Below are 576,716 nucleotides of genomic sequence, written 5' to 3'. Positions count from 1 at the left end.
CCAACACTTCATTTACTTTACAGCTTCTAGGTTAGTGGTTCATACAGCTTATAAGTTCATCATGGAGCAGATCATAGAGTTTTATTTTAAACTTGAACTCAAGTTCAAATACAGTCAGCTTTGCTTATAGTTTAAGGCATGGTTTTGGGACATTCTAAAATGCTTAATGTACTATAGCAGTGACACTGGAGGCCCAGTTTGGTATTAGGCCTAATAAATACTATTAATTCTAACAATTGTAATATTAATAACCTTATTAATAGCATTATCAGTAAAGCAGATAGCCATAATGCAACGCCCCCCCCCCATAGAAAACTATAAAGCTATAGAAAAAAAACACTTAAAGGGTTAGTTCACTCAAAAATGAAAATTAGCCCATAAATTACTCACCCTCAAGTCATCCTATGTGTATATGACTTTCTTCTTTCAGACGAATCCAGTCAGGCTTTTTAATGCCACTCAGTGGGTGTTGCAGTGCATCAGTCCAAAAGAAGTTAAATAAAAAGCACCCATTCTTAATAAAAAGTGTCTCACACAGCTGCGGGGGGTGAACAAAGGCCTCCTGTAGCGAATCGATGCATTTTTGAACCTTATAATCACTTTAATCTAGCTTGCACTCACTGTTGTACACGGAAGCGGTTCCGGGCGGATGACATATGAGGTTGGCTTTGCGCATGTGCTGCTCAGAAGTGACAAACGCGGAAGCGCAGGGGAGAGATTAACAAATGTTGGTTATCACTTGACTCACCAGCACATGTACAATGCTGACCTCCATACTGCTTCCATGTATAACTGTTGGCGCAAGCTACATTAAAGTGATTGTTACGATTTGAATATGGATATTTTTCTTACAAAAACGCAACTATTCACTATCGGAGTCCTTTGTTCACAGCCATATGTGAACACATGAATATGTGTGCATGAGGCGCCGGCGCAATCAAATCACTGAAACATAAATAGCCTACTCTGTCACTTACAGTAGGGCATAATTCGATTTTGATTTCAGCAGTTTGAAGATTTAATAATATAAAGATCATTATAAATTTTATAAAGCAAAAACTGTTATGTTCTTATTTCGTTCTGGAACCTACGAGAATGCAATTTTCCCTGAATATCCATAAGACTGGAAATGTGACATTGATTTTATGGAACAGTTCAACAAAAAAGGCAATATTAAGTGTATATTTTACATTTTAAATGAAGCCTACATTTTAAAACATAATATTGTCAATATTGTTTGTTATATTTTACAACAAAATAGTTCCAACGAAATCCGTAGCAGAACTGTTGTGCGTCTCCAAGCAACAGCGGTGTTCATTAGTGAATGAATCTGCAGCTTTGAATGATTCGGAGAATCAGTAAGCTACTGATTAATAACCATTTCATAACTACAACCATTTGCTTTGTTACTGAATGACAGAATGAATGATTGAAATGCTTCACCTTACTTATTAGACAGTGACTTGCCGCCACCTGCTGGCGATTTTAGTTTTGAATCTACAAGTATCACTTCGTTTTGCCATGATTTATTGTTTTATTAAATTAATAATACACTTAATGGAATGTCAAGAATATGACATAAAACATGACATACAATTAATAAGGCTAGAAAAACTTTGCGTCTATAATAGTAAAAATGCACCTGTAAATGAATTTAAGGGGGCAAATATAGTCCCTTAATGGAACAGGTGACTGCGGTCTAAGTGAGGGTGCTCAGAAAAATGTTAGACTAAATGCCCTAGAGAGGGTATGCCATTTAAAGGTTTGAGAACTACTTGTTTAATGGATTACTGCGTTGAAGTGCATTTTTAATAAAATATAAAATTTGGGCTTTTTATATCACTGTCGTCTTATATTAAGCCATGTTAAGCGAGGTTTTCTATGGGGAAGAAAACACTTATCATGCAATTCAGCTCATATGGGCTCATCTGCTTGCATGTACACAGAATATATTTTTAATAATTTCTATAGCATATTTGATCTGTTTTATCACCATCTTCATTAGCTAAGCCGTATTTCCTTTATGGAAGGAGAATTCTTCTGTGCTTACCTGCTTTCATGTATAATTTATTAATAAACTAATGTAATTTATTAATAAACTTTTTATACCACTGTCTTAGTCCATTAATTAAGCGTTTTCTTTCTATGAAGGATACGCTTAAATTGTAATTAACCGGGTTACGTTCATATTCTGGGCTATTCAGCTTGCTTTATTAATAAGGTGTGTAGCTAATGAATTTAGTCATCCAGTGTTTTACATTAAGCGTTTTAGAATGTCCCAAAACCGTTCCTTGATAAGCATGCACTGACTATTTTGTCCAAGTTCAAAACAAAACTTTATGAACCGCTCTATTGTGAACGTATGGATCTGTTTGAACCACTACAAGCTGTAAAGTAAACAGTTTTAAAATAAACTTTATGAACCGCTCTATTGTGAAAGTTTTGGTGTGTTTTACTCAGAATTAGTGCTCTGCATTTAACCCATCCGAAGTGCACACACACAGAGCAGTGAACACACACACACACTGTGAACACACACCGGAGCAGTGGGCAGCCATTTTATGCTGCGGCGACCGGGGAGCAGTTGGGGGTTCGATGCCTTGCTCAAGGGCACCTAAGTCGTGGTATTGAAGGTGGAGAAAGAACTGTACATGCACTCCCCCCACCCACAATTCTGCCGGCCCGAGACTCGAACTCACAACCCTTCGATTGGGAGTCCGACTCTCTAACCATTAGGCCCCACAACCACTACAAGCTGTGTTTGTCCGAACTCAACTGGCTTTGCAAGAAAACGCAAAAATTTTGCGAGCAACGCAAATATAATTATATATAATATATATTAAATATATTATAAGACAAAAGTTTATTTAAACATGAATGCCAAAATATTAAAACATTAAAATGGACAAGCATATAGACCTCTATCTTTGTATCTTGTAATGCTTTCCCGTACCTCACACAAGGGGGCGACATTTAGCTGATAATATTTTACATATGTTAGTAACACAAGGTAATAACTTTTTCGCACTTAAGATGGCATTGTTTCTCCTTTATACTATCTCTACTGAACAGTTCTGTCATCCAGCCAAGGCACAGTACTTAATGACTGATGCAAATTCATGAGTTTGTTATTACTATAAACGTAGAGCTGGAAAAGTGTATGCCAAATTGTCATGGATATTTAATTAATCTCATGAATTATTCAGTGCATTTCCTCCATTGTCTTGTACCCCAGTCAAAGTCATTACGTTGATGTATTAATTAGTAATGAATTTGTTTCTGTATTTTCTTTTCATGATGTTTTTCCATTATGCAACTAAAAGAATGTTTTGCAGTGCACTTATGCGTGCATGTATGTATTACTACATAGCACATATAAATTTGTATTTGCTTGTACTTTCATGTTGCGTTCATGTGTATTGCATTTGTGTGTGTGTATGTGTATTGCATTTGTGTGTGTGGTATAGCAATATTAACACGCGGCGCCTGGGATGTCCTTGCTAGATTTGTAATAAGCAGACTGCATGTATTATTCAGGGCTGTGTGGACGGTCCCACTCTGCTCCATGCTCTCTCGTCCTGGCCAGTCCCCCAGGGACTGGACGCCTAAATTACTATTTCTATTTGATATATTCCCATAGCCCAGCCCTTAAAATGCATAGGGAGAGAATGGTGTGTTGCGTGGGGGTCACTATGTAGCGGTCACTCTGTAGAAGTCAGAGGTGGACTAGTGGATACAGATTTATGCATTCATTCCTGTGATATCATTATTGTTTATTGTATTATTGTTAGTATTTTTTTTTTTTTTTTTTTACAGGAACACTGACTGACCAAAAAAAGCACCAGCAACAAGTTTTAATTCTAATTACTAAACGTCTATTATTAAATAATACTTGATTATCATATTATAATGCTTGACTGCTTGCCTGACTGATGTTAAGAGTGTACTTTCAGTTTTTCGAATATTATTAAGGAGTCAAGCAGTTTGGTAAAAATAATTATTTTAATGAATAATCAAAAATATTATTCCAACTACTGAAGGTTTTTTTCGTCTTTTAATTCATTTTTTCTTCGTTATGTAGATATCAGGCCTGTGTCTCAACATGTTTTAGAGTCTGGAGTAGTTTCATTGGTTTCTCTCCAGATGCTGTTTCATGGCCAGAGCTGTGAGCTGATTACACCTTTGTCGCTAATGTTCCTGCCAATAAACACTGTAACTGAGGTCAGTAGTTTAGCTGGGTTTTTTTTCTCCATTTATTTGGCCTGTTAATGATAGGATATCAGATCTCTTTTTCCTGTGGTGGCCCCTCTTTGCTCCCCTGCTCTCTACCATAGCCTGGAGGAGTGTGGGGCTGATTTGAGCATCTGGGCCAAGCCTGCTGAATAAGGCCATTTCTTGCCGAAGCCTGCGGTCCAGCAAACACACGGCAACATGCATGCTATCCTAGCGAGAACGTCTCCTATCATAACAGCACTTCGAGGCTCGCTTTTCACATCTCCTCCTTCTTTCCTCCCTAAACTCACACCCTTCCTTTTCTGTCATCTCCTCCTGCTCTGTTTTCACTTTTCACTCCTCTCGATCCCTCCCCCAGTTCAGCGGTTAAAAAACCTTCGTGTTGGGTTGTATGAATAAAGTGGTGAAGATCTCTGGCTCGGATCGGGCAGAAAGATTTATTGAAAACCGAAGAGCCATGGTGGTCCAGGAGTCTGCCGAGGAGGTCAGATAGATGAAAATGACTTGTAACAAGATCATAAAATGCAGACAAAGCTGTGCAAAAGAAAAAGCCTTGACTTGTTCGGTTGGGGGTGGGGGCCACGTTCCACATGCAATGAGCAGCTGAACTATTGTCTCAGGTTCGAATGATCTCACAAATAAACTCACGAAGCCCCGCCCCTCACTGAAGAGCTGGTGCATCCCAAGGTCACATCATAGGGATAGAAATTAAGTGAATTGAAGTAGAAAGACATTGTTAAGGACTGTTCACATCTAGAATGATAACTGTAAAGATAACTTTAATGCTAATTATATTAGCACTCATACTAATGCATGATAACATTGTCAAGCTCTTTAAAAGTGAAATATGGAGTGTCACCTAGTGGAATTACAAAAAGCATATTTTAAAACCTTTGCAAACAGACCCCATTGTTTGTCTCTGCATATTCTGGCAAGTCTTTGATATCTGGCTTGCAATTCTGTTACTGAATCTGAACATTATTTTTTGTCTGTGTTGGAAATTTTAAGTTGATTTTTATTAGATTTTATAATAGTGTTTGTAATTGTAACTTTATTAGCAATGTGGGCTGGTCTGGGCCGAAACTGCTTGCTGTCTGCTGTTCCCCAAACCCATGAATGACATTAAACTGGGTTAAGAGAATGTATTTTTACATTAAAAAAAAAAAAGAATCTTACAAGCTTTATCTTTAAAGCAGAATGGATTCTGGATGGATTCAGGATTGAAACAATAGGAAAACAAAAGTGATTTCAACAGTATCGTTCCTCTGTGCCATTATCGTTATAGTTGTGGTGTGGACTGCGCTATTCTTTTAAATTTAGATTTGATATCGTCCTTGGTGTGAACAGGTTTTTTTCTTCTTAAACAAAACTCACTTGTAATATCATCTAAGGTCCTTCTTGTTATCGATTCATGTCGTTCAGATCTTGTGCTTTCCACAGGGTCGGCTCTATACTTGGAACAGGCCACTTTTGTACATCACATTCATGTCAGTATTAGAAACCATCTTTTGAAATATATATGAAAATAAAATTAATTATGTTACTTCCTGTGTTCAGATTCAGGCTGCGAGAGAAGACACTGCACACCCTTCTGAGCTGAAATCCTGTTAACCCATGACCCATCACTTGACCCAGTGTTGGAGGGGACTAAAATCGAGAGTGAAACAATGAAACACTAAGAGTCACAGTCTTGTGCTTAAGTGGGTAAGAGAAAAGTGAATCTCTTTTGTTGCTGTTTTACATCGGACAGTTTAAGTTGTGTTGGAAATGTGATGTTATAGGTAAAGACTGATTGTCTCAGCCATTTCCACTATAGTATTAGAATCACAACGACAGTGAATCTGATGTCTTGTTCGGTGATGCTCGTAGGTGCAGGTCGGTGTGATCAAGGATGCTGAAGTACATCGCTGTCACCTTAACTGTCAGTTTTAATGGCTTCCTGATTGCTCCTGTACCTCTTACCTATTACACTGTAAGTACATTTAAACAATTTAAAACTAGACAAAACAAACTTTAAAATATGTTAAAACGGATTCTGTCTTGGTAAACATGGATAAATTAGATCATTTTAAAAGGGATTTTTTAGCCAGTGTCATGGAAATGTTTATAATGATAATACATTATATATCAGTGGTCTCACTACACAAAAACCTGCTGTAGCATGTAGATGTAATTGTGCAGTGTGCGTGTATGTGTACTGCAATCTACTAGAACCTGGATTTTAGTATTTAGTAGTATTTTATGTATTTCAGAGTTTCTTCTGTGCAGTAAATGATTATTTGAGAGGTGGTAACAATCTTTTATAGCTTCAGCTACAAGAAACTGCTATAGAGTTCATACAGCAACTAATTAAAATAGCCCATATTAGCTCTACAATCTGTGGTGGACAGTTCAGGAAAACCTGTTTTGGTTAATGTCATATGAGTGAGAGGAAAGGTGTGGCAATTGTGAACCACTGATAAAGCTTATCTAGGGAACAGAATAACGGCCTACATACAGTATACTATAACCCTCCTTCTAGCGTATTAGCACTGTAGCTCTGAAGTGCACATTGAAGTATATGGTTTAAATATAAACTTGTATTCAATGTTGTATTCAATATGAGTGAGGATACTCCTACAAACCTGTATGTTTTCATTTCTGAAGTTGAACAAAAAGTTCAGTTATAACCCATCTTGCTGGAAATACCTGTATAGGTTTGTTGACATTCTGGTACCTAAAAAAGATACCAGTTACCACCATCATCAACGTGGCCGCCTGCCACACATGTAGTGATTAAATTTTCAAGGCTGTAGATGGCAGATTAGATTTATTTCCCCTGTGTAGTTAATCCACTCATCTCAGCATCTCATGCATTGAAGAACACTCATAATTGCAGCATGCCGATAAAGGGGCAGAAGTACCCGGCTTACAGGCCCGTAAAGAAAAGGCCGATCTGCTGGAACAATGACAATCGGGCTAGAGAATTAAACGCGTCACTGACCCGAGCTTTTCTCCCTGTGCTCCTCGTCCCATTGTGCTGGGCTGATTGATTTTGACTGGGGTCACCTAAGCCCGTGCTGGGAGGCATAGCGTGCTGCGCACGGGGCTAAACGTTTACATGCATTCATTTAAACACTCATGCACGAGCACATACACACAGAGCATATGGGGACAGCAGCAGGCTATTAAGGTTTTACTGTACCAAATGTGGATGTGTTGGTTTGGATTTGTGGGTAATTTGTGAGTATGCATGCATACACTATCATTCAAATGTTTGGAGTCAGATTTTTATTTTAAAGAAATTAATACTTTTATTCTGCAAGGATGCATTAAATTGATTAAAAGTGACAATTCAGGCACTTTCAATGTTACAAAAGATTTATTTCAAATAAACACTCTTTCTTTAAACTTTCTAAGCAGCACAACTATTTTTAACATTGATGATATTATTAAATGTTTCTTGAGCATCAGCATATTTCTGAAGGATCATGCGACACTAAAGACTGGAGTAATGGCTGCCAAAATAAAAAAATTAAAAATTAGCTTTGCCACTGTAGAAATAAGTACATTTTAAAATATATATTTAAATAGAAATGGTTATTTTATATTGTAATAATATTTCATAATAAATAAATGCAGCTTTGCTGATCATAAGAGGCATTAAAATTACATGACAAATTTTGAACAGTTGTGTAGACAAACTTCATATTTTCATATTACAGAATTTTGATTTTAAAAATTCTTTACCATAACACACTTGTTATTTAGTATATTTTTCTCACTAAAAACAAGCCCTACAGTATGTTTATAAGAACATTACAAGAGTCAACAAATCGCCAGGGTCCTTAACAAATATTAGAGATGCATGTGGGCTGGCAGTGGCCCCCCACTCATTGATCTATTGATCTGAAATCTATAGAGGTGAAGTTTTCCAATAATCCATCATGAATTGTGCACTCTCGTCGCTTGTAGTCAAGTGAAAAAGAGAGACTATAAGTGATGGCCAGATATCTTGTTTTTATTATATCCTGATATCCTAGTCATAGTATTAATGTCCCTCCATTATAAGTCATGTAATAGAGATTTTCTGAGAAAGTCAGTGACTTGTCTTAAAGGGTGTGTGTGCATGTGTGACCTGTCTTTGTTCCGTCCATTAGTCTTTGTCTCTTTCAATGTCCGCAGCGGTGCGGAGAACAGCTCCAGTGCTGGAATAGAACACATGATACTCTGTATCATACTCCAAAGCAGCAGGAGCTTGAATGATGTAGTGGCAGTCAGACTATTAAATAATTCCATAAAGCTCAAGTAATTTGCATCACGAATCTAAAGTGTTTCTTTTTCAGGACATTATTCCACAAATATTTTGCTCACAATCTCTGCATATTAATACTTGATAGGAGAAAGAAATTACACACTTTTCAGTCATTACTGCAGTCTTCAGTGTCACATGATCCTTCAGAAATCATTCCAATATGCTGATTTGGCACTTGAGAAACATTCCTTATTACTATCAGTGTTAAAAACAGTCGTGATGCTTAATATTATGACCCCAAACTTTTGAGTTATAGTGTATTAAAAAGTCAAAAATCTGTAGGGAAAACAAACAAATACAAAAAAAAACCTTTTGTGCTGTGTGATGCAGTGTATAGTATTATCCTGAGAACACACGCAATTTATTTGGTTAAATATGGTCAGTTGAAATGGAGGGAAAGTGCCAGTTGTGAAAAAGTGCCAGAGTGTTCTTTAAAATGCGAGAATATGTGTTTATATATTTTCCCCTTCACTCATTAACTCCGCATCTCTATTGTGGCCTGCTGACTGACAGCTGACGGGATGCTTTTGGAGAGTTACCACATGGTGGGTGTCTTAACAGAGAATGTATTGCATCACCGCACTTCACAGAGCTTCCGTCCACATATCACTTTACACTCCTGCCGCTTGCTGTTTAAATATTACTGCTTATTCAGGTGACAGTTGTTGTAGTGAAGTGTGTAATAGCTTTTGGCAGTAAGTAGAGATCTTCATCTGAGCCTGTGATGAAGCCTTTTGATTTGCGTGTGTGCGTGTTAAGTTTGTGAAAGTGCACCTCTGCACGTTCCCGTGTGTGCTTGTGCATTTGAGTGACAGGGCCGTGGGAGCTGTATTGAGTAGTTTAGCTAACTTTGGCACTTCAGACTTTGGAGCCCCTAAATTCCCCCCAAACTCCTCCTTGCACTCACACATGGCTCCACGCGGACTCAAGGCTCCACGCTTTGACTCACACGCTCATGCATAGGCGCACACTCTCACGCACGCAGAATGCGTCTCTTGGAATTCCAGTAGGGCCAGAAGGCAGAGAGGAGGCTGATGGGGGACAATGGGCAGGACATCTGTCATGCGTGGCTGCACTCCGTCCACTCACAATGGAGAGAGGGGACCGGCAAGTGGTGCCTTTCTTTCCTCTCTCTCCTTTCCGGGGAGACTTCTGCATCTCACAATGGTCCTTTTGTCCCCTCACTGCTTTTTTCCCCAGTGTTTAACCCTTTAAATCTGCTCCTTTTCTGCCAGCCTTTCTTTCTGTCCTGAAAAAGAAAGCAAAATCAGAGAAGCTCCCTTCGGCTCCACTGCTCAGTGCATGCAGAGATATACATTAAAAGTCTCTGAACTTACATGTTTGAGAGTGTATGAGAGAGAGGATGTCATGTCAACATCATAGAATTACATAGCACTTTCAAAATCAAACATTTCAAAATAGTTTTACATTTTTTGTGATATGTTAACACTTAGAATGTTCAAAAAAATATGATTATAATTAAATGTAGTTTAATATATGTATTTAATATATTTAAATATTTGAAATATTCTAATTTAGTAAATATTTTAAACGTTCTGAAATACTTAAATATTTTAAATAACAAACTGCATTTCAAATTTTCAATTAGCATTGATTCTACATTTTGCATTTTTTACACATTGCTTTTCTTACATTGTTACTTTTTTACATTTAAAAGTTTGGTTTTGCTTTCCAATGACATTTTAAAATTTGAATTCTGCTTTTGTAATTTTTTTGAAGTACAGTTTAGAATGTTAATTTTGCTTTCGGATTTTGAAATAATTTTTTGAATTTGGAGCTTTTTGAATTATGTTTTCCTACTATTTTTTTGCATCCTTTATCCTTTTACATCCAAAATATCCTCTCTTTTTTGTCTCTTACACTCACTCACTGTCTTTCTGTCTTCTGACCTATTTCTCTCCATGGGAAGTCTCATTATAGACAAGCTTTCACACACTCAACTGTAGTCATTTCTCCTTGGTTGATACCTTTCAGTTTATTGACCACCGCATGTATATAAGCAACAGTCATGCAGATAGCCAGAACTGTCCCGAGCGCCATTGATTGGCCAATCCAGCAGCGTTTGTAGTGAGAGACCTCTAATTACCGCCAGCCCTTCTAAGCTATAGCTTTTAGCCTGTTTTCAACACACTGCCGCTCATGTAAATTGCAAATTGATTTCTCAGCCTGCCCCCCTTTCTTAAGGACTTAAGGGGTTCAAGACAGTCAACCATTGATTGAAGTAAGACTGCAATGCTTTATTGCTGTCAGCCATAAGGCTTTTCAAGGGGAAAACTTCAATAAAGCAATTCAAGGACTTTGGAAAAGTCCCAGAAACTTTGTTTCTTACATACAGTGTGATTTAAATGTTGTCTAAAGCTAAACATATTGCAAGGCAAGCCAAAAAGGTGGGTCAGCTAATGAATGCAAAAGTTTGGGGTAAACTGTGGTGGACTTATTTACTGCTTCAGCATGGAGGTTGAGGCTCCCATTCTTGGCCAGGCACTATAATACACTGACTGGCAACCCTTACTGCTGTGTACTGGCAGTTAATTGTTCCCAGCTGTTGTGGCTCAGGGAACAAAGACACTTTTGAAAAGGTGATCTGTTGATTGGGGCACCAGCCTGACTTCCATTAATTGGATGTGGATCACAGGAAAGGTGGCATCTGTGTACAGCGTTGCTGGTTCATGTGGCCCAGGGCTAACACACAAACTGTAACAACAGTGGCCCATCTGTGTGTGTTTGTTTAAATCAGAGCACAAGTTGTTCATGTTTCAGAGAGAAAACACCAAGCAAGTGAAGAAAAGAAATGAAGTGATTCTGACAAACTCTTGTACTTCTGGTGTGAAGGAGGGTGTGTTGGTGGTGTTTTATAGTGTTCAGACACGGAAGAGCTTTGTGAGTCATGTGATTAGGGTTGGAGCTCAGTGTTGCGACATGAAAATCTATCTATATACATACTGTGTGTGTGTATATATATACACACTAGATAGATAGATAAATAGATTTTTTTCTCAGTGTAGATAGAAACATTTTTTGTTATTGTGTTTCCTCAAATCTTTCTCTTTTATAAGTGAATTCAAGTATGAGGATAGAATTGTGATGAAAATAAATAAACATAGGACAGATGACCTGAGTGAACACATGCAGACCCACAAAAGCACATGTAGAAGACATTCTGCTCACTTCTCTTCTCACATCAGGATAAATATTTAACAGAGCCTGTCAGCAAGACTTCACTCTGTCTTATCTCTGTCTGGGATGGAGGGAAGGAGTGGAGAAATGTTGGCTTTGTAACAGAAAGGGATTGTTAGAGAGGAAGAAAGAGGGGGAGAGAGAAAAACAAAAACAACAAAATACAGAGAAAAAGAGAGTGACAGAATGATTTTACATTCTAGACTTATGTGACTGGTTCATGCTTCCCTTTAGGCCAGTGTTCACTTTCAGACAGCCTGTCTGCTGCATGTCCTAACACGGCTGGGGCCTCCATTAGCTGTGAAAGTGAAGCAAAGAACTGACTGAAATGTTGGGCAAAATGTTTTTACCAGACGTTCATGTTCTCGTAACTGAAGAAGTGCAAAAAAAAAAAAAAAAAAAAAAAAAAACAGAAAAATAACCATGTTTGTTTATAACTTATTAGTGCCATCAATACTATTGTTATTACTTAGGGTTAGATGATTTTCAAAAAAAAAAAAAAGAAAAAAAGTTTATTGTGTCCCATATGGCAAGTATATATATTTCAATACATTTTAAAATGTACAAAAATATATTGCAAATAATGATTTAAATATATATTTGCATAAAAATATTTTCTAAATATAATTATGTTGTCCAAAATAATATATTTAAAAATACTTAAAATCTTTTCTTTCTTTTTTAAAACTTTTTTTTTCAAGGAGAGGTGTGTTATTATTATTATTTTTTTTAATTATTGCACTTGCTATTTATACCTACTAGATGAGGGGCCTTATCCATATCATCCACATCATATATATTGTACTTGGGAAAGGATTTTTTTGATTTGGGCCAGCAAGTAACCTGCTTAGTAATCAACCTGAACACTTTAGCAATCACTCAGTCAGAACACCTACAGTAGCATCATGACAGTGAGTTTTGCATGGGCATGCAGTTTAGTTTTACATAACGGTGCACATCAGTATGATAATCTTTGCACAGCTTATTTGGATTAATTATGTATCAATTATAGTTTGTCCTCACATCAATTTTACATTCAGTGTTACAGCTGATGGATGTCAGATAAGAAACATCCACATTGACTGATTGACTACAGAACCGCACTAACATATCATTGTACCGCTTTACACTTAGACAAGCACATGACCTCATTCCAGGCAGAGTGGCCCAGTGCATTGTGTTGCTCCGGTTTAGACAGAGGAGGGCTTTGAATGAAGCTGACTGTAGCTGAAACTGAAACCGAAACCAGAGAAAGTAAGACAACACGAGCAGTCAGTCCAGGCTTGGGTGTCCATATCCAGTACAGCGTATGGGTTTTAATGGGAACTGGAGCACTGGAATGGGAGCCAATGAAACAGAAGATCAGCAGGTGACTTTCCTCAGTATTCAAACACAGCCTACGGATTTAGCATGTCCCTGTTTCTGTTTTTCTGCATGATATCACAGCGCTGCTTGACACAGTAAGCTTTTAATGTATAGAGCACTGTGTGTAAACAAATGCCGAGGAGGGCGCTATATAGTTGACCCAATGTGAGGATTGCAGTAAATGGATAACCTTGATAGTAGAGGCATTCAGATGTGGTTAACAGTTGAAGCTGCCCCAGCTGTGCTAGCAAAAGCAATTACACTTTACAACATCTGCACAGCCATAGCTTCTTAATAAAAATACACACAACACCTGTGATTACCCTCTAGCCCCTCCCCCTCCAGCTCGTTCCACAGGCCCAATTGTGTGGACACTATTCAGGGTCAGTCTATCCATGCTCTGTATCCAGAGTTATGTTAGCAAATCTCATAAATGCAGCAGTCCATTCAGACCACTGGTCATCAGGTAAAGGTCATGGGTGCTCTCTCAGTCTAGTTGCCCATGAAGATAATATGATTTTTATTTTATTGTTCCATGTGTTTTTATGTGTTCATTTATATTTATGATTCTCTCTCCATGATGGCTGTCTTTTAAAAGAAATGGAAATGAGCTGTAATGAGTTAATGTAAACCTTAGTTACCTTAGTTAAACATTTGACCCGGCTACTTTGTCGTCTAGTAAAATAATTAGTCGTTAGTTGCTGCCATAATAATGGACCTTTTCAGAAGTTTGTGTAATTTTTGTTCTCTTTTTCTTCTTAACTGTAATATTAGTAATACTATAAAATGTACTAATATTATTCTTGTAAATGGTTTCCAGCATTTCAGGAATAAAAGTCTATAACTTCAAGCAAACAGAGATGTGGATTCAGACACATTACCATATGACTTTGGTTTTTGTTAGAAAAACATTGTCATTTGGTAGTAGTAGAAAAACAACTATTTGGATTTGAACAGCAATAAATTAACAACTACCTCTGTTAATGTTGAAATTACTTTTTGTCCCCATGATAAACAATTACCAGCCGAATAGAGATTAGCAACAAAAAAAAAAGGATTCTTTTTATAGCATTTGCTTATCTAATTAGTATGTTAATTATTTGTTTGACATAATTGGTGGCTGTTAGATACATTTGACCTTGTGGAAGTTGATGTTGCAGTTTACGTGCTTAACAGCTTTATCCTGAGATGAAACATGCTTCAATTCATGTTTTTAGCCCCCCTTTTTCCTCTAAAAAGGTATAAAAGAACTAGAAAATACAAGGTTTGCAAAACAAACGGAAAAAAAAAATTCTAACGAAAAACAAATAAAACAAACAATAAACAAAACAAAACAAAAACAAAACTAAAGCTAAAAACATAAAAAAAGTGTAAAAACAAATTTGTCCAAATAAAGGCCTTGTGTTTTGACAGCAGGCATGGAGAGAACAAAAGTGACCAAATTTTCGATTGTGGTGTTTGCCTGGCTGAGGCTGTGTTGACTGTTTTCCTGTGTTCATTGTTAGCCCTGTTTGTGCATGTTTGAAATGAATGGATGGCAATAAAGCCCAGCTCTGTATAGTAATAAATACAAACTGAAATCAAAATGTTTTTCTTTCTTTCCATTTTTTCAGAAACCCCATTCTTATGTGGCCTTGTGTGAACAGCATCATCTCATAGGCTTTCACTGTGACAATTACACTCTCAGGCCTTTCTTCCTTCAAGCCTCCAAATTCTCTGTTGTATTAGCAATTTCATCTGACAGTTCTCCAAACAGACCAGATCCCTGTTAAATGGGAACAATAATATGGAAAATGACTTCTATGTTGACTCACTGCCTTGTCATTCTCTCCCTGCATGTTTTCTTCAATGCGGGGCCATTAAGCTATCATGGACGAGGCTTGGGGGAAATGAAACACTGTCCAGAGCCAAAGGATTCCTGCTTGTCGAAGGGAGGACAGGCAGAGGGAGGGGTGTGTGATAGGATGATGAGGGGCAGACGTGGGGAAAGCGTGCTATCAAAGCTGAAGGAATGCAGAAGTAGACTGATGCAGTCTGGAGTTCAGTCTGTACTTTAAACACCTTATTACAACCCACAGACCAGAGACGGAGAAACACTGTCCATGCTTTATTTTGATGAAGATATCCTAAAATTTGTTACGTTTTTTTTTTTTTTTTCAGTTGTTGTGCTGCACCAAAATAAAAATGCATAAGATACAGAGGCCAGTATAACCTCGTAATAAACGCATCTGAGCTGCTCTCCATATGAGGACAAAATGTCCTTGAGAGAAAATGGTAAATTTCAAGTATTTTGCTCTTTTCAGGTGTGGAGTGGGATGTGACTGAACAATTACTTTGAAGAGGTTAATTGAGATCGTTAGTCGTATGGACCACTTTATGATTATTTTATTGTACTTGTCATTCTATCCTCAGTTTCAAAGCTATTCACTTTAATTTCTTAGTTTTCCACAGACCAAAGAAACAACATGAGGATGAGTAAAAAAAGGAAAATGTTCATTTTCAGGTAAACTATTCCTTTGATGAGCTTGCCTTATCAATGTAGTCTTCCATTCTTTACTTTTTACATTACAAATGCCAGTTAAAAAATTTAAATGGCTTCTTTACTATGAAAGGAATATTCTATTCTTGTTCTTCTCATATCTATAGTACTTGCTTTTCTTATTATATTTACTTATGAGTAAGCACTCTTTTTTCCTTCATATCATCAGCCAAGTACTGCCCTATTTATTTTTTTTTTTTATATCTTCATAGTACATGATGCCTTTTTCTTTGACCCCAGCAGATGCACTCATGCATACTGTATATGTGTCTACAATAGTGTGATTGGAATGTGCATGCTGCCGTTTTTTAGAATCGTTATCTTGCCGAAATTTTGGGTTAGTTTCACCACCTTCATAGTGTGAGCGAGAGCAACATTCAATAATTATTGATCTGTAACATACAACTTTTACTGGAGCGCCCATTTAATCACAAAAGCTGATTTATTGTTGCCTCTCTGACAATCCCATTAAAATGCTGTCTAGCTAATCAAGTCCATTCACTCTCCTGGAGGACTAATCTTTTACAGGGCTGCCAGAACAATTCCCTGTGGTAACAGGATTGCCAGGGAGTGAGGAAGACTATTCATCTGCTTTGCCCTGTAAATGGAAAAATAAAGTTTACAAGAGTTTTGTGATTCCACACCTGATCCTGGTGAAATACACAATCATTGTTCTGTTATAATGATTGTTTTATCAATTATTGTCGTTATCTGTTGGTTCTGTTCATGGAGAATTAAAGAATACACATCACATTTACAGACTGCATAGCTAGCTTCTTTATTTAGTGTTTTTCATATTTTTCTATTAAAAAAAGTGCATTTAATATACTCTCCCTGCTGATATAGATGCCAAGCCCAGAGCGTCTATTTTCAAAAAACAACGATAGTCCTCCCTAATTTAATCTGATAACACTGAATAATTGTTTTTTTAAAAAGCACTTATGAAGGCTGTAAGCCTAAACATCTGTTGACTTATTTTATCCCCTGGGTAAGATTGAATGAACTTTCCTTAAATTGCATTTTTTTAAAGTGAAGCCCTTCGTTGTTTTTTTCAAAATATTTTTCTATTCAGTCATGTTATTGAATTATCTGTGTTCAGACCATTATGCAGCCATACTTGTGTGGCTCACCAAAATGATACATTGTTGACAGTAAGCCGTCTTTGAGGCCGTTCTTTGACCTTGAAGTGTTTGTTGCAAAGCCTTTGTGAGGGAATTGGTTTGAGGGCTTTCACGTTTGGACGCTGTGCAGTGCTCCTTGTGATGGGTTAGGTGTGGCAAACTTCACTGCACACGTATCTGGACCACATACATTCCAGAGTCATGCAGTTATCTGAACTATTTGGTTGGAGGCAGTGCAGGCTCAAATGTGCCGATGGTTGTGCTTGGGTGGTTTTGGCCACTATACAGGTTTATAATTGTGCATTTTAAGAGGCTTCGGTTTGAAGTAAAAACAAATTGATGCTCCTTTTTGAGATAAAAACAAATTGATTCTAGTGGAGGCACATAAGGTCCTAAAGCTTGCTATAATGAAATTGTACTTTTAAAGCCTGCAGGTTTCTCCTGTGTGGATATATTTGAGGAGCCGCTGTGTTTTATTAGTTTTTCATTGTGTGTGGGGCTTCATCCGCTAAATGAATTGAAAACCTAGTTCAGAGTGAAAATGAAACGTTGAAGATGCTTGGGCGAGCTTTACAGCTTTATGGCAGAATTTCACTTTAGATGTGTGTTTGAATCTTATTCTATATAAAGATCGAACCAGTAGCATCTTCAGACATTAAATCTGACAATCTGTCAACTTTACAAATCTATGAAAATTAAAAGGTTTTGAATCTCAAAATCCTAGCTTGAAAAATCTTACCTTGTGAATGGATGAACCAAATCAGGTGAGGTTATGAAATCACTGGAAGGAGATATAGGACTATAAATCCAACTGGATTATGAAGAGTGCATATTTCACACTGTCTTTTTCTTATGAAAAAATATATTTTATTCAGAGACTATATCATTGTGTGCAGTGTTGGTAATTGCACTTTTGTGTTTCAGCCTCTCTGACCCAATCTGATATGTCCATTGTTCTGATATGCAGGCTCTATTGAGAGAGTTATTAAAGTAATGTGTAATATCGGCATTTTCCTACTGCCTCTAGCTGTGTTTATATTGCATTATTTTATCTGAGAAAACCTTTTTCTGCCAATTGTACATGATAAAGGGACTTCATATGTGCTTAGTGATCAATGCTTATTATAGGAAGAGATATTGACTCTCTTCGCATTGTTACCTGATAGAAAGGTGATTGTTCCCCTTACATATGCATATTCTTCTGCTGAAATTAGAGTTAAATAATGAAAGATGATCATTAAAGGGAAGCATTTGTCCTCAGACTCAGACATGGTAAGGTATCGACCATCATCACGGACAGGCATGTCGTGTTTCTTGTCTTTCAGAGATGCATGCAAATGCTGTCTCACGGGCCACTGCGCTGACGTACTGCAACAGGCTTTTCATTAGAATGATATGCAGAAAAGCTGCCTGTCTATTGATTTCACTGGTATTATAGTTCCTCTCATTGCTGCTTGGATCTCATCTCCGGTGAAGCGTATCGTCAGTTGGCTGGTATTGTTACAGACAGGCAGTGGAACATGAGCCTACTGTCTGGACAGGAAACTGTCAGCGAGAAGCGTCCTCATTTTACCATTTTATAATTATTTCATTTGTTTCTTACAGATCATTGGATTGTTGATGATCTTAAATCGAAACATTCTTTTCAGTAGTTGCTTGCATAGAAGCTCAAGTCTTATGCAATTGAAGTAAATATACCTCTCGAATTTGCAGCATCAGTTGCAGGTGCTTGCTTTCACTGCTTTTTTACTTTCACTGCTTTGCTCTAAAAGATTGTCAATCTGGGAATGGCCACTGCCGTGGAGTTCCAGTAAAGTCTTGTCGATTTCATTAAAAATGGGGACAGATGTTTGTCATTACCCTTATTGATAAGTGCATGGTCAATAGTGTGATTTATTCAGGAGGCACAGGCTAAGCTTTAGTCACAAGTTTTACAGTGGCTTGATCAATAGTGCACAATGAACAAGTACAAGAGCAGCACACATGAACACAGGAGTGTAAAAAAAGGGTTTTGGTGCATTTACGATCAGTCAGGGCCGATAACTGAGCCGCCTGAACCACATTAGTAGTAGTGTGATAGTTACATAAGTTATAGTGCAGGAATAACTTACTATTTGCATATAATGAATTTGAAATGCTTGCATCTGTCTGAAATAACCATTAATTGACAGGGCAATAGGTTATTTTCAGTTCTTTGTATGTTAAATCAGGCTGCAGGCTCTGTAAGAATAACTAAGATGTCATCAGTTTGACTGGACAAGTATGGTACATTAGAAAGGCATTTTGCTTTGTTTGTCCTTAGTCCAAAAGTAGATCAGGACTGTGTGGTGAAAATCTCCCACAGACATCACTATGTTAAAGAAGATAGATCTATTACACAATTCGTGACAGTGAAAATTGCAAGCGCCCCTCACCACAGGCCCAAAGCTTGTCAGAACCTGTGCTGCCAGATCCAAAAATAGAGCCTCAAGGCACTTCAAATTGTGGGTCAGGCACAATGGATTTAATACATTATGAGTATGATATTCTCTAGATATTATGCAAGTGTTCAAGTCACTGAGAGTTCAAGGCCATCCTTCAAATCTGAGGATGACTTACTGTTTGAAAATATGTTAAGTAACATTATTAAAGTATTTATAAAGTATATCCATACACCACCATTAAAAACCTTGGGGTCAGTAAGAATTTGAAGAAAGAGAGAATTGAATTCCTTTATTCAGCAAGGATGCAATGCATTGTTCAAAATGGACACTGTAAAGACACTGTTACAAAAAAAAAAAAAAAAAGATTGCAAATAAATGTTGTTCTTTTGAACTCTATATTCCTCAAAAAATGTATCATAAATGTATCATCTGTTTCCATAATAATTCATGTTCCTTGAGCAGCAAATCAGCATATTAAAAGAACTGAAGAGTATATAATGGCTGATAAAAAAAAAATAATCTTTTCCATCACAGGGATAAACTGCATTTTAAAATATATTAAATAAGAAAAGAGTTATTTTAAATTCTAATAATATTTTATAATATTATGCTTTTACTGTATTTTTGATAAAGAAAACAGCCATTGTGTGCATATACATACAAAAAATATACATACAAATGTGATATGTACATATGGGCCTATAGATGTTTTTGAAATAGACTAATGACATCTTTGTCCCCATCAACAATGACTGTTTGCTCTAAAGCAAATGTCTAGTGCTCATTGTGCCGTGGGGGTGGCCACACAGCCATCTGTTTGTCTGATCAGCTCATTTCTGGTTCCACCGGACCAGTCTGATCAGAAAGAGGCACATTCCTCTGACTGATATAGAGCCTGAAGATGCTGAGGCTCTGGGTTCAAGCACAAATGCAATTACAGCAGCCTTACAATGTCAGGGCAGACACGACCCTGACAGCAGCTAAAGAATGAGCAGTTTAGAGATTGAATTATCCTGCTGCAGCACCGCTGCCTGTCTGGGGTGTGAGGGATGATATAGAGCTGAGCTACATCTAATTTTCTCTCTCTCTCACTCTTGCCTTTTTTATGTATATCTGTGTTGTGTTGGGAATATCTGACATCTTTCAAATAAAATAAAGGGACAGTTTGGTCTAAAATTAAAATGCTGTCATCATTTATAACCATCATGTTGTTCCAAATCTGTATCATACTTATTTTTTTCTGGAGAAGACAAAAGGAGACATTTTTGAGCAATTTTTATGCCGATCCTTCTATTTAACAAGAGTTCCTATTGGCTGTCAAAAACATAACAAGACTTTGTGTTTTAATTTTAGTTCCTCAGTGCTATAGTAGAGCTTCATTCCAATCATAAGAATTTTAGTTTTAGAAGACCAATTTTAAGGTGATTTTTTTTTCCGCACAGTACCATTCAAATGTTTGGGGATGATAAGATGCTGAAATGGTTTTAAAAGACTGCATTTATTTAATTAAAAATATTAATAAAGGTTATTACAATTTAAAATAGCTTTTTTTCTATTTTAATATATTTTAAAATGTAATTTATTTGTGTGATGGGAAAGCTGAATTTTCAGCAGCCATTATTCCAATGTTCAGTGTCACATGTTCTTTCATAATATGTTTATAATATGCTGTTTTGTGCTTAAGAAAGATTTCTTATTATTATCAATGTTGAAAACTGTTGTGCTGATTATTATGTTTATGGAAACTGATACTTTTTTGGAATAAAAAGTTCAGAGGAACAATATTAATAATAATAAAAACAAAACACTTGCTGACCCCAGTCTTTTGAACGTAACTGTATTTTTTGTGTGTTCCAGAGAAAAATAACCATTGACAATTATTTGGAATATCATGAGGGTAAGTAAATAAGGCAGAATTTTCATTTTGGTCAAACTTAAATCCAGTAACTTTTTTTAATGCATGGGTTAAGAAGGGTTAACGGAATCAGGAAATGTCAGAAAAACACGGTTTGTCTGTTTGAGCTTCAATACATGTAAACATAGTATTTTCCCTGTATCTCTTGAGTTCAGTAAACTTTCATTCAGTTAAAAAGCAATTACTGTGATATTATTTCAGACAAGGCCAATGGCAGGATTGGTAATGCTAATAAATTTGCACCTCAACACTGACACAGAAATCAATGAACATTTTCTCTTTACAGTCATACTGAGTATCGCTGAATGTATGCTTACGGAAAGAACCTTCTCCAATCCTCTGACTGTTCTGTAGTCTGTCCTTTACCTCATTTCATTCTCCATACCTTACCTAAAGTCACTTTCACAGCTTAATTAATGTTACTTTAATGGCTCTAATAATGTTTGCAATGTAGCACATATAAACCACTGAGTCGGTCATGTAATGGAGGCTTAAATTAACTATTAATTCATGTGGCTGAAGGATAAAGGGACGAAACAAACATCTATAGATAATAACAAGCCCCTTATGCTGAACAGTGCCACAGGTGGACTGCTGCAGGATTTAATCATGTTCATCATGCAAATGCATTGTAAATACATATTGCACATGTGAGTCCAGCTATCAATCTGTGTATGCACCCAATGGTAAGCACAGAATATTGATGGATGATATGAAGATGGGGGAGGAGGGTTTGCTGTGCATAACTGAAAATCATTCAGACAGATGTGCAGTTTAACATTAAAACAGCATTGTCATGTGCAAGAAAACAGCATTAATTGGTGCTTAGGTCACTGAAAAAAAGAGTGTGGGAGATGTATTTCAGTGTTGTGTGGTGAAAGACTGATCTTTTTATATGAGCTAATATGATATTGTGAGTAATGCATTTGCTTGAGAAATCGCAATATTGACCGTAGATCATTTGACAATGTATCAGCCTATCTTATAAGACATAAGACAGCCTGTCTTCTGTGTTAACCAGAAAGTGTTGCTTGTCTTTTATCATGCTGTAATCAAGAGCATTTTTCGCTATGACATTTCAGCCTAGTTTGGCAATCTTAGTGTACATTTGGAAGCTCAGATTACACGGTTAACACAGAGCCGTGAAAATTATGGGAGTTAAGCATGCAGCATCGCACACTTCAGGCTCTTTTCGATGAAAAGGGAAGACGCTTTAGAGTTCCTCAGTGTTGGTTTAACCGTTTTAAGAACTCCTTTGTCCCTTTGTCCATTAAAGTATTAAATGATATTAGCTAGAGGTTAATAATTATAAGTACATTTTGCTGTATGCATGTTGTAACTATGTGATTATGATGTTGTAACTATGTGATCTATAGATGTTTGTGTGTTCCACGATGGGTAGTGTGCAATTTAGTTGTTTTTACTGTAGTTTATTTACTAGGGTAGTAATGAGTTGCTGAATGTATTATATGTATGTCACTTGTATATAAACAGCAGATATCATATGTGTCCAATAAAAATTTCCTTCGGGACAATAAAGTTTATCTAAATCTAAAATAATACTGGACTCACAAGGCTTCACAGTAGATTCATTATCTGCTCACCAAAACTTTGCATTGATGTCCTACTGCTGAAGATGACCATGGCTTAATATTTGCTTATTTAATGTACAGAATCAATATAAATATAGAGTGGCATGAAAACTGAGACCACTTTATTTCATTTCATTTTATTTTAATTTTTAAATGTTGTGGTATTGGATTTTACTCTTAAATTGTGCTCTTATTTTATTTATTTTTGTTTATTTATTTTATTTCAGTTGAATTCAGAAATTTTTAACATTGGATTTTAAGTCAAGTCATCTTTATTTATATAGCGCTTTAAACAAAAAAGATTGCGTCAAAGCAACTGAACAACATTAATTAGGAAAACAGTGTGTCAATAATGCAAAATGACAGTTAAAGGCAGTTCATCATTGAATTCAGTGATGTCATCATGCAGCTCAGTTCAGTTTAAATGGTATCTGTGCAATCATTTACAATCAAGCCAACGATATCGCTGTAAATGAAGTGTCCCCAACTAAGCAAGCCAGAGGCGACAGCGGCAAGGAACCAAGACTCCATCGGTGACAGAATGGAGAAAAAAACCTTGGGAGAAACCAGGCTCAGTTGGGGGGCCAGTTCTCCTCTGACCAGACGAAACCAGCAGTTCAATTCCAGGCTGCAGCAAAGTCAGGATTTTACTACTAAATTATACTTTTACTCTTTATTTTATTGAAGATGATTTTTTTAATTTTGTGGTTTTTGATTTTACTCTTAAAGGGCACCTATTATGCCAAATCCCCTTTTACATGGTGTTTGGACATAAATGTGTGTAGGCAGTGTGTGAACACAACCACCCTACAATGATAAAAATCCCCCCACTCCTTATTTTTTAATCCCCATTAAACCAAGTCTCATTAGACATGCCGTTTTGATTTTCTGAGCAGTGTGGCGTCACAATGCTCAGGCCCCGTCCACGATTGTTGAACCGACACCGCCGTATTAGCATAGATCCTGCAAAAGTGAGCCACACACAATCTGCCATGTTTATCTTCACACTAGAGCATTTAAAAGCAGCATTCACGTTAGAAATGTTTTTTTATTAAAGCTATAGAAGTTATTCAGTCAAGAGCAGTGAGTGATTTACTGTTTCTATTTATTGTTTGGCTCATATTAACAGTGTAGACAGCAGTACACTGCTGTCCCTTAATAGACAGATCTAATATAAACGTGATTTCTTTCCCAGCTGTTTACCTTCACAGACATAACCGACTGTGTTTATGTAACGTGTTTTTAACATAACTTTGTGTGTATTTGAAAGTTTAAGTGCGTTAAGACATTCAAGAGAACTTAGTTTAGTACTTATACCGTATGACAGCCGCTTTCTGTGCACTCAGAAAAAACAACATCAGCAGTTTTAACTGATATGACTAAGCATGAACTATCCGAGGCAGGAGCTGTGAAAGCACAGCCCTATTCTAGAAAAGGGGCGGAGAGAAGCAGCAGCTCATTTGCATTTAAAGATACAAGCTCAAGAAGAGGATGTTTTGGATTCCACTCATAATAGGCATTTTCAAAATGGCATAATAAATGATCTGTGGGGTATTTTGAGCTGTAACTTCACAGACACATTCTTGGGACACCTGAGACTTGCATTGTATTACATTTTGTAAAAAGGTGCAAATTTTGTTCTTACTCTTATTTTATATTGTTATTTTATTGTATTTTGAAATTTCTGGATTGTATTTGATTTTACTCTTAAATATTTATTTTTACATTATATCACTTTCTGTTTATTGTCAGTTAACAACAAACTGTTAAACTCAGATTATCAATGTTGCTTCAGACTTCTGGATCCTATTTAAAACCCTAGACAATCATTATCAAACAAACTTATTAGTACTTCTAGGCATTTACTAAAAATTTTGAGCAATCAGTTTATTGCTTACTTCCATCGAACATGGCTATGGAACATTTTTCTAAATAGAGACCATGGTAGATAATGACTAAGATATTTTTCCCATTTGTCTGAGCTTAGGACAGGAGCTTTGAAGAACTGGACTGTAACCCAGTGATGGCACATAAGGGAGTTGATGAACAGTTCTGGGAGCACTAATAGATTCTGTGCTGTGCCAAAATGGATTCTGTCTCCTCCCAGGCTGCTGTGTTGTCACTGTATTTGTGGATCAAATAAATTATTGATGGATAGCTGATCAGGAACTCAATTACAGGCAGATTACTGAGGAAGGTGGACACCAGAAGACTGACGGCCTTATTAAATTAGCACCCTGGCACACAGAGAAAGTGTCCTCCAGACTCGGCCCTTCTCGTTCTCTGTATCTGTCTATTGATATGTTTACATGCATTTATGTTCACAGACCTTGACACATCTGTTGAATATGTCTGTGGCAGTTGCTTCCATCTGAGCTTCAGTATGAGCAACCAGACGGGGGCTGAAAATATATGTGCATAAATATTAACATTTATAGGAATCGCATTCATATGACATGATACGCTGAATTGAAAATCTTGCCTCCCAAGGAAAAAAGCTATTACAAAGTTAATGTGAACACCAGATAGAGAGCTAGAGGCTGAATTGGGTGCATTTATCTTTTTCCGCTGGTCAGCAATTGAAAGGAGAAAAAAGAGAAAGAAAAAAGCTCGCTGATACGAAGAAACACCTTTATTGAACAAATCCATTTGCTTCAGTCATCAGACACTTTTATTCTAAGGCGTTCTATATCTCTTTTTCTACACCCATGTTCAGATATCCATATGTATTTGAATAGTTAATGTGTAACATGAACCGTGCATTTTTAATTGAGACTTTAGGTTAAAACTGACACAGTAAGAATTTAACTTTACAATGAACAAAAAGTAACATGAAATAGCAAATCACAAAATAGCAAATGCTTTATAGCATTTATTATTCTTGGTTAATGTTAATTTCTACATATACTAAAGCATTTTGACATCTTCAAATTGAGCAAAAGTATATATTTTTAAATGAACCTAGATTAGTAAATAGAAAAAAAGTTAATGTAAACCTCATTGCATAGTGTCGCCAGAAAAACCTTGTAACCTTTTTAATCATTGTTAACCATCATTTAAAAAAAAAATAATAATAATTATTGAATCATTTTTGCTTTTAATGGTTTGTGGTCTTTTTAAAATGCATTTAAAAATACATTAAATATAAAATAACTATAATTTATTATTACCAAAATGCTGTTTACAGTTAGAGTTTGTCATACTGTACACAATGTCAACTTCCCTAAAGTGCTGAACACCTACAACCCATTTATCCTAATTTAAATTGTACTAGACTCGTTATATATATATATATATATATATATATATATATATATATATATATATATGTATGTATATATATATATACCTTTGTCGATTTGCCATTGTTTAAATTGCAAACAGAATCCTGAGTGAAGACACCTGTTTGCGGCTTTCATTGTCATTGGAGATGCTGCTCCATTGTGTCTGCGTTCTGGAATAATCTGTGACTTTCCTGAGTGTTTCTGTGCTTGGTCTTGGGCTAGATGGTGTACTCGATTGCAGTCTATGGCATACTGCTCTGATACATATACACATTTATTGATAGACTATAAAGAACATGCTGATGTCAGCTTTACAAACAGCCTTGGGCAAACAGGCACCAGCAATATGGCTCACCACCACATTTTTCCATGCAGTGTGGGTGGGTTGTATCACACTGTCTCCGTCTCTCTCTCCAGATGCCATTCTGGCTCCTACGTGCCCCCCCCCCCCACCTCCCCCGAGGGTTTCAGGCTGTTCAGTTTATTGCAGCTTCAGGCTCTCTGTTAGAGCACCAAACCTTTACCCAGCTTGAAATATTCTACTCACGTCAATCAAAATTTTCATATAGCCAAATGTTTTCAGCCACACATGCTCCAATTATTGATCACTGCTGCTTAACGCTGTGCGTCTGATAAACCACCTGACAGATTTATTCATTTATTTATTTTTGCAAACAGAATCATCTCTGATCAATACGTTGGCCAAGTCGCTGCTCTGAAACGATCAATCACTGAGAAGCAGAAAGGAAATCAACAGTGCTAGATAATGCTGCCTTTATGTCTTTAAAAGTCAATGTAAACAAAGTAAGCACCTCGAATGGTAAACAGTCACTTTGTGATTTGTCAAGTGCAATGACATTGATCGGATGAGTGGCAACTGTGAACTTCATGAATCATGCAAGTGAGAATCGGCTGGTGTGTATGTGAGCTGGAATGTGCCCATCTCTCTGTCCATGACTCATCTGTGCCAACTCAGAGCTGCAGCTATATTTAGATTTCCTGACATCAGGCTGTGTTGAGGGAAGTGCTGGTGGAAAAGTTATTGCAACACAATGGGCCAGTCGAGGTTTGAATAGACATGAGCTCAAGTGACAGACAGAGAGTTGCAGACCAAAAGTTTTTGTTCACATGTTGCCCAGGAAAAAACTGAACAAAAAAAAAATTGGAATATTTTACCTCATGTACTGTTGAGATTTGATGTTTATGACTTTGCAATAATACACACACACACCCACACAAACACACACTTTAATTTTTTATTTTAATTTCACACTTTTTAATTTTAATTTGAAAGCTGTAGTAATTTTGTTGTGTTTGTTTGTTTTAAAATACAACTGCATAGTTTTTATTAATTTTTCTTTCAGTTTTAGTTTTAATTACTTTAGTTCATCAAGGTAAACCAAATCAAAATAAGAAATGTTGAAATAAAATTTTAAAGTTTTTTTTATGTATTATTTTAATTTAGTTAACGTTTATTTCTGTGACATTTAAATCAGTAGGTGATTTAAAGGTGAGTTAAAAAAAAACCTCTGACATGTAATTATGTGAAGAAACACAAAATGAGTTATATTTAATACACACAATTGCGGTCTTGTTCAGTGACACATGAATGGCAACAATGCGAGTGGTTAGCCACAGCAACCAGACTTCACCCTGCAGCTAGTGGATTAGCCCACCTCTGTCTTTAATTAGAGCTCTAAAGCACTCTCATCTGACTCCTCTTTCAGCCGTAGAAGAGCATTGGCACTCCAATCAAAGAAATTTAAAAGCACATACTTCCCCTGAAGTCTTTGCAGGTATAAGTTTGCAATATTTCTCTTAGCTGGTTTCAACACAGCTCTAAAAACAATGTGGCTATTGTGTCATGCAACTCACTTATATTTAGTCTTTTTTCGCATTTCTCTCAGTAGCTTACAGGGAACCTTCTAGGCCTCACCAGTCTAAACTAGACTGAGCATGCATATATTGTGTTTGGAATGGCATTAAAATCTAAATTCATCATAGGTGACCTTTTGTATGCAAAACAGCCTGTTTGTGCTGCCCTAAACGCCATGCCTGCGCATGTTCACCTGCTCCCAGCCAGATTAGCAGCCTTGCATGGACATGACTGGGTGTCTATGGGAAAGGAAAGCGTAAAAATGGAGCCCAGTTGCTTCTGTTGCTTCAGACAGAAATTAGTTTCAACTCCTGCTATTGCAGAAACTTCAGTGATGTGGTCCTTGATGTTATTGGCATTGTTCTGTTATTGCTCATTGATTGGTTCTTCATATTTTAGATTTAGTCGATTTCTCTTACAGGCTTGTTTTAATGTTGATGGTACAGCTCAGATAATCGGTTGATGATTATGTTTGAGTTCATCCTGAAATCTTTCAATTTTGATTGCAGACTTTGGTGCCTTGTCTAATCTGAGTGGTTTGTAACATTTGTTGAGCTCACTTCTTCAACTTTGTGAGATTTCAAGGTTCCTTTTCTCAGGAGAAACATGCAAATCAGGGCTCTATTTAATCTCATTGCTGTCTTTGAGATACTGCATAGAAATTGTGATATTAAAGCGTTATCAGTTGTTTTTTATTGATAGATGAGCAACAATGAAAGGCAGGAGTAAACAAAAAATCCCATTCAGCAAGTGTCTTTCTGTCCGTCTTGCTTTCTATCTTCCTCCATTGACTCAGACCCCAACTGTGTGGAAGCACAGAGCATAAATAGCTGAGAAATGTCTTTTCTGTGGAGCCAAAGTGTTGGATTTAACCCCTTCGCACAGAACCCCCTGGTTGCTGCTTAATTCTCCAATTTTCAGCTGTTAGAGTTAGAATAGGAATAATAAACATCTGAAACACCCAGTAATAATCCATCTGACCCCTCTCCCCTCCTATGTATGGACACCGAGGCCAGGCTAGAGTTTCAGTCCGTCCTAATCTCTGCCGAAGACACTGCACTCGCCCGGCCGGCTAATGAAACCATATCACCAAACTTTAGCAGCCTGGTACTGATTATCACCACATTCATCTGCAGACCCCCAAAAATCTCTCTCTCACACATTTTGAACTGTGAAATTACATATGTAGAATGTGAAACGTTTTTGTATACAACAAAATGTTCTTCATCCTCATTCAATTCAAACTTGTCACATCTGAATCCTTTTTATTGATTTATTTCTCTCTATGTGGAATTCAAAGTAACACAGTGTGTCATATCCAGTGAGTTCTCCAAAAAGTCTAGACACACTTTGATGATCATGTCATGCTATTGATTAAACATATCAAGCCAAATATATTGTGTATGTTCCTGACATGTTTCCAATCTTACCTTATGTAAGGCGTTTACATTTTTTTTTAGATGATTGACATTTTATATTTGTTCAGCTATGGTAGAGAATGAACATATGTTTTCAGGAGTGCTATTCTCTCTGGCTCTAATTATAGGCTCATTTTATTTTAGGTGGTTGCTGGAAAAAAGCTTGACAATATTTTCTCTGTCAGCCATGTGTACCTCTCAGCAGTGTACAGCTGTCACCTAAAATGAGCTCATTAAACAGAACAGTGCAGTAATAGCAGATACACACAAACATTATATATATATATATATATATATATATATATATATATATATATATATATATATATATATATATATATATATATATATATATATATATATATATACATATATATATATATATACATATATACATATATACATATATATATATATATACATATATATATATATATACAGTATATATATATATATATATATATATATATATATATATATATATATATATATATATACATATATATATATATATATAACTTGATCAAAAACTATACTAAAACAGTAATATTGTGATATAACTGTTTTCTATCTTAACATATTTTAACAAGTAATTTATTTCTGTGAACTGAATTTTTAGCATTCATTACTCCAGTCTTCAGTGTCACATTTAGAAATCATTCTAATGTGCTGATCTGAATAACAAGATATGTCGTCTTATTACCAATGCTTAAAACAATTAAACCACAATTAGAAACCATGATACATTTTTTCATTATTATTTGACGAATAGAAAGTTCAAAAGAACAGCATTTATTTGAAATTCAACTCTTTTGATTTTTTATTTTATTTTTTTTGTATTTTGATCAATTTAAAGCATCCTTGCTGAATTAAAGTATTAATTTCTTTAAAAATAAATAAATAAAATAAATAATATATTTTATGTAAAAATATTTTTGCCAGCTAGAAATTGTTCTTTTTGAGTGTTACATTTTTACAAAATATTATTTTACATATTACAAATGATTGAGAAAGTTGTGGGAATGTATTGATTATAAGGTGTGGGAACCCTGTTACATAACCCTGTAACTGATTTGCAGCCTATTTTAGTTTAAAACTGAAAATCACTTGCATGTCATCTTCATTAAGGCCTGTGCTGGGGTAGTCCTGCTCTTTTGCTCGCTTAATGAGTACCAGCGGGGGACAACTGCAAGGCTTGCAGCTTCTCAGTCAACCAAATTACTTATTACCCTGATTCATCACCGGGCCATCATTTGTGCACCTGATCCCCCTGCACTGTACAGGCTGAAGACGGCAAAGCTGCTAAAAACTGGCATGACCTCTAACAATGAGGTCAGACTGAGATTTTCAGTGTTTTAGGTCATTAGCGCCGTTTCTCATCTTTTGTGTTTGTTTTGGAGTCCTGCATTAAGTAAGCTCAGCTGCTTGGTTCTTTAGTGCTTATAATCTAATATGCTCAAGATATCATGGGGTCAGTGGACATGTGGTGTTTGAGGCTGTACTGGGTGGTGAATTGTACACACTTGAGGTTGATTTTATGAGTGACACCTGTCAAAGTGACTCTTCCGCTGTCTGTCCCTCCCTTTCTCTGAAGTAAGACTGCTTTGTGGTCATTAGTGCTGCACTCAGCAGGCTTGCAGTAGCCAGACTGCTTGCCTCAGCATTAATGGTTAATTTTTTTTCTCTTCTTGTGGGCGATAGAGTTATGGGCTCGCATCCTCACAAGGCCCTGCCAATCTGTTCCCATACAGCCACTATCATCTCCCAATTATGGTCAGTCTGGGAAGAAAAAGTGCACTGTTAATAGAGACTGATGCACAGTTAAACGATATTTCCGCAGCACACTTGGCATTGTGAATGCTTGTCTTTTAAATGGTTGCTTGTGCACTTTTAAGCTACAAAGAGTTTAAATAAAAGTATGAAAATGGTCGACTACCGTTTCACCCCACACTTTGTGCTGAGCTACAGTGATTTCCACTGGAGCACCACTAAGAATAGTACCGGTTAAGGCTTTTTGTGAGGAAGTCTCTTTTGAACGGGGGTGGTGCTGAATGGCAGCATTGGGGATAAAAGACCTTTGTTGGACAAAGGATAGTTTTATAGATGCTGATGGAGCAAGTTGCTGTGTAGAGTTGACTTGGTTGCTGGTTGCATGGTGGGCTCTTTTCCTTATGGGGGTGTCGAACCCTTGCTTTTTTCGCTTTTGCTTGAAAACATTCCCATTGTTTTTAGACACTGAAGTCTGCATGCTTTCTTGTCTTAGGTGTATTTCAAATGAGACTTAGCATTATGATTGAGTTTTACACTACCAGTGCCATGTGACGTTGTAGATTTGGATGCGACGGATTTGGGTGCACATGGCTGAACACAGCACTCTAAAAACAGACCGTCAGCTGTGCAGAAATGCTCCATACACAACCTCACACACTCTTTACACTCCTCACAAAATGCTGATGAGCTCCAAAAATAAAGGCACAGGATTCTCCAGTCCACCTGTGAAAATGTGTGAGTCCGTATAGAATGTAGGTTCCATTTACTTCAGGCCCCTCCGAAGCTAACATGCTAAATGGTCAGTGTGGCAGCTGCAGTCATATCATGTGTTCACACATAAACATTTGAACTGACACACTGAGCTTTATGCTAAAACCATTGCTAATGTTAAAATGAAAATCATTATGGTATTGAGAGAATCATTCAGTCATTCAGCATTTTCTTATATGCTGAAATAGGTACAGAAGCAAAGCTGAATCGCTTGAGCATGTCAGACTGGACTTTGGTGTCAAGAAAGTGTTCCTACAGCGGTCATAACCTTTGCTGACGCTAGTTCAGTTAACATCTACAAAAATGAGAGTTAGTGATTGCCTAACGGTGGCAAAAATGATACATTTTGATAATATAACTTTTGTAATATAAAAGATAGAGTCCAGTTAAGAGCTACAGAAATGAGAGTATGTGATCCAGAATAGTCTAGAAATGTCTTTTTAGACTTACTTTAAGTTACAATTAATGTTTCAGTACTGATTTGAGGCATAAATTATGCATTTTCTTTATAAAATGTTTTTATATATCTATGCAAGTCCACTTAACTACAAATTTGACAGTCACTGGTAAAAAAAAAATGTCTAGAAAATTCCTATAATCTGAGGCGCAAGTTATACAGTACATGTTGATGATATAATGTTCATCAATTTAAAATGCTGAGTTTTTTTTTTTTTGTAAATGTTTTTGAAGAAGTCTCTCATGCTTACCCAGTCTGCATTTATATGATCAAAAATACAGTAAGAAATAATTGTGAGATATTTCTTTAATTTAAAATAACTTTTTTAAATATATTTTAAAATATAATTTATTCCTGTGATGGCAAAACTGAATTTAATCCAATCTTCAGTATAATATAATACTTCAGAAATCATTCTTGATTTGCTGCTCAAGAAACATTTCCTATTATAATGAATGCTGAAAACACCCAAGCTGCTTAATAATTTAAGGATTTTAAGGATTCTTTGATGAATAAGTAAAAAAAGTTAAAAGTTCCAAAGAACAGAATTTATTTGAAATACAAATCTTTTGTACCTTTTTTTTTTTTTTTTTAAATATCTTTACTGTCACTTTTCAGCAATTTTTAATAAAATATTTATATAAAAAGAGACTAATGTAAAAGTCTGTTTAACAACTATATGAATGAGAGTCTGTGATCAAGAATTGTCTAGAAATGTTGTGTCGGAATTCACTTTAAGTTAGAATTAAAGTTCCAGTACTGATTTGAGGCATAGGTGATGCAGTTTGATATGTTTACCATATATCAAGCTTTGGCCAGTATTTTAGAGTCAGCAGTAATTTGACCATTTTCGTCCAAAATAAACATCTTTAAGCTAATTCCCTCAGGGACAAGCCTAGCTCAGCCTCTGCCTTTCCCTCCACCAAAACTAGCCTTCTTTCTCTCTATTGCTCTCTCAGAAAAAAAATACAAGCCTGCACTCCAAGCATGATTGGTCAGCTGCCCCCACCCCATAGTCCTCCTCTCATTCTCTCTCTCTCTCTCTGCTTAAATAGTTTTAACAAAAAAATAGAGAGAGGGAGAGAGAGAAAGAGAGAGAGGGAGGGGGATGGGTAAACCTGGGGGAGGGTGATTGTGTGTGTGTGTGTGTGTGTGTGTGTGTGTGTGTGTGGGTGCTCTGTTGTTACTGGTTGGGAGGGAAAGAGAGAGAGAGACAGACAGACACAGAGAGAGTTGAGTCGTGTCCCATATGTGGAAAAAAGCATAGTACTGCACACACAAGCCTATCTGCTCCAGGGATTATCTAACTGGTTTTGAATCTGATGTGGAAAATGCAGGCATGAGTAGGTGAGTCTACTTTAATATTAAACTGGACACTTTGCTGCTGCTGCTGCTGCTGGTTGTTCTTGTCTGAAGCTGTAAATGATTGAAAGTCTTAAACTCTGCATTGCACTGTCCTCTACTTCTCCTGATAGCCTGTACTCTCCTTCTTCTTCACTCCGTTTCATTGCATTCTCCCTCCTTTTATGTGAAACAGCCTCTTCTGCATTCCCCACACTGCATGCAGGTGTCGGTTTTTAAGCGTCCGGCTCTTCATGACTGCATGTGTGTGCATGTGTTGAGTATATAGATGTGTTAGCCTTCATTCCCAGCAAGTTTAGAGGTTGTTGGTTAAAGATAGTCTTTTGCTCATTGAGCAGATGTAAAAGGGCCCATGTTTTAGTTTAAACTATTTCAAAAGCACCATTCTGGAATAAAGTTTTTGAGTTTTTCTGTCCAGACGATTTATGCCCTGATTCTGACAGTATTAGTTTTACAGGTCCCCATTTTTCATCATAAAGACAGTAGTTATATAAACTATTTCATCATTATGGAATTAGTTTTTTAAATGTAGTTATATAAACTACTATATTCAATTTAAAAATTTTGTCATAAAGCCATTACATGAACTGTAAAAGAACATCTACATAAAAAATATACATAAACTAAAGTTTAATTTTCTAATTGTTGTAAGAAAACATATACAGGTACATAAAAAATACTATATTACTAATATTGTTTTATCACTCATTTGAATATGTTAACCTGACCAGTGTAAGTTCAGTAATAAACTGACCATTAAACCACTGGTGTGATTTAAAAAATATTTAAACATTAACAAAATTTATTTTTTTAAATTTAACATGGTTTATATCATTATTTAACATCTAATTTTATAATGAATGGTGTGTCTGTTGCCAATTCATTTCCTGAAAGCAGAGCTGGAGACCACACTGTTTGAATAGCATTATGATGTAATATTTTTCATTCATGTGTGAGCTTTCCTACACGCTAACTTGAGAAGAAATGACACTGTTCTTTGGAACATGCCAAACAAATTGTTCATGCTGTGTTTTTTTTATGTACTTGTGTTTTTATTATTTAGTATTATTATTAAATTAAGTCTTGCGTTTTCATTTCTAAGAGCAGAAGGGGAATATTTTTTTTATAATGTGTGTATTTGTGTGTGTGTATATATTGTTATTTGTAAATAACAATATATATATATGTATGTATTTATTATTATTGTTCTTTGTTGGATTGGTTGGTTTTTGCCAGTAGGTCTTTTTTCCTTTTTGCATCTGTCATAGAAAAAAGAGAGATGATTGAACCAGGAGAGTGTGTGGCTAGGGATGAAATGAGTTTAATTTTGTGAAAGCACGCTCTCTGCTGCTGTTATGAGGCGAGGAGAACGGCTATGGTATGCATGGTGCTTTTTGTCAGGGAGATTTAGAAAGCCCTCTTTAGAAGCTGGACACAGCCATACAATCAGCTTAATGCCTGTGTGCAGGCTCTTAATGAATACCCTGTGTGTGTTCAGCCCACAGTGAGAGTGCCTGTGTCCGTGACTGTTTCACTCTTGTCTAAAATTGAGATGATGCATTTGAGGGTCTTGATTGTTGGTTGCATGTTCATGCATCATAATGCATCATGCAATGCAGTGTATGTGTATATGATGACCATTCACCCCTCCTGATCGCTGCTCCATCTCTTTTATTTTTTCTTTTCAGGAACACATTTTTTAGAGTCCCAATGTGATTGCAGGCCAGCGATGGACTACAGCCGTACAGATGCTAACCTGGGTTTGACCGCAGAACTGTTACCGTAATCGAGACCAGATCCGCAGAATGCTGAGTCCCATTGTTCCCTATAGTAAGTTTAACATTTTTGACATCAAACCACAGCAGATGCAATAAATAACTTATTGTGAACTATAGTCTAGTGAAAAATTCCCCTACGGCTACTAAAGTATTTAGTTTGTTGGTAAACCAGTTTGAACAATGGTGCATTTCAAAAAAGTAAATGTTCCCAGGCGTCTTCTTCACAATGTTTTAAGCCACATTATTGGCTCTGAAAATACCCAAAGTATATGTCATGGTTGGTAGGACAGGTGTGGGGGGTGAGCTGATGGCTGTACCAGGAGAAACCCTGTGGTTCTGCCACTGTCATCTCAACATGATTAACCACCAGTGTCCAGCTTACTAGCACAGTTACTTCCTCTATCTCTGTCCTTTTCTGAATCTCTTTCTTTCTCTTCTTCTCTGCCTCTCTTTCTCCAGTTCTCTTCCCCCTCCTCACTGTTCTCGACTGACCTAATAACTGACATGTCCAGTTTTAGCCCCCATTCCTAACCCCCCTGCCAGGCTTCATTTGAGCTCCGCTTTGGCCCTCTCCATAACAGCATTGTTTGTTGGCCAGCATGGGGTTTCTTTCCCCAGTTCTGCCTGAAGAGATGCTTTTTTCTCCACTCTTTAGCTCTTCTTCTTTGTGCTTTATAGGCATGACAGTTACATGAAAAGAGGGAGGGAAATCAAACTAAAGAATCAAGGCACCTCAATTTGAGATGTAATCATGTATTAATGAGTTGCTGGCTTTAAGATACCTTTCTGCTAGGTTGTTGCATCAACCGATTACCACTGATGTCTAATATGATGTTATAATTCCATTTAGTGAGGCATTCAGAGGACCTTTGCCAGTGGAATTACTTTTTGTTTGTTTTGATAAATTCCTTTTCTCATGCAAACTGAATTCTCTGCTTATGTTTTATAAAAAAATAGTTTTGATGAGGGGAAGAGGTTTTATAATTAATACTAATGATAATTCCACATTTCCGTTGAAGCTAATTTGTTGATCCTCAGAAGTTGCTCACAAATAAACATTTTGTATCCAAATTTAAATCACGTTTTATGTCTAGATGTACCATTTTATTTTTTCTGTTGCAAATTCTTAAAGATCGGTTGTTAAAAAGGCACATTCTTGCCTTGGCTGAAGTGATATGACCATAATGGCTATCAACAATTTAATTTTGATTTCCTATATGCCCCTCTAATTCAGATAAATGATGTTCAAAAACATTTAAAAATCTTACCAACCTCAAAAACTTTCAAAGTAAGTGTGTATATAAATGATGTATTGATTTATATTTATAATTTGTTATGAAAGTTATGCTTGTCCCTGTATAAAGAATCAGTAAGAGTTTCAAATCCAAAACAACAATTTTAGTTTTTTTAAATATTACTTTGTGTTTGCCGTCTCTCTTTGCACACTTTATTTTCAAAAATGTCACAAAGCCCTGTCAGAATATTTAAAATTCTTTGAGTATCTGGACAGATTTTAGATGGCTTATGTCACAGATCCTGATTTTCCAGTGCTGCAGCATGCATTTGGATTTAGAAACCGGTCTGCTTGTTTCTGAAGTTTGATGCTTGTGGACTGTACGTATGTGCGTGTGACCCCTGAATGTCAAGTGTGATATTAGGACAGCACAAATGTGTTAGATATCCCTCCTGTTTAAAACCCAGACAAATTCCTTTTCCTCCTGGTCATTCCCAGTGCTGATATGTCTTGTCTGTTCACTCTTCCTCATAAGTAGCCGGTGCCGGAGTCAGGTGAATGTAGGGAAGCTTATGTGGTATAGATGTGAATAATGTCACATCCATGCTGGAATTTTCTTTGTGGAGCAACCGAGCATTTCTGACATCGGTGTTTATGTTTGACTTGAGAGGACAGGCATTTTTGTTCTCCGTGTGCACATTTGAAGATTTTGTTTGATGTCTGTCACATGCAGTTACATGAACTCTCATTGCATAATAAGTGTTGCTCTGATGAGCACATAGGAACCGCAAGCTGAAGAGCGTTCAGAGTTTAAAGAAATCTGAGAGAGATTCCTGGGGCCATGGATACTCCTGGAGGGATTTGGTGCAAAGAATCTATAATCTGCACTTCAAACACACCCTTAAATCAGTCCCAGGCCAGCAACCCTATGAGTGCTCTAACTCTTGTTGCTCGGGGGCACTGCTGTCCAGCATATTCCTTTTTTAAAGAGAAACAATCATAGCCTCAGCTCTCTCGCTATATTATGACCTCATTTCTTCCCTTCTCCACACTAAAGGCCCAGGCCGAAGAAGCACTCTAATTGCATCTGTTAAGTCATTAAGGCTCTGAATTCGGTCTATGGGAAGGGGCGCGCTGGATGCCTCAGAAGAAGCAATTAACAACAAGCATCCAACACATCTATTCTAATGAGTGTGATGGGGTGAATGCGGCTCTGGAGGGGCATGTAGACCCTTGAGTAAACAGGCAAGGTGCTGAAGTGTTTGTGTGAATGAGTGCGGGGTCATTAGTGGCGGGTGTGAATGGACTTTAATTAGCCTGCAGTGTAGTCAGTGAGATGGAAGAGAAATGGCGGCTGTAGGAAAAGGGGCTTAGAGAAACACATTCTGCCTGGGACCCCCCGCCTCTGCTCATCATCTCACCGTTGTTGAAGACAACTCATTAGGCCCACTGCTGCCACAATTATGCTTCCAATTAAGTTCGGATTTCTGAGGGTTATTGGGCGTCAAGCTTCTCTGCTCCAAGATATTCCAATATATCACTCAAAGGGCTTGTCTGTGGTTCTCTAATTAAAGATATAGTTCAGTCAAAAGTGGAAATTGTGTCATTATCTACTTAGTCTTACTTATGTTGTTTCAAACCTGTATGTTTGTTTGTAATTTTTTTCTTTTCATTTTTGCACATACAAAATGGACAAAACCAGTTAAAACAATAAAATAATTGAAAGATATATAAAGCATAATTTCTTGCAGAAGGTATATAAAGCCTTCCTGTATGTTTAACAGTGAAGCATAGCGATGTCATGGGTTTGATTCCCAAGAAAAACAAGAACTGATAAAATGCAATGTAAGTTGCTTTGGATAAAAGCATTTGGTAAATGCATAGATGTAAATATAAGGCCATACAGGTTGAGTAAATGACAGAATTTTATTTGTATGTGTACCCTTTAAGCTGCAGTGTGTTTTTACAAATCCAGCATTTGTGTAACATCACAATATTGTCCGATCTGTAGTCTGAAAAGTTAAAACCACATACTATATATCCTGCTTCCAGTCCAGTGTTATTTAAATATTACTGATACAATATTTTAGTTTTTGTTAGTATTTTGAATTAGAATTTGTTTATAGTTTTTATTCAAATTGTTCTGTAATTTATGCTAGTTTTTTTTTAAATATCTCTGTAGTATGTCTATATAGTTTTTAGTTTATTCTATATAATTTTAGTTTCAGTTTGTTTAGTTTGAGTTATTTTAGTACTTCATCTTAAAGTAAACAAAAAAGAGAAATATTACCTTAGCAACTAGCTAAAATAAAGTAAGTTTAATTTATATATATATATATATATATATATATATATATATATATATATATATATATATATATATATATATATATATAGTATTTCGGTTAATATTTATTTCAAGTAATAATGAATTTTTGTGTGTGTGTGTTTTAGTTGTACTTAATAATAATATACCTAATCCAATCCAAGTTATATTTGTGAGGGTGCACACAGAAAATCCCAACATGGTTTTAGGGTCATTGAATAAAGTGGCCAGGGAATTCGAGAGAGGGCACCGCAACGCAATCTGGGAACTCCATGAGGGGGCAGGGTGGAAAGGAAGGAGGGAGAGGGGGGAAAGAGAGAGAGCTGGAAGAAGTGGATGGAGGAGAACAGGGGGAGATGGAGGAGAGATTGGGTAAGAGAGACAGATGGAAGAGGGTGATTGGTCATCACAGCGCCTTAGGACAGCTGTCCTTTGATATATTAGTGGACACAATGACCTAAACCTGGCCTGCGGACACAGAAAATAGGAACCCTGTTTTTCATAAAGGGGAGGGGTGCCAGGCTTTTGGCCATTTGTGGTCAAGAATTAGCTGGTCAGGGGGATGGGGGTGTTGTTTCTAAAATTATGAGCATTTAATCATTCATTCGAACCATAAAGGCTTTGATATTCTCTCATTTTTAGTCTAAAATGAGCTGATATGTGCACAATTGTCCACAAATGGTACAAATGGATAACAGATATTGCGCTTCACAACATGCACTTTAATTTTGTTGTAATGTGCCTGTTTAATAGTATTGATTTCAAATTAAAGCAAAAGATGCATACAATTTGAAATTTACAAATATTCAAATTTGTTCTAAATAATTTTCTGATAAGTAATATCTTATATTGCGTAATTCATTTGCCACATTGCTGATTTTTCATTATTCTCACACTGTTGAGAAATATGGTGTGAGACTCAATATTTACTGTAGTCATCATCAACATGAACCCTTGGTTTGCAACACTTACACTGTCCCAAAAGGCCAAGCAATAACAGCTTCAAAGCTGAGAGATTGTGGACTGCAGCTCAAATGGAGGACTTGTGTGTGTGTGTGTGTGTGTGTGTATGAGAGAGAGAGAGAAGAAAAAATCAGATCCTTCACTGCCACTCTAGCACATAGGCTCCTTCCTCTAGGGACCCCACGGGGCCTGGCTGAAAAGACCCATGGCGTCTGGCAGTGCGCTGAGGAGCAGGTGTGAAAACTCATAAGGCTCTCCGGGTCTTCTGCTATTACATCTTTTAGGCCCATGAAAAGCGAGCAGATGAACAGAAAGAAAGAGCAAGAGAAAGAGACAGAGAGATCATGTTAACCACACTGCTGTAACTAATGGATTTTTAAAAACTGTCATAGTTATGGCCTATTATGCATGCCTTGTAAATTATGAGGAGCTGTTGTCAGGATTTTTGAGGAAGGATCTCACACTTCTTTCTTTTTCTTTTTTATTTTCTACAGTCAAGATCTGATGACCCTTCATCCAGGACCAGATTTTCAGAAGATATAATTTGTTAATATATTTGATATATATATATATATATATATATATATATATATATATATATATATATATATTATATATATATATATATATATTTATATATATATATATATATATATATATATATATATATATATATATATATTATTTCACATTTTTTTATGTTTTTTACATGTTTATTTGTTGTGAAATAAGCCTTTTTAGCCACAGTGAAACAAATATTTTTGGAAACTGAATATTTAAAGCCATTTTGTGTTTTTTTTTTTTTTTTGTAATGATTTTTTCAGTATATTGAAATATTTACATTTTAATTTTTATTTACCTTAATGCTATTTATTTATTTATTTATTTAGAATTTTAATTCTAATTAAAAAGTACAAAAATATAACATGGATTTGATTTTGAATAACTACTGTAATGGCTCTGCATGACTTTAAAGTATCCGATAGGCCACATCAACATTTTGCAGTCCCTCTGCTTTAAGCATTGATTTAGAGACGTCTGTATACAGAATGCAAATCAGCTGATGATTAGAACACAGTGTGCCATCTTATCTGCACCAAGGTGATTAATTCATGTAAACACAATCCTCCCTCTGCACTCTTCAACCAGATCTACTCTTTCTATCTCTCATCTTTCTTCCTCTCTCTCTCCTCTTTATTTTTATACTCTCTTGAAAGAGCCCTTCTTTTGTGGCATCTGTGTTCTTCAAAGGGAGTTCCACACATTCCAGAACTGTGGGCTGAAGTTTCAGGACATGATTCCTAACAGGATGCTCACTGTTCAACCGTACAACTACTGCTTTTAAGTTGTTTTGATGTTTAACTGACAGAGATGGATAGTAATTAATCAAATTCTCAGGACTGAGAATTTGTGTGTGTGTGTGTGTGTGCTGTTATTTCCCCTCACTTCCTTTTAAAGTTGTCTCCTGTTTCAAAAGTGTTAGGGTAGCTGAATGCAAGTATACTCTTGTCTGTGTCCTCTTTAGTTGAAGATCCAAACGGTGTTTGTAGATTTGATATTTGAATATGCAATGAAGGGGGTCCCTTTAGTAGAGTAAATCTATGTGTGGGTTTAGGGAGTGGGTGCCCACAATAATGCCTGATTGGATTGATTCAGGCTGCTCCAGTTTACAACTGGCCCCTGTGCAATCTGCCTGGTTTAATGGCCCTGTCTCCCAGAAGGCTTGTTGCATCCATGTAGGTTTTGTTCCTCAGGGCAGGAAAACAAAAGTGACACGGCCTGAAAGAGCACACAGACCCCTGGGGAGCTGTGAAAAGCTGAGCATCCTATGGCAGCCGGGCCTGTTCAGCTCTCACATTGCAGAACCTTCTGCTCCAACAACCTGCTTGTAGTAATATAGTGGTCGAGTCAAATTCATAACTAATATTTTGGTTATCCTAACTTTTTTTTGAAAAATCTAGTAGAACTTTATTGTAACCTACTGATATTAAATAATTAGTTATTTTATTCAGTTCACATTTTTCAAATCAAGATGGTGCACACAAACAAACAAATGAGCACATCTCCAAAAGAACCCTCAATAAATCCCAGGACGGCACAAAGGCTGTCAGCACACTGCTGCTGAATAGATTAATAAGATTTCCATAATTAGGCAGGCCTCTGACAATAGGATCCCTCAGCTTTTGTCTCAGGACCAACAGGATTGTCAGGCCAGGAGGACGTCTGCTGGATGGGCTGTGCAACAATGGACACACAGACAGTAAGGCGAGCAGTGGAAACATCTGTCTCCCTGCCAGCCTCGGACATGCACGGAGCCACCACGGCAAAACACTCATCGCGGTTCACACAAAGCAATGGCCGGGAGCTCCCATGTGGACAGTGAATTTTTGTTTCATTCACTAGAAAGTTTTGATAATGAAAAAAATTAGGCGACTGCTATATTGGCCACCGCCACACTATAAAAACTAAGTGCAGTGCACCATTAAATTTGTTAATTTCTAATCTCTTTTTATAAAATGTAAAAACTACAAATAAAATAAGATTATTAGTTTTTTTAATACTAATATAAAATTATTAAAATAATATACTTTTTACTTTATTTTACACTGCATCATTTTTCAGTATACTTGTTATGCTGCAAATGCTTTGGCAAGACAAATGTACAGGTTTTGTGATGCCAATAGCCTTAAAACATTAACTGAGAGAAATTAAGAGATCTTTATTTTTAAATAGGATATTCCTTGTTTCTTAAAAACTCATCATCTCTTTATTGGCATCTTTTATTAATTATTCCTTGGCTTGATTTTGTCATTTATTAACAGAAATAAATAGCCTTCAGTGGTCATTTGCACTTCTACTAGTTTTGTAGTAATTGGACCATCTATTCTCAAATGCCCAGAATGAGTTAATCTCAGCAGCTGTGGTGATTTAAATAGAAACAGATTAAAACACATCTAGATTATTAGAGTCCCTGCTGAGGCGTAGCTCTAATTGCAAACCAGCTCATCTGTGGCTTATTTCATGCTAATGGATAGCATTTTTAGCTGGGTAGTAGGACACTAAGGTGAACTCTTCTTCTTGAAGCAGCCTGCTCCAAATGGCCCTTCCATGTCTGGTTTGGCAGCGCTTTCCTGTGTGTCTTGGTGCACTCACACTCATGTATACTGATGGAGTGGACAGCAGTTTGACCGCCTGAATGACTTCCTTAATGTCAAGTCCCATCCTCTCAGATAGACTCATGGGCGTGCATGCACACGCACACACAGTGGCCGGAGCGCCTGCTGTCCATTCCCCCTCCTCCTGCTCTACCCGTGGCAGGTTTTATGAGCTCCCCTGGGCTGCCATCTATCTCTGTCACACACTGGCCCCATTATTGTGCTCCATGCAGCACGTCACGAACCAGCCTGCAGAAGGGATTGTCCTGCTGGACATATACTGTTTCTGACCGAACAATGATCAAATGCTTTACCTGTGTTCGCCTTGTTTACAAATTCTGAGGGAATTTTTTGTTTTATATTTTATTTATATTAGAAAACACTATTGTTAAGGTGCTAGTTTAGACTTGGGGAACTTAAGGCTCTAAATATGAATATGAAGGACATGGTAATCCAAAGGCCATCTGGTCTGTTGGTGTGATCTTTTGGAATAAATAGCAGGCGTAATCTGAAGACACACATGGGAAGGTTTGGCAATGGGAGGGGCAAGAGTTCGAGAAACAGAAAGAGCACACAAAGGAGGTGGGCCAAGTTTTTGGGAGAAAAAGAGTAAGGGGGAACATACCACACAGGACTGAAACTTGATTTAAATGGCAATAAAGCAGCAGCTTGCACACTCTGACAGAAGTGTGAATAACGAATCATCACTTTCCCCTCAGATTGCAGCCTGTGGTGAAGATTTGCAGTTTATTCCTTTTACTTCCTCATTTCCCCCTGTAGCCCTCACCCCAGGCTGATTCTTGACAGTTCAATAATGCCAAGCTATGTGAGGAATTTAGCTTATGCCCCTGGAAGGAGCAGTTGCAACCCTCATGAAATGGCTGATTTTAAAACTGTTATCTGCTCCATGAATTATCAAGACCAAGAAAAAATGCTCTTCCTATTGAAGGATTGAGATCTTTTTACTATTATAACAGTCATAAATTATGCATACAGGTAAATAATTATATTTTTTATGTTTTTATGGTGCACTTTGATTCATTGTGATTATTAATTTTAGTTAATTTTCTTATAAAGTACCTTTGAACTGTGATGCTGTCAAGTGTATTGCACTTTTAAAAGTTCTGAAAGAAGGGAATTTGTTTTATGAGGGGGAAGGGACAGGGCGGAGACTGGATGTGGAAAAAAAACTCTCTCTCTCTCTCTCTCTCTCTCCCTCTCTCTCTCTCTCTCTCTCTCTCTCTCTCTTTATATATTTAATTCAGATTTATTTTTCCTCATGTGCATTAAGATCCCCTTCATATTAGGCCAGCATAATTAATCACAGGAAAGTGGTGCTGGAGATAGCCAGAGGAAAGGGCATTCCACACTGCCGGTGCTTCATGGGAAGTGGCTAATGAATAGCACAACTATTTCGTCCACCAGAAACCCCCCCCCACCCTTGTTTCCCCCCCAAATCATCCCCTCCCTCTCTCCCTATGTTCCTTCTTCCCTCTCTTTCCCTCCCTCTGTCAAGCTGACCACAGAGGCCTTTTGGAGAATTGCTTTGTGGATGGACTGTGGTGGTGGGAGGGGATGTATTGAGGGAAACATACACAGGTTGATAACAGTTTCTCCTTTGGGAGAACTGCAGATGACAACACAAGGCTGCTACATGGCTGAGGGCTTGAAAGGAACACATTCACAGTCCTTCTTTTTTATATATATACTCCAGGAAAAGAAAGACTCCCTCTGCTTGCATGCACATTTCCAAAAAAAAAAAAAAAAAAAACTCAGCAATCACCCATAATATGTCTTTAGTTATTTTGACTAGTCTTATAATTCTTTGATACAAATTGTAAAAAATCACTGGATCCAAGACTGATTTGTGAATGGTATGAACGTATGCTATTGATATATATCAAGTTCTTGAATAATCTGACAAATTGCTGTCTTCGACAGGCCTATTGAAGATGCACTGGAACCCGGAGCATGCACAGCCCCTGAGCCAGTGGCCTGAGCAGCATTTGGATGTGTCCTCCACCACCTCATCTCCTGCCCACAAGTCTGAGCTCTACCCCAGCCGCAGCCGTAGCTCCTACAGCTACGCCTGGGCAAATGATGACATCTCAGCCCTTACTGCCTCCAACCTGTTGAAGCGCTATGCGGAGAAATATTCTGGCATGCTAGACTCCCCATACGAACGCCCTGCTGTGGGCACATACCCTGAGCCTGGAGCCTTTGGGGCTCTTAACGGAGGCCAGAAAAGTGAACTGGAGCCTTGGCCTCTTACGCACAGCACTGACGGAGGTTATCCCTTGGTGCCTCCTTCCTCTCATGATGGTCTATCAGGACAAAAGGTGGTTCCCACATCAGCAGGCCCACCAGGCTCAGTCAATGTGTCAGCAGTTAACAGCAACCTTTCGGACTCAGGATACAGTGGGAGCAGCTCCTGCAGTGGGCCCCATTCCAGTGACTACCCGCCCAGTTACAATGGCACCTACCTCTCATCAGGGTACTGTCCCCAACCCAGTTCAGCACTTCCACCAGCCTCATTACATGCCCTTCAGCCTAGCCCCACACTTCTACCCAGTTACACACCTTCTACCCCTGTGTACAACTACCCCCCTAGCACATACTCACACCAGACTAGCCTTGCTCCTAGCTACATCCATCCAACAGCCCCTTTCATCCCCTCAGGCATAGCCGCCCCCTCTCCACTTCCATCAAGACCCACAGTGGTTGGTGGCAACTATGGCTATCAGAACAGCAGTCTAGGGGGATCAGAGACTGCGGGCTCTCTGAAGAGAAAAGCATTTGAGATGACCCTGGATGAGGAAGATGGAGACAGTTCACGCTATAGGAAATATAGCTATGACCCCATAAAAACTGGGGGAGATTCTCCATATGGGGTCAATGAAAAAACTGAGTGCCGTGGAAATGGCTTTGGAACAGGCAACACAGATCCTCAATCATTTAAGCCTAGTAAACCTTCATCTCAGTCAAGCCTGGAAGGAGACGAAGTGGGGAAGTACAGTGGGTTGAAGCCCTTGGTTTCACCAGCGTATGGAGCCGCAGGGGATTACAGTCCACCAGCAGCCATGACTGGGGAGAATGGAGGTGCAGAGCAAGGCTTCTCCCAGCATCGTTCTCAGAAGCGCTCTGATCCTGTAAAAAGCATGGATCCCCGAATGCTGGAGCTAGTAAGCCAGGAACTGCAAGATTGCAGTCCGGCTTTGCTTTGGAGTGAACTGGCTGGGAACTGTCACATTAAAGCAGCACTGGAGGAGGACGTGCTGTGGCCTGTCCTGCGACCCAACCCTGCCATCCACCCACCCAGAACTGTCCTGCTGTTTGGCCCTCAAGGAGGGGGCAAAACCACACTGGTACGATCCATGGCATCTCAACTGGGTGCTACCTTCTACAGGCTGAGTTGTGCAACTTTGGCCTCTAAACTGAAAAGAGAAGCAGAGCAACTTCTTGTCACTCTGTTCTCTGTAGCAACAGCCCGACAACCTGCAGTGGTTTTGCTCAGCGAGGTGGAGGCCGTTGAGGAGAATGGTCTCAGACAGCAACTGCAGGCCCAGCTAGAGAAGATTCAACATGGTCAGAGCAGCATGGTTCTGGTTGTGTGCACCACAAGACGGCCTGATATGATCAAAGATCCTCTCCTGCACTGCTTCTCCAAGCGTTACCACATAGGCCTGCCAGATGGAAACACACGCAGACATGTGCTTCTGCAGGCACTGGCGCCCCAAGGCTTCACTCTGGGTGAAAGGGTGATGTCAGCAGTACTGCAGCGTTCAGAAGGTTTCTCCGTCTGGGAGCTGCTGCAGCTCTGCCAGCAGGCTCTGGCATCAGCTTCTGCCTCTGCACCCGTGCCCTTACATGGCCTCTCTTCATCCCTTTCTTCCCCTACCCTCCAAGACTTTGAAAATGCTTTCTGTAAGGTACGCCCTCACAGCACCCCCAAAGAACTGGACACTTGTATGGAGTGGAGCAAGGTTTATAGCCACTGAGAACCTAGTCAGCCACTGGTTGGAGATTGCTGAATGCTTTTCTTTCGTTCGTTCTTTTAACTACTTGTTGCAGCCAAAATAGTGAGACTTGAAATTACAGTTTATGGTGGGGAGGCATTTTGGATTGAATTCATTTAATCTAGGGAATATGCCATGGTGTGTTGTTTTTCTATAAATATACATATACTTTATTTTTTCCCAAAGAAATTTAATTCTAGGCCTTTCCTGAAGGGGCATTTATTAGTTGCTTGGCTTATCTGATAGAAAGACTGAATTATATTTTGGAATTCCACTGGGATTCCAATTAGCCTTGATCCTGGATTAAACCTGGAGGCTTTTCCTGAAAAAAAAAAACCCATTAATAACATCTCTCAGGATCCTATTTATTGCCAGTCCACTCCAGTGGTGTTGTTTTATTTGCGTTGATTTGCTTTAAGATCATTTGGTGTTAAAGGGCTTAGGATATATCAAAACTACTTTGTTTGTACCAAAAATGCTCACCAACATTATAATGTCCAAGTCACAGCATTCACCAAAATGTATTTACTGTTATGCAACCCCTTAGGGAAGAAAGCAACAGTATTTTACAAAGTTGATTGTTAGGCCGCATTCATATCTTGTGCACTTTGTCAAAATGGTCATTTTACCAAAAGCGTTTGCATTGCTACCCAAAAAGTATTAAAATGCTAATCCATAGAAAGTCAGATAATACAAAGACTTCTTTCAGAACACTTTGTTAAAGGTAATAAAAATTTTCCCAGATACAACAATATGTAAACAGCCCATCACGTTCCTCACAATCTCGTGAGAGCATTTGCTCAGGACCCTCAAACACAAAAACAAGGGTCCATGAATGACTATTTTCTCTCTTCTGTTTATTTTATTAGAATATGTAGTCATGTTTGAAATACTCAGGAAGAATCTCTTTACCTCAGAAATGATAATTAAAGAATGTATGTAATCTTAGGGTCTTAGTAGTAGCATTGAGGTTGGAGGTGAGCAACAGACCTGACACAGACCTGTATACACACTGCATCTGTGCTGTTACCTCCTAGGTGAAACTTGAAAATGCTACAAAGACAAACAATGAATGTAATTCAGGTATTTCAGAGAATGTCTGATGCCATAAATCCATGTTTTTAACTCTTTATGAAAATTTTTCCCTTATCCTTACCCTTTATTTTTTATGTAGATTTTTGATGGAGTGATGATTGTCTTCATGAAGTGTTATTGTAGATGGCAAACAAGACGTTTGATTTTGTTGGACAAACTGTTTTCAGAAACCAAGGTATAAAGCATATGTCAGTGTCCTTTTAAAACAACCAATGTAAGTACTTGAGGAGCAAAAAAGAAACAACCCAAAGATCAGAATGAGAATGTTTTTTATATATATAATTGGCAGCTAATCATGTCTAATCATAAATTGTGTTATACCATCATGTGTAATATATGAAAAGGAACACGCTCAACATTTAGACAATCCAGATGGAGCAGACTGTACCAATGTTTAAAATTTTCAGATTTTTTGATTATAAGGTACATAAAAGTTGCATGGAGTAATCAGGTGTCTTCAAATCATCACTGCTGAAGAAACTGAGATTGAGTTTATTTATATTGTCTGTAGACTGGCTTTTGTGGATTGTTACATTTTGATCAACCGTGATGTTACAGCCACTGATCACTCCTTAGCCCCAGCACACCCCATGCTCTTAGCACAATGGTTTGTCCCCTTGGTTGCTGGCCCTGTATAGCCATGTGGTGAGCTGATTTCCCATCCCCCGTTCCTTACACACCGCCTTTTGGAGAAGCCATATTCTGACTAATGTCTAGTAACCCTATAGCACTGTTCGGCTCTTCAAGTACAGCTGGTGGTTTCACTCATGCCACACAGGTCAATCAGAATGACCCCAGGATCACATATTGATCAGTGCCGAAGAGGCAAAACCTGCAGAACCTGGCAGACTCAGGGACATCCAACGTATACAAGTGCATCATCTTGTGCTTGTGTAGAAAAATTTAGCACCAATTCCCATTCATTTAACCCATCCAAAGTGTTTAACCCATCCAAAGTGCGCACACACACACCGTGAACACACACCCAGAGCAGTGGGCAGCCATTTATGCTGCGGCACCCGGGAAGCAGTTGGGGGTTCGGTGCCTTGCTTAAGGGCACCTCAGTCGTGGTATTGCCGGCCCGAGACTCGAACCCACAACCTTAGGGTTAGGAGTTAAACTCTCTAACCACTAGGCCACGACTTCCATGATTTTTATTCTGATATCATAGGCAAATACAGAGACTTGGCTGATTTTAAAACAGGAACACAAAGATACAGTTTGTCCAACAAAATTGTCATTAATTAGCTGTTTTGATCTATTAGTACAGTAAATTTGTTCTTGGATCTTGTTCTTGTACATTTTCTGTAACCATTTCTACCTCATTTTTGCAGCATATTGTACATGAAAATATTCATTTCATGTCTTTTTTTGATGTCTGTTATAAAAATGATAATGTTCTTGAACTGTAATAGTCTACCTCAGAAAAGACTGTATTTAAAAAAAAAGTATTACACAATATTAAAGAGAATATGTCATAAATCTTTAATGGCTCATCTACCCGTACATGTCACGTGGTAGACTGTAAAGGTGAATTGCCTTATATAAAAATATATAATGAGTGAGATTATGAAATTATGTAATAAAACTAAGATTGAGGTCATGTGGCTATTCTACACTCTCAGAAAACAGGTACAAAAGCTGTCACTGGGATGGTACCTTTTCAAAGCTACACTTTTGTACCTTTAAGGTACCAATACAGTCCCTTTAAGTACAAAGATGTACCTTTTGAAAAGGTACCACCCCAGTGACAACTTTCATACCTTTTTTCTGAGTGTATGAATAAACCAAATAGCAAATAAAATAATTTTAATGTAAGTGAATATTTGATTGTACCATCTGCATATAAGATAGTTAGAGCTGGCTAGTTCAACAAATGGATGCTTTTTCATAATACTATGTTTATTCATTTCAATCAATATTTAACTTTTAAATACTGCCCAATGATGGGAAGTGCCTTCAGGATGGGTGTCAAATAAAGGTGCTCTGTGGTCAAGGGTTCAGTATAGTGCAAAATAATTCAACTTATGGCTGCATGAAATATAGTCCATATACAGATATGATGGGAATTGACTTAATTACTTTGATTGCAGCCGTTGTCTTAAACTATAGGATATACATCAAAACACTGTCCCCCAACATAACCCTCATTAGGTCCAATGTATTTTTATAGTATGGACTCAGAGATTAATTTCATATGTAATGTAAAGTGCTGATGGATGCTGATGATTAAGTTTCTGATTAAGATGAATAATGCAGGGTTATACACAGTCCTTGCCCTCCAGTCTTATATAAAAGATCATTTTTCTCCAGCTACCAGAAGAACAAAATAACATCCTTCAATTCATACACTCAATAACACACTCACCTTGTGGTGGCACTAAGGGTTAATAATATTTTATAATAAAATTTGAAGGCCAATAATTACCTTTCCACTAAAAATAAATCTTCTGTTTCTTCTGTGGATTAAGCTGCAGACTTGTTATGGTATAATTCTTTGAACTTCCCATTGAATATAAGAATATGTTGATTTTTATTTACTTTTACTTTTAAATAAATAGATGTTTTTATTGTTCACTGGCAAGGAAAATATTTCAGCTGTACGTGAAAAAGCTCAGTAGATAGACTGTGAAGTAAAAAATTACTGAGCAACCACTGAATGGAATTACACAAAATAGGTATTATTTTAAATGAATAAATATAATTATTTTGACCATTTTTTGCTACGGTCTGATCATCGAGTGCTACGGAGTGTACCGCTGATGAGAGGCCCTCTGAAAAAATTACTAATTTTATTTCAAACTACTGCCTTGATCAACAAAAAATGGATATTGTAAGTTAAACTAGTAAATGGGGAAAAAAATGTTTTTTTTTTTTTTTTCATAATTTAAAAATCATCATACAGCTCAGATAGTCATGTGTCATATGTCATATGAAAGGTCTCACAGAGTAAAATAAAACAAGCATAATTGTTTGGGGCTTTGACTTAACTTGAGCGAGGCATTACTTCTGTGTATGCCACTCAGAAAACAACAATTCTAAAACTGTCAAGGGTAAAGAAAAAGGCTGCCTTGGTTCCAAATGCTGTAACTTTTGATTACTTCATGATATCACCACAAGATTTAATTCAGATACAGCGCACGTGTTAGGGAACATCACTAAAAATATAATTTTTTTTTTTTCCTGAGACATTGAATGTCAAATAAGAAAGATATGAAAAATGTCCCTTGAGCACATACATTTTTCTTACACTTCTATCAGCTATTTCTCAACAGGAGAATGTTCAAATGTAAAGAAATTTTTATATAAAGATTTCTATCAAACAATAACTACCTTTTGTGTCATTTTCATGTATGTCAACACCTTACACAGAGTTAATATCAGTTTCATGAGCTATAATTACACAGCAATTTATTTACACAATGCTAATTAGCAACAAAATTTAATTCCCTGATGAGCTGAGTGTATTTTTTTTGTTACTTCAGCAAACAAAAATTCCCCATCAATCCCCATATCTCTTCCACCATAACCCTCACCATAGCAACCATCCGTGCTGGCGCACTCTGAGTGATGTGACCTGGTCAGCTTGAACTCGACCTCTCTGACTCCAGAGCTAGAGCAGAATCTAAATTACAGAATGATAAAGTGTACGGATTCAGTGTTAAGGAAAAGCTCAAAATTACTACTGTTAAGTTTAACATGTAACAAACTGTTAAGATAGCAAATAAACACATTCATATGTGCTAAAAGGTTATAAAACACAAAGGTGCATGTGTATTATAAACACTATACACTCAGATATAAAGGTACAACAATTGTCACTGGGGTGGTACCTTTTCAAAAGGTACACATTTGTACCTATTAGGTTCTAATATGTACACTGTAATTACCAATATTTAAGGTTCCAAAATGCACCCTTTAGGTACAAATATGTACCTTTTGAAAAGGTACCGCCCAAGTGACGGCTGTTATAGTTTTTTTCTGAGAGTGTATAAATACTTAATATGAATACCTTAGTGTATAATGTAAAATCTCTCAGTTGAACATACATAAGCCAGTCTGTCAATTTACACCTTCCATAAGACTCCCTCTGTGTTAAATAATTTCTCAAATGATATTCATGAATAGTAATATTATGTACATTAGTATTATGTGATATATAGAATGTATATAAACATATTACATCTGTCAGAGTGGTCTTGGCATATGAAAAAGAATGAGTGATTTTAAAAGTCAAATAAGTTTGCCTGTTGTCCTGAAACATGACAGGATTCTTTCTGAAAAATGTGAATGCACAAGCATTTTGCTTTTTTCATGTCTTCTGCAGTCAGTCTCTGTGATTTGAGCATTGATATATTCAGTTATAGCCTTTCAAGAGCACATTATATTTTAAGGTTCTCACAAAAATGATCTGTACTATTTTGTTCTACTTTTAAATGGAAATTGCCCTCAATATTTTCACACAAAGGTAGAAATGTTCATGATGCAAACCAGAGAGTTCACATGCAGTGCAGCAAGATTTCCCATAGCTCAGACCCTGCCTACACCTCTGTTCATAACTGCTCATGTCTTACTCTCCTTTGTCCTGTCTAGCCTTGATACTGACAAGGTTGACATCAGAGGAGATCCCTGACACAGGGTGAGTTAAGGCTGCCAGCTGGTAGCAATCAAATCTATTTAGGAGTCAGGGACACATGGACCCCCAGGGCAAAAACCGTAACTAGCCCCCCCCCCTCTAGTTACCCAGTTCGGCTGTATTGATTCCAGATGTGCTGCCATCTGTGTTACCCAGTGCTGGGTCTTTACCTAAGAGGACCCTGAAATAATGAAAAGCTGTAAATGAAGGGAGGAAAAAATGCAAAGTAAACAAACAAAAGGTCATTCCACCAACAATCTACTGACTCTTGCCTTGATTTAAAAATATTAATCTGTTTATTTATAATTTTGCTGTAAAAAAAAAAAGATTTTTCACACTTTATTTTGGGTTCCAATTTTCACTATTAACTAATAGCTATGACTTCTGGCTCAATAAACTCCTAACTTGCTGCTTATTAATAGTTAATAACGTAGTTGTTAAGTTTAGGTATGGTGCAGGATTAAGGGATCTAAAATATGGTCATGCAGAATATGGCATTATAATGTGCTTTGTAAGTACTGATAAACAGCCAATATGCCAGTTATATGCATGCTAATAAGCAACTAGTTCAAAATTCATGGATTCACATTTTTGAACAATTTCTGATAGCGTCTTATAACGTTTTTTCCTTTCCATATGTTTCTTTTCACAGTTGTTACTTTTCAAAACAGCTGCGAAAGGTTTGTTGTGATAGAAATTAAACACTTTGCACAACTCTTACGGAATTTTTATTGATAACATTTGTTACGTTTCGGGCCTGTCAAACTCTATCAGCGGGAGACTGACCAAGTCAGCTCTGACTTTGTTTAAGTTTAGGCTGAACATGTAAACAACCCCAGAAGCTCTCACAGCATTCTTCTGACCTCAGACAGGCCAAATGTATCATGACTGGTCAGGAAATGGGCTTTGATATGAGGAATGCCTGAAGCTTGACACAGCCTTGGCTTCACTGAACATGGACCGTATGGGATGAGTTTGATTTAATCAAATCTTTAAAATTTGTACATTTAGAATTATTTTACATTTATAATCTTTCATTTTTGAACCTAAACCTAACGTGACCAGCACGGATCAGTTCACTTTTCACATAGTGTCCCACTTCCCTCTGGTGGTAGCACACAATAATGTTTTTTTGGAGGGAGTAAAAATGTTATGTTTTATTTATATTAAATACTCCTTCACTATTCTATAGTCATATCGGCGAGCAAAAGAAATGTTATTCTGGGAGTGAATGTAAGATTGGAAATAGTTAAATATAGGCTAGTCGTAGGCTACTAATGACGATGCAGTTTGCTGACTTCAACATTTCCTGATGTGAAAAATGATGTGCTGCCAGATCCACCACAAATCCAGCAAACTAGACTGATAAAACAAGCCCAAAATAAGCGACTTTCTTCACAAAACAATAATCCTGAATACGCGGATTTATTTATTTCTATGATTCTTGAGAAGTGTGCACAAAAACTATGTAAGCAACTTGTACACACAAAGTAGCTTATAAACTATAGACAAGGCAACACTTCACCTCAATAGATCCAAATGTTCATGCATTATTCAGAATGAGGTATATTATTACACATTCGTGGCTGGATTTTCCTGTTTTAAAGTGGTAGACATTAAATTGGTTTATTTTATATTTTATTTTATTTTTTCAAAGAAAAATGTGACATTTTTCGTTGGATTCCTTATTCTTTGTAGTGAAACATTGCAGGACTGTCGGCTTTTTGTTTTAGTGCATTAAAGATACAACATAGCTTATCCTTCGCTGGATTTTAGAGAACCAGAAATAATGAAAACAAAAAAGAAATTGAGAAAACGGAAACCTCTTTCGAAACTCCTTACTGGAAATCATGCGTTCCGAGCAGAAATGGCGTTGTTTCCCCGCCTACAAGTGACGTTTTGTCATGACGAATTGAAAGTTAACTTGAACAAGCATGATGCATACATTGTTGTCTTGCTTGCTTTCTATGTTTTGGCACACAACCAGTGAGAATGTGTAGATGTATTTGTCTGCGTTGAGCTCACTGATGGTGTTACTTACCACATTTGAATTTGTCCTTCGTTGATCACTGGTTTTCAGCACAGTTTCAGCAGCGCTGCCTTTTAAATATAAGATGTACAACAGTTTGATTTAATCAAATTTATTTTATATTATTTATTAATATTTTTAGGTGAGTTAGAATTTATAGTGTGAATGTGAAATATATTTATAATTTTTAATTTACAATATATTCTTCGATAAGTAAATTATTTACTCATTTTCTTTTTGAAGTTTTTTATAAGCATTATTGTTTTGCAAAACAAATAGTACACATACAACACAGTGAAAGAGAGGAGGTTAAAATGCATATTATCTAAAATTTTAATAATAATAATAATAATAAGGTGCCACTAATGTTGATAAAATAATTGCAATAATTAAAATATATAATTAACTTTTAGCAAGAAATGAATGGCCATTAAGACCACGTTGTCCAGAGTCAGACAATGAATTAGGTTAAGGAGTAGGCTAGGCTATATGAATTTAATAAAAATATGAAGCTCACAAAAGTAAGATGTTAGGTAGGAAAATGCTAAAGTATGAAGACAATAATGTACCAAGGCATTAAAAACGAAAATACTCACAAAAGTATCAACATACTCCCTTTACGTATGAAGATAACATTTTTAACAAAATAAATAGGCACTTCTCAGGCACACATAAATCTGGATTTAAAAACGATGACATATCTAATGTCCTTTGTATATAAAACGGAATATATATATATATATACATCTAATATATATATATATATCTAATAATATCCAGCGGGATAAAGTTTCTCATTCACCTGGTAGAAAGAGTTGCATCAGGATGACCAATAGGCTGCAGCTTCAGTGTCAGTGTAAAGTGAAAGTAGGTGGATAGAAAGAAAAAAAACAACAAACGCACACGGAAGGCGCAAGACTGTATCTCTTAACTTGTGTTAAAGAGCTGGCGTCGAAATCAGGTAAGTTATTTTCTAACAGCATTGTATTTTTGCTATATAATCTACGGACGGTGAGTTTATCGCGACCTGAATTTGTTTATCGCTTAATGTTGCTGTAAGGAGGAAACATGAGTTTTGTAATAGCCCACTTTCCTCTACTGTACACGAAAATTCGCTCTCGAGCCGTAGCGAGCGACCAGAAAAACCATTTAATCTCAGTATGATTGTGCAGTCGGTTTAGCTAGGCTATTATATATGTTAGCTTACTTAAACGACACCAAAATGACATGACCATATTTGTGCCTGGATACTCCATGACAAAATACGCGAGGACATTGCCTTAATGAGAATTCACATATTCAACAAGTTTCCTGTATTTGACTCTACTGGAAATAGCAAGGGAGGAAGGTCTACTTGTGTGGCTAGAACGTAGCGGACTTCTATACTATTCTGCTAAATGTCACGTAATATATGTACGTTTTAGTTTGATAGTGGAAAATACTTGTGTTAAGCACAAGCGCCTACACTTGATATTGGAAAATACTTAAGTGTTAAGCACGAGCGCGCATTCGAATTCACGCCCTACTTTCTGTTCCCCATAGGCTGTATGTGGCATTGGTGTGTTAGGCCTTTTTTTGTGCACTAGAGATACGTCTGTTCTTTGTAAACCTTCCTCACTGTTGTTGTAACATCGCTTGTGTCAACTTCATACTTTGGGATGTAACACCCCCATGCTGTTATTTTTCATAAATATTATATGAATTTGCTGTGGCCTTTTAAAATGCACTAAAAAGGCTTAGTGAAGTGTTTATTTCTGTGCAAAGTGTATTAGATTAAATAAATCAATGTTCTGTCTGTCTGTCATTGTTAGAGTTTTTGAGTTTCATGCTATTTGTTGATGGGTAGTTTTTGTCAGGGATGTGGACATGATCAAGAGTGCAATGCAATGATTAATTGCAATGATTCAGTTAATAATAAAGGTTAATTTAAAGTTTAATTAGGAAACGGTGATTGTATGCACACTTCTCTGCCAAACGACAAGTAGTGTTTCCCAATTGTAGCCTGAAGAAATAATGAATACTTTCTCAGTTTTTAAGTTGTTTGCTCATGTCTTTTGTGTTATTAGTCACAGTATTTCAAGTAGTATCAACATTAATTAGATGAGTGAAAAAGGCTATGAGTTTGTTAATTTCTGTTCATTTGTTCATTTCTGCCATACGATATGCCTATTAACAATGCATTCATACATTCAGTCAGTGAAAAGAGATAAAATAAAATGGATGAGTGGTAAAGTGGATGAGAGCTCCAAGTGTCTGGTGACAACTACTGTCTAAGTTTCAGTGTGAGGCTGGCTTGTTGTGAGAATTAATTTGTTTTCTGAGAGAAATGCTGAGAGATTGCTTTGTTGTCCATTAATTATTATAAATGCATCATTCATTCACTCACTAATCAAACTTAAGAGATTTCAATGTGAATGCAAACCCTTCTCATCAGATTTCTCCAAAACCAAATTATCAGAGCTTTCTCTTCCATATTTATTTTAGATGCCTACTGTACAGTTGTCCCTTTTTTCAGTATATTTTAGGACATCTAATACCAGGATGATGCCTTAACAAAACAGGACTATGAAAGAGCAGACTTTGTGGTAATAAAGGCCAATTCACACTGCACCGACAGACACAGACCAATGCAGACCACCACTAAATTACAGTATGTCACACTTTAGACATTCCACAAACTGACAAACACTAATTCAGCATGTTCAATTTGTGTAAACAAGCTCAAACAGGGGTTACACACTGATCAGACAAAACCCAGCAAAGTGTCTCTTGCTGTCTGTCTGTGTTTGTTGTTGCTGTGTGAATTGACCTTTAAACATAAAATGTTTAAAATTAAATTTCTTCTCTGCAAATACATAAAATGGAGATCTATAAAGTCCTCCTGCAGTCACTAATTTTATCCCTTAAAACTCATCTTCGATAATCAAAATGACATATTTAAAAGTGTTTCCCATGAAAATAATTTCTTTAAAATGGCTTGAATATATCTTGGCACCCTTACCTCATCGGTAAACCGAAGTAGTAAACATTACACAATGGCAAGTGGCAATATTGGATTAATTCAGCCATATATGTATATGTATGTATATATATATATATATATATATGTATATAGTGTATATGTATATATATATATATATATATATATATAGATATATATATATATATATATATATGTATATATATATATGTATATATATGTATATATATATATATATATATATATATATATATATATATATATATATATATATGTTATATGTGTATGTGTGTGTGTGTGTGTGTGTGTGTGTGTGTGTGTTTGAGCCAAAAGAAGAAGAGGAAGCGTGAATTATGCAGGGTTGCCTAGAAGTTGATGTATCAGAATGATAACACATTTTATGTATTGCTCTCTACAATATTGAACACGCAGCAGTAATTATATCATTAGCCTTTGGCTTAACTATGATATCAAACAGCTAATGCACTGATAATGTTACACAAAACATGTTCCTGTTTTCTGTCTGAGACAGCTAATGATATGAAATGCCCTGCTATCACGTTGACGGGATTGGGTACATGTTTGTGACAATAGAAATTGGGCTGTTTCAAATTGCATTTTTGAGAGTGTAGCGATTTTTGAGACTCTCCGGTTTTAAGGAGAAAATGTTCAGCAGTGGTGTTGGCTGATGACTTTGCACATGATTTGTCTTTAAGCATATTAAAAACACCAGATAGACATTTAAACAACATTAAAACTTTTCAACACGTTCTACTTATTTTAAACTCATTTTCAACACAGGGGGTCTTTACATAAGATTCAGAGAATATGCCTTGCTTTGCACCCCTTATCACATAAAGATCAGCGCAGTGCTGAAAAAGAAAATATAAATATTTTATATAAGTCTTTTAATGTTAGAGAGAGAGAACCATTTAAAGTTATAGGAGATATATACCTCTGACCCTTTGCCTATGACCTGCTAAGTTGCAGCGGTAAAAGCGAACCTATAGGACTTATTTATATTGCTACACAACTATTTAGAACCCATAAAACTTCTATGAATATGCCATTTTATTTCATCTTATAAGACCCTCTTATATTCATTTATTTTAGTTGTTCTACACTGTGGAAAATGGGAACCTGATTTCTACCTGATTTAACCCATAAAAAACTCGTTTTGTTTGTATAAATCAATGCATTTTGGTTGATTTAGTGATGTTAAATAATATTTTACACTTGAATTAAGGCAGTTAATTTAGATGTTACTGTTTTTTTTTCTAACAGTGTGTGTTCTACAGAATTAAGCACTGTTATTTTACCAGACCTGTTTTTCCTGCACATCTTCTGGTGTTCATACAATAGCAATCTAGCACACCTGATCAACACAGTTGTCAAGTTTAATAGGCTGTTGTCATCTGATACAGTCCTGAATGCATACTTTTAAACATTATCTTGAATTTCCATGGTTCATCTGTTTGTCCTGTATAGTATTGTAACGTGACATATTTCCCTTGAATGATTTATCTTCAGATGTTATGCATGCTGCTCTGCACATAGGTGTGGTCTTTTTTCACCTACGCTGCACCAATCCCTTTTTTGAACATTATTATTATTAAATATTATTATTATTTGGAACAGAGGGATTCCCAATTACAGGATGAGTCATGAGCTTTAGTGAATGAAAAATGTGATGCCTTGTGTTACATTTGTGTTCACACTTCTATCTAGTAAAAGAGCTTTATTGGTTGAAACTAGTGAGTAATCTAGGGATTAATATGTTGCAATTTACTACAGAAACACTGCCTACTTATTTCTTGTACAGTGCACTGGCTAAACTAAATATTTTAACCAACCATATGACAGGTCTTAGAGAGTCTGATGAGTGTAGGTGTACTAGAATGACATGGGATTACACTTCAGTTTGCCTGGTTCAATGCAGTTCCTATTGAGAAACATCCTGTTTTACTGCTAAATTGATATTTGATTAGATAAAAAAAAGCTTTAACAAAGTACAAACTATCTATTTAGATACTAATACTACTAATCATATCTACTTAGTTGTATGTGTTTTCCTTATATGTATTTTCCTTATAGTTTAAAGGGAAGATTTACAACAGAAGAAATTTTAAAAATGTGTTTTTGTACATATAATGGGAGTTCAAAGTTGTCTGGACCCCAGTGTTCTTCGAAATATCTATATTTAATTTGAGAATGGTTATTTATGTGTGAATTGTCCCTTTAAGTTTTAAGGGTCTTCAAGTTAAAATATTTCACATTTTTAAATTTCTACTAAGAAAAAAAAAATTGGAGTGAGAAGTGACACAATAGTAGTTATGGAAGACATGATCCAATTCAGTTTCACTGCTTAAATCTAACACACCATGTGTGCTTGTAGGCAACTAGACCGAACTAGAATATCATCAGTGAATCTTAACAGTGTGATCTCATTTTTGTTGATGGTATTTGTATGTAAAGTGCATTTGATTTTATTATATTAATCATATTGTGTTTTTATTGCATTTATAATACATGAAATTAAATGTTTAACTGCATTACATTTATTTAGCACAGTTAACACATTAACTAACTTTACATTATATCTGGGTTTATGATTCTTAAGTATTTTCCATTCTTAAAATTAACATTTGATTTTTCACTGTATATCCAAACATACAGAAATAAATGTGTACAGCTTATGTACAAATAAAAATAATTAAGTTCCATTACGAACCTTTAAAAAAAAATTTAATAAATGGTCAGCAGCATTATCCTATTAAATATGTTCTTACTTTCTCACAATGCAGCATAATGATAAATTAAGTGTTAAAATGACAATCTATGTAAGTAAACTTTTTATATTAGTGATGGTTGGGTTGTCGGGCTGTTGTTTTGTCAAGCGTGTTGTGGTATACAGTGTCTTCTGTCCCCTTATGTTGGTGAGAGATAAGGCAGGCATACTGTCTTTTCTCCCTTGTCCAAACAAAAGTCACACAGAGCATTAGTAACAAACCCTGCTCTGTTAGCCTGAAACACAGCATGATATAAAAGGTTGGACTTTTCTTCATTTATTTTATCCAGCCATCAAATTCTATTTATGAAAGAGCTTTTTCAAAATGACATTCATTTTGCATAGAAGAATTCAGAGTATCAGTTGAATTTGTTCAGAATAGGGAATTTGTTAGTTGTTTTTTTTTTTTTTTTTTTTTTTTTTTTTTTTTTTTAATAAATAGATTGTATTGTGTTTTTTCCTAAATACATGCATGGATCATTTTCTAGCTTGTATGATAGGTAAACCTAGAAAACAGCAATAGTCAATGTCCTTCTTTTAAGGCGTTGAACCATGAGTAAAGGATTAGTGTGATTTTTTTTATGTATAAAGTGTCATATCTGTGTGTGTCATAACATTTCACCCTCACGAGTGATGAAACATGAAACATGTTTTTTGAAAAACCTTAATTTAATTATTTCCATGTAGTGAGAGTTTATAGAGACTACGTCTGTCAAGCGCCAGAAAGAACCACCATCAAAGTTGTTTAAATGACTTATTTTATTCCAAGCCTTCTGCAGCCAGAGACAAGTGAAATTATTTGTTTACAAAGTAAGCTAAACTGATTGATTGTGCACACGACAGGGAAAAGAAAGGAGCTTTTGTATGTCTTTGTTGTTTTTTTTTTGTTTTTTTGATGGTTGACTGATATGTTCACTATTCACTATGGACAACAGCTGTTGTTGAGTAATCTTTTTCATTGTACAATCCCTGAAAAATTCCAATTCCAAAGAACTGAAAATGCGGTTTTTCCAGTAATGTTGTGAAAAATTTTTTTTTTAATTTTTTATTTTTTTATTGTTGTAGTGCCTGCACACTATGGCGCTGTGGGCGCAAATGACCCCGCAGTTACAGTTCCTGCCAACTCAGATACTGAATGAACTCTACCCAGACACATTCCCTCTGGACGTCAGGCACTATCTGGCCAGCTGGATAGAGGAACAGAGATGGTATGACATCACTGTCACAAATTAAATGCATGCTTTTTATTTTTACGTGAATACAACATCCCAGATAGCAGTGTAGAAAAGCTTTATTTCACAGCTAGCCATGATTACTTTATTCCATAATGAAAGTGACTGAAAATTAGAGAAGTGAGTAGTATTAGGCATATTCATAAATATTTTCATACTTGCTGAAGGTAATAACTGAAAAGCAGTTTGCCCAGTAGTATGCAGGCATTGTACATAATCAAACAATCATGGCATTTGAGAAAGTGGGATCTACAGAGAACGGTCAATGATAATACAGGTTAATACATATAATGTATGAGCACTGTAGAGAGCACAGCAATAGAGGGAAAAAAGCCAAAATCAGGACATTTTAGGCACTTTATAATTCCTATCCAGGAATTGTCATGGTAAAAGAGGACATAGTAATCCCAATATGGCGCCCTCCATGAGGTGACCCCCTCTTTGTTACATAAAGATCTTTATTTACACTACTGATATGACTGGAGTCTTCATCTCATATGAGAGTACATGATTTTAAACATGTCAAAACTTAATTTCTTTAGGCATAAAGGTTTTTCTTTAAGCTCAAATGACTGAGTGTACCTTTAAAGGGGTCATATGATGCTTTTTTAAAGATCATTACTTTGTGTATTTGGTGTAACAGAATATGTTGACAAGCTTTAATGTTCAAAAAACACATTATTTTTCAAATACTGTACATTATTGTAGGTCCTCTATGTCCCGCCTCTCTCAAATGTGTCGTTTTCTACAAAGTCCCTCCTTCTGACAAGCGCAGTCTGCTCTGATTGGCCAACCTACCCAGTGCATTGTGATTGGCCGAACACCACAAGCACTCGTCAGAAATGTAACACCCCTTTCCATAATAGTGAGCTTAAACTTTCAAAATAAATGTAAAGACAGTTAATGTCCTTAGTTTTACCATCTGTTCAAGCCCGAAAGGGAAATGGAGTCGCATGACAGACACAGTGATGATGCTCGTATGTGTTTGTGGTACACAAGCCACGGACGGTTAAGACAGCTGACTTCACTGTGTGACTGTGCGCACACACACACACACACGAGCAAAACTCTACATTTGAACAGTCAATAGCAAATACTTTAATAACAAAACATACTTACAGTAGTTGATTCAGAAGCACTAGATTGTCGTAGCAAGTCTGAATTACTTCCTCTCCTAGGTTCATGAAACATTCGTCCATAAAATCTCTTTGGATTTGAGACTTCAGTCTTTGCAACTTTAAAGATCTTCTTCATGCACTAAGAGCTTGTAACACTCCAAAGAGAAAGGAAAAATTTTAATTGCATCATATGACCCCTTTAATATGTACTGGTGACTAAGTAAAACAAATTGCAGTGAGTGAGTATATACTCTGATGCATACTATTTAGTGTATTTACACTGCTTAGGAATTTCCTTCATGTGACAGGGAGCTGAATCATTTATTCATTTACTATTATTGTCAATTCTCATCATAATGAAGAACAGCGCAGGAAAAGCTAGACTTGAAAGGCATTGTTCCATGTCAGTTTGTGACAGTTGCTAAGGATGACTCTATGCAGCAGTGCTTTAAAAATGTCATGTCTGTGTAATGTTTGATTTAGGGAGAACTTTGATGTAGACAACATGGAGCAGGAGCCTCAGGCCCGAAGGCTGTTGGATCAGATGGTGCGTTTGCTGCAGGAGGTGGCCCAACACAATCCTAACGTGGTGGAGAGGGTCAAACTACAACATATCAGCCGGAACTTGGTGTGCACAACGAATATTCCTAATCCTCATGATTTTTGCTGGTTTAAAGCTACTGTAACATATAAAACCAATTAAAATAAATAATTTTAAAGTGGGGTGCAAGAGGTTTTATGGGGTCCATTATTGTGTAAATTTAAATTGAATTAATAATGTTTATCTTCCAGTTTATGTATCTAACATTTCTAACATTAAAAATGAGTGGGAAAAATATAAACCAGACAAAATTGATATGTTCTATATTTAATCATTTTTTTTTGGGGTTCAATACAGTAACAATATAAAAGATCGCTATTTAATTTACAAGCAACAAGAATTTTACTGTCTGTATGATCTGTGTCTGTATGATGTCTATATGATCTACATGTGGGATGTTACTGTATTTATTACTTGTGGCAGCCTGCCATGTTGACATATGTTGTGACAAAGTACATTGTTTGTATTTCTGACTATTTACTCTGTAACCTCATGTAACTGCTTCTCAGAGTGTGTTCCAGCAACAACCCATGCAACTTGTGAGGACAGTTCGAGATATTCTAAGGAAAGAAAGACATTTATTAACACAGGTGGTAGGCATAAAACCTTTTTTTTCTGCAGTATTTTGAATTTGTTAGGAAAATGCTACAGCAATCTTAACTTTGTAAGTTAATGTAAATTTCCAGTATGTCATTGCATTGGGTGTTTGTGTGCTTGTTTGTAGGGTATGCACTCCAACTTCCCACCCTTCCAGCAAATTCCTCAGGGTCCTCCAGCTACCAATGGCACCCCACAACCTGCAAGGGAGGATGGTAAGACTGATGTGGACAATCTGGTGCTCAAAGTTCTGGAAATTCAAAACTGCCGCCAAACACTTCATCAGCTTCAAGAGGACTTGAACTGGGAAAAACAGGAAATGGAGTCGATTCAAGGTAAGAGATCTAATTTATTTTTAATATCAGTAAGATTAGAGTTTCACATTGGACTGAATTAACTGGTGTTCATTATGAAGATGAAAATAGTCTGTATCACTGGGAAATAATCAGTCCATCTGGAGTTTCACAGGGCCAAGTTTGCCTTGCTGAAAGCACTTGGTGTGAAAGACATTTTCAAACCCACACTGTTGAAAGGGTGTTTGTTTAACTGAAAACAAAGGAGGAAGTGCTGCTTGGTGGTTATTAATTCCATATGTATAAAACACTTTTCAGTTTATAACATATTGATGAATGTTTTCCTGTTTCATTGGTTCCTTCTAATTATTAAGTTCAAGGTATCTGTGAACTGCTTATCATCATATAATACTTTTACAGTACTCATTGTTTTGTATTGCGCTTTTGACAATACATGTTATTCCAAAGCACCTTTAAAAAGAAAAGTGTCTTAATGCTTTCACTCAGCAAGTTTCTTATAGATGACACTAGGGCTGGGCAATATGGGCAAAAATTCATATTGCTGTATTCTTTGGCCGATTTGCGATATACGGTATATACAGTATCTCTGTATTTTCGTTTTTGTATTTGTATATATATTAAATATGAAGTCTATGAAGTTTAGCGGAGAATCCCAAAGCAGAAGGCTCATGCACTTCTGACAGAAAAATGGAAATATTTCAATATTTCAAATATAAATACAGTATGTCTCTGTCAGCAGCACATACAGCCTTTCTATTGGAGCATGTAAGCTAATATGCGAAACGATAAACTATGTCTTACCAGTATTTAAAGGCCTTAATTTGAAGATTATAGCATGTTTAGAACAAATTGGATGTCTCTGCAGCAGCTCAGTCTGTGTTCTCTGAATATCCGCTATATTTTCAGATGTACTCGTTTCAAACTACTGTATATCGATATAAACAGTATTGCCTCATATCTAATTGCTTATAAAAAATTATCGATATATCGCACAAACTCGATATACCTCCCAGCCCTAGATGACACTAGAAAAAGACTTTGGGGGAGAATGTAAACTATCTATGTGCAAAGTTTCCAACCAAAGGTCAGTTTATTCTGAATCTTGTGGAGCGTGTTTTCTCTGACAGTCTTAAGGAAGCCGCAACTATACAGTTCTAAACACCCCTACAACATGCACGTGAACATCTACATACAGGCCAGTCATGGGGAATGCTGTACTCGTCAAGTTTACATGAATGTCATACGAACATAGCTATTGCTCAGCCACAACATCTCCGAAAGTTTTTACAAATTTATCCACCGATCCTCAGTGACTTTTAGAATTCTTCCTTCTTTTTAATTTGTTTCTTTTTCATTTTTTTGATGACTTATGTCAATAAAACTGATTATGCTCTTGTGTAGCCATAGGAATGATATATAAAACTACTGCAGTATTGCAGACTAGTCACAAGGCCCTGTGTGGTTTCACACTTGGCACAGTCCATGCAACGGTTCTGTTTACATAGCTGCTTTGACACCGTTAACATAAAGCTATGCAACAATGGCAGAGGGAGAAATGCAATAAGACAAGCCCTAGAGCAGCAGATGTGTAAATAGTTGTTTCCGCCATGAGGGCTCCAACAAGTCTAGCCTTGATTTGAAGTTTGGACAAGTATTTAATGTCACAGTACATCAATGCAAAATATATTAAAAAGCATAGGCTCAAAAGTTAATTTATATGAATGATCAGTTTAACTGTTCTGTATTTGTGTGAAATGAATTGAAGACAGATTAAATGTGCATATATGTGAAAGTCTTTGCACCGGAAAAACTGCAGTTCTTTGGAATTGGAAGTGTGCGATAGTGTCACATAGGGATGTAACGATTCACTCAACTCACGATTCGATTCAAGATTAAAAATTTTTTTTAAACAAAATGATATTTAAGACAAATTATGAATTAAATGTGTCCTTTTATTATTGCTTAAAAAACTAAATTGAAATTTTAAAACAAGCCACAAATCAAATAAATAACACAAATCAAATAAATCTCTTCATATAAACAAAATAAGGCTTTGTCTGTGCTCTTTCCATTTAAAATTAGAGGCAACCACTGCATTTTAATCATGATCCAAACAAAGATGCTGCATGCATGCAACATGAGCAGTTTTTAATTTAATCTAGATTGTTTAATTTAGAAATTTTGAAGCAAAAACAGAATGGTTTGACTTTAGTTTTGTGAAACTGTACATAAAAATATCTGCATGAAACAGCATGAATGAGACACAGATTCACTCTCTGCCAGCAGGTGGTGCTTAAAGCATTTTCTTGGTTTCTTCTGTAAACAAACCAGCGCTGCACTTATGAACTTTAGTATGCATTATACAGAGGCAAGAAATCGGATGTGTATCATTATACTGGATCCGTGCAGTCAGATTTAAAGGGACAGCAAACTATAAATATGTGCTACTGAATATGTCACTTATGTTAATCAAACAATAAAACAGCTATAACAAAGATTAATCTAAATTTAATTCATACAGTGGACACTGTGCAGTGTTATTTTAAACTTAATTATTACATTTCTGTACCTGAATACTACTGGTTATTTTATCTATGCTTGTAAATTGTGTATTTCTTTTTTTTTTTTACTGACTGTTCACTTGCCTTTAATCATGTTTGAACTTTCTCAGACTATAGTTTTTGCTGTGGTATATGAAGTACTTAAAAGTGTATGGAAAGCAAAGTTACAATGATATAAAATTAGTGTCTTTATTTATTTTTTTATTTTTTTGTATGTTCACGCTGATGTTAAAGTGATTTTTTCTGATTTGTGACATTACTTTTTATGTAATGACAAGGTATCGCATATCGCATTTTTCTTCAATATCGCATAGCCCTAGTTTGGATTAATCTTCATCTTCTTGGATTATGATTAAACATTATATTGAACTATCGTCATCTTCATGAGTATCTCATCCACAAGTGTGTGAAAGAATAGCAAACCACAAGAAAATAAGTAAGCGACGTCTTCCCCTCGTGTTTTATTTTCTGTTCTGAAAGTTTTTCTTTTTTTTATGAACGATCCTGCTGTCCTCATCTTCCTGCTGGAGCAGGGGGATCGCTCTCTCGAGGACCACACCAAGGACTTTGTGTTTCTATCCAACTACATGCACTACCCGGACAACTGTCTCTGCTCATTCTATTATGCTGGACTGAATACCACCACACGAGAGCAGTTGTCCGGGGATGGTTCTTGGGAGAGCTTTGTCACCTTTGTGGATTGGGTGCTGGTGTCCTGTAAATCGCCGCTCACCATGGATATCATGGATGACGACACCAGCCCCACTCCTGACCCAGAGCCCAGCCCACCATCATCCCGCTGTGCGGAGCTAAAGCCTAAGCCCACCGCTGAAGGAGAGCCAGAGACCGCCGCGACCGATGAGCCATTGCCAGGGAGAGTGACAGTGCTGAGGATCGCCCTGGAGACAGAGCCGTTGACGATAGACCAGGTGCTACAGAGCTTGCCATGGGGGAGAGCCTCAAGGACAGCAAGAGTGCGGAGGGAAGCACCGCCCACTGCACCATGGCTGAGGGTGAGCTGAGCTCAATGGACTGTTATTGGGATATATATGCAGACATGCCCCCTCTTCTCCCACCTTCTTCTAAATGCTGTCCCTACCCTGAAACATCAGTCTGCCCTGAACCCTCTGTCGGTCCTGTTTCGGCTATTGAGCTACTGCCTGGCCTGAACTGTCTGCCAATGGGACAGTGACCACGGAGGTCATTCCACTGTCCACTCCCGGTGTTGGGAGTCGCTATCTGGTGTGTGTGTGTGTGTGGGAAGCACACTGCATAAATGTGGGGATTGGGAATTCCCGCCCTCCCTTTCCTGCCTCTTCCTGTTTCTTCCTGTCAGCCCAGCTGCTTCAGCTCCACCACCGCTGGTCCCTGTCAGCCCCTTTGCTCACCCTCAGGCCACCATGTGTGCTCTGGATTTGCTGCGGTTCTGTCAGTCTCCATCAGCGTCGGGGATGGAGGATTCCTTGTCTCCACCTCCAGCCTCTGAGTCCCGGACTCCACCATGGCCCTGGGACCCAGCGGCTCCACCATGGATCCTAGCTCACAACTCTCCACTGTGGCCGGCAGTCCACCAGCTCCGCCGGGCTACCTCATCCCTCTGGCTCCGTCTTGGTCTGTCGTTGACCATCCACCGCCTCAAGACTCCACTCCTACGGCTGCGCCTCATTCCTCCGTCCCTCCGACTCTGGCAGGCTACTCCTGCTCCACCTTGGTCTTTAGTCGCTATGGCTCCACCGTGGCCTTCCAGATCCCCACCTCTGCCTCTATCACCGGAGCCATCTGCTCCACCTTGGCCCTTTGGATCCTCTGTGTTGCCCTGGCTCATTGGCTCTCCGTCCCGCCTCAGGCTCCACCACCACCTGCTCTGTTGCCATCGGTCTGCCCCCTGGACTCGTCAGCCCTTCCTCAACCATTGGTCTTCCCTACGATGACTCCACCGTGGGCTGCTGTCATTGCTGTGTCCTGGGTCCCACCTGGCTCCTCCTCCTGCTCCAATTCCCTGTCGTCTCCCTGGCTCCTACCTCCATCTGGTCCACCCTTGCTCCTCCTGTCTTCTCCCTGCCTCCTCCCTCCGTCAGATCTGCCCTGGCTCCTCCTGTTTCCTCCATGGCTCCTCCCTCCATCATCTCCACCCTGGACTCTGTTCACCACCCTCCTCCCGGGAGTCCGTCCTCCACCCAAACCACCACCTGCGTGGTCAGCGTGCCTTCCTGCCCATCACCGCCCCCTGTCACCATCCCACTTCCACTCCTTTGTCCTCCTCCTAAGTCCTCCTCCGTCCCTCCCTTTGTTATCCCTGCAGTGGGAGGTAGTGCCTTCCTGGAAGGGGCGAACTGTCACACCCCTTTGGATGTTTTGTTGTGTTTTTCATCCCTCATGTGTTCATTGACACTGCTTCTATCTCTCATTCATTAGTTAGTTCTTTGTGCCCATATTTGGTTATGTTCCTGTTCCTGTTCTTGTTATGTCATTATTAGTTCATCCTCCTTACCTGTTTGTCCCTTGTTAGTCACCCTACTTAAGTTTCCCTCTCTGTACCAGTCCTTGTCGGCTATTCAATTGTTTCATGCAGCTTGTGTTTCTCTGTGTTTGGATTAATCTTCATCTTCTTTGATTGTGATTAAACGTTATATTGAACTATCGTCGTCTTCATGAGTGTCTCATCTACAAATGCATGACAAATAGCCTTTCAGTATTTGCAAATATTTACAATCCATTATATAGCTCTTGTTACTCTCAAAAATTTAATAATTTGCTCCTCTAGAATAATTTTTAGATTAACCTGAATCATTGCTTTATCATCTTAAATTTATTTAATAATTAATTAATTAATTAATTATTAATAATAATTCATAATTAGCCTGTTTGTATGTGCTTATTAAATTATCAAGATTGTGACATGCCAAAACTGAAAGTCTGCAATATACAAATACTATTATATATAATATTTAATAAATTGTTAAATGTATTGAATATAAATTGTTAATTTTGTGTGTGTGTTTTTTCTCATAATGAGCCTATAGATAATAAAAACATAACATTCATCACAGGAGTAACACTGTGCTTATTATGACATTTACAATGGAGATATTTGAGATATCACTGAAAAATCTGTACTGAGATATCACAACCCTAGTTCCTGCGAACAGCAAAATAAGTTACTTTTTGATTGGGCAGTCAGAAGGCTTTTTATATGCTTTCTGCCCGTCAGTAATTCTAAAAGGAAAAGGAAGTGAAAGGAAAGCTAAAAGCAAATCTGACCAAAAATGACGTGAGCATCTGTAAAGGATTCATCACTGGAGTGGCTCTTGCTAACATCACTTACAGATGTTCAGAATCACACTTAGAGTTAACCTAGTAGTGAATAATACTTCACTGAGAGATTCTTTTCGACATAATAAGGGGATAATTCACTCTCTTTCGAACACTGTAAATCTGTATCTATTCAGATGTGTTTACAATTAGATTATGACAGATTTATGAACATTATGAGTCAAACCTCATCCTGGTGACCTATACTGACAGACCCAAATGCAATCTGCTGACTCCTTTTCATATACCTTGTGAAAAAGACACTTGGAACAATTTTACAATATAGTAAGCAAACACCACTTGTTTTAAACTGTACTCTGTAGTAGTTGATACCCAGAGATTATTCATTTACATAAATTTGTGAACATAAAATGAACATCATGAAGAACCACAAAAGTGAACTGTTCTTAACCACTGGACTGAGTTATCATAATCAGGGCGTTATGTAAAGGACTCTAACTTTATGAAGGATACAGTTTCACATAATGATTTAATAGACATGCACACAGGCAAACATGCATATCAGTATATCTAATTAATTTTTTTTCTTGTCTCCCTACAGGTCAAAATGAGTTGGATCCACAGAATTCAGATCAAGTGACTAGGCAGAATCGCATACAGCAGCTTGAGTACAACTATTCAGTCTGTGCAAAGGTGAATGCTTAAATGCATCATAAAGAGGTGGTCACATGGAAGAGAAGTGAAGAAAACTCAGCTGCAGTGGAGCTGTTTTTCATGGTTTGTTTATGTCTGTGTGTTTATAGAAGCGCATGCAGCTCCTTCAAGAGGCCGTGTGTGCTCTGGAGCTTTGCCAGGCCAGTCTTATTCTCAGAATTAAGTCCTGGAGGTGGGAACAGCACCGAGCAACCATTGGCGTGCAATTTGATGACAACCTTGGCCCACTTCAGACATGGTGACATTTTTGTTTCAGTTATATTACTCCACGAATGTTATCAACTAAATCATTCCCCTTAACTTGATTTCCTTTCAGTTTTTTATTTACTTTTGCCTCTTCTGCCTTTTTGACAGTGGGCTCTGTGCCACACAGTTCCTTCATGGTCACAGTATTTTTATCGCCACTTCTTTCTCTTCTTGAATGTTATCTACCAGTTGAACTGCTTTCCACTTATTTTATTTATTATTAAAAAGTTTTTGAATAATTTAGTCAAGTCTTTTTGAAATGTGTAATATGGAGAGAATTGTATCTAATAGAAAACCTAGAGGTCAGTGTTTCTCAACTACTTTTGCTTAAGGATTCAAATTGGATGTCAGGTGGTGAACCAGCACAGTACCAAAACTGTTTATCATACAAAAGTAAACACAGATGTTCTTAAAACAAAATTATTTAATTACATTTCTCAATATCACCATGAGCTGCATAGGCCGAACATTATGCAATAGTTTTAACATTACATAAGCTGATTAGGAAAAATATTATACAGTAAATACATCATTTATGTTTTGTGTTGGGGCCAGTTTGACCCACACTAGATTTTTATATTTATTGTTACTTGTCAAACTCTAAAATGTAGAATACAAGAGACCTTAAATAGGACTTAAAACTTACTTGAAGTTGAGACTTGTTTTCTCAATCACCCAAGGAAAATTCTTCATCTATTTGAGATTAACAGTCCGAAAATCTGTCAAAGGTTGTTTTTGGTTGTGTAGTTTTTTTGGATCTCAATTACTAGACTGTTACAGAACTGAAAAGAAGTATGAGAAACCTCACAAGCATTTGAGAACAAGACAGAGGAAGTACAAATAATGTTAGATAACATTTATACTTACATGTACTTATTTGCACATCAGTGAGCAAATAGTCACTGCATGTAGTCATGACATGGCATATATATAATTTATGTCATGACTACTTGTGTGTGTGTGTGTGTGTGTGTGTGTGTGTGTGTGTGGTGTATGTGTGTGTGTGTTGTGTGTGTGTGTGTGTGTGTATGTGTGTGTGTGTGTTTATATATATATATATATATATATATATATATAATTTATTTTATTTTTTTCTATTTTGTGTCTGTACAATTTTTACCAAAAATATGTGGGTCAAATTCACCTCAATAGAAATAATACAATAAAATTATATAGGAATTATTACATTTTAATATTTCTAAGCCCCTGACAAGCTACAATAGAGGTTTCTACTAAAGATTGAGTTTTCACGTAAATCTGTAGTGTTTTTCATTTTTGACAAATTGCATGGAAACCAATATGAGCAATTGGACCCCTAGCACAAAAGTTGTTTTTGAACACAAGAGGAGTGTTAAAATATGTTGTTATCAGATCCTGTTGCTTTCTTTAAAAAAACTCAACAGGCTTGTCTTCATGGTTTGAGTGTTTGGTTTGTGCCTCTTGAATTTCAGCAGATTGACAGACAATGATTCACCACACAATACACATTGTGTACACTGCAGCACTAACTTTGTTTATCTTTGCGCTCATACTGTATTTAGTGTACTGTGGATCATATGTGACCCTGGACCACAAAACCAGTCTTATGTCGCTGGGGTATATTTGTACCAATAGCCAAAAATACATTGTATGGGTCAAAATTATTGATTTTTCTTTTAATCATTAGGATATTAAGTAAATATCATGTTCAATGAAGATATTTTGTACATTTCCTACTGTAAATATATCAAAACTTATTTTTTGCTATGGATGCTATGCATTGCTATGAACTTCATTTGGACAACTTTAAGGCGATTTTCTGAATATTTAGATTTTTTTGCACCCTCAAATTCCAGATTTTCAGCCTCAGCCAAATATTGTCCTATCCTAACAAACCATACATCAATGGAAACTTATTTATTCAGCTCAATCTCAGTTTTGAAAAATTGACCCATATGACATTGGTTTTGTGGTCCAGGGTCACATATTTTCTTCTGCTTTGACTGCTTTTATTCAAATTTTTTATGTCACGCATGGAATCTGTGCTATTTGGGCTAAATGTCTTCCATGTTTTCTGTTCTTTTTTTTTTTTTTTTTTTTTTTACTTTTTCTGTGGCAGGTGTGAGCAGTTGCTTGGAGTAAATAGTAACCTGAGGCAGGAGCTCATGTTGGTGAAGAGAGACCACGGAGTGGTTGAGCAGTTTCACACGTTGCAGGAAAGCCTGGCACATGTGCTCCAGACTCTCATAAAGAAGTATGTAGGCCTCTTTCAGATCTGAGAAAGATAAGATTGCAACGTACTTTGTCATCTTGCAATCACAACAGATGATAATGCAATCATGTAAAAAATGTCAGTGCTTTTTCTTCTGGCTTTTGATATTGTAATTTTTTTTGTCTTGACAACTCAGTTCATTGGTAGTAGATAAGCAGCCTCCCCAGGTCATCAAAACCCAATCCAAGTTTTCCACCACTGTACGCTATCTGCTGGGAGAGAAGATGGCCCCTGGGAAACCTGTCCTGTTGAAGGCTCAGATTATTACTGAGGCTCAAGCGAGACAAGGTGTCGTACCCAAGTAAGCATGCTGTCTTTTTTAAACACGCACATCCAAGTGTCTATTAAGGACCATGTTTACAGAAAAAAAATAATTTTATTTATTTATTTTGTTTAAATGTTATTTTTACATGATTTGTTTTATTTAGTTTCAAATAAATACATTGTTTTATTACAGTATTTTTACTGTTAATTTTTTTAATAATTTTGTTTTATAATTATACATTTTATAATTAATTAGAAAATAATTTTTATAATAATTTTTTAATTAAACAACACTTGACAATAAGGATCAAAATGGTGTTTTGCAATATGCATTAGGTATCTTGAATTATTGAGCAGTACTTTTACAGTATTTATTCATTTAAATAAATTATAATACATGTTCAATTTTACATACACTACCACATTCAGCATTCAGAATTAAATTGATCAAAAGTGAAAGTAAAGACATTTATAATGTTACAAAAGATCTAATTCAAATTAATGCTGTTCTTGTGTTCTTTCTATTCATTAAATGTGACCCTGGACCATAAAACCAGTCTTAAGTGTCAATTTTTCAAAATTGAGATTTATACATCATCTGGAAGCTGAATAAATAAGCTTTCCATTGGTTTATGGTTTGTTAGGATAGGGCAGTTTGGCTGAGATACAACTATTTGAATTTTTGGAATCTGAGGGTGCAAAAAATCTAAATATTGAGAAAATCGCCTTTAAAATAAAGTCCAAATAAAGTCCTTAGCAATGCATATTACTATTCAAAACTGAAGTTTTGATATATTTACTGTAGGACATTTACAAAACATAATCATGGAACATGATCTTTATTTAATATCCTAATGATTTTTGGCATAAAGGAAAATTGATAATTTTGACCCATACAATGTATTTTTGGCTTTTGCTACAAATACACCCGTGCAACTAAGGTCACAATAAAAAAAAAAGAGTATGTTAAAATTATAATATTTTACAATATTTCTGTAATTTTAATATATTTTTAAACTATTGAACGCTAGTGTATAATAATAAATTTTTAACATTTCAAGATATGATGCCAAACAACAAGTGTTTTTCACCTAATATGCACTTTCAAAGGTGATGAAAATTTGAAATTATTATCTTGTTGTAACTGATGTCATTTTACAATTACGTGCCAAAGAAACTGAAGGTGAACAGAAAATATGTTGCTGAACCATTTTGCATGTGTGCAATATCATCTTCGATCTACAACTTAAGTGGCATTATGTTGCAATGTCACTTTTGTGCCTTTGCTTTATGTTGAAATCTGCATGTACAAGCTGTTATACATATCATACATTTGACAGCCTTTGTTGCTGTTCTCAGACATAAAGAGGAAGTGGAGGCACAACAAGATAAGCAAACAGAATCAGGGTTTCAGTTGAGCTGTTAACCATATTACATATTACAGTGGCAATGCAATTTTAATTTTCAATTTTAGAGGTGTAATATACACTTATGCAAATGTTTTATAATTGTTCTCTCTCTGTTTTTGTCCACTTAGTGAAAATGTAGGAGAACTTATCAACAGCACGGCCATCTTAGAGCACAACACTGCAAGCAAGAACACATGTGCTACCTTTAGAAACATGGTGGGTCTTGTCACAAACAGTTCTTTGAGAGTGATGGTTTTTGATTCACTGTAATATCTGTTGATTCATTCATCTCACTGTAACATTGATATTGCCATATTAACTTAATGGTTTCAAGAATACTATCACTTTAATAAGATGTTTTCTTCCTCTTCAGTCCATAAGGAAGATCAAACGAGCTGACAGGAAGGGCTCTGAGTCAGTGACGGAGGAAAAGTTCGCTTTGTTGTTTACCACAGAATTAACCATCACTGGCTGTGAGAGCCCTTATAGCATTCAGGTGGTTGCCCATCTCCTTTTACTAATTTATGTTAATGCAATGGATTGTTTCAGTTTATTATTCATCGTCGACATGACACGCACTCTAATCAAATGGATTTATATTGAAAATATTAGTTCTATATATCAGTCCCACTGTGATTTCTTAACGATTTTTGCCATCCAAAGTGACTGAATTTGTTGCTGTCAAAGTTTGTGCCCATATGTACACCATTATTGTTTTGCAGTAAAAACCCACCTATAATCACGATGTACTTATGTATTTAGTAACAGTGAGAGTACAAATACCTGTAAATATTTTAGCAAATTTTGAAATTGTGATCTTGTTCCCCTATGGTGACACCAGCATAGAAATACTTATAATTCTGCTTTACTAAAAAATACAGAATTGTATTAGACACAATAGCTTATGAAATCAAGCATTAAGAGGAATAATATACAGTACATTATATTCATTACTGTAAATACTATTTTAATAGTAGTCCAGCATTAAACCTCTAGAAAGTTTCATTTTGTCCCACACAATTGAAACATTAAAATAAACAAGGAAGTGAACAGGTTGGAAAGACAATGAACAAGTGTAGGCCAGAAATCACTGGAAAATATGTCATATCACCCTCTCCGTGAAGGAATTTTTTTTTCTTTTCAAAAATTTCTATATAAACCTTGTGATGCCATGAATTAATGATTCAAAAAAATCACTTGAAAATATTAAATATTACCATCTCTGTTTCTCATATTGGATCTTTTATTAACACATGTGTATAAACCTGACAATGTTTAAATCCTTTATGGCCAAAATGTTTAAGGCCATTCCATCCCTGCTCACTTAGTACAAGGCAAGGTACAAAGTACAATACAAAGGCATTCACTGCAGTACAGTAACAGGACAGTTGACCATGTATTGATTTATTTGTTTGGGTACTGAATTATGGATTTTAATGAGCTAACTCCCTCTAAGATTTAAATAATGCTATTTGCGCTAAATTCTGCAATTGCAAAATCCTGGAGAGACAGCTGCATAAAAATTTTCTATGTTGGTGTGTATTATTGAGGTAACTAACTAGAGTAACTTACTGCCTTATTCATCTTTCAGGCAATCTCTCTTCCTGTGGTTGTAATTGTACATGGTAGTCAGGAAATCAATGCTATGGCGACCATCATATGGGACTGTGCCTTCTCTGAGCCTGTGGGTAACCTGAAACAACCCCATCAAATTTTTTTTTTCCTCTTGTCGGCCATTTTCAGGGTTTTGTAAACAAATCGACAATGTGTTCTCTGTGCTGTGTTGATTTCAGGACAGGGTTCCATTCATTGTTCCAGAGCGTGTGCCCTGGAAGCAGATGTGTGAAGCTCTTAGCAGTAAGTTCATGTCTGAAGTGCAGACACAGCGGTGCTTGGACAGATACAACTTTCACTTTCTTGCCCAGAAGATCTTCGACCAACCAGACATAACAGAAGATTTCAGTAATATGCCAGTGTCCTGGGCTCAGTTCAACAAGGTGCCACTAACATGCATTTGTTTATGTGCATTATTATACAATATTATGAGCATGTGTTGTCTGACAGATGACTAGTTGATTTGTTTTTTTAATCTTATTTATACTTTTATTAGCATACTGACAATGTTTACATACTGTTGTGTTTTAAAATGCATTGCATTTGTTCCCAATTTATCGAATTTTTCCATGTCTCTAGAGACCCTAGCATAATTTAGGTAACATTCACAGATGTTTTGGGTGGCGAATTGGTGTGAATGATTTTTTTCTTTCTTGGTGTGATGAAGTTTTGTTTTGTGTTTTATTAAAGTTATTTCTGTGTTTTGGAGGTTTGATGTTTTTTAAGTGGTTTTGAGTGAGAGACTACTGGAGTGAAGGGTACAGTTACATTTCCTCAGTTTGTTTTTCACTTTAAAGAGAACTAGATAAGACCAAGTGTGCCACACAAGCACTGAAAAGTGAAGCCAAGACGTTTCCATCACCCCCAGGTGGCTGGACACAGTATAGGTCATAAACCCCGCCCTCTCAATGTCATCTAATGTGACGTGAGACAAACTAAATAATTACACTTCAAATACATTTTTTTTTCCCAAAGATGTATTCCGTCATTTTAGTAGTTCTTAGCATGCTGATGCATGTTCAAGTGTTCATTTTTCTAATAAGTTTGATTTTAGTTACTTATTTGATTCTATAAAAACAGGGTGTGTGATGATTGTGATCTTTTGATTGGGTCTGTGGGAGTTTAGGCAGAACTTTGATACCACGGCTCCAGAGATGGATCCAGATCCAACTCCTCCCACCTTACATATACCTAAACCTCCCCGTCTCCACCCCCTGATCCCTAAACCCACCCATCTCCACCCCTAAACCTACCAACCACGCCCCCTGGATCTTGTGTTCTGCAGTGAGGGGCTTTTTATCCACCTCACGATCACTACTGCTCAGACCCGGGCTACAAATGATGTCATTTTTGCAAGATGTTATGGGTTCACTTTTCTAAATTGAAAGGAAGTGGAGACGTGTCGTCCATCTTTTTTACAGTCTATGGATAAGACTAACTAGATGTCTGCCCCTCATTGCCCCTGCAGATTGATCTTTGGGTTCATTGGAAAACAGCATCTCCATGTCATCCTGCAAAACAAACCCAACGGCACCTTTCTTTTGCGCTTTAGTGATTCAGAGATTGGTGGCATCACCATCGCCTATGTGGGTCCCAGTGATAGTAAGTCTCAAATATTCATACTTTATGACGCACTACGGTTTTAAAGTTTGCGATTGGTAAGTTTTATGTTTTTGCATAAAGCCTGTTATGCTCACCTAGGCTACATTTATTTGATTAAAAATAGAGTGGAATAGCAATAGTGTGAAATATTATTACAATTTACTATTGGCATTAAATGGTGATTCATCTATTTTCTCCAATTGTTTAGTCTGTTCAAATCCTGCCCCTGGAAGCAGGATTTGAACAGACTAAATTTTTTGAGTGCAACACCCACATCTCAAATTCCAATCAAAAACCAATGCATAGAACAAAGTTCCCACCCTACCTTTATTCTTTTTCAATAAGCTTTGAAGAAGAAAAAAAACGGTCAATATTTCAATTTCATTGCATCTTTAAAATATCTGTTTTCTTTTTTAATATATTTAAAAAATTCATTTATTCCTATTACAGCAAAGCTGATTTTTCAGCAGCCATTACTCTAGTCTTCAGTGTCACAAAATCCTTCAGAAATCATTGTAATATGCTGATTTGGTGCTCAAGGAACATTTCAGATTATTATCAATATTGAAAACAGTTGTGCTGCTTCATATTTTTGTGGAAACCATGACATTTTTTCAGGATTCTTTGATGAATAGAAAGCTCAAACGAACATTTATTTGACATGTAAAAACAATGTCAATACTGTCACTTTTGAATGGTTTATACAAATTTGTTTTTGTGTAACTTAAGCATTGAGGAACAAACAAAGTTCATTTGAAAGAATCTTTGGTGTAAAGAAAGGATCTATTTTACCTTAAGTTACAGATGAAAGTGTATTTTACCTGACAGATGCATATGTCCATGTAATATAGATCAGCAAGACTAATTCAAAAGTATTGATCTATCGAGGATTTGCAGTTAAATGTTTGCTCTGTGTCACTGTTTTGTTTTTCTGCTCAGACGGAGGCAGGAAAATCCAGAATATCCAACCCTTCACTAAGAAGGATCTGGATTCAGCTGGCCTTGGCGACCGCATACGGGACATTAACTGCATCACTCATGTGTATCCAGACTTACCAAAGAACGAAGTATTTAAGAAATTCTTTACAGGTGTGTAACCAGATCTTTAAAAAAACAATGTCTGTATACTGAGGTTTCACTAAGGGATTTAAAAAATCTGTATATTTTAATATTTATAAAACTATATATATTTTGTGCTAAATATAAGAGAAACATTTAAAAAATGATGTGTCTATGTCCTGAAACAGTGCCTTCTCCCCCTAATCCTGATGGTTACCTACCATTCAAACTAACAACAGTAGTCAACCCGTAAGTACAGTTATTTTGCTGTAAATTTATATCACTTTTCAAGACGTCAAAAATTTACCTCCAGGTATTAATAAAGAAACCTTGAATATAATATAAACTGAAGTATAATTTTATGAACACAGAGCCGTTTTCATATGTTAAACCAACTCTGGGTATATAAAAAGAACTGTTTCTACATATAGTATGACAGGGAAATTAATTCAAGTCGTTTAATTGGTACTGTAATAGGCATTGACAATGTCTGTCACATAATTGTATTTTTTCTTTCATGTTCAGAGGAGACCAACGTTCCACCGCCAGCATACCACCTGACACCCCTATGGACATATTCGGGCAACCTATGAGCAATGTCTATGGGCAGAACATGTGCGTATTGGATTAATCAAATCATTGTTAAAGCCACAGATATACACACTTGCCGTTTTTTGTTTTTTTTACAAGTCTTTATTGGGTGGTGTATAAAATACCTCTTTTCCCCCCACAGGAATCAGGGCATATTCTCCCCGTAAGTATAATTATACTTTCGCTTTAATAAAGTTCACTCACATTCACATCTGTCTACTCGAATGGAACAAGTAGGACAAGACACTATGCTGATTATATTTCTTGATCAGAAGGCTTTATTGTAAAACAAGCCATCGATGGCTTTGGCGACAGCATCCTAACCAAAATAGAGTCTCTTGAAACACGGTTAATTGTCACATCAAGTGTACAAGACAATCTTCTACAATCAACACCCATGGTTGATTCCAGCGGACATTAGAGTCGGACATTAGCACATGTTGCTAAGCTAACATTGCAATATTCTAAGCCCCAAAATGAATAGCAAAATGTGGATTTTTTTTTATGCTTTTGAAATAAAAAGTATCTTATGTTCACTAAGACTACATTTATTTGATAAAAAATTAATAAATACAGTTAAATCAGTAATATTGTGAAATGGTATAACAATTTAAAATACCTGTTTAATTGCAATGTTAAAAATGTGTTAAAATGTAATTTATTCCTGTGTTGGCTGAATTTTCAGCATCATTGCTCCAGTCTTCAATGTCAATATTATTGTAAAATTATCAATGTCTTTACTGTCACTTTTGGTCAATTTAATGCACGCTTGCTGAATAAAAGTATTAATTTCTTATTTAATGTATATTTTGGTAAATATTATTGACCTAAAAAATTTTAATGTCTTTTTATAATTAACAGTTTTCTTGGCTCTGTCTGCCATCTTGAATGCTAATTTTCACTGAGCTTGTGGAGAGCATCCTGGAAGTGGCTTTACCACTGAGTGCATATGTGATAACATAGTTTGAGTTAGCTATCTTGGTAGGCAGCTCACTAGAATTTAGTATAGAGCAATAGCATCCAAGTAAATGTTTGGCTGCAATGACTGTTTAATCACTGACTATTGTGATTCTGTTGCCCTATCCCAGACTTCCTCAGTCTACACCTCCATATATGCCAGAGCAAATACCAGGTCAAGGACCACTCTACCAATCACCCATGTGAGTCACGGCCACAGTAAGGTTTACTGAAAATCCCTAGTATATTTCATGTATCAGCATCACTTTCCGTTAACACATTCGCACATCTGTTCTTTATTAACATTCTCAACTTTGTTCATTCTATAACAGGCCACAAGCTTCCTCAAGTGAAGAAATAGACATGGAAGCACTGGAGGGAATTTTGTCATCAATTTGTCAAAATACTAACAAAGATCTTAATTAGAGGTACAGCCTCTGTTCTTGGTGGACAAAGGCTATCAGATGGCTTCGTGCTTTAAGGACATCCAGCACAACTCCCAAAAGGATACATTACCCATTTGTTCCCAAAACATGTGTATCAGTAGAAATGCACTTTTCTTACATTCATATGCATGAATCATTGGGCGGTTGGTGTCTATATCACATGGATCATATACAACTCAATATCGCACTCGCTTTCTCCTGCATAAACACACTAATCGTGCAATTTAAAGGAACAGTGTGTTCAACTCAGTAATTATAGTGAATGATTGCTAGCAACTTTTTAATGAAATTTTATGAAATTTCTATGAGAAGCAGGTGAACCTTTGGTGTCATTAGTCTTATTAGCGTGTAGTACCTAAACTCGCAAGTCATTCTCTGTTTCGGTCTTATGACTACTCTTGAAAGTATCATTATAACTGACAAGTGAAACAGGAATTTATTTGCTATCAGGTGGTTTTATGAAGAGAGACCAAATAGATTTAACATGTTACACATTTTTGTCTGCCAGAAGATTTTTATCCTTTAAATTTGATGCAGAAAAACATATTCCAGCGTGGATATTTGACCAGAGTAGATTAGCGATATTTTACTCTTAATGTCCTGAATGAAATGGATTGTCTGCAAGTGCAGACACAGATGTGAGCTGAAATGTATAGCAATGTAAAAGAACATAATTTTTTTTTAGACCTTTTTAGAAATTATAGGTTTTATTAAACTCTATGCAAATATTAGTTTTGTGCCATATTCCATATAGACAGTCCTTTTGGTCCTTTTCATTTGCATGACTTGTGTGTGATCGCATATTCAACATTCAGTATTCGTATGAGTCTACAGTCAGGTTTGGCCAGTAAACCTAAATTTGTTTTTAAAATGTTTAAAAGTTTTTAAAAAAGTTTTTTAAATTACATATCACTAGCGAGTTTTGCTTTACTCATTTGTTCCTCCAGTTGCACAATATGATCTATAGCTCAACCTCTCTTTACATAATCAATGGGTAAAAGTCATGTACAATACATATCATGTGCACAAAATAACAGTAAGGTTTTGTGTCAGATGTAGACATAATACTGTGTCCACGTACTCTACAGTGTTCTGTGTCACCTTTTCTGTATTTAGTCTTTAGTGCTACAAGTCATCAATGTTCTTAAAATTGAAATGTAATATACATAGTTTCTCAACCTTAAACTGTGATTTTTGCCATCCAACAATACTGCTCTTTATCTTGTAAAATATAAAGCTTTCATCTTAGTGCTTTGAATATGAAAATATATCAAATGGAATGTTTTTCAAAGGTGTCATCAGTAACTGTCTGTATGTATTTAGTCCAGTAGGGGAGTACCACACATTCTTCTGTCTGTTGTCTATTCAGATGTTGTTTCTGTAGCACTAATTGATAGATGTGCTAGATATGCACCTGCCTGATCGATACCCGAAAATCTCACCATATTCCTGTTACTGGCCACAGAGCAGTATAAAGCACTTACACATTTAGCTATGAAAAATGTTAAAGTTGCCATTTTTCTTTTTTAATACATGTGACCAAATCTGTAAAGCAGGTATATAAGCATTTTTTTAAAGAAATGTTCATATTCCCATGTTTTAAATCTGATAAATAAAGTCAAAATCCATTCAAGACAGAGTCTCTTGCCTGAGTATTAAATAGTTAAAGATTTGTTCAGAATAAATGATTCTGTAATATTTCATAAGATAAAAAAAGAAAAAGTAATTTGACTTAATGCATGTTAGTGTTAATTTAGAGATGATAAAAATTGACAATTGTTAATGAAATTTAAGCATACTCATCAAACTTCCAAAGAAGAGACGTTCACTAACTTTATCTTAGCTAGCTTTAAAATAAAAAAAAGCAAGTCTTTACAATTTACACAAGAATTTGAGCACAAAATGTCTAAATTTCATGTAAACATTGACCTTTATATGTAGAAAGTCCATTTAATTAAATGTCTTCCAAAAGAGTGTGCTTACAGAGGCCAATGGTGAGGTTTGAAGATCTTTCAGGCGACTCTGGTTTCCCTTCAGTCAGATCTTGGATAAGAAGACACTATTAGAAAGAGTGCAGAAAGGCAAAGGGTGGGTGTAGCGATTGCCTTTTCATTCCATAAGATCCAAATGCTACAAGAACATAAATGTGCATTTAAATCCAGACATCCCAGTCGCTCAGCAATCATCTAAATGAAGGGGAAGCATTGAATGAATTACTGTGAAAAACAGTAATGGTCATTGTATCATAATGCATTCATGACGTTTGGAACCAGTTATGCTCACATTTGTGAGGTTTAAAATTTCTTTTACACAAATACTCTCTTGCCTGAGACAAAATATCATTGCTTTTGTCTAATTCAGCTATTTACACACAAAATAATGCCAAACCCCCTAATATAAACAGGACATCTATGCATGCAGATTTATGGCAGAAAAAGTTCAATGAAAATGCCTGAAACAGTGAAAATGTACTCCATAATACTATTGGAAGTACTAAACACAAGTTTTGAAAATGACATGACGGGAAGAAAATGAAGTTCTTCAGTCCGGTAAAAGCTAAATGTTAGGGTATAACAACTGACTAGTTGTGTTTTGTGTGTTTATTATTTCATGTGACTCTGGTTCTTTTAAAGAAACGCCCGATGGGCAGTTATTCCACAATTGAACAATACAACAGTTTGAAGCAGGCTCAAAGAGAGATCCAAATTCCCAAAGGATTTATAAAGCTTTTAGTCGTGAATGAACATCCACCTAAACTAAGATTCAAAGGAATGTTTCCATCATTTAGGGAGATAAAAAAAAGAACATTGCATTAATACAAACAGATGGCGAATGGTGGAAATGAAAGAGCCAAACTGAAAACTCTTGGAAAACACACACACGCACAACTGAATAATGTCGACTGTAAATAGAATGTAAAGAAATCGGTTCCAAAATGCTAATAATAATATAGTACACATGTCACATCTCTGAAAAATCAAAGAAAAAAATCAACTGAAATGAATGTGAGATTTAAACCCTGTGAAACTGGAAAGCATGCAGAAGTCCACTTCTAGTGTAGTTCACTCTTAGTAGACTAGAAACAACAGAGGTGCCCCTGAGCGGCGTGAGCCACCTGATCTCACTCCCTATACCTGGTGGTACAGATCGCAGTCCTTCACAGGAAGTCCTCTTCTTACCCTCATTCATAGTCCTTGGGAAGGGGTTATAGTGTCTCGATTGCCTTTGGAAGTGTGTGTGATTCTCCCTACAGCAACCTTGGTTGGTATGTGAGGAGTGTATGAAAAAAGATTGTACGTATGTGTCGCGTCAGGGATCCAAAGTTTCCTGGCAGTGTTTATAAGGCTTGTGTTTTGAGCTCAATCGGCTCCCCTCGGGTCTCCTGTTGGGCTTCGGCCTCAGGAGGTCGGTTGCCCTTAAGCACAGCCAGTCGCTCGGACAGGTCACGCATCCGGGGAAAGAGCATGAAGTCATAGAGCAGAGCGCCCATAGCACCGCCGATCATAGGGCCCACCCAGTACACCTACCAGAAAGTGAGAGAGATCAGATAGAAAATTGTTACATGTATGAATTAGTTAGCAAAATATTCCTTCATCTGAATACAATGGAAATATGTCTTACCCAATGGTTAATAAAGTTCCTAAAAAGCACAGCAGGGGCAAAAGACCTGGCAGGGTTCATTCCAGCTCCAGTGTAATACATCTGCAATGAGATTCATGTCAAGTCAAATGTTGATAACATCTTAGTAACTTCATGCCTTTAAAGCACATTTAGCAGATTAGAGCTGGGTGATAATATATATTTTTTTAATTATACAAGCAATCAAAAATTTGAGATTTGCTATATAATATATTTCACAATACTCTATGTATACAGATAAAGTTGGAAATACTTATATATCCACATTTATATAAAGAGCCGGGCAATAATATAGTTACATTTTGCAACAAATAAATAATAATCAAGAAAAATGCTTTTTAATATAGTGTGCAATTCATAAGTACATAACAAGTAGTGTTAGGCAAATACATTTTTCCACTCAGTCTATTTCATATTTAGAAGTTTTGCATCAACGTTTATTTGCAGGAGTTTTTGTTGACATTTTAGTGCTGTTTTGCATTGTAAAATGTGGGCCAATAGGCAAAACCAATAGAGAACCACTGATTTTCAGTCTTTGTGAATGGTATCTTACCCCCAGCAGGTGGCCCACAAGCACTGAGAAGCCAATGGACAGGGCAGCAGACCCCAGTCGTCCATTTCGCCTCTCATCTGTCACAGCGAAGACCACAACCACGAGTTGCAGAGTCAGAAATATCTCTATGGTGGTGGCCATTCCCACACTGATGCCTGGCTGAAGCTGAAAACATATATATACACATACACTTTACAAAGAACTACCAACAATGACATTAAAAAACAGTTATCCAAATTCATTTATTGTAGACTGTTTTATTTATGTGAAATGGTCTTCCTTCCTGGTGATATTTTGACATCTCTATGGTTTCAAAGACTGATCAGTTATTTTGTAGCACTTATAAACAAGGCATCATTTCAACTAATGAGCTCACTGAATCAAACACACCCTCTTACCGTGTTCAGGCCAAGATTGCCTCTCATATTGTTTGGCGTGACCCCATACAGCACACCGGCTCCAGCTAGCGCTCCAAAGCACTGAGCACAGATGTAGAAGAAAGCACGAAACAGTGACATCTGGGAGCTAATCAGGTAGGCAAAAGTGACAGCCGGGTTGATGTGGCCACCGCTGATGTGGCCGATGGACTGGATAAGTGTGGCAGCTGCCAGACCGAAGCAGAAAGCCACTTGGAGCACGTTGTGTGGTCCAGTGGTCCAACGCAGAGCTGATCCCAGGCCAAAAAACACAAAGAACATGGTGCCATAGAACTCGGCAAACACAGCCCGCCAAAAAGACATGGACCGGAACTCCCACATTGCTGCAATAACTAAGAGGCGATGGCAAAAAATGGAGGGATATGAGTATGAGAGGGAAAAGAACCTCCAAAAGAACCAAAAATAGCTTCTGGATGTGAAACCCTTTTGATTTTTGTGGATGGACACAAAAACAAAAGTGTATAAACTATGGAAAACCAAGCATAAATGCTTCTATAACCTACAGAGTTTGCGTAAAGAGCCGCCCTTCTTCACAAGTCCGAAATCATCTGTCCCGCTGATTTCTAACCAGTGGTTTTTGTCATAAAACCTTAAGTGTGAAACTGACAGATGAGCTCTGCATCTATGTGAAAGTTCTAGATGATGTTTAATAAAAGAACACGGATAGACAAATGATGAGCATGTCCTGCAGACATTCAACCTCTCTGATGGGAAAGCGGGAGGCCACATGGGTATTTATAACAACTCTGACTCTCAGTGACACTATAATCCTTTGGCAGAATTGTGGGAGGGGGCTGCAGACAATATGACAAATCAAATAAATAAATAAAAAAGTAACCCTTTTCTGTCCTGCTTTTCCTTTCAGCTTATGGTCGTCACACTAAAGCTTAAAATAATGGCCGCAAATCTGCAATTGAGTGATGTTAAAGTGTTAAACATATCTGGGTGGGAAATCTAATTTACAGCTATCTAAACAGAAATATATCGTTTCAAACTGGAGGAGAAAGGGCATAAAAGAGGCGAAAGGGAAATAGTGTATTAATCAGACGTGGGAACATGATAAAATTTCCAAGAACAGCCCCCGAGGACAACTGTCCCATCCCAGTTCACGTTAAGGGAACAGTGTTTAGGAACTCCCTCTTCTCTAACCCTGGCAATAACACCAGGGCCCCTAAAAGGGTCACAGTGTGGATTAAGGGCTGACACAAAGAAACAATACCTCTCATACAACAGAAGGAGGCATCACACAGATGTTACATACCATAACTGACACTCCACATGAGTTTTTTAGTAACAACATAAAAAAATAATTACATTAAATATTATAAATATGTGTGCATGCACAATGCATCAATATAATATAAAATATAATTTATCCAAAGCATCTGACTAAATTTAAAACATTGATTGCAATGTAAAGTGCGTATTATAATTATGTAAATGTTACATATTTATATTTTATTGTTACTAAATATATAAATAATATTTAATTTATTATTATATATTATTAATATAGATACAGATATAGATTTATATATACACACACACACACACACACACACATGCGCAATGCATAAATGTTTGGCAGATGCTTTCATCCAATGCAGTAAACATTGCATTTAATATACAGAATTCAATGTAAATTGCATTGGATAAAAACATCTGCCAAATGCACAAATGTAAATATAACATAACTGGTGTTATATAATATTTACAATGTTGTCAATCAGTTGTATAGGCTTTGAGGTGTTAGATAGGTTAGTTACATTATTGTGCATGCATTGTGCAGCTATATCACTTTGCTTGTAGTCTGTAATATTTGTCTTATCATCAACACATCTAGCATCCCACACAAATCACATGCTAATAAAACCATTTTCACTGTAACTGCATGAAAGAGTGACTTTTCCAAAGCAGACAATGAGGGTTTTGCTGCAGCACCCCCTACCATGGTCAGGACAGAGCCAGTTGGTTCCATGCAGAACTGATTAGGCAGAGTTTTGCATTGTGTGTGCTGGCAGGACTGCTGGCCTGAGGCCCAATAAAGCTCTGGAAAATCCACGCTTGGAGGCAGGAGGTGATAGTGGGGTGGGGGCAACACTGAGCCTCTTCTCTGGGCAATCACGATGAGCTATAGACTATTGAAAGAATACTGCTTCGCTTGTGTTTTTGTTCTTTCATTTGGGATGAACCAAAATGCTGGCAGCAACAGTTTCTGTTGCCTTCTTTGATTAAAATTTTTATGGTGCAGTTGGGCCATTGTCTCAAATGATAGGAGCTTTTATATGCAAATAATAATACTACAGCATAAGAGGTCCTTTGCAAAACAGCAGCATGATAACTAGTCTAAAAGGTAAAGCATGGGAAACTCAATTTTATTTTTTAGTCAAGAATTTTAAGTGTGAATTATCGAATTATTTAAGTGTGTATTAACTGTTTCTATACTAATTCTAGCCATAAAACACTCTCAGATAATAACAATATCAAATTGCAAGTCCTTTCAGTAATAATCTTTTCAGTAATCATACTTCACTTTAAATGACATCATTTAAGGTGAAGCACCTCCTAAATAAACAAAGTATCAAATATCTGTCATCGACATTCTCCAGTTTCATTAACCGACCAGGCCAGATGCATTTGCTTTGGAAGCAGGTGTTTCTAGTTGAGTTACAAGTCACGGTAGCTCTGCAAGGCCGGCTCAGAGTAACCAACTTTGTGTACATCCATTGTGGGCAGGATTACTCCACGCCACGGCCTGCTTATGTGTCTGTAAGCTGCCTTTTGTCGCACAGGAGAGACAGCTTAAAACTGCTCACGTGAGGATTTTTCTATTACCTCTAGCACAGACTGCTGACACCAACATAACCCTCCCCGGCCTCCCATAACGCCACTGTCTTAAACAAAACGCTAGCTCAGGGAACTCAACCCCATAAATTATTCCAGGCCTTACAGATCAACTGTTGATCTAAACATACAGTCCTTCCAGATACTATTCATCCATCAGGACTACACCTGCTATAATAAGGAGCACCTGGTTTATAGAGATATATACACAAAACAACAACAAAAAAAGAAAAACAAAAGAAAAAACTTCCAGCCACAAAGAAAAAAAAATCATCCCTACACCGTTAAAGTCACCTTTTGGTGCTCCCAGATACCTTACCCTCTGGGGGGAAAAAAACAAACAAACTGTTTTTTAAAAAGGCTAGTTCTCTGAGGAACTTTCTGGACTCCATTTCATTTAATTTATTTATATAGCACAAATAAACAACAGAAGTTGACCACAGTGCTTTACAGAACATAAAACTAAGATACAAATAAGAAAGCAATAAGACATAGAAAGTAAATAAAACATAATTAAGAATTGCTGAAAGCTCGGGCCAGAAAATAAGATTTTAACTTTGATTTGAACTCATTGAAAGAGGACAGGGATCTCAGATAAAAAGGAATACTGTTCCAGAGCCTAGGTCCAATAACGGCAAATGCACGATCCCCTCTTGACTTCAGTCGTGTTCGAGGCTGAGCTAGAGAGTAGTTGTTTGTGGACCGCAGGCACCTGACTGATGTGTTTAAATGTAAAAGTTCAGATAGGTACGATGGTGCAAGACCATTAAGAGATTTAAAAACAAACATCAATATTTTAAAGTGAACTCTATGACGAACCGGCAACCAATTTAGAGACATTAAAATAGGGGTAGTAATATGTTGGCGTTTGCGGACTCCTGTTAGAAATCTGGCTGCAGCGTATTGCACCATTTAAAGCCTTGTAATAGAGGACTGGGAAATTCCAGCACATAAAGAATTACAATAATCCAATCGAGATAAAATGAAAGCATGTGTGAGTCTTTCAAGTTCTTTGGCAGACAGAAGCGGCTTTACTCTAGACAGAAGTTTCAGATGAAAAAAGCCTGACTTAACTACTGTTTTTATGTGCTGATCAAAGTTAAAGGAAGTGTCCAGAGTTATTCCCAGAATTTTCACAGTTGGTTTGATATAAGAGTGCAGATTTCCAACATCAACAATGTTTTTTTCTTTCCCCACAGAGGGCCCAAACACAATTGCTTCAGTTTTACTCGCATTAAAAAGAACTCCATCCCAAAATATTTTGGATGAAAACAGGGAGGCTTGATACTGTCCCACTGCCAAATAAACAACAGTGTCAAGGTCCAGGAAAGTATGAAAAGCATCATCAGAATAGTCCATCTGCCATCAGTGATTCAATCGTAACGTTATGAAGCGACGACAATACTTTTTGTACACGAAGAAAAAAAAATAACTTTATTCAACAATTCCTCTCCTCTGTGACTCTCCAAATCAGCGTAGAGCCATTTTGCATTTTGCAAGAGCGTTCGCCATCTGCGTACTGCTCAGAATTGCCAAAATGGCTCTATGCTGATTTGGAGAGACACGGAGGAGAGGAATTGTTGAATAAAGTTATTTTTTTTCTTTGTGTACAAAAAGTATTCTCGCCGCTTCATAACGTTACGATTGAATCATTGAAACAATTTTTCACACAGAGAGGACGATTCAGTGAGATAATTGTTTCCTACATGGTTAAAGACAGAATTTAAAATATTAAACAAGATCCTAGGATTATTTGAATTTTTAGCAATTATAATAGCAAGACTTAGCAGCCTTGACAGCTTTCTGATATGATATTAAAGACTCCCGTAACATTTTATAGGACACCTGTAGCTTATCCTTTTCATTCCAGAACCTCAGGGCTGAAAACTAAGTGCTCAAGTGGAACCTTACCTTTCTGTATTAGAATTGTCCAATCAGAGCCCAGAACACCATCAGGATGATCAGGAGGTTGGTGCTGGAACCCGTGGACTCTCCACAGCTAATGTGGCAGAACAAAACAGAACATTTGGTGAAGAAAACGTAATTTCTTTCGTGCTGGGATGAACATTGACAATTTGGTGAATGTTTAACAGTGTATGTTTTCAGTGTGTGAGCAAAACTTTAAATGACTCTAAGGAGTGGGGTTTTGTACAATACTCTTCATAGGCTTATTTATTTTCTTCTTATGCTGTTTTTGCTCCAGATAACCACAGTTCCAAACGTTCGTTCTTCTAGCAGTTTGAAAAGTGATATTTTCAATTGCACAAACCTTCAGTTTAGCATATAATGTGTTGTGCTAAAATTGGTACTCTAAACTCTAAAATTATACTGCAGCTACGAGCAAAGTGGCATTTAACTGACTTTCAGCTTTTAAACATGTTGTCCCGTCGAATGCGGTATCACTTCTCAAAAACGCAAGGCGCAAATTCATTCTAGTTGCCAGGCATGTTTAGCAGAAAAGGAACTATAGCGTCCTCTTTTGGCGGAAGGACTGTTTTTCTCTTTACATGAGCAAGGACAAAAAATTCTTTATTTTACATTTTTCTTTTTTTCCGGCACCTATTTTTTTTTAATGGGTGCAAGGACAAATGTTGTCGTGCCATCGATATGACAAATCTATATTTCATACTGTAATATCAGTTTTAGCAGTGTTCACGATCAATCTCGTATCTAGAATTAGGTTAATTGTACATGCTTTGTGAAATCAGGCGTCAAAACAATGTAAAATTGAGTAACAATTTCTAAATTTAATTTAATTTTACCCTAGAGTAGAAAGGGTTTACATACAAAAATAAAACATCTGCTTCCAATAATTTAATAAACATAAATATTGTCTGAGATACCACACACTACTGCAAATGATCCTTGATGTACAAACACAAGAAAAAGAATCAAAGTGTTGTTTAGAGACAGTTTATTAGAAATATGTAGACAAAAACCTCACTGCATTTAACAAACTGAAATTTATAAACTGAACTGACAGGTCACAACATTGTTTTCATCTTTTAGTCACACCTGCATTGATATTAAGAGTGCAAACACAAATTGGTCATCTATTGATAAGTTACTCTTTGTTCTGTACAGCGGTGAGGCATATGCTTCTTTTAATCACTTCTCTTTACATATATGGAAGAAACCAGTGTACAATTGCCTGCTACACATCCAAGTGTGATACAAAACAACAGATACTAACTGCCAACCTGAAATAATTGTATAAAGCAGCGTGTACAGACAGGACTATGTACTTTGAACATGTTGGGATTGACACATAAACCTATCTGAGGGGCAAAACTGCAGCTAAAACACATAAAATGGGGCTTTACCGATGAATCAGTGCAAGAGCTTTGAATATGCCATTCTGATTTCAAATGCAGCATTAGTGAAAGCCTAATGTCTTGGCTGGCATTTGCAATGAAGTAGCATGTGCCCAAAAACAACGATTCCTTCGCTCACACACAAGGAAATCAGCCTCATCACACACACACACACACACACAAAAAACAGAATTAAATAAAATGTACACTTTGAATGAGGGGTTGAATGAAGTGTATGTTTTTAATGTGATGAATGTGGTTTTTTATTTACTACAAATTACAATGTATACGTTACAGGATGCAATAACCCCACTGATACTGAAGAAAAAGCCCAAGACTGTAAAAGCCATTGAGTAAACTGACCATCAATGGTATCCACAATACATCATTGAGAGCTTGTAATTGTCCATGCAGAACAGAAAAGTAAAGAGTGCATTTGTCGAGGGACCGATGTTGCCATCAACACAACAGTAAAAATTCATCCCTTGTGACTTTCTGCAGAAAGACCTTGAAAATCAGTTTCAAAAACGATGCAGTTTTTAAATGGCTACCAACTCAAACTTAGTCTCTCTCTTCATTTAAGTGTTAAGTGAAAATTCTTGCTTTCTTCTGCATTTTTTGCTCCTCCTTTACTCAAGGTCTGGCATTTCTGGAAAAAATAAAATAAAATTAATAGTTACATTTTGTTTAAAATATTTTAATTCAATTCATGTTGTTTAACCAATAAACAGGTCAAGGATGTTTTTTTTTAAATACCGTTCATTAATAGTATGTAAAGTTACAACAGCTAACATATATATTGCTAAGTATTGATTTTCAAAATAATACAATGAACAAACAAGTCACAGAGGAGGACAGATAATTTAAGAAAACTTACTTTCATCATCACTATCTGCAGACTCTTCCTGGAATTTGTAAAATAAAAAAAATAAAAACGTCAAAAAGCATAGCATTTATTAGTTTAATTAACCAATTAATAGCAAATAAAAAATAAGTTAAATTCGATGCCTATTGAAATTACAATAACAGCAAAAATAACTATATTCTTCTGGCCAATTTAAAAACATTCTTCAGGCTTCAATAATTCTCTCACATCATCTGCACCATCCACATCTGGTAGGTCGTCTTCTCCACCCATATTGTTCATCATCTTTAAGTGGAAAAAACAACAACAAAAAATTAGTATGATTTATTTTCCCTTTATAAAATTGAAATAATAATATATATATAATATAATGATATATGATATTATATATATCCCCCTATATATATAAATATATATATATATATATATATATATATATATACACACACACACACACACACACGTCTTGGCTGGCATTTGTTTTATATATATATATATATATATAGAGAGAGAGAGAGAGAGATACAAACCTCTGAAAAACGGTCAAAACTGGACAAGTCTTCATCTGAGTCGTCCTCCCAATCCTTCCAGTTATTGAAATCAACACTGAGCCAATTAAGCTGCACAAAGGGCATTGAGAAACATTAATTAACCTATGTTATCTAATTATGAAATGAAGCTACATTTTAATAGTTTAACCAGAACATACTCTTACCTTTGTTTTTTCTTTTGTTAACCTTGGCCAAGACTTGCCAGGTTCTGCTTTTCTTAGACAGCAAAACACAGACCTGTCTGTGCGTTTGTGTTTAGACTCCTGCAAAAGAATAACAGAGTTCTATGTAACATGCAATAATACATGAGCCATGCAGATTGAGCTCTTAAAACCTGAATAAGAACAGAAACCATCAGGTGGTGTACTTACATTTGGGTCAATGGACTCAAATAAATCTACTTCATTATGGTGTTTGATGTTATCTGTTCCTCCAACACAACTAAAGCCAAAAAAAAAAAAAAAGAAATTTAATTGAGAGTGAACTACTAAAGTACTATATTGCATTTTAAGAGGCAATCATTAACATTTGCAGATGAAACATTTTGGCTGAGTATCATTATAGCATCAAACACTTCAATAATAAACAAACATATTAAACATTAGTTCATGGCAGTACACTTCATAATTATATTTTGTAATGACAATGTGATAATGACTGAATTTTGCAGCACAGTATAAACACACTTTTAACAATAACTGGAATAAAGATATACCTGAAATCAAGCTTTGTTTTGTCAAATTTAACTTGGACATCTTTGCTGTCTTCTATACAGAATTCAATGAAGACGGCCTCCCGTCTGTCATACCACTTGGCAGTTGCTGGCTGCCTGTAAAACGAATGAAATTAAAATGTTAGAAAACATCTGGAATTAAAATATATTTGAAAAAACATGCAGAACTTCATAAAAGGTCATACTACACTTTATGACATTTAAATAAAGACATTTAATTTTAATAGGGTACATGACAAACTCAGCAAACAGCTAAGTGCATTTGTTAAAAGGCAAACTCCAGAAGTCCATACTAAAAGTGCAGTTCTAAATTAAGAGCAGAAGGGCCTGGCGGGGGTGGAGCAACAGTGACATTACCGTGGCAACCAGTTTGTATCGATTGGCAGGTTCACACAAATAATTCAAAATCTGAAGTCCAAAAAATTGCACCCATCAATTATAAAAGAAGTCTAGTCAGCTCTGGTCTATTTGCTGAAAAGAGTACTGGTGGTCAGTTACTTCTTTTTTTTTTTTTTGTTAGGTTTTGCATTTGAATATATATTTAGACATTATCAAACACTCGCTTTTGTTAAGTTTAGATTTTTTCAAGTGTTAAATTTTAAAGATTAATTACTCACATACTATTGTTATTTTATGATATTCGCATACACAAATAGAATTTGGTTATGGTCATTATTAAAGTGTTGCTCACATTGTCTATCTATTATCTAATGATAAACATTAACTATAACACGCTTCATAAAATACTACTAGTTAGATTCCTGAGAGGTTAACAAACGTGTTAAAATGTCAAAACATGCAGTAATTTACTCAATTTACCAGTAAGTGTCCTTGAGAAGCACTGAAATGAATGGGCTTTAACGCATTAACTATTGGTTGTTTGGAACTATTGGCAGCTCTATGACAAATATTACTTCCGCATTCCTCAGGTCCTATGAAAGTCTATCAGAGTGTTCCAACTCTGGTTTTCTAGTATAATAAACAAAATGGCAGAACCAAGCCCTAGCATTAAGGAAGTGATTAAATAATAATAACAACTCATATTCAATCTTATACTGTATTATACTTATACTGAAAACAAGTTGTGCAGGATTCTTTGACAAACACAAAATTCAAATTATTTAAAAAAATAATCTTTTGTAATATTATGTCTTTACAGTGACTTTTAATCAATTTGAACCTTGCTGAATAAAGGGATTAATTAAAAAAATTATCCTTCTGACCCCAAACTTTTGAGTGATAATGGATATTTCATGCAATTAAGTGTAAATGACCATACTGAGTTAAATTGTGGTTAATTTAATCATACCAATTAATGTGTCAAGCTGTTGGAATGCACGTTTAGTTCAGATTTGCTGTATTTCTAGCCATGTTGAAATTCTAATCGTCATGATTAATTCCTGCTGCAACCTAAAACCAAGTTAGATCAGAAAATTTCAGTTGGATTAAGATGGTCTCTCTGCTCAGGTGGTTTATCTTGCAGACTGGGTGGTCACCCAACATGATGGACACTGTTCCAAACCTTTATAAAATCATCCAACATACCAGCCTGATTAGGCCTGGACACTACACAAAGAGTCTTCAGCTGGCCACCATCTAGGAAGACTAGCGTAGCCAGGTTTTAAAATCATCTTAAACCAGTAAACCAACTTAGGCTGGATTAAGCATGTGTTTTTTTTCCCAGCAGGGAACACCCTCCAAGCCTGGATCTGTGCAAGGCTTAATCGAGATCATATATATTTTTAGTACATTCTACAGTAATGCAGAATAAAGCTTAAATAATAAAATAAAATAAAAAATTAATGTAGAAATAAACAGAGCAGCAGCTCTGATGTTAGCTGTGCAGTAACTACAGGCCCAAACTATCTAGTTGCTAACCAGCTAGCTAAGGTCTGCTGTGGGAACAATGTGCACTATTTTCATCGCCGATTACGAATAGAGGTATTTCTGTGCGATTTAAAACCCGAGAATGACTAGTATTCTCTTAAATGACCCTATCTAATAACAGCCGTATGTGAGAAAATCTGATGTTTCCCTGCTAACGTTAGAGGTTATGAACACACTTGCTAACTAACGTTAGCTAATAAGTTAGTGCATCCTTATCACTGCCGGTCAAACTCACATGTCGATATCCTCTTTCAGTTTTCACCAAAATCTGCGTTGCCACTTGCGTACTCTCGCCTTTGGTATTGTTTTGAATTTAAGCTGTCAGTTCAAAGCGAATGCATAGAGACGAAAGCTAGCTGTTTACGCGCCGCTCTGACAACCTGCACAGGATCCGCGCAGTGACGCATCATCTCAACGTTTCTAGCGACTTCTGCTGCGCGCTCCGGGCCATGCGCGCACCCTGAGCAAATGCGTCTCCATAGTAACCCCAACCTCGCTCCGCCTCGAGTGTACAGGATGTCAGCTGATGCAGAAGTTCTCAGTGTGCAGGACCACAGAAATCACACGTATATAGGTAATGTGATATGTAGTGACATTTTTTTCTTGTATTATCTAGAGTCAGAATGAACCTTTATTGTCAAGGCTCTTAACAATTACAATAAATCTATCTAAACAAACAAACAAATCTATCTAAGTACTATTGGCATGATGACTTGCAAACAATATTGCCAAAGCATCAACAGACAGTGTCATCAAACTAAATAAACACAAATAATTAAATAATAATAATAATATTAAGTGACATTAATGTTAATAATTGCAACGACTGCAATTTAAAATATCTAGTAGTCCCGTTAATATATACATAAGGGGTTAATAAGAAAAAACACGAAGGTCAGACAATAACATTTCAAGACGATTGATGATGTGGTCTTAAAGAGCGCCACACAGTGGTCACATCCCGCAATCTCTAATCCGGCTCAGCCAACAGACTAGAATGACGAACTTCCTGCCTACGTTATCTTGTTTTCAGGGGATTTTTCACTTTAACTACTAAAAGGTAACGAAATATGACATAGAGACGCCGAGTTAGTGTCGCGAAGGAGCTACAGGCTAAACAGTTTTGTCGTGACAGTCAGCGATGTTCTTTGTGCGCTTGTTGTCTTCCTGTGGCCAAGGACGGGGAACTGGAAAACCACAAAGAGACTGAGCCCGTGTGTTGATAGAGCGAAGTGTCATGCGAACTCAAATAGAATATCCCAAGCATTAATTCGCCGGTATTGCCATAGTTTTTAAGGCACGTTCAATGCAGCGGTTGTCTCTTGACTTCGTCGAGTGGAAGCAGGCATTCTCCAGTTGCAGTAGGTTCCCTTTACATTCCTCTCTTCCGGCAAAGTCACTACAGAAGGTGAATTCATTTATTACATGAACACAATAGGCTTTATCCCAATGTGTGTACTGTTTACATTATTGTTTTTAATTTTAGCAAATGCTTAGGTTAAGGCAACTGCCATCCTTTTCTTCATCTGTCAGGTTGCTGGAGAATCCTTAAAATAAACAATGTCTTGATCTAACTTGTATGTTTATTTTCTCTAAAACAGGGAAATAGGCCTGTTACTGCAATTAACGAGAATTTATGGGATCACAAGGTAATTTAGTTTCAATAATGTAATCACTGCAAGTATCAAGTGACATTCATGAGCAGGAGCAGGTAGAGCAACACAGAACGATCCTTTGTTTATACAGTGAGTGAACACATTTCAGAGCAGCTGATGTGATTCTGCACCGATGCCTTTTGGTGTTGAACGAGGAATACTCAGCACAGCCTATTCATGCAAGAAACTTCATTGTCTAAAATATTCCGTCCTTCTTCTGCACAGCCACAAATCAATTTGATTGTAAAAGGGTAAATTATAATATGACTAAACCTAATAATATAGTCCTTTTGATAAGAGATTAAGCACAAGTAGCTTGTAAGATCTGGCTAAGAAGAATTTGCATGCTACCCTGCAGCTCTTGGCAGGTGTGAAGTATTGAGAATTTATGCATGGATGACTCATTACACGTATATTCATCATATGTCACTCCTGACAAGAACAAAGGCTGGCCATTACTGCAATTGGTTAGTTACTATTACATCAGTCTGTCTGTCACAGCAGTGTCCCGTAGTGACATGGTACATTTAATATAAAACTAGTTTAATCAGCATTTTACTTTATATATATAAAAAAATTGTTACTCTGATGTTAGACCTCATATTAATTGAGAAACTACATGCAATTATTTAAAAATGAACAAATATAAATAAAATATAGATAGATATGACAAATATTTGATTTTTTTTTATTAAAAAGTAGCTTAGATTTATTTTTAACTATAAATATATAATTATATATGATGATTATTATAAGAATTATATATTTAGCTCTGTATATATATATAATTCTTATAATGTTCTTTGTATAATTATTATGCTGTTCTTAAGACTGTTTAAAAATAAATTATTTTTGTTTTTTAAAAAGCTAAATGGTTATTTAAAATGGTAAAACTGATGAAATAGTCATTCACCATATTTTTATAAAAAAAATGGATTATATATTATCTATATCTATTTATTATTTTTTAAAGAAAAGTGTATATTTTAGGTCACCTAAAATATATACTTTTCTTTAAAAAATAATAGATAGATTTAGATTATATGCAATTTGTTTTTTAATAAAAAAATTACTTTTTAAACTCTGTGTGTGTGTGTGTTTTAACTGAAAATACTGAAAAAAAATGTTTTATGTCAAGTAATTAAAAAAATATTAATTAGGTTCAGTGTAGTATTAATTATAGCATATTTACCACAAGAAAATAAGCAAAATACTAAATAATTGCACTATTTTTCAATGTTCATGGTAGCCTCATGTTGACTCTTGCAAACTGATCTCTCATCGTCACAGTTTCATCTGATGAGATGAGCGTGCGAGCGGGGCAGGGCAGTGACGAGGTGCTGGTGTCACAGGCAGTGTGGGATTACCTTGCAGCCGCTGGACGACCCTGGTTGGTTGACTTCGAGGACAAGCAGGGACTGAGCGCAGACATCATCCGGCGCGGGGAGCGTGGTGGCTGCTGTGCTGTGCGGCTCTCCCCAGTGGAGGGCAGCAGCAGGGCAAGAACTGGGATGATGGAGGGGCCGGTTTCTCCTGTTACACGGAAAGCTTTCATAGACTTATGCCGCTGTGCCCGGAAGGAGATGACCAAACAAGAGGCGGCTCCTAAAAGGAAACGTTCCCTTTTACCATGCATGATGTCAATGGAACCCGACGGGGAAGGGACCTTGTTGCCTCCGCCTCCGCCTCCTCCTCATCCACGGCGCTCGCAGAGGCAACAGCAGAAATACAGGAAAAATGCAGACATGGACACCTGTGTGGTTTTACCCATGCAACATGAGCCCACAGCAAGGACCGGCACTGAATTAGCCATCGGTCATGAAGAAGAGAGCAACGTTTGCTCCATCTGCATGGGCGAAATGGTGGAAAAGACAACTCTGGACAAGTGCGGCCACTCGTTCTGTCGGTCCTGTTTAGAACAGGCGTTTCAAGTCAAAAAAGCATGTCCTGTATGTAGGCTGGTGTATGGGCAGCTTATTGGTAACCAACCGGCCAATGGGACCATGATGGTAGAAAGAGACCCGGACCTGGAGTTGCCTGGCCATGAAGGTTATGGGTGCATATGCATTATTTACAGTTTCCCTCCCGGTTTGCAAGCGGTAAGTACTGCTTACAGGCAGATTACAACAGCGGTGTGTTTTGCATTCAGATAACCACAGACCAGATTTCATTAATTAGTGCATAAAAATTCCACACAGAATCTATAATCACACACTATTATGTTTTAAAATTCTTTCAGCAAGAGCATCCAAACCCTGGGGTGAGGTATCCAGGCACAGACCGGGTGGCATACCTGCCAGACAGCCCTGAGGGAAACCGTGTCCTCCGCATGCTGCGGCGGGCCTTTGAGCAGCGCCTCATATTCACCATCGGCACTTCCATGACCACCGGCATGAATAATGTTATTACCTGGAATGATATCCACCACAAGACTTCCATATGGGGCGGACCACGATGGTATGCAGTTTAATAGTTGCTTGCTAAATTGTATCAGTGATACCATAGGCATAGCTTCCCTGGAATTGCTTTTTGACTTGAACATTTTTGTGAGTTCCTTGGTATATTGTATCTGTGATACCATAGGCATAGCTTCCCTGGAATTGCTTTTTGACTCTTACATTTATGCATTTAATAGATCAAAAAAAACAGTAAAAACAGCAATATTGTGAAATATAAATTACAATTTGAGATAACTGTTTTCTAATGTCTTTAAAATGTCATTTATTCCTGTTGCAAAGCTGAATTTAGCAGCCAGCCTTCAGTGTCACAGATGCTTCAGAAATCAAATATGCTGATTTGCTGCTGAAGAAATAGTTGCTTGCTAAATTGTATCAGTGATACCATAGGCATAGCTTCCCTGGAATTGCTTTTTGACTTGAACATTTCTCTTGATCAATTTAATGCATCTTTGCAGAATTAAAAAAAAAAAACTAAACATTTGAATCGTAATGTATACTCATACATTACAATATACTGTACATTTATTTAATATGAAAAGGCCAAAGAAACATTTAGCTGAACTTCATAACTTGCGCTTTAATTTAATTCAACTTAATATTGAATTTTAATTTTTTCAGCTTTGGTTATCCAGATCCTACATACCTTGTGCGGGTGACAGAGGAACTGCGGGAGAAAGGAATAACAGCTGATTGATTTGCACTTAAGAACAAACATGTGTGCTTGACCACAGTCTCTTTACAAACACACTGTGTCGAATCAGGCCACAGTCATCTGCTGCAGCATCGATTTGTTCAGGACGCTGTTTCACAATGTTTAATTTCAGACTTTATGTTTAGCTTTGTTCTTTAGTTTACCTGAGTGAAGGCAGCGTGTTTCACATTTTCTGTGGTACAAACCTGGGGTGCACTTTATTAAGACAGATTGTTCAATATACTCAGCTGAGTTTAAGATACCCACTGGACTGCTAAAATGTGAATGTTATGACAGTGTACATCATTCCTTATCTACAGTTCAAACCACCTCTTCCCTGTTTCAGGTTAGAATCACTAGGCTGTTGGCCTCCCTCTTCTAACTCAGTTTCTTTCATCCAAACTATCCTTAATAACAACTGATGGTAACATCTGGATGGAGACAAATGGCATAGCACAGGTAAATGGGTACAGCTGGGACAATCCCATACAACACTTTTTTTTTCTATTAATCAGCACTAAAAGGCACTTTGCAATGGAGGTAATCTTTTTATTATGAGAATTTAAAGTGGGTTCTGCCTGATCTTCCAGAGTGCAGGATCAGGAGAGGTTATTTGGGGGCCTTTCTAATTATAAGGTCCTAATAAAAGAAATATGTCGATTTCAGTTTGTCCTAGCTTTCATCACTTATAACGTCCATTTTTTGTCTTTCACTTTAATATGATGTGCATATTTTTGCTTTATGTTTGTTTGGTTCAGTTTTCCCTAGTTTGTATTTACAGATTTTTGAGTACATCCATTTTGGATGTCAAAACTTCTGTTATGTATCTAAAAAATGATGTCAAATTGAAAGGGCGTGTAAACCACTTAAACCAAACGAAAACGTAATAGCTCAAAACTTTGTTGTAACCATTGTGTTTATGTCTCAGACTTGAAGCAAAGCCTAGCACTCAGTTTATTTTAAAGAATCAGCAGATTTGTCCATAGAAAATTTGCTGAAGTAGAAAATATTTCAGTAACACAGCGAATGAGGCTCACAAAAATACATCCAGGTCACATTTAACCCTAAAATCAAAAGAAATAAATGAAAATAAATATTTTTTTTTCCATGAAACATTATTTTCTGATCATATTTTAATGATTCAAATAGGATAAATGTCCCTCCATATTTCAATAACTATTTCTTGTCATATCTATTATTCTCAATTATAATTTTTCATTACTATAACACATATTACTATATTACAGTAAAACAGTAATTCACTTATTTTTTTATTGTTGGCAAAAATTAAAGACTTATTTGAAAAAAAAATACATTTCATTTTAAAAAGCTAAAATATATATATTTTTAATTACATTTATAATAAATGACACCATGCAAAAAACACACACAGAGTAACTTTCTTTCAGCCAAATGTATTTTGTTTTTTCTTTTGATTTCGCTGTGAGATATGACCCAGGTTTTGTGAGATTCATCCTGATATCTTAAATGTATGCTAGGCTGCTGTCATTCATGCAGATTTATAAAATTTGTTTTGTATTTCTCTCATTGAAATGTTATTGTGCCTTCTGCTAAAGGTCACAGCCTGTTAAATTTAACGGTACTCATTACTCGTTGGTATTGGTTCAACTGTGTTCTGATCAAGATGAAGCATTAACCTTATAGTCTTTAGGCTTAAAGCAAAATGCATCATACTTTAGAAAGCAGTGATCAGGTCTCGAATTGTTTTTTGCAAAACATTTACTTTGTGTTAAGAAGTTTTTTGTGTTGTTAGAGGTTGCTTATGTTTTACAGTATCACTAAACAGAAAACAGTATCAGATTTGAGTTTTGTTTTGATACCATATTCTCTTACTCCAGCCTTTATGTTATGAAGGACCAATTCAATCAGGATTTGGAGGACTTAAGTGTTACTGTCATGCAAAATTCTATGCACTTCAAAATCAGATTTATAAAATAGACCTCTTCAGATGACTGATTGTTCAAATTAAATAATTTGCCTTTATAGTTGTGTTGATTTGTATTACATAATTGAATTGTATGCTACAATTAAAATGTGCTTTACATTTTCATACTTGAATAAAAGGATTCTGTTCTGTTACACTATGTTGGTTTTTATCAAGTTTAACTTCTCAAGGGAGTCTGCTTATCTCTGGAAATGGCAGCATGACAGTGTCCAGTAAATATGAACTAGCTACGACCTGCCAAGAACTGAAGCTGTCATGCTTGTCTGAAGTGCAGTTTTCGCAAAATGTACTACTACACTGTAAAATTACAATTTGAGCATGTTTTACAACAAAATACAATTTTAGTATTACTACTAAATTTCATGTTTAATTCAATGTGTTAAATGTATTTTTTGTACTTTATGAATGAATTTTTGCTTCTTCATTTAATTTGTCTGTAAAGCCCTAATGATAGGTTCCTAATAGACAACATTACCCACAATGTGTTGCATATTATTACAAAGTCAAAGTATGCAATGAACTATATTTTTCCCCCTGGGTAATAATGGTGGAATTGGTTCGATTTATTTAGTATGTTTAGTATGAACAGATTTTATAAATGTAAATGTATGAACAACAGAAATCTGGAGCAGGAACTGCACTGCACCTTAAAACAGTTCGGGTCGCTGCTCTGAGATGCTCAATAGAGGGCGCTACTTCACTTTTATAAAATCGCAAAGGATTGTTTTTTATAAACATAAGTATAAACGCATTGTGTATTTTATCATTAATTCTCATTATGACAATTATTAACTTAACATTATTATGATTATATGTTAACCTCAGCATTGGTAAAGGTATTCAATTATTCGAACAGCAATTCTGCCTTCCTACCAGCAAGAGTAGCCAGATTTCAAACAAAGGCCCATTTAGGCATCAGTAACCACAGGCATCTCTGCTTCCATTATCTGGAATGACACTGAGAACAGTAAATAGTATATAGTAAACATATCATACTTTAATAATTAATATTAATCTCTGCAGCCAATAATTGATTGTACTGAACACCCGGAGGGGCAAACTTTGGTGAACACATATTTAATGCTTTCTGGGTCATATTATCTTTCACCTTGCATTGTTTTGTTCATGGTTTCTGAGAAAGAGGGGTTGCCATGCAACCTGTCCATGTTGGAATCTCTCTAATTTGGCCAGCTTTTATGAAACGACTGAATTTATGCCAGTATACAGTAGAAATTAATTGGACACAGCCTTTGACGTCAAAAGACAACAAAAAATACATGATAAGTTTTTTCCATTCCATAATAAGCCATTTTTTAGTCTTAAGACTAACACATTAAATCATCTGGCACCCAATATTTTAAATACTTGAGGGGGATTTTGGCAGAAATGCCGTGACGGGTGGTGCAATGATAAAAGCACTGTGTTGTACAATGGAAAACCTGTGTTGAAATGTGACTCAGAGCATTTCCTGTGATTATGGCATTGAGCCCTTGAGCAATGCACTCAATCCCCATCTGCTTTAGGGTCTACAATAAGTGCCCTTTATAAAAACAATAACAAAAATAAAGTTTATGTATTTTTGTGGTCCACAGAGAATGAAACATACACTGTGAAATAAACAAGAAAATACTATTTCACATATGCACTATACAGTTTAATCATTTTCCATAACCATATATGACATATGGACAGATAAGCCATTTGATTCTAAAGGATAATTCCTGAGTGTTATAGGTCCCTTTTGCCTTAACCATCTTTTGCTTTTTTTAAAATGTCAGCAACCGCTTTAAAGAAATGGTGTCATAATTTTCTGGACCTGTAATAATCTTGGGTTAGTTCATAAGCTCTAACAGTAATACTCAAACTGAGTAAGAGCTTTGCATTCCCATTAATTCCATTAGTGGGAGAGATCTGGAGTGGCTCAGGTGTGTGATGCCCATGTGCAGGCTGGACCGTAAGACTTTACAGTGGTATGAGCTCCATGCCGAATCGTTTTTGGACATCTGCTGCTCTTCCATATCGAGGCCCGACCCATCTGGCTCAGCCAGGCTTTCCTCTCCACAAAAATAGTTGCTCCTCATGCCAGGAGTACTCTTTGTCTGCCTTATTCTCTCTACTCTCCCCTCCTTCAATATCAGCTCTATGTCAGGATTGACAGCACTGAATGTTTGTACTGCTTGTTTGCCTGACTAGCATGCGTATGGATAATGATTATTTGTTCATAATGTTTAAAGGTTTCTCATCAGCGTCAAGATACCAAGATAAGTTGCAGACATATCTAGCTCATGGTTTCTTTTTGCGTGAGCTGAAATTCTGAGATTTATTGCATGCATATTTACAGCCTGTTTTCCTAAAAAAAAAAAAAGTTTAAAAATATAAATAAATAAATATTAAAAAACTAACAAAGAAATAAACAGAAAATGTACTTCTAATTTTCTGCCAGAACATCATCCATTAATTGACATTTCTGTTAATTCTAAAGCACAATGCAGTGCAAAATTAAAAATACAGGTTAAACACCTATAAAAAAAAAAAAAAAACAGTATGGAGAATTACTTCATATTAATACAGTACATTGTGCCCTATTTTTACACACCTTTTTAAAGTGTATAATTAAAACAATTAGATTTATTCTTGATATTTTGAAATTGTGTGTGAAATGATGCATAAAACAAGCTGGATTGTATGTGGCTTGTCACATTCATTTCCCTGGGCAATCTCACTCATGTTATTATCCATCTGCCTGCATGAGAGGGTGGGGGTTGCAAAGGGCAGGGAATGTTGAAATAAAGCCAGAATGCAAATATGGTGAAATATGCAAGTAGCCTCTAAGCATCTCTACTGAATAATAATAATATTGTTAATTATGATATTAGATTATAAGCATCTCTACTGAATAATAATAATAATAATAATAATAATATACAACAGTGTTTCAAACTTTCAAAGTCTTAACAATCTGGTTTTTTAATTATGTTTTACTCGGGTTGTCCTCTCCATAGAGCTACGGTGTGCCCCTCCCCACTGTGCTCTTTAATTAGACAGTATAGGATAGCCCTGGCATGCTGCCTCTCTCTCTCCGATTGTCTCTTTTTTTAATCCCAGCACACATCTTTGCAGCACCTACATCAGCACGATACACTATATTTTATCTAACAATGGGCCTAGGGCTGGGAACTAAGAACCGGTTCACTTTTAAATTAAAAGGTGTGGTATTTAGATTAAATGCTTAACCTTAAAAAGTCTTAATTTGCGCTTCTACAAATTAAGACTTTTAAGACCCACAGAAACCCTATAGAGCAGTTGGGTCCTATAGTGTGTGTGTGTGTGTGTGTGTGTGTGTGTGACATGACATGTACAGTACAGACCAAAAGTTTGGAAACATTACTATTTTTAATGTTTTTGAAAGAAGTTTCTTCTGCTCATCAAGCCTGCATTTATTTGATCAAAAATACAGAAAAAAATGTAATATTGTGATATATTATTACAATTTAAAATAATTGTTTTTAAATTTATTATACTTTAAATTATCATTTATTTCTGTGATGCAAAGCTGAATTTTTAGGATCATTATCACATGATCCTTTAGAAATCATTCTAATATGATGATTCATTATCAAAGTTGGAAACAGTTCGGCTGCTTAATATTTTTTCAGAACAATGTGATACTTTTTTTAGGATACTTTGATGAAATAAAAGCTGGCTAAAAAAAAAAAAAGGAAAAAAAGAAGAAGCTATGTTTTTAAAATATAAATATTTTGTAATAACAATACACACTACTGGTCAGTAAATTTGGGGTCAGTAATTTTTTTCTTTCTTTTTTTTTTAAATAAAGTCAATACTTTTATTCAGCAAGGATGTGTTTAAATTGATAAAAAGTGATAGTAAAGAAAATATATTATTAGAATATATATTATTAGAATTTTTTTTTATTTTGGATAAATGCAGTTCTTTTTAACCTTTTATTCATCAAATATATTAGACAGCAGAACTGTTTCCAACACTCATAATAAATCAGAATATTAGAATGATTTCTAAATGATCATGTGTAGACTGGATGTTACACGTGACACTGAAGGCTGGAGTAATGATGCTGAAATTCAGCTTTGTATATTCAAATAGAAAACATTATTTTAAGTTGTAATAATATTTCACAATATTACTGTTTTTTTTCTGTATTTTTGATCAAATAAATGCAGGCTTGATGAGCAGAAGAAACTTCTTTCAAAAACATTAAAAATAGTAATGTTTCCAAACTTTTGGTCTGTACTGTAGCTAAGTATGGTGTCTCATACTCATATGGTGGAATTTGTGCTCTACATTTTACCCATCCAAGTGCACACACACAGTAGTGAGTAGTGAACACACACACAAACACACACCTGGAGCAGTGGGCAGCCATTTTTACTGTGGTGCCTGGGGAGGAGTTGGGGGTGTGGTGGTCTCACCTCGGTCATGGTATTGAAGGTGGAAGAGAGGGCTGTACATTCACTCCCCCCACCTATGCCTGTATTTTACTCAAACCCGACTCTCCGACTCTAACCATTAGGCCATGACTGCCCACATCAATAATATGTACGTCAATAATCATTCTGTTGAAAATCTTAATTTGTTTCCCTCTGCTCTCTATGACAGTGTGTGAGCCCACAACCAAGAGCCCTCATTTTACCTCCAGCAGTCTATAGAGAGTGTTTTTGTGCATTTGTTTTTTTTTTTGTGTTTTTGTGTTTGTGCTTGGATTGCGTTGGTTTTGGTTTGTTTTGTTTTTTTTGTTTCTATTTGTATTTGTGTGTCCTCATGACCCCACTGTTTAGGTGTCAAAGAATCTTTCTGAACTTTCTGATTCAGAGCAGTGTATGGCTATTCTTCTGCCCGATTTAGCAGAGAAGGCCCTTAGATTCCTGAGAGATTCTCAGATGGACTTCACCATAGGGCACGAGAGCAGCTCTGGCAAAGACTGTGCTTTGGCTGGATTTCCAGAAGACAGATTGGAAGCCTCTTGTTTAAAATGTTAATAATTAGCAAAAGCCTGTGTTACCACTTGTGAGAGTTAAAAAGAGATCATCATTCCTCTGTGAGCATGAGAAATTAAAATGGTGATCTGAAATTACCCCTCAAACCTGTTCTTATAGAGCTATTTAAAAGGCTTTATAATGTCCACAAAGCGGATATCAGGGAAAATTGGACACATAGGAAGCATTTGCTTGTAAGATGATGGAGCTGTGATGTTACTGAGAAAAGAAATATTACAGCATTTATGGATTTTTACCACTATATAAATTGTTGATTGCTTTCAGTAAAGCCAATTAGATATAGGGAAGACATTTTTGACACTGTCTTGAATATAATATACCCATATTTATGTGGTACAAATGCTGTGTTCCATTTATCTCGGAAGTCGGATGTCGGAATGATGTAACACCCAAGTGGTCTGTGTTTCAGTAAGTCAGAAAACCAAGATGGACGCATCCATTGTTGGCTATACCAGTCAATTAAAAACATATAAAAAGCAGTATTTTACACAGATAATGCCATAGTATCAAGTTGGATAGTACTATGTGCACCACTGAGTTTATTGAGACACAGACAAACCTAAATGCTAATAAACTGTATATTACTACTATTTTTCTTCTGTTGGTGCAATTAGCAGCCATATTGGATTCTGAAGTTGGAGTTGTCAGATCTCTCACTTGGGAGGGCATTCCAGTGAAACGTTCCAACTGGGAACTTATAATTTCAAACTTCTGAGGAAAAATGGAATGCACCAAAATTAAAGTATACTGTAGAGATCGTACATTTATCCCTAAACTGTTCCCCACCCTAATTAATAAAAAGCTTGTGTGGACATTATGTATCAAATTAAACAAAAGTATGTGCTGGTTTAGATGCTGTCATTTAACATCAAATTAAAAACCTGCCATAAAGTTACATTAAAATAAGTCCTATTATTCCTTTTTTGTACACAGTCTTACAACTTGCAGTATCACCATCAGAATGGTGGTTAAACACAAACTCCAAAGTGTTTCACATCAGTTTGTCCAAGCAGATCATTTTCAGTGCAGTCGTCAAGACAGCAAACATTGTTGTCCATAATTTATTTACTGCAGAGATGTAGGCATCACATCACTGCAAATGTCATATGTGTAGATCACTGCAAATATCATAAGAAGCATCTTTACTATTCCACCCACTCAAATACATATGTTTCCATTCATATCTTTTGTGTCAGAGCCACCGAGATGTTTATGATAAAAATTCAAATGATTGATTAAAGACAACGACTAGACTGTCAATTACACATTGTTCCACTTAGCAGCAAAAAAATTGTGTTCAAATTATAAAAAAAAAAAATTATATATTGACAGTAATGTTATATACACTCTAATTATTGAAGCTGTCTATCACTTCAGCATAAACACTCTTCTGTGTTCTCGCATAGGTGTGGTCACATTTACTGTTGTTCTGCAAATTTTCATGGGCGAATTTGGTGTTGACCAACAGAAAGCTGTTTTGTTTTAAAGTGACTTTTTTGTCAGCTGTATTTCATACATTTGCTACATTATTTACAATTGACAATGGACCCTTTTTTTGTTTGTGAAATATAGCGAAATTAGTGAAATGTTCACATTTGCACAGGTAAAAACATTGATTTTATGTTGTCAGTAGAGTTGTATGAAGCACAGCTCACACAGAAGTCACTTTCAAACCAGGCAGAGTTGTATGAAGCACAGCTCACACAGAAGTCACTTTCAAACCAGGCAGACTAACTGAACCCAGTGCAAAATCTACATTGGGAAATCTTTTGCCTTTGTGCAAAATTCCTGATCGCATTGATTCCTATTAAAAATAATGTATTACAGCTGTGATCATTCGCTGAACACAGGTAAATGTGACTACTCCTACCCTACACACTGAATCTCCTAAATATCATTTTTATACCTTGAGAGAGTGTAAGACAATGTTGCCTTGAACAAAACTAGTGTTTTGAGTGGATTTGCACCTCTGATTGAAACACTGTAAATAGAAACTTTTGACTCAATGGTACTAAAATGCTGTAATCAACACATCACTATTAGTTAACTACAGCATCTGTAATCGCAATTCTTTTTTGATTACTTGAGAATGGTGCAGTAGTTCATATTTTGGATTCACATGAGCAAAACAGGAAAGAAAAATACTCAATTTCTCCTCACTTCATGCTGTCTGTTTTTGGCATTGGTTAATAAGGCCTCTTTTATCTCCTGCAGTCATTCTTTTTATGGTTGTCTGGTGATTGTCTGGATGGGGCTGCCTTATTTATGACTCCAATTACATGGCCACCATTAGCAGGGCCTTTAGCCTAATGAGTCATGCAAACGATTGGAGAGATGGCCCGTGGAGCTGCATTGATGGAACTGTAAACAAGTTCAGTATATCACTAGAAGCAGTTACCATGATGTACTGTTGGTTTTAGGCAACACCAGTCACCTGAAAAAGCCTATTATCTCACATTTGCTCGTCACATAGGAAATACTCTTTGCTGTGTGTGTGTTCTGTCTGTTTTCCTCTATACCAGTGTGTTGCATTCTATAGTTTAAACAGAAATAGGTCAGGCTGAAAGACTTACAGCTACAGACAATGCAAATGCCATGACCTATGCAGCCTGGACATATAAATGTCATCGAGCCCTGTTTAGGTAAACTAGATGTTCTGGGTTGAACACATTGTTTAGCCACATGATCAGATTGAATCAAGTGTGTGGATAATGAATACAATGGAATAAGCAATTCCAGCAGGTGGCATTTCCCCTCTTTTCTTTGTCTGATCTCTTTGTGATTGCATATGAAAAATGTATGAGAAGAGCTCTTCACATCAGTGTTAATATTCACACCGTGCATGGATGCACAGTCTGAGTGACTGTCTGTATCTTGTTGGATAAAGACATTGGAACAACGTTCTCCCTATGTACGTCTCCATGTTCCCATGACAACAGGCTTACCGCTGTGAAAATGCATGAAGACAAGGATTATATCTGTTTGCAGGGAAAAACAAATCTACAAAGTAAGACAGCTCTTGGTTATTTGGTCTGTATCAATGCATCGTTGAGAAAGATGGAGTGTTCATAAAAATACAGTGGATGTTCGCACAAACACAGAGTCAAAACAGACCTTGCTGCAGGTTGAGATGATGAATATTTTATGTACCTACATGGAAACCACACTTACTGTGGTGGTACTTTGATATATAGTGGAGTCCACAAGTCTGCATGAAACTGCTTCTATTTTATGCCAACATTTTTTATTACAAATGATGTTATCAGCATAACCATTTGAGTTAATTTTTTTCATTTTAAATTATAAAAATTATCATGAATTTCATCTTTTTTCATTAGTCACCTAGAAAATATTTTTTATTATATATTTTTATATTGCATAATTTTTTTTTTACTTTGTTTTTGTTAAAATATTATTACTATAGTAAAACAAATAGTTAAAAACTCATATAGTAGTAAACATGACTTATTTTTGTATGCCGTGACCGTCATCAGCATGGAACATAAAGTCACTCTGTGTTTCTTACATAAGCTCCTTAAAGCTCACTTTGTGCTTCACTTTCTATATAGTATTTGTGAGTACATGGAGAAACATCCTCCGAGTGCTTGTTCAGAGAGTGTGATTCCTAATTGCAGCCCTGTCACTGGGTTTCAACATCAGTTCTCACTCAGTCCAATTCCTTGATCCTCAGCCTTTCCATAAGAGCTGTGCCTCTGAGAGCCAACCTCAGTCCGACAATAACAGGAGCTATTTTTGTGCTTAGAACTGGATGGGTCAGGCAATCAGCTGACAAGGTGGAAGTGAAGGTCTGACACAACATAATACTTTCCCACGGTGTGTAATGCTCTAAGAGTTGAACTCTTTTTTACTTAATGGCACAGAGGTAATTTAAGGACCTTGAGGTGATAAAATTTCATGGTTCTTCACACCACACATCCTGTTCTGAGCTGTAGCTGTAAAAAAAACAATTATTATGAAGTTCTGGAAATATCGTGGTTCTGACTGGTGAATCGTGATATTCAGTGGTCAAATTTTTTCTTTAATTTCACTGTTGTTGCTTATCTGGAAACTACAACTGGAGTTATTTTCACACCTCAGACTTGTTCTCTCAGTTCATGCAAATGCAATTTGCACCACCTTGCATTAATATTACTATAATATTGTGGCAGTGTTCGTCTTGTTGCTAAAACAATTGTATAGTACATTGTAAGGGGCCATTCACACAGAACACATTTTCATGTTTAAAATCGAGAGACGTCTGTGGTGGAGTAAAAAAGATGCCTTTTTTAAAAGGTGAACTTTAACTTAAGCAACACGTTTTTAGAGCACTATGTAATGCATTAGATGCTGCAGAAGACGCAAGACACAATCAAAAACAATCAAAGACGTCCATCTACCACATTTAAGTACCACATTTAAGTAATGATGGATGAAAAGGACAGTGAAATGCAAAAATGTATTCTGTTAGGGGCTGTTCATACAGAATGTGTTTTTGTACTCCACTGTGATGCTTCTTCATTGTTTTTCTATGTAAAAAATCAATGCTAGATGGATGTGTTTTAGATGCTGTTCACAGAACGCATTTCGGCATTTAAATATGTGAGATGCAGGGCAGTGGAATGGAAAAAATGCAAGGTCTTGAGGTTTAAATTCATTTCAACTCAATCAAATATTTTATATAAACATATTTATTTGGCAAGTAGCCATGTTAGGCAGCGTTCATACAGAATTTTGTATTCCACTGCACCGTTTTTACATAGTTTTTTTTAATGTAAACATATGTTAGATGGACATGGGGCAGGTCACACAAAACGGAAATGGAATGGGAAAAAACTCCATGTCTCAATGTTTTTTCAAATTTCAAAAAGATGCGAGTGTTGAACAAAGGCATCCATCTAGTGCAATTAGGTAGAAAAACAATAGAGAAGGAACACAGTGGAATGCATTCCATGTGAACGGCCTCTTTGACCATTGCACTTGCGTCTTTTGCAGTGTCTCGCGCATAACATGGTGTTTTAAAAACACAGCACTCAAGTTAAGTTTAAGTTGAACTTTAAAAAAATGCATTACGTCGATCTTCCTGGTGCAATCTTTTGGATCTCTATGCTTTTTTTTTCATTCCACTGCCATGCATCTCACATTTTTAAATGTAAAAACACATTTTGTGTGAATGACCCCTTATGTGGGATAATGTCAGGTGGTCATCATTGCAAAATAAACCCAGGCAGGGTGACCCTATCTCAGAACAGACATAACTTACATTTAATCCCATCATGGCACTTGAACTGAAAAAGCGTATTTGTGCAATTTTTGTGAGTTGTCTGGGTTTGACAGGGATGAATCATCCTGGCCGTGTTCAGTACACATTGGTTTACCCCCCTCCTTAGCAGATTTACTTGCAGGACACGGTTGGTCATCGCTCGAGTGCTCGGCTTGCCTATATTTTGTTCTTTTTCTTTCACATGGAGCTAATGAGAACATGTCAGTAACCTGACTTGTGGCTTGAATACACGGCTTTTCTCTGGCTGCCCCACTCAGTGCATTCACCACTGTCACACTCTGCACATCAGACCACGCTGCCACTGCCACAGCCACAGCCTTTGTGTGCACTGTTGCCTAGTGATGGCACGAGGAAAAGCACAATGCGAGTGTGTGCATATCTTTGCATGTTTGTGTGTCTTTTCTTTGGGTTACTCAATATCCTGTTTTAGTTTATACAGAGCAGGCATGCGGATATTGTTATAATTGGAACCAGTATTTTATTAGACAGTTAAATGAGCGGCGGTATGAATCACCAAAATAAATACACACAGATGAAAAGAATCATGGCTAAATTTGAGCGTACTCAACCAGACAGGAAACACAGAAACACTTGACTTGCTTCCCTCAATCATGGGACAGAACGTGTGTACTAGAAACACAAGGAAGATTTTAGTGATTCTGTTGCAAACAATGGAAGAAAGCGAGATTGGCAGAGGGACAGGAGCATTGAACAATTGATCATGTCTGCATTTGCCCTATAGAGAGCGAGTGGGTGGACAGGGTGCTCATGGGAGACTACGGGATCAGACTACTGTCAGCTGGCTGCAGGATGATTAAAGGAGCACACGCATGGAAAAGACATTTTGCTTGGGTAAACAAAATTGTTTATAATGTTTGTTAACATTCCATGAATAAATTTGAGACATTAAGAGAGGTTTAGGATAATTATGAAAAGAATATTTGGATAGAAAGGGAACAAACAGAGCATAAAACTTAGAATATTTATGCAACACTAATTTGTTAACATTCTAATACTGATATCAAGCATAGTAGTGGTAGTTCATGTTTAATTTTGAATTATAGTGGGGCCTAATATCTGGAATTCAAAATTTATTTTAAACCTGGAATTTAACAGAAAGTCTTAGGATTTTAAAAACAGAATGTGTTTTACATGAACTCGAGATATTTTAACCCCATCTTTTCACTTAAATTGTTATGCTGACATAACATTCTTTCATAATGAAAATTTTTCCATTAAATTAGAAAAATCATTATGTTAAAAATAATATCATTATATAATAATAATAAAAAAAAAAACAATAATGTCAACATCCCAATAAAAATATTGATTTCTGGCTATCTCACCTCAGAGGTCTAGACCTTCTTAACTGTATACAACAATTAAAATCATACAAAAATGTCATATTTTTGACATAATCCGTTGAAATGATATTCAACACAGTGTATTAAAAACTATTTTTAATTATTAATTAATTTAATTAATTAATTTTTAATTGTTTAATTATTTTTATTATTAATTAATTTGAATGACCAAGAAGTCATGTTACTGAATGATTTCCCCCATTACGAAAACATTCCTCAAATTTGTGTCATTCATTTTTTAACCATTTTACAGCAAGACAAGAAGACAAATCATTCATTATTTCAATTTTATATTATATTGAATTTATTAATTATTATTAACCATTTCATTTTCTTAGTTTTACCCAAGTTACTGTAAGAAACAAATCTTTTTGATTAATTTTTTATTATTTATAGGACATTAATCACTAAATATTATTATTAATATAACTTTTTATAATATCTTTTATTTTTCAGTATTCTAAAAGTCGATTAAATTTTGATGTTTATATGATTCTGCAATATTATAGGGTAATAGTTGCTCTTTGTGGGGTTTGAATCATTTTTGTTACTAGAGTAAATGCAGGGTACATGTTATCCTTGCAGCTCCGTCTGCTTCATTAGTCTGCCCAGAGCACACATACGCTTGAGGACCTTCACAAATGGAGTGTCAGATCAAATATGTCACATTATTATTGCATGAAAAAATATATTTACATACACCGCTGAAATGTTTTGGACCAGTATGAAAACATCAATCACCCTCAATACGACGCACTGTAGTAAGACAGAGACACTAGTGACGGCTGCTGATGATCTGGCTGGGCCCTGCACTGCGGCAGAGACTGTGTGTGAGACAGAGAGAGGGTGGAAGTGTCTGCGGGTCTGCTGCAGATGCAGACGGCTCATCAGTAATCACAGAGCGATGCTTGCTTTCCCTCCTCAAGAGGTGTGTGATACCCTGACCGAAACTGGTTCTTAGGATCTGGTTTTCAGGACTGCAGCTCACAGTTCTTTCAGAGACACCCACCTGTCAGAACAAGATCATGTCAATAGGTTATATCAATTAAAAATGTTGATTTTGGCCATATACCCAAGAGATCTAGACCTTGTTGAATGAATGAACTGACTGTATCCAACAATTAAAATCATACACCAATATGATATAGTCATATTTTTTTAATTACTTATAATTATCAGTTAATTTTAATGACCAAAAATCATGTTACTTCATTATTTTCTATATAATTGTACAGAATAAAATGACAAATTAAATGATGTGAATAAAACTGCATTTTTGGCAACAGTTTCCTTGCCTGTTTTTTTATGAATACTTGAGATGCACCAAAAGAAAAATGTAACATATTTATATAAATTTTAAAATATATTTTCATTTATAACTATTTTTAAACTATTAATTCATTTTAATGGCCAAAAAAATTCAGTTACCACCTGATTTTACGCAAAAACGACAAAATTTAAATACTTACATTTTTGTCATCCATGATCTGAACCATTTCTACAAGACAGGAAAACAATACAATTATAATAATAAATAATTCATAGTAAATAATTAATAATGAAATGTTCTCAGTTTTACCCAAGCTATTGTAGAAAAAATCTGATTAAACAAAACAAAAAATGATTTATTTAAAATGTGATTTATTATTTTGCTAGAACATTATGTTTGCTACTCACTTTCATATTTTGTAGACTCAGATGTCTGCATACTAATAATGGTTAACTATTATTAATAATAATAATAATAATCACTACATAACTGTAAATGTAGCAATGTCAGTGCAACAAGCAAACAATTTAAAATGAGCTAAAATTGAAACAAATCTTTTTTCCATTAATTTTGTCTGGATCTTAGACTATGCCATGATGCCTGTGGCCCTAAACCATATCTGTTCATATATATATATATAATTTTATATATATATATATATAGTATAATAAACCATATCTGTTCATATATATATATATAGCTGAGTTAACAGTTCCTTTCCCTGTGCCTGTCCAGATTTTGGCCTAATTTTCTATGACTATTAACGTATGCAGTTACAGCTCCCTCTCCATAAGTATGTATAATATGCTCCTGTTTTGTGCTAGTGGACACTAGAGGGGCTAAGGTGAGAATGGACCCTTAGGTCATTGTACTTTCACTGCATGTGCATTTAACAATAACCTAGATCCTTCTAGCATGCTTTACTGGCAAATTACCATTTAGAGTGTGAACAGGACCTTTTCAAAAATGCTGCTAAATCAGTTCTGACAGTTTTCCGGTATGAGGAGATGTAACATTAACAGTAAATTACAGATACCAGTATGATGGTATATGTGAACCAAAAATAACATTGTTCTGCTTTAAGTCGTCTGTTTTGGGTCAGTCATTAAGCTCTGTTGGAGAAGTTTACAGTAAGCACTGTAAGTGACTGTTGCATCTCGTCTCGCACTTGAGGCAAGTCAACTTGAGGCAAGTCGTTTCACTCGGTGGCCATCTTTGAAAAGCTTTGCAGGTAGCTTTCTCAGTCATGCAAGTACATCTTTTATCTCTTTGAATGAGGAAACATCAAATTCTTCAAATCTGTTCACCGAGCTTACAATTACATTTCATATTTGAAATCACCAATGAAATCTGACAACACCTGTCTCATACAGTTTTGTTTCTTATCCTCAGATAGCATTGAAAAAAAGCTTTTTTTTTATTTTAGTCTAGATCAGCCGATATGCATGTGCACTCCTAAGCACACATTTTAGGAAACTGAAGATGTGTCCGAAATCAAATACTTCCCTACTACATACATAGTATGATTACGTATCACCGTACGCCTGTGCAATAGCATCTTACTGGTAAAAACACAAAACACCATTGTTTGTGTGAACAGCACATTTGTGCATTTACCGGAAAGGTAAATCTGGCAATTTTATGGCAATTTAATGTGTGAAAGGGGCTAATAATGTGTTACTTGCAGTTTCTTTGTGAAATTTACTAGCAACTTCTGAATGAAAATTATTTCTACACAATATTTTAGTGTGCTGGAGTTTAAAATTTGAAGTCATGCTGGTCCTCAGTTGCACATTATATTAAAACATTGTAATGCACAAAAAGTAATTTCACAGATGGTCAAGGGACTTAACGTCTGCAAATAGCTCCTCTATAAACAAACAGCACACTCCTACTAGCACTTCTTTAATCTAATGTTCTGCTTTGTTGGATAAGCCTTGAGAGACATTGCTTTCATAATGGTAAGCTCATTTTACATGCACCCAATGAGTAACTTCATTATGGTTGTCTTTGTAGAGTCGTTTCCCAGTGAGATTGGAAGCTGGGCTGTGTGGAAGTCTCCACCTCAGCCACATGGCCTGGCAGGGTTCCTCTTTTGGACACTGGCAGCAGCTTGTGCCCCACACCCCTCCCAGATGTTGTGTCTTGAGACCGATGTGCACCCCAGCTCCATATCCAAGGATTCTAAGTATGTGGTTAAGGCGGGAGATGTCTTATCCTCTTTTGGACACTTGTTAATGCGAAAGCGAGAGTGGGATTGGAATCAGTAGATTAGGTAAGGTGAGATGAGGAGAGGTTGTGTTTGTTTATGTTGTTTGTTTTGTATGTAGTGTTGAAATAATATTTGCAGAACGTGAAATGAGTAATTAAATTAATGGATTCATTTACAGTAAGAAATAGTTTCTTGAGACTTCTGAAAGATCATGTGAAACTGAAGACTGGTGTAATGGCAAAGCTGAATATTCAGCAGACATCACTCTTATAAAATTACATTTTATATTCAATCCAAGTCACTAATCTGTAATAATTATTCAATATTGCTGTATCTTTGATCATATACATGCAACCTTGGGGAGCATAAAAGACTTAAAAAAAAAAATCATTTATAGTAAAATTAATCTACATAAAAAGATCAAAAAGACAAATTAAGTACATCGCTTAGTCAAAGAAACCATTTTTGGGCAACATTTTTCAGTTTTCCTTGGGTGGAAATTAAATTATGTATATATAGTAACAAGTAACATATTTGTTAATATAAATATAACATTATAGAGTTTAAAATAAAACCCAAAAATACTCAATATGCAAAGTCACGTGTGCCACACAAAGGCAAGCTTTATTACTGTAAAGACAAAGGTAGAAGTCATTTCAAAAATAACATTTTGAAATAAAACCCTTGAAACACAAAAAAAGAAAACAGTTACCTCAAATGATGAATTCAAATAAATAGGACTAAGCAGTTTTACATCAAGCACATCTTTGTCAATCTACAACATGAACAAATATTTAATCTCGTGACATTCTTTTAGATGTCTTACAAAGATTACAAAACGAGATATGTACAACTGAAGAACTAGAGGGCATGCTTTAAGTGTATTTGTACCCAACATTGTGCAATGGCAGCATAATGATTGAATGTCCATCTCCATCACCATCACCCAGAACTACAATGTCTGACCAGCCATGTGTCATGAATACACACTGTTCATACTCCCTAGAACCCAAAATTCATCTTTAGTTTCTTTATTTACGCAGTCACTAGACAATGCAAAAAGGAATTTGGTTTGTGATCACAGTGACATAACTTGTAAACAGCCGCAGCGGCTGCTCGCATCTTCCCTTCCACCGCTGACGATTGAGCAAAATGAGAAAAATATTGACTTCAAGTATAAACAAATAAAGCAAAAAAAAATTATCTAAACTACAGTTCCATTGCTGGAATGGTAAAATTTCTTTAATTAGGAAGGGCCTGTTCTGTTTTTAGTTTTATTCCAAAAGCCGGCTTCCATTTCCAGTTTGACCTCACAGATTCACAAACAAAGTCCTTATCAGGTCAGCTGATCCATATATTTAAAAGGTCCTGTCTGAATTTCCTTCCAGTCCATCTGCTTCTCATGCATTAACCTCCCTTTATGCTCATGAACAGAACACTAATATTCCTGTTCCTAAAAAAACATGTTGCACTCCATTGGTCATATTTTCATCTAATTTCTTTAACAAAGGCTGAACATAGTCACAATGTATAGGCTTGTTTTTACAGCTGTACTGATGAATATCCACATAAATATACGCAAGTCCACAAAGCAGTAGCATTAATTTTTATAATAGCCTTTTAATTATTTTGTTTTAATTATTGCCACTGTACACACTTTGCATTATAAGCACTTCAACCATAATTATTGCTTTGTGGTGGAAAGCAGACTTCAAGATTAGCACTTTGCACAAGAAAACATGTTTTTGTTTTGTTTTTTTCCCCATTGATAATCAAGTTTAGAAACACACTGGATGATATTATCCACAAATATTTCGGCTGCTAGTGCTGCAAATGAGCATGGAGGCAAAGAAACGGGAGACTCTGCTGCTCGATGACAGAATGCTACATAAGATGCTGATCTTAAACATCTCAAATCGGGTGACTTAAAAAAACCTTACATACATTTTGAATCTGTTGGTTTCAGAATACCTCTCCATAGATCATTTTCAGGAATTAAAGCTTATTCATCGTGCCAAATTCGATCCGATTGAGCCCTCTCAGATCTAGTGTACGGATCCCTTTGCAAATTCATGATTGCCTACACTAGAAAGCAGCAGGAGACATTAAGATACAGATAATCACTGTAATATGTTCCCCAGTCACACCCATCGTATCTCTCAGATAGCTATTGCCTCTAAAAATAGAAGCGTGTATATATAAGAAGGTGTTGCAATAGAGGAAAAAAGGGAAAATTGACTTTGGTAGTATTTGAAATTTTGTTTATACAGTTTCTTTTTTGGTCTTTATAGTTTTATTTTTTTCCTGTTTCATTTTATTCATATATGATTGGATTTTAATTTGTCAAGTTTCGCTTCCTACATTGCCGCCAATTCAACCAGTGTGACAATGCCAAATGGGCCGCCTTCTCCTCTGTGCACAGCTTCACAATTTTAGTGCATTCTGTAGGTATTTCTTTTGAATCTTACACTAGAGATCTTGTATTTATAGATCAAATAGCTTACATTGAACATTGGAACCTTTTTTAAACATCTGTTTCCTATTTACTTTTAGTTGAATCATTCCGAGGTTCAACTGACACAATGACAGCAAATCTCTTGATAACAAGGAGTGAATAGATGATGGCTGATGATCGAATCTCGTTTAATAGCAAGATACAGTACTGAAAATACATATGCACTGTTGAAGAGCTCAGGACAAGGAGGACAGCGAGGTGTCCACTTGTTCTGAAAGGTGTTTCTTTGGGGGGTGAGGAAGGATTCCACACGTCATTGATGTGGCAATCGGATCCCACCCCCCTTCCCCAGACCAAAGCGCAGGGAATGGTGTAGCTTTTGTTACGGGGGGGTGAAGTTCTCCACTCACATTACAGAGCAACTCTTGGCCTTCTCCTTCTTGAAGGTGGAGGAGAAGAGGTCGGACTTGCTGGGCAGGTGGAGCAGGCGTTTGGACAGCCGGCGGGTCGGGCTGGGTTTGGCGAGCGGCTGTAGCTTGTTGATGCAAGCCAGTGCAGCTGTGCGGAACACGCTGTGGATGCTCTTCTCAGAGGTGAAGGCCGAACACTCCAGATAAGCCTCAGCGCCCAACTGTTTGGCCATGGCAGAGCCCTGTGATGGGAGATGCACAAACTCAGTTTGCTATAGTTTCTCAGTCTTTGAAGCAACAGTGTTTCAAAAGACAGTTGATGAATTCAAAAGCTTTGTTCATGTCATCAGTTGTCTACATAGGTAGTTAAATATTAAAATCATCATCCTAAGTAAAATTATTGTCTGAACCCTTCCTGAAATATAAAGGACAGAAATGTAATTTATTCCGGTGATGGCAAAGTAAAATTTGCAGCATCCATTACTCCAGTCTTCAGTGAATTCAATATTATCAATATTGAAAACAGCCATGCTGCCTAATATTTTTGTGGAAACTGTATACATTTTTTCAGGATTCTCAGCTGAATATGAAAGGACATTTCAAAGCAACAGCATTTATTTAAAATGGAAATCTTTTGTAACTTTATAAATGTCTCTATATACTGTCTCTTTCGATAAATTTAATGCATCCTTGCTGAATAAAAGTATTAATTCCTTTATACTGACCCCAAATGTCTGTGGTGTACTGTACATCAGAAAGTAGTTTTACAGAGAATATTGCCTTAAAGCGAGGGTAAGCAAGATCTAGGGCTGTCCTTAACTAAGGATTTTTCTGGTCGACTAGTAGTCATTCATTTTAAGCATTAGTCGACTAATTGCATGTTTATTAATAAACCATTTAAATCATTATAATGAGCCTTTAATTGCCTACTTATCCTAATAAGCTCTCAAGCTTGCCACAGCGCACCGGCAGAAGTAATGATTATGAATGTGTCAGTGAAAAACCGTAAGGAGACCGCATTAACATTTTAATATTTTGATAAACTAGTGCTTTCTTTGTTCTCGGTTTAAGAGATGAAGTCGGTGACACTGACTCGTCATCCCCACAGTAGTGATGCGCCTGAATGCATGTTTCATACGGATTACATAATCTGAGAATATTTGTTTTCCATTTGAATTAAAAGTTAATTTGAATGTAGACATTTCATTCTCTATAGATATATTTTTTTATGTCTGTAAGGTAAATATATACACGGTGTTTCACGCTCAAGTTCACAGACCAAGACGGCAGAAAGCACACCCTGTTTGCTTTCATTATTTTACAAAAACGCGATTTATTTTATTGTGAGTGCACACAAATAAACGTACAGTCTTTACAGATTCGAAAGATGTATTACTCTTATCTGTATGACCAAAAATGACCAGTAGGCCTATTTTAAGAGCAAGTGAGCACACCGGCGCCTCCATCTGTCCTGCAGTGAGCTATTGTTCAGCTTCCGCACAGACACTTGAACAGCGCACATTTCTCTAGATTAACATCACATTGAGTGGACATGCAAAGTTCCTAATATTTACAAATTTCAGATTATAAGCCATATTTGAAGTCAATGAGCGTTTGGATGTCCTGCCCGATGTACTGTATTACCATAGCTGTTAACGATCTGTCCGTCACAAACTGTGTTTTTATTTAATTTTTTTCTGCGACTAAGCGACTAATAAAATTTTGGTCAACCAAGCCTCTTTTGGTCGACTAACGATTAGTCAACTATTAGGGGGTAGCCCTAGCAAGATCAATGCAACAGTGCTAAGAAACAACTTGCGCCTGTACCTGCTCATGAGTGATGGGTGTTTGTTTCTGATTGGACAGCTCCATCAGCGTGCATACGTCCGTCCGAAGGTCTGTCTTGCAACCAACAAGGAGAATACGAGTACTGGGGCAAAAGTCGATGATCTCAGCCCTCCACTGCAAACAAGACAGAAATATGCAATTGTAAGATGGACCAATTCTTGCAAAACAGAAAACACATATTGTTCTGTCTAACTAGGGTTTTGCATTACAGTGATTATCATAATCTTGGTTTTTGAGTGCCAAGCAATTCTGGCAAGTATAGCGTAATAAATATTGCAGCCCAAAAATTAAGTACAGTAAGAAAAGAAAAACAAACTAATCATTCATAAAAATCTAAATTAAACAGACTTCATTTAAAGGTACTTTGTTTGAATTCATGTTACCACAAAACATAGGTTACCTGACAAAACATTTTACAGTGAAGAAAGAACAATGTAGGGATTGAATATTAATAGGAATATCTAGCTACCTTCTTAAGTCCACTGTCAAAGATATCTGGGCGACTGATGTCAAAACAAAGGAGCACTGCATCAGAGTCACTGTAGCAGAGGGGTCTCACATTATCATAATATGGAGATCCTGAAACAAGAAAGATGTTACTGAATAGGACAGTACAAGTCAGTGATGAGAAGTATGCTTTCTTCCTTTGAAACATGCAACAGATACAGTTCTTTTTAATAATGATCAAATATTTTCAAGTGCAGTGTCCTCAATATATTGTTAAAATAATAAAATGTTCAAGACATATGAGAGAACAAGAACCTGGTTTTTAAAACACATTTAACTTTCATATGAAGCATTTCAGAGTGAAGCTGTTGATTGAGCCTGTCTTGCCTTGTTTAAGCAGAAAACAAAATTTTATTTTAGAGGTGAAGAATGTTTTAATGTTACACTTATGTAAAATTATGAAAGCAAGCCTTTTTTTTACAATAATAAGCATTAATAAAATCAATGTAAACAAACATTAACAAAAAAGTCCATTTTAGTTTCTCATCTTTAAGCATTTTCTGTACATTAGTACTCCGATAAATCAACTTTAAGACTAAGGTTTAAGACCATGTTGAAATGCTTTTAAAAATATCATGTAACATGACCCTGCATTCTGAATCACAAAAAAAGAAATAAAACAAATTAAATGAATAATAAAACAAAATTTTACACCATTTAAACTCTAGTGACACCATGTTACATTCTATCCATCCATCAATCTATCATTTTAACAAGAATCTGAGTAGTGTAAAATATTTAGTTTACTAAAATTTTGTTTATAAAAAGTCCAAATTAATATTAATGTATTCAAATTTTTAAGATCAGTCATTACTTTTACTGCCGACTACTTGTGTATTAGTCTTTAAGCTAGAATTCAAGAAAAGCAAATACATCTGATGACTGTGAATGTGCTGTATATATATCTGCAGAATCAGAATCAGACAAAGGCCGGAGGTACAGGTCCCCTGGTCATCACTTCATGTCCAGTCAGCTCAGCATACATCCTGTTAAAGCCCTCTTCCTCTCACTGCTTGCCATATTGGCATTTTAAAGGAGAAGAAAATGACAACTGAGCTCCAAATCTTCATTGATCAATTTGTCTCACTCTCTCCCTTGATTTCTTTTTTTCCAGTAGATTATGCAACTGGAGCGATGGGGCTGGGGTAGGCACTTCCTCTCGCTCTAGCTCAGAATCCTTAAGTGAGCCACCCACCCCCTGTGCCCCCACACACATGCAATACCTCCAGTCCCCCTGTTTCCACAGCAACAGCCTTGGAGTCAACCATCTGCAGAGCACCGTCTTCCTAGGGCGTCCCTTAACTGCCTATCAATCATTTGATACAGAGCAGTTCCCACCCGCTTGGTACTGAGGAGATGATGGGGCGGTGTAAACAACCTTACATACACCTCACTATTGCAGAGTCTCCTTTTCTGGATTAATTTTGTCTCAGTCTTCTCCTGAACCTCCTCACATGTTACAGTCATCAAGTCTTTGCATGAATCAGTGATACAACTGTTAGCCCATGCACTGTAGAAGCCTCATAGTTAACAATATTGATTAACTTGCCATTGCAAAATGGAGCTTACTTCTCAAACTGTTCAGTGTAATCCAAGTGATTCAAAACAAATTAAGCTTATGAATTGAATCAGTTTTTTTCTTTTTAGTAAATCTATCAAGCATGACCACTCTCAGACCAGTTGATTCCAAATGTTGAAATTAACACACTCTAACAAGGAACAATACTTACACAGCTTTCATTAATCTTAATGTTACAAATGGACTCTTATTTAAAAGTGTTACCATTTCATTTCAACAGTCATGTTTAAAGACGCACATCTTTAAATATATACACAAAGGGCATAGCATTAAAATTATTTATATATATATTGTATGTATACTCTCACACTTTAACTGCTTTATTCTTGAACACTTGATTATCTAATCAAAATAAAAGCACAGCGGTGAACTAGAAGTCACCGGTATCACACACACTCCGGACACATCACATTCAACTCGAGCAGCGTCTAAAACAATTTTTTTTTTTATAAAAAAACAAAACAAATTCACCAAACAGGCTTACTTCAAGAATGAACAATGAGGCATAGAAGAGTTTGAAGTTCAGTGTTTAAAAAAAATGGAGCAAACAGAAAGAGAAAGCCATATCTATATTATAGCTCTATAAATGAAGCATACAGACTTTATTAGAGCCACAGAAAGACAAACTTTCGCTGAAAATGCACAATACACAATTCATTATGTACATTAACAACCATTAACGTTTCATCATCAATGATTAACAACGACAAATATAATGTAATTTAAAGGAAAACTAGATGAATGGCGTGGCATGATTTTCTGTCGGCTGCTTTTAAATCTGCATCTGAAGTTTCCTGCTCTGGGGTGCATTTCCCAAAAGCGTTGTTAGCCAACTATGGTCGTAAGTTCCATTTTGAATCAGAGTTGTCATTTTGAATCAGTCTGATGAATCATTCACTGAATGTACTTATTTCATGTTGACTGCAATTAAAACTCATTCAGTGGACTCATCAGACTCACTCAAATTGACAACTCATGACTTTGTGAGTCTCTTTGAGTGATTTGTTGAAGAATTGCTCATAAGAGTCATGTTTACGAAGTTTTACAGCGATATCGTTGACTTGATTGCAAATTATTGCACAGATACTATTTAAACTGAACTGAGCTGCATGATGACATCACTGAATTCAATGATGAACTGCCTTTAACTGTCATTTTGCATTTTTTGACACACTGTTTTCCTAATGAATGTTGTTCAGTTGCTTTGACGCAATCTTTTTTGTTTAAAGCACTATATAAATAAAGATGACTTGACTTGACTTTTAATTAACCTTGACGTGAACTTAAATGTATGAAGCCAATTTGCCCTCATTTCATTATGGAGATCACTAGTTAAAGGACCACTGCAGACTAACTTCACTCTAAAGCACAGATCACTGCCTATTTTCTCTCTCCTACCAGGACATCACGGACACACAAACCTGAGCGTGAGGCTGCATTCAACTGTTGCTGATCTTAATGCAGAGATCGATGTCGATGTACACCAAGGGACTGAGGAGCAATTTCAATTAAACTTGACAAAATGATACATCCCAGCAGTCACAGACAAAGACCTCCACAAAGTGAGCTTACCAAAACTCACTCAAACCACTGTTTGAAATCTGAAAAGATTACACATTAATGCTGAATTCTGTACCACCCACAGTCTTGGATCACAAAACTGCTCTATTGAACAACCCTGCACACAGTGAACAAACCTTTGCTGTTCAGCTCTCAACCCAGGACCACATGTTCCCCCGGTTGAACAAGAAGAGGATGGTATGCTGTCTGCGTATTAACAGACGGCGGGGTTGTGAAGCATGCAAAAAAGGGTGAAAAAAAAGAGCAGAGTAGAGTTGCTACAATTGGAATAAATGCTTTTTGTTGTGGTGCCATGCCTGGAGCAAAACTAGCTTAGCTGAAAAGTAGGCCAGCGTGTGCATGTGATTGAAATGAGACGGCCTTTTCCTTGGGCACAGGAAGAGTCTTGTGAAGAGAACAGATGGAGGTGGAGTGGGCTGCTTTTGTGTGCCGCACAGAAGAGAGCCACAGCGCATTCCATCTGCTGAACTCTTTCACTCTCTGAAAAACTAATTAAGCTGTTTTACCAATGACTCTGAACTATGAATGTAACTGGCAAGTTGCATCAGACATATTCTGAAACTCTAAACTGCACTCGCTCTAGAAATTTTGGTGTCAATTCACAGTGTGATTGACGTCACAGTTTGGTTTGTGGACATGTTCCTTGGTCTTAAGTGGGTATGATTTATTTCAGTACTTATTAAAGGAGTGACATACACAATTCTAGTCTCTAATAGATTATACTTTTGTTTAATCACTCAAAAAGACTAGCAAGTTATCATTTTGATGAATTCACTTGAATTAACTATTCCTCAAATCATCATCATTTGACTCAAAATAAAGCATAAATTATCCCATGTACTTGAAATAGTAACTGACTGTGAACATGTGCAACAAATTTACTTTAAAATGTTAAATAAAAACCAAAAGGTATTTTAATGAAAAAAGATTCTTTATTGTTTTTTTTTTTTTTTTTTTTTTTTGGGTGGGTAGATTTACTGAAATCTGTATGAATTACTCTAAGATTGGATCATATTAGCAGTGTTGTTATTAAATTAACTTAAACTAATAAAATTGTATTTATTAACTGAAAAAGCCAAAAATTGTATTTTAGTATATTATCAAAATATTATGACAGTACATAAATATTTAATATTAATTGGCGTTTCAAATATGGATCAGAATGAAAAAGCTGACTGAGAGTAAACTTCAACGCAGTGGAATCTGTGGGAATTAATCAGCACTCTCAGACTCATGTAAATGTGAGCAGGGAGCTGAGAGAGGTCAACATTCACAAAGGAGCTAGAAGCAAATGAAAGGCCCTCTCCTTCTTCCCAGTAGAGATGATGAGAACAAAACCTAGAGCGTTCTCTATATCCCCCACCCCCCTTTCCTTAAGATCCCAGAGATTCCATCACAGAACATGATGGGGGGGCTCAACAAAGAATAATCCCTCTCTTTTATTGCTGTGGGGGTGTGGATGTGACCCCTCAGGGAATACCATCTCAGAGCAGTGGTGGTGTTTCCTCATTGGTGCCTGTCATCAACTGCCAATGGCCACTGGAGAGCCCATTAATCTACTTGCTTTTTTAATGTGCTAATGGAGCACTATTTTTGCATGCACGATCTTGTGAAGTCATCCCATACTGAAGCAGCAGAATTCATATTCGCAGAAATGTACATCCGTCAGCTTAATGGCAAATGCCACCTAATCCATTGCTAATACCTCAATGCAAATTAAATATAGACTCCATATAACAAATACAGAAGGTCATCTTGTAAGAGCCTACAGTAGGTCTTACACGTGATAAAGTGTGAGGATTGATTTTCACCTGTAAATCCTTTCTGGGCATCAAAGCAAGCAGCTTGAAACCCATGATGAGGTCAGTTCAATCAATGAGGAAAAGACTAAGAAGAAGCCTCGCTCCTATTGAGCAGTAACAGATGATATAAATAGCACACAGGGAAATTCTAGAATATAACCAAACAGGTACAGAGATCTATCTTACAGCCCATAAACAACATGCATATCAAAAATGCCAAGCTGTAAATTTCATCATGTCATAACATCTTTGTTTCCATTCATTTAACTGTCATTTTTACTTGAGTTCAAACTAAATTTACTTTAGTAATTGAATTCAAAGTGATTGAAAGTGCAATGCACTAATTATTGTAGGTTATGACTTTGGCACCACTTTGATTTTATGCACAAAACTAAAACAGCAATTACACTTTTTACTGTGCACTGAATGTAATGGGGCATCATTTAACAGTTCTGTATGAATATACACATACACCATTGCAAAAGTTTGGGGCCAGGGTTTTTTTTTTTTTTTGAACAAAATTACTTTTATTTTAGCAAGGTTACATCAAATTGATCATAAGCGACAGTAAAGACATAATGTTACAGAAGGTTTCTATATCAAATAAATGCTGTTCTTTTGAACTTTAAATTCAAAGAAACATTAAAAGATTCCACATAAGTAAGCACAAATGTTTTCAATATTGATAAAGTGTTTCTTGAGCACAAAACCAGCATATCAGAATGCGTTCTAGGATCATGTGACACTGAAGACTGGAGTAATGACCGATTACTGAATTACATTTTAAACTATTAAACTAGGAAACAGTTGTTTTAAATTTTCATACCAGGGCTCAACAATAAGGGCTGCCTGATGGCCTGGGGCCAGCGTGAAAGACATTTGGACAGTTTTTGACGAATTTGATGACTGCTGCGTCATCACAAAAGTTTATGATTTGCATGCGTTTAAGCCATGTTAATTTAAAAATTCAATCGATTTTAAAGCATTCAAGCAAGACGTGAAAGACAACTCCATTCAGTACTCGCTAGGGCTGTCCCATGATGAGTAGTAAATATGCATCACCTGCTTTAAGATTGAGTGGCATTCACTACACAGAGTCGTAGTTCACTGACAATTAGGCAATATCGCAGATAAATCGCATTTGATTTCAAATGCAATATCGCCTAGCTTGTCAGTAAACTACGGCTCTGTCTCAATCTGAAAGCAGGTGATGGTGATTTAATACTAATCATGGGACTTGCTTTACTGACGAGATGCGCATGACAAACACGTGCAATTAGGCATGGGCCGGTATGAGATTTTGACGGTATGATAACCTTAAGCAAAAATATCACGGTTTCAATGTATCACGGTATTGTTGTTACAGCTCTGAAATGTGTTATTTTTAAATGACTGTGTTAAAAAAAAAAAAAACAATCCGCTGGACAAAATATCTTTTGTTTTTGAGCAAAATACAGAATATTAAAAACAGTAGAATTAGTTTATTTTTTTTCTTTGATATACATATTTATATCATTTCATATCATTTAGTTATATAATAATAATCATACACATAATTTGATTTAATAATAACCCAATTTGAAGCAGAAAACAGGATGTTCTGACAAGCTTTGTGAAATTATACTACATGCCTGAACGAAACAAACAGCAGAAGCTCTGAATGAGATGCAGATTCACACTCTGACAGCAGGAGGCACCTCTGGAACACTAGATACAGCGTTTCCTTGGTTACCGCTGTAAACAAAGCTGTGCTGAAAAACTGTTTTAATATGAACTACACAGAGACGAGACGAAAAGAAAATACCACGTAAACTTTTCAGAAGACAGTCAGCTCCCCTCAGAAACGCATTCATATAAACCTCCAAATCAGTATTGAGGACTTTCTTCCAATAGTGCGTGCAATATGAACAGTGAGTGATCTGCCTGCTACAGTATTTTTCTCTGTGCGTCCGTCTTCAGCGTCTATGGTCTGTGTTAACTGGCATTCGTCCGTCTTCAGCGTCTATATAAATTACATTTTAGAAAATGATTGCATTGCAACGCAGTTTATGCAAGTCCAGAACAGAGAGTTGCAGTGAGGCAAAAAACGGCCGGTTGTCAATCGCGTAAAGGCCAAAGTATTCATCCCGTGGTACTGGTAATGTGTCGAGCTCATGCAGCTATGCGCGAGACGGAAAGGAACGCTGAATGTGAAGTGTACCCAGGTCATCCTACACACACACACACACGTGACTGACCACTCGCTCGCACCAACAGGAGGAGGAGGGGTCAGTGTTACTCTCTACACTGCACTCAGCCTGAGGGATTACTACTCTTTCAGTCTTTGAGTAGACATGGAAAACAGCGCGTACTGCAGGAACGGTACAATGGAAAATATTAGTGGTTTTGAAACCGTGAAATTTTCAAATCGTGGTATACCTTGAAACCGGTAATCGGCTCATGCCTACATGCAATTAACTGCACATCACTAGTACTCGCGCACTATGTTCTGTACAGCATGCACACATTTAGAGACACGTCTTTGACAACATGCAAGCCCCGAATTAAGTTTCTTTCCATGCCTTCATTCATTTGAATGGACAAATACATACAAAAGTATGTATATAATTTTAAATTGATACAGTACATTTAGAATTTTTTCCCAAATTATCAATTTATCACATCACTGAACCCATTTGTCACACTATGGATACAGCAAATTCAGTTTACATTTGAGAGTACTTTGATTTGGAATATCTGTTTGACTTGACTTGATGGAAATACAGTTCAAAATCTATAGCCTCAGCCATGATTAACAGCTAAAAACTGGATAAATCTCTGGTTTGCCCTCTCGTCCTGATACAAGCCAAGAGTCATCCCCTAAAACTGTACTCTGCTTCTAAGCTGGCTTGTCTCCAAGCAGACTAAATCAGATCAAAAAGCACAAGCACAATGACTGAGGCATATTAATGGCACATATTTCATTCAACAATCGGACCATGAAATCACAATCCTTGCTTTCTCTCTCCCTCACTCACTGTCTGCCAGTCTCTATCTCACGCATACGACAGACAAACACATCACAGAAACCTAGTCCTATCAGCCACACTTCACTGTAAGCGGACCACCAGACGTTTCTGAGTGCTAATTATGATGCTTCTGTTGGCGTGTGTTTAGCACACATCCAGAGACATGAGATTATCATGTCTGTCATTTACTAGGGATTCAGAAATGAGCAGTGTGGGGCAGACAAACACCACATAGTAATCAGCTCAATATGCTACAATGGGAAGCCGTGGGGAGATGTGAACTGCCTCAGTGACCACATACTCCCTCGTTAGTCTGCTGACTATGTATGGCTGCTGATAGAAAGACAGACGTCTAGACTCATGCCTGATGCATATTGCACACAAAACTAGAAAGCACTTTCTCAATTTGGCAAGCTATAATCTGATTGTTTGACTTTACACATCTTCTGGTATCAAGAGCAAACAGGGTTTACCATCAGTCTATCATAATTTGCTTCCACTTGAAAACCATGTTAACAAGGTACTGGGTTAATGTTAATACATGCACTTTTAAGGATGAAAATTACAGGATTTTCCAAAGTTTCACAAGATTCAAGTTAACTAGACAGCAGAGCAATATATTCACTTTTTGTCTGTACTCAAAAAAATTAAATCATCTGTGCTTATTATATTTTAAACTAGTGACACTGAAATTAAAAATCAAATGCATATAAAGTGTTTATAAAGTGAAATTTGTTTTTATGTGTTGTTCCACTGCAAAATTCTGTTGCAATTATTCACCATTTACATTTTCCCTCACTGGTTCAGCATTAGCATAAATAATTATATTTGCATTCATATTCAATATTCTAATCAGGTAGTTTAGTAATCAGCATGACTGGACTGGCCCAACACGGTTCAAAAATAGCCAGACTGTTGCCTTGAACAGAATATAAAATAACTAAAACTTGTAACAACCATAAAGAGAGTAGCTATGATGACAAATTGGCATATTTTTAAAGTCAAACAACACAGTGGTTTCCAATTTCTAGTGTTTTATCCAGACAATTCCAGTCTGAATACACTCAAAAGCAAAAATGCATGAAAAATGTATATTCACAATACATCAAAAATATAATTTAATGTAATGTTTTATATAATAATATAACTGATAGGCTATACTTTGTCTTCTAATTTCACATTCACACACTGCTTCATTACAATGCATGTACCATCCAAGTTGCATAACATAACATAAATACATATGTTACAGTCCATTAGGTCCATTTTAGTATCTAGTAACTGAATTATCCGTTTAGTCTTACCTGAAGTGTCCCATAAACTCAATTCAACGCGCTGGTCATCGAGCTCCAGACAGGCTGTGTAGTTCTCAAATACTGTGGGTACATACGTCTGTGGAGATGCAACATATCAACACAAGTCAATGCATGTGATGCTGCATGTTTGCGATACATAGCAATAAAAACACTTGAAATGCTAACGTATCGTTCTTTATCTCTACGAAAAACGATTTAATGTATGCATTATTGTTATACCAGTGAAACAAATGATATGGACTAACTTACTTGGTAAACAAAGCATGTTACAATGAAACAATCATTTAAATTATCAACATGTATGAGAAAACCAACAGTTTGTTATTCGACAAAACCATTAGGCTATAATTTTAGAATTAATTTAATGAATGGGCTTCTTTCGGAAATGTACTGACCTCTGGATAACAATCCTTTGCCAAAACCTGTAACATCGCAGTTTTCCCGCATTGAACATCCCCAACCAGCACCAGCTTACATCTGACCACCAATGGCTGTGCGTTTCTTCTCTCTTTCATGGTTTTGCGTTATACTATAACCTAACAAAATGATTTAAAGATTAAAAAAAAAACGAGGATGCGCGAGTGCACAGCCGTTTCTGTATATATCGCACTGTGAATCTCCTGCAGTCGAAGTGATTGAACGGTGGACTGTGGGTTTATATATGCCGCACAACAGCCAATCAGCTTGCAGGATGCTCATGACGTCTCACATTCTTCTTCTTTCTTGCGTCTGGAAACGTACTTCCCCAACGACTCAGCCTTTTGGGAAACTTTTATCTCATCCTTTTATCTCATTTTAGCTAATTTTATACATGAGGTTCAAACATGAATGTCCAAAATGTCCACACTTGGGTTGTTCTGTGATTACAAAGGACTATATATATAATATAAATAAATGTATAAATGTCTAAATATATATAAATAAATGGATTATCTATATTATAAATCACATAGCCTGTGAGAATAGCATTTGATGTAGTAGAAGGCCTACACTGAATGTCTGTCACATACAAACTAAATCACACTTGTCAGCTTTTCCTGAATATTCTGGCATCTTCATTGTCTCCAGAGTAATTAATTAGATTGTTTTCTTTCCAATAGCCACAGGCATGAGGTCAACTGGACTGTTCACACATTCTTGTCCCTCCGCCTACTGACTTTACTTTCACCTTTAATGATCTGGGAATTGCCTGCTTTCTTTAGGGGAAGACTAGTGTTTTGCTTTCATTTCCTAGGGTCTTTTTAATTCATATATGTTAACAAATGCCCCCCAGACAACACATCCCCCAAAATTTCAATAGCTAATTCTTCAACTATTACATTTTTCTGCCCGAATCCCGAAAACATGATCATAGTCTTGATTAATTTGTTTTGACACGCATGTTTGGTTTTTTAAAGTCATTTTACAGTAAAGTCTCGCATGACTCATAAAAATCCCCTTGACTAAAACCATGACAAGGTTTGTTTACAAGACTAACTGACGGGATTATTGGACAAATTACTCTTTTATCCCTGTCTCTGTTTGTTTTGGACACACTGTAGTTGATGGGTGGGAGGCCAAAAGTTTATTGGCCTGATGGGGCAGTTTAAAATCTCAGTCCTCAGTCAGTCTCAGAAGGCTGAAGTGGACAGCAGGCACACAGAAGCACTGACACTTTCAAGGTTATATCTGTATGTTAAACACCTCAGAGACAGCAGGCTGAGTGGAATAGACCTTACGTAAACACTTCCCTCTCCTCCCCTACTTGCAAATTCATTTATTCTCCAAATTGATATTAGATGGTCTAATTTCACACCATTGAATGGTTTCAGAGCAGTGCATCCAATGAGCAGTACATTAAGATTTAGCAAGTATTTTGTGTCCCAAACACACTTTTGTCCTTATGCTTGTCCCATATCACACTTCAAATACCATTTAGGATAAAATGTGTGCTGGAATTACAATATTTTGTCTTTAATTTGACGGGAAACCATTGTAATCTTGTCATATGTGCAATTCAACCTACAGAACCAGGTAGTGGTATCATGGATGAGGCTCGTAGCATCCTCAGCAGGAGTGGAAATCACATGAAGTATGTATGAGAGAAGAATTCCCCTGCTGTAACAGCAGGGCACAAAGCACAGGAAAGCAGGTGGAGCTGAATAATCAACAGCCCCGTGTGTCACAACACAATCTGTTGTAGAGGTGTCAGAAGGTGGTAGTCAGGTTCCTATTGCCGTTTAACCTTAGGTTCGTGGTCACTGGCATCTTAATAGATAATTATGTAAGACACAATAGCGTTGAATGTCAAAGTACTGTAATAATTGGTTCTTTTGATAAAGTCACAGTTAAAAACCTCTACTGTGCATATAGATACACGTATGTGTTATAAGATCTAAATGTGTATATTAGAGATGTCAATCATTTGTAATAATTAGTAACAATGACATAATTATAAATATATATTTTAAATTAAAATACAAAATTGATTCATTTATTAAATTAGATTATTTAATTATTATTTAAAATAATAATTTGAAATAAATAATTATAATTTTTGTATTTAAATTTAGACATGCATACTGTATGTCACATATATGCATACACTGAAAAAAAATGGTGTTGAAACATTTTAATTGAGAGATTTTTAGTAAATTTCACAATCAATTACAAAGTAACGTCAAGTAACACATTGAATTAAAAGTGAAATTTTGCGATAGAAAAATTGAAATAGTATTTCTTGTAAAAAATCTTAATATTCGAAAAATCGTTTTTTACATTTTATATATTTTAAGATTTAAATATGTGTCATCCTTGATATAAGTTGTACAGAAATATATTTCCACTGACAGCCCAGTCTTTGGGGAAACTTTTATCTCATCCTACATGAAAGATATATCATGACAATCCCATAAAATGTTTTAGAAGTGTGCTAACAAAAATATCTACATTTATGATTAAAAAAAAGGTACTATAAATATAGCTTCATGCAACAGAAAATATAATTACCGTGTCAGAATACCTTGTGCTTTATTATGCTCAAGGTCCTATTACTTCTCATTTATATGTGTAGACATGCGTTCTTAGGTCTATCACATGCAAATTAAATTAGACCCTTTGCCAGTTTTTTCAGATTTCCTGCATATTCTGACATTCTATTGTGTCCAAAGTAATCAATTAAACTGTTTTCTTTCAGCATCAATAGCCACAGACATGAGGACAATAGGAGTTCACACATTCTTGTCCTTCCACCTAACGACTCTAACCTTTAATGATCTGTGAATCCCCTAATTTCCTTCTGAAGAGACCTCAAATATTTTGATAGCCTTCATTTTGGTTTATTGGGTCTATAACTATATAAACAACTGTCCTTTATTGTCTTGTCCACAGTCTGAGTCTTGCAGTGAAAAATCTGTACTGCATATCTACCTGTTAAAGCAACAAAGACATTTGTTTCAGCTGTGCCATGAAAACAGTGCTGGGATGTTATACATCACAGGGAAGTTTAAACGTGTGCAATGTTGTATATATGTGCCGTTTCATGTAACTTATGTAGATGGACTTTTAGCATTTGTTGACAGTGCCAGAGATAAAGATAAACCCTCATGTGTGACAGATGGCTGTCATTTGCAGATAAAAATTGAAAGCATTTTTGGGGTCAGCTTCCCAGGAGAGAAATGGAGCATACAGAAATGAAAAGAAGTAGCATATGGAAATGGCAAATCGTATTTGTTCTGGAGCATGCTTGGATCTGATAAATAGTTCTTAGAGGTCAAGAGGATCAGTGAAATTGCTCTCTGTCGAATTTTACTTTCTGGTCAGCCGATCTGGACCACCTCCAAAAAAAAAAAACAAAAAAAAAACTCTGTATTTTTTTTTCTCCAGGTTTCTCATTAGCCCAATCTCTCTTTGGGCTTTGCTACCAGCCCCGTTATGCTCTGATGACAAGGAATGTGATATTGAGAGCATATCAGGCCACACTAGTTATCAGCTCTTGCTACTAGAACACCAGCTGACAGAGAAAGAGAAAGACTCCAACAACACCCCCTGACCCACAACCGCCCACTTGCTGCAGACAGAGGCCCAGCAGGCAGCTATTTAGCATGTGTTAATGAGTTCCTGTGCCAGGGTGACCCACTCAGTAGTGTTGGTAAAGTGTGGAGGTATGGTGTGTCTGCTTCACGGTGCTTGTAAACACAATTACAAACAAGCGTGACATACTTTAGAACTGCAAATCTAGCACATTCATACAGTAGGTAAGGGTTTTGAAATGTAATTCGCTGCAGCTAGTTTGCTGCACCCTTATGAAAAAAAAATATGGTAATATGCTGGAAAATATAATTCTATATATGAAATAATTTACATATAAATGGGAAGCTAGTGCTTATATTTCTCAGTATACTGCAATATATGCATGGTCCATACGTGGCTATATATTGATATATATATAGAAAACCAATACCAATGAAGAAAAAAAAGCACTATATTTTTATAGCTGAATTGAACTAGTTATTTTCTCTTTCTTTAATTAATGAAAGGGAAGCTAAATACTTAAGTGACATACAGCATTTAACCCATCCAAAGTGCACACACACAGCGGCGAACACACACACACCATGAACACACACCTGGAGCAGTGGGCAGCCATTTATGCTGCAGTGCCCGGGGAGCAGTTGGGGGTTCGGTGCCTTGCTCAAGGGCACCTCAGTCGTGGTGTTGCCGGCCCAAGACTTGAACCCACAACCTTAGGGTTAGGAGTCAAACTCTCCAACCATTAGGCCACGACTTCCCAAACTTTAAACTTTAATGTTTTCATAGTTTACACATTTCATATTATGAAGTAGATATTTTTAATTATATATATAAAAAAGTGTTCACTGAAAAATTAATATTAAAATGTAAGGATCTTTGGACAAATTAAAGTCTTGCTAAATTCATGTTAAATTCATGGCAGTATGGTGGAAAATGAGATTTGACATTTATAACATAATGGATTGAGTGCTATAAAGCATAAATATGTAAGTTGTCCCTTAGAGCCCCATATTTTGTGTGTTTTTGAGTCTAATATATAACAAAATGTGACCTCACTGCTTCATAAAAATGCATGCACTGTAAAAATGTTTTAGTAGGCAATCTAAAATGTGTTTAATCTTGAAATATTAACTTTTATTAAAGTCAAAAATATAATTTAATATCACTCAGTCAAACTGACTAAATTATATTACACTAGAAAGTCTCACTATTTTATATTTATAGTATACATATATATAACTAGAAAGTCTCATAAGTAACAATTATATATATATAGTAACAATTTATATACATGAAAGCTGTAGAAATAACAAAAAATATCGTTTTCTAAAGATTTAGAAAAGATCAGAAGCAGAGTTTGAATAATTTTGCCTTTGCAGAGCTTCTGCACTGACATCTAGTGGAAATTTTGGAATTTATTTTTGTGATTTCTCAATAATTCTACATGTGGGCGGTTAAAGTTGACATGTCACCATCACTATTTTGATTATTTTATAATTATTGAGCATGCAGCTTTTATAATTTCATATCAATTTACAGGCTATATTTGAAAATTAATTTGTTACACCACAAGACCATTTAAAATGAATTTGTGACTGTAAAAAAAAAAAATTTAATATTATTTTATCGGCCTAATATTAAAATTAATTAATAAAACTTTATCAAAAAATCTGTAAATTGATTTAAAAACACGTTGTGCATCAATAACACATGCAAAAGTGACAGAAACCATGAAGAGACCATTCTTTTTCTTTTTTCCTTTCTTTTAAATGATTTTTCCTTACCCAGAGCACAAAACTCAGCATCAGGTAGCACACGTTTCCTAATTGTTTTTTCTTTATTTTTTCGAACTTGGTGCTGGGTCAGTGTTGTCACATTAGTACAATATGATAAGTTAACTACTGGAAGAGGGTTTACACGCTTACATAGTGCATTTATTGCATTGTAAACCAAAGGAAAACCTCAAACACAAGACCAAAATAGTGCAATCATATTGATTTCCCTTTATTTAGTGATAGACCTTTATCAGTCCAAGACATTTTCTTCCTCCTTCCTCCAGTGTTGCATATAGTACAGTATATTGTGATATAGAACAACAATATAAATATCTAATAAAATAAACAATTAGCCTTGAAAATATACTTTGGAGACCCAAAGACATAGTACTTGACTATGTACAAATCACTTGGAAAGATATCAAGCATATTTTCAATTGGGAAGCGCTCATTGTGCTTTAAAGTCTGTGTCTCTTGCTTGTTGCTTTCAATATGCAGTGATTTAAAAATTGATAGAAGATTCAACATGGTCCCAAATAACTTGTTTTTTTTTCAATATATGCCATTAATATTATATATGTACACCTTAAATGAACAAAAGAATGGCAATGAATTTTAATGTGCAATCTGTATATACTAAAGCAGATCTTTGTGGTTTATATGTTTCTACGTCCAATGCATCTCCATATTCAGTTTACAGTGCTGTGTATTTCTACAAATGCCTGATTGTTTGTCATGCATAGTCATGATTAGCTTGAATGTACAATGGGACTGCATGTGCATGTATGCAAAAAGTAAAATTAGTGATCATTTAGTTAAGAGATTGTCTTGCAATAAGACATAAGTCATTCTGTTATATGTGATGATATTTGTAAATTATCTTGTTATTGCATGGAAGAACAGCAGCAAGCAAAACTCAACAATCACAGCAGCAGATATTTAAGCAAGATCATCATTTATCATGCAAACAAGTTTTGATGGTAAAAATAAAAAACTATCAGGAATTTTTATTAGTGTTTTGAGATTCTCAAAATGCAAGGAAAAAGGATGTTATAAAACAGTGGTTCTGAAGCAATACATCCTCATACCGTTACACATCTTACCGTTTTTGTTAAATTAATGGTATGATTATGTACAGTTATACTGTGTGAAAAAGTACTTCCAAACAAATCCACTAGATGTCACTGTAATCCAAACCATTAGTATAGAGTAGGGGTTCTCAACATGTTTTACTATGACACAACACAGCAACAAAATAATTTATTTGCACAAAAGCATTTAAAAATATTATTTAAATCAAACATTAAAATATAATTAAATAATAAACTAAAATAATTAAAATAATCAAAATTAATAGTTCACAAAATCATTGGGACACAAACCATGTTTTAATTCAGTACAAATAATTACAAAATATGTTTTAGGCAATATTGTTCATGATTTTGAGGATGAGAGCATGTCATCCAATGTATCCATGTTAGTATTTACCTAATGTGCCTAGTTATAGGTAAAATTTAATATAGTTTGATTAGATGTTTCATTTTCCTTTTAAAACTGATCAAGTCTTGTCATCCTAACTATGCATGATAATTATATAAGTTGCATTTTATTCTGTGCATTTAGCATAGTTTTATCACCTGCTGTCTGTGTCCAATCGGAACAGACCTGCGAGGTCTCAGTTGAGAACCACTGTTGGAAAAAATAAATAATATGTTAGGCTGTTTAGTGCAATACTGAAATCTAGGCAAAATATGTACAAACATTCATGTGGTCTGCTTTTCACTAATCTGAAAGAGTGATGCAAGTGTAACGTGGTTGGAAATACTGACGAGTTATTAGTTGATTTGCCCTGGTTTACATAAGCCTAACGTTTCCAGTGGATACAATGAAAAGTGGAACAGGACATAACAGAAAATAAAAACGTTTGCAGTTACAAAAAGTCCCAAGTGTGATTTCAGTATATGAATTAGTCATTTGCGGGTTGTGCTACATAAAGCTTTTTGGGTTATTAGTTATGAGTAAATTATATTTGACGATTAATTGAAATTAAGTGTATTGTGCAAAAGGTATGTTTATAATAAACCTTGAAAACAAACCAAAAGCGATGCAGGAGGTGGAGACTGAGTGAGCGGACTAGCAGTCGTATGAGTGGATGTTAGTGGCATGTGGTGCTCTTCTTTGTGAGGATATGGTATGGATGCTCTGATGCCAGTGCCAGCCTTAGAAATAAGAGTCAGGCTGGCAGAACCTTGTGGACAGACGGCACCACCAAGGGGTGAGGGGGGAAACCCCTGTTGATCTCAGCATGGGTCTCAGCAGGGATATTCAGACCAGTTGAATGTGTGTATACAGTGTGTGTGTGTGTGTGTGTTTGTGTGTGTGTGTGTGTGTGTGTGTGTGTGTGTGTGTGTGTGTGTGTGTGTGTGTGTGTGTGTGTGTGTTGACTGGAGGCCTGCAGCTGAGTGGTCCTGAGATGTAAAGGACACATGTGTTAGTGCAGGGGAGGGTGTGTGTTATCACTCTCAGTGAGGCTGCGATTGGTCCACTTCTCAACTGACCCTCATCTCATTCTCCATCCCTCCGTTCCTCCTCTTTCTCATCAGTGGGCAGCTGCTCCGAGCCCCATCTCACTCTGGGGCAGTGAGTGGCTGGCCTTTGAGGAATATTCTGGGGGTCTTTCTGGTATGTTCTGTGTCACTCTATAACAACCAGAGAGCAGTGGAGGAAGTGATCATTATGGTTAAACATCCGGGCAACAAGCTTTCTGTCAATCAATATTTAATAGTTAAGGGTGCACTCAATATTTTTTTTGTTGTTGTTGTGCGATATGGTGGACTGGATGTAGAGTCACGCAAAAGTTTTATTTTTCATTTACAGTGTTGTCATTAAATAAGACTAAAGCTATTATTATTATTTTGTTCATCAAAATAAAGCTGAAATTAAATAAAATAGAAATATTAGATGAAAAACTTAAAAAAATGAAAAAATAGAATGAATAAAAATAGAATAGAAATAGAAAGCTAAATAGAATAGAACTAATAAAACTGACAAAAGCATATCACAAAATGACTAAATCTAAAAAGAAAACAAAAAATAAATACTAATTCAAAAATTGATACTATAATAGTATAGTATTTTAATACTAGTAAAATAAGATAAGATAGGATGATAAGATAAAATAAAATAAGAAAAGATAAAATAAAGTAAAAAAGGAAAATCAGGATGATAAGATAAAATAAGATAAAATAAAGTAAAAAAAGGGAAAATCCGGCTTTCATTACATTTACATTTTAAACTTTTTTCAAAAGTACTTGTCATTTAAAATAAGCAAGTGCACATTTGAAAATGATTGTTATTATTATTATTTATTATTAGTATATGCAAAATAAGCCCTGACAGGGAAATACACATTCACAATAATATTCTTAACTGACACAGATGGACATCAATCCAGCACTCACCCTTATTTGTGCTAGTGCTTATTCAATGAGCTCCTGCGTCTCTGAGAACTGGAGGAAGAGGATGACAGAGCGTTTAAGATAACTTAAGCTTCATCACAGCAAGGGAAGGCCATGCAGTTAACATTTAAACACTCACCTGTTGGCTAGAGTTGGCTGAGGGTGGTGTAACTACATTTTGCTCCACTAGAGGGTTCAGGGGGGCGGAGCCTGGCAGGTGAGTGGCACGCCAGTATATATCTAAATATTCAGCCAGGTGTTCACAGGCATCCTCTAACTGATTCTCATCCAGTATAACATCAAACATTTCCTAATACAAGACAAATGCAGTGAAAATAATCACATATATATATCACATATGTTCACTTGTTGCTTTGGTTTAATGTATGAGCGGAATGTGTGCAGTAATGGGACTCACTGGTTGACACTGTGCTAGTTTATCTCCTGCCATCATTTGCACGTTGAGATGTTTGCTTTGAGATTTCCCTCTGGACTTAATGAGTCTTTGAAGAACCTGGGGTAGATTGAGTGACACTGAGAAAATGAGGGACAAAAGCGGGAGCAATGCTTCAGGGAAACACAAACCTTCCTATATTACTTAATCATTTAAATAAGTAAAACAACACTTTTAGCTCTGTGGACTTGCAGAAACAAACTTTTCAAAAACATATTTTATTAGTCTATTGTCAATGTTCAACAATAAATATACATGCAACACAGAAAAAACAGCAAATGTCATTTCCACCACTCAACTTTCTGTGATTTAAAACACTCATTGTTTATGCAAAAGCACTTTAATAATAGTTTTAGACTAATATTTAATATTTAAATAATATTTGGGGCAATATTTCTGGTTTCTGGAAAGATGGACAAAATAGGTCTAAAATGCTATGAAATAATAATAATTTGTTTATTTAAACTAATTAAACTATTTAAATTATTAAACGTCATTTGTATTTTTATTATTTTATATTAGAAGATTAGTCTTAGTCTGAGACAGGGTTAAACTAATAAAATACATAAAAGTACATTAAAAATAAAAAAAAATATTTGAAAAACGGCCTTTTCCCAGGCCGTTTTACAGTAATATGACCTTCATACATATAAATATTGTTGTACCTTTGGAGAGGACACTTTGACATAGACAATGATGGGGGCGAGGGAGGTCTTGAGAAGCTGTGCGGGGTGATTGATAGTATCTGCATCCAAGACCACCAACTGCAGGCTTTTAGCCAGTTCAAATATTCTCTCAATCTCACTCTGCACCTCCGCTGAGAGAGAGAGAGAGAGAGAGAGAGGCATGATGGAGCCACATTAATAATGGAACAACAAATGATCCCATATTAGGTCCTTCATTCAAAACTATACTTGACCACTCTTTATATTAATGTACTATTTAGCTTTACCCCTGTATGTTGTCCCTCACCCAGACTGGAGCGTGTGTTTGACCTCTCCATGATAGCTTTCTTGTTCAGCACAGACCTCTTGGCCAGAGACAGATCTGCAGTCACCCGTGTGATAGAAATCCTGCCATGAAACAACATACCAAATACAAAAATACACCTTCAAAAGACACAAGAAGTTTGGACCATTCTAATGATCCTTTACAAAAGAAAGAGTGTAGGTAAATGATTTTTTTCCATTTTTACAAATGCACATTTTGGTTTTAAACTATTCCTGTAAGAGTACTAGTGAAACAAATTGCACTCACCCAAACAGTTTCTGCACTCACCTCCCATCAAACCTGTGTTTCAGGAAGTCAAACAAGGCTTTCTGCATCATATCAGTCACCTGCATCAGAAGATTGTGAGAAAACATTTTATACTATGTTCAACCAGAAACGTTCCATATGTAATTAACCTATCAATCTGAGTTAATTTAGGTCCTGAGCTATTAAAAGTGTTAACATCCACCCAGTGATTTTGTTGTCTAAGGATCGTAGGGGGAAAATAAGGAGTCCTAAGCTGGGGATTTGGAAGAAGAGTCGTGTATAAGGATAATTTGGTTTGGATGAGGTGATGTGGTTTTATTTAGACACAGGGGTGAAAAATGAATGACTCCAGAAATAGAGGGTAGAGAGTCAGCAGTGGAAGCAGGTCCCTGGTGTCTCTGTTAAGCAGCTGACTGACAAACGTGTCCAGCCATAGCTGGACTTAAATATTTCACATTCATGAATCCTCTCACATACCAAAAACTGAAAAGAAGTATCTTACACTGCCTTTTTTCTTTTTGCCATGCCTGCCAATAGTATGTGAATTATGAAAATTTACAGACTATAATTACTAATTTTCATAGGTTATGAAACTGTATTTTGCATTATTTTATTAAATATAATTATGCAAAATATAATAATATAAATATTGTTTAGTAAATATAAATACAAATACAAATATTTTTCATAGGTCATGAAACTGTATTTTGCATTTTTATTAAATTATAAAAAAGTAAATGTATTTATAGAAATATTATTTATTACATCTAAATCTAAATAAAAACTGCATATATGTTTACAAGTCATTGTGTCACTTGTGTATTACACCATACATTAGATAAGCCAATCTCTGCATAAATCTTTTGCAAAATGTGATTTTGTTCAGTGTTGTTATTGTTAATTAAAACTAAACCTAATAAACATTTTTTGGTAATTGAAATAAACTATTAATAAAATAAAATACTAATATTACATGAATAACTTGAAAACATAATTCAAAATTAGAAATGTTGCCTTGGCAACTAGGTATAAAAAATACTAAAATTAACTGAAATAAAAAAAAATGAAAGTTACATAGAAATATTTTAAAAATATACAAAAGTACATAACAAAATGGCTTAAACTAAAATTAAAATGAAAACTAAAAATTGTAATAAACAATATAATATTATATAAATAATAATAGAATAACATGTTTGTTCTTTATAGTTTCATTTTGGAAGCTTAATATATATGTCATCACACATAGTTCTGGAGAAATAAACCTTCAGGCCTTTACTGATGGTAAATTTTCCACAGAGGTGCAAGTTAAAAGACACTAAAGCCATGTGAGTGAGTGATGTTGTCTTTAGTTAATGGTTTGAATGTCCTTGATTTGATTCAGTGAACAGTTCCTAATACAGTTACTGGTTAAGCTTTATTTACTCTTCAAACTCAACTTTTACTTGCTTGGTGGTTGTTAATTTTGGACCCTGCATACATAGAACAACTGACCAGTCTCTTAACTGCCATGATGATCGAATTTAATATTTAATAATACATAATAATAATACATTTACCTCATAGCCTTTCAGTGAGGGGCCAACCAGAACAACAGGCCTCATGGATGGAACTACATCATAGGGTGGAACGTGCTCTGTCTACAACACACACACACACTGTTATGTCTCACAAGCTCTGAATCTTAACTAACATTTCTCAACATCTAATGAGTAGCCTCAAGGGATGCAGTTTCAATAACACAGCATTAAAATCTCTCACAAAGGATCGTCTGAGAGGCCAGACACAAAGTTTGAATATTTAATACCACTTTTTGAGGGACTGTGTTGCACTATGTAAGCAATGAGGCAATTTTAACCACCTACCTGCTTCTGCTTCTGTTTGGCTTGTTTAAAACAAGAAAAATGTGTTAAAGAAAATCTAAACAGGTTGTTTGTGTTCATTATGGTAATTTTTTTTTATACTGAAACATTTTGTAAATCATGCTGAACATAACATATAAAAGCAGCATATACCCTGAAGGAAAACATAGAGGAATGATAGTGCCTCAACAGTACTAGCATTACAGTAAGACAGTAATGTGTGAGAGTATTTAAATACCTCTCACCTGCAGAAGGGGGAGTAGACCTCCAGCCACCAGATGAAGCATTTCCTCCCATTTTCCTGTTACCAACACAAACACTTTAGAAATTACAGGACGAGACACTCCAATAGCAAATGGCATACTATAAGCTAAGATCCCATTTTGAACTTACGTGCTAAGTTTTCTTATAAATAGCAAGTACAATGGTAAATCACAGCAGTTCAAGAAAGAATGTTCATTTTCTCACTTATACGTATAGTTCACCAAATGACAACTAACTAAACAGTATGTGAAAAGAGTAAAATACAAGTCCTCCATCCATAATATTTCTTTCTCCAGTGAAAAAGTCACCTTGTCTGAATCAGGAGAGAAATATGCACAGATCAAGCACCATTTACAAGCGAAAACAGAATAGTTCTTAACAAAAAAGCTGGTGGATTTAATGCAAGAGGACAATAGCTGATGGACTTTTTCACTGGAGGAAGCATTATTAGGGATTATGAACTGGTTTTTTATATGAAGCAAGAGTTTGAAGTCAAAAACGTCTTAATGTAAGCTTATCTGTACTCTATATTGAGGTGAAAATAGTTTTTATGTAAGATTTAAATAAAAAAAAGTCTTGGATTTGATTCTTACAAGCATGCAACTTTTCACTTCACACAATGTTGGACTGAAGTCATGTGGATTACTTGTTGTGATGTTTTTATCAGCTGTTCTGACAGCACCCATTCAATGCAGAGGATTCATTGGTGAGCAAGTAATGATACATTTTTCCAAATCTGTTGCAATGAATAAACAAACTCATCTTAAATGGCCTAAGGATGAGTAAATTTTCAACAAAGTTTCATTTTTGGGTAAACTATTCCTTTAAATGCTAATTTACAGTACTGAATGACATCTATAGATATAATGAGATGCAACTGCACTTCAGACCTCTGAGCTGCTTTCTGTTCCTGCTTGATCCGCATGGCCTCCAGTTTAACAGGGCTGGGGATGAAGGCAATATCTGCCCCTTCCTTCACCAGCCTCCCGATCCACCAGTCATTATTATACTTCTGTAGGATGAGAGATAATGTGCTCAAAAAACCCCCCAAAAACCCCAAAACAAAAACAGTGAAACATAAGCTAACTGTAAACTTCAATTCATCAGTTACTTCCCACCTCTTTTATATGTAGAAAATCTTTGGTTTCAAAGTTGATGGCAGCACCCTGAACAGGACAGTCTTCATCGAGAGCCCCGCAGTAGCTGACATTGGTTCTCACTGCAAATGCCACAGGTTTGGTCTACAAGAAAACAAAGAAAAGAGTTAACATTATTTTAAGTGGAGAGGTAATTGACAATGTATCTGTTTGAGAAGATGAACCTTGGCTCTCTCGAGCTGGAGCAGGACCTGGCGCTCGGCCTCACGCCGAGACGCCTCCTTGTCCTCCTCCAGGGACAGGTCGGAATCCGATGGTCTACTCGTGTAGGAATCAGCAGAACTCTGCAAAAAGGACAAGAATCCAATGTGAGACATGCTGTTCCACATTTTATTATTATAATTACTTTCATTTATTGTTATCTTTAATGCCCTTTATACTTTATTGTCAATTGAAGTGAGTTTAATTAACTAAGCAACAAAATCTGCACACAATCATTTTCATGAATATATCGTGATTCACCAAATTATACACAGATATATTGAAGACGGCACACTTAGCATTGCTCGAAGTTGCTTAGCTGGGAGCCACGATTGTAAGGAAACAACATTAAAAACATCTTAATGATGAATTTGTTTATTAGAAACACACAGTTTTTAATTTCACAGTACATTAATTGATGGACTGGAGTCATGTAGATCACTTGTGGATTATTGTGATGTTTTAAACAGCTGTTTAGAGTCTCATTCTGACGGCACCCATTCGCTGCATAGCATCCGTTGGGGAGCAAGTGATGTGATGCTAAATAGCTCTAAATCCATTCTGTTGAAGAAATAAACTAATTTACATATTGGATGGCTTGAGGGTGCATACAGTTTTCAGGAAATTTTCATTTCTGGGTGAACTATTTGGGGTGAAAAACAAATTCATGAACATACATGTATGCTGTGAGCCAGAACTTTTTTTGAGAGAAGTTCTCCTGTGCATATAAATACGTATTCATTAGTGAATGAGACCTAATGCTTTTCGTTTCTCTGTTGTTTTGCACTATTCTCATTTTGCAACTGCACACAGCAATTGCTGCAAATGCTTTGGCAATATGAATATAAAAATATTTTTCATGCCAATAAACCATTAAAACTGAAAACTAAATCAAAGACAGAGAAATCACCAAATGCACCAATAACAAAAGACCAAGTGACTGTAAATGAGCATTGCAAAAACCTTTCCTCTACCATCTCCTGCATCCCTCTGATCTCTCCTCCAGACCAGCCTTTCTCTCTGTCCCTTTTCCCTACAAAATCCAGAACACAGTGAGGATATGATTTAAATATCAGAGGGAGCCGCAGGGCGCAGGTGTCTGTGACACCTACCGTCAAAAGTGATAAAGCATAATTAAGCAGACGCCGGCTAAGATAAGATTCTTATGTTCGATTAAAATATATCTCCCGTCTAAATGAACATGTTAATTAAAAGCCAGCCCTGCTATGGGAGGCTTCTCCGTGACAGAGCTGTCCTGAACCAACTCTTGGATAATTTAAGCCAGTTTCATCTCTTTCTGTGTTTCAGAAATAAATGAAAAGAAAGATACAGTAGGGCTTTGAAGCATAACAACACACTACATCAAACATTTTTTTTTACCTCTTTTATCAATAGGTATTATCAAGAGGTAATAGTGATGCAGGGGTCGCTCACATAAACATCACTGCCTGCAAGACTGTGACACACATTTTGTGTTCCATACACACACAGCGTACATTAACTCAGAGTCGTTTTCAGATGATCTGACAGACTAAGCAATTTTTTGCTCAGCACTTGGATCGATAAAGTAATGTAATCCTTTAAAATACACAATGCATCGCAACCTCATCCACTAAGAGTGTTTCTACAACACCTCACCTCATATTCCACATACAACACACCATCAGACATTCCCAGAAAAGGCTGCATACAATGTTTACAACATGTAGCTGAATTATAGCTTTAATAGCTTTATTTAATAGATTTTTAGATTATCTTAGTATTCGGTATTTATTCCTTTTGCTTTTCGACAGCAGCATTCCAGCTGCATGAACCCCACAAGTTTGTGTAAAACTTGATATTTTTTCCAGAATTTTTTTACAGAATGTTTTTTCCAGAACTTTAAATGGAAGCAAGATTTTGACCATCTGAATTTGAATTTTTCTCATAACTCTGAGAAAAATGTCATGTGAGATATAAACTCAGAATTGCAAGATATAGTTGAGAGACTCAGAATTCTTGAGTCAGACTTACATTCTTGCCATATAAAACTCACAGTTTATATACATGTCTGTGTTGATATCTCACAATTCTAAAGTTTTATATATACGTCTGAGTTCATAAAAAAGCATGAATTGTTAGAGAAAAAGACAAAAATTTTATTTTTATGTTTTTAACCTGTGGCAGAAACAAGCTTCCATAACTCGGAGCTCACATGATCAATGTAACAAATTTTCTTATTTGATTGGTGACTTGCAAATATTGCAGAATATTGCAGAACATCATAATGTACACCAAAAAGGTCACCCAAAAGGGTAACATCTAAATGAACTGGTTTTATTCAAGTCAAAAACATTGATAAAACATCACTGAACCAAGGTATATACATTAAATTATGCCAACAAAACTAATTTTTATCAGTTAAATCAGGTAGCATTAGCTCTTTAAGTTAACAATTGCAGGTTACTACTTTTTACAGTGTAGCCTACAAATTTTCAAAATCTTTCAGCTGTGTTTATTTCTAGGTTCAATGTACATTTTGAATCTCATATTTGTAAAGGTAATGTATTAAGCAGAAGTCGCTGGAGAAGCCTAGACTAAAAGCAAGGCCGTCAAATCACAACTTGTTGTGCAATAGCAGCACTCAGTCAACAGGGGGCGAAAAATCAATGACCCTCCCCTTGTCCACAAGGCTTATAACAGTCATTCATTCTCCAATACTTTAAACAGTTTCATGACCAATTTTCATTTATATTGTCATAATCTGATTGCCAATCTCCTATATGGGGCAGCATGGATATGATGCTCACCAAGACAGAACTTGATTGTGATGAGGACAGGGATCAAAGAAGTCCATAACCTATAAGAATCAACTTCATACAGATATAAAATACAAAATAAACGTGCAATAGTGCAATTTTTTGCAACCTATAATTTCAGTAATCAGTATCAGAAAATATGTTTAACTATCTTTTCTGCAATGAAATAACTGTTTGTTTAGATCACAGATATTTGCCTCCTGGAATTGATTTTCAGAAGTATTTTTACATTTATAAGGGTTTTTAATATAATATAATATAATATAATATAATATAATATAATATAATATAATATAATATAATATAATATAATATAATATATGTTTTTACCTTTATGAGAGCTTTTTAAAATATAAAAACACACAGCATGCCATCTATTTATGTCAGCTGAATAGTGCCCAACACATTAAACCTTTAAAGACCTAGAATATAATATTACTGAAACAAAATTATGAAATAATAACAGCAAAAACAGATTAATCTGAATTTACATAAAATATAATATAGGTCTACATTTTCTTAGTTCATGCATTACACTCTTGAATATTACCCTACAAATTTATATAAATATCTGTGGCATTTTTGCCTGAATTCTGACCATGGTTTGCTGGTTATAAACATAAAAAAGAAAAAGAAAAAGAAAAGCACTGGAATGGACATTTCTGCCTTGCCCATTGTGACACAAGAAAACCATGTTTTCCCCCTAACAAAAACGACATATCAGCAACTTGCAATACTATTTGAAACCATACAGAAAGATATGAGAAAGTGAAATATTAACAATTATAGGTAGCCTAATATACGTTCTCAATTAAACAATTCAATGCAGCTGAATGTATTTGATGAGTCTGCTGGTCGAAAACTAAGACATGCATCTCGACTGAGATTAATTTATTCATACAAAAGGCTTACATGGGGATATTAATAGACTATGATCCAGGCAGAATGCATGCAAAATTCATTCACTCCACCAAAGCAGCACTGATTGATTATAGAATCACATGGAGCGAAAATGTAATAGAGAGGGAGCGCGCGATGAGCGAGCGAGCAACAAAGAGAGAGAGAGAGAGAGAAAGAGTGACAGAGATAAAGTGCTTGTGAGAGCGAGAGAAGGCAAACTATCCCTACCTTGCAGCTGAGCAGCGCTGCGCTAGAATCGGACGCGGACATGCCTATAGAGACAGCTCGTATCGCCCCCCATCACTCTGTGGGCAGCAGTAAAGAGGCAGCTAGAGAGAGGGACGCCTCAGCCCCGAGCGCACTGGCACTGCACTCAACGCCTATACAAAATTGATGCCCTGACTGCAGCAGCTGAGTTGTGGTGTTCACTGAGAGCAAACGCCCTCCCTCTGCCGCTGCTGCCTTTCTTCCGCCTGCTCTCACATTCAATCAGGCTCCATTTTCTCCCGCTCCACACACTGGAGATGCTGTTCTGCAGCCAGTGCAGCGAGAGAGGAGATGTTTACCTCTCACACGAGACAACTGAGACACTCAGATCATTCTCTTGCAGCAGCAAAAACAGCTTTGCAAGTGGGATGTGTGAAGTGAAACTCGTTACATCATGACACCCAGATCCGGAAAGCAAGACTGGATATATGTTAAAGTAAATGAAAAATATTCTATGTAAAATTAAATTGCATTTATTTTACATGCTCTGACATGACATATTTCTCTCTTAGTTCTTGTACACCTCTGCAAAAACTCAATTATCTTCATGTTCATTATGCTCATGTTCATGACAATTTGTTTTTTTTTTTAGCTTTCTGCCACATACTGTATTTGGTAAACTATTAAGTAACAGATAGTTTTTGTTGGTATTTTTGTCTCTTGGCTTGTATGATAAAATACTTGTGATGTTTGGATAAAAGCATCTGCTAAATCACTAAATGTGAATTGTTAAAGTGAATTGTTCATTTTTTTTTATCTGCCCATATATTTGGTATTCATTTGGATAGAATAATTAATATAAAAAATAAAACATTTTACTAACTATTCTGTATGCCAGGGATACTTAAATTATTTCATTTTTTAAATTATATTTTATTATTAATAATAAGTTTCCTAATACGCAGCAACCAACAATGACAGCTTGAATATATGTCTTAGAACATGCTTCACATTTATAGCTGTCAAACTTATTCATTCTGGTCAGTTAAAAAAAAAAAAAAACTTATTTACATACACATGCATTTATGCATGCTTCCAGTATGTAACCTATCTTCACATGTAAGTAATATATATGAAGTACATTACAGAAAAAAATGCTCTGTCATACTAACTGGATTCCATAGTTTAGGTATAGTCCATTTTTTTTTTTTATTTGTTGTCAGTATTTTGATGTTTGAGTGCACAAATTATTGCTGCTAAATAAGCAGTTTGAATATCTGTCAAAAAGTCTGTCTGTGCACCAATCACTGATTGTTTTTGAATCCACTGACACTTTGCCTTACCATTGTTCAATGACTTAATAAATTGCAAAACCTTTTGTGAATTAATCTGATTACTGCACTAATGTATCATATTGTAGTATTTCCCTGGATGCTCTAATCATTTCATTTCCTGCTTGTTTCAATGAGCAGAAGACTCTGACACCAGCAGAAGACTACAAAAGCTAATGCAAATGCTAAATCGGGACCAGACACTGAAAACTCACTTGTGCATGAATTAACAATGCAAACAAACACATCTGCCTGATGAGAAACAGCTGGGAAACCAATTGCACTAATGCATTTGGTGCCCTATAATGGGGAAAAGTGAATTAAAAGTGAATTAAGTGTGTCTAAATCCTGTGTAAACGAATGATAATACTCTAAAAAAGAACAATCAGTGTTTTGACCCCAGCATCATTAAATTATTGTAAAAACAGCAGAGACCACTGAAATACGTTGTCAAAATAGGCTACATATGGCAAACACATTGATTCATTTAGCAACTAGTGACTTTCTTTATGAATGAATCATTGAAACGATTTGTCACTGAACGCCACTATTGTGTGTTGTTTGGATATTCGCAACAGGCTATTCTACATTGAATTTGTTTGGAACTATTTTCGTTAGCAAAGCAAAAATACACAAAGTAACCATCAATATTATTCAAAATGTAAGTTACTAAGTGTTCACTTCTTGTTTATTGTACTGTTTGTTTCTCATGGCATGTTTCGGTTGGTTCTATTGGTTAACGTTACTAGTATGCTTTTGTTAAAGCACTAAAAGGATTTACCGGTCTGTTACGTTGACATTGTTTTGTATCTTTCACAGCACTGAAAGATTTTCACACAAACTCCCTGGGAGACTTGATCTCGAAAACCTCTCTCTGTCTGCTAATCTCTGCAGGCCTGATCCCACTGAGAGTAAATCTGTTCCACCCAATGAGGTCGGGGATGGATGCCTTCACAGCAGCATTACTATCCTGACAATAGCATGATGCTCAAACACTAGGTGAGTCAGCTTGCACACAGTCATAATGGGACGGTACCGCCGAAAATGAATCATGAATATGGACCCTTTTCTTCTTCAGATTGTATTAAATCAGCATGCTAACAGAAGGCCCGAGGCTGCACCAGGTTGTTCGGACTTCTTTCTGGACTCAATTATAAAATAGCGACTGGAAGCATGGGCTCTTTCTTAATTCAACTTTGTCCACTATGGATTTTAGAGCTACGTATCTTGAGGCTATGTAACTGCTGTGCTTTCTTTTATACATTTTATACACATGCTTGCAAGTGGGTGTGCTTGAAAACAAACACAAGGCCACGCACATACTTCAGCTCTTATAATGGGAATGTAATATTGGAATCCTAAAGTTTGAGACTATATTGAAAATATAGGATGTACAAATAATATAATTATTATCTAGAGCAATAAATAATTAGTATAATTACAGTTAGGAATTTTTTATGATTTTGAAAAATGCAAAATACAGGAGCATTATGATGTAACAAATGATAGATGTTATTATTGTTATTATGTTATTATGAACAGTTTGTTAACTAATACTAAACTTAGAAACAACATGTTTATTACATAATATAAAATATAAACTTATTTTATTTCTACTGTTGCTAGGGAAACATTTCTAATTTTCAGTTAGTTTAACTACTAAAACAACTAAAACTAAAAACTATAAATTAACAAAAACTATATATGTGTGTGTGTGTGTGTGTGTGTGTGTGTGTGTGTGTATATATATATATATATATATATAAACATTTTAAATAAAATAAAATTTTAAATTTAAATAAAAACTATTATAGTATATCAAGCCTACTAAAATTATTTTTTATTTTTGTTATATACTTAAGTTCCATCTAAGTAAAATCAGCTTATAGATTTCAGAAGTAAATAAGGTATTGCCTGAACAAGAGAACAGCTTGGAGGGAGAAAAATGTGAGAGGAAAAAAGCGATAGAGCTTGAGGTGAAGAAAATCATGAGGGTGAGTGGAGGGACAGAAAGTAAGGATGTCACTCCATCTCTGCCTAAGCAATGGAGAAAGACGGTACATGTTTTTTTGTGTGTGTGTTTTTGTTCTTATTTTAGTATTTTATTGAGATATACTTGCTTTTCTTTTGCTGGGTGCATACAGAAAGCTGCTGGGATGTAGACTCATGACCCATGAGGAACAGAAGGGTGGGCTGGGTAAGGTAGAATCTGCCCTAACAGGGGCTAAACTCTGCTACTGTATGCATGTCTTTACAAAATTCAAGTATTAAATATTATATATTTTAAGTATACTTAGTTCATTTACTCATCCTCAGCCTGTTCCAAACCTGCATTAGTCTTTTTGTTTATTTATTTATTTTTTATGTTGAGCACAAAAGAAGATATTTTGAAGAATGTTGGAGACTATACAACTGACGGTAGCCATTGACTTCCATAGTATGGAAAAAGTACTATGGAAGTCAGTGGGTACCATCAGCTGTTTGGTTACCAGCATTCTTCAAAATATCTTCTTTACAGGTTTAGAACAACTTGGGTGAACTATCCCTTTAAGTTCACTAGATGTTTAGTTCACTAGCAGCTGAAATGACTTCACATGTGGCTGATCATCCTTAATGTTTTGTTGCAGAATGGAAAACCAGTTCCAGCAAGGACTTAAATTCAGTAACCCCTCGCTTCAATTCCAGATTAGAACAGGACTGGATAAATCAATACCAGCAGCAAATAGACTGATACCTCATCCTGTTCCGTTAAGAACTTCCTGTCCTCTTGTTATCTCGCAAAGTTTCATCCTTCTTTCTTTTTTTAAATAAGAGCTCACTGCTTATCAAACTCAGTCTCTTAAACTCGGTCTCTCTTAATTACATAGTATATCCTGAATTCCCACATGTCTTGTTATTGTACCAAGGACACAATTCCTATCAAAGATGAGTTCCCGCTGACATATGCACATGGCGATAAAAATAGAAACAGCATCTTGCATTTCAGCCACAAGCAGTGAAAGTGGAATATGGACACCAGAATGACACAAGTCACCCAAATGAGATGAAAGCAACATATGAGTGTTATAGATGTACTTTGGCTACGATCAGCACTACTGATCAAATGTCATGACTGAGCAACTATATATCAAGATGTCTAGAAAGGTAATAAAAGGCAACTTGATCTACAATAACCATGCTTAAATTTACATTTATTCATTTAGAAGATGCTATAGTTTATATGGTCCAACCTTACCAAGTTTCAAGGGAGTGCCAGAAGAGTATGTGCTGAAGAGTGGAGAAAGGTTTGTAATTAAATGAGGTTAACTGAGTTCATTTACAAGTGCAAAAACAGTAAAGCATGGTGTTAGCAATGGCAAAGTTATTGTTTGTTTCACTGGGAATGCATGAACTGATAATGTATATATTAAAGGAAAAAAAAAATCTTCCAAATCCATAAATGTAAAGGTGAGTAGTGCATCTCCAGGAGTTTTTGAAAACTGCAATGGATCTTGCTGATTTGAAGAAGTTTGGACGGTGAGTGTTGGATCAAGAATTTCCTTAAGATTTTATTGTTTTTAAATAAATTATTTGTAAAACAAACATTTTTTAAAACATGAATGCAAAATAATAATAATGATGATGATGATGATTTGAAGTAAATTTAAAGTAAAAAAGATAAAGCGCTGGATTAAAAAGAAACTGGAGATTTCACCACAAAAACCAGAGATCACTTTAAGCATTTTTAACATATTATAGTTGATAATTTAATTTAAAAATGTATAATATGTTTAACAAAGTAATTGCTTTCAAATATTTTTATTTATTTACTATATTATTACTTTATACTATTATTTATTTATTTAAAGCCTTTCTAGGGACCCCAGTTAATTTTGTGCTATAATCTGTATGTACAACTCCTGTTGGTTAAAATTATGTTTTTGTACTGTCACTATACAGATGAACTCATAATAATAATCACAGAAATGTTTAGTACATGTATTATTTGTCTGATAATTAGAAACTTTTATACAATAATACTTAATACTGTAGCAGACAACACTGCTAGGTTATTCCATTCCAGAGAGCACTTCATTCTGACTTTTATTCCTGCTTCCTGTTAAATAGAAAACAAGCATCAGTTTCTATAAAACTGATTAAAGGAAATGTCTTCACCTCTGAAAACTTTGCTGGTTTATCAAATTTAATCAAGGCTTTGCACATTGATGCTCCACTGAACACACACACACACACACACACACACACACACACACACTAAGCACTCCTCTCCTCACTGGACAGGCTTTTAGTGCTCTAGTCTCATGCAGTATTTAATTGACCCCACACAGGAAGCCCAGCGGTTCCAAATGCACTTCTTCCCCCAACACAAAAGAAACACCATGAGTGCCTGCAAGTATGCCAACAGCTCCACAGACACTACAGTAAAACAAAAATCTATGTGTATTCCACATAAATCTGCAGGATTAGAGCATAACGAACATTTCGTTTTTGGATGGAGAGACTGAGAGAAAGAGTTACAATCTCAGCAGAGTCAAAATAACATTCTGGCCTCAAAAAAAATCATTCACACTTTGAAGAACATGTCAAGCTGCTGCTTTTCCGCTAAAACAAGGCATTATTTATCCACTTACGTTACATGAGATTCAGTTTTTCAGACCACACTGCTAAACTAAACGGAATATTCATACCGACGTCTGTGAGACATCCACTAAACACACACTTTAAGCATTTTTGGTTGTGCTAAAGGTTAGAGAAGTGCCTGTACTCACTCAGTTGGAGGTTTGGAGAGAGTGCACACTCTCACAGCTAGCTGGTCATGGTGCGCTCCCTCTCCAGGGCAGAAGTGAAGTGTACTGTAACGTCAAACTCCGGTTCCCTCTCTTATTCCTCCTCCCCCTGCACATTAGGCAGTTTCTATCTCATATTCTCTCTGTGTTATTCCTTTCTCAGCTCCCTCCCCTACTCTCTCTCTCTCTCTTTCTCTCTCTCTCTCTCTCTCTCTCTCTCTCTCTCTCTCTCTCTCTCTCTCTCTCTCTTTCACCCCACTTAGTCCTTTATGCCTCTGTGTTCTCTCATTTTTCTTGCATCACACTGACTCAGAGTTCATTCACTTTATGAAGGTTATATATCAGATCTATACCACTGTTTATATTTGGATTCTCCAAGATATTAAAGTTTATAATTAAAATTCATATATGAACCAGTTAAATATGTCCAAGACCACATTAATTTTGTAGCGCTATAGTGATTTCCTTCAACCTTTTTAAGGCCAAGGACCCCTTGGGGAATAGAGATAGATCATAAAAATACATTTACATTATAATGATTAAATTGCAAATCAATAATAATTTTTGATTTGTAAAGTCATATTCATGTACATTACATTTACATATAAATACTAAATTCTTATAAAAAAAATACAAAAATAAGTATAAGTGACCAACCCCTTGTTAAAGACCCCTGCTCTGTATTCATACTGTAGCTGACATTTGTGTTTTTTCTCCTTCTACATACTTATGTTGAAACATCTTAGATAAACTTTATTTAAAACTCATATTATGTCTCCTTAGCTTTGAAAGAGCAGTTTTCTTAATAATACTTTTTTTTTTTTACTTTAGAAGTAATTTTTTTGCAGTACACATCTTGAGTGAAGTCTATTTTTGTAACCCAGTTTTGTTCTTGTTTGAAACATCACCCTCACAATTTGTTATATTTATACATAAAACACAGTTGTTGTTTTTAAAGATGTACTGCTAATTTTGCATTAATATTATTGACATTTCCATTAACCCTAAAACAACCAAACACAGTAAAGTGCAAAATTCAAAATACAGGTAAAACACTTGTGAAAAATAAAATAAAAATCTAAATGGAAAATTCCTTCATATTAATACTGTGTGTGTGTGTGTGTGTGTGTGTGTGTGTGTGTGTGTGTGTGTGTGTGTGTGTGTGTGTGTGTGTGTGTGTGTGTGTGTGTGTGTGTGTGTGTGTGTGTGTGTGTGTTTTGCAGGAAAAATCAACGAGATAAAAAAAAAATATGTTTTCCAAAAGTATTATTATCATTAACAATTCTTTTTAAGGCAAATTTGTCTAGTTTTAAAATTGCTGAGAATTTTTTTTTTTTTTTTTTTTACTGAAAACAGGTATGATTCAGTGACAGTGCTGTGGTTTGGGTGAGAATGCTGGGTTATCAGGTGTATCTTTTTTCTGTGTTTATGTCAAATATGTGAACATGTCCCATGTGTGGTCTATTGCAGTGAGACGTGGCTGTCTTAAATGCTCTCTGTGCTGTTGAGCCTACAGATGCATGGCAGAAGAATTCTGATCAGACAGTGGCTCCAAAGCAGTACTCAGAAAGCAGAAGAATCACAAATACACAGCTCAGGAATACACTGTAACAAACACACACACACACACACACACACACACACACACACACACACACACACACACACACACACACACACACACACAGACATTCTTATCCAGCACAGTTTTGGAAAAGATTTAGACAAGCACTGCAGTTACATTCTTTATACAGTGGGTTGCAAAAAGTCACACTATTGTCCTGGACAATAAATACAAAAATGAATGAATGAATGAATGAATGAATAAATTAAATATAAAAGAACATACAGAAAAATGTAGTATTATATAAATCTAGTTAATAGGTCAAAAATTTTTACGTATGTATTAAAAATACTTTTTTTAAAAAAAATACTTTGTATATCAGTAATGATATTTTTAGTAGTAAACTATTTTTAAAGAAGTAGGGATAATGAAGCATATACTGTACTTAAATAAAACATATAAAACATATACCTATATAAAAATATGTATCAACTTATCTAATGACAATTGCAGTGGATAGCAGATGGTGGTTCTCATATAACTTTTAACTTCCACTGTCCAGTAGATCTAAGATCCATAATAGATGAGGACATGTTGCTCTGAACAGTCAGGCTTAGAGAGCAAAGGAAGGGGCACATCAGTTTGAGTTCCATATGAGTGGTGCATGTGAATAAAACATGAATAGAGGCTTGAAATCCACAATGTTATCAGAGCAGAGACGGAAAGAGAGAGAGAAGGCTAAATTTCTGGCAGGATGTTGGCAGCCCTAAGCTCACTCAGTCCTTGTGTCTGTCAGTCTGTCCCATGGACTTGCTCACTGGGTTGAACCCTCTGGCATGCATTATGTATGAAACCTCTTAAGAGCTTGGTTTGGAGTTTAAAACTTTTTTGAAATCGAGTGTTGTGGCAACTGTTTTTTTTTTAGTGATTGTAAAAGCAATACGACCATAAAGATTTCGGTAGTGAAACCTTTATATCTGTAAATCCATTTAAAAGCTGAACAGTTTCCTATATATATATATATATATATATATATATATATATATATATATATATATATATATATATATATATATATATATATATATATATATATATATATATATATATATATTAACCTCAAAATAATTCTTAGAATTAAATTTGGAGTCCGATTTCGGACGCACAGCGTTAATTACTTATTATACAGTTACTATTATTCTATTTTCTTTGCGCTGTGACATTACTGACTTAACTAGGGATGTTAATTTCGGTTATTTTTCCTAACCGACATCCGACGCTCGTTAGCCGATTATTAACCGTTAACCGACAAGATTATTTTAAATTAGAATTGAATTAAATTAGAAAGCCTTTTCTGTGCCTTAAGTGCATTTTTCAGACAATTGCTATTGAATGTTGATGTTACATAGCTTGACGTTAATCTCGAGTTGTTACGGTGATACGTCATTAATGTTATTCATGTTCAATAAAGGCTGGCTGGTTGCGTCGCTTCTTGGTCGGTCTGAGTGCGCATGCACGGTGAGTGTCGAATTCACACATGCACCAATGGCGAGAGAAAATAGGCCCTTTATGCGCTGCAGCATCAGGCCCAATTTGGTCTTAATCCGGCCCTGGGTAGAACGATCTTAATTGCAAAACAGAGAACAGAAAGCCGTTACAACTTAACACTGTTCACGTTACTTACTGCTTATGTATTAGGCACTAACAGGTGAATTTGTGTGAGTTACATCTTTGTAGTACACGTCAGTGTATCAAGAATAATTGTTGACAAAACTATAAGTGTGATTATGGAGATGCATGATAAAAAGATCGATAAACAGACATGGACTTTTAATAAGATTTTAGTAATGAAAATCACCAAACTCAACTACTTTAACTTGAAATTATCTAGAACATAATTTCATCATGTGTGTATTTTATATGTTGAGAAGCAAAAGAATAGTTATACAAATAACATAGACATTCAAGGTAAAAGTGTATTAATGAAAATTTGCTGAAAAATTTCTCACCTTCAGGCCATCCTACATGTATGAATTTGTTTCTTCATAGAAACAGTCCATAACTCATAATAACACTTCCTCCAGTGTAAAGTTTTTCCCCTTCAGTTCTTCCCCTGTTGTCCTCTCACATCAAAATCCACTGACGTATTGGTTAAGAACTATTTTGGACTGTTTTTGCTAGTAAACGATGCTTGATCTGCTATTTCTCTTCTAATTCAAATGAGACAACTTTTTTTTACTAACAGTTTGAAGCTAAAAATGTCTTAATGATGGATATGTTTCTTACAAACATGCAGCTTTTTGCTTCACAAGATGTTAATTGATGGACTGGAGTCGTGTGGATTACTTGTTATTGTAATACTTTTATCAGCTGTTTAAACTCTCATTCTGACGGCACCCATTCATTGCCGAGGATCTGTTGGTGAGCAAGTGATGTAATGGTAAATTTTTCCAAATATGTACCGATGAAGACATCTACTCATCTACATTTTGTATGGTATAAGGGTGAGTAAATTTTTAGCAAATTTTCATTTTTGGGTAAACTATCCAGTAAAGTGTAAAGTTAAATGTAAACTTTTGGTCACCATTTATTTGAACTTTTTCCTTTCTTTTTATAACCTTTCTCTTGTGTGTCTCAAATCAGTAATTTTTAGAACACCAAATATTTTATGTAATCTCTCAATTAATGTGATCATAAAAACTGCATGCAGAATAATCATACAAGAATCCTCCTGAGAACCAGAAAAAAAGTTTTGTGAATTTTGTTGTATTTTATGTCATTGGTTAGAGCATAAGAAACAAATGGAGAAAAAATATTATTGAAAAATATATTTTATTCATATTTTATTCTATGTCCTTTGTAGAGGACGCCAGGACTAAGCTATGCAAATAAATAAATAGACATTAAAAGGCATGTATAGGCTAAAACAGTGTTTTAACGTTTTAAGGTTTCAGGCTATTTTTAGCCAAACTTTGTACAAAGATGATTCTCAACTATGTTATGAAAGATATAACATAATCATTTGATATACTACTGTACTGCTTTAGAATATTCCATATATGTGTGTGTAAAATGTCCAATACACTGCATATATAATGTGTTCTTGGGGCAAACCATAATGAAAGGTGTAATAATAGGAGTAATAACTTGGCATAATTTTCATAAGAATAACTCATATTTCTTAGGAATATTGATCTGTATATTTTTTTCCCTATTGACTTGTGCCTTCCCCAAATGCCTGATTAACATGATGTTTGTCCTGATGTCCTCTAAGGAAAACATGTATGAAAATTACGTCCTGTTTCGTAACAAAAAGTCATATTCTGATTTGACATTTTTCTGAGACTATTATTTCTGACAAACAGTTTGAAAATTAGCCAGATTTAAATGATAATTTCCCTAAGAGTGCTAAATTTGATCATTCTGTCAATATCAGTTATTTTTTAAAGACCTAGGAGAGGGAGTGTTTCTGATCAAACCTCCAAACAGACAAACGTCTGTGCCTGGGTCCCAGGAGGATATGTTAGCTACAAAAGAACAAAGAGCAAAAATGTACAACATCTTCCAGTCTGTTTCCCATGATGCTTCAGTGACAGAGAGAGTCAGTATCTTTGGTTGTGCCGGCACAAGGATACTGGAGCTCCTCTCATTTTTCACTGATCTGGCACTTTGAATGGGAACAGGACTTGCAGTGCTGTCTATTTTAGATTGAACTATTCCGATGACTTTTAAAGGAGGTTATATCAATGTTGAAAAGACAAAAGACTTTTGTAAGTCTCCCTCTCACACATACACACTCTTTTCCTCTTACCAATTTTCAGATGGACTTGTAAGACAAAAAAACAAACAAACAAACAAACAAACAAAAAACACTTGCAGCCACATTTTTGTAATAAGGTAATATGCACAGAATGTCATGTTCCTAAAACATCATAGATGAGAATTATATGCATTTGGAACATTATTTTAAAATCAGGATTTGTCATGACCGCCATATACACCAGGCAAAATTTATTTAATGCTGCCCTCTGGCGAACATTTTGAAACACTGCAAATGTGCAATTAACATGACAAAAAAATATTTACATTAATTATTAGATTAAATGGAAAACCATGTAATTTATTTATTTATTTATTTGCATCAGTAATTACTGAAACCTCAAACGCTGTGCTCTTATTTACTTGTGTTCATGGCTTTCATGAAACGTGTGGGAGAACTAAAAACTAATTTGCAAACACTGAATCAAATCATGAGGCAAATAAATTAGTTAAATTAATCAAATCCTACCTATGTATAAAACACACTACAAGTTTAACTTGAAAGGAGCAAATTATAAATAATATAGTAAAGTTTGCAATATTTAGTAAATCTAAATGAGGAAGCTATTGCATTTTTATAAACCCTAGATGGCAGTACACTGCAATAAATAAATAAATAAATCTATGTATTATTCAATGTGTTACTCGCCATTTCTTTCTAATTTTTGTTTAGTTAATTAGTAATTTGTTTTTCAGTGTAGGCAACAAAATATTTTATCTGTTACAATAAATAAATAATAAATAAAAAAAGTTTTGTCTCCTGGTAAATTTAATGATCTCGTTTTTCTCCTTTACTCTTTGAAAAAAGCTTGGGAATATTTTCTCATCTGAACACCTTTTAAATTCGTAAATCATCTTTAAATATTATAGAAATGCTGATTTATCATCACAGTGTGGCATTAATTATTGGTAAAATGGAATCACCAGTAAAAGACAAGTATTATTTAATAGTGGCACAAATGGGTGAGAAAAAGGCATTTGATAAGATGTGTGGTTATTGTAGGAATCCATTAAATTATTATCTTGATTACTGATGAAACAGAGTGAAAATACACATAAAAACACTGAAATAAGACTGTTCTAAAGCTGACGAGGACAATGTTTTGTCATGGATAGAACCTGCAGAAAGACAAGTGTAGTTTTTCCTCTGACCTCCAATTTCATGCTGTGTTTGGGGCTGCTGAAGATTTAAGACAGGAAATTAAAACTTCAGACAGAACTGAGGACAGAACAGAGATGATGGAGCAGATGGTAAATGTGCTGGAAGGAGAAGTCGGAGGTAGATAAAGCACAGGGAAACTACTGTGGGAGTTGGTGTGGAAGGCCAAAGCCCAGCTTCCTAACTCAAAGTTCATATCCTAAAATATTTTCATTCTTGTTGTAAAAGTGGGATAATGGTTTATTTGAAAGTTAAAGTGTGAGTTTTTGTGGGGAGTTATTGATCTGGGGGGGTGCAGGCTCTTTACTGCTATGGGAGGAAGTGTTTATTTAAAGTGACATTATGTTTGGAGTATTTGGGCATTGAAACATGCAGAGGGAGATATTTTTGTCATATGTTTCAAATTGTACACATAATCTCTTATTATTATAATCTGTCTCATCATTTTGTGCTTTGTAATATCATAGGACATTGGAGAAAATGTATTTCAAGGTTCCCTCACCTTTTGACCAATGAATTTTCCCAGTAATTCGAGATTATTGAAATCCAAAATGAGATGTCATATAGATTGCACTCACAAAATGATATATATATTTATATACAGTATATTATCTGTATTTCCTGGATATTTCCATTTTTCTATGATTGTAGGAAGCCTGGTACATGTATATGTGATTGTGGGATGGTCAGACCTTCTCACAGAAGGTGGTAGTTTTCATTTAAATCATGGAAACTAGGGTAGTAAATATATTTTTCAACACCTGGTTGCTGTCAATGCAAAAGGTCATGACATCTCTGCACTTTTCAAGGGGAAAAAATTGAATGTGTTTAGATTTTCCTATAATCTTTTTATGAGCCTGATTCAAATAAATAAGTTTATGACTGTAAATTACTGCAAAAACTGGGATTTGCTGTGGGAAATCTGCCTCAGTAAAAACAGATACAAACCCAAAAGCACGACCACAGAGGACACTAGCCACAGCTGTGACAAGGAGACCAACCTGCACTCAAAGGTTATGTGTTCTGTAAGCAGAACAAATAAAGCTTTATTTGCATAGTGGGTCCACTAACACACACATACACACACACAAGCACATATTTTTGTTTTTATTAGCATAGAATCCTCATTTAAGCCTCACCATGGAGCTTCAAAAAGCAAAACAGAAAGAAAACACTGTCCAGAACAACCACTTTAAAAGGTAGTGAAGCCACAAGTCTGTTTGTAATGTACTGTTATGCAATTATTCTGATGAAAAACATACACTACCAGTCAAGAGTTGGGACACACCTATTCATTCTTTATTTTTACTTTTTTCCACATTTTAGAATAATAACAAAATGGAAGTATGGGACTTATGTTGTGAGCTGAACAATGTTAAACAAATCCAAACGACTTAGATTTTAGCTTCATAAACAAAGCCACCCTTTACCTAGATTGTAGTTCTGCTCACACCGGGCTTCCCCCAGTCAACTTTAAAACATTGTTGAATGAAAATCTATATATGTTGTGTTCTTTTTTTATTATTTAATATTTTATTTAAAATACATTTGTGAAGGAATTCATAAACAAACAAAATTATATCCTACATTTATTTATTTATTTATTTATTTATGAGAACCATGAAGTCAGTCAATTGTATTCAAACCTGTGGCTATGGTAGTGTGTGTGTACACAACATATAACAATTAAAGATCTTGAGGGTCAGCAGGATAAGTGTGTGAAACATTTTCATCTTCCTTAATGTATGATATTCCTTCACCTGTTTTAGCACAAACACATACTTTAACTTATAAGCTATATTAGTGATGACCTCATATAGATGCAGTGTTTATTTATTTATTTTAATGGTTTACTATGCCGAATAACTCTAAACCAGAAACCTGTTGACATATTAGATTTGAAGCAAAGCATATTTTGGCTGATTAATTAGCTTTTCAACTAAGAGCACCTCAGTTGGCCTCATATATATATATATATATATATATATATATATATATATATATATATAATATATATATATATATATATATATATATATAATATATATATAATGTTTGACTATATGTCTATGTGACTGGACAAAAAATATGAATTTAAGACATTTCCCTCAGATACAGTTAACCTCACAAGACTTTAAAAATTAAACACATTAATGACATTCTGGGAAATTAAGTCTTTCCCTGTTGGTTCATAAAACTAAAAACTAATTTATTGAACGTAATGAGTGCATAACTTATGTCTAACAATATCCCTACCCGCACATAACCACACTGTCAGAAATTTAGCTGGTTTTACTGTCTATGTGGAGACATTTCTAGGCAACACCACACACACACACACACACACACACACACACACACACACACACACACACACACAGATAGAGAGAGAGAGAGCCTGCACCTCTAGGGGGACTCCAGACTTCAGTGGATAGTAGCAGCGCGTGAAGAAGCATGAAGACAAACGTGACTGTATCAGCAGCGTGCGCGAGAATGTAACCATCGCCTGGTCACTCACTGTGCACACTCACGCCTTCGGACAAGCGACAGTTCCGCTCCGTGATATCGCTATTGAAGCACGTTGCGCTGCTGATTCATGGGGGATTACGGTGAGTACTGCTGCTGCTTGCCCTACGGATGTGCTTTCGCTTACTCTTGAAATGTGTGCTTGGTTGCAGTGTGTTGCGGGGCTTGTCAGAAGCGGCAGCGGCGTAAGAACCTCGGACAACATGTTATAGTTGCAGCATTTGTTGATAAAAGCGAATTAACAGTAGAATAAGGATATGTAACTGCGTTTGTCTCTAAAAATCAATCTCTTCACGGTCAGGGATGTTGAGCTTGCATTCAGCAGCTGTAACCTTGCTGCAAAGGGACTCTATAATGCGGTGTACTAGAAACCAGACACATTCTCCACATTTCAGAGTTTGTTTATGTGATTACTTGTTTAGCAACTGTGACAGCATTTAAATGTACTGTGTCTAAATCATACCATTGCACTGGATAGGTCACAAGATTGTCTAATCTTTGAGTGTTATGCCTGTAGACTCTCTCAAGGTATTGCTTTTAAGGTATACACATTAGAAGTAAGATATGCACTGACTTATTTTATCATATCTGTTTTCCTATGAATCTTTGTGTGTGAGGTTTTAAAGTAAAGGCTCTTTCTCCTGACAGACATTACTGTTTGTAGTTTTACTGCAGTAAGTTAAACGTTTTTATCATCCCTTACATGTTTTTTTTTTCTCATGTCAGTACTGAATGAATGGTTGAAGCTTTCTGGCAAGTTAAATTAGTGCTTGCAATCGAATGTGAAGCCACAATGTCTCTAGAGCCGGATCCATGACGGCAAAACCAGTCCAAGTTTCCCACAGACCAGTAACTTACTTTATTTAGATAGCTGTGTTTGATTTTAATCAGTAATACAGATTTTGCCTTTCAAGAGGAGTTGAAATGTAACATTTAGGCCTATTTTTGATGTGGATGTTTTTTATTCATCAAATTATTATTTTTTCCAGCAAGATTGTAGGTTAGAAATACACGTTTCAGAGAAAGTGTTTATATTGGAACTGGTGGAAATTTCTTTTGTTTTTCACAATTTTTTTTGCACATTTTTGACTGTCATTTTAATGAATTAGAAAGCCGATATATATAGTGTGTGTGTGTGTGTGTGTGTATATATTTTTATATATATATAGATTATGTGCTGTAACTTCTTGATGTCATTGTGGTTAAAATCTGTATTTCAAAGTTGAATTGGAGTTGGTTGCGTCTTATTTCATTTCCAGACAGTTGTTTAAAAAAATCGTTTGAAGTCACTAATGCCCCTGTCTTGAGGTAAAGTAGTGACTCATCTGAGCAAATTTGGGGAAGCATGGACAATTTAATCTGAATTACAGAGCGTTGACTTATGATGACACACAGGCTGTAAGTCCTTTGTTGTCAGACAGCAAGCTAGAAACTGGGCTGTGTTTATATTTTGGGAAAATGTTCCTGTCTTAAACGTTTATGGTTAGCTTTGAAAGTCAAATCCTAGGCAACTGGACAGTTGGATTAACTTAAGTCTTTTCAAACGTTTGTATTTGTGATGTTCTTCATAGGTTTACTGTGAGATTGATTGGACGCTTTTAGCATCTGTCAGTTCTAACTATAGAGTATTTCCTCTCTTATTTTATTTTTTAAATTTGCTTTCATGTGAGTTAACATTTCCTCGAAAGCAGAATCACCAGTAAATTACAGTTGGAAATCAATACTATTTACTAACCAACTGAGGCATAAACATGAATAAACACATTAATGTCAACAGCGAATTCAGCAACAGCTATTAGCGAAAGTTATTAACAGTAATCAGACACTGATAATCTCAGAGATGTTTGTCTTGTGCCTTTTTCATTATCACGCTTCACTCATGCTGCATGTGCTCTATTTGTCTTGTACCAGCAGACTCAGGTGGCTGAGAGATGCAGAGATCTTGGCGCTATTTGAGGATTTTCTGTTGACCCTGTGCTTAAGTGGGTGTCACGGAACTTGACAAGCCCTGTGCTGAGAAAAATGCTGGTAATATTATCTCTCTACACTAGAGTAAATGCAGTGCCTTGCTAAGGAGAGCAGTGCCGCAACACAAAGGGGAAGCCACACAGGTAAGTCGACCTCGCTAAACAACTTGGCAGCTTTCACTGTGTAAATACGCTACCAGTTAAAAGTTTAAAGGGGTCATATGATGTAGCTAAAAAGAACATTATGTTGTTTATTTTGCAATGTACTTATGTGGTTTAAGGTTAAAAAACAACATTATTTTCCACATAATGTACATAATTGTTTCTCCTCTATGCCCCGCCTTTCTGAAACGCGTTGATTTTTACAAAGCTCATTGTACTGAAAAGCGAGGTATGCTCTGATTGGCCAGCTATCCAGTGCATTGTGATTGGCAAAAAACGGAAATGTGTGACGGAAATGTTACGGCCCTTTACATACTGTGATGCTGTGTCTCCCGGCGTGACCAGGCAAAACCAGTAAAACCTATTACAAACTAGGCATTTGTTGCATCCAGGAGGGAACATAATTACTGATTATAATGACTTATACTGTGTTTTTATGCATTGTGCATAACAGCAAACAACAAGTGCTACTCTACACTGCTTAAAACTTGCGTTTGAATCGTCAGTGGCAAATTCTTTAAATATAAAAGATGTACTTACAGGCTGTGAGTCAGAAGCGCCAGACTGTCCTTGCAAAGTTGGAACTGCCTCACTTTATAGAACAGCTTTTAATCACAGACCCAATTTGTAGTCTAGTCTGCAGGTTCAGGAAACAGTCCTCCATAAAATGCGTCACACACTGCGGGCTTGAGTGAGCGGTGGTTAGCGGGTTAAAGAACGGTGTGGCCAGCGGATTCGACGAAGGAGTGGCCAGCGGGCAACCACATGTGACGACCCCAGGCTGGACACCACTTTGTCCATGGTGAGAGCCGATCCAGCAGTCCACAGCGTGAAGTTGATGTATTTCGGATATTGTCCTCTTTTGGAAGGCCAAACAAAGTAGTTTCGCTTTCACAACGAAACACAGCGTCTCCACAACATGGCGGCAACAACAATACTACAGCAAGAATAAAAGTTACGCCTAATTTCTTTGCGTGAACATTTGGGCGGTGACCTAATGCAAATCTTCCCACACAGCGATGTAGATATGTGGGGGCGTGTTTAAACAAGGTGTTATAGGAGGGCGTGGACAAGCCTTAACTTTTATAAAGAATATCTCTTTGAATTTGAGACTTTAGTTTTTGCAACTTTACAAATCTTATTTATGCACCAAGAGCTTGTAACACTCCAAGGAGAAAGGAAAAATTAAAATCGCATCATATCACCCCTTTAAACACAGTTGACCGACTTTGCTTCTCATGATTCTAAAAAACTTTTGAAATAAAACTTGATTAGATTGTTTAAAAAAACAGTATTGTTTAATAAGTGGGAAGGCCAACAATTATAGTGTCAGTTATATTTTTAGAAACTATGTTTTTAAGAATGAGCTTATTTAGTTTTTAAGAAAAGATTTTGCATAGTTGATTTGTTGTAAGTTTATTTGTTTAATGTGTATATTACATTTTATTAATAAAATAAAGAAAAAAAATATTTGCTTATATTTAAAGGTGTATATGACTTTCTTCTTTCAGACGAATGAAGTCTAGAGTTATATTAAAAATTGTCTTTGATCATTTAATCTGTGTAATGCCGTGGGTGTTGCATGCATCAGTCCAAAAGAAGTTAAATAAAAAGCCATCCCATCCATTAAAAAAAGTGTCTCACATGGCTCCGGGGGCTGAACAAAGGCCTTCTGTAGTGAATCTTTTGTAAGAAAAATATTCATAATCAAAGCGTAATAATCACTTTAATGTAGCTTGCGCTCACTGTTGTACACGGAAGCAGTTCCGGGTGGATGACGTATAGAGGTCGGCTTTGCACATGCGCCGCTCAGAAGTGACGCACACGGAAGTGCAGGGGAGAGATCAAAACAAAACAACGGTCACTAATTAGAAGTACAAAACGAGGATTTGTAAAGAAGAAAGTCGGAGGATTTCAATATAAGCCAAGAGGAGACTGGTTTTCCTTTGCTAAAGTAAGTTACTTGCTCCTGTTAACAAACGTTGGTTTTCACGAGACTCACCGGCGCATGCACAATGCTGACCTCAATACGTCATCAGCCCGGAATTGCTTCAGTGTACAACTGTTGGCGCAAACTGCATTAAAGTGATTATTAGGTTTTGAATATGGATATTTTTCTTACAAAAACGCATCGATTCACTACAAAAAGGTCTTTGTTCACACCCCAGAGCCATGTGAGACACTTTTTTTTATGGATGGGCGCTTTTTATTTAACAACTTTTGGACTGCTGCATGCAACACCTGCTGAGTACCATTAAACAGCTTGAAAGATCAAAGACAATTTTTAATATAACTCTGACTGGATTCGTCTTAAAGAAGAAAGTCATATACACCTAGGATGACTTGAGGGTGAGTAATTTATGGGCTAATTTTAATTTTTGGGTGAACTAACCCTTTAAGCAGGTATTCTGTTCTTATGAACCTTCTTTTTGTTTTCAGAATGTCTTGGGTCAATGGCTTTAAAGTTGCAAAAGTGGACAACCCGAAGACGGCATGGGGTGAGCGCAATGGCAGGAAATCAAGATGTAAAAGAGGCTCGTCCCTGTGCAGCCCAGGCTACATGAGCTGTCTACGGGACCCCGAGTCAATGGAGCCCCCTTCGCAGCACTACTCCCGTGCAGCAGGGGGTGCCACCAGCAGCAACTTCAGCACACGCTGCGTTTGGCAGGAGGACCATTATGGCAGGAAGGGTGATGTGGGTCTGAGAGCCGTGGACCTGGCATTTGAAGATTCTGAGACGAGGCAAACGAAAGATGCCGAGGACCCCGATGATGGTGGAGAGGAGAGGAAGGGTCCCGACAGGTGTTTTTTGACCTGCTTGTTCCGTCTGGCTCACGTTTTTCAGTCCAAGAAGTTCAAGTCGACCAAGCTCGAGCGACTGTATCAGCGGTACTTCTTCAGGCTCAACCAGAGCTCTCTTACGATGCTCATGGGGGTCCTGGTTGTGGTTTGCGGGGTTATGCTGGCATTCCACTGCGTCCAAGGTCCACCAGATGTGGCGTTCGCTTCGGTGCTCTCCGTAGCCATGGGCCTGTTCTTAGCCTTGATGGTGGTGTGTAACAGAAACGGCTTCCACCAGGACTATATGTGGATTGTGAGCTATTTGCTTATGGCGGTGTTAGTCGTGGTGCAGGTGTTTGGCTTGTTGATGGTGGATCCACCCAGTGTGTCTGAAGGGATATGGTGGACGGTGTTCTTCATCTACATCATCTACACACTGCTACCGGTGCGAATGAGAGCAGCTGTGATCACTGGAGCTGTGCTGTCCACCATACATATGATTATGGCATGGAGACTCAACCTTGAGGATTTCTTCCTTACCAGAAAGGTATGTGTACACTTCTGAAACATTTAAAATTGAAAGAGGAATATGTCAAACAAAGATGAATTTGTCATTATTTACTTAACCTCATGGTGTTCAAAACCTGTTGTATGCTGGGTTTTTTTGTTTGTTTAGTTGTTACAGGTTTGACACTATGTAAATAATTCTAAAATGACATTAGAATTGACATTGAGAAATGACATTACTCAACTGAGAATTAGAGGTGAGCGTCACTCGCATATATTTTATGATAGTTAATTCTTTTCTTTTTCTTTTTTTTTTGATGTTTCTGTCCTTTTTGAGCTTGTTATACAGAAAAAAAACTGCATATGAATTTGACACAGCATGAGGGTGAGTTAATAAAGACAGATTATTTATTTTGGGTGAATTGTTCCTTTAATATACAGGAAAATTGCCAGCATGAGAGATTTTAATTTTTTTGTTGCATATGTTTTAGCACTAGAACTCTTTGAAGAAAAGAATTGCACATTATTTACATCAAATGTTGCAACTCCGCAGTGATGGAGAATAAGCTCCATGTTACTGATCATATGAAGGCACAATCTTTCACATCTCCAAATTCTTTGGAGTCACAGAGTTCAGTGGATAATTGGTTATTGTTTGAAAGCTTTGATTAAAGGAATGCCTGGCATGACCGTTTCAGACTGCAGTGTGGATGGATACTAGTTACCAAAATTCTCTTCCCTTTTGAAACTTTGCTTTGTCCTTCACTGCTTTTAATATGATGCATTTACCATGCAATGTTTCCATGCAGGGGCTAAAATGCATCCATTGTGTCAGCTCCACGTTCGATGTGATCTAGTGCTGACATTGTTAATGCTAGTTCAGTGAGCTTGGGCTTTTGTGTGTTTGCTCCTTATACAGCTGGGCTGTGGGCTCTCTACTCAGCATGATAGAAATGGATTGGGATAATGGCTGCTGATTGACTCAGGACATGGCCCAGAGCATGTACTTGTAGATTCTCGTCATAGACATTTGGGATAGGTTCCAGCCCTGTGGGCAATCAATGCGGGACAAACGTCCATTGGTTGTTTAGCTGCTTAGTGCCTTATATAAATGCTCACAAATAGCAAGCAAGGTATGCCTCCATGTTTGCTCTGTGATCTTTTGTTTTTAAAGTACATTGATGAGAAAAGTCTTTGGTTGAGGATGGAAGGAGTTGTTCAATATTCTTGTAGTTTGCAAATGTAGAGTGACCAGTCAGTTTGATTACAAAAACTGTATAATATCCCATATAATGCACACTACCATTCAGAAGATTGGGAGTCACTAAGATTTTCTTTTTTAATGGATACCTTGATTAATCAAGGATGTATTAAAATAATTAAAACATACATAAGACATTTATAATACAAAAGATTTCTGTTTCAAATAAATGCTGTTTATTTTTTTAGCTTCAATTAATCTTTTAAAAAAGTATTGGTTTCCACAAAAATATTAAGTGACTGATTTCACCATTAATAATAACTTGAAATATTACTTGAGCACTGAATCAGCATATTTGAGTGATTTCTGAAGAAACAAAGTGCAAAGAATTCGCAATCAAAATTAAAATGAAAAGATTAACATTCTGGCTAACACAATAAGACATTATTTTAATGTTATGTCCGATATTGTATAAAATTATACTATTTTGTCTAAACACAAACACACACACACACACACACACTAGAAATTAAATGAATTGTTCTAAATAATGTTTAGAATGAATTAAATTATGAATGAATATGGAATAGAATGAATATTGCTAAAGATTACATTTATTACAATTATGTCAGATAAATTTTACAGATGTAAATTTGCAATGTAAAAACCCCCCAAAATTATTGGAGTACCTTTTACTAAAAATACTATTTCAGTTTTTCTGTGTGTTACTTGCCATGTTTTTTTAGTTGTTTGTAGGGCTGGGCGGTATATCGAGTTTGTATGATATGTCGATATTTTCTTTATAAGCGATTCGATATGAGGCAATACCGTTTATATCGATATACAGTAGTTTGATACGAGCGCAAATAGCGGAGGACACTGACTGAGCTGCTGTGGAGAAAGTGCATAATACAATTTGTTCTAAACGTGACAAGCTTCATATTAAGGCCTTTAAAAACTGGTAAGACATAGTTTATAGTTTCGTTTGGCATATTAGTTTAAGCGGCTCAGCCTGTCATATGCTCTGACAGAAAGGCTGCGTGTACCGCTGACAGATGCTACTCACGTTGTTAAATGTGTTTGAGATGTGCTGTCTTCCTGAATGCATAACTTACATTTCACAGGTATATTCTCCATCTGTAAATGTTAGAAAGCCATGGAAATATTTCCATTTTTCTGTCAGGAGTGCATGAGCCTTTTGGGATTCTCTGCTAAACTTCACTTCAGTGAATGAGCACCGCCACATGGATGCGCGAAACAGACAGAGCTCTATTAAATAGGAGTGCAATAATTCTGACTAAAATATACATTTCGCTGAAATATATGTAGTTGGACGATAAATGTGACATGTAGAATTTTAAACCTACAAGTAAGTCTATTTTTATGATAGCACTGACTGTAATGGGGTAATCAAAATACCCTAACACAACTCTTTTGTTCTCATTTATTTTAATTTTTAGTTTAGTGAACTTAACTTCTGCTCAAAAAGCTTTATTTTTGTTTTTAGATTGCAGTGTTACAATGTTAGAATGAAATGTGATTTTTTTAACCCGTTTTTTGCACATAATATAAAGGCTTACATGGTTAAATTCACTTTATTTGTTTTCATAGCCTTTAATAAGTAGCAGTAAGTGATATATATATATATATATATATATATATATATATATATATATATATATATATATAAATATATATATATATATATATATATAATATATAAAATACTGATTTTTTAAAATCCCAATACAAAAACGAAAATACAGAGATATATACCGTATATCGCAAATCAGCCAAAAAATACAGAGATATAAATTTTTGCCCATATCACCCAGCCCTAGTTGTTTGTGAAATTTTCTAGCAATTTCTGAGTGAAAATTGTTTCTACACCATTTTTCTCAGGGTATATTAGTCATCAAAAAAATTAAGACCTTCAGATTATGTATAATAATGAGAATTTAATTTACAGCAAGTGATTTAAAGTACACCAAATTTTCAAAATAAGTGGAGCATTAAAGGGTTTTGGTATTTTGAAAGTAATGCATGATATAACCCCCTCTGAGAAGATGTGTGTCTAAATTCTAGAAAAATTATCCACTAGTTAGTTGCTGGATGACTAGTATGGATAGGGACAAGCTTTTCTTCTTCATCCTTTGGCTAAATGGGCTAATCTGACAAATGCAGCTATACCTCAGAAAGCTCATTTCCTGTTCATTCCCTTTATCTCTCTCCCTTCTCCATTCTGTCTGTCCCCCACCATCCCTCTCACACCCCTACACTCCTTCTCGCTGTGCTGTTTGCTTGTCCCTCTGAGATGACCAGCAGTGCAGTGCAGATAGAGCAGGTCAGTGGTCGATCACCAGCGGGACAATATCTGTCACTGTGAAGATACACACTGATGGGGTGGTGTGGGGCAGAATGTGGTGACAGGAATGGCTGGGGATCGACAGTATGAAATAGCGCCGGACGGACATGCTGGGCTGAAAAAAAACAGCCAGCGCATGCCTTTCTTTCGCTTGTTCTCTCTCTTGTTCTCGCTCTCTTTCTCTTTCTCTCTTTTTCTCTCTCACTCACTTGTAGTCACGAATCCCCTTTTCACAACAGGGCTCATGAGATGGCCCTCAGTCGTGGAAGCCGCAGAGGCTTTATGTGCATGGCATGCCGCTGTGTGGGTGAAAAGCTCCATACTGCTGCTCTCTTAAAGTTCTGGGCTGATGGCAGGGAGGGAAGGTATTTAATTGATTTTGCTGTGTAGATCTGGGTAATTGACATGGAATACTTTTGGAAAGTTGCCGTGTCCTGCGGCGAGCCATACTGTAGCTCATCCAAAACTATTTTAAAAAGTATTTTGTAAATCCTAGTCTTGTGACATGTGAATAATTCAACGTTGTTACAAATGTACAAAACTGTCTTTGTGATTTTTTTTTTTTTTTTTTTTTTTTTTTTTTTTTTGAATTTTATAACTTAAATTTATAAACTTTTATAACTACCTTTCTTATGTGATGACCTTTCTTATGCGATGACATCACTTAGGCCATGCAGGCTATTGGATAATGTTATTCATTAGCTAAATAATGTTAATAGTGTTAAGTTTTGGCTTTGGTATGCAATGCCCAATTTCCACAATTCAATAAATTCCCAATAGATATGAAATTAAATTGATAAAAAGGAAAAATAAATTAATAAATAATGTTAATTAAAAAAAAAAAAAGTCACCTTATGGACGATTGCCCACTGTGTATGGATACAAATGTAAGGCAAAGCCTGTTGATTAAATGGAAAATATATTTGGTCACTTGGTCTGACTGCTTACTTGCGGGCATGGGACTGTTTATGTCCCAAATTTTTGCTCTGGTATGTAATGCATAGTTTTCACAATTCAGTCAATTTCCAATATGTTAATATAAAATCAATAAAAAAAAATTAATAAAAAAAGTCACATTATGGAGAACTGCCCACTTGCAGCTTTATATGGATGGCAATGTAAAGCAAAGCCCACCGTTTAAATGGAAAATATGTTTGGTCACCTGGTCTGGTGGCTTATTGGCAGGCGTGGGACAGTTTACATCCTGAGATGCAAGTTTTTTGGTTGTCATATGGAGAGGCGGCAGACACTGTGATTTCAATGGCACTCTGTTAATCCAGTCTATGAGAGCACCTGTTCTGTGGCTTTCGTTCCAACATTGTCCCATTGGGTTAAACTAAGCTCATGAAGAGACCAGCAAATTAGAGACATAAATGTAACACCTTTTTTAGAGACACCAAGCTGAATGTGTTATTTTTAGCCCAAGACCTGGTTACACGCTTGTGTATAGTAGCTAAATTAACTGATGCATAGCCGGATACACTAAATATATAGGCTTCATTGATTCCTGAAAATGCATTTAAGAGAAATTCCAGGCAAATTCATATTGATGAAAATAAACATTGACTTTATACTGTTCTAAAATAAATTTTTGTTTGCATTTGTCAACTTAATACCTCTTATAGTGTGAACAGAAAAGAGAAATTTTAGCCAGATGCCTGTAGCATGTATGGTAGCTAGGTCAGGGGGAAAAACCTGTTTGTATAAATGCCGTGAGTTGTTTGGAGATGCGTTAGAGATGCGCTGACGGTCATTCCACTGCAGCAGAGAAACAGATAACTGCACTTGGCTGTTTGAGTTAGGGCTAAGTGTTTTCCAAGGGTTATTTACTGGTTTTATATTAAGTATGCAACAATTATGTAATCATTCAAAGCGGCAATTAATCGTTCAAATTCCATTTATGTTATTCTGCATGCTAAAGGTTAAGGTTATCTTAAGGGTTTTTCCATTGTTTTAATTTTAGTTTTAGTATAACATTATAATACCATGCATATTTTTACTTTTTTATTTAAAGAAGTAACATTTGAGGCTTAATACTGCAGAAAAGCAATAAAAGTTTTTCAGTTAAAGTGTTTTCAGCTTGTTTATTTTTTTATAAAAATATGGCATGCAGTTGCTTCGAACAATTGGTAGGCCATGTTCACACTGCAGCAGAATACAGTTTTCAGTACTGTATTTGAGTCCTTAATATTATTATGTTCACACACAGTACAGTTATTTACGGGCGTGACAACCCCATTCTGTAACCGAAATCACACCCGTAAATTTTCTCGCTGCAAACCCTCGCTGTGTGATCGGAACAGGACTGGACAACTAGTTTATGAATATGAATTCGTTCATTAATTATGAATGTTAGAAAGGCTGCACTATATCTTGTTCATTTGAGTGTTACCTCTGTTGCTTTGCTTACATTTTGATTGTTACATTTTTACATTTATTTTCTAAAATAAGGTACATTTAATATAAAAGTTTATATGTGACGAAGATGTTTCTGCGACAGCTCCTGCTCTCTGATGCGCACTGTATACGTCAGCGTCTGAATTCACTCACTTCATTTCGTTCACTCCTTTCTGATATAGTGCACTCAACTGCCATACACTATATAGGGAATAGTGAATGAGTGAATGATTTCAGACACATCTTCAGTCTTGGATGAGCTACCCGGAGGCAATGCAAATATAGCCGCCAAGTGAACAGGCTTTCCTTGAAAGGGACTTTGGTGTATGAATGATGAAAAAAATGAGAAATATCAGAGTCCAGTCAAACTGAAGTATTTGAAGAGTATTGGAATGATTTTGGCTTACCGGTTGTTGGTGCTTCAAATAAGAAAAAAATTCTTGCCATAAATATTTTATATGGGCCATAAATTATATTTTGCATAATTTTTGTTTGGCCCTTTATGACAATAGATATATTTAATGTAAGCTGTTTTATATAATTTTTATAGCAGCAAATAATGAAGGTCACGTGCAGCAAATGGAAAAAAATTTGGTTTAAAATGAAAAAAATTTAATTCTGTCATTTACTCAAACCAAATGATTTTTTGATGTAATTTTTTTTTGTCCATCCATAAAATGAAAGTCTGTGAGGTCCAGTGTTATTTTGAACCCCACCGACTTTTATTGTAAGAATAAAAGCAGTTGCAACATTCTACATAATATCTTCTTTTGGGTTCCCCCGAAGAAAGAATGGTTTATAACAAGGTTATGTAAAGGATAACAGAAATGTAATTTTAAGGAATAGGATTAGTTAAGTGGAATCTGACTCCTAATCATTCAATTTATTATGATTCAGATCTCCAATCTTTTAAAATCAAATTAGATTTTAGAGAAGCCTAGCAACATTGCCATAAAGTGCCAAGCTAGCAAACACAAGTCTCAAAATTGTTGCGCCAACAGCTGTTTTGCATGCTGAGCGATCAGTCAAAATTTCTGGCTGACCTCAGGTCAACCTCAAGATTTGCGCTTGCTTTGCCCTCAGCGGTGTGACCACCGTGCCTGACTAATCAGTGCAGGAGGTGTCATAAATTAGGATTTAATGATAAGTGCGATGTTGTACTCGAGGTAATAATAATAGCATGGCTAATTATAACATATTAGTGGTGGATCACATCAAGGCCTGTTTAGCAGACGCTCTACGGTTTCCTAATGACCGGGGGTTTCTCACTCAAAGCAAATACTGGGTTTTAGCACTGTGACTGCCAAATGTCATGTATTAGGATTCCAATAATGGTGGTAAACGTTAATTAACGTTAGAACCACAGACCGTGGTTCTTTCCTCCCTTGCTTATTTAACTAGTGTTTCACTGTGTATGTTTTTTTTCTTCTGATTTTTAAGAGACAAAAACTGGAGAGAATAATATGATGAGTCATAACATTTCACCAAAGTATACCCAAAAAACATTTAATTGAAACTCTGGTGTGCTCTACAGCAAAGGCCATTGAGTTCTCTGTGTTTGCTCACTTTAGGACAGGAAAATGCATACAAAAAAAGCACATAAGTAATCAATAACGGCAAAATTTCATTTTTTTTCTCATTCAAAGCTATCACATGGATTCAAATATAAAGCACAAGTTGTATAAACTAGTTTTGGGATACTTTTATGTTGATTTTCTGTCATTCTTTTTTTTTTTTTGTTACTTCATGGAAAAGAGCAGCCTGCAAAGTTGTCAAAATCTCTTCTTAAGTGTTTCACAGAGGAACGTTAAGTCATACAGGTTTGGAACAACATGAGAGTGAGTAAATCCTTTTATATTTAAAGGATAGGGATTGGTACAATATTTTATCAGGTTTATTTTCACAGTCCTTTGACATCTAAATCTAATCATTTCAGATTATTCAAGTATTGATGTGCTTTTAAAGTGTTGTCTCATTCTTGTCTTTTGATTTCCACTCTTCTTCATCTCCTCTGCTTTCCACCTTTGTATCTTTAGGTCTGTCTCTTTCAGTGTATGTTTCATTGCACAGGGACCAGTTGATGTTTTGTGGGATTTCAGGCCATCTTTTTTTAGATCCAGGCCGTTGTGGCGACCTGTGTGCTTTTGCTGTGCACTGGAGAATTGAGGACTCTAAAAGGTTTAGGTGGATTTCAGAGCAGTATGGCATTGCATTTGGCTCATTTGCTTGCAGAAATTTGTCATCACAGCTGCCAAACTCAAATTCTATGACTGCAGAGAGCTCTATGTCTATAATCTTTAGATTAGGATGGCTTCACTTTGTTGCCATTTTTATTTTGGATTACTTGTGTATTTGTGTGAAGGAATGCTGTGTTTGCTGTTTGTCTTTGAATTTGTCGAGCTCTACCCAGTGTCATTCTGCCCTTTCCAAGTTCATCATAATGATAAAAAATTCCTGACAAGGTGCTTTGAGGTCTGTCAGGAACATGGCGGTTCCCTGTGAGAACTTTCTCTTAAACCAGTTTCTCTGTGTATTTATGTAAACTACACATAATGTCCATGCCGGGAAGGAGGAGGAGGTGGCTGTCATGTGCCTGTCACATGCGTCACTGTGCCTGTCTGACCTTGTGTGCTTGTGACAGACAGGCTCAGTGTAGTCCTGGAGCACATTAGTACAGTGCTTAGAATAGAACACATTTATGAAGAACACATTTATTTTCTGGACTTCAGTAACTGTGATGTAACGTCAACGAGCCACTTGTCTCTTTTTCACTTGTATTTTTGTCATGAACTTTGTTAACCAAAAATTTTATTAATTTAAATGGCTTACTCATCCTTATGTTGTTACAAACTCCTTCTGCTGTTTTTTTTTTTTGTTGTTGTTTTTTTTTCTGTCATAGCAAAGGAGATTTAAAAAAATATGAAGTTCTTGCTATACAGTGTCAGTTTATAATAACTACAGGATTCTAATGCCATGCAATACCTTGAACTGTATAATGATATAAATGATTTATATAATTGTAAAATTTCTTTTGGAATGATCTGGTATTAAAATTCTGGCTGATAAACACTACTGTTCAAAAGTTTGGGGTTGGTAAGATTTTTTTTAAAGTGCTCCTATTATATATTTTCGAATATTATCTTCCATGCAGTGTGTAATGTAGCTGTATGTGAATGTAAACAGTCTGCAAAGTTGTAAAGCCAAAAGTGCACGATAAATAAAGTTGTCTCTTAAAAAAAAAAAAAAAGAATCGACTCTGAACAGCTGAAACGAGTCGTCAGGAATTCTAGTCTCACTTGAGTGACACCTACAGGTCACGGGGTAACACATTTGCACAATGCCCTCCTGTGTTCTACATAACCTGTCCTTGAACACTATAGCATGCTCTTTACGCAGTAGACCAATCGCAAAGGACTGCCATCTGATCAATCAGATCAGTGTAGGCCCCTCGGAAAGGAGGGGTTTAGAGAGACTGATTCTTTGAACTGCTTTGAACGAATCGTTTATGAATCATTGAGAACTGAGGTGAAACTGAATGTATATTGTGAGAAAATGAAAGTTTTTTTTTCACCTTCCATGCATGTAAACCTGTTGTAGGAGGCTCCCAAACAAAATTAGGAACCTTAAAAATGGCTTAATAGGGACACTTTAATGTTTTGAATGAAGTCTCTTATGTTCACCAAGTCTGCATTTATGGCATCAAAAATACAGTAAAAACATGTGTATATATATATATATATATATATATATACATTTTATATATATTTTAAAAATGTTTGATTGCAAAGCTGTATATATAATATCCTATATATAATTGTCTGACCCCCAGAAAATGTATCATTTATTTTCATGTTATGGACAAGATATTAAGCTTCTATACTATTTTGTCTAAAGAATACCTGTTTTGTCTAAACTTTTAACTGCTACAACTACATTTAGGCATCATAACATATAATGTGCACTTTTAATTTAGTTTTATGATATGACTTTATTTGACTTTTTATGTTGCTTTTTGTGGAGTTTGTTTGTCGTTTTTAGTTTGATAGTCCACTATGAGCTGCTGTTATTGCAAAAGCTGCATAGCGATTATTCAAAAACGTTGTCTTTGTGTTCCACTGGAAAACAAAACAAAACAAATAAGCTAAGGGTGAGTAGATAATGACAGAATTTTCATTTTTGGGTGAACAATCCCTTTAACCATTAAAACAAATGGGTGAAATAAACCCATCTTCAGTTTTCAGTCTCATGCGCTGAAGCTTTTTGGGTGAGTGCTAATTTGTGAGTTTGTTTGGATCCTAGTTTGTTTTCCCTTGGCTTTCTTTTTGTGATCATTAGTATACAGCTGTCATATGTCCTGAGCCCAAAGGCATCAAGCCTATTGTACTAATGCTGAATATGTCTAAATCACAGCTGTTTGTTTTGATGAGATAATTATCGTGCTATAATAGGCGAATGCATCTTTTGCCATGCTGAGGGCACTTTTCATAGTCTAGAATCAGTTGACTGACTCTGGGGCCTATTTGTAAATTTTCTCTTTCTTCAGGGTGACATGGTAATTTATCAGGGGCCTGGGGTCTCAAACTGTTATAAATGATAAAGAAATAAACACTCCCATAGTGGAACATGGAGGAAGTGACTTTGATTCGTCATGACCCGCATAGTGGGCTTTCTTTTCCTGCCTGCATTTGTCTTAAGATACAGCAAACTTTGGCCTTAACCTCATTTCGCTTGCACAAATGCTTTTTCAAATGTTTATGAGTGGACTTTAAATCCTCATAAATTTATTTACTACAATTTTTTTTGCCTTAAATCATACTTTAAAATGATCGGTAGTAAAATCGCATTTCATATGCCTGCATTTGACTGCTGTTATTTATGTAGGGATGAGACCTCAGTAGATATGGCAAGTTCATTTGAGGTCAAAGATGTTTTTATAAGTTTGTCTTTCCAGGAATTTTCTTGGTAAGGCAGTTCACAGACCACCCTTAAACCTTAAAAGCTTTCTCATTCATACTGCAAAACACTCCAGCAGCATCTAACATTCCCTTCAAATAAACATGATGATTAAATTCTGGATATAGGCCTCAATGGACCTTTAACTAAATCTAAGGGTAAGGTCCTGCATGTATGTGTGTATATAATGTTTCGTTTCTGGGCCGAGTTCCAGTGCGAGTAGGGCTTTGGCTTTCTTATGTAACAGCCCTTTGAAACCAAAACATTCGCTCAACTGCGACTTCCCAGAAACGGACTGTTTTGCCTTCTTATCTATTCATTTAGATGTTGTGCCTCCTCTCTTTTTTCATTCTCACTCGTTCTCCACCACTCCTCCTGCTCTAATTTCCTTTGATCTTGTTTGTTTGCTCTGTACAATGGCTCCTGAGATCAGGACTGAAAGATAGAGAGTTGATCCTTATGCTATAACGGCTGTATGTACAGGGCTTTTGTGGATTTTGATTAATGGAATGATTTTTAATGGGATAGTTCACCTTCAGTTGCTGGTCCCCATTGTCATGCATAGTGTTTTTTTCATACTATGGAAGTCAATGGGGACCAGTTACTGCAGGGGAATCATCCCTTTAAGTACTTTATAAAAATTAAGAATCTGTCATAATTTTCTCACCCTCATGTCATTTAGAACTCAAATGGCTGTTTCTAAAAAATATGTTTAGCAGAGTGTTCAAACAGCTATTTTACATCCAATGAAAATGGTGACAAAAGCAGTCAGGAAATTGTTTCAGTAAATAACTTCTTAAATTTCAGTCTGGTTTTCAAACAAAGCATCAGAAGGCTTCAGGTGTGGAATGACAGGAGAGTTTTTACTGTAGGTTAGCACCCCTGTCATTTAATTCTCTGCACTTCGGAGGTGTATTCACTCTGATTCAGTTTGCAGAATTAGTCACACAGAATTAGTCGCAGTGTGAGTCAGGGCTTTGCTGAAATCTGCTCGGTTACTGCACCACTGTAGGCAATGAGTTTTCAAATTGGGGTTCTGGAACCCCCAGCGGACTGCAATGGAGTGCTGTGGGGGTCTGTGGAAAAGTGTAAAGAAATACAGTTTATAAAAAAAAATATATATATAAAAATCAGTAAAAAATAAAATTTTATTTAATAATAGATTTGATTTAAGCTAATAAATACATTTAAAATAAAAATGTAAAATAAAAAAATAATTAAAATAAATAATAAAAATGAAATGTCTATAAATAAAACCCAGCTTTGAAACCCCGACCCAGCTTTGAAAGAGGCAAGTTGCGAGGAAGATGACAACAAATAAACAAAGCATACAACTAAAAAAACTTCCATGCAACATTTAAGTGTTATGTCCATTTTAAACACTGCACACGTAAGCAAAGAGGAAGCAGTTCACATGTGTCGAGTGTAAAACTGGCAGAGATATTTCAGTTTCTGACATGGCATAGAAGCAGGTCAAGTGTTTGTAATCAGTGTTTCTGTCTCTGAGAGAGCGTGTTGAGGGGCCCTAGTAGCTCAAGGGCTTTCAGGACACTGTAGCTCACAGCAATGAATGTCAAGACATCACGTTCTTCCCTGAGGGAGCTCTGTGGTATTGTGCCAGGACTGAGATATTATATGGGTGGGGTTCCAGGGGGAAAAAAAACATTGAAATCTCCCATTGATTGTTTCCAAATTATCCTAAAAAGGAATATGGTTGATTAGCAACAAGCTTTGTTTTGAAAATCTCCCTTTGTCTCTGGGAGATATGCATTTATGTTTTAAAATCATGTTTCAGAAGTATTTCTTTATCTGTTTCATGGCCTTGGTCCAGATCTGCTGAGCCCATTGTGTTTGGTGTCATTTTTCTCGAAGATCATTCTCTGGCTTCACTGCTCAGCTGAGACCAATTTTAGTTTGGCTCAAACTATGACTTAGTTCAGTGCCAAAAAGGCCAAACTCCAAGTCCTAGTCTTTCTTTCTTTCTTTCTTTCTTTGTAAATCTACCCTAGCACAAGCCATGTTTGACAATGTTAATCATCTGGAAGTGACACCACTCCTCATAGAACTTGTTGTTTTTGTGCAACTTGTGGTTGCCAAGACAGCAACAACATCTGGATGAATTTCTGCTCTAGTCTTGAATCATGTGACCCCACAGCATTATTTCATAGTAATGAAACATGTAATGACTTCATAGTCAGTGATATATATCCACATCGTTCAGAGGACATGGCAGCAGCTTCTCTTGGTCACACACAGAGTGTAAATATTTCTTTTGTTAGTCTTGATTTCTTTCTGTTTCTTAGCCTTTCCTGTATCTCATTCATATTAGCTACCCTTGTGGCACAGCTAAGTTGTGGAAGGTTCACTTTCCCACCTTATAAGACAATGTTTAGACTTTTTGAGAGGAAGAATCCCTGTCAGCGAGGAAGGCACTAAGTGTTTCTGTGAATAAAATCCCATCATCCCTCACTCTTCCCACACTCTACACCACTTGTATGGAGTATACAATGTTATGGTGTTCTGAAGGATTTTTACAAAATTACGCCAAAGCGTGGTAAAAGAGTATGGTGCAAGTTATGGTGACAAATATGAGTGGTATGTTTTGGGAAAAATGCAGAAATTGTGTGTACTGTATACAAATTCTAACTCTTGCATGAGTGTAAGAAAAGGTTTCACATGTTCATGAAAACTTTTCAAAGGATTTGGAAAGGGTTAGTCTAGTTTAACTACTTTTTGTCCCTACTTTTTTTTTTTTAGAAAAATTCCAGTCCTTGTCGGTTCAGGTCAGCTTTAATATGAGGATTTAATAAAACAGCAGTTTCTTTATTCTCTGACATTTCTACACACACAGAGACTGACTTCTCCATGTGTGGCTCATTGTCATGCACACACACACATGCTCGGTGAGTGATCTGACAGTTTCATTTAATCAGTTTTGCTGTGAGTTAAAAGCATGTGACATTCATTCTGTCAGATCTGTCAGCTTAAATGTCAACCGCTTTATTAAAATTTCACTGGTATGATCTAGTGTGATAAAGATGAACTGAGGGGGCTGCTGTATATCGGATGCTACATGAATAAAACAGGGGAGCTTGTTGTTGTGTATCAGTACAATGACATTAGCACACTAATGCTAACTGCTGATGGAGATTCTGGTCAATGCAACCATGACATTTATGGGAAACTTACATTTAAGGGATTGGCATTTAAAAATCTTCATAACAATAAAACGAGTTATTAATTACTCAAAATTACTAAATTAAATAACGAGTATGATGTATGCTTTACTGTTTAAAAGTTTGGAGGTCAGTACCTTTTTTTTAAAAAAAATAATAATAAATTCATCAAATAATCCTGAAAAAACATATCAGTTTCCACAAACATATAAAAATAAAGGACCACAACTGTTTTCAACATTAATAATAGCAAGAAATGTTTCTTGAGCAGCAAATCAGCATATTCAAATTATTTCTGAAGGATCATGTGACACTAAAGACCGAAGTAATGGCTACTGAAAATTCAGATTATTAGTACAATTCAGTATAGTATAACTCAACTATTATATTACAGGAGAATAGAATATATTAAAACAGCTGTTTTTAAATTGTAATTCTGTTTCACAATTTTTATGTGCTTTACTCTTTTTTTTTTTTTCTTTTTTTTTTTGTAAATGAATGAACAATACGCATTTAATAATAATAATAATAATAAAAAACTAGATTAAATATTAAGTACTCACCAAGTCCTTACATAAAATTCCATTAGAAAATTAAACTGCCACCATTAGGATAATCTGCACATACAATCTCTGTGTCAATATAAAGACCATGTTTTTTTTTTTTTATAATTTCACTTGTTAACAACAGGCTCTGGTGTGGGGAAAATGCAATCTGCCAGCACAATAATATCAGTCTGATATTGAATACTTATATTGTCTGATATGAAATCTGAGTACTTTTAAATGTCTTTTGCAAACTGTTTTGAAGGAGTCTAGTTATCTTTGTGTGCTGCCATCTTGACCAGGTCTCCCTAGAAGAAGAGGTTGTGATGTCTCAGTGGGATTCTCCTGGCTAAATGAAGGATAAATAAATGAATTGAAATGTATTTTGTTGTAACAGCACTTTAGGTGAGGCATTCAAGGGCAGATTAATCAAAGAGGAATCAGTTTTTGATATTCAAGTAGTATTTTGCTAGTTAACTATTTAGTCGGGAGCAATTACTCGCGTAGTTGATTACTTTCTGCATATCCCGTTGCAGTCTTTTTCTGGCCACACAAGGAGAATTGGCAATCTGTCACGTCTGCGGCCGCATCCCCACATTTTCCATGTCTAATCAGCTTGGTGGATTGGACCGTTAGTGTTAGTGAGTCCCTTGAATAGAACTGCCTTTTTTAGTTTTGGAAAACTTTGGATAATGTCATCTGAGCAAATGGATGCCTGATGGGCCTGGCTTTTCTTCCTGAACTCTAAAATCTGAAGATGTTTGTACATTCACTCTAGGGGTACTTGAAAGAGGGAGTGAAGTTATTTTTCTGAAACTCTGCTGTGCCATTTCTTGTCAAGTGGATAAATAAAGATTGTTCCTCTTCAGCAAAGTAGAAAATGCTTGTTGCAGAGAAAAGGGCCTCAACAAATTCTCTCAGGCAAAATGTTTCTGACTGATGGAAAATTATTACTAGATGTGTTTGCTTGGGGTGTCAATAGTAGAACCATACTCTAACATGTGATAATCAAGTATTGACCTTGTATGTTCACAGTCATATTCAATATTTCAACTCATGTATGACCATGTAAACCGGATAACATATCTGTACCAGGATACCAGGAAGAGACAGGACGTAACTATCTGTGGAGCATTGTCTACATAAGGCAAAACTCATACAACAGGAATTGCACACCCCAGTAAAAACAATTTAATAATACATTTTTAAAAATGCGGGGAGAAATGTGCCTAATGGTCTTAAAATAGACTTGACTTTCTTTTTGCACAATAGAATTTCTTTTGATTTGTTGTGGCATGCGACCTCTATGTTTTTGTGAGATTAACTTATAAATGCTGTCCATATAACTGTTACAGAACTCTCAGAAACCATTTGCAGTAAAACCGCAAACCATCTTTAGTTCTCTTAAACACAGAGGTTTGACCGCATACCATGTAATGCCCAGATGCTTGTGCTGATGTAGAGATAAAAGACCTGAAACATAAATCCGGTTGCTGGATGCTTTTTATATTACTGCAGAAAGTAGGCCTAACTCCTTACAGTAATACATGAATTGGTCTTCAGCTGTTTGAGCCATTTCTGTGTGCTCTGTGTTGTGTGTTGTGAAGGTACAGCTTTAATTTAACCAAGCTGTTTAAGTGGTCTAAATAAATCATGTCTGTGCCTTTAAAACATCTTTTTAAACCTTTAAACCAACCACGTGTGGTGATCTTTATCATAGATTGCAAACAAAAATAGTCTAACTTTTTCCACATCCCAAATCTGAAATTCCTCATTTCATTCTTCTTCTCTCTTTCTCTGTGTAGTTATGTGCCAATGCGATGATTTTCCTATGCACCAACATCATTGGCATCTGCACACACTACCCAGCAGAGGTGTCTCAGAGACAGGCCTTCAAAGAGACCAGAGGGTACATCCAAGCCAGAATACACCTTCAGAGAGAGAACCAGCAGCAGGTTGGCAAGCTCTCGAGTACATAGACACACCTACCCACCCGACACTTGTTTACCTCGTGAATGTGCATGAAGCATGCTGATAACATGCTGTGCTTTAGCTCTTAGTAAAACCTTGTGAGACTGTAAAACCCTTTAAATGTATCCTTTAAAACACTGCTGCTTCAGCCATATACATAAGGCAGACATCTTTGGCCATTGTGTCATGTCATATCATTGTGTAATTTAAAAATTTTTTTTTTTTTTTTTTTTAGCTTTTTTATGAGCATGCTATGTGTTGCTTCAAGACATTGTACCAAGTTAATAATTGTCCAACTATAAAAAACAAAAAAGTTTTTTATAGTTGTATATATCATTTAAAAAAAGTTTATAAAAATAAATTACCAGTAGTTTCTAATTTGTTTGTATTTATACAGTATTATGTTATGTGTACATACTGCGTAAATACAATGTATAATGTACAGTACAGACCAAAGTTTGGAAACATTACTATTTTTAATGTTTTTGAAAGAAGTTTCTTCTGCTCATCAAGCCTGCATTTATTTGATCAAAAATACAGAAAAAACAGTAATATTGTGAAATATTATTACAACTTAAAATAATAGTTTTCTATTTGAATATACTTTAAAAAAAATAATTTTATTACTGTGATGCAAAGCTGAATTTTCAGCATCATTACTCCAGCCTTCAGTGTCACATGTAACATCCAGTCTATCACATGATCATTTAGAAATAATTCTAATATTCTGATTTATTATGAGTGTTGGAAACAGTTCTGCCTGTCTAATATATTTGATGAATTAAAGGTTAAAAAGAACTGCATTTTATTCAAAATAAAAATTCTAATAATATATATTCTAATAATATATTTTCTTTACTATCAATTTTTATCAATTTAACACATCCTTGCTGAATAAAAGTATTGATTTAATTTAAAAAAAAGAAAGGAAAAAAAATTATTGAGCCCAAATTACTGACCAGTAGTGTATATTGTTATTACAAAATATTTATATTTTAAAAACATAGCTTCTTTTTTTTTTTTTTTTTTTTTTTACTTTTTTCATTTTTTTTTTTTTTTTTTTTTTTTATTTTTTGTTCTGTTTTAAATGTTTAGATGAAGTATTTTTTCCAACTTTGATAATGAATCATCATATTAGAATGATTTCTAAAGGATCATGTGATAATGATCCTAAAAATTCAGCTTTGCATCACAGAAATAAATGATAATTTAAAGTATAATAAATTTAAAAACAATTATTTTAAATTGTAATAAATATATCACAATATTACATTTTTTTTCTGTATTTTTGATCAAATAAATGCAGGCTTGATGAGCAGAAGAAACTTCTTTCAAAAACATTAAAAATAGTAATGTTTCCAAACTTTTGGTCTGTACTGTATATATTTATAAATGCACACATATGCATATGTGTTTGTGAGTATTTTATCCACTAAAATCGTGACGTTCAGAAAAAGTTTAGTTCAGGTATGTCAGCTACCCACATATAAGTAGACTGTATATACACATGGTCACTGGTGTCATCTCAAACCTGATCCAGGAGCGCCTGCTGCTTTCTGTGTTGCCAAGGCACGTTGCCATGGAGATGAAGGCAGACATCAACGTCAAGAAAGAGGATATGATGTTCCACAAGATCTACATCCAGAAGCATGACAACGTCAGGTACACAAGCACATGGTGTCGTACAGTTATGTTTGCCAGTGTTTTCCTCACACCTCCAGAATGAGAACCAACAGTGTTATAACACTCAGTCCCCACGTGATTGAAGCAGGCGACAAGTCTGGATAAAACACAGACACATTAGACACTGATACCGCTTAATGTTATCTCTCCCAAGGCTGAAGCTATGTTGAATGCTTAAACACAGATAAGCGTACTCGCTAGTCCTTGAGACGTGACTTTTCTATCAATTATTTATTTTATTTTTTTCTGAGGGTCAATTTGGGTTATAGCTGTGTGTTATGATATGCCAGAAGTTACACAATCAATTAACAGAAAGCTGTGTGAAGTGACAGCAAGCCACTTTAGTAATGCAGTTATGTGTTTGGAGCGCGTGGAATTAAACGCTTCTGTACATGTTGTCCTGCATAATCCCAGCCAGCTTGAAGCATCTGTGCTAGGAAAACTTGGATGTGTGAAAATGCTAAATGTCACAGACTGTGTAGGGATCCTACTTTCCAAATGTTGTGAATTTCATCAGCCATTTAGGAAGGAAACAGCGCCATCTGTTGTCACACGATAATGCGTCTATGCCGTGTGTCCATTCTGTCATGTCTTAAATTATAGTTGATGACCACATATCCTCCTCATGGCTAGGAGGCCTTTAAGGACACCTGCTGAGTCCTGCTTTTTCTAATTGAAGGATAGACTGGAGTATTGAGAGTGGCTACCCTCTATTCAGAAAGTGAATTGAATTGATGTTTTTTCTTGGTTTGCCCATCAAACCAACTTCAGTGACTCAGACAAGGTGCTTGTTGATCTCATTTTCTCTGTCTGTCTGTCTTTGTCTTCTGTCTGTTCTCGCACCAGTATCCTGTTTGCAGACATCGAGGGCTTCACCAGTTTGGCGTCTCAGTGCACGGCTCAGGAGCTTGTGATGACCCTTAATGAGCTTTTTGCTCGCTTTGATAAATTGGCTTGGGTAAGTGGACAACATGAATATATTTTTAGTGTTACTATTTTTAAGAACTATTTTTATGTTCACAATGAGGTTATTAACAAATAGTGACAATAGATAAGTAGCTATATAAATAAATTGTTTGTATTTTGTGTGTGTGTATATATATATATATAATATATATATATATATTTATATATATATAATGTGTATACATATATATATATATATATATATATATATATATATATATATATATAATGTGTATATCTATATATAATGTGGATATTAAATATATATATGTATATATATATATATATATATATATATATATATATATATATATATATTATATATATATATATATGTATGTATATATAAATGTTTAACTATTGATAGATATATAACTTATTTATGCATGCATAAAAAAGTGACTTAAGCGACTTAAATTTAGCACTTTTTTCACTTAAGTTATATTTTTATTGAAGATGCATTATCTTGAAACAAGTCATTAAAACAAGTATCTCGTGCATTGTTGCTTCTCATATTAACTTATATTGTTTTAAAAATTGTGATATTATTACTGGGAAAAAAGTCAAGACTAAATTAAATTATTTGGAAAGTAATTTTATTTTATTTTTTTTACAGTGTGTACGAAGAATGTGCCAGTTTTTTTTTTTTGGCCAATATTGATGAGCTAATAATTATTTTTATCTGACGGCAGATAACTGTTAAAGTGGCCAGTAATAAAATGTATACTATTTGTGCCATTTTCCCAAAATGTATAAAATTGATATAATTTTGTTTTAAAAAATGTATAATAATAAGTTATGTGAATTTAGGCATCCCAGCATGTGAAGTATTGATATTTATTTTGACATTTGCTAAAGATTACATTTAACACAGTTATTAGTGTCATTTAAAATATTAGTGTTTTAAATGATCAACTTAACGTGAGCGCTTGATGACAGCAAATGTAATCTTAATGTAAAAAAGAGGCATGCACATGCACAATTAAAGCCGATATGCTAGTAAAAACCTAATAACAAGTATATAGCTAACCATGGCAGGCACCCACAAGTATGCTAAAATCATAACATCCTATTAGTGAGGATTTCCGCAATAATAGTTGCATAAATGTGCTGTGTTTGTCTGAATTCTTAGGAAAACCACTGTCTGCGGATCAAGATCCTGGGGGACTGTTATTACTGTGTGTCTGGACTTCCGGAGCCAAGGGCAGATCATGCACACTGCTGTGTGGAGATGGGAGTGGACATGATTGAGGCCATCTCGTATGTTTTTCTTCACATCATTTTCTATATTGATCTTTCTTCCTCATCAACACATTTTTCAATTAAAACACACGCGTGTTGCTACATGTGCAGATTGGTGCGAGAGGTCACAGGAGTGAACGTGAACATGCGCGTGGGAATACATAGCGGCCGTGTGCACTGCGGGGTGCTCGGCCTACGCAAATGGCAGTTTGATGTCTGGTCCAACGATGTCACACTGGCCAACCAGATGGAGGCGGGAGGTCAAGCAGGGTAAAAGTGAACACCATCAAAAATGTGATCAGTATTAATAAGTTTCATATTAAAGCTTGGCTGTAAAGGATGTAGAGATTTGTGTTAAAGAAATAGTGCACCCAAAAATGAAAATTTGCTGAAAAGGTGTTCACCCTCAGGCCATCCAAAATGATCTGAACAGATTTGGAGAAATGTAGCATTACATCGCTTGCTCACCAATGCATCCTCTGCAGTGAATGGGTGCCGTCAGAATGAGAGTCCAAACTGCTGACAAAAATCCCCAAGTAATCCATGACTCTTGAGAAGCCAATAGCTGGGAGTTTGTAATAAACAAATCCATCATTAAAATAAATTCAACTTCAAACAGGGGTAAAATAAGGGTTTAGCATCCTGTTAAAATAAGATTCCTCTGTATATAATATTACTTTTTGCAGGGAAAAAGTCATCTCACCTGAGCACAGGAGAGAAATATGCACAGATTAAGCAACATTTACAAGCGAAAATAGTCCAAAATAGTTCTAAACAAATATGTTGGTGCATTTTGATGTGAGACGACAACAGGAGATGGACTTTTTCACTTGAGGAAGAATTATTATGGATTATGGAACAGATTTTTAAAGTTAAAATGCCTTGATGGATATGTTTCTTACAAACATGCAGCTTTTCACTTCACAAGACATTAATAGTTGTACTGGAGTGTAAAGTGTGGATTACTTGTGGATTGTTGTGAAGCTTTTATCAGTTGTTTGAACTCTCATTCTGATGGCACCCATTCACTGCAGAGGATCTGTTGGTGAGCAAGTGATGTAATGCTAAATTTCAACAAATCTGTTCATATGAAAAAAAAAATGGCTTGAGGGTGAGTAAATTTGCAGCAAGTCTTCTTTCTTTTTATTTTTTTTATTTTGGTGAAATATTCCTTTAAATCGTAAAACTCAATTGTTGTGAATGTTTACAGGCGGATCCACATCACCAAAGCCACACTGCAGTATTTAAATGGTGACTATGAAGTGGAACCAGGTTTTGGAGGGGAGAGAAATGCTTACTTGAAAGACAACAACATTGAGACGTTTTTTGTGCTGGGCTGCAGTCAGAAAAGGGTCAGTCAAATGCAGGCATGTGGACATAGTTTATGTACAAACTCACCGCAAAGATCTTTGCACCCTGTTTCTGATTCCTGCAAATTCACAACCAGGGGATCTCAATTGACTGTATTTACCTTTGGGGATCAATAAAGTTTCAATTTGTTTGAGTTTGCTGGAGTACGGTTTAATTACCTGTGTGTGTCCTTGTGCCGAATTTCTCTTGCAGAAAGAGGAAAAAGCAATGATGGCTAAGATGCAGCGTGCTAGAGCCAGCTCTTCAGAGGGTCTGATGCCGCGGTGGGTTCCTGACAGATCTTTCTCCAGGACTAAAGATTCCAAAGTTTTCAGACAGATGGTGAGCTCTGCTCCATCCGCTCTCACTCTGCTTCTAACAGCTCAAGCCATCTGATCTCCCCTGCACTTCTTTATAAGTTTAGCCACAAGTCATAATTGAAGCAATTTTCTCCGGAGCTTGGCAGTGCCTATGTGTGAATTGCTTTTTCCACTTTCCAGTGATGACTTTTCTGATTTCTATCAGTGTCACACAAAAAAGCAGGGACAGAAATAGTGTGACAAATATGGACAAAAAAGTTTTTTTTCAAATAAATGTTTAAATTATTTGTTGAGAATTAATTGGTTTTCCAGTAGTTTTATACTGTATGTTAGAAATTCTTTTTGCTTTTTGATTTTTTTTAAAATCAGTATTTCATGTAAAATCATCTTTAAAATAAAATAAAATTAACTGAATGAATGAGATTTGTTTAAAAAATGTTTTGCCTTAAATTAAAACTTAACCTTAGTTTAAAACTTTAAATTTGTACATTTTTAAAATTTGTATCCTTTGAAATATGTATACAAAATATTAAATGTTTGTTCTTCATATTATGGTTTATGTTAAAACATTTTAGGTTTAAAAAACTTAATTATATTAAAACACTTTTCAATATAAATCCTTTAAAATAATATGTTAATTAAAGTTACATCATTAATTAAACAATATGTATATGTATATATAATATATATATAATATATTAAAATTATACTATAAACTAAAATATATGTATAAATATAAAATATATATTATCTTAGTTTTGCTTTACAAGTAAATGTATTTAGGTTTTTAATCAGTATTTTTGTGTAAAAAAATACATGAACATCCTTAAAATGATTAAGGCAAAATTATATTTTGAATTAACGAGGTTCATAAATAAAACAAAATTAAAACTTATTTCAATATATTGTTTAAAATTCTAGGTATACAAAATATACTGTTAATGAATTTTTTTTTATGTATTTCTTTATATATATTGTATTCAATATATATAGTGTATCAAATAAATATAATACATATCTATATATATATTTATATATACATCTAGTATATATATTATAGTATATATATATATATATTTTATACACATAAACAAATATATTAGTGCTGTCAAACGATTAATCGCAATTAATCACATTCAAATTAAAAGTTTTGTTTACATATATATGTGTGTACTGTGTGTATTTATTATGTATAATCGTTTGTCGGCACTATATATATATATATATATATATATATATATATATATATATATATACAGTATGTTAGTATATTATAAGTGAGTTTTGCTTTTCAAGTAAATTGATCTTGTTTTAAGAATGTTTAGATATTTTTCTGGAAAACATGATTATTTGCAGTGTAAGACCCATTCCTTGTCTCTGTCAAGTTCTCACTCTCTCGCTCTGAATGTAATTTGGAGTCCTTGAGTGTTAATTAAAGCGGCAGTGGCTCTGTGGGGTTGGCTTTGGAGCTGTCTGAGATGAAACCTAGAGTGTGTTTTTCTACTTCCACTGTGTTTTTACTGCCCACTGTAACTAATCTACCTGTCTGTTTTCAGGGCATAGATGAAGCCTCCAGCAAAGATAAGTGAGTTCTGCTTTTATTAGGACACAAATCCATTCTCTCTGGCTTTGCAGGGGCTTATGGGTTAGAGGTCACAGGCTGTTTTCACAATCTGTGAGTCTCTTTAGAATAGAATATTTATAAAATAAATATTCTAGGTAAGATTTCAATTCAAGAAAGCAAATTTGGGCATCACTAAGCCTTTTTTTTTAATGGTTCAAAATAGTTGCAAAATCGGGACTAAGATATTGTTTATATATTTTTAATATTAAAAGCTACATTTTATGCCATCACCTTTTTTTTATCCTGAATACTTTTTTTGCTCTTTCCAGCCGCTGTGCCCAAGAGGCTTTGAACCCAGAGGACGAGGTCGATGAGTTTTTAGGTCGTGCCATTGATGCTCGCAGCATTGACCAGCTGAGGAAGGACCACGTCAAAAAGTTCCTTCTCACATTCCAAACACCTTTTCTGGAGAAAAAGGTCTGTAGACAGCTTTGTAAAACTGTACTGCACTGACACAAAATTTATAAACTCAAGAGTACTGAAAAAAAGTCTTAACTGGTAACAGTTACACCATTTTTTTGTGCTTTTAGTATTCAAAAAAGGTGGATGATCGTTTTGGTGGTTACGTGGCTTGTACACTCGTCGTCTTCTGCTTTATTGTTTTTATACAAATAATCATATTTCCACAGTGAGTGATAAAATATTCTTTCTAATAATGAATTCGATTAAATGTCAAGATATATATTTGTTATGTTATATATTGAATGGTGTTGTTTATTTTGTCTTGCAGTACACCGTTAATGTTGGGCATATTCATCAGCGTCTTTATTATTCTCGTCCATGTCCTCTTTATATGTGCCATTTACTCCTGTGTTAAGGTCAGTCACTAGCTTCCTTTCCTTCATTTATGCATGTGAAATCTAGACTACATTTAAAAAAAAATTATGTGCAACTTTTCTAAATGATGCTTTATAGACGTTTTCTGATTTATTCACATTTTTTCCTCTTGTCTCTCTTTCAGCTTTTCCCAGTTACCTTGCAGACAGTGTCAAAGAGGATTGTTCAGTCCCGTGTCAACAGCACACTTGTCGGAGTCTTTACAATTCTGCTTCTTTTTATCTCTGCCTTCGTTAATATGGTAGGAATTCGATCTGAGACTGAAAATTCTTTGTCAGTTTTTTTTCCCCTGTATGTCAGCGTAATTCTACACTAGTATGAGCACTCATTTCCCCAGTTGAGCACTGAAAATTACTGAAAACTATATATACATTTTTTTTAATTTATTTTTTATTTTTCAGTTTACCTGTGACCAGGAGGATCTGCTAAAATGTGCGGCGGGACAATTGAATATTTCTGATTCAGTCACGCTGTGTCTGCTGTATAATCTGACTGGACTAGCAGAGGAACCCTTCTTCTTCTGTCCCGGGCAGCCTTCAACATGTCTTTTACCCGAGGTCAGTGTGTGTGTGACCGTCTGTGCATGTATGATGTGTGCACATCAACAGTTTCTTGGTTACTGAGACCCACTGAAAAAAATGTTTGTAGATTTTATGCAAACTTTTGATTTACTCAATGAGTTTTCCCCTGTTGTCAGGGTAACAGTATGAAGCATGTTGAATGATGGTGTTGACTGGTGTTCTTCCTGTGCTTCTAGTATTTCACATACAGTGTGCTGCTGACTCTGCTGTGCTGCTCAGTGTTCCTGCACATCAGCAGTATAGGCAAGCTGGTCCTCATGCTCTTCATCCAGGTCTGCTTCCTGCTGCTAGTGGAATGGCCTCTAGTCACGCTGCTAGACAACGCTGACCTGCTGGTTACCGCCAATGCAATGTGAGTGTTACTTTCAGCAAGCATATAGAATGGATATGTTAAAAGTCGTCTTGTAAGTCAGTGGCATTAGGTCAGTACTAAAATGACAAAAAAAACAAAAAAAACTACAGCATCATCAGTACAGAGTACTGTCTCAATTGGATTTCTACATATTAATAAAATGTCTATTAAAATGAAACAGTATTGACAGGAAAAGGTTACTACTTTATTAACTAATTTATTTCTTTATTCTTTTTATATTTACTTGGAAAAATTACTTGGAATAAAACAAGCTATGATCCCTTATCATATGAAATAAAGATGAGACAAAAACTCATACGGGGCATTTTTTGCCCCAATATCTGGCATATAACTGCATTATAGGCTACATCACACAGTGAGTTGTTGCCCTGCATCATGTCAGTCAACTGTATGAAATGTAAGATGATGTAAGATGACAGGTCTGGGGCGGGACGGGTGAATTAAGTTTTAAGTGAATTAATTTTAAATATTTTAATCGCGTTATTTTTCTGTAACTATTTAAATTAACATGCTAAAGCAACAGCCCAATTATAATTCAAGACATTTCTGTATCAAAACATATTTTGTGCCTTTTTGGTGGGGTTTAAGAACTGCTAAAATGGCCATTGATTAACCCATTATTCACAATCATTATTCACAATCAATATTTGTTCTTTCCTACCAAGAGTTGTTTATGACAAAGCCACTATAAGTATAATCATATAGAAAAAGATAAAGACTGCATTTTATCAGTTACCTCTGTTTAAATCTCATGGTCATTACACATTTTCTTAGAAATTTGAGGACCAAAAAATGATGGGAGTCCTAAGAGGCCATGGATTATGATTTTTTCTTTCTTTCTTGTTTTCTCGTGATCACGACTTAATATTTTCTCAAGAACTCAACATAACGAAAGTTGTTTTCTCGTTATCACAGCTTAATATTTTCTTGTGATCTTGACATAACAAAAGTAGTTTTTTGTTTTAAAATAATTGTTTGATTGTTTGATTTACTGTTGATGTAGTAAGAAATGCAACTTTGACGCACATCTGATGGACAGATAAACCGCGTGCTCTTATACTGAATGTTGTGGATATTTCAGCAATTTTGCTTCACTTAGTAATAACGTCTTCAATACATAACTTAAGGCTAATCAATCACTGTTGATTTTTTTTTTTCCAGAGACAGTACTCTAAACATTTTGTTTGTGTAATTAACGTTTAAATGCTCAAAGCAAAACTACAAAGGATGCAGAGAACTATTCTTAAATCTTTCAGCTGCTTGGATTCAACTCACTTTATTTTCCTTTTTTCTGAAATAAAATTTATATAATTTGTGATTTTTATCAGTCATGTAAGATATGCTGTGAGTGACTGATATCATGTGCGTTACAAGCTTGGGATGTGTGTGTATGGTTTCCACAACGAAATTTAGAAAATACAAAAGATTAAAAACATACTGCATAAATTATAGTTACCATGAAGAAGGTCCTTATTCTGTCACAAACGCATACTGTACAGTAAAGTGGATATAGTACAGTCGTGGCCAAAAGTTTTGAGAATTACATAAATATTGGAAATTGGAAAAGTTGCTGCTTAAGTTTTTATAATAGCAATTTGCATATACTCCAGAATGTTATGAAGAGTGATCAGATGAATTGCATAGTCCTTCTTTGCCATGAAAATTAACTTAATCCCAAAAAAACCTTTCCACTGCATTTCATTGCTGTCATTAAAGGACCTGCTGAGATCATTTTCAGTAATCATCTTGTTAACTCAGGTGAGAATGTTGATGAGCACAAGGCTGGAGATCATTATGTCAGGCTGATTGGGTTAGAATGGCAGACTTGACATTTTAAAAGGAGGGTGATGCTTGAAATCATTGTTCTTCCATTGTTAACCATGGTGACCTGCAAAGAAACGCGTGCAGCCATCATTGCATTGCATAAGAATGGCTTCACAGGCAAGGATATTGTGGCTACTAAGATTGCACCTAAATCAACAATTTATAGGTTCATCAAGAACTTCAAGGAAGGAGGTTCAATTCTTGTAAAGAAGGCTTCAGGGCGTCCAAGAAAGTCCAGCAAGCGCCAGGATCGTCTCCTAAAGAGGATTCAGCTGCGGGATCGGAGTGCCACCAGTGCAGAGCTTGCTCAGGAATGGCAGCAGCAGGTGTTGAGCGCATCTGCAGGTGTGGGAGACTTTTGGAAGATGGCCTGGTGTCAAGAAGGGCAGCAAAGAAGCCACTTCTCTCCAAAAAAAAAACATCAAGGACAGATTGATCTTCTGCAGAAAGTATAGTGAATGGACTGCTGAGGACGGGGGCAAAGTCATATTCTCCGATGAAGCCCCTTTCTGATTGTTTGGGGCATCTGGAAAAAGGCTTGTTCGGAGAAGAAAAGGTGAGCGCTACCATCAGTCCTGTGTCATGCCAACAGTAAAGCATCCTGACAGCCATTCATGTGTGGGGTTGCTTCTCATCCAAGGGATTGGGCTCACTCACAATTCTGCCCAAAAACACAGCCATGAATAAAGAATGGTACCAAAACACCCTCCAACAGCAACTTCTTCCAACAACCCAACAACAGTTTGGTGAAGAACAATGCATTTTCCAGCACGATGGAGCACCGTGCCATAAGGCAAAAGTGATAACTAAGTGGCTCGGGGACCAAAATGTTGAAATTTTGGGTCCATGGCCTGGAAACTCCCCAGATCTTAATCCCATTGAGAACTTGTGGTCAATCCTCAAGAGGCGGGTGGACAAACAAAAACCCACTAATTCTGACAAACTCCAAGAAGTTATTATGAAAGAATGGTTTGCTATCAGTCAGGATTTGGGCCCAGAAGTTGATTGAGAGCATGCCCAGTCGAATTGCAGAGGTCCTGAAAAAGAAGGGCCAACACTGCAAATACTGACTCTTTGCATATATGTCATGTAATTGTCGATAAAAGCCTTGAAACGTATGAAGTGCTTGTAATTATATTTCAGTACATCACAGAAACAACTGAAACAAAGATCTAAAAGCAGTTTAGCAGCAAACTTTTTGAAAACTAATATTAATGTAATTCTCAAAACTTTTGGCCACAACTGTATACAACACCAATTCAGTTATATTTAGTTCTATACTGCCACCTGTTGGTGCAGTTGTGTAACTTAGAAAACAACTTTTATGTCGAGTTCACGAGAAAATTAAGGAAAGGACGTGATGTGTGGTCAAGTACGGTGACCCATACTTTGAATTTGTGCATTTAACCCATCCAAGTGCACACACACAGCAGTGAGAAGTGAACAAACACACACACGGAGCAGTGGGCAGCCAATGCTGCGTCGCCCGGGGACCAGTTGGGGGTTTGGTGCCTTGCTCAAGGGTCTCACCTTAGTCGTGGTATTGAGGGTGGAAGAGAGCTCCGATCATTCACTCACCCCACCTACAATCCCTGCTGGACCTGAGGCTCAAACCCACGATCTTTGTGTTACAAGTCCGACTCTCTAACCAGTAGGCCATGTCTGCCCCAAAGACTACGGTTTGCGCTTTACCATCTATGCCACTGAAGCTAAATTAAATCGTGATCATGAGAAAACAAGAAAGAAAAATACTAATAATCCATGGCTTCTTAGGACTTCCATAAAAAATAGATATAATAGCATTTATTATAAGATTTTCTTTAAATTATTCTGTAAACAGATGGAAATCTATTAAATGTATCCTTTTATATGTAGTGATGCAAATGTGATACAAATAACCATTTAATGTAAATTACCAATATTTTACTGGGTGTTTATTTTTAGTGGGTCATGTTGGTCACTGATGGAAATATGTCTGTTTTTACACAGGTATTCTTTCAATGAAACAAATTATTGGTGAGTTCATGTCATGATTTATTGTTTTATGATTGTAAGAGAGATGGTTCAAAAGCAGAAGGAGCTTTAGAATATGATTCCGGTGTTTGCATGTAGTGTGTCTCTTCTTTTAAGTTCTTTTTTTTTTTTTTTTTTTTTAAACTACTAACTGTATGTGCAAATATATGAGCTTTAAGGTATAGTCTGCAAAAGAATGATCTACAACACAGAAGCATGTAATTAGATCTAACAAATACACTTGCGATGGTATTTGCGCAGTCTCTGACAAACTAATTATGTGTTGTACGTGTTGTTGTTTTCCCACATAGTCAGGAAATGGTGACTAAAGTGTCTCTGAGGGTGTCGATTCCAGTCATCCTTACTGTATTTGTGCTGGCTCTCTATCTGCACGCACAGCAGGTTGAGTCCACCGCACGCCTTGACTTCCTGTGGAAGCTACAGGTGTGTAGTCTGTCTCTGAATCGATCACTTAGCGAAAATACATTTCCGGTAGGATCCCAGCATAGTCAGTGACTTATTCACTGTCATTCTTCACCAGGCCACTGAAGAGAAAGAGGAGATGGAGGAGCTGCAGGCCTATAACCGTCGTCTCCTTCACAACATTCTGCCCAAAGATGTTGCTGCCCATTTCCTCGCACGAGAACGTCGAAATGATGAGCTCTACTATCAGTCATGTGAATGTGTGGCCGTTATGTTTGCCTCCATCGGCAACTTCTCAGAGTTTTACACTGAACTGGAGGCCAACAATGAGGGTGTGGAATGCCTGAGACTGCTCAACGAGATCATCGCCGACTTTGATGAGGTAAGAACGTCGTGTCACTTGCATCTGAAATGGAAGTATTATTTTTAGTGCTTTCAAACGATTAATCGCGATTAATTGCACCCAAAATAAAAGTTTTTGTTTACAAAATATGTGTTTGTACTGTGTATATTTATTAAGTATAAATAAATAAACATACATGTATATATTTAAATATTCTTTAAAATTTATATTATAGGCTATATAAATATTAATATTTTATATATAAACAAAATAGTTTTCTTAAATATTTACATGCATGTGTGTTTATGTATACATAATAAATATACACAGTACACACACACATATGTTAAGTAAACAAAAACATTTTATCGTTTGACAGCACTAATTTTAATGATGTCAGAATTTCAGAAAACTATTTGAGGGTGCGTTCACACTTGTACTTTGGTTCTCTTGGTTTGTTTGGTCCTGGTCCACTTAGCGTTCACACTGGCATTTTTGACAGCAAACCTAAAGATACCGAACCTAAAAGCACAGTGATACGTTCACAACCTGATTGGTTGGGTTGAATTACATATATTTCGTGACGGAACTCACTGAACCACCCAAACAAAAGGTGTGTTCGACTTATAGTGGCGCTGCAGACTGATCGGTGTATGACATCAAAGTACCCATTCACAGATCGGTCTGCTCAGCACTGCTTTAAGGTGAACACACCTAATGCCATCTGCTGGACTAAGTGTGCTCATTGTTGCATGTACTTATGATTTTATTTTCACCATCTGCGAAATCACAAAGTGCTCATAAAAGGCACTTGCTCTCATAAAAGGCACTACCTCCTGGTTGCTCCACGTTTGCCCTTTGCTCATTTTGTTTTGGATACACCGCTCGTTCCGTGTCGTCAAATCATGTCGCATCGCATAACATCTTATCATTACTTCCTGTTTTTTGGTTAGTTTAGAATTATTTTGTCCGTGTTGCGTTCATATTTCATTCGAACCGCACCACTTCATTTGGAAGCGGACCGAGACCCATTTAGTCTCAGTCCACTTGTTTGGTGCGCACCAGGGTTCGGATGGCAGCGTTCACACTTGCTCAAATGAACCGCACTAGCAGAACAATCGCATTTAATCGACCCAAACATGACAAGTGTGAACACAGCCTGATTTCACATCAGTCTCTGGCTTTATGCTGACACGTACTGGTGTGGAGACAAAAGTTCCACGTAAAAGAAAATGTTTTCAGTTACCAATACCGCTTTATAAATTACAGTATTCATCATGCGTGCTTAATTTACTCCATGACCAAATGTGTTTTACAATTAGGAGGTTACCAAGACAAAGCAAATACATTTCAGATGGTCATGTGATCTCAACATGGCTGCCACCAAGAGGTGTGACCACCTTTATGTAGAAAATGTCTTTTTATAAATCTTATTTTTTATGTTTTTTTCTGTTAATAGATCATTTCTGAAGAGAAATATAAGCAGCTGGAGAAGATCAAAACTATTGGTAGTACTTACATGGCAGCATCTGGATTGAACGACTCAACGTATGACAAAGAGGGCCGCACACACATTCTAGCTCTTGCTGACTATGCCATGAGGCTACGAGAACAGATGAAGTACATCAACGAACACTCGTTCAACAACTTTCAGTTGAAGATAGGTAAGTAGGTATTTACCGTAAACTTTGCCTGATATATATTTAACTTAGAAAGTTCAAAGACAATTTATGAATTGGCTTGCAGACTCAGAGGCTTAGGAGTTTGTTAGAACAGACAATGACAAATGTATTTTCACCACAGGTTTGAACATTGGGCCAGTGGTTGCTGGTGTGATTGGAGCCAGAAAGCCTCAGTATGACATATGGGGCAACACAGTGAATGTGGCCAGTCGCATGGACAGCACAGGTGTTCCTGATTGTATCCAGGTAACCACAACATAATAAACAAGACTATTTTTGGCAAAACACAGCTTAGAGTCCCCCATTAATTTCCATCTTCAAAAGTGTAACACTATATATCAGCTACTATGTGCATCGTTGTATTTATAAAGATAGTGCTGTCCTCTCTCTTCATGTTACTGCAATTGCAGTTCAGAATTGCAAGTTTTTTGTGACTTTTTAGTTTTTAGCTATCTAGTTATAACTTAATGGTGAAATGCGGTGAAACTTAAATTTCTAAATAGCTACTTTCTATTCCAGTTAAATGTGTAGAATTAACGTTAAAGGGTTACTCCACCCCAAAATGAAAATTTTGTCATTAATCACTTGCCCCCATGTTGTTTCAAACCCATAAAAGCTCAGTTCGTCTTCAGAACACAATTTAAGGTATTTTGGATGAAAACCTGGAGGCTTGAGACTATCCCATAGACTGCCAAGTAAATAACAGTGTCAAGGCATTTCTGTGTCATCCGCGCCTCAAAGATGTGCTGTTTTCTTTCAAATCAAAGCTGAATACACGTAGAAACATCGCATCCTTGTGGCGCGGCTGACACAGAAGAGCATACACATCTTCTGTGTATATGGAGCTACACAGAGGAGACCGTTGACAAAGGAATTATTGAATAAAGTCGTTTGTTCGTTAGTTGTTTTTGTTTTCTTCGCTTACAAAAAGTGTTCCCGTCGCTTCATATAACCCAGATTGCACGTCTGATGGCGTATTCTGATGACAACTTTCATACCTTTTTTTTTTTTGACACTGTTATTTACTTGGCAGTCTATGGGACAGTCTCATGCCTCCAGGTTTTCATCAAAAATATCTTAAATAGTGTCCCGAAGTTACTGGAGCTTTTACGGGTTTGGAACGACATGGGGGGTAAGCGATTAATGGCAAAATTTTCATTTTGGGGTGGAGTATCCCTTTAAGTAAGCAAGGCTTTGTTAGTTGATTTCCCTGAAAAATGTAAACATTGACTCTGTGGTTGTTTAAAAACATTTCTCTGTTTATTTGAGCACCCCGACCAGCCTGGCATCGCAAGATTGGTTTAACCAATGGCCTGAGTTTGGGGCGTGGCTATCTGTTTATCCAACCAATGGCAGTTGAATTAGCCATTTGAAAACTAACTTTATTTTTGCAATTCCCTTTGAAGCTGCAGAAAATGGCAGTTGAATTAGCCATTTGAAAACTAACTTTTTTTTTGCAATTCCCTTTGAAGCTGCCCACTGACTTATACCATGAACTAGAAAGAAAGGGCTACCAGCTGGAGTGCCGTGGACTGGTGAAAGTGAAGGGGAAAGGAGATATGACCACTTATTTCCTCAACAGTGGTCCTGTCTGTAGTTAACACTTACCAAATGCCTCTCAATGCACTGAAATGAAGGACGGACAACAAAAGGGTCTGAATGGGATTTGAGCAGATCCAAATATAACCACTCACAAGTTTTCTAGTTCACAAGCATTAGTGGGCATGTGTGGTATTTATTTATGCACCTATTGGGAATAATGAGGTATGCTCTACCTGAAAGATTTAATGAAGAACTGTTGCCTTAGATGGAGAAGACTTTGAAGAAAGTTTGGTTTTATTTTTTATTTTTTGGAAAGACTTCTTCCTTACCAAAATTTGAATTCTTTATTTATTTTGACAGGTTTTAAACCATGTAAAAAAAAATAGTTATATATGCAAGCAGCAAGAAGAAACTGACCAAAGAACAAATTATTTGATAAAGGAACACTGTACACTTCTGTAAACTGTTTGAAATGTCTGAACAAGTGTTAATCCGTTGTCAGGTTTTCATTTTTTGGCCTCCTGTCACTCTCTACCACACTGTATTCTATTATAAACACTAAAGCAAAAAAACATCTGTCTTCATTGAAGGCCTTAGAAACAGGAATCCTAATACAAGTGACTTGTATTTACAGTTCATATAATTTATGAGTGATCAACATGTTTTTTCCCTTTTAGTATCTGTGTACAAATGAAGTAAATGAAGGACGAGAATGGTACTGGACAAATTTTCTTTGGTCATTTGTTAATTTATGTGTGTGGACGGTGTGTAAATGTGTGTGTTATCTTTAAAAGGGCATAACGGCTCACTGTGAGGTTTATAAAATGAATTTAAATAGCTTTCTTGCCAGATTAAGTGCTAATTAGATTAAATTCTTTGCATTTTTGTGTTCAATTGTTAACTGATGTCGTTTCCCTCTCATTTAAGATAAATGTGTTACACAAATTTCAGCTCTTAATTCATTCCTGTATAAATCAATGAAAAAATTGAACCTAAATATGAGCAGGACCTCATATAATTCCAGCACAGTATGGTCAGCAATTGTATAGTCTTCTTAAGACTCTTGTAAATATGTGTAAATGTGCTGACAGAGGCCTGTTGGGCTTAGTGGTTGCTGACAAAAGTGGCTGGACTGCATAGTTGATTTTCTGACAATGTTCAGCAAAAGTCCATTTCAGCATTTCCTCATGAACACTCTTGGTCATGCTTGCACATTTGTCAACATTTTTTTTAAATTATGCAATTACCAGTCCAACGCATAGGTTAGCACTTCTGCAGAGTATTTTTGTCATATTTCTGAATTTACCATTCCTACTGTATAGATGCATCTTGATGATTGTGTTGCAAGAAACATCCTTCACCGTCCTTAACATGAATTTCCCAATATGAATGTACATGTATGTTTAATATTCTTACTTTGTCATAGACATCAAAGCACATATTGTTTTTAGGTCAGATATGTTTGTGGTACATGGACCTATCAGGACCTTTTTCATTAAAAGGTGGCAAATCAATAAATTGGGTGTTTTATGTAAGAATAATGTCTCCATACCATAACCACCCAACACTAGTTTGTGCAATTTTTGTCATTTATTTCTTATCATTTTAATTACATTTGGACAAACAGGTTAAAGAGGTTAAATATTAGACACTTTCCACAAATATGGTATAAAAACAAACCTAAAATACTTTTCTTAACAAGTGGTCAGTGAAAGTATAACTTTCAGAAGTAAAGTTGATTGTAAACCTCAGGAGGCCAAGCTTAATTTTTATCTAGTCTTTTTCACTATAAATTCATGGCAAAATGTGTCACTCAACTGAATATAACCTATATATGATATTTTTAGTAATTAAAATTAGTTACAATTATTTTACAACCAATTAAATATGATTTCAACATATTGTCAAAATAACCTTTTAATTAGTTTTTGTGCTAGTTTCATTTTATGTTAGCTATTTTATTAAACATACTAGGTGTAACACATCTGAAGTAATAGAATATAGTGTACACTATTTGGAGTGTGCCATTTGTTAAAAGATTTTCTTTTATATTACTTTACATCAAAAGAATTTAATTCCTCAAAACGAAGCTATCAGGTAGACAGACAGACCATTGTTGGGTGAGAGTGGCTCTAGTGATTGTTGTGTTAATGGCCTCTTCTCTTTGTTCATGCTCAGCTTGGTGTCTTTTCTTCAAGTAGCAGCAGTCTCATGTCAGACGATAGTTTGTAATCACGATTCTCTCCTACAGAAGTACCGACCCCATTTCCTCTTGGCCTGCCTTTCTCAAATGTCTGAATAAATCTGTATTCGGTTACACGTACGCGACACAAGAGGCATTGAATTTACTTGCATCCCAGTTAATAATTTATATCTGCTGAGGTATAGTTTGTTAACTTACCACATCCTTTCATGAGCCTTAATTAAATAATCAACGTTATCCAATTTTAGACAAGTGCAAAGCAACTCTGAAATTTCCGTACATGTTTAACAGCACTTTTAACGGTTAAAACTTATTTGTGTGAAAAGAAAACTATGACCCCACATTGAAATGATGTGGTGAGCGAATCGCTGTTTTTGAATGAATCTTTAAAGTGAATCATTCTCGTTCACTTCCATGGACTCAATCATTTTGGTTCACTGAATCTCCCCTTTTGAAGCGTGTCTGTTTTTTTTTTTTTTTTTTTTTTAGTTGGTAATGCACCAATAAGCTGGATGCCAACCGCCGTTAAACTTCAAAGAAGAAAAAGAAGGTAGTTTTTTTAGTCACTTGTGGGGAGATGCTTGTGATGCTTAAACTATTTTAACCGATTTTGACAAGCAAAACGATTCTTTGAATCTGTTGATGAATCCTATAGTGACAAAAAGATATGCAGTTACGTACCTACTCGCGTACGGATGCACAACAAACCGCAGAAAGCATCTGTAAAGGAATCTTTTTGGTGATCACGAACACATTTAATAGATTCGAATCACTGAGATGAATCAAAATCCCCATCATCACTCGAAGGAGAGCCCGGCTTTAGGACCCAGATGACTCGTCTCATTCATTAGAACGGATGGCACCTGTTGCGTTCAAAGGGAAGCCGGGAGGCCAGTGCTACTGGTCGCGTGGAACTGTCGCGCGCTTAGTGAACCCAATAGTTCTAAAACGCGATGTTACAGAGTAACAACAACTCTCGACTCTCGCAGCTGAAACAAACAGTGCCACGGTAGACGAGGAAACACGTATTTATCTGTAGTATTTGCCTCTGGGAGAAACACATGACTGACTAAAATTATTACAGGTAAGCTTTGAAAATGTAATTAAATGAGTGCTTTATTTGTTTCGACATGTTTCGCGTCATGTCTGCTGTCAACAAAATCTAACCGTTGTATCTTCCTCTCCTCCTTGTCATGAGCGGGTTTTATCTTTATTGTTAATAGCACACAAAAGCCCGTTCGTCTTACATTATCCTCATTTATTCGAAAATAAGTCTCCTAGAAGACTGTGAAAGTTTGAAGTCGGTGCCTACTGTAATTATTTTAACCATTATATATATATATTCGTGCCTCACTTCCTTATCTAATCAGATATGTTTCGCTTAGTTGTCATGTTGCGTGGCATATTATTAATTTTTGTTTAAACTTTAGGGAAGTCCTTGGGGTTTGCGAAATTTGCAAAACACGCAGACTATTCAGTAGCTAAGGAAAAATGCGGTTTAACCAATATGTTACTTCATAACTTTATGTTGTAATAATAATAATGTCCATTTATGCTCTGGCTCAGTATTAATGCAGGAGAACCAGTTTTAGTTTGAAAGATTGGGAAAGTGTGAACACCTACGCAGAAGAACAGCAGAAGTTGGCCTGACTGTGTCTGTTGGCCATTACCCGTCTTGGGATTTGTGATGTAGATGTTTTTAAATAGACTGGTTCCATGGGCACTGAGGTTACTGATTCATTTAACACCATACGTTCAATTGTCCTCACATTTCCTATTTTGAAAGTAATTACTTGTGGTTAAAATGCTTTAAATTTGCCAGTCCTCAAGATGACCATTAAACTCATTCCAAGCAGTTGGTGAGATCCAGATCCTGTTCAGTTAGTCAGATGACCGGCGACATGTCACAGTTGTGAAGTGTATTTATGCAAATCTTCCAACACCACCCATTAAGTGTAGTGGGAATGTGCAGTGAGCCACCTGCTGCCACGTGGATCCGGCAGGGTGAATGAAGGATCAGGTGCAGAAGGGTGTTTGTTGTCAGGTGAGGTTTGTTTGCTCTGTTGCTGTGCTCCATGTGAGAGTCGACAGTGCAGGCTTTCTCTGCTAATTAAGAGTGGGGCATGGCTTGCTTTGTTGTGGAGTTTGTGTAAATAATCAATACAAATTTTATGGATTTTTTTTTAAGTGATTTTTGGTCTGTTTTCACAGTTTGGTAACTGATATTGGCCAGCAGAATGCGTCTGAGGCGTCGTTTCTCCCCCCTGAAGCTTACTGTTCTGGGCGGCACTGTTTTCATGGTAATTCTGGTGGTGCTCCAGAGGGACGTTGGCAGTGGTTCACTTCAGGACCCCTGGCTGCAAGATCTCTCCAACAAAAAGGAAAGGGTATTTGAGATGGTCCGTGGGGCGGTTAACAACTTCGCCTTCCAGATCGGTGCCCCGCAGCCCCCATCGGTGGGAGTGCTGCCCACCCAGAACCGAAACTGCCCCTCAGGTTTCTACACTCAGGTGGATCTTAAACCGTGGATCGAGAGACCTCCTGAGGACACTCAAGCACCGGGAGCCAATGCCGCAGCCTTCCAGAAAGCCAGCATGACTGCGGAGGAGGAGAAGGAAAAGCAGGAGGGCATGACCAGGCACTGCTTTAACCAGTTTGCCAGTGACCGAATCTCCTTGCACCGAAGTCTTGGAGATGACACCCGTCCACCCGAGTAAGAATGGGCACTTTGTTTGGCACCATGAGAAAATGTGGAATACAAACAATTCATTCAATTCAGCAACCAGTCTGCCATTATAATGATTCCCTTCATATGTTAAAGTTAGGCAGCACCCATGACGTGTGTTATAATGTTTGCTGGCATTTTAGATGCCTTTTAATTTACGTTGACTCATTTGATCTGTTTACACAGAAACATGAAGGTGCAGATTTATCTGTTGATTTAAGGGCTGGGGCTAAGGCCCTGTAAATGCTATCCAAACACTCATTAAACATTAGAGTCTTTACTGTTCTGCTGCTTTTGCAGTTTCTAATCACACCTTCACTTGTTGCATCACTGAACAATAGATTGACATGTTATGTTTCCTTTTGAACCTTATTATATTTAAACACTGTGTTGAGTAAAGTGCCTTGAGCAATTTGCATACGTCCTCAAATTTACAATACTGATAATTACAGTGTTTAAATGTGTATTTTGGGAATTGTGCCTTAGAATATTACCTTCAGCTTTTTAAGGCGTGTATGTTTGTCAGGGTTATTATAGTTAACTAAACATAAACCACTAAAATGCTTTCATTACATATTTTATTTACACTAGAAGGCAAGATGACATTTCTCATTTACATTTAGTTTAACATGATATACTGAACTATAATGTATATAGATATAATTAAATTAAAACTACATTATAGAAATAAAGATTTTATATAGATATATGTATATGTGTGTGTGTGTGTGTGTGTGTGTGTGTATAGTACACTCATATCTATAGTTTTTTTTTTAATGCATCCTTTGCAGATGTGTTGAGCAAAAGTTTCGCCGTTGCCCTCCGCTTCCCACCACGAGTGTGATCATTGTGTTTCACAACGAGGCCTGGTCAACACTTTTGCGCACCGTGTACAGTGTGCTGCATACCTCCCCGGCGGCTTTCCTCAAAGAAATCATACTAGTGGATGATGCCAGCACAGCAGGTGGGCCTGACTTTATCAGTTCTTGCTGTAAAAATTACCTACCCGTAGAAATAGTGTTATTATATGTTCTTGGCTCAATGGCAAACAGTTTTATTTAGTGGAATGTTACTTGTACGAGTGCTTCTTCAGGTGGATGGAAAATGCCACAAACATACATTAACAAAAGAACCAGTTAAGACTGCAAAAAAAACAACAACCTTTGAGTAAAAATCCAGGAAGTAATATTGCATTGTTGAAACTGAAAACATGTATTAGCTAACTAGTCCCTAGCAAAAGTTACTGGCTATGAAATATTAATTTGTATTATTATAACTTACTTTTTCCTCTTCATTAGTTTAATTGTTCTCCTAATTAATCTTCTTGTTAGTTTTATGTACTTTGTTAGTGCTGTAAGCGATAAGGTAAAGGAAGTGTGTCAGTTCATCTGAAGTCTCATCACAGGAAATCTCAACGTGCTCTGAAACTATTTTTAGTCACTGAAAAATATCACGTTGAATAGTTGACAATTAAAGTTACAGCTGACTTTTAAAGTTTTGAACACAGTATTAAACTTGTCCACTGCAGTTGAAAATTCTGGGATTTGTAAGATTTAAAAGGTTTTTGAAAGAAATCACTTATCCTCTGCAGCTAAGGCTGCATTTGATCAAATACAGTAAAACTATAATATTGTGAAATATTACCATTTTAAATTTCTTTTTGAATATTTAAAATATTTTAAATAATATTTTAAAATCTAATTAATTTCTGTGGTGGCAAAGCTGAGCGTTCAGCAGCCATTACTAATATGCTGATTTGGTGGTCAAGAAAATGTGTAAAAAGTTCAAAAGAACAGCAGTTATTTGAAATACAAATCTTTTGTAACATTATAAATATATTTGCATTTATTTAATATTATAAAAAGTATTGAATAAGTAAGCCGAATAAGTATTATTAATTCCTTAATAAAAAAAAAAAAAAACGTAATTAACCCAAACAATTGAAAGGTATCATTGTTATAGTAATAGTTTTTGTTCATACAGTGCCTTTCAAAGGTACTTTACAATACAGAAGAAACAAAGAAAACAAGATTACACTAATGTCTTCCTTCTACATTTGATCTTGTGTGTTGTTGCAGAACACCTCCATGAGAAGCTGGAAGAGTATGTGAAGTCACTGAAGATCGTGAAGGTAGTGCGTCAGCTGGAGAGGAAGGGCCTCATTACCGCGAGGATTCTTGGAGCCAGCAAAGCACAGGGAGAAATCCTAACCTTCCTAGATGCTCACTGTACGTATGTCATCACTTGTCATGAATTGCCTTCCCAATTCTGTTGACTCACACAGCATACCAGTTTCTGTTAGCATGTCATTAACATCCATCAGTCTCATTATTTGTTACTGGGTGGAAAGTAGTTTTTCAAGAACCTGCTCTTCAGGTCCATAGGCCTGAGCTTAAAGTGGTTACTCCCATGATAATATTTTATTTTTTTCTGGCGCTCATGTCATTTGCAAAGTTATGCACCATGACAAAGGTCTAGTATTTGATGCTTATCTTGTTCGCTTTGAGCCATTGTAGGCGGGATTAAAGCCTAGCAACTTACACCTGCATAATGTTATCCTATATTTTACCTTGAATACGATGAAAGTTTTAAAAATTGTGATGTGCCATCTTAGCATATATGCTTGTGTAGCATATTTACAAACCCTCTTATCTCTTTTGTCATGTTTTTGCTGTTACAGGTGAGTGTTTCTATGGCTGGCTGGAGCCTCTCCTTGCTCGCATTGTTGAGGAGCCCACTGCTGTGGTGAGCCCTGAACTCTCAACCATTGATTTAAACACTTTCCAGTTCTACAAGCCCGTGGCGTCGGCCCGTGCCCAAAACAGAGGCAACTTTGACTGGAGTCTTACATTTGGCTGGGAGGCCATTCCAGATTACGAGAATGCTAAACGCAAAGATGAGACGTACCCAGTAAAGTAAGTCACACGTTTTATTTAAACCTTGCTCTTAATAAACTTGGAAGTGTTTCCGAGAATAAAAACAAATTTACGTATTCATTTTTGTTGTGATTTGTGCATCAGTATTTACCTTTAACAAGATGGGTGTATTTGCTTTTTCATCAATTAAAGAGATTGTTTACCCCAAAAAGAAATTGTCATTTACTCAACCCTCAAGTTGTTCCAAACCTGTAAGAATGTCTCATTTCTTTTGAAAAATATACGTTTTATTAACACTTTTTGTTCCATACAAATAGCACTTTTTGTTTGGATTTTTTGATGATTGTTTTTAATAATATAGTTAATTTTTCATTTTTATGTGGACTGTCCCAACTGACAGAAGTGTTTGCAAGGCCACATTTCAATACAGCCAAATCATTATTGCAAAATAAATCCTGACAAGGTGATCAAAAGGGGTTTTGTATCACATTGAAGGTTTTTTTTTTGGTGTGTGTGTGTGTGTGATTATGACCAGCCATTATCCTGTTTGTTTCCTTGGTACTTGCCAAAAAAAATAATAAATGGAAACACTGACTAGTCACAATCGAGTATTCCAGAGAACCACATAATGAAAAGTTATGAGACGTGTGATTTTAAACTTGATCTGTCTGATATAGGGAATGTGTTAATGAGATTTTGTGAGAGGTGTTATTTTAAATTTGTTCTGTCTTATATGGAGTTTAGTTATTATTTATTCCATGTTGTCTTAAGTGAACATTTGTGAAACTGTTGGGGAAAAACATCTGATTTGTAACATTATATTAGATCTGTATATCACAATAGGTCTTACAGTTTTTCTGAATTGCTAAAACACATTTCTTGTGTTTCTCATTATTCTCAAAACCTTAAACACAAATCCAAATACTCAAACTAAATTCACGAAACCTCTGACTTTTCCATTAAAATCAAACAATCACTGCAAAACCATTTCTCTTACACTTAAAATCAAACAGTGCTCTCAGTTCACACACACGAGTCAATAAAACACAGCATATATACTGCAGTCCAACTGCAAAGGCCAAAAAGGTCTAATAAAACTCTTAATGAATAGCATGTTACAGTACACTCAAATACAGTGCTCTCAGTTCACACACAATCGGGGCAATGAGAGATTCATTCTGTCTCAGCATCATGTTCTTTGTGCTGGAGTCCGGCCTGAGGACTTTGTCCACATCACAAGTAATGTTGTATTTTTTGCTAGACAAAGAGAAAACCCCTCTGGTCTGACAGATCCAGCCTTGATAACACTCTCTAAGCCTTACCCTTTCTCTCCTCATTCACTTCCTCCTCATCCTCCATTTGTTACATGTACTCTTCCTCCTCTCCTTCTCAGATTGTTTCCATCTATTGTTCGAATCTCCTCCTCATCCTCCATTTGTTACATGTACTCTTCCTCCTCTCATTTTTTGTACAGTTGGTTTGATCACATTGTTAGAAACAAGTGTGAACAATTTTGAATCGTTGTGTCAACTGTGCTTTAGTTGTTTAACTTTTGCCACTTGTGTTTTGCATTTTGCAGCACAAAATAAGTGATAAATGAAAGAGACTGTGTTTAGAGTTTTGCAAAAAGTGCATGAGATTTGCAAATGGAGCCTAACTGCCTGAACGTGTTTAAGGTTTAGCAGAAAGAGTGCTTTATTTGACAAATTGGTTTAAGCTAGTGAGAATTCGGTTCAGAGATGGGGGTTTAGTGTTTTAGCAATTCAGAAAAACTGTAATATTGGCAGCATTGATTAATGTTGATCTAACAATAAAAGAAGAGAGGGAATCACTTGCTGCTATTGATTGAGCTGCTTTTATAGTTTTAATAATTAATTAATTTGTTATTAACAGACTAAAGGGATTTTTATATTTGGTTATTTGTTATCTTACTTGAATGCTTTTTTTAGGTCTAAAATGAAAAAGGTAATTCATTATTTGTTTCTTATTTGTTCTAAAGGTTTTTTTTTTTGTATCAGTTCTTATTTATAATAACAAAGATCAAATAAAAAAATAGCTAGATTGTGATTATTAATATAGTAATTATTATTAAGAAAAGAAGTGTAGGAAAAGATGCAACTTTGCTCTGTGATTTTGCTTTGGTACCTTTTGAAAACTTTAACTCGATTTTTCTCAAAATTGAAAAAAAATAGCTACAGTTGTAGTTGAGTCGTTTTTGATCAGTTATTTTTCATCATACATCATTCCGAGGGCCTTTTAATTTGTTACTTTGCATTTACACACTGGGCTGTGTTATTAAAATGCTCTGAATTTTTGTTAATGAAATGCTTGGAACGTTTAGTTTATTCAAATCCTGGCTAGGTTCTTCCTGTCAGTCTGATTTTATGAATGAGATGACTTGGCTGGTTGTATGACGTTTCATTGAGTTTCATTTACTATGTTCCTGTCAGTCTGATTTTATGAATGAGATGACTTGGCTGGTTGTATGACGTTTCATTGAGTTTCATTTACTATGTCACATACTTCTTACTACAGTTATCTACAGCATTTTCCTTTTAGCAACTAGCTAATTCAGAATTGTATTTTTTTTACAGTGTTTGGTTTATATTAGAAGATTCCCCCCCGCTTCTGTAACACAAGTTTGTATTTAAATTATTATGCATCTTGCTACATATGTGTTTGAAATGTCCAAAATACTCTTTCTCCATAGTTAAAAAAAAAAATGCTAGATCAGGATTTCCCTCTTTTGTTCGTTTTATATAGAATAATATATTAAGATGAACAGAACAAACTGCGTTTTCCAGCTCAAGTATCACTTTGATGGGTAAATGCAATAAGTAGTTTGTCATGCAGATGGAAATGACTAAATTTCCTAAAATGGACAACTAAATGCTATAAAACTAATGCATTTATATATATTTTTTTATATATATATATATTTTCGTTTATATTATATTATATTTTTGGCATAATAATAATTTTTATACACTGCCCGTGCCAAAAAAAAAGTCACACACACTAATATTTGTTGGTTGGTGGCCAACCATCCCCTTTAGCTTTGATTATGGCATGCATTCACCGTGGCATCATTTCAATAAGCTCTGTAATGTCATCCTGGCATTGTCACATTTATTCCATGCCATCAGGGAGTTGCAATAATTTTTATTCATCTTAAATATTTGCTTAGTTAAATCCAGGTGGTGACTTTTTTTTTTGGACAGGCAGTATATATATATATTTTAACTGAGTTCAAAACTAATAGGATCTGACCCGGCTCTCTGGTTGCAAATCCTACTAATTGTATTTGTCCTTATCTTTCTTTCAGAACTCCAACATTTGCCGGTGGTTTGTTCTCTATATCTAAGGCCTATTTTGAGAAAATTGGGACCTACGATGACAAAATGGAGATATGGGGTGGGGAAAATGTCGAGATGTCTTTCAGGGTCAGTTCTTGCTCTTCAGAATTCACCTACAGCTATAATAATGAGATGTTAAAATTTGTGTATGTGTTTTGTGCTGTCAGGTGTGGCAGTGTGGTGGACAGTTGGAGATAATCCCCTGCTCAGTCGTGGGTCATGTGTTCCGCACCAAGAGTCCTCACACCTTTCCCAAAGGTACAGAGGTCATTACACGTAACCAGGTGCGCTTGGCTGAGGTGTGGATGGACGACTATAAGTTGATCTACTATCGACGCAGCCAAAGTGCAGATAAAATGGCCAAAGATGTAAGAACTTATTTCTTTTTCATAGGATTAAAATATTAACCTTGTGTTTGTGGTTATACAGTATATCTACTGTAAGTGTAAGCAAGAGCATATGACTAACTGCATGGCTTTTGTTTCCTGTATGGTTGTTTAGAAAAACTACGGTGACATATCTGACCGTTTGAAACTCAGAGAAACCTTACAGTGCAAGAACTTTTCTTGGTACCTAACCAATGTCTACCCAGAAGCCTTTGTCCCTGATCTTACCCCTGTCAAGTTTGGAGCTGTAAGTCATTTTTAAAATGCAACATTCATGACGATTAGCCATTTTAACCCAGTTTGGGACCAAATGTTTATTTATTATTTTATTGTGTGTGTGTGTGTGTGGCTCAAGAATATGGGAGCACAGCAATGTTTGGATGTTGGAGAAAGTAACAATGGGGGAAAGCCTGTGATTATGTATGTATGTCACAACATGGGCGGCAATCAGGTATAGTACCATTGCTGTGTCATTCACATTGATATTATGATTAGAGGTGCTCTTAAAACAAAAGTGACACTTTGTTATAAGAATAAAATGACATCTTGACCATGGTTTTCTTCTTGATCCAACAAGAACAGATGTTCATCATGATGTGTTTGTTTTCAGTACTTTGAATACACGTCAAATAATGAGCTGAGACATAACATAGGGAAACAGCTCTGCCTGCATGCGTCTCCTTACCCAGAGCCAGTAAAGATTGAGCTCTGTACGCTGAAGGGCAAAGGCAGTAGTTTGACTCCTGAACAAGAATGGGTGTTCACAGAAGTAAGTGTTGTTTCTGAACCGAAATGAATTACTCAACTTCTTTGTTTTTACTGTCTCTATTTGTTATCAGATCTTACTTCCTTTCCCTTTTACTTAATGCCTGTTGCAATCCTTTTTAGCACGTGAACAACTTGATCAAACACTACTGATATCACCCAAAATATAAGCTATACTTAAAAAATTCTAAATTAATGTTCTAAATGTTGTATATTGATGTACACTACTATTCAAAAGTGAAGGATCCGGATGATTTTATTTAAATTAGACTTTTTTTTTTCTTTTATCAGAGTAAGGACTTTTCTCAAAGTGCGTTAAACTGATCAAAAATACATTTTATATTGTAGCCAAATATTTCTGTTTTAAATAAATCCTGCTCTTTTGAACTTTTCTGTTAATTAAAGAATCATGAAAAATATGAAATATGGTTTCCACAATAATTAAGCTGTACAGCTGTACAGGATATGTTACTTGTGCACCAAATCTCCATATTAGAATGATTTCTGGAGGATTAAGTGACACTGAAGACTGAATAATGACTGCTGAAAATACATATATTTTTTAAATTGTTAGAATATTTCACAGTATTATTGTTTTTACTGTATTTTTGATCAAATGCATACAGCCTTGGTGAGATTCTTTCATAAACTTTTACAAATCTCACTGACCCCAAATGTTTAAACTGTAGTGTACTGTATATGTTTATATTATATTATAATATTAGAATGAATAATTAAATCCTGATATTCATGTTACATTTTCAGGTCAACTTTTTAACCTAATCTATAATAATTTAAATTGCTGTGATTTGATCGTTTGACCCCATTCACATGAAAAACTTGTTTACATATGTTCTTGATGTTATGCTAATTTAAGGAGCAACTACTGAAGAATCCGTCCTCTGGAAAGTGTCTCCATAAGAAAGGAGACAAGATATTAATGAGCCCCTGCAATCCGGAAGACCATCACCAGCAGTGGGCTTTAAGTTGACCTCACACTCCAATCGAGGAGCAAGGACATTCACTCCCATAAGACCCACGAGGGAGGGCCAGCTGCCAAAGCTCAGGCTGACAAACTCACTGTAGGCCTGAGCGGATGCACTGGGAGTGTGTTGGATAGTCCATATCCATAAGCTCCCAAAGACATTATGATCAGACTGGGGATGCTCAGGGAAGTCATGGGACTGGAGCATCACAGAGGGAACAGTCCAGCAGCAAGATTGTTTACTTGATGCATGTTATTGCCTTATTGATGATGTTTACTGCTGCTTTTAAATGGTGTAGGTTTTATTTATTTTTAAGAAATGGAAAATTAAATACTTTTGGAACACTGTTAGTGTTAAGGCCAAGGAATGGCCGGCCTTGCCAAGGATACGTGTGATGTTTGTATGATCCCAATCATTTGCACATGCTGCAGGGGATGAGGGTTTTCTTCAGCTCTAGTGAACTGTCACAAGGCAGCACTGGTTTCAGATCCTTCTCTTGTGTTTATGAAGCCATCAGTATGTATAAAACAGCATGTGACTTGAATTGCTTGATTGTTTCAGTGTGCTGAGGTCTTTTGGGGGAAATCATGTTTTAATAATGTAAACATGTAATTATCTGTTTCGTCCTCTTCACCTCTACATTATTATTCTTTATACATTTTGACAATGCAGATTTATTCTTCGGTAATAGATTTCAAATATTTGATTATTTGAAAATATTTGATGTATAAAAAAAATACACACTCCCAGATCATTTGCTGGTGTCGTTTTTTTCAAAACTTTTATATATATTTATATTTTATATATTTTTTTATGTATACATTATATATATATATATATATATATATATATATATATAGTCATGCAGTATTTAGCTCCCACACTGATCAAACGCACCTGCTTGTAATATTCAAGTAATCCTGAAGACTTGAGCTTGTTCAGGAGTGTTTTACTGGGGTTGGAGCTTAACTACAGGAGCAGAATTAAAGAATTAATAGCCTGCTGCTGTTATCATCACAATGAAATTGTGATAACTTGATATTGATCACTATTGTGATTAGCAAAAGATATAAAGCAACAAAAGACTTATGGAGTTCCTGTATTCTTTTTCTTCATGATTTTAAAATAGTAGTGTATCTAGTTGTTAAGGTATTTTAGTGAAATTATGGAAGTTGAGAGATTTTTTTGGACTGTTTTGCGTATATATTACTGGGGCCTTTTTGAATAAAATAATTTATAAGGTGGTGTCATGGTAGCTTTGTGGCCAACTGTTGTGAGGCCAAATCTGTCATTTCTCTCGTTCACCGATAGGTGGCAGCAGGCCTCATAGTTCTGTTTTAGAGGATTGTAAAAACGTGTAGTAAAAATAAACGGAGACACTGAAGGTTGTTCCTGGAAGTGCTGGAAATAGAGGTAACATGCTTTCACTGAGAACGTGGCGTGAGAGTTAGTGCTGTAAAACCAGCACGTTTAATTCCATCTTTAGAGCTGGTTATCTCATTAAAGTTAAAACTGTCGCGCTCTGTGTTTATAGATGCTTATCTCTTTTAAATATTTACCGTGGTGACCATAGTTTCCGCCAAAACTGATTAAAGTTGTAAAATCTAGTTCATCTTAAATGGCCAGTCAGTTATCAATATCAGTTTCACAAAGGTATTTTATGCCAGCAGGGTTTAAATGTGCATTTAGACCTCAGTTGTTGTTGTTTTTGTAAGTGATGTGCTTTAAACCATTGTATGTTGAATTGAGATTTTAACATGAGAATTCATGTAATTTGACAAAGTGTGTTTTAGTCATTATTTACTGTTTTAGTAAGATCTGATTGTTCTGTTGGTTGGATTGAGATGGTTTGCACCTGTGAATAATAGCCTATTTATACTTCTCACCATGTAAGAAATCATAGACAAAGGCTATTAGCTGAAACGTTGGTTAATCAATCCAAAAAGTAGGCTCCTGTATTTGTAAGTGAGTGTGTGTTTTTGTATCCTCTCTACATAGATTTGGTATCTTCTGCTCCTCGGATGGTGTGCGTGTGCTTGATTTAGGCCTGTTTTATTATGTTCTGACAACAGGTGCACAGACAGAACTGAATGCTGCGATCCAAGAGAAAGTGCTTTTTTCTGGCTTACTGTAAACGTGTAACGACTTCCTCTTCTTGGTGAAGTATAAGAGAATCTGTTTGCTGGTTAATACAAAGTCCCTTTAAGGTTTTTTAGGGTCTTCTATATCTCCATTGTCAGTAATGTGATAACGTGCATGCTTCAGCTGAACGCTGCAATTATTTTAAGCGGCAATTATACATTTGTGAAAAAATACTTTGTTCCAACTAAATAATTAAATAAAAAAATAAACTAATACTTTCATAAAATAAATATACAATTTAAAAAATATAAAATGTTCATTTAAAAAATATTTTCATAAAACCTTAGAAAAAGTGTGCTGTTTTGTATTTTGAGTAATCTCTGTGTGTGTCTAGGTGAAAGATGAGCATTGTCAGTGATGTTTAACAGATGCTCTTACATGAGTAGGTTTTTGGAAAATATGATATGGGAAATGCAAGCTGTAGTTTTGCTGCTGTGATCAATTGTAAAAAAAAAAAAAAAAAAAGGGATCCAGTTTGTGCAGATGTTTTGGTCTCCTGGCTCTATTGTTGTGTGAGAACAGTTTATGGAAGATGTGCAGATGTTTTGGTCTCCTGGCTCTGTTGTTGTGTGAGAGCAGTTTATGGAAGATTTGGAAAGAGAGGAGGGTGATGATTTTCTGCCTTTTTGATGTTTTTTCACAGAAATTATCCTCTAACTCCTCTTTTTTTCTTTCTTCCCTTCACAGTCTGAAGTGCGGCACAGCTGTGAATGCATGTGAAGCTGATGTTTCTGTGGAAATATTTAAGTCTTATAGATCTGGTCGTACCGGTGCCGCCAGAAAGAGCCACAAATGCTAAAAAGATGACCAAGAGGTGTGGAATGTACTTCATTCCAAGGATCTACCGCTTAAGATTTAACCAGTAATACTGAAGCACAGATACAGTTTTGACAGATCAGTGCTAGATTTTCATCCTACTTCTCCATCAGGTTGAGAAAGAGAAGACATCCTCTATCCCTTATATTTAAGATGGCTTATTATTTATTGACCAGGATTACTGGGTTTGAATCTCATCACAAGTGTATTCTGAATAACCTGTAGTGGTTGATCAATGTATAATCTGCTGTTGCAGTGTTACAGTCGAACTTCCCTCCCCATAAACCTCTTTCTTTGATTGGCCACCAGAATCAGGCGATTTGATGTGAAGAGTGGGATTGTGTAGTAACTTGCAAACTAGTTATCTATTAGATTGTTAAAATCTTAGATAAGATGAAATGTAATTCATTGATGGAAAAACAACCCACCTTATTTAAAAGGAACTACATTACAGAGCATCTTAAATGCCAGTTTTGTCTTAAATTTGTGGGTGCTTTCTAATTCACATTATACACTACTGTTATTTTTATTTTTTTTTAAAGAAAATAATACTTTTTGAGCACCAAATCAGCATGTTGGAATGATTTCAGAAGAATCATGTGACACCTAAAACTCAAGTAATGAAGCTGAAAATTAATCTTTTCTATCACAGGAATACATTTTAAATACAGTATTTCACACAATATTACTGTTTTCACTATATTTCTGATCAAATAAATGAAGTCTTGATCTTACCAATCTTACAGACCCTAAACTGTTTAACGTGGATATATATATATATATATATATATATATATATATATATATATATATATATCAGAAATAGTTTATAAAAGTGCATTATTTTTATTAATTATTAATCAATTTAAATCACAAATTGATCAAACTGATGTATTTAAATATTAAGTTTTAATGTAGTGTGTGTAGTGCATCTGATAAGTAAATACAACTTTTCAAGCATATCAAGGTAAGACCACTTTTGTATACATTCATGACACTTTATTTGGACAAACACAAATCTATTAATTCATGATTCTGAACATTAAACCTATTGACATCCTGTCTATGCACATTCCAGTTGACTGGAATGAGTCCACTCCCTTAAAACATGTCATTCACTCTGTTTGTGACCGCCACTCCCATGTACAAGCGTTAGACAGACAAACCAGTGCTCTCTCTAATGTGCAAAACCTCAATTTAATAAACATGACCCAACAGTTAACATTATCTGTCAGACTGCACTAAAATGTTGCATACTTTTTTACACTGCAAAAAAAAGCTATACAATCAGTGAAATGAACAATATTATGACAGATCTAAAACTGATCCATCACCCACATGTGATAATATCTCTCTTCTCGATATTTCCATGAAAATATAGGAACGGCTGAAATATCTTGCTAACAAATGTGAAATGAACTCAAATGACATCTCTGCACCATTGTACATCTTATAAACACACCTTTTAAGACTCACCCATCATACATTTTATTTACATAATAATTGATCTCCCTTACAATAATGTCCTCATGAAGAATGCAATAAATAAGTCATCTGTTAGGTTGATCATATCTGTTTTGTTAGCTAGGTTTCATGGCTTTGTTGAATCCTCGATGCCCCTGGCAAAGAGACGCACCAGCTGGCCATGAACTCTGTGGAAAGAGAGTCATATCAGGAAACATTCAAATGAGATGCAAAAAAGATGCAGATTTTTTGGTTTCAAACTCATAAACTTCGACTTGACATCAAATTTCATATGATTTGCTTACTTCATTGGAGCCAGATAATAAACAGGTAAACTGATGTTCAAACATCTGGCGTTGAAATGTAAATGTTTTATTGTTTTTAAAAGAACTCTCTCATAATAATAAAGGCTGCATTTATTTATTATAACAAAAACAGTAATATTATGAAATATTACTACAATTTACAGTTACCCTTTTCTATTTTAATATATTTTTTATGATATATATGATATGGTGGCAAAGCTATTACTCCAGTCTTCAGTGTCACATGATCCTTCAGGAATCATTAATCATTCTAATGTTCTGATTTGGCGCTTAACAAACATTTCCTGTTATCAATGTTGAAAACAGTTGTGTTCCTTAATATTTTTGTTATAACCATGATTTTTTTTCAGGATTCTTTAAAGAATATACATTTAAAAAGAATAGCTTTTATTGTCTTTACTGTCACATCGATCAATTTAATGCATCCTTGCCAAATAAAATTTATTTCATAAAAAAGAAAAGAAAAAAATTGCACTGATCACAAACTTTTAAATGGAAGTGTATGATGTAGTGTAATTTGCCAATATAAATTTTTAGCATTTAAATTTAAATGCTGACACACACACACACACACACACACACACACACACACACATATATATATATATATATATATATATATATATATATACACACATACACACACTTTTTTTTTGCGTGTTAGTTTTTGAATTAAATGGCTCTGACTTGCTCAGCAGACTGATCTCGGTACCTGCATGAGATCTCGGTGTGAGGTAGAATTTCTCCATCACAGTTCCACACTGATACCGAGCGAGGTTTAGTGCAGCAAGGCCCACACACGAAGCCTGGTCTCTTTACTCTACTCATTGCCACATTTCCTCTCTCCTTCCTCTCTGCGAGATGCTGCTGTGAGTGACCTGCAATGTTACTACAGCACAGTTTCTCTGGATCTTCCAGCACACTCTCAGTGGAGGCCTGAATTTCTCGATCAGCCCCCTCATACTCCTCCTCCTCCTCTTCTTCTTCTTCTTCTTCTTCTTCTCCTTCTCCAGGGGGTAGAGAAAACCGAACAGCCTTGACACGATAAACTTCAACAAAGGGCAGGTCAAACTGAAATGATAAAAGTTTTGTTTTTCTGACTGATTCAACTCTTAGTTTTTAGTTTATGTACTTGAATGTCATTTGGTTTTACCTGATCCTGTGTGTTTGTGTGCCTGTGAAGGTATGTGAGAAAACCCAGAGGGTTCGCTTCTCGCACCAGGATGAGGTCAGCCGTCCCATCGGCCAGGTGGGCGGATGGTGAAAGACCTTTTGGGCTCCGTGGACATGAGCTTGACATACAGGTGAGAGAGATACACTTGAACCTGCCTTCAATAGTCACCCACTCACCTGAGATAAAAACAATTGTAAAAGGTTCAATATCCTCATATCATTTAATCATCTTACCATTTTTTTTCTTAATAGTCTATATCACAAGTGCTTAATGTCTTTGTACTGTAGGTCCACCAAAACACACATTGGTGCTTACATGACAATGGTCAAATACAGATGTACAACATATGAACCCCATAGAGAGACACAACACAGTGTGATCCAGTAACAGGTCACAACAGATAACGCAGGCAGTCTTTATACAGACAGGCAGCAGATGGTCTTACCCTCTAACTCACTGCTGTACTGGCTCACATTAGCGCTGTAGAGGGAACTGGAGCTGTTAAAGTGGGGGAACAGCCTCTCTTTACTCTCTGAACACACTCGGCACCTACAAATGCACACGCAAACATGCTTTTAAAACATTTCTTGGAGCTGTACAAACCAAGACTAGCTGGTCAGAGTTATCCGTGAGGACTGCCATTCTCAAAAGCTGTTATTTTGCTGATGAAAAACCCTCCAAAGTATGCAATTTAAATATTGTTACCTTTGCTCATGGGCATGTAATTCCACATACAGGTTTAAAAACAAATAGAAACAAATAAAATATAAGTTAATTAGTATAAAATATTAATAAATAAATAAATAATATAAATAACAAACATAATATTTTTCATAATTTAATTTACATTTTCATAGATTTTTTTCAAATTATTTAATTACTATTTTTATTAGTAAAGTAATATTTCTTACTATTAATACTGCTACTACTATTTATTAAATAGACATAAAACTGAATTAATTTCATAATTATATATATCCAATTTTACTGACATTAAGTACTTGTGAGTGTTAAGAAAATATAAATAAAATCAGTATAAAAAAGTATTCAATACATCAAAAAAGTGTTTTTTTTTTTATAAATATAGATTTTTATAATGCTATATATATATATATATATATATATATATATATATATATATATATATATATATATATATAATTTTTTATCAAATTATGTATTTTTATTAAGAAGTATTAAAATCCCTTAATTTAAATTAAATTAAATTAATTAAATTAATCTTTATTCATTATTATTATTATATTATTATAATTATTATTATTATTCACTAAAGCCAGTTTAACTCACATAGGGGCTTTGTGAGTGCAGATTTTGAATGTTGTTTCAGTGGTAATTTAAAGAATAACATATAATGCATAACATTAGGTTGAATAAGTAAGGGATAATCAACGGCCAGCTATGCATTAAATGATTTGAATGCACAACATGGAGGCGAAGAACCACCTGACACACAGCAGAGGTATTAAAGGAGGCAGCTTCTTATTAAAGATGTTAACAATATTTGCACTGCAATATTTGACCGGAACGATAAAAATAACGTCTATTTTCGTCAGTTACAACTTGTTAGATTTTACTATGCTTAAGAAAAACACTGAGGAATTTCAGCCACTTGAGTTATGTTGATGTGGTAACTGCCAAGAACACTTCATTCCCAAAAGATGAGGCCACACTAATCAGAACACTAAACACCCAACCAAATCCATTTAACATATACATACATATGAATTGTCCCACTAGTCTACCCATAACAGTCGAGGGGGATTTGTTAATGTTCATACACAGTTCTGAGTTAGTCGTATCCTTCCAGTTCCTGGGATTTTGCACTGCTGCTGTTCCCAAGGTCAAAAACAGAACAAGAAATTCTGACCATAAAATCTACTTAAAATGCTTTTTATAGTCAGTGCACAAATACATCAAAAAGTATTTTGTTACAAATTACAAATACTTACTCATCAAATGTACTTAATTAAAATACAAAATACTGGTGTGAGAAATATATTTAATTAAAATACAAGTAATTTGTAATTTGAAAATACAAAAATACATACAATATTTACAAGCAATACAACACATTTAGTAATAGTGATATACACACATAAGAGAAAGAGAAGCGCTTTCCTCTCCTTGAACAACTAATAAATAACATATTCTTCAACCCTAACACTAGACACTAAAATATTATTGAGCAATAGCCAGGATGGAGTCTATTTACTTCAGCTTAATAATTTATTCTTCATATGGTAAAACTTTTAATTTAAGAAGACACACAAAACTGACCTTCTACAGACAGAAAACTAAGTAATGAAAAATGCTACCTTTTATCCTCAACAGGTGGGTAGTATGGCCTACAATTTAATTTTATATAACAATGTATATCACAAAACAGTTATTTTTAATTCATTTGATCGTTATTAGTAAAAATAAGCACAGAGATGCAAATAACAAACAACAGAACTAATACAATGTAGGAAGGATATATATAAAAGAAATAAAGATTATCATAAAGATCCTTTATGTTATTCATGTACAGTAGTCTAACTGTAGCATTTTAGTAAGAAATAACAGAAATAATCAAATATAATAAAACTGCATAGTCTTTATGAATTAAATGTAGATTGATCATTGTTAAAGCTACTTAAGTAATTCAGTCAAGAGCAGGGAGTTATTTAGTCTTATTGTCTGATTACAATTACGGATATAGACAGCAGCAGGTATGTTAGGCTGCTGTCACTTTAAGACGCATATATGGATCCAATATATCGAACCATATTTCTTAAGTTCACTTAAGACACAATGGACTGTGTTTATGTGAATACCATCAAGCATGAACATGCTTTTTTTCATTCATGTTTCATCACTCAAACGCAAACAAAAATTGAGCAGTCCTGTGAAACAATATATATTGTTATACTGCCTAGTCCTTGTCTAGGGACTAAGAGGATGTCTCAAGCGATTTCACTTTCAACAATGAAGCTTAACTCCTAAAAATGCTCATATTTTGCTGTTAAAGGGGCTATATGTAGAATTCAGAAAACCTTGTTATTAGTGACACCGTTGGCCATTAAGTGAAGTTTATTAAGTGAGTGACAACCAAAATGGGATTCACAGATGAGGTTCATTAAATTTATTATCGTTTCCTTTGGATTTTCCCGGCAAACACATAAAAAAACCTTCACATAAAAAAACCCTCACATAAAAATTGGTCAACAGGTTTCATCTAATTTTTTTTTAAGTTTCATTACATGCTGTTCACACATTGGCAGTAAAAAAAAAAAAAAAAAAAGATTAATACTTGAAAATGCTTTCATATAGCCCCTTTAAAAATGTAATTTTGTCCATAGAAACAAATAGCTAACTTTAGCTAGCAAGAAAATTCACAAGTACTAGAGCAGCACAGCTATTTACAAATTGCTCTTTTTTTCTGTCCTGTAATTCAGTGAGCAATATCTAATGCACTGAGCACCAAAATACAAATGACAAAACACATTTAATTTAAATACTGCCCATCTCTGTGTGTGTATGTGTATGTGTATGTGTATGTGTATATATATATATATATAAAAGAGAGAGAGAGCGAGAGAGAGAGAGAGAGAGAAGCCAATAAAATCTTTAATATAAACCTATACTGTATTTTTTTTTTAATTTTTTTTTTATTTTTTTAAATTTGTATACATAGATTATTGGAGTATGTTTTACAAGAAAATACTTTATCAGTCTTTCTACTTCAAAATTTCAAGTTTAAGTCAATATGTTAATTGCTGTTTCTCTGAGATTTACTAGCAATTTCTGAGTGAAAATTATTTCTAAACCAATTTTTTTGTCAGTGTATATATAATATATTTATATGCAAGTAAAATGTTTCTAATATGATTTCCAGGTAAAAGGACTAATGCAGATCTTTACCCTGAGAGGCAGCGAGTGTTGTCCCGTGGGCTGGATATATGGGAATCAGCAGGGAGGTACTGCACTTGCCCTGGATAGCTCCTGTTACACAAGTACACCATACAACCTACGAGCAGAGCAAACAGACATGGAAATATGAGCAGAGATAGGACTGAGGACTCTTTCTCCTCTCACAATTATGATTATAAGTATTAAGGTCAGAGGTGGAAAGTAACAAATTACATTTACTTGCGTTACTGTAATTGAGTAGCTTTTTTGTCTACTTCTACTTTTTCCAAGTAATTTTTAAAATCTGTAATTTTACTTTTACTTAAGTATATTTTTTTGAAGTATTGTACTTCGCTACATTTTAAACGCATTAATTACGGAGTAAAAAAAATCGCTCCCTGGAAACTACTGCAGTAAATAATAGGCAGGAGAACAAACTGGTGCTAAAATCACAAGAAAGATGAAGACGGACAGACAGGTGTTATGGTGCAGACCCAGCTGAAAACGAAACCCTATAGTATTCTGCTAAAGTTGAACTCGAAGGAAATGAACTGAACCCCATGCCCATATTTATGCTCTATTATGCAGTGTAGCCTAAGCTGTGTGTTTGCCTAGGGAGACCAAACTAGCAGTTTATAAAATCTTGACATCAACCCTTCACGAGCATGTAGAGATAAGGTTAATACTTGCATTGTTGCATTGGTGGTTTAAATGAAGCTTTGACAGTTTAGCAAAAGTTTTTGCACAAATTAGCCAAAAAGACAGTGTTGCAGGGTGTGCGATCTGCCAGGTAATTGTTGTTATAACGATGTGCAATTTGACATTATCAGTATTTTGCCAAAAGCCAAACAAAACACTCCTACAGAGTGCCGTGAAGTCTAGCAGATTCGCGCGCACATTTAGTGTGCTTCTTTCACTGCCTGATTCAGTCTGTTAAAATGCATTTAAAATGATCACAAAATTGAAGATATAGGGGCAAAAAAATTATATATTTATATAATTTCATATAGAAAATCAGTATCACATGAGGAGTGGATTTTCTCTTCCAAAAATCAGCATGATTACATAGTTGTTATTTTTTAGAACAGTTCAATAAATAAGAAGTTCATTAAGAGACTTGCGGTTTAGACATCATATTCCCGGTTTTTCCATAACAAAAATAATTCCAAACACAGTTTTGCGTCTCTGAGGAATGACGGTGTTTCGTTCCTGAATGAATCAACCGTTTAAATGATTCGGTTCAATCGCAAATAACAGTGCCTTGCTGACACCTACTGGCGATTTTAATTTCACATTTAATGTATTATTTTATTATTTTTTTATAATTTAAAATGAGTACTCAACATTTTATGTCTTATATATCAAAAAATTATTTCTGCATGTGTAACTCCAGGTTGAATGCATTCACATGTCCTGCATTAAACAGTGTGTAAAGACATTTAAATGCCACTTCAGATGCAGCTTCTCTGCATTGAAGAGATTAATTTTGTTGATACTGATTTAATTTGCCTGGTAACAGCCCAAATGCCTTATTATTATAAATAACTGATTCCTTCAACTGGTTTGAGATTTAAAGGCCTATCCCTGAGGAGTTTATATTAGTTATTGGGTGGTGTTTGTTATTTAGAGTTTAGTTCCAACCCTGCTCCAACACACCTACCTTGTAGTTTTCAAATAAACCTAAATGATTAGATTAGCTGGATCAGGTGTTTAATTAGGGTTATATCTAAACTGTGCAGGACACTGTGGCCCTCCAGGAACTGAGTTTGACACCCTTGGTCCCATTTTTGCCTCCCTCCCACTGTTAAAATGTAACTAAGTAATTTTTACTCTGAGTAAATTTTAAACGAGCTACTTTTTTACTTTTACTTGAGTAGATTTTTAGACTGGTACTTTTACTTGTACTTAAGTAAAATTTCATTCATGTAATGGTACTTTTACTTGAGTAGAATATTTTCATACTCTTTCCACCTCTGATTAAGGTAAGTAATAAGTGTTGACCTATCAGTATTCAGTCTAAACTATATTTTCAAGTGATTTAAAAACAGCTGATTCCTTCCATTGATACCTGAATAATCATATCTGAGAGGGCCCATCCAGCGGTGCCTTTCACTCTCTGCCAAAACATCTCCATAGAAACCGTAGCCCACCATAGAGACAAAATAACGCACCAGTGTTGACTGATAATGGACAGAACACACATCCAGAGGCTGAGAGTCTCCTGGTGAGTGAAAAAGGAAAAAGATCCAGTTATGTAGTGTATTCATTATTACTCATATTTCTGTTTTCTAATCTATTTTATATTGTGTTGAATCAGATAAGATTTTTAAAGAGAAAAAAATCAAAGAAATTAAAATAAATGAAAAATATGTGAAAAAATTTATCAATGTTCAGCAACCTTATGCAAATTGGTACAATTGGTAGCTTTACCATGTGAGTAATAAGACAGAGTGGAACATTATTTTTATATTCTTCCTTTTTAAATATTTAATAAAAATGAATAAAAGCTGCATATATATGTTCATAATTTTATTTAGGGCTGCTGTACTGTGGGTCATTCTGCACGGTTTAATTGCACTTACAGCAGCACTGCAAATGTTTGCACTTTGATCGACTTCTTATGGTTTATTGCTCTTAAAAAAATGAAAATGTTGCAGAGACCCACTGAAGATGATGTGCAGATTACCAATGATGATGTGCAGCGTCGATGTCACAGGGTCATTAATGCCCATGGTAGTGAAACACACACAATCTGTAGAGCCTGTGGAGAACAGTGAACATAGGGAGGTTAACTAACACTCCTCTCACTATCTAAACCATGCATCTGACTGACACATCAGTGTTATGAACACACTGCGATCGCCACCCTCTTTGGCACACGTCAGTCACGGAGCTATGCAAACATTCACCTGCTGGAATAATGCCAATGTGGAGGTCACACGGCTGCAGCATTACGGTCGGGTCATGTTCTGAAACTCCCACCTCCTGCTGGGTTCGTCCAATCACACCGTGCAGCAGCTCGCTGAACATGCCGTCTCCACCCACGCATATGACTCTAAAGGGAAAAAAAAATTGACTGAAAATATGTAAGAGCTTTGAATAACCTTCCTAATCCCTAAATATAGAGTATTATCAGCAGACTTGATCGAAATATATTTCTATGATTACCCTTTTGGTATTTAGGCAACACTTGTGTTTAAACAACAAAATATGAAGGATGGGCTCATGTGACAAGAATTATTACAATGACACCATTGTTACCACACTTCCTTGAATCTTTATTCAGAGGAATGACCACAGAAGGATAACTTACCCATCAAACCCTGTTAAGTCTTTCTTCAGAATGTAGTCTCTGGCTTGATTTGCTCGTTCAGTCACTAGAAACAAGAAGCATCCCCCAGTTTTATTTCAAATCGCTCTTTATCTTTTTAAAGGCGTCATATAATTTGAAACCTAGTTTTCCTTGATCTTTTGAAATAAGAGAGTTGCTCCCTGTATGAATTTTCAGTACACAAAATGACTCCAAAAATGTAATTAATTACATTTACATCAAATGACCCCTACAATTATTATATAAATGAACAAAAGCACTTTTACTAATTTTATAATTAAACTAACCATCATACTTATTTATTATTATTATTAATACTTAAACATGCCGGGGAAAGATATTACATACATACAGTACATATATATACTGTATATATCACAAATACTACACCATTCAAAATACAGAAAAATACAATTTTGAAAGGTTTTTCAATTATTTCAAAAACTTATGTTCACCAAGGCTGCATTTATTTCAAAGATACAGTAAAAACTGAATACCAAATAGAAATCTTTCATATGAAATCTTAATTTAATAGTAGAAAATACATTTTAAATAACATTTTAAAAGTATTTAAATTTAATGTGTCCTTGATGAAAGATTTAAAAATGTTTTAAAATAAAATAATTTAAAAAACAAGCTTACTAACCTCAAATATTTGAATGACAGTGTGCATATATGTAATGTAGTTTTATTATATATATATATATATATATATATATATATATATATATATATATATATATATATATATATATGAATTATGATTTGACCCCTTTAAAATGCATATTATAAAATAAAAATAGACTATAAAAATAAATAATGTAAACTAATAATAGGGACATGCTATTTTGTCTCACAATTGAATTCATTTGATTTTATAACTTTGCTACTTAATTGAGCCCTCTTACCAAGTCTCGATAAAGATCTACGGATGTTACTTGATAACTGTACTACCTGACGTGCACGGCGTATCACAGACCAAGCAGTGGGACACTTGATAACTGCTCAGTTATTGAACGGTACAGATAGAGTCTCAGTATCTCACCCACAACATGAGAGCTGATGCCAGCCAGCTCAAACAGAGGGGCCACTAGAGAGTGAAAGATCTGTTTCCCCCTCTTCTTTCCTCCAAAAGGATTAATGAACACTAACAACCTGTGAGGACGCGAGGGGCCTGAGAAAAGAGAAGTAGATGAAGGGAGAGATGTTAATGAGTCATTAGAGAATAATGAGTCTGGATGAATGATTAAGGGTGTTGTTTTCAGCTTTACGTACTGTGGGTTTTGAGTGCGGTTCGGAGTTGAGTGATCCATTGATCCCGGACACCCCGGCTAGGACAGCAGAACTGGGTCCTGCCCAGACTCCACGGTACTCTAATGCCTTTTCCTTTGCTGTTGCGCTTCACATAGAATACTTACATGATTAGAAAAAGACAAAAACAAGTTTACATCATTAACATCACTGTTTTTGATCCCTATGCAAGAATTAACTTTCAGAAACTTACATGTAAAATCAAGATCAGTGTCCTCTACTTTCTTCTGGGGTTGGATCTCAACTCGACCCTCCTTCACCCCAATCACCTCTGACACCGGCACTGAAACTAAGAACAACAGACAGACACTTTACGCTCTTGCATAAGTGATATACCCATTTCTCATATTCTCAAGAAACATTCCACCATTCCTACTCGGGCCTTTTTTTATGCAAACGTCTTTTATGTTCAAGGTGTACCATGTTTTTTGTTAAGCCTGGATGGTGCTGTTCAACTTGTTTTGAGGTCGTCAGAATGCAGTCAAAGACAAATTGCCAGCAAGGAGGGACTTTCAAACATTATTTTCATTCATGAGTTGAGCATTGAGCGATACACATACTGTAAGTTTTTGGATTATTCTATTGAATCCAATCCAACTCTGTCTCTGGATCATGTTCCAAAATTTATATTGTAATGCAAATAAAAGAAACTCAAACAGAACTATGGATATAGTACACAGAGTATGACTAATCTTTTTCTGTATGTCTTGTCAGTAATTAAACTTATAAATAATCATGCACTCGACATCAGTTCATATGGTGGTTAAGCATCTACATGTTTTATGGCTCTACTTCATCCTAATTTTTAACCAATTATTAACAGCAAATTATTCTATTATTATCTTTAAGGTTTTTTTGTTGTTGTTGTTGCCTATCAACAATAAATGCTGTTGACCTGGGCTGATATATTATTAAACTAATTATTGTTATTAATATCAGTACCTCGGTCCATTACATACAAAGGTGGTATTTTTCTTCAGAAGACAGCGATTTCCATCTCACGTGAGTAAATAATTTTTAAAGTTCTCAAAATTACTGAGTGTGTCATTAATTAAAAATGATACATTATGCATTTAAATTATTATATTGCAATTAATTATCTACCAAAATAAGAGTGACTTTAAGTGAATGATGTGTCAAAGGAATCATAACGTTTTTGTTTCTATTGCTCTTCTTTATCCCAATACCAAAAATTATTAGCTAATTATTTTAATTTTAAAAGTTTTTTTTTGTTATTTATTAAAAATAATATAAGTCTTCATCTCATGAGTAAACATAATTTTTTTATATCTCTCAAAAGTGCTATTCATTTCTTTTATAATTATGCTATCAAAAAATGACCAAGTGCGCCTTTAATCGAATGGAATGCATTTAAAGAATTTTGCGATTACTCATCTACAAATAATAGTGACTTCAAACAAATAACAGGAACTGAAAACAATTACTACCTCAGTATAGTACCTTTTATATCCCATGTAATTTTGTCATACACCTTAAGCACACCCACAATGTGATCTTGAGTACACGTAGGCTATTAGCTTTTAAGCCGACTGATTTAAATAACAGCTGTCTTAAAACTTTGTCTGTCTACAGCACCTACACCGCATTATCGGGCCTCAAAGATAATGAATATCGTACTTGTTTTCTTCTCCCGGTTCCTCTCGTCGATCTCAGTCCAGCTGAAGTACCATCCGCTGAGGAAAGCCCTGTAGCGTTTATTACCGATCCAAAGACTCGACTCGACTCTCACCGAATCTGTCTCCATCGCCTCTATAGTACTTTCATTTATCTAGTATTTTATCCATGCAAGAATTTCGAAGTTGGTCAAGACATCTAACATTTGAAGCGAAGAAATATAAGCTTTAGTATGTTTAGAAGTTGGTTATAAAGAGCCTCCGTGTGACATAAGTTTATGTAAGGTAAGTTCCGATACATTAGCCCGGCTGCGTCTTTACCTGTTTGACTGTTCATGCACCTGTCCTGGAAAATTTGCATAAGCAAGTCTCATTGGATAAACATCATATGAATATGTAGATTGTAACCGTAATTCATTACTGTAAAAGATCAGGCCAACGGGCTACTTTCAAAAGCTTTCTTTTATGAAGTAAATTTCAACTTTACGAAATAAAACTTTAAATTACGGTGTCTCGTGTTATTAATAAGTTAGGTTTTATGGATTTTAATGTTGGAATAAGTTCTGTCTGTGCAATGGTGAGTTAGTGAAATACAGACTAGCCTACATATAAATACTCTCTGTAAATGGACGCTGTCGAAAAATAAATGATATATGGATAAATAAAATCACCGTATAACCTGCAGGGAATAGCAATAACACAGGATATTAATGTAGTCTTGTCCTTTTTGTGCAACCTTTGTTTCTGCTGTCAACATACAGTTGGTGACTGACTGGTATGACTAGATGACATGACGGTTGAAAAGTGTTATGAAGTGTCAAGTTTTTTTTTTCTTTCTGTTTCTTGGTGCAGGATGCAATAACTGAGATTAGTCTGAACACATACAATATGGACATCAAATGTCACAAACACAAGTCCCAATCTTGCTTGACTGCATCTTTGGTCTATTTTTGTGTTTCTTCTCTTCCTTCATAAACCAGGAAAGTTGACTTTCCCGAAAAGCTGCTTAACTCGCCTGACTGCAACATGAAAAGGGTTCCCTAAAGATTGTATCTCCAAACAGAAATTGAAGTTATCAAATCTTAAGGTTTTTTTATTTTAATTTTCTTCACTTGCTAACATGTTAGAATAAAAAAAGTTGCATGCAATCTTTGTCGCTAATAATTCTTTTATTTTCATATTGCATAACATGCCATTAATTATATTGATTTAGACCTTAATTAAAGATGACACAAAAAGACGTATGCCCTGCCAAAAGAAACCCTTTTCAGTCTATTCCAGTTTGGTTTGTAATGTACTGTAGGCTACTTGTGACAAGCCTGTACCTTGATTTCAGAACAGTTACTTGTAACTTCCAGCAGGTGGAGACAACAGTTTAGATATGCATATGCACTGCTCGTAACGAAATACAACTGATATTGGTTTTCCTAAATTTAATGAGATACCCGTTATCGTCAATACTATTATTCAATATTTTTTTTTTTATTCTACGTTTTCAGCTTTTAGATTATTTTCCGATATTCGTGTGTACCTTACAGGCATAATTTTCCCTCTCAAGCTGTCATTTTGGCAACTTTGATGTGAGGGTTTAAAGAAACTTAATCCAAAATCAATAGCGTGAGATATTTAATTACAGTCAGCTACATCATCAAATGTAACAATCTGACATTATCCATTTCGTGTCGCAAGCAGCGTGCATCTGCATTTCCACAGACACAGAGATGCATCTTGGCTGCTTTCTCAATAATCATTCTCTACAGTTTTGTTTTGGAGTTGTTAGAGGAAATCCAGCTGGGCAGATGAACAGCTGCTCTACGAACTCATGGCAAGACAGAGGCATATTTTGTCCCCGTTATGGATGTAACTGAGCATGTAAACAGATCCTGTGCAGATGTTCTTTTGATATTGGTTTGAGAAAATTCTGAATAGCTGAACTGAAAGCGATGACAGAAGTGATCGGGGGAGTGTTGATTTTCTGTGGGAAGCTTATTTTATTATTGAGTTAGTGCATTAACTGGAACTATTGACATAAGTTTTTTAGTCTTATATGTGACCATAAAACTACATTATAACATATTATGTCTAAACGCTGCTTTATGCACTTGTTTGAGTTGGTCTCTAATAGCCAAGAATAGGCGGTCTTGGACTTTTATAGATGTATCATTTACACTTTCTTTCAGGGTAAGGAGGTCAATATAATTTTATGCTAAAAAAGAGTTTGTCAAGAGAAATGTGAATAATATGTGAAAAATATCCAGCTGTAATCAACATTGACATCTTCAGCAGAGAGTTTTAAGAGTCATAAGTTTTGCGTCATTAGGTGGTGCTGCTGCCACAGTGATCTAAACCAGAGCACATTTATTTGGAGACTGTGCAGTGCTTAACAGCGTACAATAAACTTTAAGCTCATGAACAGGCATCGTAATCAAAAGTGATATGATAACTTTGGAATCATTTTGACTTTCCAAAACAGCCATACTTTCAGAAAATGAATAATACAAAAAATAATAACCAAAATACTGTAATAGTCACCAAAATTTATAAACATTTAATTGTAATAATTTTATATCAATAATGTAATAATTTTATATAGCAAATACTCATGATTCATGGGCCTTAGATGCAGAGCTGCAAATTCAGGTTTTGCTTTTTAAATAATATTAAAAGTCAGATGATTTCTGATTATTTGTCATTGGTGTTGTTTTAAAATATGATGTCAAATAACACTATACAATTTTAAATAGCTAAGAAGTCTCTAAAAAACACTACGCAGGTAAAATTATTAAATTATTATTATTTTATAATTTTGCAATAAATGTAATTGTTCTGCATTACCTGTATTCATATAGACAAACAGGCGCCAGTGGTCAGAGATTCTTAGCAGGCTGTACAGTCTTTTACCCCCTCCTGTAACTTTTGGAGTTAGTTTAACTAGTTAGCTCAAATTAGTGATGAATTGGCAAGCCTTTGACGTTGACAAGACTTTCCGTTAGCATGTGACCCAGCATTTTATCAAATATTTAGTTTATTTTATGATTTTTTTTTTTTAATTATTAAAAATTATACAACTGGCATTGCATATTAATTTTGTTATAGGGTAATTTGGCATATTGAACACATTTGCATATTTTTTAATTAGCTTATTTGCATTTTTTAAACACCTGTTAAAGTTACAGTACAAAGCATATATTGTGTATTTTTCATGTAAACTTCCAAAATGTTTCTAATACACTAAGTAGCCTATTTCTCCTTAGTAGAGGCGAAGTCCAACTGTAAGATGCCGCTCCCGGAATTCCATTCCGCCTTTTCACGCCAGGTGCTGGAAGGCTGTGTCTCAAATCCTAGTGAGCTGCTATCTAGACTATTTGGGCGTCATTATTCTGAGCATCGAATACTTTTCGAGTGGCTTTCCGCGTCTGCTGAGCAGACCCCGTATATGCTGTCTACCTATGCAACTGGCTAAGATTTGAGACACAGCCACCGTCAGCAGTTCAACATCATCGCACTAAGGCAGTGCATGCTGAACTTTCTGCTGCCCAGGAGAACAAAACGGATATTCACAAATCAACCATCAGTTTCTCTTCGTGTAATCTCACAAGGACTCAATAGCAGACGGATTTCTTTCTCTTTTGGTAAATGAAGTCCCACCAAGTGTGGGACGGAGAAGCGACGGTGACCTTGCTGTAAAAGAAACGCTTCAAACTTTTGCGAATAAATTTAATTCTCAGTGGCTTCAAGTGACGGACTTTGATTTTCCCAGCGGCGTGTTTGGAGTCGTGCTGGGTTGGCAGAAATGGGGACGCGGATACGTTCCCATAAACTCACTCTTTTTATCATCCCTTTGATTTTTACATCGCATGTGTTTAATGTAAGTATGCAACTGCATTTTATATGCTTTTGTATCAGGTAGCTGTATCAATGGAATTGCAAACTGAAAGTTACTTTGCGCTTTTATATAATCCATTGATTTTCACTCCGTTCTTTTTGCAGCATTTAGTAAATCGCGAACTGTATCACGTGAACATTAAGTTGCATCGATCTCTGACGCCTATTTAAATCTCGACTCAAGTGTTGCATGTGTGTTCTAGTCCTGGTCTAATTTTAAACATAGAAACGAGCTATTCATAGTTGGTCTCACTGGCATCTTACATGTCTGTATACTTGGTCAACTTTCTTTTGACACTCATTGATTTAGAGCACTTTCATTGCACATTAACTTATGAAAAGTCATGACTTTAGAATTTGAACTCTTAGTACTGATGATGCATACATCCTATAAGATACTGTTAATTCTGTTATTTCATCATATTTCCTGTTCAGTCATGCACATTACCTTATTTTACTTTAATTAACTGGCATATGTGTTATGTAATAGTTACATACAGTAGCATATATATTTTATTGTTTATCTTAGTTACAAGTGAAAAAACAAGCGGTTCATCTTGATTATGGGTGGTTTAAACTAAGCCTGTTCTGTGATTGCTTCCTTTCTCATGTTGTCATGATTAAAGTAATGCATATAGACTACGTTTATTCCCCCTCCTGTGCTTTTCATGAATCACAAAAACTTCTACATAGACTTGCATGATTTGCTTATTATCATGCACTTTTGATGCTGCTTGATATCAGGCACTTTTGATACTGATACTCTTGTGAAAGCTATCTTTGAATTCTTGGTTTTAATATGACATTATGCATTAACTTAAGAGGTTTATGGAACAGTTTGATAAAGTATATACTGCAGTTAAAATAAACACTGTCTGAATGAGGCAAAGCGACCAATCTAATGAGCAGGTACGGAAGTTCATGTGAAAAACAAATACCTAAATCTCATCTTTCTCGGTACCTGTAATACTGTACTGTTTTCAGCTTGCTGTTAGATTCATTTGAACATAATTGCTTATGTAGGTGGAGAGTAAATGGAATTGATCTATTGCAATAGCATGTGAAATTACTTTTACACCACATAGTGAAAAGTAAATCATTTTTTTTCTTAACAGGCTCTACAGTCATTTACCCCCTCCTGTACCTTTTGGAGTTTAACTAGTTAGCTCAAATTAGTGATGCCTTGGAAAGCCTTTGATGTTGAATCCTCTAAAAATCCTCTTGGTCACATGCTAACGGAAAGTCTTGTCATGTATAACTTGAGATTCTTTAAATTGGCTTGCGTTTATCCTGCATTCCATGTATAACCCCTCCCTTATCATTTAGACACTAGTGAACATGAGCCTCTCTGAGTTTACTGATGTGTGGCAGGGACCCATCGCCTTTGGTAATTTGAGATCTTCAGTGCTTTGTCTCAGGGACTTCTATGTTAATTGCAATATAATTGAATTAAATGAAAGCAGTGCCATGTGTTTTTTCCATTACAAGCCTTCCTAAGATTTGACAAAGAGTTCATTTCATTCAGTTGAACACTTAGGGCTTCAGTTGCCACCAGCATTCCTGGTGTCCTATTGGAATTTTAGTGTCATAAGTATCAATCAGCACTGACAAAACCCCAATAAAAGCACTTTATTACCTTTTAGTTTACTGACACAGTCAAGTGCTCCCTCCCTGTTGTTAAATATTAATGGCTTGGTAATTGAGAGACGGTTCTTTGCTATTTATTGACGCATGTAATTCTGGGGTTAAATTGACTGCTTGTGAGGTCTTTGAAGTTTTGTGTGATGATAAAGAAGTGGGTTGCAAGTGGGTTCATGCCCAGTGTCGCTCGTTTTGCTTTTAGCTTCTCTGACCTTTATTTGAGATGAAAAATAAAACGTAGGAAGCTCCTTTGGGAACTGAAGACCTGCAGTTATTGAAAGTTTCAGTTCACCTAAACTGGATTTGCTTATGTTAGTTAGGAGTGGATTTATTTTAAGTTCTACTTGATACCATAATTTACATAATGTCTATCCTCACCTGCAATATGATTTTTTCTGAGGAACACAAAAGAAGACATTTTGAAAAGTGTTTTTTTTTTTTTTTTCCAGTGAAAGTCAATGGGGTTTTATGTCATTTTGGACCTCACTGATTTTGATTATATGGGCAAAAAATGTTTTTCAAACTATGTTTTTCTTTTTAAGTTTTTAAAATCAAATGATGACAGAATTTTCATTTTTCTCTGAACCATCCCTTTAAAAGTAGGTAGTTATTATTAGCTCTGTTTTTGACTCTACAAAGCCTTTTAAGTGTTGGATGTTTGTCTCATGATGTCCAGTGTTACACCATGCTATTTTATTTTGAGATGTCTCTCTGGTTAGAGAGTCACAAGTATACCTTGACTTCATCAGTGGAGGATTTTAAGGTAGGTCTGGATTCCTGTGGATATATTGGGTTTACTGCTTCAGACCATAGTTACAAACACATTTATGTTGTATCTTTTACTGTCTTGGCCTCCCTAGTATTCCCACATTTACTGTATCTTATGCAATATCTAGATATAGTCCAGCCATCCTGGTCAATTTAACACCCACATGGTCTTCCAAGTAAGCAAAGAGGAATCTAGAGCACAGCGTTGGGATAACTGGGCCCGTGTTCAATGAGATTTTAAGGACAGGAGATTATTAATGGTCTCAGTGTGCACTTCTATATATCTTGTTGTGAGCTTCATGTTAACCTAATATGGTGTTACATTCAGCAAATGCTAGGTACTTTGATTTAGTGCAGTAGAATCAGACATTTTGAAATGGCATTTGTGGCAGTTAAGAAAAAAATGTATGCTACACTCTGTAAAATAAAGGTTCTAAAAGGGAGTTTTCACAGCGTTGCCATAGAAGAACCATTTTGGATTATTTAGTTTAATGGTTAGGGCAGTTGTGACCTAATGGTTAGAGAGTCAGACTTGTAACTTGTAACCGAAAGGTTGTGTACAACTGAGGTGAGACCCTTGACCAAGGCACCAAACCCCCAACTACTTCTGGGGCGTCAGTAAAAATGACTGCCCATTTTTGCACACCACTGCTAATAGCTGTGTATTTGTGTTTGTTTACTACTGACAGCTGTGTGTGCACTTGGATGGGTGAAATGCAATGCAAAATTTAGAGTATGGGACACCATACTTGGCCACACTTCACTTCGTCACTTCACTTCAAGTTTCGTGAATGGTAAAGGCTCTTCATGGAACCATTGATGCCAATAAATAAACTTTATTTATAAGAATGTAGTTTAATCTGACACAGCTGATATTTTATTTTTTGCATTTGGCAAAAGCTTGTATCCAAAGTGATCTGAGTTGCATTCAATTTATGTAGTTTATCACTGCATGTGTTCTTTGGGGAATTGAACCCATAACCTTGTTCCAATTTTTGACATTTTGAGTTTAAAGTTGGCAAATCTCAAAATTCACTCAACAACCGATGGGCATAACAAAGTCTACGCAGTACGCACATTTTTTTTCTTCATCTGTTACACTCAGATGTACTGTATGTCACAGTACGAAAAAAATTGTCTGTACCTCAGTATCATTGCACGTTCATTTTCAGCATTTTAGTTTGGTTTAGGTCGGCTTTTGGCACTAGTTCTAAATAGTGTGGCTTATTTATCGATGTGACTGAATGTAAACCTATTGGCACATATGGAGAACAGCCTGTGCTGCTGTTATTTGTTATTTCCGTCAATGTGATTGGATTATTAATTTTTTTGTATTATAAATACATGCTTCATTTTAAAAAGTACACACAAAATGTTGGTCTTTTGAAAACAATTTACAGAGGGTTGTTCCCACCCATATTTGTGATTGTACACGCATCAATTCGTCCCTCCGTTCCGCTTCACCTGCAGGTAACCTGCGGTACATCACTGTGGGAATTTTCATCTTTTATTTGCCATCTGTCTGGGATAGAGCAGCAGGCAGACTCCAAACACAGCTGCAACTCAGCTGGTATTGTAACCCTTGCAAGTGCAGACATGAGTGCTCATACTTATTGTGTGGCTTGATGCTACATAAATACAAAAGTAAGGTTTTTGCTTGATCAGTTATGACAAACGTTGCTTTTGGAGAACAGTCCACAAGGTTGCTTCACAAGAAGAGCTTGATGTATTGCTGCTAGGGCTGAATGATTTTGGAAAATAATCTAATTCCTTTTTTCTTTTTTTTTCTTTTTTATAAAAATGTATACCAGTATTGCGATTGCAATTTAATATGCAATTCTTTTTTAAAGCTCTTTGTTCTGTATTATTCAACAAAGACAAGCTATAAATCATTGTATAGTATGATTAACACAATATTAGATAGATTAAACATAAATGTTATTTTCTGTAGGCCAGCCTGTATGTTATGATGAAATTAGGTGATGCATGAAATGATATGAATGACATTTTTATTTAACAACTACAATCACAGAAGTATATTGACTGATTTGTTGAACTTCCAAACTTGTAAGCATGTAATAATGATCACAACATAAAGCACTAACAAAAAAGCCTGGTGTAAACATTAATAAGAAAGTCAGTAACAAATCACACAAACTAAAGTAGACTGCAGAAATATAAAATCTAATCTGTTGCTTTACCACCCTACTTTAGGTAATTCAGTCACTGTAATAAACATAGGTAAACATGTGGACTGCACTTTTTAAACACTGTCTGTTAACTTTAGACAGACTTTAAATAAATAAGTATATATATATATATATATATATATATATATATATATATATATATATATATATATATATATAACTTTATTTTTTTTATATATATTTATTTATATATATATATATTATCTTAAGGTCAAAGTCTATGAAAGTAATGAAATGCACCATAAAACTGTTACTCCTTGAGTAATTTCAGTGTGCCGTTTTGAAGTACGTTCATTGCTTTTAAACATTTCCGCGTGTAGCGCAGTGTCATTTGGCACTGGGCTACTTTAACAGTGTTGCCGCGTGTTGTTTTTCATGTCCGTGGGTTGAATCGACTCCAATAACATGATATTTATCCCTAGATTTGGTCTAGTTTTGAGTAGCGATTGGGCGGGTTTTCTTGTGAAAACCTGGCAACCTTGGTGCAGCGTGCCAGGGTTGCCAGGTTTTCACAACAAAACCCTACCAATCGCTGCTCAAAACTAGACCAGTCGAGTTTCGAGGGGGTCCCCAGTTAAAAATCGCGGTCCGGGGGGTAAAATACACGTTTTTTGTTTTGTTTTGTTTTTTTGTTTGGTTTTTTTTGGCGGGGTTCCCCTGCTAAAATTTAGCATATTGAAAAATCAAATTTTTTCAAATCGCGATATTATCGCAAATGTGATTAATCATTCAGCCCTAATTGCTGCCATTCCAAGCATGGATGACTTCTAGATGACTTGGTTGTTGGTAAGCTGTCACCTTTTCTGTAGCTCAAGTGGTAGAGCATATCAGCAACAAAATCAGGGGTTCTATTCCCAGAGAATATGCATATTGCTAAATTGTAAAGCACAAGTGTACTGCAAGTGAATATATCAGTGCACATTACATAATAACTAGTGTAAGGAAGTTTTTGTTTTTTATGATGAAGTGCTAAATAGTGTCACAGACCCCTAAAAACTTTGTAATTGTTTTTTAGTATTGAATGGGAACAACCTGTCTCTTTTATTGCCTAAAGCATGTCTCATGTATTGTTATGCATAATTTGCTGTACTAAAATATCTGTATTATTTTTGCTAAAACTAGGAAAAAAGTTCTGTACAACATAACTATTTGGAGTTTTGTTTATTTGGAGTTTATTAAGGCTGTGCAGTATATTGGTACAATATTGGTTACCATATGCTCTACCTTATTTTTTTCATCTAGATTACCTTTGCTGTCTAGCTATTTTTTTTAAAACTCCGCTATTAGCTATAACATTAAATTAATGATCAACTTTCTGCATCTAGAATTGTAGTATTGGCACATCCTCAATTTTTCCTTTTTTTCCAGTTACAGGTCTACAGTGTCTAATTGATATATGGAGTAAGTACTCTCAACAATCCCTTTTAATGTCACACTGTTTTTCATCAGAATCATCAGAATAGCATCCCTATGCATGGTATCAACGTTTCCATATCACTCAATACATGTCATCGTAGGTTGTTTTTGCCAGTGCCTGCTGGATATTTATGGCAAGATGAGGTTGTAAAGAGTGTCTCGCTCGATCTTGTGAAAACAGCGTGTGAATGGAATTCTCAGCAGAGATCTCTTCTTCCATTAATCTACGACAAGCCTCGGCTTGCCCCTGAAAGAAAGGCACTACTTTTCCCAAGCCTCCTGCAAACCCTTCAAAGGATGAGCGTTCTTCCAGGTTGTTATTACACCACTGAGATCATGCCGAGAAAGAAAAAAGAATTTCAGTGCCTTCAGGTCAATATGTGAAAGTGAAAGGAAAATAAAAACGAGAAGATAGACAATGGAGCATTTGGTTTTTGTAAGCACTCTTTATCAATTTACAAGAAAGGGACAAAAAGGTAAATCACATCTTCATTATATCTGGTGTTCGGTGAATATAAAAGGCCACAAATACTTGCTTTGCAGTGTTTAACCAAAATAAAAGTGTAGAGGTGCATCTAAGTGTAAGCAAGAGCCATTGACATAGTGTCCCCTGATATATTGATTGAGTGCTCTGTTGGTCATATTTCTTATGAAGTGGCTGCCAGGGTCTGTCATGGTTTGCTGTGCTGCAGTCGGCCCATTTGAGCATTCAGGCCACTATTCAGCATATCTGCCACCTTCTCTACCCCACTCTGCCTGCTGGGTTCAACCAAAGAGGCCACAGATAAAACTAGTTGAGCCACCCAGAAGGCTGATGTACATTAGCATGTCAACAGCTCCTCGACAGGGGCCAGGCACTTCTGACTCTAGGCCGTGGTAAGCGGTGCTTCTCTTTGTCTGTCAGATAAGAGAGTCGAGATGTAAGGAGATTCTTTTGTTGGCTTACGGGTGAGGGTGTGTCTAAAGAAAGATTAGATCTCACTTGACCAAACTCTTGGTTGTATGTGCCATTTGTTTTTCTTTTGGCAGATTGGCAGTTTACATTCAACACAAGTCCTCTGTGAAGGACTTTACAGACTTTCAGTGAGTGCTGTATGATAAGAGAAGAAATCTGCACTCTTCCAGTAGTGGATATCTGCACAGCCAAAAGTGGCAGTGCATTGATTTTAGGGTCAACAGTGACTCTATTGCCAAGTTGCTGATTCATCATCCTGCCCAAGATATTAAATTAAAAATTATCTATGAGAGGCAAAAGCCCCTTCCCAATAACAAAGTTTACTCAGGCTTTCCTGTGAGTCTTTCAAAGTCTTTCCTGTACCATAGATACACATAGAGGCAATTTGTGTGAAAACACTTGTCATGCAAAATCTAAAAAAAACTTGGACTATCTATCTATCTATCTATCTATCTATCTATCTATCTATCTATCTATCTATCTATCTATCTATCTATCTATCTATCTATATCAATGATATTTTACAAATGAACACTTAAATGTTAAAATGATGTAAAATAAGAATTTTTTTGGGCTCTGTACTGTACTACTGTGGGGTCTGTACTACTCTGTGACTATGAAATATATATTTTTGCTTTAATTGAAGCACAGAAATCTCTTTGGATCATCCTTGAATCATAATGGATACTTTTGAAAGAAAAGAAAGAAAATCCTTCCTTTTCTGACTTTTTGTCTTTCATTTTGAATTGAGAACTGTTCCTTTTTTTATTTATTTTTTTAAATGAACCTTTTCAGTCAATAATTTCCAGTAAAACTAATGGTTTCACTGTGATCCTACTGTATGTTTGTGTTTCTTTAGATTTTCACTTCTTTTCGTGTTTTCTCCCAATTAGTCTAGTTATTCCCCATCAGCATCATATGACAGCCCCATACTGCTTTTATAAATTAAACAAAAACTATAATAAAAAAATACTAATAAAATAAATTTAACATATTATTAAAATACATTTAACAGCATTAACTATTATTATTGTTATTTTTCCCCTTGCATCTTAGTGACAAACGGCTCAGTTCCTCATGCACAATGGACCAGTATTCATCTTTCAGTAAAGCTGCACCTTATCTCATGATTTTGTTCCACATATTTTCATTACACTTGCTTAATGCGAGGAACATTCTACATATGTGGCACCACATGGAGTTTTGACATCCAAAAGGTAAAAGTCATTAGAAGACTGTTTGTGGCAGATGTGTTGTTTAGCAGACGTTGTTGGTATTTGATTTGAAGAGTACACATGTACATCAGTGAGGGGTCAGACTATCATTCGTACAGTTCGACTTAAATCCAACATTATGATGCAGCTTCTAATAAACTTGCCAGCCAATTGGTAATGTCCTCGCAAAAGCCAATTTTAACTCTCATTTGGCACATGCTGAATGTTAATTTTGGACCCTGATAATGCAAAAGTAGATGGTCCACAAGCTGTTTCTGGAAGTACAACAATGGTGTGAATCTCACTGTTATATCTTCATACTTAAAAAATACTTCAACTCAAGTTGGTTCAAGTGATCCTTGCATTTGTAGCCACACGCTCAGATCAGTACCAAGCGTACGTGCTACCAATCTATAAGAGCAAACATGTTCAAACTGGAAATGAGGAAACTACTAAAGAGCCACCTGCTCTTGATGGGGCCAAAACCACATCCCACACTGCAAACCTTTAGATCTCACATTTATATTTCCATAACCAGAAGTTTCAGTGTTTTGCTGCAGGGTTTTCCATGTAGGAACTTTGCCACTGATGGTTCCATGCCACATATTTCATGCCAAAGTCTTCTAATGGAAAAAGTACAATCTCACTCTGAAACCTGTTATTGCAGACCACTGTGTTTGCGTAAGGCACATTATGATTGGTGCAGATTCCACAGGCTTTCAACTGATAGATTTTAACCAGCGGCAAGGGAGTAGTTGATAGCATGCGTTTGCTCTCTATTCAACCCTCAAAGTGTTTTGATATATCTATCCCTTCGTATATCCATTACAACCGCTTTGGGCTCCTGTATGATCAAGGTTTACAGACTTACTCGCATATGTGATGAATGCTTGAACAGTGGGAAAGAAACCTGAGCTATTGTCTGATAAAAGAGCAATGTGAATCCTGTGTATTTAAGTGCTTTGCCAGTTTTAAATCACCACAGTGCATCAGTTTGGCCTCTGTCGTGACCATTAAATGCTTACTAGATCTTATTTTAAAAGTACACTCAAACCTATTCCAGTATTTTCTGGACTATAGTATTATACTGTCATTTTATTAGAATCGTAACTCATGCAAGTTTATTACTTTTGCATGAATTGATCATTGTTATAGTGTTAGAAAACAGGCAAAAAAAAAAAAAGTGTAGAAAATCTGACTCCTTGCTAATAGTAGACTGATGATCCATGTCTTGTGGGCATGTACTAAACTCTTTTTGCTCTGAACGAATTTTTGTGGTTTTCAGACTAAACTGCCCTAGGGCAATTTTGCCTTCCACACACACATAAAGACCAAACTTTAGAGTCATCTCCTTACCATAAAGGCTGAGAATATTTCATAAGGAAGACTTTTAATGTAAAAGAGTTTATCGTTTTTGTTCTATCTGCTATTTTGTATAAAACATGGGCTACTCTTTTGTTTTCTATGGTCACTAGAAACACAGAAGCTGTAATTTTGATCTGGGGAAAAATGCATCCTTAAAGGAATAGTTCACCCAAAAATTAACTGAGCTTTCCTGTATCTTAAGGAGTAGAGCATAGTGCTAACAATACCATGGTCATGGGTTTGATTCCCAAGGAAAGCGAGAACTGATAAAATGTAAATGTGTACCTTGAATGCAATATCAATTGGATTAAAGTGTCTGCCAAATGCATAAATGTAAGTGAATCTTCAAAGTTTCCAAATCAGAAAAAGAATGATGTGGAATATGGAAATATAATATAGATGTCCAAACAATAAACACTGTGTTCCCATGTCAACTACCCACAGTGGGTCTTAATTTCCCTGGGCTTTATAACTACATACAACTTATAGCCAGCAAAAGCAATTATCCTTTAAACCAGATAATTAAACAGCCCTTCCAGTGGCGATTGAGAAGCCCTGCTGCTGTAGAGCAGATTTCTAGCCGCTGGAAACTCCTTACCTCCAGGCCTCTGTTGCGGCCTTGACATGGGCACAGAGGAGAGACTCATGGAGTCAAATTCCTTGGCACAGGTGCAAGACCTGCCTGTAGACACAAGTTTAATGCACTTTGTTCTTTGGTGGGGAAAACCTGCAGTGTGGAGACTAGGAACAGAAGAATGGGTCACGGTCTTAATAACTAGCCTTTGTTATGTTTTTTTGACGTGATGAGACAGAATGAGATATGCCATAATTACTCATTATTTAATTTAGAGAGGGAAAGAACAGAACGTGCCAAGAAATGTGACTTTAGTCAATATAAAATCCAAATTTACCTGAATGGCTTTCCTAATGCACATTCCTGGTCTTACTGAACGTGATTCATAGGTGCACATTATTCCAAATAAGCCTTTACAATCTTTATGATTAGAAAACGTGCCTCTGCGTTGGAATGATTGCAGATTTGAAGTGTTTTGTGGTCAAATTATGTATCTTCATGATACTGATTGATCATGCCACTATCAACTGTTCAGTGGCATTTTTACATTGCTAGATCAATCCCCTGAAAGTAAAAACTCTGTGGGATTTCACTTATGGCTAAATTATTTGTAACTGGGTCTCAATGAGAGTTCCTATGCAATCTGTTGGGAGCCTTTTCTCTTGGACATATTGATTTTTTTTGTGCCTGTAATTAGCCAGAAACAAATTAAATGCTTCACATATGTTTCCAGTGAATGGACAGGTAAGGCCCCTCGCTTTCATTTATATTAAGATAACTCTCCTGGCACACAGATGTTGAGCTCTGCTGGAGGTTTGGCTGTTTCTGTGAGAAGTTAAAAAGTATGGCGTATTTCTTTAAATGGAAGGTCAGAAGTCTTTCAGTAGCTTCTGGTTTGCATGTTCAACCTTTTTCCTGTTACTTAGAGATTCCTGGCTCAACGTACAATAAATATGTTGCTATTAACCTTGTAAGTCTCCTTCTAGCTGTCTGTTTATTTTACACAAACGACTGGTTTTGTGCTTTTGTTATTGTTTCTAGCTTCATTATTAAGTGATTGTTTATTCTGGACGATTTCGGAAGGAAGGCTGAAGGAGTTGTTTAATTTAAGTCTAGGAGTTTTATCAGGCTTTTTCATTGCATGTTATCAAACAGGCGTGGTGCAGTCTGTGGGAATTCCTTCTGCAAGCAGCCATCCTTAACAATGGAGCTGTTACCCAGTGTAGACATGGTGGTGTCAGTGCATCTACCACCTAAACATCATTGTATTTCAGTTGCTAAAATGCTTGATTGTTGAATTTTTAGTTGATAAGGGCATTTAATGTAACTTAATATGGGTAATGCAAAAGCCTCTATTCGTTAAGAGCCAGTGAACAAATTTACTCTCCAGTGCCTCTTTGAAAACTCCCAGTGAGCCATTAAGCATATGCCATAAACCAAACAAACATCCAGTCATCCATTACTTCCAATTTTTTGTTGTGTTTAAAGGAATGGAACATTAGCCAATGTTGTTTTTTTCATAATCTCTGTGCTCCTATCTAGAATTAACCCACGTTCTGCCAAGATTCCCCTTATCCTGCTCACCTTTGCTAAGCAATGAGGGTTACCATCTAGGTGTTACTCCTGTAGTACTTGTCAGGAGATAATTCAGTAATTGCATGGTTAGCTAATATATTCTCTAGAGGCTGGTTGGCAATTGGCTGTCTGTTAAATAAAAACATTATCAATACTAAAATGCATGAGAGTCACAAAATATGTATGATGCAAATCTGTCTTTTTAAGGTAGCTGACGAAGTGTAATGGATTTCGACATACTTTGAAACTCCCATCTGATTACTTTATCACTCAGCTTGTTTTGAGCTATTAAAACTTTATGGAAGCTTTGTCTATAATTGGATAAAGTTGGGCTGTACACGCATAAAATTCAACAAACACTTAAATGAGGCTCTGGACATTCAAAATCAATGTAAAAACACCCCAAATCTCAGCTAGTTCAATTTAGACAAATTGTGAGGCTGGGTTTATCTCCAGTCTTACAGCTTTTTATAGCTTTTCTTTTATGATCAAAACCCTTTCCAACACACATCCATTGTCTTCACTTTATACTGCTTAGGATCTGTCTGCGGTATCTGAGAATGGATGTATTTATTGATGTGACATGCTTTTTTATGTGTCCATGATTCATACAAGGAGGAGTAAACTGTCTTAAAGTATGTTTATTCTGTCAATCATAAGTTGAATAAGAAGTACATGCGTAACACAGCTGTTAGCTGCTATTAAATAGGAAACATATGGTGTGACGCAATCTAGTGAGGTTTAAAGAGACAATTGTTTGGACACTATTGTGGTAAAGCAGTCTTAACTTAACTGGGAACAATAAATGACTTCCTGAAGGAAACGAAAAGTTAATAGGTAGGTTTTGCCTTTGTACAGTAGCTTATGCAAAGCTTTTTGTAGTTTATAGGGTTATTTTATTGGTTGTCAAATGTTCATCAGAGGCATGGCTGCCATGTGCCAACTAGCCAGGAATTTTGCTATTCTGTTGTTTTGTTTGTCCCAATTAACTTTCATTAATTTAAGCTGATGTAGATATGTTTCAAATTTTTGATGTTTTATCAACAACTCTGTATGTGTATTAAATAGTAGACTATCTTATCATACTTTAATATCCTCTACTCTTTTACAGTAAATCAGAATTTAAAGCTATTAGAACCGACAGCTGTTAAAGCTCTGTGAAACAAGACATCTGTCCTTTTGCCATAATTGAAATGGAATCCTTCTCTATACTGTTGTTGTTGATTCTTCTGATGTGTCTAAGTTACATGATTCTTAAATTAATAATAGTTCAGACAGTTTGTTTCAGGCTTTGAGTTGGATTCTCATTGTGGTCTCCGACCCCTTTGAAAACATACAGTAGATTCAGTAGATTCTCCTTTAGTTTCTTCTTAATGTTTCTAGAGCCTCAAGATTCTCCAGAGTTCTGACCCAGCCAGTGTATAGATAATCCTGCAGATTCTGACCAGCCGACTCCTTGATCCTTTTTCAGTGGGTGACAAGGGGAGGCTAAACCCAAGGATTTAAAACAGAGAATAGAGCTAGAATGAGCCAATCAGAGGCCAAGCATTTCAAGCAGACAAAGTGGGCACCTGATCCCCTCTCACATGCACAAGCAAAATAATTGGCTGCAGGAATGTTCATATACAGCACCCTTCAAAAGTTTGGGTCAGTACGTTTTTTTTTTTTTTTTTTTTTTTTTTTTAAATAAATTATTTTATTCAATAAGGGTGCAATTGATTAAAAGTGGCAGTAAAGATGCTATTTCTGTTAATTCTGTTCTTTTGAACTTACTGTTGATCAAAGAATCAACAGTATGAAGGTTTCCACAAAAATATCAAGCAAAACATTTGTTTTCAACATTGTTTATAATAAGAATTGTTAATTTGGATCTTCAGGACTTGTCTCACCCACTTAAAAGGTTTGTTTTGCAATAACAACCAGGTGACTGTATATTATCAGCATTAGGGGTGTGCGATATGATGATTTTTGATCATGGAAATATTGTAATATCATGCTACACCTTAGGTTCTATCAGTTACAGTCTCAATATAGTGTAGAACATGACACACATTCACTTCAAATGTTAATTCAGCAGTAGAGATGCACTTACGGGACACTGCACTTATTCGCAGTCACAAAAGTACAGTTTTTGTATGTATTTAAACATTTCATTCGTGTGGTGTTCTGACATGCACAGCATATCCAAGTTTTTTTTTTTTTTTTTTTTATTAATTTTAAAACCTCTTGCCTTTGGTACCAAGTCTGACTCCCAGGCGAATGGCTCTTATGAACCGATTCCATTTTAGTGAATCATAAACATACAGTTCAACCAATGTAGTCTGAGTTCTTGACTGATTATTTGATTCTTCAAGTTGATTGTTCATAGCAAACCAAAAACATGCAGTGGAACCAAGTAGTTTGATTCCTGAATGATTGATTCTAATGAGTCGATCTGTTTAGTAAATTAAAACTCGAACTGTGAGTTCGAGTTCCCACTGCATTTATTTGCATAAGATTGAATGTATGAATTTACAAAATTGAAAATTATTTCCTTTGCCATCGTGCTTTCTAATCACAAGCATTTTCTTCAAATCCGCTGGAAAGCTGAGGGTCAGTAGTCGTTTCTATATTGACTGGTGACCCTAATCAACGGTTAACTGATAATGGATGACTTACTGTTTAAAACCACAGGTGTTATGCATTTAACACAAGCGTGTTAGCTTCATAGTTGGCTTGTCCCAGTACAATCCTGCTCACATCCGTTTTGACAAGGGGTTTGATAGTAGGATGAAATTTCACCTGCAGCTACTTGGCTTGAGTGGTATTTTTACCTCCCAGAGAAATGTCACCTCTGTCCACCCACACACCCTTCAGTCCGAGTGTGAAAGGGGTCAGTGGAGTTGTAGCATTATCTGGTCCCTGTGTGTTACCTGTCAGACAAATTTCATTCATACTCAATCAGGCTACCTCACTGACTGGGGCTTTATATTCCAAGTGTGGGCCAAAGCAGGTCTTTGAAGCCTGCAGCAGCTTGCTGTGAGACCACTAGAGTCCCCTTTGATCAGACGAACTTCCTCTTTGATAATTTTGACTGTGTTATTAAGACAATGCAAATCATGCACAATCTCCATTTAGGGAACTTTTGATCAAGCTTGTTGTAATTATGGCTCATTTCTCTCAAAATCGCAAATTTCAAAGCACACACCCTCTGATTTTTAAGAGATATTAACTTGCAACACTCTTTCAGGGCAGCTGATCATAGTCAGCTCACATTATTATGATTCTTAGAGGGATAATTCACCCGAAATTAATTATACAATTAATATTATTTAAAAATCTTAAAGGTAAATTATGTATTATTTACTTTTAAAGCATCACAATACCATTTAAAATATAAATGTGAATAATAATATTAATCTTTTTGGGGAGCTTTACAGCCTGTCAAGCTATGAAGCATCAATGTTTCTAATGTAGCCTTATATTTTTTTACTTAGTGTTTTGTATTTTATATTCTATAGTGTATTTTTTTATATTTGCATTTTAAAGTTATGTTTTATTTAATTTAATAAATTTTTTTGTCTTGCAAAATAGTTTGAAACAACATGTGGGTGAATAATGACAGAAATGTTATTTTGGGTTGATTTATTAATTTAATAACAGAGAGGCTTGGAGTGTTCATTATTTAAGACAACATCTGTTGTTTGTTTTGAGGAACACCAGATTTCTGCTGCCATTTTATTTTTCATACTTATGTAATTATGAGCGAAGGAAAACAGCTGGTTGATATTTTTCAGTAGCCAGGCTGGTCTGGAACAAACAAATGTTCAGTGACCCCTCAATGTGTGTTGAGGATCATCTAGATTTCATGAGCAAATATCCTTTAAAAAAAAAACAGAAACTACAGGTTGAAACAACTACATTTAAAGTGCCAGAAGTCACTCACTGTTTATTAATTTCCCCAAAACAGGCCTTCTTATAATGACATGCTTAAGAACTGAGTCACCATATAAGGTTTCTAAACAGCATTGTCCATAGTCCATGTGATCAAATGCCTGAACTGTTGTCCTTGCTTACCATTCCAAAGCCTTTACAAAGAGTTGCGGCCAAATCCGAGTTAATTATGACATGGCTATTTTGAATAGAACTGGGACTTATGAACTTGAGAACAGACTGCAAAAGGTTATCCAGCTTTAACCTCTCTTGGCAGGCTGGCATGAAATCCTAAGCAATCACTGAAGAATGTTGTTTTGTTTCGGTCAGATATTTTTATTTTTTTCATTATTGTGTTCCGAATATATTGTATCAGTCATGGTTATCTCACAATAAAAGATATTTGGAAAGTGCCAACATTGTTCTGAACTCTAAATGATGACATAATGTTCATTTTTAGTTGAAGTATCCCTTTAAAAACCACAACAAATGACTATGTTATACGTCTACATTTTGTGATGAATGTCAGTGTGCGGCATTTAATAAGGCAGCTTTTATTAAAATGTCTTTGACCTGGCACAACACAGCATAGTGGGGTCCAAAGCCAAGACAACAGGTGGTGCCAGATTAGATCTGACAGCCATGAGATTAAGGAGCGGAAGTTTGGTGCTTTGTGGGAAACCGAAGCTCCATGAGAGTCATCAATAATTTGCCACAACTTCAGATCATTTGCCCTATAATGCGAGCAAGGCTTGGATGTTCATATTCTACATATGAATTCAATTGTTCTGCTGTTTCTTAAACACATTCATATGTCGAGAGCACTCATTTACAACTTGAAACTGTTTTTTATTACAAGGTGATTTTAAAGATCTTTAATACTCTTCTATTCTAGTTTAAATGGAAACTTCACATAAAAATGAAAATTCTTTCATCATTTACTCATGATTGTTTTAAAACTGTATGACTTTATATTTTCTGCAAAGCACAGAAGAATATTGGCTCAGTTGGTGTGGAGCTTTCTGTTTGTCTGATTAATAGCTGACAGGGAGAGTTTTCAGGAAATAGTGCAACTTGTCATGCACCCTACCGCTTTAAACTTTATTGGTCCAAAGCGCTGTGCAACATTCTCCAGAACTGGCTTACTGTCATTGTCTTGCTTTCAAACGTTCATAAACCTTTGCGCTCTCATCTTGACATATCCTTGACAGGTCCACTGCTATGATAAACATTATTCTGTTTGATTGTCTATCCTATGTCTATGCTATCCTTGTGGCGTCACTCTTCAAAGTATGTTCAGTCACTTTGCCAAGGTTCGTTTGGAAAGAGGACAGCGTCACCAAGACAAGAAAGCAAGTTCTTCTTAAATGACAGCTAGCTGCAGTACAGAGGCCCTTCCTGTTATAAATAAACAGCTTTTCCCCTGCACGTTGCCACTGGCCTCAGCACCTCCACGCTCAGCTGTCGTCTGGGGGAACTAGAGCTGCTCTTGGTCTTCAAAGTGCAGGTCACCATAAAGCTCTTATAACCGGAAACACTGCTGTATTTTTAGACTCTTAAATTGCTCTGACATGTTTGTTTATTTGTTGTCAACAAAAAAAGTGGCCATGAAGGTTAGATTCCTACTGTATTACTTCTGCTTATGTTGACCAGTTTTAAAGAATTAAGTTGACTGCATTTTACTTTATGTAATCAGTATGTATGGGATCAATTTTCCGACAAAAGTATTGCAGTCTTGCAAGTAAAAATATATTGCACAATTTAAAAATGAGTTTTCAGAATGGCAAACATTGATCATGGATCAAAAAATAATAAGTATAAATCGAAAATGTAATAATGCATTTAAAAATTAATAATAAGCATGAATCAAAACTTTAAACACACCGAAAATTATATTGCACAAAACTGAAATATTAATGCAAAATTATTCGACTTGCACACAAAATCATGTATTCCTTGGTTATATTTCTGTTTTTTTGTGATCTCAGACGTTTTCTGTTCTCACACACACGCACGCGTGCACACACACACACACACATATATATATAATATATATATATATATATATATATATATATATATATATATATATATATATATATATATATAATATATTATATATATATATATATATATATATATATATATATATATATATATATATATATATATATATATATATATATTATATATATGCTTATGCTTTTTTTTTTCACTTTGCTCGTTTTCATGTTCTGCGCTTGCTTTTCCAAATGCTGCGGCTAGATTTTGATGTAAATCAGGGTGAGCTTAAGCATCGTCATAGGTCCACTAAAACAGTGGAGGGACTATAGCTCTTCTGCGTTGTTTTGATGGTGTAAATTGGAGTGTGGTGACAGTGTGGTCTGAGGCAATATTGAAAACTTTGGGTTTCGTACATAGGTGGTCTGGAAGCGCAGGAGCTCTACTGGTTCCCCTGCTGGGGTGATAATTGAGGGCAGAGTTCTCCTATAGGTGCCATCTGGGCCCCCACAAGTAGGGAAAGCTGCTTCCTCTGGAATGCTCTCACACATTCGGCCAACCCACACGCATCATTAGGACAATTAAGATGGTATCAGTTCACTTGATTAAAACTGAGTTAGTGGATGCAGTCAGACTGACTTGAGCACAATGTCAAGGCAGTTAGTTCATGTTTAATTGACTGCGGCTGTGCCCACTCCCTTAATTTTCGGTCAAATGGTGTCAAGTTGTCAACAAACTGTCTGAGTCATGCTGTCAAGCCCAGACACCTCCTATGATGTTGCCGTTATTAGTGTTGGATATGGTCTGCCTTCTGGCTTCAGACCTAGTTTGAAGAGGCACGTAGGCTCTTATTTCATGACTTTGTCGTACAAGCAACTGGCTCAGTCTGGCCTGAGCATCACCTGTCTGAACAGCACCATTTCCACACTTAAAATGCATTACAGTTGATGTCAAAGAAATGGACGCGATTGTATGTTGAAAAAGAACATATGGTCTCTTAGCACTAGGAGGTTCAGAATCATAAGCATCATACTTTCCATAACTTGGATCAAATGTTGTTTAACCAAACTCATCTTGCATGGCGCTTTCAAGTGAGGTTTACTTAAGAAATGAGGTATGTGTAACTTGACAATGTACACACAAACGCTCCTTTGGAATGACTTTTCCAAATGGTGGGTATTGACCTTTTAGATTGGTATTGCTAACTTGGTGAGTCAGACAGTTATTGTTAACTGAAGTGCTGAATAAACCTGACTCTAATCCTTGACCACAAAACCCCGATCTTTCAGTTCCAGCAGTGCGAGTAAGACTTCCAGATGGCGGATGACGTTACCTCAATGTGTACTCTTCAATACTGCACTATTTTCGTACTGTACACAGTCAGATGAAGCTGCCTTAGCTCCCACTTTCATATTGTATTGGAAATCTGTCATAAATTCAGAGTTTTGCAGTGCAAAAAGTCAAACCACACATATAGAGAATGGTAGACCACTTGGAGTTGGACAATATTGAGTGATTTATTAATGTCAGTGTTTATGTATGGTTAAAGGTATAGTTCACCCAAAAATGATAATTCTGTCATTATTTACTTTCCCTCATGTTGTTCCAAACCTGAAACATGTAAATGCAACCAAAATGCTTTCATACATCAAAAAGTACAAAAAGAGATTGTAGACGTAAGCTTAAAAAGTAGCTTAAATGTCCTACTTAATATGTGAATAAAAACCTAAATTAAATGTCCGCCACATTAACGTGATTGTTTCTTCAGAAGGCTTGGATTAAACCACTTGATTAAAATGGTTTTCTTTTGCAGTGCCTTTATGAACTTTTTTTATTGTGAAAGTGTTTGTCAAGAAAGCTCGTTGAATTTTTTTTTTTTTTCGATCACTCAGGCCACACATGGCAGTAGTTGAAAACCCATGTGATCACATTGCATTTGTAGTGCAAATGCTAATCGGCCCTAATGAATCCTGGACAGGATCTCTTACTTACCTGTCAATCATACATTGTACCCTTTTCAAAATGCTGATTCCCCCATGCAAGCCCACACAGGTCAGCTGCTTATTCAGAAAGCCTGGTTCTTACTAACAAGCCTGCAGTTTGTGGAGATTGGTGTAATGCTGAGCTGGATGACTGCTCAGATGTGCTCATAGTGATGGACCCACTCAATAGTGAAGTGAAGCAGGAAAGACACTAACTGAGAAGGGATGTGGAGAGGGTAGAAAAGACAAATGGCAAATAAGCCTGATTGTTCAAACAGTGGCAGAGAGAAAGTCCCAGCTCCCAGCTTCGATTTCAGCATGAGAAACAGCTGCACTGAGCACATTAGGAAGCATGTATGTCAAATCTTGCCCAGTACTCATTGAATGCCTGTGGGAGTCCTCGCTCAATCACAAATGCATGCTTTGGGTCTACGTGGGAACATGTGCTTGGCCAGAAGGAAAAGTTCCAGAGTGCCAGAAGTATGCTGTCAGCCTTTGTCCATCCTTTTCTTCCCCCAAGCCCATGTGTAAGACCGTAACAACTTGTTTAAGAATGTGCCTCATCCACTGAGTATGCTATGGTTAAAGTGAATGAGGCATGTGTTTGCTGAGAAGGTTTGGTGTCAAATCTTGTCCAGAGTGCTTTGTGTAGTTGAAGGGTCTCTCTCATCATGATCTATATCCTTAAAGTGCTCAAGCTCGAGGTTTAGTGTCAAAATTGGCAGCTTATCATCGCCTTGCGTTCTCTTGCCCAGAGAGGTTAAACTCACAGAGGAATCTCTGTTCCTACCTGTATGTATTTTGATATCTCTTTGACTTGCACATACATAAATCTTTCCTGTTGTCTTATATCCGTTGTCATCCCTTGCCTGTCAGATGGATGTTTTTTTATAGCCCTTGTGGATAATAGGTGTGTAAAAAGTGAATTTCACTGCTTCATCATTCATCAACTCCCTCATCATTCACCCTAGCACTGTTCCAAAATATAGGGAGCTGTCTGTTTGGGTAACCATTGCTAACCATCATGGAAACTCATAAGTGACTGATTTGGAACATTCTACATAGGCAGAAGCTTCATCTCCTAAACAAATGGCACGAAGAGTTTGATGTTAGCATGTTGCTTAATTAACAAGCATGATACTCTGATGAAGTAATTCATGGCATACTTAATTATTTGGTAAAAATCTAGTTTTATTTATAATTTTTTTTTTTTTTTTTTTTTTTTTTTTTTTTTAAATGGAATAGAAGTTTCTTGTCTGTAATTTTGAGTTTATTGTATGAAGGAGATGTCCAGTGCTTCCTTATCATTGGGCTAAAACAAGGTAATTAAGATTAGGTTCCTGACTAGGTTTTGGAATACAGCACGAGTCAACTATTCCCTTATACCTTTCAGTTAATCTCAAGATAGGGACAAGGCTTAAAGCATTGCATTATCAAGAGAGGAAGTGCATTATATGATAGGAGAAGGGTAATGGAAATTTGCTAGCACTTCTGGCCCTGCAGTATACAGTGAGTTGCTTTATGGAGGTCAGGAAGTTTGCCCTCTGATCTGCCTGTATCAGGCTGTGCTTTGGTGTTCTGGCTCAGATGAGGGTATAAAGTGCATATCTCAAGCTTTCACCTACTTACTGCTCTACAGTTTACATTCCATTTGTGTGTTTATAAGAACCGTCATCCCCTTTACGTCCATGAAATCCTTATGTAATACAGTGTGGTGAGTCCAGGTTTCATGTACTGGAATTTATTGCCACTCTGAAGCATTTTATTCCATTTTGCTACCATTGCCTTTTAGATAATGACTAGTCAATTCAGTAGTTGAGAGTTGTATTATTGTCATTGTCTATACTTTTTCTTTAACAAGAACATTTATTATGAGGTGTTTTTTTTAAATTGTATTAACTTCAGACATGGCAGTAATGTTTATTTGTTGACAGCACTTTGAAAGAGGAACATGTTGCAAATATTGATTGCAAAGTAATTGCAGAGTCATTGCTGCCACAGCTGCACTCAAATTGAATAACACCAAAATACTAAAATCCTTTTCTCACGATGTACTCGTAAGGTCTTGGATATTAGACGTGGGTCTTATTGGGGGTTGGAAATGCCAGAGAGGGTTGTGTGTGGGAGCGGATTAGCCTCCAATACACTTCAGCAGTGCACATCTGTCCTTTCTAGCCATCATTATTGCACTTTGGAGGCTGAGTGTGAGTCACTCATTAGAAGTGTGGAAGTCCAAGCATGCTGGCTGAGACCATCTCATTCCCTTTGCATTACATTTGTGTAGCCCTGTTCTATCTGCATATCAATTGTCCACAGGCACAGATACAGCGAATATGGCTTCTTGCCTTGTAAACACCAGCTGGGTAAACCCTAGTGTAATCTTGAGTCTTTCCACCAGGTTCAAACTTCTTTTGCAAAACGATGGGATCTAATGTTGCTCTTTGTCTGTATATTTGCCGTTCCTGAAGAACAAACTTTTGGCAGTGTGAATGGCATAATCGGAGAGTAAACAGTGGGGTTCCTTTGACAGTGGAATGCAGTATGTGTGTGTTTGTCTGTGCTATTATTTCCTTGGCTACAGGTGAACTCAAGCCTTCTAGGGTTGGAGAATAACCTGAGAATTTAAGAAAGTTTAAATGTTTTCTTGGTTTTATATGAATCAACCCATGCAAAAGTGAAACATCTGTCATCATTTACCCACCTTCATTGAAACCTGTTTGCATTTTCATACAGTGAAAGTGAATGGTGACCATGACTGTTTAGGAATATTTGAATGAAAAATTGCTTTCATGTCATTCTATTCATCACATAAATCTATCATGTGACTAAAGAAGACTGGAATAAAATGCAAGACTACTTTTTATGCTTTTATTTTGCTTTTTGTCCTTTTGGAGCCTATCCACTTTCATGTATGGAAAAGAGCAGTGTGCACATTTTTCAAAACATCTCCTTTTTTGGCAAAAGAAATGCAGCTGTGTGTATGGAACATTGTAAATAAATGGACACAACTTTAATTTTTGGGTGAGCTATACTTTTAACCTTTATACCCTGTAGTAAAAGTTAAAAGTTGTAGTGATTTTTTTTTCCTTATGGCTGAAGTTGAAATTGACACATACACTTTTTCTAAGTCTTCTCACCAAAAATATGCTGAATTACAATTATGGATGATAATAATGACAGAGTGTCTCGTTTCGGGGGGGTTTTTTATCAAGGGGGAGGGAAGCAGGCGATGATCACACCAAAGGTTCGCTGAACAGATTCAGTTCAAAGAATTTTGCCAGTCAGCGATTTCTTTTTAAAAAGCTCCAGGATTGTTGTTTTAGAGTGTTCAGTCAGGAGAGAAAGGATTTGGGGGGAGATCAAGTTATTTATCTGCGGGAACCATTTAAATGGGAACTGCGGCCATGATGGAGATGTAGGGAAATGGGAACTGGCGGGCTATGAAGACTGAAAATGCCAAATGTGGCATCTTGCCAAATATGTATACAAATGTGAAGATGAGAACCGGGTTGCAGAAGAGACATGATGGTATAAAATCAACAAAGCTTTTGTTGCTGGCCAAAAAAGAAGTGAATAAGCAGAAGGCTCTGCTGGTTGTGTGGATGAGTTCAAGTTTCTGCTAACTATGCAAAATGCTTCCACAGAATCCATGTATAAAGTTGCTTTAATGTTTTTTTTTTTTTTTTTTTTTTTTTTGGTGTGTGTGTGTATGATTTGTCATGTAATACCACAGGCGTTGTTAATATGTTCATTTATTCATACTGTATTTTTGAATATCTATTCATTTTGTTGACAAAGCTGAATTTTTAGCAATCATTACTCCAGTCTTAAGTGTCACATTATCCTTCAGAAATCATTTGAATATGCTGTTTTTGTGCTATAGAAACATTTCTTATTATCATGTCTTACGCTTAATATTTTTTTTTGCAGAAACTGATATAAAAAAAAAAACTGTGGAATTGTTTTTTCTTTTTTTCTTTTTTTTGAGAAATCTCTAGCTTTATTTAGTTGCCCATGACACTTGATTTGATGCTTTAATTCTGTGACTTTCAGACATTTAGACTATAGCGTCCAAATACTTTTTAAAGACAGCTTTTATACTTGCATTTCATGTCTTTATGATGTGTGTGATATGCATTTTTGTGCATGCACATCACAAAGGCATGATATTTATCTCTTCTTCCTTCGGCGGAGCTAGAAGGCATTGACTTGTTTTTGTCTCTCCCTTCTGTAGGTCTCTCATAACTCAAGATGTGTTTGGAGATGCTGATTTCAATCCCATAAATTGTGGTTTCATTTGTTTTGACTGCAGGTGGTTCAGAGCTCTAAAGTGTGGGATGAGGTGCCCTTTCCAGAGGGTTTAGAGGAGGAAAACAAGTGGCCAGGAGGTTATGTGGATGATGAAGAGTTCTATGATCTTTCAGGAGGTGGGACTATCTGAATGCTGCACTGCTGAGTACCTATATATAAGGAATAGTGATGTTCCTGTATGTAACATCACTTTTCACTTTCATATATGGTTATTCATTATACCAAAATGAAAGTGACAGTAAGGACTTCTATAATTTTACAAAAGTTTTCTATTGTGAATAAATGCTGTTCTTTAGAACTTTGTTTATTAAAGAATCCTGAAAAAAAGAAAACAGTTTCTAAGAAAATTTTAAGCAACACAAATGTTTTCAACATTGATAATAATATGAAATGTTTCTTGAGCAGCAAATATTTCTGAACCGTCATGTGACACTGAAGACTAATTTAGTGGCTGAAGAAAATTCAACTTTGTCGTCGCAGGAATAAATAATATTTTCAAATATTATTATATTATTATATTAAAATATAAAGCATAGCAAACCATTCTTTTAAAATTTTAATAACTTTTCACAATATTTCATAAATTCTTTAATCAAATAAATGCAGACTTGCTGAGCATACAAGACTAATTTTCAAAATCCTCAAACTTTTTTTTAAACTAAAAACTAATATATAATTTTTTCATTCAGATATAAGTGGAGAAGAGGATGGAAGCACCCCCGAGCCGAGTACGGTTGAACCAGGCATACCTATAACAAGTGAGAAGCCTTTTTTTTTTTTTTTAATAGAAAGGAATTATTACAACATGACAGTAGTCACACATTTCATATCAAAGTGATAAAAGAGATTCTGCAAACATCTTGCTGTAAAACATGAAATCTGTTTTAATCATCTGCTGAGGCGTTATATAGAGTTGTTGCGTCTGCTGAATTAGTGTCTGAGTCACATCCTGTCACCCGCCTTTGCTCACAGTGATGAAACAGCAGCTTCATCATAACAAGGGCCTCAGATTTTTGCCAGAGATCCAAACAATACTCATTTGTCCTTTCATCAACTGAGATGCAGAGGTGTAAACATAGCAGCACACATGAAAGTCAGTGTAAGAATTAGCAGCTGGAACAGACGATACAAACATGTATTGATTCACTCACATCATAAGTTTTAATTCTCGCCTTTCATGATCTGGGGAGATCTGTAACACATTGATCTACTCTTTGAGTTTTATTTAAGGAAATATTGTGTACTTTTAACACATTTTTACAGAAGTTTTGTGTAGTTATTTCATATGGGCTCCACTAATATAAACCTGAGCTATTTCAAAATTTTAGGATTCTTTAAAATAAATAAATAAATAAATTACACCTACCATTGAAAAGTCTGGGGTCAGTTAAAATTTTTTGAAACAAAAAAAAAAAAAATTAAGCACAAAAATCCCCACAAAAATATTAAAGAGAACATCTGTTTTCAGCATTGATAATAAGAAATATTTCTTGAATAAATTATATTGTAAAATATAATAGAAAATTGTAATAATATTCTAATTTTATACTATTATAATTTTTCACAATATTACTGTTTTGCTGTTTTTGATCAAGTAATTCAGCTGCGGTGAATATAAGAGCCTTTTGTTCAAAAAAACATACACCCCCCCCCCCCCCCCACCAGAAAAAAACTTTTAACAGTAGTATGAGAAATGAGAAATATTTTTGATACGGCACTATTTTAGGTCAAAAAATGAGGGATTAGTACTAAGAAATTGTGAGATTCATGTGCATTTTTATTTAATAGCAATTTCAACTCAAATTGTTATGCTAATCAAAGACTTTGTAAAAATTTTGTTATTTATTATTATAAGAAAATTCAATTTGTTTCAGACTTTCGAAACACACTAAATATAGTCACCTAATCAATTATTTTTATATCACATTCTTTGTGTTGTATGGCACCCAGCCTCATTTTGGAAACAGACCTTGCGTTATTTAGATAACAAATATCGAAAGTGTCTCAGCTGCATTGTCAGACTGCTGCATTTTCCCTTCTAAATTTCTATCTTTGGAACCCTTCTTTGGAATAACTTTTGCTTCCCAGACTTTCCCTTTAGAGTCAGTCTGGGCCATTGTAGTGCATGACATCATGGTGGAATGATTGTTTTGGTAAGCGCTCTGCAGCCTGACACCTGAGCTTTACTCCCAAAATAGCACCGCATGGACACCTCCACACAAACATGCTGGCTCTTAAATTAGAAAGGGATATTTCTGCTGTAGCTATAGTATATTCAGAAGATGGTGTAGCAGAGGGGTGACCGTGTCAACTAAGAGGTGCCAGATCTTAAACATCACCACTGTGAGACTCCAGGTTATGAAGTGACCTACACCTACAGACTCTAAATTCTCAAAGCAAACACATAGTTTGCTAAATGTAGACCCAAAGTTAGTAGAAGAAACTTGAATCTTCCATCTAATTTTGAACTGGACCATTAAACTGATCTGATGACCCACTGATGATCTTTGAGGTTTAAAGACACCACATGAGGTTGGTTTGAAGACAAGATGTCTTCATTTATCTAAGCATATTTCATATCTCAGTGGATTTGGTAGAATCTTGAATAACAAATAAACATCTTTTGACAAAAATATCTGCAATGCAATGTTTTAAGGCTGGATAGTTTGAGACTATGAGTCACCTAGTGGCAATCCCCCTTTTAAAGAGGGAAGTTTATTCTCTAAAGCCATTTATATATCCATTCCTGATAGCACTTGGGAAAGAACATCCTTCCTGGAGTGGGGTATACACTCTTTTTCCAGAGGTCTGTGTGAACACCTTTCCTTCCCTGTCACTGATGAGAGTTCATATCCAGCTACTGTATTCAAATATTACACAGCATCCTGTTTTTCTGATGAATTTTCCAGATACATGGGGCATCTGTACTTGAAATACCTACAAATGTATGCCTAAAGTGGTCTTTATTGTTATTTCATATACAGTGGGGTTTAAAAGTCCTCCTTGAAAAGAATGGCTTCAAAATCTAATGTACTACCGTTTAACATTTGGAGTTTTTTTGTTCTTTCTTTTTTTAAATAAATATTTGTATTTAGTTAGGATGCATTAAATTGTTCAAATGAAGTAGTTATCATCATGATTAATAAATTTAAAATGTAAGTGTACTAGGCCCTGAATAGAACTTACCTTTTATTTAAGTATCATCTCAGTCTGAAAGATGTTACTTGGAAATACTGAATTGATAGTTGTCACTACTCTAGATGAGATTGGATTTTGTATATTATATAGTTTTATTATTTGATATTTTTATTAAAAATTATATTATTTAAATAAAAATGAAATAAGTAAATAAATCTAATCTAGTGATTCATAATGATGATTAAAATCTCTGACTTTGTCGTCATACCAAATTTCCATTTATGACATTGTTTAGATCTTTTTTGGAAACTCTGGAACGTGAGATTGCTTGGGTCTTTTTCCTCATGAGAATCATCTGAGAAGCAGGAGTCTCTTTTTCCCTTTCATTTTAAAGCTTATTGCTCTCTATGAGATATACAATAGAAATTCCCATTTGTGGTTTTAGGGTAATTCTGGGCTTTTTGATGTGGTAAATTGGAGTTGTGCTACTGTAGCTTAGCGGTCAGACATCTGTGCTGGTAACCCCAAGGTTATTGGTTTAAACCACAAAAGGGGTGATTTATGAACTGTAGAGCATTGGGGTCTGTCAACAGTCTACCCCTGAGCAAGACACTTAACCCCAGGTTACTCCTGAGGTAGTAGGGCATTTCCTAAATGACAAAAATGTGATTATTTCAAAACGCATGATTATGTCAGGCACCGTATAAGCAGCCCATAGAGGTGATATCCAGCTTCTTTTCTTTATCAGTCATAAATCTCCTTTTATCTGATTCTGAGCCGCTGCATATTCCTGGCCGGTTTGTTTGTTGTTAGCTTGATAAAGCCTGCTAAAGATGCGGGAGATCTCCTCACCCTCCTTTAGCTCAACAGAACTTCAGAAGTTTCACAGGCCCTTGTACAGACCCTGAACACTGGGTCATACAGCCTCAGAGGAGGCCATATACATTCTGTCAGAAAGAGAAAAGGGAAAAGGATTGAGAAAATGAAGACAATGTGTGGACCAGTAATACTTCACTGGTGGGCCACAACTTAAAAACAGGCACTACTTTGTTCAGACAGGGTTATGAACAGCAATAAAAAACACATTTATATAAATTAATAAGAACATATATACAAGTTAGAAATATACATACATATATAGACACATACTGTACACACATACACACAAATTGTTGTCCACACTCAGAAATTGCTAATAATTTCATAAACGATTATAAAGAAACAGCAAATTACACATTTAATTAATCATGAAATTTTGATGTAAAAACTGAATTAATATTTTCTAGTAAAATGTACCCTAGTTATCTCGGTTTTATTTAAATCATTTTTTACAGTGCAACAAAGATATTTTGAGGAAATTTGACAGCATAAATTGGATTTATTAGCCTACCACTTGTACCATTGTTTAATGCGAAATCTGGGTCCTGAGGAAATCCAGTTAAGAACCACTAGTTTACTGAACAGAACTTCCTAAATAGCTTTCCTCTTCCTTCAGCTTTCAGTCTCAGATACTGCCACTTGTTGTTATGACAGTAACATATGCTTTGCCTTGGAAAATCTTATCCTCCCCCATAGAAAACATTGCTTAATTTCTCTCACTGTACATTTGCAGTAACAAATGTCCTTAGAATATAACACTTACAAAGATGCACATAGTGTTTTAAAGTCATTGTTGGCTAATTTGTCACATCTGTAATACATGTAGATAGTTTTAGTTCAGAAGTTATGATGATTGCAAAAGCTTAACCTATAGTGCATGAACTCATTTTACTGCTAATGGAAACGTACTTGGGTTTCCCCACCGTCAAGCATTTTTATTGTGCTTCAAGGGTTTCCTGCAGAAGGCCTGGGAGTGGCCATAAGGAAAGTAATAATCCATCTTATGGGATTTATAAAACAATTCACAGCTTTGGTTCCAGTGGCTAAACTAAATAAATAATATTCATTGTTCAAGTGATCAAAAGAACTTAGTGGAAGATACAGTAGCGAGAGAGGGAGACAGACTAAAATGAATAAAGAGTGCTTGCTTTGTCTCTCTGTGATAGCACACTGAGGGCTTTGTAGTGTGAAATTGTCAGTAGCATTTCAGTACATAAAAGGACAGTTCTAATAGTGTCGCTTCTTTCAACTCTGCACTTTGATTTTGATGCAGAACAGCTTTGAATTTGTGGATACCTCATTAACACCACTTAGCGTGGGATGGAATGAACAGCAATACATAATCATAGCAATTATGAAAACTATCTCTCAACAACGTTACCACTCTGTACGACTACGTGAATGCAATTTCTCGGATGGATGTTCTTTTATGTTATCTTTCATAGAAAGTTTGTGCAAATTTGCTGGTATTCACACATGCACTTGTTTAGAGATCAATAAGAATTCCAGCTTGTTTCAAAATACTTTTTAAAGGATTGATTGCATTGTTTCTTTGTAGGTCTTTTAGTGTAGTCATTGCAAGAGATTTATATTGCAGCAAAAAGCAATTAAAGTGAATGAAGATGAAAGATCTTGACACTAGAATGTCTTGGTTAACTGTTTCTGGTTCACACTATGAATTTCAAGGGACAGTTCACCAAAAATGAACAGTTTTTATTATAATTTGCTTAATCTCTCTCTCTCTCTCTCTCTCTCTCTCTCTCTCTTCTTTCTCTCTCTCTCTCTCTCTTTCTTCTCTCTCTCTCTTTCTCTCTCTCTCTCTCTCTCTCTCTCTCTCTCTCTCTCTCTCTCTCTCTCTCTCTCTCTCTCTCTCTCTCTCTCTCTCTCTCTCTCTTTGTCCTTCTTTTTGGCCATACAATGAAAATCAGTGGGGTCCAGTGTGGTGGGGTTTTTGTAAACTAAAACTATTAAAAATCATTTTCATTAATTGAATTTGAAATAAAATATAAATTATAGATGAAAACGTATTTATTTTAATTCTGTTAGTTTTCAAGGCTGTATTTCTATTTAAGTTTTACAAGCTAAATAGGAATATAATAAAAACTAACAAAAATGTGCATAACAAAATTACTAAAACACTTACCAATTTTATAAAACATGTAAAAATACTTAATTAAAATGAATATGCAAAAAGATAATTAAAAATATTAACAAATATTACAGATGTGAATAAATAATACTAAAATAAATAATACAGTTTTCTTTTGCACCCCATTGATTTTATTTTCATTGTATGGACAAAAACAGTTGAAACATTCTTCAAAATATCTTCTTTTGTGTTCCACTGAAGACGTAAAGACAAAATGTCATGCAAGTTTGAAACACCATGGGGATGAGTAAATAATAACAAAATACTCTACGGTGGGAACCAGAAATGGTTAATCAGAATATTCTGACGTCAAGACCAATTATCTTTGCCATGTCTCCAAGTACATGGGAGCAAACAGGATGTGGCCCTCCCACTGGTTGCCCAGAAAATAGCTCGCCTCTCTCACAGATACACCCGCTGAAGAGGTGTTGTGGATAGTGGAAGTGGTTACTGGCTGGAGTGGAGGATATCCTGCAAACTACAATGATTTAAAATATTTCCCCACTGTAAAATCTCCACCACACATGACCCATTTACATTTATAAATGTGTATCATATCAATAATATTGAGAATAATATTTAACAATAATTCATACATATCTTTAATTTTTTGACAAGTCACACCACAAGCCATTTCAACCCTTTCCTTTCTAGAGGGTTTTAGATTGTCTTAAATATTTAAATTAATAAATCGATACTAATATATTAAAGTAACCTAAAATCAAGATGTATACTTAAAAGATGTATAATTATTCCTTTTCTCCCCTAAATAACTGTTGATTTTGTTCAAGAACATACAGTTTTTGAAACTTCTGGAATCACAAAATGAATTGTGCTTAATTTATTATATTAATACATCCAAATTCTGTTAATAAAAAAGTTTAAAAACAAGCGTCATTATTACAGTTAAAATTTGGAATTTTGTCACAAAGGTCGAAAACCACTACTCTATGACATCATTTCCTGTTTTTTTTTTTTTCTTTTGCTTCTGCATGTTGGCTGCCCCACATTAATTTTCACTTCTACACTCTATTTATGCATTCACACATTTGCTTGTATGATCTCAGAGTAGTAAATGCTAAACCGAGCTAAACACGAGCTAAACTGGTTACGCACTGCCATGCTTGCAGTGTGAAATTCTGTTTAGTACTAGAACGACAACAAGATGAACTGCCAGCTGGCTTTGTGGCATTATGATGGATGGAGGTTTTCCTCTCGCAAATGCCCATTTGACATTTGGATGGTCTGTGTCTGAGTCAGAATAGACAAATCAGCGAATCTCCATCCAAGTGCATTCCACAGAGCTGCAAAATAAGACAATAAGACTACTTTGAGTGTTTGATTCAGTGTGAAGGGTTCTTGGAGGGAGGAGAAGAGAGGGGAATGAAGGTCAAGTTGAAAGACTCATACTTTAAAGGCCAGACAGGCCGCATTAGCTCAATCAGCTCTTTGTCTTCTGCATAGGCCTCAGTGTGTCCCGTCGAGGGCTCGGCCCACAAAGCTGCCAAAGTTATGCTGTTGTATAGCGAGAAGAGTTTATGACTTAAGCATTTGGAATACATTCAATGCCTTTTCCCTTGTCAAAATGTGGTTTCAGTACCCTCACTGGAAGGGGATTTCCTAAACAGAAAGTCTGAATGGGGCTTTGCCCTGTTTTAGAGTGAGAATGTGGTTTTCTGAGTTGCAACCTTATAAGCAAGAACTACCAAGATGAGATTACAGGCACTGGGCAGTCTGAGCCATCCAAAGAGAGAGGCTGATGCTTTTACAGTATGCTCACACAAGCGATTTGATTAATCACAAGTCAGTGCCAACACTTTGACGGGACTATTTGATGTTCCCTTTCCTCTGTCAGTATTTTCTGTTACGTCACAGTAGACAGACTATTACAGCCTGGACGAAGGCAGTCAGTCAAGACCTTCTGACACTCTTTCTTTGTTTTCATCCCTCACTGTCCCTTAAAGGGATAGTTCACCCAAAAATGAAAATTTGATGTTTATCTGCTTACCCCCAGGGCATCCAAGATGTAAGTGACTTTGTTTCTTCAGTAAAACACAAACAAAGATTTTTAACTCAAACTGTTGCAGTCTGTCAGTCATATAATGGAAGTGAATGGGAATCACGGCTTTGAAAGCCAAAAAAACATACACAAACAAAACCAAATTAAACCCTGCGGCCTGTGATGATACACTGATGTAGAACGAGATTAGGTAGTTGTGCCTTTTTGGATGTCTACCTACATTTATATAATTTTTTACCTCTGATTCACCACAATGTCATCTGTCGCTATTCTTCTTCTTGCTTTACGGCAGATTGCAGACTTATAAGTGCATTACCGCCACCTATCTCTCAAATGGACCATTGACACACTATCTACAATCTCAGTTGGGAGTGTCAATGGTCCATTTGAGAGATAGGTGGCGGTAATGCACTTATACTGCAATCTGCCGTAAAGCAAGAAGAAGAAGACGCATCAAGCACCTGGTGCTGAGAACGCGCTCAGGACAGTTCGGGCATTGCGGTGAATCAGAGGTAAAAAACGATATAAATACTGTTCAGTTTCTTGCACAGACCGATTGTTTTGTGTCTTTACACATCAATGTATCATCACGAGCCGCAGGATTTAATTTGGTTTTGTTTGTGTATGTTTTTTTTGACTTTCAATGCCATGATTCCCATTCACTTACATTATATGACTGACAGACTGCAACATTTGTGTTCTACTGAAGAAACAAAGTCACCTACATCTTGGATGCCCTGGGGGTAAGCAGATAAACATCAAATTTTTATTTTTGGGTGAACTATCCCTTTAAGGACCAAAGTTAACTTTCTTCACGGTAATGAGAGCAGGAGTGGAGGTTGCCATTAAGGAAGCAAGCATTCGTGTATCAGTGTGTTGCGCAATTAGAAAAGATTTAGCTCTGGGCCACATTCTTTCCCAAGTCCTGTCAGCAGTAAGTGCTAATTTCCAATAAATTATGTGTGCATGACAAATACATTTGACTGGACTGTGACAGCAGGTGTCCAGATGGTGTGAAAAGCAAGTTAATTGATCTCTGTGATATTTTATCAATTGGAATAAATCTATAAAGGCATTAAGAAGAGTAAAAGGTCAGAAGAGTCTGTTAGGAATATATGTGACTGAGAAAAACTGTGTGTCCATTTGGCAGTCGCATTAAACATGTCTCTGCTGGAGAACTGTGGTGCATAGCAGCTAACTTCAAGAAAGAGCACAAATATTGACTTCCTTTCTCAATTCATTTTGACAAACTGAAATCGGGTAAACCCACCCAGGCGAGCTGCTTGGAGGGCAGTAAAAGGGCTGGAGCTTTTTAAAGGTTGTCTTACTGCGAGGCTGTAGGCATAAGCTAATAGAATGTATTTGTTTTTGTTATTGAACGGCAGCTTTTGCAGAAGAGTTGGCACTGTCAATGCTGAAACCTTTTCTGAATAGATTATATAGTGCTGTAGTTTTCAAATATTATTTGTCCTTTTAATTCATTTGTACTGTACAGGTGCCTCCACCCAGCAGTTGTCTTTAGGGCATGTTTGATATTGTTGTTCACCTACATGTTTATTCATGTCATTCTTTAGGTCTTAGTTTGTTTAGGCTGATCTTTTTCATCTCCCATTTAGTCAGCCAGCTGGACTCCCAGACTGAAAAGTGGCCGAAAAATGTAAAACCAGCAAACAGACTTAGACTGGTTTATGAGTTTCTTTTCTTCCCCCGGCTGTAAACATCATGAACTTAACATTTTCAATAAAGCAATATCACACAAGCATGATATACCTGTACTGTATATTGATGATATTAGTTTTTTTAAAACATTTTTTTATGTATTGATCAGTATTGGATGAATTCATGTTCATTTTTACATTTAGATTATCTTTGCTGTCATCTAATCCTCAGTTAAAGTTAAAATTTAAAAACTCAAATAATTTAATAACACTGTTAAATGTAATCTTTAGTCAATTTTAAAATGAATATCCATTTTTATGCTGTACATTTATAGTGATGTCTGAAATAATGTGTTAAAGTTAAAATTTAAAAACTCAAATAATTTAAGTTAATTTAATATAACTTATTTTAGTGTTTAGTGTTTTGGACATTTATAGTCCGTATATTTAATTATCAGCCATAACATGAAAATAATGATCAGCTTTCTGACATAACTGTAATACCATCGCTTAGAACTAATTTTTGTATAAGTTTAAAAAATACATTTATATTAATAATTTCTATATTTAATATGAAATCTATCAAATATAAAAAATAAACAATTACAAATTGTAATTTACAATTCACAGAAGATAAAATTGTAAAGATTGTAAATTTTTTTATTGTGTTAGGTTTGATGTTATATTGATGGTTTATTTAATAATGAAATTTAAATTTAAAGTCATTCGAGGTGTAATGATTATTCTCTGGTGCTGTTATTGTGAGTCTGACAGCTGCCGCCTTGTTTCTAGTTTACTATCGGGCGCTGGTGAACTTCACAAACTCATTCCAGTATGGGCCTGAACTTGATGACATCTACTCTCCTGCTTTCATAGAGATATCATCTGCTGTTGTCGATACGGTATGTGCATCTACTCAATGACTGTGAGCTTAAGAAATACGTCAAGAGAATTTTCACAGTCATAATTAAGGGTGTGCTCCACCTGTGGACTGGGTCATATTATTGATCTCATGCCTTTCCTCTGTTCTTTTTGTCTATATTGTGTTAATGTTTAAATCAGTATTTAGCTGTGAAACTAGAATATCGTACACCGAGACTGAAGTACTTTGTACGGCAAGTATGTGGTAATTATTTATGGTGTTTATCTTCTCCACAGCTTGAGTCTGACTACAACGGGATACCTGGACAGCAGACCGTCAATGTGGTTCTCATTAAGTAAACACCATTTTTCAAACACTGATGTAATAGTGCATCTTCTAATGTGTAATCATAGTCAGTTACCTTTATAATCATTTCAAATAATTCAGTTGAAATCATCAAATACTCAAGTTTTTGCATTATGGGACTTAGTATGATCACTCTGCTCAAAAACATCTTAAACCAGCTGGTCTTCTAGCCGGGCCAAGCTGGTGTCCAAACCTTCTGTAAAAACAGCAAACAGACCAGCCTGACCAGACTCGGATACCAACAAACCATCTTAAGTTGGTTTTTGTGGTTGGTTTGTTTGGACTGTTGTTTTGATGAACTGTGCTCCGTGTACATTTGCAGGAAGATTGGCAAAGATGTGTTTGTGGAGCTGGACGTCGGCTCGGATAATAACTTTAATGAAACACAGATCAGAGATGTCCTGTTCTCAGTGGTTAAAGAGGGCACCATTGCCTCTTACGATACCTCAGTAACAGGCTTCCAGTTCAGACGGCTTGGAGAAGGTATGTTCCACTTTTTTATAGTTTATAAACAAACAAACAGTATAACAGACACTATATTTGCACTCTTATAAATTGCAGAATAATTTAGAATAATAATAACAACAACATTAATAATAGTAATAAGCCAAATAACATTTTATTATCAAAATCATCAGATACTGACAAAGAAATCTTGCAGGTTTATAAATTTCAGAATAATTAAAAAATATATATATATAAAAATTAACACATCTTCATCATCATCATTATTATTTATATATATATATATATATATATATATATATAGAATCACCTGAAGGTATTTTAGAAGTTTTGTCTTGTATTAGTCTTAAATGTCTTATATAGCTTTTTGTTAATTGTATGACTCTTGTTATTCACTTTGTTCTCATCATGAAGATGATGTCGCCTTGCTGCTGACATGGCGTTATAAAAAAGAATAATAATAATAATAATAACAATAATAATAATAATCATTCTGATAATGTGTTAAAGTCATTGTCAAATCCAAACTTGCATTTTTACCTTTGTATTTTACACTTTATGGTTTATAAAACTATTAATTCTTGCAGTTCTGTTAAGAACTAGTCATCATTCAACAATGTAGTATAGATAATGTTGTCTGGTTGTGGTCTGGTTCATAGCTGATACTCCTCCTCCTGTGGAGCCCATCACTGAGCCAGGTTTGTCCTCAACCAGGTCTGCTGCATGGAGACAATAATGCATTAGAACACAGTCCAGTCTTGTTTACTTAAGCTGAAGGACTTCACACCATATTTTGTGGCTGTATAAAGAATGAAACCTATATGCATGTGTGCACTATGATGAAGACCTGAGTATGAGGAGAAGAACAAAAGGCTTTGCATGGTTTGTCTTTGATTTGAAGTGAAGCTGATGTCATCTTGGAGTATCATTTTCAGACAATGTAACCTGTTTGTGTTTGCAATATCTAGTTTTGTTTTTCATGTGTGTTGGGATTTAATTTTTTCCAGTCCAAGCTTTCCATATTTGTACTTTCGCTTTAAGGTGCCAGATAAGACAATCAAGGACTGAATAGAAAAGCCAGAATGAATATTATACTTTATTGGCACTTTGCGCATAAATCTGATTTGAACACAATGAATCTGATTTTCAAATCCAGTCTTCAGGACTGACTGTCTACAGTTTGTAAAAAAACAAAAAAACAAACAAATCTGGCCTGACCTTTAGACACTACAAAAGCAAAAGCAAAAAAATTAAAAATAAAAAAATTAACCACCACCAACAACAACAAAACATTTTTTGGATTTAATATTAATATTAATAAATTTCATTGGATTCAAACCAATTGTGGATTTATTTTCTTAATTTTTCTTCCATTTTTTCTTTCTTTTTTGCTGTTCAGACAATACAAGCTAAACAGATTTTATGTTGGAAACGGATTTCATTGTCTGTGTGAACAAAACGTTTTTGTATCCTCTTGAAATGGCAGGTCCAGCATGGCAAGGAAATGATAGGCTTGCAGTGAATCATTGAAACATCTTTCAACAAAGCATCATGTACAGTTTATCTTGGATCACTGCATTGCATTGCGTACAGCATTGAATGTGTGTCTCTACCACCTCAGTGATTCCCAGTACCAGAGAATGTTTGTCAGATGAGTTCAGATGTCAGGATGGGCTTGCATGTATCCCTGTGGAGTATGTGTGTGACAAACGGCCTGACTGCAGTGACTTGAGTGATGAAATGAACTGTGGTGAGTGAGATTGCTTCCTCATTAATCTTATAAAAGAGTGCCATTGCTTTGTTAACTGACTAACACCATCTAAATGCACTTTGAAATCATGCATAAAATTTCTATTATTCTTAATATATATTTTAATTTTTTATTTTATTTCATTTTTGGCAGTTAAACATATTAATTTTATACAGTGCATAGGATCTTTTTTTTTTTTTTCAATAATATGTAAATAAAACAAACAAAATATTGACCTTTAAAGGTACAGTACTTTTTGTAGTGTATATTTAGTGCTTTATGATGCTTGACACCATAATGGCTTTAAAGGGATATTTCACCCAAAAAAGAAAATTAGCCTATGATTTACTTACCCTCAAGCCATCTTAGGTGTATATGACATTCTTCTTTCAGACAAAACCAATCAGAGTTATATTGCTTACGCTACACCTACATCATTCGTCATCCGCTGGAACACTGCTCTCTCTTGAATGCGCGTATTACAGTTAGCGGAAGCTAGAGATTATGGTTTCTAAATTAAATATGGATATTTTCCTTGCACAAATGCATTGATTCAATTCAGAAGGCCATTTTTAACCCCTAGGAGCCGTGTGGAGCACTTTTTATGATGGATGGATGCACTTTTTTTGGCCTTCAAAATCTTAACAATTATAACGCTTGGAAGAACCATGACATTTTTTATAATTATATAACTCTGACTGTATTTGTCCGAAAGAATAAAAGTCATATACACCTAGGATAGCTTGAGGGCGAGTAAATCATGAGGTAATTTTCATTTTTGGGTGAACTATCCCTTTAAATTGTTAGCATATATTTCATTTAATTTGTGTTTTTAATTGATTGACAGTTCTAATTTTACCATTTATTTTCAAAGGTGTTCCTGTACGTCCTACTCCACCTACACCTCCTAAAACCAGACCCCCACCTGGCCCAGGACCCTGCCGTGCAGACCAGGCCACCTGTCAGAACGGACAGTGTATCTCGCGGGACTACGTGTGTGATGGTGAAACAGACTGCGCTGATGGCAGCGACGAGTTCAATTGTGGTAGGACAAATGGCAGTGTGCTGTAACCATTACATTTACCACAGAATTAAAATCCACTTATTTATAATCAAGCATCTTATGCTGGTGATGATATTTTTGTCTGAACTCTGCATTTACTATACAACTATATTTGTAATTTGCAAAGGAACGCCGTCTCCCTGTGAACCCAATGAGTTTAAGTGTCAGAACGGCCGCTGTGCCCTGAAACTGTGGCGTTGTGATGGGGATAATGACTGTCAGGACAACTCAGATGAGATGAACTGCCGTAAGTCAGACACAAGCTTCCATTTGGAAACCTGTTGCACAAAAACTCACTATTCTAATAATTGATTATTTTTTCTTGTTTCTTCAGCCACTAAAGGTCCAGGGGACACATGTGCCCCAGAGCAGTTTGTGTGTTTATCTGACCGCACATGCATTCCTGCCAGTTACCAGTGTGACGAAGAGCCGGACTGTCCCGACCGCTCTGATGAATATGGCTGTGGTAAGGCATTACAATCCAATTAATCTTTAACATTGATTGTCATGTCATTCCAAACTCTTTTGTCTCCACTTATTTTTCACCGTCATACTCACTTCCAAATCCTGAAAATTGTGTATTTATGGTCTGCAAAGAAAGATTCATGTCCACCAGCTTGTTTTGCTTCACTCATACAGCTTTTCAGTAACATATAGATCTCATATACCATATATCTTGTGCTTGTAGCTTATTTAACAGGCGGCTTTGGTATTGTTTCTGCCAGCAGTGCCTCTGGGCTCTGGCTAGCTGATCTCTCTGAATGAATCTGCCAAATAAAACTTGTGCTGTCCCAGGCTGCCAATTTAGAATCAAAGACTTGCTGGGTGTGTGGTTTCTTGTGTCCATACGTCTCTTTTACTATGTTAGCATTCATGTAATACAGTAAAATATGCAGATTGAAATTTATTGTACTGTAAAAGGATTATACTATACGTTCTCTCTCATTGTACCCAGCACCTCCCATTGTGACCATCCCGCCAGAAGAGTCCATCACAGTATCACCGGGGGAAACTGTGACCTTTACTTGTTCTGCCAATGGTGTGCCTGTTCCCATCATCACATGGCGTCTTAATTGGGGACACATACCAACCAGTAGCAGGTAGGTTTGGATGTAATAAGCATTGTGGATTAAAAACTCTGAAATGATCAAGATCACAATCTATATTAAATCACAATCTAAAGTTATACAGTCCGTATTCTCTTAAAGACTGAATAAACGCAAAGTGAAGAATAATTGTGGTTTCATCCATTCCTATTGTTTTCCCAGAGCTCTCTTTGCTGAACTCTATAAATAGGTAAATTCATAACTTAAGCACTAGTCTAAGTGAAAACAGAGGGCAATACTTCATGTACTCAATGAGAAACAGACTGGTGTCTCTTTTCCTATTATTGAATCTCAGATAATCTTCTGATGTTGCTTTTTTGCCATTATTATTTGTCCTAATAATTATTGGACGTTATTAATATATAACCAGAGAATGATATTTAATTTGCTCCTCAGCATATGCTCTCCTTCTGTGTAATCATTTCTTGGCTATTGTAGGTTTTTTCTGTCAGATGTGATTTTTAGCATTTTTAAGGCAAAGTTTTTGTATTTGTCTTTCATAACCAGATTTTTTTTTTTTTTTATTATTTATTAATTGGATTTTTCTACATGGACTAATAAGTATACAGATAGCAGACCATTTGTTTTCAAGTTACATTTCCAAGGTTATTACTTCAATTAACAAAACCCCAAATAATTACATAGAATAAAACAGAAAATAAAAATACACAGCAAAAAAAAAAAAAGAAAAAAAGTGAATTAAATAATTAATGTTAAAATAATAAATGAAAATAAGTTGAGTAGGCTCCTGAGTCATGATCGTGAATATGCAAGTTTTTAAACTAGGACTGTTAGTAGAATGTGTTAATTTTATTGCAATAAATTATTATTAATTAAATTAACACATTAAACAAGCACATCATTGACCTTAAATGAAATATTATTTTGTTGGAACCATTCACATAGGACACATTCTTTCATTGAAACAACAGCTGGACAGAGGACGAGGAATGAAACTGAATGCTGGGGTCTCGAAACTGCCCCAATTTAAATATGATTCTATTGACAGAATCACAATGAGCAGTGAGAATGGGCGAGGAACGCTCACCATCCGTGACGTGAAGGAAGGTGACCAGGGCGCGTACAGCTGTGAGGCCATCAACGCTAAAGGACTAGTGTTTGCCATTCCTGATGGGGTCCTCAGCCTGTCTCAGAGACCAAACCCAGGTACTGCACCAGCTCCATATGGTGCGGACATATTTGGATTACTGTGTATTCTGTATTATATGTATGTTCTCATCTGATGCATTCTTTTCCAAAGAAAGAAGTCATCTTTTATTTGCGAGACACAGGTTATCCTGCTGTTTTTTGACTGTATGTTGTGACATTGTGGTCTCATCCAGCTCAAACCTGACGGTGGCGGTCTTACCATCCTTTGTCTTCCATGTCGTTCTTGTCCAGTTGTGTCATCCTCTCTGTACGTGTTAGCAGGTAGCTGCCATGATGGGCACTTTAGCGTGGGCGGTCACTGCATGCCATGCTTCTGTTTTGGCATCACAAAGAACTGTCAGAGCACCGGTCGCTACCGCAGCCAGATCACACTGCGCTTCACAGAGGAGGATGACTTCAAAGGTACTCAGCTGAAACAAAATTCAGATTTTTCCATTTATGTTTATGGATTTACAATTGGAGAATGTAGATGTTGTGGCAACTTTTGGTGGCATCTTATGTGTAACACGTGATATTTATCACTAACCCTGTAAAGCCTTACATATGAAATATTAGTCAGATCAGGAACAGTTTGAGTGTTTAGACATAATATCTAAAAAATATGCGTGTGTTTTTTGTTGAGTGTCATTTAAGCTCAAGGTGGAAAACAAGCCATTTTGTTCAAAGGTATGAATTGAAGCAAAAATATGCAGTTTGGTGCAGTTGCTGATATTTATATGGCCAAAAAGATGAATTTCAGTTAGCTTGTAATGCAAATCAATGATTCTTTGTATAACTATATAGCAGACTGCTTAGATAAAATGCATTTAAATATCAGTTTCACTTCATATCTCAGTATCATGTCTTTGTAGAATTATATTTAAACGCTTTATGATCAAAGCTCTATAGTTTTAATTGTGCGGGGCAAAACATATTTTAAACAAACATAATGCAATGCAAAACAATGATGATTAATAGATGTATAAATAAATGTTCATCAAAAACCTGATATTTGGTACACACAATTTATCAGTTTTTCAAAAAAAAACAAAAAACAAAAGTTGTATGGATAATCAAGTAAACCTAAACCTTAGAGGCCTTAGAAGTTTGCATATCAAATGATGCAGTAGGTTTTATTGGGGTTAAAGTAACAAATAATACACTGGGATGGAAAATATGGTACATTACTTTTCTCTTATCTGTCTCTGTCTTTTTTTAATCCACAGGAGTCAACGTGTCACTTCCTAATCATCTAAGCACTCCACCACATCTCTCCGACACTCAGATGTTGATCGATCTAGAGAGTGAGGAGTTCCAGCTATTGGATCTCTCTCGCCATTTCCTTGATCAAGACTCCTATTGGTCTCTGCCTCGCCAGTTCCTGGGCAACAAGGTTTCTCTCGCCTCCACAATACTCTACTGAACAAATATAGATAGGAGCTAGATATAAATATAGATATATGTGGTAGCTAGATTGTCTTGGAAAACTTGGGAAGCATGTGTGAAATATACATTGAAGCTCTTCGACGTCTTGGTATTCTGGACACTGTGTCTGTGTTGTACAGGTCGACTCGTATGGGGGTTATCTGAAGTTTAAGGTGAGTTACTCACTGCAGCGAGATGGATCGCAACCAAAGGAGAAACCTGATGTTGTGCTGAGCGGCAACCGGCAGAAACTTATTTACCGTAGAGGCGACCCCACTTTACCTGTCACAATCAACCACAGAGAGATCAAGTTTACAGAGGTGAGCCACATGTGTGAAATGCTTAAGTATATAAAATACATGCACACTATCATTCAAAGATGTGACAATTTTTTTTGTTTTTGAATGAAGGCTCTTCTGCTCACCAAGGCTACATTTATTTGATAAAAATACAGTGAAACATTAATATTGTTAAACATCATTATTACAATTTAAAAGAACTGTTTTCTAATTTAAAATATTTTATAATGTAATTTATTCCTGAATTTTCAGCAGCCATTACTCCAGTCTTCAGTGTCACATGATCCTTCAGTAATCATTCTCATATGCTGATTTGCTGCTCAAGAAATGTTTCCTGTTAATCCTGAAAATGGCTTAATTTTTGTGGAAACTGTGACACATTTTTTCCCAGGATTATTTGAGTAGAAAGGTCAAAAGAACAGCATTTATAAGAAATAGAAAACTTTAGTAATATTAGAAATGTCTTTAGTGTCACTTTTGATCATTAAAAAAAAAATTAAATAAAAAAACCTTTCCTACCCCAGACTTATGCTTTGAAGTACAGAGAAAAAAAACGTCCTAACCATGGCATTCACATGCTGTTGACAAGAGATGTTGACAGAACTCTTTAATTTTATTTAAAAATCAAAAATCAAAAATTTTTAATGCATATTTTAAGAAATGTAAAAATTTTATGAATTTGCAGCATTGCCAGCTCTACACACATTTGTGTAAGACTGACAAATAAAACTATTAATATCATATACCATATAAAAACAAATAGTGATTCTTAAAAGATATTTTTGATTATAGTGGTTTTGCAGCAGTGTTGCTTGTTAGTGTTATTCATCTCTCTTTCTCTGTGTCTCAGGAAAACTGGCAGCACTCCTCAGGACGGGCAGTAACTCGTGATGACCTCATGATGACCTTGGCCAATTTGGAGCACATCCACATTCGCACAGTTTATGACAACCACATGGCCAGTGTCGGTCTGAGTGACATCAGCATGGATACCACCACCAAAGAGTTCACCCTGCAGGGGAGCCCCGGAGACGTGGAGGAGTGCAGGTTAGTGTGCCTTTAAATCAACAGATAGGATTACAGGCCTGTCAGAAAATATCAAGTATTTTATTTCTGTTTGCATTTTTGTATGTTCTGTGGACACGAAGAGCAACTAAGAGTAAGCCAAAGATCCAGATGCTGATTTTTTGAGAATTCTGTGTGAAAGTGTTAATCTGTGTGAATTGTTGATCTCAAACAGATGTCCTGCTGGGTATTCAGGCCTGTCTTGTGAGTCCTGCTCCCCTGGTTTCGAGCGGGTACCTGGACCCTACCTGGGCATCTGCGCTGGCTGCAACTGCAATGGTCATGCCAGTGCCTGTGACCCTATTAGTGGACACTGTCTGGTAAGGATAAGTGTTTCTATGCATTATAAATATGTAGATAACTAATACACTGCATCAGTTACTAGATTACTGTACGCCACACACTGAAGTGTAAATGTCATGTGACAGAGTTGTCAGCATAACACAGAAGGACCTCAGTGTGACAAATGCAAGCCTGGCTTCTTCGGTGACCCAAGTCGAGGACGATATGATGACTGCAAACCCTGTCCTTGTCCATACACAGAGACGTCTCGACGGTAAAGATATCAAACCTGTGTATATAATATAAAAAATGATCTAAAATAATACAATAAAAAATTATATAGAATAATGCTGTTCTTTTTTTTATTTTGAAACATCTGTATTTAACATGATAAAATATAAAAGATTTATAATTATAATAATTATAATATTTTAATTCTGAAAATAATAATTTACATAATTTTTTTATACTTATGATGATATATTATTAGTAATAGTAATAGTAATTTACATTATTTGAGTGGAACTTTGACAAAACATCTTTATGATATGTTAAACTGGTCTGTTGATTTGTTCAAAGGTTTTCAGATACTTGCTTCCTGGACCATGACAACCAGCCAACATGTGACGCCTGCAGACCCGGTTACACAGGGCGACGTTGTGAGAAGTAATGAAGCAGCTCTTTTGCATATTGTTGTTTTAACACTACATTTTGTGGTGCTGAGTGCATGTATATAAGAAATATGTCATCATCTTTATTTTTCTTTTGCCACAGATGTGCTCCAGGATATGTTGGCAACCCTATTCAGCCCAACGGCAAATGTGTCCCTACTGCTATCCGTGAGCATTTTTCCTTCATTTTTGTTTACAATTGTGGTAGTAAATTATTTATTAGATTAATATTAGAGGCAAGATTTATTTATTTTCTTGGAATTTCTGCCTAATTGTACCCTGAAGGTCAAGTGAAGCTTTAGATAATAATTAATACTCAGTGCACTGTATGCTGCAATGCCAGCTGTTTGTGGCCAGGATGTTCAAAGCATTCCAGGTGTAACTATCAACCATATGGTGTTCTTGTCCCTGTTCAGCGGTTTTCAAGTGTGATAACAGAGGAACCATCAATCCCATCAGCAAACCATGCAACTGCAAGGTATTAAATTGCACTACAGTTACTTTTTAAATACACCACCATTAAGAAGTTTGGAATCAGAATTTTTTTTGTTTTTGACAGAAGTCTCTTATGCTCATACTGTCCTTAGGCTGCATTTATTTGATCAAAAATACAGTAAAACAACTGTTTTCTATATATTTTAAAATGTAATTTATTCCTGTGATGGCAAAGCAGAATTTTCAGCTGCCGTTACTCCATTCTTCAGTGTCACATGATCCTTCAGAAATCATTCTAATGTACTGATTTGCTGCTCAAGAAACATTATCAGTGTTAACAGTTGTTGGATCTTCTGTTGTGCAGGCCAATGTGGTTGGTGGTCTTTGTGATGAGTGTAAGAACGGCGCTTTTAATTTGGCGGCTGATAATCCTGAAGGTTGCTTGCAGTGTTTCTGTATGGGAGTTACAAAACAGTGTGCCAGTTCAACCTGGAGCAGAGATCAGGTAACCAAGTCCTCTAATCTTGTCATAGTTGTACCTGTAAGTGAGTTTGAATGGTTGTTTTAATGTTTTTTTTCTTTTTTTCTTTCTTTTTCTACATATATTTGTTGGTTAATCTGGGTTCGAGGTGGTGTCAATGGCCAGCTCTTTACCCTTTCCAATGCAGCAAACACTAGGACCATCTCTGAGGGCATCACCCAGAGAGCAAGTTCAGAGGTGGTCTACCGATCCTTCACCAGTATCCCTAGTGACATCTACTACTGGGTCCTGCCTCAGAATTTTAGAGGGGATAAGGTGAGAACATCCTATGCAATGCAATGCCATGTTTACAATTTGACCTTTGTCAGGAAATATAGCACATGTCAGTGTGCTGTTTTTCAAAACTTGTTTTTCTGTCCTGTGTAAAGGTCACAGCATATGGTGGAGAACTGCAGTACAGGATGCATTATGAGACGCAGGCTCGTTCACTAGTGATTGATAGACAACCTGATGTGGTTCTCCAAGGCAACGGCATCTTCCTGGAGCATTATTCACAGACCAAACCACTTCCTAGAGTACCAGCCATCATCACCGTGCGTTTTAGAGAGGTGTGTTGCAAATATGTTTCTACTTCTCTTTATTGGATTTTTGGTACAAAGTGTCATTTTTAATTTAAATGGCATATTTTGGAGCTGTATTTAATGTATTAATTGTATGTTTTTTGTTTACTACTTTTTACTACTATTATTATTACTACTACTACTACTACTACTACTACAACAAATTTATGCCCACATAAAAAACAAAAGCAATTAGTTTTTTAGAAAAATACATTTTATATTTAAAATAAATTCATAATTAGTCATCTTAATTGTAATGCATTTATTAATTTACAATGAAAATTGAATTTTAAATAAATAATAGTAATTTATACATTATATAAAATATTATTTTTATTTAAATATAAAAATAATTTTTATTTCATGTCAATTAATTAGACCATCTTTATCGTAACACATTTATATTTCAAATAATTTTTCATTTTAAATGAATAATAATAATACCTTTGTATTTATATTCAAAAATGTATACATTATATCAATATATGTATAATATATATATATATATATATTATATTATATATATATATATATATATATATATATATATATACACACACATACACACACACAGACACATTTTAAATATATATATATATATATATATATATATATATATATATATATATATATATTTTTTTTTTTTTTTAAGGCCATAAAGTGAAACTTGATCTAGCTTGATTTGCTCTATGAATTCCCATTGCCTGTAATCCCCACAGTCTGCATGGAGACGGTCAGATGGACAGCCATGTACTAGAGAGCACCTGCTGATGGCTTTGGCAGATATCAGCGTATTTATGATCAGAGCGACTTATGCAGACAATATGGCTGAGAGCAGGTAACTTTGCACTTTCAATTTTGCTCTTGCTCCTTAATTATACATTGACTCTTGATGTCCTTTATATTTACATCTTCTGGATGGCATCACATTGTCCTGTTTGGCTCCGATCTGTTGCTTAACTGATTTTGTGAACAGGATATTAGTGTTTACTCTCAATCTCTCCTGTTTAGTATCGCCAATATACAAATGGACATTGCAGTGCCCCACTCTACAGGAAACGAGAGGGCTCTGGAGGTGGAGGAGTGCGCCTGTCCTCAAGGATACACAGGACCTTCTTGCCAGGTATATTATGACTTCAAATAGCAACATTCAGTCTGTGTAAACTTGTGTCTGCCTGAATTGATGCAAAAACCTTCACCTTAAGCAGAGGTTTTGCCTGTGAAATTAATAACAGACTTTAATTCATTTTTCTCCAAATGAAAGTTCTTATCAACTCATGGAACACTTTAGCTCTAAAGCTCTGTCAATGAAGAGAATGAATGCAGAGTTTCATAGCTTTGGCATAGACACCTGTGAACCCAGCCACCTCTGACTCAGCCATTGTTTGCAGGACTGTGATGTCGGCTACACCCGTACACCGGGACTTTATCTTGGCACCTGTGAGAAGTGTGACTGCCACGGGCATGCCAGCGGCTGTGACTCAGAGACTGCAGAATGCCTGGTGAGTTAACCTTTGCATTGCAGTGATTATGCTGTTTCTGGATGGTTTATAGAGATTTGTGTGGAGTAGGGATGTGCAAAACAACATAATGTATATTCAAAATTAACTAGTCGGTCAGTTTTCTTTACTAGTTGACTAATCAACTAGTATATAATTAGGCTGGATTTGGGTTCACCTGACCCTAGTTGGACTCGTTTCTTAGCAGGGAGGTGACTTGGGGTGGGCGTGGCTGGGTGCTGCTAAATAAAGCACAAAAAATGACAAGTCAACTAGTCAACCACTGTGAAAATAAAAATCAAGGCAATAAGTCTATAAAAGAAATTAACCTCCATAAACTACTCAGCCTCAGTCATTAACTAGTCAGATGACTGGTCGTTTATTGTGTATAAAATCAAAACCAAAAAATGTATGCAAACAATTTACATAAAAGTTGACTCTTTTTTTTCTTTCTTTCTTTCTTGATCACTGATTATATATTAACTACAAATTACTACTGATTATATTTTTTGCTATGATTTTACTACAACTAGTTGATCCATAATATAATCACCAACTAGCTGACCACTGTAAAAAATTAAATCTAGAAGTATAAAGCTAGAAGTATTAAAGAAAAAAAAAACTCCATCTAATTCATCAAACTAGTCAGCCTGAATAATTAAATTGTCAGTTATTGGATGAATAGTTGACTATTTGACTATCATCAATAAAATCAAAGACCAAAAAATGTATATGAATAAAAAACATAAATTAGTCTTCCTCATTAATCATCTTGTTGATTCTTGGATCACTAGTCAAGAAAGTCTGTATTACAGAAATATATGAGAAAAACACCGCATTCCTAATCTGGAGTGACTGACTACATTTTCCCTTCTGTTTTAGAATTGCCTACATAACACGGTTGGGAGCCGTTGTGAAAACTGCCTCCCTGGTTTCTATGGAAATCCAAGGACTGGTGATCCACAGGCATGTAGACCCTGTCCTTGTCTAGGACACTCCAGTAGCCAGTGAGTTTGCCTTTCTCTATTAACTTTTTCAAAGACATTTTTTTTTCTTTCAGATAAAGAGGTTATACAGTAGATATGCCCTTCAGGCATAACCTATAATTCATATTCATCCAATCTAATAATTTTCTTCTTCCGAAGGCCTTCATCTTGTTACTTGGACTCAGATGGACAGCCCACATGTGAATGTCCTGCTGGTTATACTGGAAGACGCTGTGAAAGGTAAGTGTCTATGGTCCAATGAGAGGGTAAACCTCCCATTCAGTATGCAAGTAAAGCTGGGCTTGGCCAAACTGGTGACGGAGGTGATCGGCATCCCTTTATCTACTGCCAGAAAGCATGCGTCTGTTGCATTCCAGCATCTCTTCAACCATTTGTGATTGAATGGCATTTGTCCATTGGTATGGGAGAAGCAAGCCTTGAATCAGTGCCACCCATACCAAAGTGTCAATGTCTGAAGGCATTTTTGGAGGATTTATAAGTATAAGCAGTGGTGCTTAAAATATTTGTGTATGAAATTGGCACCTTTTTCATGCATAAACGTTTCACTTCTCTACTGTGAGAGAAAAATCCCTTCTTACTGTCAGCAAGGCTGAGATCTCTTTTTGAAGGTGTTGAATTAATTAATTGCATAATGTCAGTGCATCTTTGTAAAGCCTTTGCTGCATTTTGAGCAACTTTTTCTTATCTCAAACTCTTCTTCTAGACATTTGTGGGTCTCTAGGGTTGTTTATGCTTCCCATACTGAAGCATAAACAAGTTGATGACGTGGATTATGGATCCTTGTCACTCGCTCAGAATGCAAAAGCTTTTGGGTGTCTGGGATAAAAAACAAATGGCTTGTATATATATATTTAAATTTGGTTCCAACGTGCCCCGTCTCATTGTGGCTCTCAGCATTTCCAACTGCGGGGACTTCTACCTAGAAGGTTCAAAAGATTTCCTTCCCACTACATGTGATGATGCTTTCTACCTCAGTCCTGGGAAGAGGCAAGCTCTGGATACAACTGACCATAACATTGGTGAATACTTTGATAGAACAGAAGATAGTACTTTTTCAGTACCTGAAAGAACTACAAGATCTTTGCTGTCAACAACTATACGTAGTGTAAATCAACGTTGGACTCGTGGGCCTCCGCGTTACACTCCAAGTCCTGAGGCGAGACAGCAGAGCTTCCAGCTGCTCTTGAGGATGCACACGAATCGCTTCAACCAGCGCCTCAGTATGCTTGAGAGCAACACGCTGGACATAAAAGACAGCCTTGAGAACATGAGGAAACACCAGAGTCACTTCAGCTCTCAACTCAAGACACTAGCCAGTGTTTTGTCTCCAAATCACAGGGAAGACAGAATCAATGAGTTGACCAACAAATACACAGACATTAAAACAAGACTAAGTAAACTAGAACACAAACTTGAGATACTGATCGATGGCTTCACTGCATTAGCACAAGAGTTGGACAAAGTCAAACGTGCACGCCATATGGCACGTCCACCACTGGATCAAAGAGAAATCACTGTGGTTGCTACCACCCAGATTCCATCCTTGACTACTGCTTGGATTACTCGCAGGTTTACCAGCAGATTTCAATCGAGAACTGTTATTCCCAAAACCCTGCCAACTCCACATAGTATCTCCACAACTAACTTTGCAAAAGATGGACTTTCCCAGATGAATGGAAGTTCAGTTAAGAGGCAGGGAAAGTTCTCAACTAAAAGGATCCAACCAATATCAACAAGAGTAGACACTGAAATCAATTTCACATCAAAGGCAGACAACAAACATCATAGTAAATCTTCTAGGAGATCAACAGTTCCCAAAGGTTTTGCCAGCCATCCTCTTACTGCATCCTCTGAAAGGCTTTCAACCTTGGTTACCTCCAATGAAATGCAACAGAATCAACAAAAAAGAAATGCACTCACTACAGTTTCTCTTATACCACGGGCAAGGATTAACAGACAAAATGTAATTTCTCAAAAACACCACAAAAGTGGTCCAAAAGTAAATGGGAAGTCTGCGGAGTCTAAAAAAACTACAAGGAAACATGATCAACCATCCCATTCACCTACAAAGCCCCAAGTTAAAGAAGAATCTGCAACTAAATTTCAGATTCCTCCTCCATCGCATACAAAAATCCCTCAAATTGAAGAATCAGCTAAATCTTCCAAGTCATCAAGCAAACCACAAAAAGGGGCTCGTATTGCTTCAAAAAAATCATCCAAATCTATGAAAACTCAAAGAAATGATTTGGTAGTAAGTGCGTCCAAAAAAGCCACAAACATCAGCAAATCTTCTCACAATATCCAAACAAGGAGAAGACATTCTAAGACTAAATCTTCCAAGCAAAATCAGTTAGTTCTTTCTAATGAAGCGAGAGGTACATCACACTTAAGGTCCAACCAACCTGAGGAGTTTACCTACACAACTGCTTCTAGTAAATCAGCTGACAAGAAAAGATTACACTCCCCTAAACCCAAAGTAAAAACGCCTGCTTCAAGAAAATCAACTCCGAGCAAGAGATCTAACTCCATTAATATTTTAGACTTCATCTTCATGAAGAGTAATGGGGGCCAAAAAACATTAAAAAGATCCATGCCAAAACGAGACGAGAACCTTCATATTGTTCTTGGAAGGCTGGCAATTCCTGTCAAAATCATTCCTGATTACTAAATATTATGGGGATTATTATACCAGTTTATTTAATGTTGGACCTTTTTTCTCTCTTTTAGCCCCCATAGGAACTATGCAGAATGTATTGTGAATGTTCAGGCTTGAGGTTTGAATACAAATTATGATGCAAAAGTGGTATTGCATATCATAATTCTTATAAACCAAGAATGTTGTAAACCAAGCATGTTGTGCCTTGCATTTTTATTTAATGATGTTTCTAATGTTTAGCAGAAGGCCTTTCCTAATTTTTTGCAGAATTGCGGAAATAATGTTTTATTAATATTATGTGATGTCTTGGTTGTACTGTTAATACAATTTTGTCTTCTTAGTAGTCAGACATTATTTTATGTATTTTTATACAATTCTATTAATCTTTATTTATCCACACTGCCTACTCAACTTTATTGTCTTATAAAGTTTTGAACTCCATCAACAAAGAACCTCAATTTGCCCAAATATGGCAAACAATGTATTTTGTATTTTCAGCAGTATACATTTAAAAGGTTTGTTGAAGTAGTGGTGTATTGTATTGAATTCTATTGTAGTGTATTAGTGTATAATGTATTTGTCTGGAGTACCTTGGAACCTCGAGTTATCAGGTAAGACTTTTTGTCAAGCTCCTCAGCTTCCACAAGTTTGGGGATAAGGTGGTTTTACTTGCTTAGACACTTTGATTGGTCCTTTTGGTTGTCTTTGGCTTTATTTCAGCCTGTCAGTTAAGCAAAGTAGTTTTTCAAAGAGAGAAGGAGTGAGAGAGGAGAGAGAAGAGAGTTACTGGCTGTAATTTTTCCATCTCCTGAACTTGGAAGCATGGCATTATGCTATGGATCCTCTGTTATATGTGATCTAATATTTTTGTGGTGGCCATTAAAAGATGCTAATGTCACGGGTTTGCTCTTTTACTTTTCTTGTGGTATGCCAAATGTGAATCTGACAATCAATTACTGCTTGTAAATGTACAAACAATTCATGTCAAGTGTTAAGGATCTACGTTGGATATATCCCAAATTATTTTCTTGATATTGGGTATTATTTGTTATAGAGTATGCCATTGTTTTCAAACATCTTTTTGTCTTATGTTACCTCCACAGCCTCAAGCTCCAGTAACACTTCATTAACCAAACATGAAATGTTCATTTTAATTTTTATCATTAGCATTTAACACACGCACATGTCATGTTTTCTATAGGATATCCCTTTTTGGGATTTACTTTTCCCCAACCTTTTTTTCCCTTCGTGAACCAATTATCTGCACACAAATCAAAGATACTTTATGTTAGTAGTATTAGCTTGTCTGAAAATGTTCAGGAGGTATTTGAAGAAGCTCTATGCATTAATCATATTCTCAAAGAGGTGTGATTCCGTTCATAGCAGTCATAAATCGCTCCTAATGTTTATGGGATGTCCAGTCATGTCTCTGTTAATTCCTAATGTGGTTTCATTTTTACTGCATGACATTTTGAAACTGTTTTTCCAAGGTGTTGTCTGTTTTTCCTCAGATGTGCCCCAGGATATACTGGCAATCCCCAACTTGGACAAAGATGCACTCCAGGCGACGGTAATGGTGGTAATACTGGCAAAGATAATGTTCTGTAGCAACTTTTCCTAAAATTATAAGTAAAAACAAAAATTTAATAATTATAAAATTAAATGAAAATTTCTCCTACATTCAAATACGTTAGCAATATTTTACAAAATTAAATGTGTATTTGAGACAAAATATGTTTGTAGATTGTTACCGCTGTGACCAAAGTGGTAGCGAAGGATGTAGCACAACTGGAATCTGTCGCTGCAAGGTAAGAAAATAAATGTTTGTTTTTTTGTATGTGCGTGTTATTTGCATCACATCTAGGAGAACTCAGTTTTAAAGCGTAATTGTTTCTACTCAGATGAATGTTGAGGGTTCAACATGTTCCACTTGCAAGCAAGGGACCTTCTACCTCAGTCCTGCTAACAAAGATGGCTGTCTGTCCTGCTTCTGCATGGGCGTCACCCAGCAGTGCTCCAGCTCCAGACACTATAGAGATGTGGTAAGGCCTGATGAGTTACACCAGTGTTTTTCCGTCAGTCTGTGTAGGCATATGTTCATTTCCTTCCGTTTTTCTCCAGGTTTCCACCGTTTTTGCCCCTGGAAACAACCAAGGTTTTGCTCTTGTAAACCGCCAGCGCACCAACCGCATTGACAGCGGCTTCTCTGTAGAGCTGTCCACAGATGGAACACAACTCTCCTACACTAACTTTAACTCTCTTGGACAGGAGCCACACTATTGGCAGTTACCCAGCGCTTATCAGGGAGACAAGGTAGAGTCTGTCAGCGTTATGTATTTTATCATTCTTACAAGTCTTTATGTTTGTTTGCCTATGTTCTATCTTGAAGTATCTTCTCCTGCTTTGAGTTCTCTTCAAATGGATTTTTTTCTGCAAATGCATGCTGCCAAGACCTTTTATTTCAAAAATGTACTTAGTCAGGGCAGCTCTTTTACTGCTTAGAAACGTTTTCATAGTGGTTGGAGTCTACACAAAGGCTGTAGTACTAAAGGTACCAGTGTCAACAAGTTGTGTTTGCTTAGGCTTAATTTGACATATGTGTTTTTATTTTTGGACTTTTTCATTGTTTTGGATTTGATACACTGATTTAAGTGTTGCTGAATCTATTTGCCTTTTTTAGAAGTCTTACTCTGCTCGAACTAGACAAGCACACAAGGTAATCCTTGCAGGTTCAGTGAGTGATCGTGTTTGTTGAAAGTGTTTCTGATGTTGGCCTGTCATATTTCTAGAATTAGAATGATGCATGAATGGGTCATCAAAGCATATTTACTCATGTTATTGTTTTATTTTGCCTTGATCGTGATTTGAAATGCATGGGATTTCTTCATAGACACATTCTAACTGCATTTTTAATAACACCATGGGGTCACACTTTTTTTTGTGTGTGATTTTATAATTTATTGAATTATTAAGAATTGAGGGTTTGACATCATACACTCGTAAATGTGGTGTCTGAAAAATGGCATTATCAAAGTCTTAAAGAAAAATGAAATTACTCAAATGAAAGTGGTCAGTGGTGTTTTGCTTGTATTCTCTATGTAGTCTTCAAGCTGTCTAGAAATACAAGTCATACAGAAATGGTACATAAAGAAAAGTTACTAGTTCTTTGTAGTTCATTAGTTTATAATTTAGATTTTGTTTAGATTACAGAAATTGTTTTATTCACAAAACTAGAGAGACTCCCCATGGATAAAGGACCAACTGAGAAGGGATGGCGCTGTATGGCAGCTCATGAATGATATTGGTAAAAGTTCCAAAAGAGCCACTGAGGTATTAGTTCACTTTTACTGTTAGTTCTCACCACTGACCTGAAACCTAGAGGCACTTCAGCAGTGTGACACCCTCCTGTTTCACTTAACTGATGGATATTTCTTTAGCAACAGAATGTACTAAATTTGATCTGAAAGTTGGAACTCAATCTAATCCTTCCATGCTTTTAATAAACTGACTGCTGGAGAGTTTGCACTGAAAATTAAATGCTGGAAAACTCACAGATATGCTGAACTTCCAGTAGAATCAGTGAAGGTCACAAATGTCTTCATGCATTAACTTCACCTGTAGATGTCTGAATTAAAAGCGATAGAACAAAATTTGAGAGAGAAAAAATTGCATTAAAAACAAATTGAGGTTGGAAGATATTTAGCTGTTTATGAGTGACACCACTTAAACGTATGAACACTTGAGGTGAGAGCATACGTGGTATCCTGATTCTTACACTGAGCACTTCCCTGCATGCATTTAATCATCTGTTTGGCTGCATGTCCCATTCTTTCCTCTCAGTTCATTAAAGCTTTGGTACATCTGTCTCTTCATTCTCTCTCTTCGGCTTTGCTTACACTGCACAAAAATCTGGTTTGTTTTTCCAGTCTGATCTATAGAAATGACTGTTCACACTCTACGAGTGATGTTTGATCCATTCATTTGTTCAGACTCCGTGACCATGTGTCTGATCTCATACTTTTTAGCAGTAGTGTTCATTGATTACTATAACAATGAATGTACTGTAGCATCAACCCAAGAGATTTTCTCAAACAATAAACCAGAGGCATTTCACAGTTGTACTGTGTCCAACTGCTAACCCATTCACTGTTTGAGGAAAGAGTGAGCAAAAGTGAATGTACTTGAACATATCTGTAGCTCCAGACATTTTTGTAAACTTTTTCTTTTAAGGGAAAAAAAAATTAATCTGATTTCTAAATGCATCTATTAAAAATCGACTTTTTTTAAATCATGAAAAAAAAAAAAAAAAAACTTCTTTGTTTTTTGCTGTTCAAACTGATGGATGAATTTGAACGTACTAACTCTAATATTTGCTGCCTGTCTGAGCAAAGCCTTTGAGTCTCTATATTTCCCGTTCCATCCGATGTCTTATTCTCACTAGCATCCTGCTGATGAAGTACGCAAACTTGATGATGGAATCTGGGCAATCATCACTAATTTCTCCAATGGGCAGTCTCCCTTCCCTTTCTCTTCATCCTCTCAAACTTCCCATTCTTCATTTGAGGCCCAGAGTTCTCGGTCAAGTGTGCGTGCCCCTTCTTTCCATTCTGGAATAACTTCCTCTTTAAGGGCCTATGAGTCCCATTCAAATATCTCAGGCCATTCCTCTCACCCTGACTCATCTCAGGTACTGTATGCTCTCACTGGTGGCTCTCACGCAGGTTCATGTAAAGATATCTCTAGGGATAGTCATCAATTAGTCATTCAAAGACAGACTAACTGGCTAGTGACTAGTTTTAGATTTGTCCATTGCATTGTCCTGTGCTGTTTTGAGCATCTCACATTGTTTTAAAGGCATATAAACAGTTAGTCAACTTGTCATTCATGCGTTAGCTAGTAGCTTAGCACTTCCCTAGTTTATGCTAGTAAACATTTTCTTGTATACACAAAGTTATGTTGTTTGATTTTGGTTTGGATGTTGGTCTTATCAGCAGGTGGAACAGGGAAAAAACACTGTTGGTCTTCCTAGGGGTCATCGTCCTGGCCCTTCTAACAAGGTAGTCACCAGTGACAGTCATGGAAAAAGTGTCACCCTTTTCTGGTAAAACCAAAATGAAACCTAAGAAGGTCACAGTCTAGGATAAGTTGAATTTACACTACCATTCAAAAGTTTGGGTTCATTAAATAGATTTTTTTTTTTTTTTTTAAATAAATTAATTTTTTCAGTCAGCAGGAACACATTAAATTGATCGAAAGTGACATTAAAAAGTGTTTGTTTCCACCAAAAAAATATATATTTAGCATCACAACGGATTACAGCATTAATAATAAATATTTCTTGGGCACCAAATCAGCATATTAGAATGATTTCTGAAGGATCATGTGAGACTGAAAAGCAAAGTAATGGCTGCTGAAAATTCAGCTTTGCATGAGAGGAGAGAGTTTTAAAATATATTAATATAGAAAACATTTTAAATTGAATAAGATTTCACAGTATTACTGCTTGTGTTTTGACTGTATTTATTCATCAAATAAATGCAGCCTTAGTGTAAGTAAGAGATTTCTTTCAAAAACATTGAAAAATTGTACCAACCTCAAACTTTCGAACAGTGTGTCTTAGAGGTTAATGTTCAACAAAGTATGACTGGAGGATTAGGTCATCTACTTATATAGGAAAGTATGCAAAAGCTAGTTAAGGATTAGTGATCAAAGGGTGGATTTTACCTGTTGGTATAGCTTAATTAGACTTTTTTTTTGTGTGCATAAAATAGTAAACCAAACTCAATTTCCAACTCTTCTTATTTTATTGTAAGAATTTTTAATGAAGTAGTTGAAGTTAGTCAGTGACTGATAGGAATAGATTTCTTTTCTATCATACTTTCCTCTGCTTTGCTTATCTGCTAATTTTTTCTTCATCCACGTCTTTTCCTTCTGCCTGCGCTCCAGTATGTTTTGGTCTACAATGGTTTCAGCTTGCTCCCAGATGATGTGCTCTTCTGGCAGCTCCCGGAGCAGTTTAAAGGGGATCAGGTAAACACATGGATGGGTTCAGGCCTGCCTACCGCTGATCCCCCAGGTTGTCTGATCCACATTAGACATTACTGAACCACTACGTCAGCCAAAGGTGGAATCGATGGGCAAGCCAAAACATCACTTATTAGTCTAAACCAACCAACCTGGTGTATCTAATCACATCATGTCTAGAGCATTTATTACTGCGGTGCTGACAGTAAGAAGTACTGCTGTGGAATTAAGGGTAGAGGTTCATATCTGAGAATTTTATTTGTTTAACTGATGTTTTGGTAACCTTTGAGTAACGTTGGTTTAAAAAATGTCAAACATTCCCATGCTGTACTTTATATCAATGCTTTTTTTGATTAGAAGCTAACAATAATTGTGTTTTTGATTCTTATTTAGATTGGTGCATATGGTGGAAAGCTGAAATACACCATCTCCTATGTGCCAGGACCCCGAGGTTCTCCAATAGAAGATGCTGATGTTCAGATCATTGTAAGTATGATAGCAGATGTTACATGCATGTTATAGGCGTTCTTTTAAGGTTTGACCACTGTTGGTCATCACTATTTCTACAGGGTAATGACATCACGCTGGTGGCACGGCAACCATGGAGAAGGGGGCATGGAGCCAGAGAGTCACAGAACTTTGAGATTGTTTTCAGAGAGGTGAGAACCCATTCATCCATACTGTCATTCATATTGAAGCAAGATATGCGGTTTAGCATGACATGGATAATTTCTTGTCTGTAGGAACACTGGCAGCGTCCCGATGGCATGCCGGCAACCCGGGAACACCTGATGATGGTGCTCGCGGACCTAGATGACATCTTGATCCGTGCCTCGTATCACACAGAGATGCGCTCATCCAGTATTTCAGGGGTCCGCATGGATATCGCTGTGCCTGAGTACACTGGCCTGGCCCAGGCTTTGGAGGTGGAGCAGTGCCAGTGTCCTCCTGGTTACCATGGTCTGTCCTGCCAGGTAGGAACAATGCAGCTTTGTTCTGTGACCAACTAGATGAATTGTAAAGGCTTGCTTCCATGCAGTGATGATGATGACAGTATTACTCAGTCCAGACTTCTGTTCGTTGTCTATGTGTTCTGTAGGACTGCGCTCCTGGATATACTCGCACAGGAGGGGGCTTGTACCTTGGCCACTGTGAGCCATGTGAATGTAATGGCCACACAGACTCCTGTCACCCAGAGACTGGCATCTGCACGGTACGAAGCTTCACCAACAGAAGTGTGTCCCAGAATGTTTTAAAGGGATAGTTCACTCAAAATTGAAAATTATGTCATTAATTACTCACCCTCATATCATATCAAGACCTTCGTTCATCTATAGAACACAAATATTTTTGATGAAATCCGAGAGCTTTCTGACCCTGCATAGACAGCAATGGAATTGACAATTTCAAGGAAGGCCCAGAAGTGTAGTAAGGACATCATTAAAATAGTCCATGTGACATCAGTGGTTCAACCGTCATTTTATAAGCTACGAGAATACATTTTGTGCGCAAAGAAAATAAAAATAAAAAACTATCCCATGCAATCCCATTCATAATAGAGTGTTGCTCTCCCTTTAACAGCTCGTCAACTTGAACAGTACAGTATACCAAATATATGCCTTTATATAATACAATAATACAAAATATAATACAGTAAAACAATTGAATAAATATTTAAATTATCTCAAATTGAATGAAATTGAATCTAAAATTGAAAATTCCTTTTTTTTTATGCAATTGAACTATTTTTTATTAAATATAATTTCATTCATTTAATTTTACAATTGTATCTAAAAAGTGTTATATACTATAAATATTTAAAACAATATTAATTGCATCATAACTAGATTTAAGAACAAATTAACATTCCTTTTACTCACACTTACAAGTTTAAACAGATTAAACATGTAAACGAAATAATATAATTACATTGCATGGTAAGGAAATAAATCATTTAGTCAGCTTGAGCAGTATGGTATACCTATGTATTTCTTTATAATATAGAATACAATAAAACATAAGTAACACAATAAATGCAATAAATTAATATAAAATGATTAATCATTATGTTCTTAAATAATATTTAAACAAATTGAATTTCATCCAGAAGTAATATCTAAAAAGTATATACATTATACATTGTATAAATATTTTAAATAAATAAATAAATAAATATTGTTTTTACTCACCCACATAAATTAAATAAATATTTAAACAAAATTATTTAATTTACAACCTAAATAATAGTTTAAATAATTTTATTAATAAATTATTAAATATTAAAAAGTTGATTATATCTATAATACATTTTTTAAATTATGTTTAATTATATTTAAACAAATATTATTTATACAAAATATTATAGTCTAATCTAAAATGATCAAAAAAATTGTATTATAGATTGAATAAATATTATAAACTAACTGAAATCAATCAACATATACATTGCCTTTACTCAGCCTCATAAAAGTAGTCCATAACACAACTTTTTGATCCGTAGAACTGCCAACACAACACCAAGGGTGAGCTCTGTGAACAGTGTGCTGACGGCTTCTTTGGAGATCCAACTGCTGGAACCCCTGAGGACTGCCAAGCATGTGCCTGCCCCGGCACTGACCCTGACAACCAGTTAGTCTTAACATATACACCTTACCTGACCCTGCCAGCTCCTGTTTTCACAATATCTGCCTCACTTGCAGGAAGGATTTTAATAGTCATTTTATGTGTAGGTTCTCTCGTACCTGTGAAAGTCTGGGTAACGGAGGCTACCAGTGCACTGCCTGTCAACCCGGCTACACCGGCCAGTATTGTGAACAGTAAGCTCATGCTTCCTATACTGTTAAAATAGAATTTCAGTTGTTTAGATGCTATTATTGTCATCAGAATTTTTTATGTGATACTCTTCTTTCTTCATAGCTGTGCGCCTGGTTATGTTGGAAATCCACAAGCAAGAATCCCCTGCCGTAGTGGTATCTATTCATTTACTATACTTTTATTGACCCCATGAAATCAAAAATGGAGGTTTTTCGGTCCAAGTCTAGCATCTATTATACTAGTGAACTTATGAAAGTTGACTAAATTATGCATATGTACACACATATACTCACAATACCACTTTGGAAACCAGTAGAAAATTGACTAATTGGCAGTTTAAAAAAGGGGGATGAGCCTTTTCTGCCCTAACTTCCTGTTTCAAATTGATATTACATCAACACAGAAATAAAAAAATTCTTGAATTGATTTCATGGGGCATATTTATGGGCTTCTGCATTTGTAAAACAGCTTTTCCATTGGACAGATTCTAAGACAGTGTGTTTGTATGTCATCAGCTGCTGCGTCTCTGGTGGTGAAGGTGATTCCAGAAAGGGTTCAGGTGGCGCAGGGAATCCCAGTCACTCTCAGGTGCCAGGTGTCTGGATATCCACCACACTATTTCCACTGGTCCCGTGAGGATGGACGCCCAATCTCCAGCACAGCAGAGAGACGCAGACAAGGTACATTCCCTGCCCACATTCCTACAAGCATGTTCAGATGACTAGTACAGGATCTCTCAAGACGTCATAAATAAATCCCCTGGAGAAACCAAGCATCGAAAATAGAATCGAATGCTCTGTTTCATATTGCATATATACTTTGTGGATAAGCAAGCACCTTTATGCATTGCGACCAAGTCCAAGGTTAAAAATACAGTAAAAACTGTGATATTAACCTTTTCATTCCATGTCGTAGGAGAGGAGTTGCATTTCCCCAGTGTGCGGCCTAGTGATGCTGGCATTTACATCTGCACCTGCCGAGACCAGCGCAGCTCCAATAGAAGCAAAGCAGAGATTGTTGTTACAAGTAAGGCGTTTTTTTTTTTTTTTATCACCATAAAAAACACAATATGCATGCTGTTCTAGTCTTTTACTTTGCATGGATTTAATGTATGTCAGCACAAAATAAATTTTACAATTAGTTTTTAAAGGTTGCTTTTGTTTTACCCTCAAGTTGCATTTACAGTAGAACAAAAATCTGGTTGGGATTGAACATATTTGTAAATTCGGATAATGTTTAAGTATGTACTGTAGACATTTGATGAAACAAGAATGAATTTTATGATATCGAGTCTTTTAGTGTTCTCAGATTTATTTTAGTATATTATATTGTTAATGTTTAGATTTTATTTTTATAATATTTTATTGTATTTACATTCTGTTTGTCTTATGATTATTATCGATTAATCACATCCAAAATAAAAGTTTTGTTTACATAATATATGTGTGTATACTGTGTATATTTATTATGTATATATAAATACACACACATGCATGTATATATTTAAGAAGAATATGTTATGTTTATATATTAAATATATTTATATATAATATAAAATATAAGAATATAAATGTATATACATGTAAATATTTTCTAAATATATAATTTATGTGTGTGTATTTATATATACATAATAAATATACCCTGTACACATACATATATTATGTAAACAAAACTTATTTTGGATGTGATTAATCGTGATTAATCATTTGACAGCCCTAATGTTAATGTTTAGATTTTATTTTTATAATATTTTATTGGGGACACATTGGTCAAAGTACAAAAACATTTTTCTTTCTTGATTTCCCACACCAGCCTTACCATCCAAACCGATTGAGGTCTTTATTGAGGAGCCCAAACAACAGAGGTTGAATGTGGGATCTACAGTGAGCTTCATCTGCACAGGCAAAAGCAAGGTATGAATGTCATCCACGCACACATCTATCACAGACATAATCTTAGCCTCCCTGACTGCCGAAACAGATGGGACAGAGAGAGAGAGTAGGATTTGGCTGTGTGTATGAATGACTGTAAGTGAAAATATTTGAGGACATGTGCTTCTCTCGTAGCTGCCAGCGTACACCCTGGTTTGGACCCGCAAAGGCATCGGCAAGCTGCCTAACCGGGCCATGGATTTCAATGGAATCCTGACCATTCAGAATGTGCAGCCTGAGGACGCAGGCATCTATGTTTGCACGGGCTCCAATATGCTTGGCATGGATGAGGGCACAGCCAGGCTCTTTTTCCCAGGTTTGTGATTGGCACCACATCCTCTAAACCTCCCTGCCTTTTAGTTTTTCAGTCTTTCTCAAGTTGCACGTGCCTCTTTGCTTTCCTTCTTTGCCCCATTTTTGTGCATTGTGTTGTTTGTGCAAAATTCTGCTTTGTCTTATGGATAACAGCATGGCTAACTCTTCTTTTTGTGTTTAAATTATTGCATTAATCAAAAATACTGCTTTTTGATTACTTGAGTTTTTTTTCAATTATACTGATTTTTGATTACTTTTGATTTTTTTAGTGTTAAATATTTTCGAAAGGCTTTTTGTTTTGGCTTTTTAATTTATTTAAGAAATAAGATATATTGCATTTTGTACTGCAATCACTAAATCTCAGAAAATACATCTTCAATCAAGTCTAATCCAGCACCTGAAATAATTAGTTTTTCTTGATACAAATTCACAATCATTTTTTTTTTCATACTCACAAATGGTGTTGCAAGCTAAAATCTTGAGCAAAAAGTTGAAGCAGTTTTGGGTCATGAATATTAGAAACACAGATGATGCTCATTTTGTTATGTGACTCACATATTAAAGCAGGTGTACAAAACACACTCAGCATTTTAGTCGTATTAAACGTTTGATATACAAAATATTATGCAATTGCACAATGAAACATGAGCCCAACAAATTTTGTGCAAACCGTTCATAAAATATTTTTTTATGTAAATCGTTGTATTCAGTTCAGTGATACATCAGAAAAATTTGAGGAATGATTTACACAGAAATTGTAATTTGTATACTGACATTCTTCATGAAACATGAGCAAAAAATTCTGTGCAAGACTTTTGTAAAATATTTGACACAAATCGTTACATTGCATTAAAAATAAAAATGGAAATAAAAATGGATTTATGTATTATTTGTAAAGACATTTGTTCTAATTGTGTCTAATGGATAAGGCCTAGTTATTTTACTAACCTCCAGACTAATATACATTATATTCATGCATAGTGTTCTTAGTAGCGGTCAGTGAAATCAGCTGCGGGTGTCATTGGGTGTTGTCATGGTGGTGGTTCTGTGTCAGTCTTCTTACTTGTGGGGGATTTGTGTCTTAATTTCCGGGAATGTTTACTGTCATTTCCCTCCTGCGGTGGTCTTTTGGGCATATGTGGTTTATGAGGTAGGGAGGTGTCATAAATACTGGGACTCTTCAGCCAGAAGTACTGCAGGAACAATCCCGTTCCTGACTCCAAGATGTGATTCCACCTCTATTTTGTCATGGAAATGTTCTTCAGTTTTGTATTTGAAAATGGTGCTATTAATAATGCAGTTGTTGGAATGTTGACGTTTTCCATGAGTGTCATGTTTTCCATTTCCTTTTTGGTCATCTAAATAGATTGGAAACTGCCAGTAGTTTAGGCAGTGTGAGATTTTTTTTTTTTTTTCATGATATATATTATGTTCCAGCATTTCAAATGCAAACATTTCTGAACAGGTTTTGTAAACTCAATTATATTTAGTAGTAATTAGAGCCATTTCATAGATAATGCCTTCCAAATGTTACCAACAGTGATGTGTGCTGTAGTTACTGCTCAGAACTTAATTTCATATTCGTTTTGACTGGTTTGACAAACTACTGTAAAAACAAAAATTTGGTTTACATTTACAAACACAGCGCGTAATATAATGGAAATTATGTTTGTTAACTAAGGTTTTATGTGAATGTTATAACAGATTTCAAATATTTTTGCATTGTTTTTGTTGTTATTCATTATGTATGTTTTGCACTTGAATGGTGCTTTCTTTTCTTTTCTTTTTTGATTTTTCTTTTTAATCAAGCATGTAGGTATATTCAGTTATTTCAATAATTAAAATAATATTTAATTTTGTACATTATGAATTGGTGCTGTATCTTGAAAAAATATGTTTTTTGCATAATGATTTCATTGTATTTGATTTGTCTAAACTGTGAAATGTATGTACAAGTTACTCTTTAAATGGTGAACATATTAAAAGAAAAACAGATAAAACACTATCGCTCCATGGAATGAAAGTGAAACTGAAATCCTAAGAAAGACATTTATCAATCACAAGCTGTATTCAATGAAAATACATTATGAATGCTTATATCGAGGTAAAGCTTTTACATATGTTGTGTTCTGATACTAACCTGCATGCTTTGATTTAATCTGAGTGCTGTTTCCTCCACTCTTTTTTAATTACACAGACAGTGTGCTTACCTTACACTCAATTTGAAATGTCTTCTAAATGTGCATTGATTTTTTTTCACTATGAAAACTCAATGCAGTCTTTGATTCCCAGTGGGGCAAACTAATGCTTGCCATTTTACAGCATCTATTCTTAATGAACTTTTCTACCATTGACTCTAATCTCAAATGACAGGTACTTTAAATCAATGATACTGGAGCATAATGGTGTAGTCGGGAAGAACTTCATATACCTTTCTAAAAATTTGAGACATACTGTTGTAATTAGTATATGAATGATATCAACCTCAGGCATTTTGAGAGATATTTGTAAAGCCACCTGTTAAAACATTATTTACTTTCATGGAAATATAAGATGTAAGCTTGCGGAAACTCATCTAGAGATAATTTAGTCCCCACCTATTAAAGTATAATTTCACAGCAGAAGAAATGAAAGCCATTGTGCACAAGTTCTGGAGCTCAAAAGTTTTGAAGTCTCTGAGTTGAGTGGCATATGCTTTAAATCACATTGAAATGCGAAGCACCAGTGTGCCACTCTCACTGAACCTTCTGAAGACTCACTTGACAGTATCTGCCTGTCCATCATTCACAGAGGCTTCTAAGTCACAGATGTTTTACACAGCGTATGAGATGTCTGAAGGACATAGAAAGCGTAAGTCCACATGGTTCTTTCCGTCCATGCCTGAAAGGACCCGTTTCTTTCACGCATGCAACCTTCACACTCTGCATGTTTTTGCCATCTCAAGTAGTGCCCAGGTACAACCAAACTACGAGCACTGTCCTAATTTAAAAAAATAATAAAAAAAAACTTTTTAACCACCACACTTTTAAAGATATTATTTATTTTTCTCAATCCTGTTTATTACCATGTTTTGCTCACATAATGTACATGTGTTGAGTTGGACACAGTGGTGTTACTTGATCTGGCTAAGCTTTCATGGCTCATATGGGTCCATTGAAACAGTGAAGCTGCATGTTTGCACACATTGGGACTTCTCTCTGTTGCTGAAGTGTGTCTTGTATGATACTTATTTTATTACTAATTGTTCTTTAACACTGAGATTTCTTGGTACTCGAGGCCAGTTCAGTGTCAAATTGGTAAGGTTAATTCTGTTTACCTGTTCTTGTTGATATATGTAACCAAACCACCAAACATCACACTTGTTACTTAACAGAGAGGGGTCCCCCGCACATTTCATCAGCCCAGTATCATGCTTTTGATATGCAAGACTATGTTGAGGTATATCAGATATCAAATAACATACTTTTTTTTTTCAAAGATCATACGGTGTCTCATTTATAATGGTCATCACTCATGCGTACATGTCCAGTCCACTTAACTTGGCTCTCTCAATTTTTTTAAGACACCATTTAAAAGATGGATTCACTTTAGTATGAATTTACATGGTTTATGGTGATCGATGGATAGGCAGATAAATAGTTGGTTAGATAGATATCACAGGGGTGAGTAGATAGATTGGTAGAGAAATGGTAGATAGGGAGTGGGTAAATAGATAGTGTACAAGTGGGTGGATATATGGATAGAATAGATGAACAGGGTGGATAGATAAACACATGGGTTTATGTATAGACAGAAATTTGGGAGGGTAGAAAGATAAGTTGATGAATAGGTGACTAAAGGTGTGGATAGTTGAAGTGGTGCATAGATGTATAGACAGATAGATGGGTGGGTAGGTTGATGGATTGAGTAGATTGAGTAGGTTTGGGCAGATGAATTGAAAAATAGATGGTTTTATAGATGGGTGTATAGATGTGTAGATAATAAGTGGGTATGTAGATGGTTGGGTGGGTAGATTAGATGGATAAATTAGTAAATTGGGTGAGGATGAGTTGAAAAATAGATGGTTGGGCAGACAGATGTGTAGACAGAGATGCATGGGTGAACAGATGGTTGGAGACAGATTGGTTGGAAATGGTTGGAGACAGGTTGATTGACAGATGGAGACATAGATGGATTATTATTACATAGATGAAAGTGGGTGGGTAGATGGATGAGGTGAAAGCTTGGTAGATAGACAGCTATTTGGTTAGGTAGATAGATGTGGAGATGTATAGACAGAAGGGTGGGTAAATAGACATGAGCAGATGGAAAAGATAGGGTAAATAGATGGAATGGGTAGACAAATGGATAGCTGAGTAGGAAGATAGATGGTTTATACAGAGATGGGTTGGTAGATGGATAAATGAGTAGACGGGTAGGATTGGGTATAGATAGATGAGTTGAAAAATGGGTGAGTAGGCAGTTTTGTGTTTGGGTTGCTAGATGTGTAGACAGCTAGATGGTTGGGTGAATGGATAGCTATGTAGACCGGTAGATGGAAGAGTTGAAAATAGATGGGTGGCTAGACAGCTAGATGGTTGGGTGGATAGATGCGAAGATGTATAGGCAAGGGTAGGTAGACAGACATGAGTAGATGGATAAGATTGGGTAAACATGGTTTGGTCAATGGATAAGTTGAAAAATAGATGGGTGGGTAGACATGGATAGTTGATTAGGTAGATGGTGTAAACAGTGATGGGTGGGTTGATGAGTGGATGAATAAAGGGGTAGGTAAACTGCTATATGGTTGAGTTGGGTGAGTAGACAGCTAGATGGTTGGTTGGTTGGTTGGTTGGTTGGATAGATGTGGAAACTGTTAGATGGGTGGGTAGATCTACATGTAGATCTCAAAATGCATGGAAAAAAGTACTTTTCTAAATTATGGACCAAAATAAGAACTCTATTTGTGAAACCAACATGGAAAAAGTAATGCTCTAAATACCAAGGCAGCTAAATGAGCACCGTTCAGTCACTGAGAAGCAGACCGGAGCTTAACACAGGGTTTACAGTACACAGACCAGTAGTCCACCCTTGGTGAAAGAAAGCTTTCTTTTGCTCTGTTGCTCTGGAATCCCTATAGATCGAGGGCTTGGCGTCTAGCCGAGTTGGCACAGACAGCAGTGAGGGCCTTGCCCTGCCAAACCCCGTCTGCCACTTCTCATCTCCTCAAGCTGGCTGCCAAGAGACATGATTTGACCATCAGCTCTGGCAACCAGACACACGCTGCATACGCTGTCACACCACTATTACTTCATAAACACTCTCACAAACAGACCTTTCCCAAATGTATAACAGTTTTAACTGTTTTTAGTGCTTATAATAGAGACCACACAGCAAGATAAATGTGAAAAAAACATGATCAATTACTTAGCATGACATTTCATAGCATTTAGACCATGAATGAGAAATCCATTTCACTGAAAAGGTTCTTGATCTCTTGCGTCGTCGAGAGAGGGTAAGGTCTGTTCTGAATAGGCATTATCTATAATGACTGGTACTCCAGTTTGAAGTGTCCTACTAAACTGGTTTCTACCTCACTGTAGCTACTGAAGGGGCCCAGCCGGTGGCCACTGTAAAACCATCTGTGCTGACAGTCCAACAGGGCCAGCGGGCAGAGTTCCGCTGCACAGTGACCGGCAACCCCACCCCTGCTGTGGAATGGATAGGTGAGCCGATCTACATTTGAGAATATAAGTTTATATATTTATTTGTGGACACCATGATCATGCCAAATAGGACATGGTTATAGGACGTGTGATCTTATATTGGCCCTAGAACAGCATTCCTGCAAAAGAAGACCTTTGTGAAAAAGAAGTACACTTCAGCATACTTCTTATGGGAAAAAATACTTTAAAAGAATATACTTAAGTGTGCATTGAATGCAATGTTTTCCGACACCTACTGTAGTTGCAGTTAAATGAAAAGTATTAGATTAAATGCGATTTGATTAACTTTTTGACCTACTTAATTAGTACCTCTTTATATGTAATTTCATAATTCCATTGAAATATGGTTGAAGTGTGTTAAGTTTCAAGGAAATTGCAATTATTTAATATTGAATAACACATGACATTTAAAATGATAAATCAAATACTTTACATGTGTTTATTATGTTGGTAAACACAACGGAATTAGTGTACTTCTTTAAAACACAACAAAAGATTCTTAAAATCTAATTATTTAAACCCAATGATACTTGTTGCTGAAGAATGTTTTTGCTGGACCTACAAGGGTGTTGATCGAGGAATGTCCTACTGTACCTTGAAATCATGGAAAGCATTGTTGGTTGATGAAGATATATTGAGTTTTCAATCTGGTCGTATGGTTAGGTATTCCCACACAACATCAACTATTGCTTCCTTACTTCTGGAATTCTGTCTTATAATATGGTGTTTGTTAGGAGGTCCCGGAAAACGAATCGGCTCAAAAGTAGTCATTCGTAACGGGCTGCTGACCATCCCATCAGTGGATCACGTGGATGAGGGCGAGTACATTTGCAAGGCCCTGAACATACATGGCGAGCACACAGCCCGAGGAGTTCTTCATGTTCAAAGTACTGTACATGTCCGAGACCAGAATGCTTCAAGATTTAAAGTGTAACAAGCTCCCGTAGCTGACAAGTGAGTTCTCCCTTACTTTTTAACTGATGTTTCAGGTACAAGTCAACCTAACGGTCTACCCCACGTACAAGTGAGCCCTACAAGGGTGGAAATTCACGAGGGTGAGACTTTACGGTTGTACTGCAGGGCAGTTGGCAGTCCCACCCCTGCCCTCACTTGGAAGAAGAGAGGTGGTTCACTGCCGCCACAGGTGAGAAACCAATTTCTCCTTTTGTCATTCATCCTGTTACTAAATCAGGGTTGTGCCATTGGTCAAATTTTGCCTTGTTTTGCCTCCTTTGAGTCTTCCTTTCTGTTTCATCCCGTGTTTTGGTGTTTGTTCAGGCAATTCCTTCTCACGGTTTCCATCAGTTTAAAAGCAACAGTCTCGATGTGTTACAGAGACGTATTGAGGAGCTACAGGTCTGTCCATTTGTCTATCTCACACGTCCCATCCCACCTGTCTCGCTTCACTTACCCTCACCAAAATCTATGTGAACTAAATGCATGATTCATTTAATCATTCACGTGACATCCATTAGATTATTAGCCAAATAAGCATTGCAGATTACTTATGTGAGTACAAACATTATTTAGTTTGCTCAGTTCAAGTTTGCACTGGTAAACAGGTGTGCTGGTTTTAGTTTTCAAAGAGTATGTACAGTGTGGTGCAAAAGTCTAGATTGTTCACCCAAAAAAAATTAATTTGCTGAAAATGTACTCACCCTTGGGCCAGACGAGATGTAGATGAGTTAATTTCTTCATCAGAACAGATTTGGAGAAATTTAACATTACATCACTTGCTTACAAATGGATCCTCTGCAGTGAATGGGTGCCGTCAGAATGAGAGTCCAAACAGTTAATAGAAATGTTACAATAATCTACAAGTAATGTAAGTAATCCACGGGTGGCATGTTTGTAATAAATAAGTACGTCATTAAGACATTTTAACTTGAAACTGTTGCTTCAGCCTAAAATATTAGTCCTCTATCCATAATATTGGTTTCTCCAGTGAAAAAGTCATCTCGTCTGAATCAGGAGAGAAATATGCACAGATCAAGAACTAATTACAAGCAAAATCCATCCCAAAAAAATGTAATATGTTGCCAAATAAGTCGATGGATATTAATGTGAGAGGACAGCAGGGGATTGACTTTTTAACTGCAGGAAATGTTATTATGGATTATTTATTTTGGATAGAACTGATGGTTTAAAGTTAACACCTCAATGATGGATTTGTTTTTTACAAATGCACAGCTTTTCATTTCACAAGACATGATGGACTAGAGTCATCTGGATTACTTGAAGATTATTTTGATATTTTTATAAGCTGTTTGGACTCTCATTCTGACGGCACCCATTCACTGCAGAGGAATCATTGGTGAGCAAGTGATGTAATGCCTACATTTCTCCAGGTTTATTCTGATGAAGAAACAAACTCAGGGTGAGTCAATTTTCAGCAAATGTTCATTTTTGAGTGAACTATTCCTTTAAAGCAAAGGATGTACAAACCAAATAGAAATTCATTTACATTTTACAATTGAACTTTGTATTTATATATATTAAAATATATTTTGTCAAAATGTATTTTAATTCGAAAAATGGCTGAATATAAAGCCAAACAGAAGCAGTTTTCCAAGTGGACCCTTTTTTAACCCCAGTGTACATGTTTTTGCACTGTTAAATTTGGGTTATTCAAAATATGGGACATGGACGACCCATCCCATGCCTCTGGAGGGCTTTGGTGTATTGCATACCTTGTGTTTTGTGGACTGGTTTGTTCTGCCTGAGAGCATCGCTGCATTGTGTCAGCCTTTCCCAGGGTGTGCTCTAGTCCACCGTGCGGCCATGCAGAAATTCTGTGTGCTCTAGCAAACGGGCCGCTTTGAAAATTTGTGAATGGTTTCAGACACTCATTCAACCAAGCCTGCCCCAACCCAGCTCTACTGCTGTCAAGCTTAACTAGATCAGAGTTAAGCAGATAAAAAATATCACCCCCTCCTTTCTGAATACAGTCATGTTTTCCTTTGCAGAGAGTACACTACAGGCGTAACTTACAGTTTTAGAGTTTCTTTGTATAAGTGTATAACTATTGTCGAGAATTTGACATCATAATTGTGCTAATCACATTCATGAATCTTTTATCATCTATAAATACTTGTTAAACTAAGAAAGTTTAAATATGTTTGAATTTGAATGTTGATTTACAGGCATGACTGGATGTCTATAGATGTAGGATTTTGATGTATATTGTGTAGCCACTTGCTGCTTTAACTGTCCACTGTCACTATACTGTATGTCTCGTTGTGTGAAATAATCACCGTCACCAATTCCATTAATCAATTACAGGTAATTGCAAGTTAATCAACCGCTAATATAGACCTGTAGCACCATACTTGCAACACCAGTGATTAATAACAATCTGTTATGAGGCATAAAAAAAATTACACTGTGTCTTAACTTGTCCAGTAGTGTACTTGTATGTCATAAGCCACTGCACACAGTGCCTTCGCATTTTTTGAGCCATTTGGCTTTTGTCTGCCATGACGCGCCAGGTAGTCATGCCACAATGCAAACTTTTTGGATATAAGTAGCGCTCATCAATTACATTATATTAATCATCAAACATAAAGGAGGAGAGAGTTGCACTGCGTTCCAATCCAAACTGGATAAATCCACTTCTGAAGGACACTTTGGAGGGAGAGTCATACTGAAGGATTGTTCCAAACCAGAGTTCACTACCGGACACTTCAAAGAGTCCAACTGATGGAAGCTTGATTCTTTGTGCAGGCTGAATTGACTAGGACAATAACAAATTGCAGTAAATGGTAAAACCATTTGCGTTACAAACCAGTGTGTTGATAATTACAACAATAGATTAAAATAATATGATAGCAGTTTGCAAAATTGTGGATATGACAATTTCCATACAAAAAAGTAACAATTATGCTTAATTACTACTGAAGTCATGAAAATATGAGGTACAGGTATGTGTTTTGCACTCTCCAGCTACAGTGCATTGCGGGAGTGCGAAAGTCAGAGAATTGTTCTGATTGGCTGTGTTTATTACCTATCTTGTTCCATCACACCACATTTTTGCTTTCAATTTGTCACTAGTCTTGGTTAGGACACGGTGATAGCCTCATAACAAAAATCACTTCATAAATTACAAAAATGCTTAACATTATTTGCTTAATTTTTTTAAAGTTTATTTGCAGGTGTTACAGTATATTAATGCATTTAAACTTTTTATTTAATGTTAATCTTGTCAAGGCAAGGTAAGTAATGAGTATTAAATTGTCTTCTGTTGTTAATGCTGTTACAGTACGTTTATTCTGCTCCTATTGACCAAACTCACTTGATGTTCACAAAAAATCAAGCCAATTTATTTATTTAGCCCTTTTTTACAATGCACATTATTTTAAAATTATTGCAGCAATAATATCTTAGATTGCATATAAAATAACTAAAAATGTACCTCAAAAACCAATTTATCCATGTCCTCCTCAGGCCCGCATGGAGCGCACTGACATCGGCACTCTGTTCGTACCCAATATGAGGTCGTCTGATGCAGGCACATATCTCTGTGTTGGAACCAACACTGCTGGTTCTTCAGAAGCTCATATTGATGTCTTTGTCAAAAGAGGTGAGGCAAGTCCTGAAATTTTAGACTAGTATCTTTAGGATATAATTGTAATATTGTTCTGTCACACTGATCAGGAGAAGTCATCCCCTCTGGAGTCACCATCCAGCCCTCTATTGCTTCTGTAATGGAGGGAGAGACTCTAGATCTCAATTGCATTGTCCCAGGAACCTCTCCAGCATCTGTCAGATGGAGCAAGGCAGGCGGCCTGCTGTCATCCAATCATCAGGTTTTTATCTCAGTCCATTATAAAGAATATTTGATTTACGTGGAGTATGAATGACAAATTTCTGAGCCAAGTGTTAAATATATAAAACAATTGTGTGCTTGCATGTGTATTTGACTCAAGGTTTTGGGAACTCGGTTGCGGATCCTGCAGGCCTCTGCAGATGACACTGGAGAATATATCTGTCAGGTCGAGGGCGGCCCATCCCCCCATCAGGCTTCTGTATCTGTGTCTGTGACGCCCCGTAAGTCCCCTAGATTGATGAGAAACAGGAAAGTATTCATGTGATCCAGATCATTAACCAAACATGCTATTATGTAGGCAGAGGCTGTTTCATAATGTTATCTAATGTCAATCTTCACATTTTGGTTTTTCATGTATTAAGTAAACAGAGTTATTTTCGAATCCCCTTCATCTCTTGCTGTGTCCCAAGAATTCATTTGATGATATTAGCACTTTGGAATTAGTTTTTAGGGACCTTTTTCCCAAAATAGTGTCATTTTATGTCAAATACTTAAAGGGATAGTTCACCCAAAAATGAAAATTAAGTCTTCATTTACTCACCCTTGTGTTGTTAACATGCTGAATGCCCTTCTTTCTTTTTCGGACCACAAAAGGAGATTTTTGTTAAAAAATTTCCCACACATACTTGTCCATATAATGGCAGTGTATGGTGATCAGCATCAAGAGTTGCACTATATGTCGATGCACTAACCACAAGGCTATCACTGCCGACAACAAACCAAAATGTTGGTCTCTGTGCACGACTGCGTGTTCATTAGCGTCGCAGTTCACTCCGACTCGCCTATGTGATCAGTGACATTTTCAACATTTAATTATTATTTAATAATATGGAAATTGACATACAGTGGTTTGTTTTGTATTTTATCTCTTCAAATGATTGATTTCATTTTAAAAATGTGCAGAAATATGTTAATGCACCCTCTTATTTACATAAGACAACACTTGACCTGGCTGCTTGGTTGTCTAGTAAAATTATTAGTCCTGCAAGCTCCAGTTTTTTTATGAATGTACTGTATATATTTAAAATACCACCACACAACCTTACTGTTTGTCAAAAAACAGTAGGTATTTTGGTAAAGTATTTTTATGTGTGTGGTGAAAAAAAACACAGATCTGGATTCAGCATGCAATAAGATCACAGATTAGATCCTCATCACATGCCCACTGTATTTTGTGGCCTGATTTTCTAATAGGTCTCCAGAGCCCCGTTATCTCCATTGAGCCACATAGTGCAGCAGTGAAGCAGGGCGAGTCAGTGAGCTTCAGGTGCAGTGTTCACAGCGGAGCCCAGCCGGTGCGTTTGGAATGGAAACCCACCAACAACCTGCCTCAGCCAGGTACACTACTGCAATTCACTTTCATTTCAGTCTAATTAGTATGACGCATGAATAGAAATGATTTTGCTTCTTTTCTTTTGTTCTGTAGATAATGTGAAAATTGGACCCGACAATTCAGTCATGACTATTACCAATGCTCAAGCCAAACACCAGGGCACCTATCGTTGCATGGCCAGCAACCAGTTCGGAGTGACTCACAGCATTGCATCACTCATTGTGAAAGGTATAACAACTGATCTGAACTAGGAAAAGAAAAGAACTTGATTTTTCTGATGTTCAGATACTGAAATTAGGAACCTATTCTTATATTTTTGTCTGATTTCATTTTTAGAATCTCCTAAGGCTGTAGTGACCCCTGCAGGAACAGTGCGAATCAGGATTGGCGATCCCATCAATCTTGAATGCCAGGCTGCTGGAGAGCCAAGACCCTCTGTCAGATGGCACAGACTGGACAACAACCGCAAGACCATGCTAAGCAGCCCTGTGCCTGCCGATTCCAGTGCTGTTATGCAGGTTATGGGCCATTTGCAGTCAAGCCTTTGTTGATTTCAGAGTCGTTTGCCTCTATATGTTAATCAGAGTGTGTTTCATTCTGTGTTCAGATCTTAGTTGCACGGCCTGAAGACAGTGGCACATATGTGTGTACTGCACAGAACAACCAAGGCACAACTGAAACTCGAGTGGAGGTGTTTGTTGAAGGAGGGCCTCAGGTGCCAACTGTTCCCCATGCCAGCGTACGTGAGCCTATGATAATTGTGGTAGAGGGATCAACTGCAACACTTCATTGTGATGCCCATGGTAGGTGCAACCGTAAGCAGCGGTTGAAAGTTATGACTGTTAGAACACAATAGGTAACAATGCAAGCAGACAATATGTCTTAAAGCTTTTGTATCTTGTCTGAAGGATTCCCAAAGCCCACCATAACATGGTCTAAAGAACGGTCTTCTTTGCCTTGGAGACACAAAATTGTTGACAACAGCCTGATCTTAACTAATGTGGGCCGTCAGGACTCTGGTCAATATGTCTGCAATGCCACTAACCACATGGGCACCAGTGAAGTCACCATCATGCTGGAAGTAGACAGTGAGCTTAACTTATTCATAGATGATCATTTTTAGTCCCTGTTAATCTGATGCATGTTCATTTTACACGTCAATAATCATTTTCTTAATAATATTTTTACTTTGTTTTCCAGGAAAAATGTCCACCAAACCAAAGAATTGTACTTGAAGCAAAATTGTTTACAATAGTATGACTTCTGAGAGCATATTGTGAAAAATTTATCTTGCATCCTTTATAATCAAACATGTCTAACATCTAGATATTTATTACAAAATTATTATGCAGATGTACATTGCGAAAAAAAATATTTATTTATTTATTCTTTTTATTCAGTATTTTAGTTTACCAGAAAACAAATCTAAATATCCTTAAAACATGTTTAATGTTCAAAATGTCATAAGGTATTCATAATATTTCATAAGGTTATAATACATTTTAGATAATTTATATTGAATTCATTTATTTTGTAATTTATTTTCTACAAATTTTCATGTCCGTTGCCAGGAAAAAATCTGGTAATTTTAGCATTTGATCTGAACATCAGTATTTCATAAAAAAAAAATCTAAACATCTATAATATATCTACAAATGTATCTACATTTAATAAGTTATTAATACATTTTAGATAATAAGTCTTTAATTAATTGATATATTTAATTTATTTATTTTCTTACACCATTCGTAAACTTTATTTATTTTCTTGTTTTAAGCATAAACCTCTCAAAATTTAGTTAGACTTAAGTTTAAAACAAGATGGCAACAGAGTAAGAAAAATACACTAAATAATATATATACTCTAAAAAAAATTTACTCTTAATTTTTTAAAGTTTATTTATTTTGTTTTAGTCTTTTTTTTTTTACATTTTAAGACTGTAGCTTTTGTCTGAATTCCTCCGAGAAGTGTGAAACACGTTTTCCTGTTGTTGTAAAGCTCTCTAACATGAGCCAGTGCTAATTATCCAGCATCCTCTAACTGACATTTCTTTGGTTGGTGCAGCCCCACCCTATGCCACTTCCTTGCCCGATGACGTGACCGTGCGAGTGGGTGAAGTAATCCGACTGCAATGCCTGGCCCATGGCACCCCGCCCCTGCATTTTGAGTGGACCAAGGTCAATGGCAGCTTGCCTCCTACTTCTCAGCAGCAAGGAGGAGACCTCCAGATCAACCTGGCCAAAGAGAGCGATGCTGGGACATACAAGTGTGTGGCCAGCAATAAGGTTGGCAAGAGTGAAGCGCTGGCCAGAGTCTCTATCCGATGTGAGTACTGACAGTTCAGAGAGTCAAACTCACAAAGTGATCATCAGATGAATTCTAATTAACATTCAGCTTGACCTCTGACCTCTGTGTCCTGCAGCACCCCTGTCAGTGAAAGTGTCCCCACAGGTGGAAGTGAAGGCTGTGGGCAGTGCTGTGGAGTTTACCTGTGCTGCTAAAGGAGGCTCTCACATTGAGATTGAGTGGCTGAAGGAGGGAGGAGTTCTTCCGCCAAATCATCACATTAAAGACGGAGTGCTCAGGTGAGTCCCATTATCTCATATCTACATTGACTATCACACAGTAAATATCCAAAATTAAGTAAAAGTTATCAGATTAAAAAATAGCAGAATGGGTAACAAGGTTGCAGATGAGGCATACATTAAGATATGACACAGTAGGGGTTGACTACATTGCCATCAAATGTAGGTTTGTGTTTATTAATAAACTTATGTATGCTGTCATTCAAAATATTTTTTTGAAATATGCTCACCAAGACTGCATTTATTTAATAAAAAAAAAAGTAAAAAGAGAACTATTGTGAAATAAAATTACAATTTCCTAATTATTCTAATATGCTGATTTATGCTCAAGAAATATTTCTTATTGTTATCAGTGTTGAAAACACTGAATTTAAAAAAAAATAGTAATGTATAAAATTCTTTACTGTCACCTTTTGATCAATTCAGAATGTCCTTGCTGAATTAAATGTATTAATTTATTTCTAAAAAAAAAAACTTACTGATCACAACATTTTCTTCTATAGTGTATATTTCCCATAACTAGAATAAAAATATATTTTTAATCATTTTTCTTACACAAACTTATATAGTAGGCCTAATGGAATTCAGTTACATATATTTTACTACAATTCATTATTTAGAAATTTTATTTCAGTTAAATAATATGTTCTCTTATACATACTACATTTTTTGTAATAAAATACATCATATTTGAGCCCCTAATGCTTTGAGTTATGCTGTGTGTCCTTACTTCATAACCTTTGTTATTATTTGTGCAGGATCGAGAACCTTGAGCAAAGCAATGAGGGAGTCTACACCTGCAGAGCTACAAGTCTGTTTGGACAGGCTCAGGACAGTGGCAGACTCACCATTCAAGGTCCCTTATGATATCCGAATTGCAATTTGTTTCCAAATCTTGAGTTACTAAAATTTAAAACTAATGACTGTGCTTCTTGGTTTCGCAGCTCTACCCAAAGTGATGATCAAGGTGCGCACATCAGTACAGACGGTGATGGTGGGCAGCTCAGTGGAGTTTGAGTGTCATGCGATAGGTGATCCTGAGCCCACGGTGCACTGGAGTAAAGTCGGAGGCTCTCTTCCTGATCATGTGAAAATAAGGGAGAACGTCCTGAGAATAGATCATGTGGTCGAGTCAGATTCAGGACAGTACCGCTGCACCGCCACTAATAATGTTGGCTCGGAGTATAGCGAGGTGGTCCTTAATATCCAGTGTGAGTGCATTGTTATATCCAGGATGGGTTTCTTTTGCCATTGGTTTTATTTGTATTATGTGACACCTTAAAGAAGACGTCAAGCTCAAGGTCTTCTACAAATGGAGTCTCATAAATATAACTGGCATCTAATTTCCTAAAAATGATGTACTTTGTAGCCTTGCCTCAGATTTCTGCACAGCCTGAGTCAGTGGAAGTAACAGTTGGCTCTGATGCGGTCTTGTCTTGTATTGCGTCTGGATACCCAGTCCCAACCATCACATGGTCAAAGGTAACCTTTATGTTTCATGGCTAAATTTGCCCTAATTCAGAACGCCAACATTCTGTGATACTATATGTTCACACAGCAGCATGTTACAGTTTTCAGTCCTGTTTAGAGTACTAAATATTCACTTCAGAAAATCAATGTTAAGCTCATTTGTGCTCTTCTTTCAGGTGGAAAATGAGTTACCCCCTAAGTCCAGACAAGATGGACATGTCCTGACAGTCCCTAGTGTCACACACTCAGATGCAGGAACGTATAAGTGTACAGCTGCTAATAAGCAAGGGAAAGTTGAGGCCTTCACCAGACTCTTTGTTCATGGTCTGTATGCAAGTCTGTTCTGTTTGTAGTTATATATTTTTTTTTTCCAGTGTAAGTTTTTAGTCACAATGCTGCTTGTCTATAATTGTGGCTTTGTGATGAGTGCACTGATTTCATCTGGATTGTTTGACAAGTATAGTTCTGCTTAAAAATCTACACAGGTTCTGGTTAAATGTCAACAGATATTTTTATCAAAAGTGACTTACGAAATGCTGATGTTAGATGTCTTACAGTTTGGAGATTTGGAAACATCCTTAACTCTAATGCTACCACCACCAAGACATGTTTTTCATGAGCTGTTTATTCTTCTGAAGTGTTTCTGAGATGTTCTCTCTAACATTCACTCATGTTCATGTGGTCCTCCAGAGAGAGTGATGCCCTATTTTACCCAGAATCCGCTCTCATACCTCACACTCTCCACTATCAAAAACCCCTACAAAGCATTCAGCATCAGAATTACCTTCAAGCCAGACAATGATGATGGTAAGGACCCTCAAAACTTCCAGATACTTCACTGCACCAAAGCAGTTCTAAATATGCATTTTTGACTTTGTTTATAAGCTTTTGTCATTACTGGAAAAAAAGGAATGTTTATCATTTTGAAGTGGAAAGTTCATCCAAAAATGAAAATTGTTGTTATTTAATCACTGTTTGAAACTTGTAGGACTTTCTTTCTTCTGTGAGACAGAAAATTCGATATTTTGAAGAATCTTCTCGGAGGTCTTTTCCATATTGACTGTTGCTCATTGAATGGAAATCCCCTGTTCTGTTTGAAGTTTATTTTATATGTTAATTTCCTGTATGTAAACTCAATTATTCTTTTTGTTTTTGTGCCCTCCTTCACATCTCTTTGGTATGAAGGGCTCATTTTGTATGCCGGTGAGTCTGCTTGCTTGCCTGAGAGTGCCAGAGAGCACATGCTGCAAGATGTTTTAATGGCATGGAGCAGTGCAGCTCAGCATCTCTCACTGGCCCCTGAGACGGGCCCTTATGAACATATGCAGGCATGACAATAGATTATAATGTTCATCAAGGCTGTAGCATGATACAGGAATGTTATCATGGACAGACTGAAGCTTTTACACTCTGCAGTGACAGTTATACACTGTGTGTGTGTTTTTTTTTTAATAAATAATAACTAAAAAACTCAAAATAAATAAAAACTCAAAATTAAAATCAATAATTTCAAAGAGAAGCTTTAAGGGTTCTCTGCAGTTTTCTGTCAAAATAAAAGTTTAATGGTTTAACGTTACAGCTATAAATATTAGTATTGCACTTTTATAAATACACATTTTTTATAATAGTTATATATTAGTTTTTTATATTTATATTTAGTAGTAGTAGTAGTAATAATAAGAATAATAATAATTATTATTATTATTAATCCTAAATAAAATATTATTATTGTTTATAGCTATGTTATAGCATCACAAAATTTGGACTAAATTGTGCAGCCATACAAACAAGCACAGCAAACCAGGATTTCTATTTAAAATTGCAATCACAGTTTTTATCAGAAAATTCCAATGAACATTTTCCCCCAAAATGTGCAGCCCTACCAATAAATGTAAAATTTCTAATATCTGCCCATAACCCATATATTGTGCATCCATACATCAAAAAATAAATAAACCTGAGGGTTATGTTTCGACAAGCTTGATTAAAGTGACTAATCCAGAGGGCATTTTCTATACCAGTGGTTCTCAAAAAGTTTTGTTTCAGGATCTTATATTGGACATCAAGCAGTGATCCAACACAGTACCAGTACCAGTCATGGCATGTGCCCATGCATGCAGCTTGCGAAATGCTGAACATGGCAGCAGATTTTCCCTCAGCTTGCTGCTTTACCTTAAGCTTAAAAAGAGAGAAAATAGCTTTGTGCACTGGTGAGCTGAATGTTGGCATTAGATTTACTTTTCCCTTCATGTCCAGGTATGATTCTTTACAATGGACAAACGAAGACCACCGGTGCTGATTTCATGTCTTTTGGGTTGGTGGGTGGCCGTCCTGAATTCAGGTACATTAAAAATCAAAGCAATCTCAAGGATACAAAATTGTGTCTGAAACTGGATTTAACTTTGGGTTTTTGATGTGACGTTCCAAACAAAAAATTTTCTTCCACAGGTTTGATGTGGGGTCTGGTATGGCAAATATTCGTTACCCTATTCCCATTAAACTGGGCGAGTTTCACACAGTGAAGCTCTATAGGAATCAGACTCAGGGCTCTCTTGTTGTGGATGGAGAAGCTCCTATAAATGGAACCTCACAGGTGCATATTCCTCTCTCCATAATATGCTAATTTGTTATGCTTATTAATAAACTCTGTTAATTGCTAGTATTGTGGCCGTTAAACAAATGTAGTATAACATGCTCTGTGTTCGAGCAGGGGAAATTCAAAGGCCTGGATCTGAATGAGGAGCTTTTTGTGGGCGGTTATCCAAACTACAGCATGCTTGCTAAAACTGCAGGCCTCAAGACAGGGTTTGTTGGTGAGAAAACTGTTATTCTGTTCCATGTGAATTTTGTTGGAAAGTATCAGTTGTAGCATTATTATCAATTGTCTTCTTTCACTGTGTTTTGGTCTTTCTTAGGCTGTATCAAGCAGCTGATTATCCAAGGTGATGAGGTCATTTTCAAGGACCTTAATAAAAGTTCCACTGGAGTTTCGAATTGTCCTACTTGCAAGGACCACCCATGTCAGGTAATCCCCTACAAACAAAAGAACTCTTTCAGTTAGTATGCAGTGACCCCAGAAAGTATTTGGACACTTTTGTAAGTCATATATCTGAATTTAATTTCTGAAAGAAAAATAATATAAATAAAAGTAGGTTGTGTTTGTTGTTATTAGTAAGGAACAACAGTGGTTTTTTTTGGTGGAATAGTATTTTTTTTATATAATTTTTTTCTTTATTAAGTATATGCATTTTGTGTGGTTGGCCTGTGAAAATCGATCAGCTCAAAAGTCATGTGTGTGTTTCAGCATGGTGGAATATGTGAGGACTCTACAGCCAGTCTCTACAAATGCATTTGCCAGACAGGATACACAGGAAGCAACTGTCAGCAAAAGCCTTCCTTGCACTGTCACAAAGGTCAGCATTTGTAAAATCAGGATTAGGATTTGTAAATAACAAGCTTGATAGACTTCTTTGTTCTTAATTCTTTTTGCTCGTGACTGCAACAGAGGCCTGTGGACCAGAATCCACCTGTATTAACCGACCCGACGGTTCGGGCTACGACTGCCGCTGTCACTTGGGCATATCTGGAAACAAGTGCATGGATGGTAAAGTTCAGTATATTTTCTAAGCACTTTTAGGTTGAATGTGGTTCTCACTATTCCTCTTCGTGACAATCCCAGGTACCTTGGTAAAAACGCCATTGTTTGATGGAGACGAGTCTTATATTGCATATCCTCCTCTTACTAATATTCATTACGACCTCCGGATTGAGATGGAGTTCAAGCCCATGGATTACGCTGGGCTGTTGTTCTTCGGCGGTGACAAAAATATGAAAGACTTTGTGACGTTATCAATGGTGGACGGACACGTTGAGTTCCGATATGAACTTGGTACAGGTGAGCGATCTTTTTGTTAATATTTTGTATTGGATTTTAAAAATATTTTCTTTAGTTAGTTTTAGTAATTTTGTAGTATTTATTTTGTTTTTGATTTTAAAAATACTTTCTTTAGTTAGTTTTAGTAATTTTGTAGAATAAATGACAGGCCATAGGTTACTTTTATGTTAGATAATTGTTAATCTAATATATCTAAAGTTGTTAAAAAAATAGATTTTTACCTCTAATGTTGTGTCCCCTTTAAAAATAGTTATGAAACGGTCCAACCTGAAAAGGGTCCTGACCTTTCAAAAAAAATGTAATTTGACACCAAAGTGAAAAGTACCTCCTCACCCGAGTGCAATGGTAACCTTTCAAATAGTAAACCCAGAGGCTTAAAATAATTGGATTTTAAAAATACTTTCTTTAGTTAGTTTTAGTAATTTTGTTGTTATCTGTTCAAGCAGTTCTGCGCAGTCAGGAGCCCGTGTCTCTGGGTCAGTGGCATCGCGTTGTGGCAGAGCGGCTCCGTAAGGATGGTTCCTTGAAGGTGAACAATGCACGAGAGATCACAAGGTCCTCTCCAGGCAAGGCCGAGGGCCTTAATATCCATACACCCATGTATCTGGGAGGAGTGCCCAGCATGGACATCCTGCCCAAACCTGCAAATGTTAGCATGCTCTTTGATGGATGCATAGGAGAGGTGAGAATAGCCTTCACACTAATTGTTGTGTACATTACACCCCACAGTCATGTTTCAATATTAAATTGTTTGGTGCTGGCTTTGTTTTTCTTCACAGGTCTTCATCAATGGAAAGAAGTTGGATCTATCATACAGCTTCATAGAGAGCAGAGGCATCAGCCAGTGTACAGACGGCAGGCCATGTGACCGCAGGCCTTGTCTGCACGGAGGCACCTGTAATGACAGTTCCGAGTATGAGTACAAGTGCCTCTGCGCTGAAGGATACGAGGGTAAGTCGCTCAACCAACTGTTAGGTATCTTGTATTGTTGTTTTTGTTATGATATTCTTTTAATTTATAGTTTGTTTTATTTTTATTTTTATTGAGAAAGAAATGCATTTCTTTTCTTTTATGTTATGTAATGCAATATTATATATATATTTTAATATAGCTTATTTGGCATTTGTAAGTTTAAATAAACCTTAATTTAGCTACATTTATTTCAATAAAAATGTAGTGCCTAATGTTCATAATATAATGATAAATGTGTATAATAACCCATTTTATTCTCAGAAATTACACAACATTTGTATTTAACATTGGTATTGATATTGATCACTGTAGCTTGCTAAGGCTCTGAAAATCCTCTTTACAATAATTGTTGTTTAATCCATATTTATTACATATTTTCCTTTTATTTTCTTGCTTGTTGTTCTTCAGGTGGCCGTTGTGAAATAGTGAGGGAGAGCTGTCGAGACTCCTCTCAGTGCCAGAACGGTGGCAGCTGTGTGAATAACCACTGTGTGTGTCCCGCTGGCTACACAGGTCGGCACTGCGAGAAAGGTTAGTTCACAACTGCTAGATGTGTAACACATTGGTTTGCAAAAACCTTTTTGTATATGATTTTTGCCCTCTGATTAATGACTGCATTGTTGCACATATATATTGTACATTTTTCGCTATGTGTTTCTGTTCTGTTGTACATCACTGTCAGCTCTTTCCATCCAAAGTCCACTTTACCATCAAGGACATATTATAAGGCAAGAATGATGTTAGTTATAGCATTTAGTATTGTGCCTTTAGTCTTAGGCACAATAAAAGCTAATGCACATTTTCACTGTTATTGCCCATGACAAAAAACATTCATCAAACAGATACAGTTCACTTGTGATCCAGATAGCTATATGACTATAAATATGATGCCCAGTCTCTCATTCTAGTGTTATTTTTGTATTATTTATATACTATTACAGAATTTCTGAATATTTCCATTTAGTTTTTTTTTTCCTGTTTTTATTTTAATTTGAGTTTGTTTTAGTAATGTTATGTGCTTTTGTCCTTTTATTAGTTTTTTGTATTTTATTTATATCTAGCTTTATTTCTATTTTAGTTTGTCATTTTAATGTTTTTACTTCAACTTTAACTTATTTCATTTGACTTACAGTAGATGCCAAGGCAACAATTGTAATTTCCATTAAAGTTTTTTTAAGTTTATTTTTTGTTTTTGATTTCATCTAATATTTCGATTTTATTTAAGATTTTTTCAATTAACAAAAATGATTTTTAATAGTCCTATACATCTATTTTACATTACATGTTTTAAATAATGTCATTTAATATGTATGGTGATAAACATACAGCTAATTAAAGCCAATATGTGTGCAATGTGACTTTAAATTGCTTTATTATTCTTACTGATAATATATTGGTCTGTTTAGACACCGTTTGCTTCATTTGTCATTTTAGAAATTCACATTCTCTATGGGAGTAAAGGTGTTTCTCTGTAGTTTCATAGCATTAAACAGACCCACAGTTGAAAGTGATTCATCATAAAGCACCATAGGGAAATAATTGACGGTTTTACATAACGTACCGTGGCGACATCAGTCAGGCTCCCTAACGTCATCCAGCAGTAGCGTGTTGGTCGGTGAAAGAGGCCACGTGTGTATGAATCTCACCCCTGCACTCTCATGGCTATCCCACACACACAGGGCCGGAGTCCAGCTTCACCGAGGCACCGTGGAATTTGGAGGGTGGTTGGGGAAATGGTACAGTATGACTACAGTCTGCCTGAAACGCTCGTCACTAACCAGAGGAGAGCGTCCTCCTCAGGGCCCATCAGCCCATCTAACACCACAAATAAAACAACAACAACAAACGGCCTCAATGGGGGGAAAAAAGCCAGAAAATGAAGCATTTTAGGGGTCTGTTTACAGAGCTCTTATTACCAACATCAGAGGCAATATCAAGCACGTTTCTGATCATTTTGATAAATGCATTTAAAAAAAATACATTTCTTCGTCAGTGTTGTTAAATAAATCCTTATTATATAAATTCTTAAAATCATCTTGATTATGAATTTATCCTGATAAAAATAACTGCATCCTTTAAAACAAGATTTAACTGGGAAAAATAGTGTAAGATAAGACTTTTTAGGATAAATCTAAATAAAGTAAGGTTCATTCTTTAAACAGTTTGGCAGTAGGGTATATATTTGCTTATTATCTACATCTTATCGTATGCAGTTATGCAAATTAGTTGTTTTAAGGATATTATATTTTAATAAAAATCTATAAAATATTAATGTAGTATTTTTAAACTACCATTCAAAAGATTTTTTAATTATTATTTAAAAAAAAAATATTTGTTTCAAATAAATGCTGTTCTTTTGAAAATCCTCTTCATCAAAAAATCTTGGAACAAAAAATAGTATTACAGTTTCCACAAAAATATTAAGCAACAGCTGTTTTCCACAGTGAAAATAATAAGAAATGTTACTTGAACACCAAAGAATTAAAATGATTTCTGAAGGATCATGTGACAGAAGACCGGAGGAATGACTGCTAAAAATTCAGCTTTGCCATCACAGGAATAAATTACATTTTAAAATGTATTAAAAAAGAAAACCATTATTTTAACTTGTAATATTTCACAATATTACAGTTGTTGTTTTTTAATACGGTATCTTTAGTGAAAAAAAATCTTACCCCAAACTCTTGAACAGTAGTGTATGTGTAATGATTTAATGATGGGATGAATATCTAATAGGTGCTTGATGTCCCTGAAAGTTTTCTTGAACAAAATAAAAAACAATGTAAAACAGTTCATTGAGACTGATGTTTTGTAAATAGATCCCTGAAATATTGTGCTGTCAAAATGAATGGTCTCAATCTGCACTCTGCACTCAGTTGGTTACTGTGTCCTCTGTGAAGTTTTAAATGTAATGTTGAGGGGGAATTCTATGTCTTCACTGTAAAACGCTGAAAGTTTATGATAGTTTTTGGTTCAGTTTTTGTGGGTAATATTAAAATTGTGAGTGTTGTAACACTGTGACATTTTCCTAAGGCAAACATACATAGAATTCCCCTTTAGCATCTCCTGAGGCGTCTTGTCCGGTCAACCTCTCGCTGCAGTTTCAATTCGTCATCTCTTTCTCATTAAATCCTTGTTTCTCTTTGTTACGAAACCAACAACCAACCTATTTTCCACACTTTCCCCTACGGCAACGTCTGTAAACATGATGTCCTCACACTGTGAACAAACACATGTTTAGTTACTAACCTCTGAATGTCCGTCATTTACACACTTGAGCTGACCAGACAGGTGAGTTTCCGGTCAGAAACACTGAGCATGAAGAACTTCTTGGTAAGCACTCATTTGCCTGAGGGTTCTCCGGTAATACATGGTTCAAGAGAATGCTTTGTGAGGAATGCATATTGTTGTTCCCAACTGTGAATGTTACTTTGACAGCAGTGTGTATTTGCATTTATTTTCATTTATTTATCTCATGAAGATAAATTAAATGTATGTTGGATTTTTTTTCTGTAGGATTTTTTTGTAAGTTGCTCTTGATGATTGTATGTTCCCAATGAAGCCTGCTATTCGGAATCTAGCATTTATAACTTATAAATAGTAATTCATCAATTAGATCAGATTTTAATGTAGTCAGGGGCTCAGTTCTGTTCATTGACTGCTTATTCTGTTATTTGGTGAAGCTCCACAGGGTGGTAGTATAACCCAGAGTTGGCACCTGGGTTTATTTTTGTTGGTTTCTTTGTTCCAGACTCTCCTATTGAATATTCTGCGTATTTCCAAGATAATGGATATCTGGCTCTTCCAAATCCCATGTTCCCACGAAGGTGAGGGCCCTTGATATGTGAAACTATTGATGAACTGTGTTCGGTGTTTAACTGACTAAATTATCAATTTAAATGAGTGCGGTCAAATTCAACAGTTTTTACCACAGAAAAAGCTAACAAAAAAATAGTTTTTTGAGAGTTGTCAAGCAGAAAAATAGTGTAAGATAAGATAAATTATCAATTTAAATGAGTGCGGTCAAATTCTTGGCAGTAGGGTATATATATTTGCTTATTATCTACATCTTATCGTATGCAGTTATGCAAATTAGTTGTTTTTATGGTTTGATTATATTTTAATAAAAATCTATAAAATATTAATGTAGTATTTTTAAACTACCATTCAAAAGATTTTTTTATTATTATTTAAAAAAAATATATTTGTTTCAAATAAATGCTGTTCTTTTGAAAATCCTCTTCATCAAAAAATCTTGGAACAAAAAATAGTATTACAGTTTCCACAAAAATATTAAGCAACAGAAAAAGCTAACAAAAAAATAGTTTTTTGAGAGTTGTCAAGCAGTATTGATGGTTTGTTTTGTTTCAGTGCTCCTGACTCTCCAGAGACCATTGAGTTAGAGATCAACACTGTCTCTAAAGACGGCCTCATCCTGTGGCAAGGAGTGGTATGTTTGTACACATGAGACCCCTACTGGATCTCAGGGCACATACATTCAGGGTCCAAATTTTCAAAAACTAAAATAATTATCGGTTGCACTTTATTTTACAGTACGTGCACTTATATGTACTTATAGTGTACTTACAGTGTATTTATCTAAGAAAGTTCTGGTAATACAAGGTATTCAGGGTCCAAATTTTCATTTAGGGGTAGGTTCAGGGTTAGTACCTAGTTATTACATAGTATTGTAATTACTAAAATAAGTACATAGTATGTACACCTCGGAACAGGACTGTAAAATAAAGTTCTACCTAATTATCATTTATTCTTGCACCATTTTGAGTTGCAATTTTCCCATATACCAATTTTATATACTTTGATCACATATTAAATGATTCTAAAGGATCATATATATATATATAATCTATATATATAATATATATATATACTATATAGATATATATATATATATATGTATATGTAATTTTATTTAAAAAAAAAAATTTTTATTTATAAAAAAAAGTTGCAATTTTAGGTAAAAGTCATCAGTTTTTCATTGGTAATTTTGGACCCTGTATACACTCATATTCTGATAGTGTCATTTACATTTTATATTCAGCCTCATTTGACTAAACTGAGTAAAATGAGTTTGCTTGGAGTTGTATTGGAATATGCTTTTGTCCTTCACCTCTTAAGCACATGATTTTAATGGCTGCATTGCATGTTTGCCTGGCTAACTCACCTTCATCCTCCTCAGGAGCCTGCAGGCACTCTAAGCCTCCGTAAGAAGCATGCTAGTATAAAGGTATTCACTCTTCACAAGCAGTCAGAGATACGAGTATGTCTGCATAAGCATGAACGTATTATCTTAGAATATATGCAAAATGTTTTTGAACTTTACAGCACTTGCACAGATACATTTACACATTTTGAAAACAGCACTTATATTTACTTTTGATTTAGCAAATGCCTTTTCTTTCTCACTTACAGTGCACTAACTGGCCACACGGATGCTCAAGAGCACAATTATACTAGAAAAGCATTTGTTAAATAACTAGTTTATTCAGTGGGTGTAAGTGAACAGGCTCAGGAATTATCAATGGGTAAAAAAAATTAAATTTCACCTCATTTATTGTTTGCATGTGTTGGTGTGATTTCAAAGTTGCTCTTTATTTATGACAGCAGTTCCCAACCCTGTTCCTGGAGCAAGTTCTATTCAAACTTTTGTTCCATTCAAAATGTACAGTGTGGGGGCTCCAGGAACAGGGTTGGAAACCACTGATTTATGACATAATTAGCCTTATGTTTGCATATTTATCACCTGCTTTTCCACCTGTTTAATCAACGCACCTGTGTTACTGCAAGTTAATCACATATTTGTGCGTTTTTCACAAATAAAAAGTGTGCCTTTTTTTTTTTTTTTTTTTTTTTTTTTTTTTGCCTTCGGAAATTATTGACTTAACCTCAAACCAAACATGAGACACAGATATGTTAATCAAAAACATATTTTTTTAGTTAATAACTTCTCCTGCAGTGTTTAAAACCAACTTGTATGGTCTCACATATCTTACAGTTTTCACAACAAATATGGAATTTGTGCTTGTGTATATGAAAAGTGCCAATAAATGTAATCATTAATCCAGCCTACTTTATACACCATGTTATGGAAATGAAGACATTGTGATTTTTTTTTTTTTTTTTCTTTTGACTTTGTTTTACTCTGTGCCTTTTGGTCATATAGTAACTAATATTAAGACATAAGAGAAAGATTATTCCTAGAGACATCTTCATCAATATACACTGCTGTATAAATGTTTGGCTCCAGAAGCCTGTGGCTTTGGCTTGTGGTTTGCATTCATATTCCCTCCCAATGACTGAGAGACTGACTTTATTATTTCACTGAAAATACTTTCCAGGAACTGGGAAGTCAAGGAAAGGGGAAGGACTTCATAAGTATTGGTTTACAAAATGGACATATTGTGTTTAGGTGAGTAATTGAGCACATTCTTATATTAACTATTCACATGGGTATATGGCATGAGTCTAATATGTTATGATGACAGTATAATAACCTAATGTTTGTAATAGACTTTTATTACTAGGGTTCTCTGCTGCAGCCACTGTGTTTCAGTTTCTTACTGATCTAGATCAGTCCTTTGTAGCCGGTTATAATGTGCTCTTGTTCCTGATAGTTACCAGCTGGGAAGTGGAGAGGCTCAGATTCACTCCAGAGAGCCTGTCAATGATGGACGATGGCACATGATCACTGCAGTCCGGTAATGCTCCTTACCTCTCCAAACCATCATAGAAAGCATAATAGAAAGATAATAGTGAGTTATTTTTGTGTGTTGATCAGGACGGGTAAGCAGGGCTTCCTTCAGATCGATGGAGGATCTGTCCAACATGGGCAATCACAAGGCAAAAGCATCATGGTGAACACCAAGGGCAACATATACCTGGGTAAGTATAATATTACAGTGGTATTTGTTCCTTGTACTGATCAGACTGTTGTGTCTCTCTTAAGGTCCACAAAGTGTGGACAAAGTGTAAATGTTATTCTGGAAAAAAGTTTTTTAAAATAAATTTTATGATTAAATAAAATTCTAAATAAAACACTACTGTTTTTAAAGTTTGGGGTCAGTAAGATTTTTCTTTTTTTGAAAAAGATTTTTTGGAATGGATTAAATATTGATTGAATTATCCTGTAAAAAGGTGTTTTTGAGTTTGTTTTTTAAATTTTAATTTGAATGAATTATTTGGAAGGTTGTATTATTTGGAAATGTTTGTTAAGTGCCAAATCAGAATATTTGAGGATGTTTGAAGGATCATGTGACACTGAACATAACATAAGAAACTTCTTTCCAAAGAAGATTTAAAAAATCTTACCGACCCCAAACGTTTGAACAGTAGTTTTTTTTTTTTTTTTTTTTTTTTTTTTAATTCAGTTTGGTGCATAAAAACATGGGGAAGTTATTCTAAAATTATATTTTAAAATATTCTCTCTTTAGAGGGCATTGGAATTTATTACAATAATGAAGACTCTGGTGACCAGTCCTGCTCCTGTCTAGCAGAGTTTAGCTCCAACCCCAATTAAACTCATATGAACCAGCAAATCAAGCTCATAAGTAGGCATACTAGACACTTCCAGGCAGGTGTGTCAAGGGAAGTTGGAGATAAAACTCTGCAGGACACTGGCCCTTCAGAACCAAGTTTGGACACCCCTGCTATAAACTATAGACAAAAAGCATAATTTTCATTCACAGATCAACTTTCTTCTTGAACATATCGTTTTTAATACTGACATAATAAAAACATTATGTAATTTTGACCCTGTTTGTAATTTAATTTAATACGTATTTAAATGGATAAGACTTATGCTAAACATTCAGGAATCAAACCTTGCACAGTTTTTCTAACCTGATTTATTCTTTTATACTTATACTAACCTGATTTATTCACATAACCAGCTACATAAAAAAAAAAATCCCTTTTAAAAGAAAATCAAAATCATTGGTAAATCTGAAGAAAGATTGTTTGTATTTGAACTGTAGGTGGCGCTCCAGACATGAAAGCATTGACTGGTGGGAAGTACTCATCAGGTATCACAGGCTGCGTGAAGAACCTCTCACTGATGAACGCTCGTCCGGGAGAACAGCCAGCACGACCTATCGATCTGCAGGTCCACGCAGAGGACGGCATCAAGGTGGAGCGCTGCTTAACATAGACGCAGTATTAAAACACTAGCAGAGACTACAGAAAAAGACCCCTCAGCCACATTCACACTGAGAAACATGCATTTCTCAGACACTTACAGGACAAACTATAGTCACACAGAGACATACTGTACACTGATGTGTGTTTCTTGGTGCTTCACCGCAACCGAAAAAACACACAAGAAAGGATTCTTTGCTCTGTGCTGCGTTAAACCAAAAAAAAAAAAAAAAAAAAAAAACGAGAAAGAAAAATTTATGATATTAACAACTCTTCAATATTTCAGTGTTTTATGCTCAATCAAGGACATATTAACACAGAAGCTCTGTTTACGTACTCCGAACAGTAGCTTTTTAGCCATGAGAAAAAGATGACAAAGATGGTTTAAAAAATAAACATGATGAGCCTTCTATGGTGGGTCAGATCCTATGGAATCGGAGATGTTTTTATAGCACTGAATTTTTATTTATAAGCATATTAATCTATATATATATTGTATTTGTGGGGGAAATGCAAGCTAACAATAACCTGCTCATTTGTTTTCCTAGCAGTGATTCTAGGCTCTAACAATGCGTGTCTGAGGTTTAGTGCCTGAGCTGTGTTTATACTTGAAGACTCCGCTGCCTTCTTTTACTCTGTTTGAGGGCCAGTGGGGGCGAGCATGCTTAGATACCATAAGGAACGGGTCTCTGTGAGGTCACAGCACAGAAGACATCAAGATGCATCTCAGGTGAAGATTGTTACTAAAAAGTACAAATTGGGAGAGCATATATACAGTGTTGACTGCATATATTAAAAATGACATACCTTCCATGCTTGGAAACCTTGTTGCGTCTGCTAAATGTGTCTGGTAATATAAAAACATATGGTGCTAAATTCAGACATGATGAAGGCAACGAAAACAAGCACATATTCATAGTTTCAGTTTCTTATAATATTTACCTCTCTGAATGGTCTTATTTGTTGTAAGAAATAAAAGCTTTAGCTTTACAGTAAAATAAAACACTGTTTCCTAATTACAATCCCTCAAGCCAAAGTACTGAGAAGCTAATTGTAGATTAAAAGTTGATGTATTGTCTCTAAATTGTTAAATATTTTGCAATTATATTGTTTTTTGTTTTTTTTATGTAACAGAATTAGTATTATTACAATTCTCATAGTGGATGACAAATGTTACATAAAACACTGCAGCAGTTTTAAATGTTTAGAAAGTCTTTATTTTTTCTGTCTTATCTGTTTTTTCACAGTTTTGCTGTTAACAACCACACTAACATATTATTTTACGATAGATTTGTATGAATGGTTAAGTGAGTTTTTCCATTGCGTTCATACTCTATAGGAGTCTTACACAGTGTACATTGAAAAAAGAGGAAATGGGTGTCATCTTCAAGATCCTCCAGAGGGTTAATGGAGAACTGACTCATTTACAGCAAACCATTCAGGTTCATTATCTCAGTCGGAATGTACAGGAAGTGATTCTTTCTGGCTGCTCTCATTGCAAAGAGAAATGAACTTGAGTACAGACAGAGGGGATGGAATAGAAGGTCTACAGAGAAAATATTGCCTAGTAAACCCCTCTTTTATTAGTGCTGTGACTTGGAGCTCTAATGAACATGCTCGCCCACATGGGCCATACAGGGGTCAAAGGTCACTTTGGCCTCCTTGTGTCTTTTTCACCATTTTATGACTAAGGCTTGTCTGTTAATTTTCTTTTTAAAAAAAGAGCATTACTGCTTAATTAAAGTTGCTTTACTTTTATTATTATTATTTGATTCTGTCTTTTGTCATCACTGATTTCCAAGCCTGAAATGGCTTTAAAGCATGATCACACAAGCTGGTGGTTTTTCTTTTGCTAATTTGTAATGTGTAGTACACCTACTGCACCATTCAATCTGTGTGATTATGTTTACATTTTGATATTGAGGTCAAAGATTACAGAGGAATCCAGTTTTGTTTTGATAACGGTCAATAATCTCCATGACTCAATCAATATACATGATGTGTCTGTTCAGTGTTTGGCAGGCTGGAACCAAAAGCCAAAAGGGGTCATATGACTTTGCTAAAAAGAACATTATTTTGTGTATTTGGTGTAATGCAATGTGTTAATGCGGTGTAAGGTTTGTTAACATAATGTACATGATTGTTGCTCCTCACGTATGCCCCGCCTTTCTGAGTCAGAACGACTGTCATTTTTTATAGAAACAAACTGGCATTGTCTGGCTGCATCCGTTCTCTGAAAAAGGAATATTTGGTGAAGCTGACGTGTTACTACCAGTGCGTTGTTGATTGCCGGATTTCCATAGCTTGTGATTGGCCGGATTCCTTAAGCGTTTGATGGAAATGTTACACCCCTTACCATAATGTGATGCTGAGTACCCGGCGCAACAAGACAAAACTGATAAAACCCATTACAAACGAGGTTTATTATAATGACTTATACTGTCTTTTTAATGCGTTGCGTTGCGAATCAAGCTGTGTAAACATAAAACCATGTCTGCATTTGTGATCGGAGAAATGACAAACAAGCGATATTCAACAACGCTCAAAACTCACGTTTGAATCATCAGTGGCAAATATTTTAAATATGTAAAAGTACTTACAGGCTGTGAGTCAGAAGTGCCAGACTGTCCTTACAAAGTTGGAATTGCCTCACTTTATAGAAACAGACACTGGCATTGTTGGCTACTGGACAGTCCTTGTCCTCTGTAAAATGTGCTGCACACATCTGAATATTTGGGTTGAACTGTTCTGGAACAGTGTTGTAAATAAAACTTAACCACCTCTTTTGGAAGGCCAAACAAAGTAGTTTCGCTTTCACAATGAAACACAGCGTTTCCACAACATGGCGGCGGCGGCAACAGCCAGAATCAAAGGTTACGCCTTCTTTCGTAGACATGTGGGGGCGTGTTTAAATGAGCCGTTTTAGGTAGGCGTGGCAGAGTCTTAACTTTGATAAAGAATATCTCTTTGGGTTTGAGACTTTAGTCTTTGCAACTTTACAGATCTTCTTTATGCACCAAGAGCTTGTAACACTCCAAAGAGAAACGAAAAATTGAAATCGCATCATATGACCCCTTTAAAAAGTGGCTTTTCATGTCAATTCAACCCTGATGGCTGTAGTAGTTTTCTTGAAAGATGAGTTAAAAGATTATAATGTAAACATCTCTCTGATGTTATTTATTGAGATTCATTGTTTTCATGTAGTAACATCAAGTAGTTAAGAGTTCTTGTTAAATTTAGATTTAGATTTAGGATTACACTTTAAAAAAAAGGATTTTTCATCCTTGTAAATAAAAAAAAATACTTCCTCTGCAATGAATGGGTGCCATCAGAATGAGATTCCAAACAGCTGATAAAAACTTCACAATAATCCACAACTAATCCACACGACTCCAGTCCCTTAATTAATGTTTTGTGAACTAAAAGTTGTAATAAGTCAATCATTAAGATGTTTTTAACTTCAAACCATTGATTCTAGCTATGAGTCCTTTGTCTGTAATATTATAATATCAGGAGAGAAATGTACACAAATCAAGCACTGTTTATAAGCGAAAACACTTCCAAACAAATATGTTGGTGGATTTTAATGTGAGAGGACAACACAATGGGAATTTTCACTGGAGGAAACGTTATTATGGATTATGGAATTTTGGCCAGAAGCGACAGTTAAAACGCCCTAATGATGGATTTTTGTATACAAGGATTTTGCAGTTGTTGTTGTTTTGTGTATTGCATACACAGCTTTTCACAAGTCATTAGTAGTTGTGTATTGGGTGCTTGCTAGGGGGGTTCTGGACGCTAGAATGACAAATGGGACAGGACACCCAACAGTCATGTGGACTTAATGGACATGCACAAGCCATGGCCACTGTAAGACCGCAAGTGCACATGAGTGTGTCATTTGGGACCGTAGATGTTTGGTACATTGTCTACGTCAGTCATCCAGCACCATGACTAAGAAGTGTCAAATGATCCCACATATGACTTGAATCCACAGCAACTGAATCTCGATGAGAAAAGCATTTGCAAGCAAATCGGGAAAGCGTAAGAAAACATGCATCAACATAATCCCACAACTCCAAAATGACGAGATAATTCACAATTCTGAAAAAAAAAAAGAAAATCTAAACTGTGAGATATAAACTTGCAATTGCAAAAAAGAAAAAAAGACAGGATTGTGCGATACTTTTTACATTTTTTATCCCGTGGCAGAAACAAGCTTTCATAACCACAGGAACAGCTGTGTGCCTCTTTGCCATCAGGTTCATTCATGCAGAATAGCAGAGACGAACCACAACTCAAGTAATTAGCCAACCAAAAATGTTCCTCCACAAGTAACCAGTAGTTTTTCCTAAACTGTGGATTGGAAGTGTAAAGTATAAGTTTTAAGTAGAAAAATCACACATACTCTGAGTGGAGAGTGAGATGAGTGTATCTGTAAATAATGACAGAAGAGAGAGTGAGGTTTTTTTTTTCCTCGCTCTCTTATACAAATATCAGTTTTTATTGCTTTTACCAACATCTTACATAATCAAACTTACTTGTAGCAAGAACCATCCAGGTTGCAAATACCTTGGAAATGGTTTTTTATAATCAAACTTACTTGTAGCAAGAACCATCCAGTTTGCTATTAATTTGTTATTTATATTAGTAATAGACAAATATATAGTTTTGGCCTTATATATACATACTTCCTCTGCGATATATATATATATATATATATATACATACAGCACCGATTATATATATATGGCCAATATATATAGCGACTGATATATATACATACATTATTATTATATATATAATAATACAAAAGAGAGCTTATGGGGGCGGTTTTATACATATATTATGCTATGTATATATACCGCGACTTGTTAGTGGTGTGTAAATATAGATATATATACTATATACTATTGATATATATATGCCCTTATATTGTATATCCCGCGTTCTACTTTAGACACTCTATTGAAAGCCAGAAGAATGAACAGCAAGAATGAACATATTATACACATAACACACATTTACACACACACACACACACATATATATATATATATATAATATATTATATATATATACCTATATACATATACATATCAGAAGAGAGAGGAGGTTTTTTTTTTTTCTTCCTCGCTCTCTTATACAAATATCAGTTTTTATTGCTTTTACCAACATCTTACATAATCAAACTTACTTGTAGCAAGAACCATCCAGGTTGCAAATACCTTGGAAATAACAGTATCGCTCTCATATATGAATATTATATTATATATATATATATATATATATATATATATATATATATATTTGTCTATTTAGACACTCTATTGAAAAGCCAGAAGAATGAACAGCAAGAATAAACTCAGTCTTGATGATTATGCTAGTGAGAATATGTTTAATATCTTGTAATAAGCCACTATATTTGAGCAAAACTAAATGCAGGAGCACAGTCAGTGTCTACACAACATCTGCGCTCTTTCTTTTTTTAAGGAAGCAGGCTCCTCCCATCTTGCAGTAGCATCTGTTATAAACTTCGGTCTAATTTCTGACCTCCTTTCATTCACTCCTCCCATCTCTGCCTCACCCGTCTCGCATGGCAAACTACTATCCATATACAAGAATTGTCTAGTGAAGAAATACAAAAACATTTTGTTTCTCACTTTAAGTATTTCCTGATAAAGAAGCAATGAAAGTGAGATTGTTAAATGTGACATTTGATCATGCTTTACATAAATTGGATAAAACACTGCAATTGTAATCCTATAATGCACTTCATGCAATAAACCAGGTCAGAAGAGAAAAGGCATCAAGCATTTAATTTCATACAACTCCCAGGACCCATTTCTCACTCCATTTCTCACAGCAGTAAATTTCACATTCAAAATGCAATAAAACTAACAAAACACTCCATATATGTCTCAAATCAACACATTCTTCAATAACACTAGCAAAGCTTGTCAACCAACAAACACTTTCTCACGTATAAAACAATGACCTAAAAACTCCCACTAACATCAGGTAGAATTACACAATGTTTTATTTTCTTTCTTTCCAAAACAACGACAGCTCTCTACTGTTTAGAATTCACTGCAATATATGTTACATGGTCCATGTTTACATTACAGTATAAAGTTATTGCCAAGTTGTCCTGTTTTTTATAGATGATAATACCTAGTATTACCTTCTAATTGCATGGCAAATGTCAGGTCAATTGTTAAATTGTCAATTTTTAAAAATTCCTCTACTATTTAAAAAAAAAAGACAATTAGCGCTGTTGATACAGTATGTCTTACACAACCACTTATGCACTTTTGAAATTTTGCACTGCATCTTTACAATTCCTCTTAAAGGTTTCTCAAAACACACAGTGTTGAAACAGCAATGTAGATTTTCATCAGGTTCAACCAATTTACTTTTCTGAATGTTTAAAAAAAATGAATTCCACTTTCTGCAGCTCACACATTAACATGAATATGCAGATTATGCACTCATTAACACACAACACAATGCAACTACTCAACAAAGCAGATGGTCTCATATAATTAAGATATTCATTATCAATATTACATTGTTAGCAATCAGGCTTTTTGAAAGTCGAGCAATCTGCTACTAAAACAGAAATAAGTCTTGTTAAATTTTGGAATACTGATTCACCAGTTGTAGCCTACTAGTTTTATCATGATTTTTATTCTTTTTTCAAACTTGACATTTAATTTCACCATCAGCTTTAGTGTATGGAAAATCAGCCTAAGCAGCAGGTTTGTTGATATTCAGACAAATCCTCTGCACAATCTGACCTGTGTTGCAGCCTGGAACTAAACCACACCATACTGATTTTGGCTGGCCAGAGGAACCTGGTTTGTTTTTCTCCATTTTTGTGATTGAAGAATTTTGGTCCCTTGCCACTGTCGCCTTTGGCTTGCTTAGTTGGAGACACTTAATTTCTAGCAATATTGTTGGGTTGATTGCACAGACACTATTTGAAGAGAGCTGAACAGAATGATGACATCACCGAATCCTCAAGGAATTGACTTTAGCTGAAAAATTATTGACAAACTATTTCCTGTTTGTTACTGTAAAGCTGCTTTGATACAATCTGTATTGTATAAAGTGCTATACTGTATAAATAAAGGTATAATGTAATAATATTCAGACCAACAGCACGACTGCAAGTGTGATATTGAGGATTAAATCTCATCAATGGTTGCACAGTGGTTAACCAGAAAAATTAAAAATGACACTTCATGCCCAAAAGGTTGCCGACTCCTGGAGTAAAATAAACTAAAAAACTAAAGTAAATAAAACAATTTACTAGCCAACGGTGATTCTATTGCTAAGGTGTGTAGAGGGTTGCATATTCATGTCTTTCACACTGACCTTTATACACATAATTGTTACTTTTTTAATCCAACGTTTTGTCTCAAATAGCCTGTGTTTATGAGATTTAGGTCCTTTGCCCACCTCTGTATTTTGGTATCCATTAGTTGGGTGGGTTGTTATATTATATTTATGGTATATGTTTATAGGTTATGTTGGATTTAAGGCCAACTCCGAACATACACTTTTGAATTGTGTCTACATCTATATTGCAGCCATTTGAACTCTCAAGGGGTGTACAGATTTTGTATTGCCAATGCAAATTTAGTAAAAGATGAAATTTTATGTTACTTGGTTAAACACTGCATGGGCTTACTTTAAAGGGGTTTCTTTTAATTACTTACTTTGTTACTTTATATTACTCTGCCAAAATGAATGAATGCTAATTATACTGTGTATTATTAGGAAGGAAGAAGAAGCTTGATGAGGCCCTTGTCAACATTATTTTGAAGGACTTGCAGCCTTTCTCCATCGAAGTCAATGGATTTAGAGCATTTTTAGAACATTCGTGAAGTTGGACCCCACCTATATGTTCTGCCAACCCAGAAAACTGTTAAGACAATGATCAGTGATAAATACCAAGAGGAGAAGCAAAAGGCTATGACACATCTACAGAACATCCCATCTGTCTGCCTCACAGCTGATATGTGGCCCTCCCTCATTATGGAGTCCTGTCTAGGGGTTACATGCCACTACACTGACAGCAACACAGAACTGGGCTCAGTGATGCTGGGAGAATCAAAGTTCCCCAAATCACATACAGCTAGAGGCTTTGTCAGATCTGGTATCTGACTGGGGGCTCACTAGTTCAGTTGCTGCCATGGTGGCAGACAAAGCGGCCAACATGGTGTCAGGAATTCAGAAGCTGGGACTACGCCGTCCCACATGTTTTACTCACACCATCAACCTCATTGCTAAAAGGGCAGTTGAAGAACAAGAGGTGTTGGCAGACATCCATAGCAGAGCCAGGAGAGTGGTGTATTTGTTTTTGGAGCAGCACTTTAAGGCCACTGAAAACCTAATCCTTGCTCAGGAAAGGATGGGCAGGCAGCCCCTGAAGCTTCTCCAGGAAGTGGACACCAGGTGAAACAGCAAGCATGATATGCTGCAAAGAGCCTGTTGATGCTGCTTGGGCTAGTTTGTCAAGCGACATCATGCCACTTTCAAGTGTTGATTTTGAAATTTCCGAAAGCCTTGAATACTGGCACTGTTCAAGTATGCCACTAAAGAGCTCCTTGGGGATAAAAGAGTGTCGGCTTTGAAGATCATCCCAATCATTAGGATGATTTAGCAGAAGGTGACAGAGAAAACAGCCCTGGCAAGAAATGCTTCTGCTTCATCCTTAGGGATGGCTCTTCAGCAGTACATCAACAAGCGGTGCAGCAATGTTGAATCCATCCGTGTGCTTGCACTGGCCACATTGCTAGACCCCAGATTTAAGACCTTGGGTTTGGCAACCAGGATAATAAATATGAATGTAGATAGATGTTTGTTGGTGGGTGTGTTTGCTATGATCCGGCTAAGCAGTGAGCATGCTTCACAAGCAGAGGCATCACCAGGGATTGTACAGTAGGTTGGGGAGTGAATGTACAGCACTCTCTTCAACCCTCAGTACCGTGACTGAGGTTAGAGCCTTGAGCATGGCACCGAAGCCCCAACTGCTCCCCTGGCGTCGCAGCAAAAATGGCTGCCCACTGCTCCGGGTGTGTGTTCATTGTGTGTGGTGTGTGTTGTGTGTGTGTGTGTGTGTGTTGTGTTGTGTTTGTTTTGTTTCATGTGTGTGTATTTGTTTGTTTGTTCACTACTCATTGCTGTGTGTGTGCACTTGGATGGGCTAAATGCAGAGCACAAATTCCAAGCACACCATACCTGGCTACACGTCACCTCTCTCAGATCAATGATGCATACCTCCCTCGAAATGAGGACCCTCTCAAATACTGGGAGCCCCATGAAGTGTACCCCCATCAACATCCTTTGGCCAGTAAATATATAGCCGTTACAACCACATCTGTTCCATCCTAAAGTTGGGGATGTAATTAGTAAATAAATAAATAAATAAAAAGCTTAAGCTTCAGCACAGTGGACCAAATAATATTCTTGAATAAAAATATGTACTTGCATTTGTATTTATGCATTTGTGTTTTTTAACGGTGTATGTTTGTATTGTTTTGTATGGAACACACAAAAAATGCTGTAATGAAAAATCATATAGACCTTATTTATTGGCGTATTAATCATTCTATTTAGAAGGTGAAAAAACTTAAGTTTGATGTGAGTACAAATGAAGAACAACATATTTATTGTCATTGTATTGTGCAAAATGAAATTTGTCAACTCTATTGCTACACACACATTCGCCGCCATCTTGCTAATGAGATATATGCTTATTAAATATACAAATAAACCTTACAATGACATCCCAATGAACCAAACATCTGAATGACACAGTTTTGTAAGAATTTGTATTGACCACCAGAGGACGAAGTAGAGCACAGTGTCAAAAGCCTTGAAGCACCAATGCAGTGTGTTGTAAAGGCTTCACTGCTCCAACTTTAATTGAACACACCTAAACCACACCTAATAAAGATCTTCAGGATCACTAGAAACTTCCAGGCATGTGTTTTGGAGCTACACTCTGCAGGACAGTGGCCCTCAAGGACCAGAGTTTGACACGTGTCTTGAATCTTTAAGGAGAGATCTAAAATGTGCAAAAAAAAAAAAAAAAAAAAACACTTCTAAAATTAAAATAACAAAATTTCAACTACAGCTATTAGATAGATGCAGAGGATCACTTGATGGCTCATTTGCCATTTCCACATAGGCAAAGGTGCAGTTTTCTTTTACATTTGTTTATACCATATAAAATCATTATTTTAACAATAAACAATAGTCTTTGTCCATTTTTTGCATTTTTTGTGCTTTTTTTTTTTCAAAAAATGCCATATTATCACAGTCAAACCTGAACGTGTGTTATATCTGTGTATATGTTTTTGCAGTTGTTTTTCATCATGTGCTATGGTTTCATGATTCATCTCTTCATTTCTGTGTGTTCTGCATTGTGTCTGAATATGTTGTTTGACAAATTATGCAACAGACAGCAATTTTTTTTTATAGTCTCCCATTCATTTCTATGAGGACACCTATGTAATGTCCTCTTATGATAGGTGTACCAACGTGTGTGTGTGTGTGTGTGTGAGAGAGAGAGAGAGAGAGAGAGAGAGAGTACAAGTGTTCTCCATTGTGGATGTGTTATAATGTTGATAATTAATTTCCTGTGTATTTCTGTTCTGTGTTGTGGCTGATTTTGTGGTTTTATTTGACTAATTGAAAATAATAATATTTGCACATTATATTTTTCATAGTATTGACTGACCTACACATCTGTCTCCAGGCCCAGCTGTGCAGATTAATTTACAGATTTAACGTCATTAACATGGGTTAAGTCAGGGGTGACCAGTCCTGCAGTTTAGTTCCAACCTGTTCCTTGTCTGGACATTTCTAGTAATCCCGAAGACATTGTAAGTTATGTACTGTATGCTGCACGTTCACTGATTTTTTTATTTTTTTCATGTGAACTAATACAACTTGCATTCCTATTTCAAATTTTATTTGATCTTTTTTCACAATTATTTATTTAGGTTTGTGAAACAAACACAATGATGCCACTAACAGCAGATGGAGATCATGCATCAGCACTCTACTGCTATTCCTGCAGTTCCCAGATGTGTAATGTTGAATATTCTGCAAATTTGGTGAATATGGATTATTGAATTTTTAATTATAAAATGTTTTTAATTGAAATATCCACTAATTAAATAGCAATATTCAACCATGTCGCATTTCAGCCCTTCAGTCCTGAAAATACAATACATTCAAATGCCATTTGATTTTTTTTTCAGTTGGTGCAATTTAACGCTTTTATCCCCAAATACATTTGTCATTTTAGTATCATGATACATCCTGAGTGCTTATAGGTAAGACATATCAACTGCACTATTTTTCATTCTTGAGATCCTATAGATATAAAAAATGTAGAAATATGCAAAATATTGAATAAAGCATTCAAACTAATGATTAACCAGACATGTAATTTGAAGGTAATACTATGTATTATCATCTATACAAAACAAGACAACTTCGGAATAATTTTGTACTTTAAAGTAAACATGGAGAATGTAACATATACCGCAGTGAATTCTAAACAGTAGAGAGCTGTCATTGTTGTTTTGGAAAGAAAGAAAAGAAAACATTGTGTAATTCTACCTGATGTTAGTGGGGTTTTTAGGTCATTGTTTTATATGTGAGAAAGTGTGCTTGTTGGTTGACAAGCATTGCTAGTGTTATGGAAGAATGTGTTGATTTGAGACATATTTGGAGTGTTTTGTTTTGTTAATTTACTGCTGTGAGACATGTAATGAGTCCTAGCAGTTGTTGAAAAATGTAATTGTTTAAATTTGAATAAATAAATAAATAAATATTCAGAGTATTGATTAAAATCAAGCCACATCTACTCTCCTTCATGACCACTGTCTGCAAAGGGGTAAATGAAAAGCTTGAAGCCTTTTCTTCTGCGACCTTGTGTATTGTGTAAAGTGTATTGTAAGATTACAGTTGCTGATTTTCTCTTTCTATTTTATGGAACATATGATCAAATGTCTCATCTGACAGTTTCACCTTCCCTGCTTCTTTATCAGAAAATTCTTAAAGTGAGGAACAAAAGATGAAGTTTTAGACAAGACAACAAATAATCTCTATTCAGGACAGAGATGGGTGGAGTGCTAGAGGTGAATGAAGGGAGATCAGATGATAACAGATGCTGCTGCAAGACGGTCCAGGAGGAGGCCACCTGCTTAAAAAGACAAAGAATCTCAGCAGAAAAAGGAGAGCACAGAAGATATTGTGTAAACTGTCCTCCTGAATTAAGTGAAATATTGTGGTATAGATATTCTCACTAGCACAATCATCAAGTGGGTGAGTTTATGTATTTATAGTTATATATACTGTATATATTTTTTCTACAATTTATTACTTAAAAGTGTTTTGTGGTGGTAATCATTGAAGGTTTTTTTTCTTCTTTTAGCAATGCCAAATAATTCTAATTGTTTACAATTACAGACATTATAATGATTTTTGTTTCTATATTTATTAATTTCTCCTATTAGACTTCTTTTTTTAAAAAAAAGAAGAAGAATGAGCAGCAAGGTATGTCTTTTTCTTTTGCATCTATATTATATTATATTATATTATATTATTATTATATTATATTATATATTATATTATTATATTATATTATATTATATTATATTATTCATTCCAAGGTATTTGCAACCTGTGTGATTCTTGCTACAAGTAAGTTTGATTATGAAAGGTGATGTTGGTAAAAGCAATTAGAATGGATATTTGTGAGAAAAAAAAATTACAAAATCTCCTGTCTCTGTCTGTCAATATTTTCAGGTACACTCATCTCACTCTCCACTCAAAGTAGGTGTATTTTTTTTTAATTTAAAGCTACACTGAGTAACTTTTTTGGTGCTCTTGATGTTGAAGAATAAAATACAGGTTACTTGTGGAAGAACATTGTTTCTGTAAATATGTGAGATGGGCTTCAGATTTGCTGTTCTGAATCTGTTGGCAAGAGGTGCACCACTAGTTAAAATAAATAAATAATATAAAAAAGGTAATATAGAAATGAAATAAGGAAATTGCGACTTTTATCTCACAATTCTGTTTGTTTTGAGGTAAGGCATAAACAGTTTTGGAAGATTTTATGAGGTGCTCATATTTAATTTTGAGCAAAAAAAATAATGATAATACTTTAAATCTTGCACATCTTGTCAACATACTCTCATCGTCTCCCTTAAATTTACTCCTCCTTCTGTTTCTCATCATTTTTATTAGATTGTATAACCAAGTGGTTTGATCATGATGACCCAAGTGGAAATGGAGACTACGAGCTGTTAGCTGACCTTCTCAGTACAAACCCTGGAGAAATATGTCCGAGTCCAATCGCAATAGAGGCTCAGACCATCTCCGGTCAACCAGCATCTCAAGCAGGAAACATCTTTCAAGTGTAAGTTTTTTCAGGACATGTGCTTCTGGTAATATTTTGATCCAGGATCAAAGAATCCTGACGTTTTATAGTATATGTTATATTGATTTTCTGTGTTTTCTGAAGATATAATCCGATAAGTGGGTTTGCTTGTGTAAACGCAAACCAAGCAGGAAGACTTTGTGCTGATTATAAGGTGCGCTTCACCTGCCCAGAGGACTGGTGTTCAAGTGAGTGACATTTCCATTTCCATACAAAAATTGCAGCTGATTATGAAAATCAGACTTTCACTTGAGTTACTACAGAGATCAGTATCATTAAATTGTCTAAACTTCTTGCTCACCTTTAATTATATAAAATTGTGCACAAAATGTATACAAAGTTACAAAATATATCAAAGTACTAAATTCACTTGTAAATACTTTTAAGTGTTATTTTCTACAATAGAAATCAATGTGATCTTTTGTTGGTTTTGTATGAGTTTTTTTATATTTACTCAGCTGGTTGTCTTCTGCTAGGATGTAGGACACCCTGGTTTGACCGAGATAATCCCAGTGGACTAGGAGACTATGAGACACTGTCGTTACTCCTGATAAGATACCCACTACAGGTCTGCGCTCAGCCCATCGCCATTGAGGTCACAACCATTAGTGGGACTCCTGCACTGCCACCTGGAAACAATTTTCAAGTGTATGACTAACAATGCCAAATTTTCTATGCTAAAATCCTCAATATAAAATACATTATAATATGAGACCTAGACAGAATGTATTTAATAGACACAGTATGTTAAATTGGTACTTCAGGAGCAGTCATGCAATAAATTGTTCTGTTTCATACCATTTTACACTATGCAACCAGACAGCTCTAAATACAAAGCAGTATTAAAATTCTTTGCATATTAAACTGCACATATGAACACATTTTTTAAATAATGTTAACAGAAGCATTCTGTTTCTGCAGATATGATCCAACACAGGGCTTTGCTTGTTTGAATGCACAACAGAATGGAGGGTGTCAGGACTACAAGGTCCGTTTCACATGTCCAGTGAGTTTTTGCCAACCAAGTATGTATATTCATTCCATCTACTTTATACTGTATATATATTTGTACATATACACTTTTGTGGCATAACAGTTCCCTCTGTAATTTTTTCATCAGAGTGTGTAACCAGGTGGTTTGATTCTGACAACCCTAACACAAATGGAGGCGATTCTGAACTCTTGACTGTCCTCCTTGGTATGTACCCTGGAGAAATATGTCCGAATCCACTTGGAATAGAGGCTCAGACCCTCTCTGGCCAGCCAGCATCTCAAACTGGAAACGTCTTTCAAGTGTGAGTCTTATCAAATTGTAACATTTTCAGTATGCCAAGAAAAAGGGGATCTTAAATGATGTTTGCTCATGGTGTTTTCTGTAGATATAATCCAACAACTGGGGTTTCTTGCTTAAATGGAAATCAAGGAGGAGGGGTTTGTGCTGATTATAAGGTACGCCTCACCTGCCCAGAGGATTGGTGTTCAAGTGAGTGGATCTGAGATCATAAAAACAGATTGATTTTATTATGTTATGTGATGTGACTTTTATAAAGTTGTGGGAAGGAGGGAAGACTTTTCAGTGTGATTGACTAAAAATATATCAAAGCTTTTAAATAACTGATATGTAAACTAAAAAATTATTTTCCTACAATAAAAATCATTGTGATATTGGTCTAACATTTCACCTTAAATGAGAAGACTTTTACTTAGTTGGTCATTCTCTGTTAGGATGTAGGACACCCTGGTTTGACCGAGATAATCCCAGTGGACTAGGAGACTATGAGACACTGTCGTTACTCCTGATAAAATACCCACTACAGGTCTGCGCTCAGCCCATCGCCATTGAGGTCACAACCATTAGTGGGACTCCTGCACTGCCACCTGGAAACAATTTTCAAGTGTATGGGGTCATATATTCTCCATATAAATATCTACAATTAAAATATACAATAACAATGTTATTTCTTAATGCTATGTCAGATAGACACAAGGAGCATAACCATTGCTTGTTGGATATTCAAGAACACCTTTGCAAAATCTTATGTGTAAAAATGCTTGTTATGAATTTCATTTAGAGAATTTGGTTAATATATGTGTTATCTTTATGCAGATATGACCCGTTGCAGGGCTTTGAGTGTGTGAATGGGGCCTGTCAAGACTACAGGGTCCGCTTCACATGTCCATTGAGTTTCTGCAACACGAGTATGTTTTTATAATTCTGATTTTATATATATATATATATATAGTAAAGATTTTGGGTCATTTTGTTTGTTTGTTTTAATTGTTTCTTTCCTCTGTACTATATTCCTCAGCGTGTGTAACCAGGTGGTTTGATTCTGACAACCCTAATACAAATGGAGGCGATTCTGAACTCTTGACTGTTCTTCTCAGTGTGTACCCTGGGTACATCTGTCCGAATCCACTTGGAATTGAGGCTCAGACCATCTCTGGCCAGCCAGCGTATCAAACTGGAAACATCTTTCAAGTGTGAGTCTATCAAAGGATCTTTCAAATGATCCTAACTGAAACTTGTTTTGTAATGTGTTGTAAAGGCGTTTTTGTGTGTTTTCTAAAGTTATAATCCGACATCTGGGTTTTCCTGTGTAAATGCAAACCAAGGAAGAGTGCGCTGTGTTAATTATAAGGTGCGCTTCACCTGCCCAGAGGATTGGTGTTCAAGTGAGTGCATGTGCGATAATTTAAAAACGTATTTAACCTAGACATCAGGTCAAAATCAAGGTTAAGCTGGATTGATTTCTACAACAAATATTGACCTTAAATGAGATAAATTTTACTGAGATGGTTTTCCTCTATTAGAATGTAGGACACCCTGGTTTGACCGAGATGACCCCAGTGGACTAGGAGACTATGAGACACTGTCGTTGACCATGATAACAGACCCACTACAGGTCTGCCGTCAGCCCATCGCCATTGAGGTCACAACCATTAGTGGGAGCCCTGTACTGCCTACTGGAAACAATTTTCAAGTGTAAGATTGAACAATATTTATTAATTGATTTTATTCTAAACATGTACATATATATGCAATTTAGAATTTTGTAAGATTTGTAATGTTTAACAGCCATCTGCTCTGATTCTGCAGATTCGATCCACTACAGGGTTTTGAATGCGTGAATAATCAGCAGGGAGGAGGAGTCTGTCAGGACTACAAGGTCCGCTATACATGTCTGTGCAGGAGCCACGTTCTCTCAAACTCCTCATTTGTAGTCACATACCCCTAAAACAATATTTTAAATACTGCATATTATGCTAAACTAAGCTAGAGGAAGTGTTAGATAAAATGAAAATAAAATAAATACAAATACAATAAACATCTGCTTGCATTACCCATCCTAGCCTCAGTTCATGTTATGGTTATGTTGTGAAATGCTTTGTAAGAACATTTGCATAACTGAACAATTCAATTCAAGACTCTATTCATATGATGATCCCTGCATATCAACAAACTTGTGTAGACTTCTAGTTAATTTATATTGGCTTAATATACCAATAGAATTCAGACTTCAATTAATTCTACTTTCAATTGTGACCAAGCCAAAAAATAAAATAAAAAATGAAAATAAATAACCGGTTGTAGCCTGTGGGATTATAAATAGATTGGGGAGGGTTAAATATATGTTTTTATTACATGTAACCATTTTTACAGTGACAGTACTGTTATGCCTAGACATAGACTTACTTAAATGTTCTTTCTCTTAAATTCTGTTTAAATTTACTTATGTGATATATGACTTCTTTTCACTGCACTGTCATGTAACTTGTGTTCATGTACACTCATATGGGAATCAAAAAACCAAGTGAAACTTGGCTTTTCTTTACAACTCCTCTTTTCCTATTTGACAGAGCTAGATACAGTTGAACAACCTTACAGTGATGTGTTTTATTATGTGTTATTGTGGTACTTCATTATTTCTTTATTTTGATGTGCTTATAAAGAAGTAGAACCATTGACCTATAGACCTTATGCATTAGAGAAACAAGCACGAAATCTTTAGAATTTTGTCATTTTAGAACATTTTATTTTTAGCAGCTGTGCATCTTTCTATAGCATCCCTGCTGAAGCGTAATTCGCTGGTGCAGTGTATACTTATTGTAGAGTGCTGCGCAGTGCTTAAAAGGGACGGACTACATAAGGCAGAGCAAGGTCAGTGGAATAGTCCAGTCATTGAATCCTATTATGCGTTTGATACAAGACGCACTAAAAAAAAATGAAATGTGATGACCGGTGGGGGCCCTTCATGTGTGAAACTGTTAATAACTCTTTGTTCAATGTTCATTTAGCATTTAGACTAACAACGCTTTTAAATAAATGCTCTCAAGTTTATTGTTATTATTTTGTAACCAGTTTCAAGTTGTCTATCAGTTTGTAAAAGCGAACAAAAAAACATTTTTGAATCCAAAACGCTGTTTTTATTTAGCTAAAGATGAGTAGAAATTTCTTGGCTGACCTTCTAGATATATATCCTGAACAAATATGTCCAAATCCAATCAATATATACAGTACAGGTCAAAAGTTTGGAAACATTACTATTTTTAATGTTTTTGAAAGAAGTCTCTTCTGCTCATCAAGCCTGCATTTATTTGATCAAAAATACAGAAAAAACAGTAATATTGTGAAATATTATTACAACTTAAATAATAGTTTTCTATTTGAATATACTTTAAAAAAAAATGTATTCCTGTGATGCAAAGCTGAATTTTCAGCATCATTACTCCAGCCTTCAGTGTCACATGTAACACCCAGTCTATCACATGATCATTTAGAAATCATTCTAATATTCTGATTTATTATGAGTGTTGGAAACAGTTCTGCTGTCTAATATATTTGATGAATAAAAGGTTAAAAAGAACTGCATTTATTCAAAATAAAAAAAGAATTCTAATAATATATATTCTAATAATATATTTTCTTTACTATCGCTTTTTATCAATTTAAAACATCCTTGCTGAATAAAGGTATTGATTTTATTTAAAAAAAAGAAAAAAAAAATTACTGACCAGTAGTGTATATTGTTATTACAAAATATTTATATTTTAAAAACATAGCTTTTTTTTTTTTTTTTTTTTTTTTAATTTTTATTCATCAAAGTATCCTAAAAAAGTATCACATGTTCTGAAAAATATTAAGCAGCAGAACTGTTTCCAACTTTGATAATGAATCATCATATTAGAATGATTTCTAAAGGATCATGTGATAATGATCCTAAAAATTCAGCTTTGCATCACAGAATAAATGATAATTTAAAGTATAATAAATTTAAAAACAATTATTTTAAATTGTAATAATATATCACAATATTACATTTTTTTCTGTATTTTTGATCAAATAAATGCAGGAGAAACTTCTTTCAAAAACATTAAAAATAGTAATGTTTCCAAACTTTTTACCTGTACTGTATGTAGGGTCCATCTCTGGCATACCATCATCTCAAACCTTTCAAATGTTAGTGTATTAAAAGCATTACAGTGGTTTCAGGTATTATTTTGAGCCATATAACAAAAATGATATAACAAGAAGATTTATATGTAGGTTATTCTGTTTTTTTTTTTTTGTTGTTTTTTTTTTCTGAAGATATGATCCAGCAATTTGCTTTGAGTGCATAAATTCATATCAAGTAGGAGGGTTATGTGATGATTATGAGGTGCACCTCAACTGCCCAGATGAATGGTGTTCAAGTGAGTGTCATTTACATGCAAAAACAGACCCAGTGAGTTACCAATTTACTGATTAGCAGTTTACAATGTCATTAAATTGTCTGAATTACTTGTTCACCTTCCATATTTTTAATTATTTTAATTATTTTAAAGCTTTGATATTATTAGACTAGGAATCTGTCACAAATTTAGAAAAAATATTTTCTTTTTTTCTTTTTTTGGTTTGGTTAAAATGATGGTCTTTACTCAGTTGGTTTTCCTCTGTTAGAATGTAGGACATGCTGGTTTAACCAAGGTAAACCCACTAATGGAGAGTCTGAGAAGCTGCAGTCAATCCTGTTGGAATATCCACTACAGGTCTGCGATGAGCCCATCGCCGGTGAGGTGACAACCAATGATCGGACCTCTGTACTGCCGAATGGAACCTTTCCAGTTTACAACAAACTTCAGATAAATTAAATAATGATATGGATACATTGTTAATCTAAACACTGATTTGGTGCCATTACTTTTATGCACAGAATATCTGTTGCAGATCGCTTTCAGTTTAGCCATTGCAACTCCAACCACTTTCTGCACTGAAATATGGAGTTTAGGAGCAGAAGAGAATGCATGCCCATTGCCCATATCCACATTTGCATTCACAGAAATACAGATTTAACATTTAAAGTATATAGCATTTAGATTTCTTGTCCATATCGCTGTGCTTTATCTTAAACACTCACTCTTACATATACAATTGCCCATTCATTTTCTCTGAATTTAAAGAGTAGCTTATCCAATCTGTCAAGTCTCTTAAAAATATGTTTCAAAGAGCAGCATGTTAAATTGGTGCTTCAAGAGCAGTCACACAATAAAGTGTAGTGTCTCATCCGATTTACTGTACAAGTTACACTATATAACATACACTAAAATTCCTAGTATATTATAAGATTATTATTTAGATTTAAAAAATAAAATAAAATTAGCAGATGAATTATTTTTCTGCAGATATGATCCAACACAATGCTTTGCTTGTGTGAATAAACCACTAAATGGATGGTGGTGTCAGGACTACAAGGTCTGTTTCACATGTCCAATGAGTTTTTGCCAACCAAGTATGTATATTCATTTGATCTACTTTAATACTGTTTGTTACATGATTATTCAGTTGTTATACTTTATTCATCAGAGTGTGTAACAAGGTGGTTTGATTCTGACAACCCTGAAACAAATGGAGGCAATTTCGAACTCTTGATGTTCCTCTTCAGTAAGTACCCTGGAGAAATAGTGTTATGCAATAACTGACTAGTTATGTACAAGATTATTAAACACTGCACAGATTTTACTCATCTTAGATTTTATAAAGTTGTGGGAAGGAGAAGAGATTTCGAAAAGTATTAAGAGTGTAACAAATACATGTCATAGCTAAACTAAATATAGCTAAATATGTCAGAATCCACTTGGAATAGAGGCTCAGACCGTATCTTAGCAGCCAGCGTATCAAACTGGAAACATCTTTCAAGTGCGAGTCTATCAAACTAACATTTTGAGCAAGTCAAGAAACAAAAAGGGATCTGAAATGCAACATGATGTTTGCTTTGTATTATGTTCTAAAAGTGTTTTCTGTGTTTTCTGTAGATATAATCCAACAACTGGGTTTTCTTGCTTAAATGCAAATCAAGGAGGAGGGGTTTGAGCTGATTATATGGTGCGCTTCACCTGCCCAGAGGATTGGTGTTCAAGTGAGTGCATGTAAGAAAATAAAAACAGATTAAATTTTATTATGTTATATGATGTGACTTTTCTTTTCTAATAATAATAATTATATATGAGTGAGTGGATGGAAAAACCAGTCTTAAGTCGCTGGGGTATATTTGTAGCAATATAGCCAAAAATACAGTATTGTGTTAAAATGATTGATTTTTCTTTTATGCCAAAAATCATTAGAATATTAAGTAAACATCATGTTCCATGAAGATATTTTGCAAATTTCCTACTGTAAATATATTAAAACTTAATTTTTGATTAGTAATATGCATGGCTAAGAACTTCATTTAAGCGATTTTCTTAATATTTTGATTCTTTTGCCTGTAGTGTCTATTTTGTATCTCGGCCAAATATTGTCCTAACAAACCACACATCAATGGAAATCTTATTTATTCAGCTTTCAGATGATGTTTAACTCTCAATTTCGAATGACTGGTTTTGTGATCCAGGGTCACAGATACCAAAAGAAATCAGACAGAAATAAGCCCAAGAATGTAATCCAATAACTGGATAGTTATGTACAAGATCATTAAATAGTGTAGAGATTTTATTCAAGTTGTGGGAAGGAGAAAATATTTTGAAGCATTTGACTAAAACATATCATAGAACTAAAATAATTTGTCTTAATCTAGACATTGGGTAGTTCTTCTACAATAAAAATTGTGATATTGCTCTGACATTTTGATCTTAAATAAAAAGACTTTCTAGACTATCTAGTTGATTTTCCTCTATTAGAATGTAGGATACCTTGGTATGACTGAGATGACCCCAGTGGACTAGGAGACAATGAGAAGCTGCTGTTACTCCTGATAAGATACCCACTGCAGGTCTGCGCTCAGCCCATCGCCATTGAGGTCACAACCATTAGTGGGACTCCTTCACTGCCACCTGGAAACAATTTTCAAGTGTATGGGATTGTATGTTCTCCATATAAAATGTCTCCAATTAAAATAGACTATGCTGTTATTTCTTAATGGAATGTCAAATAGACATGAGAAGCTTAATCATGGCTTGTTCTGGATCTTCAAGAACACCTTTGCAAAATATTTTGCACAAAACTGCTTATGAATGCCATTTTGTAAATGCAGCTAATATATTTGTTATTTTCTGTAGATATGACCCATCTGTAACGGTGCTGATGAGACGTGAGACGTGCAGATCCATGTGCAAGCTTTTATTGGACAGAGATGTTGTCCTAGCAGGCATGGGTCAAACAATGGCAAACAGGTATATAGAGGGCAAGACACAAGAATAATACTAGGGCAAGCATGGGTCTTCGATGAGCGAACAATATCCAGAGGGGAAGACAAGAGGGGTAATCCAGTAACCAGAGCAAACGGGTCTAAACACGAGAAGGAGGGCATGGCAAGGAAAAGATTAGATTATGAGAACAATAAACTGACTCAAAACTATGAAAACTAGACACTGAAACAAGACTATGAAAACTAGAAACTAAGACAAGACTATGAAAACTAGAAACTAAGACTAAGACTATGAAAACAAACACGGAATGGCTTGGTATTGACGCTATCGCAAGGAGAGGGATATATGCAGAACAATACTCGGCAGTGTGTGAGAGGAAGTCCAATGCTTATAAAGTGTGTCTGCTGATTGTGCTGTGCATGTGTAATTGGTGGCAGCTGTGTGTGATAGTTTTCAGGTGAATGTGATTGGTGCAATGTAGTCCAGGGTATACTGTGTAATGTGAGAGTCTGTGTTGTGGACGATGACCTCTAGTGGTGAATTAACGGAAGTTCAGTGACCGGATCATGACACCGTTAAAGAGCTTTGAGTGTGTGAATGGGGCCTGTCAAGACTACAGGGTTCGCTTCACATGTCCATTAAGTTTCTGCAACACAAGTATGTTTCATAATTCTAATGTATTCAACTTCACTGTGTTGTCTGAAGGTTTTTTGTTCATATTGTAAAGATGTGTATAATAGTATGTATTATGTCTATGTATAATGTATATGTATAATAGTTTTTTCTCTGTGTTCTATTCATCAGTGTATGTAACCAGGCGGTTTGATTCGGATAACCCTGAAACAAATGGAAGCGATTCTGAACTCTTGTCTGGCCTTTTTCAGTACGTACCCTGGTTACATTTGCCCAAATCCAATCGGAATAGAAGTTCAGACCATCTCTGGCCAGCCAGCGTATCAAATTGGAGACATCTTTCAAGTGTGAGTCTATCAAATCTATTACATTGCTTTACAGGGCACATGTTTCTGATAGCATTTTGTAGAGAAACAAAAAATGAACTTTAATTTTTTCTGTCTTGTGAAGGTATGATCCAGTCTTTGGGGTTGCTTGTGTAAATGCAGACCAAACAGGAGGAAGACATTTATTGAATTCTTTTGATTTTTCTATTGCTCCCACTCACAAGGGTGGCCATATACTTGACTTAGTGCTTCTACATTGACTTAGTATCACTGCTATAGAAGTCTGTGAAAATGGGCTCTCTGACCATAAGACTGTTTACTGTCTCATGTTCTGCTGCTGCAAATATTGTCCCACTTTGTGGCCGCTTTTCTCGGCGTATTACCCAGACTACTAAAGACATACAAGACTCATTTTTTCAACAATTTTTCATGCAGTGATGCCATCTACTGCCAATTTTTCCTGTGATGCTAGTTTTGAGATTCTCCTCTCCTGGTTTAATTTCACCTGTTCTAATGTTTTAAATGCTGTGGCTCCTTTAAGGACTCTTCAGTCTAAAACTTGTTCTGAACCCTGGATTGATGATTCCATTTGTTCTCAGACAATGTTGTAGAAGAGCATAACGAAAGTGGAAAAAGGATACGCTTCATGTTTCTTTTGAGATTTTAGAAGACACTCTTTTTAAATATAAGAAAGCAGTGAAAAAAGCTAAAGTTTGATATTTGTCAAATATTATTGATAAGAACTGCTCTAGACCAAAGACTCTTTTTAATATTATTAATGCTACTCTCAACCCGTCGGCCTGTCTTGTTCCTGGTGTTTCTTCTCCATCATGTGAAGAATTTGTTTTTTTTTTTTGATAATAAAATTTGGGATCTCCGGTTGGGGATAACTCTTTCGTTTCACTTTCTGACTTGCTGGAAATAGTTGAGCAACTTAAACCTTCGGGCTTGACTCTGGATGTTATTCCTCCTTTTTCATGGAAGTTTTTATTGATGTTGCTCCGCATCTCTTGATTATAATTAATCGCAGTCTAGAACCTGGCATTGTGCCTGACTGTTTAAAACATGCAGTAGTTTACCCATTGCTCAAAAAACAGAATCTGGACTCATCAGTGTTAACAAATTTTAGGCCCATTTCTAATCTGCCTTTTATCTTCAAGATTCTGGAAAAAAAAATTGTTTTCCCAGTTACAAAGTTATTTAGCTGATGTTTGAAACATTTCAGTCAGGCAAATGACATTTCACAGAGACTGCACTTTTGAAGGTTTTAATGATTTTTTTTATATCCTGTAATTCAGGGGATTCTGCAGTTTTTGTACTCTTAGATTTCACGGCCGCTTTCGATACAGTTGACCATGCTGTTCTCATTGATCGATTAGAACATTGCATTGGTTTAAGAGGTGTAACTCTAGATCGGTTTAAATCGTATTTTGCAAATAGGAGTTTTTCAGTCCTGATGGTTGAACATTACTCGAGTAATGCTTTTTTGACCTGTGGGCTTCCCCAAGGTTCTATTTAGGCTCCTTTGCATTTTTCTCTCTATATGCTCCCTATTGGTTCAATTTTTAGAAAACATGGGCTGTCATTTCACTGTTATGCGGATGACACTCAGGTTTATCTGCCTGTTAAACAAAATTCTGTGGGTTGTGAACCTCTTATGGCTTGTTTGGTGGATGTGAAGGCTTGGCTTTCATTATTTTTTAAAATTTTTAATGAAAAGAAAACTGAGATTATTGTTTTTAGCCCGTCTGAATTTTCAGACTCCCCGAAATTGGATTTGGGTGGGATGTCATTGTGTCTGAAATCATGGGTAAAAAACCTGGGTTTAATTTTTGATGATGGCCTAAAGTTTGACCATCAAATTAATTCAGTTGTCAAAACTTGCTTTTTTCAGCTGTGTTTGCTTTCTAAAGCAAAGACTTTTCTTTCTTTTAAAGATTTTGAAAAAGTGATTCCTGCCTGTATTTTATCTAGGCTGGATCATTGTAACCCAGTTTATTTTGGGATTAGCCAGACAGCTTTATCCCATCTGCAGCTTGTTCAAAATGCTGCAGCTCGACTCTTTTGAGTCTGGTTAAAAAGAGGGAGCATATTACACCTATTTTATGCTCACTACACTTGTTGCCTGTTCATTTTAGAGTGGATTTTAAAATGTTGCTCCTTGTTTATAAATCTCGAAATGATTTGGCCCCTACCTATCTATGTGAGTTACTGACTGATTATCAACCCATTAGACCCCTTCGGTCTTCCAACCAGGTTCTATTGGTTATTCCTAAGTCGAGGCTGAAGTGCAGGGGTGATCATGCTTTCTGTATTGCTGCCCCCAGGCTTTGGCACACCTTACCACTCTCCATTAGACAAGCATCTTCTGTTATTATTTTTAAGTCCAGGCTAAAGACATTCTTATTTTCTAAAGCGTATGGCTGATGGGATATTTGTATGATTTATCATTTTAATGTTTGTTTGTTGAGTGGTTTTCTGTTTTTAATGACTTACTGGAAAGCACATTGGTCGACAGAAGTTGAAATGAATAAATTGTCATAAGCGTTAAAGTTATTAGCTAATTCATGACACACCAACAAAAAAGACAAGGCAAATTACAATTCACAAGGCAAAGAGAAAACTAGTTTGTAGTAGGGTAAATATGTCTTGATAAACATAATGAAACCTTTTTATCTTTTCTTTTCTTTTCTTTTTTTTTTTTTTTACAGTGACAGCATTTAACCCACACATACTGTGCAGGTAACTCAGTATAACTTTAACTTATTTTATTGTCTGGAGAATAGGCTATAGCACAGCATACGGTGATATAATAATAAAAAATATAAAGTTTCATATATGAATTTGACTTCTGTTCACTGTCACTAGTGTTCCTGTACACACGCATATGGGAATCCGAAAGTGTCCCGCTTTTTCCAACTCCTCTGTTCTACATCCTCCTATTCTCGCCGATGCACAAGGCTAGATACAGAATGTGCTGAACAGCCCCATCGTGCTGTGGTGTTTTTTTTTTCTGTTTTTTTCTTGACGTGCTTCGAGAAAGAGCTAGAACTGTTGGACGTCATTTCCGGTGGAATATTCCAGCGAATCCTGCTACGCCTTTAAAATGAGACGCGCTGAAAATCCGCTGTGACAGGCAGGTGCAGTCCGTAATATACATGTCGTCTTCGTCCATTTAAAGTAATAACTGTTTTCACTGAATGTGAATCATAAATACCGTGTAGTCGAAGTTGACCACCAAAAGCTGATATTTGCCTGCGTTAATTTTGAGTCGCATCGTTCTGTGCTTGACCTTGAAGGTAAGTTTGTTCTCCGATCGTGACATATCAGGTAAAACAATACATTTTGAAATATGAGACTATATGACGGACTTTATATTCTTTGTCTTATACGCAACGTAACACTATTGTTACATTGAAAGGCTTTTGCTCAGTAATACCCTTAATTGAACGACTTAATGGAAGAATGCTTGATATTATAAGGTGCACAATAAGAAGCACTGCATATTCATTCAGTGTTTTTATAATAAAACGCAGAAAAGATTCAGACTTGTTAATGCTGTACGAGGTGATGCGATAGGTGAGCGCAGAACCCATTACTTAAAACTTGATATACGGGACAATCTCAGCAGACTGACTGATGTTAAGTACGCAGTTGTTTATGTAAACTAATGAAACCGAGTTTGCGCAGGTATTACGCATACGCAGGCTTTTTTTCAACTGCAGAATAATTTAGGAAGATATGATTGTTTTTAGTCATAAAATGCCAATGTCACCATACATAGGCTACGGGCGGATATTAATAATAACGCATCCATCCGTTTGAATTGGCTAGTTATAACAACTTGTGACAAAAACCGGGTTTTCCTCTTAAGTGCGTCAGAGATGGCCTTCTCCGTGCATTACAGCCTTATGTAAGAGACAGATGATGCAGAGGCAAGAGGCAGTGAATGGATCTCATCCCGCCTTCAGACATCATTGTAGTATTATAGGAAGAGTTTTTGTCTTTAATTTATTTGATAGCCTGTTACTGATTAAACAGAGCTCTGTAATTACCCTTTATTTAAAAAAAAAGGCACTGTTATGATTTTATCTTGTTAAACGTTGTTAAATCTTGTTAAAAGTTCCACTGCATGAAGAATGTTTGGGTATAATACAGTATGTCCCAGTTTACTTTATTTTGCTATCCTCACTTAGCGCCCACTAGTTAAAAAATATATATAAAAAATATAACTGGTGTCTAAATAAATTTTGGTTTGGCTGTTCATTCATTGTTGATTAATCACAGTAGATTAAAACAATTTATAATTATAATTATTATTTTTGTTGTTTTTGTGAAATTTTGTGTTTAGATATGCAAATAAGGCATTATCAAGTTTCAACATTTTTGTTTAATTTTGCTGGCATATTAAAGATTTTTACAAAGAGGATTTTGAATATCTTTTTTTTAATCACAAATCAGAAAAGAAAAATGAAAAAAGTAAATGTTTTTCTAAATAAAATATGACTTAATGGTATAATAACAAAAAAACAAAAAAAACAAAAACAAAACAATGGTTGTAGTGTTTTGCCTTAAGTTGTAATGTGGGCCTTTAAGACTAGGCCATACACTTTGGCACTAAAACAAACAAAAAAAGCAACATGTTATTACCGTGGTGGGCTGTTCAACCTGTGAGGCAGTGCTTGAAAGCACAGATTACACCCTGTTATGTGCTGTACATGATATTATGTTGTTCTTATCTTCATTTGGTAAAGCTGACTTTGTTATTTGATTTAGTTTCAGTGCTGTTTGACGTGGAGAAATCTGTTGACCATCATGATCCTCCTGACTCCCACATCTGGTACGCAAATGAATACTTTCTGCAAAGCAAAGTATATAGCAAGAAAATGGCTGTTTATGTTTAGTATTGTTTCAATGAGTGCCACTAACTGTGTTCTTACATTCAGAAATCTTTGTCAAGGTTTGGGATGGTTGGCACAAGATTGAAACTATGTGAAGCTGTAGAAAAACAAACAAGTGTGGAGTTCCACATAAGCGGAGTGCAGACCTACAGCTTTAGAGGCTTGGTTGCACTTTAACTCAATATATTGAGCTGGATTTAAGCCCATTTTTGACTGTTCATCGATCACCAAATAATAACTGTTACCAGGTTACACTGAGGTTCAGTTACACAACTTCAGTTATGCCTTTTTATATGTAAAGATATGTTAATAAATGTTAATCCTGTCAACCCGGGCTTCTGTCACATGGAGCAGAGGAACTAGACATGCACCTAGAGTAAGGGTTACTACGGGTCTTTAGGCGAAATATGGTTGCAATGTTCTTTGATGTTCCTGTTAGCTGTTAAGATTACACTCCCACAACAAAGGAAGATTCTTCCCTTTCATCAACTCATCCTTCATTATACTTTGAACTAAGTTCTAGTTCTTCTCTAGTAGGGCTGGGCGATAAGGCCAAAAAAATTATCACAATAAAATTTTTCATATCAGTCGATTATTACAATAAATTTCAAATCGTTCTTTCTTTAGTTTAAAGGCAGATTTCTGCTCCATAAGTCAAAGTTGTAGAAACCAGACCGTTAATTGTAGGTTTAAACTACTCTTTATGGTCAGAACATGACAAACACTTCACGTTTTTTGAATTATGTACACTTTTCAGTAAATTTTTCTTAGGAAAACACATATCTAAAAATATTAATTTCTTAGCTTCTGCATGTTCTAATGAGTGATGCTGAGTTGCCTGACTTTTATGACGCGTATTGTTAGCACAGTTTGCCGTGCAGGCTGCAATATTAATAATAATATTAAATTTTTAATCTCTTAGAAATGCACATTTGACAGTGGCTTGAGTTGACAGTAGCAGTAGCTTTAGTTAAGATGCAGATATATTATTCTGACTAGGGGTGTGCCCAAATCCAAATGCCATATTCTAGGGATGCTCCGATCCGCCTTTTTGCCACCGATACAGATTTCGATACCTAGGGTTCAGTATTGTCCGATACAGATACCCATTTCAATACCTAGGGTTCAGTATTGTCCAATACAGATACCGATCCAATACCCTAGGGGTTCAGTATTGGCAGATACAGATACCCATTTCGATACCTAGGGTTCAGTATTGGCCGATACAGATTCGATACCTAGGGTTCAGTATTGGCTCCATATTCTAGGGATGCTCCGATCCGCCTTTTTGCCACCGATACAGATACAGATACCCATTTCGATACCTAGGGTTCAGTATTGGCCGATACAGATACTGATCCATTACCTAGGGTTCAGTATTGGCCGATACAGATTACAGATACAGAGGTTCAGTATTGGCTCCGATACATACCCATTTCGATACCTAGGGTTCAGTATTGGCCGATACAGATACTGATCCAATACCTAGTATTGGCCGATACAGATACAGATTTCGATACCTAGGGTTCAGTATTGGCCGATACAGATACCGATTCCGATACCTAGGGTTCAGTATTGTCCAATACAGATACCCATTTCAATACCTAGGGTTCAGTATTGGCCGATACAGATACCGATTCCGATACCTAGGGTTCAGTATTGTCCAATACAGATACCCATTTGTATAATTAGGGTTCAGATTTCAATACCTAGGGTTCAGTATTGGCCGATACAGATACCTGGCAGATACAGATACTGATCGATACCTAGGGTTCAGTATTGGCCGATACAGATACTGATCCATTACCTAGGGTTCAGTATTGGCCGATACAGATACAGATTTCGATACCTAGGGTTCAGTATTGGCCGATACATATACCGATTCCGATACCTAGGGTTCAGTATTGACCGATACAGATACCGATTTCAATACCTAGGGTTCAGTATTGGCCGATACAGATACCCATTTCGATACCTAGGGTTCAGTATGGCCGATACAGATACCCATTTCGATACCTAGGGTTCAGTATTGGCTGATACAGATACAGATTTGGTTAGATAGGTTTGGTTATTTGTTGTTACAGATACCGATTCCGATACCTAGGGTTCAGTATTGTCCAATACAGATACCCATTTCAATACCTAGGGTTCAGTATTGGCCGATACAGATACCGATTCCGATACCTAGGGTTCAGTATTGACCGATACAGATACCGATTTCAATACCTAGGGTTCAGTATTGTCCAATACAGATACCCATTTCAATACCTAGGGTTCAGTATTGACCGATACAGATACCGATCCGATACCAGCAAAGTTGATACCGATTTCAATACCTAGGGATGAAATAATAAATATGAAAAAATATGGGCCTATGCATATTCATAATCTATGGCAAAAATGTATCATAAACTAGGTTAGTGGATAATTCGGCAGCAAAAGTTATTCTAGAAAAATCAGTGCACAATAATTTTAGAAATCCAAACATTTAGTGAAAAAAAAAACTATTTTGTGGGGAATAAATAAAAGTGTTGCACTAAATATGGTAAAATGTTACACATTGCTATTTGTAATATTATAAAATCCATTCATTAAAACATTCATGAATGTATTTATAAGTATATACTATAAAATTAAATTAAATTACATTTCTTTTAAATGTATAGCATTTTTTTTAATAAGGCAACAACATATGATAGATGCGATAGGAAAAAACAAATACAGTGCAGCACGAAGCGTTTACAATGTGCGCACCCGTGTGCAGAATGATGCGCTTGAAGCAACACGTGATGCCGTGTTGATTGTATGGTTTAATTATTCTTGAAGGATGATGGTGTTGTAACCTGACGGGAGTAAAAAGTGCAAAGCACAAAGAGAAGAAACACACATGTGCAACAGTTACTGAGCCTTTCTTTTAACAGTTTTAAATTTCAGTTACTGTGCACGTTAAAAACAATTTATAGGCTTCTCTACGCCCGTGTTTTGTTCTCACAGAGACCCTGTTAACGTTAGCAAGTAGCAAAACAACATTAAACTCCGGCAATAAGTTAAAGTCCTTTTTGCAAATTCATAGACATGTATTTACACATCAAGTGTAATAATGGGGACACAGAACGATCTTGGAGAGAGCTTTACTGAGCTGACTGTCGTAACCGAACGCGACCAGGGTTTAAAGGCTGAACGAATGACTGACAGACACAGCAGAGAAAAGAGTTCGTTTTAACTTTAATGTAAGGACTTAAATATTCATATGTAACTTAGCTCACATTAAGCCAACGGCTCTCAATTCCAGTCCTCGTGCCCCCCAGCTCTGCATATTTTGCACGTCTCTCTTTGCTAACACAACTGCTTCAGATAACCAGCTCGTTAGAAGTGAGCTCCGTGCATGAACTGTGTTCCCATTGACAATGCTCCCTACTCCCTGAGCAGGGGAAATCTGTTGAAGTTACCTCACTTCGGAACATTCATTCACAGATTTGACGCTGCGCAACGTCTTCACTTCTCGTTAGAAATATACCTAAATCATATTACTATTTAAATTCAATTTAAGTTCACTTCTGTGAAATTTGAGTGGAATTTGTATGTTAAATTTGGGATCATGGCGGAATATCCTGTGATGTCCACTTCGCAGGGCACTCACGTTCGAATAGAACAAACGTCTATAGCGCTAAGAGAAACGTACAAGTTGTACAGAGCAGGGGGCGCGAGGACTGGAATTGAGAACCGCTGCATTAAGCTTTTGTATGGCTCCAGAAGTAACACAGAATTATTCGCACAATCAAAAAACAAACAAACAAAAAATCTTGGATTTGATCCCGGATCCCGGATACCCGATCCGAGAAAAATGGCAGTAGCCTATCGGAGCCGATACCCGATTTGAATATCCGATCGGCGCATCCCTACCGTATTCGGAAAGGCACAGATAATGGATTCAATACGAATAACGGATAACGAACACTTCTGGAACAGTTGAGGCTGGAACAGTCACTCCTTGTGTTTGCTGGATAACAGGTGATCCAGGGGATCAGTGCAATATTATACATAAACCTCCAAAATCCCTACGCCAGGGGTCTCCATCCTTATTTCATTCGGGAGCTACTTTTTAAAAATGAAAGCGGCTGAGAGCTACCAATGTTATACAGTACTTAAATCTCTTAAATAATGTATCAATCCAAACTGTTATACATGCCTTTGTTCAAATGTGCTGGAAATATTAAAAAAGTACTGATACACACACTGAACTAATTTTACCAAGTTTTATGATAAAAGCCAACAAATAAAATTAGCAGCACTATGCACTTTTTATTTGCCTAAACAGTGAAATAAAACATTTAAAAAAAATCATGGCCATATTAAAATAACAAAAAAATATTCATAACATGTTATCTACTGAGATGTACTACGTTCAAATAAATTTTTGACCATTTTTAAAAAGAAAATTATAACATATCAGCCTTTATTTTATTTTATTTTATTTTTAATAAAAGGATGAGTCAGAATGATACATTTAAATTTAAAATGCTCCATAAACAGTTCTACATAAGCTAATGTGCATTCTAAAAATCTCAGCACCTCTGATAACAAGGAAGGCTATTTTCCATCAACCGGTTAAGATTTACAAAAAAAATCTGGTCTGATTTTGCATCTGTCTGAACCGAGCGGCAACCACCCGCTCTCTCTCGTGAAGCCAATAAGGAAGTGACTAAAAGTGCAATTCATCGACTGGCCGCTTAAGGCTGCAAAAGGGAGTCAGTCCCATAGACTCCCCATGTTAAAATGCCCAACTTTACAGCAGAAAAAAGCCGTTTACAGCCTGGTGCAAAAAATGATTTTGGTCTATATACGTAGCTAATTTTGCCCTTCATGACAACTATGAGAGGTGGGGGGGGGTGCATTTTAATTTTTTTTTTTATAACTAATTTGTTTAAATTATATTGAGCCTTAAAGTTCTGCATAATTAAGGGCGTGGCCACTTGAGTGACAGGTGGTTTGCGCTAGGTGGGCGTGGCTTCAGCAACCAGCTCCCGCCTTTTTGCCCATTTTCGATAATCCGGGAGAGTCGCGTGGTGACGCGCTGCCAAGATGGCGACGGCCCGCTCTGCAAACTTTGAGCTTCAAAAACGCTCTTCAGCAGTCTATGGGTGACGTCACGGACACTACGTCCATGTTTTTATACAGTCTATGGTCTGAACAAAAATATTGCAGACTGAATGAATTTGTAAATCCACAGTTTGACAGCAGAGGGCGCTTATGAACTGCAGAACAGAGCTGTTTCCACTGTAACCTCTGTAAACAAAGCTGTGCTGCTCTTCTAAACACTGCTTTATTACTCAGGGAGGATGGAAAGCAAATGTAATCAAAATTTTTCTGAAGACATTCGGTTTCCTATTATGCATTCACACAAATAATGAAATCATATATTCTTTCATATAATTTTCCTCAATAGTCTGCCTTCAGTAATTTTTTCACACAAACGAAACTGTGTTGCGTCTGCCTGAGACTCTTAATAACTTTGATTAAAGCTGAACTGTATATTTAGGCCTACTGTGAGTTTTTCAAATCGCGATAATCAAATATGGGTTCAATGATAATTAAAATAAATAACGGGATCATTAAAATATCTTGGCAGGGGCGATTCTAGGATTTTCATTCTAGTGGGGCTCAACCCCAAACGAGGGTATAATATATACAGTGTTTGAATTGAGGGGGGGCTGGGGGGATCCCGGACTCCCCATAAGGCATTAGGGACCCGGCATAAGGAGTAAAAAAAAAACTCAGGGGGGCCCCCGGATATTTTATTTTAGTATAGATAACAAAGACAGATCTGAGCAAATTCACGCAGTTAGGATATGGTAAATGCCCTGAATTAATTATTACAGTCATTCATGTGACTGAAATCTGTTATCGGTTAGTTGTCATGTTACTTTAAAATGTTAAACCTCCGTCATCTCAAGACCGCTAAGCACATGACAATGTTTGCTTGCCGGTCCGGTGAAGTTCACATTAGTGAAAAAATGGGGACTAATAAACCTCTACTCGGTGTCGGGAAGAGAAAGCTTTACTGACTTTTCTGAGGGGAATTTTTTTCTCTTTCTTTCTTTCTTTCTTTCTTTCTTTCTTTCTTTCTTTCTTTCTTCTATATTTATCCACTCCAGGTCGGGGATTTTATTTTCCCTACATAAATTGGAAACATTTTCATGCATCTTTATATTGTTACTATTTCAAACACTTTATTAATTATTGCAAAGTCATCAAAAATGACTCGTGGCATCAATTTATTTATATATTTATTTTTGTGAAAAAAAAGCCCAAAATAAGTCAAAACAATCGAGCAGGGCTGCATTTCTCGATAAAGCTTGATCTTAGCACTTAAGAGCGTTTTCTACGAGTCATATTACGATCGTTTGTTATTGTTTCACGTGCGTTTCCCAAAAATGCACTTAACACAATCGCACGTAGCCATGCTTTAAGTGCTAATTAGGAGTCGCTATCTGTTTGTCAAGTGCTGAAATGTCACCTTATAGAATGTTTCGTAATTGCATGCTCGGTTATTTAAATGTAAACCTAATGCTGTGTTCTAGAAAACTCGGCTATAATATAATATAATATTTTTTATTATATTATATTATATTACATTATACTTATAATATTATACTTTATATAATAATATATAATATATATATAATGTATACATATACAGTCATAAAAATATTGGCACCCTTGGTAAATATGATCAGAGAAAGCTGTGAAAATTAATCTGCTTTGTTAATCCTTTGATGATCTTATATTTTTTAAAAATCACAAAAATCTAACCTTTCATTGGATAATACGAATTTAAAATGGGGGGAATATCATTATGAAATTAATGTCTTTCTCAAATACACGTTGGACACAAATTGACACCCCTAGAAATTTTTATGGGTAAAATATCTCAGAAGTATATTCCCAAATATCACAATTTTGAGCACTCCAGGGTGATTATGAACATGAAATTATCCATCAAAGGCTACCTGTTTCACAGAAATATACTTATGAAGGACAACAAAGCCCTGTGATCCATCACAATTGAAAAAAAAAACAAAGATTTCTGATGTGCAGCAAAAGATAATTGAGCTTCACAAATTAGTGAAGTGGCTTTAAGAAAAGAGCTACAGCAGTGAAAAATCCCATTTCCACCATCAGGGCAATAATTAAGAATTTCCAATCAACAGAAAATATTATAAATCTGCCTGGAAGAGGACGTGTCTCTATATCGTCCTAATGCACAGTGAGAAGGAGAGTTTTGAGTGGCTAAAACTCTCCAAGGACCACAGCTGGAGAATTGCAGAAAAAAGTTGAGTCTTGGGGTCAGAAAACCTTAAAAAAAATAGTCAAACAGCACCTACATCACCACATGTTGTTTGGGAGGGTTTCAATAAAAATTCTCCTAGCTCACCCAAAAACAAACTCCAGCATATTCAGTTATCAGACACGACTGGAACTTCAAATGGGACTGGCTTCTATGGTCAGATGAAACTAAAAAATTAGCTTTTTAGCAGCAAACACTCAAGATGGGTTTGGTGAACACAGGGATAAAAAGTACCCCATTTGTACAATGAAATATACTGCTGTATTTTTGATGTTGTGGGCCTATATTTCTGCTGGAGGTCCTGGACATCTTGTATCTAACATGGCATCATGGATTCTATCAAATACCAACAGATAAAAAAATCACTAAGTGACACACTCTTATAATGGGCCATGTTTGGATCTTCCACTCGTACAATAATCCAAACACAAACCTCAAAAACAACACAAAAATGGGTCACTGAGCACAAAACCAAGCTTCTGCTATGGCATTCCATGGCCATTCCAGAAACCCTATGAGTTTGTGGTGAACTGAAGAGAAGAAGCACCAACATTAAGCTGGGAATCTAAAGGGTCTGAAGTGATTCTAGATGAAGGAATGGTCTCTGATCTCTTGTCAGGTGTTCTCTAACCTCATCAGACATTATAGGAGAACATTTAAAGTTGTTAAACTGGCAAATGGAGGTTTCAAAAAGTATTGAATAAAAGGGTGCTGTTAATTATGGCCAATGTGTATTAGAGAAAAACATTTATTTCATAATGACATTTTCCCCCATTTTAAATTCTTATTATCCAATGAAAGGTTAGATTTTTGTGAATTTTTTAAAATAAAAGATCAACAGGAAAACTTAAGCTACAGCAGATGGAGAACCGATTGATATTTTGTAAACTTTATTTATGACAAAGAACTAAACTGCACAGATGCAGATATTATAACAATCTGTCGTTAAACGAGCCTATGGTGAGTGAGCCCGCCCGAACCCGCCAAAAGGGGCGGGGCATCGGGCTATATAAGCGGCCGTCTCACCTAGGCAAACTGATTCATTCTCCTTCAGCCACGGCTGATATCTCTTCGCTGGATCCGAGACCTGAAGCCATTCGAGCAGCTGAGATCATCGCTGACCAGCTCGCCGCTTTGCGCAGCAGAGCAGCCGATTCTCCCTGCTCTCCGCTCTCTAGCAGCTCGCCGCTTCGAGCAGCCAGCCGCCCTCGCAGCTCTCCGCCTCAGTTCGCCGCCCCCGAGCAGCCCCTGATCGGCGTACCGCTTCCGGCAGCCAGATCAGTTTGCCGCTCCCCAGCAGCTCTGTTCCTGCGCCGGTTCACTAGCGTCTGTTCAGCGCAACGCTCGCGAGCCGCCTGCAGTGTCGATCGTGCTTCGGCACCTCCACCTGCTTTTTGCTGAGGTTTGTATATAAAGTGCAAATTTCCTAGAGCAAATTTTGCGGCGTTGTTTCAAATGTCGCGCCACAGCTGTGGCTCCTGCAGGCCCCCCCATCACGCTGATGACGGGCACGATGAGTGCGTGCTATGCCTAGGGAAGTCCCACGCTGAAGCCGCGCTTATCGACACGACCTGTCCACATTGCGTGGATATAAGTCTGGCCTCTCTGCACTCGCAGATAACTTTCTTTTCAGAAAGCGACTCGGCCCCTCGCGCCCTCCCGTTTCTCTCCTCCCAGGAGCCTGTGAGGAAGAAACAGCGGGGCAGAGGATCCCAGCACTCAGATGAGATCGAGCTCACGTTGGCTCAAGGCCTGCGTGCATCGGTCTCTCCTCAGAGAGAGTTTTCACCCGTCCACTTCTCCCACCTAGACCAGCGTCCTTCTGCCAGCAAGACCGACCTGGTTTCATTCGGTGGGTCTGAAGACGAGTCTCTAGACGACAGCATGTCATTAGCGGCCTCAGACGCAGAGGATTGGTCGGGCTCGACTCAGAACCCCGCCCCCTTGCCGTCTAACCAGCCGGTCGATGCCAGGACTTCTGTAGACACCGAGCTGATCCGTGTCCTGTCTAAGGCCGTCGAGGAACTCGGGCTGGAGTGATCTGCGCCTGAGGAGCCCTCACGCTGCCGCCTTGACGAGTGGTTCCTGCCGGGACGGTTCCTGCCAGAGGGCTTTACCCTTCTTCCCTGAGGTCCACGAGGAGCTCACGAAGTCTGAATCTGAACTCTGGCTGAATCTGACGGAGATTAAAGACGCGGATAAAACTGTCTTCCTCGACTTGCCTGGCTCCCCCTCTGGTCTATTCAGCCCCGCTGTGGATGGGTCCGCTGAGCGCTTCAACGCTGCACAAACGTCATCCCAGGCTATGCGACACTTTTTGCCCAAGCGCTCATCTTCATCTGCCTTGAGTCACCCCAAGCCAGCGCCGATTCAGCAGCCTGGTAAACCAGCTCACTCCGCGGCCTGAGCCCCGACAACGCTCGCGCTCTGCTAAGCGCTACCCCCTTCTGAAATGACAGGGACCCCGGCCCAAGATAGTGCTGGACCCGGCGCCTCAGAAGTCAGCCTGATGCACCAGTCAGGAAGAGGGGGAGGCTAAGTCCCGCTGCGGCCGGACCACCCTCCAAATTGCCCTGTCTCACCTTCTTGCACCCCGTTCTTTTCCGGGTGCCCAAAGCATTGTGTTTGTTTCCTGCACAGAGCCCAACACATCGTTTTGGCAGTGCACCGCTGTTATAGCGGATTCCCCTCCGGATTCAATCAAAAATAGAGCAAATTTCCTCTTGCACTATTTACGAGCACAGCAGTTCCTTGCAGCGACTCAGTGCCTGAACCAATTCAACCCCTCGCCACGCAGGCTGAGGCATGGCAGGCCATCTCCGGAGTGTCAGAATGGGTGCTGAAAAAAATAAAACGAGGTTATGTACTGCAATTCGCTCGGAGGCCCCCGTTATTCAATGGCGTGGTCTTATCCTCTGTGACAGGCGAGGATGTGCATGTCCTTCGCTCAGAGGTAAAATCTATGCTGGCGAAAAGGGCCATAGAAGTGGTCCCCCCAGCGCAGAGCGAGTCAGGCTTCTACAGCCGGTACTTCCTCGTCCCCAAAAAGGATGGGGGTCTCAGACCCATCCTCGATTTAAGGTATCTGAACCAGCCCTGATGAAGCGCTCCTTCAGAATGATCACTTTGAAGCAGATCTCGCGCAAATAAGCCCAGGGGACTGGTTCTTTATCCTGGATTTGAAAGATGCTTACTTTCACATTCAGATAGCCCCTCATCACAGGCGCTTCTTGAGATTCACTTTTGAGGGAGTGGCATATCAATATATGGTCTTGCTATTCAGGCTGTCTCTGGTCCCACGCACTTTCATGAAGTGCATAGATGTGGCTCTCTACCCTCTGAGACAGAGGGGGGTGTTCTTGATGTTTTACCTCGATGACTGGCTCGTTATGGCCTAGTCAGAGGCGGAGCTGGTGGCTCACAGATCCCTCCTCCTCAACCACCTAGAGTGTTTGGGGCTCAGGATAAATTTTTCCAAAAGCTCGTTGTCCCCCAGCCAGTGTATCACGTTCTTGGGGACAATTATCGACTTAACCCGTATGAGGGCTGTAGTCTCGCCAGAGCGTGCTCTGGCCATTCGGCAGCTCGCGGAAACCTTTACGCCCAGAACGGCTCTGCCGCTCAAGAGGTTTCAAAAGATGCTATGTCTCATGAGCTCAGCATCGCCAGCTCTGCAGCAGGGCCTGCTCTACATGCGGCCACTACAGTTTTGGCTATAACCTCAAGTCCCGCCCCATGCCTGGCGGCACAGTCGCCACATGATCAAGGTGAGCCAGGAGTGCAGTGCAACCCTGGCCCCATGGATGAAGCCCAGCTGTTATGAGCAAGGGGCAGCAGTGTGGATAGTTGGCAGGTGGAAAGTCATCTTCACAGATGCTTCCAAGACAGGCTGGGGAGCCCTGTGTGAAGGCCATCCGACCTTTGGCGTCTGGACGAGTACAGAAAGTAAGCTCCATATCAACCGCCTGGAAATGCTGGCTGTATGTCGAGCTCTCTCTATTCACCCCTATTCACTCTAATGAAAAAGCATCCTAAAGTAGGCCCAGCACCACCTAATGCTCTCAATCCATGACTGGCCCAGTCTCCTCCTTTATGCGTTTCCCCCGATCACTCTGATCCCCCAGGTCATCAGACGAATCCGGGAGGATGCCCACAAGGTCCTCCTGGTAGCTCAGACTTTGAAATTTGGAGGAGCCAACCATGGCTCTCAGACCTGTCGCAGCTGTCACTAGCGGAGCCAGGGCCGATCCCTTTGAGACGGGACCTCCTCCTCGCCTGATAGCATGCCATGATTATATTGTCCCCATAGCATCTTAGTTGCAGTACGAGTGTAGTATTAGTACGAGTGTATTATCTAAGGGAACGTACTCGGTTACTAATGTAACCTCAGTTACCTTAGATACGGAACGAGTACTGCGTACTTTGCCGTGCTATACGCAAGGACATCTCATGTCGTTGCTTCAGTTCAGCGGGGGAGACAGGTGAGCTGGCCGCTTATATAGCCCGATGCTCTGCCCCTTTTGGCAGGTTTGGGCGGGCTCGCTCACCATAGGTTCGCCATAGGCTTCATTTCTATCGAACTCCATGAACCAATGGTCTGCTTGCGAGCAACATGTTGGAGACCCCTGCCCTACGCAATAATGAGTCTGTGAAGTAAAAGAATGTAAACTTTATGAATAAAATGAGCGCAAATCAGGCAAATGCATTGCTGTTGCCTCTCCGTGCATCTCTCAGAAATCAGAGCATGGCAAAAGCAAAAAAAAAAAAATATATATATCCATAGATATGTAAAGGTAGATTCCTCATTTAACCGCTCCAAGCACGTGGATGCGTCCGCTATTTTGGAACGCTCTATGTTTGTTTATCTGATCGCTTTTGGCCACGACTGTAAGATGCAACAACATTGCACAGCATCTGGTTGTATAAACTGCCTAAATTAAAATTGGATAAACCTTTACAGGTAAAAATGTGTTGGTTTGTGTTTTAATATCTATTAACTTAATATTACAGGTTTTTAAACTAAAGTACCTTTTAAATGCCTTGTTAGCTAACAGCTTCGTCTTGTTGTATTGTATTAGTTTAGCAAAAGCATCTTCTGAAGTCTACTGAAGATATTTATTATTCAGGCATGCGTATAACTACAGTTGTAGTGCAGACGCACTGGCAACTTGCTCTCGACTGTTCACGGACCGGCGTTGATATTCCAATATGGCGGACAGCTTATGTATAGCAGCCCTTAGAAACAGTTGCTAATGAGGAATCTACCTATACATATCTATGGTAATATCAACTAAAATACTACATCATAATCATTCTACTATTTGTGTATATTTGCAATATGATACACAAATGAATGGAATAAGCACAGCATGATCACCAATCAAATAGTCATCTCTTGGCTATCAAACTTGCCATCTCTCAAAAACCAAACCAGCTCTCTGTCAAGAGTAGGCTATAATCAACTTAGATACATATACAATTTCTACTAGGCCAACATGTTTGCTTCTTTATCTTTTGCTGGTTTGCGTGGCACACGCACATTTGTTTAGTGAAGTTAAAAAAAAGGGCTCCTTAAAGTAGGGTGACCATATTTTGATTACCGAAAACCAGGACACTTGGCCTGGCAATGAGATACTCAAATGATACTCAAAGTTTACTCAAAGATGCCTTATAATTTCAATACATTTAAAGTATGCCTCCTCTGTATGGATACATTGTTATATTACAAAATACTATCTATAACCAAAGACACAAATTCAGATAGGCTTCTCAGAGGTTACTCAACATTTTTTATTATGACAAGTTTCAAAAATAACGAATGAAATAAGGATAGAAATAATGTCTCTTCTGTATTAGAAAAATAAATGAATAAATAATCAATAAAAAAATACCTCTGCTATATTAGCAATCCAAATTAAAAAAAAAAATAACTCTCACAAACTTACAAAAAGTAACAAAAAATATCTACATCTTTATTTTTCTTCTTCATCCTCGTTTTCTTCATCCTGTTTTTCTTCCTCATCCTTCTTGTTTGCCCATCTATATTTTGCTGTAGAGCTGATCTGTATGAAATGACAATGCACCCTCCGCTGCATTCACAGCACCCTCTGATTTCCCGGGTTCTCACAAAGAACTCCATCAACTTTATTGAACTGCTCTCACCTTGCACAGCTTTTTTATGTTTTTCGGTGTCCATGTGAGCTTTGAGATCTGTGGCACCCCCATTGGACACCGAAACATATGTGCCAGGTTTGCACACGGTGCACACAGCCTCCCACTTGTCCAGTCCGGGAGAGTAAGTGGAGAATTTCTTCTGTAACTCATCGGTAAATGTGCATTTGCGCTTCGGCATATTGCAGGCAGAAGTGCTCGGATGGCTGTCTGCTCGCTCGTTGTGAGCATAAAGAGAGCCGCCCACATGGCAGCCTCTCAGGGATTACGTCACATGCAGCACCACAGGTGCAGAGTGCCCTAGTGCCGGTCAGTTTAATGGCCCAATGAAAAACAATGAAAACCAGGACATTTTCATCTCTTTATAAAAAACAACCAGGATGGCCAGGACAGGACGCGAAAATAGGACATGTCCTGGGAAAACAGGACGTTTGGTCACCCTACCTTAAAGAGTTCTGCGTAATGAAAAGGTGCGCCTTGAATTAATTCAGTTGTGTTCAAATGATCACTAAACGTTTGTCATAAAATTTATCTTTTTGTATGATACATTTTATTTTTTAGAAATTATAAATTTTATATTTTATTTTACACCAAATAGGGCAAATAGTCAAAACACAAATATTTTTCCATACTCTGATCTCTTTTTTTAATTTTTTTTTGATACATTTTATTTTTTAGAAATTATAAATTTTATATTTTATTTTACACCAAATAGGGCAAATAGTCAAAACACAAATATTTTTCCATACTCTGATCTCTTTTTTTTCCTATTTAAGTGCAATTCCTTACTTTTCCAAACTGCGCAGGAATCGATGAGCCAAGGGAAAGCATGATATTTTACATAAACGTTTAATATTACAGCACGATAATGAGTGTGTGAAGTAAATGAGTGTAAACTCTATAAATGAAATAAGCACAAATAAAATAGCAGTGTTGCAGTTTCCTGTTTCCATGCATTTCCTGGAAATGACTTAAATCATCGATTTCCAAACTGTGTAGGAACCCTTACTGTTTTAATTAGAAGATATATAAATATTTATTTATCGGATCATGGAAGGTCCCCAAATGGGATTCGAACTCACGCCGCCTGAAGCACAAACGCACTACATCTCGAAGAACTGTCTATAAAGGAATATCGGCTCCGACTGTTAGAAGATATTTAAATAAATGTTATAATAAAAAAAAAGTTATTTTAGTTAAACATGGCATATTTGTTCAGTGATAACTATATAAAAAAGATAACTTTGAAAAAAAGAACTTCCTGATCAAGCCCCGACCACTTCCAGTTTTATTCGAATCCAGATACAGATATGAATAATTTTGTTAATTATAATTGTTATTGTTAAAGAGTGATTGTTAAAGATACAGATTAAAATACTGGCTCTGCTGCACACCCCTAATTCTGACCGTTTGAGTTTTATTAAAATTTACCACTGGTCTTCCATGATAGCATACATTTAGATCAAAATTTCAGAAAAGCACAGTGTTTCTGTTGTTTGTCAGCGTTGTTTCATCTGGCTATAAACTAGTTTAAATCACAGAGTCATTTGTGTTCTTTGCAGGATCCAAGCGCTTCACACCAGTGGCGGTTCTACATTGAATTACACCCTGGGCGAGACCACCTTCGAGCACCAACACCCCCCACACAAAAAAAAAAACAATTTAAAAAAAACAGAATATTATGCACAAACAGTTATATTTTATTCTAACAAAAAAAAGTGAAAGAGAAAATTATATTTCTCAATTGCACAAATCCTTCATTAGAAAATTTTAAAAACACACTAAAGAGAGTCCAGGAAAAACAAAAAAGTTTTTTGAATTTAGTTTTTTTTTTTTCATGTCATCAGATTGTTTAGAGCATAAGAAACAAATGGTAAAAAAAAAAATTTTTTTTTGAAAAATGATATTTTATTCATATGTTATGCTATGTCCTCTGTAGTGGACACTAGGACTCAGTTGTTTAAAAAATAATATGACATGAAATTAAATGTATAGGCAAAAACAATGAGATATTTTTTTTCAATCACCAGTAACTTTTTGGGTTTCAGGATTTTTTTATTATTTTTTTTTTACCAAAATTTGTATAAAGATGATTCTCAACTATATCATGAAAGATATAATGGAATGAATTGATACACCATTTTACTTTGTGCAATGTGTGGTTAAAATGGCCATAAATTAATATTCCCATTCAATGCAATGTATCTATACACTGTATCTAATTTGCATATTAATGTGTTCTTGGAGCAACATTTAATAAAAAAAGAAGTGTAATAATTGGAGTAAAAATTGGCAGCATTTAAATAATAATATCTAAAATTTAATAGGAATATTGATGTTTAATTTATTTCCATATTCACTTGTTGTGTCTCCCAAAATGCCTGATAAACATGATTTAAGCCCTGATGTCCTCTACAGTGAAATCAATGCCCTGTTCTGTAACAGAAAGTCATTTTTTTTATTTGAAACACCATAATGTTTTGACAACGTCTGAGATGTTGGTTTATATGAAATACAATTTGAAAAGTAGTTTGATTTAAATTATAATTACACAGATTTGAAAATTCCGTTGGCTAATTACAGGGCCTAACATTAACCCAACTGATAGGTGATAGTTTTGTTGCAAAGCACAATATTATGGTGAAATTAGATCTCGTGTTGAGTTAAAAACAAATTATTGTTGTAGAAGCATAGCAAGAATCATAGCAAAAAGGCTGATAAACTTAAGAGTTATACCCACCAATTAACATAAGCCCTTCATTCATGACATGGATAGCCTAATAATCATACAGAGAGAACATAGTTGTATACCTTTATCTTTTGCTCGTTTCTCCTCTTCTTCTTTTCTTTTTTTCTAAATTGGGCACCTGATGGCTTTGACCTTTTCCTGTCCATCTCTGTGTTTATTTGGCACTCGACAATCAACAGATTTACCATCCCCCAACACTGTCACTCACAACCAGAAGTCAAGACTAAACCAATTCAACTTGGTGACTACATAATTGTTTTGTATTACCTATTTTTATGAGCCATTTCACACAATTCAGAAAAACAAAAATGTGCAGGAACTATAGGCCTGTATTTATTATAATATTATGAATGAAATGTGCGTTATTTGGAAGAAAAGTCGAGGTGCGACCCCGTTCCATTTGGGAGAGACCCAGAGGTGAACTGTCCTTGTTATTTTTAACTGCTCATGCCGCCCCCCATGTATCATGAAAAAATGCCGCCCAGATGGCTGCCCGGTTTGCCCGTGCCAAAAAACGCCACTGACTGGATCTCACAGTGCTGTTTAGTGTCACGTGACCGAGGCTTATCAGCAAGTAAACGAATCTGCTCTGGTGAACTCATGCTGCGCTGCCTTTTGAGCTTTGAGCCGAGTGGATAAATGCTCTGTGTGTGCCCGCTTCAAATGAGTCATGCTTTTTGTTTTGATCATTGTTCTTAATTTTTCTGTTTTTTTTTAGTGGTGATTTTTATTTTTGTTTTTTTTGTTTAACGTTCTATCGCCCAGCCCTGTTCTCTAGGTAATATGTAGTTTGAGGTTTACTACTATCTATCTAGTGTTTTCTAAAGCCAAGTTCACACTACACGACTTAAACGTTGGCAGATTGCTGTGCTGTTCAGACAGCATGACATGCTGTCTGTCTTGAAGTCATTGCGGTGTTCACACTACGTGACACTACATAAATGATCTGCAACAGGGGTCACACACTACACGAGCTGCCAACAACTCTGTCACCAACGTTTTGTCATGAAAACACACATGAGAAGTTGAACGGGAATGATGCACAACAAGAAGTGAAACAGAAGTTGTTTATTTGAAAATAGACCTTGGTCTATAAGTTAGTGCTGCAAGCTGTTGGCGTGATGGTCTGTTCTGAAAAAATGTAGCTCCATTTCTTGCCCAAACTTTTCTTAAAGCCTTGTTTCTGCTGCTGTTCTTCTTCCGCTGACCTCAACTAATGCCTTGCTTTCTCTCTTTGGCTGTAGCTCGTCGCGACACCTGACACCACGTGATGTCGAGTTGGCTGACAGATCCAAATATTTAGCATGATAGATATTTATTTGGCATTAGAATTAGCGAACCTCTTTGATGCGTCGTTGACTTGCAAATCGGATTTAAATCGTGCTTAAAATCCTGTAGTGTGAACTTGGCTTAAGGGTCTGTAAACAGGAAGATCCATATATTGATAATGATTGATGATTGTTAAACAATTTGGCCCAAGCTAACACAATGCATAACTAATAATTCTGAATTTCTAGTGCCATGGCATTGCATTTGTAGAAATATAAGATGCCATTACTTTCATAGTTTACTGCAACACTGTCACGACACGTCAAATATTAGTTCTAATAGTCAAATACGTATTTTGCATCATTTTGTGCGAGGCATTTTATTTTGTGAAACTTGGATCATTATTTTTCACATATAATAGGGCATCCTGACTTTAATTAACAGCCTTTTGCATATACATCTACTGTAAAAATTAAACGGTACTTCAGACACCATTTGGTTGAACTATAATAGGTTTATTCACTACTGTTTAAGGGTTTGGGTCGGTAAGTCTCTTATGCTCACAAAGGCTGCATTTATTTGATCAAAAATACAGTAAAAAGTAATATTGTGAGATAACTTATCTGTTTTAATATATTTTAAGATACTTAAATAACTTATTTCAATGATGGCAAAGCTGAATTTTCAGCAGTTATTTGCTCCAGTCTTCAGTGTCACACAATCCTTCAGAAATCATTCTAATATTATGGTTAATATTCATTAATATTAATATCATTATAATATGGTGCTCATTAAATATTTCTTAATGTTAAAAAAGTTGTGCTGCTTAATATCTTTGAGAGAACCATGATACTTTGATTTACATGATTTTTTTTTTTTAGGATTCTCGGATGAATAGAGAGTTCAGAATAACAGCATTTATTTTTTACAGTAAAAATATCTTAACTGTCACTTGATCAATTTAATGCATACCTGCTGCATAAAAAAAAAATTCTACAGATCCCAGACATTTCAATGGTAGTGTGTGCTTTCACTACCTATAATCCATATTAGGCTGCTTGCTTTAAAGGCACAATATGTAATTGTTCGCCGCTAGAGGGCGCATATTCAAAACAAACAGAGGTAGTTTGATGACACGTGACTGAGTGCGGAATCATGGGAGTTGTGGTCTTTATCCACACAGCTGATGCAATCGAAAAGCAGCGGAGCTTTAATTATGCCACAGTCGACCGCTTCCGCTCCTTCCGGTCGTGCGTATGTGGGGGAAAAAAGCAGAGTTGTTTTATCATACTAGATAAATTTGAAAGTTCTGTTATAATGCTACTTCGTGCGGTCGTCGCAGGTCTATTAAAACGCATAACATATTAAAGCGTCTTAGCTGTTTCCATGTTTTCTATAAAACAAAACCAGAAATCGAGGGGTTATAACGTCATTGGCAGGCGACACAATGACACTATGGACATGGTCCGTGTCACTAGTTAAAATTACTTGTTTCTCTGGATTTAAACAGTCTTTGAAACATTTGGGATAATGTAAGTAAACAAATCAGCAAAATACTTATAACAGTGTTCTAGTGGTTTTTGGATATTTTAATAAAAAAATCTTACATATTGTGCCTTTAAGCATCTTTATTGATCTAAGATTGTTATTCTCAACAAATATCAGATATGCTTTAATAAACCTTATAGACTTAATAGGAAACATTTGAAATGAGAGGTCTAATTGCCTCAAAGTACAAAGAACATTAAGCACTATGGTAAATTCTGTATGTTGGCATGTGCTGTGTCTCATTGACTGTTTTCTTTCAGATGAAGAGTCGCTTGAAATCAGCTGGCTTTGGAATCACATCAAGTACAGGTTACAAAACACAATAGTAGGAACCCTTCCTTAAAGGTGGAGTGTGTACTTTTTTATACTTAAGAATACTCCCAGTTTAATATGCAGCGACAGCTAGAAGTAAACTATTCACTGGTTGAGTCCCCCTAAAAGTGTAAACACTCTGGTTTTAAGGCACTATCTAAACATTGCTCTGTTGGTTTGAGCAGCCTGTCAAAGCAACATTGGCTCAGTGAATGGTGTGGGATTGGGGCAGAGCTATCTATTTTGCTAACCAGTGGCAAATGGGGGGAGTGTTCGATCACTATTCACACAAATTACACACTTCACCTTTAAACCTTTTTGATGTCTTTGTAAATGTTAGTTTTTTTTTTTTTTTTTTTTTTGTATTACTGAACTTAAAAGCTTAATGACACATGTGCATGTGGTCTTGCATGCTTCTCTTACCTAGAAAATCAGCACATGCCAAAGAAAAATGCAGGGATTGTCATGCATAGACATTTGTGTTTTTTGTTATAGTACACTATATGGACAAAAATATTGGGATTCACCTCTTAATTATTGAATTCAGGTGTTTCAGTCAGACCCATTGCCAAAAGTGTATAAAATCATGCACTTAGCCATGCAGTCTGCATTTAGAAACCTTTGTGAAAAAAATGGGTCGTTCTGAAGAGCTCACTGAATTCAAGTGTGATACCGTGATAGTATGCCACTTTTGCAACAGTCAGTTCATGAAATTTCAACCCTGCTAGATAAAACAATCAGCTGTAAGTGGTGTTGTCGGAAAGTGTAAGCGTTTGGGAACAGCAGCAACTCAGCCATGAAGCAGAATACCGCATGAAACCAAAGAGATGAGGCATATAGTGAGCAAAAGTCGCCAAACAATCTGCTGAATGAATCCATAGCTAAAGAGATCTGAACTTCCACTGGCATTAATATCACCATGAAAACTGTGCATTGGGAACTTTTGGGAACATGGGTTTCCATGAACACACAACTGCTTGCAAGCCTCATAGCAACGAGTACAATGCCAAACGTCAAATGGAGTAGTGTAAAGCATGCAGCTACTTGACTCTGGAGCAGTGGAAACATGTTCTGTGGAGTGACGAATCATGCTTCTCTGTTTGGCAGCCTGATGTGCGAGGCTGGGTTTGGAGGATGCCAGGAGAATTTTTACCAAGACATTTTTAGACCTTTTCTATTCCAGCATGACTTTACACCAGTGCACAAAGCAGTGTCCATAAAGATGATTAAATGAGTTTGGTGCAGAAAAACTTGACTGGCCTGCACAGAGCCCTGACCTCAACCCCATTGAACAACTTTAGGATGTACTGGAATGAAGATTTTGAGCGAAGTCTTTTCGGCCAACATCAGTGTCTGACCTCACAAATGTGCTACTGGATGAATGGGCAAGAATTCCCACTGAAACACTTCAAAACCTTCCCAGAAGACTGGAAGCCATTATAGCTGCAAAGGGGGGGATCAACTCGGAATTAATGTCTGTTTATTTGTATGTTTGTATGTATGTATTTAGGTCAGGTGTCTCAAAGCTTTTGTCCATAAAGTGTGCCAATGGGGGATTTGATTCTCTACTAACATCCCAATAAAGATATTTCAAATACTTATTGCATAATGAATAAAATGTGACCCATGATTATGTGAATTTCTCTAGCATAACACACATTCAACCACAAGAGATGTTCATTTAGAATTTATGCCCACTGATTTGCTCCAACACAAAGACTTCTTTGTGTGACTTCATTGAAAATCACTGCAGTGTTCCAGTGGCAAAACATTGGCCACACATAAGAAACACATAAGCACTCGGATTTTAGCAAGTCTTTCTTACTTATATACCTGTTTTGAGAATATTTACTGTTAATGATATTTTCATTTTGTAGCACAATGTGCATCTGAATGTACACATTTTGCTATCATCTGGATAGTATAGCATTCTCAGTAGCTCTTCTAGATCAAATTGCTGTAACTGTGCTTGGATACAGTAAAAACCGCCAATTTAAATGGTTGATTAGTGAATGATTTATGAGAATGCTGGTTCGGGATATGAATCTGCAGTGCACTGCATGATTGCCAGTTGTCGTGGGTGTGAGTAAGTGTAACTTCTTGTACAAAGACAGACATCTCATTGTAAAAATGGTGATGTCAGCCATTTTTAATAACCCCTCAATCAAATGTTTGTCAAAGCAGCACCAAATTATCTAAGTGTAAGGTATTGGTGCTTTAACCATCACTAGGGGTTTCTAGGTGTCTTCTAGGCCTTGTTCACACTGGCAGCCAAAATGTGTTTTTTTTTTTTTTTTTTTTGGCCCAAATGCCATGATGTACATAAACAAAAAGCTAATTTCCAGCTCTCTCCCAACAGCTAGTTTTCGTAATCTGATTGAGAAAATGACTGACTGAATGGAATCTGTTGCTTAGACAGTCTTTCTTAAATATTGGACTTGAACTACAAATGTCTGCAGTGTAAACATAACCTTTTTCAAGAGCTTTAGTTTGTCAGATTAGAGGGCTGATGACTTAAGATCAATGTGATGTTTGAATTGTAAATGAGTCATAACTTTAGTAATGTTCTCTCACAAAAACATCTTTATTATTTCTAATGATGATGTGTCATTTGATGTGGTAATAGTGCCTTGTGGTTTTGGTGTACAGAGGGATGAGCAGACATTTGTAATCACATTGTTTTGATCATATCTAATAAGTGGGCAAGAGTTGCATTCTGGTGGTAAGTGTATGTTTTTTTTTATTACCTCAGCATGTCTTTTGTGAAAATTTAATTACCCTTTGAATTTTTTTAAAAAACGTTTTAATTGCTACAATGATTTTGAATTTTTTACTTTTTTCCCCGCAAAATTACACTTTGTACAATTTTTTTGTTTAACATCTTCATGGAGGAGTTAACTTTTAGGATATTTTTATTTTTTTTTTATGGTGAGAGCATATCATGCTTAAAGAATATCTCATCTTTTCTTGACATAGTTTTACATATATTATTTCAAATTGCAACTGTACAGTTTTATTATTAACATAATGTAATGTTTTTGTGTAAAGGCATCGAGTAGAGTCATGCATGTTAAAGAGAATCATAGATTATATTATAAAGGTTTTTTTTTTTTGACAAACATGGCTTTAACACTTTCTGCAATAAGTGAGAGAATCATTTGTGGGCATTTATTTAATTATGTTAAAATTGCAATGTTGTTAAGTTTTAGAGAAATTTAGTGAATAATTACAAACATCACATGTTTAGACTATGGAGGAATTTGGACTTTAGAGTTAATTAGCAGATATTTTAAAGTTTAACTAGTTGACTTTGTGGAGTCCAGACACTCCTTTAATATATTTTTTATGTAACTGAGAACTCTCCAAACCATGCACTGACAAACTGGAGATATTGTCTAATTGCTCATGTTTCTTTGTGCTAGCCTTTTTCCAGGACGCTAACAAACTGTTCCTAAATGAACAAGCTAAGTGGGTGCATCTAAAGGAGTTTGCCCGTAAAAATGCTGCCAACGCTCTTTCTGTTGCCAACATGGTCATGGGCATGGCTTCAATCCTCTGCAGTCTCAATGGGTATGCCTTCATGCTTTTAATTTGTACTGCACAGAGAAAACCAAATGCATACAAAAATAAAATCCATAAAGTGAATGTTGTGTTACAGTAGAAAGAAGGAATTTCAAAGTGAAGTTTTTGTTTTGTTTAACTTTCTCATTGTCTTGTACTTTCTTTATGTCTCTGCCACTGTTGTTATTCACAGCCAAAATCATGCCGCGTGCTGGCTGGTTCTGATCGGTTACCTGCTGGATTTGGCAGATGGTGCGGTTGCTAGGCAACTAAATGCTTGTTCTGCACTGGGTGAGTAGTGTTGAGTGTCCTCCAATACAAGTGAGTGAGGCCAGGGGTGAGTCTTGTTGCTTTAGATATCTTTAGATGCTTTCATCTACAGTCCCCTTACAGAGTAGCACTTAAAAATAAAAAGAAGGGAAGGAATAAATGATCAGTAATCTTTTATATCAGGGGTGTCCAATTAAAATCCTGGAGGGCCGGAGCCATGCAGAGTTTTGTTCCAACCCTGCTCCAACACACATACCATGTAGTTTTTAAATAAGCCTGAAAGACTTGATTAGTTGGGTCAGGTGTGTTTAATTAGGGTTGAATCTAAACTCTGCAGGGCTCTGCCACTCCAGGAATTGAGTTAATAATTAATTAGATTAATAATCCATATGAAAACATGTAAAAAAAAAATAAAAAAAAAAATCAGTTGGCAAATTGTTGCAAAAAGCATTTTGAAATTATTATTGATTTTTTTTTTTTTTTTTTATTATAGTTTTATAGGCATTATTACTACCGTACAGTGTGTTTCTCCAGGACCACAGTGCTACAACACCAGACTACAAGACAAACACAGATTAAATAAGATTAAATAAACTACTACAAATTTAAATAAAAAATACAAAGAATTAAAATGAAGTAAGAATCAAATAATAACTAGGATAAGGACCGATAATATTACACAGATAAACAGGACTATGAAAAATGTGTGCAAACATGTACGAAAAGGATGGTACAGAACAAAGCATAGTGAGGACAATGCAGCAATTGAAAGTTCATTACTATGTCTGTTAGGTTTTAAATATTTCTGTTAACCTGTCCATTTAAAAAGCTAGATGTTTGAATTATTAAATTGATCATTTATTCGTACAATTTTTTTTTATCCCACTGCTACGGTACATTTCTGCTAAATAAAATAAAAATAATTAATAAATAAATGCAGATTTTTTTTTCTTTTGTTCTGCAATATCTAAAACGCCGTTAATGAAATATACATTCATTTATTACTTTTGAGTAAAAAAACAAAACAAAAACAAAAAAAAAACAAGCAGGCTTTCTTTCAAACCACACAACCTTGCCAGCTCTGTAGTGGAAGACAAGTGGCTTGTGTGCAGGTGGTCACGTCCACTCAGCTGCCTGAAATAGCTTCGCCGTGCCCTCACAATGCCAAGTCACTTGTACTTTTGAGCTGCATACTGTTGCCCGTTGTTCTGCATGATCTCACTGATGGGTGATGTTTTGCTTCCAGCCCCTTTCCTTTTTTGTCAATTGAACAGTTTGTTTGTGATGAAGCAGCCTAACTTAGGGGGATCATGTTCTGATTGTCTTATTAATCCCGATGCATTGGACCCCCAGCATATATGACATTGCTCAAATTGTTGACCGCAGGATTGAAATTCCAACCCGTTTGTTTGGACACACTCAAATGTCCCAACCTGATGAAAACACTTCAGCCACACTAATGATAAAGCAATTCCTGAATGTTGTTAGTAGATTATGATAAGAAGCTATTTTGGACTGGCATGAAGATTTCTTCTGTTTCTCTTTACAGATTGTCTTAATGGCTTAAAGCTTTAAATCTGTCTTGCTCAGTATGTTAATAGGGATGGCATAAATGGTTGATTAGTAATTAGCATCACAAAGTAACTGTCAGCAGTCTGTGAGTGCTGAGCTGTGATGCCATGATGACAATTTTTACTTTTGGGTTAACTTGTCACGGTCGGGCAGGGATGAGATGAGGCAAGGATCTAAATGCAGAAGTTTATTTAAAAAGTAAAAAGGCATAGCATAAGAATGAAATAATAGGTCTCTCTGCACACCATCGTTCAAACACTCTCCATTTACGACCATACAGAGAGTGTGTGTGTCAATCACGGTAGAGGGTAACCCGATGGCATTTAAGTTCATCCTCTCATGGGCCAAGCACACACACAGAGCTGTCTTGTGGCGTGTGGTATAATAAAAATCTCCTATTTCACCTGAGATAGAAGGTCTCTGTGCAACGGGAGAGGCCAGGGTTGGTCGTAAAGAAGTGGAATTATCTCCCCTATCCACAATTTCCCTGGCCCAATATGGTGCAATCAGAATCAGTGAATGCCTGAATTCCGGTACACTCTGTAGTGTTGGCCCTATGAGGCTCAGCAGGAGAAACCCATACAACAATGCATTTGGCCATGGGTGGGCTAGATCATCTACTCAATGGTGCATCTTCTCAAAACAGAGGGCACTGCGCATTTTCAGTCTCCTTTCACGTTTTTTTTTGTTTTTCAGGAAAAACAGAACAAATAGAGCAGCCTCCTGGGTTAGATATGGGAGCTTGGGCATGCTTAAAACTTAACACCTAAACATGCTATACAAATAGGATGTGAATCCTCATCCAATATCCATAGACTGCACAAACACATGCATGGGAGGAGAATGATCACCGACACCTGTCATCATCCAGTCACAGCCCCCTCACACGCATGATCAGTATGCGTTAAGTTAATCACAAATTGTGAACATAACTGTTCGAGGAAGGCTAAGACAAAGCGGAAATCTCTGCCAGCTAGTTGCTTCAGCTTCACAGCGAGCGGGACTCGCGCTGACGCCAATTACCGTCACTGTCATTGTTTTTTGTTTTCAGCAAATCTGTTTTGGCGAATGCAAACAACGTGATTATTTTTCATGACTCCAACATCCAGCTGTGCAAGAAAACATGTAGGGTAATCTACCTGAGGGAAGACGTGATAAATAAGGGAAGTCGTCTTTCACTATTGTAATGTTAAATAGAGGAAAACATTTTACATTTAAGTAACATATTCTTAACCTTGGAGCTCATTCTTGAAACACAAAATGACAAATAAAAAAGTGTCGAGCACCAAAAGCAGCCCATATTAAATATAATATGTTCTCTTTAATTGAGATAGATAGATAGATAGATAGATAGATAGATAGATAGATAGATAGATAGATAGATAGATAGATAGATAGATAGATAGATAGATAGATAGATAGGGCCCTATCATACACCCGGCGCAATACGACGCAAGGCGCAGCGCAAGTGTGTTTGCTAGTTTCAGTGCTCGCATTTTCCTGTCCAGCGCCACGTCGTTTAATTAGCAAATGCATTTGCGCCCATTTGTGCACCCATGGGCGTGCTGGTCTAAAAAAGAGATGTGTTCAGGTGCATTGCTGGTGCATTGCTATTTTAAGGAGCTGAAAATAGACTGCGCCAAAGACCAACTCAAACCTGGTCTAAAGACTGGCGCAATGTTTTATCTTTGTTATTTAAAGAGCGTGTTAGTATAGGCGGGTCCACAACGCGCGTACACGCTGCTTATTATACACAGGGACGCACAGCAGCACACAAACATGCCAAATATTAAAAATTAAAGCATTGCAATGCATAAGAATTTTTTGTAGGCTAATTAAATATAAAAATGGCTACATGTCATAATGGATAGTCATCGCATGTATCAGAATTAGGCTATCTATTTGCTCGCACACGAGCAGCTCCGTTTCATCTCAGAGACGCCTTCTGTCTTTGCACTTGCCAAATTCCGCCGTGTAAATAGCAAATCCGTCATGGCACGAGCGCAACTGGCTCTTAAAGGGAATGGAAGATGAGACTCTGATTGGTTTATTGCACGTTACGCCCAAAAAACACCCATTACTCATTAAGAGAATAGGGACAACCCGTTTAGACCATGCGCCCGGGCGCGCAAACCGCTTTAACATGGTTAAAATAGCAAAAGTGGATTTGGACACACCCTGAGTGCACCTGCGCCGTGCGCTTTACACTTTGCATTTAGATCGTTAAAATAGGGCCCTTAGTCTCAAATTTTTCTATGAAAAACCACAATTGTCCTGTATTTTCCTTTTGTAAAGTCTGCAACCATAGTTTCAGTATTAACAATGTGTTTTTTTGATGTTGTTGTTATTTTATTGTACTGCAGGTGCAAAATTGGATGATTTTGCTGATTTTACAACATTTGGAATAGCAACATCTCTTATCTTAAGGACACCCAGTCTTTTGGATAACATCCTGTGCATGTTGTATGTGCTATCTGTTTTTACTCGTCTCTGCTTCTTCTCTAGCGGTGAGGAACTTGTACCAAACTTGTTTTCAATACACACACACACACAGATATATATATATATATATGTGTGTGTGTGTGTATGTGTATATATATATATATAAAGTAGCACAGCTGTTTATAACTGTGTGTAACATTTTTCTGCAGGAATCCCATTCATGTATCGTGGCCTACCATGCATCTACTCCTCTGCCATCCTGGTGTGTGTTTCTCTGCTGACTGGAGGAAATATGGCAGTACTGAGAATCCTAGCAGTGGCCATGATTCTCTTCATGGTCAGGCAGAACTTCTACCCACATGACAGAGTACTGGAGTCTCAGGCCTGGAAGAAGGTGGTCTACATCGGAGGTAAAGCCAGTAACCAGTACATAGCAGATATTGAAGTTCTAGGGCCCTATCATACACCCGGATTATGGGCGGTGCAATGGCTAGTTTGCACGCAGTGTTTTTGCTAGTTTTCATGCATTTGCGATGTAGGCAAGGGATGGGAGATGAGACTCATGGTTGGCGCGTTGCACGTTACACCCAAAAAACACCCATTACTCATTAATATAGGCGGGTGCACAACACACGTACACTTTGCTTATTACACACACAGGTACATGCAGCAGCAAACTAACATTTTTAAAAATGAAAACACCCGTTTAGCGACCATGCGCGCATCTGGCCGATTTTTTTCCCGTCGTTAAACTAGCTAAAGTGGATTCGGACATGCCCTGAGTGCACCTGCGCCATGCGCTTTAGACCATGTGCTTAGATCATTAAAATAGGACCCCTACACTATTTTGTCTAAATAAATTAAAACGTAACACTAAAAAAATCAGTCTTTTTAAATGCTACATGTGAATTTATGCACAACACTATAAAGTACAGTATGAAAAAAGGATAATCATTTTGAGATTTGCTAAAGATTACATTTTAGTAGTGTGAAGTATTCTGCTTTATTAGATTATCTATTAAAGATGAATTGAGTGTTGATTGTAAAAATTAGGGAAATTAGCATGTACAATGAAATATTTACCCATATTTACTGATTAACTACATTAACCTTTTTCCTCTCTTTTTTTAGGAGTTGCCATGGTGTTTTGCTCCTCCTTCCCTCCAGCATGCGTTTACTACTTGTTGTGGTCAGTTTCCTACATACTGTTTCCAACAACCCTGTGGAGCAGCAAAGTGTAAAGGGGTAAAGGCCTATGAGGCTCACACGTCATAGAATCCCCTTCTCCTTCCTGCAAAGGAAAATCAAACCAATTTAGAAACTTGGAAAACCATTTTTAAATCATTTTTTATTTTGAGGTGATGAAGTTCATGAAATCAACATGATCTAAGGAAGCATACGGACATCCTGATTGCTGCTGTTTTTTCATCGCAAAGGATGAGAAATTCTCTTTACCTCTGCTTCACACGTATTGTCATGTTTGAATGGCATGTTGACAGAAATAGTAGGTGGTCTCGGATACAGTATGTGTGGTGTTTGTTGCACAGTTCTGCCTAAATGAATCAGATCTGAAAAGGCAAGAAGCAGAGTTGAGATTGTCAAATTTGCTGTGGAATTTATACTTGTAGAATTACTGCTTTTTGGTTGTTTAAGTGACTGATCAGCTCCCATTCATAATCAAAATTTCTGCTTAATTATTGAAAGAAAAATTCCCATAAGGGAATTTTATGCATATGATCTGTGTAATTTCATGTAAAAACACTACAGTATGATTAAGATAGTGGCTATCATCATATACTGTAGTTTATCTATTGAATGGTTAATATGTGACTTAAATTACTTTGTGTCCCATATAATATTAGGTGGGCCTTCAAAACAAATGCCTCGTAACAATATGAAAAATAAGAGGATTGATTTAATTTTAATATATGAGTTTATCTGTACCATTTAACCTCTGTTTTAAGGGGTTCTGCCTCCCGACTCGGTTATCAGTAATTGCTTGTGTTTAGCGAGTGATCTTCCATTGAATTTGCTATGTACTGTTGACAGGTTCAATGGGAAGTTGATACCCTGCAACATAATAGTATCAAGGCATTATTTTGTGTTCTGTGCACCACTTGTGGTTACATTTTAATAAATTTAGTGGTGTCAAGAGGAAAACGTGTTTGTTGTTTTTAGATCAACCACTAAAGGATGTGGCTGGCGTCACCTTTTCAAAAGTGTACCATGGTATTCATTTCCATCAAAATACTGCAGGATTTTCAACTTTGTGTAACTGCAAAAACAGTAACTATTGGTTTAAAACCCAGTCTGTTAAGATGATGATCTGTCCCATAACAGACAAAAAAGGTGATCAGATGGGTTGCTTCAAGTTATTTTCATGAGAAAATCTGTCATAGAACATTTCATTTAGCAGACACTTTTCTCAAAGGGTCAGTAACGGCAAACAGTTAAATGAAAATTGGGGTAAGACAAATATAAACAAATGCTTCTATAGAGATGAGGGACACTGAGGCAACAGAAAGCTAGAAAAAAAAATTAATACCAAAGCCTTTTTACTTGTTAATAGTGAACAGCAATTAATGTTTCTAATATTATTTTCAGTTTAAGTTCACGTTTATTGACTAGGTACTTTGACCTTTGAGTAAAAGTTTGGCATAGTACCATATACTTGAACATGAGTAGGCTTATCATTTTTATTTTTATACCCCTCTCTATTGTTACCAATAAATCTGTCACAACTTAGCACTAGACAGGGTGACCATACGTCCTCTATTTCCCGTGCATGTCCTGGCTGGGATTTCTAAATTACCTAAAATGTCTGGGTCTATGTCTGTAAAGAACATGTCAGCAGGAAAACAAAGTCAAAACTTAACACTTTTTAGGAAATTTGGAAATCCCTGCCACCACATGCCTGGGGGAAAAAGGCCATGTAGTCACCCTACTTAAGATAAATAAATACCACTTTAATCAAAAACAGAAAGTAAAATAAAGATTTAGAAAGTTTCTTATATTTTCGATTTGACATTAGTAACAATTATTATTACTTATTTTTTATTTTTTGGAAACGTTGAGATTAATTTCAGATGACCACAATGCAATGGATCTAAGAAACAGGGTGACCTCTAGTGACATTGTGCTCGTCATGACATGGCTACACAAATAAGCTGGGAATGACCTGTGTCAATTGTAGAAACAATCAATTGACAGTTCTCTGAAGGAGCTCATGGAGGCAGTCCTGCTTTCCTCCTGTATTCACAGAAGTCCATTTGCTGTTCAAACGTCAGTTTATATAATTTAGATTTTCTTGAAAACTTGCTGTTCAAAGAGGTGCAAAACAACTATTTACATGTTTTGTAAAATAAAATAGACAAATATAAAGGCTTACAATGGGGCTCCACAGTTTTCTGGTCTTTTCATTTGGTAATTGGCTAAAGTGTTTGGCAGCACTTCAGATGAATCCAGGTCAGGATAGGGAGGAGACCCTTTCAAAGGAGAAGGAAGGTAAGACTGCTTATTGTTTGCTTCATAGTTTTTTTTATATATAAAAAAAAAAAAAAAAAAAAAAAATCATTTAACTGGTGTATTAGGACCTCTAACTAATACTACCCAGGGTTATCATCTCATAAAGCAGGATTCCAATGGACCGTCTGAAGAAGTATGACAGCACTTTAGCACATTGGTCAAAGTGCTGTTTTTTTTTTTTTTTTTTTTTTTTTTAGAAAACATTTTATTTTATGTTCTGATAGACTCACACATCACTCCTGTCTGTTAGGGGAAGCCTCGTCATCCGTTCAGGTGCCTGCCATTTTACCGGCACATTGGCTTCTTGTTCATTGTCCACCATTCTCGACTGTCGACTCTTTAAAGCCAAATCCAATCCAGAGACTTTGACCGAGAGCCCTGAACCGATCAATACATTCCGGGCTGCGGCTTCCCCATGAATAATTCTGTGGTAGGAGTATAAATAGTCCTAAAAAAAATCATTTAAAGAATTTATACATTAAATATTCTTAGAGTTTTGTTTTACTAAGTATGAGTACACTGGGGGTAAACGACTCACCAGACCTGCTGCTACCTGTTTAGCTACTAGATAAACAGACCTCTCTGACAACGTCTGGAAGTTATCACTTGCACCACATCTGTCCTGTTCAGTAAGAGTTAAATTCAGAAGAAAATTTATGAGATGTAACCCATGTATTTTCTGTCAAAAAACACTCTCTGAAAAAAGGAACAAAGCTGTCACTGTGGCGGATCCATAAGGTACAAAAGCTTTGTACCTTAATAGCCCTAAATGTACAGTATTTAATAATTATTTAGGAATTTAATAATACCTGTATATTAGTACATATTACTACTTTTAAATATATATATAAATATATATTTATTTATTTATGGAAGCTTCTTTCTGCCAAGGGATAAAAAAACAAACAAACAAAAAAGCTAATTGTAACTTTTTATCTTACAATTCATTTTTTCCTATTTGCTATTCTGAGAAAAAAAAGTCAGAATTGCACGATATAAAATGCACTTCTGAGAAAAAAAGTTCAAATTGTAAAATAAAAAGTCATAAATATATTTTACATTTTTTTATTCAGTGGTGGAAAGTGAAAACAGGCTTCCATACATACTAGTACCTTTTGGAAAGGTAGCACCCCAGTGACAGTTTTGTACCTTTTTTTCTCAGAGTGTACTTCAGGTGTTTTTACCTTTCGAAGACTCCAGAGAAAATGCAGGAGGTTCCCTGGAATGCTTGCTTACAAAACCAGGTACTGTACATGGTGCCTGGCGTGTCTGGCAATATAACATCTCCACTATACTATATATATATATATATATATATATATATATATATATATATATATATACTTTTATTTTTTTATATGACTACAAATTGTGGTAAATTCTTAGAATATTGTGGTAAATTCTTAGAAGACTCCCATCTGGAGCGGCTCCACCCCCTCCAGGCTGCACTGAGCTGGTATCTCCAATGGACCCAGAGCATCCTGTGCAGGCCGCAGGGTCCCAAAGCCTGTGTCCAAAGGCACAGGGTCCCCTTCTAAAAGACAGTATGATTCCACATACTATTTCTCATGATTTGCCCACAAAAAACCAAGAACCAAAACTAAAAAAGAACTTTCTGAATCTAACAGTTGGGTTCAAAGTGTTGCTGACAACATGATAAATCAGTTTATTTTCACTTACCGTTTACATTTAAAGGTGAACCTGGGATAATCTGAGCTGATGATCTTTAGCTGAGGAGCTTTAGCAATAAAGTTCCATTTTATCTGAGACACAACGTTCAGGGTGCTGAGAGCCAGCAAGCTTGGGATAATGATGACTGCCAATGGACCTGATCCTTCTTCATCTGACAACACAAAACCGAACATATTCTTTTACCAGTGTGTAACAGCAAAGGTGAAAAGAGTACATTAGACCTGACTGCGAAAACTGAAAGAAAAATTATGTACAACAGACTGGGTCAGAGCCAGGGAAGCTGTTGCACTGGGCCTGTACAGCCAAAAGGGTGTCCCTTTAACATTTCCAAAACTGGCTTGACAAATGACATTAGCACAATCTCTTCAATAGAACGACCTTTCAAAAATACAGCACATATGTCACTAGAGCTGAAATTAAAGACTTTAAGAACCATAATATTTAAATATCAAAATACATTTATTTGATGTCAGAAACTGTCTCTTGTTCTAAGCATGTTGTTTCTTTGCTGTATATAGATATTGTGTGTGTATATATTGTGAGTGCATATCATCCTTACTTTACTGGAATAAAGGTGGAAAAGTATCTTTTTGGCTGTTTTTGTTAGAGGTTGTTTGAGACTTTCAGAGCAATGACCCTGAGGGCATCTGACTTAATGATTAACTGAAGTACTGAACCACTTTAACTGTTGCCATGAGTACTTTGTTTTTCTGAATTGAGGTCAAATTCAACATGTTGAATATTTAAGGTTTTTGTGTTTATTTTATTTTTTTTAAGATTTGCGACATTAATGTTTTTATAAATGTAGAGGAAAAACATATTGCTTTTATTTGAAGTGAAAAGGTAAAATTAAACTCTTGGGATCAGATGACCCCTCTAGAATTGGCACAGAGCAGGATGTTGTTACTAGTGTTGTTTTTTGAAATGTAATATTTATTGTCATTTATAGAGTTATTTTTCAGTAATTAGTTAGATGTACATTTCATCTATATAAGAAATCATTCAATTAGAATTTATAGTGTTGCTATTATGAAATATCTATTCAAATATGGCCAATTAAATATTTATATATTCATATACCTATATTAATCTCTTTTCCTTGGATTCTGCCATGTTAGTTAGTTCGGACAAACTAAATTGTCGAACACTTCTTGCCAGCAGTGAGGTAAGATGGCCTCTTAGAAACATTTGCTAATGTAGTTGTCATAACGCAAAATGTAAAAGTATTCAATTTCCGTTCCCTTAATAACACATTGGCTCATCATCCTGCACATGCCAAACTTACATCTAAATATGTTATTACCTAAAAATAAATGTACACTGTTTTTAAGGGGGGCAACTTCGCAAGTAACCCTACTCTTTGTACAGTGTGCAATTCTATACTACAACAGCAGGTGGCACTATTATACAACATTACGTCAAGAAGCTTCGCTTTAATCTGATTTTATTGCCTGATACGAAGAATGCTACATAATATTATTTAATTGAATTGTCTTTCTAAAACTACTCTTAATTCAAGAAAAAAATGGCATGTTGATATTGTAAAACAATATTATGCGTATACAAGAATCATGTTGATGTACAAAAATGTGTAACAGGTGGTGTGAAATTACAAGGTATATGCACAGCTGTTCAACACACGAACCCAGAATAGCAGAACAATATATTATGAAGTTGTTAATATATTTACTTTTACATCAAAGGTTCAGTGAAGTGGAGAGGGTTTAAATAAAAAAAAATATATAGGATGATAGGCCTATATAAATATAATTCAATGTATATTTCATTACATTTATAACTTTTAACTCAATGGATTCACCTTTAATTTTATGTTTTATTAATTTTGGTAATTTTTATTTGCTTTCACGTGGAGCACTTGGGATCTGTAGTGTTTTTGTAAAACACTTTAAGCTGTATTTTTGAAAGTACTATACAAAATTATTATTTTTACTATGGGTGCTGTTACAAAGTTTCTCCAAGAAAATCATTGATGGTCTGTGGATTGGTTAAGAGTCTGGATGAGGGTTTGATGACGGTATTTTAAAAGCCCTGGTATACACTTACTATCCATATATTCATCAAAGACTCTGTAGGGACACATTTACTTTTTTAAGGCAGCAAGTGCATTTTTCCTTAACTTTTCTAACATATTCTCTTCAGGCCTGGCAGCATGGCAGAGAGGCCGTTCCGTGTTGTGAACGGTATGGGAAAGCCCGCCCCCTCGCTCTGATTGGCTGCTCTGAGTCTCGTCCACTGCATTGGTGTCGGTGTGCGCCACTGACAGTCGCTTGCTGTCGTTTGGCGCAAGTAACAAGGTGAAAATGACTACAAAGTTGCAAAGCTGCGCCTACAATTAATCACCGACTGGCGCTGACAGCTCCACACACATACACACACACGAGGGCGTTTCTACAAGAATCAGTGGACGGTGAACCTAGTTTGTATCGTGTATTCCCCAATCCAGGTTGTTTGTCGTTTCCCGTGAACGCGCCGGTAGCTGATGTCATTGGAACAGGTGCGCGAAACCCAAGTTCACAACAGTCGCCCTAGATCGCGTGAGATTACACACGGATGTGAGTGTTTTTCTACGGCGTTTCATTCACCAGCCGGTATTACGAAGCGATTTGAGGCTGTATTATTTTTATTTGCCTGGATAAAGTAGGCTGTCCAGCCTCGGCTGGTAGTTTATTGCTATTTCCGTGTCTTTTTCTCCTAGAAAGCGCTTGTTTGGATCGTTTGAAGACGATATTTGGCGACACTTCTCGGTGAGCAGTAAGGTCTACAATAGGTTTTGTTAAGGCAATGAAGAGCCCTTTTTCCTTCGTGTGAGCTCGTGATTCAGTTCCGATGAATTTACGTGAATTTTGACTGAACCATCCAGGGAATATATTTCAAGGACCGAGCGATGCCGACTCGGAAGTTTTAAAACGTTTCTTTTTCACCAAGACATGGGAATGAAGTCGCTTTGCTGTGCTGCGCTCTAAACGCGTTTGCACTAGGACATAACCTGCTTTTTTTTAAAAAAAATTAAAAGACTCGTTTACGAAAGGGATTAATCATGTCCAAGACGCTGAAAAAGAAGAAACATTGGTCCAGTAAAGTGCAGGAATGCGCCGTTTCGTGGGGGACCGCCGAGCTCAGCGCCGTGCTGGAGATACGCGGGGGAGCCGAGCACGGAGAGTTCCCGCACCTGGGACAGGTGTTGTCGGACGCGTTAGTGTGCCATGTCGGCAGGCTACCTGGTCCCGGAGATGTGCTTCTGGAGGTGAACGGCACGCCTGTCAGCGGACTGACAAACCGAGACACCCTCGCCGTCATCCGCCACTTTCGTGAACCCCTCCGCCTGAAGACCGTAAAGCCAGGTTAGTTTGTTAACACAATTGCTAGTGTCACCGAAACAACAGTTTTTCACACTATACTGAACACGAAGTTTGCTTGTAAAATCCGAGTAAATGCTAGTTTTAAGCCTGTGTTCAGATACATTTCATATTTGTAATTTGAAAGAGAATTAGCGTCGCTTTTAGTGCTTGTATGTTACAAGATGTTGTTTAGCAACAGACAACCAATCACGAACTGCCTCAGTGCCCGCCTTATTAAATATTCATAGACTTTGTGCAGTCTGAGAAACTTTCACGCGCTCTGTCGTGATTACCGCAGTGATGATTTTTGAGGAATGTTTCAGAAGGCGTGTCTTCTGTAGAGCTGCTTTACAGCTGTAATTGAATTCGTTTCATAATGGTTGATTTTTTACAACATTATTTTTGTGTTTGTGAAGCGTGTTGAAGCATTCTACTCTGTTAAGTGCTATATAAATAAATAAGACCTGGCTAGAAGTCAAAACACAACCATAGAAGATCTGGATGGCAAAATTCCCCCAGCATTATTATTGTTGTCCTGTCATTTTATTGACCTGATAAATATGCAAATAAGAACGCTTACTCATAGTTTACAAATGTGGAATAAGATAACCCAGTGTTAAGAACATTTCAGGTAAAAAAAATATATATAGTTAGGCAGCTCTCAGGGTTTTAGCCAATATCAACCTCGTATGCTTATAATTATGCAATTGGCATTCTGATTAAATGGGACTCTCAAGGAAAAAAGTGGATTTTAACTGAAGCCATTTATCACAGTTACCACAACAGGAGGAAATTGAGACTATCCATCATGAGGAAGTTTTGGTAGCACTAGATGCTCTCTGTTTGTGGGCAGCCACAACAATTTCATTAATCGTCTTGCTGGTAGATACTTTTACTTTTTTACTTTCCATCAAGACTTTATTTAAGCTGCTAAAGCCAGGTTACAAGTGTTTACAGGTGTATGGGACTGTTAATCTTGTGTTTGTTGGAGAGAGATAATGAGGATCTACAAAATGCAGCTGAGACCTGAGCATTCAGGACAGGTGAGGATCAGAGCCTGTAAAATGCAGAGAGAATTCTATCATGTTTCTAGCTTAATCTCCGTGGTTACTAAACAGATAAGGTATGACTCTAGAATAACTTTACATTGTGTAACCCAGTGGTTCTCAACTCCAGGCCTCGAGACCCACTGCTCTGCACATTTTGAATGTTTCTGAATCTGACACATTCAGTTCAGTTCATGGATCTCTCTCCTAATGAGCTGATGATCTGAATCAGGTGTGATAAATAAGGGAGACAAACAAAATGTGCAGAGCAGTGGGTCCCGAGGACTGGAGTTGAGAACCACTGGTGTAACCCGACCTGTCTGTGGATCATATTACAGACACATCCTAACTCGGAATCCTATCTTATCTGTTTAGTCACCAGAATTTCGGTTACGATCTCATACCATGTAATTGTCAGATTTAAGAATTAAGATTTCACGAATGTGACACCAGATTATATCAGTTAAGAGTGAACGAGTGCTTTTTTTATTGTTCTTTTAAGAGTTTGTGACCCTTCAGTATATGTGCGCTTAGGCTTGTTTTGTGACATCACAGTGTCTTGACATCATTATATGTCAGCAAAAGTTGATGCAGATGCTATCCATTCGGCTGGAAATTGTGTAAATGCTTTAAACATTTAGAGCTTTGAACTTTGTACATGTAATCCTCTTTGCCTGCAGCACAGATGTCGTCTGACTTCCCAGCCTCCTCCCATTTAGCGTGTTAGCCTGCCTGAAGGATCACCATTCGACTTCTTTATGCCATTTTAATGCTCTTTTGGAGATGATTTTAATCAGAGAGATTTATGTTGCTATGGGCACTCTCTACATCTGTTTATTTTGGGCTTGCAAAAGAAGTAGAGTGGATTACCAAATATGAAAATGTAGCTCTCCTCGCACTGTAATCAGTGTAAATTGGCATTAGTGGACGGGTTAGCATCAGATGTCTCTTGCTGATTATTTTAACGTCGTGTGAGTTAGTTAAAGCTGCCAAAGCCTGCAGCTTTGAACCGAGTCCAAGTCTAATTGATTCAATTACTCTCTTAAATCTGTGCTGTGCTGTCTGACTCGTGACTCAGCAAGAGGACTGGACACCTGAAAGCTTGTATGCTATGTGAAATATTCAGTGTTGCTAAAATATGTTGGGTTTACTTTTTGTCTATGCATATTAAGCTGGGAAGAGGAAAAGGTAGGCTGTTTTAAAAGATAAATATGAAATAACACATAACATAACATAGCATTTACTTAGCCAACATGATTGGTCATTATCTGCAATGATTTTATATATTTTTATATTTTAATTCACTTGTATTGAATATTTGATATTAGATTTTTACATGTACTTTACATGCTCATTTCCTTTGTTTTTACATTTGCTGTCTAACACTTAAAAGATCTTTGTGGTCTTTAGTGGATCTTACAAATAATATGAAAATTTACGACTGTATCTTACAATGTTATGTTCTTAAATCAGGCTTACTATAGTTACAGTACAGTAATTAAAATTAATATGAAAACCATATATTTTTCTTACTTAAAATAAAATTAATTAAATATTTTGACATTTAAAAAACAAAAGCTATAAAAACGACAAAATAAGTACTAAAACTTTTATTAAAATTAAATAGAAAACAGAAAATATCTAATTCAAAATATTAAAAACTATAATAGTTTTAGAAATTATACTAGAATAACACTGATTTAAATTCCTTAAATGAGTAAGTTTAGTTGGTAGTTTTATTTTTTGTTTATTTAGATAAAATAGTTCCAGATTTTATTGGACAGAACATGATGTCAGCTAGAATATAAATATTTGAATACAAACACATTTTCTTTATAAAACATAGTAGTTGACCACTGTGCTGAACAGCCATACTAAAATGAACATCACAAACTTTGTAAATATAATCAAAAGAGGAGTCAACCAAACAATTATAAGAGGTTCTTCTAATTTCAGATTCTAGGAACTGTTATGAACTTGCACAAAAAGATATGTTTTTACCTTAGATTTAAATTAGGGCTGTGCAAAAAAATCGAATACGATTTTCATGCGCGTCTCTTCAGTAAAGACGCTCCTGTGATTAGTAGTATATCTCCAGCACGTACGTTAAGATCAGGGTTGCCAGGTTTTCACAACAAATCCTGCCGAGTTGCTTCTCAAAACTAGTCCAAAACTAGCCCAATCGCGTTTCCAGGATATTCCCCGTGTTGCCAAGTCTGCGGTTGTTTTTCATGTCCGTGGGTTAAAGCGACCCCAATACCAATAACGTGATATTAAGCCCCTAAAATATGAATATTACCAGGGCAACCCTGACAAAAAACTTATATTTTAACCCCGGGATGCAATTTTTATCGGGGAACCTCCTGAAAACGCGATTGGGCTAGTTTTGGACTAGTTTTTTGAGAAGCAACTGGGCAAGATTTGTTGTGAAAACCTGGCAACCCTGATCTGAACGCACGTGCTGGAGATATACTACTAATCACAGGAGCGTCTTTACTGAAGAGACGCCCATGAAAATCGTATTCGATTTTTTGCACAGCCCTAATTTAATTTAAATTTAGATTCTGTTGAAACTATTCTGTGGGAAAATAATTGTGGTGCATCACTAATTTCATATTTACTTCTAAAGAAAGATCAATTGAGTTTCTTAAGTGTTCCTGCATCAGAGGCCATGGTGTGTACAGAATGTGTCTTGCCGAGTGTTCTCTCTGTCCCTCAGTTTATGTTTAATTCATACCATCTCAATCATTGATGAGTCCATAGAAGAGGCCAGCTCACAGGGATCAGATTGTACCAGGAGACCATTTAGCCTTAAATTCGAGCTGCAAGTAACACTGGCTGAGTGCTCTACACGGCTGATGTGAAGCTCAAGGGCCTTCATCCTGTGGCTGGGCTCAAGGCTCCTAGGCCAGTCTAGAGAGCTCAGTAGAGTTGCTGCTGGCATTTATACCAACTTTAGTGGGATGAATTGGTTGCAAAGGTGTAAAATTGACCGAAATGGAAGAGCATGGTTAAACTCATGGTCAAGTGGTGGTCAAAACAATAAGACAACAATGGAAGGAAACTGTACAAGGAAGGAAAATGTAAATTTTTGAAGGCTCTAAAGTTAGCTAGCATAGTTTGCCATATCGGTGAGTTTTCTGTGCAGATTTACCAAGCTTCTCCCTATCAGCTGTATCCTTTCCTGCCCAGTGGACTTGTGGCTCCTGCTCATCTTTTCTAGTCTTATCTGTTCCATGGCGTGAAGCTTCTTGGCCTCCCACACATATTAACTCGAACCTGTCATGTCCTCCTCCGTTTTTCCTGTTCTTCACCCCCACACCTTTTCTGCCAAGCCTCTCACATGCAGGAGTGTCCAAAAGACCGCACTGAAAATTTGGTTTCTTCACAATTCTAAAATCCAGATTTAAAACAATGAAATGTTATATGATGTATGTGAATATTAAATATTTAATGTTTTGCACATTAGTGTAGACCAGGGGTATTCAGCAGGGGTATTCAGTTAAAGTTCTAAGAGGTCCAGCCTCTTTATTTTGTTCCAAGTGGAAGTCAAGACAATAACTTTATGGAAGAGTTATACTGTACATTTACATGTCAACAGCAATAATACTTTGTAGAAGAAAAAAAAAAATTGTCCTCAAGGATTAAGATTTTAGAGCTAAAGCAGAAGTCACTGGAAAAAAAAAATTAAATTAAGTACATTTGGGGCTGCATAATAATATTAGGTTATATAACAGCAAAATAATATAAATGACCCTGAATGCTTGTTGTGTGTACAGCTCAGTTGACAGTTTTCAAAAATGTGTTTGGGGAGGGGGTGTATTACTATGAAATTACTTAGAAATTTATGTTAGCGATCTCTGACTTTTGGATCCAATTGTATTTTACCTTAATAGTTGCTTAATAGATAAATAAGTAAACAGATTTTTAATATTGGACAAATTTTAGTGTTTAATCTCTGAGCAGTCATTGGATCTGCTCTGAATTTCATAACCATGATTTTGCATTAGAATTTTAAAAAAACAAAACAAAAAACAAAGGCACTGCTGTCATACCTGTACATCCTGTCCAGAATAAGTTTTTTTTTTTTTTTTTTTTTTGGTCATACAACATTGTGACGAAATTGTGCTCAAAGCCATTGTCTGAATGTGGCCTTGATTGACCACAGTGGTGCAATTTCCACACATTGTGTTAATGTGCAAGCGGAGGAAGGGTGAGGGAGTGTATCATTACTGACTCACAGACTGACTTGCATTAGTCCTCCTGTCATGATGCTGTGTGGCATTATGAAGCAGCAATTGTTTTGATACTCATACTATGTTGTTGGCAACATTTTCTTGCGTTGTTCTTATTTTCTTTACTTGGATACTCTCTTGAGTCATGACAAAGGATCAAATGCCTCATTTTATTAGACCATAACAGAAAATGTTCTAATTTTCAGCATTATTGTACTGTACTTTTTTTGGGTTGTGTGCTGTACTGTCTCCCTTTTTTCTTCGGCTATGCGGTGTGAGGTAAATCTGTTTCTTTCTCTGCTGCTTGATTACAGTAGTTTATGGAGTAGACAGGGGTTATATCAGCTTTGAAGAACAGAGAGGAAGCTTTAATGTGGTTTTCTTTAAAATGTTCGCAGCTTATGAGCGGTCTGTCACAAGCAGCTGCTCAGGTTGTATAACTTTACTTCCATGTTTGCTGCTGAAATACACCCATAAAAGCGTACCACAGCTGCTTTAACATTCTGTTCAAGTCTGTTCATCTCTCTGAGGGCCTCGGGCTTTGCTTAGTCACCAAACAACATTCAAGCAATTTTTTTTGTTGTTTTTTGAATGTAAACACCCTCAGTCCCTTTCCCAAAGTTTCATGAATGGTAGAATAAGATTTTTTTTTTTTTTTTTTTTTTTTCAGTGGTAATCATCTCCAGTGGCTGTTACACAGATTTGACAGGAGCAGAATGTATTTTCTCTCCCATCATCATTTTATCTTCCCTTCAATCCGGCCTTTTGTAGTAGTTGGACTTGTGTACTGTAATTCAGAGCATGTTGTTTGCATGTTTCAACCTGCCTCAAAGAAGCAAATAAAGTTTCTAGTGTGGCTCTCCACAAGTTGTTCAATGTCAGGACAAGTTTTGTTAATTTCATTTAAGATTCCTGCTATATATATTTATTTATACTATATATAAGTTTTCCAGGTAAAATGAAACACAAAATAAGATATTAAGAATTGTTTTCTGACAGTGTATCTTTAAATGTTCAGGCTGATTTAAAAAATATATAATATAATATAAAAATCTGCCAGTGCGGTAAGACAAAGAACATTATAGTCAAGACAAGAGATAGTTTTTTTGAAAAGAAGTCTTAAATGGACAGTTAATATAACAATGCAATTTGTCATAATTTATATTATTACATGTATATTATTACATTATCAAAATGTTTTTGTCCATATGTGACCCTGGACCACAAAACTAAGTCTTAAGTAAATTGGGGTAAATTTTTAGCCATAGGCAAAAAAACATTGTATGGGTCAAAATGATAATTTTTTTCTTTTATTCCAAACATCATTAGGATATTAAGTAAAGATCATGTTCCATTAATATATTTTGTAAATTTCCTACTGTAAATATATAAAAACTTAATTTTTGATTAGTAATATGCATTGCTAAGAACTTGATTTGGACAACTTCAAAGGTGATTTTTTTCAGTATTTAGATTTTTTTTTTTGCACCCTCAGATTCCAGATTTTCAAATAGTTGTATCTCTGCCAAATATTGTCCAATCATAATAAACCATACATCAATTGAAATCTTATTTATCAGCTTTTAGATGATGTATAAATCTCAATTTTGAAAAATTTACACTTAAGACTGGTTTTGTCACATATAATAACAACACTGACCCCACTGACTTTGACTTTTATGTACAAAAAAATACATCCAATGATATTTTACAGAATATAGAAAGCAAGTCATACAGGTTTGGATTGAGATGAAGATGAGTAAATGATGACAGAAGATAAAAAGATATTTTGAAGAATGTTGGTAACGGTTGGGGGAAAAAATAGTCAATGGCTCAACCATCAACCGTTTGGTTACCAGCATTCTTCAAAATATCTTTTGTTTTCAGCAGAAGAGAGAAACTTATACAGGTTTGGAACAACTTGAGCGTGAGTAAATGATGACACAATTTTCTTTTTTGGGTGAACTAGCCCTACATAAGACATTTATCTTGTTTTAAGGATTTTTAGATATTTTCATACTTGAAAACAAGTCAAAAAAGTCTTAAAACCTTATTTAGAAGTATATTTTTGCAGCATAAGATATGTCACCACCCCACTGAGAGAAATTCAGCAGGAATAGTGACATACACTTCAGTCAGCCTGTAGACTGGCAAGAAACTGATTGCAACATTTATGAGGTTGAACATAATTTGTTAAATTACCACTCCACCAGTCACATTTTCATACATCTGCATCTGTAGTTTCATTTTAAGTAATGTCTTACAGATTTTATTGCTCCCCACATCATTCCATTGAACGAGAAGTACAACTGAAGTATTTTTGACGGTGCATCCATATGCCACCCCTCTGGAATCATTCCTGAATCTGCTCACACATCCCCAGTCGCCCATGCATGGTTGGGGGTTGGGGGAGATGGGTGCGGACGGCGAAGCCCAAGATAGGAGCATCTGCTTGGAATATTAAGGCATATCTCAAACCTCTCCCAGCAGAAACAGTCTCACGCGCTCAACCCCTTTATCAGCCTCGCTGTCAGCGGGAGTATGCAGAGGGCTTCTGTTGATGCACCGGCACTTGTCACTGCCTGTGATGTGTGGAACATTCCACCATTCCAGCACTGTTTATCTGTCTGTGGAGACGTAATGGCAAACGATGACATGGAAATGAGAGTGCGCCTGTGGGAACGAGAACTAAAAAACCCGTCTAAAACGTGGACATCACATGCCTCTCTTAGCTGCGAAAAAATGGCTTTTAGTGATGTCATTTTTTTCAGTTTATTTTCACAGATGTTGTATCTTTACTGTAGAATGTTGAAGAATGAGAAAGTTGTTTCAGCCATTTCTTCAATTTCAGGGACACCACACTCCAGTTGTGCCAGTTGTGTATTTCTGTGGCTTGTATCAGAGAAGCCACATTCCTGATATTTATGCCCCCTAGAGATGCGTGGTCATTGTGACCCATGCCAACATTCACATTTAGCCCCTCCAGCTGAAATCCATATGGCAGACCAGGTTCTTTGAAGCAGCCTATGAGGTGTTTTTCTATACGATGATTTGATATCTCATCCCCCAGGTACTGTTATTGTCAAAGAGAGTGGGCTTTGATATATTTGTTCTGATTCGCAGCAATCGTTTGCAGTTTGTCGGTTTATGCGGCAACAGGAAATGAAAGGATGCTTATGCTGTGAGGGGAATGGGCATAAATAATTAAGTGACAAATGAAACCAGACTGTTTGATTGTGTTCGTGCCCGTCGTCAACAAGTGAGGGGGATAAAAAGAGGGAGATTTCCTGTTGCTCTTGGTTGCGACTTGAAGGAGCTTTACTGAATGAGTAAAAGTGATCTGGATTAGGAGGAAAGCAGCTGTGGAGCTGATAAGGAGATAGAACAATACAAAATATCAGAGAGCTGGGAAGGTGATTTCCAGGGCTTATAAAGCCCAGTGCACACTGCTATCCCTGACTTGTGCACACTTAAAGCGGATGTTTTGCATTGTTTTCATCTCATTAATTTGCACAAGAATGAGTAAAATAACTGAAAAAAAAGAAGCTTGGTAAGATGTGGGGACAGTTCGATTCATTTTTTTTTATATATATTTTATTTTGTTTAAATTTTAAAAATCTTGTTTTAATATATTTTCGTTAAATTTTAAATGAATTTTATTAATATTATATTGTAAATGTTTTGTATTTTAATTTGTAGTTTTTATTTCAGTTGTGTTTTTGGTCTTGTTTTTACTTTAGTTGTTTCATTTTTATTTGTTTTGGTTTTAATCTGTGTTTTGATCTCGATTCCCAGTGCCAGCAAACTTATCTTCGCTCTTTCACTCCAATGCTATTGCTCTCGCCATTTCAGAAAAGATTATATAAACTTTGACATGACAGTATTTTGTTATCCACCTTTTTCCTGAACACGGAAGTCTCGCCCGATGCATTACATTTTCAGCCTCTGGTGCATCTCGTCAAATTAACACATTTTCCAAACTGGCGGCACTCATCAGTTAGATCAAGGTGGATCGTGTGGATTAAATAACATTTGGATGAAAATGTGCTTCTCATCCTTTTGTAAATTAGATTTTATGGCTGTAACACAGTTCTTAGGTCAGGAAGAAGTATGTGAGAACCGGCAAACATTTAAACACAATTTTATAACAAACACAAAACTGAAAATAGTGCGACAGACCCTCACGGACGACTGCCGTGCACAAACAAAACAGAACAACATAAAATCCAGGCCTGATCCTCTCTCTTCTTGCACTGTCATCACTCCTTCTTTTATGCTTCCGGAGCTCCTCCGTGGGACTCGAGACCGGTGAGTGCCGAAGGTGCTGCTCATTATCATTCACTCGCTCCGTTCCCAAGGCTCTGCCAGACCGGTGAGTGCCGTGCATTTTCAGGGCCGATGCCGATACCGATTATTACAGTTCAAGGAGACCGATAACCGATATATTTGACCTATATGTGTCTTGTGTAAAAATGAAAATTAATGTCAAAATTAAGAATAAAAAGGACTCTGACAAAGACTCTCTTTAAAATTATTTTAACACATCTTTAATTCTGAGAACTGTTCATAATAACAACATTAATATTAATAATAACAACAAACATAAAAAGTGCTGGGAGCATCCATCAGCAGCATTCTGTAAACTAAAGTAAAACTTGCATCCATCAGCAGCATCCTATAAACAAAGTAAAACTTAAAGCAAATTTAAAACACAACAACAAATGAACAAATAATGGAAAATAAATGTGATCTCTCTCTATCTATCTATCTATCTATCTATCTATCTATATATATATATATATATATATATATATATATATATATATATATATATATATATGTAGGTATGTGTATATATATATATATATATGTGTATGTGTGTGTGTTATATTTAGCATTTTATTTGCACCCAGAATTGCATTAAAATCACACACAACCCATATAGTAATAGTGTTTTTTTTTTTTTTTTTTTTTTTTGATGTGTAAAATGTTTGTTTGACTGTTTATCACGGCGATACAAAACTAGAACAGTATACAGGAACAGCGTCATCCAGAAACGTGCAATGTGAGAGTATTGACAATTTTACGTTATTAGCATAGGGTTATTAGCAAGGGTGTGCGATTTGTGAAATAAACAAAGGGGGGGAATGCTTTTGAAAAATTTTATGAAATGTTTTTAATACGACGGGAAATTGTATTTAATGTGATCTCAGTTTAATAAAAACACTGTAAGCCTACGTTAGGCCTATTAATTGTAATGATTTAATGTCCACGGTTATTCAAACAACCAAATTACATCGAGAAAGCGAGCAAAGAACACAACGGAGCTTTTTGAAACTCCGAATCATTTAACGTAAACCATTGTGTCGCAAAATGATTCACTGTTTCGATGCGCTTCAATCGGATCGCGTATCGCGAATCATTTGATGATTTTCAGATCTTGGACGTCAGCGGGTTTGCATGATGTTTTTATCCCCACCGGGGATAAAGTTATTCAGCAGAGGCAGGGATGCATAGACCAGGAAGGGGGGAAATCCCCCCATCCCCCGCAAGATGCCCCCGGCAAATCGCAATCCTGGTTATTAGTGAAATGAAGAGAGAGCGCGCCGCGGAGATAACTAAATCAGGAATAGGGAAGCTCGCGTCGCGTCACGGGCGTCAGAGCTCGCGCGTCAGAGCGCGCCTTGATGGCCCTCTTCAGCTTCTTCAGAATTGCATAATGGTAATTCTGAATCTGTATGATAAATTTATTTTGCAATCATGTTAGAATAAGCAACATTTCCTCCAAATATGCGCAATTTATTTGAGCCCTAAACGGAACGGACGCTGTTCAGTGAAGCTATGTGAAACAACACAAAAAAAAACCGCAGCAGACGTGAGTGAATGCATTCGTGTTGATAATCTATTCACAATATAAACGTTAAGTTGGCCGAATGGAAGTAAGTTTTAGTTTCACTATCTCAGCACTGATGTGATGATCCGTTAAAGCATATCACTGCAATGACGGACATTGACCGGGAATTCACGGTATAAAAACTGAACGGGGCTTGTCATCATAAATCAATTATATTTAGGTGTTTTGCAACTTCAGTGTAGTGATTTTATTGCAACTTCAGGAACGTTTAACTGCATTCTTACCTTCGAGAGATAACTTATTGATTGTGGTGTGATGATGATCACTGAAGCAGCTCCTGTGCTTTCGGTGTGGAGCGGAACATTTTCCAGCCGGCGCCAGCCGTATTGATTGGCCAGGCTCGTGACTCCCAAAAAACAGACGGACGTAATGGGCGGGGCTTAGTCTAGGCCCAGAGCAGAGCGGTGCGCTCTGACTGAGGTGGCTGGATCAGTGCCAGATGACTTTTTTTTCGCGCATTTCAAAATAAAATGGTTTTATCGGCAAATCGGTTTTGAAAATGGCCGATGCCGATAACATAAAAAATGCTTAATATCGGCGCCGATAATCGGCCACGCCGATAATCGGGTTCGACCCCTATCACTCGCTCCGTTCCCAAGGCTCTGCCCCACCCCACTCGTCACAATGGCCATTATTAAAGAAAATACTCAATGCAGTAAAGCAGAAATTGGTTTATTTTTAGGGTAGAGAGATGCAACCCTGTTATCCAGCAGGCACTGCTTGCTTGTGATGTGGAAAGCCTAAGACCTCACAATGGCATGCATGAGGTCTCCTGAGTGGACAAAGGGAACACTAATGAACTGAATTTATTTCTTCAAAGCATAGGGAGGTGGTCTGTGATGTAATATCCCACCCCATTTGCCTTATTGTGACTGTTTCTGTGATCCAGGGGTCTTTATTATTCTTGTGCTGGCATGTAGTGCATACCACCGGAGAATGAGAAGTGATGGCCTTTTGAAGTCTTAATGCCTGCAAATAACTTGCCCTTCTCTGGAGCACTCAATGTGTGTGTGAGCATGCTTTTGCATGAAAATGAGAAATTAGGACAGGATTGGACTTGCCTGTTCCTCTCTAGTGCCCTTTTGAGATGAAAGGTAATTGGACTGATAGGATTTGTGTGATCTTGAGGGCTGTGTAGACGGTAGCTGTTTATTTGCTCACTTTGTGATTGTTCAGATCTCGGCAGATGTTTCCTGTTGCTCGTATGTAGCGTTATCACAGATGCTTCGTATGGCTTTATTTACAGAAGGCTCTTCTTGCCATGTCTCTTGATTATTTTAAACTGATCATGTTAGTTTCACTGGCTGAAATCGTCTCTCACCTGTTTAAACATTCCTCATCCCCTCAGAATGTGACTCTTTATTCATGCTAACAGCATGCTGACTGAATGACTGCTATCCGGCGCTAATTTCAAACCACTGCTGTGTTTGCCTACCTCAACATTGCAAAGTCATCGTCTGACTCTGGAGGACATTTAGAGGATGTGGAGGTATTTTAAGCCTCTCTCCTCTATATAATGTCACTGGAGCAGCTGCATGTTCCAGAGTTGTTCCAGATTATTCTGATCACTGCATTTTCCCAAAGACCCAATATCCCAGCATGCCTTGGAAATTGTATTGTAGGGTGAGAGAGAGAGCTACTAGCTGAAGTGAGAACTTATTTGTGGTTCAGTGGCGATTCTTTAAGAGTGGAAATTACTTCCAAAAATCATATGAATTATGGCAATATCTTTCCAGTCCTGTACTTCCTTCTTATTTGCCTTCTTTTCTTTTCTTCTGTTCACTTCCTTTTCTTCTCTTCATCTCTTCACTTTGCTTTCTTTCTGATTTCCTTTTTTCTTTTTCCCTTTTCTATTCATTTTTTACTGACTTCCTTTCGAACAACCCTTATTCAATCTAAACTTACTTCCTGCCTTTGTCTAACTTTTTCCCTTTTTCCTTTAAACTCCCTTTTTCCTGACTTCTTTTGATTATTCCTTCCTGATTTCTTGCCTGCCTGCCTCCGCCTTCCTTCCATCTGATGCCTTTTATACTTCCTTCCTAACTTCTGTACATTTTTCTTTATTCCATCTTTATTCCTTCCCTCCTGCCTGTTTCCCATTCTTTCTTCCTTTTTTCCTGACTTCCTTCTGTACTTCCTTTCTGACTTCTGTAAATCCTTCCTTACTTCCACCTTGACTCCCTTCCTTTTGTCTTACCTGCCTATTTCCCTTTCTTCCTCCCTTTTTTTTCTTCCAGTTTTTTTTGACTTCCTTCTGTAGTTTGTTTCTGACTTCCATATGTCCTTTCTTGCTTCCATTTTGAAATCCTTCCTGATTTCCTACCTGCCTGTTTCCATTTCTTCCTTCCTTTTTTCCTTACATTTTTTTACTTCCTTCTGTACTTCCTTTTTGACTTCCATACTTCAATTCTTACTCCCATCTTAACTTCTTCCTACCTGCCTGCCGCCTTTCCTCTTTATTTCTTCCTGACATTTTCCTTGACTTTCTTTTGTAGGCTACTTCCTTTCTGACTTCCTTTTATACTTTTTTTTTTAAGACTTCCTGTCTTAAGCATGTAATGGTTTATTGGACATATGACTTTCAATCAGTGGCCCACCTGGAACATCCCTGCTGGTTTATATAATGACTTAGTTGTAAAATGGTTGGGGCTTTGCAACAAATGGCTAGTAATTGAATCTAGCCTGGCACTACAGAGTTATACAGTTGTTCATGCAGTTGGGAGAGCTTTAAATAAAACATAACATCTCACTCTGTATTAAATGATGGCAGTAGCACTTCATGATGGGCTGTCTGGGAGTTATCGTAAACTCAATCTAAATCTGAAATGGATGGCCTAGAGACAATATCCTGCATTAGATGACAGTGAGTGATTGTATTTTTTTTTTTTAACCTTGTCAGCGTACAGTAAACGCTCCACTTATCTCACTGCGGCAGCTCATCTCTACACCCTGCTTGCATGAGATTAGTACACTATGCCCTCATCAGAATTCATGGATGTCAAGATCTCTGGGCAGGGTATCGGCTAGCCATGATGGTTAGGTCTGTTAACAGCTTATTGATCTGGCTAGCCTCATCCTGTTTTGTCAGCATTCTAGCTATGGCTTTGAAGCCAAGGTGAAGGGCCAGATGAAGAGCAACCAAGGCCAATAGCAATCCACATTCTTAAAGAGGAGAAATGCAAAAGACTTTCCAAGTCCAGTTTTGCTGATGTTACATATTACCTGTTTCGCTGTGACTGTCTTAGTGGACCACTTCATTTTTGTCTATTAACATTCATATCATAATAGACCATCAAAGTGAAATGACGTTAGAATAGTCTACTCAATGCAAGCTTTGATGTGAACAGTGTCTCAGAGATCAAAGAGGTTTTTCCATTTTTAGCCCCGTGGATGTGTGTGCCTTGTGTGTTTAAATAGAATTAGAATAATGACCAGTGATCTCTCTATTTTGTCATGGTTGTCCTTACTTGATGAGCTGATCTTGTTTTATAATCTCATATGGCATTTTAGCTGAAAGGTGTAAAATCTGGTCCTATGACACTTGGCAAAATGGTACATCTGAGAAACATTCATCAGTTATATTATGACAGCACTGAAGATATTGTTCCCAGTTGGTGCTTCATAATTGAACATCATTATTGCAGCCCTTGCAAGACAGCACTGTATTGATATTCATTGTATGGGATGCTACTTGAATATCAATCAGTATCAAGTCTAATTCAGATTTTTGGTTTTGATTTTATGCTGTTAATTCCCATGGAATCTTTGTTTCATATTTTATTTCAGCCATATGTAGGCCATCTATTTTGATGATTTTTTAAAAAACAAAAATAAGCTTTAATAAGCTTTAAACAAAGCATCTTAGCATATCTGCTGCTCAGGTGGGTTTCTGGCTGTGTGCTCACATACTGTCACTAAACAAGCTGCTATTTAAGTGTTTGTTCATCATTTGTTCGCCTGTTGTTTTTAAAGGCATCATGTAGTCTTTGTTGCTATTTTAAATTACATCTGTGTCTATGTCTTTGTCAAACATAGCAACATTGTGCTGCATGTCGCTGTGGATTAACTACTTGGCAGAAGAAGGATTTTTTTTGTTCAAAACAGCTTACTAGACTTTTGTTGCTGTGTTTTAATTTTAGTGAAACCTTGCCAGGTATCTGGTAACCATTTTAGGCTATAAAAGCAATTGTTTAATTAAAAGGCACCAGAATACAGAAAATGGGATCTACTCCCATAAAATTATTCTAGAGGACCCACCAGAATTTTTTTTTTTTTTTTTTTATTCCGATGCCCATACGTAAACACAATCTTAATCTGAAAAGAATAACCTAGAGACAATTTCCTGTGATTTGCATTATTTTGAAACAATTGTTTTTTAAAAAACAAGAAATTAACTTTTGCCCAATTCTTTTATGTTTTTCTTCACAGAGTAGCAATAATTACACTTGATGTAAGTGGCTATATAATATTCTTCTCTCTCTCTCTCTTCATATTTATTTCTCAAAAAAGGATTTGGCACAACCTCCAAATCCTCATAACGCACTCAGTAAAATCACTTCTACTATCTGGCTGGTCACGACTTTACATGCGCATCCTCATTTTGGATGTGTCGACATCTCAAACAAAAGTTCTCACAGAGCCCTGAAATCAGCTTTAATTTGACGTAGTGTCATCCTGTTCTTCACTCAGTACTCCTCAGCTGCTGCCTCTCTGGGCTCTCGTGCTTTTTAAAGGAGTCGGAGTAGTCTCTTGACTCACATACCTTAAATGGGTGAATAACCACTGGACCAGATTTTCCTGCATTTAAAGTCCCTGATCAGCATAAGCTTTCTTGTTGCATGTCTTCTGAGGCATGCGGCAAGCATAAGACTATTTTTCAGATAATAAACTTGGATGCAAGGAGGGTACTGTGGTATTAATATGAATTTGAAGCTTGGAGGCAGATGTGTCTGCACCAATATCCACAAATGAGGCAGATTTTTCCCAGCCTGCTTTATTATCTATAGAATAAATAGTAGGTTGGCAGACTGTGAGTTATTGCAGCGGCACTGGGTCTAGTATTATGACAAGTTGGCTCCAGTTACAGACAAACAGAAATGCATTACTTAACAGGGTTTCACAGACCAACACACTAAACTCAGTGTGTGGAAGGCAGTGTTGACCAAACAAACTGTAACTCTTAAGAATTTTAATGAGCTCAAATGAAGAACAACTATTGTATTTAGATGTAACCAAGCACTCCAAATGAATTCTAGGTAATACACTGAAGTCATCATATATCTGTCTGAATAATAGCTCATGTGTTTGTATGAACAGAGAATTCAAAATAAGAAGGGAATGTGAAGAATGTCTGTCTGTACACATTGTTCCATTGGTGGAAGGAGCTTACAAAAGAGTATTGTTAGCAGGTGTTTGCTCTGGCTGTGTCATAGAACAGTGCTTTCCTCAGAGACCCTGTAGATTCAGCATGATGTTATGTTGAAATTGCAGACCTGCTTAAATTTTTATTGAAGAACACTATTGTTGTCACTTATTGGGTGCTTCCTCAGTGATTTTTTTTAATGTTTTATGATGTAATTTTTTATTTTTTTTGTTGATTGATTATTTAGTAGAGGCACACACACACACACACACACACACACACACACACACACACACACTCACTGTCATTAAAAACAAATTATTATTTGGTCAAATGTTTTTGCTCACCAAGGCTACATGTATTTGATAAAAATACATGATAAAACAATAATATTGGGAAATATATGATTGCATTTTAAAATAACTACACTGAAATATATTTACAAAAAATGTATATATTTTTTTATTGTTATTTAAAAATGTAGTTTATTCCTGTTATGGCAAAGCTGAAATTTTAGCAGCCATTACTTCATTCTTCAGAGTCTCATGAATCAGAAATCGAGAAATCATTGAATTGTTTTAAAACAGTTGTGCTGCTTAATATTTTTGTGGAAATTGTGATATGTCGTTATTCTTTGAACTAATAGATCAATTAAAACAGAAATAGTTTGAAGTGTCCTTACTGTCACTTTTTTTTTAAGAAAAATCTGAATACTATTAAAAACGATGATGTTGTTTACTTTATTTAGATAAAAAAGTAAAACTTTACACACCTACATGTCAATATAAAGTCCAAAACTACCAGCGCAAACAAAAACCAGCAAAGCATTAAAAAAAAAATTGTACTGAGTAAACCTTTAACTGGGTGTTTTTGTAATGTTTTCTAAGGGTCATTAAGCACCCAAGAGCCTTGTTCTAACTTGCCTTTACCATCCACTTGTTTTTTCACTATTTATTGGTGTATTAAAGATATATTTTTTTAAGGTATTCCTGGAACGGGGTCAGTAAACAACATGCCTTAAGCATCTGAGCTAGAGTTTAAAAATGCCTATAATTCTACAGATATATGACCTCATTCCTAAGCACAACCTTTTGGTATTACTCCTTTTGTGTCGTTCTGATAATTCCTTGTGAAATACCTTCCAGCTTGACATCGAGAAGCAAAATTGAGGATGTTTCAAAATATTAACAGAATGTGGTCTGACCACTAGCATGGTGTCATCATGCAGGAATGTTAACCTTTTGATTCGAGCTATGTGGGCTTGCGCTAGCCTCATTGTTTGTAGCTTCTTTGTATGTTGTTTGTGTGCCACAGTATGAAAAAGGCATATGCTGCATTGTTGTAAATGTCAGCTGTAGAGGAGACACATAGCGGATCATCTCTAAATGAAAACATTCATTTAGACATGCTCGCACATGGTAAAAAAAAAAAAAAAGATTCTCGTTGTTCTCAAATGGAAATGCCTTCGATTAGATGTATTAAGCTTGGATTCATGAGCTGCCATCGCTCACAGGTCACAAATATCAAGGGAAAACAGCCACCGCCAAGAATGCAAATGAGCTCCTTGGTGGTCACGGAAACAGTCAAGCTCTTTCACTGATTCAACACTTTTTCAGCACGCGCTCTACAGCTTCACAAACACCTCCCAGATGATGGATAAAGTTGAAATAGTTGTTGACAGCCACCCCCCTCGAGAGCCACAACCTGCCTGACCCAGATCCAAGGACGTAATGAGAGGGGTTTTTGGACATCTGGCACTTTGGACGGGAGCTGGTCAGTGCTTGCATACTGACAAATACCAGACTAGTTTGGAACGAGAGGATAGTACTGTTAAAATTTCTTCATTCCTGGCCTGCAGCCATATGAAACTAAAGTGAAACTAGCAGTCGAGTCAGCCGCTGCCTTCATTCTAGCCTGTGAACACAAATCCTCTTATAAATTAATCATGATATTAAATAAGCTGTGTGATGGCATGGAAGTCCATATGAGCCCGGAATCTCTGTGTTCTGATCGGTGTGAAAGGCCCTCTGTGCGTCTGACTCCAGCTGTCTCCTTTTTTTCCCTGTAGCAGATGCATGGCAGCTTGTGTCTCACTGGGAGAGACTTTTGGAGCAGCAGGAGCAGACCTTGGCCACCTCTGTTCCTCTGCCTGTATCATGAGACCAAACTGCCAGTGCCCGATTTATGACTGTCTGAGGCCCGGATGAACTGTGTCTGACAGCACCAGACACCGCTTTGCAGCTTCCCTTTTCCTAAGGTTCAGAGCATAAAACATTTTGGACTTTTTTTTTTAAAGGTTTCATCAGTGGAACATGTAGCCAAGAAATGGGATTCATATTAAGTGTAGCAAAATTGGCAAACATTTTGAAAAGCTCCATAGGGCATCTTTAAATCATACAGAAGTGTCATGCCCTTTCAAACTGTCAAGTCAAAACCTCTAAAAACTAGAAAACCCTCATTTAAGGAAGGTGCAGCAAAATTTCATTTAAGAGAAGGTGCAACTTGGCATATATATATATATTTAGCCCAGAGATAGATATATATATATATATATATATATATATATATATATATATATATGTATTATAGATATATATATAATAAAGTTTAATAGATATTTATTAAGAAAGGTTGTAGTGATGATTGATTTGTTGTTCGAACAATACATATTTTTAATGTACTGTTTGTATAATTGTTGACTTTTTACATAGCGGCTATTTATGAAATAATACAAATTATCAGCTAAATTATTAATTGATTTATGACTAATATATTATTATTATTATTATTATTATTATTAACAATTTAATAATTTAAAAGATTATTAATAATAAGTGTTTTTAGTTATTACAATTACAATTATTACAATATCATCAGTATATAATATATAATCACAATTATTTATTTAATTATCAATAATATATTAGTAATGTAAACAGCTGAATATTTATAATAAAGAAATAATAAGTAAAATATTCATTATGCATATTTTTGGGGCATAATAATCTTTATTTAGTTTAATAATCTGTCATTGTGGCAGAGATAAAACTATAATTAAAAATCAGTTCTGCATTTTGATTGAAAGAATATATTGTTGTAAATGTGAAGAAGCTGGATCTTTTTTCATGTGGAAATTGTATGCAGTTAACCATACTGTTGGTAAAAGTCACATCTGTATTTTCAATAATCGCTGGGACCAGATCATAAATCCCCAATGAAAATAACGTTCCAAGATCACACAAAAGTTGCTGACCACTGATACACTTTTCATGCAAGAGTCTATTATCTCTTAAGCATTTTTATTAAATTGTGCTGGTTTATGTTGTTATAGGAAATTAAATAAAACACACTTTCAGAATTTTTTTTTTTTTTCCAGAAATTTTTCCTTTCAGAAAAATTGCCGTTTTACACCATTTCACTTTGTTACTAGCCATGATTGCCAAGGAAGCTGACAATGAGAACTGCATTACTGCGTTAACATGCCAAGTTTTGTTTAGGCCACCATGTGTGCCAGGACTGCCACAGGTGCCCCTTCAAAACAAGTAGGTTCACAATGTCTCTGAAACCATACATAATTGCATGTGCACAATTCTTCTGCATGCATTTTAGGAAATTTGTTTATGATTAAGCACACGACTTCATCGCACTGCTTGTCTGGCTAATTGTACAAGAGGTTTTATCCTAACAACATCAAAACAACAAAGCATTCCCTGTCGCTGAGGGAACTCCTTTTACTAGATTTATGCAGTGCCATGACTATCATGTAGACCTGCCAGCTTGCTTACCACTTTGCCTCATTACACTTAACACTGATTAGATTAGCTTGAAAGGACTGAAGAAGCACCATTAGCCGCAGTACCTGCAGTCCTCCTCCTCTGTATCAGTGTGTGCCAGACCCTCGATTTGTTTATCCAGATTTATAGATTTGTTTTATCGCCTAGCCCCAGCCAGCTCTGTGATATGCAAATGTATGCCCAGCTTTATTGTCTCAACTCACTGCTGTTAGCAGAGGTTTGTATTCAAAATTGGTGATTGAGGGTTGTAAACACACCGAGCGGTGAACATTCTCTTTTCTCAGATGCTTCAATTTATTTGGTTGCAGAAATTTTCCACGGCAGTCATTTGGAATAAAATGTTGGTGTGTCGCACTTGATTTAAGGTTTGAGTTACTTCATGTTTGGCTCTTGGAAGTGAACGCGTGAACTGTCTGGAATTGCGTAATTAATTTATGGCCGCTGCTTTATCCTTAGTACCTTCTCACCAGCAAGTTTTTCAAATGAGTCCAGTGCAAGCCTCCCGAGGTCAAAGCCCTGACCTTTCCTCTTTAACTGCCCCAGATGACCCCTACCCTTCACGGTGATCATCCCAACTGCTTTGGTCAGTTCTATTATTGGGAAGCTCTTCCATTCATTCATCAACCTCTGGCCTGTGATGTGGGGTGGCAGGGCGCATAAACAGCCCCAGATCGCCGGTTCCACTTCTCTCTCTCTTCTTGTCTGTCCTTCCTGCTCTTTTCCCACTGATCTTTTCTGACCTGCCATCTCTCACTCTCTTTTGTGCTCTTTTTTGCTCTCTGTGGCTCTCTCTCTATTTTTAATTTCACCATTGTTTATTGTCCTGTGATGTGGGAAAGACAGGAAGCTGAATAAATTGGGCCATTGTTTCTGGGGAGGATGAAGGGGGTTGAGGAGGCCTGTTAATAAGGAGGAGGATTATAGTGAGCGAAAGAGACTGTCGTTTGAGGAAACTACTCCTCTGTGCAAATGCAATGCTGCATTCATTTACATGAGAGAGTTTGAAAAGTCAATACAACATTAAAATTGACCCCATTTTCTGTCAAAATCCATCTTTCTGGTCTTATTGTGAATGATTCATGATATTCCATGCTTCATATTTCATCAAAAGGTAGTAACTTGCTCTTCCCCTGAAATTACTTTTCTGATGACGCATGGGATGTTGGATAATGTTGAAGTCATGATGTGACAGAAGTAATGGTAGATCTTCTATATTGTGAGATACATTTGAGGGAAACAGATTATTGAAAAAAAAATTGGTAGGGCAGATTCTTGAATGGATGGAAGCAGATCTTATTGTGAAAAAGGGGCAGGGTTTATTCAAACCAAAAGCTTGGAGAAGTCCGGCATATGCCACCGGAGAAAAGTCTGTCATTTTCCAGTTTGGTGCAGTTGTAGTGGCCACTTTTCACAATTCATTCAATTCCCACTTGATAAAATCAGTATTTGTCTTACTAAATGTCTTGTTTACTTCGGAAATATGAGTTATGCTAATGAATTGGGTTGCAAAGCTGCAGTTCACGTCAGTATGATTCTCCATTTTGTTGGGGAGGAAGAATGTGTTCAGTGTGGGGGGTCATTCTCAGTTCGTGTCCATGTTGACTACATAAAAACAGTCCTTCCTGTTTCGACTGATTGACGAAAAATGACTGCGGCTGAAAACTAGCTGCTCCAGTTCATGGGTTTCGGGGAGTAAACTGTACATATTGTGTTTCCATACAAAGCCTGTATTTCCAGATCTCTCCACGGCCTCCAACAAAGCACCATCATTCCTTTACACCTGATTAAAGGGGAGATAATTATTGTATCTATACATAGAGGTGGCTTTCCATTCTGTTTTATTAACGGAACAATTAGTATCTTTTCACAGAAACTATAAACAAAGCAACAAATGCTGCCTGTTACATTTCAGCTCGCTTTGCTGTGTGAAAACAGACTTACAATTTACATTAGACAGATGGGACGAGTTTGAGATGGACCTCACAGACGGTAACAAGACCTAGATCCTCACACAGGTACCTTGTTACAAGCAGTCTGACAAATCTGTAGTGTAACTGATCTCAAAGTCTGTGTAGATGCTCATTCAGGCCATCCTGGGCTTTGTTAACAGGTGGAAGCTCTGAAGAGAATGCTAATTAGCCTTCTTTGTGATCTCCCTTAGCATGGCGCCGTTACCAGCCTTTGAAACCACCCTGACTGGAAGCAGAGCCAGATCAGCAAAGCACTAAAAAAAACCTGCAGAGGACCTTGAATTTCATACGAGCCCACCAATACTTGTAAACTCAAAGCAGCAGCCAATCGTGATATCCGGTCCGGATATGAACATTTTAAAGTTGTCCGCAGATCAAGGCTGTTAATTTGTCATAGGAATCTTTCAATGTCGCTTTCATTAGTTACTACCCAAAGTATGTGGTGTTTTAATTATTAACCAGTGGTGACCATGTGAAAATATTTGCACACAGCACTTATGAAACTGCTTTTCATTTGGTTTTGAAAATTAAGCATGTGTAAATGAATTACTTGTGTTCTCTGTTTGAATTGGATCTCTCTTCATTTATTCCATCTGTGATGTTTCATTTATATTAAATGCGTCCTGCTGTGTCAAGCAACCCTGTCGTTTTTCGTGCACAATGACTCATTTTACTACCTACCCCTTCTGTTGGAGTTTGGGCTTGTGAAAAATTGCTTGTGAATGGTTCACTCTGTTTATTGTGCTGTCATTGAAGTGGGTTATCTCTTTGTCAAGGATGCCCGGATACACAAACACCTAGCAAAGACAAGCATTGGCAGCTGCCTTAGCTATATTTACCTCTTCTAAAGTTCAATTGTCGTGATCCATTTTGCATTTAAAATCTGACCTTGCTTTTGGAGTATGGGATTTGTGTTTGTGCTTGTTCAAAGTATTACAACCTATGAATAATGAGAATACTTGATGTGATACTGACATACTGTGCATGCCTAAATGGAGTTGATTTGAATTGTGTGTGTGTGTGTGTTAGCATGAGCTGATTGAGTGGAAATCAAAAGCAGCTTGAAGTACTGCAACACAAAGCCTTTGAAACTCCTCTTGTAAACAGCAACAGGTGTCTGGCAGACTGTGGTATTAAGGAAGGGTAGGAATGTGCTTGTGTGTATTTCTGGATAGTCCACTTTAATAATGCTTCTTTAGATTCCTGCCAAGGAATTTTTTTACTCTTATGTTGGCCTTGTGGATACCCCCATTATTAGGCTAATTTCAGACTGTAGACAAAAGTGGCCCAAGGTTGTTGTTTTCCAAACCAAATGGAATTTAAGCTTTTAGATTCTGATTTTGGACACTTCCATGCGTGGTCCTAAACCAGGTAGATGTCTGATGTTTTGCAATGGAATCCATGCAACTTTTACGTAACTCTAGACTGACATTTGTCACAATTCTACGCTCCAGTTCAGGTCCATGACCAATTCACATTTTAATCTCATATTGACTACATTTAAAAAATAATGTGAACAGTTAAAAAAAAAACAAAAAAACTTGGATCTCAGCAATAAATTAGAATTGAGCATTACGGCTTGCAGTGTGAACAGCCTTAGTGGTGTACCAATCAGGAAATTTGAGGCAGATTTTAAAGGGGACATCAGATGCCATTTAACAACAATAATGATAACTTAACTAATAATGATAAATAATAATGATAACAATACGGAGGCACAATATGGTTGGAATCACTTTCAAAATGACAAAACTGCAGCTCAAACTTAGAATAAACAGAACATTATTGTGCTCTAGTGTTATTCTGAGATAATTAATGTTATAATTATATTTATATGGTTTTCATTCTTATTGTGAACGGGCCATAAGATCGATTGACACTGATCGTGATCCGATGGTGATCAGCTTTAAATTTAAGCAGGTCCGGCCAATCTGCAATTGCAGGCAAATATCAGTCCAATTAATATCAGTGGTCAAACGAACGGTGCACCCCTACCCAGTATTCACAGGCCGTGCTTATCCAGTCCATGTTTAAACACGGTTCTCCATGCATGCCTCACTCTGAGCTCCCTGTGGCCTGTTGGCAGCCTTCAGAGAGCTCTTCAGGAGACCGTTGCCTCAGCATTGGACACGCTTGTTTGTCTGGGCAGGCCATACCCAAATCTCATTCTTCCAGGCTGTCCTTCAATTGGGCATGTGTTTACAGATAAGGCCAGATCCTATTATGCTGCTAGGAGTTTCCAATCGCAAAGGCGCAATTTAGTCAGAAGTACTAAATTGGCAAACAGAACGAAACCTACAACTACTGTCTGAAATTGTAGGGGGGATACTGTGTGGCGGTGTAAATGTGTCGTTTGTACAAGACCCAGCTGTGTGTGTGGATGCATATCAAGGCATCGCATTGCTCCCAGCGGCTTTATCGATCCCTGGCTTTGGTCCTGTGTTTATGCTTAGCTGCAGTAAGGTGGCCTGCACTTGGTCAATACTGCAATAAAGTTTTGACTCTTGACTCCCAGGTGGTGCACTTATGTTGAAGGACAGTCCCTTTGGTAATTATAAGCTGTTCGTCATCTGTTGCTGTAGCATCCCGTTGGGTGCAGCACAGCACTTGATGTTGTATTTGTGTCATTGCTAGCAAAAGTTTGTGCTGTTTTTGATCAAGGGTTTGGATACGGGTCAAGGGACACTCAGACTATTATTGTGCAATTTGGATGAATGTAAGGGTCTCCTATAGATTGAGCTTGTTGCTGTCACATGTCACTGGTTGGCCTGATGGGCCTGGTTTTGATAGTTTCTGTTGGGCACTACTAGGTCAGGATGATCAGTGCATGTCCTAGTTGCATGATAATTCAGACAGTACAAAAATCTAGTGCATTTATCAAAACAATAGATGCTTTGTGTGTGTGTTTGTGTCATATTTCCCTCAGTAAACAGGAAATTGAGGACACTGAGCTGAGAATGCCTCTGCAGTTAGCCAAAAGCACCATGGGTTGTGTCGTTCTGGTTCATTTTGGTTTGTTTAATCTTAAGAGTGTCACAACCTACAGTATTTACCGACTACACAAACGCAGTGGACTTCACCTGTAACAAATGCTGTCTGACCCAAAACACTGGTGGCTTCCAGTCCTGCTTTAAATATTGTCAAATATGTATTTGTAAAGAAGATGGGGGGCAGTGCTAGCAATAGAAAATAAGTAGTATTAACTAAATAGTGGTAGTGTAGTAATTTGCATAGGCTAGTAGGCTAATTAGTAGTGATGCACCAAAATGAAAATTCTGGACCGAAACTGAAAATTCTGGATGTAGTTGGCCGAAAACGAAAATGCTTTTTAGTAATTATTTATATATATTTTTAAATAATATAAAATAAATTTGTTAGACTTTTTAATTTAACTCAATAATTTAAATGATGCTTAATTGCATTGTGGTTTAAGCGAGAGAATTCTGGGAGATAAAGTCTTACACTTACACTTATGTTATTATTATGGTGACTTGCATTGTTGGATTTTGTATGGCTTTGGATCACGTGGCGACCAGTCACCTGGAACAACCAGCATCTTTATTCTGAAAAGAATATCTTAAGCCATTAGCACTCTGATTTAGAAAATTGTATGTAAATAGATTTACAGGAGCACTCTAGTATATTACACTGGACCACTGATCCGTACCATCCTGTAATTTTTCTAATGGGCAAAAACGGCGACCTGATTTTTAATTTTTTTTTTTTTTTTTGGATGGGGTGAGGTTGAAATGGTAGAGTAACAAATTGTCCTCTGGAGATGGTGCCCATTAGGGATCGATATTACTGTTTTAACAACTTTATTTATGATGGGATTCATTATGGGCTCACAGAGGGGTCTTTATAAACGTTGTGCTTGGAGGGAAAGGTACAAGCCTAGTATTGATTTTGAAGAAGGGCTGTCTGTAAAACACACAGAAATGCATGTGATGTTTTCCCTCCACCTTCTTCCAGGTAGATCTGTAGTTCTGCATTTATTTAGAAGTAGGGCTGTGCGATATGGACAAAAAAAACCTATCACAATTTTTTGATCAATTTTGCGATTTCGATTTTAATCACGATTTTGACACACACAGACATGCTTTACAGTCATAAATGCATTCAGTATAAATTTGGAACATATTTCCAAAAGAAAACCAATGAGAGCTTTATCAAAAAGTTGTAACATGCCTCTAGAACAGACATAAGTCAAAATAATCACTAAGTAGGGTGACCATATGCGCCGTTCATACGGGACACGTCCCGGCCAGCATTTTAATGCTGCCTAAAACATCCAAAGCCGTTTGACAAATTACATGCAGGTATTATACATAATCGACCAATCGTGGGGCTGCGCATGAGAAGGTGAGATCTACAGGGAACAATCAAACAATCGTGGGGCTGCGCTTGTTCGTTCGTTTACTTGAAGCGTCGCTGGAAAAATCAAAGCAAAGTATGTGCGAAAGCGATCCGAAAGCATAAGGAGCCGTCTGCTCTGCTCTCTAGCTCTCGTCGCACAACGATCGACCTGCAAACAGCCAAAACCTGGATATTTTAGGCAATATTAAAATCCTGACCGGGATGTGTCCCGTATGAACGGCACATATGGTCACCCTATCACTAAGTAAAGATTTCAAACAAAATGTCAATAGACATGGCAAAAAAAATACAATAAAACCCGTGTCCAGGGCTTTTTTTTTTTGCCATGCATTGGTCATAGAGCTCATTGTTGCGGTGCCTCAGGTGCTGAAATATATTTATTGCCCAAGGCTCACACGTACTCCGTTTGCAGTGCGTATACAGTATGTGTGTGCGGTGCAGAAGCAGCAGCGAGAGCGCGTTATTGTATCGCGAAAGCACATTAAAATAATGCGCGAGCGCGAATCTCTCCGCTCGCACGCAAATTTCCTTTGCTTTGTCTAAAAAACGAGACACGCGTGCTCAGATACACGCTCCTCTCGTCCGGAGAGAGTGCGCGCAATTAAAACATGTCTCCTCTCACTCACTCACTCACAACTCTCTCTATGCTCATGCGCTAGATATTCATTCTTTTCGCACCTTTTGATTTCTAACCTTTTCTGTACACATCTATTACCGCGTGCAGTGTGAACGTTCTGATCCATTAACATGGGCTCGGAAAAAATACGCATCACAGACAGTGTGTGTGAACCTGGAGTTAGGCATATGCCCAGTCTGTTCTGTAGTCGCGCTCCACTTAGGTGCGCTGCATTCTGATTGGATCGGATAGCATACTGCGGGAGGTCGGGACCGCGGAAAATCGTGCTATAAAGTGATTTTGAAATCACGCTTCTTTTTTTTTTACGATTTCGATTAATCGCACAGCCCTATTTAGAAGCATTCCTCACAAATCCAGTCATGCTTTTCTGAATTTTTCCCACAGTCATGTCAGGTATTCAACCCTATGTTTATTTCAGTGCAGCTCAGAGAGTATCTTACCTCCATATGGCCCCTGATTATATATAGCATTCCTGCAGAAGCAGAGATGCAGCCATCAAAGGGGCAGCCGCATGAATTATAATCAATGACTGAGATATTGATTGCGCTCTTAATTGGCTTCATTCCAAGCTGCAGGTCTAGTCACAAACTGTCAAGGGAAGAAAGCAAATCGATAAATGATTCCTTTGATTTGCCGTTGGTGAAAAGCAGTATTGAAGCATTAACCAGCTGTTCAATAGATGCAGATGAACTTTACAAGTTCATGATACTTCAAGACTCTTGACTAGACTTGAGACTCTGTCTGTCTGTCGAAAATCATATCCATCTACCATATATGATGCATATCAATCTGTTTATTCTAATATATCAATCCATTGTTAGATAAATTGATAGATAGGATGTCTGTCGATCTGTTCATCTATTTATTGTAAATAATATCCATCTAGCTATATATCTGTCTGTCTTTTGTTTTGATACTTTAAATCCTTGTTTCAACATATTTATTTCTATTTTGCACATTTATATAATTTCCTTTAATTAAAGAAGCAGGTCATCTAAGTACTGTGGCAACTAAAGAGCAGGTCCAGATTGGTCTTTATTTGTAGATTCTAATAAAAGAATACAATACGTTTGATAAAGTAAAAGACATGGGCAAGAACCTTCTTAATGGCAGTTGCTAATTACTATGAGCTTGATGAATATGGAGTTATGAGAATTTGCTTTAAAGGTGATAGTCAGGAGGCTTTGAGGGATTGAAAGGTTCTCTTGCCAAGATCCTTTGAGGGTATGGACAGGGATTGGCAGAAAAATGAAGAGGTTGAGGGGAGAACAGGCAACAGGTGCTGGGTTGCCACAGCAACAGCAAGGCTTGAATGCGTCAATAGCTTCGGCGGATGTTTGAATACTCGCTCGCAGCAGAAACACAAGTGTTTTACAGTTTAACATTATCCCTATCTCAAAGTCTCCAGCCAGTACTGCAGTCAATCCTGCTGCTCACTTGCAGAGGGAACAGCAGGACGGAGGCTGGCAGGCGAGTCACTCAGGACTGCTTGGGTCCTGCCCTCAGCCCATAGGAGATATTTGATGGCTGGTGTTTCTGTTTATTATCTCTCCGTACGCTTTCCATAGGCACCTGCTGAGTGAACAGTATTGATGCCAGCTCTGCAGAGGAGTGGACAAGCCGTTCTCACCTTTGATAGCTGGTCAATGGGTCTTAGATCTTCATCCTGACATTTCCATCATTGGGTCTATTGATTTTTGGAGGAGGGCTGGCTCTCTTAGGTAGATAGACAACCTATGTTGGGCCATTTGTATGGGGCAAAGGAGCGGAATACAAAATCCAGGACTGAAAAAGACTTTTATGTTTCTCTGCTAAAATTAACATGTGTGAAGTTTATCATATTCTTCTCGAGTTATCGCTTATTGGGGAGGGCAAATGTCTGACAATTAGGTCTTTTTGAGGCAAAAATAAATTCAGGAGAGACTTTTTTTTCTGTCCTTGCTTCTGAGCTTTACTTACAGGTATTCAATGGATTGAAATGGGCCTTAATCATTTGTTTATAATAGGAGGTGCATTACACAATTTTGTGTACTAGTAAGTCTGTAACTTTAAAAAGGAGGGGGAACGTCGCTTTCAGGTGGTTCAGTGTGAATTAAAGAGGGTTATGGGGATGGATAGTAGTTTTTGGTCGGTTATTATATTTGAAGGATTAACAGTGAGTGGTTGATGACCTAGATTTTATGTGATGCCCTTTGTAGATTAATTGAAATGTGGTTAACTAATTAAATTTCTTCTTATTATTATTTTTCTTTATTATTTGTTACTTTCATTGCTATGTTACAAATCTTAGGAAAAAATTTAAAATTAGAATAAAGTAATAAAGCTTTGAGAATAATTGCATAACATGCCTTTTACAAGAGTAAAAGTTTCTAGATTAAAATAATTTTAAGAGATTAAATGGTAATATTTTGAGGATAAAGTCAAAATTAAAAGAATGAAGTCATTGCATTATAAGATTAAAGCCATAATATGAGAAAGTGAGTGTCATGCTACAGCTTTGTTTTGAATTTTTTTTTTTTTTTTTTTTTTCACATATTTTTTTTTTTTTTTTTTTTTTTTTTTTTTTTTTTTTTTTTTTTTTAAAGGAGGAAAAAAAATGTTGTAGCAGACTGTGTGGTTTGTTTGGGATAATTCACAGACAGTCTAAATTACATTTGAGACCTAAGAAGTACAATACAGGCTTAACCATTTTTCCAGGCTTGCATGCTGGTGGCGACATTTGTGAGGTTGTCTGTGATGAGAATATCATGATTAGATATGCATTCATTTCCCCAAAGTTTTCCCTATATATATATATATACCTAAGAAAAATATATATATATATATATATTGGGTTATTGTTAAAGCCCTAGATTATATTAATCCTACTGGATGTGTTTTTAGGTAATGGAAAATCTGGAAACTGCAATCTAGCCAATATTTTTTTGGTTCAGTGGGTTCACAGTATGCACAGTTTGGGAATGAGCCGATTTGATGAAACCAAACACCCCTGGCTTTCATAATGAACAATGATGAGCAGTTAGATGTGCTTGTTGTGTAACATTCCCCCCGTCACCACCTGTTTATAGAGATCATAATTGTGATGTGATTCAGGCTCATCATCACAGGAAAGGCTCACATTAACAAGTTTAGCTTGTGTGTAACTCCATGGCTCCCACTTCAGTGTTGACACCATGATAATCTCAAAAGTATTCAATAAAACCTGTGTACCAATGAATAAAATGTTTTTTTTTTATTTATTTATTTATTTATTTTTTGTTGTTATCATTGGCAGTGTGGAAATAAAGTTTTTACATTTGTATAAAATGGTTTGTAGTTGCAATTTATTTATTTATTTATTTAAGGCAGTGTGACATTGCAGATTTACTGCTTAATTTACACACTATAAACATATTCAACATTATAGACTTTATAAGTCTTTAACTTTGTGTAAAATTTCAAGTTAAATTCAGTTGAACTAAGTTATGTATCCGAGTCATTGTGAGGTCAGCAGATGTCAGAAGAGCTGGGAGTGAGTGAAAACTACCTGAATCTCTCAGCTCCTTAACAGATCAATGTAGTAATCTTCCTTCTTTCTAGCCTTTATTAAAACTGCCACGGTGGCCTATTGTGTGTCTGTGAAGCTGGCAACGACTCCCCCAACCACACATGCAAACACGATTACGTATTAGGTCTGTGAATTGACCTGTCACTGCCTCACCGGTAAAGAATCAGGGTATTGATTGATGGTACAGACCTGATTAGCGGTTCATTGTCAGTGTTATAATTGAGCGCACCTCCTGCCACCCTCAAACAACCGCTACCAAGGTAACAGACTGTCTCTCTGTGGTAAAGACATCTGATAGGACATTCGCTAGGTAAAATGAGATGTTTGTGAGATCTATTAGATGCAGTGTTGAACCTGTTTATTGAGAGAAAACTCGAACTCAATTTCGAGAAAAGTACTGTGAACTCTTTGAAACATGAACTGTGTTTTTGGACAATTGCCTGTGGTTTGATCTTTACCTAAGCCATAATACTTCTTACAGGCCTGGTTTCACATACAGGGCTTTGGTAAAGCCAGGATTAGGCCAAAGTTCAATTAGTACATTTAAGTATCTTTTTTAAATATGCCTTAGAAAAAAAAAAAAAAAACATTACTAGTGTGCGTCTTGAGACAAATCAATAGTACTAACACATTTTAAGATATGTCAGTGCACGTTTCTTATAGTTAAAACAGAACAGACATGCATTTTAGTCTGCTTAAGCCTCGTCTGCGAAACTGGGGGACAATGTCTTTTTCTGATTTTAAGTCACATCTGAAATAGCAAGTACCTCAGCCAGGAGCTAAGGGTTTTAAATATTTTATTTAGCTATAAATCATTTATTTATTTTATGCTATACATATTTCTTATATTTATTTATTTATTTATTTATTTATTTATATATATTTATTTATTTTAATATATTCCTTTATTAATTTGTTTTTATTTACATTTTGATATTTTCATGTCTTAAATTATTTTTTAGATAATTTTAATAGATAACTTATCAGATGTTTAGACTAACAGACATATTAGACTTTTTTCTCTTATAATTTATCTTATATTTCATTGATTTTTCTTACCACATTTTGTTAGTTTTATGTTTAAAACAAAACAAAAAATAGTTTAAAGACAAATATGGTGTCTGATAAACTTCATATCTTAAATTATATTGTGAAACTCATAAAGTTATGTTGTTGTAATGATATTTCCATATTTTTACAGGCTTAAAAAAATAAAACAAAAAACATTGCAGTGTAGATGTATTAACTTTTTCAGTATATAACTGGTTGCATATTTAGAGTGTTAAATACTCCATGATTGATGTCATTGATCTATCTATAATAAATAAAGGGCTGTATAAAGGCTCTGTGTGCTAGTATAGAACCTGTGAGTGACAGGTTCAGAGAGGGCATCTTTTAGTCTGTGACTGGCCCCTCCAGACTCTATCAGCCCATCACATGTGTCCGGGACAGGTAATTGTGCTTCTGGCCTCACCGCATGCGTCCTGATCTATCCCCTCCTGCTTTAACTCATCACTGTCCCCAGGCATTCATCTTCCTCCCAGTTCAGCTGCAGCCAACCCCTGATGCTCTCCAAATTGTATTCTTCACCCGTTTCTGTGAGCTCAGAGTCTTGCCGCCTTTGTCTTTGATCCGTGATGAAGAGGTGAAGGTGCTCGTTATTTTTGTGTTCTGCAAAAGGACTTTGTTTATTAAGAACAGTGGTATAAATGTCAGTGGAAGAGTTAATTGTCTCATTACCGGGCTCATCTCTATATGACCCTCATTAATTTGAGTGCTGATGGGATTGTGCTGTCTTGGATTTGTGTGAATGTGTGTGTGGACCTGTGTTTATGGTGCACAGTGAGAGCATCTTTCTCCTGTTTAAATATGGCTGGCAAAACTTCTTATTTACTAGGGATGCACTATGTATCTGTGCCAAATTGGTTATTAGCCAATATTAGTTTGTCACTCGATATTGGAAATTTTATTATGCTTGTGCATTTCCCTTATTTTTTACATTTAACCTTTGCTGTAATCGAACACTCGACTTATTTACTTTTTAAAGAGACTAATAATTTAATAACTTTGTTAAATGCAATCTTTAGCATATCTCAAAATGAATACCATTTTTCATGCATTATGTTGTTGTGATGAGGTTCGACACAATTATTCACAGGAAGGAGAAGACAGGGGTCGGCTTGTGGCTGGGACGCTCGTTTTTATTGTTCCAAACTAAATAAATAAAAACAATCCTGCGCAACATGCGCCAACGGTGTGCCCGTTGCACAACAATATCCCAATAACTTAGAATTCTCGTCGTTATCACTCCGTAGTCCCCACACGAGGTCCCAGCCCGTCTCTCTCTCTCTTTCTCTGCCGTGCTCCGGTTTATATCCGGTCTCTCCACGCCAATTACTGAAATCAAACACAGGTGTTCGTTATTTGCACTTGACCCACTTACGCCTCGCTCTGCTCCCTCGTCTCTCTCCCGTTACAGACTCGGCAAAACCACGCCCCCCTCGCCACAGTTGTGTAATGGGTAAGAAAAATAAACTTCGAGATATAGCCTCTGAAAAACTTCCTATCTTAAATTGTATTGTAAATATATTTTTAAAAGAATATTTACATATTTTTATAAAATATCAAAAATCTTAAGAAAAATGAGCACAGTGTGCATGCATGTATTAATATTCCCTGTATTCCCAGTGTGTGTTAAATAAGACATGATTTATGAAATCTTTAAAAACACTAATTATTGAATAATGGAGTTTTAAAAATAAGTATTATATTAAAATATTAATTAATATTACATTAAAATGTTTAGTATTTAATTCTTTTTATATTTGTTTTAAACAAAATAATATAGAATTTTAATATCAGCCAGAGCCATTATCTGTTTTTGGCCATAACATGCCAATAATTATTTATTTAATTCAATGCTAAATAAACTTTTTATGTAAATTACATTCACAGACTGTTGTAATGAGCTAAAGTGGTTGTTATACATAAAAAATTGTGATCAGCTTATCCATGGACAGATATTTGTAGTTCATTTGTAAAATATCATATTAATTTAATGCAAAAAAAAATTCAGCAATTTTTTCCATTGGCCTGACGACATGAAGCTCAATGTTTGGGAGTGTCTGTGGTTGTTGAAGAACCTTTTCCTTCCAGGTTTTGTTCATTTCCTTGAATATAACTTTTTTTGAAGGAAATCTTCTAGATACAGTAAGAATTTGCCCCTCTCTGGATGAGGTGAATGAAATTCAGTGAACAAACTTTTAACTTCACCTTGAAAACTCAGTTTGAAATATTAATACGTTTATTTCAAGTGGGTTTATTATACAGTTTGCAGTGGGAGCGAAATGTGTTTGAAGTTGACAATGAGTATCAAAGGGATTTTGGAAAAGCGAGCTTTAGATCTTTTTTATAGTTTGTTTTGTCAGCTGAAGCTGAAGCTGCTTAAAATATATTAAGAGATTTCGTGGAGCCATCCTTTTCACTAGCTTTGCATTTATTACTTATTTCAAGATACACTGCTAAAAAATTAACTGAATTTATTAGAGGCTTTTGTGAATAAGAAATTGTACAGGTTTAGGAGATGTTTCATTATTACAGCTCCAAATACACATTTTGTTTATGTTGTAAATAATAGTGGTCAATAGTTGGTTTTTTGACAGCCGATGCTGATATCTTGGAAAGCAGGGGGCCAACAGCCGATATAAGGCTGATATAATAAAAAAAAAAAAAAAAAATTATATTTAAGAAATTTTAAATCATTTAACAATGGATTAAAAAATACATGTGTAAAATAAACATACTTGTACTTTAGATGACAAAGTATTTTTCACAAATAAATAAATATTTAATAAAAATATAGTTAAAAATGAAGTAAACACTGTAACCAACAGGGCACTCAGTGTTCTGAGAAGTTTGTGTGCATTGGGAATCATATTTTTCAAATAAAGCCAGGGTAACACTCATTTTACATAAAGCACACAGTGAAAATGACATGAATATGACAGTGGGCAAATGCATAAAGCGCAGCATAATTAGAAATCATGAGTTTAAAGTTTAAAGCATTTAATTCACACGGACTGACCATGACACAGAGAACACGGGATCATGCTGGATAAAAATGATCCTGCAGCTGGATTTGACTTAGTTTGCAAGGTTTGTGAAATGTTCATTAGTCATTCAAAGATTTGTTTAAATTATATAAATGCGTATTTGCTTAATGCTGACAGCAAACGAGAAAGTATTATAATATTTGCCTATTACTAATAATATAGACTCAATCATTATAATACTTTTTGTATACATTAATTCCTTTGTTTAACCGTTCTATCTGATTATTAGACACTTTTAACGATGAGGGTGAACGAGGGAGAATGCTTTCAGCGCCGTCAAAATAAAAGTCCCGCCTCGAACACATCAGCCGAACAGAAGAACTTATCGATCGATGCCGATATTTGCAAAATGCTAAATATCAACCGATATATCTGCCTTGGTGATATATCGGTCGACCACTAGTAAAAAACATCCTGAGCCCTCTAAATACAAACAGATGATTCTTCTTGCATTTTCAATAAATAATGCCCTGCGTTTTCTGCAATATTTCATATTGCCAAGCATTTAATGTGTAAATCTTGCCTTGATTCTTTATTACTTAAATGCTGTAGCTCACCATCCATTACCATAATACAGGGCATCGGAATGCAGGTGGTCCCTCCGGCACGGGCTTATGAGATGGCATCTCCTCTCCTCTCCTGATTCTATAATTAACGGGAAGAGATTTATTCAGGCTCTGATTGCAATATGAGCTATAGGGAAGGTCGTTCCTCACCTTGCTTTGGAAACCGAATGGAGTGTTTTGTGAACTTCCCATGCACTGCAATGTCTCCACACAGCTCTGCGGGCAAACAAGACCACATTAATGTCTCGGAGCCATCCTCGCTGAATTTATACTTCAACCTTGACGTCTACAGAGCTCATTCGCTTGCGAGCATCAGCTCTTAGTCACTTGCGAACTGGATCTCTGAGTTGGCATTTTCTGTCTCATCCTTCAGCTACTGCAGTCTCTATTCCACTCATCTCTTTTTTACACAGCGCCCGTTTATTCAGGGTTGGCTCTATAAACCTGTCATGTCGGTCCCTCATAGCATGGAATTGTTTTCAGCAGAGGATGCATAGGGATTGCTTAACACAACAACAAATGTGTGTGGACAAATGCTCCCATATTCAAATTCTGGCTGATACTGATAAGCCGATAATTATTTTCATGTTTGATAAACTACTGTATATACTGTATAGGTGACCATAAAACTTTTGTATTTGTCTATTAAGTAAATAACATAAAACTAAAATCAGTCTAGTTTAAATGCTACAAGTGAATTCATGACAACATTATGGAACAACATTATGGAACATTTAACATTGCTATTAATTTATTAGTTATTTAAAAAAATAAATTTTAAATGAGCATTAGATGATGACAATTGTAATCTAAATCAACCAAATACCAAATATTCAATCAAACCCACTCTTTATTATTATTGTTTTGATTGTTGTTAGTAGTAGTAGTAGTCACCCCACTGTTATAGTAAAGCAACACACACACACAAAAACATGACACGCGGCAGCACAGATAGTGAGGGTGATGGATTGCCCAGCGATCTCCTCTTCACCCCATCCTCCTCTCTTTTACTTCTCAGCGTACTCTCGAAGTCTCATCCGCTCATTTGTAACTCGGAGAGTCTGCGTGGGAAAACGTGCCTGTGAACCGGCCTTCTTTCTCAGCAGGTTTTTGTAGAGCCAAGACGGTGCATTCGCAGCTGTTCAGGATGACGTGGAGCTTTGACCAGTCTCGTTAATGAGATCCAGAGTGCTCAGCGGGTCGCTGCTGTCCGAGAGTCATGATGTGGAGGAGATAATGTGATTTAATGGGCCCCTCAAGAGAAGCATGATGAGAACACGCTGTCTGAATCAGTCACACTGATGAAGCATGGCACAGCAGGGCCAGAGGGTTTCTGCTGAGAACCATCGTGACTTACCTTTGACTTCAGGAGGTCATGCCTGACTCTGTTCTCTGACCCTTTAAACCTATTTATGTGTGCTTGAAAAATCAGGAAATGCGTTTCACTTCCGTTATCAGTTGTACTAACTATACAAAATGATAAACCACTTTTAGCAAAAAATGACCAACAAAATGACCCGAGAAAAATTCTTTGACAGTCTAATTAGGATCTTGTTATGTAGAAAAGTCGTCAGAGTATGTAATAAATGCACTTTACCAAAAGAAGTGCAGGGCAGGAGCGGAGTGGAGAGTGCTCTTAGATCAAGGTAATTGGAAGGCAAGGCAATTGGATGAAGCAGCAACGTGTCATTTCCTTTTGAATCTCCTTTTCAATTTGTCCAGTCAATTTGTCATTTAACCTGTGACAAAACTAACAGCACTGAAACCAAGGATAAATTAAATTTCAGCTTCTCCATTGGAGCATACTGTATTTCCTCTCTCAGACTGAAATGATGAGCAAATGTTCTTTTCCGACTACTTTGCCCATGTCAGCACCAGTAACCAGATTTTAATAACGAATTACTCAGTTTTGATTAATCCTTTTGTGGGACATATTTACATATATATAGATATATATATATATATATATATATATATATATATATATATATATATATATATATATATATATATATATATATACACTATATATATATATATATAAATAAACTAAAAGTACTGTAGTTCTTAAATGGGGAATAAAGAGCAGTTACCTAAATAAGTAAAGATTTTGTTAAACTGTCTCATCATGTAAAATATAATTGTTTGGTTATTATTAATTATTATTATTAATAATTACCACTACAGTGTGAGTGACTTAAATCCACCTATTTGTTTAGTACAGGAAAACAATCGAAGTCTTATAATAAACCCCCACTCCAAGGCCTCCCTTTGTTTGCCCAGAGCCTCTGAGACGCCCTGTACCTGGAACTTGAGTTATGTTCAGCTGGAGGTTAAAGGAGAGGAAGCAGTCTGGCCCCAGCGCACACATGTAGTTGTGCTTACCGCATGTTCACGCAAGCTTGCAGAAGGCAGTGCCTCCAACGGCTCATTCCGTTTGGTTGAGATTTAGGTGGAGAGGTGGGAGTTATTCCACTTCTTGTTGAGCCCAGGGGATTTTTGTCCCACCTGCCATAGATGTGACCTTGACAATGTAATGCATTTGCTATACCATTCCTCCATTATCTGCTTCTCGTCTTCGCCCAGATCTTTGATGTTTTATTTTCCCCAGGGATGGGAATTATTCATTCTGTCACTGAACTTGAGACCGTAGAAATGTTCTTTTTTTATGATGAATCTAAGCGAGCTGTATTGAAAGATTGTGTTCATGACACAACGTGTGAAGCAATCTAGTGGTTAATGGAATATTGCAATGGCACAACAATCACATATGCAATGGAAAAAAGATTGTGTAAAGAGGAGAAAAAAATGGAGATCTCTGCAGTTCCTAGTGACAATTATATTTCAGTAAATATGTGGTGATAGAGAAAAAAGTGAATGCTGAGGTTTCTTTTAATTGAATATGAACCAGCTGGAGCATATCAAGGGTGTGTAAACAGGTAAAGCAAATTTCCCACAAATTCCAAGTAACAAGACATCCTGGGTAACATGGGCTGGGCTTCAGATATTAACATGAGCTATGCAGATTATTCCAATCTCTCTCAGTCAAGGGAGCGCAGCTACCTGGAATATTTTATTCAATTATTTTAATCTATTTTGTAATATATAGGTTTGAAATAGAAAATATTTCATTAAAGGTGGCTGGAGTTTTTTTTTTTTTTTTTTTGTCTAAATATTTCCCAATTCATATATATTCAATAATATTTGGAATTTTTCATTTTCTCATACAATATTAAAAGATTTTTTTTCTTGCAGTTGAAGACCTCAAGACCTTACAAAGTTTACATTCATTTGCTGACGATGTCACATACAGCAGGAGCACTTGATGGCCCTAAGAGGACTTTCTCATCAAAGTACCTCATAGAAAGTATATATTTTAGTCAATAACCCATAGCAAATGAAATTCACCATTTTCTGTGTTCCGTCAATAGGAGTCTGATAGAATATAGACATCGTCATACTGTTGTAAGGGTCCCATTCATTCACAGTTATCAGATATGGCCTTATTTCATTATTACATGAGGACACGTTGCAGAGACGTAATTGACCTGTGTGTTATCAGGTTACATAAGCCCTCCATCTCAAGAGCGCAGTGCCGCAGCTTCACACTGCCTTTGCGATGCTGCGTATGTCTCTGCAGGCTCACTGGGGTATCTCAGCCTCTTTACAGGTATCTTTCTTCTATTACAAGGCTTTCAGCACAGACTCACCTCAGCAGACATAAGTTAATTAAGTGTATCGTTTCTCTGGCAGACTCGGCATTATTTAGTTTAGTTTGTTGTTTTTTTGGTTTATTCTTATGTTGAGGTTCAGGGTTGGGGTTTTGAGCTGGATAAAGCCCAGCCTACAGCCTCGCCTTAGCATCACAGACTGCATGAAAAGATGCAAAGTGCTTTGCATTCCTCTGTTCTAAATGTCAGAGCAATGAAAACAAAAGTTAGATCTGGTTTGTAGCAGTCCATTTGACTCTGTTCACGGCAAGAGGCATTTAAAAAAAAAAAGATATATTAGCTTAATTATGTTTGAAGTGCAAATTGCTATAACTTTTGTAAACCGGTAACCGCAACATCATATGCAATTGGGTCATTGTAACTTAAATCAACTCAACTGTGATGACCCCTTTGCAGTTTTAGTCAATGGGGACAGGAGTTTTAAAGGGGACATCAGATGGTCTTCATAAAATGTCTGTAACATACTTTGGTTAAAATTTCTCAATGTTCGTGTAAAACAACATCATTTTTACTTTACCATCATTTTACTTATTTCAGTGCATGTCTCTTTGAATAATAATGAGCTACTGCTCACCCCACCCCTCTCTTCCTTGGGGCATCAACACAAGATGTGTGAATTCCTTCCTTGGACTCCGTATATTTGAGGTGATCTTGTCCAAATAGCTAGCTATCTACTAGAAACTGGTTGCAAATTGAAACAGCTCACTGGATGACACCGTTTCAGACTCAGAATAAGACTCTCAGCTCTTAACAAGCTGGCTGCGTGTTTTCTTTTCAGCTTTTCTGAGCTGGTCAGGCACGCCAGAAACTAAATGTAAAAAATGCTAAAAAAAGAGAATTTTTCATCCAAGCAAAAGCACCATAAAAATATAATAAAAGTGATCTATACATCTCTTCTTTTTTGGGATGAACAGTAATAAATTTAGTTTAGTAAGTTTTGTAAATTTACTTTAGTGACCGGTTCATTGAGTAAATGTAAGAGCTGTATCAGTATAAGAATAATTTAGTCTATTTTTGTTAACTGGATCATTTGCATCGATTTTGTGAACCTGATCATTTTGTGATCTGGATCCGCTGATCCTTTGAAAATGTCCATCTCTGAATTTGCTATACAGTTGTTTTGTGTAACTAATACTGTGTCACACTAATAGTTTTCCACTATATTGAGCTATTAACCACTGTGATCGGATTATTGAGTTAGTGAATTATATGCGAGAGCTATATCAGTCTGATTTGAGAATGAATCATTTAGTCTGTCTTTGTGAACTGGATCAATTTAATTGTTTTTGTGAACTGGTTTATTTGAATCATTTTTGTAATCTCAATCACTTCATTCATTTTATTTAATTCATTAATAAGATGATTTGCTATACAGTCATTTTGTGGTGGTCAAGTCATACATTTTAGTAATAAATTTCCACAGTATTGAGTTTTTAACCATTGACTAGATCACTGGGTTTGTAAATGAATCATTTAGCCAGTTTTGGTGAACTGGATCAATTGAATTGTTCTTGAAAGCTGGGTCAATTGATTAATTGAACAGATCTGAATCATCTGACCATAGTTTGATTGCACATAGACATACAGTAGTTGGATGAATGCTGAGATGGATGTCAAGATTTTCAATGATTTTTAACTTGCAATCCACAAAGCTATCATATGGCTTCCAAAGAATAGTGAACAAGTCAAATGGAACACGTTGATGGTATTTATATTTATGCTAAAATGAGCAGCCAGGATATTTTGAAGAAAATTTAGAACACGTAAGGGTGAGTAAATGATGACAGATTGTTAAATTGTAGTTGTAGCTGTTGCTTTAAGAGCACATTTGAAGAAATGTAAATGGCAGGTTTTGAGGAGCAGTAAATGGTGAGGCAGCTCATCATTAGACAGTCTGTCGGTCTTGAACACAAGCCCACTTGTCGAAGCATGTAAACATGCCCCCAGATGGCCTCCAGACAAAGGGGAGCATTGTGTCTCCTGCTGTTTGGCATCAGGACCTGACAGCGGAGGTCAAAGAATCACTCATATTGCAGCATTGTCGTCATGCCCCCCTCAAGTGCAGTCTTACAAAATCACATTCAGATCATCGTCAGCTGCTCTCTTCTGGTAGGCTCTGAGGAATCTGGAATGCTATTGAGGAGGAAGTGGTTGCACTGATGGGAACTCAAGGCACAGAATGACGGTAAAGTGTGGCTGGAGAGGCAAGGGCTTGCGTGAGGTTACAGCGGGTCATTAACATGATGAGATTCTGTGGGTCAAACGTTTCTGAGCGTGAGTGATTCGGACTGTTTGAGGGTCTACTTTGGAACAATTTCCCTCTTTTAAATCCACGGTAATGAAGTTATGGCATAAGGAGGGGACAGCTTATGCTTCGGTAAACCACTTTGGAATGGCTGAGCCCCTGATCCCTTGGATGATTATATCTTTCATACATATCTGCCATGGATTGAAATATAATGTATATCTTAATGCTTTCAAGGTGAACCAGGTTATTAGCTCTTGATGGGCAACTTATAAAATGAATAGATTAAATTAAACTCTGAAATTAAAATAAATAAAACTGTAATTTTTTTAAAAATATATAATTTGATCAATTTAATGTTTCTTTGCTGAATAAATAAAATTAATTCTTTGAAAAAAAAAAAAAAAAAAAAATGTGTATATTTGGTGTATTTGGTTTTATCATATTACTCTTGCTTCCCTTTTATATTTCATATAATGTATGCCTCGCCCATAGTAATCACTATCCTCATGTGTGTCATTTCTTTTATTCTAAGTACATATTTTTATTTGATCCTGAGGACTTGCAGAAGACATTCTCGTGTTGTGATTCTTCTAGTCTAAGAGGATCAGTCAGCATTGTAAAAAAGGCTTATTTGAAATGTCTGTTTACACTCTCCCAGCAGTTTATTATTAACCATCTGCAGGGGCTGGAGTTAGATCCGCAACTGAGCTGCAAACTCTGAAGAACGGGTTCTCACACTGGCAGGGCCCTCGCTGCACATAGTTCAAGGCCCTTGAGGCACGCTACCATTCTATTGTTTGTGTTATTTTTAGCCGAGCCGCATCAAGCTGAACTTTGAGGGCTATGCTGGCTGGCCAGTGCTCATTAGAGCACAAAGACCGCAAAGTGAGCTTCCATCAATGATAGGCCTTTTCCTATGTGGTTTTGAGGATGCGATATGTAGTCAGGGTTGTGCTTTTGTGATTGTTGTCGCAGACAGTTCCAGCTTCACCCTGTGTCTGAAGGGTTAGTGTTTCTTCCCATTCAGGCCTGGCCTGAAAAAGCGAACCCATTTCTATACGCTCGCTTTATGTTGGGCGAGAGAGAGAGAGGAACTGTTCTTTTATTTGTATGTGGGCGCTCCAGTCCTCTGATTACATTTTCCCCAGGCGTAGACGGAGTTATATGAAATTTGTCTCAGCAGGTGAGCAACGGGAGACAAACATTCAATAAGGCTTTGTCACTCACATTGTGAGTCCCGAGTCGAAAGAGAGTGTCTCTGGCCTCATAAGAATCGAGGGAGACAAAGAATATGCTTTTTTTTTTTTTTTTTAGGAAGGGAAAGCATTGTTAAGACACAATGTGGCATGGCTAATATGGAGGCCTGAGTGATTATTTATTTAGAAGGCAACAGGGACATTTTTAAGGGAATTTAAATCGTAATGTGAAATCAGAATTGATGGTGTTTACATAGGCTAATGCACATTCATGATCTGATTGTGCATGCTATTCCAAATAAAAATGTTTTGGGTTCTTTCATCAAAATGTAGTCCTCTAAAATGGCTTTGCTTTTCTGCTGTGTGACTTATTGGATGATGTTAACCAGTAGCTAAACAGCTATTTAGACATTTATTTTGGCATTATTTTATGCATTCGCCTTGGTTTGTTCAGATTTGTAATGCGCTTTTCACCATTTAATATATTCTCAGTGGATACAATCAAGTCCTGTCCTACTTTATAAAACAAACAAACAAAAAAAAAATATTCTTTGGTTATCTTTTTTCACTCATGGATGCATCAGTAGGTTGTAAATAGGTCTTCATGTTGGTTTTAAACCAAAACCAAGCTACTCCGCTGCTTTTCTTTTTGCATTCTCTATGGGAACCTATCTATGTAAACATAATACATTACATAGAAATAGTGTGATACAAAGACTAAGGTTTAAAATTTATTTTGAATTAGCAAGAGAGAACTGGAGTAGGCCTATATTTATTAACTTTTTACCATGTTTTGAGCTTGGTAGGTATGACATACACTGAAGTCTGCATTATTTATAGGGTTCCTTCGCAGTGTTGTTTACTGCTCTCTGCACACTATGCAGGAGACACTTCTCTTCACTTGATAAAATGTGTTCACTTAGAATGCCCTGTAACGTCACCAGACGTCACAAGTTTACTTTCTTTACACTACTGTTGAATTTTAATTTTTTAAAAATGTTTTTAAAAGAAATCTCTTATGCACACCAAGGCTGCACTGTTTGAACAGAAATACATACAAAATAAATAGTGAAATATTATTACTGTTTTCTGTTTGAATATGTTTTAAAATGTAATGTAATTTTTTAATTATTACAATTAATCATACTCAATCTACAGTTAGTATGCCTATTGTCTGTTGTGATGTTTAGTATGGAAACAATTGTTATAGTAAATGTAGCTCATGCATGTCTGTGAATAATTTCATAGCTTTATTAAGTTAAATAGTATTCAGGTGGAGTACATTGGCTGGTAGCTAAATTTTCCTGTCCACTTCCTGTGGAGGGATGTTTTATGTTCCCTATGCCGTTTGTAGTGCACTTTGGACTGAACTATATGCTTACTGTGATTTTGGAATCTCGTTTTAAGATGGCAGAACACCCAGTGAGTCCATTTTACTGGCTGCTTGGAATGGTCCCACTGCAGGGGTGAAAGGTGCAGCCATCTTGGCTCGGAATGTAGCTGCTTTTCAATGCCTGAATGGCTATTGGGGGCCAATGGGAGAGCAACTCCATTTCCAAATGTTTTGTAATATCACCTCAGACAATAGTATGTAGACGTCCACCATGACACCCCTCTCGTACCACCAGCTATCAGCCTCAAACACATTCCTGCCCAGCAGAGACGTGCTGACTGAGACAAAGCTGGTGTAGTGTCTTGAATAATTTAAAGCTTTTCTGTAACTGAATAGTGTCTTGCCACAAATTAGTTCTAGAAGTTGAAGCTGAAGACAACCAACATTTCCCTGAGTGCCTGGTTAGCTAATTAGCTAAAGTAATTAATGAGTGAGGAGTGTATGGTTGTGGCTCCTGTGGGGTGGTTAACGGTCTTTAAATTCCCAGCCCAACTGCCCTACAACTGCCTGGAACAGGCTGAAAGTGAATAAATGTATTGCAGTGAATTTACATTTGGATCAGATTTTGTCATGATCTTATAAATCAGTGTCATAGCAGTCTGGTTTTATGATGTTAAATGATTTGCTATTCTGAGGAGAAGCAGCATCCCTTTTCTCTGCTCGGCTCTATATAGAAGCTTCTCTGCCCGACCAAATGTATTTAACTTACAACTGCCTTTGTGAGCTCTAAATACTTTTTTTTTTTTTTAACACTCCAATTATGTGACGGAACCACAGAGCAATACGTTAGCTTACAGCGTTAGATCTGGGAAAATGTAGAAATTGTTTTTAAACATTTACTCTAGCTGAAAGTGTTCCCTCCTAAATGGGCTGTGCAAAAATTGTCGTTTTCTTTTTCTTCTTGCTTAAGGCGACCACTCCATGAGACTAATGATATGTGTGTAATAGCTAACATCCATCATGATCTAGTTATGCAAAACAGCAGGGTTTGTTAACAAGTTAATGCTCCTTATGAAGCTCTGGCCATTTCTGTCCTTTGGTCAGAAGGCTGAGCGAAATATTGAATATCATCATGATATATTTGTAATGATTTGGATAAGACAACATCTTAATTATTGGGTTGATTTTAATGTGCTTTTTATGTGGTCACTCAGTTTTCTTAAGAGTTTTTAATCTTTTAAATTTGTGTCTCATATTCTTTCTTTCTTAATTTTTTTTTTTTTTTACATCTGGCATCAGGGCAATGTTATTTTATATATATATATATATATATATATATATATATATATATAAAATTCACTTTTTTATTTCAGAGTTCATTTAACTTTTAGTTAAGTATTAAGTATTTTTGGTATGTGCTTTCATCTTTTTTTTTTCTGTTTATCTTATCTTTTAGTAATTTTAATACTCAGAAAGCCAGCACTGTCAACAGTACCATATTCAAAAAAACATCATTTAATTAAAATAATTTTTAATAATTCAGAATTCATTAACACCTTTGTGTCTAAAAGGTCAGACAGGCTTAAAAAGGTTCCAAGCCTTTTATTTGAAAGTGCTGACTACTGGATTTGACTCATTCCTTTGGCAGTTTGGCAATTAATTAATTAAATCCCCTTCTAAGAGAAATATCCATTATGGAAGAAGTCAAAAGAGCCGTTACATATCCCAGTCTGTTTTCTACCAGTAGTGCAGCTGCTGCTTGTGTGAAATCAAGTAAATGACATTCATACTTGATGTGGTATCAAGTGGAACGGTTGTTGTAAACACACTAATGAGTATCTGAGGATGTCTGTGTTATCAGTTGAGTGGTTGAGTCACTGTTTGTCCAGTTAATCATGCTGTAGGATTCCTGAATTGAGGTGCAAACGAATGCAGATTTAATATTTTATGCTAATAGTTTAGGAGTTTAAAATAACCTTCAAACACTATTCTTGGAGGAAGAACACCTGTAAGGCTATTGCTTTTTCTTTTCACTAGATCTAGTATTTGTTCCATTTTTGATGTTATGCGAGGTTCTTGATGTTTTTTTGTAATTTTTATGTCTGATAGCTTTTGGCATTCATTTCAAGGCGTAACTAGATTCTCACCCAACTCCCTCAGCTCTTCTCGTCCTAATCACGCATTTCTGCATCTTTCCAGATGCCTGAGATTAGTTTGTGACAATTCAGGCTGATTCTTACTAATAAAAATGTGTTGTAATGCCCTGGAGTTTATGTGTTTCAGCAAATATAGGCGTATCTCTGGAGCTTTGACATTTTATAGGCTTCAGTACCATGGGCGGTGTAGCCTAGTGGTTAAAGATCTGTTTGGGTAATTTGCCTCTTATTCGAGCTCGAAATCACTCAATCAGTGACAACTCAACTCTGCTGTTGCATCTGTTCCAATTTACAGCAAGTCAAACGTGAATACAGCTTGAGATACAAAGATCATTTTGATCTCTAATAGGGCGAGGTGGTGATGTTTCTTCACTCCATCCGTGAAATACATGACGTCCCATCGATTTCTGAGAATGTCCTTCTCTCTTCTTGCGTAATGACAGCTTCGATGGCAGGTTCAAGATGGTGCTTTATGCTGACACTCAGGTAATGGTGGAAGGTTTTTTTTTTTTTTTTTTTTTTTTTTTGGAAAGGCCGGGACAAATGCAGCTACATTGGTTGACAGGTCCAGCCTGCCACTGACCGCACTGCTGACTCCCCCTCAGACATGAGCGCCCGGGGTGGAGAAGCTCTCTTCTGCTCTGCTTTCATCTTAGAAGGCTCTAATGATCAAGAAGACAGCACTGGCTCTGGACGAGATTGAGAGAGATGGATGCTGCAATGGCATCTGGTTAAAGAAACAGAATGAGGTTGGGTAACAAGGCAGCTGTTTATGTCTGCCGATGTATCAAATGTATGTTTGAGGATCACCTTGTGCATTAAAGGTCTTTAAACTCACCATTAAATCAAATTGGGCAATTCCTGTTTTTTTGGAATGTTGCAGTGTTTATTATAAATACATAAATTACAAATTTTACATTTTTGTGCTCGCAACAACACCCATTCTCTGATTGCATGTATTCATGTGCGAAGGCTGGACAAAAGGCAGGAGAATTTCAATCAATTCCTTTCAGCAATCTGTCTGTCACATGAGATCACAGCAGTAAGAAAATGACAACATTATCTACCATTCAATGGATTTCCCCTTTTTTTCTTGTTTGGGAGTATAAAAGTAATTTTAATGCATTAATTATGTCTTGTAATGCACCTTATAATGCATTTTATGATCTCATGAATAATTGTAACCACAGTCAAAATACATTATAATACTTCTCTATACATTGTTAAACCTTTAGAAAATATAATGCATTATAACATGACAAACAAACCTTTAAATATTATAATGCATTTTAACTTAGGCTACAGTTATGAAATGCTGTAATGCATGAAAAACTATTTCCTTACTTCCTTTCGTATTATACTTATACTTTCCTTACTTGTAAAATTGCATTAACTGAAATAAAATATAAAATAAGTACTAAAATTAACATTTAAAAGACTTTTTTGGGGGGGATTTATTTTATTTATTGAAAACTGTTTTTTTTTTAAATATGACCGAATGAGTAAAAGTGTTGCAAATTTAGCCTAAATTAAGCTGTGACTCAGTAGAGGCAATTTGAAGTTTTAAAAACCATAGATATCAATATACGTATAGTCTCACGTAGCCAGACCTTCAGACTAACGGCTGAAGGTCTGGAGTTCAAGCACGCCCATGAGGTCATTTGACCGACATGTCAAACAACCAATCACAGTTTGTTTCGTTCAGCGTCATACATATGTATGCTTTAGCGGCTGCTCATATGAACCACTCTTTGTAAGCTGTTTGTAACCGTTGAGGTGCCAGATGCTTTCATTCAGTATACTGTCTTCATTATAGGAAACATTCCCCTGTAACTGCCTGAGGTACTGTTGTTCAGGTGCATTCTTGGCTCATGGCTTGCTTCCTGTAGGCATCAAACCAGGATGCTTCTTTTTACCAGCCACACAAGCCAGGTAGATGTAGAGGTAACAGATTTGTTGTTTGTGATAGTCCAAGTGAATAGACATGCTGTGTGCTCGATCGGAATGTTCCCTGTGCCAAGAGTATCCATTTCTTTAAATAGAGCCATAGGATGTCTGCATTAAAAACATTGTGTCCCTGATGCCACACATGCCCGAGTGCATTATAAAACATGTGAGTGTGAGGAGAAATATTAGCAGCATTAGGGTGTAATTTTTCTGTGTCCAGGAGTGGTAATGAGTTGTTAAAGCCTGTGAAAAACAAACAAGGTCGTGTTATCTGTCCTTGCTTTGTGATTGCAGCTGCTGGCCGCCAAACTGAAGGCCTTCCATCTCCCTCCAGAGCAATTAGTGCTTGCTAAATGTTGCGAGGCTGCCTGAATTACCACCTTATGCAGCTGGTGAAAGTCATTTCAACTGTGCTTATTTTCCTACCTTTGCAATTAATGCTGTCGTGCAGTTGTATTGTTGCCGTTTTGTTGCAGCATTTAGTTAGAAACTCACACTCTTTTTCTTTGGTCAAGGCCCTGCCCTAAATAGCGCAAATGATGTGTACTTCACATGCTATCACATGTCCATGAAGTACACTAGACTGTGGGGACTTTGGGGTCATCATAGTGCAGACATGAAAATCCAGTCATTTCAATAGAAATCCATGCTATCAGGGATTTCCTGTAAAGGCGAAAGATTGCCCTATGCAGATTACACAACTGTTTCAAGTTGGTCAAGAAGTTTCATCACGCTGACCAAAAGAATGCTACTTGGTTTAAAAGTAACTTCTGTGTGTGGTGGCAATAGATCTTTTTGTATGTGAAATTGTGTTGATATTTCTGTATGCCTGTACATTTAGTAGGGCTGCACGATGTGTCGTTTAAGCATCGATATCGCGATGTACGAATCCACGATAGTCACATCGCAGGATGTGCAATGTAGGCTGTCGTAGTTGATCCGTTATTCATTAATCGTACGGGCCAGCTGCTCCCCGGCCCTTGACGAATGTGATTCGCGGATTAATTGCACAGCTTAACCATCATAGAGTGAAAGTTTATCATTTGCATGTGTATTTAAGTCCTGTCAGTTTAACAGGGCGCATATGAGAGAGAGAGAGAGAGAGAGAGAGAGAGAGAGAGAGAGAGAGAGAGAGAGAGAGAGAGAGAGAGAGAGAGAGAGAGAGAGAGAGAGAGAGAGAGAGCGCGAGAGTGAGAGCGAGAGCGAGAGAGAGAGCGAGAGAGCCCCGGCCGCGCGCGCTTAGATTGAGAGTCTTCAAACAACACGAGCGCTGTCTTGCTCTCTCTCCCTCGCGCATATTACAGACATCCCAACCTGCAAAAAGTCATTTCAGGGAAGTATCCCGAAGCCAACACCCCCCCCCCCCCAAAAAAAAAAAGGGGGAAGGAGGACAAGGATATGACATTTCACCACAGAACATGACTTTACTAAAAAATATAAAAGCATAAAATATTATTTCTATAAGCTATAGGCCTGTGCAATTATTCGTTAATTATGTTAAAATATGTAGATTACTTTTACTATTTATTTAACCTGCTTATACCATTTATGTAAACTGCTTTTATTTATTTTCCGTTGCACTCTCCCTCTGCCATGGTGCTCCTGTTTCTAGATAGACATAACCATAGACAGTAAAAGAAAGGACATAACTGATTAATTTGGTTCGGGAGAAGAGATAAAAGCCCGCTCACACTGACATTTGATTGGTTGATTTGCCGAAACAGGCCAATCAGGATGCTCTCTGTCTTACATGCGCTTCGCACCTCGCACACACGCACATGTCTCTCGCTCGCTCCCTCTCCCTCCCTGCCGTGCGCGCGCTACACGGTTCTCTTCTTTGCGCGCTCTTGCTCGCTCGCTCTAGATTCCGGGAGATTTTAACTAATTTGCGGGCATCAGGGAGCCGCTATCAATATGCGGGAGACTCCCGGGACTTCCGGGAGACTTGGGATGTCTGATATTAATCAAAATCAATTGACACGATGGTGTCGAAAAAAAAAAAAAAAAAACTATCCATTGATGAAATGTTTTCTGTGTTGTCAAATCTTGTGCGATATCCTAAACTGCCGAGATAATTACACAACGCGTGCCGTACACGTCTGATTCGCGAACTAATGATTCCTTTGAAACGATTCAATTTAATGAATGGTTTAAAACACTGACCTGTCCAACACTGAACTCACAAGACGTCTGAATTAGAAACCTAAAAAAAATCTGTAACACTTTACAATAATGTTCTATTTATTAAACTATTTAACTACTTTATTTAACATTTACTATTACTAAACTGCACTTCTACAACATTTTTAATTTCAACATTTAGGCTATAGCCTTCATTGTTGAAATCAAAAGTTGTACAGTATTTGTTAACATAGTTAATGCACTGTGAAGTAACATTACCAAACAATGAACAGCTGTGTTTTTATAAACTAGGATAAACAAAGATTAATAAATATAGTAACAAAAGTATTGCTCGTGGTAAGTTCGTGTTATTAATTTGTTAACAATTTAAACCATATCCTAAAGTTACAAACAAATAATTTACTATAATTTAAATAATACTTTGATGTTTAAATAATTTAAAATGAGAATGTAAGTGTGCTCACCCCATTTTTGTTTGTAAGAAAAAAATTTGATTAGATTTCACATTGCAATATATATCGCAGAAAAATAAAATATCGCAATGTCATTTTTTCCCAATATCGTGCAGCCCTAACATTTAGGACTATATATGAGACTTTAGAGAGCTAATGCAAACTTTTCTCAAATCTTTTGATGTCATTAAGTTGTTTCACAGGCTTAAAATGTATGGCAGCAGCCATGTTCCACTTGTCTTATCATAACCTATTGGCAAACTCTTTGATACAGCAACAATTCATAGATCTGACTCCCTCTGGGGCTACAGACTGTTTGGATGGAGACCACATCCAGAATACGAACATCACTTTGAGAGCATTCAAAGCAGTACAGCTCTCTTAGAACGCGGTCAGCCAGCCAACACCAGCAAAGGTCACTTTGAATGGCATGTAGACTCACTCCAGCTTTATATGCTTTGCATGAAAGGAGTTTCTTTCCTCTGTGGTATGCTACTCAATTTTTGCACAGCCATCATTGAGAAGTGCTGCCTGAATAGATAAACTTTGACTTTCAGAAAAATAATGTGTAAAAAAATATTACTTTTAGGGGTAAAAGCACTTGTCAATAGGGCAGTACCCTTAGAGGGACGTCTTTGTACCTTATCTACTCCTAAAATGTGCATATTAGTAACTTAAAATGTAACCTTAAGGTACTACCATGAACCTTTCAGAGGTAGATAAAGTACAAAATTGTTTCTTTGATAATATCATCCCAGTGACAAGCTTTCATGCTCCTAAAAGTACAAATTTTTGGCTTAATGTCAGTTATTCTCTCTGAATCTTCTGTATACATCCTGAAGTGATATAAATGATGGATGGTGACCAAACTTCTGTTAGATTACTTTTATGTTCCATGCCAAAAAGAACATCATGAGGGTGGGTAATGGCAAATTTGTGGCAAAGTGCAGTTACATGAGACATTTCACTGAGATGTTACAGACCAGATGTATTTAGATGTCTAAACAGTTTTGAAACAAAGGTGGAGGAGGTTGCTTTGTCATCTGTTCTCAGAGATAGACAGTTTCTGAAATCTGAACCTGTGATCTGTATTTCAGGATGGTAATTCAATTTCAATTCAATTCAAAGTGAAGCAGTGTTACAGCTGCATACACCTCACGACCCGAGAACTGGGTTGTTTTAGTGTTTGCTTCAGTAGTTTCTCTAGTCTAAAAAATGGATTTTTGTGTCTCACTGAGCACTGGTCGCTGAAAAACAGTGTTAAGGCCCGTTCACACCAAGGACGATAACTATAAAGATAACGATAAAGATATAGTTCTAAAAATCGTTTTCTGTATTAAAGAACAGCAGCGTCCACACCACAACTATAACGATAAAGACAAAGAAAAAGATATCGTTGGAATTACTTTCAAAACGATTTTTTTTCCAGCTGATGAACCATAAAAAATTGACAGCCAATCAGAATCCATCCTGCTGTAACGAGCTCGAGAATTTAAAGCGGCAGACGAGCGTGCACTTAGAATAAACAGACGATATCGTTCGCTGGTGTGGACGCTAATATCGTTATCTTTATAGTTATCTTTATAGTTATCGCTCTTGGTGTGAACAGGCCTTTAGTCCTTGAATGTGCCATTTTGAATCACTGAATCTCTGACAATTATATATTAATGCTGTTTAAATGACTTGAATGTAATTGCGTTTTTTAATAGCACTGAATGGACATGAATGGATATTGATCTAATAGTGACTTTCTCTTCTGTTTCATGTCGACATGTGGATCACGGTTGCCCATCATCACAGGTAATTGGATTTCTTTTATTTACAACATCTGCTTGCTAATCAGTGTAAGACTGTTGCTTTTCAAACACATGTGACCAAGTGCTAAAGGTTTGTATTGTGCATGTTGGAAAGGCTTTAGACAAGTCCCTGCATGAGCTGTTGACTAATAGTTTGTGAGGGGAATAATTGTGGCCTTGACTCTTTAATCATGACACTTCTGTCACACAGCACTTACGATCACGGACAGCCGTAGATTTACTCCCACGAAGTTAAATAGCAGTGGTTTGAAATTTTCTTCACTCCTATTGAATGACATGATCTGTCAAAGTACAACTCTCTTGGCAAGCTTGACACTTTATAAACAGGAAGCATTTTCTGTAACAGTTTGCACTTGAGTGTAATTTATTCAGTGAGACTTTAATAACTGCTTGCTTTATCATTTATTTTTAGGAAATGTTTTTATCGCTTTGACAGTAATGTGGCTAATTAGTGCTTGCTGTTTTTAAAGGAATGGTTCATGCATAAATACATATGTTCATTTGTTTCTTAAAATGTTATTACATTCAATTTACATTTTGTTAATTTCCATAGACATAGTGCCACTACCTCTACAATGCTGGACAGATATAGAAAAAGTGAATAAATAACAATACTTTTATTCAACAAGGACACATGCTGTTCATTTGCACTTTAAAATATTTTTCTTTTGAACATTTTACAATATATTAGATATATTGTATATAAAAATAACTGTTTCCTGTTATATATATATATATATATATATATATATATATATATATATATATATATATATATATATATATATATAATAGGAAACAGTTATTTTAAATATTTCACAATTTTACTGTATTTTTGGTCAAATAAATGCAGCATTGGTAAGCATTAGAGACTAAAGAAAACCATTAAAATCCCAAACTTTTGAAGAATAGAGTAAATAAAATAAGACCATATAAAGTCCATAGTGTTCAAAAGTGTACAAATACATAAACACTATGGACTTATGATATTATTTTATGTAATTCCAAGCAATTACATTCCAAGATTGTATAAAAACAGAGAAGCCTGGACATGTGCAAAACATCTTCTTTCAGGTAGCCCATTTGCAATGACATGAAGGTGAGTAAACAATGACAAAATGCCATTTATGCATGAACTATTCCTGTTAGCCTCTTCTGTGGACTTTATTTTCACCTATTTTCTACATTCTTAAGAAACACCTCATGGTTCCCTCAGCAAACTCTTTATAGTTCTCCCATGCCTTTTTAACCACATCCCTCGAGAGAAACCTAGAATTGGTGATCTTGGCTGTCCAGACCCTGGAGAACATTTCCTGTCAGACAAACCCACACATAGGCTGGCAGATCCTCTTTGGACCGAGCTCACAGCTACACAGTCCCTCAAGACCAGGTCTGCAGCCAGCCAGCACTGACAGACAGCATGTACCGGCACAGAGGAAAAGAAACACTGGCAGGGAGAAGCAGAGGTAGTTGAGAGAACAGAATATATTAAAAGAACAGCACTTTAAGAAGAGAAATGATGGGGAGAGAACCTCTAATAAGGTCGCAGCAGCGTCTCCTCATGCTTACTCTGCTGTTCTTCACTGAAGTGCGTGTTCTATCTTTAATCATTCCACAGCTGTTATAATGTAATCACTGAAGTGAGTGGATCAGATAATCATGTTATTTGCCGACGTATTTGTTACCGAGGTGATATGCATGAGTAGCCAGAAAACCCTGATGTGAGGTGCTTGAAAACGAGTGGTTAGAAGGATTCACACAGCGTTCAGACACTTTTGATCTCAGAACTTAATAATTGTTGCAGTGAACTACTGGTTGTTTATGTCACAGTCAAAAAGTTAAAAATGATAATCACTTGGGATGGGAATCGTAAGGATTTTAATGATTCTGGTTTTGGTTCCTGTGGTGTTTGAAGAATAATTGGTCACTGCTATATACAAAACCAAAAGAATCAGATTTTTGATAATTTCCTTTTTAAACCTCATTTGTTATGACAGGGCTCTCTTCTGAACTAATGTTTTTAACAACTAGTAAGTAATTACGTGGTCTTATAACATTTCAAGTCATTAGCACCATTTTGAGTTGGATGCATACAATAAAGCAGTGAGAGAGTCAAAAACCACTGTCTCAGTAAGTGAGAGAATCATTAGACTCATTTAAAACAAGAATATAACACTTTTTGTGAGTCGTCTTGGCTGATTCATTAAAAGAATTGCCTCACAAGAGTAAATTGCCTGCTTAGACATGATATAATTTCAGATTTTGAGTCTTTTGTGCTTACCAAAGCTGCAATTACTTGAACAAAAAATTAGTAAAAACAGTAATATTATGGAAATATTATTAAAATTTAAAAGAACTGGTCCCTATTTCAGTATATTTTAAAATGTAATTTATTCCAGTGATTCCAAAGCTGAATTTTCTGCAGCCATTACTTCGGCCTTTAGTGTCACATGATCCTTCAGAAATCATTCTAATGTGTAATTTGGTGCTAGAGAAACTTTTCTTATTATTAATGTTAAAAACAGTCATGTTGTTTAACATTTTCATGGATTTTTAAAGTTCAAAGAACAGCATTTATTTGGATATATACATTTTGTGTAACATTATAATGCCTTTATCGTCACTTTTAAATAATTTAATGCATCCTTGCTGAATAAATGTATTAAATTCTTTAAAAAACTAAAATCCCCAAAAGTTTTAACAGTAGTGCATGTTAGTGATATTGTGCACCTTAGTATTGTAATTAGGCAGCAAATATAGGATTTGGCAAGAAACTGGATTTTTTTTAATGTTCTCATTTCGTAACTCATCACACAATACTGTCTGTGCCTGTGAACATGGACACCTGTAAAAACAAAACATTTAAAAACTTGTTGTTGGCACAGAGCCTTAATCAGCTCATATAGAGGCATCAGTCACGGACAAACTTCACACTCGACAATCCATCTCCTTCACACACACACATTTGGATTGATTTTCTTCACTCCATTGATTGCCTTTCTCCCTCTTCAGCTTCTGTCTTATCATCCTAGCATATTCCTTAGGGGGGCCGAACTTCTCCAGTGAAAACCGTACTAAGAAGGCATTCAGATGCTAATCTGACTCTGGTGGAGTCTTTTCTTTCTGCTGGCAGAGGTTGGGAGTGTATCATTTCTCAATTATACAGACGCACAACTCCTTTAGCTTTTGAAGTTCCTCAACCCTCCCTACATACTGGTGCCAAACGAACAATACATCTCAATAAGCACCAGTTCAATCTAATTATCATCTTCATTAATATTAGCACACTGTTGCTTTTTTAAATCTTGTGAGCTTTCATTTTGAACATTCCTTCCTTTGTTGAACTTAAATTAATCAGGCACTGATCATCTCTGCAGAGTGTTTTGATTGCATATGCAATCACTGTTCCATTATAGATGCTCAAACAAACGATCATTGTTGATCAGTTTTCTTGTACTATAAATTCAGTTCTTCATGGCAGCAGGTGATTGCTTGTCTTGTGTCATGTAAGATGACTGTGGTGTGTCTTATGGATGTGTATTTTCCAACTGTTCTGGAATTGGGGTAATGCATATCCAGAAAGTCCTCTACTTAGTAATGTAGTCTGGACTCAAAGGGATGATTTAGCAGAGCTCAACAATAACACCCTGTGGCCATTGTGAGGAGTTTTTAGGCTAGTTAACAGAAGTGGCATGCAACCTGTTGCTTACTTTATTATGCCTCATTGCAAACTTAAACATTTGGTTTCTGTTTGCAAGAGTCTCTCGTGTTGGCAATGTCAGTCACATTAGGTTGAAAATTACATAGCATAATTTTAGTGAATATTTTGTTCCATAAGCTATCCTTTTCTATCTATATATATATATTATTTTTCATTTTTATTTACTGAAGAACTAAAATAAGTCAGTTTTAAAGATGCAGATATTTTTGTTAATATTTTTGAAAGTAGCATCTTGTGCTCACCAAGGCTGCCTTTATTTGATTGAAAATACACCAACACAAAATATCTTTTAAAGCAATTTACTGTGATGGCAAAGCTGAATTTCAGTCTTCACTGTATTTATTTATTTATTTTACAATTCTTTGACATATTATCATTCTTTGCACAGAAAAACTGTTTTCAACATTGATAATAAGAAGAACCAAAATTAAAATTTGAGTACAAGTAATAATTGATAATAATGATAATAATTGAGCAGCATATCAGAATGATTTCTGAAGGATCATGTGACACTGAAGACTGGAAAGGTTCAAGGAATCGGCTCATTAATTTAGGCCTGTGTACAGTACGTGCTTTGGTTTCTGTGCTGCAGCTGAGGAATGACAAACACACAGAGTCGCATGCTCATTTCACATCAGCGTGACAGAGGATGAAAATCCTGCATCAGCCTGGCATGTCATATGGCCTTCTCCCGTCTCTCTTCATATGACTAATTATGTCACATGGACCAGTGGCATAGGAGTTTATATATTTTTTTATCTTCAAGGTCTATGTGAGCTACAGACGTTTATTAAAAGCAGTAAGTGAAGGTGTCTTTCAGGGTAGGACTATTACCAGCAACGTAGGCTGCTGTTTGTTTTGTCATTCCCATTGCAGCCTGTTCCGCCGTCGTGCACAGAGGAAATAAAGACGTTTGGTTTGCTCATTCTGAGTGAATGAGACACGGTACAGTAAAGCCTGTGCATAAACTAGAGCTGCTAGAATGATGTTTGCTACAGTTTGACTCCCTACATTAAGGTTAAGAAAATCTAATTAATTAGGGCTGTCAGTCAAGAAAAAACATAAGCAGTGTTACTTCAGTGTTGGGTGCAATGGAAGTAACAAAATACAAGTAACTTTTTACTTTAGTTTTTTTATACACAGTATTTTTTAAATTTTAAACAGTCATTGAATAACTTTCATGTGTGTTTGTTTTCTTTTCTATGATAGACACACACAGCTCAGCACAGTTGATTTATTATGGACGCACTAATTCCTTCATTAAATGTGTTCATTTAGCACATAATTTTAATTAAGTTAATTAATAATTGAAAAACAAATTATGCAATAATTTTCAGATTTTATTGCAATTTAAAAATATAATAAAGTTTATAAAATCATAAAATTAACATTAACTTTATATTATATTATGTTATGTTGTATCATATTTAGTGTAATATACAAAGATGTTTTATATTTTATAGTAAAAAAGTTTGGCAGGTGGCAATAAAAAATCCTTAATTTTTGAGCCTCTGAATAAATTAAAAACATTTGTAATAGTGTGCTTAAAAAATATGCAAATTCCGCTTGAGGAGCTTTAAAGATTTTATTAAGTGGATTAATCATTTTCAAATTAATTTCCCAGTTGTTTCTAGTAAAAATGTTAGTATCGTTGAAATACTATTAGTTTTTATGTTAAAATTTCAATCAATATTTTTATTATATTATTGTTTTATTCTATTTCAGTTTGTTTATTTCAGACATTTTTAGATAAGATTTTTTTTCTTTTATTGCTAATGAAAAATGTAATGTAAGTTAATATTGTATGATTAGAGTGTATGTGTTGCTTTTTATGTTACCCTTTGAATATTTTTTTTTTAAATTAATTAACAACACTAGGTCTAAAGTATATGCAAATTCCTCTTGATGAGCCCCATGTTGCTGGTCTCTCACCATGGCTATTAAGAATATTGGCTGTAAGCATTTGTCGTCTTGAGCTAAATGCCTCTCAAGGTCTTCCACCCTCTTCGCCTGCCTGCTCATCTCCATGGCGATTCATCTGAATGGGAGAGGGGGGAGTCCTCACTCACCTCCATGTTTTTTATAGAATCTATCCTGTTTGGGGCTGGAGGATGTCTGCAGCCCTGCTGATTTATAGACGAGTCTTTAATAAACAGCAGTGGCCTGGCAGCCTGGGCAGGTAAACCCAGACCGAGATGGGCTTTGGAACATGTTAAAGGTGTAATTTTGGCTATTTCTGCCTGTTACTAGAGCCAAAATAGCTGGCCGGAGGTATTACAGTTACGAGATGGACTGACTTGCTTTTAAAGGAGTTTGGCAACAGCCCCTGCAGATTTATACTCAACATTATTCACAGATCACATTAATTCTGCCAAAGCGCTTGCTCATGATGGACACTTTAAATGGAATCTGTACACATGCCACACAAAATCATAGCCGTTGATATGGCACCAGCCCATATTCTTCCTCTGTACAAAACCACAGGGTTTTAGCCTTCATCATAATAAGTATGTTAAAATTACAAGACACAGATCAGGACATATTATATCTGCTTGGCTCTGTGAATGTGGGAGTATTCACAGATCTCTTTAAACCTGTGATCTCCCCTGATCATTTCTTTCTCTCTGATGTTAAGAGCAGTGTGTAATAGTGTTGCTGGTGATTCTCATCACAGTCACTACTGGGAATTGATACTCACATTCTCCCTCGTAATGTTATATTCTACATGTGCTTTGGTTTCTGTGTAGTTTTTGTCAGAACTGCGTGTACTGCACACATAGAATGGGCCATTAGGGATGACTGTATATCTTTTAATGCAATAAGATTTGCTTAATAAAATAGTGTTTTAATATTTAGGAATGCACAACAAATGTGATGCACACTACATCAGTATATCGGCTATTATTAGGGATTTGTTTTTTAAATGTCAAAAATATTGGATATTTAATGATAAAATTATAAAACTTATATAAATATTTTATTAATATAATATAATAATTTCCCATGCAACTTACATCCCTCTAGTTAACATATCCGATGACGCAGTTAACCATTAAAACCAAAGCTTTATTCAATTTCATAAAATATAACAGATTACAGGCATTAGCTGTGTTTTGGTTCATAGTAATCTGATGTGTAGTTGTAAATCACAGGTTGAGTTGAGAGAGCATGCTGTTTCTCAGCATTTGTAGCGCTACCACCACCTGTGACTTCACAGAACAGCCTTTCGCTGTGGAAATACTAATACAGCATTTCACACATGCTGATTCATGAGTGCTGTGTAGACTACAGCCAGCGTTTCATGCCTGCACTGTTTCAGCCTGATAATGGGGAAATAGCTGGAAGGCAACATCAAACTCACATCACCCTGAAGTTTGGTGACTTGTTTTTACTGCATCAGCAGTAGTTTGAAGTTTCTTTCTCCATATTGGTCTCTGTAATGCTATGAAAGTGCCACTTTACATTTTACTTTGTCTGTGAGGTGAAGGTATTGTTGACCTGTTTCTCAGAGAACTGCTTTTTACCTTAATGGTTCATGGGGGATCTAAGAGAGAAAGACCCTGCTTTTGTGGCCTATTTAAATAGAAAACCAGCTACCAGAGCCTGGCAGAGTGGCTGGAAAAGGGAGATATAGTAGGTATTCTTCTCAAGACACCTGTTCATGTCACTATAAATCTGAACCGTCCCTGGGAAGGGGGTCCAAAAGGCCCAACAAGGCCTTTCAGGAGAAGGTTATCTTTCTCTGCCAGGCACAATGTAATGTTGTTTAGTATTAAATCTGCCCTCTGGAAGATTACAGTCTCACCTTTAAACCCAACAGGCCGACTCTAGACTGATTTGTATACCATGTGCAGCATTCACAATTGGATTGAATGCTCTTTAAATTCCAAGGTTGGAAGGCAACAGGATGCAGAATCGTAATTCAAATTTGAATTGAAGAAAGCAGAATTCAAATGGAAATAAATTCAAAGAAATGTAAAAGTGCATCTCATTTATTATTATATCTAAACATTAAAAATGGTGTGTTTCCAGAAACCTTGTGATATTAAAGAGGAATTTTTGAAATGCAACCTATAGAAATTTTCATTTACATTTTATAATGTTTTATGTTATTACATAATGTCTGTTTATCTATTTATTTATTTTTTTGGAGCATGGTAAAAAAAAAACATTTTATTTTAGCCAAACATCTAGCTATATAAAGGCAGTAGATTTGATTTTAATGTAAATTAATAAATATGCAAATGGATCGTGCATCCAGAATAATTGTGTATTTATTTATCTCTCACAAAACGTGATGGACTGATGAAGTGCTTCTGTTGAAATTCTGTCATTCTAATTCAACATTATTTGAGTTGCAGTCAGTTCTTTTTAAATTCATACTTAAGGAGCCAATTCTGAAATTCAGTATTTTTCCCAGCCATGCTTTTTTAAAAATGTGTCAAAACATTACAATGCAATCTGAATACGCTCTCATTTGCTCACTGGCGGATCCACTTAAATAACAATAACCAAATATCTCTTTCATCCTTGTTTTAAAGTTCACTATTTTATGTCACCATATATTTGAAAATACGCTGTACAGGAAGATTTACAATCTGAAGACATTTTTATATAAAATCTGACTACAAATACTCAAAGATCTTCTACAGTACCCTCTACCCCAAATAACAAGGTCTTTGAGGTAGAAACAGTCTCCTTGGTTACAGGATCCAGAGGAGAGCGAGATGGAGACACTTGAAGGGGGGAAGATCACTCCCTTTCTCCATTTCATTTCATTCCCTTCCCTCCAGCTTCAGCTCCCACAGCTAATCCTGTTTGGAAATATTTTCAGGGAAAAGCGGATTATGTTGTAGTGTGTTATGAACAGCACAGTTCACTCACACTTAATTAAATTCATCATTGTCTCCTAAAAGCTTGCATTCTTCTCACTGGGACATTTGCTCCAATTAATAAGAGTCAAGATGCTGTAATTAAGTCAAATGGGTTCCCCTCATCTGGGAACATCAGTGTATATGTCAGTCTCATGCTATAACTTTCTTGACCCCTGCTCCACTATGGAAACTGTTATGCACTGTTATGCTGTTATGCACTCCAACTACAATCTTTGTTGTATGACAGGCATGTATCCTCACACAAACCATTGTTTCCTGCTCTTGACAGCTAGATTGGCTTTTTTCGGCCAGGTTGATAATGTTGAGAGAAAGAAGTGTCTTTGTGTTTGAGTGAACGGTGCTCTTTCTCTTTCTCTGGCTGGCACATTCACAGTGGACTTCTCAAGTGTCACCCTGGTCTCACAGCAAAAAGATGTCCTCTCCTCTAGACAAACTGGAAGGCTCGATAGACGAGGACTCTTTAAAGGGTTAGTTCACCCAAAAACGAAAATAGCCCATAAATTACTCACCCTCAAAGCATCCTAGGTGTATATGGCTTTCTTCTTTCAGACGAATCCAGTCGGCGTTATATTAAAAATTGTCTTTGATCTTCAAGCTGTTTAATTGGCACTCAGCGGGTGATGCAGTGCATCAGTCCAAAAGAAGTTAAATAGAAAGCACCCATCCATAAAAAAAGTGTCTCACACGGTTTCGGGGGATAAATCAATGTTTTTTTGTAAGAAAAATATCCATATTCAAAACGTAATAATCACTTTAATGTAGCTTGCGCCAACAGTTGTACACTGAAGCAGTTCCAAGCTGATAATGAATGGAGGTCAGCGTTGCACATGCGCCAATGAGTCTCGTGAAAACCAACGTTTGTTAACAGGAGCAAAGGAAGCAAAGTTTCCTTACTTTAGCAAAGGAAAACCAGTCTCCTCTTGGCTAATATCCAAATCCTCCGACATTCTTCTTTACAAATCTTCGTTTAGTACTTCTAATTAGTGTCCGTTGTTTTGTTTTGATCTCTCCCCTGCGCTTCCGCGTTTGTCACTTCTGAGCAGCACAAAGCCAACCTCATACCTCAAATTGCTTATGTGTACAACGTTGAGCACAAGCTAGATTAAAGCGATTATTACATTTTAAATATGAAAAACGCATTAATTTGCTACAGGAGGCCTTTGTTCACCCCCCAGAGCTGTGTAAGACACTTTTTAATAAGGATGGGCGCTTTTTATTTAACTTCTTTTGGACTGATGCACTGCAACACCCACTGAGTGGCATTAAACAGCTTGAAAGATCAAAGAAATGTTTTTATATAACTCTGACTGTATTCGTCTGAAAGAAGAAAGTCATATACACCTAGGATGACTTGAGGGTGAGTAATTTATGGGCTTATTTTCATTTTTGGGTGAACTAACCCTTTAATGAGATAGTACGTGCCTGGAAATGCATTCACATTCATATTGTGACTCTTTGCAGAAGAAAATGGACTGTAATTTTGGTCTCATTGGATATATTGCGGCTTGTGTGATTGAAGGTGTCCCTGCGGTCCTAGTGTTACCTGTCCCAACTAATCACAAGGCTTTATGTGCGTTTGTGTCAGATGGTGTCAGACAGCATGCAGACTGTGAAACACATGAAAGAAGCTTCATAAAGTAATAGACCATTGATTCTTCTTAACAATTCCTGTTCCCTACTAGTTCCATTAACTATTCTTTTAACGATTTGGGAAAAAAAGAAATGCATTTTCATTGACATGATAATCTTTTTAATAATACATTTAAAATAATTTCTGCAAAAGGTGTGTTTGCACAGTTCATAACACTTTTTTTTAAGTGTCCTTGATCACATATTACATTTGCTTACTGTAATAATAGCAGTAAATTATGCATAATTACAAACAACTATTCCCAAAATCAACCTAATAAATATAACCTAATTTTATAGCAGGTACATGATAATTAATAATACTCAGTACATATTTGTATTATACTGTAACAAGTGTATCCACTTTATTCAGAGGTTTGTTCACGCTTTATTTAGATGTGACATAAGTGAAATCCAGCAATTGGCCATAACGGTACATATATAAAAAAATAAATAAACATGTGGCAACTTTTATTTAATTTATTTTTAGAGCTTTTTTTTTTAAAAGTGTCTTTAATGATCTTGTTCTTTTTAAGCATTTCCTGAACAAATGAATCTTTTTGTGAATTCCTTCGAAAGTTTTGATTCACTGAAGAGAAGTGGTTTATAAGAGCCATTCGTTTAGGAACCAGACTGTACTGGTTGCTCTGTTTATTTTTGATTCACTAAAAAAAGCTCATTCGAATCAGTTTTTTGGGATTGTATACTGATTGCACTGTGTGGTTTTGATTCTGTAAGAACAACCAGCTAATAGGAGTCATTTGTTCAGGATTTAGACTGTACTAATTGCAAGGTATGGTTTTAATTCACTAGAAGGAAATGGTTAATAAGAGTCATTTGTTTGGGAATCTGACTGTTACATGCTCTAGGTTCAGTTCCATCCTCATTGCAGAATAATACATGTGCAAAACCAAACGTCATTTAGATCTGGTATTTTTAAAACAATGGAACGGTTTCTAAATAAGAAACGATTCTCAGTTCCCAACTCTGTGACATTTAACAGATCTGTATAAAATATATTCTATTATCAACATTAGAAATGAGAATGTGTAATACCATTTTATGAGAGTAGATTAAGAATGAAAAGATGAAATGGCTTGACCTTCAGTCGGTTTATGAAAAATGTAATTTGAATTATTGGTCAAGACTTTTCAGAGACTTTACTTTTGTTAGGGATGTCTACTCCAAGCCTATTAACTAACTGATATTGCTTTGAACTTCCCCTTTGTGTTGTGTGTGAATGATCCAGCCGTTTAATGGCACAACCTTTTTCTCAGATGTCCCATTTTGACTCAATGCCTGCAGCTGCTCCTATCTTTAACATACGGCTCCAATTAACACTCTTCTATCAATATGAATACAAGTGCCTTGATTTGTTGTGTATGACAGTTCTACTCAACCTCATGGGTTTGGGCTTGAGTTCTCTGATTAATTAAAGTTCCTGTACAGCCCTCTGCATTGATATCTAAAGCAGAACAGCTTTTTGCTACATTAAATTTTCTTTACTGCCCCAACTTAGCTCAAATTCTTCAAAGACTTGAATGCAGGATGGCATAGTGCACTCACCTAGATGTAGCATTTGCATAGATGCACAGAAAGCCTTTACCAACATTAACATTCATTCACGTGCATTGACAATGCATTTTACTATAATCTCATACATTATTTCAGAATGAAAAAGAAAAGTCATTTCAGAGGCAAAGCAAGTTATTGCATTTGCATACACAATCAAATGTATTTTTTTTAGTGATGTGCATTTATAAATTAAGTTTTAAAAATGCTTAAAAAGAACAATTTGCTAATTCTAATTTCATATTGACTGTATTTTTGTAGTTTTATGCGGAGATGTACAATCAAAACTAATGCTTACAGCTTTTTGTTTTTTTTTTTTTTATGCTGTATTTTTATATATATTTTGTGGGTTTTTGTGATGTTTTTCTATTATTGTGAAGTTTTTGGCAGGGGCAGATGTTGTTTATGGGATTATTTCAGGCCTCTCCCTGGGAACAGCCGGAACTCATGAGCAGTGTGCTGCATTCTTCAGACTGACGTTGGAGATGCTACTCGGAGGTCATTATCCTTTCCAAAAGCTTTGAATTCATGGGCAGGGGTAAACAAATCATACCTAATAAAGGCTGCTCGTGATCCAGCTTCAACTGTCTTGTTTTGACTAGAGCTGTCATTTTGGCCAGCTATTAAGGTCTCAGTTGGTCGAATCACAGTAAGTGGTCAGAAGAGGAAAAACTCTGTTAAATTACAAATTACAAATTTACAATAATTAATAATATACATTTTAATAAAAATAAAAAACACTTTTGTTTTAGTGTAGTGGATGATTGACAGGTGAGAAGGCGGTCCTTCACCGTTTTATTTTGATGATTAGTTTTAACATATTTGTAAGGATTTAACCACCTCTAAATGTGGTTTAAGTGATCACAAAGCCTTCTTTACACCAGTCCTGAAAACCTTTTGGATCATCTGAGGTGGAAGGAGGCATCATTTTAAGCATCGAGGGCATTTGTGTCACTTTCAGTTGCATTTTTGCCCTGACCCCTGGCCCTGCTCCAAGAATTAAGCCAGAAGTTGACATGTCACACTGTTTAAGCAAATACAGCGATTTTTCATTAGGCCACAGTGTTTATTATATGCTAAGTTGACCTTCATATGGTTTATATTTGTCTCTGCATAGGATTAAGGAGTTTAACATCGAAAAAAACTGCATTTTAACATTTTGCTTTTATTTGTTTCTTGGCCTGAAAACAATCTGCTCTCCTTCTGTCATTCCTTTCTGGACCCCATTGACTGATCTGTTTTGCTTCAAAGAAAACAGATTAAATCACAAACCGAATGGCAGATTCCACCAGCCTGAGAAAAACGAGTCGCTTGGCATCTACCCCCTCAGATCAGTGGCCTCTGAACTTGTGCGCTTCCCAGGAGTGTAAGACTGATGCGAACTGGACATCGGCTCCATTGTTTAGTCACCCTGATCACTTTGCGGCAGCCAACTTGTTTCTCTTATGGGCAGTTACTGTGCCAGAGAGGTGATGGATGGCTTTAATGTGTGTGAGCGGCCCCTTTGAGAACTCCCTCATCCTAGCCGAGGTGAACAGGGAGATTTGCGACCACAAGATTCAGTCAATCTGACAGTGGAAAACATTCCTCTTCCTCTACACACAGAGAGCGACAAAGACAAGACTGTGTGGTTTTGCTATTAATCCTCCGGTTGTAGACACACATGCACACAAGTATACATGGGTCATTGCTATGCAATGCATCTTAAACTCTATAACTTTCTTGTATATAACAATAGCAACTTATTCAAATAATTGCTGTATTATCGGAATTTGATTTTGTTTCTTATTTTTAAACTTAATTTCACAATAACCTGCAAAATACACAACCATTCAATAGTTTGGGGTCAGTAAGGTTTTTAAAAATGCTTTTGAAAGATGTTTCTTATACTCATCATAGCTGCATTTATTTGATCAAAATACAGTAAAAACAGTAATATTATGAAGTATTTTTACAGTTTAAATGAACTGTTTTCTATTTGAATGTATTTTAAAGTGTAATTTATTCCTGTGATCGAAAGCAGCTATTATTCCATTCTTCAATGTCACATGATCCTTCGGAAATCATTCTAATATGCTGATTTGCTGCACAAGAAATGTTTTTATCATCATTGTCAATGTTGCAAACAGTTTTGCTGCTTAATATTTTGTGGAAACAGTGATATATATATTTAGGATACTTTTGTTAATATAGAAAGTTCAAAAGAACAGTAATAAATAAAAAAATTGTTACATTATATAATAATTCTAAGCAAGGACACATTACCGGTAAATCCATCAAAAATTCATACTTAATTTATTGCTCCCTTGCTTTGTAAAAGTATTAATTTCCTTATGAAGAACAAATCTTACTGACCCCACACATTTGAACAGCAGCTGTTCCTGGAGGATGTTTAATATTTATCCCAGAATATTTTATCCAGAATGTTGTATAATATATGATGGAGACATGAAAATGTACTGCCTAGTTAGAATAATCCATGTATGCACACACAGTGTGTATGTATGTATGTGTGTGTATATATATATATATATATATATGTATATATATATATATATATATATATATATATATAATATATATATATATATATATATATATATATATATATATATATATATATAAAATCATCTTTTATTCAAAGTACTTCTGCTGATCTCATATAAAGATGGGTGGGTGATACAGAATCAGACATGTATTCAGGTTCACAGATCCACTTATGCAAATCTGCGTGTTAACGAGACACACTTGAGATGGGCTGCAGGCTTCTCTTGGCTCATTTCGAGCGGCCGGTGTGTGGACTGACAAGACCTTGTTTCAGTCAGACAGCACAAGCGCTGCATAACAACATACCGGAAGGACGGCCGAGGTCACGGCTCCTCACACAACACTGAGTGGTTGGCATTAGAGATCGACCGATATGGGTTTTTCTATAGCCGATGCCGATGTTTAGAGGTCAGGGTCAGCCGATGCCGCGCTTATGTGCTGCCGATTTTTATGGGGGCGATATCTTGAAGTCTTTTCCCCCTCATTTGCAATGCTAAAATGTCACAGTAATAATAAGTGGAATGCAACCCACATTTCTAAACCTGATCATCATTTATTGAGCACTGACTTGAACCATCTCTCGAATCTTAATTTTGTGCACTGCAACGGTGTTTAAAAAAAAAAAATTATCTAAAGTTAACCAAACAAATCAATAAACTGACCTTCATTGTGGATAAAAACAGGATATATATATAAAAGTCAATCATTTACATGAAAATCTTAGAGCATTTATCAAGCAGAATTTTTCAAGTTTGTTGGAACATAAATGAAACTAAATATACATTTAAATAAAAGAAATAAAATTTTATAAATAAATAATCAATTAAACTGAAAAAATATAAAAAATTATATAGGCTATATAAAAAAATAAATAATAGTAGTGCTGCAAACACACTAGCAACCAGCACATTTGTGTTTGGTATTAATGACACAGAACATCTAAAGTGCATTCTAACTTCAAAACTTACATCGCAGTCTGTTCATTATTAAAGATTAAGTACAGTCAACCCAACATATAAAAGGTTACACTGGTGTTTAAATATTTAGTATACCGTCCACTATGTGTTATGCCATTACCAGTGTTTTCCATCAAAAAATCTTTTCCGTCTAGTTTACATTAAAAAAAATTAAAAAATATTATAGTTTAACATAAAAGTATTCGATTTCCTTATGTGCAGAAGAACGTGAAATAACCCTTACATCTAGCCAAACCCGCGCTCGCTCGTCCTTCTGCACGCACGCATGCACTGTCACGATCTAATGCACTGTAAATGCAGGATTTTTAAAAATAAATAGGCCTACCGGAATGCAAAAATTCAAAATCGAACATTTTGCAGAACAGGATCAAATAAAGTACTGGTCATTAATACTTGCATAAAATGTTTAATGTGAAAAAGCGGTTCACTGATGCGCAGCACAGCCACATGCGCCACAGTTAGGTTTGGGATAATTTTATTTTTAATACTATAGTGTCATTTGAAAACATTGCAATTGCGTTTTTTAAAATACAACACACCACGAAACCATTTAAAGAGGCGCATTCAGTGTCTCCTTATATCAATAAATAAAATTATCTATGTATAGCGCCGCTCCCTTATTTTTATCAAATGATCATAATCACATATTCATTTTATATATGCTATAGCATTTTATTCAGACTCAACCTCTTTAATTCGGGTCTGAAAAGCTTTTTTCCGAGTGGCCTTTTGCACATATAATAATAATATACGCTGCAGACGCATTTGTGCAGGTAAGCTTATTCATTGATTGTTAATTTAAACGACGATCGATCATGGAAAATTATCAAATATTGACATCCCTAAATGCAAATGAGTTGGATGGAAAACCTGGCTATTGTCTGCATCAAATCATGCTTCCGAACAAACGTCGAGACACACTTTCTGTGCTGCTCCAGACAGCTGTCTCTTCCGAGCAAGGTGCTGTCTGTGAGCGGGGCGGAGCGCTGCCGGTGTGTGAGACTGCCACCTACTCCACCTCATTTACAGACTACCTTTATCTCCCAGGACTGTTGTTGAATCTTCCAATGTTTTGGCTTGGGGCCCTTCACGCGGCAGCAGAATCCACTGCACCAATAACACGAAGGCGCCCGCCGACGTGCCTGAATTTAAATCGGCGCTACTAAACACGGATATCGGCCGATGCCGATATATTAAAAAATGACAAATATCGGCCCGATATATCGGTCGACCACTAGTTGGCATGTAACTTGGGGTTATAAATGTTTCTTCAAAGAACTTAGATAATGCCACAAGTGTCACTGCTGTCTGTTTTGAAAGAGATTTCAGCCTCCTCCGAATAAAATGATGAATGTTTTCCATTTCGTACGCATGTTAAAAAATCTCCCGACATAGCTTGAGGATCATAGGAAGCCCAGCTTTGATTCTTCTCTACGTATCTCTGCCGTTTCAGTCTTTCTTCCCATAAGGTTCACACAGGACCTTCAAAAACTCCTGGATGTTCTTTGGGTCCGTCTTGGAGTTGATGGGAAAGGAGGAGACGAGACGTTTCAATCTGGAACACTGTGGTGCATCAGACACTACAAAGCCGAATGGTCGGAGTGAGGAGGCAGCCGCCGGGCTCAAGATTTCTACAGATCTCTCTGTTCTTGACAACTTTGTGTGATTGTTCCTTTCATCTATGACTTCCTGTGACTCTAGGGGCATGGTTATGAATATCACAGGTGTACTCATGAGTGATATGGACTCGAGGCAGAAGAGATGTTGCTGGTGAGATTGTGAATGTTTGATTCCTCCCTCCAGATTTTCTCCTCATTCTTGGGGTTGGGTTTTGTGCTGGTGCCAAGCAGGGCACGCTCACTGCTAGTTTGATGATTGAGGACACCGGCATTTAAATGTGAAACTGTCGTGGCATGTTATGGCCTGAGGGTGCTGTTGTTTTTAGCCTTTATCTGGGATTCATAGGAGTTCGGAACAGAGGCTGTGTCCCAAAACCTGAAAAAAGGCCGTCTTCACAGGCAGTGTGAAGCTGTAGGAAGGTATTAGCACACATGAATTCAATGTTTGCATAACATCTTGTTCAAAACATGCTTTCACATCAGTTTTTAAAGACAGCATAGAAAAAAACACAAAATAGCATTTATTTAAAAGAAAATGTACTTTTCACATTTCACAAAAAAATTAAGAAATAGAAATAATTTTTATTCACTTTATGTTTGCCTATTATTTTGGGAGGCCGCTACATGCAAAAAGAAAAAAAGTTAACATTTCTCTTGGTTACAAATGCAGACAAAATCTTAAATTCCTCAGTAAACTTTTGAGTGAATTGTGTGTTTGCTTTGGGCCCTGTGAGCCAACAAAACCCTGCAGATCTAACAAGCAGAGAGAAAGCGGGACCCGAGGTGCCAAGCGCCTCTTTCTGCCGGCTAATTAGCTCTTCACTGGGCTTCCCGTGAATCTCCATTGGAGCACTGTCATAACATGGCCTTGTTAGTTCCTGGTGATGGTTTATCTGTGGCATTTATATGGCTCTCCTAATTGAAAAAAGAAGGGGACTCAGCATGTGGGATTGTTTTCAGGGGTGAGGTGACTGTGTTATGTAAGCACTATGTATGTAGACTCCTATGAATTCATAGTCATGTGAGAGTCTGTTTGTGTTTCTTTTGTTTGATATTGGCAAATAGAGTACTCGTGCCTGAAGATATACTAGAAGGTGTTGAAGTAGAAAGGTGGTAAGGTGCATTCAGTTGGCTTTTCCTACGACACGCATAAAGAATAGACACATGGGATCACACAATGTTTGTGCAAATGTTGGTGATGAGTTGTTTCAGCTCAGCCTTTGTTTGCTGTAGTCGTCTCTGCATGTAGTTTGTAGTGTTGTTTAGCTTGTAAATCCAGAAGGTACAGTCGGCTGGAAATGTGGTAGTTGTTATCTTCCTGGTGCTGATTTACTTGTTTGAATAACACTAATATTTTTCTTCAAACTGAACATTTTCTGCTACAGCTAAAACAGTGTTACTAGACTTTGGCAGTGTTGGCACTATATTTAATGTGACACGAATTAAAATGAGGCTATAGAGTCCTTCACAATGTCATACCTACAATCACAGTCAATCATTCAGCCAATGAAACATAGAAAAATATGTATATCTGCAGTGGACAAACACTTCAGATCTTAGGAAAATGATATATAGCTTAGTATGTTATATTACAGGTTGAACAGGCTACTTATGGAGGGCTGTGCTAACAATGAAAATAAAACCAAAATCTGATTTATTTATTTATTCGCAGTAAATGCTACTCCACATGATCACTGCAAGTGCTGTGAGTTTGAGTCACTTATAAAGTGCGTTTAGGAACACAACATGCGCTGACAATCTTCCCAAATGTGTAATGAGAAGCATTTAGCTGTTGTCGAGAAGCTTTAAAGGTTACCTGCGGTTTTCCACTAAAAATAAAAGCAGGCATAAATATAATTATCTTAATTTTACATTTGTACTGTGAAATAAAATTATGATTAATATGATTTTTATTAAATACCCTATTTTTTATTTTATGTTCATATTACAATATTATGTTATTGTAAACAATATTGTTTCTTATTTTTATATTTATATTTAATAATATTAACAACAGCAATAATTATAATTATTAGTATTAATTCACAATTTTGGGGGCAAATTGTGCAGCCTTAAAAGCAAGCAATTTTTATTTATTTATTTATTTATTTTTAAAAAATAGCTTCACAATCTGTAAAACATATTTTAACATTCGGCTGGTGTGCAAATAAAAAAAGTGTTGCCGGTTATCATCTACTCGGCAAACATGACTTCATTAATATTCATGGACCAAGTTAATAAGGTTTTTTAATGTACCCCTCTCACTTTTCAGATCACTCCTACGCCCCTGGTCAGATTGAATATGGCGTCTACTCCAACTAAAGTCCATTCCACACTCCCACTCTCTGACATTTTAGCATGTCTGGGGAGATATCACCTTCCCTGATGACTAGTGTCTTTTAGTCAAGAGGATGAGAGCAGAACTATTGTAAACCACATAAAAAGAGTTAGTCAAATTATAATGGATAAGTACAATGAAAATAAGAATATCTTCAAAGCTTTTGTACAAGAATAGACCGTCATGGATTCTTGCCTGACCTTGTCTACCTTGGTGAAAATGGCTCTAATGGCTTGATGATGAGGCACAGAAGGAGCTATTGTATCCCGTGGCTCCCATGGGCAGCCTGGCAGTACAGTGACTGGAACTTGGTGCAGTCTAGTGGGAGACCAAGGGTGGCACCCCAGAGATATGACACAGCTCGCTAATGCTACCTGACAGCGTAGCCACAAAGAGCGCCTTGTTCTGTAAACAAAGACCTAGGCTGATACAGAATGAGTGTGTGGGGGGTTTCAGTGAGTGTTAGTGTGTGAGAATGTCATCCAAAATAACAATGGACACGTCCATGTGTATGATTGGCTAATGTCCTGATGTCTCCCGCTGCTCTGCATGTATGAGGACACAACTGTGAGAACTGCTGGCATCTTGTAACTCTTTCATGAAAGATCTTCAGCCATATCTGGGGTAAAGGCTTTTGGCACACAGCGTCATATAGCTGAGTTTGTGTGAAATGCAAGCATGCAGGATTTTTCTAGGGGAACATGGAGCATGTTCCTGGGTGCTACTGTACAATACTTGATGAAGGATGAAGCAAAGCTGTTGTGGCCTGACCTAAATTCCTCCTGTTTTACAATGTCCAAAGAATTACACAGTGTAGCTCTTGGACCTTGTTGTACAACTTAATTTGAACACCGTCACAAGCTTCCCTACATAAAAAGCCCTTGTTTGGCATGGTTTTTATTTGTGAGTGAACGCAATTTATACTTGTTGTGCTTAACAGTAGTTTATATAAGAAATGCCTTTTGAATGCCACATTCAAAATAACCCTCACAGATCTCTGTTACTGTGTGTTAAAAAGTTAAAGGAATAGGTCACCCAATTATAAAAAATTCTGTCATCATTTACTCACCCTCAAGTAGTATGGAAAAAAATACTATGGAAGTCAATGGCTACCGTCAACTGTGTGGTTACCAACATTCATCAAAATATCTTCTTTTGTGCTCAACAGAAGATAGAAACTCATATAGGTTTGGAACAACTTGAGGGTGAGTCAAGATACTGTATGTAAATATAGTCTATCTGTATTTGATATCTTTTTTTGAACAAAAATGTATGAGTAAATATCACAAATATCTCAAAAGAATGTTCAAAGTATGTGGCAGTAATATATAACATAATCCTAATAAAAATGCTATAAAACACACTAAAATACAAATGTACAACAATGAACTGAAATCATATTTTGGGGTTTGTTTTGATTGCAACAGAATTACATATTAGCTTGACAAAGTGGGGCCATGAAGTCAAAAGCATTGAAAATACACTTGATCAAGCATTCTAAAATACAATTGTATTACTACGATTCAAAATATGATTCATTTGCTTCACCTCCTTGTCTGATTTACAACCTCTTGTGTGATACTGAACACATTCCCAGTGCGTTTCATGCTCTCAAGCTGCTGATTATTTCCAGCTGTTGGTGGCTTGAGCTGGTGATGTCAGTGTAAGAGGAGTCTGGGGGGCTTCTCTCCACTCGTCCTGCCTCTCCTTTGAGGTCTCACAGTACGACTCACAGAGCCTCCCTAGCGGTCCCAACTGGCCTCATTCAGCATAGTTCAGCACTTCATACTGCAGCTCAATACGCACTCGTGCTGGACCAAGACACTCCCTAATGAACGGCAGCAATAAATCATGTTATACACTATTGGAAATAAGAACTGCGTAAAGTGTGTGCAGAATGAAAAAGTTGTAGACACATTGTAATGTCTTTCTAAACAGCCACAGAGGAGGAAATAATACCAGAACTCTAAATGAGAATGATGGGCCTCTTGAGCACATTTAGATTGGAGCAAATTAGTATGCATCGAAGTCGACCAATGAAATGAGGCTAATCTGCAATCACAGTGGGCCATCCATTCCATTCCCCGTGAGATAGAATTGCTTGGGGAGAGACTTGTTTTGATTACCTTGCATTTGAAATAAGTCGGATATAACAAAACAGGTTTTGTATTTATTCTGTCTTGAGGCACACATGCCGTTTCTCTCAAAGCCACATCAAGTATTCTTCTTTTCAGTTTGTCTGAAACATTGAATTTACAGTGAAGTTCATGTTCATTCCTAATGACTTAACATTTGGTTTAATGGCAACAAAGCATAAAATAATTAGAAGAATAATTCTGAGTATTTATTATTCCTTTTCAAGATCTGAACAGTTTCTGTTTACTTAACAATGACCCAGGGCCAGTCTAAAAGTGTTCCAAGCCCTGTTGGGCCAATGCAAAAATAAACTTAGCAAAAATAAATGTTATGTTTTCTATTCTATGTTATGATATGTTTATTATATATTATATCTCTCATATTGTATTTTTGTAGGAAAAAAAAAACTATATACTGTTATTTTAGCAGATGTGAGGATGTTGCAAAGGTGTAGCTTGACCCCTTTTTGAAGTAGCATGAGCGGCTCTTTTACCTGTAATTATGTGCCAGAGTGTGTCAGGATCCATGATTGCACAGGTCTGTGAGGACAGCCAGCAGGTTCAGCAGCTGCGAGGTCCAAAACAATGCTTATTGATGCAGCAGCCATGTGACTGGCACAGTTTCAAAGCACATCCTCCTCACCCAGAGATCATCAGCTGCGTAATACCAACAGCTGGAGACTGGAGCTGCTCAAAGAGGCATTGCTTTCTTCCCTTCCCTCCCATATTTAATTTGCCAGGGGAAACTTGGCTCGGACTGTTTTATTCTGTAATTTTGAGGGTCTTCTCCTCCCCTCCTTCCTCCAGGATGACTTGCACCGCCCCCTCTCTTCCTTGAACTCAGCCTGAACTCCTGGCACGTTTGCTGCAAGGGCAAAGCAATAGAACCTGCATTGTTTTGTTAAGGCTCATCATGCATTCACACATCTGGATGTTCAGGAAGAGAAGCCAGTAAATATTTTTTTGTAGCACTGGTAACAGCTGGACCTCCTGCTGCACTTCACATGATTGTCATTCAATCCAGAAGACTGGGACAGTTTCCAGAGTTTAGCATGATTTAGTCGTATTCACCTCATTTGCAACTGACAGTGTTTCACTTTTGTTTGTTTGCTTTTTGTTTGTCACCAGCACAGCTGTTGCTAATGAGTGGAACTCATAGATTATCAAATTTCTATATAAAAATAGAAATCTTACATCATTCTACACATGATGTACAAGTTTCTGTAAAGACAGTTTGCTAAACTTTTGAGCAAATAATGCTCTTCTTATCAAGAGCCAAATGAATACATGAATGTTTGTCTCCAACCAGAAGTTTACAATAAAGATTATTTTAATAGTTTGAAAGAAGTGCCATATGCTCACTAAGGCTGCATTTATTTGATTAATACAGTAAAAAAAAATAATATTGTGAAACATTAGTATAAATTTAAAAATAGCTTTTTTTCAATTTGAATATATTTTAAAATGTAATTTATTACTGTGATGGTAAAGCTGAACTTTCAGTAGCCATTACTCCAGACTTCAATTTCATATGACCCTTCAGGAATCATTCTAACATGCTGATTTGGTGCTCATGAAACATTTATTATTATTATCAGTGCTGAAAACAGCTGCTTAAAGGGGAAATAACATACACAGTTTCTGTCAATCTCGTGTTAATCTCGAGTACCAATAGAGTAGTATTGCATCCTTCATATCTCTGAAGAGTCTTTAGTTCTATCAGATTTGTAAAAGACAGATACAGCTTTATGCTTCTCTCTGAAAACAGTCCAGCCCCTGGAGGCATGCCGTGGGAGGAGCTAAAGAGTCACAAGCACACAAAGCTTTTGTATAGCAATAGTCTTCAAGCTGTGGCATTGACACAAAACAGAAACAACAACTTTATTGACTTAAATTTGATCTAATCTGTTTATAAAACTTTTGTCAAAGAAATGCCAGGAACAAACAAACTCGCTTGCACAACTCCATTGCTTTGGCCATGTTTAGCATGAGAATCCAACTCTTTAAAAGTGTGAAGTCAGAATGCATGAAATGGCATCTTTCATCAGAATGTACATTTTGAGTTACAAGTTTCATTTTCAGCTGCCCTCTGCTCTAATCTGTCATATAGAGAGCACTTTTGCTCGATCCAATCAGTTTCTGAAGAATAAAATCAAGACATGATGGATGACACAAGTCAAACCTACATATTTTGGAATGATAAATATCCTGTTTTATTGTATTCATTTATTGTAATATTGTACAATATGGATATAAAATGGTACGCAGATTAAGTTTTTTTTTACTCAAACTACCCAAAATTTACCCAGATTCAATGTGTATCTGCAGGTAAAGTGTTGAACACGGATCTGCGTCATTACCTCAGCCTGCAGTTCCAGAAAGGCTCTTTGGACCACAAGCTCCAGCAGGTGATCAGAGATAATCTGTACCTGCGCACCATTCCCTGTGAGTACCTCACACATTCACACATCTGACCTCACTCAGATCCTTAGATCTCATTAAATATGTTATTGTAGGTCATACTCAGATGATTCTGTCATGATACCGGCTGTTCAGACAATAATTATGGTGACAGTAACACATCTTCAGTCTGTATTTTCAAAGTGTGGTATGATGGGTACTGTGCATGCTTTGGACTGGTTTTATTAGTCAGCACTGCAGCGGAGTATGAAATCACTCCCGGTTTCCCATCTAGTGCACAGTGATCACATAGAACAGTACTGCAGTTCTGACGATCAGTGAAGCATTGTATAATGTTTTAATTGTTCATTCATTCATTCGTTTATTTATTTACTCATTCATTCGTTCAGTTATTTCTTTTTTCATTCATTTATTCATGTATTTGATTATTCATTTATTCGTTCATTCATTCATTCATTTACTATAAAGTGATGGATTTGGTTTCAAGTAAAAACGTATATGTTCAACAAACAAAATTTAAAAAATTGTAGTTTAATAACAGGTTGTGTAGAATACATCTTGACATGTTAACACTTCTAAAGCTTGGGGATTGTGGCATATACAATAGTTGTACAAAGTACAAAATAACCCAGACACATACTGATAAAAAAAATGTATAGCCTGAATGCACTGCAAGTCGCTTTGGATAAAAGCATCTGCTAAATGCGTAAATGTAAATACACATATCACCACAAAAGTTCTGCCAAAGACATATGTTATGAGTGTTGCATAGTTTTTGTTTGCAAAATAGCCAGTGCACACTATGACAGATAATCATTCTATAAATTTGGACTCACATTTTATTGCTTTAAAAGGTGAAATCAGTTTTGCAGTCTGATAACTGGAATCTGAGTCATAATCTTTGTAAAAAATGTATTTGTCCTTGTCCACTAAACAAAGCTGGAAATGAGGTATTTCAACCCCAAATCACTTTTGGAAATGTTCAGCTCAATTTAAATGAAGGTCTAATCTAAAAGAGTTCTTATGAACCCAGAAGTGCTGCTGCTGAGTGCTGGTTTGTAATGTTGAAAGAGTGAGTAGACTCAGCATGTGTTTTCTAGGGTTATTCACATGCTCTTTCTCTCCATTCTGCCCTCACCTGGTAGAACAGACTCTTCACCCAGCCCATATTCTGCAGCTGAGAGTCATAAGTCACAGCATTCCTCTTTTCACCCCGATGACAGTGACTATAATAATAACTGTAATGTTTTAAAAATTCATTCTAATTCTATGAGAATAAAGAATTCCACACCACAACTATAACAATAATGACACAGAGGAACGATGTCATCAGAATCACTTTCAGAATGATTTTTTTCCAGCTGATAAACAACAACAGAAACACAGCTATATGTAGCTATAATGTAGCCAAATAGAATTTACTGAAGAGCTTCAGTATTTAAAGAGGCAGAAGACAGCGCATGCTCATTATAAACAGAACGCTATCTTCTGTTAATGTAGATGCTAATATAGTTACCATTAGTTATTCTTGGAATGAACGGGCCTTTAATCCTCATTCCTGCCACATGCCTGCTATAACAAGCAGATGCCAGAGGCTGCTGATGCCTGCTTGAGGACAGTTTAATCCTTCTCTCACTCTCTCCCTGTTTCTTTTGTGCCAATTTCAGTTTCCATACTTCCAGTGCCTGTACTGTTTAATGTCACATAATCATGATCGATTAAACCTGTTGGGTAATGTAGAATTACTTGCCAGAATTGGCTCAGTAATTTCTTGGCAACAGTTTTCAGTTACAGCCCGTCTGGAACAGACAACCATATTTTTTCTTAACAACATCAGTGCCAATAAACCAGTACGTAATCAAGAAATGTGTTTTGCTCTTTTGTTGTGCAGAATACAGTATGTGGTCTGGTCACAAACCAGTGAATTAGTGAAACATATGCCTTAATTACTTGCACATCTTTAATGAGTGCTTTTTTTCTCTCGGGCTATGGTGTAATCTTTTAATTAGTGCTGTTTGTTAAGAAACTTATCACCATTAATATGGCTCATACTTAGGGTTAGAGATTTCAAAAAACACTTAATGCAAACTATTAAAGGAATATTTCTGTAATTATAGGAACATTTCTGTAATTATATACTCCCCTTTATGGAACTCCAAAACTAATGCTGTTTTGGACCCCTTTGAATTTCTTCAGAATATCTTCTTATGTGCACCACACAGCAGAAGAAATTCCAGAGTCATAACGGCCAGAATATCATACACTTGGGAATGGGATTTTATGACTTTAATCACCTAGCAACTGCATTGCACCAGCCAAACAGTGTTGTGTCAGCAACCTATGCACCAGCAAGCACTGTTTATTTATTTATTTATTTTTTCAGTAAATGTAAAAATCTAGTCTCTGTCTGTTAATTTAGAGTGTGATGTAGTTTGTGCTGTTTTCATTAAGTTACTCCTGCAACTGGCATGTGGCTCTTTGTAATTTGGGATTTTAATGGACACCAGGCCTGAGCAGATGTTTCGTTTGCTGTGGCTCAACATTGCGTGAGACACAGGCTCAGTGTGTGGGCCCACCTGGAATCTCTAATGCCATTCTCATCCACTGTCCTTGTTACGGTCTGTTCAGGCCCATGACTCAACACACAGTCCTCCATTCACACTTTTCCATCCAGTATAATCATAAGCACCGGGCTGAGAGCCAGATGATGGACAGGTCTAATTATATTTAATAGCACCAGTAATAGCAGTTATGTCAGAATGAACTGTCGTAGTTCATCTTCCAGGCTTCAGTCAAGTAAAATAGTCAAATAATTATTTAATTGTAAGTTAATAATCACAGTAAAGCCAATCAAGTCACCTTTATTTATATAGCGCTTTAAACAAAAAAGATCGTGTCAAAGCAACTGAACAACATTAATTAGGAAAACAGTGTGTCAATAATGCAAAATCACAGTTAACGGCAGTTCATCATTGAATTCAGTGATGTCATGCAGCTCAGTTCAGTTTAAATATTATCTGTGCAATCATTTCCAATCAAGTCAACGATATCGCTGTAAATGAAGTGTCCCCAACTAAGCAAACCAGCGAGGAGCAGTATTGCCATTTAATTGAAGTCAGTGTTTAATAATACATTACTAATACTTAAAGAGAGAACATTTATTTGACAAACTTGACAAAAGAAGATGATTTGAAATATCTTGGGACTTTTTTTTTCTTTTTTTCTTTTTTTGGTTCATACAATTGAAGTCAATGGGCTCCAATGTTGTTAGGTTTCCAAGGTTCTTCTAAATATATTCTCTTGTGTTCCACCTACTCTTTTCTGACATTATTTACTCACATTTATGCAACTTTAAACCCCTTTCACTTTTTATTCTGCATATCAATATTTTGTATTTTAAAGAATCCGAATGATTTAATAAATGAGTTGAAATGCAGAACCGAATCAGTCTGAATGATTTCAGGTTTATGAATGGATCAAGTTATTCATTAAAAAGAACCAGCTCAAAAAAAAGATTCATTCACCGATCCAGTTCTCTCACTGATTTCTCAAGTTAATACTTTATTGATAAGAGTTCACTGAGGAAAATTGTCAGTGATTAATCTATCTAGGCTTCAGAAGACCACCTTTAAGCTTTTTCAGGGTTAATTTTTTTGACCTCACAAATACCGTCACTGTGAAATGTGGTCTGAAATGGATTCACTTCATGAAGCACTGACTGCACTATCTGTCATACCTTTTGCTCATCTGACAACTTCTTGAATGGAACTGTTGCACACATCTCTCTGGACACGGGGACAGAAAAGTCATTAAAGCCATGTCCTTTGAAAAAAAAGAGGAAAGAAGAACGCCTGGAGTCCAAATTGCCACATAATCTTTGAAGCTCAACTGAAGCCTCCATCTCCCTACCTCCTCCTGCTGGCATTAATATCCGTTATAGCTCAACGGAAACCCCTCTCTGCCTCATCCGCATATATATATATAAATGAATGCAGAAATAAAAATGTGCCCTAGGTGGTCAATCTTAAAGGATTGCTTTTTTTTTTTACACTTGTGCAGATTTAAGACTTTAAACTTTTCCAGAGCTTGTTAAGAGATCTCACAGCTGATGATGAGTACATAATGAAGTTTAAATAGGATTCAACATTCCTTTAATGTCACAGAATAAACACTTCATCTTGTGTTGCCAATATTAGTCTTCTATATAATATAAAAATACCTTTGCATTCAGAATTCATGTGTGAAACACTAGCACTAACTTCCATTTTAAGAAAGATTTGGTTCTTCATAGCAGTCTTTGAAGTGCAAGAATTGTTTCAGGAGAGGGCCAAGTTGGGTCAGTCTTTTCTTTGTGATGTTCTGCAGAGTGCAGGGTTGTGCAGCATCATGCTGGGGTGGATGGTGGTGCTTAAGCAGCTAGCAGTGTTTTGTGTAGCTTGTGCAAACTGCAGAGCTAATTGTTTGTTTATCCTCCTCCAGCACAGAAACTGGCAACTGGGCTCTCGCCCCACAGTAGCTGCTGTGTGACTGTCAAGTTTGACAAATTTTAGTGATGCAGCAAGCAAAGTGTGAACTGTAGTTAACGATGGAAAAAAGACTACAGCAGAATATCTGGATGCAGATGATTCATTGTGTTCTCTCTTGTAGAGAGGACAACAATAAAGGCTCTCAAAAGTGAGCCATGTTGTCTTTTGTTCAGTGAGAGTCTGTTTGTAAAGAGTTTTTGTTTGCAGTTCCTCTTACAACAGAGAAAATGAGATCAACACTCAAAATAAATGTAAAGAAAATGTCTGTTTTCAGTATCCTTTATATTTATCTTAAAAATTGAATGCAGTTGGGAGTTGTTTTGTTTGTTTTTGATTTTTTTAATCAAATGCCCACTTCTCAAATTCTAGTTAATAACTATTATTACCTAATAAATAACTGTTACGCTCGGATGTGCATCCCAATACGGAAAAAAAAATCTGGCGCTGTTTCCATTTTATCACAACATTTTTAAATTTGCAAGTGTGGGGAGCTTTACAGTACAAAGGCAAACAGTAAAATCTATACATAAAAGGTATTTGAAATAAGTGTTACCTTTCTGTAACAAAAATGTAAAAATATGTACATAGTTATAAATATATGTACTTTACACAAAAAGAGCATTTTTCCTCTAATAATTTGTTACTCATCGTTGTGTGTGCCCTTGGCAGGTACCACGAGGCAGCCTCGCGAAGGGGAGGTTCCAGGAGTGGACTATAATTTCATCAGCGTGGGGGAGTTTCGTGTGCTGGAGGAGAGCGGCCTGCTGCTGGAGAGTGGGACATATGATGGTATGAAACCGTGTGTAGGAGCTCTGAGAGTCAAGGATCATTTCTTGTGGGCATGGTATACAGATACTTGTTGAGAACACAATCTAAATTAGATATACAGTATTTGCTGAAGGAATTACTAGTGTTTGCAAGATGCATGGATGTGAGGAAGGGTAATGCATTCTGCATCTTGTTTTTTATCTGCTGTGCATGAGAATCAACAAATAACCCGACACAAGAGTGTAAAGGATAAGATTTATAAGACCAATTCACTATGCAATGGCTGCAAAGCTCAACTTTATGTAAATAAGGGGTGACTCAATGTGGCAACTACCAATGGGAGTGCAGACAGCAAAGTTTAAGCCTACCAGCAACCAACTGCTCAGAAATGTCCCTTAAAGTGATATTTAAAGGTGTATTTCACCCAAAAATGAATATTCAATGACTAGTCATCATATACTCACCCCCATGTCCTTCCAAGCCAATATGATTTCCTTTTTTCTTTGGAAAATTCTCTCTGTGTTTTTTGTCTGTACAATGAAAGTCAGTGGCATCCTCTGTTGTTTTGGACCCCACTGACCTTCATTGAACGAACAAAAATAGTTTAAAAGGAAATATTTTCTTTTGTGTTTCAAAGAATAAAGAAAGCAGTGCACGTTTGAATTGAAGAGAGGGTAAATAAACAATGACAATATATTAATTCTGGTGTGAGCTATTCCTTTAAGGCTAAAAATTACCTACAAAACAAAGTTTGGAGCTTCGAGCTGAATTAATTGCAGATGAAAAAGAAGAAAGAGGAATTACAATACAAGCTCTAGGTCATCTCAGTTTATGTTGAACTTTAGTTTCCTTCACTCTTAAAGTATTGCTTTCAAATTCTGTAGATTCCCGTAGCAAAAATGAATATGGGCTACATTACTGTGTAGTTGCAGCATCGGTTGCTGACTCACCGTGTTTTTATGTTAATTAAGGCAGACACGTGTGCTGAGTGTTTGTACTGCACACTCGTTTATTTGGCATATACCTCCTCTGCTGACTTGAAATAGATCAGAGCTGAGGGCGTTCACCTTCTGTGATTCATACCGTCTCTGTAACATGCCTAAAGGATCTCAAGGTCTGAGTTATTAATGTCACAGCCTCAAAGCCAGTGAGTTCCTCACTGATAAAACCAGTAAATGCTTGGCAAAGTCTTAGCCTTTGGCCATGTGGGAAGGAGGTGGGTTTGGTTAATGATCCTTCGATGAGTCACAGAGCCAAGAGTGCCCTTTTTTCAATGGGAAGATCGCGTTGTAGTTTCCAGGGTGTAGAAGTAAATCTGTCCGATGTGGATGTCACACTGGGTGACTTTTACTGTGGCCTTTCCATCTACATGAAATATCTTGTCTCTTGGGATTTTAGCTTGAAGGATAATTTCACACTCACCAATTCTGGTTAGTGATTTCTTGTCTTCCCATGACATCTGACAAGAAAGTCAGTACATGCTGCACAAGGATTTGATGCCTGAAACCTGCATGATTTATTGAGCCTATAAATGTATTTAGAATAGTGGACCTGTTTGCTGTTTTGTTCAGAATATGCTTCCTATGTACCTATGGAACAATTTATTCATTTCTTGGTCTGTTGTGTACTTGAATATAATTTAATTATATATTAAAGAAATATAGACTACTGTTGAAAAGTTAGAGGTCAGTAGGATGTTTAAAAAAAAAAAAAAAAACTAAATTAGTACTTTTATTTAGCAAGGACAAATAAATTTAGTCAGAAATGACCGTTTTTACTGTTGCAGTTTTTTTATTTTCAATAAAAGCTGTTCTTCTGAGTTTCTATTCATCCTGAAAAAAAAAAAACTGTATTACGAAGAAATGTTTCTTCAGCACCAAATCAGCATATTAAAATGATTTCTGAAGGCTGCTGAAAACTCAGCTTTGCCATCACAGGAATAAATCACATTTTAAAATACGTTAAAATAGATAAGTTATTTTAAATTGCATTAATGTTTTACTGTACTTTGATAAAATAAATGCAGCCTTGGTGAGGATAAGAGACTTATTTCAAAAACATTTAAAAATCTTACTGACTCCTTTTTTATAATAATATATAATATAATATAATATAATATATAATATAATATAATATAATATAAAAAATCTTACTGACTCCTTTTTTATAATATAATATAATATAATAATATAATATAATATAAACATATATTACATTACATTAAAAAAAATTTATCCAACCTGTCTCTCTTTGGGGACTCAGAAAGAAACACCCTTTATACTGAGTAACATGACTTCGACCATAAACATTTCTTAAAATAATATATGTTTTTTTTTTTTGTAATTGTCTCTATTCTTCTGTGAAAACATGTTTTTATGGGTGCATCCTGTTCTGTTCTGTTATTGTTAGCTGTTGGTTAAAAGATGAACAGATTACAGTGTGTTCGACTCCATCTCCTTAAAAGCAGAGGAAAAGATTCTGTCCTGGTTTGTCCTTGTAGTGTGTGAAACAGGAAGTCCATGTTCAGACATTTTTTATGTCCTTTGCAATGGCAATCACAAGTCTTGTAGGCCTTTATAAATTCAGGGACATGATGAAGAACAAACTCTAAGCTAAAGATAATGCTGTCTGTATGCAATAGAGAGCAAGTTTATGTGTTCTCCAGAGTTGAGTCTTGCTGTTTTCAGGCCATGGAAGTAATTGACCAGTTTTTCAACATGCCCGGAGCATGATGTAATCAATGGTAACTGGTTATGCCCGAGTTTTAAGGCATAAACTCTCAATGTCCCATTTGAATGCTTCACTGGGTCGTCTTCTTACAACAGTGTTTAAAAATAATTAGAACTTGCATTTGAATCCCTTGAGGGAAGTCTCCTGCATGTGTCCTTGCCTTTCTAATGATTGCTTCAAAGTCGAGTATTGAAGGACGGCCACCTCAGAGTGACACAGGTAGACAATGTTTATAAACCAGAACATGTCCACCCAAAAGTCCATGGGAAGTGAGCAATGACGACAGTTACGGCAATCACCCTTTCTCTCTGTCATGTTCCTGGAGGGATTGTTTAGATCAGTGGTTCTCAACTTTTTTTACTCCAAGGCTCTATGACTTTCCAGTTGTTCATGATTTGCTGGATAAGGATTTTTGGGAGGATGTTTATTTTTAGAGCTTGGCATTATTCATTATAAAAATGGTCATGGAGTTAAAAGATTTTTAATTATTTACATGACACTTTCAGGTCTAGAAATAAAAAAAAAAAAAGATATTGGGAACCCTGGTTCTTCATAGAAAAAAAGACACCCAATCAGCAGTTGGGGGCATCAACAGTTGCGAGTCAATAAGATTTTTTATTTTTAATTAATACTTTTATTTAAGAAGAATGTATTAAATTCATTAAAAGGGACAGTAAAGACTTTTATAGTGTTACAAAAACTATATATTTCAAAGGAACAGTTATAAACATTTTGAAAAAGATTTTAAATTGTTATAATATGTCATAATATTACTGTTTTTGCTATATATACTCGATCATATACTGTAAATTGAAGTGACATACAGCCAAGTATGCTGACCCATACTCAGAATTCGTGCTCTGCATTTAACCCATCCAAAGAGCACACACACAGCATTGAATACTGTTTTTGCTATATACAGGGGGCAAAGAGCACACACACAGCATTGAACAATGGAACCTTTGTTTTAATGCTTGTTTTGTGCTATTTTTAATAATTTCATGTCTTCTTGAGGACCCTTCGGAAGTTTGCTTTAGCCCTCTGGTTGAGCGCCACTGATCTAGATCTCTCCTCAGGATGAGTTTTATCATTAATGATGTCCACAGAACTGCTTGAGAGCTCTTCTCATCTCTGAACGAGTGCAAGAGCCCTCTTCTGTTTGTGTAGATGCAGAATCAAGAGCTTTGAACAACAGCATCCCCACTGTCCACAACAAGATCCCCAACATCCCGCAATAGGATCCAAAAGGCTTTGGGCGATACGGTTTTCCATCTGTCCATACTTCAGCAGTCTGCTCAGTGTCCCACAAAAAGGAACTCAAGGCTTTGAAGTGCTTTTCCCAACTGAGACAAACTTTTCCTTCAGCTTATTTGATTCGTATTTTTGGTGCACTGATGTTTAAGTTGCACTGCAACTTGGCCCGAGTAGGTAAAGGTCATAGATGAGTCAACTCGAATTTCATTTAGGTTTAAGGGTGTGAGGCTGTATGTGCTTGTGTGGGTGAGTGTGTGTGAGAGAGTAAACATCATTCAGGGAAAATTTCAGTGGCAAGTCTGTATTTGTTGCGCTTGTTGATCGTCATGGGTGAATTGTCGTCCTCCATCAGTTCATCGGGGACGCGGGAGCTGGCATGGTGTTATTTATTTGACATGAAACACTCAAATGTTAAATAACTACCTGCTATCGGCCCGTCTCTTTTCCTCCTGTATGCCATTCAGTGTGCAATGGTGGAAGGAAGATGGTTTCAAATCATCACCATTCCTCTGACAGCGCCTGGCTGTCTCCCACAGATTAATGCTAACAAATATCATCACAGTCTCCAGTGGACGAACCTCCCTTCTCCTTGCTGTGTTTTCTTATGGCCGTTAATGAAGGATGACGCAGTGCGCTGTTTATGAGCGATACATCATGCTGTGGCCGTTGTTCACCAGGGGACCCTAGAGGCCGTGACATGGCATGATTATGGCCATGATTAGATCACACTTTTCAGCTGTGTTGCGTGCTCAGGTATAATCAAGACATTTCCTGAAAAACACGTCTTACAGTGCCTTACTGTATTAGGGGGAACTGCAAGGTGAGAATATTAAAGCAAGCTTATTCAGCTCTTAACGACTGACACCTTTTGTATTCGGCTACCTGGTATTTGTAAAGAATTAGTATTTAGAAAAAAAAGAAATGCAATTTGCCAAATGATGATATCATTTCAATAATAAATACATTAAAAACTATTCTTGCAAAAGATTTTTTAAAGTTGTATGTGTTCACATCTTGGCAGAAAACTGCGTTATGTACAGTTTACATAGAATTGTTTTTATTTGTGTGTTGATTATAATAAATACAAATAAATAGCAATTGAATTTAACAGTTAGGACTCTGTTGTTAATGGTAACCTTTAATATTATTGTAATGTGTCAGTAATAGGGTTCCCTATATAGTTTACAGTATTAGATTAGATAGATTTTGCATAGCTGGTTCGTTAAAGCCCTTTACCGTTTTGGCCACTTCAGTCATTCCAGTCACATACATTTCTATGCATTTATAAAATCTGGAAAGGACACTCAGCTGAACTGTTTGGAGTAAGCAGGTTTATTTCATGCATGGCCTTGGCCTAGCGCCTGTTGATGGAAATGATAATGGCTGTTGACAGTGCACACTTTTGTTAAAGAACTGTCCATCTGCTGTGCAGCCACGTGAAGTCCACAGCAAGTGATTGGAGGATAATTATGTCTGAGGTGGCAACGATAACATGCTTCCATTAGATCTGTGATTTAGAGGCCAAACTTAAAAATTAAACTTGAAATAAACAGGATCTTTTAGAGTTTTGGATTTTTATATATAGACACCGTATCACCAAGGCTGCATATATTTGATTAATAGTACAATAAAACCATAATACTGTATAATATTATTACAATTTTAAAAAGCCTGTTTTAATACATTATGAAATGTAATGTATTCCTGTAATGGCAAAGCTGAATTTTCAGCAGTCACTACTCAAAGCAATAACTCTCTTCTTCAATTTCATATCCTACATGTCTATAATGTGACAGCACTTGTAAGATGGAGTATATTATGATAGCAAACTTTTTCTCATATCTTTCCAAATCTCAAAGGTGACAAATTAATCAATATTGTTCTTTATCGTCCTCTCCTCCCTATTAGTTTTGCAGCCAATGTTTTTGTGAATTGTCCACAAAGTAGGTCAACAAGTGTTTCCCATACATTGTACTGAGACCATTCTCACCCCAAGAAGTTTATCCAGATGAGATAGACCTCCTGCCTCTCTAGGAAGTAGAAGCCACCACACAGCTAGTCTTAATCTCTAGTGGAGGACCGTTGCCAGTAAATAACAATAAAGTGCCAGAGTGCTGCGTCTTGCTCCAGAGGAGCACTGCAGGGAGCCTAGCTGCAGTGTTGACAAACAACAAACAAGACTTATAGCTTTACTGAAAAGCGTCAGGCAGCAGGATATATTGCGAGTTCGATGTCGTTACAGTTTCTGTTCTGCAAGATCAGCGACTGACCAAGCCTCGAAAACGCAGCGCTATAGGAGCACAACTCCTACAGACTAAACATGAAATAAGTTTGGGAAAATTATGGTAGAACTACCTCCAGCTATGGCCAAGCACAGTGGTTATTTAACAGGGAGCCTAGGCCCACTAGGGGCCCTCAGCCAACTTCCAGTGGGCTCCAATAAGTCTTAAAATCATATAAATTTAATTTCATTAACATAAATCTTAATTAAAATGCTAAAAAACACATTAAAAATAAAACATTATAACACTTTATTTTCATTTGATTTATTTGTATTTTATATTTATTTTACATCTAGCAAATATCTCTCAATTCTTTTTTCTGTTTCCGTCCTGAAACAAAAAAAAAAAGAATAAAAAGGTAATTGCGACTTTTTATTTCACAATTGCATGTTTAAACTTGAAATTACGTATAAACATCTCGCAACACAAGTCAACAACTGTGAGATATAAACTCAGAATTCTGAGTTTGTATCTTATAATTCTGAGTTTATAGGTTTCCTCAAATGTACTATTTTTTAGTTTCAAAAGCATTTTCCCCAGAAATGTGTGCAGATTGTGAAAAGCTGTGTTTTTCCTTTTTAATGTATATTTGCTTTTTTCATAGGTAATTACTATGGCACTCCAAAGCCACCTGCAGAGCCCAGTCCAGTGCAGCCTGACCTGGTGGACCAGGTTCTGTTTGACGAGGAGTTTGATGCGGAGGTCCAGCGCAAACGCACCACGTCTGTCAGCAAAATGGATAGAAAGGACAGCGCAGCTCCTGAGGAAGAGGAGGAGGATGAGAGGCCACCCATGGTCAATGGGCTCACAGGTGAGACTAGGAATGTGTGTTCAACAAGACTGAGTGAATTGATATAGGTTCTGAAAGTTTCTGAATTGTAATATACTGCATATTTGGCTTAGTATACATCATATGGATGACAATTAAAAAATCAATAATGCACAAATGTAACTCAGTAGAAAATAACTGGATAGAAATTTGCAAAGACGCTCTAAGTGAGTGATTAGGTAAGTACTGTTAGCTAAGCTACTAACTATTGTTTAATAGCATGATACTAGATCAATAACTGATACATGATACTAGTTCAATATGTGTTCAACTATTAGATTTTATTAAGATTTGATGTATTTTTATATGTGTAGCTAACTACTTTTTCAAAAGTAGTAGTACTACTGAAAATTATGACTAGCTTACAGTTTGGCATGCTGATTTCAAAGTTTGACTATCCGTGTGATTCACTGTGTTGGCAGCTTGCCTGCTAGGCTTTCATTGTAAGTGTATTACTGTAAATGTGTTTTTACTTCATTTTTGCAAGCTGAGCGACTTTACATTCTGTGATAATTGACAGGAGGGCACAGATGCTGTCAAAAGAGCTGAAGTTGTTATGGGCAGATTTGATTGTGTTCCCTTGTGAGAGCAATATGAAGAGCTTTACAAGAGGGCTTCTTGGATGTGCAGTCAGTTGTATAAAGAGGGTATAGTACTGTAGAGCCCTGTGCTGCTAAAGGATGGTGTGATTAGTGTATTGCTTTCCACACATGCTGCTTCCTGTCATGCAGGAAGTCAGTAATCCTCTGTTGATTACATCAGGACCAGCCAGTAAAGCTTGTCCTTAAGAAGCTATAATGTAATAGTTTTAAATGCATAGAGCTTAAGTCAACAAAAATGGAAAGCAATTTAAAATCTAATTGGCATTTGTGACTTTGTTTGGGTCCATGTAAAATTGTTGTCCAATTTCATCTCGTGATTTGGTGTTACAGTGCACAGTACTTCAGCATCTGTCTGTTCTGCTGTGTGCAAAAACAAGCAGAGTACGAGTGGTGGTGTCTGATTTGCAAAACAATGTAGAAACTGATGGTTCTTATTAATGAATGAATCAGTCAGTAAGATTCACAAAAACTCTAGAAGTGTACCAGTTTGAATCAGACTCAAAGTGTATCACTCTGAGGGGTTATTGAATTTGAATGTGACATATTTTTGTTTGTTTTTACGTTTATTTTTATTTTTAATCGGTATACATGGTATGCATCAGTATTACATCAGAATCAAATGTGATTTTGATGCTAGAGCCATCCTTTGAGTTTTTTAGCCTTTATAACCACTTAATTTCAGTGATTATCCAGTGGCATAAATAGACCATATTATGCTTAGAATGAATGACCTTATGGCTGCTATCACTTCAAGTAATGAGCATGTTAAAGAGGCTGCTGTTTGCTGTGAGGCATAAAAGTGTCTCTGCACACCACAGAATAACTGCTGTGCCTATATCTGTCTGACTGTGTACCATCCCCTGCACTCTGTCTTCTACCTTCTCATTAAAAAGATAACTCAGGCTTATTACAGTCATTTTAGTTCTACATTAATGACTACATTTGAGCCAACCCACTGTCACCCTAATGTACACTCCTGACAACACCCACCTACAGTAGGGCTGGGTTAATGTCGCTGTAGCTGAATATTATTATTATTATTTTTTTTTAAGCTCTACTAGTGTTTCTTAAGTGTAACTGAATGACAGAAGATGGCACTTAAAGTACTAAAGTCATGAGTTTAAATCCCAGGGCAGGGGATACATCCAATGTCCCCATCCACTATAGCCAGTTTAAACTGACATGGTGCACAATGTGAAGTTGAGGTCCCCTTTAAAAATAAATTCATATTTTCATTCAGCAAGGATGCTGTGAATTGATTAATAGTGACTGTAAAGACTTTTACTGTGCAATGTTACAAAAAAAATCCAAATAAATGCTGTTCTTTTGAACTTTCTATTCATCAAAGAATACTGAAAAAGTATCATGATTTTCACAGAAATATTAAGCAACACAACTGTTTTCAACTGTATTATATTAAGAAATGTTTCTTAAGCACCAGATCAACATATTAAAATGATTTCTGGAGGATCATGTGACACTGAAGACTGGAGTAATGACTCCTGAAAAGGCAACTTTGCTATAAGAATTAATAAATACATTTAAATAAATTAAAATCTATTAAATAAAAATTGCAATATTATTTCACAGTATTTCTGTTTTACTGTAGTTGAATAAAATAAATACAATTTTGGTGAGAATAAGAGGCTTCTTTCAAAAACATTTAAAAATCTTCCAAGGCCAAATCTTTTCAACTTTTGTGTGTGTGTGTGTGTGTGTGTGTGTGTGTGTGTGTGTGTGTGTGTGTTTGTGTGTGTGTGTGTGTGTGTGTGTGTGTGTGTGTGTGTGTGTGTGTGTGTGCGCGTAAATATCTAAATTGTGAATTTAATTTTGTGATTTCATTGGAACAGAGGGCAGCCATGCATAGCCCAGCCCTCATATCACTCCAGCATATTGAAAATCCACACTATTGCCTTAGTAATAGCCACAATATATAAGATCAGTATTAAAAATGCATGCCTTTTTTGAGATTTCTAGCTCTTGATTTTAACCCACTTCGTGGAACAGTATTTTTTTTTCCTTAAGTCTGGGTTTTTGGGAAGACTTCTGGAGAGCTCGGTTGGGGTTGAGCTACATCATGCTGAAAATAGGTAGGATTTACTGATGCTCCCTGCACAGCAAGTTTTCTTTCCCATAAATCAATGGGATATGGAACAGTGAACACCTTCAGATTATTCACATGCAGCAATAGTAAGCTTGGGGAAGAAACTGTCAAAAAAATATTTTATTCACAGCACGTTAACCCACTGCAGTTAGCACTACTGTTCTGTTTGAGCTAGCATGATTGATCACAATGGGAACTGATATCCTATCCTATTCCTTTTGCTATTTGCCCCTTCAGAATAGATACAGTAGCTTTTAAACAAGTTTTCTCCAAACTGACTTTTACTTAGAATTAATGCGAAAAGAGTTTATTTGGGCTTTAAGTTTTAAAACTAAGTCAATGAAAATCTAAGTAACACCAGCCTCAATAAACATGAGCTATTTTTCAGAGGGTCACTGGAGAAAATCAGAATTTTTTCACCACAAGAGGTTTCTGGATGCACTGAGGGAGGCTTTGTTGGCCTTGTTCATCTTCAGTTGGACAAGATGCCTCACAGCTGTCCTCCATTATGATTGGATAGAGCTTTGTAAACCCTCTGGCACAACTGACAAGATGCAAATGGCAACAGCATCTAGCGGAATTTGCCAAGTGCAAACTGAGACGATTTTGCAACCCAGAAGTGTGTTTGTGGTTTTTTATTGATTAAATTAAAACTAAAATGGCTAATCTTGTTATTGCAGTGAGCCTAGTGGGTCATAATATTTGTGTTTACATGCTTGTGGGCAGTTGTGATAGATACAGCCGCAGACTACTTAATGTACACTCGTTATAGTCTCTAACTACAATAACTGTGTGGAAAGGCCCAATTGTTTTTCCATAGACTCCGTGTGGAAGCAAACCTTCACCATTAGGTTTCACCACAGCACATCGTCTCGTCCTACTTTCAACACTCAATCTGCAACACATTGTGTTCATCTGTTCCCATTACGCTATTTTCTGTGAACACACAAGTATGATTTATTTTTAAATCCCTTTTTATATATATATATATATATATATATTTATATATATATCTATATATATATATATATATATATATATATATATATATATATATTATATATATATATATATATACACACAAGTATGATTTATTTTTAAATCCCTTTTTATATTTCTGTTTATCGTCGAGTTCAGCTTCTTTCTCCATTCGGCCACAAGCACAAAAGGCTTCTTATGATATTTGCTTTTGAATGGTGGAGCTTAGGTTTCTGTGTCATGAATGGTGCCGCCATGGTTACAGCAAAGGAACAACAAGTGCTGATTCATCTGCCACACATGCTGGCGTCCCAGTGGCAGGCTAGAATCATTCCGATGAATGGGCTTAAATCAAGACTATGTCAGCAAGATCATATCAAGCCTTTTAATGATATATACTTTGATACACTTTTTCCATCACCTCACCTCTTCTGTACAGTACAACCAGTATATCTAGACCCAGAACCATGCAATTCCGACGGGCATATATATATATATATATATATATATATATATATATATATATATATTTATGATTTATTTCTGTTATTCCTGAATTTTCAGTGCCACCTGATCCTTCATATATCATTCTAATATGATGATTTGGTGCTCAAGAAATATTTCTTCTTATCAATGATGAAAACAGTTGTGCTGCGTAATATTTTTGTGGAAACCATAATACTTTTTTACAGGATTCTTTGATGAAAAGAAAGATCAAAAGAACCTCATTTATTTGAAATATAATTTTTTAATTCCAATTAATAAATATATTTTTGATCAATTTAATGCATCTTTGCTGAATAAAAGTATAAATTACTATATTAAAAAAAGACTTGCTGACCCCAAACATTTGAATTATATTTATGTATACATATACAAATTGTATATATTCATTTTTTCAAGGGATGTTTCCTGTGAATCAACCCCGTGACTACAGTAGCACCATGTTTTATCTCAAGAGTCGGGCTACAAGAACACATGTGCTCAACAGTAAACAAAAAAGACGAATGTAGGGTGGAACTTTTCAGTGTTGCCCTCTTATACTGTCTCAGACTGCCTGTCTCATATGCACAAACACAAACAGCAGCACATTTGTGTATGTGACATCAGGCATCAGCTTCACGGAAGCGTTGTCCGGCTCTGGCCCTGCCCGAGAGGAGGCTCTCTGAACATCAGGACTGGCATGCAAATCCAGTTGCTGTTGTTGTATGCCTCCTTTCTCTCTCTCTGTTTCTCTCTCTGGAGAAGGTTGGAAAGTTTGTTCTGCAGTGCTAGAGAGAGTTAAAGTATGTATTACTCCCCATTCCTGTGTGTTTTCCCCACCTCTTTCTCAAAGTCTCACTGGCTTTTTGCTCTTTCCACTCACAGAACACAAGGAGGGACCGGAGTGGAGGAAAGCTGTGCCCAGCTACACACAGTCCAGTAGCAGCATGGACTTCCGCAACTGGAACACGCTGCCACGTGATGAGAGCCAGGAGCCTCTGCCCAAGAACTGGGAGATGGCCTATACGGAGACGGGCATGGTCTACTTTATAGAGTAAGTCCTGATTGCCAAGTAGGACATTTACTTGGATCAACAGTCCTATCAGATTTTAGGGTTGGGGATTCGGACTTTGTTTATTCAACAGAAATGTTGTTCCGGGAATTGAGTAGTTAAATGTGTTTTTTTTTTTTTTTTTTTTTTTCAGTTATTTGATTTTACTTCTGCAGATTAAGTAGAAATAAGCCAAATCTGTTCTTTTGTGCCTACTGAATGCAGTGCTAATTAAATAATGCTCTTCTTATGTGGGCAGCTAAATGGGTAGAAAATTGTAAACACATGTAATTTCTAAATGGAACACTGAATAGAAAATGGTTAAAAGTCCAGTACAAAAATATATTGACAGAAGTTCAGTTATACAATTCGAAAATATTTTCTATGATAATTGGAAAGATATAGATAAAAAAAAAAAAAAAAAACCCGGCAAGATGTGAAGGTAGTTTATTTTGACATAAAAAGTAGCATAATTTCTTGAGTATTAAATCAGCAAATATAATGATTTCTGAAGGATCTTGTGACACTGATGACTGGAATAATGACTGATGAAATGTCAGGTTTGCATAATATGTATATATATTTGAAGGTTGTTGTGTGTTTTTTTACAGTGTAGGTGAGTGTTGGAATTTTAGGTTTTAAAATAAATGTACCAACCCCAAACTTTTGCAAATATGTTTTTAAATTCTATAGTTCTGTAAGTATACAGATGTGTAGGTTGAATACAATCTGATCCCACTACATCCGCAATGTTAGCATTGTCAGCCGCATCACCGTTCTTGGCTTCATGAGACCGTGAAGTGTCCATCAGTTACACAGGACTGAATCTTGATGTAGCAGAGTACATCCAGGTTTTTTTTTTTTCACCTACTTTTTGATGTACAGTATGTGTATTTGAGAATGCTACTATTTAACATACTGCTTTTAGCATGCTATATAGAAGGAAAGTTTATGGACCATGCAGAAGCTGTGCTGTATAACGATTTGTGGGTCTATCTTTTCAAATTCTGCCTATGATTTACTATAACCGAGCCCAGATGTAGACAGCAGCTCTCCAGCTAAAGGCTTGCTCAGTAAACAGGAACTCCGGAACTCCTGCAGACACATCAGGCATGAGAGACCGCTTGGAATTGAGGCAATCTTACATTTTTGCCAGCCTCTTTCTTTCAGTGTCCATTACCTGTGCCTGTGGTAGCAGCTCTTAACCAGGCATCTCTGCTGTCCACACAGAGGAAGAGAGAGCCAGCGAATCAATACTTCATTCTCTGAACAATGCAAACAATCGGCTAAATGGAGCCTTCCCAGCAGGCTTTGCTACCACACGTGTGTCTGTCTGCATGAGTTTCAGAGGACAAGCTGCACCTTGTCATGAATATTTCAGATTTTAAAAACATTTGCTTTTGGAGTAGACTCCTCACCCCTACCCAACAGAGACAGATTAGGTTAGATTATTAAAATATTTTCTTCAAATTAAATAATAGAAATTATATATGGTCCTACTTCATTTTAAGCTCCAATTCTTTCTATTAACTAACTATTGATAAACTCAGTAAACGTAGTAAATGCAACTAATTTGCTGCCTATTAATAGTTAGTTTAGGTAGTTGTTAATTTTAAGTATGGTGCAGGATTAAGGGATCTAAAATATGGTCATGCAGAATAAGGCATTAATATGTGCATTATAAGTACTAATAAAGAGTCAGTATGCTAGTAATATGCTTGCTAGTTACCATATATAAAGACAAAAAGACAAAAAGTTTTTTCACAGGTATTGCCAAATATTATAAGACATTCACATTGCTATGCTAGAATAAGAATTTATAATACAAATGCACAAATAGTCTCAGATTTTTTTGACCCCTAATTATTGAAAAAAAAAACTTTTCTTTTTACATTGTTACCGTGAGCTATAGTCATATTTCTGTTGTTACACTGTTAAGCTACAGATGCGTTCCAGTGTAATGGAGGTCCATGCACAGAAAGGCTTTCAGGTGTTTGTTTACTAATACTTCTTTCCCTCTCTCTGTAGTCATAATACCAAGACCACGACCTGGCTCGATCCACGACTGGCAAAGAAAGCCAAGCCTCCTGAAAAATGTGAGGATGGAGGTGAGACCGAGTTTGTTCATGAATCACACATAAGAGTAAACAGACTCTAGCTGAGCCGTGAGACATTAGCCTCTCTCTCTCCGGCCTGCCTGACTAATGGCTCACAGGAGACATGCTGAGAGCCCATCAGAGTGTCATCTCACACAAGCAATCCCAGACCACTTTTTGCAATGGGCACGTATGTCCATGTCAGGATGGTGTCTCCCCACAGCCCTCACATCACAGGGAAAGATAACAAGTCATTTTCCGTACAGCTTACTAATACCTGCACCCCTTGCGTTTATTCCCCGCTCAGCCTTCTGATCTCCTCTCTGCACAAACATGCGTGTAAATCCAGCCAGACTTCTTGACCTACCTGGTATTTGGCTTCTCAGAGATTCACCGTCAGAAAATCCGCCCCCCTGGTGTCAAGCACACGGGTGATTTGCATCTGTTCTAGCTGTCTCTGATATGCCTGTCTGATTCTCTGCAGAGCTTCCATATGGCTGGGAGAAGATTGAGGACCCGCAGTACGGGACTTATTATGTGGAGTGAGTATGTTCATATCATTTATGGTCTAGTGAGAATGATGGATGGCACATCTTTGTCCACAGCATCTTGGTTTGCTATACATTTAAGTTTTCCGTTGCTCACTTGTCTTCACCTTTTACTTTTTTTCTGTTAAGTTTCTTTTTAAATCCAGTTTTTCAGAGTAAAACAACAATACAAGCATAAAGGGATTTCAACCCTCATCCTCAACCAAAGGGATCATAAACGAATTACAGAAGTAATGAAAGTAATGCAACTTATATGAGTTGTTTGATTTATATAAATGACTGCAGAATCATTTATGAGTCACAGAATGCCAAGTCACATGAGTCAAAAACTCTTAGACCACAGTGAACATTTATTTATTTATTTTATTTATTTAAACTTAAAATTGTGAAATTAATAAAATTTAAGATAAAAAAAATTGACAAATGTTTTGTTGAATACAAAGACATTAAAAAAATTGTTTATTATATTATATTATATTATATTATATTATATTATATTATATTATATATTATATTATATTATATTATATTATATTATATTATATTATATTATATTATATTATATTATATTATATTATATTATTTGTTCTTAATCAAAGAGTAATAATATAAATATTATAGTATAAATATCATAAAACACCTGATTATTGAAAAAATATAGTTTGGTTCAAATGAGTATTTTTCTGATATAGAAGGCTGATGTCACTTATCGATCATCATATTGGCCAGATTTGCTAATTTTCTGCTCTCAAAGCATTGTGAGATATTGAAATTGTTGGCAGCCGACTCGAGGGCTTTTGGAAACAGATACAGGATTTGATTTTAATGGCATTTTTTTGTGTAAGGTTAGTCCCTGCTGTGCCAGGATATTTATGCAAGGAGGTCAACAAAACGTTGTTTTATTTTTGATTTAAATATGGCTTGGTACAATCCCTCATTATTCTCTGCCTGAATTATCAGCAGTCAGATGAGAGTATTCAGACTCTTGCTTTTTGTGGATTGGGTGGATAAGTCTCAGCATGAGTCACACACAGCAAAAGCAAAAACAGTACCTTTCTTCTACAAATTCGCAGCACGCCGACTGGTTTTGTGAGGGATCCGTGGCTGTTAAAAGCCTTCCTGAGGTGCAGTCACGACCGGCAGGTACAACAGTTAAAGCGAAGTAACACAATGCAGACGAGCAGCTTTTATCACTTTATGTGAACCTGTAGGGTGGGAAGGATAAAACAACACACTCCAGCACTCTACAGAGGACATGCATGTGCTGTGAAGCTTGTGTCTCTGGAAAGGCTTGCCAAGGTAATGCTGATTAATTTAGGCAACTAACAAACAAGAAAACAAATGTGTTAGTAGAGGAGAGTGTGCATGCAGCAATTACAGATGGGTCTGAAATATGGCTGTTCTGTGGTACTTTTAATCAAAGGTGTTTTTGCAATGCTTTTTGATTATTTCAAAAGGTCATAAAAAAGGTTTTTCAGAAGGTTTTTTTTTTTTTGTCTTATTTTCCAGTAAAATCATCCTTATTAAAACAAGATCAATTCTAAAGTCAGCAGACCCTATTGACTTTCCTAATGTACTCTTCTATTGCAGACTATTAATCTCTGCATGCTTTTCCTAAAGAAAAAATGTTTGCCCTTATAATTTGTCTTCATAATATTTAATCAAAATGTAGTAACTTCCTCTAATACAGCTTTTATTTCCTCTGATGTCGTTTAGGGCACACAGACTACTGGATAATGTTAGCAAATAACTAAACAGCTATTTTAAGCATTGTTTTCGGAAACTCAGTTTGTACATTCTAGTGGTAACGCCCTCTTTTCACAATCCAATCAGTTCTCAGTGGAAAAAAAAAAAGTCCTATTGAAAGTTTGTATTGTAGAATATCCTGTTTTATTTGAATATGTCACATTGTGAAAATAAGAAAATTTCACATTAACTCAAATATGTTTTGAGAAAAAGAATATATCCTAAATTAAATGTATTTAAATTTAAGGTAAGATATTTACTTACTTTAAGAAATATACTTTAAGTCTAAAAAAATCTTATTAATATCTTAAGCCTTTTCGCTTCTCAGGTAAGTTTATCTTATTTTAAGGATGTTTTATATTAAAATCATACTAAAATACTGATTGAGTATGTATAAATACTTTCAGATACTTAAGTTCAAATGTTTACTTAAAGACTTTGATCCTGTCTTCTCAAAATTGTGTAGTTGAAAGGGTTGCGTGCTTTCAGAGTCAAACCAGTTCATGTCATTTTTCCAAGTTTCTGTCTCAGTATGTTGTTTATTTTTCTGTTCATTCACCAAATGTCTGTGGTAAAGGAAAAAGTGACTGCCTGATTAGCAGAAGACAAACACGAAGAGACGCATGCGCACAGTTGCTTACCTATTAGCTCTGATATGGTGTAGTCCTTTACAAAGACTGTTTGCATAAACGGATAAGCATCGCTAATGTTCTCTTCTCTGTGTTTGTGCAAGCGTGTGTGTGTGTCATTGTATCTGCCCTCTCCGGTCCTTTTCAGTGACTGTCTCACTCTTTCCTTCAGCCACATCAATCAGAAGACTCAGTTTGAGAATCCAGTGCAGGAAGCCAAGAAGAAACTCAGCCAGGATGCGTCTCCAACCAGTCAGCCAATAGCAGCGGCCTCAGGAGCAGTACCGACGCCCTTAAGTATATCTCTAACTTTTTTCTGCTTTATTCCCCATTTCCTACTACCTCAGTTTTTGTTTTATTTCTTTTTTACTACTTTAATCTATATTAAAGCATTTTAAAATCCTTTAATCAGCAGCTCTTACTCAGGTCTTTTTTTTTGTGGAAATTATTTTGTGGAAACTGTGATCATTTTTAGGATTCTCTGATGAATAGAAAGTTCAAAAGAACAGCTTTTGTTTGAAATTGATTTTTTTTTCTGTCACTTTTGATCAGTTTAATGCATCCTTAAAAAAAAAAAAGCTTAAACCAGCCTGAGTTGTTAAACTGCTTTAAACTAGTCCAAGCTGGTTTATAGTTGTTTGGCTATCTGTTCTCCTTGCCTGACCAGGTAATACATACATATAATACAATTAAAACCATCAAAACTGTCCAACCTAACCACCATAGGCTGATTTTTTTCAGCAATGTTGATAGGAAACAATTCAGTGAGAATGAGATCAGGAAGTGACAAGAGCCACATGCAAAGTGTTTCCTATTGCATTGTCACATAATATATCTGTCCACACTGAAAGTGAAGCAACAACATACAAGGTAACCAGAACATTTTTTTGTTTAGTATAAAGATGATGGAATGGGATTTTGCACCAATGAGATTTCAGAGATGCAGTGCCAGGCATAGAAACCAAGCAACTATCAGAATATCTTGTCAGTATCCTGTTTTGTTATGACAAAAACTCAGATTACCTGCCACACCTGGTTAGGACATGGTTTAAGTGAGAAGTGAGCTCATAAAGTAAGAGATGCATGAGCTGCTCAGGTGTTAGTTTAAGTAAAGGCAGATCATTTCCATCAGATGAACATAATCAACATCTGTGGTTAATATGATCTCAGATAATCCCAGAGGCTCAGAGTTCCTTTCGTCAAACGCAGCAATTCTGTCAGCTAGCGTGTGTGTTTTACCATCTGCGTGTGTATTTAAGTGTGACCGTGTACTTGTTCAGTTATGCTCATCTGTGCCAGCTTTTGTATATTTATGCACACGTTCCACTTTGTTGCTGGTGTTTCACTATTTACCATTACACATCCTTGTTCCGTTTTCTAATGTGACACTGAGCAATAGTTCTTTTTCATTTTCACATTTTCTCTGAGCTTTTTTCTTGTAGGTAGTGGTGTTTGCTTACGTTTCAGGTTTCAAAGCACGAGTTTGCACCTGGTGTACATATACAGTACATGTTCTGGGTCTCAGTTTGCATACTGTGTGTCCTTAATAGAATGCAAGATCAGAGTACATTGAAAAGTAAAGTAATTAATTTATGCTAAAGGTCAAGCACAATTTATGGCTATTGTTAACATACAATAAACATACAATAAACAGTATCTAATTTAAAATAATAAATATATATATATATATATATATATATATATATATATATTAAACCAACTGATGAGGTTTCTTCCTAATGATGTTTGTTGTCCAAACCTGTACCATTTTTGTCAGCAGTTCTATCCTGTTAAATGATTGCATTGAATGAAATATTTTGGCTGGCCAACATATGACTAGGATCAGTTCAGTTCAGTTTCAGGATGTTTAAGGTTAAACCAAACTTAGACTGTTGGTTTGGACTCCCTGAGCGTCACTGTCTTCTGTGTGTTCCTGTGTCCTCTGAGCGTTGATTTTGTCCTCCTATCCCCTCTGGAAGGCTGGCAGTGGACGTCTGTTCTGTCTCATTATGCTATGCTCTGTTAGCTGGCCAAGACATTTTAATGAGAGGATGGTGATGCCTAGCTGAGAACAGAACAGGGACGAGTGCACAAAAATATAATGCAGTCATGCAGTGCTTTCAGAGCATAATCAGAAATTATAACCATAACTATACAATTCTACCAACAATTATAATAGTATTGACAAAATTCATGCATTTTATTTGTTTTATTCATTTACACAAATACAAAACAATTTTAGCTCTTTGCTACTTCAGGTCATTTTCTACAACACAGACACACATGTATGTATACATACTACACCTTTAAAGGGGTCATATGATGCAATTTCAAATTTTCCTTTCTCTTTGGAGTGTTACAAGCTCTTGGTGAATAAAGAAGATCTGTGAAGTTGCAAAGACTAAAGTCTCAAATCCAATGAGATATTCTTTATTAAATTTAACACTCGTCCACGCCCCCCTGAAACGGCTCGTTCTAACACGCCCCCACATATCTATGTCACTATGTGGGAAGATTTGCATAACACCGCCCAGATGTTTATGCAAAGATAGAAGGCGTACCTTTTATTCTCGTTGTAGTATTGTTGTTGCTGCCGCCATGTCGTATAGACGCTGTGTGTTTCACTTCGAAAGCGAAACTACTTCGTTTGGCCTTCCAAAAGAGGACGATATCTGCTTCGTTGTGCCTGGAGCTGATCAGTGCTGGTCTCTGAGGAAATACAACAACTTTGCACTGTGGATTGCTCAATCGGCTTTCACCGTGGATGAAGCGGCGTCCAGCCCAGAGGGCGTGACATGTGGTAGCCGCAAGCACAAGGTATTCTCCTTGGTAGAATCCGCCTGCCACACCGTTCTCAAGCCACTGGCCTAAGCTCACTCTAGGCCTCCGGCCTCTGCTCACTCAAGGCGGCAGTGTGTGACATTCCATTGAGAAAGCGAAATTACTTTGTTTTGGCCTTCCAAAAGAAAACACGACTAGAAATCATGTTTATATCACGTTTATAATGGGTTTTATGTTTATATCTCGTCACTCCAGCCGGACAAGGCATCACAATATGTTAAGAGGTGTAACATTTCTGTCTCACGCTTGAGGCATTTGGCCAATCACAATGTGCTGGATAGCTGGCTAATCACAGCACACCTCGCTTTTCAGAGAGATGAGCTTTGTGAAAATCGACCCGTTTCAGAAGGTGGGGCATAGAGGAGAAACAATAATGTACAGTATGTGAAAAATAATATGTTTTTTTTTAACCTTAAACCGCATAAACACATTTCTTTACACCAAATACACAAAATAATGTTCTTTTTAGCAGCATCATATGACCCCTTTAATTACACTCTGACATTTCATAATCTGCTCGCCCTAAGAGACACAGTGGCCCTTAATGCATGAGAAGTGTGATAAAGTGAACATAAACATTAAACCTCATTAAACAATTCCCTCACCAGCTGAATGTGAAAACAGCAGTAAAGGAGGATAGAGAGGGCTGGATCTAATATGCAAGGATGGGTTTGTGTGTACCTGTGTCCAACAACCAATTCACACGCACTTGTAGCTCACAGTTCAAATGTGTGCCATGGTTATTATAATCAACATAATCCATTTCATAGGGCCAGTCCAACTCATCAATGTGGCTGTTATGCAAATCCAATTCCCACCACACATAGTGAGATATCCATCCCTGCTCTCCTAATGAGATTGATGTGGCCTCATCTGATTCTACTGGCACTCTCAAATGAGACAGGAAAAAAATAAAACCGCTGGTGGGTAAGAAATGACTGTAATTAGTGTACGATCTGCTGTTTAGAGCTGATTCAGAGTCAGTGTTGAACACCTTCATCTTAAAGGGATAGTTCACCCAAAAATGAAAGTTGCCATCATTTGGAATGACATGAAGTGGAGTAAATGATAACAGAGCTGAGTGAGCAATGTCTTTAAGAAAACTAAAAACAAAGGCTCAAGACTGCTCAAACACCAATGATGATATTCAGACACTCAAACCATGTGTAAAAAATGAAAATACACTTAGATTATGCAGAGTTAAGAAACACGCAGCCATGCAGCCAATCCTTTTCGCTGTATTGTTATTAATCAAACAGGTGAAACTGACTACTTGCTTTCTCTGTTGTTTCATAACTCTGTGTGATTATCTGATGTATGTGCTCAGTGCTGTTATTCTTCACATAACTTGTCGAGCAGCATGAAACTGTCTCTTATTTATTGGATACTTTCTGCACATAATTTTCACAGTCCTCCAGGGGGTTTTGTAATATCCAGTAATTGTAGAATAGAATTTGGAAATGTCCAATATTACCCTCGAGAATTGGAAACCATCATCACTGGTTAAGTAGAGATTGATACGCAAAATATTGTGCATTATTTAAAAACTATTGTGCATTATTTCAATGTTTTTTGTTAGTTATTCTTTTATAAACTGCCATTCCAAAGTTGTGGGTCAGTACGTTTTTTGTTTGTTTGATTTGTTTAAAAAGATATGAATACTTTTATAAAGCAAGGGAGTATTAAATTGATCAAAAGTGACAGTAAAGACGTGTATAATGTTACAAAATATTTTTATTAAAAATAACTGCTGTTATTTTGAACTTTGCAACTTTCTGTTCCAGTGGTTTCCAACACTGATAATAATAACAATAATAAGAAGAAATGTTTCTTGAGAAGCAAATAAGCATATCACAATTATTCCTGAAGGATAATGTGACACTGAAAAATGGACTAATGGCTGCTGAAAATTCAGCATTGACATCACATGAATAAAATATATTCAAATAGAATTTGAATGTTATTGTACATCTCACTTTATACATGGTATGAGACATATTTTATCATTTACATTAAAAGTATACTCTCAAATCTCCCTATAAAATGCCTGTGATTGTTGATATGATAAAATGACCTTCCAAGAATAAGCAGTAAAGTAATATCATTTAATATATTAATGGATGATGCTATCTGTCATAAAAATGACCACAAAATAATCATCAGTGTAGCTTAAATTCCTTCTCGTTTTGTAGCATTCTTAAAAAGCATGTTTATGTCAGTGTATTATGTTTAAAGTAGTTCATCTTGGAGTGGTCACCATGGCAACATAATTTATACACTTGACAAATTTGCATGCGCTCACTGACCCCACAAATTGGTTTAAGAAAAAAAGGGATGATTATCAGCTCATCCAAGGACATTTTACCAGATGAAAACATCACCAAATGTTGCTTGAGCAATTTCTTAGTGGTTATTAATTAGGAGTTCTTAACCAGAACACTCTTATGAATGTGCTGCTGTGAGGGTAAATGTTTTAGGAGTAATTGAAAAGAGTGTAATGAATGGACTGCGTTAATTAATTGGAATTGGAAGTGTATGTGGATATATACAGAACAATCCCACTATCATTCACTCATTTAGTAATGTATCCTTCACTCTCTTTATTGCTCTCTCTGTTGCATTATTCAATATGAATGACTAATGGAATCCAGACCTCCCTTCTTTCCTCTAGTTCTCTCTTTGCTGCTTTACTCTGCGCAGCCTGTTTTCATGATGATTTCAATACAGTAAAAGCACTGCAAGAACAGTTCAGATTCAAGAAAAATTATTGTTTTTTATGGAATATTGCTGTGTTTATTATAAATGATTTATGTGTGCACATTTTTTTTTATTTATATGCCCTTATAAACTTTAATCAGTTAATCAAAGTAACTGCCCCTATTCCCCTGCAATGAAATGTCTTCTCTGATGGCGTGTTTACCTGCATGAGGACGGGACATCATGTCACTCACATGGGTTCACAGCAATAGCAAAAGATCCAATCAATTCCCCATGGACAGAATTAAGTCCCGCCCTACTTTTCCCTCATTTCACTGCATATACGTCACAATAGTGAAGAATCGTGACTTCTGTTTAATGCCGACTTTAAAAGGGAACTTCATTCATTTTGACAAACTGTAGAGATTTCTATACAAACAGCTCATTTAGAAGTGCATGCACTTTGTCTTGCCTAGTAAACAAGCTTTAAATTGCTTGTCTGACATACTCTATCTCTCTTCTTTTAGATGAAGCTGGTTTGAGGGGATTCACACGGGACCCTTCTCAGCTGCAGGGTGCTATCCTGTGCACAACTCTGAAGAAGAGCCTTCAGGGCTTTGGTTTCACCATCATCGGTGGAGACCGACCAGATGAATTCCTTCAAGTGAAGAACGTCCTGAGAGATGGACCTGCTGCACACGATAACAAAATCGCTTCGGGTAAATCCGCTTGACTCCTGTTCATTAAGTTCTGAGGAAACTTGTTGCTTATTTAATGAAGGTTAATAAGCCATTAGGTAATTAATTTGATCTAAGTATCGTTATGCACATTAACACCCTGGATCATTCGTGTTTAACACTGCAGTTTCGAATGGTACCATATGTGATGCATTGCTAGATGCCACATCCATTTCTTGGAGCATTGATGGGTTGCTAGATTCCAAGTAAATAATCCTGTGTAAGTGCCCATAGCGGGATGGCATAGATAGCGATAAAATAAATAAGAATCAGTGGGTGAGCATCAGAGGAGCTGGATTTACTGCAGAGTTGCTTTTGGCCATAATTGCAGCGCATACACTAACACTACTAACACTCACCCACCCTCTGTTACAATGTGAAGAAACAACTGCCTGTGTACTTCAACTCCCTGAAGACATCAGTATGTACATAGAATTGTAAAACAGTTTAACTGAGATATACATTTAATTCTGGATTTGAGTGCACAGCAATAAACATGCTTCAGCTGGCTCAAAAAAGGCATGCTAAGGGGAAGATTCATCTGCATCCAATTTCTTTATGGAAATTCTTATGTTTGGTCAACAAGCTATCAAAAAAGCCATAGAGGGCTGTTTATGAGCCTCTTTTTGACCTGTTAAAACATTAATACATTGCAAGTTTGTTTTAATTGTGGATTTACTTATATTCATTTGGTATTTGTCTTGTATCGCCAGACTGTTGAATTGCAGCATAAAGTTTGGTCCTCATTTAAGGTTATTCTGGCCAAGAATAGCCCACTTAGATAGGTAGAGACCATCTGATTGACATGCCAAGCAGCCAACAGCAGTTTGTGTATTTTTTATGGGGTGGGGGGGGATTAATTGAAAATGTTGAAACTACAATAATAGATTGTCATGGCAAAAGTTTAGATGATGATACGGTAGTCTCTGTGATTGGTTGTATACATGCTACCATTAAAAAGTTAGTTGTCAGTAAGATATTTCACACTCTCTTATTCTCACCAAAGCTACATTTGTTTGAACATAAATAAAATAAAAACAGTAATGTTGTGAAATATTTCTACAATTTCAAATAACTGCTTTCTTTTTTAATATATTTTAAAATGTCTTTTCTGTCACTTTTGATTAATTTAATGCATCCTTGCTGATTAAAAGTATGTTTTTCTTAAAAAAAAAAAAAAAAAAAAAAAAAAAAAAAAGTCTTACTAGTGACCCCAGACTTTTGGACTGTATTGTGTATACTCCGTAAAAGTTGCCTCAAGTCAGGAAAACAGGTTGGAAGTGATGATTTCAGTCAGCTCTTGTTGTTTTTAGGTGCACTATATTTATCTGGAGGTCAGTGAGAAATATTTTTCTTGTTTTGTTAACAGAATATCTAAACTCACCCTAAAATCCTCATGGCTAGCAGTAGACCTGGCCCAGTTACTTGTGAGCTCCTGGTCATCTGAATGAAACATTGATGTTGACAGATTGTGTGCTTCATGCCAATATTACTGCATGAGCAGCAGGATATCTCAGGCAGAACAGTCACTTTCAAGAAGTGAAGCGAACCTAGAAAGATGCCATTGATTGTTAAGGAGTAGAAAAGAATGCAGGAATTCCCCAGCATCCTCTGCATTGATCAATAGACAAACTTACCATTAGATAGACTGCACCAACTGAGCAGATCATTGACTTTAGCTGGAGTAATGGTTACTTAGGCACTACCTCTTTATCACTGCATGTTATACTCATACACACTCCCCCGTGAGCAGAACAGAAGGAGCCAAGACAGCTCTCATTGCTAGAATCAAAATGAACAGTTTAAACACAATGGTAGGATTTTTGTTTGTGCTCAAATTGACACAGTGGCTATGTTCCAGATCCTAGTGAGTTTGCCTTGCTGCCTATTGTCTTCATACACAGCCATACACAGTACCGACAATATGCTTACTAAAATTGAATCTTATTAGTGACTGATTTAAAAACACTCTATATACGTAGACCGCAATTATAATGGTCATTCACATCCCACACAAACAGTGATTTTCATATAAAGTGCCTGACTTTAATTGCATAGCACACATATATTGGATGTAATTGTGCTTTAATTTACAGCCAATTTAGCAATTTGCTTTTTTTGTTGTTGTTGATACTTTTCAGTACTGAAAAAAATATAAATAAGAACTGTTGCCTTTAAATTGAAGTAGCCTACTAAAATTAATAAAACTGAATAAACTAAAATTCAAATGATATCTGAAAGTATGATTATAAAAGTAATTTTATAATATTAACAAATACTATAATAGTATATAAATAATAGTAAAATAAATAACACAACAAAAATCAAATGCAAAGCACGGATATTGGGTGAAATTGCATATTATTTAATGTAATTTGCACTGAGCTTGTCACAGCATTCTGGGAGTGCCTTATGTGTGAAGGATAAATTCAGTGCTGCCTTTGGCCATTTTGGACATAACAAGGTCTCCAATGGTTTAGAACAGGCTTCCTTTTCAAGGAGTGCATGAGAAACTTGACCTTATTTTAAGGTCCAGTTCTCGCTATTAACAAACCATTAACTATGACCTTTGCCTCAATAAACTCTACTTAAATGCTGCTTATTAATAATTAGTAAGGTAGTTGTTAAGTTTAGGTATTGGGCAGGATTAGGGATGTAAAATATGGTCATACAGAATATGTGCTTTATAACTACTAATAAACCGCCAATATGTTAATAATAGACCAATATGTTAGTAATTGGTTTGTTATGAGAATTGGTCCCTATACTAAATTGTTTATTTAATTTAATCTTAACATGCCACTAAACTAAAAACACAAAACGTTTATTACAAACAAATATTGGGGTAAGTAGAGGATTTTAATTAGGTGGAACAATTTGTTAGGACCAAATAAATGTATGTTTTTGTTATTTTACTGGGCATGTCATGTGATGATGGCAGAAACACAGTCTTTTACAAGGCATCATAACTGCACAATCCTGTATGGAACAGCTTTTGCATCAGAATTGGCTAAACAGGATTGCCTTCAGTGCCTAAACATGCTGTCTAGGTAGGGTTTGGATTTTAGAACAACTGCTTCATTCTTACTTATTCTTTGTCTCTCATTTAGGTGATGTTATAGTGGACATAAATGGTACATGTGTGCTGGGCAAGACCCATGCAGATGTGGTCCAGATGTTCCAGTCCATTCCTGTAAACCAGTTTGTGGATATGATCTTGTGCCGTGGATACCCACTGCCAGAGGACACCAATTCCAGCGAAGAGGGCACAGGCGACATCATAACTTCTGTGCCGGGAATTGACGGGCAGCCCGTTCATTCAGACGGGACCCCCTCCATGCAGGACCTCCATTACATGACCACCGATGGTAGACATCCAGCTGCAGCAATGCCCAATGGACGCTTCCCAGAGGCGGGAGACACCACCCTGCTGCAGCCCGAGCTGGTGAGCGTGCCTTTGGTAAAGGGGCCAAGCGGATTCGGCTTTGCCATCGCAGACTGTCCACTGGGCCAGAAGGTGAAGATGATTCTGGACGCGCAGTGGTGCCGAGGTCTGCTGAAGGGGGATGTGATAAAGGAAATTAACAGGCAGAGCGTACAAACCCTCACCCATGCGCAGGTGGTGGACATCCTCAAAGACCTGCCCGTGGGCAGCGAGGTCAACGTCCTGGTGCTCAGAGGAGGTGAGTGATGGAGACAGTGTGACCTGGGGTCCAGTTACCGCCTAATTATTTTTGACTACTTCTCGTTGCAGGCCTCATCTGGCTATAGTGACAGTTAAAGGGATACAGTAGTTCATCCAAAAATGTATATTCTTTCATAATTTCCAGTGTTGTTTAGTATAATTTATATGCTATTGTAGTATTTATTTATATATTGAATTAGCTTTTATTTTTATATTTTTGATTTAAAAAGTTTTAGTTATGTTATGTAAATTATGGATAAACTTTAACTAAAAATAATGCTAAATAGAAATAATTAAAAACTAATATTAATAAAAATGACACATTTTTCAATATTTATATTTGTTTAGTTTATTTTTATTTTCATTTTAGTAATTTTAGTACATACATTTCATTTCAGCAACATTTCTAATTTTCATCTAATATTTTTTTTATAATTCGCAATATAATTTAATTACTTTGCAATTAATTACAATTATTTTAATAGTTTTAGTTTTTATAAACAATAACATTTACTCAACCTTATGTCATTCCAAACCTGAATGACACTTTCTTCATTGGAAAATGTTTTTTGTTTTGTTTTGTTTTTCTCCATTCGGTCAATGTCAAAGGGGTCAAATGTTGAAAGTCAAATTTGTTTGGTCCCCTTTAGTTTTGAAAATGTTGTGTTCCACACAAGAAAGAAAGTCAGATTTAGAATGACATCAGCCTGAGTAAATGATGATGACAGAGTTTTCATTTTTGGTGAACTATCCCTTTAAATAAAGAGAGAAGGCAAACTCTGAGATAAAGTTGTGATTAAAATGATTTATGTAAGCTGAAGATGTGTGAAGAAGAATAGAGCGAGAAACATAACAGGGAGGATGAGAGTTGAAAGAGATAGTTGGTTGTGTTTGTGAGTGAGAGATCCTCACATTTTAGTGAGACTGATCATCGTATATCACTAATAATGTTAACGCCTGAAGGAAGAAGTGTTCACGCTTACACACACTGTAACACTGAAAATGGATTGCACAATCTCAGTACAGCAGGTTACTGGGGTGATTAGAGTTAATTGTGAAGTAATCGAAATAAAGTGATGTCATTCTATATACTCATCTCTATAACTTCAGTTTGTGCTGCTGTGGTTTGTGTACACTCTATCAATAGTTTATATGCACGAGGCGGTTGTTACACCAGTTCTACCATCTCCTGAACTCATAGAGAAAACCCCCTAACAGCGGTTTAATTGAACTGAATCCTGTATTTGCATGCACAGCAGTGGGTGCATAGCAGCTATACACACAGATCTATATTGAATCAAGTCTGTGGTTTGTCTGGAGCCCAAGTGAAAATATCAGATTCTGTGTTCACTTCCTCGCTTTCCAGTTTCGGCTGTCACAGCGCAGTCATCGGATTGTGGCTGCAAAAGGTCAAGCGTATTCATAAGCAAGCTTTTCTTCTCTGACTTACACAAAGATGATTATATGCTCAAAATCTCCACCAACCCACAATGTACCACAGATGTCGATGTTATACATAGTCATTATTGCATTTATTTATTTATTTAAAAAGACAGCTAGGTCTTGTTAGTATTCACAGTTAACATGCAGGCTTTTCATATTGCACACACAAACACACACACACTGTACATAAACATGTCTGCCAAGGATCATCATGCTCTGCATTGTGTGTGTATATCAGGTCTTTTCAATTATTTCTCCAGTATAAGTAAATGCATTGTAGAGTACACTGCCCCTTAGTGGCAATTTTTAAGGTTTTCCACTGTATTAATATAAGCTAGACTGAAATCCAGCTTAAGGATTGAAACATTTTGCATTTTCATAAGGTTTTTTGTTTGTTTGTTTTTGGTTCCTCTGCACTACCATGCAAAAGTTTGGGGTATATATATTTTTAAAGATGTCTCTGATGCTCACCAAGACTGCAATGGTTTAACCAAAAATGCAGTAATTTTTGTGAAATATTATTTTAATTTAAAATAACTGTTGGAACAGTAGTGTATGTTATGTTTATCACATTGAGACAGATGTTGACTTGATTAATATATTTTGCAAGGCTCTTGATATTGGTATTAAAGGTGAAGGGTGCAAAAAAGTGTGAAGTGTGTCCAGCTTGTAAAATGCTTACAGAAAACCATTTAAGGGCTGATTTCTGTTGTTTAAATCATGTTTTGTTTGTTTCTGACAACAGCTTTGGCTCAACCAATGCCATGAGTTTGGGGTGGGGCTAACTGTTTATCTGACCAATGACGGGCGAGCAAAGTGTTCTGTGAACCTTTTTGAAGTAGTCATATTTCATTTGGAGTCATTGGTGATGCAAAAATGGCACACTTCACTGTTAAAGGTTTTAAATGTGCTAAATGAACTGATGAATTTAATATCTCCTGCAATAAATTGCTCTGTCTAATTATATAGTCTTGCAACGTACCTCTTCAACTGTACTTGCTCATTCTCATTTCCCTCTTTATATCTGTTTGTGCCTGCAGGTCAGACCTCTCCTGTGAAGTCTCTGAAACCTGTAAGTTCAGCTAAATGTCTTTTAATTACTCAGTGTTTGGGATTTAATTTAGACACACTAGGGAATTTTGATGTAATGAAGATGAAACAGGATGAATTATTTATGTGCCTCTTTCTGGGTTCTTCTGCGAAGCGTGTTTCTTGCAGTCATACATTATTCACGGAGCAAGTGCCAAACGCTATAATGTTATTTTAAGAGCAGGATGTTGTGAATCACTTTGAAGCAAACACGAGTTTCTGCAGCAAACATCACTGCTGAGTCAACAGGCTCCTCAGGAGTGCTTCCTATTGGGTCTTTCTCATATAGGCTCTAATGTTGATTATCTATTTCAGAGCAGGTTTTGTTACATTGTGTTCAATGTGGATATAAACATTGTGAGTCATAAAAACACGTTTTGAGTGACTGCATTAAAAAGAATGAAATTTCTGCTTGATTCGTACATGATTAAACATCTTCCAGTCAATTAATGATGTAAAATGATGACAGAATTATCCTTTTTGGGTGAACAATCCCTTTCGTATTGAGAGACGTCCATGTTTGGCATAGTACTTGGGCTGTACTGTTGATGAATATTTGGTAATGTTTCATCTGTTCATTTAGATCACTCCAGCTATTCCCAGTACCCAGAAGCAGGACATTGCCACCAGTTCTGTCAGTACTGAAACTCCCAGTGCTGCTGAGCCTGGGCCCCAGTCCCTTCCTTTCCCTCCTCATGCCATCCGCTCCAGCTCCCCAAAACTGGACCCGTCTGAGCTCTACCTCAAGTCTAAAGCCCTGCTAGACAGCAAACGTGAGTTCAACCTTGACTTTTGGGAGTTAGTAGTGGTCATGTGAGACAGATTTGCTGTTTATGGCTGACAGCTAATTTTGCTTTTTTTTTTTTTTTTTTCAGCCACCAACACTAAAGAACTGGACGTGTTTATCAGGAGGAACCAGGAGACTGGATTTGGGTTCAGAGTGTTGGGTGGAGAAGGACCAGATCAGCCAGTGAGCGTCGACATGCTTTGTAGTGTTTCATTACCATATTGTCACAATGGGAAATGATGTGACCTTCAACCATGCTGTCTCTCTTTAGGTGTACATTGGTGCCATCGTTCCTCTGGGTGCCGCAGAGAAGGACGGGCGTCTGCGGGCTGGAGATGAGCTCATCTGTATTGATGGCGTTCCTGTCAAAGGCAAATCTCACAAACAAGTTCTGGAGCTCATGACCAATGCTGCCCGCAACGGGCAGGTGATGTTGACCGTGCGCAGAAAGCTCACCTCTCCAGGTTCGTACCCTGCTGCTATTTATTGTGATAACTGCATGCTTGCATTTACATTCTGACAGCTGTAGAAGTCCTCCAGAGTTTTGTCATATCCAACTGAAAAAAGATCCACTCCCTGTGGGAACTGAGCATTTTGCTCCATTAGTTCTAAGTGAAGGGCCGAGTTGAGTTATAAAATAATAACCACAAAATCAAAATTTAATGACCACTGTTTTCAGTCAAAGCAGAGGACTATTTATGTGTTAACAAAACAGTGACTAAATGCGCTGAGTAACTATAAAAGAAAGACGCCTTGAGACAACACACACTGGGTAATTTGGGGAAAAAAAATTCAATTATGACGCCATTATGAAATTTGGCTTTATGCCCCGTAACAATTTCATAATGTTCCCTTTCAGTTTTGTTAAAGCACACTGGGATTTTGTTTGTTTGTTTTATTCATGTTGAGCGTGAAAGAGATTTTTGCCAAATATATTTCTTCGTGAATCATCAGACTGGAATATAACTATTTAATAAACAATACAACAGGTGAAAGTCTAAAATTAGCTCTAGGAAAGCAAAATTTGGCTTTGGTGAGTAGGTAAAACAATTATATATAAAACCATATTACTTGCCAGTGACCAAACACTAAGTAACGTCTCTCAATCTTTGTTCATTTAAACTCTGAATATTGCATATGCTTAAGCAGAAAGAGAGGAAGAGGATGGGGGTCAACCTCAGGCCCCACATGTTCCAGCGCTGGCCAACGGCTCACCCAAACCACCCCACATTGAGGTGTCCGGCCACTGCTACCCTCAGCCCTATGACGTCACTCTTCAGCGCAAGGACAACGAGGGCTTCGGATTCGTCATCCTCACCTCTAAAAACAAGCCTCCGCCTGGAGGTTAGAAATGACATTCAAAGTTTTTTCCTCTCCTTGTGTGTCTCTGTCTGTCTCTCTGCCTCACCCCACCCTAATTTCTAAGCTTTTTGCTACTTTGCTGTCAGCTTCAGAAAGTACACCTTGTTCTGCTGCATTAGATGTGCAACTACAGACTCATAACATTGTTGGAAATGTGGCTGAATTCTATATTACATATTTCTTCCTGTTGCCTGAAAGTGTGACACACTGTACAATGCAATTACAATAATATAATCAAAGGTAGCTTAGCTGTGAAGTATTACAGTAATAAACCCAGAGCTGTAACAAAAACGCTTATTCAGATATAATGGCTATTACCATTAGCTCTGAATAAGGGCATACGCTATGAACGTTTGTAGGATTTATTTATGAAATTATGCTGTAAAGTTGAAAATGTAGTTTATAACTGAAGGGTGTATTTTCCTTGCGATATCAAAGCTGGTTTTGAACAAAAATACAGTCAAGATAATACTATTGTGAAATATTTGTTTATTTTAAAATGTAGCTTATTCCTGTGATGGTCCCATGGGCCTTCAGAAATCATTCTAATATGCTGATTTGAAAACATTTCATTATTATTATCAATGTTATTTTTGTGGAAACGTTTTGTGATTTTATTTTTTTATTTTTTATTTTTTTAAGAATTCTTGGATGAAAAGAAATGTAACTTTACTGTCACTTTTGATTCATTTAATGCATCCTTACTGAATAAACCTAATAATTTCTTGCCAAAATCTTACTGACATCATAATAAAAGTATTAATTTCTCTCCAAATTCTTACTTGCATTTCTTGCCAAAATCTTACCATAGTGTATAAAAATATTAAATTTTAGTTTAAGTAAATATTATATACAGAGCCCCGCACATTACATTTCCGTCTGCATGTCTTATGCTGGGCTTCGTAATTTTAACATCGAAAAAGTACTTTTATTTACACTTTTAATTACCATATATAACCTGGCATGTTCGTTTCATAGTATGTGTTCTGTGTAATGCAGGGTGTTTTTCCTGATCATGTGACACATCTAATTCTTTGAGAATAATCAGATTTATTTATAAGTATCAGTTTCTGGAGTTATTGAAAGCACTTCTCAGTGTCTGTCAGTATATCCAAGATGTATAAATGAAATAAGCATTGATCTCTGTCTGTCCTCAGTTATCCCACATAAGATTGGTCGCATCATAGACGGCAGTCCCACAGACCGCTGCGGTCGGCTAAAAGTGGGTGACCGTATCTCTGCTGTGAATGGCCAGTCAATTATCGAGCTGTCCCACAACGACATTGTGCAGCTCATCAAAGAAGCTGGAAATGCTGTTACCCTCACAGTGGTGCCTGAGGAGGGTAAGCTTTTGGGGAAAATATATCATCTCTTCATTATTTTGGTGAACAGTGAGCTGGTGGAAGGAAGCAGCAGATTACATATTTATTTATTTTTTTCTGTAACAGACAGGTTGTTAAAGCATTTGACTTTGAGGATGGAAACTGAAACTTGGGACGGAGTTGTGTGTGTGTTTCTGCCACACTGATAATCCTGTTTATTTTTCAGAACACAGCGGACCTCCGTCAGGCACTAGTTCAGCCAAGCAGAGCCCAGCCTCCCAGCACAGAGCCGTGGGACAGCAGCCTGCCAACCGAGAGGACAGGTACAAGCTTTATCCAGACGGCCAGTTCAATCACAACACACACGTACACACACAATCACAGTCTTAACAGTCAACATACAAACCTTTTACTGTGTCATTTAAAAAAGTCTCAATGTATGGCTATTGATTATTACTTTTAAGAACTATGATAATCTAAACAATGTTATTATGTGAAATTGAATCAGTTTTTACACAAATTAAATCTGTCCCACATTTGTGACATCATTGCTTGAGATGAGATGAAAAATCAAAAATCAAATATTTGACTTCAGAACTAAATATTTGTATTTAATTTCCAATCAAACTGTAATTTTTTTTGTTGTTGTTGTATGTATGATACATCACATGCTAGCTATGAAATAAGGAACAAGACAAAGGAGATGAGCATTTAATTCTAACATTCCAAAACAATTCAGTGATTTAAAATGTGGTGGAAGTAAATGTTCATGATCAAATTCTCCTGTGATGCATGTACACAATTTTTCAGTTTGGGGTCAGTAAGGATTTTTTTTAAAGAAATTAATACTTTTATTCAGCAAATATGCATTAAATTGTTCAAAAGACATTTATACTTTACAGACATTTATAATTTTACAAAAGATGTATATTTCAAATAAAAGATTTTTTATAAATGTATTTTGGATTCCACAAAAATATTAAGCATTGCAACTGTTTTCAACACTGACAAATCTTTCTTGAGCACCATCTATTAGAGTGATTAGAGTCATATTAGAATGATTTCTGAAAATTCAGCTTTGCCATTACAGAAATAAATTACATTTGAAATGGAAAATTTATTACAGTTTTTGTTAGTCTTGGTTAACATAGGAGACTTTAAAAAAATCTTAGTAACACCAAATGCTTGAATGGTTGTGTATGTCCAAATAATATCATATAACAAATAATAATATAGCTAAAATTGCTTGTCTTTTATACCTGCAAGAAACAGGGCCCAAGTTACGCATGTACGCATCATGACATCCTGCCCTCTCCACTTCTACATCTTTCCAATTTCAATGACCTCTTTCCATTACTCTTCTGTCAAGAACGCTCAAGACCTCTCCTTTCATTTGGGTTCTAAGCACATGGTCCAGGTCATTCTTTTCAGCATAAAATTGAGTAGACTTGTTGTGAACTCGCTTTACAGTCAAGGTTCAGATAAGAGGGGCAGCCACTGTCAAAGCTTTTGCCCACAATTAAGACCAACAAAAGGATGTAATGAGCTCCACAGACCATGAAGAGGGACTCTCAGCCTCCTGTAGGAATCACGAACAAAAACGCTCTTAGCTGCGCTGGATAACATGACAACAGATGAAGGGAGATGCTTTCATTTTGTGCACCAGTTCATTAAATGCCCTAAAGCAGCATTTAATTGTGTGTCATTTAGGAATGGTGTAGAAACGGAGGAGAGGAAAGACACTGTGACCCGAGCGGAATACAAATCCTTGCCGCAGGGTGAGATGGGGGCTGTCATCTCCTCGGGACCAAAGCAGGTGAGATGTAAATGAGACAACGGCAGTTCTTCAAGTAATAATTTGTGTAGTAATAAGAGTTAACCGATTATTATGCAACTGACTTAAGTGCTTGATTTCCATGCAGCTCACGTTTTATGGAGATTAAATTAAATTTAAAACTTTGAGATGGAAGCATTTGTCACCTGAAGGATTAATACTATAGGCTACAGTGACTTTATGAGCTATGAAATGAAGGAAATGTTTGCAAAATAAGTAATATATAATGCTAATGACTGAGTGTAGATATGCAAATCAAGTGTCGTTTCTCATTAGCGCGGACAGGTGTGGTAGAGCAGTTTGTTTTTGCACTCAGAACAGAATGTTGTGATATATTTAGTGTTTTAGCAAGAAATGTGTGATAATATATTTGCATAGTTTAGTGACTCAACAGTGCAATTAAATGTAATGTGAATGTCTTAAGTTGAATTTAGACTGTGCTGAACTGTTTATTTTCATATGCCAAAAATGTAACTGATATCTCTCTTTTCAGGGCTGTTATCCCGTGGAGTTAGAGAGAGGACAGAGAGGTTTTGGCTTCAGTCTGCGAGGAGGGAAGGAATATAACATGGGCCTCTTCATCCTTAGACTAGCTGAGGACGGTCCTGCACTGAAAGATGGCAGGATACATGTAAGTTCTCATGACATTAATACATAATACACAGAACCTTAATGAAAAAATTATGAAACGCATCATATTAACAAATGAAACCATTCGAAAGTTTGAAGTCAGTAGGATTTTTTTACTTATTGGTTTTTTTTTTTTAAAGAAGTCTTTTAAGCTCACCAATGCTGTATTTATTTATGCATATATTAAATAATATTTATTTAAAATACTGTACAAATATTAATATTGTGAAATGTGCTTACAATTTAAAATAACTGTTTTCTATTTTAATACATTTTAAAATGTTTTTTATTTCTGTGATGGCAAAAAAATAATAATTTCAGCAGTCATTGCTCCAGTCTTCAGTGTCAGAAATTTCTGATCCTTAACAAATTATTTTAATAATATGCTGATTTGCTTCAAAAGAAACATTTCTTATTATCAATGTTGAAAAGACTTATTTGTAGAAACTGTGATGCATTATTTCAGGATTCTTTGATGAATAGAAAATTCAAAAGAGCAGAATATATTTGAAATGGAAATCTTTTGTAACATTATAAAAGTCTTTACTGTCACTTTTGATTAACTTATTTTTATTGCTGAATAAAAGTATAAATTTCTTTAAAAAAAAAAATCGTACTGACACTAAACGTTTCAACAGTAGTGTGTATTTTAGATCAAATAAAACATTATTGAATAATAACATTTTAAAAATAACATTATTATTATTATTATACAGTTAAATTATATAACAAGTAAAATACAGATAAATCAGTGGTTCTTGTTAAAATGACAGAGGAATCTGTGTTTGTTACTTCACAGGTGGGAGATCAGATTGTAGAGATCAACGGTGAACCCACGCATGGCATTACACACACACGGGCCATTGAGCTCATCCAGGCCGGGGGCAATAAAGTGATGCTGCTTCTGAGGCCCGGACTTGGCCTGGTGCCTGATCATAGTGAGTCTATTTAACACCTGAACTCTAAAACAATGAATGCCAATGAACCGACATAGCTGAGAGATGTTCTCCATCCCAAACCACCTCTTTAAGTTTAAGAAGTGCAGAAGAGCTCATTTGAATTCCGTCTGCTTCATGAACTGAGAAAAATCAGTTCCCTCAAGCCTGCATGTTCCCCTCTGAGAAACAAATCAGTTTCTGAAGATGGGTTTGTTTTCTACTGCTGTTTCAAAAGCCATTGAAAATGCATTGTGACGGTTATCTTTTCTCAACTAAAGGTGCTTCATGCAACACAGGTACTCTTATTCAGAACATTAGTACAAAATAGTAATGTAGAGTATAACCACGGTGGATTTAGTGAAATATTACAATCATCATCACACTTACCTTTATATTGCCTAAACATTGCATGCATATTGATCAACACTAATTGCCAAAAGAGATAAGTATACACACAATTACTCAATTATTAGTGAATGAGGCCTATTGAGTGATTTGGGTATGTTGGTCATATGAATGTTATGTCAGACCTTCCTATTTTCATGCATTGCTTGTCACTCTTGCTTCCTGTCTCAATTTTTGCTGGTTTCTTTTTCTGTCTGGGCACTGTTCTCTGCACCTCTCTCTCTCTCTCTCTCTCTCTCTTCCTGGTTTAGGTCTGAACTCTTCCTCCTCCACATTGTGCTTCCACATGAAACCAGAGCATCACTAAAGGCTTCTCTGCTTTTCTTGGTCTGTCCCTATAATAACTTTGGTAAACTTTGCATTCCTCCTATATGCTAATTTTGTGTATGTGCAGTTCTGCCTTTCTTTCCCTTTCATTTGCCTTAAAATGAACCTTTTGCTGTTGAATGTCACTGAAGAAAAGAATGAAATATCAGCGATCACAATTCATGATCATATATTTCTAAATAAACAGACAGTAATGACTGGCCATTTTCTAGATTAGTTTCCTTTTTTTTTATATTTTTTATTAAACAATTATAACATAAGTTGTTGCTTTTAAGTCAATGTAAATTTATATAAGAATGATTTACAGTCCAACATTTTTAAACTGAAATCTTTCCATGAACCCCCTGGAGTCGAAAGAAATTGAAACCCATGTCAGGAGCCACCAGCTTGGTTTAATTTTTGCTTCTTGTTGCTTCACGTCTGGCAGCGTGACATTTTATCTTGAGAGAAAATAGCAACTTTTCCATTCTGGGTCTAACTCTTTCTCATAGCCGGTTTCAGCTGCTCGATATGTGTCACTGTATCTGGAAGCCAGAAGCCACTGAAGACTGAAAACTGTGACAGTTTAATTGAGAATCATGTCTCTGCTGAAATGCATTTCAGAAGACAGGTTAATTATGTTCAGTCTATCAGTTGTATTCTGCAGATTTGCTAAATCCAATTTGCAATGTTTAAATGTGCACTCTTGTCATTTTTTTCTTCATTAAAAAAAGTTTTACAAAAAGAAATGAACAGCAAAATTCGAAAAATATATTTAAATTACATTGTACATTTGATCCAGTCATACATTATCAATAGTCTAATATTATTATATATAATACTATAATAATATTCTCCCTATTATTATACAGTTTCTTTTAATGACTAAATTAATCATGGTGTGATTGCTGCATCCACATCACGAGGTTTCAGTATAACAGCTGACCAGCACAACAGAATATTAGGTACACCTTTTTTATTTAACCCTTTGGTATTGTTCATTTGGGAGTCACACTTGTCTTGTTCACGGTCCAAAGTGACCGAACAACTGAAATGTAACTTTTTTTAGTTTCAGTGAAATCAATGTAACATATTTTGGTTCAATTGTATTTTTTCTTCTTTATTTTGAAAGTATTTCATTATACTAATTAATATTTATGCAATAATTATGTTCAATTCTTTACCATTGAAAATAATAAAAATAATTGTTTTCTAATATTTTTAGATTACTTTTCCATTATTGCAGTATTTCATGTTAAAATAGAGACAATGGGCTTCTATTTCATATTACTCATAAATTCATAAATATATGAGTAATCTGCGTGTAAAACAGACCTTCCACAAAACTTTCCTCCGGATTCACAAACATTTCTTAAACGTCCGTTTTTATAGTTAAACGTGTATGTTAATGAATTCCAATCATTGGTAAATAGGGCGCTCGTGCACGCTCATTCACAATTAGCATAATCCCCGCCTATGAATTACAGCAACGTAAATTGCATGTCCAGGAACACAGTGGAATATTCTGGTCTACTTTCTCAGCTTTGGCTTCAGTATATTGCATAAATGCAAAAAAGACTAATAGGTCATATACCTAAAAATAAATATTCAATAACGCGTGTCCACCAAAGAGTTTTTAGCCAGCTGAAAAAAATGTCAGGTGCTCTCATTAAAATGACTAGCTGGTTGCGCTTGAGAACGCTTTGGTGGCACAGCGTTTTTCCAGCTGAGACGCTTCAGTTGCTATGATTTGGAATATCCTCGGCGACAACGTATTACTAGTATCTCATTTTTAAGAATTTTACTAAATATAAAAAAGCAGTAACCAGTAATATTGAATTCTTCATTGTTGTAGGCAGTGGTTGTACAAGCAGGATGGTTGGTTGCTGTTTGTCCCATCCGTCCTCTATCTACTGATAAATAGTTTGCCAGAAAGAACAGAGAACGTTTTACGCACCATTTACACCTGGTAAGGAGCAGGTGTACATTTATTTCGTACCAACTAACATTTTGAAAATATGAACATTTTCATGAATTCGAAACGTTACGTCAGAACAGCTTTATTAGTGCCATCTGGTGGGAGTAAAAAAAGAAAAACATCTGCAATTCCATGGTTTAGCCACTAGATTCCTGTATAGCTCTAAAAAGGCTTATAAATGCTGTAGTTGTTTGTAGACGTAAATACCTCTTTCTATTAAGTTGTGGATTTTTATAAATATTTAGACATTCTCTAAGACAACTTATTGTAAAGGTTTAGATGTTTGTGAAAATTTTGTGATTTTTGCATTGTGAAAGATTTGTAGATTGTACAGTCGTGGCCAAAAGTTTTGAGAATTACATAAATATTGGAAATTGGAAAAGTTGCTGCTTAAGTTTTTATAATAGCAATTTGCATATACTCCAGAATGTTATGAAGAGTGATCAGAAATTGCATAGTCCCTTCTTTGCCATGAAAATTAACTTAATCCCATCGTAAAAAAAAAACCTTTGCACTGCATTTCATTGCTGTCATTAAAGGACCTGCTGAGATCATTTCAGTAATTTCTGTTAACTCAGGTGAGAATGTTGACGAGCACAAGGCTGGAGATATTATGTCAGGCTGCTGATTGGGTTAGAATGGCAGTTCCGGACTTGACATGTCAAAAGGAGGGTGATGCTTGAAATCATTGTTCTTTCAATTGTTACCCATGGTGACCTGCAAAGAACCGCGTGCAGCCATCATTGCGTTGCATAAAAATAGCTTTCACAGGCAAGGATCATTGTGGCTACTAAATTGCACCTAAACAACAATTTATAGGTTCATCAAGAACTTCAAGGAAAGAGGTTCAATTCTTGTAAAGAAGGTTTCAGGGCGTGTCCAGCAAGCGCCAGGATCGTCTCCTAAAGAGGATTCAGCTGCGGGATCGGAGTGCCACCAGTGCAGAGCTTGCTCAGGAATGGCAGCAGGCAGGTGTGAGCGCATCTGCACGCACAGTGAGGCGAAGACTTTTGGAAGATGGCCTGGTGTCAAGAAGGGCATTCAAAGAAGCCACTTCTCTCTCAAAAAAAAACATCAGGGACAGATTGATCCTCTGCAGAAAGTATAGTGAATGGACTGCTGAGGACTGGGGCAAAGTCATATTCTCCGATGAAGCCCCTTTCCGATTGGTTTGGGGCATCTGGAAAAAAGGCTTGTCCGGAGAAAGAAAAGAGGTGAGCGCTATCATCAGTCCTGTGTCATGCCAACAGTAAAAGCATCCTGACACCATTCATGTGTGGGGTTGCTTCTCATCCAAGGGAGTGGGCTCACTATTCTGCCCCAAAAACACAGCCATGAATAAAGAATGGTACCAAAAACAGCCCCTCCAACAGCAACTTTTTCCAACAACAGTTTGGTGAAGAACAATGCATTTTCCAGCACGATGGAGCACCGTGCCATAAGGCAAAAGTGATAACTAAGTGGCTCGGGGACCAGAATGTTGAAATGTTGGGTCCATGGCCTGGAAACCCACTAATTCTGACAAACTCCAAGAAGTTATTATGAAAGAATGGGTTGCTATCAGTCAGGATTTGGCCCAGAAGTTGATTGAGAGCATGCCCAGTCGAACTGCAGAGGTCCTGAAAAAGAAAGGCCAACACTGCAAATACTGACTCTTTGCATAAATGTCATGTAATTGTCGATAAAAGCCTTTAAAACGTATGAAGTGCTTGGTAATTATATTTCAGTACATCACAGAAACAACTGAAACAAAGATCTAAAAGCAGTTTAGCAGCAAACTTTTTGAAAACTTATATTTATGTAATTCTCAAAACTTTTGGCCACGACTGTACACACAAAAAATGATCTGTATTCTGTCATTTTTGACCGCGAACAACACAGCTGTGACTATTTTTTTATGACCAATTAGCTTTTTTGAAACAAGGTCATGATTTTATTTTATTTATTTATTTATTTATTTATTTATTTATTTATGTGGTCACATAGCGACTGCCATGAAAGTTTCATTGAGTTTTGTATCATTCCGATGAAATAGCAATTTTTTCCAGTCTAAAATTGACCGAGCAACACCAAAGGGTTAAACAAAATATAAGAAACAGAATATGAGGTTGATTTAAAAAGGTTTAATGGGTTATTATTACAGAGAAAAGAATAAGACTAAATAAACAAACAAACCATTCAAAAGTTTCTTATGCTCACCAAGGCTGCATTTATTTGAAAAATACAGAGAAAAAAACAGTAATACTGCGAAATAGTATTAAAATTTAAAATAACATTTTTCCTATTGTAATATATTTAAAAATGTACTTTATTCCTGTAATACCAAAGCTGAATTTTCATCAGCAGCCATTACTCCAGTCTTCAGTGTCACATGATCCTCCAGAAATTATTCCAATATGCTGCTTTGATGCTCAAGAAAAAAATTGTATTATATCAATGTTGAAAACAGTTTTGATGCTTAATGTTTTTGTGGAAATCATGAAAAAAATTGATTATTTGATGGAATAAAAAGTTTTATAAGAAAATTTATTTAAAATAAAAAATTACATTATAAATGCCTTAGTGCATCCTTGCTAAATAGAATTATTAATTTTATTCAAAAAATATCTTTGTTAAACAAATATTTCTTACTAACCAAAAAGACTGACTTACTCTTTTACATGGTACAAAACAAGTTGAGTGCAGCTTCAAAATAATTGGTCTTTTTGTCCTTGCATATCTTCTTACACTAATAATTATCATGTTTTGCGTTTCAGATGTTAAAGATACGATGACAGGTCCATCTGCAAACTCTCCAAGGTATTCTGCATCCAATGAGCCGTCGACACCAGCATCTTCATCCTTCATCTCTCACTCCCCTGAGGTCAACCCCTCTCCACCCGAGGAGCTCTTCTTTGACCTGGTGGCTGCTTCACACAGACAACTTCACCAACATTACAGAGACGCCAAAAAGCAAACAAGAAAGAGCGACTCAACCATGCCTCGTGACAACCATGACAGTTTTACACTGCCCCGGAGACAGGATGGGAAAGAACGCTCAGGGAGTCCCAAAAAGACTCTAAACATGGACAACAAGAACGATCCAAGTGGACGAGAAGCTCGATCCCCGAGTCCCAGAAAGACCAAAAAGGAAAATGCTGGGATCAGACAGGAGGTGCCTCAAAAAGCCACTGACGGATTGAAGCCTAACTCTGGAAGTAGATACAAAGACGAGGACACTATGCACAAGCAGGACAGGGAAACGGGAGAAATCAGACCTGAGGTCTCAAGAGGGGGCAGTGATAGATACCAGAGGGACAAGACAGCAGAACCTCAGTGGTCTGAAAGCAGTACCCTCAACAGGAAGGACCACAGAGGACGAGACAGGCCTCGAGGGGAAGAGGATATCGAGGGTGTCCCTCAAGAGACTCCCCAGAATGGGAACCCTACCACCAAGAGAGCCCCTATAACCCCAGGCCCCTGGAAGGTGCCCAGCTCCGCAAGGATTCAGCCTCCAGTGCATAGAGTCTAATGCATTTGGGAGCAGTTATTGATGTGAATCACTGTGGATTTTGATTTTTTTTTTTTTTGGAATGACTATCACCATCTACACTGATAACATGCAGTGTTTGCTTGAGCCTCAGTTTTGTTTTGTGCCAATCAGACTGCAGCTACAAACTCGTCCATGTCTCTTTGCTCCGGTGACGATAACATGAAGGATGCTTTTCTGTGAAGGTTTAAAATATGTCTATTAATATGTATTAAAAGGATAGTTCACCCAAAAATTCAAATTCTATCAGCATTTATCAGCCTTCTTGATGTTAAAAATCCTGTATGACTTTGCAAAACAAAAGAAGAGATTTTGAAGGATGTTGGTAACTAAACCAATTTGGTTACCATTGACTTCTATTGTATGGACCATACAATCTTTGATCTTCCACAGAAGACAGACAGACATAAAGTGCTGAAATGACATGAGGATGAGTGAATGATGACAACATTTACATTTTTGAGTAAACTATCCCTTTAATTTTCCGTCTTTGATTTGCCGCATGTCCTTATAACGACTTTTCCAGTGATGCAACTGTCCTCAAGATCCAGTCCTGAGAAGTGACTTTGTGTAGGCTGTGCATTATTCAACCTCTTTTTTTTTTTTTGCTTTGCAGTGCATTTTTGACATATCCATCTTTAAAAGACCAGAAACTTGTGGTTAAGTATATTGTTTACTACTTGTGTGTTGATGAAGACTCAAATGTAATTTATTGAAATGAATATGATGATATTAACATGTACATGTATAGAGGTATAGATATTTGTATCCATTCTGAGCCAGGTCACTTATTAGTGTTCCAGCTTGCCGATACGACTTTCGGCTTCCTAACAAACACATATTTTTTCAGAGTGCTATAGCTTTTACAGTTAATCTCGGTGGAGCATTTGCAAGGTGTGTACATTTGGGATCAAATGTTCGCTCGTATCATTAGAAGGTGAAGCAGAACTAGGAGAAATTCAGATATATTTTTGCATACTATCCAATCTAACATTATATTTTTTCTTATTCTTTTTAGCACATCGAATGATTCATACTGCATTGTTTTCCCAATATTGGGACTCATTTAAAGTGTCTCTATGCATCTTTTTAGATCGTCTTATTAAATGTCAAGATGCTCTCTTATATCCAAGGGAAATGTAGCTCTGAATTATGTACCGAACAATTTGGATGTTATTCATCAGGTTCTTAAAGCCTCAAACAACTGGCACAGATTCAGACACAAGATATAACAATGTCCAATATCTTTTTTTCCATAACAGTATTTTTGAAATACCATAAATATTAAGTGTCCATATGGGCAGAGCAGACATCAGTCAAACATTGCATATGCTACAGTGCTTCTATAATTTGTCATGATGAAAAATGTGAATACTTTATAATAAGGTTTATGATTGCTTCTTGATCATTAAAGGGGTCATGAACTGCCTATTTTTATTATTTTGTACTGCTCTCTGAGGTCCACTTATAATGTTTTCAAGATTTTTACATCACAAAACATCATAATTTAGCAGTAATAATATATTTTCTGTCCTGTTTTGACCTCCCTCATCGGAACGCTCTGTTTGAATAGACGTGCCAGATTGTAGACTCGGAAGTAAACACCCACTGCTATGATTGGCTAACAGTTGTGAATGTTTGACAGCCTACATCCTTCATAGATGGACGCTGCTGTGATTCAGATTAAAAATTCATAAATAATTAGTACATATCAAATGATCTGTAATAACAAAGCAGTAGTGAGACATGTAATAAAATGTTATTTTATAGAGTGGCCAAAAGGGGCCAGTAAAAATGTTAGGATTGCACAATACAAAAAAAAAAAAAAAATGTTGCATGCCTAAATATAATGCCAGACATTGATTTTTGCCGATTACTATTAGAAAAAAAGTCACTCTGCAAGTACCCTCATGTTTATTTGGAGTGCAAATTAATGGGCAATGGGGTGGCCATGTCATTTCAGGGGTTGCCCTTGGAGGCACCACTGCTTGTGTGAAGCGACATTACTGTCGGATCCTATGTAGTCCAGTAATGTCTATATTAGGGGGAAGTCAAGACCTAGTGGTTAGAGAGTTTGACTCCTAACCCTAAGGTTGTGGGTTCGAGTCTCGGGCCAGCAATACCACGACTGAGGTGCCCTTGAGCAAGGCACCGAACCCCCAACTGCTCCCCGGGGGTCGCAGCATAAATGGCTGCCCACTGCTCCGGGTGTGTGTTCACGGTGTGTGCGTGTTCACTGCTGTGTGTGTGCACTTTGGATGGGTTAAATGCAGAGTACGAATTCTGAGTATGGGTCACCGTACTTGGCTGTATGTCACGTCACATCACGTCACAACATTATTTACATGCGTGAATAGGTGGGCGGGGCTAAACAGGCAGTGATGTAAAAGAAGGCCTTGATGATCTTCTGCGGAGGCGGGGTTTAGCAACACTATTACGCCATAAAGTGGCACATTACACATCCTGTCATTTTTGGCAGATTCACTGGCTTCAAAATAATGTTTTTAGAATCATGAGGAAGTTTTGAGTTCTGAAACTTGCCGGATGCTTTTATAGTACATCGACCTCTTATATGTCAAAAGATCAAGGGAATTTTGATTTCTCAGTTCATGACCTCTTTAATCTCAACACTTTTGTAGCTTGTTTCTCTATTGCATCTCATGTCATGAGGTTGTATGTATGATACTGTGGCCTTGCATTGCTTTATCTTACACAAAAAAGCCTTGTGGTCTCTACATTGTGGTAGTTGTAAATGTTTATAAAAAAAATACAATGTACAGCACCTGTATAAAATTTGCCTTTGTGAGGGGAAAAACAAGAAAGAAAAAAAATCTATAAATCACCCCATTATTTTTTTAAGTAATTGAGAGTATAAGCATATATATAGAGAGAGAGAGTGGTTAAAGAAATTAATCTTGTCATGACCTTCTGTTCATGCACTGATGAATAAAGATTTACTGAAAAGTTGCCTCTTTTGATCTTTCAAGTTTCTGAATTCCTACATTTAACATGAATGAAAGTGCACATTTGGTTTCATTGCATTTAAGGGGGTGTTCATACAAAAGTGATGGAAAGCTCGATTCAACATCCGTCAACAGGTTCTTTCAAGCTGTTAATTTTAAAAACCCTGTTCATCAATCAATTCAGCAATTCCTTTTTTAATTAAGTCATCACGTGGTCCAATCACAATATATTTAAGGGGTAAAACATTGCAAAAGAGCCATATGTAGACACGTTTTATTTACATTTTACTGATAGAAACTTATGTTCTAACATCCCAGATAGCACATGTGCGTCTGCAAGATGAATGTTAAAAATCACTTCATCTGGGAAGCATCTGCTGTGTAATAACATCTGATGGATGTCTTTAAGATGTCAGTTTTACATACATTTTACATTATAAACATCTTAAAGACATTTTCTAAACATTTTCTAGGAAACTACGTATTGCAGATGAGCAAACACTGAAAAATACGTCTTGCAGGTGTCAAATGCTATCAGGGTATTGTCCCACTCTTTATATTTAGAACCTAAATATAATTTCCATGTACAATAAAATACTAAAATTAACTTTAAACTTGAAAGTTTTGACATTTACAAACAAGTCATAATCAAGCAAAACATTTTTAGTTCTTGTTACAAGAATCAGTGAGCTGTTGAATCGGAAGAATTAAAAACCGATTCAGTCCGATTCGTGTACAAATCGTTTAGGTCAGTTCTGTAAACAGGTTCATTATATTCTTGAAAAGATCCGAATCACAGGAGCGAATCGTTCACGAATCAGACATTGCTATTTTTAATTTGACACGCCGACTTAAAAAGTGCAACGCTCGTGCCGCCAATAACAGGAAGATGTGACGCAATATCCGAAGACGTAAGTCAAATAGCCCAAATAGCAAGCGTTCAGTGTAAACGCCCCCTAGAGAAATCCAGCACCGTGCGATTGTTATCTCCAGGATATTGTGTTGCTCCTTTTTTGGTTGTGAGCGCAAGGCCGACACATTTATTTCCTCTCAACGAAACGGAACCGCCCAAACCCTGAAGCTGCTTCAGCATTACGTCAGTCACTGGCCGCGGTGCGTGCAGCAGCGCACGCATACCTTGAACCATAGCAGTACAGAAACATCACTACCCACAAAGCTACCGACTGTGCGCATGCGCGCTCCGAGCGGGAAAACTACAAACGCGTGAGCGCCGATTGGCTAGGGACAAAAGAACTACAGCTCCCAATAGACATGCGCAAAAAGTCCCTCTTAAAGCCTTTTAAATTTACGTGCAAAATGGCTGCACAGGTCGATCTACTGCGCGTCAAAGTAGAGGAGAAGAGCAGGGACAGCTTTGACAAAGCCACCAAAGAGAAGAAAAAGAAGAAAGAAAAGAAAAAGAAGAAAAACGGGAATGTTCGCCGTCCGATGACAAGCGCGAGAGAGCGGAGAAGGAAGCGAAGAAAATAAAGCTACAGCACCACCAACATAATCACCAACATGCCCAACAACAAGCGCATCCGCCGCACCAACAACAGAACAGCCAAGCGCGCAACTTCAGCAAAGAGCAGGCACCTGTGCAACACCGCCATCATCAACATCATCACCTCGTCAGCTCCAAGAAAGAATTACCTCCGGGCTGGCCGCCGCGAAAAGTGACCCCAGCAGCCCACGTCCCGCGGAAGACGGTCCTGCCGCCTTCCCCGCTCTTCACTTTCACGCCGCTCAAAGTAGCGAAGGCCGAGACCCCCAATAACAAGCCCAAACACATCGAGAAGGACGCCAAACTCAAGCCCAAGAAGGAAAACGCCGTGGCGAACGTTAAAGTGGGGGAATGCAAAAAGAAGAAAGGTAAATTTAACAGCGTTTACACGTAAGCCAAACGATTTTACATTACTGGCTGGCTTCCAACTGAAAAGTGAGCGGAGAAAGTGCCGTTAGCCTCCGCTGCTAACCCATGCGAGAGCACGCTTGTGTGAACGCCCCCATTCACTCGAGCGCAATGTACGTGCAGATGAGCAGAATTGCTAAATATAATCGAGGAAGAAACTTTTCACAGCTGCGAAAGTACATTTAAACGAAATACAAATTGACACCCTTGCTCTGTTTAGTGTTAGAGACGTTCTCCTCACATCTGTCGCGTGCTGTTTGCTAAACTCGCTTTAACTAACACTAATCTGTAATTTCACAAACATCTGCTTTTTTTATTATTATTAACACGATACCATAATAATACCATGTTTTAGACACAATACTATGATGTTCTTTAAAGTGTTTTCCAGTACCTTATATACTGTATACGGTGATCATTCTCTGTACTGTATTATTATGCAAAATTTGACACTACAACTGTATGCTTTGATACTAGGGGCCAATGTGGGTCAGAGCAGGCTTAATTTAGTCTGGCTTTAATATGCACCATTATGTCTTTACACAGAATTTTTAGCAGGCACAGAGCAACCTCAACTCGGCTGTGTAAAGATTTGAAAGACAGTACCATAATATTACCATACCATTTGTTCCCATCTTTGTACAATGGAACTGACATAAAAAATAAATAATAATATGAGTTTAGTTAATAACAGCAACTGTAGTACTTAAGGTATTGTGCCCAAAACTGTGGTCAGTGGTTACCAGGGTAAATTTAAATAAATATAGTAGTATTAGATATGAAGTAGGAGCATCTTACAGAGATAAATTATTTCTGGACCACCAAATATCCAGAATTGCTGGATATTTGGTAAGCATTTGGTAATTGATTACCAAGAAGTATCTACAAAGTTTTAAAGGAGCCACGGAATAATTTTTGTGTGGTTTTTCATGTTTACAATTTTACATAGGTGAAGACTAAGAAGCTGTGAACTATTAATAGTTTTTCTATGTTCTACCATCTCTATTGATCTTTTCAGAGCCCCATAGTGAGAATGGCAAAACCCAGACCCTGGAGGAATACCTTTTAAAGAAAAAGAAAAAGAAGAAGCGGCATCGTGAAGACGAGCGTGGCAAGAAGTTGCACATACACAACAAAGAGGTCCAGACATTGTGTACGGGATTGGCAGGAGCTGCTCTGCCATCTTCTGAAGACCCTGTGTTGCATGTGTACATCAAAGATGAGAAGCCGTGTCCAGGCTTAGGTGAGTACTACACTCCCAAAGCTGAGAAGAAGCCGTTCCTCTCGCACCAAGACCACTACATCCGCAGCTTGCGGCTTCAGACCAACGGCTCCTTCAGCAGACTGATCCATGAGGAAAAGCAGCCCAATGGAGGGGCATCTGTACTACACGCATACGCAGATGAACTCTCTTTACTGCAACCGGAGGACACTGAAAGATTCGCCCAGGAGTTTCTGGATCTCGCCTTTGCTGAACATCCTAAAGGAGCCGCACGCTACGCTCTCGCCGTGGTGCACGGAGCGGCTGCCTACCTGCCCGATTTCTTGGACTACTTTGCCTTCAATTTCCCAAACACACCTGTCAAGATGGAAATCCTTGGTAAAAAGGACATTGAGACCACCACAATTGCCAACTTCCACTCCCAGGTAGACTGACACTTTGCACTCATAACTTTTTGGGTTGTACCTTCTAGCAGTGGCTTGTTTTTGGCAGGATACATTATGATACCTTGCTTGTGTAGCTCGCAAAATGAAGTCTATATGTTCATTTAGCCTTTCTCACTTCTAGAGGACTTTTAAAGCAGCTGCATTTATTATTTACACAAGTCAGTGACAGTTCAAAGTACACTACCAGTCTTAAAGGGGTCCTATTATTCTTTTTCACATTTTCAACTTTAGTGTGTAATGTTGCTGTTGGAGCATAAAAATGACGAATGGGATGAGACCTGGTTTAGCTGCACTAGAGAAGGCAGAGAGTGTTATATCACTATGTCGGAGACATGCTAGCTTTCCCAAGGCAGACGAACTTCTAGTCGTTACGATCTTCCGGGTTTAAATCGCGCTCTAATTGATTTGATTTTGATGCAATATTTAAAGCTCGAAGGGGCATGGTAAGGGGCATGACATTTCACGACCAGGCGCCGAGTGTTGTCAATCACAACACACACTGGCCCAGCTAACCAATCACAGCACAATTCGTATTTCAGAAGGCGGGGCCTTCATTTGATACAGAAACTATTCAAGCCATTCATGCCAGACAGGAGAGAGGTGTTGTAATTATGTAAAAAATGTGAAAAATGTGTGAGAGCCTGTTCTAGTACACCCCCAAAACAAAATCAAGACTTTGTAAAAGAGCATAATATCACCCTTTTAAGTGATGCAGACCAAATTTACCCGGAGTCAAACTTTTCTACCATCTCGGAGACTAAACAAACTGACATTATTGAATTAATTCTTGTAAGGAGCAGGAGAATCACAGTTCAGGGAAGTTATTTTCATTTTTTCACATTTATGGCAGTCTGAACACCATATTATCGTAGATCTTGCCTCAAGCCCCGTTTACACTAAGGACAATAACTATAATGTTTTAATTATTGTTCTAATTCTATGAATTCAATTTATTGGAGTCAGTTTCACAGTGATTTTTTCCCCAGATGATGATGAATGATAAAAACATCGACAGCCAATCAGAATCCACCTGACTTGAAAGTGCTTGAGCATTTTTAAAGGGTTAGTTCACCCCAAAATGAAAATTGTGTCATTAATTACTCACCCTAATGTCGTTCCAAACCCGTAAGACCTTCGTTCATCTTCGGAACGCAAATGAAGATATTTTTGATGAAATCGGAGAGCTGTCTGACTCCATAGACCGCAACGCAACTGAAATGTTCCCAGGTCCAGAAACGTAGTAAATACATCGGTAAAACAGTCTGTAACATCAGTGGCTCAACTTCAGTTTTGCGATGCTACGAGAATAGAAAACAATAGAAAATTTAATGGATTTAAGGGTTATATATACTGGGAATTATATTGGCTTTAATGTAAATTATAATGTTGTCTACTGATATTTGATAGATTCTATTGGTGGGATGTAATCTGTCAGATGGGAAACAATAAAACAACAGTAATTCCTATTGGAATAATCCCCAAAACACACTACAAAAACGAATTTTGTAATTGTTTTAATGGAAATCATAAGAATTTCTGTGATGGTTTCTATTGTTTTTTTCAGCAGGGTAACGATACCCATACTGTGCTGCACACTATTGACAATATTAAGCTGAAGCTTGACTTTGCGAAATTAAAATCGCAAATCAAATCACAATCGCAATATCTGTCAAAAAAAAAAATCGCAATTAGATATTTTCCCCAAATTGCGCAGCCCTACCATTAACACTAATGTAGTTATCTTTCTCTGCATGAATGGGCCTTTAAACTTTTTGTTTGTATCATGAAACTTAAGTGTGTTAGGATGTTTCCCGGCTCTGAAGGGCTTTTATGTTGCAGGTGAGCCGAACATACTGCTCTGGGACATATAGAGCTGGTCCCATGAGGCAAATCAGTCTGGTCGGTGCAGTAGATGAAGAGGTGGGCAATTACTTCCCGGAGTTCTTGGACATGCTTGAGGAGTCTCCGTTCCTGAAGGTTAGGACATAATCTCTCACAGATGAGTGAGTTTGAAAGGCTTTGTGCTGACGGTGTTTGTAGAGCAAAATGCAAATGGTGTGTTTCAATTCACTGTTTGCCAGCAGAGTTTCTTGCGATTTGGTCCTAGATAAATGGTGTCATCTTGCACACTTACGTAAAAGATTTTGTTTGCATCCCTTTACATTTAAATACCCCATAACATCAAAATTGAATTGGAAATTTGTGGCTTTTAGTCCATGTTTATTTGCTTCAAGGTGTGTATATACCATTTAGATGTTGTATAAATGAAGTCACTTATGAATGTAAAAATAGGGAAAATGAGCAGTTAACTATCCAACATCGATTAAAAAGTCTCTAATATCAGCCAGTAACTGATATGCATTCCTAAGCAACAGCAAGTTGCAAGCCATGAATAATGGCAGTGATGTGTTCCATCTCAATGTCCTGATTTAATAGGGAGTATGTCAGCACAGAAAATAAAACTCTTTATCCATTCTTTCTTGCCATTCATACTTTCAGACAGTGGTCAGGGCAAGGCTACCTTATTGTTTTAACTTCCTGAGTTAAGTTTCAATTGTCTATGCAGATGACTTTGCCATGGGGCAGCCTGTCTAGTCTAAAGCTTGACTGCAGGTCTCAGAGTGATGATGGTCCTATCATGTGGGTGAGACCAGGAGAGCAGATGGTCCCCACAGCCGATATGCCCAAATCTCCATTCAAGAGACGAAGGTATGTGCTTTGCTTTTGGTTCAACTGCAAAAGAAAAAGTCCTTTCTTAAAGAGACATTTTTAAGCTGTTTGTAGTGCCTCACAAAACACTTTCATTTTGGTTGTAGATCAATGAATGAGGTCAAGAACTTGCATTACCTCCCGCGAACCAGTGAACCACGTGAGGTTCTCTTCGAGGATCGGACGCGAGCCCACGCTGATCATGTTGGCCAGAGTTTCGACTGGCAGAGTACAGCAGCTGTGGGTGTCCTGAAAGCAGTGCAGTTTGGGGAATTGTGAGTGCAACCATCTGCCTTGCAGAAACATATGTACATGCAAAAAGAGACCGATGAAATGACCTTTTGTGTTCTCATCTCCCATAGGAGTGACCGGCCACGAGTAACCAAAGATGTGGTCTGTTTTCATGCTGAGGACTTCAATGAGGTTGTTCAAAGGCTTCAGCTAGACCTGTATGAGCCACCTGTGTCACAGGTAGGAGCTGTGTTACTGCTAAACAGATTTTTCAGGACAGACTGTGGGATTGTGTTTATATTAGTTGTGGTTAAAATGGCATTGTATTACGTTCAGTATTAACTCTTTGATTTTATTACGCAATCACTGACGCATAGCAGTGTTTATTTTAAGTATATAACTATATAGTCTGTTACACTGCATGTTTCAGAGCAAAGCATGTCACTGTGATCATGTACACATGGCAGCTCGTGATCCAGTGTTTAAGTGGCTCAGTTCACGGTAAATGCTGCAAAATTCATCTCTGGATGTGCTGTGAGTTTAGCATGCATTTGCGAATGCAACGTGAGCCAGTTAAGGTGTTTTTTTTTGTTTTGTTTTTTTTACTTTTAATTTGCAGAATTTCCCAAATTATGGTAGCCGATGATTACAGCATTTCACACAGATTTGTATTGAGAGATGTTTGTAAACCTGTTGTGGCAGACACTTAAAGGTCTCGTTGCAGTTGAAAGCTTGTCGGTTTAATTCTTTCAAGTTAAGAAATTCTCAAATTTATGTATTACATGTGTTGTATTGAATATCAATAAGGCTGTGGTAGTTCGGCCATAGACTGAAGGTCATTTTTGATTAAGCATTAATTCACTTTTAAACAAAACATTGTCTTTTTTTTTTTTCTCCTGCAAACTGTTAAGAAATTTGTCTTAAAAAAAAAAACAGTCTGAAACGGCATATTTGATTGGGGATACTTTTTTTTATAAAGAATTAATTAATGAATGAGTTTCTATTTAGTTTAATATCACAATCTGATCTGATAAGCCACGTGGCATTGTATAAGCAGTAACTTATTCATGATCCTGAACAGGTGTGGAGATGATATACAGGTATAGGATAGACGGGTATAAAATAGTGTTCCCATAATGCCCCTCTCTCTACAGTGTGTTCAGTGGGTGGATGATGCCAAACTCAACCAGTTACGGCGAGAAGGCATCCGCTACGTTCGCATGCAGCTCTGTGACGACGACATCTACTTCATCCCTCGCAACGTGATCCACCAGTTCAAAACCGTCTCAGCCGTGTGCAGCCTCGCGTGGCACATACGTCTAAAGCAGTACTACTCCGGGGAGGAAGAGGAGGAGAAATCAAAGGACGTTAAGACCAAGGATCTGTGCTCCACATCATGTCCTCCGCCTTCTTCTTCCCCTGTTCACCCGGACACCAAAGTCACCTCTTGCGCCCAGCTACAAACAAACACAGCACAAGGTGGAGTGGCCAAAACAGATGAACTGGTTTTCCAGAGGCCCGCAACACCACCCAGAGAGCCGCAGCCCGCACCTCCACAGCCCGCTAAATCCGCCCACACTGTTTCTACCGCTCTCTGTTCAGAGCCAGGTCCTGTCCCAGCACCCTGCCCTCTGTCCTCGCCCACACCAGAGCAAATGCTTCCACTGGCTCCCACTGAGCCTGCATCAGACTCCTCACTCGACGGCAGCAGATCCACAGATTTCCCCAACTGACTTCAGAACTCTTCCTTTTGCAGAGGGATGGTGTTTTATTTCGCCTAGCAGACTTTGACTGACATTCCACAGTGTAAAAAAGGTATATCTGGACCTTGCCTAAAAATGAAGACTGTATATTTTTCTTTTTTAGCTTTTGGTTAAGAAAATGACCCCACGAGTACTTTTTAGGTTTTTCTCAGCCAAAGTATTTAATTTGAAGTATATTTTTGCTGATTATTACTCCGTATTGTTTTGTATTTGTTTATATATTATTATAAATGAGATGAACTTATCTCTCACGTGGGACTTTTCACGTTTCCCAGGCCATCATGTGCATCATGTTGATCTGCTAATTGGTTTTTACAGAAAAATACAAGGGGAAAAAGTGCCTGTCACAAGTGGAGAGCAGCAATCATATCTTAAAAGATGAAAAAAGTCATTTTTTTCCCCGTGTTGTAAAGTCACTGAAGCATATGATATGACATATTTAAGATAGACTAGCAAGTAGGTATCAGTTTAAAGTGAGACATATTTGCTTTTTCATTGATCATTCTCTGGTTTGCTTGAAGGAAAATTCATTATTTTTTGAATGGCTAATAGCAGTAATTATCAAAGAGGAACCTGTGCATTGCCTCTCATGTATGCAGGAAATAGGATTTGGACTCCACAAGAGGGTTGTTCATTTGTTTGTTAATTTTAATTATTTATTTTTGTCCAGAATAGTCAGTCTTTTAAGATCACAGTCATGAATTCATCTGTCATGTTTGTTTTCTGTTTGTATTGTATGCAGAAGCCGTTGTGCTTTTATGTTTTTATTTTGGACTAGGAAGACATAATTCATCTAAGTCCTTACATTAGCTGAAAACTGGATGGAAATGGAAATAACCAAACCTACACTCAGGGGCAACATACTGATGCCTTTTCATTTGGTAAAGTCTTCTTCTGCTCCTTCTACTTTACTTTAAAGATTTATAGCAGTCTAATCCATACATTCAGATTATTAGGTTTTGATTGAACCGATAATTCTGACGTGTTTGTTTGAGCTTCATTTAAAGGAAACACTCCCTTGATTCAAATAGATCATCTAAACAAAGTTCACTTCATATTTTTACACAATTCTGCTCATACTATCAGAGTAGTTTTAGTCACAACGGAAAGATTTTTTAAATCATACTTTGATTTTGTTCATTATGTTCTAAACTTCTGTTTTTGTCTGTGATTGACATTGTCACCACTTTAAAAAAAAAAAATGTCCCAAATGACTAAAATCTTGTTGCTTTGGCCATTTTAAGCATTTGTTGATTTGGAATTTATTTTTTTTATTTTTTTCTGAAAATCAGTCAGTGCAAATGTGAATTAACGTAATATACATTAATAAGGCATGAATAAACTCCTGCTCTTCCCATAATTTGCTACCCAAGTCAAACCCATTTTGTTTCTCTTTCAAGAAAGCATTTGCTATTATTTTATGAAAGTACTAGCAGAAGGCATATGTCCAGTGCTCTTGCATAACACTTGTTTCCTATGTGTTTGAACTAAAGTTGTCTAAGTCTTTATGATAAGCATTCTGGGGTGACTATGCTATCCCACATAGTTGGATGAGTGCAATTTAGCTTTCACTTGCTGAGTGTAGTTGCATATCAGTAATGTTTTTGCACATGTTGATGTGTTTCTTTTGAATGGGATTAAGTCTTAAAGCAGGCATTCAGTGTTTTTGAAAGGGTTATGGGCAGTAGTTGTGCTTCTCTGTTGACACCAAGTATTGCTAATGACTGATTTGAATGTAATTTCACACCAGCAATCAGTCTACATTATGGTTCCCACAAAATTATCTAATGGCTTTCCCTACTCAAATTCGTCCTTCTATAAATGAGTGCCTTTTATTGAGTCTTTAATTGTCTGCTATTAAGCTAATTGATGTTATTCAAGTTGTACAAAGCATTAATTGTTATGGAATTTCATAAAGTCTGCCAATAATTAATGATTGGGTATTTATTATCATTAAAAATCATGCTTACTCTGGGATACAAATTCTGCTAATCCAAAAGCAACTGAAGGTGATCATTTTATTAGCCAACAAAATAAAGAAGAATTGGTAGTAAATGACCTATAATGAATTCAGAACCATGTGCAATATGGATCAAATCTTATATTTCCCACTGTTTTTTTTTTTTTGTTTTTTTTTTGTTTTTTGGATTATATAGGCAGGTGTGAAAGCCTAGACAAAGATCGTTTTCCCCACTACTCAATGGCATTTCCTTAGTTACAGATTCTGCAGATTGCTTAATGAAAGAAAAAATATTTCATACTTTCACCCAGAATACATTTCTTTAAAGGTGTCTTTAACACCAATCCATTAAGATGAATCTTCCCATATATATATATATATATATATATATATATATATATATATATGGTTTCAGATGTTTTCTGCTCAGCAACACACAATGTTTTTATACCTTAAGCTTTCATGTTATATTAAAATAAACATGATGTTTAGCGTTCTATGTTTCTTCTGAATTTTGGCAGCTAGTTTTTTTTTTTTTTTTTTTTTTGTGTTGATCAGGTTTTGATGGTCGTTTGTAATATAGGAAAAATCCACTTAGGGATCAAGGCATGTTCTGTGTGTTTGATTCATTATTTTCTCTGTCTGAAATTTGTATAAAGGTTTTCGATTTCATTGGTTTTTAAGGACTAATTAGATGGTCAATTATGAACATAGTCAAAGTAATGTTTTGTAAATGCTAAGTTACATTTAATAGAACTGTCGTATCTTTTCAACTGTGTAAAAATGCAATGGAATGCATAGACTTTTTTTCTGTATTTTTTTAAATAAACTATTTTATGAGTGTACTAAGGTGAAGCGTTTCTTAAAGGGGATCATTCACTGCATCAGAAATTGAAAATATGCAAATGAGGGGAAAAAAACAGTTAAATACAGTCACAAACCATAACCTTGACAATAGATATCTTCTGTCATTTTCATCTCTTTCAGACAGACATGGCACCAAATGCACTGTTACTTAGTCCAGCATTATGTGACACAGAAAGGCTTGATTGGCCATGGTTTTCTGCATCTGTATATATCATAAAATCCTTACCTATTAAATTACAAAAGTCTACTGTTATCGGCCAGTACATTCATGCTTTTAATTATCTTTAATTGCACATTTGCAATAATTTTATATACATTTTAGTTGCATACAAATGCAACATGCTTTAATATTTAAAGTCTTAAAAGGCCATTCTCCTGCAATATTCCCTTATAAGATGTAAAAGTCATTAACAAAAGCACAGTCTTTATAAATGTCCATCCACTGTGTGAGGTCCGTAGTTGAGCTTCTTTCCCTCAAGAATCACAGTGCTTGTCTATCTGAGCTGAAAGAAAACTTTGCTCAGTTAATCCTTGTCTTGTGAGGCTGTTTTCCTTTCCTTCACCTTCAACGTGAACTAGACCCATGTTCCTGGCTTAGTTCGTGGGCCTTTTGGCTTCCCAAAACGAGATCCAAAAGCTGTGGAGTAGGAAAAGGTTGACTTTCAGGTACAGGCCAAGTGCTACCAGGCATCAACCAAAACTGAAGAAATGTAAAATAGAGTAGCTCCATCTTGTGGCAGCTTTTAAAGTATCAGAACATCGGTTTGAAATCATATTTGGTCATTTAAAAAAAAATTATTAAAAGGGGGCAATATCTTACAAAATAGGAATCCAACAGCAGCACCATAGGATGGTGGAGCAGACTGAGGCTGGGCTGGAGACGGGTCTGAAGGTGGGCCTGGGGGCGGGATCGGAGGCGGGGCCATTTTTGCTGCAAATGACAGTTACATGATGTTCAAGCCACACACAGCTGCTTAATTCAATTTAACAGAATTAGTTGTATCAACATGAAAAGTAGAAGTGGTTATTATACATACACCTCTGTTTTCCTTTCAAAAATTTAATACTCTGTAAGAAAAGAAAATATGAATTGGCATTTATAGAATTCGCTTTTATCCAAATCGGCAGGAACTATTCACATGAGAGGCCATTCACATAGATGTGATTTTACACCGAAAAATGGAGATGGTCCTAACTGCAGAACACAAGATCCAGGGGGCGTGGTTGGATCCAGATCCAACTCCTCCCACCTTACATACACCTAAGCCTACCCGTCTCCACCCCCTGATCCCTAAACCCACCCTTCTCCACCCCCTAGATGTGGATCCAACCACGCCCCTGGATCTTGTGTTCTGCAGTGAGGGGCTACTGGAAAAATGTGAGAGCCATGGTAGTGGAATGAAAAAAATAATGAAAGGTCTAGAGATGCATAAAAAAAAAGTTTAACTACTTTTAACTTGAGCGCCATGTTTCGCGGGAGATACTGCAAAAGACGCAAGCACAACAATCAAACAAACAAATACATTAAGTGAGTTGTAGTGCAGTGGAACAGAAAAGTATGCAGGGTCTCAGGCATGTTTTTTAAAGTTGTATTTCTTTTCATTTGACATGGAATCTTAAATGCTTATGCACAAGGCGCTGAAAAGGCAGCGAGATGAGGGACAACAATCCAAAACATCTGTCTAGCACAGTGGTCTCCAACCCTGCTCCTGGAGAGCTACCGTCCTACAGATTTCAGCTCCAACCCCAATCAAACACACCTGAACCAGCTAATCAAGGTGTTCAGGGCTACTTGATAATTACAGACAGATACGAGCGCAACGGTCAAATGCATTTAGCACACAACCATCTAGCCATCTATGTGTGCATAGTAAGGGTTGTTGAATGCAAAAATGTTTCTTTGTGAACTACCCCTAATCAGTTAGGGTGTTTGGAAATGCAAAATACGGTGCACATTTTTAAAAGCTGAACTTCTTTAACTTGACATGTTTTTTTTTTTTTTTTAAACTACGGAAAAGCTGTACAATGGAATACAAAAACACACTCTGTGTGAACGGCCCCTTTAAAATCCATTCAAGGCAGGCTATTTTCAGTATGTGGGTTCAGTGGGAAACAGATAATACAAAATAAATTTGCCATCAATAAACTAAATTTTACATGTTTATTATGCCATGCACTTTACATGTAACAAATACAGAGACTTTAGAAGTTGAACCTTGGTCCTGGCCTTGCTGACCAGTGAAGTTTTCTCTCCCCCTCTGTCCGACTGGTTCCCTGTTGGTCCTGTTGCTGCCGGCTGACTGCTGGGTGCCATCTGGTGCTCTACTGTATTAGCCACAGGGCAAGCTAAACTAAGGTTATGTAGTAATGGTTAATTACCGTTAAGGGACTTATACTGTCACTCACCTTGGCCTCCAGCTGCTATGGTTACACAGACAGGCAGAGTCAGCGGAGCCACAGATAGAGACTCTGTAAAATTAAACACAGCTGTGCACACATAGATCCAGTAATAGTGCGCCCTCTTTATCTCTGTCACAAAGTGACAAACGCTACACTGCAGTGCACTGGAGAGGACAAATTTGCTTGTAGGCCTACAAGTTATGTTATAATGATACAAGTGACTGAGGTGTGGGAGGACACAATGGAAACACCAACCTACCTTGTTTTGAACTTTTTGATTTGACGCTCTGTTAGAAAATGACACATTTTGGCAAGAATGAGTCAAGCATTGATCATACAATAGGAAAATTATAGCACAGCATTTCTGTACAGCTTAAATTCAATTAGAGGTTTGTTTCTTTATGTCTACATGCTTTGAGGTCAACTACATGCTATAGAGTACAATGTAACCTTGCTTCGGGACCAAGAATGATCCAGGGATGATCTGGGCTGGGAGCTGCCTGACCATTCAGATGATGTGCCCACTCTCAGTCTATGACGTTCTGCCTCAGCTGGCTGACAGGGGGCGCTGTTATCGGCCACTTTAAGGGGGAAAAAAAACAACAAAAACGTTTCAGCTTTAGCAACAAATGAAGATGAAATTCTTGTATATATGTATACTGTAGGTTCTGTATACTGCACCTTTCCCCGTGTGAAAAAAGAACGATTCTGGAGTTCTTTCAGGAAGTGGTGGAGTTACATTTTCTTTATGAAACAAAACCGCAAACCGCAGTGTGAGTATGTGTACATTTAAATCAGCGAAAATATGTTGTATGTTGGAGCAAACTGAACAATTACACTGGTGTAGGCTATGTGTGATATACCTGTCCCTGGAACAGAGTTGAATGGCTGCTCAAGTGGTGTTGGAGTGTGTAGTAGAGATTCTAACGTTAGAAACAGGGAGGAATAGACTATATTAAAATAATCAAGCAGAATGACACTGACAAAACTTCCTTTAATACATTCATAGTTGTTTTAGAATAAGTCTTTACTATGGGAAGGAAGTTGCAAACATGTATCCTCAAGTGTTGCCATGAAATTGTACTTTAAAATATCCTAGGAATCGGTTATGAATTATGTGGATAGATTTGTTGTTTTAAAGGTTTCTGTCAACTCAATCAGCTTAACTTGACAACCAAAAATTTAGACCTGAGACTAGAATCAAAATGTACAATTCACAGCCAAAATTATTCCGCAGCGATTTGTAGATCTGGGAGATCTATCCCGTAAAGAATCGATTAGGCGCTGGTGCCCAGATAGAACAATCTGACCGTAGCTCTATTCCTTCTTGTATCATGAACGTGAAGACGAATTAACACTGGAAAACAATTGGCGGGGATTTTGATTAATTCACTAAAAAGACTCGTTGGGATTTATTTACTGATTCATTTGTTGACTCTTTCTGTAAATTACATCTTTACCAGTAGGTGTCCAACCCCCCCAAAAAAAGGATTTCCTCAGAAGTTCAAAACACCAATGTTTCTATGCATACAGAGGCGGCTGAGTAATAATTGAACAGCAAGATGCATGTCTTTGAAACAAGAGATAAGTAAATGAACACATAAACAGTACAGTCATTAATCTTGAAATATGTGACGACTAAGTTTATTCATTTTGAGCGACTATTAACCCTCAGCTTGCATTCAGCTCAGATATCAATGTTTTATTTTGGTTTGTTTATTAATGTTGTAGCTATATAAGGTTTCGTCACCTTTCTTTTACAAGTGAATCGACTCCCAAAATTCTAGATTTGTGTGGTATTTTGTTTGCATTGTTGTACTGTCACTTTTTTGTACTCGTTGCTGAAGGTAGACGCATTTTAAAATGGCCTTAAATGTGCATATGTAAATAAATATAGCATGTTGCCACTTGTTTAATGGTAACGTCACCTAGCTTTAACACCAGTGTACAACTGTGAATTTATGCAGACTATATTCAAAGTTAAATTTGTTCTATGCACAATTCCTGTTAAAATGTAATTTAGTCTTACCCTGAGGTTGTTTGTACAACAGGGGAGGAGGACTGTGACTTGTGATTGAAAAAGGACTGAGTGGAGCAGATGATGCTGCAGGAAAAAAAAAAGGAGGTTGTGAAGAATATATTAAGAATTATAAATTTTGTCTATGACTTTGAAATCTTGATTATACAGTGGAGATCAAAATTAGAGAACAGTCTATAAATACTTTATTTATTTATTTTTTGGGAAATATTGTTAATCTTTATTGCTCAAAGTCTGAAGGAATATTAGCTGTAAGTATACCAGTGTTATACTAACATGGTTAACCAAGGCATTTCAACTAAAACCTTTATTTTGTGGAAAACACAGTGATCAAAAATAGAGAACAATAACCACTGTAGCATGAAAGAAGTGTTACAGCTGTCAGAAATGAGTAGGAAGTAGAAGCCCCTGCTTTGAATGACTCAGGACATCACTAGTTTATGGCACTGTGCTGGTGTGATCTTGGTCCACTTCTCTTCCAGTCTCTTCCATAGTTCAGTAACTGTAGTGGGTTTGTTTGTTATTAATTTTTTTGTTGAATATTTTTTTCCAGAGATTTTGAGTTGGGTTTAGATCAGAACTCTGGGCCGGCCATGTCATTATTTCAATGTTTTCAGCTTCAATAACTGTTATATCTGTTTTGCAGTGTGACGGGGGCACTGACTTGCATAAAAATTGCAGGCTGATTGAGAGATGCTTGCAGGGAAGGAACTGCATGTTGCTGAAGGAGGTTCTGATAAACATTTGCATTCACCCTGCCATGTGTCTGCATAAGAAGCCCAACTCCTGCTGTAGAAAACATCCCCCAAAATATCACACCTCCTCCTCCACCTTTCACTTCACATGCTCAGGGTTCAGTCTTTCCCCAGTTTGATGCCGAACATAATGTTTCCCATCAGACCCACATAAATTAAACTATCTCTCATAACTAAAGTGAAATTTGGACCAGTTCTTTTCTCTCCTCACAACATGCTTCTCAGCAAAGGTGAGCTTAGCTTTTTGATTCTGCTTTCAGTCCGACGTCTCTTAAACGTGCCGAGACAGATCCATGCCCTGTTCATCGCTGAACTGGCGAGCAATTCCAGCTGCAGTGCTGAACCGATTCCCCTTTGAGTCTGTCTGAATTGTCCTGTCTTCTCATGCATCTGTCTTACGTGGACAACCAGCCTTTTCGGGTGACTTGAATGAATTATTGTCAACATACAGCTGCAATATTTTAGAAATCACAGATTTGGAATGACCAGCTTCTTGTGGTTGAAAGGGTCATCCATTTGGCCTTCATCTGGACTGCCTCCTGTTAAAGGGTTTCAGTCACCTTAGAGCGGCCTGCCATCTTGCAGTCTCAGTGCAAATTAGAGGAATGCTGCCAGTTAAATAGGATTTGTCATTATAATAAAGGAAATTAGCACAAGGTGCCAGATAAACAACAATAACTTGTAGGTATCAGTTAGTGTTCTCTAATTTTGATCAGAGTTCTTTTTTCAAATATCTCTTTTAGGTTTTAAATACTGTGATTCTGAATACAATTAATTTATGAAATATGCATAAAAAAACTGTCCTCCGGCTCCTGTTAATATAACTTCAAAAACGACTAAGCAATGACAATTTAGGAAATTGCAGGTTGTTCTCGAATTTTGATCTCCACTGTTTTTATGACTGACTTACCAGGAAGTGACATTCTGAATTTTAAGCTCTGAAATAAAGAAAATAATTTTATTTATGATTATATTGTTTAGGTTGGTGTGTTCTATTAATAGGCTGAAATGATTGATTAGTCTATACACCCTGCTTCCTCTCACCTTGCTCCTGGACCAAGATCGTTTCACATCTGTCTGAGCTTCATTAGTTTGTCCAGACCATTCTAGAGATTTCCCAACTCTCATTACGACATCCTGTGGCTTTTCCTGTGTCACATTTTGTACTAGATCTGTTGAAAATTAGATGACAATTTGATCAGGTACAAAGAAGTGATCAGATGAATTTGTTGTAGATGCATCCTTGCCCATCTTTGTCATACCCTCATCTGTGGCCATTTCAAAAGACTCTGGAGTTCTCTCAGGCAGTGGGGGCACAGGTGAGGGTGGGCTGTCTTTTAGAGAAAACGGGATCATTTACAGGTGCTGTCCATCAAATCTATACACAAATTTTCAAGTGTGCATAATGCTCACCTCTGTTCACGCTCTTAGAGTCTGAGCTGGTTGGGATCATCAATGTCAACATCTCTGTGTTTTCACTGATATCTGGAAAACAAGACCATATATTGTGGTATAGGTTTAAAAAATCTTGGTTAATAGAAAATTTGTATATGTTGTAGCCTATGTCTTAAAATTCGAGTGAGAATCAGTGTTGTTATTGTTACTATATCTAATAAATAAAGCCAAAACTATAATTAAAACCATTTTTGTTAACTGAAATTAAGTTGTAATAATAGAATATATAAATATTAAGTAGAAATAAGTACTAAAATTTCAGGTAACATTTCTTGAGGTGTATATAATGCATTAGATTATAATACTTAATTTTGCGACCTTTAGAAAGTATAATGCATTAAAACACATGATAATCAATGAAATTGCAATGCATTTTAATTTGTTTACAATTATTTATGTAAATATATAATGCATTTCAGTGTATTATTAATACCTTGATACATTACATAAAGGCTTTAAGTGTTACCAAATTACGGAAACTAAAATAAATTGAGATTGAAATGAAAACTGAAATAAAATAAATGAAAGCTAAATAGAAATATTAAAAGCAAGATCTAATAAAAATGACAACAGCACATAAAATTACTAAAGCTTAAACTAATTTTAAAATAACTGAGAATATAAAAACAAAAAAGCTGGTTCAAAATATTAATAAAAGTACTGTAATAGTATATAAAATACAACTAAAATAGCACTGGTGAGGATATACATTTAGACCTTAAGTTGGACTAACCTTTAATTTCATCTGCCAGTATAAATGACTCAGGGGTTCGCTCAGGCACAGGAGGAGGAGTGTCTTCATTAGATGGTGTATTTGCATCTTTATTCAAATTATAAAACAGGAAATTATCATAAGTGATCCATCATAGTTTTTCAGAAAATCATTTGTTAAAATAGTCATAGGTTTTCATACCTTTGTCTTTGCAGTCATGTTTTGGCAATTCCAACACCTGATTATTAAGAACTAAACTAGGTATTGTGAAACAAGGGTTCTCCATCCATGTTTCACAAATCATAGAGTCCATAACACTGTGATTGTCGCTACCCGGTGGAGACTCAGGACCAAAATAAGGATCTTCCACAGTGAAGCAGACTGTGCTGGGGATAATAGGGTTGTGGTCTTTGGCAGCAGGACTGAAATCTTGATTTTCTGCACACTCCAGATGCCTTATACTCGGCCTCAGCTCTTGTACTTGGCTGATGGGATAGTTTGAACATGCAGTTTGGGTGAGATCAGTGTTGAAGCTGGTAGATGGTTCAGTTCTTTGAGGTCCAGGGGTTGTAAAGTCTGTCTGAGGAGTTGGTGCTATGAATGACCTCTGACCTTTAATCTGGGCCCATTCACTCATTGTATTGAGCCTGTCTTCAGAATTGAGTTTTGTGGAGAAGAACTCTTGACTGAATGGTTGTGAATGAGGCTGTGGCCAAGAAGTGACTTCTGTATCTGTATTTGTGACATGATTGAGTTCATCCATTGGAATTTGCATCTCGTTATTCCTATCGCAACAGTAAAAGATTTTATTATGATCAGGAATACCACAGAGACAGTTACAATGTGTCTTAGGTTGTGGTTACACTTGCAGTTTTGTTATCTTGGTTCTTTTGGTCTTGACCAAAAACAAAAATTAAACATTTAGTCCTAGTTCGCTAAGCTTTCACACTGCCTTTCTTTAAACCGAACCTAAAGATACAAAATAAAAGGCATAAGGATACGGTCACAACCAGAAATTATTTTTTCTGATTATTTTTTCTGAAATTAATTGTGATTAATCCCACCTAACATTAAAGTTTTTAAATATACTTTTATATTGCAATAATTTCACATTCAATCTTTAAATCAATGTAGAAACAACATAAAGACAGTATATTTTTTTATATTTGTTTAGTGCCATCTTTTTTATGTCTGAAGGTGCGTATCACTGATACCAATACTACCGATGTCTCTAGGAATTTTTTTTTTCTCCCTAATATTTAACCATAGACAATAGCCATTCAGCATTACAGTATAATTGAGAGCTATAAATTTTAACATTTAAAAGTGAACTTAAAACATTTCAAGTGCACTTAAAACAATCTTCAAATAAACCCATTATAATAACTGTCATATTTAGCTACCTGTGCACTTATACAGAAATTGAATAAAGCTATCAAACACTAAATTCTGAATTAAATATAGATGAATCTTTAAAGCTCTTTTTTTCTTTGATTAGCAGTCATCACAGCAGCTGGGTTATTGGGTTATTAGGTTATTTTGGCTGCTTTAAGAGCTGCCACTACTGAACATGACATGGATCTGACACGCATCATATTTTCTCACAACTCTTTACTTTTTCTGACCCACTTCAGGTCTTAAAGTCTCTACTACGGAGCTGACAAGATGAATCCGGTGTGTTAGATGAGGGAGACTGTGCTGGACTGCTCCAGGACAGTTTTGAAAACCACTGCATTTCAGAGACATGTTCTTAAATGTGACTTATATATAACAAATATTTACATGCACAGTTTTAAGGCAGCTTTATTCGCCTTACTTGATGACTTAATTGATGACATAACTGCAACATTGCATGCTCGTAGTTTCATTTGCGCTTTAATATAATAGTGCTTAATATAATAGACCGCACGCCGCCGCATTTGTACATGCAACTGAAGAGTATGTGCTACAAGCACAGTATAACGGCTGACAGGACAGGAAAAATAATTTTACTGTCACTGTTGTTCTACTGAAGCTCCCTCATCATCTGTACCTTTTCCGCACTCATTTGACTAGAGCTTGGTGCTGAGATGAAGTGGTTGTAAAGATGTTCCGCATCTAAATAAACACAATTCTTGTCAAGAACAAAAAGACAGAAGCAGCAGTTGTGAGGGGTGTGGCCAACCCTAGCTCCACCCCTGCATTAATTGCGTTAAATATTTTTAATGCGTTAAACTGAAAAAATAATTATCGCATGTGTTAACGCACTAATTTTGACAGCACTAGTGTGTACATATTTTTACCAGCTAATAAATCACAAAGAGCTTCTAAATTGTGTAAAGGCATCAACACAGCAACAGGAATTCCTCTGTTGCACACACAGAGATCTGCTGCAAGGAGATGGCAGTTCTAATTCCGTCACTGAACTGTAATGAGCAACATAGATCATATGACGAGAAGAACCAGGTATTCTTGAGCGTTCAGTCCTTTTTATGGTCGCATTTTTCACATCACTTCCTGTTTTGATTTGTTAGATGTATTTGGTCCACATTCCGTTCATATTTTAGTGAAACTGCATCAGAGTTTGTTTGGAAGTGCACTGAGGCACAACTTTTCAGGAAGTCTCGTTCCTTTTGTTTGGTGCGCGCCAAGCTTCGTATGGCAGTGTTCATACTTTTTCAAATGAACCACGCTAACAGAGTAATCGCACGTTTTATCTAAACCAAGCCTGCCAAGTGTGAAATTACCCTCTGACATGAAACAATTCAAGACTGTTGGTGATATATATATGTAAAGTGTGAATTCAAGCTCAACCGCTGGTGTTAATGTAAGGGTGTTTTTGAACACTCTTGGAAACAATTATTGGGCCTGTCCCAGTTCCCACAATTATTATCTTGGCCACTTGAGAATGCGTGTATACAGCAGGAAATAAGTGCAAAAGACTGTCCCAGATCTGAAAAATGCTAAAGCTCAGTGTCCTTGATGCACACTAAATCTCTAATAGCACTTTGGTATGGTATTTGAAGCTAAGTGTAACACATCATGTTCAGGAACAAGCATAGCTCAAAATGGTGAGATGTCAAGTAAAACTTTCCAGTGTAAGTTAAATTACTTAGATATTACATAATTTGGTAGTAAAGAAAAAAAAAGTGTTTAACATTGAATTAGTGCAGAATATGTGTATTTTGTAAAATGTTTGCAACTGCTTATCACTTAATTAGAGTCATCACAAAAATTGTGTCTTCTGTTACATAGGAACTGCTGAACAGAATGTTTATTTTAAAGTGCAAAGAACTGAAAATCAAAATGTGTAAAAACTTACACAAAATGTCACTTACATTTTTACAGCACTATAATGTAGTGTGTTCCATAATAATATGTTCTACACAGACTTTCTTGGCCATATATATATATATATATATATATATATATAAGACTTTCTTGGCCATATATATATATATATATATATATATATATTATCTTTAGTAATGTTGTTATAGCAGAACTGACATCAGCCAAAAATGAAAATTTATTCACCCTCATGAGCATGTATAAATGATGACAGAATGTTCATTTTTGGGTGAACTATTCCTTTAAAATGTGGTTAAATTGTATTAAAAGGAGATACTTCCTCATACCTGCGCTCAGTTTGAAGCAAGGCTCTGAAGTCTGTCGCAATCTCTGATTCAGAGTCGCTGAAATCTGAGAGCTCACTCCCACTACTTAAGGTGACATGAGAGGGGGAAGCTGGGACCTGATTGATGATAAAATTAAATTGTTAATTTAAAATGGCAAAAAAAAAAAAAAAAAAAAAACAGTCTGCATGCATATAAGGTCAGCAAAATGCTCTGACTATGTTGTATAATGTATCATAATTATCATATTTATGTAAATAAAGAGTGAGTAATAATGATGGCTCATCTAACCTCTCTTTTTGGTTCATCCATTGCTTCCAGATATCTCTCAAACAGCAATTTGATGGTCCTGTATACTAGTTCATATTGTTCCTATGAGGAGAAGAAATTAATTAATTATTTAAGAAAATGGAGACTTTTTGTTTATATTGATGATGGCAATTTAAGAAGAAACTAAGTTTACCTTAGTCTGAACCACAGAGGGCCTCTGTGTACGCATGTCCTTTACCAGTTCAAAGATACTGAAATTCTCTGGTATCATCTAAACAAAAGCAAATAAGATCAACAACTTGTCAGAATATAGATTATATTGTGCCAGTATAATAAAAGCTTCAATCAGATGTTTTGAACTCTTACCTGTCTCTTCAGTAGATTCCAGGTATAGTCAATAGCACACAATGCACCTGTTCTTCCACAGCCTGCACTGCAAATCCAAGAGTTCCAGTAGAATAAACCACAGTGAAAACACAATTCTCTTTTCTTACATTTGAGCAGCTTAGATAGACCCTTGAGTGCAGTATAAGTTGCAGTTTTCTGCATAACACATTTTCAAGTCAATGAGCTAAGATAAGGTGCTCAGAATATTCTTTGTAGAAAAACTTTTTAAAGTTAAAGTTAATCTTTACAGAATTAATAATTTAATAACAATGTTGAATTTTAATGTTAGCTATTTATTGGTTATCAGCCACAACATGAAAATAATTGAAAACAGAAACATAATCGTAGTATATACTGTATATATATCTCCATGGGTCAGACTGAAAGATTGGTGCAAAGACAACAATCATTATATCTTCATAACTGTATAAATGGTCAATTTAGATTGTAAAGAATACTTTAAAGAATTAATTTCTGAAATGTGGCGGTAGATTCAGTCAAAAGTATTTTTTGAATAGCATTAACTGTCATTGTAACTTAGTGTTAGTAGTAGTGCAGATACTTTTTGGGGCATTTGCTTGTTGTTGGTCAACCACCAACACATTTCCTGTGTAAAAAATGGAGGTGGGGTTCTTCTATGGTTACCGATACAAACAAACTGTTTGTATCAGTATCTTGCATTCATGGCCACAATATGACCTCGGACTGATCTGATTAGCCCTTAAATGCAGTCATTGCAAAAATCAATCCTAACAGTCCATAACAGCAGATGCAAGCATTTACCTGCAGTGAATACAGATGGGAATCTCGTCATGATCCTGGTAAATCCGCATATCCTGCAGCAGCTCCAGGATGGCAGGAATGGAGTCGGGTACTCCGTGATCTGGCCAGTTCACATAATGCAGCTGTTTCAGTGTCCGAGACACCTTAAAAAAAAAAACGGTGTAATAGACTGTTTGTTTATTCTGGTAACCTGGTTTTAAAACCACCACATTTTGGTGGTTTTCTTTCATCACTACAAAACATCTACAGAAATGTCAGCACCTGTCTGTGTTTATGTTTGTTCCACTACAGTGTCTGTACAGACTGATCTTCTTGAATAATAAAGCTGAATACTCTTACGCAATGACATTTCAAGGGAAAATCTATGAACGGGTCATAGGTCACCACGACACAATGTTTGCCCTAAAGCAATGTTTTTAAAGCTCATTAAACTTGACTGAAGTGTGAACACATCCATTTGTTTGGCATTTATTTAATGTTTTTAAAGTTGTCAGGACAATAGAAAAAAAAAATATTTTTTAAATTGTTTTAGTTTAAAAGCAAGGATAAAAAGCAATAAAAACATTTGAATAAATGTACAATCTTTTCATATAAACTATGAAGACTTTAAAGTAGGGTAAACTAAAAAAAATGTCAGTGCGGTGAAGTCAAGATCAAAGAAATGTTACTTACTTGTTTAAATGTCACCTTCAGTGTTCGTGTCAAATATTCTCCCTTATTCTCATCAGACTCCTGGACAACATCAAACATGTACATGACTTGAATGCTCATTGGATTAGTAAATTACAGATAATATTTTGGCTAATATTATTCAATAGTGAAAACCATAGTGCTAAAAGGTGCAGAATGTTCAACCCTTAAATATAACATTATTGTTTTTAAGAGATGTGCCAGTATAAAAATTCTGATATAAATAAACTAAAAATAGATATTTTTAAGTGCTACAAGTGAATTTAAGCATGCAGCACAAAATTATGAAGTACAATATGAAACATTGATATTCATTTTTAGATCTGCTAAAGATTACATTCAGAAGTTTACTACATTACTAGTGTTTTAAAGATAAACTAAAAAAAAACAAAAAAAAAAACTGGTGATTTTCTGCCATTGTTCGATAAGTTTCCTAGTTCAAAATAAAGGTGAAACACCTCTGAATAATCTATACAAAAAAATTACTTAATATTAAAAAAACTTTTATTAATGCAGGTGAACCCTAAATGTAATCTAAATGTAAAATTATGGCAAATAACCTCACACAATTAAATATTCAGTTTAGACTGATACCAATAACCAATATAGTTCTGATAATTTGTGAGGCCTGATAGTACTGATAATGTGTTTTTTTTTTAACAGTAAAATTTTTTTTTTTTTTTTTTTTTTTTATAAATGTCAAAATGCAAAGAAAATATGATGTTGTGAAAGAACGCGACATCTTTTTTACATCGTACTTAGTGGTTCAAGATGTAGTGTTTTAGATACTGTGTGAATGTGAACTACAGATGTTTGTGCGAGCGCAAATAAAACACAAGGACAGGAAGTTTGGTGTGAGTGAGGGTAGAGGTGTTTCTCACATAGTATATGGTAAAGGGCTCACACACAAACACATCATTCTTTGACTCCGGCCAGTAACGCTCACATTTTTTCTGAAAGAAAGAGGAAAAGCAGCATTCAGTCTCAACCGGCTCGCTTCTGCTTACTCTATGAGAATTTCTATGCTGAGTGCATAGCAGCACTGTAACTGTATCAAAAGCTTTGAAAGGGGGGGAACTCAAGATAAAAAAGAACTAGATGAAAATGACATGCATGATGCATTGCCTCACCATTCTGAGGCAAGAAGGATGTGGTTAATAAAAAATATTATCTTTAAACACAGTGACTGTCAACATTTCTCCTATAACATTCTGTCAGTTACATCTTACCCTTCCCATTTCAAACTCCCGGCAAGCCATCACAATAACCTGCAGAGAGAGAGAGTGCGATATTATAGAGGCATTTCTCTAGATTTCATTGTGTGAATGTTTCTTCTTCTCACCCAAAGCTCACCTAACAGGTTGAACCTGTTTTCTACAGGAAGTGGAATGTGTGTGAAATGGTCAAAATCAAGCGCTTACCTGCACGTTGTATTCCCAAAGCATCCTCCAGAAGTCAAGCACAGTGTTTGGCAGCGGGCCTTGTGTGGCAATATACGCCCTAGAGCCCAATACTCCCTGAAATAAAACACAACTGAATCCTCCTGAATAGCACTGATATTTTGTCAGTTGTTGTTTAAGCATTACATGTTCTGTTTAATCTGATCAGTGTATAGTTGTATAAATGTGTATAGCTTGAGATCTTTCTTGCACTTCCTTACCTTAATGAAACTAGCATTGATGTAATCTGCATCATGTTTGGATGTGATGAGAGAGAGCTTCACTCTGCTGTGATCAACTGAGAAAATACAGCCATCAGCATTTCTAGCACATCATGTCTCTGTAATCTTCACAATCAACACTTCCCATGGTTTTTTATATAACTGCCACTTTCACAAATCTTGTGTTAATCTCCCACATTGCTATCCATGTTTGTTTCTGGCATCGTCTACTATGATACAATACAATATTTTAAGGTATATTATACCGAGACAGCACACATACATCACACAGACATCTATTTAATGTATGCGTTTTCATTTCAAAGATGTTTTTAGAATGTTTGTTCTTCTGCGATACAACTCTACAAGGTTTCCTGTCAGATGTTGACTAGATATTAAGAGAACGTCTTTATGATGCTTATGATTTAGACTGTAAAAATGCTTGCATGAAACATTTATACATTTAGCAGACACTTTTATAAGCGACTTACAAATGAGGAATGCAGCAAGCAATTAATCTTAAGGAGGCAATACCATGAGAAGCGCTAACAATACAAAGTTTTAACCACTGTTCAGAAAAGTACAAGTTAGAACAGGAAGAAATTAAGAAATAGTGAAAGGATAGAAGATGTTTTTTCAGTTGTATGTTAAAAGAAAAACTATTAAATGTAAATGGTTCAACAGTAAAATGTAAGGTTTTGGCAAGTAACCACTGACATTCCCAGAAGTCCCTGCATGAAACATCACATGAATATATTTTACATAAAAAAAAAAAAAAATCTTATTTTTGTTATCAGTGCATTAAGGTGTTTGTGTTACAATTTCTGTTATTTAGTTGATGTTTATTGCATTATTTTAGTGTTGTGTGTTATACTGATGGTGTTTTGTCTCTGTGTGTAAGACCCTGTGCACTGTTTCCGTTCAAGCATTTTTCTTGTATTATGGACAACAAGCCACTTGCGATTCATCATGTGGTTTTCTGTTTTGACACCACACGATAGTAGTTATCAGTATATTTTACAGAATAAGGAGGTTTTGGTAGACTGGTATTTTAACATTATAGAACTTAATGAAATTAATGATTATGTTGTAAAATATGCAGGCACTAAAATGCCATCTCTTAATACCTGAAACATTTTCCATGTATTTTTTATGCTGAATTTCTGGCAATAACTGCTTTTTTTTTTTTCTTTAAATGTAACAGGATATTTTTATAGTGTATGTCAATCTGCTTCTTTTTTGATAAATGTTATCAGATATTAGTACACAGTCAAATATTAGCTTTCCAGATGTAATGTAAGTGTGTTTAGTGGGTATGATATATAGTAGAAAATAGTATACTGTACTGTACTATAGTATAGTTAGATGTCAAATGGGATACTCACAGGGAACAATGTCTTTGTATCTGTTCTTTTTCACATTGTCTTGTTTGTCCGCGACTATGGTGGGGTATGTCCTCTCCGCACGATATTTAGTAGACTGTCTCTTCAGTTTCTGTTTTGAGCAAGTTACAAAAGATTCAGTTATGATTTTGTATAAGTTTGTGCAATAAAACTTTTGTATTTTGTCATCATCATTTTATTTTCTGCTTATATTGCAGGTAGTCCAAGGCAAGCCAGATGTTCAGGGCTGAGCTGTTAATACTAATATTATTTTAAAAGACAAAGCAGATTAAGAAAACCTTGTTTGAAACGATCTTACTTGCCATGTATTTGACATCTCAACTGTGATATTATGATCGGAGACTTACAGACTAAAGTTTACAGCCCTGTGGTTAAGATCTGTGAATACTAGATAAGTCGGGCTGTGTATGCGTGAGTGTGTGTGACTGCCACAATATGCATGTGGGATGTACCATCACTCTCCTGTGTGTCTCTTTGCGCACAAGCACCTTGATCAGACCAAGAGACTTTCCGACCACAGTTGAGCTTATGAGAACCCTTATGAGCCCAACAGACAGTGAGCAATATAGCAAGCTGAGTAATTAGCATGGGATCTCTGAGTCGAAACAGGCAGGACTGCGTATGAGGAACCAGCCCCTCCCACTGTGGGAAACCCTCGTGTTTTGTCCAAGAGTTTTGTACAGTGAGACTGGACTCTGACATTTTTTCTACATTTATGTCCCTTGTGTGGGCATAAATTGCAGACCAGCAGTGAGGACAAGTAGCTCTGCTCTCAGTGTGATAGGAACTTTAGCTCTGCCAAATAGACAGTTTCTCTTCCTGTAAGTGAGTCGAGTGAGTGAGTCTTATTTCGCAGAAGTTTGACAGAGATAATAGAGCTGCATGTCTGAAAGTGCTTTTTTTAATCGGAGTAGGAAGAGACCACTTCATGCGATTAAAAAGGAGACGGGACATATAGGGCCTTCCTCGTGGCCTGGTTTCACAATGGTAAAAATCTATATAAAGACACAAACTGAACACTTTGCAGCTGCTGATGGCTGGACTGAAGAGCATGTTTTGTTCAGCAGGACAGGATAAAGCTGTAGTGGCAAAGACAGGCCTAAATCAGCTTGGTACTTCAGAGTTGAGAAAATGTGTACAGATGCGTCACGCTTTACTGAGCTATAGATACAAGAGTAACATGTATCTTGGTGATACATTTTTAAGCCTTCAGAATGAAATTATGGTATTTTTCAATTGTCATACATGGCAATCTTGTGTTGTATGACAATCCAGTGTTGTAACAGCAGGGGTTTTAAAATATTTTGATGCTAATGACCCCAAAATATACTTCCTAAAATATATATGCACAATAATTTTATTTACTGTAATATAATAATAAATTTACATAAAATGTTTGTCGTATGAAATAAAGACATGCATGAAATCTATTAGAAATTGGAATGGTTTCATATATTAACAAATACATCTAGCCGATACAGATATGTATGTTTACAGTATGTACAGTGCATAACAAATTCATTAGACCACCAAAATCTTTTTGTTGTTGTTATTGTTTCTGTAATGGTTAATCCACCACTATGTTTAATCTCTTTAGTCACAGTAGTATTTGTAATGCTAAAATATATTATTGTTGTCATCCATGAATTTTTCAAATTTACTGTTTTACAAGAAAGTTGAAAAGATTTTAAAGCTCTTAGTTATTTTTTCCAAATAATATATATAATTAAAAAAAAAAGAAAAAGTTCCCCATTTACCTCAAAATGCTACTTTGTAGACTCTGAGAAGCACACATTTGATATTAGCTCCACTATCGTTCCTGTAGAGGAACAGCACAGTACTAGCGACGCCAAGGCCATGAGATTAATTCCTGAACACTGATAAGACATATACTTTTTTAAAAGTTTGGATTGGTTTAATTTAGGTGAAGAAATAGCTTATTTACTTATATTCAAAAATAATGTATTTATATCAGCATACACTGAAACCACAGTCCATCACTGCTTGACATCCTGTTTCACTCTAAACACCATAAGCTGCTTTGGAGGAAAGTGTCTGGCAAGTAAATAAATGTAAATAATAATAATAATAATGCATCTTAAGAGAATGAGCATTTTTGCATTTTTTGCACTTTTGTATTGCTAAGTTTAGTCAACAGCTCAGCATGGGTCATGGGTAACTTCCTCTCAGTCACCATGGCTGTTCACATGGATATCTAACAGTTGACATTCGAGGGGAATAGCATATGAAGGTTATTTTGGAAACAAATCTAAGCAGAAGTGTGACAAATGACTACTTTGGGGTCCAAAGTACCTTGTTGTAGACAATCATCCATAGATTCAATAATAAATTAGTTTGGTAATACATAACCACACCAGGTTAAAACGTCTTGTACAAAAGCCTAAAGTAAGAGGCACTGTATTAAGAAGAGGAAGTCCACGCTTAGCCATTTAAGCCTTTGCATCAACTCGCTGCCCAGACAAGGTTTATTTTTAGCTTACTTTTGGCACATGCAATGCTAATATTTTTATTATCTCAGTCCATTCATTTACATATCTTCACATTGCCGCACAAACTCGCATTGCATGGAATGTAAAAAAGCAAGATTGTTTTAAGCCTAGCATACAGCCATCTTTTGCAACCTATGCGCTGTCACATGATGTGAATGTGAACATCTGAGAACGTATTTTCTCTAACATATTTTGTTAATTACTTACCAAAAACTCTCCAGCAAAGCCGTTCTCTGCCCCTTCCTCTTCTGCTTCCTTGCTGGCGATTTGGGCCAATAGGTCCCTCAGAATGTGGGCTTGGGCGTCCATGGCATGATGTGTGACACAGCAGCTTCCTCTGTCATGTCAGAGATTGGGGAGATCGGTGGGCTTCTGAAAGGAGTCCATATTTCACTTTCTCTCTGTGTGTCTCTTGTAGGTCTGTAGTTGAGTAGAGGAACTGTGCGAAGTGTCGTCACGGAAGCAGTGGCAGCAACAGCTCACAGGTTCTGTGGTAAACTCTAAGTAACACTATGACCCACTCCGCCCTTCATCTCTCTCTTCAGTTTCGCTCACTTTTTTTCATTGTTGCATACCTATAGTGGTGTTTATTGTCTGTTCTGCGGCCTTCTCTCTTTTTCTCTGCCTGCCTGTTTCTTTCTGTCCAACACTTTGTAGCACAAGGTCTTAGAGCCTATACCCCCACACAGGAAGCTTTTGTGGTTGGGTGTGTGCTTGTATGTAAAAAGATATTGAGAAAGTCAGTCATTTGCTTCATTGTTGAAAGCAGCAAAGCCAGTTTGATGACATTCAAAATAGTTGTGGATGAACTAGAATTTAGAGAATGTGTACATGTCGTCAGACCAGAGAGAGATACTTGTGTAGCTCTTGCTTGGATTAAATGTATTCAGGTAGTTGATCTGACATATCAGGCAATGACAGAAGTGTCCTCTTGCAGTGTGACATGCTTAAATGACATTTTGAAAATGTAATATTTTCTAATTCTCGTATAATTCTTAATTACTTTTAAACAGGAATTTTTTACTCTATTATACTTAAGTAATTAAGGACACACACACATATATATATATATATATATATATATATATATATATATATATATATATAGGTCAAAATTTACTGGTATTACTATACTTGTGGGCACCACACCAACCTTATACCTAAACCTACCCCTCACAGGAAACCTTCAGCATTTTTAGATTAAAAAAAAAAAACACCATCTAGTGTTTTTAAGCCATTTGAATTACAGGGACACAGAAAGTGACACATAAACCACCTTCACATTGTAATATCTATGTCATACCCATGTCATTATATAAATTTATGTCCTCATAAACCACACACACACACACACACACCACACACACACACACACACACACATATATATATATATATATATATACACACACACATGCACACATATATATATATATATATATATATATATATATATATATATATATATATATATATATATATATATATATATATATATAAACTAATCTAATCATTTATTAATCAAAAACTTTTACATTGAAAAAGGTACTTGGAAGGAAAGTCTTCCATCTAGTGGCTGTTTCGTTAAATTGCAGTCTTTGACCTTTCCCTGTTTTATTTTAGTGAAAAATGTTCTATTAAAAGTACAATTTCCTTTATATTCCTATATTTTAAGAGAAATATCCTTTATTTCCTGTATAAGTTTCCTTTATATAACTTTGTAATCTTACCGGAAAAGGTTAGATTCTCTGTATTCTAATTCTTATTCTTTTAAAGTTTTGTGCTGTTTCACTTTTTTAGATTTATTGAAAATGTATTAATGTGTTTATGTCTACATATGTCAGCATACTGAGAGACCCTACAATGCCATTTGAAAACCACAGTTTGTCCATCGCTGCCTTATATTGTGTTTCATTTTTAACAGCATGCAACAAGGTGCTTCAACACATAACATAGCTCTCACACTCTTATCAACAGTATGAAGGGAATGTGCATACTGCTTTTAGTCTCTTTTTACTGATCTATTCACATGTGTTTTAGTGTTTATCTGCATTGTATTTGTTTAGTAAATTAAACCTAAATTTATGTCAGAGTATAGTTTTATATGTAAAGAGACTGGTGTTGGCATGTTGTAACATGCCATGTTTTACCACTTAGAAGTTAGAACATACATGACCACCAAACAATTAGTATGAGTACTTTTAGGTAAAAAATAAATAAATAAACATTTCTCTTCTGGTTTATAATCTGATTTGCTATCATGTTAATGCATTTTTAATGACTTGAACTGGCATCACCTGAATCACCTCCTCTTGTTCTCTTGTGAATCAGATTTTCTTTTCTTTTTTTCTTTTTTTTGCTCAAAATGTAACTAAAAATGTGCAAATCTTCAAATGTCATATCTGAGCAGATTGTAAGAGTTGTAACCACTGGTCTTTCCACAAAACTTTCCACACATAGATTGAACAAAAAACAGTCTGTTATGGGTTTTTTCTTTTATCCTCTTTTTAAATTAAAATGCTTAAAATAAAATTAGTTTGAAGAGTTTTACGTTCATTTACACAGTTTAGCAGATCATAATTTAAGTATGATATACATATAGCGCAGAAAACACTGAGTTGCAATCGTAAAAGCAAAAAGTGTTACAGCCATCCTAGTCCATATTTTGGAAATGGTCTTAAAGTTGCAGTGAAAGTAATGACAGATAATTTCTTCTGCATTGTGACATCCATCCGAGTGAAACAGATTATTAAAAATGAATAAGTGTAGGGTGGGGAACTTCAGTTATTGACTGAATTTTGAGATGTGGGCATTTCACTTAAAAGTGGAGAGAGATGAACCCATGCTTCCAGGGCCGGGTTTAAATGGACTTAATGATTGGAGTTTAACAATTGTAGAAATCCTGTATATGTCAGGATTATGGCGGTTTAGGGTGATTCCAAGGGTCCAACAAAGGGAAAGGGGCCCAGAGTAATAAATATGCTTGAATAAATAAAATCAATATATTTTAATAATCAACTTTATGTTTAAAAATGTAACTATTTTTTTTTTTTAGTAAGTCTGCAGTTTCAATGTGATAAAACAAAGATACAAGCCACAATTAGAAGCACATAGACTATTATTTGCATGCACCTACAAAACATCCCAGTTCCGATTTAACAAGAAGTACTGGTGTGCTGGAGACTCCAGATCCTCGTGTGAAGTTCTGATGGACACAGATGGATTCACACAGGCCGCATACCAAACACGGGCTCAAATCATTGATAGAGTTTCTAGAGCTTTGGTTGTTTATATAGGAGATCTAAAGTTGGATGACAGTGGAATATACTGGGTCGCGATTGACAAAATTTATGCTAATATAAAGACAAGGATACAATTCACAGTAACAAAAGGTAAGACTTTATTTTCATCATGCGAAGTATGATTAAGCCAAACTGAAAGATCATTTGGGCAGTGTACCTGTAATTGTTCACATTTTAGTCTTGAAAATTGACTTTCACAGTAAGAAATATCAATTTCATTTCAGATGCTGTAATAAAACCAAAGGTTTGGCCTCTCAGTTCCCCAGAGATGACATGCTGGGGACAACCATCTGTGTTTCGCTGTAGAAGCGAGAGAGGAATGGATGTGCGGTACACTTAGTACAGAGCTGGACACCCAAACAACATTGTCCCACACCATTCCACTGATCTCCTTCTCCATTGTTCAAACATCACTGAAGACAGTCAGCTTTTCTTCTCTCCCTTTAATGATGTCTGCAGCCAGAACAGTGAATTTGTTTCTCTGCAACTACTTAAGCCTGCAGACAAGGACTGTATTTATCTCATCTCATCAAATGGCGAGTTTAACTTGTACATTGTTTAAGTTTTTTATTACATTGCATTCTGGAATTCTTGATTCTCATTGGTCATTTGCACCAAGCAGTGGTCAGTTAAGGTGCATTCAAGGACAATAACTATAACACATGATGAACTGAGCTATTTGATCTTAACTGAGCTATTTGTACTTAAGATTTTTAGCAATTAGTATTTAGCAATTAGCATGCACATGTCTATTAAGTCCACGAAACTAGGTGTCCAATTCATAATTTTAGCTTTCAGATGGGTGCTCGCAAGTGCCCCCTTTGTGGCTGCTATGCCCTCTAACACACTTCTGCCGAGCCCCCACTGAGATGAGCTCCACAGCAGACTTATAACCGACAGTCAAACAGCATTTTGTCATTTTGTTTTATTCTACTTCTTATTATATTGTTTTAAATAGAAATTTATTTAATACATTTTTGAATTTGACATAGATGAAAATGATGCCATTACAAAGGTAAAAAGAAAATACCCCTGTAAGTCACTTTAGTCACAAGTCACCTGGTATTAGGAAGGCAAATTTTTTATCAGAATTTTTTATTATTGATCAGAAGGCGCTCCTTATTTTTTTTTTTAATTAGGAGGACAAGTGCTCCTAAAAAAAGTAAGAGTAGAGCCATGTGTAACAGTATATTGATCCGTGCATTGGGTCTTAAAGAGACAGCAGCCTAAATAAACCTCCTGCTGTCTTTCATTATACAGTGAAGACTACCCAGTGTTATTTTACAGCTGAATAGATCATAGTTAGACCTAACTGAAAAAAAATATTAAAGTACTGTTAATTTAATTTGTATCTTGTTATTGTTTTTGTTTGTGCTATTGATTGTTATTAATTTATTTGTTCTTATTTTATTGTGTACTATTTTACTTAAATTCAGTTCTGAGTGCACGTGATTCTTGGGTGGGGAGGGAGCGTGGTTCCATGGGAAATAGTCCTGCCACCACAACTGGAAAAAGTCCTAGGAAATACTGCACACATTTAATAAAATTAGAAAAATGCCATTACAAAGGTAAAAAGAAAATGCCCCTGTCAATCGCTTTGAGTCAAATGTTAGGAAGGCTAATTTTTGATCAGAATTTTTTTATTATTGATCAGAAGTTGCTGCTATTTATGCTTTTTAATTAGGAGACAAGTGCTCCTGATTACAATAAGAAAAAAACTGCTCTTAAACTGGGTGTGTGGCAGGTATGGCTGTGGAATGGGGTTTGGCTGAGGACAAATTTTCAGTCAAAATATTTTTTTGCTTTAAGCCATGACCACGTTGTTGAGTTCACTGGAGTTTAAAAGGAGAAAATACTCAGCAGTGGTGTTGACATGAATTTCCACATTGTTTGTCTTAAAGCATATTAAAAACACCACATAGACATATAAACAACATTAAAAACTTGATTTTCACTGCAGGTTCCTTGAACAACTCATTCAAACCATTGACTATTCAGCCATGAAAATGTTGTACACATTTGTCAGAAACATCAGAATACAGTTTCAGTTATATCTTAATTTTCTGTTTGGGTATGCCCTTTCATTCGCAAATTGTATCTTTGGTAAAACATGTATTCACATAAAACCAGCTTCAATTTATAATATTAAATTATTGAAGAGTACTTTATTTACTCTGACTTCTGATTTCTGACTTCAGTGCAGTGCTGATTCTGCTGCCCCACATCTTTAAAGAGAAAGTTGAGAGCTTAATCACACTGGGAGAGGTATGGAACTATTTGTTAAACTCTCACTTTGTAATACTCTGATACATGTCCAGTTATGCAGTTCTGAAAGATGTTGCATTGTTTTACTGATAGATGTTTAACATTTTCTTTTCTTTTCACAGTGTGATGCTGATACCCCATACCCAACCATACAGTTGGTTGAAACTGACTGGAAAATGGCTTTCTCCAAGAGGGTTCAAGTCCTTGTCGAAGTGGATGGTGTGGAGGTGTGCAGAGGAATAGGAGTTGAAGAATTGATAATTGCAGCCTTCAGTGCTACCTATGTTTTCAGCTTGGCTTATCCATCCTACATGAAGAATACACTGACCTTCCTGCAGCATGCCATAGTAAAGATTACTGAGGTGGGTGGCAAGCCCCTTCCAATAACTGTCACCCGAATAATATCCTGTGCTAAAAAATGCCACAACTATATCGATGCACAAGGTGTAGAAGAAAACCTTCACCTTAATGAAACTAATTCAACATGTTGGTGTGGTTCACAACCATGAACCCAATTTCAGCATCACTTGTGGACTGAATAACTGTAAGTCATCTTTTACAATATATGAGTCTTTCAGGCGTCACATCTATCGAAAACATAGGAAGCTTGTTCTAACTCATGATGATATGGATGCTACTGAATACATGGACAATGACAATGATTTTGAAAACATGGACTGTCACATGGATCTGGAGAATACCAATGAGCTACACCCTAGGACAGATGAAATGCCTCCACCTAGTAGGAATGAGCTTTTGACAAACTTCAAAGAAAATCTCTTTAGTTTCATTCTTAAATGTAGAGAAAAAAAATCACATTCCACAGACCATCCAGCAGGAAATAGTGAATGACATCAATTTTTTATTTTGTTATTTTAAAGAGAATTACGAGCTCAAAACTGAAGCACATTCATCTGGCTTTATTAGTACGACAAACATTTGTAAAAAGCTGTGGTTTAGCAACAATCTTAAAACGAATGTCAGACGATCTTAAAAAACTTGAAAGTGAAGGGTTCGTGGTAACTTTAGGTGGGATTGAGCAGATAATTCATGCTGCTCTAGCAACATTTTCAGCAGACAATCTTCCAGCACATATGTTAGCTTACAATGTCATTTAACTCTGCTCGAGTTTGTCGCTATTGCATGGCAACCCACACAGAAATAAAAGAGAAATTCAAAGAGGGTGATTTTGCTTTAAGAACCCCAGAGGTACATCAGTACCATCCAACATGCACTGAAAACACAGAGGATAAAAGAATGTATGGTGTAAACTATTCTTCTTCATTTAATGAACTGTTTTGACGTGACACAGGCATTTCCGCCTGATATAATGCACGATTTGTTAGAGGGAGTCCTTCCTCTTATAATAAAATTAGTTCTGAGCTGGGCTAACAAAGAAAAACACATTACTATTCAAGAGTTAAATGATGAACTTCAGCAACTCTCCATTGGTCAAAATTACAAGAAAAACAAACCAGTGCAGTTGTCAGAGCGAACTTTACACAAATCTGGAATTGCTGGGTCTGCTTCACAAAAGTGGTTTTTGTTTAGGATTTTGCCATTTTTAATGGCAAACCGTATTCCTCCCAATAGTAAACATGGGAATGTTTTCCTGTTATGTCGTGAAATTGTTGACATTATAATTACCCCAAGAGTAAAAAGGGAAAACCTAGCAATGTTAGATACACTAGTTTCAGATACAGCTAAGTGATGTTTTTGGGGATGTTTTAACACCCAAGTGTCATTTTTTGACACACTACTCGAGACTAACATCAATGTTTGGACCTTTGCTTTTACTTTGGTGCATGGGTTTCGAGGCTAAGCATCAGTATTTTAAGACTGTTGCTAGCAGCTGTAGAAATTTCAATAACATTGCCAAATCCTTAAGTGAAAGGCACCAGATGAAACAATGCTGGGAATTTTCCCCGCCAAATATCCTTGATGAGTTTGAGATGGTAGTACGTAGGAGTATAGAGACTCCGTTGTCATCACTCCCATTAGACCTACAGAAAATTCTTACAAATATACATGGAAATGAAGATTTCGACATTCAGCGTGTTTCAAATGTGACTGTTGACAATGTGAAGTATGCTTTAAGAGATGTATTCATAGTTGACTTTGTCCATGCAGAGGAAATTCCTCTGTTTTTCCAAATTAAATACATTTTAAATGTCAATACTGTATGGTTTCTGTGTGGCAAGTTTTTAATACCGGTTTCGTTTGATTCACACTTCCATGCATTGCAGTAAAAGTTGACTTTGGAGTGTTATAAAACCAGTGCAAGAGATGGACTTTCAGGCCCTTGACACGTACTCTGCTGATGATAAATTGTTTGTGATCCTCAAGAATGTTTAAAAAGTTCAAATTAAAGAAAATTCTTACAAATATACATGGAAATGAAGATTTCGACATTCAGCGTGTTTCAAATGTGACTGTTGACAATGTGAAGTATGCTTTAAAAGATGTATTCATAGTTGACTATGTCCATGCAGAGGAAATTCTTCTATTTTTCCAAATTAAATACATTTTAAATGTCAATACTGTTTGGTTTCTGTGTGGCAAGTTTTTAATACCGGTGTCGTATGATTCACACTTCCATGCATACACAGTAAAAGTTGACTTTGGAGTGTTATAAAACCAGTGCAAGAGATGGACTTTCAGGCCCTTGACAGTGATATTGTTTTTGTAAATTGTTTGTGTTACTATTGTTTGTTTAATAAGTTTGAGTTAAATGTGTTGTAATGTGCTTTGGTGATGTTTGTGTTTGAGATAAAATGTTTTAAGGGTATAAAGTTACACTTAATGAAATGCGTACTGTTGGAAAAAGATTGCTTTGAGATTCTTGATGTTCAAAACTTTTTAGAAAATGTAGAATGCAGTAGAAAAGTTTACTTAAAATGAGGTCTAGTGCTGTTTTGAAAATTAAATTACTTAATGGTACATGTTTTATTACATGGTTTAAAAATGGTCAATGAAATGTGATGTACTGATTTTGAAAAAAAAAATTATTAAGCTTGTTCTTCCTGTTTACAATTTTATAAAACGTTTTAAGTCTAAACAACTGTTTTTGAAAAAATTGCGCAAAATATGTATCCTGTTATGACACTCTGATAGAGTTTAAAAAATCTCAGAATTTAATAGTGTAGTGCAATGTTTAATAAATATGATAAACAGCATTCTGGTCTTTTTAACGTGCTGTATGGAGTACAAATTTGCCATCAAAGGATACAAAAGGCTTGTCACTGGGGCAGTAACCTTAAAAGGACAAATCTGCAGCTTTGTTAAAGGTACATTATGGTACCATAGCACTATAAGGTACAATTTAGTACCTAGCATTGCGGAGATCCGATCTGGTGGAGCAGAGGAGAGGGGTACCTGGGACAGAGAATGACACAGACACAAGTAGTGCAGTACACTCAAAGTTCAAGCTTTATTATCTATTCTAGGGGTACAAATATATAGTCTAAAAGAAATTGTGTAAAATATGTGAAATATTGGGCAAAGCAGAATGGAGCAAAAGATAGCCATATAAGGCAACAGTATGTCTCATGACCAGTGGGTAATGTTGACACCCTAAAATACAAAAGGCACAGGATGTTCTAGAATCTCACAATGGCCACTTTAAGACAGAATGTCTTACTTATCGAACACTCCTGTGCCTTTCATACAGAAAGTTAAATACATAAAATCATTGCTTTATGAGGATATACGTTACACTCCATTATTTATAGATTCATTGCATATGGGTTATAACAAATAAATCGAAACTCTGGTTAGACTTGTCTTGTTAGTCAAAATATATTCTCTTATATATCAAAATAGGGAAAGATAGTTAGTCAAGAATTACACTTATACTTCTGATTCTGCATGCTCCTCAGGTTCCAACTGATAGGTGTACCTGTGGCTCAGTGGTAGAGAATTGCATTAGCAGCGCAAAAGGATTTGTGTTCAATTCCCAGGGAACACACTGGTAAAAAATGTATAGCCTGAATGCACTGTAATTCGGTTTGGATAAAGGGTCTGCTAAATGCATAGATAAATAAAAATAGGTATGAGCATAATCATCATATGTATTAGTATCTGTGCTTCTTGAGTACCCTTGTAGCAAATGAAAATATAACGCATCTGAAGCTGTAGTTAAATATTGTGCAGCAGTGTGTATTGTAATTTTATTGTTTTAAATGCTGCTTTGGTACTCGTTTTTGAGAAGAACCCAAGTAGAGGACGCATAGATACTTTCCACACACACATTTGTATATTGTTTGTAAAATGTTTTTAGAGTTATTTTATTATTGGAAATTGGAAAAGTTGCTGCTTAAGTTTTTATAATAGCAATTTGCATATACTCCAGAATGTTATGAAGAGTGATCAGATGAATTGCATAGTCCTTCTTTGCCATGAAAATTAACTTAATCCCAAAAAACCTTTCCACTGCATTTCATTGCTGTCATTAAAGGACCTGCTGAGATCATTTCAGTAATCATCTTGTTAACTCAGGTGATGAATGTTGATGAAGCACAAGGCTGGAGATTCATTATGTCAGCTGATTGGGTTAGAATGGCAGACTTGACATGTTAAAAGGAGGGTGATGCTTGAAATCATTGTTCTTCCATTGTTAACCATGGTGACCTGCAAAGAAACGTGTGCAGCCATCATTGCGTTGCATAAAAATAAAATGGCTTCACAGTCAAGGATATTGTGGCTACTAAGATTGCACCTAAATCAACAATTTATAGGTTCATCAAGAACTTCAAGGAAAGAGGTTCAGTTCTTGTAAAGAAGGCTTCAATGCATCCAAGAAAGTCCAGCAAGCGCCAGGATCGTCTCCTAAAGAGGATTCAGCTGCGGGATCGGAGTGCCACCAGTGCAGAGCTTGCTCAGGAATGGCAGCAGGCAGGTGTGAGTGCATCTGCACGCACAGTGAGGCCAAGACTTTTGGAAGATGGCCTGGTGTCAAGAAGGGCAGCAAAGAAGCCACTTCTCTCCAAAAAAAAACATCAGGGACAGATTGATCTTCTGCAGAAAGTATAGTGAATGGACTGCTGAGGACCCCTTTCCGATTGTTTGGGGCATCTGGAAAAAGGCTTGTCCGGAGAAGAAAAGGTGAGCGCTACCATCAGTCCTGTGTCATGCCAACAGTAAAGCATCCTGACACCATTCATGTGTGGGGTTGCTTCTCATCCAAGGGAGTGGGCTCACTCACAATTCTGCAGCCCAAAAACACAGCCATGAATAAAGAATGGTACCAAAACACCCTCCAACAGCAACTTCTTCCAACAACCCAACAACAGTTTGGTGAAGAACAATGCATTTTCCAGCACGGTGGAGCACCGTGCCATAAGGCAAAAGTGATAACTAAGTGGCTCGGGGACAAGAATGTTGAAATTTTGGGTCCATGGCCTGGAAACTCCCCAGATCTTAATCCCATTGAGAACTTGTGGTCAATCCTCAAGAGGCGGGTGGACAAACAAAAACCCACTAATTCTGACAAACTCCAAGAAGTTATTATGAAAGAATGGGTTGCTATCAGTCAGAATTTGGCCCAGAAGTTGATTGAGAGCATGCCCAGTCGAATTGCAGAGGTCCTGAAAAAGAAGGGCCAACACTGCAAATACTGACTCTTTGCATAAATGTCATGTAATTGTCGATAAAAGCCTTTGAAACGTATGAAGTGCTTGTAATTATATTTCAGTACATCACAGAAACAACTGAAACAAAGATCTAAAAGCAGTTTAGCAGCAAACTTTTTGAAAACTAATATTTATGTAATTCTCAAAACTTTTGGCCACGACTGTACATGTGTTCTTCATTTTTGGGTGATATCACTGATCTATAATAGATTTATAATAGTCGATCTACAATAGATTGGACACAAACCAGTTGACTTAAAAGCATCTAGATCAGTTACCTGTGAGTGGAACTCAGTTGCAAAAGCATGTACTGTCATTAAATATGTTAAGTACCCAACATTTGTAAATTCCTCTAAATTCTCTTTTAACGTTATCATTTTTTTAATATCTACCTTTTTAAAACATCTATTGTGAGTAGTTGAAATGGATCAACAAGCATAACAGCATCACTCATTGTTAATCTCTAATAATACTGAAACAATAAACACTGTTTCATTATTTGTATCAGCATGTGAAGATCACCAGTTCTAAAGCAATCAGTAATATCTTTTATAAAATACAGGAAAATCCTGTGGAAATCGTACAGATTTCTTTCATGGGAGATGTGAAGTAACTGGAAATTTATTTGGCGACACGTCTAAACCAGTTTGTGACAAAGGGTAAATGAAAGTCACTTCCTTTGTGGTGGATTAAGTGTTTTTTAAACCACGTGTAATTTAGATTGTTTACTGTGTTTGTTGAGTATTTGGTAAGAGGAGAATCGTTGCTTTCAGATACATGTTAGCGGGTAAGGAAACAACAAGAACATGCCGAAATCAGGGATGGGATGGCCGAGATCCTCTCTGTGAACGTATGTTAGTTCTTACATTTAAATGAAATATGATATTGAAGATTTATTCGTGAAATGTGAAATGTTCAGCACCTCCAGCCATAGAAAATGGGCAAGATGAGCCTTTGAATAGTTAGGATTATTTAAAAGCAGTCTCCTATAGATGTAACAAAGGACTAAATCTTATAGGACAATCAACACTTCATTGTTCTGAGGATGGAACCTTTAAACCAGATCCACCAAAATGTTTTGGTAAATCATGGTTAAAATAACAGTCATGAGATGAAGAAAAAAAATCTTGTGAGTTTCTTCCTTTTAATGAATATATTATTTAATGATCAATTCATTTCTTTTACAAAAACATTTTTTCTTTACAATTCCTAATGCAAATAGAATCGTTGGAAAATCACCCCCCTACAAACTAGGTAACTTTATAGAATAGAAATTTGAAGATGGCTAAACACTGAAAGGAGATGCTTATATTGTGTCTAGAGCAAATGGATGGAGCCCTGAACCACCACAATGCATTGGTAAGACTGAAATTTTTTATTTTATTAATGTATGACTGCATTCTGTTAAGAACCAGTTCACCCAAAATGAAAGTTGTCATATACTTACTTTTGTTGAGGAATTCTTAGTGAGCTATAGTGAGTCTAGCTAACCATCAAAACACACAGTGTTCGGAGTAGAAGGCACATGGATGGAGGACTGGAGGCTCACCCTGCCGCTGCGATAACACAGCTCCTACCCTGGTGGTGGAGGTGTCAACTTCAATGATGAATGGTTTTTTGGGATCTGGATGGATGAGGGTAGGAGTGGAGCAAAAGGTCTCTTTTAGATTGTGGAATGCTTTGGTGGCTGCAGTGTTCCAGGAGAGAGACCTTGGTTGGCTGCAAAGCAAAAAGGCAAGTCGAGCACAGATTTGACTGAAATTGGTAATGTATCAGAAAGTGACGAAATCCAGGACCTGTTGTAAGTCCTTGACTGTAGAGGGTTGTGGCCATTCTCAGACAGCTTTATACCTTCCTCTGGTCCATTTCATTGCCTTGCTCACTGATCTCATAGCTGAGGAAATGAACAGTTTTGTGGTGGAACTCACACTTTTACAACTTCAGGTACAGATGGAACATGTTGGCGATGTCTGGCCACGTTCTGGAAGTAGATAAGGATATTGTCAATGTAGACAATGACAAAGAGATGGAAGAACTCCCGGAGAACTCCCGGAGGTTGTAAGGACTTTGCAGGTCCAGCTTGGTTGAACTGTTCCATTTGGGATCATTTTAATAATTGTGTCTGTGATAAAACTACAGGCATATATTGCTATGTGCTAATTTCGTCAACGAAGATGAGGACAAAAAATATTTGTTAACAAACATTTTTTTCTGTGACAAAGACATTTACATTTATACATTTAGCAGACGCTTTTATCCAAAGTGACTTACAGTGCATTCAGGATAGCTTTTTTTTTTTTTGTTTTTGGCTAACATGTGTTCCCCTGGGAATCAAACCCACAACCTTTTGCGCTGCTAACGCAATGCTCAACCACTGAAAAACAGGGCAAAAGGGACTGCCATGGTTGGGGGAAAGGAAAAAATGAGAAAAAAGGAAGGGGGAAAGGGAAAATGAGGAAAAAATAAAAGGGAAAGTTAAAAAATGAAGGAAAAAAATTTAAAATTAGTTGGAAAAAATAAATACATTTATTTTTAAACCAGTTTTTCACCTTTTCACTTATTTTAACTAACAAATTATAGACAAGTCAATATTTATACCTATTTTACCTTTATACCTATTTTACAAAACAACTCCTTATATTCCTTTTTGTAAAATTGAAAGAATAAAACATTCAAAACATACTTCCACAAATACGGTTTATTCCAAAAGCTCAAATATGACATGCACACATAATAATCATAAGTCAGAAAGAGTTTTATTGCCAAGTATGCTTGTGCATACAAGGAATTTGTTTAGTGTCACAAGCTTCCAGTGCACAGAGACAACAACACACAGACAATACAAATATCACGAGAATAAAAATACACACATGTAAATATAAATAAACAAAAACTGAAAAATAAATTGAAAAATTAAATAAATTGTATGTACAGTTGTAATATATATAGAATAGGAATGGAATAGAATGAAATGTAGGGATATACTAGGATATGGGGTGGTAACAAATAAAATATAAGGTTATTGCACATATTTTTATTGCACGATGTGGGGCACCGAATACCAGAACATCCAGGCACAAGTTTCTTTTCCCAGACAGTCTACCTTATGTACAGTTAAATGCCCCCCCTCCCCACATCGTGCAATAAAAATATGTGCAATAACCTTATATTTTATTTGTTACCACCCCATACCCCAGTATACTGTTTTTCAGTGAAGGTTTAAGGTGACCAGACGTCCAATTTTTCCCGGGACTCACAATTTGTCAATTAACTTAAAGGATAGGAGGAATCGCGCTGATAGAAGTGCTCTCTCGCGTGCACGCTCCACAAATTCAGTTCTCATATACAGCGCGCGATCAGTTCTCAGTGCTCAAATACACACACAGCAATCCAAATGTCTAGAGTATCTCACGTAAAAACAGTCGGTTATCGATTATGTGAATTTAAACAGGTGGGTGAAAATTTAATGTGTGTCAGTATTACATGTGTGCCTTCCATCTTAAAGGGACAGTATTCCTAATTAAGTACCTATCCGTGTCATTAATGTTAACCAACAAAAGATGTTAAATAAATGTACATCAATGTTAAGTAAATCTACTGTATCTGAAAAATGATTTTAATTTGTATCGCTTTCATATTTGTCTTATTGTGCTTCTTTTCAAAATGTATCAACCTTTATCTGGTGTCAATTAAAAATTTTTCTTTGATTTGTCAGTGACAAAGGACACTTATCAGTCTTTTTATTTAGCAACGTTAGCAAGCATCAGTGTGTGTTCATTGCACTTCACTGCCATTCAGCTCAGTGGTGTCATAATTTTCCTGTTAGACATCAAACATGGAACTCAAATCAAGAACTCAAGGTCTTTTATTGTCATTTGTACCATGTGCCACATAAGAACGGAAATACTTACTCAGGACCAGCAGCGTAAAAAAGGATAATTAACATACAGCATAAAACATGAAGGAATAATTAAAAAATAATTTAATAGACTAAAAAAATTATTTAAAAATCACATAGTAGATATAATATGTACAGTATAGTAATAAGGTAGTCATTGCTTTTCTTTAGGCCTACTTTACAAAAAAAACCTATATTCAAAGGGGCCTCCAACCAAAATTTCAAAATTTAGGGCCCCCAAAGGTTTATTCTAGGGCCGGCTCTGTGCACACATAATAATCATAAGTCAGAAAGAGTTTTATTGCCAAGTAAGCCTGCGCATACAAGGAATTTGTTTTAGTGTCACAAGCTTCCGGTGCACAGAGACAACAACACACAGACAATAAAAATAACAAGAGAATAAAAATACACACATACGTAAATATAAATAGACAAAAATTTAAAAAATAAATTTAAAAATAAAATAAATTGTATGTACAGTTGAATATATATAGAATAGGAATGGAATAGAATGAGATGTAGGGATGTACTAGGATATGGGGTGGTAACAAATAAAATATAAGGTTATTGCACATATTTTTATTGCACGATGTGGGGCACCGAATACCAGAACATCCAGGCACAAGTTTCTTTTCCCAGACAGTCTACCTTATGTACAGTTAAAATGCCCCCCCCTCCCCACATCGTGCAATAAAAATATGTGCAATATCCTTATATTTTATTTGTTACCACCCCATATCCCAGTATAGTGTTTTTCAGTGAAGGTTTAAGATGACCAGACGTCCAACTTTTCCCGGGACTCACAATTTGTCAATTAACTTAAAGGATAGGGGGAATCGCGCTGATAGAAGTGCTCTCTCGCGTGCACGCTCCACAAATTCAGTTCTCATATACAGCGCGCGATCAGTTCTCAGTGCTCAAATACACACACAGCAATCCAAATGTCTAGAGTATCTCACGTAAAAACAGTCGTTTATTGATTATGTGAATTTAAACAGGTGGGTGAAAACTGAGTGTGTCAGTATTAGATGCATGCCTTCCATCTTAAAGGGACAGTACTCCTAATTAAGTACCTATCCGTGTCATTAATGTTAACCAACAAAAGATGTTAAATAAATGTACAAATGTTAAGTAAATCTACTGTATCTGAAAAATGAGTTAATTTGTATCACTTTCGTATTTGTCTTATTGTGCTTCTTTTTCAAAATGTATCAATTGTATATATTTGTATATATCTATATATTATATATGAACAACTATAATTTTTATAAGTTGCTTCCTTTCACTACTGTTAAAGGGATAGTTCATCCAAAAATGAAAATTGTCATCATTTATTCAAGTTTTTCCAAATTCAATCCTTGATTCAACTTAATTCTAATTTCTCATAAGCGTAATTGATTTGGTCTAAAGAGAGAAGAATTAATTACTATTTTAGTTTGAAAACGACATATGTTGGTAACTGCAGTTTGACTAAAATAATGACTAAAAGTAATGATTAAAAGTTGACAAAAATGGAATGACTTTTTGTCAACTAAAACTATGAATGACTCAAATGACTAAAATGTGACTAAGACTATTAAGCATTTTGGTCTCAAAATAAAGACTAAGACTATATCAAAAATGCCTGTCAAAATTAACATGGTGTACTGTCGTTTTACGCGTTGCGTTAAATCGCGCTGTGTAAACATAAAACTATGTCTGCATTTGTGATTGGAGAAATGACAAACAACAAGCGCTACTCTACATTTCTCAAAACTCAAGTTTGAATCATCAGTGGCAAATCCTTTAAATATGTAAACGTACTAACAGACTGTGAGTCAGAACAGCAGGCATTGTAGTCTTCTCTCCCGGGATCAGGAAACAGTCCTCCATAAAATGCACTGCACACATCTGAATATTTAGTGTTGAACTGTTCTGGAACAGTGTTGTAGCTACACCTTAACCACTGATTTCTACTTGTGTCCTCTTTTGGAAGACAAAACAAAGTAGTTTCACTTTCACAAGGAAACACACAGCGTCTTCACAACATGGCGGCAGCGGCAACAGTGCGAATAAAAGTTAAGCCCTCTTTCTTTGCATGAACATTTGGGTGGCGTTATGCAAATCTTCACACATCGTGACTTTTTTTCACATTTTTTTTATTTTTATTTTAATGTGTGTGTGTATACACATTAATTATTATTAGTGCTGTCAAATGATTAATCACGATTAATCACATCCGAAATAAAAGTTTTGTTTACATAATATATGCGTGTATGCTGTGTATATTTATTATGTATATATAATTACAAACACATGCATGTATACATTTAAGAAAAATATGTTATGTTTATATATTAAATATATTTATATATAATATAAAATATAAGAATATAAATATATAAATGTATATACATGTAAATATTTTCAAAATATTTACTGTAGTCTATGTGTATGTATTTATATATACATAATAAATATACACAGTACACATACATATAGTATGTAAACAAAAACTTTTATTTTGGATGCGATTAATCGCGATTAATCATTTGACAGCACTAATTATTATACAACAATTATTACTGTTAATTAATGTTAACAATAATAATAATGTCAATTATTATACATCATTTATTTATTTGTTATTTTAATTTATTTTACTTTTTCATATTAATGTAAATGCCAAATATAACAGGCTTTTGGTCAACATTTATTAGTCCATCTCTCAGTTATCACTGAATTGCATATGAGCTATAAAAACCGAGCGCATCTAACATTATTAATTGTTAGTTCATGTTACTTAATGCATTAACTAGTGTTAACAAATGAAATCTTATTGTCAAGCTTTGCCATCTTGCTGAGTAGATGGTATTTGTACATTGTCGTTTGCAGCATTTTTTTCAAGATTCAAGATTCAAGATTCAAGATTTTTATTTGTCACATACACGATTGTATAGAGAATATATAACCAGCAGTGAAATGTGAGTCAGGTCCGCTCCATGGACAGTGCAATTATTAAAGAATACCACACAGAGGAAAATATACATAAAGATAGGTATGAAAGAATGAAATAAAAGTTAACAATAAAAAGTATACTGTAGAATTAAATATAGAATAGAAAATAATGTGCATGAAAGTATACTGTAGTCTTAAATATTAACATACACAGGAGTTTATAATAGGAGGTTTTGTGTATGTGCAATTATACTGTAGTCTTAAATATTAACATACACACTCACTAAAAAAAGTTGGGTTAAAAATAACCCAACAAGTAACCCAACTATGAGTTGGTATAGCACCTTCCCAACTGTGGGTTATTTTTAAAAATAACCCAACAGTTGGGTTATAACTAAAAATAACCCAACGCCGAAAATAAATGACCCAACAAATTTTAAGATAACCCAACCCAGTGAAGCAATATGTGTAACCCAGTGCTTGGGTTAAAAAAAAAAAACAACCCAACGTTTTTTACTGTGCCGGAATGTGCAAGAGACGAATGTGCAAACAGGTTGTGACACTGTCAAAATGTCAATATGAGGTAGAGAATGATGAATATCTTACTGATTAAGTGAAGTGGAGACATGTAGATGTTAAGAGGCTGGTTTTGAGTTTAGGAGCCTGATGGCCTGGGGGAAGAAACTCCTCCTAAGTCTCTCAGTTTTTGCCATCAGGCTACGGAAGCAATTACCAGATGGCAGCAAATTGAAAAGACCGTTACTAGGGTGGTTTGGGTCCTTGATGATTTTAACAGCTCTGCTTTTGCAGCATTTTAGGTAGATGTCCTGCAGAGAGGGGAGAGCAGACCCTGGGATGCGCTCAGCTAAGCGCACAACTCTCTGCAGGGCTTTGCAGTCTTGACTGGAGCTGTTCCCATACCACACTGATATACACTGAGTCAATACGCTTTCTATGGCCTCTGAATAAAAAGTTTTCAGGATTGCTGGTGAGACCCTGAATTTCCTCAGCTGTCGCAGATGGTACAGTCTTTGTCTGGCTTTATTAACCTGTGTTTGAATGTAGGTAGACCAAGTCAGGTCCTTGGAGATGTTTACACCAAGGTACTTGAAGCTGCTCAGCCTCTCCACAGGGGTCCCGCTGATCATAAGAGGTATAGGGCTGCTGCTGTCTCTTCCTGAAGTCAACAATCAGCTCTTTAGTTTTGCTAACATTCAGAAAGAGACAATTTTCCTGGCACCATGATGTAAGTTTCTCTACCTCATCCAGGTATGCGGTCTCATTATTGTTGGAAATGAGGCCCAGAACCACAGTATCATCAGCAAATTTGATAATAGAAGTGGAGCTGTGGGTAGACACGCAGTCATGTGTGTAGAGAGAATAGAGCAGAGGACTCAGGACTCAGGACACAGCCCTGTGGGGCTCCTACGTTCAGGTTGATGGAGCTGGAGATGAACTGGCCTACTTTCACCACTTTAGGTCTGCCAGTGAGGAAGTCTTAAATCCAGTCACAGAGTGAAGAGTTTAGACCGAAGTCTATGAGTTTAGAGGCAAGCTTGATTGGGACTATAGTATTGAAAACTGAGCTATAGTCGATAAATAGCAGCCTTACATAGTTCCCGTTATTGCTGTCAATGTGCGTGAGAGAAGAGTGCAGGATGTGACAGGGCAACTGGGCGATAGTCATTCAGACATGATTGTTCTTAGGCACAGGGATGATGATTTTTTAAAGGAGGTGGGAACCACCGAGGTAGCAAGGGACTCATTAAAGATGGATGTAAACAAACCAGCGAGTTGATCAGCGCAGGACCTCAGAACACGGCCAGAAATCCCATCAGGTCCGGCTGCTTTCTTGACGTTCACTCATTTTAGGGCCCTCCGAACCTCATCCTCTGACACAGTGATTACATGATTATCGTTGCACTGACTGCAGCTTCCTGACGCAATGATCGGCAGACTCGCGCTGCTTAGATTGTTTTCAAAGCGGCCGTAGAAAGAGTTTAACTTGTCAGTCAGCAACGGATCTGCTTTCACCTCTGCAGAGGATTTATTTCCAAAGGCACAGATGGTCCTTAGTCCCTGCCACATGTCAAGTCACTGAGCTGAAAATGAGACTCTATTCGTTCTTACTGCTCGAGTAGTTAAACTGCAGAGTAGTTACAATTGAAGTTTCAATATTGGATTTATGGTATGTATTTATAAAAGTGTGCTGACAACTTGCTGTAGTATAGCCCAACACACGACTCCAATGCTATCATCCATAGACGCTGTACTGTTTCTGATCTTACTTCTTCTGCTCTTCCAAAGTCCTTGCTTTCTCTCTGATTAACAGACAAAACAATAACATTTTAATCAGTATTTTCCAGCACTCACACGTAACTGCTCTTCCTTGTACTTCGCTAAAAGACGCCTTTAATTAAATAACTTAAAATCATTAAATAACTTTTAAATAACAATTAAATGATGACAGTCCCAATGCATGGAGAAGTTCTCTGTATAGTACTCATTAAAGGCTGTTCATCATACCTCTGCAGTGACTCTGATTACGTCACTCTCTCTGCTGTAGCTGAGTTTCAACAGCGCTGCACATCTGATCTCAGACTCAGTTTCTTCTCTCAGATCAGTCAGAGTAACTGTGTTTTGATTCTTCAGCACAAGTTCTTCAGCACAAGTCCAGACTCTGTCCTGCTTGGCTTTATACAGTAATCTGAGGTCCACTGCAGCAGGACATGATGGAGGAAGTTTCACAAGCACACTCTGACCTTTGACCCTTTGAATGACTGGACATTGTGTTTTTGCGGTGGTCTGAGTTTAAATTTAGTAGTTTTTGATGGGGTTTTATCCAAAGCAGCTTACAATTGGGGGATACATAAAGTGATTTTTCTTAAACAGACACAGGAAGTGCTCGTAATACCAAGTTTTAGACATTGTTTAAATAAGTACAAGCTAGAAAGAGAAGGAATAAATAAAGAGAAAGACAGTTTTTTTATTTTTTTATGATGAAGTCAAGTAGCTTCGAAAGAGATGAGTTTTCAGCTGTCTCTTGAAGATTGTCAGGGATTCCGCATTCCAGATAGGGTTGGGAAGATCATTCCACCTGCCAAGAATGGAGAACGAGATTTTTCTGGAAAGTGATTTTGTGCCTCTCTGCGATGGTACAATGAGGCGTTGTTTACTAGCTGATCTCAGACTTCTGGAGGGGATGTACATTCGTAGTAGTGAGTGAAAGAAGGCGGGTGCTGAGTCTGTGGCTGTTCTATATGCAAGCATCAATGTCTTGAACTTGATGCGAGCTGCAACCGTAGCCAGTGCAAGGAGATAAAGAGAGGTGTAACATAGGCTCTACTGGGCTTGTTGAAGACCAGTCGTGCCGCTGCATTCTGAATCATGTGAAGAGGTTTGATTATGCTTGATGGAAGTCCAGCCAGAAGAGCATTGCAGTGGTCCAGCCTAGAAATGACAAGGGCCTGGACAAGAAGTTGTGCAGCATGCTCCGTTAGAAAGGGCCTGATCTTTCTGATGTTGTGATGTTCTGATGACTAAAGCTTAATCACATTCACTTTCATACAGCAGAATGCAGGAACATGGATGATTCTCCATTTCGTTTGAGGACACGATGAATCTAGCTGGTTTACAGGCTTCTGAATCAATCAAGTTCTTAAATATCTTCAAGTTTCTCCTCATGCTCTTTTGGGTCTCAGCAGTGAACCAAGACATCTGCTTTGAATCATTTGAATTGATTTGTTGCTAAAAGTTGTTAAATGAAGTTGTGATGTCATTGCGTGATCATGTCATTGCATAACCATGACACAAAACAGCGTTTTTACGTAGAATACACAATGAGATTATTCAAATCTCAGCAAAAATATATATTTTTTTACATGTTATTTGTCCATAAAGATATTATAAACAAAATATTTTAATTTGTAAAAGTAACATAAGTAACACATTTTCTAATAATAAGTAACACATGATCTAATTTTTTTCCAGCACTGAATTATTGAACAGTTACATAATTTATGTATTTTCTTATTAACTAGTGAAACTGCACATTCTGAACAATTACAGTTTTAAGCAGTGTACTGCTATATAGTTAGTGTGCTACACAAAAGTCTGTAAAAATAGGACACAGTGTACTGTTAATATGAAGGAACAATCCATATTTATTTTTCACAGGCGTTTTACCTGTGTTTTAAATTTTACATTGCATTTTGTGTTTTAAGGTTACAACTTAATGGATAACATTCTAGCAGAAAATGACTAGTAGCCTACCTTTTCAGTTTTTCCACATATTTTTTTTTTGCAGAGTACCTAACTGAACAACAATTATATATACAAGCTAATAAAATGCTGTATTATAAATGTGCAATTATTATTTACCAATTGGAACTAGAAACTTAATGCACATTTGATGTTTTTTCTATTAGGCATCTTTCTCCAGCTCTATCCAGGTTGATGTGCTGCTTGGTTGGATAGCTGTTCAGTGGTTCCCTTCGTGTGTGTGTGTGTGTGTGTGTGTGTGTGTGATTTAGATGAAAATATGTGCCTTTTTATCATTTGAGTCAATTTACAAAAGTTGCTAAAAGTTGCCAAAAACTTTTTAAAAATAGCAAAATTTGTTGCTAGGTGCCTTTTGAAAAAAAAAGTTGCTAGGGTAGTCTGAAAAGTTGGTAAATCTAGCAACAACATCGCTAAATTGGCAACACTGGTAAAATCACAGACTTCGCTTATCCCGTGCGAATACACCACATTAAATTCAGATGTGGGGAGGTAATTTCTAAATCACACAAGGTCCCCAAATAATACTAATCCCGTGCCAATAGGGCTTTAGATGTTAAGTCATTATGACGTTATTAATATTCATAATTAAGTTTCTCCTTATTATGATTTACAGATTGATATTTTATACAACACTGTGGCCAAAATCCGCTTCCATAAACCATAATAAACCTTAAAGCTGTAAAGTTACGTTTCAGAATCGGTAAGGGAAAATTAACACCCTCTAAAATCTATGACGCACCTTAACGCCCTCCTCAGACGGAAAGAGAAGCATGTGTTGATCTCCACCCATCCGTTCCTGGTAGTTGCACTGAACTTTATGTGCCTCGCCCTCAATCTGAATCCAGCACAGAACACCGAGAAATCTTCTAAGAACACCCGAAGGTAAGGTTGCTTAAAACACCGATTTAATTTTCGCTTCTCTTTGTATAGAGTAACGTTAGCCTATCTACCACCACAAGGCCCTCGCCATTTTTAAAGAAATTATCCACAAAAAAAAAAAAATGACTAAATTATTTTATCTTATCTGAAATTATTTGTTAATTCACAATGGTATTTTACATGTGTCAAGTTAGATTAGAGTTTCTGTTATCGACTATTAAATAAACAGATGAAGCGCAGTAACCAATGGCCTTTACGCCCTTCCTGTGCGCTGCGTATCAGTTAGCACGTTATTTTGGCCTAACGAATAACGTTAGCCTTATAAGACAATTAAATGAAGCTTGGTTGATTAACTAAGCCTATTATTTTGCATTCGTTCAAAACATGTGTAAGTTGTCTAATAATATGGCATGTTAATTTAAACCCCATCTCGATTGTTATGCTAGCGGCTAACATGCTTTTCTCATGCGAATCTCTCGTATATTTGTTGTTGTTGTACTGAATGTGTTGACGTTCAATTATTAAAAAAAGTGCACATTTTAAAAGCGCATTTCCTTACGCTGAGATGTCTTTTTATTTATTAGTTGCGAAAAAAACAAACAAATAACATTGGCCTTGTTTGCAGCTGGCATTCACCGACATAAACAAGATGGGCTGTAAGGTGCTGTGTACCAGTGTTGCTCTCCTTGCTTATCTTATGTTCTTTGGACATGTCCGAGGTGAGTATCTATCTAGAATTTTAACTACGATTACTACGACACTTAAAGTTGTGTGGCTTTTGATGTACGTGTGTTAGCATTAAGATAATCTAAATGCTAGTGTAGAAAACTAACCTTCATCAGATATACGGATTAAACATTCACAGTGTCTTTGTCTTCCGCAATAACATGCAAAAATGTTAATGACACATTAACAGGGTTGCCAGATCTCACTAGAAAATCAAACCCATATTAAGCCACTTAAAGTTTTAGTTTTTTCCAGGAAACGGGCATGAAGAGTAGGCTATATCCATTTTTTCCCTACACCCTCTGACGCGTTCAGTGAATTATGGGAGTAACTTCCACAGAAGTGTAAACAATCAGATACTGCCAAAATAAACTTGTTTAATGGTTAACTCTAATAATGCCACATAAAAGTATTTACAAAATGGGAGATTCTTAGTACATTCCAGTGAATTATTTTCGGGATATTGTTCATTAAATCACGATAGCAGACCATGAGCACAGTGGTTGATTTTTATTATTTTCGGGTTATTTTTTTTTGGGTTATTGTTGATGTTAAATCACGATAGCAGACCATGAGCACAGTGTCTTTTTCGTAATGTTACAGCAGAAAAGTAAAATAAAATATTCTTGTGGTATGAACATAGATATGTAAAATGTGGTCTATCTACATGTGATAGATAAAAATGAAGAATGACAGAAATCTGACAGATAAGGATTATTTGTAGTGCACCCTTAAAATATGAAATCATTTGTTTCAGTGTATTTGAGTGACACTTGGCTAAACCAGAAGTACTGCCCATATGTTTAAAACGCAGTAAGACATTCTCTCAGACAAAGGTGGATAACATTTTTATTCTAAGAATTGTGTGTAAACTGTGTATAGCCTCGTAGGATAATGTTGATACTAGAAACTAATAATGCTTTGCAAACAGAAAAGTTTTAGCTTAATGCTTGATAATCCTGATAGGGGTCACCGCCTGCTGCTACTGTACACAGAAATGACCAAAATCTTGACTGGTAAACATAGTACATGCACATGACTTCCATTTGCAACCTTGAAAAAAAACATGAAGAAAAGTAAAAACTGTTATTAACTTTAATTAGCTGATCCTGTCCGTGTAACGCTTCAGAATTAAATTTTCAGACCATATGGAAAAAAAGAAACCAAACATTCATTTTGTCATTTGACAACTGACTTTTTCTTTTCTTTTAAATTTTACTTTTGCTAAATTGTGAGTTCAGAAATGATTATTTGAATAAATAAAATCTAAACAATTTTCTATTTTTCCATTTTTTTTTCTTGCAATTTGCGCTGTGGGCTGTACCATTAGCATTGCGGTGTGGCCGCAGACTGTTTCACAACTCTTAAAGTGGCTTAATATCACACATTATTAATAATAAACATATAGGCTACTATTTACAGACAAGCAGAATAGCCCAGAATATGAAAGCAAATTGCACTAAATTGCACGTTAAGTGTTTTGTGCCCCACTAAAAATCTTAAGAAAATACGTGGCTCAATGGATGAAGACAGTGGTATAAATTAAAAAGCTCAAACTCGGTATATTTATTTATTAATACAATGTATAAATTAAGTATAGGTTAGGCGCAGGAAAGCAGATGAGAATATGAACGCTACACGCTAAACTGTTATACTCCCATAGGCTTAATGGAACAAGATGGTGTAAAAGTATGGCCAAATTCGGTATACACCTTATTAATATTACGAACTATATTGCCTTGCCTACTGGGAAGCAGATGTGACCGGAATATGAAGGCGACATGCAAAGTCTCAAGTTAAGCGTTTCCCTCCCTTTGAAAACCATTATTTGAAAACGCTTAATAAGGCTTAATGTATTAAGACAGTGATTAAAAAGCAAAGCATACACCTTATAAAGCCTACTATTTACACACAAGCAGAAGAGCCCAGAATATGAATGCAAAGCGCAAGTTTCACGTGAAACGATTCCTCCCATAGAAAACTATCTGCCATACACACACAACCACTGGGGGACATTCTAAAGGCCCCAATATACTTCAAACGAAAACGAAGAATGAACTGATATGACGTCATTTCGAACAAAGGCTGAAACGAAGTTCATTTTGAGTTCGTTTCAGCAGTTCGAAACAGCTGACCAAAGCGAACTTTCTGGGGGAGTTCGTTTTGGCTCATAAACACCTCTGAGTTTCCATTGGTCCGTGGCGATTACACAATCGGTGGGTGTGTCCTGAAACTCCACTTTCTTTGACGTGCAATTT

At 36.3% G+C, this 576,716-nt stretch overlaps 18 protein-coding genes, 1 long non-coding RNA gene and 1 pseudogene across 60 annotated transcripts in view; 13 read left to right on the top strand and 7 right to left on the bottom strand.

Annotated features, from left to right (window-relative positions):
- Positions 1–33,446: 33,446 nt before the first annotated feature.
- On the top strand, positions 33,447–49,799 carry LOC109051978 (fidgetin-like protein 2). 2 transcript variants are annotated; one of them, XM_042713240.1, is made up of 3 exons: positions 33,447–33,599; positions 35,307–35,448; positions 45,016–49,799. In XM_042713240.1, exons 2-3 carry the CDS (start codon positions 35,424–35,426, stop codon positions 47,070–47,072), a joined length of 2,082 nt encoding a protein of 693 aa, XP_042569174.1. In that variant the 5' UTR covers positions 33,447–33,599; positions 35,307–35,423; the 3' UTR covers positions 47,073–49,799. The 2 variants fall into 2 exon arrangements, with proteins under 2 accessions (XP_042569174.1, XP_042569173.1); XM_042713239.1 differs by having other exon boundaries at positions 33,447–33,603.
- A 5,855-nt stretch (positions 49,800–55,654) lies between these two features.
- On the top strand, positions 55,655–83,100 carry LOC109051977 (signal transducer and activator of transcription 5B-like). Its single transcript, XM_042713975.1, has 22 exons — positions 55,655–55,811; positions 61,684–61,826; positions 63,452–63,596; positions 64,079–64,162; positions 64,294–64,501; positions 70,916–71,007; positions 71,118–71,266; positions 73,373–73,507; positions 73,662–73,826; positions 75,327–75,414; positions 75,572–75,694; positions 76,790–76,882; positions 76,992–77,269; positions 77,309–77,320; positions 77,553–77,570; positions 78,281–78,414; positions 79,354–79,503; positions 79,662–79,722; positions 79,999–80,088; positions 80,207–80,227; positions 81,153–81,224; positions 81,354–83,100. Exons 2-22 carry the CDS (start codon positions 61,696–61,698, stop codon positions 81,445–81,447), a joined length of 2,343 nt encoding a protein of 780 aa, XP_042569909.1. The 5' UTR covers positions 55,655–55,811; positions 61,684–61,695; the 3' UTR covers positions 81,448–83,100.
- Positions 83,101–84,052: 952 nt separating this feature from the next.
- On the bottom strand, positions 84,053–91,404 carry LOC109051989 (lens fiber major intrinsic protein). 3 transcript variants are annotated; one of them, XM_042713234.1, is made up of 6 exons: positions 91,257–91,404; positions 90,852–90,939; positions 86,058–86,428; positions 85,660–85,824; positions 85,089–85,169; positions 84,053–84,990 (listed from the first exon to the last, which is right to left on the bottom strand). In XM_042713234.1, the coding sequence occupies exons 3-6, from the start codon at positions 86,415–86,417 to the stop codon at positions 84,805–84,807; spliced, it is 792 nt and encodes a 263-aa protein (XP_042569168.1). In that variant the 5' UTR covers positions 86,418–86,428; positions 90,852–90,939; positions 91,257–91,404; the 3' UTR covers positions 84,053–84,804. The 3 variants fall into 3 exon arrangements, with proteins under 3 accessions (XP_042569168.1, XP_042569170.1, XP_042569169.1); XM_042713236.1 differs by having other exon boundaries at positions 91,302–91,334; XM_042713235.1 differs by having other exon boundaries at positions 91,210–91,326.
- Positions 91,405–91,837: 433 nt separating this feature from the next.
- LOC109051975 (prostaglandin E synthase 3-like) lies at positions 91,838–96,674 on the bottom strand. Its single transcript, XM_042713237.1, has 8 exons — positions 96,526–96,674; positions 94,386–94,499; positions 94,042–94,111; positions 93,835–93,933; positions 93,650–93,739; positions 93,348–93,404; positions 93,132–93,159; positions 91,838–92,903 (listed from the first exon to the last, which is right to left on the bottom strand). Coding segments are annotated over exons 1-8 (480 nt in total). The 5' UTR covers positions 96,528–96,674; the 3' UTR covers positions 91,838–92,883.
- An 84-nt stretch (positions 96,675–96,758) lies between these two features.
- On the top strand, positions 96,759–102,414 carry LOC109051976 (probable E3 ubiquitin-protein ligase DTX3). 5 transcript variants are annotated; one of them, XM_042713232.1, is made up of 5 exons: positions 97,241–97,651; positions 97,892–97,939; positions 99,236–100,044; positions 100,185–100,402; positions 101,023–102,413. In XM_042713232.1, the coding sequence occupies exons 2-5, from the start codon at positions 97,927–97,929 to the stop codon at positions 101,096–101,098; spliced, it is 1,116 nt and encodes a 371-aa protein (XP_042569166.1). In that variant the 5' UTR covers positions 97,241–97,651; positions 97,892–97,926; the 3' UTR covers positions 101,099–102,413. The 5 variants fall into 5 exon arrangements, with proteins under 5 accessions (XP_042569162.1, XP_042569164.1, XP_042569166.1 ...); XM_042713231.1 differs by having other exon boundaries at positions 97,241–97,698; XM_042713228.1 differs by lacking the exons at positions 97,241–97,651; positions 97,892–97,939 and adding an exon at positions 96,759–96,864 and having other exon boundaries at positions 101,023–102,414.
- Positions 102,415–120,543: 18,129 nt separating this feature from the next.
- Positions 120,544–133,375, bottom strand: LOC109051974 (rho-related GTP-binding protein Rho6-like). The gene is made up of 5 exons (XM_019069445.2): positions 133,123–133,375; positions 132,716–132,803; positions 123,404–123,513; positions 122,914–123,048; positions 120,544–121,328 (listed from the first exon to the last, which is right to left on the bottom strand). The coding sequence occupies exons 1-5, from the start codon at positions 133,240–133,242 to the stop codon at positions 121,083–121,085; spliced, it is 699 nt and encodes a 232-aa protein (XP_018924990.1). The 5' UTR covers positions 133,243–133,375; the 3' UTR covers positions 120,544–121,082.
- A 5,055-nt stretch (positions 133,376–138,430) lies between these two features.
- On the bottom strand, positions 138,431–151,477 carry LOC109051973 (voltage-dependent L-type calcium channel subunit beta-4-like). 3 transcript variants are annotated; one of them, XR_006153317.1, is made up of 15 exons: positions 151,093–151,477; positions 147,130–147,249; positions 146,927–147,049; positions 146,699–146,820; positions 145,790–145,845; positions 145,548–145,567; positions 145,242–145,322; positions 143,704–143,762; positions 143,398–143,498; positions 143,091–143,242; positions 142,390–142,485; positions 142,111–142,281; positions 141,975–142,022; positions 141,072–141,212; positions 138,431–140,202 (listed from the first exon to the last, which is right to left on the bottom strand). XR_006153317.1 is itself a non-coding variant. In XM_042713227.1 (14 exons), exons 1-13 carry the CDS (start codon positions 151,132–151,134, stop codon positions 141,993–141,995), a joined length of 1,173 nt encoding a protein of 390 aa, XP_042569161.1. In that variant the 5' UTR covers positions 151,135–151,477; the 3' UTR covers positions 138,441–141,212; positions 141,975–141,992. The 3 variants fall into 3 exon arrangements, 1 of the variants encoding a protein (XP_042569161.1); XR_006153316.1 differs by having other exon boundaries at positions 138,436–140,981; XM_042713227.1 differs by having other exon boundaries at positions 138,441–141,212.
- Positions 151,478–166,112: 14,635 nt separating this feature from the next.
- On the top strand, positions 166,113–206,324 carry LOC109059276 (adenylate cyclase type 6-like). Of its 3 annotated transcripts, XM_042713225.1 has the most exons (24): positions 166,113–166,340; positions 168,172–168,368; positions 169,018–169,188; positions 170,826–171,714; positions 188,117–188,266; positions 189,823–189,944; positions 190,812–190,923; positions 192,064–192,191; positions 192,285–192,443; positions 193,384–193,525; positions 193,737–193,865; positions 195,400–195,428; positions 195,737–195,884; positions 195,998–196,095; positions 196,198–196,285; positions 196,429–196,545; positions 196,706–196,861; positions 197,062–197,237; positions 201,072–201,098; positions 201,407–201,539; positions 201,637–201,900; positions 203,321–203,525; positions 203,665–203,789; positions 205,016–206,324. In XM_042713225.1, the coding sequence occupies exons 4-24, from the start codon at positions 170,827–170,829 to the stop codon at positions 205,142–205,144; spliced, it is 3,525 nt and encodes a 1,174-aa protein (XP_042569159.1). In that variant the 5' UTR covers positions 166,113–166,340; positions 168,172–168,368; positions 169,018–169,188; position 170,826; the 3' UTR covers positions 205,145–206,324. The 3 variants fall into 3 exon arrangements, with proteins under 3 accessions (XP_042569159.1, XP_042569157.1, XP_042569158.1); XM_042713223.1 differs by lacking the exon at positions 169,018–169,188 and having other exon boundaries at positions 166,114–166,340; XM_042713224.1 differs by lacking the exon at positions 169,018–169,188 and having other exon boundaries at positions 166,114–166,340; positions 168,169–168,368.
- A 1,823-nt stretch (positions 206,325–208,147) lies between these two features.
- Positions 208,148–219,131, top strand: LOC109070667 (polypeptide N-acetylgalactosaminyltransferase 6-like). Its single transcript, XM_042713226.1, has 11 exons — positions 208,148–208,372; positions 209,500–210,001; positions 210,805–210,977; positions 212,092–212,241; positions 212,694–212,928; positions 216,215–216,332; positions 216,413–216,613; positions 216,747–216,878; positions 216,981–217,082; positions 217,242–217,400; positions 218,274–219,131. The coding sequence occupies exons 2-11, from the start codon at positions 209,526–209,528 to the stop codon at positions 218,385–218,387; spliced, it is 1,860 nt and encodes a 619-aa protein (XP_042569160.1). The 5' UTR covers positions 208,148–208,372; positions 209,500–209,525; the 3' UTR covers positions 218,388–219,131.
- A 3,210-nt stretch (positions 219,132–222,341) lies between these two features.
- On the bottom strand, positions 222,342–234,816 carry LOC109055268 (ceramide kinase-like). 2 transcript variants are annotated; one of them, XM_042713787.1, is made up of 13 exons: positions 234,497–234,816; positions 233,052–233,147; positions 232,823–232,960; positions 232,593–232,721; positions 231,530–231,593; positions 231,126–231,271; positions 230,903–230,977; positions 230,285–230,437; positions 228,229–228,334; positions 224,750–224,853; positions 224,284–224,480; positions 223,843–224,201; positions 222,342–222,992 (listed from the first exon to the last, which is right to left on the bottom strand). In XM_042713787.1, exons 1-13 carry the CDS (start codon positions 234,621–234,623, stop codon positions 222,932–222,934), a joined length of 1,755 nt encoding a protein of 584 aa, XP_042569721.1. In that variant the 5' UTR covers positions 234,624–234,816; the 3' UTR covers positions 222,342–222,931. The 2 variants fall into 2 exon arrangements, with proteins under 2 accessions (XP_042569721.1, XP_042569722.1); XM_042713788.1 differs by lacking the exon at positions 234,497–234,816 and having other exon boundaries at positions 232,823–232,946; positions 233,052–233,070.
- A 3,043-nt stretch (positions 234,817–237,859) lies between these two features.
- On the top strand, positions 237,860–331,136 carry LOC109055269 (basement membrane-specific heparan sulfate proteoglycan core protein-like). 18 transcript variants are annotated; one of them, XR_006153373.1, is made up of 88 exons: positions 237,861–238,360; positions 262,303–262,417; positions 262,991–263,059; positions 272,938–273,047; positions 273,304–273,362; positions 273,696–273,856; positions 275,460–275,588; positions 276,463–276,633; positions 276,779–276,898; positions 276,986–277,117; positions 277,607–277,751; positions 278,767–278,924; positions 279,159–279,329; positions 280,133–280,299; positions 280,472–280,651; positions 281,481–281,677; positions 281,871–282,015; positions 282,124–282,251; positions 282,557–282,643; positions 282,752–282,816; positions 283,065–283,126; positions 283,448–283,588; positions 283,706–283,879; positions 283,993–284,172; positions 284,904–285,022; positions 285,196–285,307; positions 285,576–285,686; positions 286,566–286,690; positions 286,829–286,909; positions 290,858–290,925; positions 291,090–291,154; positions 291,248–291,388; positions 291,468–291,659; positions 292,027–292,062; positions 293,788–294,033; positions 294,338–294,403; positions 295,293–295,376; positions 295,764–295,856; positions 295,940–296,029; positions 296,114–296,344; positions 296,470–296,583; positions 297,871–297,998; positions 298,100–298,186; positions 298,287–298,339; positions 298,700–298,864; positions 299,100–299,210; positions 300,000–300,100; positions 300,254–300,434; positions 303,224–303,283; positions 306,016–306,138; positions 306,873–307,025; positions 307,128–307,282; positions 307,417–307,494; positions 310,582–310,717; positions 310,792–310,943; positions 311,064–311,184; positions 312,158–312,301; positions 312,390–312,524; positions 312,633–312,814; positions 312,904–313,099; positions 313,205–313,384; positions 314,361–314,621; positions 314,719–314,881; positions 315,640–315,737; positions 315,826–316,092; positions 316,251–316,363; positions 316,528–316,675; positions 317,042–317,158; positions 317,537–317,554; positions 318,608–318,692; positions 318,800–318,944; positions 319,062–319,164; positions 319,267–319,376; positions 319,656–319,764; positions 319,857–319,955; positions 320,031–320,247; positions 320,685–320,928; positions 321,026–321,197; positions 321,627–321,749; positions 322,898–322,954; positions 324,970–325,045; positions 325,590–325,668; positions 326,419–326,466; positions 327,578–327,648; positions 327,854–327,937; positions 328,018–328,121; positions 329,213–330,844; positions 330,902–331,136. XR_006153373.1 is itself a non-coding variant. In XM_042713760.1 (87 exons), the coding sequence occupies exons 1-87, from the start codon at positions 238,286–238,288 to the stop codon at positions 329,383–329,385; spliced, it is 10,950 nt and encodes a 3,649-aa protein (XP_042569694.1). In that variant the 5' UTR covers positions 237,860–238,285; the 3' UTR covers positions 329,386–331,136. The 18 variants fall into 18 exon arrangements, 17 of the variants coding, with proteins under 17 accessions (XP_042569694.1, XP_042569688.1, XP_042569687.1 ...); XM_042713760.1 differs by lacking the exon at positions 275,460–275,588 and adding an exon at positions 274,498–274,536 and having other exon boundaries at positions 237,860–238,360; positions 329,213–331,136; XM_042713754.1 differs by having other exon boundaries at positions 279,189–279,329; positions 329,213–331,136.
- Positions 331,137–341,558: 10,422 nt separating this feature from the next.
- Positions 341,559–346,187, top strand: si:dkey-205h13.2. The gene is made up of 16 exons (XM_042713790.1): positions 341,559–341,723; positions 341,915–341,954; positions 342,071–342,101; positions 342,207–342,233; positions 342,651–342,822; positions 342,928–343,031; positions 343,320–343,491; positions 343,765–343,868; positions 343,964–344,138; positions 344,223–344,326; positions 344,569–344,740; positions 344,951–345,042; positions 345,153–345,327; positions 345,416–345,519; positions 345,658–345,829; positions 345,944–346,187. The coding sequence occupies exons 2-16, from the start codon at positions 341,943–341,945 to the stop codon at positions 346,080–346,082; spliced, it is 1,755 nt and encodes a 584-aa protein (XP_042569724.1). The 5' UTR covers positions 341,559–341,723; positions 341,915–341,942; the 3' UTR covers positions 346,083–346,187.
- A 4,653-nt stretch (positions 346,188–350,840) lies between these two features.
- On the top strand, positions 350,841–353,641 carry LOC122135158. Its single transcript, XR_006153374.1, has 4 exons — positions 350,841–351,172; positions 351,379–352,125; positions 352,273–352,448; positions 352,552–353,641. It is a non-coding gene; the product is annotated as an uncharacterized LOC122135158 (long non-coding RNA).
- A 1,868-nt stretch (positions 353,642–355,509) lies between these two features.
- On the top strand, positions 355,510–386,730 carry LOC109048787 (transmembrane protein 269-like). Of its 4 annotated transcripts, XM_042713812.1 has the most exons (8): positions 355,510–355,726; positions 357,204–357,267; positions 376,674–376,722; positions 380,148–380,295; positions 380,480–380,577; positions 384,492–384,635; positions 384,780–384,980; positions 385,702–386,730. In XM_042713812.1, the coding sequence occupies exons 3-8, from the start codon at positions 376,674–376,676 to the stop codon at positions 385,809–385,811; spliced, it is 750 nt and encodes a 249-aa protein (XP_042569746.1). In that variant the 5' UTR covers positions 355,510–355,726; positions 357,204–357,267; the 3' UTR covers positions 385,812–386,730. The 4 variants fall into 4 exon arrangements, with proteins under 4 accessions (XP_042569746.1, XP_042569747.1, XP_042569748.1 ...); XM_042713813.1 differs by lacking the exon at positions 376,674–376,722 and having other exon boundaries at positions 355,511–355,726; XM_042713811.1 differs by lacking the exons at positions 355,510–355,726; positions 357,204–357,267 and having other exon boundaries at positions 375,632–376,722.
- Positions 386,731–387,225: 495 nt separating this feature from the next.
- Positions 387,226–390,656, bottom strand: LOC122135219 (tyrosine-protein kinase STYK1-like). The gene is given in 8 exon segments (XM_042713974.1): positions 387,226–388,055; positions 388,180–388,220; positions 388,326–388,543; positions 388,634–388,717; positions 389,280–389,348; positions 389,350–389,371; positions 389,462–389,629; positions 389,776–390,656. Coding segments are annotated over 8 exon segments (888 nt in total). The 5' UTR covers positions 389,961–390,656; the 3' UTR covers positions 387,226–387,954.
- Positions 390,657–392,000: 1,344 nt separating this feature from the next.
- On the top strand, positions 392,001–519,220 carry LOC109065840 (membrane-associated guanylate kinase, WW and PDZ domain-containing protein 3). 6 transcript variants are annotated; one of them, XM_042713769.1, is made up of 23 exons: positions 392,109–392,360; positions 392,504–392,552; positions 392,822–393,149; positions 469,490–469,606; positions 474,778–474,897; positions 481,747–481,953; positions 487,024–487,192; positions 489,218–489,297; positions 489,770–489,827; positions 492,381–492,505; positions 498,274–498,465; positions 501,594–502,166; positions 504,652–504,683; positions 505,284–505,473; positions 505,576–505,670; positions 505,759–505,951; positions 506,637–506,831; positions 508,007–508,192; positions 508,398–508,494; positions 509,882–509,987; positions 510,499–510,636; positions 511,435–511,573; positions 517,019–519,220. In XM_042713769.1, exons 3-23 carry the CDS (start codon positions 392,846–392,848, stop codon positions 517,771–517,773), a joined length of 4,071 nt encoding a protein of 1,356 aa, XP_042569703.1. In that variant the 5' UTR covers positions 392,109–392,360; positions 392,504–392,552; positions 392,822–392,845; the 3' UTR covers positions 517,774–519,220. The 6 variants fall into 6 exon arrangements, with proteins under 6 accessions (XP_042569704.1, XP_042569703.1, XP_042569702.1 ...); XM_042713770.1 differs by lacking the exons at positions 392,109–392,360; positions 392,504–392,552 and adding an exon at positions 392,001–392,102; XM_042713768.1 differs by having other exon boundaries at positions 392,504–393,149.
- A 2,049-nt stretch (positions 519,221–521,269) lies between these two features.
- LOC109065841 (lysine-specific demethylase 9-like) lies at positions 521,270–531,842 on the top strand. Its single transcript, XM_042713786.1, is given in 8 exon segments — positions 521,270–522,179; positions 522,182–522,626; positions 523,685–524,313; positions 526,174–526,311; positions 526,901–527,043; positions 527,151–527,318; positions 527,406–527,514; positions 528,429–531,842. Coding segments are annotated over 8 exon segments (2,364 nt in total). The 5' UTR covers positions 521,270–522,026; the 3' UTR covers positions 529,008–531,842.
- Positions 531,843–532,114: 272 nt separating this feature from the next.
- On the bottom strand, positions 532,115–551,242 carry LOC109085396 (tyrosine-protein phosphatase non-receptor type 22-like). 2 transcript variants are annotated; one of them, XM_042713784.1, is made up of 28 exons: positions 550,749–551,242; positions 548,014–548,122; positions 546,629–546,705; positions 546,390–546,485; positions 546,198–546,236; positions 545,850–545,921; positions 544,951–545,010; positions 544,279–544,421; positions 543,475–543,541; positions 543,302–543,379; positions 543,130–543,210; positions 542,842–542,957; positions 539,426–540,009; positions 539,246–539,332; positions 538,471–538,542; positions 538,320–538,391; positions 538,102–538,229; positions 537,968–537,995; positions 536,294–536,368; positions 535,128–535,187; positions 534,946–535,008; positions 534,715–534,845; positions 534,524–534,551; positions 534,271–534,333; positions 534,080–534,210; positions 532,902–532,932; positions 532,685–532,795; positions 532,115–532,501 (listed from the first exon to the last, which is right to left on the bottom strand). In XM_042713784.1, exons 1-28 carry the CDS (start codon positions 550,848–550,850, stop codon positions 532,440–532,442), a joined length of 2,766 nt encoding a protein of 921 aa, XP_042569718.1. In that variant the 5' UTR covers positions 550,851–551,242; the 3' UTR covers positions 532,115–532,439. The 2 variants fall into 2 exon arrangements, with proteins under 2 accessions (XP_042569718.1, XP_042569719.1); XM_042713785.1 differs by having other exon boundaries at positions 534,080–534,189; positions 550,749–551,241.
- Positions 551,243–558,756: 7,514 nt separating this feature from the next.
- LOC122135217 lies at positions 558,757–563,492 on the top strand (annotated as a pseudogene).
- Positions 563,493–573,579: 10,087 nt separating this feature from the next.
- Positions 573,580–576,716, top strand: part of LOC109085386 (membrane cofactor protein-like) — a 16,027-nt gene continuing 12,890 nt past the window's right edge. For all 4 annotated transcript variants that reach the window (XM_042713804.1, XM_042713803.1, XM_042713806.1 and 1 more), the window contains exons 1-2: positions 573,580–573,735; positions 574,358–574,451. In XM_042713804.1, the coding sequence (XP_042569738.1) occupies positions 574,382–574,451 (70 nt within the window). In that variant the 5' untranslated portion in view covers positions 573,580–573,735; positions 574,358–574,381. The remainder of the gene's footprint in view (positions 573,736–574,357; positions 574,452–576,716) is intronic.

The sequence above is a fragment of the Cyprinus carpio genome, chromosome A23 (genome assembly GCF_018340385.1).
Source record: "Cyprinus carpio isolate SPL01 chromosome A23, ASM1834038v1, whole genome shotgun sequence".
NCBI lineage: Eukaryota > Metazoa > Chordata > Actinopteri > Cypriniformes > Cyprinidae > Cyprinus > Cyprinus carpio.
Note: the sequence above shows the minus strand (reverse complement) of the source record. Positions and strands in the feature narration are given on the sequence as shown.

What these genes read in the sequence shown, in the direction of transcription:
- LOC109051978 (XM_042713240.1), top strand. Translation starts at nt 35,424, where the DNA reads ATGCTGAGTCCCATTGTTCCCTATA. An exon ending in GAGTCCCATTGTTCCCTATA is followed by an intron (nt 35,449 to 45,015) that starts GTAAGTTTAACA and finishes TGTCTTCGACAG; the next exon opens with GCCTATTGAAGATGCACTGG.
- LOC109051977 (XM_042713975.1), top strand. Translation starts at nt 61,696, where the DNA reads ATGGCGCTGTGGGCGCAAATGACCCCGCAGTTACAGTTCCTGCCAACT. An exon ending in AGAGCCCTTATAGCATTCAG is followed by an intron (nt 75,695 to 76,789) that starts GTGGTTGCCCAT and finishes TTCATCTTTCAG; the next exon opens with GCAATCTCTCTTCCTGTGGT. An exon ending in ATTTAAGAAATTCTTTACAG is followed by an intron (nt 79,504 to 79,661) that starts GTGTGTAACCAG and finishes GTCCTGAAACAG; the next exon opens with TGCCTTCTCCCCCTAATCCT.
- LOC109051989 (XM_042713234.1), bottom strand. Translation starts at nt 86,417, where the DNA reads ATGTGGGAGTTCCGGTCCATGTCTTTTTGGCGGGCTGTGTTTGCCGAG. An exon ending in TTGTGGGCCACCTGCTGGGG is followed by an intron (nt 85,170 to 85,659) that starts GTAAGATACCAT and finishes ATCTCATTGCAG; the next exon opens with ATGTATTACACTGGAGCTGG. An exon ending in GGAACTTTATTAACCATTGG is followed by an intron (nt 84,991 to 85,088) that starts GTAAGACATATT and finishes ACTTTCTGGTAG; the next exon opens with GTGTACTGGGTGGGCCCTAT.
- LOC109051975 (XM_042713237.1), bottom strand. An exon ending in ATGTGGATGGTGCAGATGAT is followed by an intron (nt 93,160 to 93,347) that starts GTGAGAGAATTA and finishes TACAAATTCCAG; the next exon opens with GAAGAGTCTGCAGATAGTGA. An exon ending in TGCAGATAGTGATGATGAAA is followed by an intron (nt 92,904 to 93,131) that starts GTAAGTTTTCTT and finishes TATTTTTTCCAG; the next exon opens with AAATGCCAGACCTTGAGTAA.
- LOC109051976 (XM_042713228.1), top strand. Translation starts at nt 96,759, where the DNA reads ATGCGTCTCCATAGTAACCCCAACCTCGCTCCGCCTCGAGTGTACAGG. An exon ending in TCCCTCCCGGTTTGCAAGCG is followed by an intron (nt 100,045 to 100,184) that starts GTAAGTACTGCT and finishes AAATTCTTTCAG; the next exon opens with CAAGAGCATCCAAACCCTGG. An exon ending in ATATGGGGCGGACCACGATG is followed by an intron (nt 100,403 to 101,022) that starts GTATGCAGTTTA and finishes TAATTTTTTCAG; the next exon opens with CTTTGGTTATCCAGATCCTA.
- LOC109051974 (XM_019069445.2), bottom strand. Translation starts at nt 133,242, where the DNA reads ATGAAAGAGAGAAGAAACGCACAGCCATTGGTGGTCAGATGTAAGCTG. An exon ending in CAAAGGATTGTTATCCAGAG is followed by an intron (nt 132,804 to 133,122) that starts GTCAGTACATTT and finishes GCATCTCCACAG; the next exon opens with ACGTATGTACCCACAGTATT. An exon ending in TTGACAGTGGACTTAAGAAG is followed by an intron (nt 123,049 to 123,403) that starts GTAGCTAGATAT and finishes TCTTGTTTGCAG; the next exon opens with TGGAGGGCTGAGATCATCGA.
- LOC109051973 (XM_042713227.1), bottom strand. Translation starts at nt 151,134, where the DNA reads ATGTCCGCGTCCGATTCTAGCGCAGCGCTGCTCAGCTGCAAG. An exon ending in GAACAGAAAGCAGCTCAGAG is followed by an intron (nt 145,846 to 146,698) that starts GTCTGAAGTGCA and finishes TGTTGGTAACAG; the next exon opens with GAAAATGGGAGGAAATGCTT. An exon ending in GTCTACTCCCCCTTCTGCAG is followed by an intron (nt 145,568 to 145,789) that starts GTGAGAGGTATT and finishes GTTTTAAACAAG; the next exon opens with CCAAACAGAAGCAGAAGCAG.
- LOC109059276 (XM_042713225.1), top strand. Translation starts at nt 170,827, where the DNA reads ATGTCTTGGGTCAATGGCTTTAAAGTTGCAAAAGTGGACAACCCGAAG. An exon ending in CAAATAATCATATTTCCACA is followed by an intron (nt 196,096 to 196,197) that starts GTGAGTGATAAA and finishes TTTGTCTTGCAG; the next exon opens with TACACCGTTAATGTTGGGCA. An exon ending in TTCAATGAAACAAATTATTG is followed by an intron (nt 201,099 to 201,406) that starts GTGAGTTCATGT and finishes TTTCCCACATAG; the next exon opens with TCAGGAAATGGTGACTAAAG.
- LOC109070667 (XM_042713226.1), top strand. Translation starts at nt 209,526, where the DNA reads ATGCGTCTGAGGCGTCGTTTCTCCCCCCTGAAGCTTACTGTTCTGGGC. An exon ending in CCCCTGTCAAGTTTGGAGCT is followed by an intron (nt 216,879 to 216,980) that starts GTAAGTCATTTT and finishes GTGTGTGTGTGG; the next exon opens with CTCAAGAATATGGGAGCACA. An exon ending in ACAACATGGGCGGCAATCAG is followed by an intron (nt 217,083 to 217,241) that starts GTATAGTACCAT and finishes GTTTGTTTTCAG; the next exon opens with TACTTTGAATACACGTCAAA.
- LOC109055268 (XM_042713787.1), bottom strand. Translation starts at nt 234,623, where the DNA reads ATGGAGACAGATTCGGTGAGAGTCGAGTCGAGTCTTTGGATCGGTAAT. An exon ending in GACTTAACAGGGTTTGATGG is followed by an intron (nt 231,272 to 231,529) that starts GTAAGTTATCCT and finishes TTTTCCCTTTAG; the next exon opens with AGTCATATGCGTGGGTGGAG. An exon ending in AACACTCGCTGCCTCTCAGG is followed by an intron (nt 224,854 to 228,228) that starts GTAAAGATCTGC and finishes GTGCATTTGTAG; the next exon opens with GTGCCGAGTGTGTTCAGAGA.
- LOC109055269 (XM_042713749.1), top strand. Translation starts at nt 238,286, where the DNA reads ATGGGGACGCGGATACGTTCCCATAAACTCACTCTTTTTATCATCCCT. An exon ending in ACACAGGACCTTCTTGCCAG is followed by an intron (nt 285,308 to 285,575) that starts GTATATTATGAC and finishes CATTGTTTGCAG; the next exon opens with GACTGTGATGTCGGCTACAC. An exon ending in CTCACCCTGACTCATCTCAG is followed by an intron (nt 294,034 to 294,337) that starts GTACTGTATGCT and finishes TGGTCTTATCAG; the next exon opens with CAGGTGGAACAGGGAAAAAA.
- si:dkey-205h13.2 (XM_042713790.1), top strand. An exon ending in CTGTGTGATTCTTGCTACAA is followed by an intron (nt 342,102 to 342,206) that starts GTAAGTTTGATT and finishes CAATATTTTCAG; the next exon opens with GTACACTCATCTCACTCTCC. An exon ending in ACTGGAAACGTCTTTCAAGT is followed by an intron (nt 344,139 to 344,222) that starts GTGAGTCTTATC and finishes TGTTTTCTGTAG; the next exon opens with ATATAATCCAACAACTGGGG.
- LOC109048787 (XM_042713811.1), top strand. Translation starts at nt 376,641, where the DNA reads ATGTGCTGTGTCTCATTGACTGTTTTCTTTCAGATGAAGAGTCGCTTG. An exon ending in ATCCTCTGCAGTCTCAATGG is followed by an intron (nt 380,296 to 380,479) that starts GTATGCCTTCAT and finishes TGTTATTCACAG; the next exon opens with CCAAAATCATGCCGCGTGCT. An exon ending in AAATGCTTGTTCTGCACTGG is followed by an intron (nt 380,578 to 384,491) that starts GTGAGTAGTGTT and finishes ATTGTACTGCAG; the next exon opens with GTGCAAAATTGGATGATTTT.
- LOC109065840 (XM_042713770.1), top strand. Translation starts at nt 392,846, where the DNA reads ATGTCCAAGACGCTGAAAAAGAAGAAACATTGGTCCAGTAAAGTGCAG. An exon ending in AAACAAGCCTCCGCCTGGAG is followed by an intron (nt 506,832 to 508,006) that starts GTTAGAAATGAC and finishes GTCTGTCCTCAG; the next exon opens with TTATCCCACATAAGATTGGT. An exon ending in TGGCCTGGTGCCTGATCATA is followed by an intron (nt 511,574 to 517,018) that starts GTGAGTCTATTT and finishes TTTGCGTTTCAG; the next exon opens with ATGTTAAAGATACGATGACA.
- LOC109085396 (XM_042713784.1), bottom strand. Translation starts at nt 550,850, where the DNA reads ATGGACGCCCAAGCCCACATTCTGAGGGACCTATTGGCCCAAATCGCC. An exon ending in GGGAGTTTGAAATGGGAAGG is followed by an intron (nt 545,922 to 546,197) that starts GTAAGATGTAAC and finishes TCTTTCTTTCAG; the next exon opens with AAAAAATGTGAGCGTTACTG. An exon ending in AGCCCTTTACCATATACTAT is followed by an intron (nt 545,011 to 545,849) that starts GTGAGAAACACC and finishes GATGTTGTCCAG; the next exon opens with GAGTCTGATGAGAATAAGGG.